The sequence below is a fragment of the Ranitomeya variabilis genome, chromosome 5 (genome assembly GCF_051348905.1).
Source record: "Ranitomeya variabilis isolate aRanVar5 chromosome 5, aRanVar5.hap1, whole genome shotgun sequence".
NCBI lineage: Eukaryota > Metazoa > Chordata > Amphibia > Anura > Dendrobatidae > Ranitomeya > Ranitomeya variabilis.
In genome coordinates, this window is record NC_135236.1 from 541,968,730 (window position 1) to 542,545,445 (window position 576,716).

Here is a 576,716-nt window from a genome sequence, read left to right on the forward strand (position 1 = left end):
ATATAGTTCAGGGATAAGTGGAAGCGGGTAAGTATTCTTAACTGTAGTTTTGTTTAGTTCATGGCCCGGCTGCTACCCCCTAGATACGCCTCTGCTTGGAGCAGTGACTCCTAAGTTGGAAAAATGGCTACAACAGATCCCAGGAGCAACATCTGAACTCTCTGTGCAGAAAAGCATAATGCTAGGAACAACTAAGATCCTGCGCAGAACCCTCAAATGCTTAGATTTTTCTTTTGTACCCTTACTTTGAAAAAGAAAAAAAAGAATTCTTACCAGCATTTTTTCCAAACCCGCTTAAAACGTTTCCACAATATTCTATACCATATATACTGAAATGTATGTTCAGTAAATGCGCTCAATACTTGGTCGGGGCTCCTTTTGCATTAATTACGGTATCAATGCGGCATGTCATGGAGGCAATCAGCCTGTGGCACTGCTGAGGTGTTATGGAAGCCCAGGTTGCTTTCATAGCAGCTGTGAGGCAGTGACTGGTGTCACATGTAGGAGTCGCTGTGTGTTCCCTCCCAGTATGCGGACAGAGCCCTATTAGACCCTCTGGAGTGCCTTGTGGTCACAGCAGGATGCCTGTGAGTCGCAGGGCAAAATAAAAGTAAGCATGGACCTGGTCAAGCTATTTGGCCTGGGATTGTTCAGGAAATGCCAGTATGGGCTTTTATTTTGTAAACAGTTTGCAGGAAGGAAGTGGGGCTGGTCCGTTTCCTCCAGGTCGGGTCTTACAGGTGGCCTAAGGCCACAGATTCCAGTTTGAGAGTGCATTGCAGTCACAGGCGTAGCTGTGATTGCAATGCAGAATAAAAATAAGTATAGGTCTTGGACATGCTAGTGTGCCAGATTTACGGAAAACCTGCTCTGGCTTTTGGTGTTTTTAAACAGACTGCAGGATGGTAGTGGTGCAGCCTGTTTCAGTCCCAGTCCTGGTTTTCCATGTGGCTGAATGCCACAGATTCTAGTTTAAAATCCCTGCAGTAAAGGATTTGGGTGTGTCAGTATCAGAGTGGAGTTGCAATGTCTCTGCAAAAACTCAGATCTGCGTGAGAGTAGAGACCAGCAGAGTGAACTCCTGGCTCCCACAGCGTACACAGCAGTGCAGTCACCAACAGCAACCAGACAGAGGTGGACCGGCATATTTAGGGACTGTAATCTGGAGGATATGGTTCCCAGCTGCAATCCAGAGGATATCGTTTACTATGTAAATCTGTGAGTTGGACATTAATGCTGTGTTTTTGTGAGTTGGACATTTAATGCTGTGAAGTAAATGCATTGAAGAGACTTTTTGCTTGAACTGTGCTGGGTCACTGTCTCATCACTGCATAAGTGTGCTACACTACACAGCCTTCAGCTCGTCTGCATTGTTGGGTCTGGTGTCTCTCATCTTCCTCTTGACAATACTCCATAGATTCTCTATGGAGTTATGGTCAGGTGAGTTTGCTGATCAATCAAGTACAGTGATAATGTTGTTTGTAAACTAGGTATTGGTATTTTTGGCAGTGTGAACAGTTGCAAGTCCTGCTGGAGAATGAAATTTCCATCTCCAAAAACCTTGTCGGCAGAGGGAAGAATAAAGTGCCCTACAATTTCCTGGTAGATGGCTGCGCTGACTTTGTTCTTGATAAAACACAGTGGACCTACACCAGCAGACGACATGGCTCCCCAACCATCACTCATTGTGGAAACTTCACACTAGACCTCAAGCAGCTTGGACTATGTGTCTCTCCACTCTTCCTCAAGATTTTGGGACCTTGATTTCCACATGAAATGCAAAATTTACTTTAATCTGAAAACAGCACCTTGGACCACTGAGCAACAGTCCGGTTCTTTTTCTTCTTGGCCCAGGCAAAGACGCTTCTGGCGTTGTCTATTGGTCATGGGTGGCTTGACAAAAGGAATTTGACACTTGTACCCCATGTCCTGAATATGTCTGTGTGTGGTGGCTCTGCAAGCAATGACTCCAGCAGCAGTCGACTCCTTTTGAATCTCCCCCAAATTTTTGAATGGCTTTTTCTTAATAATCCTTTCAAGGCTGCGGTTATCCCAGTTGCCTGTGCACCTTTTTCTACCACACTTTTTCCTTCCACTCAACTTTCCATTAATATGCTTGGATACGGCAGTCTGTGAGAAGCCAGCTTCTTTAGCAATGACCTTTTGTGGCTTACCCTCCTTGTGGAGTGTGACAATGACTGCCTTCTGGACATCTGTCAAGTCAGCAGTTTTCCCCATGATTGTGGAGCTTACTGAAACAGACTAAGGGACCTTTTTAAATGCTTAGGAAGCCTTTGCAGGTGAATTATTCTAATTTACTGAGATAATGACTATTGGGTCTTCATTGGCTGCAAGCCATAATCATCAACATTAACGAAAATAAACACTTGAAATAGATCTCTCTGTTTGTAATGACTCTATATAATATATGAGTTTCACTTTTTGTAATGAAGAACTGAAATAAATTAACTTTTTGATGATTCTAATTCTGTGAGAAGCACCTGTGTATATTAGTACACAGACATATAAACATGTACAACATCTATTTCCCCCAAAAAACACTGCTTGCTGGTTATCTACTTTTACACCAAAACAGGACCTATCATCCCCTTGAATCAGGGAGCCCTCCCCTAAGCCACAGGAGAAATGAAGTGAGGGCTGCTGCTAACAATTGATTGCTCCCTTCTGCCAGTTGATGCACAGAGGCCAGAAACTAGAAGAAGAAACAAGGGCAGGGCAAATAAGGAGGGAGTGGTGCAGGAAGCATGAAGAAAGAAGACAGACTGAAAACAAATGAAAGAAGTCAAGAAGGAGAAAGCGGAGGGTAAGTAAGCTGAAAAAGGCAAGAGAGAGGAGAGAGCTGCCATAGCCAAACTCAACACACAGCGTTAGACTGGCTCACTGGAGGATATTTTGGGGGCCCAGGCTAAGCCTGTGTTGGGAGTGAAGTAGAGAGGTGGTGGGGGAGACTGTTTAGTTACCATGGGCCCTCATTACCTCATGCGAGACCCTACACAGTGTCAGGTATAGTGGGATGGTTATTTGCTGGGCCACCAGTCTTTAAAAAAACATACTGCCTTGAGAATGTAAGCAAGTTACTGGGATGCAACACACAGATAGGAACAAGATGGAAGTAACCAACTTAACAGTTTATTCTCCTTAACACAGATATAGAGAGAGATAGTTTTGAATAGAAAGTAAATTGTGTGAGAACAAAATTTGTCAGAATACAATATCAGCAAAGTTGATGCAGCGACCCAGAGTCCTGGTCGTTGCAGTAATGTCATTCTTCCAACAGGGGGAGTGATATTACGTCTGAGGGCAATAAAGGAGTTCTTCTTCTCCAGGTATCACAAACCATACACCACACTTCACACTCCAGACCATCAGGGGGAGCCTTGCTCCTATCTACTAGGGCACTCCTCACAGAAGGGTAAAACTGGTGGACTGGATAGGAAGTGGGTCAAACGCTGCCTGGGCTTGTCTCTAGGGTCCCTATAAACAAGCCTCAGGCCATCAGTCATACGGGTTTGTCCTATCCATATCATCTGGGGGACAGAGAGGAAGAAATAAGATCTAGAACATCTACAAGAGTTGTGAGGACCTTACCGAGAAGCTCAGCAGGGAGGTACTACAACACACAAGCGCTAGAAGGAAGGCTACTGATTTCCACCTGGATAAGGGGACTCTGGATTTGCCTTCAGACCGGCCGGACTCTGCTTACCCCATGATCTGGTGCCTTGGACTGTGGATGCTGAAGCCTTCAGTAAAGGTAAAGAGACTGCAACCTTGTGTCCTCGTTATTCACTGCACCCTACATCATCCACCATCTACACTCTGGGAAGCCCTGGGGATACACTTCACCTGTGGGAAGGTATATCATCTAGCTGCCATAACATCACCCCAGCGTACCCCTAAGCAGCGTTGGTCACCCTGACCGAATACCACAGGTGGCGTCACGAACACTAAACAAACTTTCCTTTTTGTTGGACGTCGCTCAAAGGGCCATGGACCGGGTCGGGCCACCGTGACATCCCCACTGAGAACTGAAGGACCCGGTGCCGAGTACCCCATTGCCCTCACGTGGGGGCGATCCATTGACATCAAGCACAAAAAAACTTGTACAGCAGAAATCCTTTTCCCTATCTAGCTTATTCCCAGTGGGTGTAGCATTCTCAGGGATTAAGGTGCTGTTAACCCGGTTCTACTCATGTTACAGGCTCTAATTGGGGTCACCGGCTTTTCCCACTAGAATGCAAGTCTTTCTAACAAAGTCAATTAAAGCTTTCTGGGCCTTCCTCAAACTGACTAATCCCTGCACCACCCTCGAACCCTGTACTGTATGTCAGTATAAGAAGTAACGAGCCAGCTCTCTTGCACCTCCCGAGCACCGCAGTGGACATCCACTTCTGGATTGGAGTCTGCACTTCATCTTCAGTAGTTGATCTGAAACGGTCAACTGTCAGGCCAGGACAGGTGAGGGCTGGGCCTTGGGTCTTGACAGGCATAGTCTTGCTTGTGGGTCTTGACCACCGCAGGTCTAGATCTCAGGACATGACAAGCCTAGCCTGGCTCGATGGTCTCGACGATAGTTGCCTGGGTACTTATTACTTGTGCACAATGACCCCTGGGCCATACTGGTGACTCTGTCGTGGCATCTTTCTCAGCACACATCCTGCTTGTCTCACTTACTGGTGCCAAACTGACTCCCGCCTTGTCATTCCAGTCTTTTATATTGGAGAAAGATGTCACCTGATCTGGTGCTCCCTTTGAATCCATCCTGCGATACTCCTCTTTCTTCTAGATCCGCAGGGTTCTGTTTGAGCAGTAGGTGGCAGTCTCCAATCACAAATGGTGCACACCGCTGGGGAATCTCTTCTTTCATTGTACACTCTCTTACAATAATACCAATTTTGCATAATCAGGGCAGTATCCAAAGAAAATCTTTGGTTACATCATGCTCACATGACTAAAAGTTCTTGTGTTGCCGAAGACAACTCTTCCTCTAGTGTGGCTGACCCAGATATGCCAAAAGGTTGGACACCCCTTATCTAAAGCAGACCTGGGCAAAGTATGGTCCAGGGGCTGAGACAACTGAAAAGCTAAAACCACTGGCAAAGGACCACACCATGATCCCGGTTTCCAGATTTCAGGATGCAGATAGTAGTGATGAATACACTGGTGTAGGGTGGAGCTCCTCCTTCCATTATTCAGCATATGCAACTGAGACAGCACACTTGATGATGTCACTACATCACATCTTCTGTAGGGAGCATTAGTGCACACAGCTAAGACCAGAGCAGAGCGCCAGGTGTCTATACATCAAGGTCAGTATCAAGACCAAGGTGAGTATGTAGATCAAGGTGATTATTTTTTTTTTAAACATGTGTGAATGTGTTTGGGATGTGTCTGTATGTAGGAGGGCTATGTGAGGGCTCATATTGTATGTAAGTGGGCTATATCAGGGCTCATACTGTACAATGGCATAGAAAGGATTGGCAACCCTAGTTCAAAAGTAAATGGAAGATGAACTTATATAAAAAAGGACCAAAGTTAAAAATGACACATTTACTTTGTATTTTAGGAAAATTTGTTTTAATTTTTTACATTTTAAAGAGAACAAAAAGAAAAATGAGCCAATGCAAAAGTTTAGGTACCCTCAAGGGCGTCGCTATCATGAGGCCACTTGAGTCAGCTGCTTCAGGCGGCACCACCTGCTGATAAAAAGGAGGGCGGCATCTGCGGGGAGCGTTCTTTCAGATGCTGACTTGTGCCTGTGTTTGGCCGCTCTTGTCTCCCTGACATCCTGTTATCTCCTGCTGTGCTGCCGCCCGCTTCATACTGTAAAATATGCACTTTGATTATTGGTGTGCGGTGGCTTTTACTCTCCAGGTTCAGCAACTCAGAGAGGGGAGGTGTCCTGCAGGAGAAGGACACTGGCCAATGAACGCTCTCACATCACTGACAGAAGAGCTGATTGGCCAGTGCTCCTGTCCTCCTGCATTGTGCCTCTTTGAAGGGAAGAAGCGAGAGCCAGGAAATAACAAGATCAGAGAGGAGCCACCTGTGCTGGAAGATGCTGGAGAAGCAGCTCCAATCCACATGGTGACAGATCCCCTGCTGGGCAATCCCTGCACAGAGACTGGGTGTGGGGCTCAGCTGCTGTGAGCAGGGGAAGCTACACATGTACACCAGCCCTTAGCACAGAAGTGTTGTGTGTGGGTTGTCTCTGTCATTGTGTCTTTCTGTGTGGTGTGTGAGTTGTGTCTCTGTGTGTCTGTATGGTCTGTCTGCGGGTTGCGTGTTTGTGTGTGGGTTGCGTGTCTGTGTGTGGGTTGCGTGTCTGTCTGCTTGTGTGCGGGTTGCGTGTCTGTCTGCTTGTGTGTGTGTTGCGTGTCTGTCTGTGTGTGTCTGCTTGTGTGGGTTGTGTGTGTGTGTCTGCTTGTGTGTATGTCTGTGTGGGTTGCGTGTCTGTGTGTGGGTTGTGTCTTTCTGTGTGGGTTGTGTCTATGTGTGTGTCTGTATGGTCTGTCTGTGGGTTGCGTGTCTGTGTGGGTTACGTGTCTGTGTGTCTGCTTGTGTGTCTCTGTATGTGTCTTTGTGTGGGTTGCGTGTCTGCGTGTGTCTGTGTGGGTTGCGTGTCTGTGTGTAGGTCGTGTCTATGTGTGTGGTCTGTGGGTTGCTTATCTGTGGGTTGCTTGTCTGTTTATGGGTTGCGTCGTGTGTCTGCTTGTGTGGGTTGCGTGTCTGTGTGGGTTGTTTGTGTGTAGGTTGTGTCTTTCTGTGTGGTGTGTAGGTTGCGTGTCTGTGTGTGGGTTGTGTGTCTGTGTGTGGGTTGTCTCTGTCTTTCTGTGTGGTGTGTGGGTTGTGTCTGTGTGTGTCTGCGTGTGTGTGGGTTGTGTGTGTCTGTGTGTGTAGTTTGTGTCTCTGTGGTGTGTGGGTTGTTTCTGTTTGTGGGTTGTGTCTGTGGTGTGTCTGCCTGTGTGATGATTGTGTCTCTCTATGGTGTGTGGGTTGTGTCTGTCTATGTGGTGTGTCTGTTGTGTGTCAGTGTGGGTTGTGTCTCTGTGTTGACTGTGGGTTGTATCTGCGTGTGTGTGTTGTATCTCTCTGTGTGGGGGGCTGTGTATGTTTGTGCGTTTAGATATCTTGTGAGAATACTGAGGAGTGTATGTATATACACTTGTCCTGCATGCTTGTTCTGTGAATATGATGTGTACCGGCTGCTGTGCATCTGTTTACTAAGGACATGTATGATGTGTGTCTGTGACTGTATGATGTGTATGTAATGAACATGTGTTGTCCAGTACATGTGTGCTGTATATAATGTAATTTAACCCCTTCACCACCTTTGACGTTCAGATACGTGAAAGGTTGTATCCTTGCCTTTGATATAATCTCGCACACTGGCAATATACTATATGGAGGACTATATGAAGCCAATTATACCATATGGAAGTAATTATAATATTTGGAGGGCTCTGTGGGGGGCATGATAATACTTGAAGGGCTATGAGGAAGCCTTTATACTTTATGGAGGGCTGTTTTGGGGCCATTATACTGTATGTAGTTCTTTTATACATTATGGAGGGCTGTATGGGGCTCACAGCTGGGGATCATACTGTGGCGGGATAGTTGAGGGGGTACAGTAAGGTTATCATACTGTGCGTGTGGAGGAATCATTGTGGGGGATCATAGTGTTTGCGGGGCACCTTTGTTGGCATCATAGTTTATGGGGTAATGAAAGAGGAATCTGGGGGCTTCAATAGGAGGAAAATTACTTTGTAACGGCAGCAAAGTTGTGAGATACGTACCTATGTGAGCCAGACAAGTTATTTTTTTTGGAGGGGGGATGGGGGAGCAATAAGAGCTTGTGGTTTGGGGCCCCATGATCTTTTTGTACGCCCTGGTGCAGGATGCATTGTCCTTTTCACAAACATCTCTGCTGGAGGACAGATGGCCCATAACTTACACAGCATGTCCAATGCTGCCCCTCGGTACATACATTCATTCAGCCATATTTTTCTTGAGTGTCGGTTGTGCTCGCTACCCTTCCCACTCTCACATCCCTTACTCAACCCAATAGGAAGGCCCCTGCTATTAGCTCCGGACAGCCCCGTGTGCGGCGCCTGTGATTGGCTAAGCGTTTCGGGAGAAGGAGGCGTGATCTGTTTGGACATCTTTTTTCTATTTCTCTAAATTAAAACGTCCACTATTGTCCTCATTTCTACAGTATAGATATAAATCTGTATGAACCAGATTTATTCCTACCGATTTAAACAAATTTACTATGGGGGGGGCGCCGTTCTGCACTTCGCCTCAGGCAGCACAGAGGCTAGGTTCACCCCTGGGTACCCTGCATGGTTAGTACCTAGTAATACCCACTTTTGCAAGTATCACATCTTGTAAACACATATTTTAGCCAGTCTAGAGTATTTTAATTCTTGTTTTAGGAATTTTCATCCATTCTTCCTTGGAAAATTCTACCAGTTCTGTGAGATTCCTGGGTAGTCTTGCATGCACTGCTATTTTCAAGTCAAGCCACAGATTTTCAATGATGTTCAGATCAAGCTACTGTGAGGGCCATTTAGAACCTTCAGCTTGTGCCTTTTAAGGTAAACTATTGTAAATTTTGACGTGTGTTTAGGATCATTATCCATTTGTAGAAGTCATCCTCTTTTCAACTTCAGCTTTTTTACAGATGGTGTTATGTTTGCATCAAGAATTTGCTGAACTTTTATTGAATCCATTCTTCCCTCTTCCCGCGAAACGTTCCCCTTTCCATTGGCTGCAACACAGCTCCAAAGCATGATTGATCCACCCCATGCTTAATGGTTGGTGAGATGTTATTTTTCTGAAATGTTGTGTCATTTTAACCTCCATACATACCTTTGATCATTGTGATTGTGACCAAACAGTTCTATTTAAACCTCATTGGTCCACAGAACCGGTTCCTAAAATGCATCAGGCTTGTATAGATGTTCTTTTGCATAATTCTGATGCTGAATTTTATAGTGAGGACGTATTTTATAGTGAGGACGTAGCAGAGGTTTTCTCCTGATGACTCTTTCATGAAGTCCATATTTGTGCAGGTGTCTCTGAACAGTAAAACAACGTACCACAACTCCAGTCTGCTAAATCTTTCTGAAGGTTTTTTGCAGTTAAGCGAGGTTCTGTTTTGCCTCTCTAAGAATCCTAAGAGCAGTTCTCACTGAAATTTTGCTTGGTCTTGACCTCCACTGTTTCTATTAACTGCCATTTCTTTATAACATTTTGAACTAAGGAACAGGCAACTTGAAAATGCTATCTTCTTATAGCCTTCTGCTGCTTTGTGGGCCTCTACTATTTTGATTTTGAGAGTGCTAGGCAGCTGCTTAGAAGAGCCCATATAAAGCCAATGAATACACTCCCATTCATAAACAAATGTTTCCTTTATTGAAAATACAAATCACACAAGACAAATAAAAACAACTAAAAATAAGTCATGCTGCAGAGAAGACAGCTAAGTATAAACATTTTGTCAGTCCAAAGAAATGTTAAATTCAATAAACATTAGGAAAATAATTAATCCTATTTAAAAGACCCACGTGGAGAAAAAAATGCAATAAAAGTCACACACATATATATTAAAGAACAAAAGTATAAAGTCTCCACCTAGTGGTCGGACTTGTATATGTATACGCGTATTGGAAAAGGCAATTTGTATGTTTCCAATACAAGATCAAGGGTATATTATGATATTATGTATCACAATTTAGCCTCCCAGTAGGGGACTCCAAGGGTAAGTAATATATATGACAAAAATAAATCTAACTGTAATAAAGAGCAAATGTTTAATAAAGTGTAAATCCCTACTTAGTGAATTCAGAACCACAGGAATGAATACAAAACAAAGTACATGGATATCTCAGGTACAACTAAATAACCAGATGCTCATGAGTTCAGACCAGTGTCTGTAGAAATAAGATGCGAGTGTTTAGTCATATCAGGCTGTAGCTAGACAAATAACCATTAGGTCAAAGGATTACCCACAAATACATTTCAGAGGACAAAAAGGACATTTAATATATACCACTTGTGAACCCTTAACGCACATTTTGCAAATGTTTAATCAGAAAGGGTGTCACTCACATGGTTATTTAGATCCATCTGAGATTTTCCATGTACTTTGTTTTGTATTAATCCCTGTAGTTCTGAGCACACAAATCTAGGCTGCCCAAACTTTTGCATCGTCCTTTTCTCTTTTTGTAATTTAAAAAATGTAAAAAATGGCAATGTATATCTATTTTTTCCTTAAAATACAAAGGAAAGGTGTCCTATTTAACTTTATCCCTTTTAGAGAACATTTAATCTTCAACTTGCTTAACTGTTCGCAATAGCAGTAATTTTGACTAGGGGTGCCCAAACTTTTATATACCACTGTTTATATGGGGGCTATACAGTTCATACTGTGTATGGGAGTCTATCTGACACGCGGGTGCTGGGTAGACTACAGCTGATTACCCGGGCCCCTGCGATATCCCTCAGACTAGGGAAAACCCTGTCTGTCCCTCTCCCAGAGTTTACACTGAAGGTGTGCATGTCTGGGCTGCCAGGCCTGACCCTGACTTCTGTTTCAGTCCTATGCTGAAACCACTACCCGCCACCCAGTGACAAGACCTCTCACCAACCCCTACAGAAAGCACAGACAGGGAAAACTGAAAAGCGCACCACGCCGCAGACACACAGGAAAACACTATAATGTGCACAGGGCAAAACAAATACAAATATAGGAAGGAGAAATATGACAAAGGATAATACACCACCAAATATGATATTTCTTCTCCTAGACCACCACTCCAGACCGAGATCATCAGGCACAAGACACAAGCTATAATCGGCGACGCCCAAAGTCCAGAATGACTATTTAAAGGCCACGGGCGTGACCCAGCCTCCAACCCTATTACCAGCTAGATTAACCCCGGAATATCTGGGTAAAGTCTACCCAGCGCCACTGAGCGTATAGTGGACAAATGTGGAATTACCGCTGTCTGTCGGACGCCCTAGTGTGAATAGCGTCCGACATGACAGTACCCCGCCTTCTACGAGGGACCCCAGGGCCCTCACGACTTATAGGACCCGGATTGTCCGGATGGCGGCGGTGAAACATACTGACCAGCCGGTCCGCATGTATGTCCGAAGCTGGTACCCAAGAGCTCTCCTCCGGCCCATAACCACGCCAGTGTACGACGGTACTGTAATGTGCGGTGCACAATATGAGAGTCAACCACCTTGGAGACTTCAAACTCCAAATTGCCATCCACCAAGACCAATCGGTAGGCTACCGGGTTAATGATGGCGGCGACCCTAAATGGACCAATAAACTTTGGACCCAATTTCAGGGATGGTACTTTGAGTTTTATGTTTTTTGTGGGCAACCACACCCAATCACCCACACTCAGGTCCGAACCTGGCACACGTCTACTGTCAGCCACTCGTTTGTACCTTGCACCCACGCTCAGCAAGCGCTGTTTCACTCTCCTCCAAACGGCTGACAGTTGTGCTCCTAGCTGGTCCTCCTCCGGAACACCAGCAGAGCCACCCTGATGCAGAGTACAAAATTGAGGATGGTACCTGTAAACACAAAAGAACGGGGACTCCCCAGATGATTCCTGGCTGTGATTATTAATAGCAAACTCAGCCAAAGGAAGGAACGTCGACCACTCCTCCTGATTGTCAGAAACAAAGCAGCGTAAGTACTGCTCCAAATTCTGGTTCATACGCTCGGTCTGACCATTTGACTGAGGATGAAACGCCGAAGAATGCGACAACTTGATCCCCAGCCCTGAGCAAAATGCTTTCCAAAACATTGCCACAAACTGAGTACCCCTATCCGACACTATGTCAGACGGGACCCCGTGAAGTCTGACCACCTCCTGCACAAAAACCTGAGCCAGAGTCTTCGCGTTAGGCAATGAAGGCAAGGACACAAAGTGCGACATCTTTGGGAACCAATCAACAACCACCAAGATGACCGTGTTCCCAGCTGAGGAGGGCAGGTCTGTAATAAAATCCATGGAGATCTCCGTCCATGGCCTACTGGGAACCCCTAGAGGATGTAATGAGCCAGCAGGACGGGAGCGGGGCGTCTTAGCCCTAGCACACGTGGTACATGCTGATACGTACGAGACCACGTCCTGTCGGATTTTGGGCCACCAAAACCGACGCGACACCAACTCCAAGGTAGCCCTAACTCCTGGATGGCCAGCCAGAACAGTATCATGATGCTCACCCAACACCTTTAGGCGAAGATGGAGCGGTACAAATGATTTGTTAATGGGAAGCTCAGGTGGTACTTCCTCCTGAGCCTCGGCAATCTCAGCCTCAACCTCTGTCGTGAGAGCCGAGACCACTACACCCTTTCGAAGGATGGGTACCGGATCTTCCCGAGGTTCTCCCCCCGGAAAACACCTAGATAAAGCATCTGCCTTAGTGTTCTTAGACCCCGGTCGGTACGTAACAAAAAAGTTGAAACGTGTGAAAAACAATGCCCAGCGAGCCTGCCTGGGGGACAGACGCGTTGCTGACTCTAAATAAAGCAGATTTTTATGGTTGGTGATAACTGTAACCTGGTGGACCGACCCCTCCAAGAAGTGTTGCCATTCCTCAAAAGCCAACTTGATAGCCAACAACTCCCTGTTGCCGATATCGTAGTTACGTTCGGCGGGCGACAGCTTCTTGGAAAAGTAGTCGCCTTGTGACAGCACCGCCCCCACTCCAACCTCAGACGCATCAACTTCCACGGTAAATGGTTTTGATACGTCTGGTTGCACCAGAATGGGGGCCAAAGCAAAACTGTTCTTCAGAAAATCGAATGCGCGCACAGCAGCCTCAGGCCAGGCGTAGAAATTGGTACCCTTTTTCGTCATGTCAGTAAGCGGTTTAGCAATGGTAGAAAAATCTTTGATAAATTTTCTATAATAAATAGAAAATCCAAGGAACCGCTGGAGTGCTTTTAGGTTATCAGGCCGTTCCCAATGCAGCACCGCTTGCACCTTAGCGGAGTCCATTTTAAACCCTGAAGCAGACACAATATAACCCAAGAAAGGCAACTCCTGAACCGAAAAAACACATTTCTCCAGTTTTGCATAGAGCTTATTTTCTCTGAGTAGCTGTAACACCTGCCTCACATGCTCTAAATGAGTATCACAGTCACATGAATAAATGAGAAAATCATCTAGGTACACAATAACGAATTTCCCCAGTACATGCGAGAACACATCATTTATGAAATATTGAAATACAGCAGGCGCGTTTGTCAACCCAAATGGCATCACCAAATTTTCAAAATGACCCTCAGGAGTATTAAAAGCCGTCTTCCACTCATCACCTTGATGTCATGTCGGACGCTGTTCAGACCAGGTCGTTCGACAGACAGCGGTAATTCCGCTTTTGTCCACTATGTGCTCATTGGCGTCGGCTAGATTTTATCTAGCTGGTCCGGGGTTAATTTACCTGGTGCTCGGATTGGAAGCTGGGCCATGCCCACTGCCTTTAAATAGTTCTCCTGAACATTGGGCGTCGCCGATTATAGCTTCTGTCTTGTGCGTGGTTATCTCGGTCTGGAGTGGTGAGCTAGAAGTTGGAGTACCATTGCTTGTGGTGTATTTCCCTTTGTCTTATTTTCTCCTTCCCATATTTGTATTTGTTTTGCCCTTTGCACTTATAGTGTATTCAGGAGTGACTGCGGCGTGGTGCTTATTTTTCCGTTATCCTTGTCTGTGCTAACTGTGGGTATTGGAGAGTGGTCTCTTCACTGGGTGGTGGGTGATGGTTTCAGCCTAGGGTTGAAACAGGAGATAGGGCGAGGGTGGAGGCCCAGACATGCACACCATCAGTGTAAACTCTGGGAGAGGGTCAGTCAGGGTTTCCCTAGTCTGAGGGAAATCGCAGGGGCCCGGGTTATTAGCTGTTTCCTACCTAGGTCTCCCGTGACATTATAATCGGCCAACATTATTCCCATGGATCCCATGATTTCCATAACCCGCCAGTTGGAGGCGCTGTCCCTACAGGTCACTGAGTTGAGGGGGGCAGTGCAGCAACAGGGACTAGCAGTATCTAATGTGCAAGCCAGAGTCACAGGTAAAGTTGCTGAACCTAAGTTTCCTTTGCCTTAAAAGTTTGCTGGGGAACGCAGTAAATTTGTTTCTTTTCGTGAAGCTTGCAAACTGTATTTCCATATGCGCCCGATCTCCTCCGGTAATGAGGCTCAGCGTGTGGGCCTAGTGTTGTCATTATTAAGCGGGGATCCCCAAGCATGGGCGTTTTCTTTGCCATCTGATTCTGCTACATTTAACTCTGTGGAGAGTTTTTTTTCTGCTCCAGGACACATTTACGACGATCCGGACAGAATGGCTCTAGCAGAATCTAAGATATGCACTATTCGCCAGGGGGAGCGTGTTGCAGAGGATTACTGTTCTGAATTTTGCCGCTGGGTGGTTGACACACAGTGGAATGATCCCGCGCTGCGGAGTCACTTTATTCATGGAGTTTCTGATAGGGTTAAAAAAGCCCTCCTGATGTACGAGACTCCTGCTTTACTAGATTCCGCTATGAGTCTTGTTGTCCGCATTGATCGCCGTTTGCGTCAGGGGGATCATGAGACGCCGCCTGTGGGAGAAGGTTTAGGTTCACGTGAGGTTGCTACAGGTGAGCCCACGGAACCTATGCAAATCGCAGGGGTATCACATGTTAAACATCGAGCCCCTGTACTCAGGAAGCAGGTAGCCTGTTTTTACTGCGGTAAAACTGGTCATTTTGTTAATGTCTGTCCTCTGCTGTCAAAGAAAAACGCAACGGCGGAAAACTTCTAAGCTCAGAGGGTGTGGAGGAGTCCAATCTGAGCTTATGTATATCCTCCATGATGGTTTCTCAGTGTATGCTCCCTGCCAAAGTTGTTGTCGCTGGCAGAGAGCTGCCAATCACTGTTTTTGTGGATAGTGGTTCTGCCACAAATCTCATTGATGAGGAGTTTGCGCGCACTGCTGGTTTTAGGAACGAAAAACTGCCTCATCCTATCCGCGTGGTCACCATCAATTCTGCTCCTCTCCCACAGGGGGAGATTACTGAGTTTGTGGCTGAGGTTAAACTCCACATTGGGGTTCTTAATTTCAAGCAGGTTACATGTAAGGTGCTCAAGAGTCTTCCGGCACAATTGGTTCTGGGTTTTCCATGGTTGTCTACACACAACCCGGTTATTGACTGGAAAACTCAGGACATAATTCAGTGGAGTGATTTCTGTCAGGAGAATTGCTTGGCCACATGTGTTTCTGCTGTGACTTCAAGCATTCCTGAGTCACTTCTGGATTTTGTGGATGTGTTCTCTGAGAAGGGTTGTTCAGAGTTGCCACCACATCGCTCCTATGACTGTACTATCAGGTTTAAACCAGGGGCCAAATTGCCTAACGCAAGGATGTTTAATATCTCCGGTCCGGAGAGACAAGCGCTAAAGGATTACATTGCTGAAAGTTTGAGCAAGGGGCACATCAGGCCTTCATCCTCACCAGTGGCAGCAGAGTTCTTCTTCGTTAAGAAGAAAGATGGTGGACTACGGCCGTGTCTGGATTTCAGGGAGTTAAACCAGATTACGGTTCATGATCCATACCCTATGCCATTGATACCGGATTTGTTCAACCAGGTGGCAGGTGCTAAGTGGTTTACCAAGCTTGACCTCAGGGGGGCGTACAACCTCATAAGAGTCCGTCAAGGTGATGAGTGGAAGATGGCTTTTAATACCCCTGAGGGTCATTTTGAAAATTTGGTGATGCCATTTGGGTTGACAAACACACCTGCAGTGTTTCAACATTTCATAAATGATGTGTTCTCGCATGTTTTGGGGAAATTCGTTATTGTGTACCTAGATGACATCCTCATATATTTTTGCGACCGTGATACTCATTTAGATCATGTGAGACAGGTGTTACAGCTTCTCAGAGAGAATAAGCTATATGCAAAACTGGAGAAATGTGTATTTTCGGTACAGGAGTTGCCTTTCTTGGGCTATATAGTGTCTGCTTCTGGTTTTAAAATGGACGCCGCTAAGGTGCAAGCGGTGTTGCATTGGGAACGGCCTGATAACCTAAAAGCACTTCATCGGTTCCTTGGGTTTTCTAACTACTATAGGAAGTTTATCAATGATTTTTCTATCATTGCTAAACCGCTAACTGACATGACTAAAAAGGGTACCAATTTCTCCGTTTGGCCTGAGGCTGCTGTGTGCGCATTTGAATCTCTTAAGAACAGGTTTGTTTCGGCTCCCATTCTTGTGCAGCCAGATGTATCGAAACCTTTTGTTGTAGAAGTCGATGCGTCTGAGGTTGGTGTGGGGGCGGTGCTGTCACAAAGCTCATCCTTGAGCGGTTTGCGTCCATGTGCCTATTTTTCCAAGAACCTGTCGCCCGCCGAACGTAACTACGATATCGGCAACAGAGAGTTGTTGGCAATCAAATTGGCCTTTGAGGAATGACGACACTTCTTGGAGGGGTCGGTTCATCAGGTTACTGTTATTACCGACCATAAGAATTTGCTTTATTTGGAGTCTGCCAAGCGTCTGTCTCCCAGGCAGGCTCGCTGGGCATTGTTTTTCACGCGGTTCAACTTTGTTGTCAATTACAGACCTGGTTCTAAAAACACTAAGGCGGATGCTCTGTCCAGGTGTTTTCTGGGGGGGAGAGCCTCCGGAAGATCCAGTACCCATCCTCCAAAAGGGTGTTGTGGTTTCGGCTCTCACTACCGAGGTTGAGGCTGAGATTGCCAAGGCCCAGGAGGAGGTACCATCTGAGCTTCCCATCAACAAAACGTTTGTACCGCTTCATCTCCGCTTAAAGGTTTTGGCGGAGCATCATGATGCTGTCTTGGCTGGCCATCCAGGGGTTAGGGGTACCTTGGAGTTGGTGTCACGTCGGTTTTGGTGGCCCAAGATCCAACAGGACATGGTCTCATATGTGTCAGCTTGCACCACATGCGCTAGGACTAAGACGCCCCGCTCCCATCCTGTTGGCACACTACTTCCTCTCAAGGTACCTAGTAAGCCATGGACTTAAATCTCCATGGATTTTATCATTGACTTGCCCTCCTCAGCTGGGAACACGGTCATCTTGGTGATTGTTGATCGGTTCTCAAAAATGTTGCACTTTGTGTCTTTGCCTTCGTTGCCTAATGCTAAGACTCTGGCTCAGGTATTTGTGCAGGAGGTGGTCAGACTTCATGGGGTTCCATCTGACATCGTTTCTGATAGGGGGTCTCAGTTTGTGGCAAAGTTTTGGAAAGCGTTTTGTTCACGGCTGGGGATCAAGTTGTCTCATTCTTCGGCATTTCATCCTCAGTCAAATGGTCAGACCGAGCGTATGAACCAAAATTTGGAACAGTACTTACGCTGCTTTGTTTCGGATAACCAGGAGGAGTGGTCGAAGTTCCTTCCTTTGGCTGAGTTTGCCATCAATAATCACCGCCAGGAGTCGTCTGGGGAGTCTCCGTTTTTTTGTGTTTACGGGCTTCATCCTCACTTTTGTACTTTGAGTCAGGGGGGCTCTTCCGGCGTCCCGGAGGAAGACCAGTTAGGAACACAATTATCATCAGTCTGGAGGAGAGTTAAACAGCGCCTGTTGAGTGTGGGTGCTAGGTACAAATGCGTGGCTGACAGTAGGCGTGTGCCAGGTCCGGACCTGAGTGTGGATGACTGGGTGTGGTTATCCACAAAAAACATAAGACTTAAAATACCATCCCGTAAATTGGGTCCACGGTTTATTGGTCCATTTAGGGTCACCGCTGTCATTAACCCAGTAGCGTACCGGTTGGAGCTTTCTACGGTGTATAAAATACACAACGTGTTCCACAGATCGTTGTTAAAGAAGGTGGTGGGTCTTGTGGACGTGACACCAATGCCTTCCCAAGTCTTGGTGGATGGTAATTTGGAATTTGAAGTCTCCAAGGTGGTTGACTCTCGTGTAGTGCGCCGCACTTTACAGTACTTGGTACACTGGCGTGGTTATGGGCCTGAGGAGAGGTCCTGGGTACCAGCCTCGGACATTCATGCAGATCGGCTGGTCAGGTTGTTTCACTGCCGCCATCCGGACAAGCCGGTTCCTATAAGCCGTGAGGGCCCTGGGGTCCCTCGTAGAAGGCGGGGTACTGTCATGTCGGACGCTGTTCAGACCAGGTCGTTCGACAGACAGCGGTAATTCCGCTTTTGTCCACTATGCGCTCATTGGCGTCGGCTAGATCTTATCTAGCTGGTCCGGGGTTAATTTACCTGGTGCTCGGATTGGAAGCTGGGCCATGCCCACTGCCTTTAAATAGTTCTCCTGAACATTGGGCGTCGCCGATTATAGCTTCTGTCTTGTGCGTGGTTATCTCGGTCTGGAGTGGTGAGCTAGAAGTTGGAGTATCGTTGCTGGTGGTGTATTTCCCTTTGTCCTATTTTCTCCTTCCCATATTTGTATTTGTTTGCCCTTTGCACTTATAGTGTATTCCTGAGTGACTGCGGCGTGGTGCTTATTTTTCCGTTATTCTTGTCTGTGCTAACTGTGGGTATTGGAGTGTGGTCTCTTCACTGGGTGGTGGGTCGTGGTTTCAGCCTAGGGTTGAAACAGGAGATAGGGCGAGGGTGGAGGCCCAGACATGGGCCCAGACTCTGGGAGAGGGTCACTCAAGGTTTCCCTAGTCTGAGGGAAATCGCAGGGGCCCGGGTTATTAGCTCTTTCCTACCTAGGTCTCCCGTGACATTTGACGGACTCTTATGAGATTGTACGCCCCCCTAAGGTCAAGCTTGGAAAACCACTTAGCACCAGCCACCTGGTTGAACAAATCAGGTATCAGTGGCATAGGGTATGGATCACGAACCGTAATCTGGTTTAACTCCCTGAAATCCCGACACGGGCGTAGTCTGCCATCTTTCTTCTTAACGAAGAAGAACCCCGCTGCCACTGGCGAGGACGAAGGCCTGATGTGCCCTTTGCTCAAACTCTCAGCAATGTAATCTTTAAAAGCTTGCCTCTTAGGACCAGAGATGTTAAACATCCTAGCTTTCGGCAATTTGGCCCCTGGTTTAAACCTAATAGTACAGTCATAGGGTCGATGTGGTGACAATTCTGAACAACCCTTCTCAGAGAACACATCTGCAAAATCCAGCAGTGACTCAGGAATGCTAGGAGTCACAGCGGACACACATGTGGCCAGGCAATTCTCCTGGCAGAATCCGCTCCACTGAATTATGTCCTGAGTCTTCCAGTCAATCACCGGGTTGTGCACAGACAACCATGGAAATCCCAGAACCATTTGTGCAGGAAGATTACTGAGCACCCTACATGTAACTTGCTCAGAATGTAGGACCCCAATGTGGAGTTTAACCTCAGCCACAAACTCAGTAATCTTCCCCTGTGGGAGTGGAGTAGCATTGATGGTGACCACCCGGATAGGATGAGGCAGTTTTTCGACCGTGAACCCGGCCGCGCGCGCAAACTCCTCATCAATGAGATTAGTGGCCGACCCACTATCCACAAAAACAGTGATTGGCAGCTCTCTGCCAGCGACAATAACTCTGGCAGGAAGCATACATTGAGAGACCACCATGGAGGATATGCATAAGCTCAGATTGGCCTCCTCCACACCCTCTGAGCTTAGTAGTTTTCCGCCGTTGCGCTTTTCTTAGAAAACAGAGGACAAGCATTAACATAATGCTCTTTTTTACCACAGCAAAAACAGGCTCCCTGCTTCCTGAATGAGGGGGCTCGATGATGTGACACCCCTGCGATTTGCATAGGCTCCGTGGGCTCACCTGCAGCAACCTCACGTGCACCTACGCCCTCCCCCATAAGCGGCATCTTTTGCACCCCCTGACGCAAACGGCGATCAATGCGGACAACAAGACTCATGGCAGACTCTAGAGAAGCAGGAGTCTCATACATCCGGAGGGCTTGTTTAACCCTTCCCAAAGCCCCATGTACAAACTAACTCCGCAGCGCCGGGTCATTCCATTGTGTGTCCACCGCCCAGCGGCGAAATTCAGAACAGTAATCTTCCGCCATTCGCTCCCCCTGGTGGAGAGCACGTATTTTAGATTCTGCTAGAGCCAATCTGTCAGGATAATCATATATGAGTCCAAGAGCAGAAAAAAATCTCCACTGAGTTAAATGCAGCTGAATCAGTCGGTAATGAAAATGCCCATGCTTGGGGGTCTCCGTTCAGTAATGACATACCAGGTCCACACGCTGAGCCTCATTACCTGAGGAAACCGGGTGCATACGAAAATATAATTTGTAAGCTTCATGAAAAACAACAAATTTACTGCGTTCCCCAGCAAACCTCTCAGGTAAAGGAATCTTTGGCTCTGCAACTCTACCTGCATTTTCCGCTTGCACATTAGATACTACCAGACCCTGTTGCTGAACTGCCCCCTTCAACTCAGTGACCTGTAAGGACAGCGCCTCCAACTGGTGGGTTATAGAAGTCATGGGATCCATGGCATCCAAAATTTATTTTGGCCGATTATAATGTCACGCGGGTGCTGGGTAGACTACAGCTGATTACCTGGGCCCCTGCGATATCCCTCAGACTAGGGAAAACCCTGTCTGTCCCTCTCCCAGAATTTACACTGATGGTGTGCTTGTCTGGGCCGCCAGGCCTGACCCTGACTCCTGTTTCAGTCCTATGCTGAAACCTCCACCCGCCTCCCAGTGATAAGACCACACACCAACCCCTACAGAAAGCACAGACAGGGAAAACTAAAAAACGCACCACGCCGCAGACACACAGGAAAACACTATAATGTGCACAGGGCAAAACAAATACAAATATAGGAAGGAGAAATATGATAAAATAATACACCACCAGATACGATATTTCTTCTCCTAGACCACCACTCCAGACCGAGATCATCAGGCACAAGACACAAGCTATAATCGGCGACGCCCAAAGTCCAGAATGACTATTTAAAGGCCACGGGCGTGACCCAGCCTCCAACCCGATTACCAGCTAGATTAACCCTGGAATATCTGGATAAAGTCTAGCCGGCGCCACTGAGCGTATAGTGGACAAATGTGGAATTACCGCTGTCTGTCGGACGCCCCAGTGTGAATAGCGTCCGACATGACACTATGTAAGGGCTCATGCTGTATAGGGGACTGTGTGTGGATTCATACTGAATGTAGGGTGCAGACTCATTATGTATATAGGGGGGCTGTGTGTGGTTTCATATTGTATATATAAGGGGACTGTGTGTGAGCTCATACAGTATATACAGTTGTGCTCAAAAGTTTACATACCTGGCAGAATTTTTGCTTTCTTAGCCTTTTTTCAGAGAATATGAATGATAACACCAAAACTTGTTCTTCACTCATGGTTAGTGGTTGGGTGAAGCCATTTGTTGTCAATCTACTGTGTTTTCTCTTTTTAAATCATAATGACAACCCTAGTCTTCAAGACAAGACGCCGAAAAAGAATGATGGAGGAGGAATTGTCAGCTGACACTCCCTCTTTCATCATTGCTTTCAACTGTATCAGCATCCAGGATGCCGATACCGTTGAACTTGCAATGATGAATAAGGGAGGCCACTGCACCAGTTCCCCGGCTCACAGGCCCCATAGCAGCTGCCTGGCCTGCTGGAATTGGCGGTCCGCCACTGGTGAGCAGGTTTGAGGCGCGTGTTAATAAACATGTGTGTGCTGTGTATTTGGATGGCCAAAGACAAGCTGACAATGTATTTTGTGCCCTAGGTACATGAGGCAATCTAGGCAAAGTAAAAAAGGATCTTCTTTGCAGGTGCACTTAAAATGGTGTGCAATTTCACAGTTAGACATGCAAATTAATCATTGTTTGCCAACCATTTAAAGTTACTTTGGTTTTAATTAAGATGTCCAGCATTTGAAAGTTACTTTAACAGAAACCAAACAGACTCCATTATATTAAAGGGATCTGTCTAACAGTTCTTGTGTCTGTCATAGGACAAATACAGCTTGTGACAAAGCTTCCTTACTGAGGCTCATACCCAGCTTTATATACTCTTTAAATGTATTTAAATCATCAAAACCATCATCTGTAAATGAATACAGCCCCAGAACCATCATCAGTACATAGCAAGACCAACCACCAGAACTATGCGTCTATGGTCTTGCTACACATGTTGAGTGGTTTCCACTCATTTTCTTTTGTTGCACTGGGGTTCACCAAATGGTTTCATATAAACATATTTATTTCTTTATTGAATTTATTGGTCCCCTAAGGTGTTAACAATTTTTTGTCCATCATCAGTACATGAATACATCACCAGAACTATCCTTTGGTAAATGAACAAGAACCACAACCAACAGCAGTACATAAACAGTGCACCAGAACCACCAACAGTACATGCATAAAGCACCAGAACCATCATTAATACATGAATAAGTCAGTAGAACAATCATCTGTGCATAAATACAGTACATCACAAGAATAATCATTTGAACATGAATAAAGAACATTTCCTCTTATTATCCATGGTATATATGATTTTTTGTGCTAAATCTATTTATTATTGTAACAAATGTTATTTTTGTTATTTTTCATTTTCATGTATCTATAAGTTAAAGAAATCTGTGAAACATCTGTGGGTTAAATATGCTCATTACATCTCTAGTTGACTACCCTAATGGGTGAAGTTTGCTAAAAGGTGTCATTTTGTTTTTTTGCTGCCATGATACCTAGGGGGTTCTACAAGTGGCACTCACAAACTTTTTGTTAGGGATGATGGATTGCACTAAATAAAATAAATAATAAAACAATCGCAACCCGGGTCCACTGTGCAGAGATGGAAAAGTGCTGCTAGAGAATAATGATGGAATACACGGCGAGTGATTACCCGTACACACTGGGTTGAATCCAACTCAGTGTGAACAGCACATCAACTGAACTCGCACACAGAAACAAAACAGATGCTCTGAAACTGAGCTGTGTCACTAGCCACAGAAATGAAAGAGATGCTCTGCAACGGAGCTGTGTCACTCGTACACAGCAACGAAAGAGATGTTCTGCAACTGAGCTGTTTTGCAGACAGAAATGAAAGAGATGTTCAAAACTGAGCTGTGTCACTCACACACAGAAATGAAAGAGATGCTCTGCAACTGAGCTGTGTCACTCACACAAAGAAACGGAACAGATGCTCTGCAACTGAGTTGTGTCACTCACACACAGAAACAGAACAGATGCTCTGCAACTGAGTTGTGTCACTCACACACAGAAAACGGAACAGATGTGCAGCATAATACCCCGACTAGGGTCGTGCTTGCTCTGGAACTCTACTGTGCTAACCGCACACATGGAGGAACCAGATGCTATGCCAATGGCTAATTGCCCCCACTGATGCTAGCTGCTTGCCTACATGTACAGTCCCAAGGCTAGACTGACACACCACACATGCAGACAGAGTTGCAACAACCACATATAAATGATATTAGCGCACCGGCGTGCGTCTCTGAGAGCCTTATATACACTAGACTCATGCCATGTCGGACAGGACCTTGCCCGTGGACCAATCCGGAGCTGCCACATCACCAGAGCAGCTGTCGTCCGTCTAACAATGAGAAGATGCCACCTCATGGACATGCTCAGTAAAGTGATTTCTGGACTTTGACTCCAGAGTGGCAGGTTGCTCCTGTATAACACTGGTTACAAAGGCCTTGGCTGGAGAGCCTGCAGTAACCAACCATATTCCACGAGCCTGAGCTAGATGCTGGGATCAACATCTATGCTGAGCAGCACCTGCCGCAGCCAAACCCGAATGGGAGACTGCTGAGGCAGACAAGGCTTGGGATCTACCCTGTGCAGCGGGAGAATCCCAGCTCCTAAAACTGTTTCTGCCAAATTTGTGCTTCAAAAGCAAAATAGCAATTTTTCTTGTCATAGGTTTACCACAACAGAGAGGAGCCAGAAGACCGCAGGGACTGATTTCTCTTACTCCTGCACAGATTTGCAGCACTTCACCTTCTTATTAAATAATGTAAATTTCTTTGGGCAGTGCAGGGTTTAATCTGCTCTGTTGAGAACTCCTGGAGCTAAGGCTCTCATCTGTACACTGTTAGCCACTCCCATCTTCTATATAAACTGAATTCTGGCTAGTACTCATTAGCTTAAGCTGCATGGCTGGAGGTTGTTGTTTTTAATTATTGGAGAAAGGCGTTGGGTGGGTTTTTCTGTGACTGTTGCTAGGTTTTGAGTGTGCGATAATTCTGTTTTTTCTCCCGCTTTGGTTTCACCCCATCCTCTATTCCTCAGTGCATACCTCTGTTGTTTATGAGGGTATATTTGTAAGTTTGGTGTTTTTTGTTACCCATTCGAATTACTTTATTAGTCTGGTTGGTGTATTACGGTACACTACGACTCCCCTCTTCCCTGGGCGGGTGAAGGGTACAGACTGAGAGCGTATTCAGGAGCTAAGGCATGGTACGTGACCCCGGTATCTTCACCATCAGAAGTAACCTGGGGACAGGGCGACCTAGATTGCCCCTAGGGTTAGAGACAGGTAAGGAGCCCTTGGTCCTGGGACACCTAACATGAGACTCGTGACACTTCTCTTTCAAGACCCACTGTGTGCCTAAACTGGGCAGCACGGTGGCTCAGTGGATAGCACTGCAGCCTTGCAGCGCTGGAGTCCTGGGTCCTAATCCCACCTTGGACAACATCTGCAAGGAGTTTGCGTGGGTTTCCTCTGGGCACTCTGGTTTCCTCCCACATTGAAAAAGACATACTGGTAGGGAATTTAGATTGTGAGCCCCATCGGGGACAGTGATGATAATGTGTGCAAAACTGTGAAGCGCTATATAAAAATAAAGGTTATTATTGTTTCTGACCACATATTAGATTTTGCTGCATTCAGGAGGCGATGCTTTATAAATTTTGGGCTCCAGCTTACACAACATTTTAGCAGAAAGAAATAGCAATTTTTCATTTCCACGACCTTTCCTTAAAAATTTCTGTGAAGCAATTGATTTCAAAATGTTCACAACACCACTAGATGAATTTCTTAAGGCATGCAGATTCCAATAGAAGGTCACATATTAGAAGTTACAAGTACTGTATGTATAAAGTTACACTATTACCTGGTGTATAGCCACGTGCCAGGGGCAGAGGGACACCGAGAGGATTCCATGTGGCTATATAGCAGGTAATAGTGTAACTTTATACATACTTGTAGCTGCAGCACTTAGCACTTTATACATGTCAGCAATGAGGGTTAAATATTGAAGTACCCAGCCTATGGAAATGTCCAGTTAGTCAACATTTTGCAGACATGTTTACACATGATTAATGATATTCAGCTCCAGTAAGAATAATTTGCCTTAATTGTGTCAATATCCCATGTTTTTTGGTAAGACTCTATGGCTATATAGTCCCTCATCATAGGATTGAGCACCAATCTTTTTATGTTTATATTCTGTTTTTAATATTTATTAATAAAAATAATTTTTATTTACAAAGTACTATTGTGGGGATCAGTTCTTTTTACCATCTGGTCACCATACAGTGAAAGTCATAGTGTTAACCAAGTATCCTATGTTATTTACATGTACTATTACTAGTTCTTATTTCATTTTGTTTTTTATCCTAGGTTATGTTTGTTATTAACCGCAGTGTGAACGGTCACCAACACTTTGACCTTATACTAATATGTGCTCCAGCACTTTGGTTTTTCTTCATTTTTTTCTACTTTATACACGCAGTAAATGCACAGCTGTACATTTAGTCTATATAGCTTTCCACAGGTAGGTGTTTCAACAGTCGGACCTGGGTCCTACTCTGTCCCATCTATTGAGGCCTTCTGCCACTTACAGAGATAAATCGATAGAGATAAGACAAACCCCATTGGGTGCACCTTGTTGAGGTGGGATGTATGGAGATACGTGGGGTCAGCGGGCGCCCAGGTCCGATAACTGAAACCGCATGGACCAGGGATCGTCCCGCCGAACGCCCGCTCTCCTTTTAATTTGGGCATAGCGCTACTCAGACAACACAGAGTGAGGGTCCAACAGTGTGGCAGTGCTTTATTGAACCGCAAAACAGGCTGATAACATGTAGAACAGTCCCAGCAAAATACCCCAAGATGTTGCACATTACAGAGTCTTACCCTTCCGCTGACTCGCTGGGATAATGGCAGCTGTTACTTCAGAGTTTCCAGGGCCGACTACTCCACCTGTAGCATGCACACAGAGAGAAGGTAACGACAAGCATAGGAAGATGGTAGTCTATTCAGGTACAAGGCCAGTTGACCCGAGGGTCACAATCTGGCTTCTCTGAACATCTCCATGGAGTCAGGTGACCGGCAGGTCCCAATCCTGGCTTTCACCAAATGTTTCCATGGCTTAGCAATGGTCAATGGAGTAGATCTGTATTCTTCCAACCAGGGCCAAAGTTGTTTCCTGTAGAATGATACTGTAGATCTGTGCCCTTCGTGATGGAGCCATGATATATTGGCATCAGTCCTGCAGGGTCCCCTGGATGTTTTGATGTCTTGGCAGAATCTCTGTCTCTCTCTCTATATATATCTATGTATAAAGAGGCATGAAATCTATTTTTATACTTAACAAATGTATTTCATTCAATATTCAGTATTGACATAAGGGTCAGAATGGAGATGAGATCAAGTAGCATTACTTGATTATTTAATCTATTTAATCTACTGTATTTGCATAGTTTTTCCTCCTCTGTTTTCAAAGTCACCAAACTATCTAGCCTATACAATGCATAATTAGCATATCAGTAAACTTCACTAGTCATCAAGGATAAAAGCACAATATGAACTGTCAATATTACAGGCTTACACAAGCAAAAGTCTGTTTTCTTGACCAACAGATAAATTCAAAAGTCAACATACAGATAACAGTCTATTCTTATTGGCTTGATAAAAATGTCATCTGGTTAATTAAGATACAATGCTGTGTCTCCACAGTTGGCTTTTACGCTTTTTAGAACAAAGTAGTGCTAACAACTAGCATATGTCATTTACTTATACTATTTAGCCATTTACTTACTGACGGGTATTTGCTCATTTCATTTTGTTTTAATCCTAAAGAACCGTGTGGCGGATTAAAAAAAGTAAGGTCCTCTTTAAAGATTTAAGTGCATTACACTGCATATTAATAACAACTTAATCATAATTCTACTCTTAGGCCGGGGTCACACTAGACCGTAATACGGACGAGTGCTATGCGATGAAAAATCGCATAGCACTCGGCCCAATGTTAATCTATGGTTCAGCTCCCATCATCCGATATTTTCTCCACCGTATTTCGGATCCGAGGGAACTCGCAGCAGGCTGCGATTGTCAGCGTATCTCGGCCGAGACTCGCCAATGCAAGTCTATGGGTGCGAGAAAAAATCGGATTACACACGGACCATGTGTGTGCATTGCGAGAGATACGCAGCGGTGTTCTATAGAAAAGCCGGTAATTCAATTGCCGGCTTTGCATTTCTCCTTCACAAACCCGACAGGATATGAGACATGGTTTACATACAGTAAACCATCTCATATCCCCCTTTTTTTTGCATATTCCACACTACTAATGTTAGTAGTGTGTATGTGCAAAATTTGGCCGCTGTAGCTGCTAAAATAAAGGGTTAAATTGCGGAAAAAATTGGCGTGGGCTCCCGCGCAATTTTCTCCGCCAGAATGGTAAAGCCAGTGACTGAGGGCAGATATTAATAGCCAGGAGAGGGTCCATGGTTATTGGCCCCCCGTGGCTACAAACATCTGCCCCCAGCCACCCCAGAAAAGGCACATCTGGAAGATGCGCCTATTCTGGCACTTGGCCACTCTCTTCCCACTCCCTGTAGCGGTGGGCTATGGGGTAATGAAGGGTTAATGCCACCTTGCTATTGGAAGGTGACATTAAGCCAGATTAATAATGGAGAGGCGTCAATTATGTCACCTATCCATTATTAATCCAATTGTTTGAAAGGGTTAAAAAACACACACACACACACATGATTTAAAAGTATTTTAATGAAATAAACACAGCGGTTGTTTTAATAATTTATTGCTCTCTCAATCCATTTTCAGACCCTCGCTTGGCAAAACAATAAACACACAATATACATACCCTCTCTGATGTCCTATCACGTCCCACGAGGTAATCCATCTGGAGGGGTTAACTAATATTACAGGCACAAGCTGCGATAAACCACTCGCTCGTGCCTGTAATCCCCGGGTGCTGAAAGGAAAGCAGTGATCTATACTTACATTCAGTCGCGGTGATGCGCCCCTGCTGGATGTTCTCATGAACTGCAGCCTGGGAACTTTTTCCCACGCTCCAGGTCATATGAGGACATCCACCAGGGGGCGCATCACCGCGACTGAAGGAAATGTAGGTCAATGACCTACATTTCCTTCATTCGCCGGAGAATTACAAGCACGAGCACCGCTGCATTTAGCAGGGCTCCTGCCTGTAATATTAGTTAACCCATCCAGATGGATTACCTCGTGGGACGTGATAGGACATCAGAGAGGGTATGTATATTGTGTGTTTATTGCTTTGCCAAGCGAGGGTCTGAAAATGGATTGAGAGAGCAATAAATTATTAAAACAACCGCTGTGTTTATTTCATTAAAATACTTTTAAATCATGTGTGTGTGTTTTTTTTAACCCTTTCAAACAATTGGATTAATAATGGATAGGTGACATAATTGACGCCTCTCCATTATTAATCTGGCTTAATGTCACCTTACAATAGCAAGGTGGCATTAACCCTTCATTACCCCATAGCCCACCGCTACAGGGAGTGGGAAGAGAGTGGCCAAGTGCCAGAATAGGCGCATCTTCCAGATGTGCCTTTTCTGGGGTGGCTGGGGGCAGATGTTTTTAGCCACGGGGGGGCCAATAACCATGGACCCTCTCCTGGCTATTAATATCTGCCCTCAGTCACTGGCTTTACCATTCTGGCGGAGAAAATTGCGCGGGAGCCCACGCCAATTTTTTCCGCAATTTAACCCTTTATTTTAGCAGCTACAGCGGCCAAATTTTGCACATACACACTACTAACATTAGTAGTGTGGAATATGCAAAAAAAAGGGGATATGAGATGGTTTACTGTATGTAAACCATGTCTCATATCCTGTCGGGTTTGTAAAGGAGAAATGCAAAGCCGGCAATTGAATTACCGGCTTTTCACAGATATCGCGCTGAATGAAATATAAATACAGAATATATATATATGTGTCTCAATGACATATATATATATATATATATATATATATATATATATATATATATATATATACTGTATATATGTTTTCCCGAACATTTGAGCACATAAATCCATTAGATGTCGGTTTTGCAAACTTGCAAGAAAATCTCGGCATACGGATGCCATACGGATGTCACACGGATGTCACACGGATCATTTGATGCGAGGAAATTGCATCCTCGCACTGCACACGGATCACTGTTTTTGAAACATTTGTGCGATTCTCGGCCGTGAAAAACGGACCGTTTTTTTATACGTTAAGTGTGTCCCCGGCCTTATAAAGATACTCATTAATTACACAGATACACATTGGCTTAGTGTTAGGTGTCGAGTTCCCGCTGCTGCACAGGGGGAATCTCGAGCCATCTCCGCTGCGGTCTCCCATTCTTCTTCAGCCGCAGTGGAGCCTGCCCAGCGGAGATGTCGGTCCCAGCATCTGGCTCAGTCAGATACTGTGCGCTTGGTTCAGGGCCAGCGTCAGCACCCAGCGCACCCGGGCAAGTGCCGGGGCCCTGAGCACCAGTGCACGCCCTCTGCCTCAGCAGTCGCAGCACAGAGAGCAGGAAGATGCCGACGGTGAGGAGTCCAGAGCAGAGCAGCGTCAAGCAACAAGAGGTGAGTATTCCATTTTTTTTTATATTTGGAGCAATATATGGGGACCATCAGAAGGGGCCCATATATGGAGCATTATATGGGGCTAATTCTATATGGAGTATCTTATGGGGCCAATAATATAGGGAGCATCTTATGAAGCCAATTCTATAGGGAGCATTATATGGGGCCAATTTAATATGGAGCCAGTTTAATATGGAGCATCTTATGGGGCCAATTCAATATGGAGCAGTATCTGGGGACAATTACATATGGAGCAGTATATGGGGCCAATAATATATGAAGCATCTTATGGGACTAATTATATATGGAGCATTTTATATGGCCAATTATATATGGAGCATTATATGGGGCCCATTATACATGGAGCATCTTAGGGGGCCAATTATTTTTGGAGCATTATATGGGACCCATTCTGTAAGGAGTATTATATGAGGCCCATTCTGTAAAGAGTATTATATGGGGCCCATTCTGTATGGATCATTATATGGGGCCCATTCTGTATGGAGCATCATATGGGGCCCATTCTGTATGGAGCAATATATGGGATTCAGTATACTGTATGGGGCCAATCATATACTGTATGGAGCATTATATGAGGCCCATTCTGTAAGGAGTATTATATGGGGCCCATTCTGTATGGAGCATCATATGGGGCCCATTCTGTATGGAGCAATATATGGGATTCAGTATACTGTATGGGGCCAATCATATACTGTATGGAGCATTATATGAGGCCCATTCTGTAAGGAGTATTATATGGGGCCCATTTTGTATGGAGCATTATATGGGGCCCATTCTGTATGGAGCATCATATGGGGCCCATTCTGTATGGAGCAATATATGGGACTCAGTATACTGTATGGGGCCAATCATATACTGCATGGATCATTATATGAGGCCCATTCTGTAAGGACTATTATATGGGACCCATTCTGTAAGGAGCATTATATGGGGCCCATTCTGTATGGAGCATCATATTGGGCCCATTCTGTATGGAGCAATATATGGGACTCAGTATATTGTATGGGGCCAATCATATACTGTATGGAGCATTATATGAGGCCCATTATATATAGAGCAATAGATGGGGCCCATCATATACTTTATGGAGAATTATATGTGGCTCACTATACTCTATGGAATATTATATGGGGACAATTTCGTATGGAGCAATATATGCGGCTCATTCTGTATGGAGCACTCTGTGGTGCCCATTATACGTATGGAGCATTATATGAGGCTCATTATTCTGTATGGAGCATAATATTGGGCTCATTATTCTGTTTGGAGCAATTTGTGGGGCTCATTATTCTGTATAGAGGACTATGTGGTGCCAATTATACTGTATGGAGCACTATATGGGGCCATTATACTGTATGGGGCAATATATGGGGCTCATTATTCTGTATAGAGGACTATACTGTCCGGTTTCTGAGCTAATGTAGAATGTACAATAGATATCACTCATGTAATGTAATAATAATAATAATAATAATCTTTATTTATATAGCGCCAACATATTCCGCAGCACTTTACAGTTTAACAGTTTCAAACAACAATCATAGGTAACAATGTTAGCAATAAAATAATAAAGCAAAATAAGACGACTCTGCTTGTGAGAGCTTACAATCTACAATGAGGTGGGGAGATACAAAGTACAGGTGTGTATTTACAATGATGTATTTACAATGATGGTCCAACCATCTTCAGGGGGTGGGGGATAGATGGAGATAGTGAAAGGGCTACACACACACACACACACACACACAAACATAAAATGACCTTGATTAGTTAATGTGGTAGGCAGCTCTGAACAAATGTGTTTTGAGGGAGTGCCTAAAACTATGCAAGTTGTGGATGGTCCTAATATCTTGTGGTAGTCTAGAGCATTCCAAAGAAGTAAGTGAAATCATTGGCATTGTACTATACCTATATTTCTCTGCCGTATCGGTGCTTTATGAATTGTGGTATGTGTTAAAGGGGCCCACCGGGACTCTTTTGCCCAGGGCCCATGAAAACCTGGAGCCGGCCCTGGCTTGGTTACTGCTGATCTTTCAGGCTCAACCATTGTCACCAGCACTGTTCAGCGGCAGAGCAGACGCTCCTGGGACTAAGTCCTGCTTTTCCACTACTGATCATGCCCAAGGGAAGACCTGTCAATGGAGGTCGGGGGTCACATGCTCAGGTCCTGAAGCAGTTCCTATTGGACCACTAGGAAGGTCCTGGAGAGCTTTCTCTATAAAAGGTTTGCATGGCCGCATGGCCATGCGCTAGTATCAACTTATGTTTATGAGCTTAGCTGCTTGGTGGTCTGTGTCAGCATGTGCTCAGGGTTGGCTGTATAGCCACTAGAATCCCAGCACCTCCGGAGAGGAGTTGTTTGTGTGCTGTTGCTGACTGAACGACCACTGTATGCTACCGGCTCCATTAGTGAGCTGTGGTCCTCTGTGAGGTTAACAGCACATGGTTACCTTTAATCTCGGCAACTCTGTGAAGCAACAGATTTTGCTCCTATACACACCGGGTGAGGGAACCCGTTTCTATTCAGGCATAGCACCGCCATATAGTGCCACCATCTACTAGCAGCAGGTTCCACTCCTGCACGGTGGATCCCGGGCTGCGAACGCACCTATACTGTCTCCATATTTACTCGGTGCGTTCCGCCAGCCCTAACACTTAGTGAAAAATGCTTGACCGTGGCCTTTATTAAAAATTGTTTAATACATATGGAGCGCCCCCAGACGCAGGGCCGCGGGGTATTCGGTACCGGGCCTCTCTGTCTCGGTCCTGGGGTTGTCACGGTGGCTAGACCCGGTCCGAGACCCTGCTAAGGGGCGTCCAATGAAAGTTGTAAGTGGTGGTGCGCGGTGCAGGTCGCGATGAATAACGAGGACACAGGGTTGCAGTCTCTTTACCTCTTTACTGAAGGCTTCAGGATCCTCAATCCAGAGCACTGTTAACCGGGCTGGCTGAGTCCGGCCGGTCCGAAGGCACATCCAGAGTTCCCTTTGCAGGTGGAAATCGGTGCCTACCAACTAGTGCCTGTGTGTTGTAGTATCTCCCTGCTGAGCACCACGGGATAGTCCTCACAACTGTTGTGTCTGTTTCTGATGTTCCCTCACAACTGATTCTGATGTTCTTCTCCATCCCTCAGATAATATGGATAGGACGCACCCGTATGACGGGAAGGCCTGGAGTTCTTCCGGGACCCTAGCGTCGCCCCTCTCCCACAGTTGCCCCTATGTCTTCTTAGGTGATTTTGGTGAAACAGCCAACCTAAAATCAACTGTCCTGCCTCTGTTTGAAGTATTGCTTGGAGCCTAATACTTCCTCGGCGTTCTGGCCACCGGCTACGCACCTCAATAGGATGTTGCCTCGATCCTTCTGCCTCCCTGAATCTTCCCCTGCAACACCCTCTGCCACAGGATGTTGCCTGGTTCCAACCCAGTCAGCTTCTCCTCTAACTTCCTATCCAACCCCCAGTTTTACCAGATTGTGAGGAGTGGCCTAATACATAGCGCCCTTAGCTCCCCCTGGAGGCCAGACTATGAAGTGTATTGATGTCTGTGATACCTGGTCGGGTGAACTCCTTCAGTGCCATCAGACGTACCATCACTCCCCTTAGCGGCGGAGCGACAGTACTGCAACGACCAGGACTCTGGGGCGCTGCACATAGACAACCAACAATACTCAATTATTAAAAATACTTCTAAAGTGGAACTGTGTCAGAGGCTTGCCGGACCAGTGTATCAAAGATTTTTCTCCATTCGCCAGGCGTAAACCCATATGTCTCCTGACTAGGCAAATCGGACAGATTCCTTTTTCAGATAGGCACTGTAACTTCAAATGACTACCCTTAACGGCTTGGCCTGTTTTGGTTTTAGCTATATAAATTATTAATGCATCCATTCCAAGCATAATCTGATGAACTGATAGACCCTCTCTACCTTTCTTGCCTCTTGGCAACAATTCACCTATGCGCAGGGTCGCAAAATACGTTAATGCTGCTGCTGTAGAAAAACAGTGCTTCAAAATGATCATAGCAGCATGAAAAGGAAACTGTGCATACGTTCTTCAACATCTCAGGAGAAATGGGGCATTTACCATCACATCAAAACCTATTTGATTAAAAAATAATCATTAATTGGCCTTTGACCGAGAATCTTCATAAAAAAGGATATAATGGCCAAACTATTTGCTACTGTTAAATATACAAACCCTCTATCAAAAAGCGATAATACAAACATTAAAGCGGTCTGCCCACTTCTAAGCTTCTGGTACTACAAAATTTGGACCTTAAAACCGCCAAGTAACCTATCACATTTCCATCTCTTGGTGTGTCTGGGAAGCAGTTATTGACAGCTTGGACATCCAATCTGGTGTAGGGGTGTGCTGAAGCTGTCAGTACTTTGAATGGCAGCTTGGCCATCCAATCTGGTACAGGGGCGTGCTGAGCTGTCAGTGTGTTGATTGACAGCTCGACTATCCAATCTGAGACTGTGAGGCGTCGGCTGTCTCCAAGTGTTCATTATTCCAGTTAATTGCTATGCTACTTAACCCCTTAGTGAGAGAGCCAATTTGGTACTTAATGACCAAGCCAATTTTTACAATTCTGACCACTGTCACTTTATGAACTTATAGCCCTAAAATGCTTCAACAGATCCCACTTAGGCTATGTGCACACATTGCAGATTTGCCTCTGGAATTTTTTGTGCTGATTTTGCACCTCTTGACAGAAAACGCAGGTGCGGATTTGATGCGTTTTTTATGTGGATTTTGTGCGGATTTACTGTGGTTTTTACCCCTGCAGATTTCTATAATGGAATGGGTAAAAAAACGCTGCAGATCCGCAGCGTTTTCCACACCATTATCACAGTAATTTTTTTTCCATTGATTTACGTTGTACTGTAAATCACTTGCGGATCTGCAGCATTTCTGCATGGAAAAAATGCTGCCGATCCGCAGTAAATCCGCAACGTGTGCACATAGCCTGATTCTGAGATTGTTTTTTCATGACATATTGTACTTCATGCTAGTGGTAACATTTGGCAATTTTCTAACTTCTAATTTTTGTGCACATAAATCAGAGAGTGATATTGCACAAAATAGTTAATAAATAACATTTCCCACATGTCTACTTTACATCAGCACAATTTTGGAAACATAATTGTTTTTTGTTAGGACGTTATAAGGGTTAAAAGTTGACCAGTGATTTCTCATTTTTCCAACAAAATTTACAAAACCATTTTTTTTAGGGACCACGTCACATTTGAAGTGAATTTGGGGGGTTAAGGTGACAGAAAATACTCAAACGTGACACCATTCTAAAAACTACACCCTCAAGGTGCGCATAACCATATTCAAGAAGTCTGTTAACCCTTCAGGTGCTTCATGAGAACAAAAGCACTGTGGAAGGAAAAAATGAACATTTTACTCTTTTCACAAAAAATTTATTTTGGAACCAAACTTTATTTTCTCAAGGGTATCAGGAGAAAATGAACCACAAAATTTGTTGTGCAATTTCTCCTGAGTACGTCCATACCCCGTATGTGGGGATAAGCTACTGTTTGGGTGCATGGCAGGGCTCAGAAGGGAGGGAGCACTGTTTGACTTTTTTAACGCAAAATTGGCTGGAATCAGTGGCAGATGCCATATTGCGTTTGGAGACCCCCTGATGTACGTAAACAGTGGAAACCCCCCAATTCTAACTCCAACCCTAACTGCATCACACCCCTAACCCTATTTCCAACCCTAACCATACCCTTATCCACAACCCTAACCCCAACACAACCCTAATCCCAGCCCTAGCCTCAACCCTAACCCTAGCCCCAACCCTAACACTAGCCCAACCCTAACCCTAGTTCTAACCCTAGCACCAGCTCTAACCCTAGAACAACCTTAACCCTAGCTCTAACCCTTGCCCCAACCCTAACTCTAGCCCCAACCCTAACCCTAGCCCAACCCTAACCCTAGCTATAACCCCAACTATAACCCTAACCATAACCCTAAGCCTAGCTATAACTCCAACTATAACCCCAACCATAACACTAACCCAAGCCCCAACCCAAACCCTATCCCTAATCCTAGCTCTAACCCCAACCCTAACCCTAATGGAAAAATGGAAATACATTTTTTTATTTTATTATTTTTACCTAAGGGGGTGGTAAAGAGGGAGTTGATTTATTATTTTTTTATATTGATCACTGTGATAGGGTCTATCACACTGATCTTAATGAACCAATAGGAAAAATTTCCTATTGTTGCTGGGTGCCGGCCAGTGGATCTCGGCGGGCGCATTGCGCATGCGCTCGACACTTTCTTACCAAGACTAGAGACACTGAAGGTACCCCATTTCTCTCGCCTCTGATGTGCTAGATCACATCAGAATAGAGAGAAATTCAATGGGAAATTGGACTTTTTTTTTTGCAGTCTGCGTTATTCCGTGAATAATGGTGATCGCAACACTGGGGTCGGTAAAAACCAACCCGAATCATGTTCTCCGGGGTCTCGGCTACCCCCGGTAGCTGAGACCCTTGAGAATTTCTGACGCTGGGGGGCACTATACACTTATTTCTCAGCATCGTTAAAAAGTGGCACTGAGGAATAAGTACCCTTAACTGCCACCTTTAAAAGGCGTATCGGCAGTCGTTAAGGGGTTAATTGAGCTGTGTCTCCCAGAACTCTTCCAGACGTACATTCAATCTGTGAGGTTTGTTCATCTGTGCCTTGAGTTTTGTATGCTTGATCTGTTGCCTGACATTGGACTTCGTTCTGACCATCTGCCTGTTTAACCCCTTCAGCTCTGATCCGTTATCCTCCAGGTTCTCTGACCTTGGAACATTTTCTTACTATGCTTTTGTCTCTTCTTTCTGTGTATGACGTACCCTCTTGGCTTCTGACCTTAGACTCCTTGACCATTCTGACTCATGGCTTGGCTGTGAGAAGTGACTAGCTTCACATAACCCTTACAGCTTGAACCAGCTACAGACTGTTGCAAAATCTCCTGCACTTCCTCCTCTCCAATCTCTCTGTATGCAGCGCTCGGCCCTGGCACATTGTCTGCCAGTCCTCTGAGGCAACGCCGTAGGCACAACATGGCACCCTCATCACCCATTCGTTTGTGGAGTTCATCCAGCAAGGTATCCATTCTTTTTTTTTAACAGGTACGGAAACACTTCTCAGGTGACAGCACCAAGGACTGACACAGTAGTTTGGCGCTGCCATCTTTTATCCCACACTGCTCTGTATTTATTAACAACATGCCCTATCAGCAGGAGCCACAGGGGGAAAAAACACCATCTTCCCCTGCGATGCACCATCGACTGGCTAGGTGTTCCAGCTAATCCAAGCATTCTTCCCCTGTACCAAAAAAAATGGAAACCTTGGTGGGAAGCTTATTCCTGACAATTAACCTTTGAGGAGAGGAACAGAAATGCATGATAATGCCATGTATTCCCCTCCTGAAGGTACGGGTCTGCCATTCTAAAAGTAGATAAAGCAGCATAAATTTTCATATGTCAGTCAGGGAAGAATGGGAATTGGATCTCTATGTCAGAAAAATCGAGCTGAAAGCCTTATAAACATAAACTGTATTAAGAATATACGCAGAATGAATTAGGTATTCCTTTTTAAATGATAGAATATCATTGGGTTTTGCCATCAATATGTGATTGTGTGGGGTTCAACCTCTGGGACTACATAGATTCTGGATTCAACCGTGCTGCCTTGTTATTGACCAACCCCATTAATCATAAAGTGATTACATATCTAATTGATGTCATCATTATAAAAGATTGGAATACCCTATGTTAAGCTCCAGGATTCTCCTGCGGCACAGGGTAGATCCCATGCCTTGCCTGTATCTGCAGTCTCCCATCTAGCTTTGGCTGCTGCAGAGCATAGACGTCGGTCCCAGCGTCTTGCTCAGTTTCGTGCTATTCTTCTGGTTATTGCTGGCTCTTCAGTCAAGCCTATGGTAACCAGCTGTAGGCAGCGACGAGCGAACACTCTGAAGACTAAGTCCTGAAATCACCCTACTGGGCATGCTCATGATGTGGCGATGTCTCATTGGTGGTCGGTCATCAGCTGCTCTAGTGATGTGGCAGCTCCAGATTGGTCCACAGGCAAGGTTAGGGATCGCATCTAGCATCATTTCTATTCCATTACTGTGTGTGAGTGACTCAGCTCTATAGCAAAGCATCTATTCCGTTTCTCTGTGTGAGTGAAACAGCTTCATGTGTAGTTCACAGGGTGATGCTCAACTCAGTGCGTGCTAGCAATCGCTCGCTGTGTGTTCCATCACTGTTCACACTAGCTGCAGTTTAACATCTCTGCACGGTGGACCCCGTATTGTAATGTGCTTCTCTATTACATTTATTTAGTGCAATCCGCCAACCCTAACAGTATGCTAGTGCCAGGGTCTGGCTAGCAATGGTGGATGAGCAGCGTCTACAGCAGTACATCCAGCAGCTGGAGGGCAGGTTGTCCGCTCTTGAGCGGGCAACTTCAGCAGTGGATTTTGCTGTAGTTGCGGCACAAGCTGCCAGTGAATCTGCTACCAGGGCCACTGCTGCAACACCTGTCCCATCTTTCCCACGTGTCCCACACCCCATTAAGTTCTTGGGGGATAGCAAGGCTTGCAGCTGCTGGTCTCCTGTTTCTCGTCTGAAAGGGCCAAAGTGGGATTCGTAGTATCTCTATTGAGGGGCAGGGCATTGGAGTGGGCTACGCCGCTGTGGGAGCATAATGATCAGCTGATTCAGAGCTCCTCTCATTTTCTGGACGCTCTGAAACAGGTCTTTCTGGGTCCTCAAGTGACTCATCACACTGCGTTTCAACTCCTGGCATTAAATCAGGGCTCTTCCTTGGTCAGCCAATTTGCCGTCCAGTTTCGGACTTTAGCATCCGAGCTGGAGTAGCCAGATAAAGTCCTTTTTCCTGTGTTCTGGCGGGGTCTTGATGACCATGTAAAAGATGCCCTGTGCACTAGGGAGATTCCCACTACACTGGAGGACTTGTTGATGGTGTCCACTCGTATCGATCTTCGGCATGTTGAACGAATATTGGAGAGAGAGCAGTGTAGACAAAGGATTCGGTTACCTCCAAGTTTTACCAATCCTTTGGAGTCTCCGGCTCTGACCATGGAGGTATCTCGAGCAGAACTCAGGTCATGTTTCCTTCGTCCATTGTCGATCTGCTTTGTTTGCGGTCAGGCAGCTCATAATGCTATCAAGTGCCCCAGGCGACAGGGAAATGACTGCGTCTAGTGGCTGTGTCCTCCAAATTAACCTTAAAGGTGACTCGGTTTTATGGATCGACTACTCACATCACAGAGGCTTGCATGGATTCTGGGGCCAAGGGCAACTTTCTGTCTTTCACCTTCACCCGGCAGAACACAATACCCCTAGTAATGCTCCCGAAGCCAATCACCATTTGGGTGGTTAATGGGTCTGCCCTTTCCACCCAAATCACTCATCAAACCTTCACTCTTACACTCACATTCTCTCGAAAACATCAGGAGATAATTTCCTTGTTGGTCATCCCTGAGGATGAGCACCCGACACCTTGCTCATGAAAAGTTAAATAAAGTTCCTTGTACAGCATGTGTAGCATGCACTACAGCATACTCTCAAGCTCTGTCAAATTCCTTTCAGCTGCTATCACGTAGGCTCTGCAAATCACTTCAGAGAAGAGGTCTTCTTCCCACAACTGACATTTAATAAACAGCAAAGCATCCATCAAATCAGCAGCACAGTTCACACAGAGTGGCATCTCCTTACTCTACCTGTCCTTTGGACAGACCTGATTGTTCTTGACAAATTCTTCCATCTCCTGCACTTACTTTGTTCCACACGTGCTCCGGCCCACCATTTCTACTCGTGTCCCAGGTCTGGCTTCCTTAGGAAGAGGTGCTAGGATAACTCTCTTAGCTCCACCTGCCCCGGTCATAAACCCCGCATCCTCCTTGAGATGACCTCTGATCACTGGTGGTCGTCCACACTGGTCCCTATCCTTTTGACTCCCTATCCTTTTGACTCCCTCCAGCCATAGCCGCTCCATTCTCCCGGCTATATAAATCCTGTATTCTACATGCATCTTGCCTTCGGGCAAGCTGCCCAGGAGCTCCCTATTAACCAGGAAGTGTTTATCCTATATCCCCTGCAGCATGCTGCTCTGCTCTGTGCCCCTCCCATCTACTTAACTCCTTTATTACCTGTATATAACTAACACTCTTATCTATCCTATGCTCTATTTCTACTGTGCCCGCCTATTTCCTAATTCCCTTATGCTAATCTATCCCTAAACTAAAGCACAATGCAGCATATTATAGTACATGACAAATACATTACAGTGCACATCTATATATATAAGAGGCATCGTGATTACTCGCTAATCCTGCCCCCTGCGCAGTAGCTCTGCCCCACCACATCACCACACATAATTCCGCCCGCCACCACATTACCACACACAATCCCGCCCCCGACCACATTACCACACACAATCCACACCACATCACCACACACAATCCCGCCCCCACCACATCACCACACATAATCCTGCCCCCACCACATCTCCACACATAATCCTGCCCCCCCACCACATTACCACACATAATCCCACCCCCCACCACATTACCACACATAATCCCTCCCCCCACCACAGTACCACACATAATCCTGCCCCCTCACCTCATCACCACACATAATCCCGCCCCCACCACGTTACTACACATAATCCTGCCCCCCACATCACCACACACAATCCCACACCCACCACATTACCACACACAATCCGCACCACATTACCACACACAATCCACACCACATCACCACACACAATCCCGCCACCCAACCACATCACCACACATAATCCCGCCCGCCCACCACATCACCACACATAATCCCGCCCCCACCACATCACCACACACAATCCCGCCCCCCACCACATCACCACACATAATCCCGCCTGCCCACCATATAACCACACATAATCCCGCCCCCCCAACACATCATCACACATAATCCCGCCCCCACCACATCACCACACATAATCACACCCCCCACAACATCACCACACATAATGCTGCCCCCCACCACATTACCACACATAATCCCGCCCCCGTACCACATTACCACACATAATCCCGCCCCCCACCACATCACCACACACAATCCCGCCCCCCACCACATCACCACACATAATCCCGCCTGCCCACCATATCACCACACATAATCCCTCCCCCCACCACAGTACCACACATAATCCTGCCCCCTCACCTCATCACCACACATAATCCCGCCCCCCACCACATTACTACACATAATCCCGCCCCCCACCACATCACCACACATTATTCTGCCCCCCTACCACAGTACCACACATAATCCCGCCCCCACCACACTACCACACACAATCCCACCCCCACCACATTACCACACACAATCCGCACCACATTACCACACACAATCCACACCACATCACCACACACAATCCCGCCACCCAACCACATTACCACACATAATCCCGCCCCCCACCACATCACCACACACAATCCCGCCCCCCCACCACATCACCACACATAATCCCGCCCCCCAACACATCATCACACATAATCCTGCCCCCACCACATCACCACACATAATCCCGCCCCCCACAACATCACCACACATAATGCTGCCCCCCACCACATTACCACACATAATCCCGCCCCCACACCACATTACCACACATAATCCCGCCCCCAAACCACAGTACCACACATAATCCCGCCCCCAACACATCACCACACATAATCCTGCCCCCCACCACATCACCACACATAATCCCACCCCCCACCACATTACCACACATAATCCCGCCCCCCAACACATCAACAAACATAATCCCGCCCCCCCACATCACCACACATAATCCCGCCCCCCACCACATTACCACAGATAATCCCGCCCCCACACCAAATTACCAGAGATAATCCCACCCCCCACCACATTACCACACATAATCCCGCCCCCCACACATCACCACACATAATCCCACCCCCCCACCACATTACCACAGATAATCCCACCCCCACACCATATTACCAGAGATAATCCCGCCCCCGCGACCACATTACCACACATAATACCGCCCTCCCACCACATCACCACACATAATCCCGCCCCCACCACATTACCACAATTATTGTTATTAACTTCATTTTAAGTTAATTTACCACCTGCGTAAGCGCTTTTGAATGTTGTCATTATTTACTTTAGTTTAATCACCAGCAGCGTAAATTAGATAGCAATGAGCGTGCCGAGTGTTAGCTGGCTGGAAACAGCTAGATAATAAACAGCAGGAAACCACACATTACATTTAAATTGATAAAACATCAGAGTGCCACAATAGACACATGTATAAGAGTCCAAAGCCATATGTGCTTCACAGAGTTTTATACCACTGAGCAGTGGAGAAAAAATAAATTATATTTTTGCCACTAAAATGTTGTTAATTTTTTTTTTTTACAGCAAACTGAGGTCCATTTTTTTTCCTGAGTGTGCCAAAACCCTACATGTAATTGGGAAATATTTTTCAGGCGCAGTGCAAAGCTCAGAAGGCAAGGAGCACCAGATTTTACTGTTTTGGTTTGTGTTATGATCCGGTGACCTTGGAGCCGCATGAGACTTTCTCTGGAGTAGGTGGAACCTGTACTGACCGCAAACCCTAAACTGACACCGCAACTAGAAGTAGCCGTGGGGTGTACCTAACACATCCTAGACACCTCGACACAGCTGGAGAACTAAATACCCCTATAGATGGAAATGGGAATTCTATCTTGCCTCAGAGCAGAACCCCAAAGGATAGGTAGCCCCCCACAAATATTGACTGTCAGTATTAGAGGAAAGACACACACAGGCAGAAAACAGGATTTAGCAAAAGAGGCCACTCTAGCTAAATAGAAAAGGATAGGATAGAATACTAAGCGGTCAGTATTAAAACCCTAAAAATATCCACAGCAGATAATACAAAAATTCCACCATCTAACTAAAGACATGGAATGTATATCTGCATCTCCTGAGAATCCAACTTGACTGAAAAAATCCAAACACAGTCTAAGCTGGACAAGAAAAAACAATGAATAGTACTGAATAGTAAAGCACACAGCATGTGTGCTGCAGAAACAAAACCCAGACACTTATCTTGGCTGATTTGGCAGCAGGGCAGGAGGAACCAGACAGAGATGTAAAACCTCCAAGAACAATGGACAACTGGCAAAGGCTAATGGATCTTGCAAACCTAAATACCCAAAGAGAGCTGCAATCAGCAGGGACACCTGCTCAGGATTGCAACCCAGGGACAACTGTATTACCACCAACAACCACCGGAGGGAACCCAAGAGCAGAATTCACAACAGGTTTGCAGGTGCCATGACCCACTGGGAGAGCCCATAAGGTGCTAGAAAAGCAGAACCCCCCATAAGTGACCCCATTTTACAAACTACACCTCTCAATGAATTAATCTATGGGTGTAGTGATCATATTGACACCACGGGTGTGTCACAGAGTTTTATACCATTGGGCAGCAAAGACAAAATAGCTACATTTTCACCACCAAAATTTTGTTTTAGCCCCAGATTTTACATTTTCACACAAAAAGTGGGTAAAAACAATTTATCCCACAATTTCTCCTGAACGTGGCAATACCCTATATGTGGCTGTACAGTACTGCTTATCCATACGGAGAGACTTGGTAGGAATAGAGCGCTATTTGCCTCCTGGAGCGCAGACTTTCCTAGAACAGCTTGCAGACTCCAAATACAGATGGATGCCTAAATGCTAGAAGAGCAGAATCCCCTCCAAAGTGACCCCATTTGGGAAACTATACCCCTTGGGGAATTTGTCGAAAGATGTAGTGACAATTTTGACTCCATGGGTATTTTCCAGAAACAAGCAGCAATTAACCCTCCGTCACATACAACTGATCTGACAGGCGCTTCTCTTTTACTTTCATTTCTCCTTCCTCACCAGACTGTGAGGAAAGCCCCTCCCTCCAGGTAGTCTCCTGTCTCTTGAAGGTCTGTGAAACCTGATATCACAGTTGGATTTCAGAGCTTCAGGGGAGAGGATATAGCTGCACAGATCTCTCAGGCTCATTGTATGTGAATACGTCACATTCAGTAAGGTTGGTATTTTATGTTTTTATTCATCACAATAGTTTATTTAGCTTGTTTTATGAATGTATAGCACAAAATGTGAGGATATTTCATAGAAATAAGGGAGATTTTATAAAAGAAAGTGTGCTGCTCAGGCATATACAGTAGTTCCCTAACATATTCCTTCTCTTGCTTCAGATTATCTGCTGAAATGGAGAGGAAAATGTACAATTTATCCAAACAACTTGATGTTGAGGAAGTAACAAACATGCTGTTAGATGATAGAGACCTCACACTGAATGAGGATTTAGGAGAGGAAAGTGAGATTGATTCTCATGATGAGGTGGAAGAATGTGTCCTGGATTCTGAAACAGAGCAAGATGGTGACAGTGGTGAGGATGAAGAAGTTGGATCATATTATATTGGAAAAGATAAAAATACTAAATGGAACAAGAAGCCATTCCAGAAAAAACGTAGGGAACCTTTAAACATTATTACTCACCTTCCTGCAGTAATAGGAACTGCACGTAATGCAAAAACTGCAGTTGAATGCTGGAACAGTATATTTACAGATGACATTCTGGTCTCTATTGTCACATATACCAACCAATATATAGACATTATAAAGGACAAGTACATCTGCAACAGAACCATCAAGCCCACAGATGAAATAGAACTGCGTGCTTTTTTTGGATTACTGTACCTTGCAGGAGCTTATAGGGCAAATAGACAAAGTTTGGAGGAACTTTGGGGTAAAGATGGGGATGGAGTTGAAAAATTTAGCCTTGTTATGTCCATAAACAGATTCAAGATTCTAATTCGTTGCCTTCGGTTTGACGACAGAACTACCCGAACCGAACGCAAAACACATGACCGACTTGCTCCAATTCGTGATATATTTCAAAGATTTGTTGTAAACTGTAAACAAAGTTATTACCCTGGAGAGAATCTCACTATTGACGAAATGCTCCCTGGTTTTCGTGGTAGATGTGCCTTTCGTCAATATATTCCATCAAAGCCAAACAAATATGGAATAAAAATGTATGCCCTTGTTGATGCCAGTAAGACCTACACTTACAACCTGGAAGTTTATGCAGGAAAACAACCAGAAGGTCCTTACTGTGTGAGCAACAAACCCATTGATGTTGTATAAAGACTGGCTGAACCCTTATTTAGATCGGGTCGCAATATTACAGCTGACAATTGGTTTACAAGTTGTGATCTGATTGATTATCTGAAAATTCAGAAGCTGTCATATGTGGGAAATGTAAGAAAAAACAAAAGGGAATTGCCGCCACAGTTTGTAAGTGTGAAAGAGAGACAACAGTACAGCAGTATGTTTGCATTCCATAATGGAAAGGCTTTAGTTTCCTATGTACCACATGCCAAAAAAATCGTACTTCTTCTATCAACACTTCATGATGATGCTGCCATCGATCCTGGGACTGGGGCAGAAAAAAACCCGGAGATAATTACATTTTACAATGCCACCAAAGGGGGTGTGGATACAGCAGATCAGATGTGCTCCACTTTCAACGTCAGCAGAAACATCAAATGCTGACCAATGGTCATATTTTTTGCTATGTTGAATTTGGGTGGTATAAATTCACAAGTGATTTATCTTGAAAACAAGCTTGAACCACTCCGTAGACGATTGTATCTGAAAAAATTGGCCCATGAACTAGTACTTGGAGAGCTACGCAGGAGAAGCGTGAAAACAATTGGTATCCCCTCTCGCCTTCAAGTTCAGCTCAAAAGGTTCCGCCCAGAAGATGATGGTGAAAAGTCACCATCTGCACCACCTCACAAAAGAAGGAGATGCACCACCTGCCAAACGGAAAGCGGAACCAGAAGGCTTTCAAATTATGAATGTCTCAAATGTCATAAAGCAATTTGCCTGACACATGCAAAAATGGTGTGTAATTCTTGCTATTTGCTCTGCAAGTGTGACTTTTCTGGGGAAACCTCAGCATCTACTTCTGATTGAATATGTTTTTAATAGTACTTAAGGTACCTTAAAATTAAGTTTGTGTTCAAAAATTTTCTTTGTACATTTTTTTGAGAGAGTCGAACTGGGGACTATTTGGCGGGAGTTTTGAAAAGTTTGTATTTCATAGTTATTAGTTTTATGTTAAGTAAATGGTTTTTTTTTGCAACTGATTATGTGTAGTCTCTTTTATTACATCCCTATGAAGGTCACTGATCACTTTTAGAGCACTGAAATTGCAAACATTAGATATTATAGGTATTTTTCCAGCAGGCGCCTGACAGGCACATTGTATGTGAACTCATTAGTCCGAATATTGTATGTGACGGAGGGTTAATGTTGCCGAGTGAAAATTGCAAACTACCGTTGTCATGAACGGTATGTTGCAGTCACCAGTACGTTATTGCCAGCCCATGCTTCTGGAGACATGCCTCAGTAAGTTAGGTGGGATCTCATCGCTTCAGAAATGCCAAACGTGGAAGCAATATGTGGTTTAGGTACACTATGGGGCTCAGAAGGGAGGGCGTTTGGATTTGGGAGTGGAGAATTTGCTGAATTCCTTGTGGCAGGTGAGGAGCCATTTCGCTTTTCCAGAGCCTTTGTACTACCAGTGATGTGAAAGCCCCCTATATTTCCATTAACAAATTACATACCTGAGTAAGGGCTTGCTTTTTTGTGGATTGAGTTGAAACTTTTATTAGGAACATTTTACATAGCATTTCAGATCACATTTATCCGACTCTTTACGCTGGCTGAGCTGAACATTTACTTTGGGGTTTCCAAAATCTCTGAGTGATGTGATTTCGATGAAACCCCTGAGGAAGCCATTGACTATAGTGAGGCAGCAGAGTTACTCTGGACTCCGTCTGGCCTCTGTTCAATAGTGTTCTTCTTTTCAGAAGTGCACAAAACTGTGGCCTATGGCACTTTTATGCAATCCTAAAAAGATGGACACTGCCGGATCACAGGTCAGTTGGCGTCTACAGTGCCTCCATCTGCCTCATTATAGGGAATCTTCTGCCGGAGGTTCCATCTGAATCACATATTTTAGATATTTACATGGAAACCACGGTGCAAGCACTCAGCACAGAGATTTCAGAATTAATGTGCACCAAGCTGTAGGGAGGTGTACTCAGTCAGCGGTCCCTCTTGCGTGTCTGGGCCGAAACTATTGGGACTGTCACCAATATTCCAGGGGGAAGAGGTTCCTGACTGCCACAGTTCTGAACAGCGGTGTGAGTGAGAAGATGGGACACTTGGCGGGGAACGAGCTTGTGAGCAGTGAGAAGGTTGACTCCCTCTCGACAGACCCACGTCAGCTAGCTGTGCCTGTGTTCCCGGCTAGCGATACTGCCGACACATACTACCCTCAGCCCAGATAGACATCTACACCAGGTAGTGACCAGGATAGAGTGCGTACCTTGGCTCTGCTCATCACTGCGGTGGCACCGCTTAGTCCCATCCTTGTGGTGCATGTTAAGGACCGGCCCGTACCTGTGTCCACTGGACTGTGTGCTTCTACTGCGGCCTTGTCTACTGAACTTTCTGCTTCTTCCACTGTGCCGCCAATCTTCATCTCTACCCCACTGGGTGCCCGGATCAGGAGGTCACGTGCCGAAGGACCTGGAGGATTCATCATTGCAAGGAGACAGTGCATCGCTCTTCTGCGTGATCGGATAGGAGACATCTCGCGCTGCCTGTGGCTCCGCTGAGGGATCTTCCAGCCACCTTCCTCCACTGCACAGAGACTGATAAGTTAACCTGTTATTACCTTCTGCATTTCACTTTCCCCATCCGCAAATTCACATCCTTTACCCCTCTGCTTGTACTATCACTGTTTGATATAAAGAACCTGTTAACCCTTGTGCTGCCTCCTGTGTGTCACTGCATCCTACGCACCTGCTTGTATTCTACAAAGCCTTACTGTGATCTTTGGGAGGCAGAATGAAAAAATCAACAGCAGATGATGAATTGGTTTTATTTATTTTTTACACCATTCCTTATGCGGTATAAGTGATTAGGTGACTTTATTCTTTGGGTCGATGCGATTACAGCAATACCGTATTTATATCAGGTTTTTATGGTTGGCTGCTGTCACACACTAAAATACACTTTTTATTGCAAAAAATTGTTTTTGAATTACTACATTTTGAAAGCTAACATTTTTCCATATTTTGGCCCACAGAGTCATGTGAGGGCTTCATTTTTTACACGACAAGCTGATGTTTCTATTGGTACCATTTTTGGGCACATGACATTTTTTCATCGCTCGCTATTCTGATTTTTGGGAGTCAGAATGAACAAATACCAACAATTCATGAATTTCTTAATTTCTTTTTTTTTTGGGGGGGGGTATGCTGTTCCATGTGTGGTAAAATTGATAAGGCAGTTTTATTCTTTGGGTCAGTATTATTACAGCGATACCTCATTTATATATATTTTTATGTTTTGGCGCTTTTATACAATAAAAACTATTTTATAGAAAAAATATATATTTTTGCATCGCTTTATTCTGAGAGCTATAACTTATTTATTTTTCTGCAGATGGAGCTGTGTGATGACTTGTTTTTTGTGGGACAAGATGACGTTTCCAGCGGTATCATGCTCATTTATATCCATCTTTTTCATCGCGTATGATGATAAAGCATTGGTTTTTCCTTGTTTTTTATTTTTTTTATGGTGTTCACTAAAGGGGTTAACTAGTGGGACAGTTTTATAGATCTGGTCGTTGCAGACGTGGCAATACCAAATATGTGTAATTTTATTGGTTTTTTTTTTCATTCAAATATTTATTTTGGGATACAATATCTTTTGATTTTTTCTTATTATTTTTGATTTTTTTTTTTTTTTTTATATTTTTGCACTTATTTACATTTTTTTGGCTTTTTTCGAACTTTTTTACTTTGTTCCAATATGGGACTATCATTTTTTGCACGCTGTTCAGTTCTACAGCATGAGGATGCAGCAGCATCCCCATGCTGTTGAAACTGTCAGCTTTGCAATGACAGACAAACTTGCTCATCATGCACTGGGCATGATCAGCAAGTTTCCTAGGTCTGGTGACCCAAATGTTGTCATGATCGCTCAGACAAAGTAATCTGTCCCTGGTCAAATAGGCCCAGGGCACATGGACAGATTATTACGTCCGATGTGAGAAAGGGGTTAAAGGAAATTTGTAATCAGGGTTTGGCTACCCCATCAGAAAACAGCAAAATGTAGGGGCAGAGATCATGTATCACATGGCTGCTTGCTGTCATTTTAATAAATTAACTGTTTTATTCACTACAGATCTATCTGGTCCCTGAATGCTGAGCACAGTGTAACCTCACCTCCACCACTGATTGGCAGCTTTCTGATGATGTACAGAGGGGTTATACAGAGCTCATGAATATAGAGGTCTACATGGCAGCAGGTTTACTAGTCCTCTAGTGAGAATCTCCTGCTGATAAAACAGCAATTTTATCAAAACTACACTAAACAACCTAGTAAGTGATACATCACTGGAATCAGAGTCTCTGCCTCTACATCATGATGCCCTCAGATTAGATATCAAAAACCTGGTGACAGATTCTCTTTAAAAAAATATACCATAAAAATAAATAAATTCTCATCTACTGATTTCCCCATTGATCCTCCGCAGCACTGCCTTTAATATCTCACTGGTCTCCTTCTTTCCACCTCCAGAGAAAATGGCACTTAAGCACTGCAGGCATCCAGTGGCAATGGTGGTGACATGTTGTTAAATAGACTGTTGTTAGTCATCATTACAAAATTGGTGGCAAGGGTCAGCTAGAACACTTCAGGGCAAGTCTAATCAGAATAGCACAATATCTGCCTCCTCCTTTTTTTGTCAAGTTTTATCATAATAAACTGTTAAGCTCCTTCAACTTCAATAAAGTATATATACATGTTTATGATCACACTTCAATTTTAGCTATTTTTTCCAGACAAACGAGAAAAACAGTTGATTTTGTTAGTTTTACAGAAAAAGTAACTGGAATGAATATATGTTTACTGCAATTTTGTAGCTCCTGCATCTTCCCCAGCAGAGATGAGTCCACATCCTCAGCCCCGCACTTCCTACTACAGATGCTGATGCCCGGGGTGTGCAGATCCCCGGGCACTGTGCTCAGGGTGCGCATGGTCCCGTCCTTTTAAAGGGACAGCATGCGCCATCCTAAAATGTTTCCAGCTAATGGCAGGGAGACACTCATTATATAAGTCACCTTCACCTGAAAGGAGGTGCCTGCGCAACGTTGTAAGTTTGTTCCTTCACACTCTTGTTTGTGCTTAGGTCCCAGTGCTCGTATTCCGTATACCTACCTGTCTTATCAGCAGTGCTCTTCTGCCTGTCTCTCAACCATAACAGCTTGTCTGTAAATCAGCTGGTGCAGTCCGTCCCTCCCTGTGCTCATCTGTACCTAGCTGGTCCAGTCCACAATTGCCAGTTCTCACCTGTACATCAGCCGGTCCAATCTGCACCTTCTCATCTGTGCATCAGCTGGTCCAGTTAGCACCTACCAGTGCTCATCTCTACATCTGCCGATCCAGTCTGCATGTGCCATTGATTTTCTGTACAACAGCCAGTCCAGTCTGCACCTGCCAGAGGTCTTGTGTACATCAGCCGGTCCAGTCCAGAGCTGCTCATCTGTATGTCAACTTGTCTCATCTGTATCTGTGGTTCCCATGTTCCTATGGTGCCTGCCTGCATCTACTATTCCTTCCTTCAGGCCATCCCTGCTACCAATTCCTAGGGGGACAGCTGCCATCTACCCAAGGTCAACCCTGGTGTTCCACCTTCTTTGTCTCTCCTCGGAATTGTCAGCCGCCGTATATCTGAAGGGTTTTAGAAGGAACGCGGGATGCAGTGACGAACGGGAGGAAGAGCAAGGGTTAACAGGTTTATTTACAGGGAAAATACTCCACACAGGGAGGTAAAGAGTTAAACAGTGCAAGAGGCGAAACTGAAGTACGACGGTACAAATGACGACAATATTGTAACAAGGGTTACAGGAAGTCCAAACACTGCAGATCCTGCTGCGTACTCTGTAGCGCCAGCAATGGTGGGCACGATTTCCTTACTAATGGGGTTCAGCACACAACAATACCCTATCTTCTGGTGACAGTGGTCGGTTTCCGGTACCTTCCACTGCCCCTAGTCTGTATACTGTAGTGGCCAGCTAACGGTGAGGTCCACAGTCCTGTATGAGCCCAGGGTGGCTCTACTAACATACGCTGGCAAGGTTAGGTCACAAGTGTCTGGGCCAATATTAACTAGCACTGTCAGGGGTAGCTGACAGTCATGCTCTGGTCTCTATCAAGCAGCACGTGCCCTGTACTCACTATCCTGGAGTGACTGGCACCTGGCTTTACGGCGGTCACTGGGCACACACTGCCCGTCTCTCTCTCTCTGGTCCCCGCTGTCTACGGCAGGCGTCAGCGGTCACTGGTCTGTGTGGCACTGGTGCTCCCTGGATGGAGCACTCCTCACTTTGGATGCTGCAGCACCCAGCTTGGCTCTGTGGACACAGCTCTGCAAGACTCTGCTCTGCAAGGCGCTCTCCACAGGCAAAGGGGGCTCCTTCTATACGGCCCATCGCCAAGTCAGTCCTCTCAGGTGGGGGAAGCAGAGTGCGCTGCTCACCATTCTACGTGCTGCTCTCTGCGCTGCTCTCTGCCGGCGCCAGACTGCTTTGCTTCATGTGCTTTCCTCCTCTCTTACTATTTCGCTGCGCACGCTTCTTTAGCTATTCCCGCCCTTCTGGGACAGCAGGAAACTCCGTCTCGCTCAGGCTTCCCCCAGACAGCAAGGTAAGGTCCGCCCCACTCAGGCTTTACCCTGGGAACAGAGGATGCAGCTCTTTCAGTTCCGGAACTGGCATGCAGGTACCCGCAGTCTGGTCTATCTCCTTGCATATCCATGGTCGGAATTGGTGAGGTACCTAGTTACGCTGCTCCAGGCTTTCCTCATTCCTAGGCACAGCGGTTCTACCACCCAGCCTGTTACAAATTTCACTATAAATAGTTGTAAAACAAATTGACAAGCTAAGTCTTTGTGAGTCAAAAGGTTTTCATATCATAGTAATACTGTCTCCTTTATACTGGTTATTCATTTACCCCCACACACTTCCTTCATCATTTATTATGTTACTCTGTTCCTAGCCTTACTCACTTATGACTAAACTCTCATCAGACCAAGCTATCTGTATGACTGGTGACATGTCTAGTGCAATTCTGCATTATGCATAAACTATTATGGGTTATGAAGCGTAGACTAAATACCCTAAATCCAGTCTCGGAAAACATTGTGAAAAACATCTTAAAGAGCTATTGCAGAAAAACCTGTAATCAAACCCTTTGCTTGTGGCTTCAATACTATATAAAACTATTATTAAAGAATTCACTTTGAAAGTGAGCCATGATATGAATATCTGAGAACTATTTTCAAATGTGGTGGCTGCTGCTTAAATGGATTTTAACTTTTTTGGAAATAAAAGTGAAAGAGCCGAGAAATAGAAAAGCTTTACATACTCATTTGCCCAATACGCTTTTTATTTTGACCCATAACTTATTAGGCAACATATAAATAAGTGCTAATTTGGTTTGGTCACTCCTAGAGCTAGCCATATACACAAGAGTTATTTATCATCCGAAAGCTACAGTTGTGTGAAAAAGTCTTTGACCCCACCTGATTTTCTATTCTTTTGCATGTTTGTCACACTGAAATGTTTCAGATCACCAAACAAATGTAAATATTAGACAAAGATAACAGATGTAAATGCAGATTTTAAATGAAAGTCTGTATTATTAAGGGAAAAAGAAGTCCAAGCCTACAGGGCCCTGTGTGAAAAAGTGATTGCACCACCCCTCCTTAACCCCTTAATCCCATATGACGTACTATCGCGTCAAGGTCACCTGGGACTTAATTCCCAGTGACGGGATAGTACGTCATATGCGATCGGCCGCGCTTGCAGCGTCCGCGGCGCGCCCAAGGTCCGTTCCCCGCTCTCGCAGATCGGGGATCTGCGAGAGCAGGGACGTTAACGTGACCCCTAACGCGGCCCCTAAATAAACATTGCGTTAGCGCAATCCGCTAGCGATAGCGCTAAACGGATTGCCCTAACGCAATGTGAACCTAGCCTTAGGGCAAGGTTAGGGCTAGGGTTAGGGTTAGGGCTAGGGCTAGGGTTAGGGCTAGGGTTAGGGCTAGGGTTAGGGCTAGGTTGGAGCTAAAGTTAGGGTTATGGTTGGGGCTAAAGTTAGGGTTAGGGTTGGGGCTAAATTTAGGGTTAAGGTTGGGGATAAAGTTAGGGTTAGGGTTTGGATTACATTTACAGTTGGGATTAGGGTTAGGGGTGTGGTTAGGGTTACCGTTGGGATTAGGGTTAGGGGTGTGTTTGGATTAGGGTTTCAGGTAGAATTGGGGAGTTTCCACTGTTGAGGCACATCAGGGGCTCTCCAAACGCGACATGGCGTCTGATCTCAATTCCAGCCAATTCTGCATTGAAAAATTAAAACAGTGCTCTTTCCCTTCCAAGCTCTCCCGTGCGCCCAAACAGGGGTTTACCCCAACATATGGGGTATCAGCATACTCGGGACAAATTGGACAACAACTTTTGGCATCCAAGTTCTCTTGGTATCCTTGGGAAAATAAAAATTTCTGGGGCTAAAAATCATTTTTGTGGGAAAAAAAGATTATTTTCACGGCTCTGCGTTATAAACTGTAGTGAAACACTTGGGGGTTTAAAGTTCTCACAACACATCTAGATAAGTTCCTTGGGAGGTCTAGTTTCCAATATGGGGTCACTTCTTGGGGGTTTCTACTGTTTGGGTACATCAGGGGCTCTGCAAATGCAACGTGACGCCTGCAGACCAATCCATCTAAGTCTGCATTCCAAATGGCGCTCCTTCCCTTCCGAGCTCTGCCATGCGCCCAAACAGTGGTTCCCCCCCAAATACGGGGTATCAGCGTACTCAGGACAAATTGGACAACAACTTTTGGTGTCCAATTTCTCCTGTTACCCTTGGGAAAATACAAAATTGGGGGCTAATAAATCATTTTTGTGAAAAAAAATGAATTTTTATTTTCACGGCTCTGCGTTATAAACTGTAGTGAAACACTTGGGGGTTCAAAGCTCTAAAAACACATCTAGATAAGTTCCTTAGGGGGTCTACTTTCCAAAATGGTGTCACTTGTGGGGGGTTTTAATGTTTAGGCACATCAGGGGCTCTCCAAACGCGACATGGTGTCCCATCTCAATTCCAGTCAATTTTGCATTGAAAAATAAAATGGCGCTCCTTCCCTTCCGAGCTCTGCTATGCACTCAAACAGTGGTTTACCCCCACATATGGGGTATCGTCGTACTCAGGACAAATTGCACAACAACTTTTGTGGTCTAATTTCTTCTCTTACCCTTGGGAAAATAAAAAATTGGTAGCAAAAAATAATTTTTGTGAAAAAATATGATTTTTTATTTTTACGGCTCTGCATTATAAACTTCTGTGAAGCACTTGTTGGGTCAAAGTGCTCACCACACATCTAGATAAGTTCCTTAAGGGGTCTACTTTCCAAAATGGTGTCATATGTGGGGGGTTGCAATGTTTAGGCACATCAGGGGCTCTCCAAACGCAACATGGCGTCCCATCTCAATTCCAGTCAATTTTGCATTGAAAAGTCAAATGGCACTCCTTCCCTTCCGAGCTCTGCCATGCGCCCAAACAATGGTTTACACCCACATATGGGGTATCAGCGTACTCAGGATAAATTGCACAACAATTTTTGCGGTCCAATTTCTTCTCTTACCCTTGGGAAAATAAAAAATTGGGGGCAAAAAAATCATTTTTGTGAAAAAATATGATTTTTTATTTTTACGGCTCTGCATTATAAACTTCTGTGAAGCACTTGTTGGGTCAAAGTGCTCACCACACATCTAGATAAGTTCCTTAGGGGGTCTACTTTCCAAAATGGTGTCACTTGTGGGGGGTTTCAATGTTTACGCACATCACGGGCTCTCCAAATGCAACATGGCGTCCCATCTGAATTCCAGTCAATTTTGCATTGAAAAGTAAAATGGCGCTCCTTTCCTTACGAGCTCTGCCATGCGCCCAAACAGTGGTTTACCCCCACATATGGGGTATCAGCATACTCAGGACAAATTGTACAACATCTTTTGGGGTCCATTTTCTCCTGTTACCCTTGGTAAAATAAGACAAGTTGGAGCTGAAATAAATTTTGTGTGAATAAAAGTTAAATGTCCATTTTTATTTAAACATTCCAAAAATTCCTGTGAAACACCTGAAGGGTTAATAAACTTCTTGAATGTGGTTTTGAGCACCTTGAGGGTTGCAGTTTTTATAATGGTGTCACACTTGGGTATTTTCTATCATATAGACCCCTCAAAATGACTTCAAATGAGATGTGGTCCCTAAAAAAAAATGGTGTTGTAAAAATGAGAAATTGCTGGTCAACTTTTAACCCTTATAACTCCCTAACAAAAAAAATTTTGGTTCCAAAATTGTTTTGATGTAAAGTAGACATGTGGGAAATGTTACTTATTAAGTATTTTGCATGACATATCTCTGTGATTTAAGGGCATAAAAATTCAAAGTTGGAAAATTGGAAATTTTCAAAATTGTCGCCAAATTTCCATTTTTTTCACAAATAAACGCAAGTTATATCAAATAAATTTTACCACTATCATGAAGTACAATATGTCGCGAGAAAACAATGTCAGAATCTCCAATATCTGTTTAAGCGTTCCAGAGTTATAACCTCATAAAAAGAGAGAGGTCAGAATTGTAAAAATTGGCCCGGTCATTAACGTGCAAACCACCCTCGGGGCTTAAGGGGTTAAAACATAAATTAACTGTTCAAATTCCCTAGCCACACACACCCAGGACTGATTACTGCCACACCTGTTCTCATTCAAGAAATCACTTAAATAGGACCTGCCTGAGAAAGGGAAGTAGACCAAAAGATCCTGAAAAGCTGAACATCATGCCTCGAACTAAAGAAATTCTGGAACAAATGAGAAACAAAGTAATTGAGATCTTTTAGCCTGGAAAAGGTTATAAAGCCATTTCTAAAGCTTTAAGACTCCAGTGAACCACAGTGAGAGCCATTATCCACAAATGGTGAACACTTGGAACAGTGATGATTAGTGTTGAGCGATACCTTCCGATACTCAAAGGTATCGTATCGGATGGTATCGGCCGATATCCGAAAAATATCGGATATCGCCGATACCGATACCCGATACCAATGCAAGTCAATGGGACACAAGTATCGGAAGGTATCCTGGATGGTAAAAAATAAAGAATTAAAATAAAATATATGGATATACTCACCCCTCCGAAAGGACCTTCGATGACATCGCGGCTTGTGATTGGTCGCGTGACCGCTCATGTGACCGCTCACGCGACCAATCACAAGCCGCGATGTCATCGCAGGTCCTAAACTCACTGCATTCTTAGGAACGGAGGCTGCCGGTTACATCGGTAAGGTCCAGGGGCCGTCGGACGGGTGAGTATATTCATATTTTTTATTTTAATTAATTATTTAATTATTTTTTACATGAATATGGATCCCAGGTGTTATGATCCCAATGGCAGAGGATCTCTGATATTCCGGCAAGATAGCAAAAATATAAATACTGCTCTAGGGAGGTGGAAACTGGACTAACCCTACAAAACATCCACGCTGAACATTCAAGAACCCCCACACCGACTGACGGTGTGGAGGGAGAATATCAGCCCCCTAGAGCTTCCAGCGAGTCAAAAATCAAATGTAAAGCAAGCTGGACAAAAACACTGAATAATGCAAATGATCCAAATTGTACAAAACAGACTTAGCTTTTCTTGCATGAAGCAGACTGAAAGGAATCCGGAGGAGACCAAATAGGTCTGGATACAACGATGCCAGGCAAGAGACTGAGTCCAGAGGAGACTCAAATAGGAAACACCCGCTGCTTAATGACACAGCTGGAGCTCAGGCCTGCAACAAGACATACCTAACACAACACCGTTAGTGATCACCAGAGGGAGCCCAGAAACACAGTTCACAACAGTACCCCCCCCTTGAGGAGGGGTCACCGAACCCTCACCAAGACCCCCAGGGCGATCAGGATGAGCAGCGTGAAAGGCATGAACCAAATCAGCCGCATGAACATCAGAGGCGACAACCCAGGAATTATCCTCCTGACCATAGCCTTTCCACTTAACTAAATACTGGAGTTTCCGTCTAGAGATACGAGAATCCAGAATCTTCTCCACCACGTACTCCAACTCGCCCTCAACCAAAACCGGGGCAGGAGGCTCAACAGCAGGAACCATAGGCACCACGTACCGCCGCAACAAGGACCTATGGAACACATTATGAATAGCAAAAAGACGCTGGAAGGTCCAAGCGAAAAGACACCGGGTTAAGGATTTCCAAAATCTTATAAGGACCGATAAAGCGAGGCTTGAACTTAGGAGAGGAGACTTTCAAAGGAACATGCCGAGAAGACAACCAAACCAAATCCCCAACACGAAGTCGGGGACCCACACCGCGGCGGCGGTTGGCAAACAGCTGGGCCTTGTCTTGTGACAATTTCAAATTGTCCACCACATGGTTCCAAATCCGCTGCAACCTATCCACCACAGAATCAACCCCAGGACAGTCAGAAGATTCAACCTGACCCGAGGAGAAACGAGGATGAAAACCAGAGTTGCAGAAAAAGGGTGAAACCAAGGTGGCAGAACTAGCCCGATTATTAAGGGCAAACTCGGCCAGTGGCAAAAAGGTAACCCAGTCGTCCTGATCAGCAGAAACAAAACATCTCAAATAAGTCTCTAACGTCTGATTAGTTCGCTCGGTCTGGCCATTAGTCTGAGGATGAAAAGCCGACGAAAAAGACAAATCAATACCCATCTCAGCACAAAAGGATCGCCAGAATCTGGACACAAACTGGGATCCTCTGTCAGATACAATATTCTCAGGGATGCCATGCAAACGAACCACATTCTAAAAGAACAAAGGAACCAAATCAGAGGAGGAAGGCAACTTAGGCAAGGGCACCAAATGGACCATTTTAGAAAAACAATTGCACACCACCCAGATGACAGACATCTTCGGAGACACCGGAAGATCCAAAATGAAATCCATGGAAATGTGCGTCCAAGGCCTCTTTGGGATAGGCAAGGGCAAAAGCAACCCGCTGGCACGAGAACAGCAAGGCTTAGCCCGAGCACAAATCCCACAGGACTGCACAAAAGAACGCACATCCCGCGACAAGGAAGGCCACCAAAAGGACCTGGCCACCAAATCTCTGGTACCAAAAATCCCAGGATGTCCCGCCAACACCGAAGAATGAACCTCAGAAATAACTCTGTTGGTCCATCCATCAGGGACAAACAATCTCTCTGGTGGACAACGATCAGGCCTATCAGCCTGAAATTTTTGCAGCCCTCGTCGCAAATCTGGGGAAATGGCAGACAAAATTACTCCCTCTCTGAGAATACCAGCCAGCTCAGAGACTCCCGGAGAATCAGGCACAAAACTCCTAGAAAGTGCATCAGCCTTCACGTTCTTCGAACCAGGCAGGTACGAGACCACAAAGTCAAAACGGGAGAAAAACAACGACCAACGGGCCTGTCTAGGATTCAGGCGCTTGGCAGACTCGAGGTAAATCAGATTTTTATGATCAGTCAAGACCACCACACGATGTCTAGCTCCCTCGAGCCAATGTCGCCACTCCTCAAATGCCCACTTCATGGCCAACAACTCCCGATTACCAACATCGTAGTTCCGCTCAGCAGGCGAAAATTTCCTTGAAAAGAAGGCGCATGGCTTCATCACGGAGCCATCAGAACTTTTTTGCGACAAAACAGCCCCTGCACCAATTTCAGAAGCATCAACTTCAACCTGGAAGGGAAGAGAGAAATCCGGCTGGCACAAGACTGGCGCTGAAGTAAACCGACGCTTCAGCTCCCGAAAGGCCTCCACGGCCGCAGGAGACCAATTCGCAACATCAGAACCCTTCTTGGTCATATCCGTCAAAGGTTTAACCACGCTGGAGAAATTAGCGATAAAACGACGGTAAAAATTAGCAAAGCCCAAGAACTTCTGCAGGCTCTTAACAGACGTGGGCTGAGTCCAGTCATGAATGGCACGGACCTTAACTGGGTCCATCTCCACAGTAGAAGGGGAAAAAATAAAACCCAAAAAAGAAACCTTCTGTACCCCAAAGATACATTTTGAACCCTTCACAAATAGAGCATTCTCCGGCAAAACCTGAAACACCATCCTGACCTGGTTCACATGGGACTCCCAATCATCAGAAAAAAACAAAATATCATCCAGATAAATAATCATAAATTTATCCAGATATTTCCGGAAGATGTCATGCATGAAGGACTGAAACACAGAAGGAGCATTAGATAATCCGAAAGGCATCACCAGGTACTCAAAATGACCCTCAGGCGTATTAAATGCCGTTTTCCATTCATCTCCCTGCTTTATGCTCACAAGGTTATACGCACCACGAAGATCTATCTTGGTGAACCAACTGGATCCCTTAATCTGAGCAAACAAATCAGACAACAATGGCAAAGGATACTGAAATTTAACAGTGATCTTATTCAGAAGACGATAATCAATACAAGGTCTCAGAGACCCGTCTTTCTTGCCCACAAAAAAGAATCCTGCACCAAGAGGGGACGAGGATGGGCGAATATGTCCCTTCTCCAAAGACTCCTTTATATAACTCCGCATCGCGGCATGCTCTGGCACTGATAAATTAAAGAGTCGTCCCTTAGGAAACTTACTACCAGGAATCAAATCTATAGCACAATCACAGTCCCTATGAGGAGGAAGGGCACTGGACCTGGCCTCATTAAATATATCCTGAAAGTCTGACAAAAACTCAGGGATCTCAGAAGGAGTAGAAGAAGCAATAGACACCAATGGAGAGTCGCCATGAATCCCCTGACACCCCCAACTAGACACAGTCATAGCTTTCCAATCTAAAACTGGATTATGGGCCTGTAACCATGGCAGACCCAAAACGACAACATCATGCATTTTATGCAGTACCAAAAAACGAATCACCTCCTGATGTACAGGAGTCATGCACATGGTCACCTGCGTCCAATACTGAGGTTTATTCTCTGCCAATGGCGTAGAATCAATTCCTCTAAGAGGAATAGGATTTTCCAAAGGCTCCAGGACAAAACCGCAGCGCTTGGCAAACGACAAATCCATCAGACTTAAAGCAGCACCAGAATCCACAAAAGCCATAACTGAGTAAGAAGATAATGAACAAATTAAAGTCACAGACAAAATAAACTTAGGCTGAAAAGTACCAATGGCGACAGGATTAACTTTTTTCTTTAAACGTTTAGAGCATGCTGAGATAACATGTGTTGAATCACCACAGTAGAAACACAACCCATTTTGACGTCTATGATTTTGTCGCTCGGCTCTGGTCAGAATTCTGTCACATTGCATAGAATCAGGTGACCGTTCAGACAGCACCGCCAAAGGATTATCAGATTTGCGCTCCCGCAAACGTCGATCAATTTGAATGGCTAGAGCCATTGAATCATTTAGACCTGTAGGGATAGGAAACCCCACCATCACATCTTTAATGGCTTCAGAAAGACCATTTCTGAAATTTGCGGCCAGTGCACACTCATTCCATTGAGTAAGCACGGACCATTTCCGAAATTTTTGGCAATATACCTCAGCTTCGTCCTGACCCTGAGAGATAACCAGCAACATTTTTTCAGCCTGATTTTCAAGATTAGGCTCCTCATAAAGCAAACCAAGTGCCAGAAAAAACGCATCAACATTCACCAATGCAGGATCTCCTGGTGCCAGAGAGAAGGCCCAATCCTGAGGGTCGGTGCGCAAGAAGGAAATAACAATCTTAACTTGCTGAGCGGAATCACCAGAGGAACGAGGTTTCAGAGACAGAAACAATTTACAATTATTCCTAAAATTCAGGAATTTAGATCTATCTCCAAAAAACGGCTCAGGAATAGGTATTTTTGGTTCAGACATAGGGCTATGGATAACCAAATCCTGAATGCTTTGCACCCTAGCAGCAAGCTGATCCACACTAGAAGTCAGAGTCTGGACATTCATATCTGCAGCAGAGTTTCAGCCACTCAGAGAAAAAGGGGATGGAAGAAGCTAGGCAAACTGCAGCAAAAAAAACAAAAAAAAAACCTCAGAACTTCTTTTTAATCCCGCTTCTGCGATGCATTAAACATTTTCTTTTGGCCTGGCATTCTGTTATGATCCCAATGGCAGAGGATCTCTGATATTCCGGCAAGATAGCAAAAATATAAATACTGCTCTAGGGAGGTGGAAACTGGACTAACCCTACAAAACATCCACGCTGAACATTCAAGAACCCCCACACCGACTGACGGTGTGGAGGGAGAATATCAGCCCCCTAGAGCTTCCAGCGAGTCAAAAATAAAATGTAAAGCAAGCTGGACAAAAACACTGAATAATGCAAACGATCCAAATTGTACAAAACAGACTTAGCTTTTCTTGCATGAGGCAGACTGAAAGGAATCCGGAGGAGACCAAATAGGTCTGGATACAACGATGCCAGGCAAGAGACTGAGTCCAGAGGAGACTCAAATAGGAAACACCCGCTGCTTAACGACACAGCTGGAGCTCAGGCCTGCAACAAGACATACCTAACACAACACCGTTAGTGACCACCAGAGGGAGCCCAGAAACACAGTTCACAACAGTACCCCCCCCTTGAGGAGGGGTCACCGAACCCTCACCAAGACCCCCAGGGCGATCAGGATGAGCAGCGTGAAAGGCATGAACCAAATCAGCCGCATGAACATCAGAGGCGACAACCCAGGAATTATCCTCCTGACCTTAGCCTTTCCACTTAACTAAATACTGGAGTTTCCGTCTAGAGATACGAGAATCCAGAATCTTCTCCACCACGTACTCCAACTCGCCCTCAACCAAAACCGGGGCAGGAGGCTCAACAGCAGGAACCATAGGCACCACGTACCGCCGCAACAAGGACCTATGGAACACATTATGAATAGCAAAAGACGCTGGAAGGTCCAAGCGAAAAGACACCGGGTTAAGGATTTCCAAAATCTTATAAGGACCGATAAAGCGAGGCTTGAACTTAGGAGAGGAGACTTTCAAAGGAACATGCCGAGAAGACAACCAAACCAAATCCCCAACACGAAGTCGGGGACCCACACCGCGGCGGCGGTTGGCAAACCGCTGGGCCTTGTCTTGTGACAATTTCAAATTGTTCACCACATGGTTCCAAATCCGCTGCAACCTATCCACCACAGAATCAACCCCAGGACAGTCAGAAGATTCAACCTGACCCGAGGAGAAACGAGGATGAAAACCAGAGTTGCAGAAAAAGGGTGAAACCAAGGTGGCAGAACTAGCCCGATTATTAAGGGCAAACTCGGCCAGTGGCAAAAAGGTAACCCAGTCGTCCTGATCAGCAGAAACAAAACATCTCAAATAAGTCTCTAACGTCTGATTAGTTCGCTCGGTCTGGCCATTAGTCTGAGGATGAAAAGCCGACGAAAAAGACAAATCAATACCCATCTTAGCACAAAAGGATCGCCAGAATCTGGACACAAACTGGGATCCTCTGTCAGATACAATATTCTCAGGGATGCCATGCAAACGAACCACATTCTGAAAGAACAAAGGAACCAAATCAGAGGAGGAAGGCAACTTAGGCAAGGGCACCAAATGGACCATTTTAGAAAAACAATTGCACACCACCCAGATGACAGACATCTTCGGAGACACCGGAAGATCCAAAATGAAATCCATGGAAATGTGCGTCCAAGGCCTCTTTGGGATAGGCAAGGGCAAAAGCAACCCGCTGGCACGAGAACAGCAAGGCTTAGCCCGAGCACAAATCCCACAGGACTGCACAAAAGAACGCACATCCCGCGACAAGGAAGGCCACCAAAAGGACCTGGCCACCAAATCTCTGGTACCAAAAATCCCAGGATGTCCCGCCAACACCGAAGAATGAACCTCAGAAATAACTCTGTTGGTCCATCCATCAGGGACAAACAATCTCTCTGGTGGACAACGATCAGGCCTATCAGCCTGAAATTTTTGCAGCCCTCGTCGCAAATCTGGGGAAATGGCAGACAAAATTACTCCCTCTCTGAGAATACCAGCCGGCTCAGAGACTCCCGGAGAATCAGGCACAAAACTCCTAGAAAGTGCATCAGCCTTCACGTTCTTCGAACCAGGCAGGTACGAGACCACAAAGTCAAAACGGGAGAAAAACAACGACCAACGGGCCTGTCTAGGATTCAGGCGCTTGGCAGACTCGAGGTAAATCAGATTTTTATGATCAGTCAAGACCACCACACGATGTCTAGCTCCCTCGAGCCAATGTCGCCACTCCTCAAATGCCCACTTCATGGCCAACAACTCCCGATTACCAACATCGTAGTTCCGCTCAGCAGGCGAAAATTTCCTTGAAAAGAAGGCGCATGGCTTCATCACGGAGCCATCAGAACTTTTTTGCGACAAAACAGCCCCTGCACCAATTTCAGAAGCATCAACTTCAACCTGGAAGGGAAGAGAGAAATCCGGCTGGCACAAGACTGGCGCTGAAGTAAACCGACGCTTCAGCTCCCGAAAGGCCTCCACGGCCGCAGGAGACCAATTCGCAACATCAGAACCCTTCTTGGTCATATCCGTCAAAGGTTTAACCACGCTGGAGAAATTAGCGATAAAACGACGGTAAAAATTAGCAAAGCCCAAGAACTTCTGTAGGCTCTTAACAGACGTGGGCTGAGTCCAGTCATGAATGGCACGGACCTTAACTGGGTCCATCTCCACAGTAGAAGGGGAAAAAATAAAACCCAAAAAAGAAACCTTCTGTACCCCAAAGATACATTTTGAACCCTTCACAAATAGAGCATTCTCCCGCAAAACCTGAAACACCATCCTGACCTGGTTCACATGGGACTCCCAATCATCAGAAAAAAACAAAATATCATCCAGATAAATAATCATAAATTTATCCAGATATTTCCGGAAGATGTCATGCATGAAGGACTGAAACAGAGAAGGAGCATTAGATAATCCGAAAGGCATCACCAGGTACTCAAAATGACCCTCAGGCGTATTAAATGCCGTTTTCCATTCATCTCCCTGCTTTATGCTCACAAGGTTATACGCACCACGAAGATCTATCTTGGTGAACCAACTGGATCCCTTAATCTGAGCAAACAAATCAGACAACAATGGCAAAGGATACTGAAATTTAACAGTGATCTTATTCAGAAGACGATAATCAATACAAGGTCTCAGAGACCCGTCTTTCTTGCCCACAAAAAAGAATCCTGCACCAAGAGGGGACGAGGATGGGCGAATATGTCCCTTCTCCAAAGACTCCTTTATATAACTCCGCATCGCGGCATGCTCTGGCACAGATAAATTAAAGAGTCGTCCCTTAGGAAACTTACTACCAGGAATCAAATCTATAGCACAATCACAGTCCCTATGAGGAGGAAGGGCACTGGACCTGGCCTCATTAAATATATCCTGAAAGTCTGACAAAAACTCAGGGATCTCAGAAGGAGTAGAAGAAGCAATAGACACCAATGGAGAATCGCCATGAATCCCCTGACACCCCCAACTAGACACAGTCATAGCTTTCCAATCTAAAACTGGATTATGGGCCTGTAACCATGGCAGACCCAAAACGACAACATCATGCATTTTATGCAGTACCAAAAAACGAATCACCTCCTGATGTACAGGAGTCATGCACATGGTCACCTGCGTCCAATACTGAGGTTTATTCTCTGCCAATGGCGTAGAATCAATTCCTCTAAGAGGAATAGGATTTTCCAAAGGCTCCAGGACAAAACCGCAGCGCTTGGCAAACGACAAATCCATCAGACTTAAAGCAGCACCAGAATCCACAAAAGCCATAACTGAGTAAGAAGATAATGAACAAATTAAAGTCACAGACAAAATAAACTTAGGCTGAAAAGTACCAATGGCGACAGGATTAACTTTTTTCTTTAAACGTTTAGAGCATGCTGAGATAACATGTGTTGAATCACCACAGTAGAAACACAACCCATTTTGACGTCTATGATTTTGTCGCTCGGCTCTGGTCAGAATTCTGTCACATTGCATAGAATCAGGTGACCGTTCAGACAGCACCGCCAAAGGATTATCAGATTTGCGCTCCCGCAAACGTCGATCAATTTGAATGGCTAGAGCCATTGAATCATTTAGACCTGTAGGGATAGGAAACCCCACCATCACATCTTTAATGGCTTCAGAAAGACCATTTCTGAAATTTGCGGCCAGTGCACACTCATTCCATTGAGTAAGCACGGACCATTTCCGAAATTTTTGGCAATATACCTCAGCTTCGTCCTGACCCTGAGAGATAACCAGCAACATTTTTTCAGCCTGATTTTCAAGATTAGGCTCCTCATAAAGCAAACCAAGTGCCAGAAAAAACGCATCAACATTCACCAATGCAGGATCTCCTGGCGCCAGAGAGAAGGCCCAATCCTGAGGGTCGGTGCGCAAGAAGGAAATAACAATCTTAACTTGCTGAGCGGAATCACCAGAGGAACGAGGTTTCAGAGACAGAAACAATTTACAATTATTCCTAAAATTCAGGAATTTAGATCTATCTCCAAAAAACGGCTCAGGAATAGGTATTTTTGGTTCAGACATAGGGCTATGGATAACCAAATCCTGAATGCTTTGCACCCTAGCAGCAAGCTGATCCACACTAGAAGTCAGAGTCTGGACATTCATATCTGCAGCAGAGTTTCAGCCACTCAGAGAAAAAGGGGATGGAAGAAGGTAGGCAAACTGCAGCAAAAAAAAACCTCAGAACTTCTTTTTAATCCCGCTTCTGCGATGCATTAAACATTTTCTTTTGGCCTGGCATTCTGTTATGATCCCAATGGCAGAGGATCTCTGATATTCCAGCAAGATAGCAAAAATATAAATACTGCTCTAGGGAGGTGGAAACTGGACTAACCCTACAAAACATCCACGCTGAACATTCAAGAACCCCCACACCGACTGATGGTGTGGAGGGAGAATATCAGCCCCCTAGAGCTTCCAGCGAGTCAAAAATCAAATGTAAAGCAAGCTGGACAAAAACACTGAATAATGCAAACCATCCAAATTGTACAAAACAGACTTAGCTTTTCTTGCATGAGGCAGACTGAAAGGAATCCGGAGGAGACCAAATAGGTCTGGATACAACGATGCCAGGCAAGAGACTGAGTCCAGAGGAGACTCAAATAGGAAACACCCGCTGCTTAACGACACAGCTGGAGCTCAGGCCTGCAACAAGATATACCTAACACAACACCGTTAGTGACCACCAGAGGGAGCCCAGAAACACAGTTCACAACAGTACCCCCCCCTTGAGGAGGGGTCACCGAACCCTCACCAAGACCCCCAGGGCGATCAGGATGAGCAGCGTGAAAGGCATGAACCAAATCAGCCGCATGAACATCAGAGGCGACAACCCAGGAATTATCCTCCTGACCATAGCCTTTCCACTTAACTAAATACTGGAGTTTCCGTCTAGAGATACGAGAATCCAGAATCTTCTCCACCACGTACTCCAACTCGCCCTCAACCAAAACCGGGGCAGGAGGCTCAACAGCAGGAACCATAGGCACCACGTACCGCCGCAACAAGGACCTATGGAACACATTATGAATAGCAAAAGACGCTGGAAGGTCCAAGCGAAAAGACACCGGGTTAAGGATTTCCAAAATCTTATAAGGACCGATAAAGCGAGGCTTGAACTTAGGAGAGGAGACTTTCAAAGGAACATGCCGAGAAGACAACCAAATCAAATCCCCAACACGAAGTCGGGGACCCACACCGCGGCGGCGGTTGGCAAACCGCTGGGCCTTGTCTTGTGACAATTTCAAATTGTCCACCACATGGTTCCAAATCCGCTGCAACCTATCCACCACAGAATCAACCCCAGGACAGTCAGAAGATTCAACCTGACCCGAGGAGAAACGAGGATGAAAACCAGAGTTGCAGAAAAAGGGTGAAACCAAGGTGGCAGAACTAGCCCGATTATTAAGGGCAAACTCGGCCAGTGGCAAAAAGGTAACCCAGTCGTCCTGATCAGCAGAAACAAAACATCTCAAATAAGTCTCTAACGTCTGATTAGTTCGCTCGGTCTGGCCATTAGTCTGAGGATGAAAAGCCGACGAAAAAGACAAATCAATACCCATCTTAGCACAAAAGGATCGCCAGAATCTGGACACAAACTGGGATCCTCTGTCAGATACAATATTCTCAGGGATGCCATGCAAACGAACCACATTCTGAAAGAACAAAGGAACCAAATCAGAGGAGGAAGGCAACTTAGGCAAGGGCACCAAATAGACCATTTTAGAAAAACAATTGCACACCACCCAGATGACAGACATCTTCGGAGACACCGGAAGATCCAAAATGAAATCCATGGAAATGTGCGTCCAAGGCCTCTTTGGGATAGGCAAGGGCAAAAGCAACCCGCTGGCACGAGAACAGCAAGGCTTAGCCCGAGCACAAATCCCACAGGACTGCACAAAAGAACGCACATCCCGCGACAAGGAAGGCCACCAAAAGGACCTGGCCACCAAATCTCTGGTACCAAAAATCCCAGGATGTCCCGCCAACACCGAAGAATGAACCTCAGAAATAACTCTGTTGGTCCATCCATCAGGGACAAACAATCTCTCTGGTGGACAACGATCAGGCCTATCAGCCTGAAATTTTTGCAGCCCTCGTCGCAAATCTGGGGAAATGGCAGACAAAATTACTCCCTCTCTGAGAATACCAGCCGGCTCAGAGACTCTCGGAGAATCAGGCACAAAACTCCTAGAAAGTGCATCAGCCTTCACGTTCTTCGAACCAGGCAGGTACGAGACCACAAAGTCAAAACGGGAGAAAAACAACGACCAACGGGCCTGTCTAGGATTCAGGCGCTTGGCAGACTCGAGGTAAATCAGATTTTTATGATCAGTCAAGACCACCACACGATGTCTAGCTCCCTCGAGCTAATGTCGCCACTCCTCAAATGCCCACTTCATGGCCAACAACTCCCGATTACCAACATCGTAGTTCCGCTCAGCAGGCGAAAATTTCCTTGAAAAGAAGGCGCATGGCTTCATCACGGAGCCATCAGAACTTTTTTTGCGACAAAACAGCCCCTGCACCAATTTCAGAAGCATCAACTTCAACCTGGAAGGGAAGAGAGAAATCCGGCTGGCACAAGACTGGCGCTGAAGTAAACCGACGCTTCAGCTCCCGAAAGGCCTCCACGGCCGCAGGAGACCAATTCGCAACATCAGAACCCTTCTTGGTCATATCCGTCAAAGGTTTAACCACGCTGGAGAAATTAGCGATAAAACGACGGTAAAAATTAGCAAAGCCCAAGAACTTCTGCAGGCTCTTAACAGACGTGGGCTGAGTCCAGTCATGAATGGCACGGACCTTAACTGGGTCCATCTCCACAGTAGAAGGGGAAAAAATAAAACCCAAAAAAGAAACCTTCTGTACCCCAAAGATACATTTTGAACCCTTCACAAATAGAGCATTCTCCCGCAAAACCTGAAACACCATCCTGACCTGGTTCACATGGGACTCCCAATCATCAGAAAAAAACAAAATATCATCCAGATAAATAATCATAAATTTATCCAGATATTTCCGGAAGATGTCATGCATGAAGGACTGAAACACAGAAGGAGCATTAGATAATCCGAAAGGCATCACCAGGTACTCAAAATGACCCTCAGGCGTATTAAATGCCGTTTTCCATTCATCTCCCTGCTTTATGCTCACAAGGTTATACGCACCACGAAGATCTATCTTGGTGAACCAACTGGATCCCTTAATCTGAGCAAACAAATCAGACAACAATGGCAAAGGATACTGAAATTTAACAGTGATCTTATTCAGAAGACGATAATCAATACAAGGTCTCAGAGACCCGTCTTTCTTGCCCACAAAAAAGAATCCTGCACCAAGAGGGGACGAGGATGGGCGAATATGTCCCTTCTCCAAAGACTCCTTTATATAACTCTGCATCGCGGCATGCTCTGGCACAGATAAATTAAAGAGTCGTCCCTTAGGAAACTTACTACCAGGAATCAAATCTATAGCACAATCACAGTCCCTATGAGGAGGAAGGGCACTGGACCTGGCCTCATTAAATATATCCTGAAAGTCTGACAAAAACTCAGGGATCTCAGAAGGAGTAGAAGAAGCAATAGACACCAATGGAGAATCGCCATGAATCCCCTGACACCCCCAACTAGACACAGTCATAGCTTTCCAATCTAAAACTGGATTATGGGCCTGTAACCATGGCAGACCCAAAACGACAACATCATGCATTTTATGCAGTACCAAAAAACGAATCACCTCCTGATGTACAGGAGTCATGCACATGGTCACCTGCGTCCAATACTGAGGTTTATTCTCTGCCAATGGCGTAGAATCAATTCCTCTAAGAGGAATAGGATTTTCCAAAGGCTCCAGGACAAAACCGCAGCGCTTGGCAAACGACAAATCCATCAGACTTAAAGCAGCACCAGAATCCACAAAAGCCATAACTGAGTAAGAAGATAATGAACAAATTAAAGTCACAGACAAAATAAACTTAGGCTGAAAAGTACCAATGGCGACAGGATTAACTTTTTTCTTTAAACGTTTAGAGCATGCTGAGATAACATGTGTTGAATCACCACAGTAGAAACACAACCCATTTTGACGTCTATGATTTTGTCGCTCGGCTCTGGTCAGAATTCTGTCACATTGCATAGAATCAGGTGACCGTTCAGACAGCACCGCCAAAGGATTATCAGATTTGCGCTCCCGCAAACGTCGATCAATTTGAATGGCTAGAGCCATTGAATCATTTAGACCTGTAGGGATAGGAAACCCCACCATCACATCTTTAATGGCTTCAGAAAGACCATTTCTGAAATTTGCGGCCAGTGCACACTCATTCCATTGAGTAAGCACGGACCATTTCCGAAATTTTTGGCAATATACCTCAGCTTCGTCCTGACCCTGAGAGATAACCAGCAACATTTTTTCAGCCTGATTTTCAAGATTAGGCTCCTCATAAAGCAAACCAAGTGCCAGAAAAAACGCATCAACATTCACCAATGCAGGATCTCCTGGCGCCAGAGAGAAGGCCCAATCCTGAGGGTCGGTGCGCAAGAAGGAAATAACAATCTTAACTTGCTGAGCGGAATCACCAGAGGAACGAGGTTTCAGAGACAGAAACAATTTACAATTATTCCTAAAATTCAGGAATTTAGATCTATCTCTAAAAAACGGCTCAGGAATAGGTATTTTTGGTTCAGACATAGGGCTATGGATAACAAAATCCTGAATGCTTTGCACCCTAGCAGCAAGCTGATCCACACTAGAAGTCAGAGTCTGGACATTCATATCTGCAGCAGAGTTTCAGCCACTCAGAGAAAAAGGGGATAGAAGAAGCTAGGCAAACTGCAGCAAAAAAAAACAAAAAAAAACCTCAGAACTTCTTTTTAATCCCGCTTCTGCGATGCATTAAACATTTTCTTTTGGCCTGGCATTCTGTTATGATCCCAATGGCAGAGGATCTCTGATATTCCGGCAAGATAGCAAAAATATAAATACTGCTCTAGGGAGGTGGAAACTGGACTAACCCTACAAAACATCCACGCTGAACATTCAAGAACCCCCACACCGACTGACGGTGTGGAGGGAGAATATCAGCCCCCTAGAGCTTCCAGCGAGTCAAAAATCAAATGTAAATCAAGCTGGACAAAAACACTGAATAATGCAAACGATCCAAGTTGTACAAAACAGACTTAGCTTTTCTTGCATGAGGCAGACTGAAAGGAATCCGGAGGAGACCAAATAGGTCTGGATACAACGATGCCAGGCAAGAGACTGAGTCCAGAGGAGACTCAAATAGGAAACACCCGCTGCTTAACGACACAGCTGGAGCTCAGGCCTGCAACAAGACATACCTAACACAATACCGTTAGTGACCACCAGAGGGAGCCCAGAAACACAGTTCACAACACCCAGGGCCTGAAGGAGAGTCTCCACTTCTCCAGACCCTGGGAACCATACACTGGGAACTTCCGATTCCGATTTCACAAAAATATCGGAACTCGGTATCGGAATTCCGATACAGCAAATATCGGCCGATACCCGATACTTGCGGTATCGGAATGCTCAACACTAGTGATGATGATCCTTCCCGTGAGTGACTCGCCAACCAAAATTACCTGAAGAGTACAGTAGCGACTCATCCAAGAGGTCACAAAAGACCCCACAACAACATTAAAAAAACTGCAGCCTTCACTTGCCTCAGTTAAGGTCAGTGTTCATGACTCCACAATAAGAAAGAGACTGGGCAAAAATGACCTGCATGGCAGAGTTCCAAGTCGAAAACCACTGCTGAACAATAAGAACATTAAGGCTTGTCTCAGTTTTGTAGAAAAACATCTTGATGATCACCAAGACTGTTGGGAGAATACTCTGTGGACTGATGAGACCAAAGTTTAATTTTTTGTAAGGTTTATGTCCCATCACATCTGGCGTAGAAGTAACACAGAACTTCAGAAAAGTATCATCATACCAAAGGTAAAATATGGTGGTGGTAGTGTGATGGTCTGGGTCTGTTTTGCTGCTTCATAACCTGGAAGACTTGCTATGGTAATTGGAACCATGTCTACCAAAAAATCCTGAATGAGAATGTCCGGCCATCTGTCGTGACCTCAAGCAGAAGTGCACTTGGGTTATGCAGCAGGACAATGATCCAAAACACACCAGCAAGTCCACTTCTGAATGGCTTACGAAAAACAATATTAAGATTTTGGAGTAGCCTAGTCAAAGTCCTGACCTTAATCTGAATGAGATGACATTTGTAGCATGACCTTGAAAAGAGGGATTGTTGTAATTCAGCCACATTGGAGGGTTCATGCTCGGAAACCCACCAATGTGGCTGAATTACAACAATTCTGCAAAGATGAGCATGCCAAAATTTTTCCAGAGTGTTATAAAAGACTCATAGCCAGTTAGTGCAAAAGCTTGATTGCAGTTGTTGCTGCTAAGGGTGGCCCAACCAGTTATTAGATTTAGGGGCAATCACGTTTTCACACAGGGCCCTGCAAGTTTGAATTGCTTTTTCCCTTAATAATAAAGACCTTCATTTAAAAACTGCATTGTGTGATTACTTGTTATCTTAGTCTAATATTACATTTGTTTGGTGATCTGAAACATTTACCGTATTTTTCGGACTATAAGATGCACTTTTCCCAAAAAAAATTTGAGAGGAAAATGGGGGGGTGCGTCTTATAGTGTGAATGCATGCTTACCAGGTGGTTGCGGCAGAGGTGAGCCAATGCTGCAGCTGTGGGCGGTGCGGAATACACCCAAGAAGGGTCCCTTCTTCAGGATGCCGGTGGCAGAAATGTGGCGGCGCCGCTGCCCGATATCCACGGTGAGCAGAGTGCATCACCAGTTTCCCTGCGGCCATCTTCCTGAAGCCGTGGGCCACCGGAGGCTTCATGAAAATGGCCCTTGGAGGCCGCGCGTGCACAGATTGAAATTTGGTGGCACTCGGCTTCAGGAAAATGGCCGCCGAGATCTCAATCTGCGCACGTGCAGCCTTCGGAGGCTTCAAGAAAATGGCTGCATAGAAACCGGTGATGCACTCTGCTCATCGTGGACACCGGGCAGCGGCGCCACCACATTTCTGCCGCCAGCATCCTGAAGAAGGGACCCTGCTCAGGTGCTCTCCTCACTCCCACCGCCGCAGCATCACCACAACTCTGCCGCTGCCGGCATCCTGAGGATGGGACCCTGCTCCAGCTCTGCCTCACCACTGACACCAGACCCGCAGCATTGCACCCTGGGACTGCAGCATTGCCTCACTTCTGCTGACGCCTGCTTCCTGAGGAAAAGACCCTCACACAGGCTCTTTCCACAGATTCTCAATTGGATTGAGGTCTGGACTTTGACATGGCCATTCTAGCACCTGGATATGTTTTATTTGTTAACCATTCCATTGTAGATTTTGCTTTATGTTTGGGATCATTGTCTTGCTGGAATACAAATCTCCATCCCAGTCTCAGGTCTTTTGCAGACTCCAACAGGTTTTCTTCAAGAATGGTCCTGTATTTGGCTCCATCCATCTTGCCATCAATTTCAACCATCTTCCATGTCCCTGCTGAAAAAAGCAGTCCCAAACCATGATGCTGCCACCATCATGTTTGACAGTGGGGATGGTGTCTTCAGGGTGATGAGCTGTGTTGCCTTTACGCCAAACATATACTATGACATTGTTGCCAAAAAGTTCGATTTTGGTTTCATCTGACCAGAGCAAATGACTATCTTCTTCTTGCCCCAATTCCATAAGGGTCAGATTTGTGCATTGTATGACTGATTGTTGTTCTATGGACAGACTGTCCCACCTCAGATTCAGATCTCTGTAGTTCATCCCAAGTGATCATGGGCCTCTTGGCTGCATCTCTGATCAGTCTTCTCCTTGTTTGATATGAAATCATTTTGTATCCAAATGCGGCTTTAAATGTCTCCATAACAGTATCACTGACCTGCCTGCTGTGTTCCTTGGTCTTCATGATGCTCTCTGTTCTTCAAACAGAACCCTGAGACTATCACAGAGCAGGTGCATTTATACGGAGACTTGATTACACACAGGTGGATTATATTTATCATCATTAGGCATTTAGGACAACATTGGATCATTCAGAGATCCACAATGAACTTCTGGAGTGAGTTTGCTGCACTGAAAGTAAAGGGGCCAAATAATATTGCACGCCCCACTTTTCAGTTTTTGAGTTTCCACAAAAATATAAAATAACCAATGAATTTTGTTCAACTTCACAGTTGTGTTCCACTTGTTGTTGATTCTTCACCAAAAATTTACATTTGGGATCTTTATGTTTGAAGCATGATATGTGGGAAAAGGTTGAAAAGTTCCAAGGGGCCGAATTCTTTCGCAAGGCACTGTATGTAAAAGATAATTAAGTGCTCATATGCTGCCAATGTTTTTGGTAGCACAAGGCCTGTTTAAACCGGAAGATGTGCTATCAAGAACGATAATCCCTTGTGCAACACAAAAGAGTATTCCACCTGATGAAGAAGCTTTTGCTTGATTGTCGGGTGGTCTGCAGCCTGTTTAAACTGAAAATTATTGTGAACAATCGTTCTTAAAAATGCTTAAGAAATATTTTCGATCACGATAACTTTTCATCATGTGACTTTTGACATTGCACTATGTGTAGTTTTATCATCTATGTTTTTATTACAGTAATGTGAATCACAGACAACATTATCTGGGCACACCAAATAGGAATGGTTAGAAATTTACAGAATTAAATAGTTATTTACTGAATATAGTGCAACTTTTAATAATTTTCTTGATGTTCATATGAAAGAGCTATATCAAATTTTAAATGAATATTATCTAGAGAAATTTAGTATCTACAGCACATTTTAGCAGAGTGCTTTAATAAACATATTAATCCCCTTCTTCATATCTCCTAGTATGAAACTTTGATTGAATGATAAAAAATTGTAATCTTAGAGAAAGAGAACCTGAGGAAATGCTTTCGATAGATTTTGAATTATTACTGCAGTTGTTCAAAAGGATTGTCATTCCTTGACAACCTCTGCTTTGTCAAGTTATATTAACATCATGGAGTAGGGTCTCCCATTCTGGGCCAACTTTTAATGAGGATAGTCTAAAGCACTGCTTGTAATACTACATTTCTTTGTAGGGAAAAATCGGTGGCAGCATGCTGCTCTCTGTCCTTATCGGCCTATGACATGATTTCTCCTGATACTGTGTTTAATGTAGACTGATTGTATATATAAACTTATCAGCTAAGTGTAGCAGTGACTACAAAGTTTTAAATAGCAGCATGATAAAAAAGATGCGCGCAAAGAAGTAGAAACTTTAAGGATGGTTACAAGGAAGCTTTGTAGGGCAAGCATGAGTTCAATTAATAAAGGCAGAAGAAGCACAGACTTTTGTCAAAAGTTTAAGGGATTGGCAAAAAGAGGGGATTGTTGACAATAGAGCAGGCTTTTATATTATCTGAGAGGGTGTAGGGGCTATCATTCGGCACAAGGCACCAGGAGCAAAGGTCCTGCCCTACCACACTTTAATTTGGGGGTTCAAGTAATGTTGAATTATCAAAAACGGTAGATAGGGGGGTCATTGGGTCATTTCGATGAGCGGTGGTGAGGAGGTTCTCTGAGTTGGTGGCAAAATTGTGGTTGGGGGATGTACATCAGTAACCTGCTCTTAATGTTTGGATTTTGGTTAATTGCCTGGAAGAGTTTGTGACTCTTCAGAGCAGGGTCCCAAGGAGTTGGTGTTATGGAAAAGGTTTTCCAGCAACAAAGGTGCCCCCAAGCCTGTTCTTGCAGCTGGGAGTAATGCTAGATGGTTCAATGTTATTTATTGGATTCCGCCATGATTTGGAGCTCCAAGAACCTGCTTACTGACAAGTTATTTATTCTAATCTTTGTATAATAAAAGTCCAATTTGGCTAATTAATCTAAAGAAAAGGTGGTATGAGTATTTATTTGATCGGGATCTGTGGGAATGAGGTGCTGATGCGAAATGGTTGGGTAGTAGTAAGAGGACAGTCAGATGGAAGCCTCTACAATACTGTAGTTATGGAGAAGACTTGAAGCAATTAAGACATTTTCCAAGAATAATTGTGTAGATGTATTTCATGGAGAAGTCTCAGATAATCTCATTATACCAGCATTTCCAATCCACCAAACTGCCATCAGCTTTTTTTTTTAAAGTCAAAGAGGACAATGTATCAAAATGTTTATGCCTGAAAACTGGTGAAAAACACTTTGAATAGTCACAAAAATTGTGCGACTTTTGCCATTTTCACAACAGTTTGAAGCAAAATGGGTGGTGCTGAGGAGGAGCTGGTACAGAGTGTTGCTACACCTGTCTTTCAAATTCAGCAAAAGTGCCAGGGTTTCTTATTCCAGAATTGATACCCCAGTCCTTAACTGAGAAGATGCACCAAATTCATTAAGTGGAGTGTGCTTCTTAATAAATTTGATGCATCTTATTCCTGCAGGCCCCTTATTAAGATTGGCATACAAAACACCAGTCTTAATGAGTAGGGGCCATGGTCACTGACCACAGGCAAGAGAAACAAGGGGTTATTGTAATATTCCTTTAGGATGTTGTACAAGATCCTGATTAGTTGTTGCTGCCTGTTTGAGGTACTTTTTTGTGTTGCCAACTAGTGGAAAAATTTACTTTGGCTTTGTAGCCCTTTCTAAGGATTATCATTTTTAGCCCACATTCACATGTTCAGTATTTGGTCAGTATTTTACATCAGTATTTGTAAGCCAAAACCAGGAGAGGATGAATCAGAGGAAAAGTATAATAGAAACATATGCACCACTTCTGTATTATCACCCACTCCTGGTTTTGCCTTACACATAATGAGGTAAAATGCTGACCAAATACTGAACGTGTGAACATGGCCTTACTGAACCAATTCTTGACTTTTTGTAAGCAATCAGGATTAGGGTTGAGCGAAACGGATCGTTCATTTTCATAAGTCGCCGACTTTTGGTAAAGTCGGCGTCTCATGAAACCCGACCCGATCCCTGTGTGGGGTTGGCCATGCGGTACGCGATCTTGGCGCCAAAGTCGCGTTTCGTATGACGCGTTTAGCGCCATTTTTACAGCCAATGAAGGAGCGTGGGCAGAGTGATGACATAGGGGTTAGGGCGTGCACGCCTATCATCATTTTATCGCTTGTGCGCAGTAGCGATTTGGAATGTGTAAAACGAAATTTTCTGTGCTGGGACGGAGAGAGAGAGAGAGAGAGAGAGAGAGGGAGAGGGAGAGGGAGAGGGAGAGGGAGAGGGGGGGAGAGAGAGAGAGAAAAAAAAAAAAATCCCCATTGACGTGCATAGGGTTTCGTGTTCCGGCCGATCCTCGACTTTGCGCAGTAATCGGCCGATTTCGCCCGACTCGACTTTTCCAACAGTCGGGTTTCGTGAAACATGACTCGACCCTAAAAAAGTCAAGGTCGCTCAACCCTAATCAGGATCTCTCACTATTAAATTCTGTTATTGGACTACAAAGCAGTTTCATCACCAGCTACTGTGCCAGATGCTTCTGTAACATAAAAATCTGCCTCTGTAATCAGCCTCTCTACTCAGCAGGATTACATTTCAAACTTTTCATTGACACAGCAAAAAAGGCATCTACAGTATCCAGGGTTTTCTGTTGTGTACAGAAAATAATCCAGAAGGTTTTGTCTAATATATCTCTCATACATTACGCTTGTACGAGCTGCAAATGTACATGAATGGAAGCCGTCTTTATATGCTGCAGTTACACTTTTTTGCACATGAAATACTGCCATACTTTTTTATCTTCTAAATCCTAAGGAGCAACTCTGTACTGTTAAGTACCGGTACATTAGCTTTTTGGAATTTGTTGTAGCAGACAATTTATGGTGAAGTTACCTTCTGAGGATGGTGAAGATGGCTTGAAGTAGAAGACTTATGGCGGTGTGTGGGTAGGTCTTCACTGAGACCGCCATTCCTAACTCATGTTGATGAGCTCTACTTTCTTGGTTTCATTGTACGGATAATTTGGTTATTACTAAGTATTATTCTACAAGGGCAACAGTTATTCCTATATGTAAAGGTCAAATTTAATGGACATCCAAGTATTTTTGCAATTTGTGAGCAAGATGAACATCTAATTCAGAATTTCCTACAATGGCAATCTCTTATTGACCTCATGAACTTCACTAATGGTGACTATCTTAAATCTTTAAATGCTTCCCTAGACTCCCTTTGTATGTTTGTGTTATATTTATCTCCTCATAAATTTAGATTAAGGTTACAAATCCGAAGATAATGGGAATGACAATTTACCAAGCCAACTGCCAACTAAGATTATCATTATGGGTCTATGGCTTTTTAGGGCCTCTAACTGGGTTAACGTCATTTCAGAAAATAAGGTCCACAAATTAGAAGACAAGTAAAACTAATAATATTACTGAATCCCACAAGCGACTTGGAGTTAAAAAAAGTCTGAAAAAACATATATGCAAAAAAGTAGCACATTTTATTTCCCATAAAAATACATAACAAGAACATAATTTACAAATTCATAGTATATAAAGTATAACAGGAAAGAAATGATGGCACACAAGAAAACTGCCAACTCACAGAAAATATAGGGCATGGGCAAAAAGAATTGTATGATACCCAGTGATCAAAATAAACCAATAAATTACATCTCGGGCATATATATCAATTAGTAAACAAGTAACCTCACCTGATATTAAGTAAACCATACAGTGTTAACATCATAACAATAATATCCTATATATTCCACACACAGCGCTGGGTAAAAAGATGGAAACAAATCTAGTCAAAGTAATGTAAGCCACCAAGATGGAAAGAAAAGGGGTCAGACAATCTTACTCATAGTAACCCTGTGTAAGACGGCAAAGAGAGCAGCCCCTACGCGCGTTTCGCGAGGAAGCCCACGCTTACATATTTGTTTTTTGTGCTTTTTTTTACTCCAAGACGCTTGTAGGATTCATATTTAGCAGAATGCCCAGTGTTACTAATTGCCTATTTGGCTATCTTCAGTAATATTTTTTTAGTTCATTTCTCCAATATGATTTTTGTTTGGATTTCTTTGCCAATAATATTACTGTTGCTTATTTGAGCTGAAATATTATTTTATAATTCTTTATAGACAACTATTTTATATTAATAAAGTGATTTTTTTTAAATATAATTTACAACCAATGTCTTCAGAATGCCTTGTTGGTATGATGCTTTTAATGCGCAGTTCAAATGAAGAGAACAATAATATCACAGAGAAACAAAACTGAATTCTTTGTCCTGATATTCTACGACTAGGAAAATACAAGAAATAAGCAACCTTTTCATCAATAATTAATAATCACGTCAAGAGCAAAGTACCATGTTTAGTCCCCATCTTAATAAACTTTATTGATTTTAGATTTATCAAATTAGTTTATTTTTGGTAGGTTTTGATCTGTTATGACCATAAACTGACTCTAACGACTTAAATGGTAGGAATTTTTTCTTCCTGCACTTCTTGTGCAAGACTTTTAAGGCAAATTAGATATCCAGCAGTTTCCCCAAAGCAAATATGATAACATAAATACATAATAGAGACAGTTATTGTCACAGATTTTTTTTCAGTGAAGCCTGAGTGCTTCGGATTTTATTTTCTTAATGTAGGCAGTATAAAGTGTCTCAAGGAGACACATTGGAAAATAACCTTGAAATACTTCATGGGCAAGCATCCAGACCAAAAATAACCACAGGACCGCATAGCTTAAAAACAAAACAAGGAGAAAAAAGGGATGCAAGATAATTGTCCTTATTTTGCTCGCTCTTCTGTCCCGATGCCAGAGCACCATAGCATGGAAGACTATACCACAGCCTGCTCTGAGCGGGCATGTCCAGTTGGAGAATGAACTGGGCATGCTCATTTCTGTGCCAAGTGATCTGAGAGAATATAGCAGCATTTAGTTTCTCTCATTGCGCATTATATGGGCCAAGTTATTTAGCACTTGATAACCTCATCTTGGCTCAGATTAACGGGTTTACCGGAGCTGGGGAATCTGACAAATAACAACGAAGGAAACCGACCACACAATACACTGGCCTACTCCACACCCAAGGTTATATATATATATTTTTTTGCGATTAGTAATTGGATTCTATCCCAATTTAGAAATGCTTAGGCTTTAATGAGAAGAAACAGCTTACCGTACTGACACCCAGCCCAAGAGACAACAACCGGAGCAAGGTAAGAGGAATTAATGGTTGTTTAATGGAGATACAGTATCTTCATAGAGATTATATTTATATGCTGAATATATATCTATGATAGGTCATGTTAATACTATTGGCTACTGCATATATCAAGCAAACAAACACAGAGAGGAAATGCTGTACGCTTATGTTCTAAAGAGTTCTAGTCTTCCAGAAGAGGAAGTGGGAGGGTAGACATGCAATACTGGTTAGGGGTAAGAAACATTAGTACCAAGCATCAGTTGTAATGCTAATTGTCAGCACACACCCTCTATCCATAAAGAACATAAACACATCTATGGATGATGCATACAATAATGCCTGGGTCCTCATCTTCAGGTTTCAAATCACCCCATGAAGTCATAATTTGAGGATATCCTATATAGGATATGCATCTTCCTAAAGAGGAACACACAATATATCTTTTAATTTTTTTTTTCATTGTACACATTGGGCATCTCATCAATACAGTGTAATATATCATTTGTCAGTTAACCCACAAGAAATAGATGCTAATGATACTGTTAATGATTGAGTCAAAAGTCAGTTCCATGTTGGTGTTGTCTTCTACTGGACATTTTGGGTCCAATAATGTCTCAAAGACTGGGACCTCATCTCCAGTCCTCAATGCCCCCAGTTAGGATTTTTGAGAATATCCTATGGAGAACTTGTGGCAATTTCTGATGCTTGGCTATTAATTCCATCAACTGTGCAATACTAATACTGTTGAGGAACCTTGAGGATTGGAGTTGAGAAACACTGCTCTACAGGATCCTCTGGTAATTTAGTGGGCCAGTCAGACCTTGAGTATATCCATGGTAGGTCATTTTTTGTGTGGAGCTTTTGGTTTTTATAGTCAACAAAGCTGTGTGACACTTTGTAAAAAAATGTGATTAAATTGCTCATATTAAAAGGGATGTCCAAAAAGCAACATATGTCATAGAATACAGGATTCGTGAGAAACATATGACTGCTTGGGGTTTCAAAATTCTCTGTGTGAAAAAGGCAGTTGTGAGCATGTTTGGCCACCTTTCCTTTCTGAGGTTGCCACAACCCCAATGCGCGTTTCGGCTCCATGTGCCTTCTTCCGGGGGAGTCAACAGGAAGAAGGCACACACAGCCGAAACGCGCGTTGGGGTCATGGCACTATCAGACCAGAGGTAATGTGAATCATACAAGTTTGTTTATTGTTATCATCCATTATGCCTCTTGTTTTACTGACTTATAAGTGGGAATTGTGAATGGCTATGCCGTATGGGCGAGAGAAACTGTTTATCCACGGGGTTAGTGAGTAATGTGGCGATGGATTGTATGGCTCTGTGATACTATTGCCTTTGGTCTGTGGTGTTGTGTTTTCATTTTTTGGTACCATCTCCATCATTATTGTTTATAATTTTTATATGTTATTACAAATAAAATGTATGGAATTTTTTGTCTAGTTCTAGTTTTTTGTGTAGTTCTAGTGTGCGCTATTTTTTATAGGTTTAAATATTTGATATTGCATATTGCATTTTGTGATTATAGCTATAGTACTGACTGACCCTTTTGCTGGAAACATATACTCATCTGTCAGAGTATCATCAACATGTCTTGACATTGCTAATAAGTGTCACTTAGGCTTCTTTCACACTTCAGTTTTTTGGCGTCAGTCACTTCCGACATAATGACGGATCGACGGATCCGTCACAATAGTTTAAAAAACGTTTTTTTGACGGATCCGTTACTCGGGGGTTGTATATACTTTTTGGAGCATGCGCAATTGAAAAAAATTGAAAAAACGGATTGGGGCGACGGATCCGCTGAAATGATGGTCGCGACGGATCCGTCGCCCATAGGTGGCCATTCTATGAAATGACGGACGCGACGGATCCGTCGCGATCCGCCATTTCAACGCAGACAAAAAACGTTGCAATGACCGTCAATGTCTAGATGACGTCCGCCAAATTTTGACAGATCCGTCGCATGACGGATGGAACGGACGACCATCTGTCACAATCCGTCGCTAATGCAAGTCTATGGGGAAAAAAACGGATCCGTTGAAAAAAAAAAACGGATCTGTTTTTTGAGGAAAATGGCGGATTTAGACTGACGCCAAACAACTGAAGTGTGAAAGAAGCCTTAAGGGGAGCTAATAAAACACACGGTGCCTAAATTCTAACCACCAAAAACTGTGCGTATTTTGTAACCACCAAGAGCTACGCTGTGAATGTAACCACTAATCTTGTGGCTCCTTGGAGTAAAAGTTATGTTTCTTCATCAGCCTGTGTGTTGCTGCGACAGATCTCTGCTGGGGCACCATAATTGCCCAATGTGCCAAATGGCTCATTACACGCACGTGGATGTGGATACTGGTTGAAAATATGGAAATGGGACAGATTCTGCTGGGATTCCAGTTGTAGAGGAGATGACGACTGCAGGGACTTTAGAGGAAATAGCATTTCTGCTGCTATTGAGGATAAAGGGACTCTACTTTAATTACTTTGGTGAAATGGGGGGGCAAGTGGCTTGTGACAATGTTTAGAAAGATGTAGAAATTGGTAAATCTACCAAAAGGAAGAGGAGGCACTTCTGTGACAACTAGGGAAATGCCTTTAAAACAGACTTCTTTTGGGGACTTCAGTGACTATTGAAAGGGGGAGAGGGGCCACTGTTGTATATGTTTGGAACAGGGCAGTCACCGCAGTAGATAATGCTTTGGGCTATATTTTTCCACTTTTTGCTAAAAGGGTAAATGACTTTGACAACTGTGTGAGAATTCAGAATCATTGCTAGAAAGTTGACATTATTATGCAAGCAGTGCAAGGACAATGGCGATTAATATAAACATTATTGTGTCGGTATGGCCTAAAACAATTCTCCTGTCGATGGTAATAAACTCTATATTAAGAGAATATTCATCAGGCATACAGAGACATGTTATTAGCAGGCTGTAAACAGAATTTATAAAGTAGCAAATGGAGTTGGAAATAAGCAATAATGTAGGAAGAATGTAAACCAGAGAACTGTAAGTAGAAAAAAACTTATATGCACTTTATTAATTACAAAATTACAAAAAATGATATCAAAACATGTTAAAAAGTGGGAAACCACAAGATTGCACCACAATCCCATATAGTGTGTAACAGCAAGCAGTGCGTCATATTATCTCTATTGCATCTCAATGATATACAGTGCCTACAAGTAGTATTCAACCCCCTGCAGATTTAGCAGGTTTAGGGTACTGTCACACAGTGGCACTTTGGTCGTTACGACGGTACGATCCGTGACGTTCCAGCGATATCCATACGATATCGCTGTGTCTGACACGCTACTGCGATCAGGGACCCTGCTGAGAATCGTACGTCGTAGCAGATCGTTTGAAACTTTATTTCGTCGCTGGATCTCCCGCTGTCATCGCTGGATCGTTGTGTGTGACAGCGATCCAGCGATGCGTTCGCTTGTAACCAGGGTAAACATCGGGTTATTAAGCGCAGGGCCGCGCTTAGTAACCCGATGTTTACCGTGGTTACCAGCGTAAAAGTAAAAAAAAAAAAATAGTACATACTCACATTCCGTTGTCCTTCAGGTCCCTTGCCGTCTGCTTCCCGCACTGACTGACTGCCGGCCGGAAAGTAAGAGCAGATCACAGCGGTGACGTCACCGCTGTGATCTGCTTTCACTTTACGGCGGCACTCAGTCAGAGCGGGAAGCAGATGGCAAGGGATCTGAAGGACACCGGAATGTGAGTATGTACAGTTTGTTTTTTTTAACTTTTACGCTGGTAACCACGGTAAACATCGGGTTACTAAGCGCGGCCCTGCGCTTAGTAACCCGATGTTTACCCTGGTTACCCGGGACCTTGGCATCGTTGGTCGCAGGAGAGCTGTCTGTGTGACAGCTCCCCAGCGACCACACAACGACTTTCCAACGATCACGGCCAGGTCGTATCGCTGGTCGTGATCGTTGGAAAATTGCAGAGTGTGACAGTACCCTTACACATTTGGAATTAACTTGGCATTGTGACATTTGGACTGTAGATCAGCCTGGAAGTGTGAAATGCACTGCAGCAAAAAAGAATGTTATTTCTTTGTTTATTTTTTTTTTAAATTGTGAAAAGTTCTTTCAGAGGGTCATTTATTATTCAACCCCTCAACCCACCAGAATTCTGTTTGGTTCCCCTAAAGTATTAAGAAGTAGTTCAGGCACAAAGAACAATGAGCTTCACATGTTTGGATTAATTATCTCTTTTTCCAGCCTTTTCTGACTATTTAAGACCCTCCCCAAACTTGTGAACAGCACTCATACATGGTCAACATGGGAAAGACAAAGGAGCATTCCAAGGCCATCAGAGACAAGATCGTGGAGGGTCACAAGGCTGGCAAGGGGTACAAAACCCTTTCCAAGGAGTTGGGCCTACCTGTCTCCACTGTTGGGAGCATCATCCGGAAGTGGAAGGCTTATGGAACTACTGTTAGCCTTCCACGGCCTGGACAGCCTTTGAAAGTTTCCTCCCGTGCCGAGGCCAGGCTTGTCCAAAGAGTCAAGGCTAACCCAAGGACAACAAGGAAGGAGCTCCGGGAAGATCTCATGGCAGTGGGGACATTGGTTTCAGTCAATACCATAAGTAACGTACTCCACCGCAATGGTCTCCATTCCAGCCCGTAAGGCACCTTTACTTTCAAAGCGTCATGTCAAGGCTCGTCTACAGTTTGCTCATGATCACTTGGAGGACTCTGAGACTGACTGGTTCAAGGTTCTCTGGTCTGAGTGATGAGACCAAGATCGAGATCTTTGGTGCCAACCACACACGTGACGTTTGGAGACTGGATGGAACTGCATACGACCCCAAGAATACCATCACTACAGTCAAGCATGGTGGTGGCAGCATCATGCTGTGGGGCTGTTTCTCAGCCAAGGGGCCTGGCAATCTGGTCCGCATCCATGGGAAGATGGATAGCACGGCCTACCTGGAGATTTTGGCCAAGAACCTCCGCTCCTCCATCAAGGATCTTAAGATGGGTCGTCATTTCATCTTCCAACAAGACAACGACCCAAAGCACACAGCCAAGAAAACCAAGGCCTGGTTCAAGAGGCAAAAAATCAAGGTGTTGCAGTGGCCTAGTCAGTCTCCTGACCTTAACCCAATTGAAAACTTGTGGAAGGAGATCAAGATTAAAGTCCACATGAGACACCCAAAGAACCTAGATAACTTGGAGAAGATCTGCATGGAGGAGTGGGCCAAGATAACTCCAGAGACCTGTGCTGGCCTGATCAGGTCTTATAAAAGACGATTATTAGCTGTAATTGCAAACAAAGGTTATTCCACAAAATATTAAACCTAGGGGTTGAAGAATAATTGACCCACACTTTTATGTTTAAAATTTATAAAAATTTAACTGAGCAACAAAACTTTTTGGTTTGTAAGATTTATGCATCTGTTAATAAATCCTGCTCTTGTTTGAAGTTTGAAGGCTCTAACTTATTTGCATCTTATTAAACCTGCTAAATCTGCAGGGGGTTGAATACTACTTTTAGGCACTGTACATACTGGATACATCTAAGACATGCTGGAAACATACTAATGTAAGTATAACATCAAAATAAGATAGATTTTAACCAGCAAAGAGTATACCAGTGAAACACTGGTAGGAGAACATTATCAAACGCAGGTTGTTGCCTGAGATGGGATCTAGTGCCAAACTCCGACGCGCATTTCGGTGTATCGTCTTCCTCTGTGGGTTGCATCACGCCAGCACAATCAGACTCTATTATCACAGTATGACCAATCAGTCCAAAGGCTACACACCAGGTTATAATTAACTAGCTTCAATAAACTTACGCTCCCCGACTGAATCACCCAATGGAGTACATCAAAGGCATGGCTTGCTGCTGGTCTGAAATTGGTGCATGTCACATCAGTTGCTATCAGTAAAAAACAAAAAAAATAATCTGTGCAGCGTGAAAATCTGGGTGCCTAGAATCTTACCTGCGTTGGAAACCGTAACACATGCGCGATTACTGTGACTTATATAGTAGGTCTTTGCCTTGCTTACTTTACGCATGGGCAATTAGACCAGAATGAGACACCTTTAGGTTGCTCTAATGCGTGTGCGCTTGCTCATTCATGAGCACTGTTTTGTCTATATAGACACTTGTGATGTATTTATTGATCGCATGCGCAGTTTTTTTTGGCCACTGGCAAACTCACTCGGCCTCGTTTAATGTGCCTATGTGTCAACACTTGCCTATTTGTGTTGGAAACCTTAATGCCTGCTCAAGTACTGTGACCCATTTATAGTAGGTCTTTGCTTTATTCATTTTGCGCACGCGCAATTGGACTGAAATGAGACATCTTCAGGTTGTATGAATGCGCGTGCGCATGCTCATTCATGAGCACCGCTTTACTTACGTAGACACCTACGATGTATGTATTGAGTGCATGCACTGCTCTGCTTGGCCAGCTGGCAAACACATTTGGCCTGTCACAATGTGCCTGAGTGTTAACATTTCTGAGCGCTGTTGACATCACTTCCGGATGGGTGGCCGGAGTCTCCCACAGCTGATCTTGATCTTTTAATTTAGGTATGTGTATTTAAGACTGTGTATACAAGAGCAGTCACACTTTCTCCTGACGAAGCCACCGTGTGTGGTGACACGCGTTGGGCTCACCAGCCCCACGGACCTTTGGCACTCTGACTGGCAGGGCTCACTAGCCCTATGGACTTCTGGCACTCGGACTGACTTTCTTCCTGGGTCGTGCTCAATAAGTATTGCTTGAAAAATTTTTTTTCCTCTATTGTGACGGTATGACATTTATATCCAGAACTGTTTTGGGCGAACTTCCCATTGGGCATGTTAAGACTGGTTTGGAACACTGGTATCATTTAAGTGCACAATCATTGTTTTTCATTCTTGTTCCCTGAAAATCCATATTAGGGGTAAACTAAATGACAAACAGCACTATAATAAATAGCTGGTGTTTACCATAACATACAAATTACTATCTTTGACAAAAATGGATTGATTGTGTCTATGTTTTGTGACTCCTGCTATTTTATCCATCTATTAAGACGTGGAATTCTGGTTATTGTCCAGTCCCCCCTTATCAGGTGCCAACACCATTATCTCATATCCTGTGCCTTCAGGTCTGTGGGGTGGTACCCCTTTTCTTTTGGGCACTTTCTGCTTTTTAAAATGATTTTACCATGCATTGTTCTGTATACTCTAATTAAATAAAATTTGCATTTTTGCACTTAACTATTTTTCTCGTGATATCCGCTGTAGCATGTCTTTTCTATGTTTGTGTGCCATCAGTGGGCCAGGAGGGGCACATCCCTAAACCACATCAAAGAAGGCAGTCCAGTCACGGGACCCGACTCACCGCCCACATGGATCTTGTGAGCACAAGTCAGGTCATGTCACATGAACAGAGTGCCGACCCTAGAGACACACCCAGGCCGGCAAAGCACTTGCGCACAAAGGACCAACTGCAGTTAACAGTTAAGTATACATAGAAAGGATTTATTTTACTTTTCTGCTCCCCAATCTTAATAATGAGCTGAATACAATTTGGATACAATATAATCCTGTGGACTGACAATAAATAATATTAACCCCTTCATGACCCAGCCTATTTTGGCCTTAATGACCTTGCCGTTTTTTGCAATTCTGACCAGTGTCCCTTTATGAGGTAATAACTCAGGAACGCTTCAACGGATCCAAGCGATTCTGAGATTGTTTTTTCGTGACATATTGGGCTTCATGTTAGTGGTAAATTTAGGTCGATAATTTCTGAGTTTATTTGTGAAAAAAACGGAAATTTGGCGAAAATTTTGAAAATTTCGCAATTTTCACATTTTGAATTTTTATTCTGTTAAACCAGAGAGTTATGTGACACAAAATAGTTAATAAATAACATTTCCCACATGTCTACTTTACATCAGCACAATTTTGGAAACAAATTTTTTTTTTGCTAGGAAGTTATAAGGGTTAAAATTTGACCAGTGATTTCTCATTTTTACAACAAAATTTACAAAACCATTTTTTTTAGGGACCACCTCACATTTGAAGTCAGTTTGAGGGTTCTATATGGCTGAAAATACCCCAAAGTGACACCATTCTAAAAACTGCACCCCTCAAGGTGCTCAAAACCACATTCAAGAAGTTTATTAACCCTTCAGGTGTTTCACAGCAGCAGAAGCAACATGGAAGGAAAAAATGAACATTTAACTTTTTAGTCACAAAAATGATCTTTTAGCAACAATTTTTTTATTTTCCCAAGGGTAAAATGAAAAACTGGACCACGAACGATGTTGTCCAATTTGTCCTGAGTTCGCTGATACCTCATATGTGGGGGTAAACCACTGTTTGGGCATACGGCAGGGCTTGGAAGGAAAGGAGCGCCATTTGACTTTTTGAATGAAAAATTGGCTCCAATCTTTAGCGGACACCATGTCGTGTTTGGAGAGCCCCCGTGTGCCTAAACATTGGAGCTCCCCCACAAGTGACCCCATTTTGGAAACTAGACCCCCCAAGGAACTTATCTAGAAGCATAGTGAGCACTTTAAACCCCCAGGTGCTTCACAAATTGATCCGTAAAAATTAAACAGTACTTTTTTTTCACAAAAAAATTATTTTAGCCTCAATTTTTTCATTTTCACATGGGCAACAGGATAAAATGGATCCTAAAATTTGTTGGGCAATTTCTGCTGAGTACACTGATACCTCACATGTGGGGGTAAACCACTGTTTGGGCACATGGTAAGGCTCGGAAGGGAAGGAGCGCCATTTGACTTTTTGAATGAAAAATGATCTCCATCGCTAGCAGAGACCATGTCACGTTTGGAGAGCCCCCGTGTGCCTAAACATTGGAGCGCTCCCACAAGTGACCCCATTTTGGAAAGTAGACCCCCCAAGGAACTTATCTAGAAGCATAGTGAGCACTTTAAACTCTCAGGTGCTTCACAAATTGATCCGTAAAAATTAAAAAGTACTTTTTTTTCACACAAAATTTCTTTTAGCCTCAATTTTTTCATTTTCACATGGGCAACAGGATAAAATGGATCCTAAAATTTGTTGGGCAATTTCTGCTGAGTATGTTGATTAGGGTTGAGCGAAACGGGTCGATCATTTTCAAAAGTCGCCGACTTTTGGCTAAGTCGGCGTCTCATGAAACCCGATCCGACCCCTGTGCTTGTCGGCCATGCGGTACGCGACTTTCGCGCCAAAGTCGCGTTTCAATGACGCGAAAAGCGCCATTTCTCAGCCAATGAAGGTGAACGCAGAGTGTGGGCAGCGTGATGACATAGATCCTGGTCCCCACCATCTTAGAGAAGGGCATTGCAGTGATTGGCTTGCTGTCTGCGGCGTCACAGGGGCTATAAAGGGGCGTTCCCGCCGACCGCCATCTTACTGCTGCTGATCTGAGCTTAGGGACAGGTTGCTGCCGCTTCGTCAGAAGCAGGGAGAGCGTTAGGCAGGGTCCACTAACCACCAAACCGCTTGTGCTGCAGCGATTTCCACTGTCCAACACCACCTTCGGTGTGCAGGGACTGTGGAAGCTATTTTTTTTTTTTTTTCCCCTCAGCGCTGTAGCTCATTGGGCTGCCCTAGAAGGCTCCGTGATAGCTGTATTGCTGTGTGTACGCCACTGTGGAAACCAACTGCTTTTTTCAAAGCACATATCCTCTTGTTCCTTCCTTTCTGCACAGCTATCTTTTTTGTTTGTCCACACTTTTTATTTAATTTGTGCATCAGTCCACTCCTATTGCTGCCTGCCATACCTGGCTTACATTACTGCAGGGAGATAGTAATTGTAGGACAGTTTTTTTTTGTTTTTTGTTTTTTTTTTGTGGGAGATTAAGATTGGCATTTCTGCTACAGTGCCATCCCTGTGTGTGCCATCTCTCACTGAGTGGGCCATAGAAAGCCTATTTATTTTTTCCGTGATTTGTGTTCTAAAATCTACCTCAACACAAAAACACTACATCAATCAGTGGGAGAAAAATATTGGCCTCAGTCAGGGCTTGTGTGCCACTGCTGTGTGTGCTATCTCTCATTCAGTGGGCTATAGCAAGCCTATTTTTTTTTTTTTTTTTTAATATTATTTGGTTTCTAAAGTCTCCCTGAAAAAACAAAAAATACATAAAAAAACAGTGGGAGAGTAATATTGCCCTTTCAGCTTGTGTGCCAGTCTTGACTCCTGGGTGTGCCACCTCTCTCCCTTTCATTCAGTGGGCCATAGAAAGCCTATTTATTTTTTCCGTGATTTGTGTTCTAAATTCTACCTCAACACAAAAACACTACATCAATCAGTGGGAGAAAAATATTGGCCTCAGTCAGGGCTTGTGTGCCACTGCTGTGTGTGCTATCTCTCATTCAGTGGGCTATAGCAAGCCTATTTTTTTTTTTTTTTTTAATATTATTTGGTTTCTAAAGTCTCCCTGAAAAAAAAAAAAAAACCTAAAAAAACAGTGGGAGAGTAATATTGCCCTTTCAGCTTGTGTGCCAGTCTTGACTCCTGGGTGTGCCACCTCTCTCCCTCTCATTCAGTGGGCCATAGAAAGCCTATTTATTTATTTTTTTTAATATTATTTGGTTTCTAATTCTCCCTGAAAAAAAAAAAAAAAACCTAAAAAAACAGTGGGAGAATAATATTGCCCTTTCAGCTTGTGTGCCAGTCTTGACTCCTGGGTGTGCCACCTCTCTCCCTCTCATTCAGTGGGCCATAGAAAGCCTATTTATTTTTTTTTTTAAATATTATTGGGTTTCTAAAGTCTCCCTGAAAAAACAAAAAATACACAAAAAAACAGTGGGAGAGTAATATTGCCCTTTCAGCTTGTGTGCCAGTCTTGACTCCTGGGTGTGCCACCTCTCTCCCTTTCATTCAGTGGGCCATAGAAAGCCTATTTATTTTTTCCGTGATTTGTGTTCTAAATTCTACCTCAACACAAAAACACTACATCAATCAGTGGGAGAAAAATATTGGCCTCAGTCAGGGCTTGTGTGCCACTGCTGTGTGTGCTATCTCTCATTCAGTGGGCTATAGCAAGCCTATTTTTTTTTTTTTTTTTTTTTTAATATTATTTGGTTTCTAAAGTCTCCCTGAAAAAAAAAAAAAAACCTAAAAAAACAGTGGGAGAGTAATATTGCCCTTTCAGCTTGTGTGCCAGTCTTGACTCCTGGGTGTGCCACCTCTCTCCCTCTCATTCAGTGGGCCATAGAAAGCCTATTTATTTTTTCCGTGATTTGTGTTCTAAATTCTACCTCAACACAAAAACACTACATCAATCAGTGGGAGAAAAATATTGGCCTCAGTCAGGGCTTGTGTGCCACTGCTGTGTGTGCTATCTCTCATTCAGTGGGCTATAGCAAGCCTATTTTTTTTTTTTTTTTTAATATTATTTGGTTTCTAAAGTCTCCCTGAAAAAAAAAAAAAAACCTAAAAAAACAGTGGGAGAGTAATATTGCCCTTTCAGCTTGTGTGCCAGTCTTGACTCCTGGGTGTGCCACCTCTCTCCCTCTCATTCAGTGGGCCATAGAAAGCCTATTTATTTATTTTTTTTAATATTATTTGGTTTCTAATTCTCCCTGAAAAAAAAAAAAAAAACCTAAAAAAACAGTGGGAGAATAATATTGCCCTTTCAGCTTGTGTGCCAGTCTTGACTCCTGGGTGTGCCACCTCTCTCCCTCTCATTCAGTGGGCCATAGAAAGCCTATTTATTTTTTTTTTTAAATATTATTGGGTTTCTAAAGTCTCCCTGAAAAAACAAAAAATACACAAAAAAACAGTGGGAGAGTAATATTGCCCTTTCAGCTTGTGTGCCAGTCTTGACTCCTGGGTGTGCCACCTCTCTCCCTTTCATTCAGTGGGCCATAGAAAGCCTATTTATTTTTTCCGTGATTTGTGTTCTAAATTCTACCTCAACACAAAAACACTACATCAATCAGTGGGAGAAAAATATTGGCCTCAGTCAGGGCTTGTGTGCCACTGCTGTGTGTGCTATCTCTCATTCAGTGGGCTATAGCAAGCCTATTTTTTTTTTTTTTTTTTTTTTTTTTAATATTATTTGGTTTCTAAAGTCTCCCTGAAAAAAAAAAAAAAACCTAAAAAAACAGTGGGAGAGTAATATTGCCCTTTCAGCTTGTGTGCCAGTCTTGACTCCTGGGTGTGCCACCTCTCTCCCTCTCATTCAGTGGGCCATAGAAAGCCTTTTTTTTTTTTGGTTTTTTTAATATTATTTGGTTTCTAAAGTCTCCCTGAAAAAAACAAAAAAAACATAAAAAACAGTGGGAGAGTAATATTGCCCTTTCAGCTTGTGCGCCAGTCTTGACTCCTGGTTGTGCCACCTCTCTCTCTCTAATTGTGGGCCATAGAAAGCCTTTTTTTTTTTTTTTTTTAATATTATTTGGTTTCTAAAGTCTCCCTGAGAAAAAAAAATAAATAAATTAGGTGGGAGATTAATATTGACATTAGTGCTTGAGTGACAGTCCTGCGTGTGTGTCATCTCTGTGATTTTGTGCCACAGAAAACAGAGTGTGTAACATTGTGCCTGATTTTCCTTGTGGTCTCACCAACCTGTTAAGGGATATTGAAATCATACTGAAGTTATAGCTCACCGTGTAAGTTGTTTGACAGCAACAAATAAAGTTACTTTGGTTAAGATTTTAAAACAATGAGGAAGTCTGGTGCAAGAGGTCGTCGTGGGCGTTCATTGTCAGCTGGTAATGATGGTAGTGGTAGTGGAGCATCAGGTGGTCGTGGGGATAAAAATATTCCACCTAAGTCTGGAGCTGTGGAGCCAGTTTCGTCGTCAGGCTACACAAGGCCTCGAACGCTCTCTTTTCTGGGAGTAGGAAAACCGCTTTTAAAGGCGGAGCAGCAACAGCAAGTTTTGGCTTACATTGCAGACTCAGCCTCTAGCTCTTTTGCCTCCTCTTCCGAAACTGGTAAATGTAAAAGCAGCGCGTCGCTTGTGGATGTTCACGGTCAGGGACAAGTCGCTTCCTTGTCCTCCTCAGCAAAAACTACAACAAGAGAGAAGGATGCAGCAGGCGACACAACGGGTCACTCCATGGAGCTCTTTACACATACCGTCCCTGGCTTAGAAAGTGAAACATTTAACAGGCCATGCCCATTACAAGTATATTCTGACATGGAGTGCACTGATGCACAGCCACAGCCAGAGTACTATGCTGCTCCTTTGACTCAGACCACCACATTGCCCTCTCAGGGTACAGATCCACAATCAGACCCTGATGAGACTATGTTGCCCCGCCACGAACGCTATACCACCGACCGACACAGTGACACAGACGAAGTTGCACACGAGCTCGAAGAGGAGGTAATAGATGACCCAGTTATTGACCCCGATTGGCAGCCATTGGGGGAACAGGGTGCAGGCGGCAGTAGTTCAGAAGCGGAGGTGGAGGAGGGGCCGCAGCAGGCATCAACATCGCAACAGGTTCCATCTGCCGGGCCCGTATCTGGACCAAAACGCGTGTCAAAGCCAAAACCTGTTGGAGCACAGCGTTGCCATCCGGTTAAAGCTCAGTCTGCAATCCCTGAAAAGGGATCCGAGTCTAGGAAGAGTGCAGTCTGGCATTTTTTTAAACAACATCCAACTGATCAGCGCAAAGTCATCTGTCAAAAATGTTCAACTAGCTTAAGCAGAGGTCAGAATCTGAAAAGTCTAAATACTAGTTGCATGCATAGACACTTAACCACCATGCATTTTCAAGCCTGGACTAACTACCAAACGTCCCTCAAGGTTGTAGCACCCTCGGCCAATGAAGCTAGTCAGCAACGCAACATCCCTTCCGTCACTGTAAGGCCACCATTTTCCGCACCACCGGCAGTATCTGTGCAGGTTTCTTTGCCAGCCAAAAGCAGTCAGGGTCAGGGAATCACCAGTTTTGTAGGAGGAAATATTGCATCTAGGGCACCGGCGGAAACAATACCGTCTCCAACCGTCTCTCAGTCTGCCATGTACACCGGCACACCCGAAAGTTCCACGATCTCCAGCTCTCCAGTCCAGCTCACCCTACATGAGACTCTGGTTAGAAAAAGGAAGTACTTATCCTCGCATCCGCGTACACAGGGTTTTAACGCCCACATAGCTAGACTAATCTCGTTAGAGATGATGCCCTACCGGTTAGTTGAAAGCGAAGCTTTCAAAGCCCTGATGGAGTACGCTGAACCACGATACGAGCTACCCAGTCGACACTTTTTTTCCAGAAAAGCCATCCCAGCCCTGCACCAGCATGTTAAACAGCGCATCGTCCATGCACTCAGGCAATCTGTGAGTACAAAGGTGCACCTGACTACAGATGCATGGACCAGTAGGCATGGCCAGGGACGTTATGTGTCCATCACGGCACACTGGGTGAATGTGGTGGATGCAGGGTCCACAGGCGACATCAATTTAGGGACAGTTGTGCCTAGCCCACGGTCTAGGAAACAGTTGGCTGTAGGCGTTCGCACCCCCTCCTCCTCCTCCTCCTCGTCCTCCTGCAGAAGCTACAGCTCTTCCACAGAACGCAGTCTGCCAACCACTCCATCGGCAGATGACACTGTTGCACACCAGTTGTCCCATTATGGGCCAGCTACTGCCAAGCGTCAGCAGGCTGTATTGGCTATGAAGTGCTTGGGCGACAATAGACACACCGCGGAAGTTCTGTCCGAGTTCTTGCAACAAGAAACGCAGTCGTGGCTGGGCACAGTAGATCTTGAGGCAGGCAAGGTAGTGAGTGATAACGGAAGGAATTTCATGGCTGCCATCTCCCTTTCCCAACTGAAACACATTCCTTGCCTGGCTCACACCTTAAACCTGGTGGTGCAGTGCTTATTGAAAACTTATCCTGGGTTCTCCGACCTGCTCCTCAAAGTGCGTGCACTTTGCTCACATATCCGACGTTCGCCTGTACACGCCAGCCGTATGCAGACCTATCAGCGGTCTTTGAACCTTCCCCAGCATCGCCTAATCATAGACGTTGCAACAAGGTGGAACTCAACACTGCACATGCTTCAGAGACTGTGCGAACAGAGGCGTGCTGTTATTTATTTGTGGGAGGATACACGGGCAGGCAGTAGGATGGCAGACATGGAGTTGTCAGGTGTGCAGTGGTCTAAGATACAAGACATGTGTCAAGTCCTTCAGTGCTTTGAGGAATGCACACGGCTGGTTAGTGCAGACAACGCCGTAATAAGCATGAGCATCCCCCTAATGCGTCTGCTGATGCAAAGTTTGACGCACATAAAGGAGCAGGCGTCTGCACCAGAGGAAGAGGAAAGCCTTGATGACAGTCAGCCATTGTCTGGTCAGGGCAGTGTACAGGACGAGGTAGCGGGCGAAGAGGAGGTGGAGGACGAGGAGGATGATGGGGATGAGTATATTTTTAATGCCGAACCTTTCCCGGGGGCACAGGAATTTGGTTGCGTGTCACGGCCGGGTTCTGGTTTTTTGAGGGACACAAGTGACGTAGATTTGCCTGCAACTGCCCCTCAACCAATCACAACCGGAGATTTGACAACTGGAACTTTGGCCCACATGGCGGATTATGCCTTACGTATCCTAAAAAGGGACACACGCATTACGAAAATGATGAACGATGACGATTACTGGTTGGCCTGCCTCCTTGATCCACGCTATAAAGGCAAATTGCAAAATATTATGCCACATGAGAACTTGGAACTAATATTAGCAACCAAACAATCAACTCTTGTTGACCGTTTGCTTCAGGCATTCCCAGCACACAGCGCACGTGATCGTTCTCACACGAGCTCCAGGGGGCAGCAGACTAGGAGTGTTAGGGGTGCACACATCAGAAGTGGCGTTGGACAGAGGGGTTTTCTGACCAGGTTGTGGAGTGATTTTGCTATGACCGCAGACAGGACAGGTACTGCTGCATCAATTGAAAGTGACAGGAGACAACATTTGTCCAGTATGGTTACTAACTATTTTTCATCCCTTATCGATGTTCTCCCTCAACCGTCATTCCCATTTGATTACTGGGCCTCCAAATTAGACACCTGGCCAGAATTGGCAGAATATGCATTGCAGGAGCTTGCTTGCCCGGCAGCAAGTGTCCTATCAGAAAGAGTATTCAGTGCTGCAGGTTCAATATTAACCGAAAAAAGGACTCGTCTGGCTACCCAAAATGTTGACGATCTAACATTCATTAAAATGAACCACAACTGGATTTCGAAATCTTTTGCCCCACCTTGCCCGGCCGACACCTAGCTTTCCTATGAAAAGCTCTTGCCTGTGAATTACTTTTCTAATGTCTAATTTGCTGCAGCTGATTGTACAGCATACGACATGTTTACACCTCCCTAAATGGCAAAACTCCCCACACGGGGCCGTGGTATCGCGACTTGGCGCAAGCACCCGTGAGACTGCTGTTTGTCTGAAGAGGTGGGTGTGCTCGCTTTTGGTTGACGGCATTGCTACTGGGTCCCTCATAGTACAATGTAGTGTCTCTGGCGGTGGTGGTGCGCACCCAACGTCAGACACACCGTTGTAACATGAGGGGCCCTGGGGCGGTCCCGCCGGCCTCAAGAGAGTTCCCCCCTACCCCAGCTCAAAATGTGCTCTACCATGTGCAAAATTATGTCGCACAGCTCCACCAATCTTTAGTCTATTCGCTGACATCATTCAATGTCTGGCACTGACAATACAAATTTGTAGACATCTATGATGCAACTTAAAGTAGTCTGTGTCTGTGTCCTATATTGGCACCATTAAATAGTTACTGCCAAATTACTATGTCAGAAACTCAGTAGATGAGCCCACCCCTGTACCTAAGTATGCCACCTTTTTTTTTTGTTTTGGTTGTTTTGCGAGACATTAACATCTATTTATATTTTGGGAGTACTGGGACAGACACTCCTTGCACTACTCCTCCACTCACCACCAAGCTGCCTGTGTATCCATGTAACCGCTGTAAAACTGCCATGAGCCTATTGTTTGTTATTTTAGGCCTTTGATAGCCTGTCTGCGGCCCCTACTTGCAATACTCCTCCACTGACCACCAAGCTGCCTGCCCGTGTATCCTGTTGTGAATTTGCTTTTTGCTCCCTCTAGTGGTTACTAGTTTTTTGACTCTGGTTTTTCTGTCATTCCTTTTGTCCGCACCTGGGTCGTTAGTTAGGGGTGTTGCTATATAAGCTCCCTAGACCTTCAGTTCAATGCCTGGCAACGTAGTTATCAGAGCTAGTCTGCTGTGCTCTTGTCTACTGATCCTGGTTCCAGTTATATCAGCTAAGTCTGCCTTTTGCTTTTTGCTATTTGTTTTGGTTGTGTATTTTTGTCCAGCTTGTTCCAAATCTATATCCTGACCTTTGCTGGAAGCTCTAGGGGGCTGGTGTTCTCCCCCCGGACCGTTAGACGGTTCGGGGGTTCTTGAATTTCCAGTGTGGATTTTGATAGGGTTTTTGTTGACCATATAAGTTACCTTTCTTTATTCTGCTATCAGTAAGCGGGCCTCTCTGTGCTAAACCTGGTTCATTTCTGTGTTTGTCATTTCCTCTTACCTCACCGTTATTATTTGTGGGGGGCTTCTATCCAGCTTTGGGGTCCCCTTCTCTGGAGGCAAGAAAGGTCTTTGTTTTCCTCTACTAGGGGTAGCTAGATTCTCCGGCTGGAGCGTGTCATCTAGAATCAACGTAGGAATGATCCCCGGCTACTTCTAGTGTTGGCGTTAGGAGTAGATATATGGTCAACCCAGTTACCACTGCCCTATGAGCTGGATTTTTGTATTCTGCAGACTTCCACGTACCTCTGAGACCCTCGCCATTGGGGTCATAACAGTTTGCCAGGCCAGTATTAAATGTTTAATGCGTTGCAGAAGAGGGATTATAAGAAAGAAGATTCTGAGTTTTTTTTTTTTTTTCTTTCTCCTTCCCCTTTACCTCAGAGTGGCTATGCTTGCTGCAGACATGAATGTCCAGACCTTGATTACAAGTGTGGACCAGCTGGCTACTCGTGTGCAGGGCATACAAGACTATGTTATCAGAAATCCTAGGTCAGAACCTAAAATACCGATTCCTGAACTGTTTTCCGGAGACAGGTTTAAGTTTAGGAATTTTGTGAATAATTGTAAATTGTTTTTGTCCCTGAGACCCTGTTCATCTGGAGACTCTGCTCAGCAAGTAAAAATAGTTATTTCGTTCTTACGGGGCGACCCTCAGGATTGGGCTTTTTCGCTGGCGCCAGGAGATCCGGCATTGGCTGATATTGATGCGTTTTTTCTGGCGCTCGGTTTACTTTATGAGGAACCCAATCTTGAGATTCAGGCAGAAAAGGCCTTGCTGGCTATGTCTCAGGGGCAGGACGAGGCTGAAGTGTATTGCCAAAAATTTCGGAAATGGTCCGTGCTGACACATTGGAACGAGTGTGCACTGGCCGCTAATTTTAGAAATGGCCTATCTGAAGCCATTAAGAATGTTATGGTGGGTTTTCCCATTCCCACAGGTCTCAATGATACTATGGCACTGGCTATTCAAATTGACCGGCGGTTGCGGGAGCGCAAAACCGCAAATTCCCTCATGGTGTTGTCTGAACAGACACCTAATTCGGTGCAATGTGATAGAAAAACCGCAAATTCCCTCATGGTGTTGTCTGAACAGACACCTGATTTAATGCAATGTGATAGAATCCTGACTAGAAATGAGCGGAAAATTCATAGACGCCGGAATGGCTTGTGCTACTACTGTGGTGATTCTACACATGTTATCTCAGCATGCTCTAAACGTATAGCTAAGGTTGTTAGTCCTGTCACCGTTGGTAATTTGCAACCTAAATTTATTCTGTCTGTAACTTTGATTTGCTCACTGTCGTCTTATCCTGTCATGGCGTTTGTAGATTCAGGTGCTGCCCTGAGTCTTATGGATCTGTCATTTGCTAAGCACTGTGGTTTTACTCTTGAACCATTAGAAAATCCTATTCCTCTTAGGGGTATTGATGCTACGCCATTGGCAGCAAATAAACCGCAGTATTGGACACAGGTTATCATGTGCATGACTCCTGAACACCGCGAGGTGATACGTTTCCTGGTTTTACATAAAATGCATGATTTGGTTGTTTTAGGGCTGCCATGGTTACAGACCCATAATCCAGTCCTGGACTGGAAGGCTATGTCAGTCTCAAGTTGGGGCTGTCGTGGTATTCATGGGGATTCCCTGCCTGTGTCTATTGCTTCTTCTACGCCTTCGGAAGTTCCGGAGTATTTGTCTGATTATCAGGATGTCTTCAGTGAGTCTGAGTCCAGTGCACTGCCTCCTCATAGGGACTGTGACTGTGCTATAGATTTGATCCCAGGCAGTAAGTTTCCTAAGGGAAGACTGTTTAATCTGTCGGTACCTGAACATACCGCTATGCGTTCATATATCAAGGAGTCTCTGGAGAAAGGACATATTTGTCCGTCTTCTTCCCCCCTTGGTGCGGGATTCTTTTTTGTGGCAAAAAAGGACGGATCTTTGAGACCTTGTATTGATTATCGGCTTTTAAATAAGATCACTGTCAAATTTCAGTATCCTTTACCGCTGTTGTCTGACTTGTTTGCCCGGATTAAAGGTGCCAAGTGGTTCACCAAGATAGACCTTCGTGGTGCGTACAACCTTGTGCGCATTAAGCAAGGTGATGAATGGAAAACCGCATTCAATACGCCCGAAGGTCATTTTGAGTACTTGGTGATGCCTTTTGGGCTCTCCAATGCGCCTTCAGTTTTTCAGTCCTTTATGCATGACATTTTCCGGAAGTATCTGGATAAATTTTTGATTGTTTATCTGGATGATATTTTGGTTTTTTCTGATGATTGGGATTCGCATGTGGAGCAGGTCAGGTTGGTCTTTAAAATTTTGCGTGAAAATTCTTTGTTTGTCAAGGGCTCAAAGTGTCTCTTTGGTGTACAGAAGGTTCCCTTTTTGGGGTTCATTTTTTCCCCTTCTGCTGTGGAGATGGACCCAGTCAAGGTCCGAGCTATTCTTGATTGGACTCAGCCCTCGTCGGTTAAGAGTCTTCAGAAGTTCTTGGGTTTCGCTAACTTCTACCGTCGTTTTATCGCTAATTTTTCTAGCATTGTGAAACCGTTGACGGATATGACCAAGAAGGGCTCCAATGTAGCTAACTGGGCTCCTGCTGCCGTGGAGGCTTTCCAGGAGTTGAAGCGCCGGTTTACTTCGGCGCCTGTTTTGTGCCAGCCCGATGTCTCACTTCCCTTTCAGGTTGAGGTGGATGCTTCAGAGATTGGAGCAGGGGCCGTTTTGTCGCAGAGAGGCCCTGGTTGCTCTGTTATGAAACCTTGTGCCTTTTTCTCCAGGAAGTTTTCGCCTGCCGAGCGAAATTATGATGTGGGCAATCGGGAGTTGTTGGCCATGAAATGGGCATTTGAGGAGTGGCGTCATTGGCTCGAGGGTGCTAAGCATCGTGTGGTGGTCTTGACTGATCACAAAAATCTGATGTATCTCGAGTCTGCTAAACGCCTTAATCCGAGACAGGCCCGCTGGTCATTGTTTTTCTCCCGCTTTGATTTTGTTGTCTCGTATTTACCAGGTTCAAAGAATGTGAAGGCCGATGCTCTTTCTAGGAGCTTTGTGCCTGATGCTCCTGGAGTCGCTGATCCTGTTGGTATTCTTAAAGATGGAGTTATCTTGTCAGCTATTTCTCCGGATCTGCGACGTGTGTTGCAGAGATTTCAGGCTGATAGGCCTGAGTCTTGTCCACCTGACAGACTGTTTGTCCCGGATAAATGGACCAGCAGAGTCATTTCCGAGGTTCATTCCTCGGTGTTGGCAGGTCACCCGGGAATTTTTGGCACCAGAGATCTGGTGGCCAGGTCCTTTTGGTGGCCTTCCTTGTCAAGGGATGTGCGGTCATTTGTGCAGTCCTGTGGGACTTGTGCTCGAGCTAAGCCTTGCTGTTCTCGTGCCAGCGGTTTGCTCTTGCCCTTGCCTGTCCCGAAGAGACCTTGGACACATATCTCCATGGATTTCATTTCTGATCTTCCGCTATCTCAGGGCATGTCCGTTATCTGGGTGATATGTGATCGCTTCTCCAAGATGGTCCATTTGGTTCCTTTGCCTAAGCTGCCTTCCTCTTCCGATCTGGTTCCTGTGTTTTTCCAGAACGTGGTTCGTTTGCACGGCATCCCTGAGAATATTGTGTCAGACAGAGGATCCCAGTTCGTTTCTAGGTTCTGGCGATCCTTTTGTAGTAGGATGGGCATTGATTTGTCGTTTTCGTCTGCTTTCCATCCTCAGACTAATGGACAGACGGAGCGAACCAATCAGACTTTGGAGGCTTATTTGAGGTGTTTTGTCTCTGCTGATCAGGACGATTGGGTGACATTCTTGCCGTTGGCTGAGTTTGCCCTTAATAATCGGGCTAGTTCCGCCACCTTGGTTTCGCCTTTTTTCTGCAACTCTGGTTTCCATCCTCGCTTTTCTTCGGGTCATGTGGAGCCTTCTGACTGTCCTGGGGTGGATTCTGTGGTAGATAGGTTGCAGCGGATCTGGAATCACGTGGTGGACAACTTGAAGTTGTCACAGGAGAGGGCTCAGCGCTTTGCCAACCGCCGCCGCGGTGTGGGTCCCCGACTACGCGTTGGGGATTTGGTATGGCTTTCTTCCCGCTTTATTCCTATGAAGGTCTCCTCTCCCAAATTTAAACCTCGTTTTATTGGGCCTTACAAGATATTGGAAATCCTTAATCCTGTATCTTTTCGTCTGGATCTTCCTGTGTCGTTTGCTATTCACAATGTATTTCATAGGTCCTTGTTGCGGCGGTACATTGTGCCTGTAGTTCCTTCTGCTGAGCCTCCTGCTCCGGTGTTGGTTGAGGGCGAGTTGGAGTACGTGGTGGAGAAGATCTTGGATTCTCGCCTCTCCAGGCGGAGGCTTCAGTACCTGGTCAAGTGGAAGGGCTATGGTCAGGAGGATAATTCCTGGGTGGTCGCCTCTGATGTTCATGCGGCCGATTCAGTTCGTGCCTTTCATGCCGCTCATCCTGATCGCCCTGGTGGTCGTGGTGAGGGTTCGGTGACCCCTCACTAAGGGGGGGGTACTGTTGTGAATTTGCTTTTTGCTCCCTCTAGTGGTTACTAGTTTTTTGACTCTGGTTTTTCTGTCATTCCTTTTGTCCGCACCTGGGTCGTTAGTTAGGGGTGTTGCTATATAAGCTCCCTAGACCTTCAGTTCAATGCCTGGCAACGTAGTTATCAGAGCTAGTCTGCTGTGCTCTTGTCTACTGATCCTGGTTCCAGTTATATCAGCTAAGTCTGCCTTTTGCTTTTTGCTATTTGTTTTGGTTGTGTATTTTTGTCCAGCTTGTTCCAAATCTATATCCTGACCTTTGCTGGAAGCTCTAGGGGGCTGGTGTTCTCCCCCCGGACCGTTAGACGGTTCGGGGGTTCTTGAATTTCCAGTGTGGATTTTGATAGGGTTTTTGTTGACCATATAAGTTACCTTTCTTTATTCTGCTATCAGTAAGCGGGCCTCTCTGTGCTAAACCTGGTTCATTTCTGTGTTTGTCATTTCCTCTTACCTCACCGTTATTATTTGTGGGGGGCTTCTATCCAGCTTTGGGGTCCCCTTCTCTGGAGGCAAGAAAGGTCTTTGTTTTCCTCTACTAGGGGTAGCTAGATTCTCCGGCTGGAGCGTGTCATCTAGAATCAACGTAGGAATGATCCCCGGCTACTTCTAGTGTTGGCGTTAGGAGTAGATATATGGTCAACCCAGTTACCACTGCCCTATGAGCTGGATTTTTGTATTCTGCAGACTTCCACGTACCTCTGAGACCCTCGCCATTGGGGTCATAACAGTATCCATGTAACCGCTGTAAAACTGCCATGAGCCTATTGTTTGTTATTTTAGGCCTTTGATAGCCTGTCTGCGGTCCCTACTTTAAATACTCCTCCACTGACCACCAAGCTGCCTGCCCGTGTATCCATGTAACCGCTGTGAAACTGCCATGAGCCTATTGTTTGTTATGTTAGGCCTTTGATAGCCTGTCTGCGGTCCCTACTTTAAATACTCCTCCACTGACCAGACCACTGCTGCCCGTGTACCCCTGGAACCAATTATAAAGTGCCTACAGCCAGCCCATTTTCTTATGTTAGGCCTTTGAAGCCTGTCTGCGGTCCCTACTTTAAATACTCCTCCACTGACCACCAAGCTGCCTGCCCGTGTATCCATGTAACCGCTGTAAAACTGCCATGAGCCTATTGTTTGTTATTTTAGGCCTTTGATAGCCTGTCTGCGGTCCCTACTTTAAATACTCCTCCACTGACCACCAAGCTGCCTGCCCGTGTATCCATGTAACCGCTGTGAAACTTCCATGAGCCTATTGTTTGTTATGTTAGGCCTTTGATAGCCTGTCTGCGGTCCCTACTTTAAATACTCCTCCACTGACCAGACCACTGCTGCCCGTGTACCCCTGGAACCAATTATAAAGTGCCTACAGCCAGCCCATTTTCTTATGTTAGGCCTTTGAAGCCTGTCTGCGGTCCCTACTTTAAATACTCCTCCACTCACCACCACCAAGCTGCCTGCCCGTGTATCCATGTAACCGCTGTGAAACTGCCATGAGCCTATTGTTTGTTATGTTAGGCCTTTGATAGCCTGTCTGCGGCCCCTACTTGCAATACTCCTCCACTGACCACCAAGCTGCCTGCCCGTGTATCCATGTAACCGCTGTAAAACTGCCATGAGCCTATTGTTTGTTATTTTAGGCCTTTGATAGCCTGTCTGCGGTCCCTACTTTAAATACTCCTCCACTGACCACCAAGCTGCCTGCCCGTGTATCCATGTAACCGCTGTAAAACTGCCATGAGCCTATTGTTTGTTATTTTAGGCCTTTGATAGCCTGTCTGCGGCCCCTACTTGCAATACTCCTCCACTGACCACAATGCTGCCTGGAGTGCCTGCCTGTGTATCCATGTAACCGATGTAAAACTGCCATGACTGCCTACTGTTTGTTATTTTAGGCCTTTGATAGCCTGTCTGCAGCCCCTACTTGCAATACTCCTCCACTGACCACACCAATGCTGCCCGTGTACCCCTGGAACCTATTTAAAAGTTCATAGAGCCTAGTTATATATTTTATTTACTATTAATAAGGCCATGATGGACTACGCTGTACCACGCTACAAGCTAACCAGTCGACACTTCTTTTGCGAGAAAAGCCATCCCAACCCTCCACCAGCATGTAGAAGACCGCATTGTCCATGCACTCTGGCAATCTGTGAGTACAAAGGTGCACCTGACAACAGACGCATGGACCTGTAGGCATGGCCACGGAAGATTACGTGTCCATTACGGCGCAATGGGTTAATGTGGTGGATGCATGGTCCACAGGGGACAGCCTACTAAGTCTGTCTGCAGTCCCTAATTCAAATTGTCCTCCACTGTCTAAATCGGAACTTCCACCTTCTGGCTTTCGGCCTATAGTATCAGAAATTAAACTGCATTTGGCCTTCAACTTTGGTTAGGGCCTACTAACGGCTTCTGCCCCTCCCTGGTGTTGCCCTCAACTAAATAAAGCTGAGCTTCAACCTTCTGCTCCAAATTACCATTTTGAAAAATGCAATAGGCTTTTCAGGCCTACTAAAGGTGTCTGTCTGTGTGCCCCTGCCTGGTGTTGTCCTCAACTAAATAAAGCTGAGCTTCAACCTTCCGGCTCTCATTAAGTGGTTTTAAAAAAAAAAAATGGTGGTTAGGGCCTACTAACGGCTTCTGCCCCTCCCTGGTGTTGCCCTCAACTAAATAAAGCTGAGCTTCAACCTTCTGCTCCAAATTACCATTTTGAAAAATGCAATAGGCTTTTCCGGCCTACTAAAGGTGTCTGTCTGTGTGCCCCTCCCTGGTGTTGTCCTCAACTAAATAAAGCTGAGCTTCAACCTTCCGGCTCTCATTATGTGGTTTTAAAAAAAAAAATGGTGGTTAGGGCCTACTAACGGCTTCTGCCCCTCCCTGGTGTTGTCCTCAACTAAATAAAGCTGAGCTTCAACCTTCCGGCTCTCATTAAGTGGTTTTAAAAAAAAAAATGGTGGTTAGGGCCTACTAACGGCTTCTGCCCCTCCCTGGTGTTGCCCTCAACTAAATAAAGCTGAGCTTCAACCTTCTGCTCCAAATTACCATTTTGAAAAATGCAATAGGCTTTTCAGGCCTACTAAAGGTGTCTGTCTGTGTGCCCCTCCCTGGTGTTGTCCTCAACTAAATAAAGCTGAGCTTCAACCTTCCGGCTCTCATTATGTGGTTTTAAAAAAAAAAATGGTGGTTAGGGCCTACTAACGGCTTCTGCCCCTCCCTGGTGTTGTCCTCAACTAAATAAAGCTGAGCTTCAACCTTCCGGCTCTCATTATGTGGTTTTAAAAAAAAAAATGGTGGTTAGGGCCTACTAACGGCTTCTGCCCCTCCCTGGTGTTGCCCTCAACTAAATAAAGCTGAGCTTCAACCTTCTGCTCCAAATTACCATTTTGAAAAATGCAATAGGCTTTTCAGGCCTACTAAAGGTGTCTGTCTGTGTGCCCCTCCCTGGTGTTGTCCTCAACTAAATAAAGCTGAGCTTCAACCTTCCGGCTCTCATTATGTGGTTTTAAAAAAAAAAATGGTGGTTAGGGCCTACTAACGGCTTCTGCCCCTCCCTGGTGTTGCCCTCAACTAAATAAAGCTGAGCTTCAACCTTCTGCTCCAAATTACCATTTTGAAAAATGCAATAGGCTTTTCAGGCCTACTAAAGGTGTCTGTCTGTGTGCCCCTCCCTGGTGTTGTCCTCAACTAAATAAAGCTGAGCTTCAACCTTCCGGCTCTCATTATGTGGTTTTAAAAAAAAAAATGGTGGTTAGGGCCTACTAACGGCTTCTGCCCCTCCCTGGTGTTGTCCTCAACTAAATAAAGCTGAGCTTCAACCTTCCGGCTCTCATTATGTGGTTTTAAAAAAAAAAATGGTGGTTAGGGCCTACTAACGGCTTCTGCCCCTCCCTGGTGTTGCCCTCAACTAAATAAAGCTGAGCTTCAACCTTCTGCTCCAAATTACCATTTTGAAAAATGCAATAGGCTTTTCAGGCCTACTAAAGGTGTCTGTCTGTGTGCCCCTCCCTGGTGTTGTCCTCAACTAAATAAAGCTGAGCTTCAACCTTCCGGCTCTCATTATGTGGTTTTAAAAAAAAAAATGGTGGTTAGGGCCTACTAACGGCTTCTGCCCCTCCCTGGTGTTGTCCTCAACTAAATAAAGCTGAGCTTCAACCTTCCGGCTCTCATTATGTGGTTTTAAAAAAAAAAATGGTGGTTAGGGCCTACTAACGGCTTCTGCCCCTCCCTGGTGTTGTCCTCAACTAAATAAAGCTGAGCTTCAACCTTCCGGCTCTCATTAAGTGGTTTTAAAAAAAAAAAATGGTGGTTAGGGCCTACTAACGGCTTCTGCCCCTCCCTGGTGTTGTCCTCAACTAAATAAAGCTGAGCTTCAACCTTCCGGCTCTCATTAAGTGGTTTTAAAAAAAAAATGGTGGTTAGGGCCTACTAACGGCTTCTGCCCCTCCCTGGTGTTGCCCTCAACTAAATAAAGCTGAGCTTCAACCTTCTGCTCCAAATTACCATTTTGAAAAATGCAATAGGCTTTTCCGGCCTACTAAAGGTGTCTGTCTGTGTGCCCCTGCCTGGTGTTGCCCTCAACTAAATAAAGCTGAGCTTCAACCTTCTGCTCCAAATTACCATTTTAAAAAATGCAATAGGCTTTTCCGGCCTACTAAAGGTGTCTGCCCCTCCCTGGTGTTGTCCTCAACTGAACAAAGCTGAGCTTCCACATTCTGGCTTTCGCCCTATACTATCAGATATTAAACTGCATTTGGCCTACTAGTGTGGTTAGGCCCTTGAAACAGTGTCTGCTGCTCTTGGGTTTGCTACTCCACTGAACAAAGCAATGCCGCCTGTTTAGTCCTGTTACCAATTTTGAACTGCATGTAGCCTACTTTATTCTTTGGCCCTATATCTGTTTCCTCCTCATCCTGCCCATTGCCCAGCCACTGCTAAATGAGTCTGCTGGTACATTGACCTAGACCACTACATTCCCCTTGTACTCTACACAGCCAGAATCTGTCCCTGCTGAAAGTAAGGTTCCCCTTCACGCATGTTATACCACCTTACACAGGGACAAAGAGGAAGGTGCAGATGAAAGTGCAGGTTCCTTCATCAGGTGGGGGGGCATACTCGTTGGCGACGTCACTGGCACAGGGCCCCTCAGAGTACGCAAAAGTGTCGCTGCTGGTGGGAGGCGCCCCCGCCATGCAAACACACCGCCGTACTTTGAGGGGCCCTGTGCCAGTGGCAATGCGAACGAGTGGGCCCCCCCCTGCTTGCTCAGGATCACAGCACTTGCAACTTTTAAATACTTACCTTTCCCTGCAACACCGCCGTGACGTAGTCCGCATTTCCTGGGCCCACGAAAAACTTGAGCCAGCCCTACTCCCCCCACAACTTTCCCCCAATTCCCTATGCCCAACTATTATTATACAGTTAATTAAGATTGGCAAGCTTCAGAAACAAGAATGGATGTTTTTGGCATTAAAATGGGCACTGTAGGTGTTTTCCTGGCCTCCACTCACTGCCGACTATGCTTCCCCATTGACTTGCATTGGGTTTCGTGTTTCGGTCGATCCCCGACTTTTAGCGATAATCGGCCGACTGCACTCGACTCGACTCTGGACAAAATCGGGTTTCCCAAAACCCTACTCGATCTTAAAAAAATGAAAGTCGCTCAACCCTAATGTTGATACCTCATATGTGGGGGTAAACCACTGTTTGGGTGCACGGCAAGGCTCGGAAGGGGAGGCGTGCCATTTGACTTTTTGAATGGAAAATTAGCTCCAATCGTTAGCGAACACCATGTCGCGTTTGGAGAGCCCCTGTGTGCCTAAACATTGGAGCTCCCCTACACGTGACCCCATTTTGGAAACTAGACCCCCCAAGGAACTTATCTAGATGCATAGTGAGCACTTATAACCCCCAGGTGCTTCACAGAAGTTTATAACGCAGAGCCGTGAAAATAAAAAAATAATTTTTCTTTCCTCAAAAATGAGTTTTAGCCCAGGATTTTTTAATTTTCCAAGGGTAATGGGAGAAATTGGACCCCAAATGTTGTTGTCCAGTTTGTCCTGAGTACGATGATACCCCATATGTGGGGGTAAACCACTGTTTGGGCACACGGCAGGGCTCGGAAGGGAAGGCACGCCATTTGGCTTTTTGAATGGAAAATTAGCTCCAATCATTAGCGGACACCATGTCACGTTTGGAGAGCCCCTGTGTGCCTAAACATTGGAGCTCCCTAACAAGTGACCCCATTTTGGAAACTAGACCTCCCAAGGAACTAATCTAGATGCGTGGTGAGCACTTTGAACCCCCAAGTGCTTCGCAGAAGTTTATAACGCAGAGCCATGAAAATAATAAATGTGTTTCCTTTCCTCAAAAATATTTTTTTAGCCCAGAATTTTTTATTTTTGCAAGGGTAACAGGAGAAATTGGACCCCAAAAGTTGTTGTCCAGTTTCTCCTGAGTACGGTGATACCCCATATGTGGGGGTAAACCACTGTTTGGGCACATGCCGGGGCTCGGAAGGGAAGTAGTGACGTTTTGGAATGCAGACTTTGATGGAATGCTCTGCGGGCGTCACGTTGCATTTGCAGAGCCCCTGATGTGCCTAAACAGTAGAAACCCCCCACAAGTGACCCCATTTTGGAAACTAGACCCCCCAAGGAACTTATCTAGATGTGTGATGAGCACATTCAACCCCCAAGTGCTTCACAGAAGTTTACAACGCAGAGCCGTGAAAATAAAAAATCATTTTTCTTTCCTCAAAAAAGATGTTTTAGCAAGCAATTTTTTATTTTCACAAGGGTAACAGGAGAAATTGGGCCCCAATGTTTGTTGCCCAGTTTGTTGTGAGTACAGTGATACCCCATATGTGGGGGTAAACCACTGTTTGGGCACACGTCAGGGCTCGGAAGGGAAGTAGTGACATTTGAAATACAGACTTTGATGGAATGGTCTGCGGGCGTCACGTTGCATTTGCAGAGCCCCTGATGTGCCTAAACAGTAGAAACACCCCACAAGTGACCCCATTTTGGAAACTAGACCCCCCAAGGAACTTATCTAGATGTGTGATGAGCACATTCAACCCCCAAGTGCTTCACAGAAGTTTACAACGCAGAGCCGTGAAAATAAAAAATCATTTTTCTTTCCTCAAAAAAGATGTTTTAGCAAGCAATTTTTTATTTTCACAAGGGTAACAGGAGAAATTGGGCCCCAATGTTTGTTGCCCAGTTTGTTGTGAGTACAGTGATACCCCATATGTGGGGGTAAACCACTGTTTGGGCACACGTCAGGGCTCGGAAGGGAAGTAGTGACATTTGAAATGCAGACTTTGATGGAATGGTCTGCGGGCGTCACGTTGCATTTGCAGAGCCCCTGATGTGCCTAAACAGTAGAAACACCCCACAAGTGACCCCATTTTGGAAACTATACCCCCCAAGGAACTTATCTAGATGTGTGATGAGCACGTTCAACCTCCAAGTGCTTCACAGAAGTTTACAACGCAGAGCCGTGAAAATAAAAAATAATTCTTCTTTCCTCAAAAATTATGTCTTAGCAAGTAATTTTTTATTTTTGCAAGGGTAACAGGAGAAATTGGACCCCAACAGTTGTTGCCCAGTTTGTCCTGAGTACGCTGGTACCCCAAATGTGGGGGTAAACCACTGTTTGGGCACACGTCGGGGCTTGGAAGGGAGGGAGCACCATTTGACTTTTTGAACGCAAGATTGGCTGGAATCAATGGTGGCGCCATGTTGCGTTTGGAGACCCCTGATGTGCCCTAACAGTGGAAACCCCTCATTTCTAACCCCAACACACCCCTAATCCTAATCCCAACTGTAGCCATAACCCTAATCCCAACCCTAACCCCAACACACCCCTAACCACAACCCTAACCCCAACACACCCGTAACCCTAATTCCAACCCTAGCCCTAATTCCAACCCTAACCCTAAGGGTATGTGCCCACGTAGCGGATTCGTGTGAGATTTTTCCGCACGACTTTTGAAAAATCTGCAAGTAAAAGGCACTGCGTTTTACCTGCGGATTTACAGCAGATTTCCAGTGTTTTTTTGTGCGGATTTCACCTGCGGATTCCTATTGAGGAACAGGTGTAAAACGCTGCGGAATCCGCACAAAGAATTGACATGCTGTGGAAAATACAACGCAGCGTTTCTGCACGGAATTTTCCGCACCATGGGCACAGCGGATTTGGTTTTCCATAGGTGTACACGGTACTGTAAACCTGATGGAAAACTGCTACGAATTCGCAGCGGCCAATCCGCTGCGGATCCGCTGCGGATCCGCGGCCGATCCGCTGCGGATCCGCGGCCGATCCGCTGCGGATCCGCGGCCGATCCGCTGCGGATCCGCGGCCGATCCGCTGCGGATCCGCGGCCGATCCGCTGCGGATCCGCGGCCGATCCGCTGCGGATCCACGGCCGATCCGCTGCGGATCCGCTGCCAAATCCGCACATGCCATAACCCTAACCCTACCCGTAACCCTAACCCTAGTTCTAACCCTAACCCTAGTTCTAACCCTAACCACAGTGGGAAAAAAAAAAAAAAATATTTTCTTTATTTTATTATTGTCCCTATCTATGGGGGTGATAAAGGGGGGGGTTTATTTATTATTTTTTTTATTTTGATCGCTGTGGTAGAACCTACCACAGCGATCAAAATGTACCTGTAAGGAATCTGCCGGCCGGCGGGCGTACTGAGCATGCGCCCGCCATTGTGGAAGATGGCGGCGCCCAGCAAGGAGACGGCCGGACACCGGGAGGATCGGTAAGTATGAAGGGGTGGTGGGGGGGTGGATCTGAGCACAGGGGGGGTGATCGGAGGACGGGGGGAGCGGACAGCAGGACGGGGGAGCGGGCAGGAGCACGGGGCAGCGGAGCACAGGACGGAGGGGACCGGACCCCATAACGGAGCGGTGGGGGGGCGATCGGTGGGGTGGGGGGTGGTCACTTCAGGTTATCCAGCCATGGCCGATGATATTGCAGCATCGGCCATGGCTGGATTGTAATATTTCACCTGTTTTTTAGGTGAAATATTACAAATCGCTCTGATTGGCAGTTTCACTTTCAACAGCCAATCAGAGCGATCGTAGCCACGGGGGGGTGAAGCCACCCCCCCTGGGCTGAAGCACCACTCCCCCTCTCCCTGCAGATCGGGTAAAATAGGAGTTAACCCCTTCACCCGATCTGCAGGGACGCGATCATTCCATGACGCCACATAGGCGTCATGGGTCGGATTGGCACGGGTTTTCATGACGCCTATGTGGCGTCATGGGTCGGGAAGGGGTTAAAATCACATACAGTGGGGTAAATAAGTATTTGATTCACAGCTGATTTTGCAAGTTTTCCCACTTATAAAGAATGGAGAGGTCTGTAAATTTTATCATAGGTGCACTTCAACTTTTCGAGACAGAATCTTCAAAAAAATCCAGAAAATCACATTGTATGATTTTTACATAATTAATTTGCATTTTATTGCATTAAATAAGTATTTGATACAATAGTAAAACAGAACTTAATATTTGGTACAGAAACCTTTGTTTGCAATTACAGAGGTCAGATATTTCCCGTAGTTCTTGACAAAGTTTGAACACACTGCAGCAGGGATTTTGGCCCAGGCCCACTTTTCCAGATGTTTTCTAATGGGTTGAGGTCTGGAGACTGGCTAGATGACTCCAGGACCTTGAAATGCTTCTTACGGAGCTACTCCTTAGTTGCCCTGGCTGTGTTTTTTGGGTCAAGTCGGAAGACCCAGCAGTGACCCATCTTCAGTGCTTTTACTGAGGGTAGGAGGTTGTTGGCTAAAATCTCATGATACATGACCTCATTCATCCTCCCTTCAATAAGGTGCAGTCGTGCTGTACCCTTGGCAGAAAAGCATCCCCACAGTAGGATATTTTCCCCACCATGCTTCACCGTTGGCATTTTGTTTTGGGGGTTATACACATCCTTCTTATTCCTCCAAACACAGCGAGTGGAGTTGATACCAAAAAGTTCTATTTTGATCTCATATGACCACATGACCTCCTCCCATGCTTGCTCTGGATCATCCAGATGGTCATTGGCAAACTTCAAATGGGCCTGGACATGTGCTGGCGTGTGCAGAGAATCCTTGCATGCCATGAAGGATTTTAATCCATGTCTGAGACTGCGGTCCTAGCTCTCCCCAGGTCATTGACCAGGTCCTCCCATGTAGTTTTGGGCTGATTCCTGACCTTTCTCAAAATCATCCTTAATTTACCAGGTGAGTTCTTGCAAGGAGCCCCAGACCAAGGAAGATTGACACTCATCTTGTGTTTCTTTCATTTTCTAATAATTGTGCAAACAGTTGTTGCCTTCTCACCAAGCTGCTTGCCTATTGTCCTGTACCCCATCCAAGCCTTGTGCAGGTCTAGAATTTTATCCATGGTGTCTTTAGACTGCTCTTTGGTCTTGGCCACAGTGGAGAGGTTGGAGTGTGATTGATTGAGTGTGTGGACAGGTGTATTTTATCCAGGCACACAGATGAAGTGTACCTACGATAAAAATGAGAGTCCTATCCATTCTTTGTAGGTGGGAAAACTTGCAAAATCGGCAGTGTATCATATATTTATTTTCGTCACTGTATATCTAAGTAACATTTTGCCATGATGAGCTGTGTTACACAGACCTAAAGCCTAAAGGGATGATAAAAAATAACAGAAATAAAATATACTTATATATCAAACATGCATATGAAAGATATATAAAACCATCTTGATTGCCATTGTTAGAATACATATTAGAATATTATCTAACAATACAATATAATAACAAACACATATTGTCAAAATTTTGTGTTTCCGCGTGGGCGCCACACACCTCAAATTGCTGCATGCGGACACTTCTGCATACAACGCATTTCCCTGCATACCGAATGATAGGTACGCAGGGAACTGCAGGACGCAGCTGACAGTAGGCAGAGCCTGGGAGGAGCTTCAGGGAGGAAGCAAGGAGGAAGTACGCTGGCATCCGCAGCCTACAAGTCTGAAACCAGCCTTAGTTAGTGTAGGTATACCACAATATATTATACACATATCCGTCTCAACTAACAAATAGAGAAAAAGACCAGCACATCCAACCTAGTGTGAACAGGCGCCAACCAAAAAAACATATAAGCTGAAAAATGATAAAGGTTGCACCATTATTTACCAAGAATGATTACTAGAACATTAAAAATACATGACTGACATAGAAAATAGGAAAAAAGTGCTATATAATGTACACATGAAATATTTATCTGCAAAAATTGCTATGAAAAAAGGAAGGTACTTCGCGCATAAATTGGCCAAATTATGTGAGCCCAATTGCCCCGTCAAGGCGTCCTTCGTAATTGGGTCCCTGTTCTGTTTTGTCACCTCTCCTGGGCAAAAAAAGCCTACAATTTATGGGTCATGGGTGGACCAGCTAACTACTTAAAATCACCTGTGGCTATTGGGAGTGGGAATGCACATGTCCAAAAAGGCTTAATGCAAAGTTGTTGTTTTTTCTATGGCATTAATGCATTTCAATGTTTTAGAGTAATCATTCTTGGTAAATAATGGTGCAACCTTTATCGTTTTTCATTTCAACTAACAGTCCTTCTGAGGACTAATCTGACTGCATAGATATCAGTGCTAGGCAGGCAGGTAGTGTATGTGGCAGACTGCAGTGCATATAGCAAGAGGGTCCATTCCAGTTCTGTCTGCTGCTGCTGCTTTTATAGATATTTGCAGACATAGCCACAGGTATCAGAGGCCAGGAATAATTTTTTAGTATTTTAATCCTGATGATTTGCTTAAAAAGCAATCCAGAGAATAATTTATACAGCCAGATCCTTTCCATATTACAGTACTAAAAATCCATCTATTTAAAACTGTGGTTTGTTCTTCACACGGATCACATATAAGTGCGCTCAAAATTCTGCCATTTCTGACCTCCATTTAAATTTTGTTGCAGTGTGTTAGCAAAGCTATTGACACCAGTTTGCTGTTAAAAATAGTTACCTACAGGCCAGCTATTTAAAACTGTGGTTTGTCCATCACATGGATCACATATAAGCATGCTCAAAATTCTGCCATTTCTGGCCTCCATTTAAATTTTATTGCAGTGTGTTAGCAAAGTTATTGACACCAGTTTGCTGCTAAAAATAGTTACCTACAGGCCAGCTATTTAAAACTGTGGTTTGTCTGTCACACGGATCAAATATAAGTGCACTCAAAATTCTGCCATTTCTGGCCTCCATTTAAATTTTGTTGCAGTGTATTAGCAAAGTTATTGACACCAGTTTGCTGTTAAAAATACTTGCCTACCAGCCAGCTATATAAAACTGTGGTTTGTCCATCACACGGATCATATACAAGTGCACTCAAAATTCTGCTATTTCTGGCCTCCATTTAAAATTTGTTGCAGTGTGTTAGCGAAGTTATTGACAGCAGTTTGCTGTTAAAAATAGTTACCTACAGGCCAGCTATTTAAAACTGTGGTTTGTCCATCACACAGATCACATATAAGTTCGCTCCAAATACAGTCATTTGTAGTGAACGCAGAAAATATTGTCCTCCATTTAAAATAGGCAAGGCACATGGCAAGGGATGGGGAACTGGACGTGATGGTGATGGTGCATGCAGAGGCCGAGGCCGTGGGCAAGCTGAAATTGTGCCACAACAAACACCCACATCTTCTCTCCTGACCTTCCTGTCCCAAATACTAGGGGACCACAGCACACCACTATTGAACCCAGAGCAGTGTCAAAAGGTTGTTTGTTGGATAGCAGATATTGATTCCAGTCACTTTGCCACCACCCCCACCACCCTGTCTTCCACACGGTCAAGTCTCAGTAGTTGTGAATCTGGACCGCATATTCCTCATCCTGGTCCTCCTTCCTCCCATCATGCCGACTGGAGACAACTGATCTCACACTTGGACACTCCAAAGAGCTGTTCACTTTTCCATTTATAGATTCTGGCCTCTCGCCTGGTTCCCTTAAAGCAGGGCAAGAGGAGATCGCATGTAGCGATGCCCAAATATTTGAGCAGCCATGGTCACATGAAGGCAATGGTGGGAAAGTGTCACAAGAGGTGGATGATGATGAGACACAATGGCCAGAAAGTCAGAAGGAGGACCAGGGTGTGGAAGTGGAAGACGAGGTGGTGGATGATATAGTAAGTGACCCAAGCTGGCAGGAGGACATGCAGTGTGAGGACAGCAGCACACAGGGGGAGGGAGGTGTAGCACCCCAGCAGGCAGGAAGAAGCAGTGTGGTGGTCGCAGACAGAAGGCGGGCAACCGTTCCCTGCAACACCAACACGACAGAAGTCGCCAGTCCAACTGTTAGGTCTTCCCGAGTCTGGTTGATTTTTAAAGACTCTGCTGATAACTCCAAAAAGGCCATTTGCACCACCTGCCAGGCCAGCATCAGCAGGGGTAGTAAAACTACCTGCCTGACCACCACCAGCATGATCAGGCACATAGCAGCAAAGGACCTGACTTTGTGGGCTGAACCACAGGGTGCAGGAACAGTATCTGCGGGTGACACCACTGCTTCTTCCGCTGTTGTGCTTGGAAGCCAATCTCCTGTCCATGGTGCATGCGAAGATGCCTCCTACCCTGCACCTGTCATTGCACACAGTCAACTAGCACCATCATCAAGCACATTCACGTCCTTGTCCCAGCGCAGCATTCAGTTGGTCATACAGTAGTCCTTGGAACACAAGTGCAAATACGCAGTCAATGCCCCACAGGCCACACTACTACATTCCCACATTTTGCGACTACTTGCACTCAAAATGTTGCCTTTTAGGCTCGTGGAGACGGATGCTTTCCACAACCTGATGGCGACTGTCCCTCAGTACTCGGTCCCAAGCCACCACTATTTATCCTGGTGTGCCGTCCCTGCATTACTCAAGCACATGTCCCACAACATTAGCCGTGCCCTCAACAATGCAGTTATTGGGAAAGTCCACCTAACCACGGCACGTGGACTAGTGATTGTTGGCAGGGGCAGTACATCTCGCTGATGGAACACTGGGTTAGGATAGTGGAAGCTGGGACTCAGTCAGACCATGGGATGGAACATATCCTCCTGACTCCAAGGATTGCGGGCCCTAGGTCATTAAGGGTTGCCCCCACAGTGTACAGCTCCTGCACCTCCTCCTCCTCCACCTCCTCCTCTTCTTCAGCCTCTGTCTCCAAAATGACCACATCAGCCACAAGCTGGAAGCACTGCAGCACTGCCTCAGCCAAGCGGCAAAAGGCTGTGCTGAAGCTAATATGCTTAGGTGACAAACCGCACAATGCTGAAGAGTTGTGGACAGCTCTGAAAGAGCAGGCAGATCTGTGTCTTACACCGCTGAACCTACAGCCAGGCATGGTCGTGTATGACAAAGGCCAGAACCTGGCAGCGGCTCTGAGGCGAGGCGAGCTCACACATGTATCATGCCTGGCCCATGTGCTTAACCTCGTGGTTCAGCAGTTTCTCAAAACCTACCCGGAGCTGCCGGATCTGCTTGTCAAAGTACACTGCCTGAGTGCCCATTTTAGAAAATCAGTTACAGCTTCCGCTGCCCTTGCCATGCTTCAGCAGTGTTTGCAGCTTCCAGCTCACCGACTGGTGTGTAATGTCCCCACTTGTTGGAACTAGTGATGAGCGAGTGTACTCGTTGCTCAGGTTTTCCTTAGCACGCTCAGGTGGTCTCCAAGTATTTGTAAGTGCTCGGAGATTTAGTTTTCGTTGCCTCAGCTGCATGATTTACAGCTGATAGACAGCTTGACTACATGTTGGGATTCCCTAGCAACTAGGCAACCCCCACATGCACACAGGCTGGCTAGCAGCTGTAAATCAGTCAATAAAAACGAAATCTCCGAGCAGTTACAAATACTCGGAGACCACCCGAGTGTGCTCGGGAAAACCCGAGCAACGAATATACTCACTCATCACTAGTTGGATCTCTACACTGTAGATGTTGGGAAGGAATTGGGAGCAGAAGAGGGCAGATATTGACTACCAGCAGGGAGGATCTATTGCAGGCAGTGCATGATGAGATGGATCAAGGAACCATGCAGGGTAATTACACACACCACAGCCTCATCTCATCCCAACATGGATTGGGTGACAATGAGAAGGAGGAAGAACAGGAGCTAGTTTCATGCACTATAGACTGTACTAGCTGCACAACTGTCATACCGTCTGTTCAGCATGGATGGCCTGAAGACAGGGAGGAGGAGGAGAGCATGGTCAGTTGTCCTCTTGGTGAGGACACGGAAATCTTGCCTGCTAGCAGTCTGGCACACATGGCTGAGTTTATGTTACGCTGCTTTTCCTGTGACCCTCACATTCTCAAAATTTTGGGTGACAGTCATTACTGATTGGTGACACTTCTAGACCCACGCTACAAGGAGAACATTCTATTTCTTATTCCCAAGGTGGACAGGTCTACTAAAATGAGGCAGTACCAGAAGGCCCTTGTTGCGGAATTATTCAAAAAATTCCCATCTGAAAACGCTGGCGGCAGAAGTCACAGTTAGTTGGACAACCAAGGAGTACAGGCAAGAGGTACACAACTTCAATACAGCAGAGGCAAGGGAACATTGTCAAAGGTCTGGGAGAGTTTTCTCAGACCCTCCCATCGCACAGGCCCTTAGGCCTGGAGTACTCTCACAAGGAGTGCAAAGTTTTGGAAGATGCTGAGAGAGTACCTTGCTGACCTACCAACATCCTCCATGATTCCTCTGTACCTTATAATTATTGGGTATCCAAGCTGGACATGTGGCATGAACTGGCTCTATGCCTTGGAGGTCCTGGCCTGCCGTGCCGCTAGTGTTTTGTCAGAATGGGTTTTTAGTGCCACGGGTGGAATTATAACTGATAAGCGCATCCGCCTGTCAACTGAAAATGCTGACAGGCTGACCTCATCCGCCACCAACATGTCCTCAAAGTGACCGTGGTCCGTGATGCAACACCCACATAATTTTTTTAAAGGGTATTTATGATGCCCGTAAAAAAAAAATTGTTATACAGTATGTTCATGTATACCCCTAGGGGTAAATGTTTGTCAGCCCATACACTTGGGCATGGGCATGGGCATGGGCATTACAGGTATAGTGTGACACCCCAGGAATCCTGTTATCACAGTGGTATTGCCTGCCTCCCGGGGAGGCTGATGCCATGCCTGGAAGCAAGAAAGAGTCCCCTTAACAGGTAATACTTACATGCAACACTTTTCTGACTCCAGGCCAGAAGGGGGAGCTCTAGACCCGGTTTCAGGGTAGCTTCCCTATATATATTCTGGCTGGAGGAGGAGTTGGGGAAAATTGTAGGAGACAGTGAGGGGAGAAAGAGCAAAAGAGGAGAGAGAAACTGGAGTGGTGCTGCGACTGGGCTCACTCCAGGATCAAGTGCAGTAACCAGAGGCCAGAATTCCGAGGTTGTGGGGGTAACTGTATGCCCCACAGCAGAAACCAGCGGACAGGAGATTTCAAGTCTCTTGGTCACCATTACATCCAAAGGCACAGCAGCAGATTAGAGCCCGGAGTCACCACGAATGAGGGACACCTGTAAAAAAGGCTCAAATTGCTGGCCATGTGGGTAGTATCCAACTAAAAGGACAAACAGAGAGAGTACCTTGTAAGAAGCCTCATTCATCAAGGCACTGAGAACATAGCATAGTAAGGAAGGCTTCCAACCCCACCTGGCTAGGGGGATTCTGAATTGCTTCCAAGCTGCCCGGATTCCAAAGACCACATTTGGTAAAAAAATATTTAGAATTGAGAGTCCTCAGTGGTTGATACCTTTTAATGGCTAACTGAAAAGATGGTAACAAATTGCAAGCTTTCGAGACTACACAGGTCTCTTCATCAGGCAAAGACTAAAAGAAAATTTAAAGAAAACATGTTGTGCATGAAGAGACCTGAAGAGACCTGTGTAGTCTCTAAAGCTTACAATTTGTTACCATCTTTCCAGTTAGCCATTAAAAGATATCAACCACTGAAGACTCTCAATCCGAAATATTTTTCTATCTACTGGCTAACACGGTACCAAGATATATATCTTTCCTGCACCTTTGGTAAAGAACCTACAACCTGCAGTAACCACCGATCGACCAAACCGCTGCATGACCAGCTCTATCCTCGCCTACTGTATTCTCACCCATCCCTTGTAGATTGTGAGCCTTCGCGGGCAGGGTCCTCTCTCCTCCTGTACCAGTTATGACTTGTATTGTTTAAGATTATTGTACTTGTTTTTATTATGTATACCCCTCCTCACATGTAAAGCGCCATGGAATAAATGGCGCTATAATAATAAATAATAATAATAATAAGGTTGTAAAATGTTAAAATTACATTTCCGAGTGAGTGCCTTTGTCTTGGTTGAAAATAATGCTAAAGTTCAAAAACGCATCAAAAACGCTACGTGTGAACATAGCCCAAGGTGTTGAGGAGCATTTTTGTTTTTGGTTATTTATTTTGCCTTATATACAAGTCATTACCCTGGGAGGGATGTTCCTTAACATATTTCCCAGTAAAATCCATTTTGGTTTTGTTTTTGTATGTTTTATTTTGAGTCTGTAAAAATGGTGTAAGACTCTGACAACATTGTTCACAGCAGTGACCTGGGAGTCAGAAATGCTTCCAGGAGTCTTCCCCATGATGCCATGATGTTCCCAAGTCATTTGAGCACTGTTTCCATCGATTTCCCCAATTGCTAGTCCCTCTGTAGACCGCCGGGGGTGCCGCCGAAAAAATTCTCAAGTTTCACATAGACTCACATTGGGCTCGTTGCTCGAGTTGAGCACCTGAGCATTCCAATTTGCTCGACCCAAGCAATGAGCACCTGAGCATTTTAGTGCTTGCCCATCACTAATGATAATGACAAATGTCATGTGCATCTTAGGGGCAATTTTTATCTATAAGTAAACTACCATATATATGACAGTGGTAATATATTATATGCCAAAAAAGAGGGATACTGGTAATACTGTGAAAAGTGAACAAAGATTACCAAGTAAAAATAAAAAGTGAATCTATATTGGGTAATCTGTTATGACCCCAATGGCGAGGGTCTCAGAGGAACGTGGAAGTCTGCAAGATACAAAAATCCAGCTCATAGGGCAGTGGTAACTGGGTTGACCATATATCTACTCCTAACGCCAACACTAGAAATAGCCGTGGATCATTCCTACGTTGATTCTAGATGACACGCGCCAGCCGGAGAATCTAACTACCCCTAGAAGAAGAAAACAAAGACCTCTCTTGCCTCCAGAGAAAGGGACCCCAAAGCAGGATAGAAGCCCCCCACAAATAATAACGGTGAGGTAAGAGGAAATGACAAACACAGAAATGAACCAGGTTTAGCACAGAGAGGCCCGCTTACTAATAGCAGAATAAAGAAAGGTAACTTATATGGTCAACAAAAACCCTATCAAAATCCACACTGGAAATTCAAGAACCCCCGAACCGTCTAACGGTCCGGGGGGAGAACACCAGCCCCCTAGAGCTTCCAGCAAAGATCAGGATACAGATTTGGAACAAGCTGGACAAAAATACAAAACAAAACAAATAGCAAAAAGCAAAATAGCAGACTTAGCTGATATAACCGGAACCGGGATCAGTAGACAAGAGCACAGCAGATTAGCTCTGATAACTACGTTGCCAGGCATTGAACTGAAGGTCCAGGGAGCTTATATAGCAACACCCCTAACTAACGACCCAGGTGCGGATAAAAGGAATGACAGAAAAACCAGAGTCAAAAAACTAGTAACCACTAGAGGGAGCCAAAAAGCAAATTCACAACAGTACCCCCCCCTTAGTGAGGGGTCACCGAACCCTCACCACGACCACCAGGGCGATCAGGATGAGCGGCATGAAAGGCACGAACTAAATCGGCCGCATGAACATCAGAGGCGACCACCCAGGAATTATCCTCCTGACCATAGCCCTTCCACTTGACCAGGTACTGAAGCCTCCGCCTGGAGAGGCGTGAATCCAAGATCTTCTCCACCACGTACTCCAACTCGCCCTCAACCAACACCGGAGCAGGCGGCTCAGCAGAAGGAACTACAGGCACAACGTACCGCCGCAACAAGGACCTATGAAATACATTGTGAATAGCAAACGACACAGGAAGATCCAGACGAAAAGATACAGGATTAAGGATTTCCAATATCTTGTAAGGACCAATGAACCGAGGCTTGAACTTAGGAGAGGAGACCTTCATAGGAACGAAGCGAGAAGACAACCACACCAAGTCCCCAACGCGAAATCGGGGACCCACACAGCGACGGCGGTTGGCAAAGAGCTGATGTTATGACCCCAATGGCGAGGGTCTCAGAGGAACGTGGAAGTCTGCAAGATACAAAAATCCAGCTCATAGGGCAGTGGTAACTGGGTTGACCATATATCTACTCCTAACGCCAACACTAGAAATAGCCGGGGATCATTCCTACGTTGATTCTAGATGACACGCGCCAGCCGGAGAATCTAACTACCCCTAGAAGAAGAAAACAAAGACCTCTCTTGCCTCCAGAGAAAGGGACCCCAAAGCAGGATAGAAGCCCCCCACAAATAATAACGGTGAGGTAAGAGGAAATGACAAACACAGAAATGAACCAGGTTTAGCACAGAGAGGCCCCCTTACTAATAGCAGAATAAAGAAAGGTAACTTATATGGTCAACAAAAACCCTATCAAAATCCACACTGGAAATTCAAGAACCCCCGAACCGTCTAACGGTCCGGGGGGAGAACACCAGCCCCCTAGAGCTTCCAGCAAAGATCAGGATACAGATTTGGAACAAGCTGGACAAAAATACAAAACAAAACAAATAGCAAAAAGCAAAATAGCAGACTTAGCTGATATAACCGGAACCGGGATCAGTAGACAAGAGCACAGCAGATTAGCTCTGATAACTACGTTGCCAGGCATTGAACTGAAGGTCCAGGGAGCTTATATAGCAACACCCCTAACTAACGACCCAGGTGCGGATAAAAGGAATGACAGAAAAACCAGAGTCAAAAAACTAGTAACCACTAGAGGGAGCCAAAAAGCAAATTCACAACAGTAATCCTGGTGCAAAAATTTGTACCCAAATAAAACCAACATAGAAGACGGTAAGTAAGTGAGGCAATGTAAGTGAAATAAATTGCCATGTGATACACCATGGTCGTATCAGCCCAAGAGCGGCTGAGGGGAGCATGCAGTTCCAGTTTTAGACAAACTGGGACCCTGGGCAAAAGTTTAAAGTGAGGCCCCAAATGCTCACATATCGCACCATCACACAGAAACATTTCCGTTGTATTTACAAGCGCTAAGTTCAGGCCGCTAAATAAGCGTGATCAACAATATTGAAGTCGTTCAACCTTTGTTTCCTGGCCTTTTTAGGGTAGATGCACTCATTCAGTAATTGGCAGTGCTTTTGACGCAGCACATGTCCGCTGCCAGCTATTGAACGCAGGTGAATCCACATGTGTTCGTTAAACCGTGCTGATTCACTGTGTCCAATGCATTGTATGAGTGAAATTTATCTTGCGGAGACAAATAAAGATAAATTGATATGCTGTGGTCTGTGTACACATAGTGGGCATGGGATTTCTTGAAATGCAATGGCCAACCCCTCATAGTTTATTGACCATGTGCATCTAACCTTGCTCCGGCTGAGGAAGAATGATTGGTACAGATAGTCCTCAATACAGTATCATGCTGGTCTCATATAGTACACATAGTAAAATTCACTCCCCATGGTCCTTGGTAGAGTATAATGCAGCCCCCTCAGAGAATACTGCAGCCCCCCCATAGAGTAAACTGCAGCCCCCTCAAGAGTATAATGCAGCCCCACACTCACAGTATAATGCAAGCACCAACGCCCACAAACATACACAGTATAGTGCAGCCTCCTTCACACACACAGTGTAATGCGGCCCCCCCACACAGTATAATGCAGCCCCCTCAGAGTAAAATGCAGCCCCACACACAGTATAATGCAGCCCAACCCCCACACAGTATAATTCAGCTCCCTCCAAAGACACACAGTATAGTGTAGCTCCCCACACACAGTATAATGCAGCCCCCTTCACACACAGTATAATGCAGCCCCCTTCACACACAGTATAATGCAGCTCCCCACACACAGTATAATGCAGCCCACCCAGAGAATAGTGCAGCCCCCCAGAGTATAAAGCAGTCCCCTCAGAGTATAATGCAGTGCTACACACAGTATAATGCAGCCCCTCCACAAATACACACACAGTATAGTGCAGTCCTCACACAGTATAGTGCAGAGCGGCAGAGCGCCTCAGCATCTCATCAGCTCCACTGCTGAAACACACTGAGTCACAGGCAGAGGAGGAGTGATGGGAGAGGGAGAGTCAAATGACGCGCTCTCCTCCATCACTGCTTTCAACTGTATCAGCATCTATTATGCCGATAAGTTGAATGCGTGATGCGGGGGTGGCGCTGGGCTCCTCCAACTCAGGGGCTTCAAACTGGGCACTGGCTGGGGGCCCCTGGAGGAGCAGGGGCCCAAGGTGGCTGTCTGGTCTGCCTACCCCTAACACCGGCCCTGGGAGCATGCATAGAGTCATGGCACTGGTTACCCATTCGCTACAGGGTCCAGTATAAACTCATCTCTCTTACCCACAAAGCTCTCCACAGTTCTGCACCGCCTTATATCTCCTCTCTCATCTCTGTATATCACCCTACACGTGCCCTCCGTTCTACAAATGACCTAAGACTAACATTCCCCATATTCCGAACCTCACACCTCCGTCTCCAAGACTTCTCTCGTGTTGCGCCAGCTCTCTAGAATGCACTTCCCCAGACGATCAGACTGATACCTAGCCCCGACCTATTCAAGCGCGCTCTAAAAACCCATCTCTTCAAACAAGCCTACCACATCAACTACTCAGTAAACTAACTTTGCCCTGTTCCCTCCTTCCAAATATTATTCTGAATCTGCACCCTACTATTCATCTGTCTCCACACCCTCCATGCACATGATAACTGCACTGGATACTTGACTATTGCACTTAAACACACGGGCTGATGACCGGATCATGCAGCTTTATATGAAAATCCCTATTTATTCTAATTGCCAGACATGAAATAACAAGCACTTTTCACCTATTGTGTCCCCCCATTTCCTTGTAGATTGTAAGCTTGCGAGCAGGGACCTCACTCCTAATGTCACGGTTTACATTGTCTTAACTTGTATTGAATTTATTGTCTGTACATGTCCCCGCTTAATTGTAAAGTGCTGCGGAATATGTTGGCGCTATATAAATAAAATGTATTATTATTATTATTATTATTATTATGGCACATGTAAAGAATTGCATATGGAAATAATAACAAGTTGAACATAAACCTAAGTGGTGAACAGAATATAAGGATATCATCCCCAACACATAGTCAAGTATACAGTACATGTGACCAGAAATCAGGCCACATATGTGACAAATGGGGAAAAGAAAGGGAGGAAGGGTGAGAGGGGTAAGAGGGGACAGAAAAACATTTTATATAGAACAAAAAGAGTGCCAGAAGATGGTACATATTGGAACCAAAAGTCCAAATAGGGAATAAGCTCCATGGATACTTTGGACTTTTCTAGATGATCCTCCCAGAAAAGATGTTGCACTCCAAGAAGAAAAGGAAAATTGTAAAATAGCTGCAGGTCATCAACATGATGCAGAGATATGCTATGGAAAAATAAAAAAGCAATTAAAAACTACGAACAAAATACACAAACAGTGAAGTATACAAAAAGGCAGGTGTGATTAAAAATATGAAAATTACAGGTGAAGTAAAGCTCATGGTCTCATTGAGGTCGTATGGCTGTATGGGCTGCAAGGTTCAGATCCACTTTGTTTCTAATTGTGTGAGCAAACAGTTCACTTGACCTTCACTGACTCTCAGCACAATACAATCAATACTCCTCACTTTTAAGCCACTTGGATCGCATTTGTGGAAAATTTTAAAGTGTCTGGGTAGTGTGCATAGGTGATTCACATCTACCTCTTCTTTAGTGGTAATAAGGTCTCTTACATGCTGTCTCACTCTTCTTTAAGGGCCCGGTTTATGAGCCCTATATAAATTCTCAAATATGGACCGATAGCACAGTTTGTGGCGGCTTCTATGGTACATGCGACTGAGTAATCTGATATTCTTTTTTTCCATCTGATGAGTAGAATATCGTAGTGTGCGCTATATTAGGACATGCAACATATTTCCCACATGGGAGACATCCCCACCTGCTGCCACCTAGGGCAAAATCATCTGATCACTATTATTATAGTGGCTCTTAACCAATATGTCTTTACGATTTTTGTTGCATTTTGCTGTGATGCTCCATTTTTTTTGGTAATTACTGTTTGAGAATTTTCAGCTAACAAAATTGACCAATATTTGTCAATACATTCCCTCATCAAATTCCACTGATAATGATATTTGGTGATCATTCTTATATTTTTGTCTGCTAAATGTGGTTTTGAGGTGTGAATAAGTTCCTGATGATTGGAGTTTGTCGCCCTGATGTATGCATATACACCAGTGATTGTCTTACCGCTGTCTCTAACATGTCCTCCTATCTTAAACTGAACCTGTCTAAGGCCATGTTCACACTTTGCGGCGTCCCTCTGCGGGTTCTCCCGCAGCGGAATTGATAAATCTGCAGGGCAAAACCGCTGCGGTTATCCCTGCAGATTTATCGCGGTTTATTTTGCGATTTCCGCTGCGGGATTACTCCTATACTATTGATGCTGCATATGCAGCAATATGCAGCATCAATAGTAATGTTAAAAATAATAAAAATTGGTTATACTCACCCTCCGATGTCCGGATCTCCTGGGCGCTGCACCCGGCGCTCCGGTTCCAAAGACGCAGTGCCGAGAAGGACCTTCGTGACGTCACGGTCATGTGACCGCGGCGTCATCACGGTCATGTGACCGCGACGTCACCGCAGGTCCTGTTCGCACAGCAACTCTGACCGGCCGGCCGCGTGCAGCGCTGAGAGGTGAGTATAACATGATTTTTTATTTTTATTCTTTTTTTTACCCCAAATATGGTTCCCAGGGCCTGGAGGAGAGTCTCCTCTCCTCCACCCCGGGTACCACCCGCACATTAACCGCTTACTTCCCGCAACGTGGGCACAGCCCCATGCGGGAAGTAAGCGGTTCAATGCATTTCTATGGGTGCAGAATCGCAGCGAATTCTGCACAAAGAAGTGACATGCTGCGGGTTTTAAACCGCTGCGTTTCTGCGCAGTTTTTCCCGCAGCATGTGCACAGCGGTTTGCGGTTTCCATAGGGTTTACATGTAAATGGAAACGCTATGGAAACTGCTGCGGACCCGCAGCATCAAAATCGCCGCGGTTCCGCGGTAAAAACCTCAAAGTGTGAACATGGCCTCAGACTAAACTCCTCTTGTTCTCTCCCTCTACTAACCTACCTTTGCCTGACATAGCCATCTCCGTGTGCGGTTCCATCATTACTCCAAAGCAACATGCCCGCTGCCTTGGGGTCATCCTTGATTCCGAGCTTTCCTTCACCCCCCACATCTGATCATTGGCTCGCTCTTCTTATCTGCATCTCAAAAACATTACTAGAATTCGTCCTTTTCTTACTTTCGACTCTGCAAAAACTCTTACTGTTTCAATTATTCATTCTCGTCTTGACTATTGTAACTCTCTCTTAATCGGCCTCCCTCTTACCAAACTCTCCCCGCTCCAATCTGTCCTGAGTGCTACTGCCAGGATTATATTCCTCACCAACCGTTACACCGATGCCTCTACCTTGTGCCAGTCATTACACTGGTTACCCATCTACTCCAGAATCCAGCACAAAACTATTACCCTCATCCACAAAGCACTCCATGGCTCAGCATCACCCTACATCTCCTCCCTGGTCTCAGTCTACCTCCCTACCCATGCTCTCTGTTCTGCTAATGACCTGAGGTTAGCATGCTCAATAATCAGAACCTCCCACTCCCATCTCCAAGACTTTTCACATGCTTCGCCAATTCTTTGGAATGCACTACCCAGGTTAATACGATTAATCCCCAATCCTCACAGTTTTAAGCGTGCCCTAAAAATGCATTTGCTCAGACTGGCCTACCACCTCAACGCATTAACCTAACTATCCCTGTGTGGCCCATTAAAAAAAAAAAAAACATAATCAGGTTCCTCGCATCATGTTCTTATACACTTTATGCAGTTAATAGCACTCTGTGTCTGTACTGCTACATACTTAGGCTGTTAACTGGTTCATGCAGCTTCACATGAACACCCGATCCTTACACTATGGCTGGTCCGAACAACGAAAGCAATTGTTACCATCCACCTCTCGTGTCTCCCTTTTTCCTATAGATTGTAAGCTTGCGAGCAGGGCCTTCACTCCTCTTGGTATCTATTTTGAACTGTGTTTTTGTTACTCTGTAATGTCTATTGTCTGTACAAGTCCCCTCTATAATTTGTAAAGCGCTGCGGAATATGTTGGCGCTACATAAATAAAATTATTATCATTATATTATTAACCCCTTTCTGCCAGCTGACGGAATAGTACGTCAGCTGGCAGATCCCCTGCTTTAAGGTGGGCTCCGGCGGCGAGCCCACCTTAAAGCCGCGACATGTCAGCTGTTTTGTACAGCTGACATGTGCGCGCAATGAGCGCGAGCGGAATCGCGATCCGCCCATGCCCATTAACTAGTTAAATGCCGCCGTCAAGCTCTGACAGCGGCATTTAACTAGCGCTCCCGGCCGCGCGGCCGGAAGTGCTCGCACTGCTGACCCCGTCACATGATCGGGGGTCAGCAGTGCATCGCCATAACAACCAGAGGTCTCCTTGAGACCTCTATGGTTGTTGATGGCCGATTGCTTTGAGCGCCACCCAGTGGTCGGCGCTCAAAGTACACCTGCCTTTCTGCTACATAGAGGTGATCTGTATGTCACCTCTATGTAGCAGAGCCGATCGAGTTGTGCATGCTTCTAGCCTCCTATGGAGGCTATTGAAGCATGCCAAAATTAAAAAAAAAAAGTGGTTAAAAATATAAAAAAAATAAAAAATATATAAAAGTTCAAATCGCCCCCCTTTCGCCCCAATCAAAATAAACTATTAAAAAAAAATCAAACCTACACATATTTGGTATTGCCGCGTTCAGAATCGCCCAATCTATCAATAAAAACAAAGGATTAACCTGACCGCTAAATGGCGTAGCGAGAAAAAAAATCAAAACGCCAAAATTACGTTTTTTGGTCGCCGCGACATTGCATTAAAATGCAATAACGGGCGATCAAAAGAATGCATATACACCAAAATGGTATCATTAAAAATGCCAGCTTGGCACGCAAAAAAATAAGCCCTCACCCGACCCCAGATCATTAAAATTGGAGACGCTACAGGTATCGGAAAATCGCACAATTTTTTTTTTTTTTTTTAGCAAACTTTGGATTTTTTTTTCACCACTTAGATAAAAAATAACCAAGACATGTTAGCTGTTTAAGAACTCATAATGACCTGGAGAATCATAATGGCAGGTCAGTTTTAGCATTTGGTGAACCTAGCAAAAAAGCCAAACAAAAAACAAGTGTGAGATTGCACTTTTTTTGCAATTTCATCACACTTGGAATTTTTTTCCCGTTTTCTGTTACACGGCATGGTAAAACCAATGGTATTGTTAAAAAGTACATCTCGTCCCGCAAAAAAAAAACCCTCACATGGCCATATTGACGGAAAAGTAAAAAAGTTATGGCTCTGGGAAGGAGGGGATAGAAAAACGAAAACGAAAAAACGGAAAAAGCTCCGGGGTGAAGGGGTTAACCCCTCTGTGACCTTAGACGTACTATCCCGTCGAGGTGACCTGGGCCTATCTGACCCTCGACGGGATAGTACGTCATAGCCGATCGGCCGCGCTCACGGGGGGAGCGCGGCCGATCGCGGCCGGGTGTCAGCTGACTATCGCAGCTGACATCCGGCACTATGTGCCAGGAGCGGTCACGGACCGCCCCCGGCACATTAACCCCCGGCACACCGCGATCAAACATGATCGCGATGTGCCGGCGGTGCAGGGAAGCATCGCGCAGGGAGAGGGCTCCCTGCGGGCTTCCCTGAGCCCCCCGCAGCAACGCGATGTGATCGCGTTGCTGCGAGGGTCTTACCTCCCTCCCTGCCTGCTCCAGACCCGGATCCAAGATGGCCGCGGATCCGGGTCCTGCAGGGAGGGAGGTGGCTTCACAGAAGCCTGCTCAGAGCAGGCACTGTGAAGCAGCCTGCACTTCTCGCAGATCGGTGATCTGTCAGAGTGCTATGCAAACTGGCAGATCACCGATCTGTATTGTCCCCCCCTGGGGCAAAGTAAAAAAGTAAAAAAAAAATTTTCCAAATGTGTAAAAAAAAATTAAAAAAAATATTCCAAAATAATGAAAAAAAAATATATATATTATTCCCATAAATACATTTCTTTACCTAAATAAAAACAAACAAACAATAAAAGTACACATATTTAGTATCGCCGCGTCCGTAACGACCCGACCTATAAAACTGGCCCACTAGTTAACCCCTTCAGTAAACACCGTAAGAAAAAAAAAAAAAAACGAGGCAAAAAACAACGCTTTATTATCATACCGCCGAACAAAAAGTGGAATAACACGCGACCAAAAAGACAGATATAAATAACCATGGTACCGCTGAAAGCGTCATCTTGTCCCGCAAATAACGAGCCACCATACAGCATGATCAGCAAAAAAATAAAAAAGTTATAGTCCTGAGAATAAAGCGATGCAAAAATAATTATTTTTTCCATAAAATAGTTTTTATCGTATAAAAGCGCCAAAACATAAAAAAATGAGATAAATGAGGTATCGCTGTAATCGTACTGACCCGAAGAATAAAACTACTTTATCAATTTTACCAAACGCGGAACGGTATAAACGCCTCCCCCAAAAGAAATTCATGAATAGCTGGTTTTTGGTCATTCTGCCTCACAAAAATCGGAATAAAAAGCGATCAAAAAATGTGACGTGCCCAAAAATGTTACCAATAAAAACGTCAACTCGTCCCGCAAAAAACAAGACCTCACATGACTCTGTGGACCAAAATATGGAAAATTTATAGCTCTCAAAATGTGGTAACGCAAAAAATATTTTTTGCAATAAAAAGCGTCTTTCAGTGTGTGACAGCTGCCAATCATAAAAATCCGCTAAAAAACTCGCTATAAAAGTAAATCAAACCCCCCTTCATCACCCCCTTAGTTAGGGAAAAATAAAAAAAATGTATTTATTTCCATTTTCCCATTAGGGCTAGGGTTAGGGCTAGGGTTGGGGCTAGGGTTAAGGCTACAGTTAGGGTTGGGGCTAAAGTTACGGTTAGGGTTTAGATTACATTTACGGTTGGGAATAGGGTTGGGATTAGGGTTAGGGGTGTGTCAGGGTTAGAGGTGTGGTTAGGGTTACTGTTGGGATTAGGGTTAGGGGTGTGTTTGGATTAGGGTTTCAGTTATAATTGGGGGGTTTCCACTGTTTCGGCACATCAGGGGCTCTCCAAACGCGACATGGCGTCCGATCTCAATTCCAGCCAATTCTGCGTTGAAAAAGTAAAACAGTGCTCCTTCCCTTCCAAGCTCTCCCGTGTGCCCAAACAGGGGTTTACCCCAACATATGGGGTATCAGCGTACTCAGGACAAATAGGACAACAAACTTTGGGGTCCAATTTCTCCTGTTACCCCTGGGAAAATACAAAACTGGGGGCTAAAAAATAATTTTTGTGGGAAAAAAAAGGATTTTTTATTTTCACGGCTCTGCGTTATAAACTGTAGTGAAACACTTGGGGGTTCAAAGTTCTTACAACACATCTAGATAAGTTCCTTGGGGGGTCTAGTTTCCAAAATGGGGTCACTTGTGGGGGGTTTCTACTGTTTAGGTACATTAGGGGCTCTGCAAACGCAATGTGACGCCTGCAGACCATTCCATCTAAGTCTGCATTCAAAATGGCGCTCCTTCACTTCCGAGCCCTTCCATGCGTCCAAACGGTGGTTTCCCCCCACATATGGGGTATCAGCGCACTCAGGACAAATTGGACAACAACTTTTGGGGTCCAATTTCTCCTGTTACCCTCGGGAAAATACAAAACTGGGGGCTAAAAAATAATTTTTGTGGGAAAAAATTTTTGTTTTATTTTTATGGCTCTGCATTATAAACTTCTGTGAAGCCCTTGGTGGGTCAAAGCGCTCACCACACATCTAGATAAGTTCCTTAGGGGGTCCACTTTCCAACATGGTGTCACTTGTGGGGGGGTTTCTACTGTTTAGGTACATTAGGGGCTCTGCAAACGCAATGTGACGCCTGCAGACCATTCCATCTAAGTCTGCATTCCAAATGGCGCTCCTTCCTTTCCGAGCCCTCCCATGCGCCCAAACAGTGGTTCTCCCCACATATGGTATATCATCGCACTCAGGACAACTTGGACAACAGATTTTGGCATCCAATTTCTCCTGCTACCCTCGAGAAAATACAAAACTGGGGGCTAAAAAAATAATTTTTGTGGGAAAAAATTTTTGTTTTATTTTTACGGCTCTGCATTATTAACTTCTGTGAAGCCCTTGGTGGGTCAAAGCGCTCAAAACACATCTAGATAAGTTCCTTAGGGGGTCTACTTTCCAAAATGGTGTCACTTGTGGGGGGTTTCAATGTTTAGGCACATCAGTGGCTCTCCAAACGCAACATGGCGTCCCATCTCAATTCCTGTCAATTTTGCATTGAAAAGTCAAACGGTGCTACTTCCCTTCCGAGCTCTCCCATGCGCCCAAACAGTGGTTTATCGCCACATATGGGGTATCAGCGTACTCAGGACAAATTGTACAACACCTTTTGGTGTCCAATTTCTTCTCTTACCCTTGGGAAAATAAAAAATTGGGGGCGAAAAATAATTTTTGTGAAAAAATATGATTTTTTATTTTTACGGTTCTGCATTATAAACGTCTGTGAAGTACTTGGTGGGTCAAAGTGCTCACCACACCTCTAGATAAGTTCCTTAGGGGGTCTACTTTCCAAAATGGTGTCACTTGTGGGGGGTTTCAATGTTTAGGCACATCAGGGGCTCCCCAAACGCAACATGGCGTCCCATCTCAATTCCAGTCAATTTTGCATTGAAAAGTCAAATGGCGCTCCTTCGCTTCCGAGCTCTGTCATGCACCCAAACAGTGGTTTACCCCCACATATGGGGTATCGGCGTACTCAGGACAAATTGTACAACAACTTTTGGGGTCGATTTTCTCCTGTTACCCTTGGTAAAATAAAACAAATTGGAGCTGAAGTAAATTTTTTGTGAAAAAAAGTTAAATGTTCATTTTTATTTAAACATTCCAAAAATTCCTGTGAAGCACCAGAAGGGTTAATAAACTTCTTGAATATGGTTTTGAGCACCTTGAGGGGTGCAGTTTTTAGAATGGTGTCACACATGGGTATTTTCTATCATATAGACCCCTCAAAATGACTTCAAATGAGATGTGGTCCCTAAAAAAAAATGGTGTTGTAAAAATGAGAAATTGCTTGTCAAATTTTAACCCTTATAACTCCCTAACAAAAAAAAATTTTGGTTCCAAAATTGTGCTGATGTAAAGTAGACATGTGGGAAATGTTACTTATTAAGTATTTTGTGTGACATATCTCTGTGATTTAAGGGCATAAAAATTCAAAGTTGGAAAATTGCAAAATTTTCAAAATTTTCACCAAATTTCCATTTTTTTTGCAAATAAACGCAGGTAATATCAAAGAAATTTTACCACTATCATGAAGTACAGTATGTCACGAGAAAACAGTGTCAGAATCGCCAAGATCCGTTGAAGCGTTCCAGAGTTATAACCTCATAAAGGGACAGTGGTCAGAATTGTAAAAATTGGCCCGGTCATTAACGTGCAAACCACCCTTGGGGGTGAAGGGGTTAATATAGCAGTTGATATATCCATGTTCACAAAACCTCTCTTTTAAATCTGTTTATTTTTCAAAATCCACAACCGATGAACAGATATGTCTAATTCTTAGAAATTGACCAGTCGGCGCGGAATTAATGACTTGTATAGGATGTGACGATGAAGCATGAAGGACCACGCTGGCAGAGCTCTCTTTAGGAACAGGTCCGTTTGTAACATCCCCCATTGATACCGCTTCACTGTCACATCTAAGAAGCCAATAATTGTGTAACTGAATTTGCATGTTAAACGTAAGTTCAGATTATTATCATTAAGTTGCCAAAAATAAGACGCCGATTTTGTTAAGGGTGCAGCCTATTGACAGGTACAGATCCGACAGGTATAGGTCCCTCACCCACAGCCCCAGGAACAGATTAGCATAGGATGACACAAAGGATCCTCCCATGGCTGTCCTCTGGAGTTAGAGGTAGAGGGACCTACCAAAAAAGAGAAAAATATGCATAAGGGCAAACTTCAAAACTTGAAAAACAAATTTAATTTCGTCAGGTGTCATTTTTGTCATGGCGAAATAGAAAGATATTGTGTTCAAGCCAACTTGATACCGAATACTCGTATAGAGTGACTGAGCATCGCAAGTCATCAAAATCACCCCTTCATCCACATGTAATGAGTTGTTTTTGTAGAAAATCTACTGTATTGCGAGTATGCGACAGCAGAGTTCACACCAATGGTTTAAATAACACGTCAAGATATTTGCACACATTTTCAAATAAGTTCCCAACCCTGTGCGCAATTTGTCTACCTTGTGGGGTCTTACAATCCTTGTGTACCTTGGCTTGGGGAGCAGGTATATTGTTGGAACCTTCGGCTCCAACACTATAAAAGCTTCATGTAGCTGTTTTGAGATGATGTTCTTTTTACAAGCCGAATCAAGAATTTTCAGGAGCAAATTGCAATATGATGATAATGGATTAAACGTCATCTTGTGATAACACTGTTTATCTCTGAGTTGACGGCAGTCATCTGCTTCGTACGTCTTACAAGTACAAATCACAATGTTTCCACCCTTGTCAGCAGCATTATATATCAAATCTCGAACCTTTTTCAAATGATTGAGACTAACACGTTTCTCAAGTGTTGGGTTATCCATATAAATCCCAGCTGGGATATTCTTAAATTCTTAAGAAACTAATTGCACAAAAAGTTTGATATTAGGACATGTGGACAAGGGTGGAAACTTGTGCCACTTACGGTACAAGCAAGGGGGTATCTTACCCAAACAAGTGGTTTCCTGTTCTCTAGAAAGCTCCTCCAACGTCTGTAGAGCCAATTTTTCCATAGGGGGTGGAAATATCCTTTGTAGATCTTCATTATGGAACCATTTTTTAAATATCAGCAATCTTGCGAAAATGTGGAGGTCCTTTATTGCTGTAAAGGGGTAAAAGCGTGAGCTGGGTGAAAAAGTAAGACCTCTAGGCAACAAAGATATATCAGCTTGTAGGATTTGTAAATAAGTCACTTGGTCCATGAACAGACTGGCCAGATAGCTTTCGCGTTGACTGCCTTTGGCATGTCCAGTTAAATCTGAAGCCTGTAATGAATCCAGCCATACACATTAGAAGGCTGTCAGACAATTGTTTGGCTGACAGCCATCTCAGCCATCTCTTCCATGCACAAAGAGTGCTCCCTTGACTGACCGGGCACTCCTGTGCTCACTTTGAGATATTTACCAATAGACATCTCTGCCAGGAGCTTATCTATTGGAGAACAATGTGATCGGCAGTCCTAGATTGACATCTCCCCTGTCGATACCTGTGGGTTTGGCCGGCACTAGTCTAATGTGTATTGAGGCCTTTATGGTCTCACAAACTAATTTGCCCAATACATGGAGAAAGTTTTAATTTTTATGCTGAATGAGTAATGCATTAAAAGCATATTCTGCAAGGACAATTGGATTTATATGTTCTTTCCAAAAACTCAAATGATATTTAAAAAGTGCTTTATTACATTTCTATTTGATTTTTTGCAAGAACTTTCTGTATTTAATAATTTTCACAAGAATTTAAAACTATTCTGTAAAAATTCTACCTGTCTGTGATGTTTTGTAGGACTATCCACTGCCATTCTAGTCTTTATGATATGGCTGTAGGTCACATATCTACTGTTTAAGGACTATTCTTCTGCCTATCCTCTAAAACCTCTACCGCATATTATGGTTTAATGTGAAACACAGTATAAGAAAGAAGAAATTTGTGAATCTTTTAGGTTTAGAATAGCATTACACTTTTATCAATTTGGAGTGATTTTGGCCAGGAGAAGAAATCCTGGATACTGGCTGAGTCTGTCCACACAGAGATTTTTTATAGTATGTAAACACTATGAAGAATTCAATAGCAGTACTCAGATTGGTCAGAATCCGACACCTGGCACCCCCATCCAGGGCTGGCGCCAGGCTTTCATGGGCCCTGGGTGAAAAAGTCTCAGTGGGCCCCTTTAACATATACAGTGGGGGAAATAAGTATTTGATCCCTTGCTGATTTTGTAAGTTTGCCCACTGACAAAGACATGAACAGTCTATAATTTTAACGGTAGGTTAATTTTAACATTGAGAGATAGAATATCAAAAGTGAAATCCAGAAAATCACATTGTGTAAATTATCTAAATTTATTTTGCAGTGAGAAGTAAGTATTTGATCCCCTACCGACCATTAAGAGTTCTGGCTCCTACAGACCGGTTAGACGCTCCTAATCAACTCGTTACCTGCATTAAAGACAACTTTCTTGCATAGTCACCTTTATAAAAGACTCCTGTCCTCAGACTCAATTAATCAGTGAGTTTCTAACCTCTACAACATAGGCAAGACCAAAGAGCTTTATAATGATGTCAAGGACAAGATTATAGACCTGCACAAAGCTGAAATGGGCTACAAAACCATAAGTAAGACTCTGGGTGAGAGATAGACAACTGTTGGTGCAATAGTAAGAAAATGGAAGAAATTCAAAATAACTGTCAATCTACATCGATCCTGGGCACCATGCAAAATCTCACCTCGTGGGGTATCCTTGGTCATGAGAAAGGTGAGAGATCAGCCTAAAACTACAAAAGGGAAATTGTAAATGATCTCAAGGCAGCTGGGACCACAGTCACCAAGAAAACCATTGAGAACAGATTACGCCCTTAAAGGTTTAAAATCCTGCTGAACCCGCAAGGTCCCCCTGCTCAAGAAGGCACATGTGCAGGCCCATCTGAAGTTTGACATTGAACACCTGGATGATTCTGTGAGTGATTGGGAGAAGGTGCTGTGGTCAGATGAGACAAAAATTGAGGTATTTGGCATTTACTCAACTCGCTGTGTTTGGAGGGAGAGAAATGCTGCCTATGACCCAAAGAACACCGTCCCCACTGTCAAGCATGGAGGTGGAAACATTATGTTTTGGGCGTGTTTCTCTGATAAGGGCACAGGACTACTTCACCGCATCAATGGGAGAATGGATAGAGCCATGTACCGTAAAATTGACAACCTTCCAGGAAGACAATGACCCAAAACATACAGCCAAGGCAGCAAAGGAGTGGCTCAAAAAGAAGCACATTAAGCCCTTTCTGACATTAGATGTACTATCCCATCGAGGTGGTCTGGGCCACTATGACCACCGACGGGATAGTATGTCATCACTGATCAGCCGCGCTCACAGGGGGAGCGTGGCCGATCGTGGCCGGGTGTCAGATGATTATCACAGCTGACATCCGGCACTATGTGCCAGGAGCAGTCACGGGCCGCTCCTGGCACATTAACCCCCGGAACACTGCGATCAAACATGATCGCAGTGTTCCGGTGGCATAGGGAAGCATCGCGCAGTGTCATGCTATAGTGTCAGCGATCTGACACTATAGCATGTTGTCCTACCCTGGAACAATGTAAAAAAGTTAAAAAAAAAATATTTACATGGGTAAAAAAATATATATTTATCCTAAATAAATAAAAATATATATATATTGTTCCAATAAATACATTTCTATATGTGTTAGGTGTCGAGTTCCCACTGCTGCACAAGGGGAATCTCGAACCATGTCCACATAGTGCTCCGTACAGAACAATGAGCCCCATATATTTCTCCATACATTATTATGGGTACCACATAGTGCCCCATACAGAATAATGAGCCTCATATATTGCACCATACAGTATTATGGGAACCACATAATGCTCCATACAGGATAATAAGCCTTATATATTGCTCCATACAGAATAATGAGCCCCATATATTTCTCCATACATTATTATGGGTACCACATGGTGCTCCATACAGAATAATGAGCCCCATATATTACTCCATATAGAATAATGAACCCCACATATTGTTCCATACAGTATTATGGGCACCACATAGTGCTCTGTACAGAATAATGAGCCCTATATATTGCTCCATACATTACTATAGTGCTCCATACAGAATAATAAACCTCATATATTGCTCCATACATTATTATGGATACCACTTAGTGCTCCATACAGAATAATGAGCCCTATATATTGCTCCATACAGTACTATGGGCATCACGTGGTGCTCCATACAGAATACTGAGCCCCATATATCGTTCCATACAGAATAATGACCCCACATATTGTTCCATACAGTATTATAGGCATCACATAGTGATCCATACAGAGTAATGAGCCCTATATATTGCTCCATACATTAATATGGGTACCACATAGTGCCCCATACAGAATAATGAGCCTCATATATTGCACCATACAGTATTATGGGAACCACATAATGCTCCATACAGGATAATAAGCCTTATATATTGCTCCATGCAGTATAATGAGCCCCATATATTGCTCAATACAGAATAATGAGCCCCATATATTGCTCCATGCAGTATATAATAGGCCCCATATATTGCTCCATTCAGTATACAATAGGCCCCATATATTGCTCCATACAGTATAATGAGTCCTATATACCTATGTATTGCTCCATACAGTATAATGGGCCCCATATAATGCTCCAACCAGTAGAATGAGCCCCATATAATACTCTGTACAATATTATGAGCCTCATCTATTGCTGAAGTAAATTTTTTGTGAAAAAAAGTTAAATGTTCATTTTTTTTTTAAACATTCCAAAAATTCCTGTGAAATACCTGAAGGGTTAATGAATGTGATTTTGAGCACATTGAGGGGTGCAGTTTTTAGAATGGTGTCACAATTGGGTATTTTCTATCATATAGACCCCCCAAAGTGACTTCAAATGTGATGTGGTCCTTAAAAAAAATGGTGTTGTAAAAATGAGAAATTGCTGGTCAACTTTTAACCCATATAACTCCCTAACAAAAAAAAATTTGGTTCCAAAATTGTGCTGATGTAAAGTAGACATGTGGGAAATGCTACTTATTAAGTATTTTGTGTGACATATCTCTGTGAATTAAGGGCATGAAAATTCAAAGTTGGATAATTGCGAAATTTTCCAACTTTTCGCCAAATTTCCATTTTTTTCACTAATAAACTCAAGTAATGTCAAGGAAATTTTACCACTAACATGAAGTACAATATGTCATGAGAAAACAGTGTCATGATCACTGGTTTCCATGCAAGCGTTCCAGAGTTATAACTTCATAAAGGGACAGTGGTCACAATTGTAAAAATTGGCCAGGTCATTAACATGCAAACCACCCTTGGGGGTAAAGGAGTTAAAGTCATGGAGTGGCCGAGGCAGTCTCCAGAACCTTAATCCCATAGAAAACTTAAGGAGGGAGTTGAAGCTCTGAGTTGCCAAGTGACAGCCTCAAAATCTTAATGATTTTGAGATGATCTGCAAAGAGGAATAGACCAAAATTCCTCCTGACATGTGCGCAAACCTCATCATCAACAACAAAAATCGTCTGACTGCTGTGCTTCTCAATAAGGGTTTTGTCACCAAGTATTAAGTCTTGTATGCCAGAGGGATTAAATACTTATTTCTCACTGCAAAATGCAAATAAATGTAGAGAATTTATTCAATATGATTTTCGGGATTTTATTTTTGATATTCTATCTCTCAATGTTAAAATTCACCTACCTTTAAAATAATAGACTGTTCATGTCATTGTCAGTGGGCAAACTTACAAAATCAGCAAGGGATCAAATACTTATTTCCCCACTGTATCACTACTCATGATGTACAGATAAGAGATATATGCATAGTACAATGCCAAAGATTTCACTTACTTTTTACATTACATGAGTGACATCTATTTTAAATTCTGCAATAGCTCAGAAACCAGACAGTATAGTCCTCCATACAGTATTATGGGCACCACATAGTGCTCCATACAGAATAATGAGCCACATATATTGCTCCATACAGTATTATGAGCACCACATAGTGCTCCGTACAGAACAATGAGCCCCATATATTGCTCCATACAGAATAATGAGCCCCATATATTTCTCCATACAGTATTATGGGCACCACATGGTGCTCCATACAGAATAATCAGCCCTATGTATTGCTGCATACACTATTATGGGTACCACACAGTGATCCATACAGAATAATGAGCCCTATATATTGCTCCATACAGTATTATGGGCACCACATGGTGCTCCATACAGAATAATGAGCCCCATATATTACTCCATATAGAATAATGAGCCCCACATATTGTTCGATACAGTATTATGGGCACCACATAGTGCTTCGTACAGAATAATGAGCTTTATATATTGCTCCATACATTACTATAGTGCTCCATACAGAATAATAAGACTCATATATTGCTCCATACATTATTATGGGTACCACTTAGTGCTCCATACAGAATAATGAGCCCTATATATTGCTCCATACAGTATTATGGGCACCACATGGTGCTCCAAACAAAATTATGAGCCCCATATATTGCTCCATACAGAATAATGAGCCCCACATATTGTGCCATACAGTATTATGGGCATCACATAGTGATCCATACAGAGTAATGAGCACTATATTGCTCCATACATTAATATGGGTACCACATAGTGCTCCGTACAGAATAATGAGCCTCATATATTGCGCCATACAGTATTATGGGAACCACATAATGCTCCATGCAGAATAATAAGCCTTATATATTGCTCCATGCAGTATAATGAGTCCCATATATTGCTCATTACAGAATAATGAGCCCCATATATTGCTCCATACAGTATATTGAGTCCTATGTACCTATGTATTGCTCCATACAGTATAATGGGCCCCATATAATGCTTCAACCAGCAGAATGAGCCCCATATAATACTTTATACAATATTATGAGCTCTCCATACATTATCAGCCCCATATAATGCTGCATTCAGCATGTGATGGGCCCCATATAATGTTCCATACAGTATATGATAGACCCCATAAAATGCTCCATATATAATGGGCCCCATAGGATGCTCCATATATAATGGACTCCATATAATGCTCCATATATAATAAGCTCCATATAATGCTCCATATATAATGGGCCACATAAGATGCTCCATATATAATGGGCCCCCTATAATGCTCAATATATATTTTGGGCCCTATATTTGATGGTGGAGTGTATGATGTGCAGGGCCACCATCAGGGCATTACAACCCTGACTGGCGTATGAGGCCCAGTCAGCAGAAGGGTCCCGCATCGGGCCCGTCTCTTCTGCTGATCGGGCCCCAGCGGCAGGATTTTGCCGGTTAAGTAACTGAACCCTGTGTCTGAGACACAGGGTTCAGTTACACTCTATTCCCGTGTGGGCCCGGACCTGCATGGCAATAGTAAAAGCTGCCAGCCAATAGGAGGCTGATGTCATCGTCATTTGCCGGCGAGTGCACGCTTTCAGCCTGGAGGGAAGATCGCTCGCCGCAGGAGCGCAGCAAGGTAAGAGGAAAGTTGTTTTTTTATTGAAAGTGGCAAGTCGGCAGGATGGAGACAAGTGTCCATCCTGCCGGGGGCAGAATAGAGATGGGGCAGAATGGAGACAGCGGGCAGGGTGAAACATATGGAGGCATGATTGGAGTAAAATGGGGCAGGATTGGAGACACAGGGGGCATGATTGGAGACACAGGGGGCAGGATTGGAGACACAGGGGCATGATTGGAGACACGGGGCATGATTGGAGACACAGGAGGAATAATGGAGACAGGGGGAATAATGGAGACACAGAGGGCATGATTGGAGACACTGGGCAGAATGGAGACACAGGGAGCAGGATTGGAGACACAGGGGGCAGGATTGGACACAGGGAGCAGGATTGGAGACACACGGAGCAGGATTGGAGACACCGGGGGGAATGATTGGAGACACAGTGAGCATGATTGGAGATGCAGTGGGCATGATTGGAGATACATGGGGCATGATTGGAGACACAGGGGGCAGAATGGAGACACGGGGCATGAGTAGAGACATGGGGCATGATTGGAGACACAGGGGGAATAATGGAGACATGGGGCATGATTGCAGACACGGGACAGAATGGAGACACAGTGGGCAGGATTGGAGACACAGGGGGAATGATTGGAGACACAGGGGGCAGAATGGAGACACGGGGCATGAGTAGAGACATGGGGCATGATTGGAGACACAGGGGGAATAATGGAGACACGGGGCATGATTGCAGACATGGGACAGAGTGGAGACACAGTGGGCAGGACTGGAGACACAGGAGGCATGATCGGAGACACAGGGGGCATGATTGGAGACACAGGGGACAGGATTGGAGACACAGGGGGCAGAATGGAGACACAGGGGGCAAAGTAGAGACACAGGGGGCATGATTGGAGACACAGGCGGCATGGTTGGAGACACAGATGGCATGATTGAAGACACAGGGGCAGAATTAAAGATATGGGGCAGGATTGGAGACATGGTGGCAGGATGAAAGATGTGGGGGCAGGATTGGAGACAAGGTGGCAGGATGAAAGATATGGGGGCTTCATACAGAATAATGAGCCCCATATACTGCTCCATACAGTATATAATAGGCCCCATATATTGCTCCATACAGTATAAAGAGCCCCATATATTGCTCAATGCAGAATAATGAGCCCCATATATTGCTCCATACAGTATATAATAGGCCCCATATATTGCTTCATACAGTATAAGTCCTACATACCTATGTATTGCTTCATACAGTATAATGAGCCCCTTATAATACTCTATACAATATAATGAGCCTCATCTATTGCTCCATACATTATCAGCCCCATATAATGCTGCACTCAGCATATGATGGGCCCCATATAATGCTCCATACATAATGGGCCCCATATAATGTTTCATACAGTATATGATAGGCCCCATAAAATACTCCATATATAATGGGCCCCATATAATATTCCATATTTAATGGGCCCCATAGGTTACTCCATTTATAATGGGCTCCATATAATGCTCCATATATAATGAGCTGCATATAATTTATAATGGGCCACATAAGATGCTCCACATATAATGGGCCCCATATAATGCTCAATATATAGTGGGCCCTATATATGATGCCCCAGTGTATGATGGGCAGGGCCGCCATCAGGGCATTACTGCCCTGACTGGCATATGGGGCCCGTCTCTTCTGCTGATTGGGCCCCAGCGGCAGGATTTTGCCAGTGCAGTAACTGAACCCTGATTGGAGACACAGGGGGCAGAATGGAGACATGGGCACGATTGGGGACACCGAGCAGAGTGGAGACATGTGGCATGATTGGAGACACAGGGGGCATGATTGGAAACACAGGGGGCAGAATGGAGACACAGGGGGCGTGATTGGAGACACAGGGGACATGATTGGAGACACAGGGGGCATGACTAGAGACCCAGGGGCAGAATGAAAGATATGGGGGCAGGATTAGAGACTTTGTGGCAGGATGAAAGATATGGGGGCAGGATTGGAGACACGGGGGCAGGATTGGAGACACGGGGCAGGATGGGAGACATCGTGGTGCAGCGCCCCAGAGTCCTGGTCGTTGCAGTACTGATGCTCCGCCGCTAAGGGGGTTATGGTACGTCTGATGGCACTGAAGGAGTTCACCTGACCAGGTATCACAGACACCAATACACTTCACAGTCTGGCCTCCAGGGGGAGCTAAGGGTGCTATGTTTAGGCCACTCCTCACAGTCTGGTAAAACTGGGGGTTGGATAGGAAATTAGAGAGAAAGCTGACTGGGTTGGAACCAGGCAACATCCTGTGGCAGAGGGTGTTGCAGGGGAAGATTCAGGGGGGTCCCTGTCAGGGGTGGGATCCTGACAGAGGCCTAGCGAACAGAGAGAACGTTACGGGACTGCTCCTGCACCTGATCGCGGCGGTACCCTAAGAAAGGACAAGAAGCGAGGTTTATTGTGCTGAGTGAGAAACAAGATCAACGCAACAAGGAGAAACACCAGTAGGAGTCGTGCTGTAAGACAAGGCAACATCCTACTGAGGCGCGCAGCCGGTGGCCGGAACGCCGAGGAAGTATAGAGCTCCAGGCCTAACTTCAAACCTACGGCAGGACAGTCAGTTATAGGCGGGCTGTCTCACCCAAATCACCTAAGAAGACATAGGGGGCTGTTATGACCCCAATGGCGAGGGTCTCAGAGAAATAGGTAAGTCTGCGAAGTACAAAAATCCAGCTCATAGGGCAGTGGTAACTGGGTTGACCATATATCTACTCCTAACGCCAACACTAGAAGTAGCCGGGGAACATGCCTACGTTGGTCGCTAGATGTCTCGCGCCAGCCGGAGAACTAACTACCCCTAGAAGAGGAAAACAAAGACCTCTCTTGCCTCCAAAGAAAGGACCCCAAAAGTAGGATACAAGCCCCCCACAAATAATAACGGTGAGGTAAGAGGAAATGACAAACATAGAAATGAACTAGGTTTAGCAAAGAGAGGCCCGCTTACTAATAGCAGAATGTAGTAAGATAACTTATATGGTCAACAAAAACCCTATCAAACATCCACGCTGGAAATTCAAGAACCCCCGAACCGTCTAACGGCCCGGGGGGAGAACACCAGCTCCCTAGAGCTTCCAGCAAGGACAGGATACAGATCAAGTACAAGCTGGACAAAAATGCAAACAAAAACAAATAACAAAAAGCAAGAAAGCAGACTTAGCTTAATCTAGCAGGAACCAGGATAAGTAGACAAGAGCACAACAGATTAGCTCTGATTACAACGTTGCCAGGCATTGAACTGAAGGTCCAGGGAGCTTATATAGCAACACCCCTGAACTAACGGCCCAGGTGAGCATACAAGGGATGACTGACATATCCAGAGTCAAATCACTAGAAACCACTAGAGGGAGCCAAAAAGCAAATTCACAACAGTACCCCCTCCTTAGTGAGGGGTCACCGAACCCTCACCAAGACCACCAGGGCGATCAGGATGAGCGGCGTGAAAGGCCCGAACTAAATCGGCCGCATGCACATCAGAGGCGACCACCCAGGAATTATCCTCCTGACCATAGCCCTTCCACTTGACCAGGTACTGAAGCCTCCGCCTGGAGAGACGAGAATCTAAGATCTTCTCCACCACGTACTCCAACTCGCCCTCAACCAACACCGGAGCAGGAGGCTCAGCAGAAGGAACCACAGGCACAACGTACCGCCGCAACAAGGACCTATGAAATACGTTGTGAATGGCAAACGACACCGGAAGATCCAGGCGAAAGGACACAGGATTAAGGATTTCCAATATCTTGTACGGACCAATGAAGCGAGGCTTAAATTTGGGAGAGGAGACCTTCATAGGAACAAATCGAGAAGACAGCCATACCAAATCCCCAACACGAAGTCGGGGACCCACACCGCGGCGGCGGTTGGCAAAACGCTGAGCCTTCTCCTGTGACAACTTCAAGTTGTCCACCACATGATTCCAGATCTGCTGCAACCTATCTACCACAGAATCCACCCCAGGACAGTCAGAAGGCTCCACATGTCCCGAGGAAAAACGAGGATGGAAACCAGAGTTGCAGAAAAATGGCGAAACCAAGGTGGCGGAACTAGCCCGATTATTAAGGGCAAACTCAGCCAACGGCAAGAAGGTCACCCAATCATCCTGATCAGAAGAGACAAAACACCTCAAATAAGCCTCCAGAGTCTGATTAGTTCGCTCCGTTTGTCCATTAGTCTGTGGATGAAAAGCGGACGAAAACGACAAATCAATGCCCATCCTACCACAAAAGGATCGCCAGAACCTGGAAACAAACTGGGATCCTCTGTCCGACACAATATTCTCAGGAATGCCGTGTAAACGGACCACGTTCTGGAAGAACACAGGAACCAGATCGGAAGAGGAAGGCAGCTTAGGCAAAGGAACCAAATGGACCATCTTGGAGAAACGATCACATATCACCCAGATGACAGACATGCCCCGAGACACCGGAAGATCAGAAATGAAATCCATAGAGATGTGTGTCCAAGGTCTCTTCGGGACAGGCAAGGGCAAGAGCAACCCGCTGGCACGAGAACAGCAAGGCTTAGCTCGAGCACAAGTCCCACAGGACTGCACAAAAGACCGCACATCCCTAGACAAGGACGGCCACCAAAAGGACCTGGCCACCAGATCCCTGGTGCCAAAAATTCCCGGGTGCCCTGCCAACACCGAGGAATGAACCTCGGAAATGACTCTACTGGTCCACCTAGCAGGCACAAACAATCTGTCAGGTGGACAAGAGTCAGGCCTACCAGCCTGAAATCTCTGCAACACACGTCGCAGATCCGGAGAAATAGCTGACAAGATAACTCCTTCCTTAAGAATACCCACAGGTTCAGCGACTCCAGGAGCATCAGGCACAAAGCTCCTAGACAGAGCATCGGCCTTCACATTCTTTGAACCTGGTAAATACGAGACCACAAAGTCAAAACGGGAGAAAAACAATGACCAGCGGGCCTGTCTAGGATTCAGGCGTTTAGCAGACTCGAGATACATCAGATTTTTGTGATCAGTCAAAACCACCACACGATGCTTAGCACCCTCGAGCCAATGACGCCACTCCTCAAATGCCCACTTCATGGCCAACAACTCCCGATTGCCCACATCATAATTTCGCTCTGCAGGCGAAAACTTCCTAGAGAAAAAGGCACAAGGTCTCATAGTAGAGCAACCAGGACCTCTCTGAGACAACACGGCCCCTGCCCCAATCTCCGAAGCATCCACCTCAACCTGAAAGGGCAGTGAGACATCAGGCTGGCACAAAACAGGCGCCGAAGTAAACCGGCGTTTCAACTCCTGGAAAGCCTCCACGGCAGCAGGAGCCCAGTTAGCTACATCAGAGCCTTTCTTGGTCATATCCGTCAAAGGTTTAACAACGCTAGAAAAATTAGCGATAAAACGACGGTAAAAGTTAGCAAAACCCAAGAACTTCTGAAGACTCTTAACTGACGAGGGCTGAGTCCAATCATGAATAGCTCGGACCTTGACTGGGTCCATCTCCACAGCAGAAGGGGAAAAAATGAACCCTAAAAAGGGAACCTTCTGTACACCAAAGAGACACTTTGAGCCTTTAACAAACAAAGAATTTTCACGCAAAATCTTGAAAACCATCCTGACCTGTTCTACATGCGAGTCCCAATCATCAGAAAAAAACAGAATATCGTCCAGATAAACGATCAAAAATTTATCCAGATACTTCCGGAAAATGTCATGCATAAAGGACTGAAAAACTGAAGGCGCATTAGAGAGCCCAAAAGGCATCACCAAGTACTCAAAATGACCTTTGGGCGTATTGAATGCGGTTTTCCATTCATCTCCTTGCTTAATGCGCACAAGGTTGTACGCACCACGAAGATCTATCTTGGTGAACCACTTGGCACCTTTAATCCGGGCAAACAAGTCTGACAACAGCGGCAAAGGATACTGAAATTTGACAGTGATCTTATTTAAGAGCCGATAGTCAATACAAGGCCTCAAAGATCCCTCCTTTTTGGCCACAAAAAAGAATCCCGCACCAAGAGGGGAAGAAGAAGGACGGATATGCCCCTTCTCCAGAGACTCTCTAATATATGAACGCATAGCGGTATGTTCAGGTACCGACAGGTTAAATAATCTTCCCTTAGGAAACTTACTGCCTGGAATCAACTCTATTGCGCAGTCACACTCCCTATGAGGAGGCAGTGCACTGGACCTGGACTCGCTGAAAACATCCTGATAATCAGACAAATACTCCGGAACTTCCGAAGGCGTAGAAGAAGCAATAGACACAGGCAGGGAATCCCCATGATTTCCACGGCATCCCCAACTTGACACTGACATGGCCTTCCAATCCAAGACTGGATTATGGGTCTGCAACCATGGCAACCCCAAAACAACCAAATCATGCATTTTATGCAAAACAAGAAAACGTATAACCTCCCGATGTTCAGGAGTCATACACATGGTAACCTGTGTCCAAAACTGCGGTTTATTTTCTGCCAACGGCGTAGCATCAATACCCCTAAGAGGGATTGGATTTTCCAATGGCTCAAGAACAAAACCACAGCGCTTGGCAAATGACAGATCCATAAGACTCAGGGCAGCACCTGAATCTACAAACGCCATGGCAGGATAAGATGACAGTGAACAAATCAAAGTTACAGATAGAATAAATTTAGGTTGCAAATTACCAACGGTGACAGGACTAACAACCTTAGTTAGACGTTTAGAGCATGCTGAGATAACATGTGTAGAATCACCACAGTAGTAACACAAGCCATTCTGGCGTCTATGAATTTTCCGCTCATTTCTAGTCAGGATTCTATCACATTGCATTAAATCAGGTGTTTGTTCAGACAGCACCATAGGTGAATTAACGGTTTTTCTATCACATTGCCTTAAATCAGGTGCCTGTTCAGACAACACCATAAGGGAATTTGCTGTTTTGCGCTCCTGCAACCGCCGGTCAATTTGAATAGCCAGGGCCATGGAATCATTTAGACCTGTGGGAATAGGGAAACCCACCATCACATTCTTAATGGCTTCAGAAAGGCCATTTCTAAAATTTGCGGCCAGTGCACACTTGTTCCACTGAGTCAGCACGGACCATTTCCGAAATTTTTGGCAATACACTTCAGCCTCGTCCTGGCCCTGAGACATAGCCAGCAAGGCTTTTTCTGCCTGAATCTCAAGATTGGGTTCCTCATAAAGTAAACCGAGCGCCAGAAAAAACGCATCAATATCCGCCAATGCCGGATCTCCTGGCGCCAGCGAGAAGGCCCAATCCTGAGGGTCGCCCCGTAAAAAAGACATAACAATTTTCACTTGCTGAGCGGAGTCTCCAGATGAACAGGGTCTCAGGGACAAAAATAATTTACAATTATTCCTGAAATTTCTAAACTTAAATCGGTCTCCGAAAAACAATTCAGGAATCGGTATCTTAGGTTCTGACATAGGATTTCTGGTAACATAATCTTGTATGCCCTGCACACGAGCAGCAAGCTGGTCCACACTTGTAATCAAGGTCTGGACATTCATGTCTGCAGCAAGCTTGAGCCACTCAGAGGTAAAGGGGAAAAGAAAAAAAAATGAGAGAGAGGGAAAAAAAAAAAAAACTCAGAATTTTCTTTCTTATAATCCCGCTTCTGCAATGCATTTAACATTTAATAGGGCCTGGCAAACTGTTATGACCCCAATGGCGAGGGTCTCAGAGAAATAGGTAAGTCTGCGAAGTACAAAAATCCAGCTCATAGGGCAGTGGTAACTGGGTTGACCATATATCTACTCCTAACGCCAACACTAGAAGTAGCCGGGGAACATGCCTACGTTGGTCGCTAGATGTCTCGCGCCAGCCGGAGAACTAACTACCCCTAGAAGAGGAAAACAAAGACCTCTCTTGCCTCCAGAGAAAGGACCCCAAAAGTAGGATACAAGCCCCCCACAAATAATAACGGTGAGGTAAGAGGAAATGACAAACATAGAAATGAACTAGGTTTAGCAAAGAGAGGCCCGCTTACTAATAGCAGAATGTAGTAAGATAACTTATATGGTCAACAAAAACCCTATCAAACATCCACGCTGGAAATTCAAGAACCCCCGAACCGTCTAACGGCCCGGGGGGAGAACACCAGCTCCCTAGAGCTTCCAGCAAGGACAGGATACAGATCAAGTACAAGCTGGACAAAAATGCAAACAAAAACAAATAACAAAAAGCAAGAAAGCAGACTTAGCTTAATCTAGCAGGAACCAGGATAAGTAGACAAGAGCACAACAGATTAGCTCTGATTACAACGTTGCCAGGCATTGAACTGAAGGTCCAGGGAGCTTATATAGCAACACCCCTGAACTAACGGCCCAGGTGAGCATACAAGGGATGACTGACATATCCAGAGTCAAATCACTAGAAACCACTAGAGGGAGCCAAAAAGCAAATTCACAACAGGGGGCAACAACAGCAGAGAGGCGACACTAGGGTCCAGGAAGAGCTCCAAGCCTACCCGTCATACGGGTGCGTCCTAGCCATATCATCTGGGGGACGAATCATAATCGAGTTGTGAGGGAACTTCAGAAACAGACACAACAGTTGTGGGGACTATCCCGTAAGCACAGCAGGGGAGGATCACAACACACAAGCGCTAGAAGGTAGGCACAGATTTCCACCTGCAAGGGAACTCTGGAGGTGCCTTCGGACCGGCCGGACTTGTGCAGCCCGGTTAACCGTATTCCGGACTGAGGATCCTGAAGCCTTCAGTAAATAGGTAAAGAGACTGGAACCTGGTGTCCTCGTTATTTGCTGCGACCTGCACCGCACCATAACATCATCACCACCCACACCTTTCATTGGGCGCCCCTCAGCAGGGTCATGGACCGGGTCTAGCCACCGTGACAACCCCAGGACAGAGACTCAGAGGCCCGGTACCGGGTACCCCTCGGCCCTGCGGCAGTGGGGGCGCTACAGTGGCAGGATGAAAGATACGGAGGCAGGATTGGAGACACGGGGGCAGGATTGGAGACACAGGGCATGATTGGAGACATGGTGCGGGATGGAGACAGATCGGGCAGGATGCAGACAGATGGGGCAGGATTGAGACAGATGGTGCAGGTTCATGGGGCAGGATCATTGGACAGATGGGGCAGGATCATGGGAAAGATGGGGCAGGATAATGGGACAGATGGTGCAAGATAATGGGACAGTTTTGGCAGGATCATGGGACAGATGGGGCAGGATGGGGAGACCATATGGGGCAGAATGGATACTCATGAGGGCTGGATGGGAGAACATATGGCTGGAGCCAGGAATGAGACACATGAGGGCCAGGATGGGGGATATTATTACCATAGGGGCTAATTAAGGGATATTATTACTGCAGTGATGTATTTATTTTATTTTTTGAGTATACTGTTTTAAATTGGGAGGCAATCCTGTTACTGTGCAGATTGACACTATGTTGCCTTTTTTCCTTTGTTTGGTGTAGTGTAGAAGTTAGGGAAAAAAAAGTAATTTGTTCTGCAAGCGGTGCTCTAGATAACTGTGTTATTTCCTGCAGAGACGTCTCCTGGCCGGAAGACGTGACGTCAATCTGTGCTGGATGAAGATGAAGACTTCACCTAGAGGCGTCACTGGTGAGTCAGGGTGTTACCTATACACTGACACTATACACTGCATACTATATACAGCGGTCCTGTGTACAATGTCACCAATGATCACTGTATTACCTTTATACTTTCACTGCATACTAAGTACAGATCTCCTGTCTATAATGACACATATGTTGATATTAGTATTGTGGTTTTTATTACTGATCAGTATTGTAGTATTTAGTCACAAAGTGGAGTAATATGTTGTCCGGCTATGGTGTGGTAGTATTTGTTCCTTGTACATGGTATTATTGGTCACCATGTGGTGGTAATATGTGGACTCATCATGGTGTGGCAGTATTTGTCCCTTGTATGTGATATTATTCGATCACTGTGGTTTTAATATGTGGTCTGGACATGGTGTGATGGTATTTGTTCTTTGTATATGGTATTATAGGTCACTATGGGGTGGTAATATGGTGTCTGGTCATGGTACGGTGGTATTTGTCCCTTGTGTGTGATATTATTGGTTACTTTAAAAATTTGAAAATACACCTAAATTGTATTGCATATTTTAACAAATGTTTAATAGGATAGAGTAGAGTAGGGCCCGGCCAAAAGAGTCCACCGTGTCGTGGTGGCGGCTTAAAAAATCTTTTGGCCAAAGCAAAGGCTGCTGGCTCTATGTGTGATCTGGTGATGGGAACTGTTAATGTGTGATTGGTGAGAAGTGGAGTGTTTCCAAGAGAGAGCAGTGGGGCTGTGGACAGTTCGAGGGGTGGAGGCGGGGCTGGGGTGGAACCTGGGCGGAGTTTTAAGGGGCACTGAAAATTTTGCCAGTATGGGGCCCCGAAATTCCTAGTGGCAGCCCTGATGATGGGCTGCATATATGATGATCTAGTGTATGATGGGCCCCAGATATGATGCTCCAGTGTATGATGGGCCCCATATAATGCTCTATATATAATGGGCCCCATATATGATGCTACAAACATAAAAAATAAAATAATGAAATATTCACCTCTCCTCGCTAGCTGCTGCTCTGCTCCGGACTACACAGTGGGCAGGCAGCGCACAGACATGACGTCATCGCGCCCTCTGACCTGAAATGTCAGGAGACTCGGAAGATGCTGCGGTGGTGGAACGGGGAGAGGTAAGTATCGCAAGTGCACTGGTAGTGGCACCGGGCTTCCATAGCGCAGGGCCCCGACACTTGCCCACATGCGCTGGGTGCTGACGCAGGCCCTGCCCCCATCAACCAGCTCTGGTGGAGGCTGGATGTTAACATTAAACGGAAATGAACATCACCGCTCTGTTGACTGTGAAGTGACCGTTCTTGTATACTGCTGCTCAGGTCCTATTCACATCGATTGTAGGTTAGCTGCAACACTTCAAAACAACCACTACACAGTAAAGGAATCTGTTCACTGCATTCACCATTTTAGACCTGGCTGCTGATTAACGTAAATTTTTTGCCTACACTTTTTGACTTGCATTGTGTAGCCTTATTCTCCCAGATTTGCCAGTGTGCGTCTAAAACTTTTTTGCCTCCTTGACTGAAAACATTTCTGCTCTCGCATTTTGTCTTGATCCCTAATGATCACATACTTGCAGATAGAACAGATTTTCCTGGAGCAACCCTTAGCACCACTCTGTGGAGTTTATTCAGAACCCAGCTAAAATTAAAGGCTTGAGGAAAAAAATGTTAAGTTATGTCTCTGAGTAGTAACAATCTACATGCATCAGAAGTACTAGGAGTCAATTTGTAGAGAAGGATCTAGGTGTACTGGTAGGTTACAGACTAAGCAGCACCACACAATGTCAATAAGCTGCTTCTATGGTGAGTCAGATATTGTCATGTATTAAAAGAGGAATGGACTTGTGGGACAGGGACGTAATACCATGTTTCTCTGAGAATAAGGCAGGATTTTATATTATTTTTTGCTCCAAAAGATGGGTTAGGGCTTATTTTCTGGGGATGCCTTATTTCTTTTTCCATGAACAACAATCCACAAAAAAAATCAATATTTATTAGATGCTTTTTATTTTAGGAGGAAATAACAAATATTTATGTAAGTGTGTAAAATTCTTATTCTGAAAATTTGCTTTTTTAGGTTGGATTGGTTCATGCAATATAGTTATACAATCCCCTTCAAATCGTGAAATATCCTCTCCCATCCCTATGTCACTATTTTATGTATGTATGTATCTATGTATGTATGTATGTATGTATGTACTGTATATGTGTGTGTAGATGAGTCGCCCGCCAGGGCCATGAGGTATTCGGTAGCGGGTCCGGTGTTCACAGGGGGATGTCACGGTGGCGACCCGGTCCGTGGCCCTGGGTGCCCATGTAAAAGGGGGGAAGTCTTTAAAGGGATTTAGTGAATAGAGTTTATGTTTGTGACGCCACCTGTGGTATTCGGTCAGTGGGGACCGACGATGCTTTAAGGGGTCCTCTGGGGTTATGTTATGGCAGCTAGATGGTATAACTTCCCACAGGTGAAGTGTATCCCCAGGGCTCCCGGTGTGTAGATGGAAGATGGTGACTGGCGCAGTAAAGAACAAGGACACAGGTTTGCAGTCTCTTTACCTGGTTTACTAAAGACTTCAGGCAACCACAGTCCAGGGTACCAGATCACAGGGCATGCAGGGTCCGGCCGGCTTGGAAGCGAATCCAGAGTCCCCCTTACCAGGTGGAGTTAAAAGCCTTCCTCTAGCGCGGTGGTGTTGTAGTCCCTTATTGCCTATAGCTTCAGATAATGTCCTCACAATTCTTCTCTCTGTCCCCCTTATAGGATAGGACAATACCTGCATGACAGGTAACTCGAGCCGTTTTACAGGGACTCTATCACACCCTGGGCTCTATGTGTTACTGTGTCTCAGGTGTGTGTGGCGGACAGGTAACTTGCAGTTCAGCTGTCCTGCCGGTCTCTGCTGTAAGTCATAGAGTCCCTTACAACCTCGGTGGTCCGGCTACCGGTTATCTGCACTTCAGAGGGTGGCAGCCTGCTCTTAGGCTACGTTCACATTTGCGTTGTGCGCCGCAGCGTCGGCGCCGCAGCGCACAACGCAAACAAAAACGCGGCAAAAGGCACGCTAAAACGCTGCGTTTTGCGCCGCATGCGTCGTTTTTGGCCGAAAGTTGGACGCAAAAAAAATGCAACTTGATGCGTTTCTTGCGTCCAACGCTTGCGGCCATGCGGCGCAAAACGCAGCACAACGCATGTCCATGCGCCCCCATGTTAAATATAGGGGCGCATGACGCATGCGGCGCCGCTGCGGCGCCCGACGCTGCGGCGCTGACCGCAAATGTGAACGTAGCCTTAGCTGGTCTCCCCTGATGTTACTCTCCTGTGCTTCGCTCTCCTTCACGCTCAGTGAACAATGTTCAGCTTTCTGTATGTCTCTTTCCAGGAGCTGTAGTACTTCAGACTATACGGCCCCTTCAGACCTTCTGACACTCTATATCGGTCTGCTCTCTCCTCTGCCTCTCACAGAATCTGAATCTGAATCTGCTGTTTCCCTCCAAACCACAATATATACAGTACAGACCAAAAGTTTGGACACTCCTTCTCATCTAAAGATTTTTCTGTATTTTCATGACTATGAAAATTGTACATTCACACTTAAGGCATCAAAATTATGAATTAACAGATGTGGAATTATATACTTAACAAAAAGTGTGAAACAACTGAAATTATGTCTTATATTCTAGGTTCTTCAAAGTAGCCACCTTTTGCTTTGATGACTGCTTTGCACACTGTTGGCATTATCTTGATGAGCTTCAAGAGGTAGTCACTGGGAAGGGTTTTCACTTCACAGGTGTGCCCTGTCAGGTTTAATAAGTGGGATTTCTTGCCTTATAAATGGGGTTGGAACCATCAGTTGTGTTGTGCAAAAGTCTGGTGGATACACAGCTGATAGTCCTACTGAATAGACTGTTATAATTTGTATTATGACAAGAAAAAAGCAGTTAAGTAAAGAAAAACGAGTGGCCATCATTACTTTAAGAAATGAAGGTCAGTCAGTCCGAAAAATTGTGAAAACTTTGAAAGTGTCCCCAAGTGCAGTGGTAAAAACCATCAAGCGCTACAAAGAAACTGGCTCACATGAGGACCACCCCAGGAAAGGAAGACCAAGAGTCACCACTGCTTCTGAGGATAAGTTTATCCGAGTCACCAGCCTCAGAAATCGCAGGTTAACAGCAGCTCAGATTAGAGACCAGGTCAATGCCACACAGAGTTCTAGCAGCAGACACATCTCTGCAACAACTGTTAAGAGGAGACTTTGTGCAGCAGGCCTTCATGGTAAAATAGCTGCTAGGTAACCACTGCTAAGGACAGGCAACAAGCAGAAGAGACTTGTTTGGGCTAAAAAACACAAGGGAATGGACATTAGACCAGTGGAAATCTGTGCTTTGGTCTGAATGAGTCCAAATTTGAGATCTTTGGTTCCAACCACCGTGTCTTTGTGCGACGCAGAAAAGGTCAACAGATGGACTCTACATGCCAGGTTCCCACTGTCAAGCATGTAGGAGGAGGTGTGATGGTGTGGGGGTGCTTTGCTGGTGACACTGTTGGGGATTTATTCAAAATTGAAGGCATACTGAACCAGCATGGCTACCACAGCATCTTGCAGCAGCATGCTATTCGATCCGGTTTGCGTTTAGTTGGACCATCATTTATTTTTTAACAGGACAAAGACCCCAAACACACCTCCAGGCTGTGTAAGGGCTATTTGACCAAGAAGGAGAGTGATGGGGTGCTACGCCAGATGACCTGGCCTCCACAGTCACCAGACCTGAACCCAATCGAGATGGTTTGGGGTGAGCTGGACCGCACAGTGAAGGCAAAAGGGTCAACAAGTACTAAGCATCTCTGGGAACTCCTTCAAGATTGTTGGAAGACCATTTCTGGTGACTACCTCTTGAAGCTCATTAAGAGAATGCCAAGAGTGTGCAAAGCAGTCATCCTAGCAAAAGGTGGCTACTTTGAAGAACCTAGAATATAAGACATAATTTCAGTTGTTTCACACTTTTTTGTTAAGTATATAATTCCACATGTGTTAATTCATAGTTTTGATGCCTTCAGTGTGAATGTACAATTTCCACAGTCATGAAAATACAGAAAAATCTTTAAATGAGAAGGTGTGTCCAAACTTTTGGTCTGCACTGTATAGGGGAGTCACTTAGAAATTAGGATCAAAAGCTTCCCCTTGTGGCCTGGAGTTTGAACTTGTTGTGTGTATGGTGGTTACCTGATAAAAGATATCCTTTATCGCTTCCAAACGTAGTATCACTCTCCCCGTGAGGAAAGCAATGCTACTGTGACGACCAGGACCCTGGGGCGCCACATATGTATGTATGCATCTCTGTATGCTTGTTATGTATGTATGTGAAAATGGAGGCATTCATTGTATATTAGTAACAGGTAAAAAACTAAAGTCGTAGACATTACACTACTTACACTACTTGTCCAGTGCTTTAAAATTGATGACTATGACTAATTCTTAGGACACACCATTATACTGATAATGGACTGATTTAGCTTTTCCACTAATACATTTTTGAAATGGGACCCCGACTTCAGTGGCAAAGTGTTGCATCCTCTTCATTGCTTACCACTGGGATTGCTCTGTACTTATAGTAGTGTCAGCAACTACTATTACATTTAACACAACAATGCTGTTGTATACGGGAATACCAGGCGCAGTAACTACTAATAGTACAGAGCTGTGCCTAGTAAATAATTAAGGGCAAGCAGTTGCCGACATTTTAAGCAGCTGATAGGCAGGATGCTGAGAGTTAGACCCCACAAGTCTAATCTAAGGAGAGGCCTTAGATTTTAAACAAATGTGTAAGACCTTTCTTTAAACTGTTTGTTTAGTCAAACCCAAGAACTCAGCAATGATCCTCAGGAATTAGTGGAAACATGTGTTTTATGTATGCACTACTCCCTCTACGTTAATACTTTAATTTATCAGAAATATGGTTTCTGGGAAACATTCTCTTCTATGTAAAGACAGAGCACTCTGGAGCAGGCATCATTACACACCCCGGATCCTAAAACAACTTAGGAAATGCAAATATTTTACTGACTTGTAAGCTGTTGGAAATTATATTTTATAAATATTCCTTTTTTTAGATATCAGATGCCAGTCAGAATAGGTGTCCTTGTATGACAACAGGTTCTTCCTTCCCTCCCTGTTTCATTTTTATATTGAGCAAGTGACGTAATATCATTTGATGTGTATGACGGAGGCTGCAGATTATTCACCCTGCTGTGATACAAAATATGTAAGAGGCCAGACTTCTGGAGTACTGTCTGCTTCTGGATCTCCGTAGGAGAATATAACACAAGGCTTGCTGACAGCACTGCTCCACCCCTCATTTTTCCCCTGATATCTGCTGTGCCACAATGAAAGCTTATTCCCAGGAATCTAGATATTCACAGAAATAAGAGCCTCACAGCTGGAACACTACAGGTAAGTCACTACAGTGGTTAATATATAAAACTATGGAGATGATCAGTCTAAGGTGCGGTACATTAACAATGAAACCCATGCATATGGGAGGTGCCCTTCTCCTGCCAGCTGTTTGTTTGATAATCGGTATTATTGTAGGGCATTACTTAATTCATAATGTCTTATTTCCTTGCTCTGATGCGTTCTTATGCTCTCTGTGCAAAAGCTATAATAAATGACCATACTGTCTCCGCTGCTATTGATTTGGAATGAAAATGTGATACTACAAGTTCATCGCAATTGTCATCAAGTGGGAATATAGACAGTAATGTTGACAAGGTTGTTATTCTACCCAATAAATGTATAATTTTCAGACATGGCTGTAAGTAATAGCCGTTCGATTTAATGACATTACCCCTAAATATGAGTCGGAAAATGTAGTCTTTCATTCACCTTGGATTTTATATGAAGTTGACTTCTATGACCATGTTCACGGGTGGTGGATTTTTGGGCATATTCAGGACTAAAATGTAACAACAAAGAACAATATAACAAATGTGAAGATACTATCCAAAACCCCACTCGATCCTTGCAGATTTTTATTTTCTGGTGATTTTGCACTTCCAGTGTTTTGCTGAAATATTATCAGGACAATTAGCGTTTAGATTGAAGTTGTCTTAGTTGTGATATTTTGGCCTACTAGAATAGCTTGATTACATTGGGTTTACACACCAATTGTTTTGGTTTAGTCTCATGACAGATACAGTTCACATGACTATGGTGGGTGTCATCACATGCAATGCCTTTTGGTAGAATATTCTGATAATTATGTTACCCAATGAAATCAGTATGACAGCACATACAGGCATGTTACAAGGACTGTGCACATACCAGGGGTGGGCATACTGTTGATGCAGCCGATGCAGCTGCATCGGGGCCTGAAGGTGGAGGGGGGCCTCTGTAGGGTGGCTAATAATGAGGGTAACCTGACCTGTTTTTCCATCCCCGAGGCTCTGGGGGACCCATGGCCAGATTTCCCTCCTGTGTGGTGGGCAGGTAGCAATCCCTGCAGCTCCGCTCAACTGCTATCTTCTCCTGTAGGCAGCAGAGCTGCAGGGATCTCTACCTGCCCGCCGCACATGTGGGCAATCTGGCCATGGGCCCCCCAGAGATCTGTCTTCTGTTTCCTTCTGGCACTTCCTGTCTCACACAGCCGTGCGGCTGGGTGACATTGAGCGCTTGCCTGTATCAGAGAGAGGATGCTGCCAGTGACGATGATGTTGTGGCTGCAGGAGAATCTGCAAGGTGAGTGGTGCTGTGATTAAAAAAAAAAAAATACATTTGGGGGGTGGTGGAGAGGGCAATGATAGAGGTGGTGGGAGAGAGAGCAATGATGGAGGTGGGTGAGAGAGATATGATGGATGTGGGGGACAGCGCAATGATGAGAATGGTGGAGAGGGCAATGAGGGAGGTGGTGGAGAGGGCAATAATGCATGTGGTGGAGAGGGCATTGATGAAGGTGGTAGTGGAGAGGGCAATGTTGGAGGTGGTGGAGAGGGCAATGATTGAAGTGGGCGAGAAGGCAATGATGGAGGTGGTGGAGAGGGCAATGATGGAGGTGGTGAGGAGAGGATAATGATGGAGGTGCTGGAGAGGGCAGTGCTGGAGGTGCTGGAGAGGGCAATGATTGAGGTGGTGGAGAGGGCAATGATGGTTGTGGGGAGAAGGCAATGATTGTGGTGGTGGAGAGGGCAATGATTGGGGTGGTGGAGAGGGCAATGATGGAGGTGGTGGAGAGGGCAATGATGAGAATGGTGGGGATGGCAATGATGGGGGTGGTGGAAATGGCATAGATGAGGGAGGTGAAGAGGGCAATGATAAAGGTGGGAAGAAGGCAATGATGGGGTGGTGAAGATGGCAATGATGGAGGTGGTGGAGAGGGCAATGATGGAGGTGGGGGAGAGAGCAATGATGGAAGTGATGGAGAGGGTAATAATGGAGGTGAGGGAAAGGACAATGATGAGATGTGGGGGAGGAGGACAATGAGGGATGTGGGCGATTGGGATGGGAGTAAGGGAGACTTATAATAAACTTATGAACAGGGGGAGGAGGACATGAAATATGGATGTAAAGTGAATTGGGTAGTGGAAGAGGGTGCTAAGCCTCTGATAGTGTCTTCCTCCATCTCACAATTTATTGTGATGCTGTCGGGGATTTGAAATTTATTGGGATTGAGAGAGGAGGGGGTAAGGTGCATAGGACCTTTATAATGAGCTGAAAGGTGGGAGAAAACACTGTCAGGGACTTGTAATGAATTGAGAGGTGTTGGAAGATGCTCAGTACCTGATAGCATCTTCTCCCACCCCCAAATTCTTTATGATGCTATCAAGGACTTATTATAATGAATGGAGGGGGCTATGTGTATACATTCAGGATTTGCAGGGGAAAATTCTGCTGCAAATCCTAATGTGTTTGCATGAAGAACGTTGCGTAAAACACATTTATTTTTTTGCAACGTTTTTGCCATTCCTTTGTTACTATTTCCCCCCACTCATTAGTACGGGTGAAACACGTTGCAAGAATTGACATTATGCAGATTTGAATCTGCTGCAAATCTGCAAGGAAAAAATGAGCAACGTGTGCATGAGACTTCAGGGATCTCATTCACTTCGCTTGTACTGTAAAACCTTGCATACAATAGGTATGGAAAGTATTCAGACCCCTTTAAATGTTTCACTCTTTGTTTCATTGCAGCCATTTGGTAAATTAAAAAAAGTTTTTCTTCCTCATTAATGTACACTCTGCACCTCATCTTGACTGAAAAAAACCCCAGAATGTAGAAATGTTTGCAAATTTATTAAAAAAGAAAAACAGAAATATCAGATGGTCATAAGTATTCAGACCCTTTGCTCTGTATTGAGTAGAAGCACCCTTTTGAGCTAGTACAGCCATGAGTCTTCTTGGGAATGATGCAAGTTTTTCACACCTGGATTTGGGGATCCTCTGCCATTCTTCCTTGCAGATCCTCTCCAGTTCCGTCAGGTTGGATGGTGAACGTTGGTGGACAGCCATTTTCAGGTCTCTCTAGAGATGCTCAATTGGGTTTAGGTCAGGGCTCTGGCTTGGCCAGTCAAGAATTGTCACAGAGCTGTTCTGAAGCCACTCCATTATTTTAGTTGTGTGCTTGGGGTCATTGTCTTGTTGGAAAGTGAACCTTCGGTCAAGTCTGAGGTCCAGAGCACTATGGAAGAGGTTTTCATTCAGGAATGGCTATCTCTGTACTTGGCCGATCTCATGTTTCCTTCAATGGCAACCAATCGTCCTGTCCCTGCAGCTGAAAAACACCCCCATAGCATGATGCTGCCACCACGTTTCACAGTTCGGATTGTATTGGGCAAGTGATGAGCAGTGACTGGTTTTCTCCACACATACTGCTTAGAATTATCATCAAAAAGGTCTATCTTTGCCTCATCAGACCAGAGAATCTAATTTCTCATAGTCTGGGAGTCCTTCATGTGTTTTTTAGCAAACTCTATGCGGGCTTTCATATGTCTTGCACTAAGGAGAGGCTTCCGTTGGACCACTCTGCCATAAAGGCCCTACTAGTGGAGGGCTGCAGTGATAGCTGACTTTGTGGAACTTTCTCCCATCTCCCTACACTCCCTGACAGAAGTTATGTCGCTTATCCATGTTATGTAAATAAAAGCTTATAACCTGACGTTAAATTCATCCATTGGTTGTATAAATGATTCTTTTGAAAGCTGAAACCCTCTGAAATGTGGTTTAGGTTAAGAAAATAAATTGGCATCAATGCAGAAATATTGATCAGTTAATGGACACAGAATGGTGAGATTTTGGCAAGACAAAAGTTTTGTCGCCCACAGAAAGTAATGTGATATTCAAACAAATAATTTACTTAAAAAACAAATATATGTTGCATAACATTGGTGAATGAAGTTGTGGTGCTATTAGAGTCATATTTAATATGTTGTGTGACTACCATGAGCTTGAAGGACTGCATCCATGCGGTTCAACAATGATTCATACAATTTATTAATGAAGTCATCAGGAATAGCAAAGAATGCGGTCTTACATGCCTCCCAGAGTTCATCTAGATTCTTTGGTTTTGTCTTCCAAGCTTCCTCATTCATCCTACCCCAAACATGCTCAATGATGTTCATGTCTGGTGACTGGGCTGGCCAGTCCTTGAGAACCTTGATCTTTTTTGCCTGGAGGAACTTTGTTGTAGAGATGGATGTATGAGATGGAGCACCATCCTGCTGCAGAATTTGACCCCTTTTATGATTTGGAATATAAGAGGTAGCTAATACATATTGATATTTTAGGCTATTGATATTGCCTTCCACCTTGCAAATGTTTTGCACACCACCATACTGAATGTAACCCCAGACCATGATCTTTCCACCGCCAAATGTATCTGTTTTCTGGATATATTTTGGATCCATACAGGCTCCAGTAGGTCTCCTGCAGTATTTGCGGCGGCTGTGGTGTAATTCTACTGATGATTCATCAGAGAAATCCACCTTCTGCCGCTTTTCCAGCGTCCATCTGTTGAGCAGGCTGTGGGACTTTGCAAATGCCACACAGTTTTTTTTATTTGCCTTTTGTTTAGTGCTGGCTTCTGGGCACTGATTCGACCATGGAGGCCATTTCGAGACCGAATCCTACGAATTGTTCTAGTTGACACAGGGACTTGAGGTGACCAGCCCTGTTGGAGCTCTGCTGCAGTGGAAGAGGGGCTTGCTTTGTATTTTCTAACCAACAAACGTTCCTGGGGGGCATGGCCTAGCCTGCTATATGAGCAGACGCGAGTCGGATCTATCTCCCTGTACCGCTCTCAGCTATACCGTTTGGAGGCACCGCCGAACGTTGAAATCGGGCATAGCTGTGTCGAAGTACCCGGTGAGCAGAGGGGACCATCCAGAGTTGCGTGGAGTGAGGGTCGGCGATGCCATGCCGAAAACAGTCGGCGCCTGCGGAGGGCGCAAAAATCCAAGATTGCGCCGTGGCAGAGGAGGAGGCGGTAAAAGCCAGTGCTGCATACCGCAGGAAGCTTGAGGTAATAGCCCGGCTGGAGCTGTTCGCTCACACAGAGGAGGAGGGTGCCCTACTGATGGAGGCTGAAGGTGAGGGGCCTGGAGGAATGAGTGACCCGCAGAGGCAGCGGCGAGGAGGGGATGGTGATCTCAGTGGAGTGGAGGAGCAGAGGCCCCCGGTGAGGGTGGAGAATTCGCATGGAAATTAAACCCTAACACCTGCTGTTAGACCAGTGCAGGCTGGCGCCTCTGTGGATGCGGAGCCGGCAAACTTAGAGGAACCAACGCTGCAGAATATCTTTTCTGTTGTGATATACTGCAAATTCGATCTGGCAGCATTAAATCTGCGGGTGGATGATTTAAAAGTTGAAATGATGTCCCTTAACTCTGCCATGCGCAAGGTGGAGAAAAGAGTTGAGGTGGTGGAGGAACGTGTGGGCAGTGTGGAGGACCAAACAACTGAACTTCTAAAAAGGGAAAAGAAATATATCCAACGCATTGCAGAACTGGAATTTAAAACAGATGACTTGGAAAACCGTTCCCGTAGGAACAATTTGAGAATAATTGGGGTGCCAGAAAAAGTGGAAGGGAGTAATCCCACTGAATATATTAAAAAAATCTCAAAGAGGCGGGCACCGCACAAAGAATATAATCAGGAGATCAACCACGTACATATGTAAAGTACCACAAAGCAAAAAACAGATCTAGCCCTGGAAGTATAGTTTTGGGATTGGTTGACTTAAGGCCATTTAGTCCTATGGTTGTTGTACCTGTAAGGGCTGTCTTTGATGGACAGTGATGTACTGTCTGTATACCTTTGTATATGGTTATTTGGCCTGTATTTAGCTGCCAGCCGCAGATTCCCACCCTACTACTCCTCTCTCTTCCCCCCTGTTTCCCCTTTTCCTTCCCCCCCCCCTTTTTTTTTTTTTTTTCCCGTGTACGGGCCCCACTTGGAAAGATTTATCTTTATTACCCTATACACAAAACCCCTCCCGCCGGCTGGTGTTGTGTGTGTGTGGGGGGGTTTCCAATTTTGTATCATGTTGATATTACACCCTTTTGGAGGCTTTTCTTTCCCTTTTAGTGGGCTGTATGAATCTTCCCACAGAGTGGTAAAGAACATCCTTATTATCACTCCTTTGTCCCCTGTTGGGGCAGCCATCCCTGTATATTCGGATTTGTACTTACCTCTCTTTGGCCACCATTGTTTATACATATATCTTATGATCCTTTGTATTCCTCTTGTCCATTTGCGTATACTGTGAAACCCGAGGTTGTATAAGGTCCATATTTATCTTTTCCCCATATTTTATTTCTTGATGCGGAAGATTTGGGCATTGATATAAGGAGTTTAACATATCATGAGGTCTTGAACAGTATGTGTGATATGAATGTGGTACCAGACTGTTGTGTGTGACTGTTGTGACAGATGTCATGTAAGATACTTTACATTCCCAGCATATGTGCGCATGTGATATTTAATTGTCACGTGCACACTGGGTATCGGACTTCATTGTGTATGTTTTGGCGTCCTTTCCATGTTGACCTGGGCGCGTGCGCACTAGCACAACATTGGACTCATCACTTATCTGCATCTATGGGCTAACATATGGCCCCTCGGTAAATTCAAATGAACCGGTGCTGGTATCTCCAATTGATATGCAAATTTTTGGGAGATGATGGGCTGGCATAACTGTGCATGTTTGCACAGGTTTTGCCTTACAAGCCGCTCCCACTACGCATGCCTGGGCGTCCTTTTCGTGGTAACCCGGGCGTGCGCACATCTAAACATTGACAAATTTCTGTGCGCATGCGCACGGATCCCATATGAATCTTGGACCAACCAGCGCTGGTTTCTTCTAAATGCCATGCGATACACGGGAGCCGATAGGTTACTATGCATGTGTTCAGTGGCAGGATTGGTGTGCGCAGGTCCGGAACCATTTACCCAGCGCCACACACTTACGAGGAACTGGGATACCGCCAGCAGCCACACAGGTGATTTAAATACTTTTTTTATTATGTCTCACGCATTTAAGGCAAGCCTGGGGGTTACCTCCACTACCTTCCCCTGATGAAGACGCTCTAGCAGTGTCGATACGTGTGGGGCCTCTATCCTCCCCCCTCTTTGGATTCTCCCGGTCTTAGCTCTATTTTCTGGACACCCCAGCCTCATTTAGGTGCACACGCTATTGCATGCTTGCCGCACTCACATTTGACTCAAGGGCATGCTTATTTCTTCTGACATCAATGAGGTATTGATTCCTTAGTAGCGGGCAAAGCGGCGTGGTGCTTGGTAATGTATGATATGGGGTGCCGGAATATGGGTAGGCTGTAAGCGGGCTATACCAGCCATTTGTCTGGTTTAGTATTTGATCTTTTTGGGTTAAATAGTGTATATTTGCCACAGGCCCGTCATGTGACCTGGAGTTATTGGGTACATTTAGGATCTAATAGATATTTGTTTGTGAGGACTCCTCTTGTTGGCAGCACAAAGGATTGATTATATGTACTGTTGCTGTTATTTTGCCAACACGTTTACATGTCCTTTATATTACTTGCATATCTGTTGTGTATTATCATATGGATCCTTGTTATTGCATTTTGGGGGGATGTGGGTAAGCTCGTTAGTTTTTAAATGTTTTTAAATGTCTGTTTCTCCCTGTTTTGCCTTTGTGTATGGAGAGATGTTAAGAATAATGAAATAAAATTTATTGCATCAAGTTGATCCCACTGTGTGCATATTCTCTTCTCTTTTTTCCCACTGAATATATTGAGTCATGGCTTAAAAATTCGGTAGGGGACGATGGCCTCACTAATCATTTTGCGGTGGAAAGGGCTCATAGAGTCCCCACTAGACCTCTGCCGCCAGGCTTTTGCTATTCTGGCAAAAATGATGAACTACCGTGACCGTGAAACCCTACTAAGGAAGGCTAGGATCAGCGATGGCCTAACTATAAACGGAAATCGGATCTCCATCTACCCGGATTACTCGGCGTCAGTTCAAAAACTCAGAATTAAGTTTGGTGAAGTCAAGCGACGGCTCCGAGAACTGGACTTGAAATATTCGATGCTCTACCCGGCTAAGCTCAGGGTGTTGGCGCTGGACCGCGTGCATTTTTTTCAAAATCCAGAGGCTATGCAGTGGCTGGACATTAATGCTAAGAATATTGGTACAGTGCGGACCCATTGAGAATGATTTTTAGTAGTGTTGAGCGATACCGTCCGATACTTGAAAGTATCGGTATCGGATAGCATCGGCCGATACCTGAAAAGTATCGGATATCGCCGATACCGATACCCGATACCAATACAAGTCAATGGGACACCAAGTATCGGAAGGTATCCTGATGGTTCCCAGGGTCTGAAGGAGAGGAAACTCCCCTTCGGGCCCTGGGATCCATATTAATGTGTAAAATAAAGAATAAAAAAAAAAAATATTGATATACTCACCCTCTGACGCGCCCTGGTTGTAACCACCAGCCTCCGTTCATAAGAATGAGCGCTTGAAAGTCCTTAGATGACGTCGCGGCCTGTGATTGGTCGCGGAGCGGTCACGTGACCGCAACGCGACCAATCACAAGCCGTGACGTCATCTAAGGTCTTTCAAGCGCTTGAAAGTCCTTAGATGACGTCGCGGCCCGTGATTTGGTCGCGGAGCGGTCACGTGACTGCAACACGACCAATCACAAGCCGTGACGTCATCTAAGGTCTTTCAAGCGCTTGAAAGTCCTTAGATGACGTCGCGGCCTGTGATTGGGTGCGGAGCGGTCACGTGACCGCTCACGCGACCAATCACAGGCCGCGACGTCATCTAAGGACTTTCAAGCGCTCATTCTTAGGAACGGAAGCTGGCGGTTACATCGGTAAGGTCCAGGCTGCGTCGGAGAGGTGAGTATATCAATATTTTTTATTTTTATTCTTTATTTTACACATTAATATCGATCCCGATACCGATTCCCGATATCACAAAAGTATCGGATCTCGGTATCGGAATTCCGATACAGCAAATATCGGCCGATACCCGATACTTGCAGTATCGGAATGCTCAACACTAATTTTGAGCAGAGGTGTCAAACTGCATTCCTCGAGGGCCGCCAACAGGCCATGTTTTCAGGATTTCCTTGTATTGCACAGGTGATAATTTAATCACCTGCACAGAATGATTCCAGCACCTTGTGGAATGCTAAGGAAATCCTGAAAACATGACCTGTTGGTGGCCCTCGAGGAATGCAGTTTGACACCTCTGATTTTGAGGATCTGCAATTTTGCTGTTCATTACTTATTGGTCTTTAAATGAGTTTCATGGTTATCAGATGGAATGCATCCAAATGTTAAAGTGTTGTGTTCGGCAGCGCAATGAATAGTTCATATTGGGTGTGGTGGGAGGGGGAGAGTTGGAAGGTAAAGGGTATAGTTCCAGGCTGTTAACAAGCGCACTCAGATCTCATATAGAGAAAGAAAGTTCGTTTTATTTGAATCATTCTATTGAGATTTTAAAAAGTTTCTAAAGAAGGTGGGGAGTGTAATTAGTGGGTTACTGATGTTGGACTTTCAGATGGAGGGAGTTGGGGTGGCACGGGGGGGGGAGGGGGGGGGTAGGGGTTTTAACGGTGGAGACCTGGGTGAACCTGTATCCAATTATCGTCTTTGTTGGAGGCAATGGGGGGTGATGTTAATATTTTAAGGTGGAATGTTAGGGGACTCGCGGATGCAACTAAGCGGGCAGCTATATTCCAATACTTATTGAAACAGAGGACCTCAGTGATATGCTTGCAAGACACCCATTAAGTGGAGGAAAAAGTTGATATGTTGCAGAAGAGATGGGTGAGAAAGGCGTATCACTTGACGTTCTCTAATTATGCGAGAGGAGTGTCAATTTTGATTCATATAAATACCCCATTTGAAGAGATTGAGGCCAAAAAAGATAAGGAAGGTCAATATATATTTTTAGTGTGTAAAATTTTCAATAGATTAATCTGTATTGCTTCATTATATATACCCCCGCCATACTCTGGTAAGAAAATTCAGGAGATATTGGAACTTATGCGTGGTTGGGATGGGGTTCCGCTTCTTGTGGTTGGAGATGTGAACAATATAATCAACGACCACTGGGATAAGAGTAACCATGCATTGCTGCGCAGAGATGGTAATGACACTCCTTTTGGAAACTATCTCAGAGAAATAGGGTGGATTGACTTATGGCGGGTACGCAATGTCGACACATATTCTTATTCCTGTTATTCGACTACATATGGCTCTATGTCTCAAATTGATGTCGCCCTGGGGAATGACGGGATTAATGAACTACTACATGAGGTGGAATATAGACCCAGGATCTTATCAGATCATAGCCCAATACAGGTGTCTCTGAAGTTGGTAGATCAGGCGGGATCGGGTGGGACGGGATGGAAAATTCACCCCTCCTGGTTACAGTTCTTGGACATGGAAAAGGTTGGGGCAGAGATTGAGGAGTTTTTTATGATCAACGAAGGTAGTGCAGAAAGCCATGAAGTATGGGATACTATGAAGGCGTATTTGAGAGGAATTCTATTTCGGGATATCTCAAGACATAAGACCAAGACTAGATTACAGGATAAGGCCGTCTTGGAGGAGTTGAAGGCAGCGGAGGTAGCATTGAGTACCCAATGTACAAATTAGTCGCAAAATCGTATGAGGGCAGCTCAGGTAGAGGTCAATCAACTATATATGCAAAAAGCAGATAGGATGAGTGCATTTCAAAAAGAAACATTCTACTCAGAAGGGGAAAAGGTCGGGCATTTACTCTCGGTAGTGGCTTCCACGCAGCGGGAATCCTCACATGTCTACTTAATAAAAACTGAGGAGGGAACTGTGGTCACCCAGGGGGAGCAAATATTGGAAGTTTTAGGAAATTTTACAGTTAATTATATACCTCTAGCGCAGAGAAAGGAAAAGAGGAAACAATTAGGTATTTGGAGGGGATTGATTTGCCAAGGTTGAGCAGAGAGGATTGTGGGTGGTTGGACGAACCGATTGGTGAGGAAGAATTGAAGGCGGCCTTGGCGGGTGTTGCTGGGGGCAGGGCTCCGGGGGCGGATGGTATTCCAGCTGAGGTCTATAAGATCTTAAAGGACACTTTATTGACTAAACTGGAAGGGGTGTATAATAGGTTGCAGTGCCCCAGAGTCCTGGTCATTGCAGTAATGTCGCTCTTCCACCAGGGGGAGTGATATTACGTCTGATGGTACTAAAGGAGTTCACCTTGCCAGGTATCACAGTCACACACTACACTTCACACTCCAGTCCACCAGGGGGAGCTTTTCTTCTATCTATTAGGGCACTCCTCACACACGGGTAAAACTGGTGGGTTGGATAGGAAGTCAGAGAGAAGCAGACTGGGCTTCGACCCGATAACATCGAGTCGGGAGCTACCTGGGTTAGACCAAGAAGGAACCTGTCAGGCAGACAGGGAAAGGAGGAGGAACATCTGAGCTGCAGACAGAGGTCAAGCACGAGATAGAACGTTACGGAGCTGCGCCTGCACTCTATTGCGGCAGCATCCTAAGAAAGGACACGAAGCGAAGTATATTGTGGAGAGTGAGCAACAAAGTCACAGCACAAGGAGATAATACCGGGGGGAGTCCTGCCCCGAGATTGGCAGCCTCCTTCCGAGGCCGGAACACCGAGGGAGTAATTGGCTCTATGCATTACTTCAGAGACCGGCAGGACAGTTAATTCCAAGTTGGCTGCCCGACCTTAATACCTATGAAGACCCGGAGGCAAACTGTGGGAGAGGTGTTGTGAAATTGGATTTTGGGCTCCCCCGGTGGCCACTGGTGGAATTGAACTGGTGTGCATCATCCTCTCTGTTCACCTGTTTCCATCAGGATGTGGGAGTCGCTATTTAACCTTGCTCCTCTGTCACTTCCATGCCGGTCAACATTGTAATCAGAAGCCTTTCTGTGCATGTTCCTGCTGCTAGACAACTCCCAGCTAAGTTGGACTTAGTCCTTGTTTGTTTTTGCATTTTGTTCCAGTTCACAGCTGTAGTTTCGTTTCTGTGTCTGGAAAGCTCTTGTGATCTGAAATTGCCACTCTGATGTTATGAGTTAATACTAGAGTCTTAAAGTAATTTCAGGATGGTGTTTTGATAGGGTTTTCAGCTGACCATGAAAGTGCCCTTTCTGTCTTCCTGCTATCTAGTAAGCGGACCTCAATTTTGCTAAACCTATTTTTCATACTACGTTTGTCATTTCATCTAAAATCACCGCCAATATTTGTGGGGGCCTCTGTCTGCCTTTCGGGGAAATTTCTCTAGAGGTGAGCCAGGACTATATTTTCCTCTGCCAGGATTAGTTAGTCCTCCGGCCGGCGCTGGGCGTCTAGGGATAAAACGCAGGCTACGCTACCCGGCTACTGTTAGTTGTGCGGCAGGTTTAGTTCATGGTCAGTTTAGTTTCCATCCTTCCAAGAGCTAGTTCTTATGTTTGCTGGGCTACGTTCTCTTGCCATTGAGAACCATAACAGTTTGACCGGCCCAACAAGGGTTAAATTAATTGACAGAGAAAGGAGAGAAAAGAGAAGTCTGCTGAAGATTTTTTTTTTTTTTTTCAGTTCTGAGTGTGCTTGTAATTGAATCTCTTGCAAGTCTGCCTATATTGCAGCCTTTCTCTCTCTCTCTCCTTCTAATCCTGGAATGGCTCTGTGTTCACCTGTTTAAAATGGATATTCAGAGTTTAGCTGCAGGTTTGAATAATCTCACCACGAAAGTTCAAAATTTACAAGATTTTGTTGTTCATGTTCCTATATCTGAACCTAGAATTCCTTTGCCTGAATTTTTCTCGGGGAATAGATCTTGCTTTCAAAATTTCAAAAATAATTGCAAGTTGTTTTTGTCCCTGAAATCTCGCTCTGCTGGAGATCCTGCTCAGCAGGTCAGGATTGTGATTTCTTTGCTCCGGGGCGACCCTCAGGATTGGGCTTTTGCATTGGCTCCAGGGGATCCTGCGTTGCTCAATGTGGATGCGTTTTTTCTGGCCTTGGGGTTGCTTTATGAGGAACCTCAGTTAGAACTTCAGGCGGAAAAGGCCTTGATGTCCCTATCTCAGGGGCAAGACGAAGCTGAAATATACTGCCAGAAATTCCGTAAATGGGCTGTGCTTACTCAGTGGAATGAGTGCGCCCTGGCGGCGAATTTCAGAGAGGGTCTCTCTGATGCCATTAAGGATGTTATGGTGGGGTTCCCTGTGCCTGCGGGTCTGAATGAGTCCATGACAATGGCTATCCAGATCGATAGGCGTCTGCGGGAGCGCAAACCTGTGCACCATTTGGCAGTGTCTACTGAGAAGACGCCAGAGAATATGCAATGTGATAGAATTCTGTCCAGAAGTGAACGGCAGAATTTTAGACGAAAAAATGGGTTGTGCTTCTATTGCGGTGATTCAACTCATGTTATATCAGCATGCTCTAAGCGTACTAAGAAGCTTGATAAGTCTGTTTCAATTGGCACTTTACAGTCTAAGTTTATTCTATCTGTGACCCTGATTTGTTCTTTATCATCTATTACCGCGGATGCCTATGTCGACTCTGGCGCCGCTTTGAGTCTTATGGATTGGTCCTTTGCCAAACGCTGTGGGTATGATTTGGAGCCTCTTGAAACTCCTATACCCCTGAAGGGGATTGACTCCACCCCATTGGCTAGCAATAAACCACAATACTGGACACAAGTAACTATGCGGATTAATCCGGATCACCAGGAGATTATTCGCTTTCTTGTGCTGTATAACCTACATGATGTGTTGGTGCTTGGATTGCCATGGCTGCAATCTCATAACCCAGTCCTTGACTGGAAAGCTATGTCTGTGTTAAGCTGGGGATGTAAGGGGACGCATGGGGACGTACCTGTGGTTTCCATTTCATCATCTATATCCTCTGAGATTCCTGAATTCTTGACTGAATATCGTGACGTTTTTGAAGAACCTAAGCTTGGTTCATTACCTCCGCACCGGGAGTGCGATTGTGCCATAGATTTGATTCCGGGTAGTAAATACCCTAAGGGTCGTTTATTTAATCTGTCTGTGCCTGAACATGCTGCTATGCGAGAATATATAAAGGAGTCCTTGGAAAAGGGACATATTCGTCCTTCGTCATCTCCCTTAGGAGCCGGTTTTTTCTTTGTGGCTAAGAAAGATGGCTCTTTGAGGCCGTGCATTGATTATCGGCTTTTGAATAAAATCACGGTTAAATATCAATATCCGTTGCCACTGCTGACTGATTTGTTTGCTCGCATAAAGGGGGCCAAGTGGTTCTCTAAGATAGATCTTCGTGGGGCGTATAATTTGGTGCGAATTAAGCAGGGGGATGAGTGGAAAACCGCATTTAATACGCCCGAGGGCCACTTTGAGTATTTGGTGATGCCTTTTGGTCTTTCAAATGCCCCTTCAGTCTTTCAGTCCTTTATGCATGACATTTTCCGTGATTATTTGGATAAATTTATGATTGTGTATCTGGATGATATTTTGATTTTTTCGGATGACTGGGACTCTCATGTCCAGCAGGTCAGGAGGGTTTTTCAGGTTTTGCGGTCTAATTCCTTGTGTGTGAAGGGTTCTAAGTGCGTTTTTGGGGTTCAAAAGATTTCCTTTTTGGGATATATTTTTTCCCCCTCTTCCATCGAGATGGATCCTGTCAAGGTTCAGGCTATTTGTGATTGGACGCAACCCTCTTCTCTTAAGAGTCTTCAGAAATTTTTGGGCTTTGCTAACTTTTATCGTCGATTTATTGCTGGTTTTTCTGATGTTGTTAAGCCATTGACTGATTTGACTAAGAAGGGTGCTGATGTTGCTGATTGGTCCCCTGCTGCTGTGGAGGCCTTTCGGGAGCTTAAGCGCCGCTTTTCTTCCGCCCCTGTGTTGCGTCAGCCTGATGTTGCTCTTCCTTTTCAGGTTGAGGTCGACGCTTCTGAAATCGGAGCTGGGGCGGTTTTGTCGCAGAGAAGTTCCGATTGCTCCGTGATGAGACCTTGTGCTTTTTTCTCGCGTAAATTTTCGCCCGCCGAGCGGAATTATGATGTTGGGAATCGGGAGCTTTTGGCCATGAAGTGGGCTTTTGAGGAGTGGCGTCATTGGCTTGAGGGGGCTAGACATCAGGTGGTGGTATTGACTGACCACAAAAATCTAATTTATCTTGAGTCCGCCAGACGCCTGAATCCTAGACAGGCGCGCTGGTCGTTGTTTTTCTCTCGGTTTAATTTTGTGGTGTCCTACCTGCCGGGTTCTAAGAATGTTAAGGCGGATGCCCTTTCTAGGAGTTTTGAGCCTGATTCCCCTGGTAATTCTGAACCTACAGGTATCCTTAAGGATGGAGTGATATTGTCTGCCGTTTCTCCAGACCTGCGGCGGGCCTTGCAGGAGTTTCAGGCGGATAGACCTGATCGTTGCCCACCTGGTAGACTGTTTGTTCCTGATGATTGGACCAGTAAAGTCATTTCTGAGGTTCATTCTTCTGCGTTGGCAGGTCATCCTGGAATCTTTGGTACCAGGGATTTGGTGGCAAGGTCCTTCTGGTGGCCTTCCCTGTCTCGAGATGTGCGCGGCTTCGTGCAGTCTTGTGACGTTTGTGCTCGGGCCAAGCCTTGTTGTTCTCGGGCTAGTGGATTGTTGTTGCCCTTGCCTATCCCGAAGAGGCCCTGGACGCACATCTCGATGGATTTTATTTCGGATCTTCCTGTTTCTCAGAAGATGTCTGTCATCTGGGTGGTGTGTGATCGTTTCTCTAAGATGGTCCATTTGGTTCCCCTGCCTAAGTTGCCTTCTTCTTCCGAGTTGGTTCCTTTGTTTTTTCAAAATGTGGTCCGTTTGCATGGTATTCCGGAGAATATCGTTTCTGACAGAGGTACCCAATTCGTGTCTAGATTTTGGCGAGCATTCTGTGCTAGGATGGGCATAGATTTGTCTTTCTCGTCTGCTTTCCATCCTCAGACTAATGGCCAGACCGAGCGGACGAATCAGACCTTGGAGACATATTTGAGGTGTTTTGTGTCTGCAGATCAGGATGATTGGGTTGCTTTTTTGCCTTTAGCGGAGTTTGCCCTCAATAATCGGGCCAGCTCTGCCACCTTGGTGTCTCCCTTTTTCTGTAATTCGGGGTTTCATCCTCGATTTTCTTCTGGTCAGGTGGAATCTTCGGATTGTCCTGGAGTGGATGCTGTGGTGGAGAGGTTGCATCAGATTTGGGGGCAGGTAGTGGACAATTTGAAGTTGTCCCAGGAGAAGACTCAGCTTTTTGCCAACCGCCGGCGTCGGGTTGGTCCTCGGCTTTGTGTTGGGGACTTGGTGTGGTTGTCTTCTCGTTTTGTCCCTATGAGGGTTTCTTCTCCCAAGTTTAAGCCTCGGTTCATCGGCCCGTACAAGATATTGGAGATTCTTAACCCTGTGTCCTTCCGTTTGGACCTCCCTGCATCTTTTTCTATTCATAATGTTTTTCATCGGTCATTATTGCGCAGGTATGAGGTACCGGTTGTGCCTTCCGTTGAGCCTCCTGCTCCGGTGTTGGTTGAGGGCGAGTTGGAGTACGTTGTGGAAAAAATCTTGGACTCCCGTGTTTCCAGACGGAAACTCCAGTATCTGGTCAAATGGAAGGGATACGGTCAGGAGGATAATTCTTGGGTGACTGCCTCTGATGTTCATGCCTCCGATTTGGTTCGTGCCTTTCATAGGGCTCATCCTGATTGCCCTGGTGGTTCTGGTGAGGGTTCGGTGCCCCCTCCTTGAGGGGGGGGTACTGTTGTGAAATTGGATTTTGGGCTCCCCCGGTGGCCACTGGTGGAATTGAACTGGTGTGCATCATCCTCTCTGTTCACCTGTTTCCATCAGGATGTGGGAGTCGCTATTTAACCTTGCTCCTCTGTCACTTCCATGCCGGTCAACATTGTAATCAGAAGCCTTTCTGTGCATGTTCCTGCTGCTAGACAACTCCCAGCTAAGTTGGACTTAGTCCTTGTTTGTTTTTGCATTTTGTTCCAGTTCACAGCTGTAGTTTCGTTTCTGTGTCTGGAAAGCTCTTGTGATCTGAAATTGCCACTCTGATGTTATGAGTTAATACTAGAGTCTTAAAGTAATTTCAGGATGGTGTTTTGATAGGGTTTTCAGCTGACCATGAAAGTGCCCTTTCTGTCTTCCTGCTATCTAGTAAGCGGACCTCAATTTTGCTAAACCTATTTTCATACTACGTTTGTCATTTCATCTAAAATCACCGCCAATATTTGTGGGGGCCTCTGTCTGCCTTTCGGGGAAATTTCTCTAGAGGTGAGCCAGGACTATATTTTCCTCTGCCAGGATTAGTTAGTCCTCCGGCCGGCGCTGGGCGTCTAGGGATAAAACGCAGGCTACGCTACCCGGCTACTGTTAGTTGTGCGGCAGGTTTAGTTCATGGTCAGTTTAGTTTCCATCCTTCCAAGAGCTAGTTCTTATGTTTGCTGGGCTATGTTCTCTTGCCATTGAGAACCATAACAGAGAGAGGCGTCTCTAGGGTCCCTATAAATAAGCTCCAGGCCTACCCCATCATACGGGTTGTCCTATCCATTCCATCTGGGGGACAGAGAGAGAGAACATCAGAAACATCCACGAAAGTTGTGAGGACTATCCCGTGGTGCTCAGCAGGGAGGTACTACAACACACAGGCGCTAGTAGGATGGCTACTGATTTCCACCTGTATAAGGGAACTCTGGATGTGCCTTCGGACCGGCCGGACTCTGCCTGCCCTGTGAATGGTACTTTGGACTGTGGACCCTGAAGTCTTTAGTAAAAGGTAAAGAGACTGCAACCTTGTGTCCTCGTTATTCATTGCGCCTTACAACGTCCACCATCACCACCTACACATCTGGGGAGCCCTTGGGACATACTTCACATGTGGGAAGGTATACCATCTAACTGCCATTCCATCACCCCAGCGGACCCCTAGCAGCGTCGGTCACCCTGACTGAATACCACAGGTGGCATCACGAACACCAGATAAACTTCACCTTTAATTGGATGCCCCTCAGAAGGGCCACGGACTGGGTCAGGCCACCGTGACATCCCCAGAACCGAGAGAGATAGACCCGGTGCCGAGTACCCCATTGCCCTTAACGTGGGGGCGCTCCAAATCTTGGCGTCACGAACAGGATCTACTTAAGCCTGAAGAATCAGGTCATGTGTGCCTAAGAACTGTGTTGGAACTGTGATTTACTTAAGGACTGTGTATTGCCAAAGACCGCCAAAAATTCCCGCCAAAACCGCCGCCATTACAGCACCATGCGGTGTGCAGGAGGTGTGGGGCGTGTCATTGTGGGCGTAGCCTGGAAGAACGGCGCGAAAGTGGAGCCAGCCCCTCACAGATACTACTATGTCAGAAAAATATGCCCATCAACCAAAGGAATCCACCTCCTAGTCTGGGATGGTGGAGGAAGAAGGAACCGCCCTCCAGAAGAGGAGGAGGGGGAGAATACCTGCAGTGCTGTTCGCCAACCGGAAGTAGAAGAGGCCCCGCCACCATGTATGAACCCGGAGGTCCTCGGCGCGGAAGTCGAGGAGCTGTGCCGCCAACTCCGGAAATCCTGGTACCGCGCAGCTGCCAGCGTCCAGGAGCAGCAGCGCAGCCAGCTGACGGAGCCGCCGCCTGCAGTGGAGGAGACCGGCACTGGAGACGCGGCGGCGGCAGGTAAGCGATCCAAACCTGCCCCGGCCACCGACGAGACCCTCCTATTGCCCATCGACTCCCTGCCATCGCTACCTAAAGACTCAGAGCTGTTGTCACCAGAGGCTCCACATTGCCCAACAAAGCCCTCATCTGGCCAGGTGAGGGAAACAACAACAGCCGCCATTCCTGAAAGGGCACTTGATGTTCTGTGCTCTAGATGTGCTGCTGCCTTAGTGGAGCAAAGAACTGTGAGTACGCAGACCCCTATCCGGAGTGCAGATGCACTCTACGTGGTACCTAGTGGTAGCCGAAACCCAGTCGGGCTGCCTCCACCGGTACCACCCACAGAGCACTAATAAACCTCGGAGAACCGAAAACTGTAAATAGTTAACTGTTTGTTTTCCCTGTTTTCTGCTGCTAAAACCCATCTAGGGTTAACTCTTAAAGGGATCCCTTTGTTGACCCAGGATCCCTGTTGTTTTATGTTTTTGCACAAGTTTTCTCATCTTTAAAGAACTGCAGAATCATGAACTGCGCATGATCACAAACTGTTGCTGTACATAGTTCGCACCTTCTTAAAGGTGCTTCCTACTGGTTTTACAAAGAAGAGCTTTTTGAAGAGACTGTTCCTGATTACAGCGTGAAAGTTCTTGCTTTAAACTGACTAGCAAATAATTTGTTTGCACTACCTCAGAAAAGACTTGGTTTCCTCTTAAAGGGAATGTTAGTTGTTGCACTTTGCTCAAAAATGATAATGTTGCCTTAAATAGTTAGATAGTAATACTGTTCTTACATAGTAGTAGTATGTAGCCAAGTATAGAAAATGTTTAATGATGTATTTTGAATAAAATTGAAGTTAAAGTAATTATTAGGTTTTATGAGAGTAAGCTAAAGAAAAATGCAGTAGGCCCGTAGGGGTAGACAGATAGTTCTGCATACGTGAAAGTGAAAGAAGAATAGCATATTGATTTGCACTTTGAAGTTTTATAGTATAGATGGTACTGGCCTTTAAAGGAAAAATACTGTTTCGTATTTGCACTTAGTAAATAGAATACCTGTATGGGTAATTGTGTTTCATAGATAGCTAATAACTGTTGCTTAATTGCCTTATGCACTATGTAAATATGTTCTTGTTTGTAATGTTCAAGTGTCCTCACCTCCCATAAAGGGAAGCACTGTTAAATTAATTTGTTTACAGCATTCCAAAAATGTTGTATGTCTTTTGCTAACATGTATTGTTGTTCTTCTTTTCCCAGTCCCGGAGTACTGGATTTAACGGGGGGGGGGGGGGGGAAGTGCTGTGCCCCAGTGTCCTGGTCGTTGCAGTAATGTCGCTCTTCCACCAGGGGGAGTGATATTACGTCTGATGGTACTAAAGGAGTTCACCTTGTCAGGTATCACAGTCACACACTACACTTCACACTCCAGTCCACCAGGGGGAGCTTTGCTTCTATCTATTAGGGCACTCCTTACACACGGGTAAAACTGGTGGGTTGGATAGGAAGTCAGAGAGAAGCAGACTGGGCTTTGACCCGATAACATCGAGTCGGGAGCTACCTGGGTTAGACCCAGAGGGAACCTGTCAGGCAGACAGGGAAAGGAGAAGGAACATCTGAGCTGCAGACAGAGGTCAAGCACGAGGTAGAACATTACGGAGCTGCGCCTGCACTCTATTGTGGCAGCATCCTAAGAAAGGACACGAAGCGAAGTACATTGTGGAGAGTGAGCAACGAAGTCACAGCACAAGGAGAAAATACCGGGAGGAGTCCTGCCCCGAGATCGGCAGCCTCCTTCCGAGGCACATAGCCGGTGGCCGGAACACCGAGGGAGTAATTGGCTCTATGCATTACTTCAGAGACCGACAGGACAGTTAATTCCAAGTTGGCTGCCCGACCTTAATACCTATGAAGACCCGGAGGCAAATTGTGGGAGAGGGGCATCTCTATGGTCCCTATAAATAAGCTCCAGGCCTACCCCGACATACGGGTTGTCCTATCCATACCATCTGGGGGACAGAGAGAGAACATCAGAAACATCCACGAAAGTTGTGAGGAATATCCCGTGGTGCTCAGCAGGGAGGTACTACAACACACAGGCGCTAGTAGGAAGGCTACTGATTTCCACCTGTATAAGGGAAGTCTGGATGTGCCTTCGGACCGGCCAGACTCTGCCTGCCCTGTGAACAGTACTCTGGACTGTGGACCCTGAAGTCTTCAGTAAAAGGTAAAGAGACTGCAACCTTGTGTCCTCATTATTCATTGTGCCTTACGTCCACCATCACCACCTACACATCTGGGGAGCCCTGGGGACATACTTCACCTGTGGAAAGGTATACCATCTAGCTGCCATTCCATCACCCCAGCGGACCCCTAGCAGCGTCGGTCACCCTGACCGAATAACACAGGTGGCATCACGAACACCAGACAAACTTCACCTTTAATTGGACGCCCCTCAGAAGGCCCACGGACTGGGTCAGGCCACCGTGACATCCCCAGAACCGAGAGATAGACCCGGTGCCGAGTACCCCATTGCTCTTAACATGGGGGTGCTCCAAGGTCATTGGAGAGGGGGGAGTTGCCTTCGTCAATGAGAGAGGCCATTGTTGTGGTCATCCCTAAAGCCGACAAGGACTTACAGCTGCCAGTGTCTTATAGACCAATTTCACTTCTAACGGCGGACATAAAGATTTTGGCAAAGGCCTTGGCCAATAGGCTGAACCGAGTGATTGATAAACTAATTCACCCAGACCAGTCAGGCTTTATGCCCAATAAATCAACGGCACTCAATTTGAGAAGGCTGTATTTAAATATGCAAATTCCCTCTGATAATGCTGGCAAGAGAGCAGTGGTATCCTTGGATGCCCATAAAGCCTTTGATTGCGTGGAGTGGAATTACTTGTGGTCGGTGCTGGAACGGTTAGGGTTTGGGCCTAAATTCATCTCATGGGTGCGGTTGCTGTACTCTTCTCCAGTGGCAAGAATTAGAGTTAATAATACCCTCTCGGAGAGCTTTTCTTTGTCCAGGGGCACCAGACAGTGGTGTCCGCTGTCCCCACTGCTCTTTGCCGCTTGCTGCCAAAATAAGAGGCTCTCAGGAGGTGAGAGGTTTTATGTACGGGGATACAGAAGATAAAGTAGCTTTGTACGCCGATGACATTTTGCTTTTCTTGGAGGACTCGGAGAGGACCCTGTACAAGGCGGAAGCTATAATTGAGGAATTTGAGGGGTATTTGGGCCTAAGGATTAATTGGGATAAATCTCATATGATGTTGATAGATGGGGATAATGGAGGTAGTGTAGTGAGGAATACTTCTACAAAGTTGAGCATAGTCAATAAATTTAAATATTTGGGGATTCAGATCGCTCTCCCTTTGACCTGCTTTGAATTTGGGACCGCTTTTGCGGAGAATACGTACTAAAATCCAGGCATGGAAAAAATTACATCTGTCGGTGGTTGGCAGGGTGAATCTCATAAAGATGATAGTGATGCCTCAACTTCTTTATGTGCTACATAACTCTCCCATTTGGATACCGCAGAATAGATTTCGTGGGATTAGATCCTTGTTTGGTGAATTGATTTGGGGAGGAAAGAGCCCAAGATTTAAACAAGAAACCCTACAAAGGCCCAAGACGGAGGGTGGTTTGGCACTCCCTAATCCTTGGCTATACTTCTTAGCGTCACAGTGTCAACATTTTAGGGGATGGGGAGAGGAGTCTGGGAGGGCGCGGATACCCTGTTGTCTGAGGACACTGATTGGGCCGAAGGTATTGTGTGAGGGTCTCGAGGGTGGACATTTCCAGGAGAAGGGTTCCACATTTTGTACTATTAGACTTATTCATAAGGTTTGGGATAAAGTAAAGGATATAAGGGGGGTGAGTGCTCTTACTAGATTTTCACCTATCTGGAATAATAGATATCTACAAGAGTTCAGACAGATGTCGGGATTTCATATTTGGAAAGAGGCCGGTATTTCTCGGATGGGGCAACTTCCGAACCAGGGTAAAATCAAGAATTTTGAGGAACTGCAGGAGGAATTTCAATTGCCAAGTTCTAAGTTCTATCAATATAGCCGCATCTCTCATGCATTTCTGGCACAGTGGAAAAGAGGACCCATAGTGGTGCAAATAGATCTCAAGTTGGACTTTATTCTTATGGGTGGTGGCACGAAGGGGGTGATTTCGGGAATATACAAATATCTTCTTTATTCTTTTCTAGATAGGCATCCTATCAGAGCCAGAGGGAAATGGGAAAATGAACTGGGGGTGATTGACAATGACCGATGGGACTCAATATTGGAATATGTACCCAAGATCTCTATAAGTGAACCTGGGAGGTTGTCACAATTATTTGTTATTCATAGGGCCTATAGAACTCCAGATATGTTATTCAAAGCTGGACTGAGACCAAATTCAGAATGCCCTAGATGTTCGCAGTCTGAGGCGGGTATTCTCCACATGATGTGGCAATGTCCCAGGCTATCCTCCTTTTGGATTGTGGTGTTAAATAGAGTCGAATTGATATGTAACTGTACTATACCACGAGATCCTTTAGTATGTATTCTAGGCTATGTGGAAGAGATTGTAACTGATAATATGTACAAAATAGCTATTGCTAGATTATTATTTAGTGCACGGAAGCTAATTGCCAAGTTCTGAATGTAGCGAGCTAAAGGAGACAAGAGTGGACCCTCTGGACCGTGGGGAGACCTACCCCTGGGCGAGCGGCCTAGGAGAGAACGACCCCTATACAGGGACCGCAAGGAGCAAGCCCAGAGGTCACTTACCCACGGTGAGATACCAGCAGGGACGGCTCCAGGAAGAGAGAGAACAGAGGCTGGGTATGGAAGGAGACTCCGGGAGGTAGCGGAAGGACCTGAGGACTGGAAGGCAGGAGAGGAGCGGACCTGAGGGAAGAAAACAGAAAACAAAACCAAGGAACACAATAGGAACGGAAGAACTGGGACAAAGGTAAATAACAAGGAGGACGAGGAGTAAAAGGGAAGGTAGCACGGAAGGGCACAGAGTTCGGGCCAAGAGGCAGGAAAACAAACGGTGGGCCAAACGTAATAGCAAGGTGCTAAAACAATCAGGCACCAGGAAGCAGGAAGAGCTACCTTAAATAGTAGACGCTGGAACAGGATTGGTTGAGGGAACCCCATGACCTCAGGAAGCGGTAGCAGGGAGGCTAGACCTGCGTCCAGGAGGGAGGCTAGAACGCCTGCGCAGAGACAGGATACCTGCTACGGACCTGGCCACCGGAAGTGCAGGGAAGGCGGAAGAGCGTGCAGACTCGGACGCAGCAGCGGCGGACCGAGAGCGGAGGAGTGCAGCGCTGGAGCGGTGAGAACCGCGACGCAGAGGCGCAGCAGTGGGACGAGGATGCCGGAGCGCAGCGCTAGAGTGGTGAGAACAGCGCCGCGGGAGAGCGGTGTGTGTAACAGTACCCCTCCTCTTACACCCCCCTTTACGAAGAGTAGCAAAAAATTTATTAAGAATACGAGGGGCATCAATGTTCTCCAAGGGTTCCCAGGACCTCTCCTCCGGACCAAACCCCCTCCAGTCCACCAAAAAAAACTCTTTACCCCGAACCTTTTTAACAGCCAGAATGTCCCTAACTTCGAAAATATTGTCCGTGCTGGCTGGTAGAGAAGAGGTACAAGAGGGGGAATGAAAACGGTTAAAGACGGCTGGTTTGAGGAGAGAGACATGAAACGTATTGGGTATTCGGAGCGAGGCAGGCAATTTCAGCTTGTAGGCGACATCGTTGACCCGACGTAGAATCTCAAAAGGACCGATGAAACGTGGACCCAGCTTGTAGGAAGGAATCTTGAGTCTGATGAACTTTGAAGAAAGCCAGACCTTATCACCAGGGGAGAAAGGAGAAGAGTCTAAACGCCTCTTGTCTGCTTGTTTTTTCATTCTGGACGAAGCTTGATTTAGCGTCTGTTTGACCTCACCCCAGATGGAAGAAAAGTCGAGAGCCATAGAGTCAGCTGCAGGAACACCAGAGGCAGGAGAAACCGGTAAAGGAACACTCGGATGCCGTCCGAAAACAATAAAAAATGGAGACTTTGCAGAGGACTCGCTGGAATGGTTGTTATAGGCAAACTCCGCCCAAGGAAGTAGTTTGACCCAGACAGCCAGAGTCTGGTTAGTGCGTTCTGCTTGACCGTTAGTTTGAGGGTGATAAGAGGAAGAGAAGTCCAGATTCACCTTTAGAAGTTTGCACAAGGCTCTCCAGAAGCGGGAAGTAAATTGAACCCCTCTGTCTGACACGATGTGCTGAGGGAGACCATGGAATTTGAAAATGTTAAGAATAAAAATGTTTGCTAATTCGGGGGCTGAAGGTAGACCGGACAAAGGGATGAAGTGAGCCATCTTAGAGAATCGGTCCACAACAACGAGGATGACCGTGCAGGCAGAAGAGCAAGGTAGATCGGTGATGAAGTCCATTGCGATGTGTTGCCATGGGGCGGACGGAACAGGAAGCGGAAGGAGATTTCCAAGCGGTAGTCATCTGGGTACCTTGTTTCTGGCACAAGAAGGACAAGAGGCTACGAAGTCTTTTACGTCTTGACGTAAGGTAGGCCACCAATAGTATCGTGAGATGAGAAGAAACGTCTTTCTAGTACCGGCATGACCAGCCAATTTAGAAGAATGGCCCCAAGATAAGACCCTCTTCGTGTCAGCATCCAAGACAAGAGTCTTACCCGGAGGAGGCTGAAACATCCGTAAAGGAGCAACGGTGACCATTTTAGTAGGGTCAATGATGTAAGCAGGCTCCTCTATGGCATCGGATGACTGGAAAGACCTGGACAGGGCGTCAGCTCTTATGTTTTTGTTGCCGGGCCGAAAACGAAGTTCGAATTCAAAGCGAGCAAAAAACAAAGACCATCTAGCTTGACGAGGATTTAATCTTTGCGCAGTCTGCAGATAAGTAAGATTCTTGTGATCGGAGAAGATAACAAATGGATGAACCGAGCCCTCTAGAAGATACCTCCACTCCTCCAAGGCCAGTTTAATAGTCAGCAGTTCACGATCTCCAATAGTGTAGTTTCATTCAGCGGAAGAGAAGGCTTTAGAGAAGAAGCGGCATGGAGCCGTTAGACCCTCCGGGGTCTTTTGAGAGAGCACTGCTCCGGCCCCGGTAGAGGAGGCGTCAACTTCCAAAATAAAAGGCTTGTTCACCTCCGGGTGATGCAAGACTGGGGCAGAAGAAAAAGATTTCTTAAGTCGAACAAAGGACTCCTCGGCCTCAGGAGACCAATCCTTGGAGCAGGAACTCTTGCGAGTGAGAAAAGAGAGAGGACGGATTATGGAGGAGAAATGCGGGATGAACTGCCTGTAGTAGTTGGCGAATCCGATGAAGCGTTGGATGGCTTTCACTCCGCAGGGCCGCGGCCAGTTTAAAATGGCATTCACTTTCTCAGGGTCCATCTTAAAACCGGAGTCAGAAACAATGTATCCAAGGAAAGGCAAAGAGGTTTGCTCAAATAGGCATTTCTCAATCTTGGCATACAAGAGATTATCTCTTAAGCGTTGTAAGACCTCGCGAACGCTCCTGCGATGTGACGGAAGATCAGAAGAAAAAACAAGGATGTCGTCCAGATATACCAAAACACAAGAGTAAAGAAGATCCCGGAACACGTCGTTGACGAACTCTTGGAAAACCGCGGGAGCATTGCAGAGACCGAAAGGCATAACTAAATACTCATAATGTCCATCCCGGGTGTTAAAGGCGGTCTTCCACTCATCGCCAGAGCGGATCCGGACCAAATTATAAGCGCCACTGTCATGATCTCAATGGCAAGAGATCATAGCATCAGCATATATAGGAACTAGCTCTTGGAAGATGGAAACTGAGCTGACCATGAACTAAACCTAACGCACAACTAGCAGTGGCCGGGTAGCATGCCTACGTTGATTCTAGATGCCCAGCACCAGCCGGAGGACTAAATAAAGCTAGCAGAGGAAAATATTAGTCCTAGCTCACCTCTAGAGAAATACCCCGAAAGGAGACAGAGGCCCCCCACATGTATTGGCGGTGAATCAAGATGAAATAACAAACGTAGTATGAAAATAGGTTTAGCAAATTTGAGGTCCACTTACTACATAGCAGAAGACAGAAAGGACACTTTCATGGTCAGCTAAAAACTCTATCAAAACACCATCCAGAAATTACTTTAAAACTCTGGCATTAACTCATAACACCAGAGTGGCAATTCCTGTTCACAAGAGCTTTCCAGACACAGTAACGAAACTACAGCTGTGAACTGGAACAAAAATGCAAAAACAAACATGGACAAGAGTCCAACTTATCTAGTAGTTGTCTAGGAGCAGGAACAAGCACAGAGAGGCTTCTGATAACATTGGAGACCGGCAAGCAACTAACAGAGCAGCAAGGTTATATAGCGACTCCCACATCTTGATGGAAACAGGTGAACAGAGAAGATGAAGACACCAGTTCAATTCCACCAGTAGCCACCGGGGGAGCCCAGAATCCAAATTCACAACAGTACCCCCCCCTCAAGGAGGGGGCACCGAACCCTCACCAGAACCACCAGGGCGATCAGGATGGGCCCTATGAAAGGCACGAACCAGATCAGAGGCATGAACATCAGATGCATTCACCCAAGAATTATCCTCCTGGCCGTATCCCTTCCACTTGACCAGATACTGGAGTCTCCGTCTGGAAACACGAGAGTCCAAGATTTTCTCCACAACGTACTCCAACTCACCCTCAACCAACACCGGAGCAGGAGGCTCAACGGAAGGCACAACCGGTACCTCATACCTGCGCAATAATGACCGATGAAAAACGTTATGAATAGAAAAGGATGCAGGGAGGTCCAAACGGAAGGAAACAGGGTTAAGAATCTCCAATATCTTATACGGGCCGATGAACCGAGGCTTAAACTTAGGAGAAGAGACCCTCATAGGGACAAAACGAGAAGACAACCACACCAAGTCCCCAACACGAAGACGAGGACCAACACGACGACGGCGGTTAGCAAAAAGCTGAGTCTTCTCCTGGGACAACCTCAAATTGTCCACCACCTGCCCCCAGATCTGATGCAATCTCTCCACCACAGCATCCACTCCAGGACAATCCGAAGATTCCACCTGACCAGAGGAAAATCGAGGATGAAACCCCGAATTACAGAAAAACGGGGACACCAAAGTGGCAGAGCTGGCCCGATTATTGAGAGCGAACTCCGCCAATGGCAAAAAAGCAACCCAATCATCCTGGTCAGCAGACACAAAACACCTCAGATATGTCTCCAGGGTCTGATTAATCCGCTCAGTCTGGCCATTCGTCTGAGGATGGAAAGCGGACGAAAAAGATAAATCTATGCCCATCCTAGCACAGAATGCCCGCCAAAATCTAGACACGAATTGGTTCCCTCTGTCAGAAACGATATTCTCAGGAATACCATGCAAACGAACAACATTTTGAAAAAACAGAGGAACCAACTCGGAAGAAGAAGGCAACTTGGGCAGAGGAACCAAATGGACCATCTTAGAGAAACGGTCACACACCACCCAGATGACAGACATCTTCTGAGAAACAGGCAGATCTGAAATAAAATCCATCGAGATGTGCGTCCAAGGCCTCTTAGGAATAGGCAAGGGCAACAACAATCCACTAGCCCGAGAACAACAAGGCTTGGCCCGAGCACAAACGTCACAAGACTGCACAAAGCCTCGCACATCTCGTGACAGGGAAGGCCACCAGAAGGACCTTGCCACCAAATCCCTGGTACCAAAAATGCCAGGATGACCTGCCAACGCAGAAGAAGGAACCTCAGAGATGACTCTACTGGTCCAATCATCAGGAACAAACAGTTTATCAGGTGGGCAACGATCAGGTCTATCCGCCTGAAACTCCTGCAAGGCCCGCCGCAGGTCTGGAGAAACGGCTGACAATACCACTCCATCCTTAAGGATACCTGTGGGCTCAGAGTTACCAGGCGAGTCAGGCTCAAAACTCCTAGAAAGGGCATCCGCCTTAACATTCTTAGAACCCGGTAGGTATGACACCACAAAATTAAACCGAGAGAAAAATAATGACCAGCGCGCCTGTCTAGGATTCAGGCGCCTGGCGGTCTCAAGATAAACCAAATTTTTGTGGTCAGTCAATACCACCACCTGATGTCTGGCCCCCTCAAGCCAATGGCGCCACTCCTCAAAAGCCCACTTCATGGCCAAAAGCTCCCGATTCCCAACATCATAATTCCGCTCAGCGGGCGAAAATTTACGGGAAAAGAAGGCACAAGGCCTCATCACGGAGCAGTCAGAACTTTTCTGCGACAACACTGCCCCAGCTCCGATCTCAGAAGCGTCGACCTCAACCTGAAAAGGTAGAGCAACATCAGGCTGACGCAACACAGGGGCAGAGGAAAAACGGCGCTTAAGCTCCCGAAAGGCCTCCACAGCATCAGGGGACCAATCAGCAACATCAGCACCCTTCTTAGTCAAATCGGTCAATGGCTTAGCAATATCCGAAAAACCAGCAATAAATCGACGATAAAAGTTAGCAAAGCCCAAAAATTTCTGAAGACTCTTAAGAGAAGAGGGCTGCGTCCAATCACAAATAGCTTGAACCTTGACAGGATCCATTTCAATGGAAGAGGGGGAAAAAATATATCCCAAAAAGGAAATCCTCTGTACCCCAAAAACACACTTAGAACCCTTCACACACAAAGAATTAGACCGCAAAACCTGAAAAACCCTCCTGACTTGCTGGACATGAGAGTCCCAGTCATCCGAAAAAATCAGAATATCATCCAGATACACAATCATAAATTTATCCAAATAATCGCGAAAAATATCATGCATAAAGGACTGGAAAACTGACGGAGCATTTGAAAGACCAAAAGGCATCACTAAATACTCAAAGTGGCCCTCGGGCGTATTAAATGCGGTTTTCCACTCATCCCCCTGCCTGATTCGCACCAAATTATACGCCCCACGAAGGTCAATCTTAGAGAACCACTTGGCCCCCTTTATGCGAGCAAACAGATCAGTCAGCAACGGCAATGGGTATTGATATTTAACAGTGATTTTATTCAAAAGCCGATAATCAATACATGGTCTCAAAGAGCCGTCTTTTTTTGACACAAAGAAAAAACCGGCTCCTAAGGGAGATGACGATGGACGAATATGTCCCTTTTCCAAGGACTCCTTTATATATTCACGCATAGCAGCATGTTCAGGCACAGACAGATTAAATAAACGACCCTTTGGGTATTTACTACCCGGGATTAAATCTATGGCACAATCGCACTCTCGGTGCGGAGGTAACGAACCAAGCTTGGATTCTTCAAAGACGTCACGATAGTCAGACAGGAACTCAGGAATTTCAGAGGGAATAGATGATGAAATGGAAACCACAGGTACATCCCCATGAGCCCCCTTACATCCCCAGCTCAACACAGACATAGCTTTCCAGTCGAGGACTGGGTTGTGAGATTGCAGCCAAGGCAATCCTAGCACCAAATCATCATGTAGATTATACAGCACCAGAAAGCGAATAATCTCCTGGTGATCCGGATTAATACGCATAGTTACTTGTGTCCAGTATTGTGGTTTATTATTAGCCAATGGGGTGGAGTCAATCCCCTTCAGAGGAATAGGAGTCTCCAAAGGCTCTAAATCATACCCACAGCGTTTGGCAAAGGACCAATCCATAAGACTCAAAGCGGCGCCAGAGTCGACATAGGCGTCCGTGGTAATAGATGACAAAGAGCAAATCAGGGTCACAGATAGAATAAACTTAGACGGTAAGGTGCAAATGGAAACAGACTTATCAAGCTTCTTAGTACGCTTAGAGCATGCTGATATAACATGAGTAGAATCACCACAATAGAAACACAACCCATTTTTCCGTCTAAAATTCTGCCGCTCGCTTCGGGACAGAATTCTATCACACTGCATACTCTCTGGCGATTTCTCAGTGGACACCGCCAGATGGTGCACTGGTTTGCGCTCCCGCAAACGCCTATCGATCTGAATAGCCATTGTCATGGACTTATTCAGACCCGCAGGCACAGGGAACCCCACCATAACATCCTTAATGGCATCAGAGAGACCCTCTCTGAAAGTCGCCGCCAGGGCGCACTCATTCCACTGAGTAAGCACAGACCATTTACGGAATCTTTGGCAGTAAATTTCCGCTTCATCTTGCCCCTGAGATAGGGACATCAAAGTTTTTTCTGCCTGAAGCTCCAAATGAGGTTCGTCATAAAGCAACCCCAAGGCCAGAAAAAACGCATCCACATTGAGCAACGCAGGATCCCCTGGTGTCAATGAAAAAGCCCAGTCTTGAGGGTCGCCCCGGAGCAAGGAAATCACAATCCTGACCTGCTGTGCAGGATCTCCGGCAGAGCGAGATTTCAGGGACAAAAATAATTTGCAATTATTTCGAAAATTCTGAAACCCAGATCTATTCCCCGAGAAAAATTCCGGCAAAGGAATTCTCGGCTCAGATACAGGTGCATGACAAACAAAATCTTGCAAATTTTGTACCTTCGTGGCGAGATTATTCAAACCTGCAGTTACACTCTGAAGATCCATTGCAAACAGGTGAACACAGAGCCATTCAAAGGAGAGAAAAAAAAAAATTTCAGCAGACTACTTATTTCTCTCCTTTCTCAGCCAAGGATTTTAACCCTTTAGTGGGCCGGTCAAACTGTCATGATCTCAATGGCAAGAGATCATAGCATCAGCATATATAGGAACTAGCTCTTGGAAGATGGAAACTGAGCTGACCATGAACTAAACCTAACGCACAACTAGCAGTGGCCGGGTAGCATGCCTACGTTGATTCTAGATGCCCAGCACCAGCCGGAGGACTAAATAAAGCTAGCAGAGGAAAATATTAGTCCTAGCTCACCTCTAGAGAAATACCCCGAAAGGAGACAGAGGCCCCCCACATGTATTGGCGGTGAATCAAGATGAAATAACAAACGTAGTATGAAAATAGGTTTAGCAAATTTGAGGTCCACTTACTACATAGCAGAAGACAGAAAGGACACTTTCATGGTCAGCTAAAAACTCTATCAAAACACCATCCAGAAATTACTTTAAAACTCTGGCATTAACTCATAACACCAGAGTGGCAATTCCTGTTCACAAGAGCTTTCCAGACACAGTAACGAAACTACAGCTGTGAACTGGAACAAAAATGCAAAAACAAACATGGACAAGAGTCCAACTTATCTAGTAGTTGTCTAGGAGCAGGAACAAGCACAGAGAGGCTTCTGATAACATTGGAGACCGGCAAGCAACTAACAGAGCAGCAAGGTTATATAGCGACTCCCACATCTTGATGGAAACAGGTGAACAGAGAAGATGAAGACACCAGTTCAATTCCACCAGTAGCCACCGGGGGAGCCCAGAATCCAAATTCACAACACGCCACGTAAATCTAGCTTAGTAAAAATACGGGCGCCTCGGAGGCGATCGAAGAGCTCCGGTATAAGGGGCAGAGGATACCGATTCTTGATCGTGATGCTGTTTAGTCCCCGATAGTCTATACAAGGTCTTAAGGAACCGTCCTTCTTCTTCACAAAGAAGAACCCTGCTCCAGCAGGGGAGGAGGATTTCCGGATGAAACCCTTAGCTAGGTTCTCTTGTATGTACTCGGACATAGATTTGGTCTCAGCAGCGGAAAGCGGGTAAATTCTTCCCCTAGGAGGAGAACGACCGGGGAGAAGCTCCACAGGACAATCGTAGGTACGATGAGGAGGAAGGTTTTCTGCCTCTCGCTTGTTGAAGACGTCAGCGAAAGACCAGTAAGGGGAAGGTAATCCATCAGGAACTTCAGCAGGCTGGGTACGAGAAACTGGACAAACAGATTGAAGACAGCGTTCATGGCACGAAGGACCCCATCGAAGTACGTCTCCTGTGCGCCAACTCAATGTAGGCTCATGTAGACGAAGCCAAGGAAGACCCAGCAGGAAGGCATAGGAGAGGTTAGGCAGAACATAAAAAGTGATCCTCTCGCGATGAAGGGCCCCAATTTGTATCTCCACCTCTTCAGAGATGAGAGAAATAGCGTCTTGTAAGGGTCTTCCATCCACAGAGGCGATTAAGCGGGGGGTGTCCAAAGAGATTACAGGTACGCGAAGCCTCCGAACCGCTTCAAGACTGATAAAATTGCCTGCCGCTCCAAAATCCACATACGCCACTTCGGAAGATTGATGCTGGTTAGAGATAAAAAGAATGGAAAGAGTCAGAGGTAGAGAGGAAACGTGAGCACCTAGGGAGGCCTCTCTTACCTGGCCTAGGCGGAAGAGCTTTCCGGTCTGTCAGGACAACTGCGGAGTAAATGGGTAGCACTACCACAATAGAAGCAGAGACCCTGGGTGCGCCTCTCCTTGCGGCGTTGTTCCGCCATTTTAACTCGATCCACTTGCATAGGTTCGGAGGTTGGGACAGAAGGAGGAACAGAAACGGGAGCACGAGGAGAACTGGGCAAACGGAGGGTAGAAGATACAGGCATTGGTCTCCTCTCTCGAGCAGACTCCCGCGAACGCTCCTGGAAACGGAGGTCAATCCGGGTGGCGAGAGAGATAAGGTCCTCAAGGGTAGTGGGAGTGTCACGACTGGCGAGCTCGTCTTTAATACGACTGGACAAGCCCCGCCAAAAAGCACCCACAAGAGCTTCGTTGTTCCACCCTAACTCTGAGGCCAGAGTACGGAAGCGGATGGCATATTGTCCTACAGAAGAAGATCCCTGACGTAAATTAAAGAGAGACTCCGTCGTAGAGGCTAAACGTCCGGGCTCATCGAAGACCTTCCGAAAGGTCTCAAGAAACTCATCCAGATGGCAGACAACGGGATCGTCACGCTCCCATAAAGGATTCACCCAGGCTAATGCCTCTCCCTCTAGATGAGACACTATGAACGCCACTCTCACCCGGTCAGATGGATACTGAAGTGGCAGAAGCTCAAAGTGGAGGCGGCATTGATTTAAAAATCCCCTACAGAGTTTAGGATCGCCGGAGTACCTGGGAGGTTTTCCTAATCGAGGAGGAGGGTGAGCGGTGGACGGAGAACTGGAATCTAGGGGAGGGGCTTGCGCGACCACAGCTGGGGCAGACTGAAGATTAAATAAATGGTCATCAATAGAGGCCATATAACTCAGCATGCGGGACTGGGTATCGCGTTGTTGGGCAAGCTCTTGTTGAAGGCTAGCTAATTGGGCGGCGTTAACTGGGTCAGTAGATTGAATCGACGTGAGGCGAGACTCCATAGATTTCAAGAAAGCCATTATGCGCTGTTGGTTATCGCGCAAATGGGTTAGCTCTTTCTGGGCCGAAAAAGGGGTACCAGCGGGGTCCATGGCCTGATTGTAATGTAGCGAGCTAAAGGAGACAAGAGTGGACCCTCTGGACCATGGGGAGACCTACCCCTGGGCGAGCGGCCTAGGAGAGAACAACCCCTATACAGGGACCGCAAGGAGCAAGCCCAGAGGTCACTTACCCACGGTGAGATACCAGCAGGGACGGCTCCAGGAAGAGAGAGCACAGAGGCTGGGTATGGAAGGAGACTCCGGGAGGTAGCGGAAGGACCTGAGGACTGGAAGGCAGGAGAGGAGCGGACCTGAGGGAAGAAAACAGAAAACAAAACCAAGGAACACAATAGGAACGGAAGAACTGGGACAAAGGTAAATAACAAGGAGGACGAGGAGTAAAAGGGAAGGTAGCACGGAAGGGCACAGAGTTCGGGCCAAGAGGCAGGAAAACAAACGGTGGGCCAAACGTAATAGCAAGGTGCTAAAACAATCAGGCACCAGGAAGCAGGAAGAGCTACCTTAAATAGTAGACGCTGGAACAGGATTGGTTGAGGGAACCCCATGACCTCAGGAAGCGGTAGCAGGGAGGCTAGACCTGCGTCCAGGAGGGAGGCTAGAACGCCTGCGCAGAGACAGGATACCTGCTATGGACCTGGCCACCGGAAGTGCAGGGAAGGCGGAAGAGCGTGCAGACTCGGACGCAGCAGCGGCGGACCGAGAGCGGAGGAGTGCAGCGCTGGAGCGGTGAGAACCACGACGCAGAGGCGCAGCAGTGGGACGAGGATGCCGGAGCGCAGCGCTAGAGTGGTGAGAACAGCGCCGCGGGAGAGCGGTGTGTGTAACACTGGATAAGGGAGGAACCACCAACGAGAAGAGACTTTCTGGTACAAGTGGACCATATTCATGCTTTGGAGAAAAGCATTTATTTCAAGAGAAATAAGATGAACCTCTACCACGGGTTGTGGAATCCATGGACTGACTCAAATTAAGGGGCTATATCTGAGCGTTTGGGCCTTAGGGTCCCCTGGGAGGGTTATTGGAACATCATCTTCATTTTTGCACGATGCTGGAAATTGTGGCGGCTCACGACAGGTCTCTAAAGGTTGGAAGGGAGGGGGGTTGGAGTTTGGGTTGGGGTTGAATGTTCTAAAAAAACTATACATGTTTAATATAAACAGTAATGCAATATACTTGTATTATTCTTACTGTTCAATAAAAATTATCTGATTAAAGAAAACCAATAAACGTTCCTCCTGAGTAGTTGTCTTGCGGGGTCTATCGGACCTGGGTTTGTCAAACACATCTCCAGTCTCTTCAAATCTTTTTTTAATTCTTTGTACTTGACGCTGAGACACATTAAAGGTGCCAGCCTCCTCTGCAGTGGATCTGGTCTTCAGCATCTTGATAATCCAGGCTTTGGTTGCAGGGTGGATTTTTGGCATGTTGTCACAGCTCAAGTTGCAGTTCAAGTGAAGGTCTGGGGTGCTGGGTTTCTTTTTATACACACACACTAATTAAATGATCATTTACTGAGCACAGGTGAGGATGTAAACTAGGATTGGATGCATTATATGACCAGGCGACAAATCTTTTGTCTTGCCAAAATCTGACCATTCTGTGTCCATTAACCGATCAATATTTCTGCATTGATGCCAATTTATTTTCTTAACCGAAACCACATTTCGGAGGGTTTCAGCTTTCAAAATAATAATTTATACAACCAATGGATGAATTTAACGTCAGGTTATAGGCTTTTATTTACATAACATGGATAAGCGACATAACTTCTGTCAGGGAGTGTACTGCATCTCTGGAGCTCAGCCACAGTGATCTTGGGGTTCTTATTTACCTCTTTCATCAAGGCTTTTTTCCCACGATTGCTCAATTTGGCTGGACAGTCAGGTCTAGGAAGACTTCTGGTGGTCCCAAACTTCTTCAATTTAAGGATTATGGAAGCCATTGTGCTCTTAGGAACCTTGAGTACTGCAAATTTTGTTGTAACCTTGGTCAGATCTGTGCCTTGCCACAATTCTGTCTCTTAGCTCCTTGGCTAGTTCCTTTGACCTCATGATTCTCATATGGTCTGACATGCACTGTGAGCTGTGAGATCTTATATAGACAGGTGTGTAACTTTCCAAATCAAGTCCTATCAGTTTAATTAAACACAGTTGGACTCCAATGAAGGAGTAGAACCATCTCAAGGAGGATCACAAGGAAATGGACAGCGTATGACTTAAATATGAGTGTCTGGGCAAAGGGTCTGAATAATTATGACCATGTGATATTTCAGTATTTCTTTTTTAATAATTTGCAAAAATGTCTACATTTCTGCTTTTTTTCAGTCAACATGGGGTGCAGAGTGTACATTCATGAGAAAAAAATGAACTTTTTTGAATTTACCAAATGGCTGCAGTGAAACAAAGAGTGAAAAATTTAAAGGGGTCTGAATACTTTCCGTACCAACTGTATTTTATGTGTGTACAGAGCCTTACAGCTAATTGGGGAGAGTCAGGCCGGGATCACACACAGCGAGATATGGCCGAGTCTCGTAGGTTAAAACCAAGCTCTGGCACCGGCACTCCAGAGCAGAGTGTGCGGCCGCACAGCAATACATGGAGCCACATGCTCCGCTCCGGAGTGCCGGTGCCAGAGCTTGTTTTTAACCTGCGAGACTCTGCCGTATCTCTCTGTAGTGTGACTCCGGCCTCACAGAGAGTGAATAATTTATATTATTGGGAGGCAGAGATTATAGTTAATGGGGGACACAGTGCTTCTTATCGCTTCATATTTTTAATGGTGGGGTACATATCTGTATTCACAGGGCAGGCACAATTATGTATACAATGTACTGTATGTGACTTTGTTATTTTCAGGGCTGTGACGATCATCGTGACAAGACGAGTCGTGGCTGGGAAATGTCGACATGTAGGTCTGACCAGATGGAGAAGAAACAGCAGAAAACTTCTCTTATTAGACGAGACATCAGCGGTAAGTGCCTGGATGTAAATGTTATTCTGTATCTGTTCTGTATGAGTTGGAGTATTAATGTTATCTGTAAAATCTTATAGTCTACATTTGTGTGAAATGTCCGTAGCTTCCAGTTTTTTTTATTGGATGGTACATCGACTTGTAGAGTTTTATAGGTTCATTCACATATCCATGAAAATCATGGATCTGAGAGTGAGATCGGTGAGGGTCAGAGAATGTCCTGTTTTGATCTGATTTTGAGGATCAGAATAGAACATGTTCAATATGTCTGTAAAAGCGGGTAGCACACCGACATTGTGCACAGATACCGGAATGTAACCTTATTATGTATAGCACAGTCCCTTATTACGTACCATCCTCTGTAGTTATATATGGTGCCGTCCCTTATTATATAGCTTCTTCTGCTGCTATGTACTGTCTCTTACATAGCGTATTCATGTTATTTTCTTTATTCACAGTACCCTCTCTTATTACATAGTTCTCTCTCTTGTTAAAATATAAAATGACTGCTGATGCAGGAGCCGGTGACCAGAAGACTAGTCCATCAGCTCCTCAATTAGAACATAAGTTTATGTAATAAAAACAGGGCTCTATAGAATCCGATATGTAAGGGACGGTGCTGTACATAACAAGAGAGGGTACTTTGTAATAAGGAATGGCAAAATATATAATTAAAGATACTATGTAAGATATATCTATATCTATCTATTTATCTAGAAAATCAAGAAAAAAAGGCAGCACTCCAAAAATCAAAGTGAAAAACCATGGCTTTACTGATCCATTGCTGCTAGTGGATCAGTAAAGCCACGGTTTTCACTTTGATTTCTGATTTTCAATTTTGGAGGTTTGGACATCACCTTTACAGGTTTTAGAGAGACCCTAATCTTGCAGACAGAATGCAGACTTTGTCCCTTTTCCATATCATGCTGTATACAGATTATTGAAAAAGTCAATGGGAGTTTATGTGATATACCAACACAAAGTAGCAAGTATTTGTGAAGTGTAAAGGAAGTGATACATGGTGTTTTAACCCCTTAAGCCCCAAGGGTGGTTTGCACGTTAATGACCGGGCCAATTTTTACAATTCTGACCACTGTCCCTTTATGAGGTTATGCTCTGGAACGCTTCAACGGATCCCAGTGATTCTGACAATGTTTTCTCATGACATATTGTTCTTCATGATAGTGTTAAAATGTCTTCAATATAACTTGCTTTTATTTGTGAAAAAAATGGAAATTTGGCAAAAATTTTGAAAATTTTGCAATTTTCCAACTTTGAATTTTTATGCCCTTAAATCACAGAGATATGTCACACAAAATAATTAATAAGTAACATTTCCCATATGTCTACTTTACATCAGCACAATTTTGGAACCAAATTTTTTTTTTTTGTTAGGGAGTTATAAGGGTTAAAAGTTGACCTGCAATTTCTCATTTTTACAACACCAATATTTTTTAGGGACCACATCACATTTGAAGTCATTTTGAGGGGTCTATATGATAGAAAATAACCAAGTGTGACACCATTCTAAAAACTGCACCCCTCAAGTTGCTCAAAACCACATTCAAGAAGTTTATTAACCCTTCATGTGTTCTACAGGAATTTTTTGAATGTTTAAAAAAAAATGAACATTTAACTTTTTTTCACAAAAAAATTATTTCAGCTCCAATTTGTTTAATTTTACCAAGGGTAACAGGAGAAAATGGATCCCAAAAGTTGTTGTACAATTTGTTCTGAGTACGATGATACCCCATATGTGGGGGTAAACCACTGTTTCGGTGCATGGCAGAGCTCAGAAGGGAAGGAGCGCCAATTGACTTTTCAATGCAAAATTGACTGGAATTGAGATGGGATGCCATGCTGCGTTTGGAGAGCCCCTGATGTGCCTAAACATTGAAACCCCCCACAAGTGACACCATTTTGGAAAGTAGACCCCCTAAGGAACTTATCTAGATGTGTGGTGAGCACTTTAACCCACCAAGGGCTTCACAGAAGTTTATAATGCAGAGCCGTAAAAATAAAAAATCATATTTTTTCACAAATATGATCTTTTCGCCCCCAATTTTTTATTTTCCCAAGGGTAAGAGAGGAAATTGGACTCAAAAGTTGTTGTGCCATTTGTTCTGAGTACGCATATACCCAATATGTGGGGGTAAACCACTGTTTGGGCGCATGGCAGAGCTTGGAAGGGAAGGAGCGCCGTTTAACTTTTCAATGCAAAATTGACTGGAATTGAGATGGGACGCCATGTTGCGTTTGGAGAGCCCCTGATGTGCCTAAACATTGAAACCCCCCACAAGTGACACCATTTTGGAAAGTAGACCCCCAAAGGAACTTATGTAGATGTGTTTTGACAGCTTTGAACCCCCAAGTGTTTCACTACAGTTTATAACGCAGAGCCGTGAAAATAAAAATTCTTTTTTTTCCACAAAAATTATTTTTTAGCCCCTGTTTTGTATTTTTCCAATGGTAACAGGGGAAATTGGACTCCAAAAGTTGTTGTCCAATTTGTCCTGAGTATGCTGATACCCCATATGTAGGGGTAAACCCCTGTTTTGGTGCACGGGAGAGCTCGGAAGGGAAGGAGCACTGTTTTACTTTTTCAACGCAGAATTGGCTGGAATTGAGATCGGACGCCATGTCACGTTTCGAGAGCCCTGATGTGCCTAAACAGTGGAAACCCCCAATTATAACTGAAACGCTATCCCAAACACACCCATAACCCTAATTCCAACCATAACCCTAACCACACTCCTAACCCTGACACACCCCCAACCCTAATCCCAACCGTAAATGTAATCCAAACCCTAACCCTAACTTTAGCCCCAACCCTAACCCTAACTTTAGCCCAAACCCTAACTTTAGCCCCAACCCTAACCCTAACTTTAGCCCCAACCCTAACTCTAACTTTAGCCCCAACCCTAACGCTAACTTTAGCCCCAACCCTAACTGTAGCCCTAACCTTAACTTTAACCCCAACCCTAACCCTAACTTTAGCCCCAGCACTAACCCAAACTTTAGCTTCAACCCTACCTGTAGCCCTAACCCTAACTGTAGCCCTAACCCTAGCCCCAACCCTAGCCCCAACCCTAACCCTAGCCCCACCTCTAACCCCAACCCTAACCCCAACCCTAGCCCCAACCCTAGCCCTAATCCTAGCCCTAACCCTAGCCCTAACCCTTGCCCTAACCCTAGCCCTAACCCTAACCCTAGCCATAACCCTAACCCTAGCCATAACCCTAACCCAAACCCTAGCCCTAACCCTAGCCCTAATGGGAAAATGGAAATAAATACATTTTTTAATTTTTTTTTATTTTTCCCTAACTAAGGGGGTGATGAAGGCGGGTTTGATTTACTTTTATAGTGGGTTTTTTAGCGGATTTTTATGATTGGCAGCTGTCACACACTAAAAGACGCTTTTTATTGCAAAAAATATTTTTCCCGTTACCACATTTTGAGACCTATAATTTTTCCATATTTTGTTCCACAGAGTCATGTGAGGTCTTGTTTTTTGCGGGACGAGTTGACATTTTTATTGGTACCATTTTTGGGCATGTGACATTTTTTGATGGCTTTTTATTCCAATTTTTGTGAGGCAGAATGACCGAAAACCAGCTGTTCATGAATTTCTTTGGTGGGGGGGCATTTATACCATTCCACATTTGGTAAAATGGATAAAGCAGTTTTATTCTTCGGGTCAGTATGATTACAGCAATACCTCATTTACATAATTTTTTTATGTTTTGGTGCTTTTATACGATAAAAACTATTTTATAGAAAAAATAATTATTTTTGCATCGCTTTATTCTGAGGACTATAACTTTTTTAATTTTTTGCTGATGATGCTGTATGGCAACTCGTTTTTTGCGGGACAAGATGGCGTTTTCACAGATACCATGGATATTTATATCCGTCTTTTTAATCGCGTGTTATTCCACTTTTTGTTCGGCAGGATCATAGTAAAGCGTTGTTTTTTTGCCTCGTGTTTTTTTTTTTTTTTTACGGTGTTCACTGAAGGGGTTAACTAGTGGGACAGTTTTATAGGTCAGGTCGTTATGGACGCGGCGATACTAAATATGTGTACTTTTATTTTTATTTTTTTATGTAGATAAAGAAATGTATTTATGGGAACAATATATATATATATTTTTTTCTTTACTTAAGAATTTTTTTTTTTTTCACACATTTAAATTTTTTTTAAAACTTTTTTACTTTTTCCCAGGGGGGACGTCACTGTATAGTGACAGATCGCTGATCTGACACTTTGCAGAGCACAGTGTCAGATCAGCGATCTGACATGCAGGACCCGGAAGTAGCCCTGCGGCTATTTTGGATCCGGGGCCTGCAGGGAGGAGATGCTCAGTACAAGGTGAGCATATCGCCTTGTACCGATCATCTCAGGGAAGCACGCAGGGAGCCCCCTCCCTGCGCGATGCTTCCCTATACCGCTGAAACACTGTGATCACGTTTGATTGCAGTGTGCTGGGGGTTAATGTGCTGGGGGCTGTCCGTGACCGCTCCTGGCACATAGTGCCGGATGTCAGTTGCGATAGTCAGCTGACACCCGGCCGCGATCGGCCGCGCTCCCCCTGTGAGCACAGACGATCGCATATGACGTACTATCCCGTCACTGGGCATTAAGTCCCAGGTCACCTTGATGGGATACTACGTCATATGGGATTAAGGGGTTAAATATTTTAAAAATATAAATCTGAAAATTGTGACGTGCATTTGTATTCAGAACCTGTGAGTCAATACTTTGTAGAACCACATTTTGCTGTGCAGCGCTCCAGGGTCCTGGTAATTGCAGTAATGTCATTTTCCTCTAGGGGAGAGTGATATTACGTTTGGAGGCAAAGAAGGACAACTGCATCCAGGTATCACAAACATGCAACACATTTCACACTCCAGGCCACCAGGGGGAGCTCTTGCTCCTATTTATTAGGTCACTCCCCACATTGGTAAAACTGATGACCTGTAGGAAAAGTTAGTTAGTTGCTGGCTGAGCTTCGCTCAGGTAGTTGGTCCCTGGCAGGGGTGGGATCCTGTCAGAGATTAAGAGAGAAGGACACGGGGCTGCGCATGCCCTCAGAGCTGCAGCTCCTGGAAAGAGACATTGAAGGCAGAACTGTATTGCAGCGAGCGTGCAAAGAAGTCGAAGCAAAGGAGTGGATATCAGAAAGGGACCAGCCCTAGACAGGCTGCCTCCTTCTGAGGCACAGAATCCCGGTAGCCGGAACACCGAGGGAGCAACGGCCCTTTATGCCTTGCTCCAGAGACCGGCAGGACAGCTAATTTCATGTTACCTGTCCGCCCTACACCCAGGAGGCACAGTGGCACCCCTTAGAGGCTGGGGCATGATAGAGTCCCTATAAACAGCCTCCAGCCACCAGTCATACAGGTTTGTCCTATCCTATCCGGGGGACAGAGAGAGAGACATACCATCTACACAGTTGTCAGGACCTTATGAGAAGCTTAGCAGTAAGGGACTACAACATTGCCGCGCTAGAGGAAGGCTACTGATTTCCACCTGGACAAGGGGACTCTGGACTTGCCTTCAAACCAGCCCGATTCTGCCAGCCCTGTGATCTGGTGCCCTGGACTGTGGATGCTGAAGTCTTCAGTAAAGGTAAAGAGACTGCAACCTTGTGTCCTCGTTCTTCTCTGCGCCTCTCACCATCCACCATCTACATACTGGGAGGCCCTGGGGATACACTTAACCTGTGGGAAGGTATACCATCTAGCTGCCATAACATCACCCCAGTGGACCCCTTAAAGCAGCGTCGGTCACCCTGACCGAATACCACAGGTGGCGTCACGAACTCTATCCCTTTAAAGACCTTTCCCTTTTACACGGACGTCCCAGGGCCACGGACCAGGTCAGCCACTGTGACACACCCCTGTGAACCGCAGGACCCGGTACCGAGTACCCCACGGCCCCATGGGGGTGCTCCAGCTGCAATTACTGCTGCAAGTACCTTAGTAGGTTTGCAGTTGTGCTATACTTCTTCCATTTTTGGATGATGGATTGAACAGCACTCAAAGGAATGTTGGGGCTTGTTTTTTTTTAACCTAACTCTGCTTCACTCTCTTCTACAACTTTATCCCTGACCTATCTTGTGTGTTCCTTGGTTTTCATGATACTGTTTGAGCCCTATTATTCTCGAGCAAACCTCTGAGGCCTTAACAGAACAACTGTTGTAGTACTGAGAATAAGTTACACACCCAATTTACTAATTATGTGACTTTTGGAGGCACTTGGTTACTCAGGATTTTATTTGGGAGTATCAGATTTCAGGGGGCTAAATACAAGTGCATGTCACAATTTTCAGATTTATATTTTTAAAATAATTAGAAAACCATGTGTTCCATTCAGGTTCTCAACATTTGCACTCTTCGGAGCAGTGGCGTAACTAAAGTCATATGGGTCATTGTGTAAAACTTAGACTAGACCTCTCATCTACATGTTGCTAAGACACATGGATCTCAGTGGCATTGCCAGTGTCTATAAATTTATATGCCCTCTGAAAAAAATGCAGATAAAATATTTTAATTTTACAGAAAACGCATCAATATGATAATATTCTAAGTGGTATTTCTAAATATTATAGTCATATAGTTACCAAATAAAAAATATTATCTCCATACTGCAGAGCAAAATCCTCTTTACCAAGACCAATATTATCAATAAAACCACTATAAAAGTAACAAATAATGCCACTTCACTATGACCAATAATAGCACTACAGTGAGTGAATATAAAACCCATCCGGTTACTAAACAAAGACCACTATTCCAAGTCTAATACACCAATAATACCACAAACAAGGGATACCATATTTCATGCCAACTCACAGAATAATTCCAAAAGAACAGATGTAAAGTTCCCTTATGAAAGCCGTTTTATGGCATGTGATCTCCAGACCAATCTCCAGCCATTACTGCATCCAAGTCAAAAGTGGGACGCATTGATAAAGAGGATAGACTTCCATCCAGCCTCTATTTCTCTATTCCAACCTTCAGCCTACATCTGGAAACCATGAGGCATTCACAGGTAAAGGCCACACTGGTCCTACTCCTGGGATTATGGTGTGAGCAGTAGCCAGACCATTTTAGTCTTCGTTCCAAATACACTAACAATGCTGCATTACATTAAATTGGTGATGGAATCAATCGTACGAGCATTTCTACAAAGTCTCCCAATGTTTTCCAGGCCACATTTTTTTCAACACAACACCACACGTTGCTCGTGATTCTGTGAGAATCCTGCAGGATATAAACGTTATACCATGGCATGCAGCCATCATCTCTGGACTTGTCTCCCATTAAGCACATTTAGGACATCATTGGTTGGAAATGTCAATCCATCAGCGGATCTTGATGATTTGCATAATCAGGTGCATTGAGGGTATGTGCACACGTCAGGATTTCTTGCAGAAATTTCCTGAAGAAAACCGGAAATTTTCTGCAAGAAATCTGCATGTTTCTTTTTGCGTTTTTTTCTCGTTTTTTTCCCATTTTGTTTAGCATTTTGCAAGCGTAATTAGCTTGCAGAATGCTAAAGTTTTCCAAGCGATCTGTAGCATCGCTTGGAAAACTGATTGACAGGTTGGTCACACTTGTCAAACATAGTGTTTGACAAGTGTGACCATCTTTTTACTATAGATGCTGCCTATGCAGCATCAATAGTAAAAAGATAGAATGTTAAAAATAATAAAAAAAATTAAAAAAATGGTTATACTCATCTTCTGCACACAGCCAATCTCCTCAGCGGCGTCCATTCCTATAGATGGCTATAGGAACGGAAGCGGCAGCGTGCACCTGAGAGGCGGGAAGATTGCGGGGGCCATCGAAGGTGAGTATATGACTACTTTTTATTTTAATTCTTTTTTTTTTACCAATTATACAGTGCCCAGTCCGTGGAGGAGAGTCTCCTCTCCTCCACCCTGGGTACCAACCGCACATGATCTGCTTACTTCCGTGCGGGAAGTAAGCAGATCAATGCACTCCTAGTTGTGCGGAATCCCCGCAATTCCGCAAATTTAATGAACATGTTGCTTTTTTTTCCACGATGCGATTTTTTCGCGGAAAAAAATGCAACATTTGCACAAGATATGCGGAATACACTGAAAATAATGGGAGGCATATGTAAGCGTTTTTTTCGCGTTTTTATTACGTTTTTATAGCGAAAAAAACGCTAAAAATACTGAACGTGTGCACATGGCCTTAGCCTGACAGAACATTCCTCGGACAACAATTAATAAGCTAACTGATAGCAGGCCAAGTTTTGTAATGAATGCATTTCTATACAGGGTGCTCATACTCGATATTGAATAAATTGAGGTGCTTTTAAAATGCAGTTTCCATTTTTTCATCATTTGCCTATTATTAACCCCTTCACTCCCAAACCGGTTTTCACCTTTATGACCAGGCCAAATTTTACTATTCTGACCAGTGTCACTTCATGAGGCAATAACTCTTGAACGCTTCAATGGATTCCACTGATTCTGAGATTGTTTTTTCATGACATATTGTACTTCATGATAGTGGCAATATTTCTTTGCTATGACTTGCGTTTTTTTGTGTGAAAAAAAGTGGAAATTTGCCAAAAGTTTTGAAAATTAAGCAATTTTCAAACGTGTAAGTTTTATGCCCTTAAATCAGAGAGTTATATCACACAAAATAGTTAATAAATAAAATTTTCCACATGTCTACTTTACATCAGCACAATTTTTGAAACACAAGAAATAGTGATGAGCGAGTGTATTCGTTGCTCGGGTTTTCCCGAGCACGCTCGGATGGTCTCCGAGTATTTGTAACTGCTCGGAGATTTAGTTTTTGTTGATGCAGCTGCATGTTTTATGGCTGCTAGCCAGCCTGAGTACATGTGGGGGTTGCCTGATTGCTAGGGAATCTCCACATGTATTCAAGCTGTCTATCAGCTGTAGTTAATGCAGCTGATCCAACGAAAACTAAATCTCCGAGCAGTTATGCATACTCGGAGACCACCCGAGCGTCCAGAAAATTTTTACTTTAGACTCCAATTTTTTTATTTTTGCAAGGGTAACAGGAAAAATGGAACACAAAGTTTGTTTTACTTTTTCTCCTGAGCATGCCAATACCCCATATGTGGCGGAAAAACCACTATTTAGGTACATGGCAGAGCTCAGAAGGGAAGGAGTGCCATTTGACTTTGAATGTAAAATTTGCTGTGATAGTTAGCGGACGCAATGTCGCAATTAGAGAGCCTCTGATGTGCCTAGACAGTGGAAACCCCCCACAAGTGACACCATTTTGGAAACTAGACCCCTCAGGAAACTTATGTAGATGTGTGGTGAGCACCTTAGACCCTATGGTGTTTCATAGACGTTTATAATGTTGAGCTGTGAAAATAAAAAAAAATATATTTCCCCACCAAAAAATGTTGCTTTAGCCTCAAATTTTTCATTTTCACAAGCGTAACTGGAGAAAATGGATCATACAATTTGTTGTCCAATTTGTTCTGAGTATACAGATACCCTATATGTGGTGGAAAACTACTGTTTTTACATGGCAGAAACCAACACAAGTGACCCCATTTTGAAAACTATACATCTTAAGAAATTCATGAAGTGGTGTAGTGAGCATTTTATCATCAGGCGATTCGCAGAATTGTATAACAATTTTTTACCACTAAAATGTACTTTGGACCACAAAATAAGTTACACAATTTCTCCTAAGTATGCCAATACCTCATTTGTGTTCGAAAACTACTTTTGAAGCACAGTGCAAAGCTCAGAAGGGAAATAGTGCCATATTGTAGTGCACATTCTGCTGGAATGATTTGAAGCTGCCATGTGACATTGGCAGAGCCCCTGATATACCAGATCAGCAGAACCCTTCCTAAAGTGACCTCATTTTACCAATTAAACTTCTCAATGAATTCATGTAAGGGTGCAGTAATCACATTGACACCACAGGTGTGTCACAGAACCTTACATCTTTGGGAGGAGAAGAAAAATTAATTACATTTTCCCCCAAAAAAATTGTTTTAGCCCAGATTTTACATTGTTACTTGGTAAAATGGGTAAAAATAGCATCAAAATTTGTCCAACAATTTCTGCTAAACAAATCAAAATTTCATATGTAGCTGTACAGTACTGCTTAGCCAGGGCCGGACTGGCTATTTGGCAATTCTGGCAAATGCCTGAAAGGCCTGTCTGGTTGTAGGCTGCCTTGTCTGCAGCGTTGTTAACAGAATCAGTGTTCTCAAGACACCCATACTGTTAAGAATTGTGATGGAGCACAAAGTTGCTGACTCCATCTCTTACCCCAGCAGACCACGGGTATCATTCAGCGTCGGACTGGGGTGTCTGGGGCCCACCAGAGGAATGGACTCTAGGGGCCCACCCTACAGCTATATGCAAATATCTGTCATTATAGTGGAGCATCAGCTGTAAAACACCGGCGGCTGCTGCACATCTACCGTGTGCCCCAATAACTGGGATGTATAATTACGGTAGTTTACATTAATGGGGTTCTTGGTTAAAACAAGTTATCACTGATCCATGGGCTCCACAGGATAGGTGATCGCTTAGATCCGACCATTAGAAACTGCACCGATCGGAAGAATGGGGAAGTTTTATCCCTGACAGGACACTTTTATCACTATTTTAAAATGCAGCGGCAGGTGGGATTTCTGACCGCAGCTCCATTCATTCTCTTTGGGGCTTCCAGAAAAAAACAAGTGCAGCCACTGAGGGAATGAATGGATCAGTGATCTAGTCGGACATGCCACTCCAGTCTAATGGGGATAAAAAGTTGCACATTTTGCTGAATGTGTCCAAGCAGTTAGACCCCCCCACCAGTCAATACGTTATCACTTATCCTGTGGAAAGGTGATTACTTTTTTCCACAGGAAACCCCCTGTAAGTGCATCTCCGCCGCTGTGTACAAAGCATTAAAACTCTAATGGAAATAAAGAATCTTCTCCTAATTAATATCAGAGAGAACAAATGACCGCCATACACAACACAATCAACTATACCAAGACCAATAATAACACATACAGGAAGAAATATCACCACACCATGACCAGACCACATAGTGACCGAATAATACTACATACAAGAGACAAATACCACCGCACCATGTCAAGACCACATATTACCACCACTTGGTGACCAAATAGCACATACAAGGGACAAATACCACAACACCATTTCCAGACCACATATTACCACCACATAGTGACTGAATACTACAATACTGATCAGAAATAAAAAAAAACAAAACACAATACTATCACCATAAGGCTGCCATCACACTAGCAGTATTTGGTCAGTATTTTACATCAGTATTTGTAAGCCAAAACCAGGAGTGGAACAATCAGAGGCAAAGTATAATAGAAACATATGCACCACTTCTGTATTTATCACCCACTCCTGGTTTTGGCTTACAAATACTGATGTAAATTACAGACCAAATACTGAATGTGTGACGGCAGCCTAAGTGCCAGTATACACAGGAGATCTGTACTTAGTATGCAGTGTCTGTGTAGAGGTAATACAGAGATCACTGGTGGTATTATACACAGGAGCTCTGTATAAAGTGTATAGGTAATACAGTGATCACTGGTGACATTATACACAGGCGCTCTGTATATAGTATACAGTGTATAGGTAACACTGACTCACCAGTGACGTCTCTAGGTGAAGTCCTTCATCTTTCATCCAGCACAGACCGCCATCATTTCTTCCAGCCAGGAATTGTTTCTGCAGGTGTAAGGAGGTTGCTTTCCCTGCTCCTTGCCTGGAACCACTTAGTCAGACAGCTGGGTTGTTGGGGGGAAGACTTTCTGCCCTGGACAGAGGGGACGTGGTGACTGCTGGGAAAAGAGAGGTGAGTGGTCAGAAAAGTGTGGGAGAGAGAGCGCGCCAGAGAGGGGACAGCGTGCCAGAGAGAAAGCAGGCTGCAGCGCCGCGCTCCCCATGACAGAGTGCTCCCCATGAGGGCACTAAGGCTGGGGTGAGAGTGGGGACTTGGAAGCCTCCATAATCTGAGAAGACTCTTCCCCTGACAGTGCAAGACAGTGACTCAGTGCAGCCCTGGTGACCGCAGTGACAAGCAAAGATCCCTGAGTGAGATTAGTAACTGTCCAGTGTGTGTGACATCGTTATTACAGAGAAGCTGCCAGACTTACGGAGACTCCTGCAGCAGTGAAGGAAAGACTGTGCTATTTCCTGGTTCCAGTTCCACTTTGAGAAGAACAGGCTGCAGAGACTTAACCCCAGACTTTCCAGGAGACACAGAAAAGACCAGAATCTCAAGCCCTGCTGGTGACTGTATCCACGTTGGTAAAAGGACCCTCCAGTCAGGATCTCCATGGACTGATAAGTTACAAGAACACTCGTTAACCCTTTCGTTTCCGTTTAACTGTTTACTATTGTTTTACCTCTATTAACCCCCTGTTTACTCCCTGCGAGGAGAATCTACTCCTGTTAATAAATTCCCCTCAACAGTTGGTCTGTCTGTTCCGTGGTGACATACGCAACCCTTCACTCTATTACACTTGGTGTAATCGGCAGGATGTCACACGGTAGCATGGAAGGGGCAGACCAAGCAGTTGAGGGAAGCCCCAGGTCTAGCATCTCCCTGGGAGCCATGTTAGCTAACCTGCCAAAATTTTCAGGGAGTAATGTCATGTTGTGGGGTTGGACGGAGCGCATCCGAGGGATGATGCGGATGCATCCTATGACACCGGCTCTGCAGGCGGAAATAGCTGTGATGGCCCTAGAGGGGGATGCACGGGACTCTGTTATGCTAAGACCCCCCCAGGCGAGAGATACCCTGGACAAAGTATTATGTATACTTGAGGAGACGCATGGGGACCCCACTGACGTAGGGGAGCTGCGCATGCGACTGTTCCGGCGGGTACAAAGAGAGGGGGAGACCGTGACGCAATATATGAACGCACTGCAGGAGCTTCATACTGCCATTATACGGAAGGACGGCGTAGGTGTGGGGTCAATTGACGTTGTACTGCGAGACCAACTGGTGACAGGCTTGCGAGATGTATTGATGAAACAGGCCCTGCGAGAGCACATGCGTGTAAAGCTAGATATGACTTTCTCTGAGGTCGGGAGTGAGGCATGCACACGCGAGCAAGAGCAAGGGGTGGTAGTGCCAGTGGGAAAGGTATGGAGCAGGGAGGTAACAGCCCCTCAATGGGTAGAAGACTTGAAGAAGGAGCTTAAGCGAGTCCGTGAGGAGGTGGCTGAATATAAGAAGATCCCTGCTGCAGAGACCGCCCTCCAAAGTGAGACTAGTGCCGCTCGGCGAAGAAGACTGCCTAGATGCTACAACTGCGGAGCACCCAGTCAAAATGAAGAGGAGGCGATGTGGGCCCGGGATTCCCAGCTAAGATAAGAATAATCTGGGAGGAGATTGAGAGTCTGGGCAAAGCCCTTACTGCTGTTTTGGGGACCAGCGGCATATCCCGAGGTAACGTGCGGAAGCCACCAGAAAGAGATATAGGAGAGGTGTGCCACATAAAGAAGGCTTCGGTGGCGGCCCCAAAGTGTAACTCCATATCCTGGGATGAAGAGCAACCGCAGATGAGAGATGTCCCCTGCCGAGGTCGACGATCCAAACTGAAGCGCCCTCCAGACAGACGCAGACGTGAGTGCTGGACGTGCAGAAAGGTGGGACACATGTCCAGAAATTGCCCTACCCGAGAAGAGCCGTGGCAGAGATCCGCTCACCCCTCTGAGGGTCCTGCTAACTGGAGGGAACGTCGCCCCTGGAGGGAATGGTACGGCAGGAAGAGAAGAGTTCCACCTAGGACAAGACAGTACCACAATGTCGGACGCCAAGGAGAGGTGGAGAAGGTGTCAAGCATCTCTGGTGAAATGACTGCGCTGTCCCAACACGTAAAGGCGAACCTGGTGGATCTACAGCCTGGGTCTGAAGGTTTTGTTGGTGAGACTCAGTCCGGCAGGAAGAAAGTGACGTTCACTCGAGAGGACCACCAAAGTGCTTTACTACCCTGCCCAGCACGAGGTCCTGAAGAAGGAGAGAAAGTGCCAAGTGTTCCTGCGACACTCGTTTTCAAGGTCCGAGCCGATGAGAAGGAGGAACCACTGATGTCGTCCCCTGAGGTGAAGAATGTGCTGGCTGTCAGCTCACCAGTTCCTGATCGGACAGGGGAAATGGAACAGCTGTGTGAGACAGGGCGTGTGGTTGAGAAGCCCTGGGAAGTGATGTCCGCAGAGCCCGGCGCAGATGACAAAGAGTCCGGCCTGCATGGTCTTAATTCATCTGACTCAAGCTTTGACGAGAATGCTCCTGTCAAAGAGAGGGGGAGCTATGGAGAAGAATTGCTTGTACTAAGCCCCCAAACTGAGGAGCCTGAACAAGAAGTCCCTAAAGTTTCCGATAACGACAAGGAGGAGGATGAATCCTCTACGCAGACATCTGCTAGCGGCAAAACTAAGAAGAAGAAGAAGAAAAAGAAGAAGTCAGCAGTTGTTGATGAAGCAGAGAAAGCATATCTCAACCTGACTGATGAGCAGCTCCTAAACCATTTAGTCTGGGAGTATGTACAAGAAGAAAGGCAGAAGGAGATGCGAGAATCGCAGGTATCTGACTCCCCTCCAAAGAACAAAGAGAAGCACGAAGAGTCCTCGCCCGTGGAATGGCGAGCTTTAAGAGAGGGGGAATGTAAGGAGGTTGCTTTCCCTGCTCCTTGCCTGGAACCACTTAGTCAGACAGCTGGGTTGTTGGGGGGAAGACTTTCTGCCCTGGACAGAGGGGACATGGTGACTGCTGGGAAAAGAGAGGGGAGTGGTCAGAAAAGTGCGGGAGAGAGAGCGCACCAGAGAGGACAGCATGCCAGAGAGAAAGAAGGCTGCAGCGCCGCGCTCCCCATGACAGAGTGCTCCCCGTGAGGGCACTAAGGCTGGGGTGAGAGTGGGGACTTGGAAGCCTCCATAATCTGAGAAGACTCTTCCCCTGACAGTGCAAGACAGTGACTCAGTGCAGCCCTGGTGACCGCAGTGACAAGCAAAGATCCCTGAGTGAGATTAGTAACTGTCCAGTGTGTGTGACATCGTTATTACAGAGAAGCTGCCAGACTTACGGAGACTCCTGCAGCAGTGAAGGAAAGACTGTGTTATTTCCTGGTTCCAGTTCCACTTTGAGAAGAACAGGCTGCAGAGACTTAACCCCGGACTTTCCAGGAGACACAGAAAAGACCAGAATCTCAAGCCCTGCTGGTGACTGTATCCACGTTGGTAAAAGGACCCTCCAGTCAGGATCTCCATGGACTGATAAGTTACAAGAACACTCGTTAACCCTTTCGTTTCCGTTTAACTGTTTACTATTGTTTTACCTCTATTAACCCCCTGTTTACTCCCTGCGAGGAGAATCTACTCCTGTTAATAAATTCCCCTCAACAGTTGGTCTGTCTGTTCCGTGGTGATATACGCAACCCTTCACTCTATTACACAGGAAATAACACAGTTATCTCGAGCTCCGCTTGCAGAACACATTACTTATTTTTTCACAACTTCTATATTACACCACATGAAGAAAAAAAGGCGATATAGTGTCACTCTGCACAGTAACAGGACCGCCCCCCCATTTAAAACAGTATACTCAAAAAATAAAATAAAATACATCACTGCAGTAATAATATCCCTTAATTAGCCCCTATGGTAATAATATTCCCCATCCTGGCTCCGTTTATCTCATTCCTGGCTCCAGCCATATGTTCTCGCATCCTGCCCTCATGAGTATCCATTCTGCACCATATGATCTCCCCATCCTGCCCCATTCTGTCTCCATCGTATCCATCCTGCCCTATGATCCAATCCTGCCCCATGTCTTCCATTCTGCCCTGTGTCTCCAATCATGCCCCGTATCTACATTCTGCCCATGCCTCCAGTCCTGCCCCCAGTCTGTCCAGCAATCTGCCCCAGTGTGTCCAGCATATTACCCCCAGTGTGTCCAGCAATCTTCCCAGTATGTCAAGCATATTGCCCCAGTGTGTCCCGCATTTCCCCCAGTGTGTCCAGCAATCTGCCCCAGTTTGTCCAGCATATTACCCCCAGGTTGTCCAGCAATCTGCCCCAGTATGTCCAGCACTGCCCCCAGTGTGTCCAGCTATCTGCCCCAGTATGTCCAGCAATCTGCCCCAGTGTCCAGCACTGCCCCCAGTGTGTCCAGCAATCTGCCCCAGTGTCCAGCACTGCCCCCAGTGTGTCCAGCAATCTGCCCCAGTGTCCAGCATTGCCCCAGTGTGTCCAGCAATCTGCCCCAGTATGTCCAGCACTGCCCCCAGTGTGTCCAGCAATCTGCCCAAGACTATTACCCCCCCTGTATGCATGGCTTATCTCTCCACCCCCCACCGCACCCGCTCCCGCTCCCATCTTCCACAGTGCGCCGGCTTATGTCCTCCTTCATCCCCCAGTCCCCCCGTCCCTGATAGTCATACTCACCTGTCCCACTGCACGGCCGTGCCGACATCGCGCTCGCGCTCTGTCCCGACTCCCGGCGGCGGCGCAGCATCTTCTTCCTGCTTGTGCGGTCATGTGATACTGTCATTAAGGTCATGTATATGCGCATATTCATGACCTTAATGAGCGGTACCACGTGACCGCTCATTCAGGACGAGCTGCAGTGCAGACGCCGAGACCATCGCTGGAGCAGGGTGAGTATCGTCTTCAAGGAGGGAGAGTGGGGGGCGGGCGGGCGGCCGGCCGGGGGGGCCCTGGAGCAGTGGGGGCCCTGCCAGCAGGTGTCAGTGCCTGGGCCCACCGGAGGATCCTCCGGTTCTCCGGTGGGCCAGTCTGAGCCTGGTATCATTAGTATATTGTTCTTGTAGTAAATCTTACTTTCCTCCATCCAGGGAAATATTAGTAATACATTCCATCTGGTGCTTGGGGACGGGGACAGCATGGGCTTGTGTAATTACAAATGCCAGGCCCAGTCTGTACCTGTGCTTAGCCACATGGCATGGATCTGGAGGGACAGAGCACTATTTGACTCTTTGAGAACAAATTATAGTAGAATAGTTTGCAGGCTCCATATACAGAGCCCCTAAGTGCCAGAAGAGCAACCCCCCCTCAAATAACACCATTTTGAAAATTACACCCCTCTGGAAATGTATCTACAGATGTAGTGATGATTTTGACTCCATGGGTGTTTGTCAGAAACAAGCAGCAGTGAATGTTGCTGAGTAAAAATTGCAAATCTGTCATTGTAGTGCTCGTACATTGTGCCCAGCTCGTACTTCTGGAAACAAGTACCCGTAAAATAAACAGGCTTTCATAACTACAGAAATGCCAAACGTGGATGCTAACTGTGGTTTAGGCACACTGTGTGGCTCAGAAAGGAGTAGGGCATTTGGATTTGGGATTGCAAAATTCGCTGGATTTCTTTTGGGGGTGAGGAGCTATAGCGGTTTTCCAGAGCTTTTGTGCTACCAGTAACTTCGAAGCCCCTTATATTTCCATGGACTGATGATGGACCTGAGTGTGGACTTGACTTTTTTGGGAAATTTTTACATGACTTTTTGGATCAGATTTATTCTGTGCCCTATGCTGAGAACTTACATTGAGGTTTCCACCTAAATCTCCAAAAGTTGTGATTCAGATGAAACCCCCAATGGATCTATTCACTATAATGAGACAACAGAGTTACTCTGGTCTCCGTCTGGCCTCTGCACAGTGGAGTCCTTTTCAGAGGTGCACAAAAATGTGGTAAACCGCACTGTTATGTTCGCCTAAAAGTACAAAATAAAAGTTAAATCAGCCGCACTCCAATTTATTCGTTTAAAATGTAATAATTGCAGGAAAAACAACACCATGGAAAAACAAAAAGTAAGGTGAAAAACATAGCAAATATGTTGTGACGTTTCTACCAGTTTAAGTCTTTTTCAAACAACGCTATATAAGTCTCTTGGTAGTCTCATGTACCATTTGCACAGCGGCAGAAATGTGGGTAGTTTTGGGAATTTAAGCTCAATGGTAAGGTGACCAGGTGTAGGGGTGGAAACGCATAATAGCGCTAGTTGTCATCAAGGTGTTCCATGGTGTTGTTTTTCCTGCAATTATTTTTCAACAAATAAATTGGAGTGCGGCTGATTTAACTTTTCCAAACTGTGAGGGTGTTTGTGGTTTTTACAGAAGAATGTGTAATGTTAAGTGACTAAAATTTTGAAACCAAGATTCCAAAAATCCCCAAATAAGTAAAAGGTGCATGTACAGTAAGAGAGCTGACCATGAGTTCACCTTCTTTTACAAAAAAAATAAGAACTAGTGCCATCTGAATCCCCTTTTTTGTTCTGGTTATCTAAGTTGTGCTATACTTATGTAGATGTCATTCTTTTGCAATCTACGGCATTTTTCACTTTATAAGATGCACTTTTATGATCCCTTAAAATTACAGTGAAAATATTGGTGCGTCTTATAAATCCAACACTGTTCTTTCTGATGCTGCAGGCCTGGGGCTGGGGGTGTTGCGGTGGTGGTGCGGCGGTCTTGCGGTGTGCGGCGGTGGTACGGCGGCGACCAGTGGTCCTGCAGTGGTGGTATGGTGGTGAGCGGTGGTGGTACGGTGTTGAGCGGTGGTGGTATGGCGGTGAACAGTGGTCCTGCAGCGTCATATGGCAGCCGCCATTCTTCTTTCGGGGTCCGGCTTCCAGCTTCTCAGTCGCAGATGGAGGAAAGCCGAGATCTCCATGCGCGCCTGCCTCTATGCGATGTCTCCAGGAAAATTGCCACTGATGCAGCGCAGGCGCAGATGGAGCTCTCGGTCCCACCTCGATGACACCGCTAGTCAATTCTGCTGCGCTCGCAGCAGTTCATTCACCAGTGGTTTTCAGCCTGGACGGTCGCATCTTGGCACCGTTCAGGTTGAAAACTGTTTCTCCCCAGACATGGATTATGGCGTGGAACAGAAAGATGGACAGGTATGGTATATTGTTTTTTTTTATTTTACTTTTATTACAGGAGATTGAGGGCTTCTGTGAAATTAGGTGAAGTCGTAAGTATGGTTTAATTGAGATTATTAAAGGAGTCTGTGCCATTTTTTCAATTAAAGGACTTTATTCTGGCTGTGTCTTTATTTACCATGTAGCTATAGAATTAGTGTGACACCCCAGTCATCGTGGCATTGCTTTCCTCACGGGAAGAGTGATGTCATGCTTGGAAGCGAGGAAGGATCTCTCTTATCAGGTAACCACAAACATGCAACATGTTCACACTCCAGGCCAGAGGGGGAGCTCTGATCCAGCTTTTGGGTGGCTCCCCTATGTATATTCTGGTCTGGAGGGAAAGTGAGTCAGTCATTTTCTGTCAGAGAGATAGAGGAGAAGGGAGTAGAGGGGCCGTGCAGCCTCGAGGGTGCTGCAGCGACTGGAAAGAAGATAGATGGAACAGAACGCTGAACAAAGCTGTAGAGAGTGTGGAGAGGAAGAGAAGTGCAGGAGAGCGAAGAACTGGGGAGAAAAGCTGGGACTGGGCTACCTCCCTACAGAGCGCAGACACCGGTAGCCGGAAGACCGGGGTTGTGTTGGACTCCAAGTGGCACAGCAGAAACCGGCAGGACAACTGGATTATATGTCACCTGTTCACCCTTACACCTGAGGACACAGAAGTGTATAGAGCCCGTGTTGTGATAGAGTATAATGTGATGTGTAATCTGAATAATGTCCTGTGTATTTTTGCATACATCTTGTGTCATGTGAAGTGTAAGATGCTTGCCTGTGCCATGTGATAATGTAAGGTGTTATAATGTATATGTGATGCTTGAAAGACATTGAACACAAGGTGATGTTTGCACAGAATGAAGGTGAAATAGTACATTTCCCCAGCAACAGACTCAAGGAGAGAGAGTTAATCTTGAGACCTGCCCACAGGGGGAGGGATTAATGCTAGGGCAAGTAACCTGCTTCCTGAAGTTAGTTAGAGAGGAGTTAGAGTCTGAAGAAGTGACAAGTGTTCAGTGCTGCCGTTTGGGTGAACTACAGCAAAGGAGACGATGGGAAAATGGGGTAACGTGACTAGGAACTGACCGAAGAAACAGAGTTGCCTTGTACCTTAAAGGGGTCCTTGGATAGGATGATGTGTCACAAGAAACCGTGAGCTTGATAAATGCTGAAGAAAGTATGGAGATTAGTCAGTACTGGGTCCGGTGTTCACAGGGGGACGTCACGGTGGCGACCCGGTCTGTGGCCCAGGGCGCCCATGTAAAAGGGGGGAAGTCTTTAAAGGGATTTGGTGAATAGAGTTTATGTTCGTGACGCCACCTGTGGTATTCGGCCAGTGGGGACCGACGCTGCTTTAAGGGGTCCTCTGGGGGTGATGTTATGGCAGCTAGATGGTATAACTTCCCACAGGTGAAGTGTATCCCCAGGGCTCCCGGTGTGTAGATGGAAGATGGTGAATGGCGCAGTAAAGAACGAGGACACAGGTTTGCAGTCTCTTTACCTGGTTTACTGAAGACTTCAGGCAGCCACAGTCCAGGGTATTAGATCACAGGGCAGGCAGGGTCCGGCTGGCTTGGAAGCGAATCCAGAGTCCCCTTTACCAGGTGGAGTTAAAAGCCTTCCTCTAGCGCGGTGGTGTTGTAGTCCCTTACTGCCTATGGCTTCACAAAAGGTCCTCACAGTTCTTCTCTCTGTCCCCCATATAGGATAGGACAAAAACCCGTATGACTGGTGACTTGATCCTTTTTACAGGGACTCTAGCATGCCCTGGCTCTATAGGTGTCACTGTGCCTCATGGGTATTAAGGCGGACAGGTAACTTGCAGTTCAGCTGTCCTGCCAGTCTCTGATGTAAGTCTTAGAGTCCTTACAACCTCGGTGGTCCGGCTACCTGTTATCTGCGCTTCAGAAGGCAGCAGCCTGCTCTTAGCTGGTGTCCCCTGATATTACTCTCCTGTTCTTCGCTCTCCTGCATGCTCACTGAACAATGTTCGGCTTTCTGTATGTCTCTTTCCAGGAGCTGTAGTGCTTCAGACTGCACAGCCCCTTCAGACCTTCTGACCCTCTAGGTCGGTCTGCTCCCTTCTGTCTCTCTGACAATCTGATCTCTCTTTCCCTCCAAACCACAATATATATAGGGGAGTCACTTAGTAAATAGGATCAAAAGCTCCCCCTTGTGGCCTGGAGTGTGAACATGTTGTGTGTATGGTGGTTACTTGATAAGAGTAACCTCACTCTCCCCATGAAGAATGCAATGCTACTGTGATGACCAGGACCCTGGGGCACCACAGACAAAGAGGATTGAGACTGTGGAACTAGTGACGGTCCCGAGTGGTAGATCCAAGGACGTCCATAGCGAGAGGAACTGCTGAGTGGGTATAGAGAAACTCTCTGAACTGTACTGTGTCGACGTAGAGCAAAACAGTGTGCTATTCCAACAATGGAGTAGACTCCAATGGAAGGAAACAATGTCAGAGAAAAGGTTTCTTGGTGTGAATGAAAAGTGCTTAAGACTGTGTACTCGCTGTCCCTTTAATATAACCCTCAAGTTCAGTAAAATTCCCATGTTTGAACAGAAGTCTCCTTTACTAAGTTTGGGAACTTGTGGTCCTGGCCAGCCAATACCATCGGCTACTGGTGGCCTGCACGAGCACAAAGCCCTCACAACACTAGCACCAAGCCAGGACCCACAATTGACTGTAGGACCAGTGTTCAAGAACTTTTTTGTTTGAAACGCATATGGTTCTTTCATACATCACCCCCTATTTTATATTTGCAATGTTGCCTGAGACTTCCTAATTGAGGTTGCATTATTTAAAAAAAGTATTTTTTCAAATAAAGCTGAATGAAAGATTTTTATTAACACCCTGGTGTGTGGTCTAGATCCATTTTCACATTGTTCAAGTTGTCAAAAGTGCTGTGCAGCAGCAGGATTCCTGGGCTCTTATCCTGCATTGGAACTATGTCTCATGGGTGAGCAGATTTTTCATTGTCTGTAGGATGCCAAATCAAGTGGGACGAGAAGCTCGCCCACAACTACCTTGCTTGGGCATCTTATAACTGTATGTGATTTGTCGGTGAGGGGATAATGGCAGCACAATACATCAAGTGAAAGATACAATGAAACTGATTGTCCCTGTAAGGATGTCAGTCTGCCAAAAATAAGTCTAAAATAATTCATGAAGATGCATACAAACTCTGTACATTTATGCTAATAGTAGAAACCAGTTGTCCACCACCTCACCCCCTGATGGTCGCTCTACTCACACTTTGGGAAGTGTTGTAGAGTATTACTATATTAATTAGGACTCTATATATTCTTATGGAAAGAAATACCCATCCATATTGCCAATTGAAGGTGTGCTCACATGACGCCAGAAGAATCTAAGACAACCTTGGCGTCACTAGCCGGCTTGTTCTTTCAACTGTCAGATCACAATGTTTATGTATAATGCTTTAGGGAATCAAAAAACATCTCACATAAACCCCTAAAAAACCCTTTTATTAGATATACCTTAAAAATATGCCTACAATAAGGAGGACGCACATAAAAACCATTACTGAAAAAAACACATAATGGTGATGCTCAGTAAGCCTCAACGTGTTTTCCCATATCCAGGTTCCTCAGGAAGCTGCAACTGATAATAAAGATGTCCCACAATCGACAATGCTGAGATAAGTATAGAGCCCAACCTGTCCTGCTGCTCTGAATTACTTTGTTCATGGATCAATCGTATCAATGGTTGGATTTTTTCCTTGATGCGAGATGGGAACTTGTGTTTGGTCAATATCACAGGAGAAATGCTAACGACAAATGGCTATTTTGTTGATGCGTGTGTAATAGAGCTCAACAATCATGAGGAGAGTCAGATGTTTTATTTTCCACTACATACTGTAAATGAGTGCCGGTGAAGCTGGCTGCTCCTGTCTGGATGACTCATCCCGTTAATAAAACATTGAGAAGCTGTGGGAGATTAAAGATTGCAGAATCTTCTCTTAACGTTACATCATTTGACCTATTGTTTAGAAAAAAAAAGTACATAATTTTATGTAATTCATTTTGTATTCAGGGTTTTATTTTGTGCATTCTTGTGTTAGTTTTGCAGTATCAGTTAAATTTGTTTTTCTAAGATTAGCAGCAATACTATATTCTTCAGTTCAAGGAGTTTGGTTTGTTCGTTTTTTCCATTTGCAACAAATTGAGTTGGTTTCATGCATTTCCAGGTTAAAAAATGCTCCGCTAAAGAAAACCTGTATGTACAGTACATTTCTGTAGAAACTTTCTCCCAAATAGTGGGAGAACAGTAATGGGTGAGAGTCAGGATTTAGGAGGTGGTTGATAAAAAAAAACTGTGCTAATTTCATTGTCAAATGCAAATACAGTGGGGAAAAAGTATTTAGTCAGCGACCAATGGTGCAAGTTCTCCCACTTAAAAAGATGAGAGAGGCCTGTAATTGACATCATAGGTAGAACACAACTATGAGAGTCAAAATGAGAAAACCAATCCAGAAAATCACCTTGTCTGATTTGGCAAGATTTACTTTGCAAATTATGGTGGAAAATAAGTATTTGGTCATTTACAAAAGTTCATCTCAATATGTCATTTTCTAATATAATTATAGCCCAACTATGTGCCAAATTTATTAGAGGCCCCTCACTCTCCCATTTGGTTAGTCTAACAATTTGTCTTTTTTTCTAAGGCGTTGCAATACCAACTTAATGGTAAGTGCAGACCCTCCTAAAGAGGACTCACTAAACATAAAAAGTATGAACATAGGCACTGCAATGTCAAAACGACTTGCTGTGCATATGTTCATCTTTTCTTACCTTCTTTTAATCTCTTCAAACTCCAAAAGTGGGTAGAAGTAGAGTTTGGGTAGTCACATGCTGTTCCCTGCTGCAGCTGACCAACTGCTACTGATCACTGGCAGTGGTGATGTTCTGTCTGTGCTGGACGAGAAAACAAGGAAACTGGCTAGTGGTGGACAACATAAGATGCAATATAGTTTAAGAGGTATGAGGACACATTCTGGTGAAAAACAAGAAATATCCTAATATCCAATATCTGGGAAATGTCTTTGTGCAGACTAGGCTCAAACCCCCATACTGTCTCACAGCCGATCTCTCTATCACACACACTTAAAATGCTGAACCCACATATTTTAATGACACATCTCAACCCCACCTGAATATGTTGGAGGGAAAGATCTCAGTGCCATAGTTCTCTTTAAAACATTAGCCTAGTGCTCCCAGCATATATATATATATATATATATATATATATATATATATATATATATATATACATATATTCTTTCTTACTCAAGGACCTCATTCTGGTTGCCATTATTTTTAAAATATACATAATAACATTCTGATGACAATTTTTCACTCGCTCTCACACTCTAGGCCAGTGTTCCCCAACTCCGATCCTCAAGAGCAACCAACAGGTCATGTTTTCAGGATTTCCTTATGTATTATTTCAAAACCTAAAGTCCTATTTGACCTCAACTAACAAAGATCACAAAACAGTCTCACATTCGACTGCTAGATTATTTTTCACAGCTCTCATCTTGTGCTATGCATTTTTATATCTCCAAACATGTCTTCGCAGGAGCGAAGCTTAAGGTGACTATAATCACTCCACTGAAATCACGTTTCTCTGCTGTTCTTGGAGCGCCCCCACACCGCCGCAGGGCCGAGGGGTACCCGGAGCCGGGCCTCTAGGTCTCAGTCCTGGGGTTGTCACGGTAGCTAGACCCGGTCCGTGGCCCTGTCTGTCAGTGGGGGACGTCCGGTGCAATAAGTAATGTTGTAGCGGTGCAGTTGTGGGGTGCAGGTCGCGGTAAATAACGAGGACACCAGGTTGCAGTCTCTTTACCTCTTTACTGAAGCTCTCTGGGTCCTCAGTCCGGAATACGGCTCACCAGGCTGCGCAAGTCCGGCCGGTCCAATGGCACTTCCAGAGCTCTCCTTGCAGGTGGAAATCGGTGCCTTCCTTCTAGCGCTATGTGTTGCAGTCCTTCCCTGCTGTGCTTACGGAAAGTACCCCACAACTGTTGTGTCTGTTTCTCGTGTTCCCTCACAACAACTTAATTCGCAATGATCTTCCTCGTCCCTCCAGATACTATGGTAGGAACGCACCCGTATGACGGGGAGGCTCGGAGATCTTCCAGGACTCTATCTGCGCCCCTCTCCTGTTGGTACCCCCCTTTGCCTTCCTGGGTGATGCGTGAGACAGTCCGCCTCAAGCTAACTGCCCTGCCGTAGGTCTGAGGTATGGCTTGAAACTCTTTACCTCCTCGGCGTTCCGGCCACCGGTAGTGCGCCTCAGTAAGGTGCTGCCTCTTTCAGCACAACCCTCACTGGTATCTCCTTTCGCTTGATTTCGTTTCTCACTCAGCACAATCTATCTCGCTTCTTAGTCCTTCCTTGGGCACCGCCGCTATGCTGAGCAGGCACGGTCCCTTCACGTTCTTTCCATGCCAAGCCTCTGCCAGGATCCCACCCCTGGCAGAGACCCTACAGTCTCTCCCTTCACAACACCCTCTGCCACCAGGTGTTGCTCCGTTCAATCCCGTCAGCGTTCTCTCTAACTTCCTGCCTGACCCCCAGTTTACCCACTATGGTGGGGAGTGGCCTAATGAATAGCACCCTTAGCTCCCCCCGGAGGCCCAGCTGTGAAATGTATTGGTGACTGTGATACCTGCTCAGAGAACTCCTTCCGTGCCATCGAACGCAGCATGGCCCCCCTTAGTGGCTGAACCATGCTACTGCAACGACCAGGACTCTGGGGCGCTGCACTCCCCCCTGGTTAAACACAGTACTCCGGGACTGGGAAGAAAAACAACAATACAGGTTAGCAAAAAGACATACAATTTTGTTGAGTGCAAATAACAATAAGTATACTTAAGTAGGCTTCCCTTTATGGGAGGTGAGGACACTTGTAACGTTACAAACATAATTAACCTTATAATTTACAGAGTATAAATAACTTCTGTTACCCAACCGGGTATTCTATTTAGTGCAATTTTTGAAATAATAACTTAACATTGCCTTTAAGAAACTCACACTCTTAGTCTATCAAAGGCCTTCCTATAATCACATTATAAGGCATTTCAACTTTACATTCTCCTTCTTGTGAACCTGCAGGACCGCCTGTCCCTACGGCACCAGGCCTACTGCCTCTCCTTTCTTCTACAGGACCGCCCTGTTCAGCCAGGGCCTACTGCCTTTCGCTACTATACACAGTATAGACATAACATTCCTTTCGGTTGAAGAACTCTGAGCCAGCTCTACTCGGCCCCTTTAAGGACTCACTCTCTAACCCCTACGGGTTCACTCTCTGTCCTTAGCAATAAAGTAACTTTTCAATGGGGACGCAGGGTTTACCTTCTATCCTCACCCTCATTATTACTTCTCTTACTTTCAACTGTGCAGACCTCTACTTCTACCCCTACGGGCTCTCTGCATCTTTCCTGTCTTCAAAACATTATTCAAATTTCACATTTTAACAAATTCAACACATATAACTTAGCATGTAAAACAGTTACATTTCTTTTCAAGGCATCATTATGGCATTACTGTTCTGCAACAGTATCTCTCTCAAGTTCAGTTTCTCACATCCCCTTTAAGAGGAGACCAAGTCTTTCTAAGGTAGCTCATCTCCTCAGCCTACCGGCCCATGCAAAGGTTCCGGCATGGTATCTTCGCAAAGTGTCTTTAACTAGAACCGGTAGGAAAGGTATCTTCGCAAAGTGTCTTTGGCTCAAACAAATAGGGCAAATATCTTCGCAAAGTGTCTTTGGCTAAAACCAGTAGGGAGCACCTTTAAGAAGGTGCAAACTATTTACAAGGGAAGTTCGAATCATGCACAGTCCATGATTTCTGCAGTTCTTTAAACTTGTGCAAAAATTTTAGGAAAGGAAAACAAACAAAGAGGATCCCGGGTGAACAGAGGGATCCATTAACCCTGGGCGGGTTTAGCAGCAACTTAAAGGAATAAAAGACAAACAGTAACTATTTACATTTTCATAAAGTAATAAAATCTTACTGGGGTTCTACGGGAGGTGACCTTCTTCCTGGCTTCACCAGACTCACAGATCGGCCAGGTGAGCCAGGACGCCGTTCTGGTCCCAGTAAGGATAGAATCCCTCTCCGGGAGGTCCTTCTCGTCGGTAGGCGTACCCGCCTCTCCGGGGCGCGGTGAGGTCGAACTTCCCCTGGTTCCGCGGGATCAGGTCCCGCTGCCTTTCCTCCAGGACTATCCTCTTCTGGTGTCCCAGCAGCAGCCTGGAGGGCGACACATCGTTGGACCCCCCGGGCAAACCAGCCCGTCTCACTGGTGTTCTTTCTCCACCTCGTATAGGTGACGGCGTCCCCCGGCTCCAGATTGCAATCAGACCGCCTGCCAGAAGGTTCCACCTCTTCTCGGTCCACCCGGACCTGGATCGGCTCCCCGATCTCCTGTATGACCCCTCTCCCTTGCTGGGGATGGAAGGCCACCACAACACCCCAGTGTGAGGGCGAAATCTCGGGGACACTAACCAAGTCCACTTGTTCTGCAGGCTGGGGCCGGCTCCGCCACTCTGCCATAAGGCGCCGTAAGTGCTCCGCATCCGGCATGATCTTCAGACCCGGTGCAGGTAGGGCGCCTTCAGCCGGGTCCGGGTAAGGAGCAATGGGAGACAGCTTAATCTCAGTGGATTGGCCCACCCGGGTGAGCACGCGGGCATCGGCCCTCAGTCGGCGGGTCAGCTGGCGGGCCTCGGCCGCAGCCACACGTTCCTCCGATAACGGCGTCGGAGGTCGGCCCATCAGGGACTCGGTAAGGGTCAGACCTCCCAGCAGCGGTGCCTCGGAGCCTATCTCTGACGCCGCGGCCTCAGACTGAGCCGACTCAGCTCCGCGTGGTACTTCAGGTGCCGCCATCTTTTTCTCCTCTCCCGCGTCTTCTTCCCGCGGTCTCTTCCGTGGGCGGCCCCGTCCCCATGGTCTCCACCCTCCGACCAAGATCAGGAGGCGTACCTCAGCTGTTGACGGGCACGTCCTCAGGACACAGAAATACTTAGACTGGGCGGCCATTACTGTTCGCGCTCTCCAGCTCGGCTACGCCCACTCCACGCCCCTCTTCTCTTCCTGCGCTTTCCTCAGCGCTGCAATGGCGGCGGATTTTGGCGGCAAATGGCACAGCACACAGTCTTGCAATAAAGTACAGTCCAAGCACAGTAAATCACAGTCTCTAGGCACACATGACCTGATTCTTCAGGCTTAAGTAGATCCTGTTCGTGACGCCAAGTTGGAGCGCCCCCACACCGCCGCAGGGCCGAGGGGTACCCGGAGCCGGGCCTCTAGGTCTCAGTCCTGGGGTTGTCACGGTAGCTAGACCCGGTCCGTGGCCCTGTCTGTCAGTGGGGGACGTCCGGTGCAATAAGTAATGTTGTAGCGGTGCAGTTGTGGGGTGCAGGTCGCGGTAAATAACGAGGACACCAGGTTGCAGTCTCTTTACCTCTTTACTGAAGCTCTCTGGGTTCTCAGTCCGGAATACGGCTCACCAGGCTGCGCAAGTCCGGCCGGTCCAATGGCACTTCCAGAGCTCTCCTTGCAGGTGGAAATCGGTGCCTTCCTTCTAGCGCTATGTGTTGCAGTCCTTCCCTGCTGTGCTTACGGAAAGTACCCCACAACTGTTGTGTCTGTTTCTCGTGTTCCCTCACAACAACTTAATTCGCAATGATCTTCCTCGTCCCTCCAGATTAGGGTTGAGCGAAACGGGTCGATCATTTTCAAAAGTCGCCGACTTTTGGCTAAGTCGGCGTCTCATGAAACCCGATCCGACCCCTGTGCTTGTCGGCCATGCGGTACGCGACTTTCGCGCCAAAGTCGCGTTTCAATGACGCGAAAAGCGCCATTTCTCAGCCAATGAAGGTGAACGCAGAGTGTGGGCAGCGTGATGACATAGATCCTGGTCCCCACCATCTTAGAGAAGGGCATTGCAGTGATTGGCTTGCTGTCTGCGGCGTCACAGGGGCTATAAAGGGGCGTTCCCGCCGACCGCCATCTTACTGCTGCTGATCTGAGCTTAGGGACAGGTTGCTGCCGCTTCATCAGAAGCAGGGAGAGCGTTAGGCAGGGTCCACTAACCACCAAACCGCTTGTGCTGCAGCGATTTCCACTGTCCAACACCACCTTCGGTGTGCAGGGACTGTGGAAGCTATTTTTTTTTTTTTTTCCCCTCAGCGCTGTAGCTCATTGGGCTGCCCTAGAAGGCTCCGTGATAGCTGTATTGCTGTGTGTACGCCACTGTGGAAACCAACTGCTTTTTTCAAAGCACATATCCTCTTGTTCCTTCCTTTCTGCACAGCTATCTTTTCTGTTTTTCCACACTTTTTATTTAATTTGTGCATCAGTCCACTCCTATTGCTGCCTGCCATACCTGGCTTACATTACTGCAGGGAGATAGTAATTGTAGGACAGTTTTTTTTTTTTTTTTTTTTTTTTTTTTTGTGGGAGATTAAGATTGGCATTTCTGCTACAGTGCCATCCCTGTGTGTGCCATCTCTCACTGAGTGGGCCATAGAAAGCCTATTTATTTTTTCCGTGATTTGTGTTCTAAAATCTACCTCAACACAAAAACAGTACATCAATCAGTGGGAGAAAAATATTGGCCTCAGTCAGGGCTTGTGTGCCACTGCTGTGTGTGCTATCTCTCATTCAGTGGGCTATAGCAAGCCTATTTTTTTTTTTTTTTTTTAATATTATTTGGTTTCTAATTCTCCCTGAAAAAAAAAAAAAAAACCTAAAAAAACAGTGGGAGAATAATATTGCCCTTTCAGCTTGTGTGCCAGTCTTGACTCCTGGGTGTGCCACCTCTCTCCCTCTCATTCAGTGGGCCATAGAAAGCCTATTTATTTTTTTTTTTAAATATTATTGGGTTTCTAAAGTCTCCCTGAAAAAACAAAAAATACATAAAAAAACAGTGGGAGAGTAATATTGCCCTTTCAGCTTGTGTGCCAGTCTTGACTCCTGGGTGTGCCACCTCTCTCCCTTTCATTCAGTGGGCCATAGAAAGCCTATTTATTTTTTCCGTGATTTGTGTTCTAAAATCTACCTCAACACAAAAACACTACATCAATCAGTGGGAGAAAAATATTGGCCTCAGTCAGGGCTTGTGTGCCACTGCTGTGTGTGCTATCTCTCATTCAGTGGGCTATAGCAAGCCTATTTTTTTTTTTTTTTTTTTTTTTTTAATATTATTTGGTTTCTAAAGTCTCCCTGAAAAAAAAAAAAAAACATAAAAAAACAGTGGGAGAGTAATATTGCCCTTTCAGCTTGTGTGCCAGTCTTGACTCCTGGGTGTGCCACCTCTCTCCCTTTCATTCAGTGGGCCATAGAAAGCCTATTTATTTTTTGGTTTTTTTAATATTATTTGGTTTCTAAAGTCTCCCTGAAAATAAAAAAAAAAAATACATAAAAAAACAGTGGGAGAGTAATATTGCCATTTCAGCTTGTGTGCCAGTCTTGACTCCTGGGTGTGCCACCTCTCTCCCTCTCATTCAGTGGGCCATAGAAAGCCTTGTTTTTTTGTTTTTTTTTTAATATTATTTGGTTTCTAAAGTCTCCCTGAAAATAAAAAAAAAAAACATAAAAAAACAGTGGGAGAGTAATATTGCCATTTCAGCTTGTGTGCCAGTCTTGACTCCTGGGTGTGCCACCTCTCTCTCTAATTGTGGGCCATAGAAAGCCTATTTATTTTTTGGTTTTTTTAATATTATTTGGTTTCTAAAGTCTCCCTGAAAATAAAAAAAAAAAATACATAAAAAAACAGTGGGAGAGTAATATTGCCCTTTCAGCTTGTGTGCCAGTCTTGACTCCTGGGTGTGCCACCTCTCTCCCTTTCATTCAGTGGGCCATAGAAAGCCTATTTATTTTTTGGTTTTTTTAATATTATTTGGTTTCTAAAGTCTCCCTGAAAATAAAAAAAAAAAATACATAAAAAAACAGTGGGAGAGTAATATTGCCATTTCAGCTTGTGTGCCAGTCTTGACTCCTGGGTGTGCCACCTCTGTCCCTCTCATTCAGTGGGCCATAGAAAGCCTTGTTTTTTTTTTTTTTTTTAAATATTATTTGGTTTCTAAAGTCTCCCTGAAAATAAAAAAAAAATACATAAAAAAACAGTGGGAGAGTAATATTGCCATTTCAGCTTGTGTGCCAGTCTTGACTCCTGGGTGTGCCACCTCTCTCTCTAATTGTGGGCCATAGAAAGCCTTTTTATTTTTTTCCTTCATTTGTGTTTTAAAATCAACCTCAACACAAAAACACTACATCAATCAGTGGGAGAAAAATATTGGCCTCAGTCAGGGCTTGTGTGCCACTCCTGTGCGTGCCATCTCTCATTCAGTGGGCCATAGAAAGCCTTGTTTTTTTGTTTTTTTTTTAAATATTATTTGGTTTCTAAAGTCTCACAGAGAAAAAAAAATAAATAAATTAGGTGGGAGATTAATATTGACATTAGTGCTTGAGTGACAGTCCTGCGTGTGTGTCATCTCTGTGATTTGGTGTCACAGAAAACAGAGTGTGTAACATTGTGCCTGATTTTCCTTGTGGTCTCACCAACCTGTTAAGGGATATTGAAATCATACTGAAGTTATAGCTCACCGTGTAAGTTGTTTGACAGCAACAAATAAAGTTAGTTTGGTTACGATTTTTAAACAATGAGGAAGTCTGGTGCAAGAGGTCGTCGTGGGCGTTCATTGTCAGCTGGTAATGATGGTAGTGGTAGTGGAGCATCAGGTGGTCGTGGGGATAAAAATATTCCACCTAAGTCTGGAGCTGTGGAGCCAGTTTCGTCGTCAGGCTACACAAGGCCTCGAACGCTCTCTTTTCTGGGAGTAGGAAAACCGCTTTTAAAGGCTGAGCAGCAACAGCAAGTTTTGGCTTACATTGCAGACTCAGCCTCTAGCTCTTTTGCCTCCTCTTCCGAAACTGGTAAATGTAAAAGCAGCGCGTCGCTTGTGGATGTTCACGGTCAGGGACAAGTCGCTTCCTTGTCCTCCTCAGCAAAAACTACAACAAGAGAGAAGGATGCAGCAGGCGACACAACGGGTCACTCCATGGAGCTCTTTACACATACCGTCCCTGGCTTAGAAAGTGAAACATTTAACAGGCCATGCCCATTACAAGTAGATTCTGACATGGAGTGCACTGATGCACAGCCACAGCCAGAGTACTATGCTGCTCCTTTGACTCAGACCACCACATTGCCCTCTCAGGGTACAGATCCACAATCAGACCCTGATGAGACTATGTTGCCCCGCCACGAACGCTATACCACCGACCGACACAGTGACACAGACGAAGTTGCACACGAGCTCGAAGAGGAGGTAATAGATGACCCAGTTATTGACCCCGATTGGCAGCCATTGGGGGAACAGGGTGCAGGCGGCAGTAGTTCAGAAGCGGAGGTGGAGGAGGGGCCGCAGCAGGCATCAACATCGCAACAGGTTCCATCTGCCGGGCCCGTATCTGGCCCAAAACGCGTGTCAAAGCCAAAACCTGTTGGAGGACAGCGTGGCCATCCGGTTAAAGCTCAGTCTGCAATCCCTGAAAAGGGATCCGAGTCTAGGAAGAGTGCAGTCTGGCATTTTTTTAAACAACATCCAACTGATCAGCGCAAAGTCATCTGTCAAAAATGTTCAACTAGCTTAAGCAGAGGTCAGAATCTGAAAAGTCTAAATACTAGTTGCATGCATAGACACTTAACCACCATGCATTTTCAAGCCTGGACTAACTACCAAACGTCCCTTAAGGTTGTAGCACCCTCGGCCAATGAAGCTAGTCAGCAACGCAACATCCCTTCCGTCACTGTAAGGCCACCATTTTCCGCACCACCGGCAGTATCTGTGCAGGTTTCTTTGCCAGCCAAAAGCAGTCAGGGTCAGGGAATCACCAGTTTAGTAGGAGGAAATATTGCATCTAGGGCACCGGCGGAAACAATACCGTCTCCAACCGTCTCTCAGTCTGCCATGTACACCGGCACACCCGAAAGTTCCACGATCTCCTGCTCTCCAGTCCAGCTCACCCTACATGAGACTCTGGTTAGAAAAAGGAAGTACTTATCCTCGCATCCGCGTACACAGGGTTTTAACGCCCACATAGCTAGACTAATCTCGTTAGAGATGATGCCCTACCGTTTAGTTGAAAGCGAAGCTTTTAAAGCCCTGATGGAGTACGCTGAACCACGATACGAGCTACCTAGTCGACACTTTTTTTCCAGAAAAGCCATCCCAGCCCTGCACCAGCATGTTAAACAGCGCATCGTCCATGCACTTAGGCAATCTGTGAGTACAAAGGTGCACCTGACTACAGATGCATGGACCAGTAGGCATGGCCAGGGACGTTATGTGTCCATCACGGCACACTGGGTGAATGTGGTGGATGCAGGGTCCACAGGCGACATCAATTTAGGGACAGTTGTGCCTAGCCCACGGTCTAGGAAACAGTTGGCTGTAGGCGTTCGCACCCCCTCCTCCTCCTCCTCGTCCTCCTGCAGAAGCTACAGCTCTTCCACAGAACGCAGTCGGCCAACCACTCCATCGGCAGATGACACTGTTGCACACCAGTTGTCCCATTATGGGCCAGCTACTGCCAAGCGTCAGCAGGCTGTATTGGCTATGAAGTGTTTGGGCGACAACAGACACACCGCGGAAGTTCTGTCCGAGTTCTTGCAACAAGAAACGCAGTCGTGGCTGGGCACAGTAGATCTTGAGGCAGGCAAGGTAGTGAGTGATAACGGAAGGAATTTCATGGCTGCCATCTCCCTTTCCCAACTGAAACACATTCCTTGCCTGGCTCACACCTTAAACCTGGTGGTGCAGTGCTTATTGAAAACTTATCCTGGGTTCTCCGACCTGCTCCTCAAAGTGCGTGCACTTTGCTCACATATCCGACGTTCGCCTGTACACGCCAGCCGTATGCAGACCTATCAGCGGTCTTTGAACCTTCCCCAGCATCGCCTAATCATAGACGTTGCAACAAGGTGGAACTCAACACTGCACATGCTTCAGAGACTGTGCGAACAGAGGCGTGCTGTTATTTATTTGTGGGAGGATACACGGGCAGGCAGTAGGATGGCAGACATGGAGTTGTCAGGTGTGCAGTGGTCGAAGATACAAGACATGTGTCAAGTCCTTCAGTGTTTTGAGGAATGCACACGGCTGGTTAGTGCAGACAACGCCGTAATAAGCATGAGCATCCCCCTAATGCGTCTGCTGATGCAAAGTTTGACGCACATAAAGGAGCAGGCGTCTGCACCAGAGGAAGAGGGAAGCCTTGATGACAGTCAGCCATTGTCTGGTCAGGGCAGTGTACAGGACGAGGTAGCGGGCGAAGAGGAGGTGGAGGACGAGGAGGATGATGGGGATGAGTATATTTTTAATGCGGAAACTTTCACGGGGGCACAGGAAATTGGTTGCGTGTCACGGCCGGGTTCTGGTTTTTTGAGGGACACAAGTGACGTAGATTTGCCTGCAACTGCCCCTCAACCAATCACAACCGGAGATTTGACAACTGGAACTTTGGCCCACATGGCGGATTATGCCTTACGTATCCTAAAAAGGGACACACGCATTACGAAAATGATGAACGATGACGATTACTGGTTGGCCTGCCTCCTTGATCCACGCTATAAAGGCAAATTGCAAAATATTATGCCACATGAGAACTTGGAACTAATATTAGCAACCAAACAATCAACTCTTGTTGACCGTTTGCTTCAGGCATTCCCAGCACACAGCGCACGTGATCGTTCTCACACAAGCTCCAGGGGGCAGCAGACTAGGAGTGTTAGGGGTGCACACATCAGAAGTGGCGTTGGACAGAGGGGTTTTCTGACCAGGTTGTGGAGTGATTTTGCTATGACCGCAGACAGGACAGGTACTGCTGCATCAATTGAAAGTGACAGGAGACAACATTTGTCCAGTATGGTTACTAACTATTTTTCATCCCTTATCGATGTTCTCCCTCAACCGTCATTCCCATTTGATTACTGGGCCTCCAAATTAGACACCTGGCCAGAATTGGCAGAATATGCATTGCAGGAGCTTGCTTGCCCGGCAGCAAGTGTCCTATCAGAAAGAGTATTCAGTGCTGCAGGTTCAATATTAACCGAAAAAAGGACTCGTCTGGCTACCCAAAATGTTGACGATCTAACATTCATTAAAATGAACCACAACTGGATTTCGAAATCTTTTGCCCCACCTTGCCCGGCCGACACCTAGCTTTCCTATGAAAAGCTCTTGCCTGTGAATTACTTTTCTAATGTCTAATTTGCTGCAGCTGATTGTACAGCATACGACATGTTTACACCTCCCTAAATGGCAAAACTCCCCACACGGGGCCGTGGTATCGCGACTTGGCGCAAGCACCCGTGAGACTGCTGTTTGTCTGAAGAGGTGGGTGTGCTCGCTTTTGGTTGACGGCATTGCTACTGGGTCCCTCATAGTACAATGTAGTGTCTCTGGCGGTGGTGGTGCGCACCCAACGTCAGACACACCGTTGTAACATGAGGGGCCCTGGGGCGGTCCCGCCGGCCTCAAGAGAGTTCCCCCCTACCCCAGCTCAAAATGTGCTCTACCACGTGCAAAATTATGTCGCACAGCTCCACCAATCTTTAGTCTATTCGCTGACATCATTCAATGTCTGGCACTGACAATACAAATTTGTAGACATCTATGATGCAACTTAAAGTAGTCTGTGTCTGTGTCCTATATTGGCACCATTAAATAGTTACTGCCAAATTACAATGTCAGAAACTCAGTAGATGAGCCCACCCCTGTACCTAAGTATGCCACCTTTTTTTTTTGTTTTGGTTGTTTTGCGAGACATTAACATCTATTTATATTTTGGGAGTACTGGGACAGACACTCCTTGCACTACTCCTCCACTCACCACCAAGCTGCCTGTGTATCCATGTAACCGCTGTAAAACTGCCATGAGCCTATTGTTTGTTATTTTAGGCCTTTGATAGCCTGTCTGCGGTCCCTACTTTAAATACTCCTCCACTGACCACCAAGCTGCCTGCCCGTGTATCCATGTAACCGCTGTGAAACTGCCATGAGCCTATTGTTTGTTATGTTAGGCCTTTGATAGCCTGTCTGCGGTCCCTACTTTAAATACTCCTCCACTGACCAGACCACTGCTGCCCGTGTACCCCTGGAACCAATTATAAAGTGCCTACAGCCAGCCCATTTTCTTATGTTAGGCCTTTGAAGCCTGTCTGCGGTCCCTACTTTAAATACTCCTCCACTGACCAGACCACTGCTGCCCGTGTACCCCTGGAACCAATTATAAAGTGCCTACAGCCAGCCCATTTTCTTATGTTAGGCCTTTGAAGCCTTTCTGCGGTCCCTACTTTAAATACTCCTCCACTCACCACCACCAAGCTGCCTGCCCGTGTATCCATGTAACCGCTGTGAAACTGCCATGAGCCTATTGTTTGTTATTTTAGGCCTTTGATAGCCTGTGTGCGGTCCCTACTTTAAATACTCCTCCACTCACCACCAAGCTGCCTGCCCGTGTATCCATGTAACCGCTGTGAAACTGCCATGAGCCTATTGTTTGTTATTTTAGGCCTTTGATAGCCTGTGTGCGGTCCCTACTTTAAATACTCCTCCACTCACCACCAAGCTGCCTGCCCGTGTATCCATGTAACCGCTGTGAAACTGCCATGAGCCTATTGTTTGTTATTTTAGGCCTTTGATAGCCTGTCTGCGGTCCCTACTTTAAATACTCCTCCACTCACCACCAAGCTGCCTGCCCGTGTATCCATGTAACCGCTGTGAAACTGCCATCATGAGCCTATTGTTTGTTATGTTAGGCCTTTGATAGCCTGTCTGCGGTCCCTACTTTAAATACTCCTCCACTGACCAGACCACTGCTGCCCGTGTACCCCTGGAACCAATTATAAAGTGCCTACAGCCAGCCCATTTTCTTATGTTAGGCCTTTGATAGCCTGTCTGCGGTCCCTACTTTAAATACTCCTCCACTCACCACCAAGCTGCCTGCCCGTGTATCCATGTAACCGCTGTGAAACTGCCATCATGAGCCTATTGTTTGTTATGTTAGGCCTTTGATAGCCTGTCTGCGGTCCCTACTTTAAATACTCCTCCACTGACCAGACCACTGCTGCCCGTGTACCCCTGGAACCAATTATAAAGTGCCTACAGCCAGCCCATTTTCTTATGTTAGGCCTTTGAAGCCTGTCTGCGGTCCCTACTTTAAATACTCCTCCACTCACCACCACCAAGCTGCCTGCCCGTGTATCCATGTAACCGCTGTGAAACTGCCATGAGCCTATTGTTTGTTATTTTAGGCCTTTGATAGCCTGTGTGCGGTCCCTACTTTAAATACTCCTCCACTCACCACCAAGCTGCCTGCCCGTGTATCCATGTAACCGCTGTGAAACTGCCATGAGCCTATTGTTTGTTATTTTAGGCCTTTGATAGCCTGTGTGCGGTCCCTACTTTAAATACTCCTCCACTCACCACCAAGCTGCCTGCCCGTGTATCCATGTAACCGCTGTGAAACTGCCATGAGCCTATTGTTTGTTATGTTAGGCCTTTGATAGCCTGTCTGCGGTCCCTACTTTAAATACTCCTCCACTGACCAGACCACTGCTGCCCGTGTACCCCTGGAACCAATTATAAAGTGCCTACAGCCAGCCCATTTTCTTATGTTAGGCCTTTGAAGCCTGTCTGCGGTCCCTACTTTAAATACTCCTCCACTGACCAGACCACTGCTGCCCGTGTACCCCTGGAACCAATTATAAAGTGCCTACAGCCAGCCCATTTTCTTATGTTAGGCCTTTGAAGCCTGTCTGCGGTCCCTACTTTAAATACTCCTCCACTCACCACCACCAAGCTGCCTGCCCGTGTATCCATGTAACCGCTGTGAAACTGCCATGAGCCTATTGTTTGTTATTTTAGGCCTTTGATAGCCTGTCTGCGGTCCCTACTTTAAATACTCCTCCACTCACCACCAAGCTGCCTGCCCGTGTATCCATGTAACCGCTGTGAAACTGCCATCATGAGCCTATTGTTTGTTATGTTAGGCCTTTGATAGCCTGTCTGCGGTCCCTACTTTAAATACTCCTCCACTGACCAGACCACTGCTGCCCGTGTACCCCTGGAACCAATTATAAAGTGCCTACAGCCAGCCCATTTTCTTATGTTAGGCCTTTGAAGCCTGTCTGCGGTCCCTACTTTAAATACTCCTCCACTGACCAGACCACTGCTGCCCGTGTACCCCTGGAACCAATTATAAAGTGCCTACAGCCAGCCCATTTTCTTATGTTAGGCCTTTGAAGCCTGTCTGCGGTCCCTACTTTAAATACTCCTCCACTCACCACCACCAAGCTGCCTGCCCGTCTATCCATGTAACCGCTGTAAAACTGCAATGAGCCTATTGTTTGTTATTTTAGGCCTTTGATAGCCTGTCTGCGGCCCCTACTTGCAATACTCCTCCACTGACCACAATGCTGCCTGGAGTGCCTGCCTGTGTATCCATGTAACCGATGTAAAACTGCCATGACTGCCTACTGTTTGTTATTTTAGGCCTTTGATAGCCTGTCTGCAGCCCCTACTTGCAATACTCCTCCACTGACCACACCAATGCTGCCCGTGTACCCCTGGAACCTATTTAAAAGTTCATAGAGCCTAGTTATATATTTTATTTACTATTAATAAGGCCATGATGGACTACGCTGTACCACGCTACAAGCTAACCAGTCGACACTTCTTTTGCGAGAAAAGCCATCCCAACCCTCCACCAGCATGTAGAAGACCGCATTGTCCATGCACTCTGGCAATCTGTGAGTACAAAGGTGCACCTGACAACAGACGCATGGACCTGTAGGCATGGCCACGGAAGATTACGTGTCCATTACGGCGCAATGGGTTAATGTGGTGGATGCATGGTCCACAGGGGACAGCCTACTAAGTCTGTCTGCAGTCCCTAATTCAAATTGTGCTCCACTGTCTAAATCGGAACTTCCACCTTCTGGCTTTCGGCCTATAGTATCAGAAATTAAACTGCATTTGGCCTTCAACTTTGGTTAGGGCCTACTAACGGCTTCTGCCCCTCCCTGGTGTTGCCCTCAACTAAATAAAGCTGAGCTTCAACCTTCTGCTCCAAATTACCATTTTGAAAAATGCAATAGGCTTTTCAGGCCTACTAAAGGAGTCTGTCTGTGTGCCCCTCCCTGGTGTTGTCCTCAACTAAATAAAGCTGAGCTTCAACCTTCCGGCTCTCATTATGTGGTTTTAAAAAAAAAAAAGGTGGTTAGGGCCTACTAACGGCTTCTGCCCCTCCCTGGTGTTGTCCTCAACTAAATAAAGCTGAGCTTCAACCTTCCGGCTCTCATTATGTGGTTTTAAAAAAAAAAAAGGTGGTTAGGGCCTACTAACGGCTTCTGCCCCTCCCTGGTGTTGTCCTCAACTAAATAAAGCTGAGCTTCAACCTTCCGGCTCTCATTATGTGGTTTTAAAAAAAAAAAAGGTGGTTAGGGCCTACTAACGGCTTCTGCCCCTCCCTGGTGTTGTCCTCAACTAAATAAAGCTGAGCTTCAACCTTCCGGCTCTCATTATGTGGTTTTAAAAAAAAAAAAGGTGGTTAGGGCCTACTAACGGCTTCTGCCCCTCCCTGGTGTTGTCCTCAACTAAATAAAGCTGAGCTTCAACCTTCCGGCTCTCATTATGTGGTTTTAAAAAAAAAAATGGTGGTTAGGGCCTACTAACGGCTTCTGCCCCTCCCTGGTGTTGTCCTCAACTAAATAAAGCTGAGCTTCAACCTTCCGGCTCTCATTATGTGGTTTTAAAAAAAAAAAAGGTGGTTAGGGCCTACTAACGGCTTCTGCCCCTCCCTGGTGTTGTCCTCAACTAAATAAAGCTGAGCTTCAACCTTCCGGCTCTCATTATGTGGTTTTAAAAAAAAAAAAGGTGGTTAGGGCCTACTAACGGCTTCTGCCCCTCCCTGGTGTTGTCCTCAACTAAATAAAGCTGAGCTTCAACCTTCCGGCTCTCATTATGTGGTTTTAAAAAAAAAAATGGTGGTTAGGGCCTACTAACGGCTTCTGCCCCTCCCTGGTGTTGTCCTCAACTAAATAAAGCTGAGCTTCAACCTTCCGGCTCTCATTATGTGGTTTTAAAAAAAAAAAAGGTGGTTAGGGCCTACTAACGGCTTCTGCCCCTCCCTGGTGTTGTCCTCAACTAAATAAAGCTGAGCTTCAACCTTCCGGCTCTCATTATGTGGTTTTAAAAAAAAAAAGGTGGTTAGGGCCTACTAACGGCTTCTGCCCCTCCCTGGTGTTGTCCTCAACTAAATAAAGCTGAGCTTCAACCTTCCGGCTCTCATTATGTGGTTTTAAAAAAAAAAAATGGTGGTTAGGGCCTACTAACGGCTTCTGCCCCTCCCTGGTGTTGTCCTCAACTAAATAAAGCTGAGCTTCAACCTTCCGGCTCTCATTAAGTGGTTTTAAAAAAAAAATGGTGGTTAGGGCCTACTAACGGCTTCTGCCCCTCCCTGGTGTTGCCCTCAACTAAATAAAGCTGAGCTTCAACCTTCTGCTCCAAATTACCATTTTAAAAAATGCAATAGGCTTTTCCGGCCTACTAAAGGTGTCTGCCCCTCCCTGGTGTTGTCCTCAACTGAACAAAGCTGAGCTTCCACATTCTGGCTTTCGCCCTATACTATCAGATATTAAACTGCATTTGGCCTACTAGTGTGGTTAGGCCCTTGAAACAGTGTCTGCTGCTCTTGGGTTTGCTACTCCACTGAACAAAGCAATGCCGCCTGTTTAGTCCTGTTACCAATTTTGAACTGCATGTAGCCTACTTTATTCTTTGGCCCTATATCTGTTTCCTCCTCATCCTGCCCATTGCCCAGCCACTGCTAAATGAGTCTGCTGGTACATTGACCGAGACCACTACATTCCCCTTGTACTCTACACAGCCAGAATCTGTCCCTGCTGAAAGTAAGGTTCCCCTTCCCGCATGTTATACCACCTTACACAGGGACAAAGAGGAAGGTGCAGATGAAAGTGCAGGTTCCTTCATCAGGTGGGGGGGCATACTCGTTGGCGACGTCACTGGCACAGGGCCCCTCAGAGTACGCAAAAGTGTCGCTGCTGGTGGGAGGCGCCCCCGCCATGCAAACACACCGCCGTACTTTGAGGGGCCCTGTGCCAGTGGCAATGCGAACGAGTGGGCCCCCCCCCTGCTTGCTCAGGATCACAGCACTTGCAACTTTTAAATAATTACCTTTCCCTGCAACACCGCCGTGACGTAGTCCGCATTTCCTGGGCCCACGAAAAACTTGAGCCGGCCCTACTCCCCCCACAACTTTTGCCAAATGACCCCCAATTCCCTATGCCCAACTATTATTATAAAGTTAATTAAGATTGACAAGCTTCAGAAACAAGAATGGATGTTTTTGGCATTAAAATGGGCACTGTAGGTGTTTTCCTGGCCTCCACTCACTGCCGACTATGCTTCCCCATTGACTTGCATTGGGTTTCGTGTTTCGGTCGATCCCCGACTTTTAGCGATAATCGGCCGACTGCACTCGACTCGACTCTGGACAAAATCGGGTTTCCCAAAACCCTACTCGATCTTAAAAAAATGAAAGTCGCTCAACCCTACTCCAGATACTATGGTAGGAACGCACCCGTATGACGGGGAGGCTCGGAGATCTTCCGGGACTCTATCTGCGCCCCTCTCCTGTTGGTACCCCCCTTTGCCTTCCTGGGTGATGCGTGAGACAGTCCGCCTCAAGCTAACTGCCCTGCCGTAGGTCTGAGGTATGGCTTGAAACTCTTTACCTCCTCGGCGTTCCGGCCACCGGTAGTGCGCCTCAGTAAGGTGCTGCCTCTTTCAGCACAACCCTCACTGGTATCTCCTTTCGCTTGATTTCGTTTCTCACTCAGCACAATCTATCTCGCTTCTTAGTCCTTCCTTGGGCACCGCCGCTATGCTGAGCAGGCACGGTCCCTTCACGTTCTTTCCATGCCAAGCCTCTGCCAGGATCCCACCCCTGGCAGAGACCCTACAGTCTCTCCCTTCACAACACCCTCTGCCACCAGGTGTTGCTCCGTTCAATCCCGTCAGCGTTCTCTCTAACTTCCTGCCTGATCCCCAGTTTACCCACTATGGTGGGGAGTGGCCTAATGAATAGCACCCTTAGCTCCCCCCGGAGGCCCAGCTGTGAAATGTATTGGTGACTGTGATACCTGCTCAGAGAACTCCTTCCGTGCCATCGAACGCAGCATGGCCCCCCTTAGTGGCTGAACCATGCTACTGCAACGACCAGGACTCTGGGGCGCTGCACTCTCATAGAAGGCTTCTCTAGGGCAATATTCAATTCAAGGCCATGCTTTGGGAAACAACATGGGCACAATTCATCAAGACCGGCATTGTTCATGCTGTTTTTGATGAGGCGGTATGCTGTAGTCATACATCTATGACTCATGAAGAGGTGCATGCCTCTTGATGAATCTGTAGCATCTGATGAGTGATGTGCGCCTCCATGCGCTAAGCCAAAAAATGTACTCCTGTCAGGGACTGAAGTGAGAAAATTACATGAACAGTAAACCAGTGGCACTAGTTATAATTGAACACATGCAGTAATATATTTGATTACATACAGATGAAACTAATGTAGAACCTTTCCGAATCCTGCTCCTTATGACCAGGGCTGCATGGTGACGTGTCACATGACAGTTCTCAGACAAGTCAGGCAACCAAAACAAAAAAGGCAAATTCACAACTCAAAAGTTGCAGTGTTATTTGACTTGCAATGAAGTCTATGACAAGTGAGTTGTGTACGACTTGCAAGATTGCGTTTCAGGAGGCTGCAGGTTGCAATGAAATGATTTGATGTAATGTTGCAATGTGACACTGCAATTTCAGTATCGTGCAACACATGTCGCCATGGAACCCAAGCCTAAGGCTACTTTCACACTAGCGTCGGGCTCGGCCCGTCGCAGTGCGTCGGACCGAGGTCACCGACGCTAGCGTTGTCTCCGCCGCACAACGGGGGCAGCGGATGCATTTTTCCAGCGCATCCGCTGCCCCATTGTGAAGTCCGGGGAAGTGCGGAGAGGTGGGGGCGGAGTTCCGGCCGCACATGTGCGGTCAGAAAAAGCGGACCGTAAGGAGCAAAGAACGTTACATGTAACGTTTTTTGCTCCCGGCGGACCGCCACAACACGGCGCAACCGTCTCACGACGGGTGCGACGTGTGGCAATCCGTCGCAATGCGTCGCTAATGTTAGTCAATGGAGAAAAAACGCATCCTGCAAGCACTTTTGCAGGATGCGTTTTTTCTGCAAAACGACGCATTGTGACGGATTGCAGTTAACGCTAGTGTGAAAGTAGCCTAATGGGACAGAAAAAAGGAGTCCTTCATAATTTGTATATACAGTTGCATCCTGTGTCAATAGTAAACTTGGAAAAAAGTTAACCTAGTTAAATTCATAGCAATGTGAAGGCTATTTTATCCTGCTGACAAAATAATATGTGGTCTTGGTGTTATGTGACAATATTTGTCCCTTGTATGTAGCATTATTGTTAGACTGGTTTTGGTATACTGGGTTTTGTTTAGTTACAGAATATTGGTTATATTCAGACACTATGTGGGGATAGAAGAAGTAGAATTAATGCCTTCGAAATGTGCTGGAAGGATGTTATCAATATCAATGATGGCAAGAAGTACCAAGAAATCAATTTTGGAACAAATCAAGCCAGACATGTCACTTGAAACAAAGATCACCAAGCTATGACTTGCCTGCTTTGAACTCATCATACAAAGAAAGCAGTCACTAGAGAAGGACATCATGGTCGGAAGAATAGAAGGAACAAGGCGAGGAGTAAGATCAGCAACCCCAATGGCTTGGTACAATCAAGATAACGTCAGAGAAGACCCTGCTGGACCTAGGCTTGCTTAAGATCAATTTTGCCCTTGTGCTGTAAAGGGATATTGGTCTTACTATAGTGAACTTTGCTCAGTAACAGTATACTGATCAGAATATTTGTTTTTTTTGTGACTGTATGACTAATATTTAGATGGATTAGTTGAAAATGATATTGAACTGTATGTTCCAAGTAATCAACTAGCACATTCAGCACCAAACTTTATCTGTACTTAGGAGGGAGATAACAATCTTTTATACACTATTCCGTTTAAGTGGCAGCCTATTCTCTCCTCCCCAATTTCCTATCCCACACTCCCCCCTCAAAAAAAATCTTCATCTATATTCCATTTTTAAGGTAATAGAACTCAAGCTAGCCAGGCCATTGTATCTGCTATTCACCGAATACATCAAAGCATCATTATAATCAGTATCATTCCCTCCTGAGATAACTATATGTTAGCATCCAGCCAGCTATTGATTTCTTCTGCAGCGTTAAAGAACCACATTTTGTCATCAAATACTACTTTCAACCTTGCAGGGAAAACAAGTGAATGCACAATCTTAGCTTACATAAGCCTTTCTTAGGCTCTAGGAAAGTCCTTCTTTTTTGCTGTGCCTCTCTAGAGAAATTCGGTTAGATAGATTCAGTATATTGGCTCTATTATGCTGCTTCTCACAAATATTAGGTCGAATAGGATAACATCCCGGTCATTGAAGCAGAGGTATTAAGTAATATTGGGCCAGACTGCCAGGTGATTGCTTTTGACTGGGGAGAGACAAGCTCTTATCGTTTTAAAAATTGTAAATAAAAAAAAGTAGTGAAGGTGCCTAGGGCACAAAAAAAGAGCACACAAATCACGAAAAGTCATTTCCCCACATAAAATGTAGCCTTTGTGATAAAACAAAAATAAACAAAAAAGTACACATAATTGGAACTGCTGCATCTGGAATGACCAGCTCTGTAAAACTGGCATGTTATTTATTCCGTGTGGTGAATGCCATAAAAAAAAAAAATAAAAATCATGACACAAATGTCACTTTTTCATCATATGGACACACAAGAGAGTGAATAAAAAGCGACCAAAAACTCGTATGTAAAAAAATATGGAATAAATGAAAACGACAAACCGTCCGGCAAAAAACAAGCCCCAATATGGCTCATTCAGCAAAAAAATTTAAACGTTACAGCTCTCAGAATATGACGACGCAAAAACAAATTCATTTTTGTGAAATATTGTTTTTAATGTGTAAAAATAGCAAGGCATAAAAAAAGATATAAATCCGGTATCGCTGTAATTGTACCAATGTGATCTGTCTTATCACTTATCACAGCTCGGCGAACGGCGCAAAAAATAAAATCAGTAACTACATTGCCTGTTTTTATTAATTCTGTTATGCTAAATATTCTGTTAAATCTGAATAAAAAGTGATCAAAAAATATTATGTGCCCCAAAATGGTACCAAAAAAATCTGCAACTCGTCCTGCAAAAAATAAGCTATCATACAACTCTGTTCATCAAACGAATAAAACTACTTTTTTTTTACAAAAAGCATTTTACTGTGTGGTAACAGCAAAAACCTAAAAAAAAGGAAATAACTCTGGTATCGCTGTAATTGCACCGACCTGAAGAATAAATCTGCATTATAACTTATACTGCATGGTAAACCATGCAAAAATAAGAACTATTCTTTTACTGCCGTCTATTTGTTCATTCTACCTACCAAAAATTGGAAAAGGCTTAGCTCACATTTATCCTGCGCTCTCCGCTGAGCACTTACATTAGAGTTTCCATGTAAGTTCCCCAAAAATGCGATTCCACGGTCACTGTCACTGGGCAGGGAGGAGCCAGCGGGGACCCGCCTGTATAATTGACTTTGATGAAACAAACTAATAATATGCAAGAATTAGTGTAACAATCCCACTGCCGCTTGGTCTCACGGTTCCCTCAAATGCGGAAATGCGGACATATTCATCTCTCCTGCCATGGCAGCATTACTCTGCTTCTCTCCCTGCTTCCGCTGGACAGACCGCACTGGCTTCTGGTAGCACGCCTAGTGCGCACGCACTCCCCTACTCTTTAAGGTGCTGTGTGTGCACATAATAAAATGCCCCCAACCAACAGCTAGGAGGCATTTAGTAAAAGAGTACACCTGCAAGATGGATCCCAGTCAATAGCTGGATGGCATTTTATATAAAAGGCACCCTCCCCAATAGGGAAATGCCTGACTAACCTCTTTAGTTAGTTTGTTAGTGGTGTTAGTTTGTTAGTGGTGTTGGTGTGAGCAACTTTATGTTGCCAGGTCTGGGTCTTTAGTCTGTTAGTTATCCCTTATCCTGTGTCCTGAATCCGAATCCCTAGTCCTTGCGTGGACATTCCTGAACCTGAACTTCTGGTCCTTGAGCAGACAGTCAAGAACTCGAAATCCATGGTCCTATTGTGGCCAGTGCCTGAACGGGAAGAGTCGAGGCCAAGCACCAGAATTGGTACATCTAATGGATGTGCCATTTCTGGGGCAGATGAGGTATGGTCTTATTAGGTTAGGAAGGGGCCAAGATCCATGGCCTTTCCCAGCCTATTAATATGAGCCCCCAGCTTTCTGCTTTGACTGAACTGTTTATGAAAAGTAGGGGGAACCCAACGTCATTTTTTTAGGATTCCCCCATTTTTAATAATCAGCAAAGGCTAGCCCCGAAACAGTCTGTGTCTCTCGCTGTCTCTATGATGAGGAACATGCTTGTGCTTCTGGGCAGCCTGTCGGCAGGTCTTTCTTGTTTTTTTTGGCTTAGAACACGGAGATAAGACTCTGCCTACATTCCCGCTCTGGGACACGAGCATCTCATTAACTGAAAACTTTTAACACTGATTACACGAAAACCACAAGACAAATTTCTTCACCCCAGGTACAATTTTAATCAGTTTAGCACTGCCAATCTGACAATGCCTGTAGTTTACTTAGCAAAATCCTGCTGACAGGTTCGCTTTAAGCAAGTTGAAAATTATATGATCTCTCAAAGGCCTCAGAAGACCATGCACCAGCAGGGTGCTGGCTGCCGTCAAACAGAGTCCAGAAAATGCCCAGTAAGATCCAAAGATCCAACTATGCTGGTCAAGACCCGAAGGCCCAGCCTATGCTAGTCAAGACCCAGAACCCAGACTGCCCCAGTCAAGGTCAGAATCTTCGCCCTATGCCGGTCAAGATCCAGAACCCAGACGACACCCCGTTGAGAGCCAGGCCTCTCTCTCAGGCCTAGAAGATACCCGCCATCGGTCAAACGCTGAAGATCCGAGAGGAGGCTTCAACCAGAGGAGCATGCCTGCGGTTACAGAAAGACAACACAGGAGAGCCGGACCATCACTTCCAGCAATAATGAACGGAACGGTACAGGGGTCAGCTGGGTTAGGACAACAGGTTGGGCAGTGGCCAGTTGGAACACAAGAAGCTCAACATTCCTTGATAGACTTTGTTAGAAGGACTTGGGGCCAAGCAGGAAAACTCATTGACCCCCGCTAGAGCCATTGCTGCAGGAAGAGCTAACATAGTAGTTTCACAGGAGATGGTGTACCACACTTGTAGGAAGGACACAAGTATAATCCTTGAGAGACTTTTCTGTTATTAAAATTGTATTCTTAAATCCATTGTATGTTTACCATCATTTAGTTTACTGCTGTTACCACTGATTCATATTGTTAACTGTTTCTCGACCATTGTAAATTCCCACCATATCAGAATGAAATTAATAGTTAATTGACTGTGCCTGCCTCGTGCTTTCTCTGCATTGCATTTGGTGCGTTTGGTGCATCAGGATGCAACACTCAAGCACAGGGATGGAGGACCTGTCAGTTACCGAATCCGTCACGGGAAATATACTGCTGGATGCTATGCTCAGCAACCTTGAAAAGTTCACGGGAAGCAGTGTATCACTGTGGGAATGGGTAGAGAGCCTGAAGAGCATGCTGTGCAAGTACCCACTGACTACCACCGTACAGGCAGAGTTAGCCCTTCTGACTCTTGACGGAGAGGCTTGACAGATGGTCATATGCCACCAGCCTAGGGACTGTGACACTGTGGACAAAGTGATTAAAATCTTAGAGGACATGCAAAGTGACACCACAGACTTAGTGCACCTCTGAATGAGTTTGTTTCAGTGGGTCCAAGGGAAATGTGAGACTGCAGCTCAGAAGGAGTGGGCTATAAGAAGATAGCAAAGTTGCACGTTGCCCTTTCCTCAGTTCAAAATGTAATTAAGGCTACGTTCACATTTGCGTTGTGCGCCGCTGCGTCGGCGACGCAACGCACAACGCAAACAAAAACGCAACAAAACGCACGCTAAAACGCTTTGCGACGCATGCGTCCTTTTTCGCCGAAAGTTGGACGCAAAAAAATGCAACTTGCTGCGTTCTCTGCGCCCAACGCTTGCGGCCAAAAAAACGCATGCGTCGCAAAACGCAGCACAACGCATGTCCATGCGCCCCCATGTTAAATATAGGGGCGCATGACGCATGCGGCGACGCTGCGGCACCTGACGCTGCGGCGCCGAACGCTAATGTGAACGTAGACTAAGAAATGGCAGTTTACAGGAACAGGGGAGGTCAAGATAAAGTCTAGAAGACCAAGCAAAATTTCAGTGAGAGGTTTGCTAGAGAGGCAAATCAGAACCAACACTTAGCTGCAAAAGACCTCCAGAAAGATTTAGCAGACTCTAGAGTTGTGGTACATGGCTCTTCTGTTCAAAGACACCTGTACAAATATGGCCTTCATGGAAGAGTCATCAGAAGAAAACCTCTCCAGCATTCTCACCATAAAATTCACCATCAGAAGTGTGGAAAAGAACATCTAAACAAGCCTGATGCATTTTGGAAACAAGTCATGTGGACAGATGAGGTTAAAATAGAACTTTTAGCCACAATGATCAAAGGTATGTATGGAGAAAAAAATGCCCAGAATTTCAGGAAAAGAACATCTCACCAACCATTAAGCATGGGAGTGGATTAATCATGCTTTGGTGTTGTGTTGCAGCCAGTTGGACTGGGAACATTTAATTGGTAGAGGGCAAATGGATACAATGACATTTCAACAAATTCTTGATGCAAAAATAACACAAATTGTAAAAAAGCTGAAGCTGAAAAGAGGATGGCTTCCACAAATGGATAATGATCTCAAACACATGTCAAAATCCACAATAGACTACCTCAAAATTCAAAATTCAAGCAGAAGGTTTAATAATGGCCCTCACAGTCCCCTGATCTGAACATCATTGAAAATCTGTGACTAGACCTCACAAAACTGGAAGCATTTTCAAAGGAAGAATGGATGAAAATCCCTCAAACAAGAATTGAAAGTCTCTTGGCTGGTTACAAAAAGTGTTTACAGGCTGTGATACATGCAAAAGGGGTGCTATTGGGTACTAATGATGCAGAGCCCCAAACTTTTGCATTGTACCATTTTCATTTCTGTAATTTTTTAAAACATAAAAGATGAATATACTGTATATCTATCTATCTATCTACATATATATGTACACCGTATATATAAATGCTATTATTTATTTATTTTTTTGCCTAAAATACAAAGGAAATGTGTAATCTTTAACTTTAGTTCTTTTAGAGATCATTTCATCTTCAACTTGCTTAACTGTTCATAATACCAGTAATTTTTACCAGGGGTGCACAAACTTTTACATGCCATTGTAAATATACTTAGCTCTCAAATGAAGCGATGATTTCTCCTATGCAATGATAAGGTGCTCCAGTGCATATATCAATATGTTGTCCACAAAGCTTCCATGACTCAAGTGACTTCATGATTTCAAGTCACTAGTATAGGAATGATGTTCCTCAGCTCATTTGAGAGCTAAGTATATCGTGTATCATGTGTTTGTCCTATTGGGAGGTGCCTTAGCAACTTTCATTACTCTATCTGTTTCCTGCTAGTTAGTTGTAAGGTCCCTGTACTCATGATCCGGTCTGCTCTGTCTGTACCTGTCCCAGTCTATAATGCCATGACATGTACCTTTGCAGCTTACCTACCCAGCCTGAACTTGCACCTGTGTAACTGCATCTGTGATTCTGTACTGTGGCCATCCCGTGTTCCTGTTCCAGTCCTGCTTGTGCTGTACCAACCCGCTAACCAGTTACTGGTTAATCCTGCTTCCCAGTCCCCCTGTGAGGGTCAGTTGCCACAGCTCCATTGGTCCATCCTGAAGTAGCACCTGGCATTCACCTGGAGCCGGAGCCAAGTCTAACCCCACCATCAGGGGCTCTAGCAAAGAATCAAGTGCTAGCTTAGTTAAACCCCTCCAAGATCTCCCCAGACCATGGCACATTGGTTCCACAACCACATGCGTAACACTTGGTGGTGCTTGTTTGCCTTATATTCCTGTGCTCTGTTTATTGCTGCCTGACCATGTTCTGAGCATCCATTTACCTAGCCCCTTTGCTCTGATCCGCTATCTTCCTTGTATTCTGTCCTCGGACCATGACCTGACTAGGCCTTTTGTCTTTCCCCTTTAGTTTATTACGTGCTCTCTTGGTATTACCAAGAGTAGTGACCAGCATCACATGTACCTTGCTGCATATTGTAGGCAGTCATCTTCACATTGACCTTGCTGTATGTTGTAGGCAGGCATTATAAAGATGAAATATTTGGAAATGGAACATACAGTTTAGGTAAATATGTAATGTGTGCTGATGCTATATTTTAAACACCAGCTTTAGAGCTCCTTATTATTATGTGAGCTGCTATTCTAGAAAATATCCAGTTACGGAAGGATAATTTAGATTTATTATATAATCTGTCAGCAGCATCCTGTACTGAGATCATCATTTCCTGGCTCTCGTCTACAAGCAATGCCTATAAATACCTTTCCACACTTCCAAATAAAGGTGACTGATGTTGAAAAGTGTAATCTTATTTTTGCTTGTTGCTTTTATTTCAGACTGAAAAATATTTTTGAAAATAATATATGCTTTATCTAAATAATAGGCATAAATAAATAAATACGGAAAATGGGAGGCATAATGAAGTGCAGACTTCTCAAAGAATTCGAAAGGTTGTCCACTACTTAGTCACCCCCACAATCAGCTGTTTGCATCTTCAGTGGCAGATGGATATAAACATTGTGTGGAACCTCACAGTTCCACATACTGTATTGTGTAGTGGCTCTACTCATGTACTGAAACTCTGCTCTTTTGTACGCTAAATTTTTCTTTCTGAGAGGTCACTGATTGACTTTTTTGAAACTCAACTTGTCCATTGAGAGTTGTCGTGCCCAAAATAACGTTCACCTATTTATCAATGCCATTGTAGTTCAAAAAGGGAGTCTATCCCCCTATCCATAGGATATACACTAGGTGGTTCTTCCCTCTGCCTTCTGAAATCTTTATGACTAAATCTTTATGACTACCAAATAACTACTTTCTGTGTGGTTGCTCAAAATAACTCTCATGAGAAGTTGTACAAATCTGCCTGTAGACAACTCTTTGGCCGGGGTAACACTAGCGTAGAATACGGACGAGTGCTATGCGATAAAAGATCGATAGCACTCTGACCAGTGTTAATCTATGGGGCAGCTCACATCACAGTATTTTTTTCTCCGGAGTATTCTACATGCTTGTAAAATCACAGCATGCTGCGATTGTCACCGAGACTCAGCCGAGACTCGCCAATACAAGCCTATGGGAGCAAGAAAAAAAAATCGCACAGCACTCGAACCTTGCGAGTGCTGTCAGATTTTAACGCACCGGTGTTCTTTGAAAAGCCGCCAATTCATGTGTGCGTACAGTAAAATCACACTGACAGGTTATAATAGAGTAGATATAATCAGTCTAATAGTCAGTCTAATAAAAGTAATCACCAGTTAGAGTATACATCGAATTTTATTGAATAAACCTCCCAATGATAACAGTATAATCTCCAAAATGAATAAAAACTTAAAACGCACTGTTCCAAATTATTAGGCACAGTAGAATTTCTAAACATTTGATATGTTTTGAAGAACTGAAAATGCTCATTTGTGGAATTTGCAGCATTAGGAGGTCACATTCACTGAACAAAAAGCTATTTAACGCCAAAATATCCTAACAGGCCAAGTTACATGTTACCATAGGAACCATTCTTTGATATCACCTGCACAATTCCTGCATCCATTGAGTTTCTGCTTGTATTTCTTTGCATGAAGTCAGAATAGCCTCCCAGAGCTGCTGTTTTTATGTGAACTGCCTCCCACCCTCATAGATCTTTTGCTTGATGATACTCCAAAGGTTCTCTATAGGGTTGAGGTCAGTGGAAGATGGTGGCCACACCATGAGTTTATCTCCTTTTATGCCCATAGCAGCCAATGACTCAGAGGTTTTCTTTGCAGCATGAGATGGTGCATTGTAATGCATGAAGATGATTTTGCTCCTGAAGGCACATTTCTGCTTTTTATACCATGGAGGAAAGTTATCAGTCAGAAACTCTATATACTTTGCAGAGGTCATTTTCACACCTTCAGGAACCTTAAAGTGCCCTACCAGCTGTTTCTCCATTATTCCGGCCCAAAACATGACTCCTCCACCTCCTTGCTGTTGTTGCAGCCTTGTTGGGACATGGTGGCCATACACCAACCATCCACTACTCCATCCATTTGGACCATCCAGGGTTGCTCAACACTTATCAGTAAACAAGAATGTTTGAAAATTAGTCTTCATGTATGTGTGGGCCCAATGCAACTATTTCTGCTTGTGAACACTGTTTAAGGGTGGCCGAATAGTAGGTTTATGCACCACAGCAAACCTTTGAAGGAGCCTACACCTTGAGGTTCGAGGGACTCCAGAGGCACCAGCAGCTTCAAATATCTATTTGCTGCTTTGTAGTGGCTTTTTAGCAGCTGCTCTCTTAATCCGATGAACTTGCCTGGCAGAAATCTTCCTCATTATGCCTTTATCAGCACAAACACATCTGTGCTCAGATACAGCCACAAATCTCTTAACAGTACGATGATCACGCTTAAGTTTTCGGGAAATTTCTAATGTTTTCAACCCTTCACCAAGGCATTGCACTATTTGATGCTTTTCAGCAGCAGAGAGATCCTTTTTCTTTCCCATGTTACTTGAAAACTGTGACCTGCTTAATAATGTGGAACATCATTTTTAAGTAGTTTTCCTTTAATTAGAATCACCTGGAAAACTAATTATCCCATGTGTTTAAGATTGATTTCAGTGATCCATTGAGCCCTGAGACACAATACCATCCACGAGTTTATTTGAAAAACAAAACAATTAAATCTTTATCACACTTAAATCCAATTTGCATAATAATTTGGAACACAGTGTATATTCTTAAATAGTGTTGAGCATTCCGATATCGCAAGTATCGGGTATCGGCCGATATTTGCTGTATCGGAATTCCGATACCGAGATCCGATACTTTTGTGGTATCGGGTATCGGTATCAAAACAACATTAATGTGTAAAATAAAGAATTAAAATAAAAAATATTGCTATACTCACCTCTCCGACGCAGCCTGGACCTCACCGAGGGAACCGGCAGCGTTCTTTGCTTAAAATTCGCGCTTTTCCTTCCTTCCGTGACGTCACGGCTTGTGATTGGTCGCGTGCCGCCCATGTGGCCGCGACGCGACCAATCACAGTAAGCCGTGACGTAATTTTCAGGTCCTTCTAGGCATTCAGTATTTTAAAATTACGTTCCGGCTTTGTGATTGGTCGCGTCGCGGTCACATGGGCGACGCGACCAATCACAAGCCGGGACGTCACGGGAGGCAGGACACGCGCGCATTTTAAAATGCACGCGTGTCCTGCCTCCCGTGACGTCCCGGCTTGTGATTGGTCGCGTCGCCGATGTGGCCGCGACGCAACCAATCACAGCAAGCCGTGACGTAATTTTAAAATACTGAATGCCTAGAAGGACCTGAAAATTACGTCACGGCTTGCTGTGATTGGTCGCGTCGCGGCCACATGGGCGGCACGCGACCAATCACAAGCCGTGACGTCACGGAAGGAAGGAAAAGCGCGCATTTTAAGCAAAGAACGCTGCCGGGTCCCTCGGTTGAGGTCCAGGCTGCGTTGGAGAGGTGAGTATAGCAATATTTTTTATTTTAATTCTTTATTTTACACATTAATATGGTTCCCAGGGCCTGAAGGAGAGTTTCCTCTCCTTCAGACCCTGGGAACCATCAGGGATACCGTCCGATACTTGAGTCCCATTGACTTGTATTGGTATCGGGTATCGGTATCGGATTAGATCCGATACTTTGCCGGTATCGGCCGATACTTTCCGATACCGATACTTTCAAGTATCGGACGGTATCGCTCAACACTATTCTTAAATATATATACATATATATATATATATATATATGACAGTGACACACACATATATATCTATATATATAATAGTCTAAGGTCCATTTCTGTCTGTTTGTCTGTCTGTCTGTTTATCTGTCACGGAAATCGCGCGTCGCTGATTGGTCACGGCCGGCTGGGAGCGAACAATCAGCGACAGGCACAGTACGGCTGCGAATTGGCCCCTCCCTACTCCCCTGCAGTCAATGCACCCTCCATACTCCCCTCCACTCAGCGCCCACATAGCGTTTTAGCAGTCCATTAAACAGACTACGTTACACCGTGGCATAATGCGGTGTAACGCAATCCTTTAACGCTGCCATTACCCCTGTAAGTGTGACCAACTTTTTACTATTGATGCTGCCTATGCAGCATCAATAGTAAAAACATATAATGTTAAAAATAATAATTAAAAAATCATTATATTCTCACCTTCCGGCGTCCGCGGCAGCCTTTCCCGCTCTTCGTGACACTCCGGTCCCAAGAATGCATTGCGGCAATGACTCCAGATGACGTAGAGGTCTTGCGAGACCGCTACATCATCACAGGTTAATGCCGCAAGGCATTACTGGGAACGGAGCGTTGCGAGGAGCATCGCTAAAGGCCTGGGCTGGATTCGGGGGCTGCCGGAAGGTGAGTATATAACTATTTTTTATTTTAATTATTTTTTTAACAGGGATATGGTGCCCACATTGCTATATACTACGTGGGCTGTGTTATATACTACGTGGCCTGTGTTATATACTGCGTGGGCTGTGTTACTTTCTGTGTGGGCTTTGTTATATACTTCGTGGCTGTGCAATATACTATGTGGCTGTGCTATATACTACGTAGCTGTGTTATATACTATTCGGGCTGTGTCATACACTGCGTGGGCAATGCTATATACTACAAGAGCTGTGCTAAATTCTACATGGGCTGTGTTATATACTACGTCACTGTGCTTTATGTTACGTGGGCTGTGCTATATACTACATGGGCTGTGCTATATACTTTGTGGCTGTGCAATATACTATGTAGCTGTGCTGTATACTATGTGGCTGTGTTATATACTACGTCGCTGTGTTATATACTGCATGGGCTGTGTTATATACTGCATGGGCTGTGCTCTATACTACGTGGGCTGTGCTATATACTATGTGGGCTGTGTTATATACTGCGTGGGCTGTGCTATATACTATGTGGCTGTGCAATATACTATGTGGCTGTGCAATATACTGCGTGGCTGTGCTTTATACTGTGTGGCTGTGCAATATACTACGTGGCTGTGTAATATACTATGTGGGCTGTGCTATATACTATGTGGCTGTGCTATATACTACATGGCTGTGCTATATACTACGTGGCTGTGCTATATACTACGTAGCTGTGCTATATACTACGTGGCTGTGCTATATACTACGTGGGCTGTGTTATATGCTATGTGGACTGTGAGACTCTTTTGTCCGGGCCCTCAAAAGCCTGTAGCCGGCCCTGGCTTCACTGATTGGTTGAGCCCGGCTGGCTGCAAACAATCAGCGACAGATGCAGTCCGGCTGCAAATTGGAGCGGGATTTGAACCACACTTCACTAATTGGTCACGCCCGGCCGTCCGACTCCTGTGTATTCATTGCACTATTCTGAAATCTTCACAAATAAACTATATACATATTCTTGAATAACTGATACGTTAGAATTGGGCCCCCTGACGAAGGCTCACGCCGAAACGTGCGTTGGGGACTGGCACATCCAGGAGACAGCAGCAATTCAGGTAAATCCTGCTCTGGGCACTTTCCTTTTATTATACCTACAATATTTAACTATTTATTGATAGTACTATTAACCATACCTGTGTCAGTGCCCACCATACCTTACAGCAGTTACCTGCTCTAATTAGTTATTCCAGCGGCCGATTTTTTGCACTTGTGCACTTTATATTTGCACTCATTTTTGCACTTTGGCCACATATATATTTTCTTGGCACTCTATGCTGGTTTAAACAGAGTAATATTAACATTTATCAGTCCGATATTCAATGATATATATATATTTATTTATTTATTTATTTATATCATGTTAGTACCGTAATATTTTGGGACTGTGTTTTGTATGCTGCTGTGTCTCCTCTGTGTGCCCCATTTTTTGGTTTCTTTTCCCCCCCCCTACCAATTTATGTAGTATTACCTTTCCTTAATAAACTCTATTTATTGATTATATGGGCATCAGATCGGTTGTTTGTTCTCTGTTTTTTGCATTTAATTTTCCGAGTTGTCCGCTATTACGTCCAGCTTTTGGGGTACATGTGTTATGCACAAATATATACTGAACATTTGAGTACACGTGCAGTTCTGTGTATCCCGTGCCTTGAGTTGTTTGTTTATTAAATATGTGGCTGTGCAATATACTGCGTGGCTGTGCTTTATACTGTGTGGCTGTGCAATATACTACGTGGCTGTGTAATATACTATGTGGGCTGTGCTATATACTATGTGGCTGTGCTATATACTACATGGCTGTGCTATATACTACGTGGCTGTGCTATATACTACGTAGCTGTGCTATATACTACGTGGCTGTGCTATATACTACGTGGGCTGTGTTATATGCTATGTGGACTGTGAGACTCTTTTGTCCGGGGCCCTCAAAAGCCTGTAGCCGGCCCTGGCTTCACTGATTGGTTGAGCCCGGCTGGCTGCAAACAATCAGCGACAGATGCAGTCCGGCTGCAAATTGGAGCGGGATTTGAACCACACTTCACTAATTGGTCACGCCCGGCCGTCCGACTCCTGTGTATTCATTGCACTATTCTGAAATCTTCACAAATAAACTATATACATATTCTTGAATAACTGATACGTTAGAATTGGGCCACCATCTAATATGTATGTATATATATATATATATATATATATATATATATATATATATATATATTACATTACATAGATAGATAGATTGAAGAATAGCCGGTAATTCATCTGTCGTGTTCTGTAAAATCACTGCAGGAGCCGACAGGATAGAAGAGATGGATTACATACAGTAAATACAAATAGAATAGGTAGATATATAGATGTTAGTGACAAATATGATTAGTACAGTCTATGTGCAAATTTCTGGACATGTATTTAATTAATAAAAGATTATTTTTTGGACAAAAATGGCATGGGCTGCCACACAATTTTCGTAACCAGTAGAGGGAAAGTCGACGGCTGGGGGCAGATGTTTATAGCCTGGGAGGGGGGTAATACCCATGGAACTTCCCAGGCTATTAATATCAGCTCACAGCTGTATAATTAGCCTTTACTGGCTATTAAAATGGGAGACCCTAAAAAAAAGAACGTAGGGTCCCCCTTTAATAAAAAACTAGCAAAGGCCATACAGACATCGGTGGGCTGATATTAATAGCCTAGGAAGGGGCCATAGACACTGGCCCCCAGGCTAAAAACATCAGCTCTCAGCCATCTCGTATAGGCAGGGGAAGCACCGTCTGCCCAAGGGGCAACACTCGATTGACTGAGGCGGGAGCAACGACTTTGCCTAGTTCCTTTCCATCGCTGTATGCTTCCCAGACCTGGGGGGTTTTGTCGCTCCATTGTTGCAGGAACTGTTCCGGGGACTCGTTGAAAACCAGGCTTCCGAGGTCTTTTCACACATTCATGCCCAGGGTCACGGTATGGTCTTTAGCTACCTCTCCATCCACCAGTACCACTCCTCTATTCCCAAGGTCTTCTCCGCAGACCTCTATGTTCATCCATACCACCCCTACGACCGGGATGGGCAAGTGATTGGCCACCATAAGTTTGATCACAGGGCCCCATTTGGGCCGTAACGTCTCTTTGAAGTGACGGCGGAAATATCTATCAGGTATGGTGGTCATTTGTGAGCCGGTGTCTATCAAGCACCGCACTGCTCTTCCATTGATTTCTGCCCAGACCAGAGGGCACATGGAAACAAGGCTGTGGGGACTTTTACTACTCCTCCTCTGTTCTTCACGCTGCGAGTGGTGCCCCTCGAGCTCAGAGCCACCTAGTTTAAAGGAGGGCGCAGGGATGGTCGGCTCGGCTGGGGACACCATTGATCAATGTGGCTGGCTTTTCCACAGGTGTAGCATGTAAGAGGGCTTCTCCTCTTGGTAGTTTCACCCTCCCTTCAGGGAGCAGCTTCTCTGTCTCGCACCAGAGGGCTGGCCCTTCTGCCAGAGTTCTTCTGGAGGCCGCCATTTCTTCACGGACCTGTCTAATCTCCATTCTCAGGTCCTCCACCCACTGGGGAATATTGTCTGCGGTGGTGGTTCCCTCCCCTCTCTGCACCCTTCCCACCAGCCCCGTCACTCCCTGTTCTTATTCTCATTCACGCGCCTCACTGCCAACCTCAGAGAAAGTCATGTCTGGATTTACTCGCATGCACTCTCGCAGGGCCTGTTTCATCATTGCATCACGCAGTCCCGTCACCAGCTGATCTCTGAGCACCACATCAACTGACCCAACCCCTACACCGTCCTTTCGTCTGATAGCAGTGTGAAGCTCTTGTAGGGCGTTCATGAATTGGGTCACGGTCTCCCTCTCTCGTTGTACCCAGTGAAACAGTCACATGCGAAGTTCCCCTACGTCGGTGGGGTCCCCATGCGTCTCCTCATGTATGCGCAGCACTTTGTCCAGGGTATCTCTCTCCCAGGGGGACCTATGCATGACAGAATCCCACGCCTCCCCCTCCAGGGCCATCAATGCAATTTCTGCCTCCAGGGCTGGTGTCATGGGATGCATCCGCATCATTCCCCGGATACGCTCCATCCAACTCCACAGCATTACATTGTTCCCAGTGAACCTTGGCAAATTATTCAACATGGCTCCCAGGGAAATGCTAGACCTGGGAACTTCCCCAGCTGCTTGGTTTCCCCTTTCCACGCTACCATGTAACATACTGCCGACTACGCCAAAATGTAATAATATGCAGGTGCTGAGTATGTCACCATGGAACAGGCAGACCAACAGTTGAGTGGTTTAATAACAGGAATCAGGTTCTCCATGCAGGGAGGAAGCAGTGGAATATAACTAGCAATAAAACAGTGCAAAAATATGGGAGTCAAAGAGTGTAACAGAATTAAGCAGGATTTATTGAGAAAAAGAACACTTATTAGTCTGATGAGGACTTGCTTGAAGGGTCGTCTTCTCTAACGTAGGTGCTGAGAAACAGCGGCACTTGTCGTCCCTCTCTTGTCCATGGGCTGGGTAGTCTCTAGGAGCCAGCTGCCTGGGGTTTCGGGGGTTAATGTGATATGCACAGGCTCTGAGTAATTAGCTTTTACAGCACAGCCTATCCCGGGAAAACAATGGTCATTCTATTATTAAGTCTCTCACCAGGAATCAAGGGCTCTGCACTGATACCGTAGGTACCAGGGGTCACAGTCTCTGTACTGATACCGTGGATACCAGGGGGTCACAGTCTCTTCACGGGTCTCAAAGTGCCCCTCTCCAGTCACAGCAGAGTCCACTTTCATGTACTCACAAGATGCAGTCTTTCTGGGCAATCTCTCGGTATCTGTCCTCTGACCGGGAGCTCTCTCTCTCCCAGTGTGCAGCTGCGCCTTGCTCTGACTGCTGCTCACGCTGCTCTGTTCCTTGCACGTGCACCTTTCCCGCTCTCTGCCTGGCTTCCTTCCTGTCCCAGTCTCTAAGTCTGCCCCCTGGGGAACCTGAAGCACAGCTCAATGGTTCCAGACATAGAGCCGAGAAGGTAACCACCCCTGGACTCTTCTTGTGCTTCACCTCCTTACACAGGTCTATGATCTTGCCCCTGACATCCTTATAAAGCTCTTTGGTCTTGCCCATCTTGTAGAGGTTAGAGTCTATGAACAGGAGTCTTTTATAAAGATGACTATGTAAGACAGCTGTCTTTAATGCAGGTAACGAGTTGATTAGGAGCGTCTAACTGGTCTGTAGGAGCCAGAAGTCTCAATGGCTTGTAGGGTATCAAATACGGTACTTATTTCTCACAGCAAAATGCAAATAAATTAATATAATTTATACAATGTGATTTTATGGATTTTATTTTTGATATTTTATCTATCAATGTTAAAATTAACCTTCCCTTAAAATTACAGACTGTTCAAGTCTTTGTGAGTGGGCAAACTTACAAAATCAGCAAGGGATCAAATACTTATTTCCCCCACTGTATTCACAGTAGTTTCTATACACTGTATCATGGCCTCTACAACTCCCTATATACAGTACTAGATGGTAGCCCGATTCTAGCGCATCGGGTATGTAGCTTATTTATGAAGATTTTAGAATAATACATTGAATACACAGGATTCGGCCAACCGCGACCAATTAGCGAAGTGTGGTTAAAATCCCGCGCCAATTCGTGGCCGGACTGCGCCTGTCGCTTATTGTTCCCGGCCAGCCACATAGTATATAGCACAGCCACGTATTATATAACAGCCCACGTAGTAAATAGCACAGCCACATAGTACATAGCACAGCCACGTAGTATATAGCACAGCCACATAGTATACAGTATAACACAGCCCACGGAGTATATAGCACAGCCCACATAGTATATAACAGCCCACATAGCATATAACACAGCCACATAGTTTATAACAGCCCACGTAGCATATAATACAGCTCACATAGTATATAACAGCCCAAGCACGCAGTATATAACACAGCCCACGTAGTGTATAACACAGCCCACATAGTGTATAACACAGCCGACGTAGTGTATAACACAGCCCACGTAGTGTATAACAGCCCACGTAGTGTATAACACAGCCCACGTAGTATATAGCACAGCCCCCGTAGTATATAGCACAGCCCACGTAGTATATAACAGCCCATGTAGTGTATAACACAGCCACATAGTATATAGCACAGCTCAGGTAGTATATAGCACAGCCCACATAGTATATAACAGCCCATGTAGTATATAACACAGCCATGTAGTATATAGCACAGCCACATAGTATATTGCACAGCCACGTAGTATATTGCACAGCCACGTAGTATATTGCACAGCCATGTAGTATATTGCACAGCTCTCGTAGTATATTGCACAGCCACATAGTATATTGCACAGCCATGTAGTATATTGCACAGCTCACATAGTATAATGCACAGCCACGTAGTATATTGCACAGCCATGTAGTATATTGCATAGCCCACGTAGTATATTGCACAGCCCACATAGTATATTGCACAGCCCACGTAGTATATTGCACAGCCCACATAGTATATTGCACAGCCCACGTTGTATATTGCACAGCCACGTAGTATATAGCACAGCCACGTAGTATATTGCACAGCCACGTAGTATATTGCACAGCCCATGTAGTATATTGCACAGCCCACATAGTATATAGCAATGTGGGCATCATTTCCTTGTTAAAAAAAAAGGATTAAAATAAAAAATAGTTATATACTCACCTTCCGTTGGCCCCCGGATCCAGGCGAAGCATTTACCGATGCTTCTCGCGCGCTCCGGTCCCAAGAGTGCATTGCGGTCTCGTGAGATGACATAGCAGTCTCGCGAGACCGCTACGTCATCATCTCGCGAGATCGCAATGCATGGAGCGGTCACCGGAGTGTCACGAGGAGCGGGAAAGGCCTGTTCTGGATTTGTGAGGCCGACGGACGGTGAGTATATAACTATTTTTTATTTTTTTTAATTATTTTTAATATTGGATCTTTTTACTATTGATGCTGCATAGGCAGCATCAATAGTAAAAAGTTGGTCACACAGGGTTAGTAGCAGCGTTAACAGACTGCTTTACACCGCGGCATAACGCGGTCCGTTAACCTTGCCATTAACCCTGTGTGAGTGCTGAGTGGAGGGGAGTATGGAGCGGGCACTGACTGCGGGGAGTAAGGAGCGGCCATTTTGCCACTGGACTGTGCTCATCGCTGATTGGCGTGGCTGTTTTGCCGCGACCAATCAGCGACTTGGGATTTCCGTGACAGACAGACAGAAGGACAGACAGAAAGACGGAAGTGACCCTTAGACAATTATATATAAATAGATGGTGTTCCACAGCTCTCTATATACAGCATGATACATCACATCTCCAATATAAAGTATGATGGTTTCCTATAAAGAGTATGATGCCCCCACAACTCCCTACATACAGTTAGCTGGCCTCCACAACTATCCCTAGATATGACAACCCTTACAACTCCATATAGCCAGTATGATGGCCCCACAGCCTCTCTATACTCTACACAGTCTATGATATCCTCACAGCCCCTCTATTCACAATGTGATGTCCCCACAGCTCCCTATATAAAGTATGATATCCCCAAAGCCCTATATAAACACTTTGATATCCCCACAGCTTCCAATATAGAGTATGATAGCTCCACCACTCTCCTATTCAAGGTATGATGTCTCTATAATTCCACATATACAGTATAATTGCCCCCACATCTCCCGTATACTCAGTATGATGTTCCCACAGCACTCGTATACAGACATCATACAGGGAGCAGGGAAAGGGATTCGTGGTGCCTCATCAGAATCCAAATGGACACAGGTGCCAGGAACAAGTGGCTGGATACAACTCAATAGTAATAGCAATAAAGGAAAGGAAAAAGTTCCAGCACCAGGCGTCTCTTCATAAAATCTTCAGTATTTTATTTTCATGTCAAGAAAGAAAACATCCTGTGGGGACGCAGCCCCTAAACGCCTGACAGGATTCAAACAAAGTTCTTAGTCATAGGCATATGAACAATACATAAAAACATCCTTATATACCTATTCCATTAAGTAAAACCATGTACACCTGTTACTTGACATGATTGGTTTACATTCATTACGAAATCAAATGTGAGACAGCCTGCCAGAAATCATGACTAGTGCTGAGCGATACCTTCCGATATGCAAAGGTATCGGTATCGGATTGGATCGGCCGATACCCAAAAAATATCAGATATCGCCGATACCGATATCCGATACCAATGCATATCAATGGGACACAAAATATCGGAATGGTTCCCAGGGTCTGAAGGAGAGGAAACTCTCCTTCATGCCCTGGGATCCATATTCATGTATAAAATAAAGAATAAAAATAAAAAATATTGATATACTCACCCCTCGGACGGCCCCTGGCTCTCACCGGTCCAAGCGTCTGCCTCCGTTCATAAGAATGCAGAGTGAAGGACCTTCGATGACGTCGCAGCTTGTGATTGGTCGCGTGACCACTCATGTGACCGCTCACGCGACCAATCACAAGCCGCGACGTCATCACAGGCCCTACACTCACTGCATTCTTAGGAACGGAGGCTGCCGGTTACATCGCTAAGGTCCAGGGTCCGCCGGAGGGGTGAGTATATCCATATTTTTTATTTTTATTCTTTATTTTTTACATGAATATGGATCCCAGGGCCTGAAGGAGAGTCTCCTCTCCTCCAGACCCTGGGAACCATACACTGGGAACTTCCGATTCCGATTTCCGATATCACAAAAATATCGGATCTCGGTATCGGAATTCCGATACAGCAAGTATCGGCCGATACCCAATACTTGCGGTATTGGAATGCTCAACACTAATCATGACGCCTACTCAGATTATCGCCTACTTATCCACACAAAATAAGTTTGTGAGAGATATCCCTACTTACTCAATATAACAACTCTATGGATTAAAACAAATTGTCCATTGCAGCATGTGTATGCTGTGTGTGACAACTGAGCACCTGCTACAATAACAACCAATGTAACCTGTGTGTTGTGTATCACAGCTGAACATCTGCTACAATAATATCCAGTACAGCCTGTATATGATATACTTGTAGGTGCTGTGTGTCACTGCTGAGCATCTGCTGCAATAACATCCAATGCAAAAAAGGGTTAAAGGCATAGAGAGAGTGGGGAAGCCGGCTTGGGGCGGGGACTGGGAGCGCACTTTGAGGTGTCATGAAGCTTATTGGATAATACAGTTGGGAGCTAGGTTCCCTATAGGGCTGAATTATGCAGTGACATTAGCTATTAATATTAATAGCGGGTGGCAGTTTGAGTGTATATGCTTTTGTTTTTTTGCTCCTCCACAGCTGTTAACAGTATCGGCGTCCCAAGGTCACTGATACTGTTAAAAAGTTTTACAGGCCATAGCAGCCCACTGCCGAGCCAGCTCTACTCCTGGGGAGAGTAAAAAAACGCCACCTCAGAGAACCTTAGACCGTCGCTTGAAGCAAGATGCTCTTCTTGCCGCATAGCAGAAGTGGCCTTACTGGCAGAATTATATTAATATATTTATATTATATGAACAGTCAATATAGCCCCGTGAATGCCATAAAAACAAAACTGAAAAACAATGTCAGTATTGATGTTCATCTCACATGGAATTTATTGTACAGTATAATAATTTTGCTATGATTGATAATTTTGCTGATCTACAAAATAAGGATAATGCTTTATTTGTGTGACATGTGAATAATGTAAAATTTAAAAGGGTAAAAAAAATACCTGATTTGCTGTTTTTTTTTTCTTTTTTCCCATAGTCAATAAAGTGGAGATAATAAAATATATGCAATGGACAACTACAGTTCATTCTGTAAAAAAAAAGCATTTATATAGCGGCGTTGATTAAATATTAAAAATATTATGGCTTTAGAAATATCACAATAAAAAAAGATATTTGGTCACTAACCTCTTCGTGCGTATGGACGTAAATGTAGGTCAAGGCTCGGGTGACTGCATGCGGGTGGGCTCAGGAGCTGAGCTTCCTCCACACGCTGCTGGTGACGGATATATTAAATAGCTGGCATATGTCTAGGACAGTGGCATTTAACTGGTTAACAGTTAATCTCTGACAAACGGCATTTATATGACGTCACAGCCTGCGGGTGCGCGCTCTGGCTCCCATTGACCTTCCATGAAGCAATCAAGGTCCACTGATGGGTTACTATGAAAGCCGGGGGGCTACTAAAATGCCCCTGATCCCGCTATCTTGGCACTCCTCTAAAGCTCAGCTACATGCGGGGCTTCAAAAGTGAATGAGATGCTTGAGCAGTCCGTGAAGCCGGAGGGCAGAGAGACATGGCACTTGGCAGCGTACATCAATCTGAAAAAAGCTTCTCAAACCGTCAAGTAAACAGATTACAGGAGATCACTTATTAAAGAATGCTCCACTACAATGAAAGGATTCACGATTAATGTTTGTCTGCCGTACTATATCAACTTCTATGATGGGAGTGGAACTTATGAAAACAGCATTAAATAAAGGCGTCTCCAACTCCCCATTGTGTCCACCAGGAACACACAACCTCTTAACACCAAGACAGAGTTGTCTTCTCCACAGAATCTGGTTCCGAGCTTCAGTGTGGTTTCTAGCTTCCTCTAGTGACCAGTTTTGAAAATGACAGTTGAAATTTAAGAGTTCTTGCAGATATTCAATAATAATTATTTAGCTGTTTTGCCTCTAATAATATTTTATTATTATGATATAAAAAGAGTAAAGGGAATGTGCTTTGAATGGAATTTTATTTGTACTAATTGCACCTAAGTGCAAGCCATCAAACAAAGAAGAACTGCTTACATTTTTGCTCCAGAAGCAGTGTGAAAGACTGGTGGAAAGCATGCCAAGACACATGAAAGACGTGATTAAAAATCATGGTTATTCCACAAAATATTGATTTCTGAACTCTTCCTGAGTTAAAACATTAGTATAGTTGTTTCTAAATGATTATGAACTTGTTTTCTTTGCATTATTTGAGGTCTGAAAGCACTGTTTTTTTTTAATTTTGACAATTTCTCCTTTTCAGAAAAAAAATAGAAAATGTATTGCTTGGAAATTTGGAGACATGTTGTCAGAAGTTTATAGAATAAAAGAACAATTTACATTTTACTCAAAAATATAAAGAGAAAAATCAGACAAACTGAACATTTTACATTTTGCCAGAGCTGTATATACAGTTGTGCTCAAAAGTTTCCATACATAGACAGAATTTTTGCTTTCTGGACCCTTTTTCAGAGAATATGGATGATAACACCAAAAGTTTTTCTCCACTCATGGTTACTGGTTGGGTGAATATATATATATATATATATATATATATATATATATATATATATATATATATATATACATATATATACATATATATATATATATATATATATATATATATATATATATGGTTTTTGTTGCTTTTTTTTCAGCAGAATCCCGATACATGTCCCTTATTTTAATCAATCGCAACATTACCAGATTTTTTAACAGCATTTTTATACAATTGCTTATATAGACAATAACCTATTCCTGTATTCAACTGTATAGTATAATTAATAGACAATGATATATTTTTTAAAAGATTACACACTTAGCAAGCAACAAGAATGTATAAGAATGGTGAATATCCAATAGTGGTACACAACCAACGACCAAATACCTGCTTGTAAAGTGAATGGCAGACCATTCGGCAAGAATCAAATTGAAACAATTGAAGGAAAAAAACGAACTGTAGGGTCCAATGTGTGAAAGAATAAATAACAATCAATGTATAAAGTACAAAAGATATAGTTTATTAATTAAGAAAAAACAAGGAAGCATAGGATGGTACCTAGTCTTGAGCATTCCGATACCGCAAGTGCTAGCATTTCTTCTGCGGTGTTGCTATCAGTGTGTCAAAAGTGGGAGAAGAGGGTTGCATTGACAATCCAACACAATGGGCAGCACTTTGAACACATTTTCTAAGTCCCTGCCCCGTCTGTCCATGATCCTGCCCCATCTGTCCTATGATCCTTCCTCATCTGCCCCATGATCCTGCCCCATCTGTCTCCATCATGTCCATCCTTCCCCATGTGTCTCCATCCAGACCCCATGTCTCCAAACTGCCCCATGATCCTGCCCCATCTGTCTCCATCCTGCCCCATGTGTCTCCATCCAGACCCCATGTCTCCATACTGCCCCATGATCCTGCCCCATCTGTTTCCATCCTGTTCCATGTATCCATCCTGTCCCATGATCCTGCATCATCTCCATCCTGCCCCGTGTCTCCATCCTGCACCATGATCCTGCACCATGTGTCTCCATACTGGCCCATCGGTCTCCATCCTGTCACATGATCCTGCACCATCTGTCTGTCTCCATCCTGTCCCATGATCCTGCCCCATCTGTCTCTATCCTGCCCCATCTGTCTCCATCCTGCCCCATGATCCTGCCACATCTGTCTCCATCCTTCCCCATCTGTCTCCATCTTGCCCCATGATACTGCCCCATCTGTCTTCATCCTGCCCCATGTTTCTGCCCCATCTGTCTCCATCCTGCCCCATGTGTTTCCATCCTGCCTCATGTGTTTCCATCCAGACCTCATCTCTCCATTCTGCCCCATGATCCTGCCCCATCTGTCTACATCCTGCCCCATGTGTCTCCATCCAGACCCCATGTCTCCATACTGCCCCATGATCCTGCCCCATCTGTTTCCATCCTGTTCCATGTATCCATCCTGTCCCATGATTCTGCATCATCTCCATCCTGCCCCGTGTCTCCATCCTGCCCCATGATCCTGCCACATCTGTCTCCATCCTTCCCCATCTGTCTCCATCTTCCCCATGATACTGCCCCATCTGTCTCCATCCTGCCCCATGTTTCTGCCCCATCTGTCTCCATCCTACCCCATGTGTTTCCATCCTGCCCCATGTGTTTCCATCCTGCCCCATGTGTTTCCATCCTGCTCCATGTCTCTCCATCCTGCCCCATGTCTGTCCATCTTGCCCCATGTGTTTCCATCCTGCACCCTGTGTTTCCATCCTGCCCCATCTGTCTCCATCCTGCCCCATCTGTCTCCATCCTGCCCCATATTCCTGCCCTACGTGTTTCCATCCTGCCCCATGTGTTTCCATCCTGCCCCGTCTGTCTCCATCCTGCCCCATCTGTCTCCATCCTGCCCCATCTGTCACCATCCTGCCCCATGTTCCTGCCCTATGTGTTTACATCCTGCCCCATGTGTTTCCATCCTGCCCCATCTGTCACCATCCTGCCCCATGTTCCTGCCCTATGTGTTTCCATCCTGCCCCATGTGTTTCCATCCTGCCCATCTGTCTCCATCCTGCCCCATCTGTCTCCATCCTGCCCCATCTGTCACCATCCTGCCCCATGTTCCTGCCCTATGTGTTTACATCCTGCCCCATGTGTCTCCATCCTGCCCTTGTGTCTCCATCCTGCCTCATGTCTCTATCCTGCCCCATGCCTCCAACCTGCCCCATGACACATGGTGTACGATCATGGGGCACAATGACGTCATACGCCAGCGACGGACGCACTGACGTAAGCTGCCATCCTCCAATTGGCTGGCGGCTTTTAACTATTGCTGTGCGGGCCCACACATTAGTAGCGTTTAACTGAATCTGCGCCTTGACTTCTGTACGCGGCACATGAATTGTCGGCTTTTCAAATGCGATCGGTGTGCAAAAATCGGACAGCACTCGCATGGTTCGAGTGCTGTGTGTTTTTTTTCTCGCACCCATTGACCTCTATTGCGGGATGCGATCTGATTTCCGATTTCAATTGCAGCATTCTACGACTTTTTTCCAGGCCGATCTTGATTTGATCCGAGCTGGAAAAAAAATGCAGATGAAGACACAATCATAGATTAACATTGGTCCCAATTCAATCCGATTTTTTATTGGATTGCATTCGTCCGATTTCATCGCAATTGGGAATGAGCCCTTAGAGTTCTGATGCTGGGAGGAATTTAACTTTATTCCTCTGGGCAGCATTCTGGTTTTAGTCAAAGCTTCAGTTACCACTCTGTGTATAGAGAGCGGTGGCTGTAACCACGCTCCAGCTTTGACTGACAGCTGTCTCTAATGTCTCTATACACAGATCAGTGACTGAACTCGTGCCGGCGCCACCCCTGTGACTGAAACCCGGACGCTGTAGGGAAGATTAAAGTTTCCTCCTGACATCAGGGTTCTAGGTGTGTGCACCGGGCAGGTTCAGAGCGCTATTAATTTCCAGTTTAAGGCAATAATGACAGGATTTATAGTTCTAGTAGTCAGACTATGTAAGAGCAATCCAGGAGATATTAATTCCATAATTCCAGATATAACTGCATAAAAAGTCTAGATACTTATCTAATGACAAAGCTTCTTATTATTTACTCAATGTGGGAAAGGTTGAACTTGATGATTTTTCAACCTAAGAAATTTTTAACCAAACACCCCCAAAAATGTAATGTAATGTAATGATTTGCTACTTGTATTGTAAATCTAGATATTTACTATATCTACTCTATAGTTATCATGGTAGACCCAATTATATTCTTGTTGACATTCTATGAGATGAAGATGTTTTTGTGCCTATTGCAAAAAATGTAATCATGTCTGTATGGTAAGACACTGCCATCTAGTGGTACAAATTGATTATGCATTCACCCAAACTAATGAGACGTCTGAATTATACTGTAAAAAGGCATTTGTAAAGGATATTGTCACTTCTGTCTTTTCTTTTGAGCAAGCTAACATTAGCTAGGTGCAGACTTTTACACTGCACTCCTATTTACACCATAGGCCTCTTTCAGATGTCCATGTTTTCACATATGTGAATTAAAGCTGATATAGTTTGTGTTTTGGAATAGATTTTTTTCTGTGTTTGATCAGTGTCTCAGTTTAAGGGCTCATATTCATTTGCGATAAAAAAAAAATGGCCCGATGTTGTTCCTGAAAAGTCAGACAAGTGACATGCGAGTGTCATATGGTTTTCATGCGAGTACAATGCGATTTTAGTACATGACATGTAAATGCAATCCGTATGCAATGTGATTTTAACATGAGCTTTTACATGGAGTAATTCTCTGTCATTTAACCATAGATTTTCAAGGAAATATTGAAGCCATTGTTCACTGTAAAAATTAAAATAATAAACAACCATATCCCCCACCTGTCCCCAACATGAAGATAATCATCCGATGCCCATGTCCCCTGTAAAAAAGTTAAAAAAATAAACAACCATATTCCTAACCTCGAAAAGATAATAATCAATTTGTCCATAGCTGACTCCAGCTCTGCTACATCTACTTGGCATTTTGAACACTGGCATAGTGCGAGCGTTCAGCATGTCTGTGCGTGCTTCGTGGTGTTAGCAAAAAGGTGAGCGGGGTTCATATCCAATGAACTCTGTTCATCTCCGTGACTTCAGTGTGAGCACCATGAGAACTTTCCCATGGCCACATGCGATGTCATTGAGGTGAACAGAGTTAATTGGATATGAACCTCGCTCATGTCACTGCGAGGCACTGAGATGCGCAAATAAAGGACTTTATTCAGAGTTTTTTATTTACAGTATGACTATGGGGTTAGTTATGGGGGTGTCTTATTGACGCCTCTCCATTAGTAACCTCTGGGTTTGATGCCAAATGACAATAAAAAAGGTGACATCAACACCCCAAAAATCATGCCACTTGCCAGCGCACTAGGGCTGGTGAGAAGAGTGAGGCTAAGCACCAGCCTTTTCTGGGGCAGCTGAGAGCCGATGTTTTTAGTCTTAGATGGGGCCAGTATCCAAGACCCCTTTTCTAGCCTAGTAATATTAGTCCACAGCTGTCTGCCTAGCCTTTTTGGGTTAATAATTATAAGGGGACCCTATGTCATTTTTTGGGGGGTCCCCCATTTTAATAACCAGCAAAAGCTAAGTATAAAGTATAAAGTATAAAGTATAATGCACATCCACTATATGAGCTATTCATGAGACAGAAGAGCACCTTCAGTAACCGGCTAATACTTGTGAGGTGTAAGAAGGAAAAATATAGGAAATCGTTTGTGCCAACTGCGATGGGAATGTACAACAATAACATTAGGGTTAAATCATCAAGGTGAATGTCTGCTTTATTCCTTCTACTTTTCAGTTCACCCGCTGTGTATGTCCTATTCTAATGTATAATGTCCTTCTGTCAACAAACTGTATGTCAATTAAGTAATTCATTTTATGATTCTTATGATGTAAGTTGTGCTGCTGTGATACCATAATTTCCCACGGGATCAATAAAGTGTATCGTATCGTATCGTATCGTATCGTAAAGCTCTGAGCTGATATTAGTAGCCTGGGAAGCTCAACGGGTATTACCCCCTTCCCAGGCTATAAACATCAGCCCCCAGCTGTCCTCTTTTACTCTGCTGGTTAGTAAAATTTGAGAAGATCCCACACCATTTTTTTTTCAAAAGTTTAATTATTTAATAATTAAATACATGTACAGTAAGCTGCACACACACTGTACTAATTATATGTGTCACCGACATGTTTATATCTTTCTTTTCTATGCATATAAATCTTTTCTATCTATTCTATTCTAACTTGTCAAGCTGTGATTTTACTGTACTCGGCTGATGAATTGTTGGGTTTTCAAGGAGATGTGTGTGTAAACATCGGACGGCACTCGCATGGTCTGAGTGCTGTATAATTTTTTAATCGCACCAATTGACTTGCATTGGCGAGTCTCGTCCGATATGCGAGGACAATCGCAGCATGCTGCAGTTTTTTTCTTAGTCCAATCTGAGCTGAGAAAAAATCGTAGACAAGCAGGGAATCATTACCATTGGTAGGAGTGCATTATTATTATTGGATTGCACTCGTCCGTATTTCTCGCAGATGAGTATAAGGCTGCCATCACACTATCAGTATTTGGTCAGTATTTTACATCAGTATTTGTAAGCCAAAACCAGGAGTGGGTGATAAATACAGAAGTGGTGCATATGTTTCTATTATACTTTTCCTCTAATTGTTCCACTCCTGGTTTTGACTTATAAATACTGATGTGAAATACTGACCAAATACTGAACGTGGGAGTGTGGCCGTACCATCAGTGTTATTAAATGGCCGGAGTCACACTTGTGGGTTCGGACTGGAGCGTTCAGCTGCACAGAAATACATGCAGTTGCACACTCCGGTCCCAAGTGCCGGCGTTAGTGCTGAGTATTGATGCGAGAGATTCGTGCGAGTTTCTCATATTACACTTGCAAGTGTGACCCCGGCCTATGAGTGATTTTCTTGTATGCAAGAAAAAAAATGCAAAGCTACTCCTACCCATTGCAATTTTACAAACAAATAGCACAATGATTGCACATAAAACCAACATGTCTCCGTAATTTTCTTTTGAAAAAAACAGGTCATGTGAACAGCATCATAGACTATAATGGGAACATGTCCTATCCAAGAAAAACATGGCTAGAACAAATATGTGAAAAATGGACGTCTGGTGGAGGCATTAGAGGAAAATCACCTGTTCTGGATTTGCTCTAGTTCAATACGATGTGAAAGAAGTTGTAGAAATAATCATGTCACGCTCGGATATATTGTGGACTGACCTGTGCCTTTTCCCCAATGACCCATGATTATGATATGTAGATATGTGCATTGTATGCAGGATGTCAGTGGATCTGATAAGGATTTAAGTGTTGAATCCGCACCTAATTTCTCATCAATCCTGAACATGTCAACAAAGCCTAATACTAGGAGTGATTTAGGAAAAATGTCACGTACATTTTAAATTTTCATGAAAGTGACAGTACAACTAAAGAGCATTTGAAGGAGTACTGATGTTAATATTTACTCAATAAACCTGTGTAAATGTTAGTGTAGCGGCAGTGTGTTCATATACTCCCTGATCACTATCTTCTCCGGTACTCAGCTCCGGTACTCCACTTTTCTTCTCAATTATTTGATGGTGGTTCAGATTCTTCGGATCACACTGCGCTCATGTCTGTTATGATAAATGTATTTTTTAAAACATTTTTTAGCCGATTTCTGTTTTTGCTCCTTTATTTTTTCCTCCCCTTCTTTCGAGAACTATAACTCTTTTATTCTTCTGCCCACTTAGATAAATGGGAGCTTATTATTTGCAGGACAAGTTGTACTTTTGAAACATACCATTCATTTTAAAACATAAACTACTTGAAAACTGGAAAAAAATTCAGAGTACGAGAAAATTCTGAAAAAAAACACAATTCTGTCATTGTTTTTGGGAATTGTTTTTACGGTGTACATTTTGTGGTAAAAATGACCTCGCAATATGATTCTGCTCATCAGTACGATTATAGTGATAAAAACATGTCCCATCTTTTATTATTTTAGTAGAGGAAAAAAGTCAGCAATTTGCAAAACAAAATTTTTGGGTTGTGTCACCATTTTCCAAGACCTCTATCATCTTTATTTTTCAGTACATGGAGCTGAGTGATGGCTTATTTTTTGCGGTACGAGACAACATTTTTATAGATGCCACAATTGTATGGATGTGACTCTTTGATTGATTGTTACAGCATTTTTGCTGGTGTTGCAGCAACCAAAAAAAAATGTAATTTTGGCAATCCTGACTTTTTTTTCGTTTACTCTGTTTACCGATCTGGTTAATTATTTTTATATTTTGATAGATTGGAATTTTCTGAATGTGGCCATACAACATATGTGTATTTTTTAAATATTTTTATTTTTCATGGGGCAAAAGTGGAGGTGATTTGAAATTTTATGTTTTTTTTTAATTTTTTTCATGGTTTTTAAAACATTGTTTTTTACTTTTCACTGTTCTTGTTCGCCCATTACGTACTTGAAGCTGCAATCATCTGATCATTAGTGCCATACACAGCAATGCCACAGCATCGCTGCATATAATGGAAGTCACAGGCAGGGTTTCAAAGAAGCTCCATAATGGCAAGTATGGAGGTCTTCAGTAGACCCCCAGCTGTCATAGCAACCCCTTGTGAACCCACGATCACATCACGGGAGTGCCGATGGGCGCATGGAATGATGTGCTCCTGTGCATGCAGAGTTTGACAGCGGCATTTACCAGGTTAACAATTCACTAGGTTAACAATTGCGGGCCAAGCTCCGCTCCACCTGCGATTGTTATTGGCAGGTCCTGGCTGCAATACACAACCATGATCTGCCTATGAGCCCACTCCATACACCCGCTTCTGACTTGCGGCGTACATGTACGATGGAAGGGATTGAATATGATTTTGTACGCGTTGTTGACTCTGCGTTTTTATCACGCTTTTGATGCTACGTTTTTGTCTCTGTTTGGTGTGTCGTGCTTTAAATATAGCTGCTCTGTTTTTAAACTTCCCGGTATTTGACGTCATTAGGTGCGGATTACATGCATTTTTATACATTTATGATGCATAATCGTATTAAAAACACAGGTGTGTTTTTTTCTACCTGCGGACTTTCTGCATCTAATGCAAGTCTATGGGGAAATTCTGCACAGAAAACTCAGCGTACTCGCAAGAGAAATTGACATGTGGCAAATTGAAAAAACGCACCGCAGGTTAGTGTAAAAAAGAAGCACAATGGGCATAACATTACTATAAACCCCATCCACTTTGCTGGTACTATAAAGCGTGTTTTTGCGACACCGGAAATACGCAGCGTCAAGAACACGATGAAAGCTCATTGTGAGCACGTATTCTAATATCTTCACGAACCATGCTTTACTTCTCTTGTTCTGTCGAAATCTAAAGTCACAATTCTGCTGATTTTTGAATACTAAAATACAATGCAATGTGGGTAGTCAGTTGGCAGGTCACCATGGAGTGACACTGCTGTTTGTTTCTATGAATAGCCAGCAGCTTTTTAGATGGATGTGAATGGAGAAAATTTTAGGAAGTCAAAAACAGTTGTGCAAAAAATTTCCAGTTACTGAACTTTTTATGTAAATTTAAATGTTAAGAGCAGATTCACACTTCGATTCTTGGTTCTTTCATACCAGATACCCCATCTAAAGAACACTTAATTGAATATTCTCTTCTTACCATATTATTCAAACTATTTCTCTCAACTGTTTCATTATAAAGACAAATCTCTGTGTAGCTGAAGAGATACAGGTCCTTCTCAAAAAATTAGCATATAGTGTTAAATTTCATTATTTACCATAATGTAATGATTACAATTAAACTTTCATATATTATAGATTCATTATCCACCAACTGAAATTTGTCAGGTCTTTTATTGTTTTAATACTGATGATTTTGGCATACAACTCCAGATAACCCCAAAAACCTGTCTCAATAAATTAGCATATCAAGAAAAGGTTCTCTAAACGACCTATTACCCTAATCTTCTGAATCAACTAATTAACTCTAAACACATGCAAAAGATACCTGAGGCTTTTAAAAACTCCCTGCCTGGTTCATTACTCAAAACCCCCATCATGGGTAAGACTAGCGACCTGACAGATGTCAAGAAGGCCATCATTGACACCCTCAAGCAAGAGGGTAAGACCCAGAAAGAAATTTCTCAACAAATAGGCTGTTCCCAGAGTGCTGTATCAAGGCACCTCAATGGTAAGTCTGTTGGAAGGCAAAACTGTGGCAGAAAACGCTGTACAACGAGAAGAGGTGACCAGACCCTGAGGAAGATTGTGGAGAAGGACCGATTCCAGACCTTGGGGAACCTGAGGAAGCAGTGGACTGAGTCTGGTGTGGAAACATCCAGAGCCACCGTGCACAGGCGTGTGCAGGAAATGGGCTACAGGTGCCGCATTCCCCAGGTAAAGCCACTTTTGAACCATAAACAGCGGCAGAAGCGCCTGACCTGGGCTACAGAGAAGCAGCACTGGACTGTTGCTAAGTGGTCCCAAGTACTTTTTTCTGATGAAAGCAAATTTTGCATGTCATTCGGAAATCAAGGTGCCAGAGTCTGGAGGAAGACTGGGGAGAAGGAAATGCCAAAATGCCTGAAGTCCAGTGTCAAGTACCCACAGTCAGTGATGGTGTGGGGTGCCATGTCAGCTGCTGGTGTTGGTCCACTGTGTTTCATCAAGGGCAGGGTCAATGCAGCTAGCTATCAGGAGATTTTGGAGCACTTCATGCTTCCATCGGCTGAAATGCTTTATGGAGATGAAGATTTCATTTTTCAGCACGACCTGGCACCTGCTCACAGTGCCAAAACCACTGGTAAATGGTTTACTGACCATGGTATTACTGTGCTCAATTGGCCTGCCAACTCTCCTGACCTGAACCCCATAGAGAATCTGTGGGATATTGTGAAGAGAAAGTTGAGAGACGCAAGACCCAACACTCTGGATGAGCTTAAGGCCGCTATTGAAGCATCCTGGGCCTCCATAACATCTCAGCAGTGTCACAGGCTGATTGCCTCCATGCCACGCCGCATTGAAGCAGTCATTTCTGCCAAAGGATTCCCGACCAAGTATTGAGTGCATAACTGAACATTATTATTTGATGGTTTTTTTGTTTGTTATTAAAAACACTTTTATTTGATTGGACGGGTGAAATATGCTAATTTATTGAGACAGGTTTTTTGGGTTATCAGGAGTTGTATGCCAAAATCATCAGTATTAAAACAATAAAAGACCTGACAAATTTCAGTTGGTGGATAATGAATCTATAATATATGAAAGTTTAATTGTAATCATTACATTATGGTAAATAATGAAATTTAACACTATATGCTAATTTTTTGAGAAGGACCTGTACATGAACTGACAACTAAGTGACAAACAGGTAGATTAATGGGGTTGTCCACTACTAGAACAACTCCTTTTTGATCTAAATGTTTGGCCTCAATAAATTAAAAAAGCTTATACTCACCTCCGAAGGCAGCACTATTCCAGTGGTGTCAGTACTCCCTCTCCCCGGGGCTCCTGTGTGGTTGTTGTGACACGTGACTCCAGGGCCTAATCAATGTTGCCGTCACTGTCCCTGACTTTGGACATTTTGAACATGAAGAGGAATTCAAGGCTGCAGCTTCTTCTTCATGTACATAACGTCCAGAGGAGGGGGCAGTGATGCCTACGCTGATTTGCTGTTGGGGTCACGTGTCAAAACGACTGCACAAGAACCCTAGGAATGCGAGTGCTGACACTGGAGCGGCGCCAGCACAGGAGGTGAGTATAAGCTTTTTTATTTTTTCAGGGCCAAACATTTAGATCAATAAGGGGTTGACCTAGTAGTTGGCAACCCCATTAAAGCCTTTTCAATAATCACTTAAGATCAAATCGAGTCTGTATGTAAGGAGAGGTGAAGACCCACCTGTCACGGGTCGACCCCTCAGGGTGACTGGGATGCAGTTACTGACAGTTTGGCTGTCCAATCTGGTTTATGGGTGTGCTGAAGCTGTCAGTACTGTCATTGACAGCTTTGCCATCCAGTCTGGTACAGGGGCATGCTGAGCTGTCAAAGATGCTCTGGTCCTCCATGACGCACCTTGTTCTCTGATGAAGGCCATGACTAAGGCCATACGAATGGACCGCAGAATCCGTGAGAGACATGCTGAACAGCAGGCCGCATGTTATACTTCCTCGGAGCAGGTCCATTTACCCGAGGTTAGAGTTGCCAGTCTTCGTGTTGTGGAGAAAAGAGGGAAACAAGATTTTGGACTCTGTCTATACTGTGGTCTCTCTGGACATTTAATTAACAATTGCCCAACTCATCTTCAAGCCACCAAACCATCGGGAGAACGTTTGAGTCTCGGTGATGACCGAGGAGGTCACCAGACTCCCAGGTACCTTTTTTTGTCCTCTGATAAAGTACTGATTAATACGAAGATTTCCTTCGAGAGCCAGGTGTTATCAACATTGGCATTCATTGACTGTGGGTCTGCTGCTAAATTTATTGATTCGGGACTGGTTCTGAAGTTGGGTTAGGGACAGTTAGTTTAGAAAGACCCATTCAAATAATCACCCTTGATAAGACACCGTTAGCTCACAATTTGGTCCAGAGAGCAACGGTGGATTTCACTCTCCAAGTGGGAGCACTCCACTCTGATTCCATCTCCTGTTTTGTGTTGGATAATTTACCTACTGGATTGGTACTGGGGTTTCCATGGTTGCAGACACATTCCAGTTATTGATTGTGTCTGAAGAGAATTGTGAAATGGAGTCCCAACTGTTCTAAGAAATGTCTAAAAAATGTACAAATATGCTCCGCTAGTTTGGATGGTCTTCCGGGATACATGAAGGACTTCGGAGATGTGTTCTCAGAAAAAGAGGTGAAGAATAGATACTACCTCCCTATCGTCCCTATGATTGTGCTATTGACCTTATTCCTAGCGCCAAATTGCTAAAAGCTCACCTTTACAATTTGTCGGGGCCTGAGCCAGCAGCCATGAAAGAATATGTTAACAAGAGTTTACGGAAGGGTCCGATCCATCCTTCCTCCTCCCCTGTAGCTGCTGGATTTTTCTTTGTTAAAAAAAAAAAGATGGGGGTCTCCGTCCTTACCTTGATTTCCAATAACTAAACATGATCACGGTTAAAAATACCTACCCACTTCCACTCATCCCTAACCTATATAATCAGCTTCTGGGAGCCAGTGTGTTTTGTAAACTTTTATCAAGCACAGTATACAGCATTCTAACCACCATTATATACACATAAACCCACCCACTAATTAACCTAGCACCAATAGGGTGTCAATACAAAAGTGAAAAAAACATTACAACCTTAACACACATACAAAAATATTAAAAACAATCCCATAAAGACATTACCACAAAGGCCCTTCATATACTAGGCAGTTAAATAGCTCTGATCGCTCTTATGAGTAAATCATATCATTTTAGAGCTATTATCCCTTAAAATGTAAACAAAGCGATACCACCAATCAATAGACAGCATTATAGTCCCCATGGCGATAACCACCCCCACAGAAATGTCCTTTTAATGCACAAACCAATCATGGTAATAGCTACGCCCCAACCCACAGCACACACCAGTGTGAATGTCCACTCGCAATGACCAGACCCTATCAATCAAACACTGATAGGCAAGATCGATGTAGCTGTGAAACATGAGTTCCTCCATGTGCGTAGTTGAATAAATCCTCTGGTGAAAACACTGCTGGCCAAACTGCACACGTCCAAAGTAACCCCAGCTTGCGCTTCTCCGGTGAAGGTATTATGCAAGTCATCCAAAGTCCTTCTCAGTCAGCGATGTCTAAGTGTCGAAAGGCACTCGCTGCATAAGTCCCAATCCAGAGGCTCCCTCTGGTCTGCCAAATCTTGAACAGCGAACCCGTTTTCCTCGCATCTCTTTTTCAGCGGTGCAGCTACAGGACTGAGAATGTGCTCAGGGCTCAGGGTACATAAATTAAAAATATTATACATATGAAAAATCTTAATTCCCAAAAGGGGAGAACCGTATATGCTGTCATAAATGTGGATCAATTGTCAAAACCACCTACATAACCATATATAAATATATTACGTGTAATTTATGTAATCAATTCATTCCACACAATAAATGTGGATGCAACATCAGACCAAACTGGAGGATAACAGAGTAAATAGTGAATGATCAATAGGTCAAAAAGAGTCTCAAGGAGACACAGACTGACCATATCCCCGTCTCCCTTACTAAAATCTGCCCAGCCTTAAGCTGCTTAGCATTCACGATCTGACATGGGCATAAGCATTCTACAGATTCGGCGTTCCAGTAGGGTCTGCTGCAGACAACACTCAACCACAAAAGGCAAATATCACTGAATACGTATAATAACACATTTTATAAGTATATATATATATATATATATATATATTAATGCTGTCATAAATGTGGAAAAGTATTGAAACAACTTAGATATCCATATACAGTTATATTACGTATAATCTGTGTAATCATTATATTCAGCACAATAAATGCATGCACATGCAAAAAATGCATGTGCATGCAAACATGGGCAACATCAGACACAACTGGAGCATAACAGAATAGATAATACATATTATGAATATTCACTAAATCAAAAGAAAGAAAGTCATAAACAAATATAAATTACCCACATACCCGTCTCTCATAATGATACCTGCCCAGCCACAGGCCGCTTAGCTTTTGTAATCCGAAACGGGCACAAGCCACAAGCATTCTATAAGTTAGACTTTCCAGTTGGGTCTGATGTAAACAACAAAATCACAAAAGACAATCAGTCACAGAATGGATACAATAACAGATTCGTAGGTATATAGAAAAAACATCAGCTAAGGGACACTTCCCACCTATGTTACAGAGGGCAAAAGAGATTTTCACATGAGACAAGATAAGTATATAATAGAAAGTTAAAAACAATACACAGATGAAGAGCTACATTAGAATCACAGATTACTAGAGGAAACAATTCTGCTGATATTCAATATTCATTCCCTTTGGATAAAGGGTATCAAGTTCAAAAATCCATTTCTGTTCCTTCTTCTTCAAAAGGAAGATACGATCACCCCCCCCCCGTCTCAAGGTCGGTACGTCATCTATAGCTCTAAATCTCAACTGATTTATTGAATGACCCATACTCAGAAAATGTCTAGGCATGGGGAGTTCAGTCAGTCCAGTCCTAATGGTACTTTTATGTTTACTAATTCTTGCTTTAACCTCCATAGTGGTCTCTCCCACATAGAAGAGACCACAAGGGCAGCTCAGGACATAGGCTACGTAACTACTTGTGCATGTAAACCTCCTACGTATCTCATAATTTTTCCCTGTACGTGGATGACAGAAAGAGGAACCCTTAATCGTGTTATTACAACAAGCACATCCCAAGCAAGGGAAATTACCCAAACTTGGGCGGCTGAAGGTAATTTGCAAATCTTTTTTCGTACTTCCTATATCCGATGCTATCAATTGGTCTTTCAGATTCCTATTTCATCTATAGGAGAACAATGGAGGCTGTTGAAATTCCACAATATCAGTATGTCCCCTACCCAAGAGTGGCCAATGTCTACGTATAATATTAGAGACTTGTTTACTCATTCCATTATAGGTGGTTACAAATGGTATCCTTTTCTGGGATTGCACAGCCATCTTTGGGACCAAGAGTTCATCCCGACCCATGTTCAAGGCACGTTCTCTAAATTTATCAAGTTCAACCCTTGGGTATCCCCTACAAAGAAACTTTTTACACATTTCATCAAGTCTCTTATCAATATGTGTCTCACACGAAACAATTCTTCTCACTCTTAGTAGCTGACTCCATGGTAGGGATTCCACCATCCTCCGCGGATGTTCACTAGAAAAGTGTAGGATGTTATTTCTATCCGTGCCTTTCACAAAGGGATCCGTGTGCAACTTCCCCCCACTCTTATACACACATGTATCCAAAAACTGCATTTTTGTTTGAGAATAGTCCATAGTAAACCCAAGTTCTGGGTAACTGTCACTCAGATATAGAAAAAACAATTCCAATTCATCCCTATCTCCATCCCACACCAGGAAGATGTCATCGATGTAATGCCGCCAGCCCCTAACATGGCCCCAAAACCTAGAACTGTACACATGCTCGCCCTCCAGGACAGCCATATAGATATTTGTGTACGAAGGGGCCACATTGGACCCCATGGCTGTCCCGTGACGCTGCAGATAGTAACCGTCACCGAAAAGGAAAAAATTCCTTTCCAGGACAAACTCCAACAGCGTCAGGGCGAACTGTGCACAGTCCGGGGCCATGTCGGAGCCGGCCAGCGTCACCTCGACAGCAGACAACCCCGTGGTGTGTTCTATGGATGTGTATAGGGATGTTACGTCAAATGAAACCAACCATGTGGAATTAGTCACCTGTAAATCCATAAGAGACCCAATAAAGTTACTCGTGTCCCTCGTGTAGGAAGGGGCCAAAATCGCAAATCTCCTCAGTACGCGATCCAGGAAAATTGAAACCTTATTACACAAAGAACCCCTGCCCGACACAATCGGTCGACCAGGGGGTCTCCGAAGATCCTTGTGGATCTTTGGTAAAGTATACAGTATTGGCACCACCGGATATTCAACCTTCAAATATTTAGCCAATTTGGAATCAATTAGACCCCCATAGAGAGCCCCATCAATAATATCTTCAAGCTCTTGTTTAAATCTCTGAGTGGGATTCATCTGTAATCTTTCATAGACATTGGGGTCCGAAAGTTGTGAATAAATTTCACCGATGTATTGTGAAGTATCCATCACCACCAAAGCCCCGCCCTTGTCGGCTGGCTTAATGGTGATGGATTTATTAGATTTAAGCTCCTTAAATCTAATAAATCCATCACCATCAACCCAGCCGACAAGGGCGGGGCTTAGGTGGTGATGGTTGACCGATTGTGTCGGGCAGGGGTTCTTTGTGTAACAAGGTTTCAATTTTCCTGGATCACGTACTGAGGAGATTTGCGATTTTGGCCCCTTCCTACACGAGGGACACGAGTAACTTTATTGGGTCTCTTACGGATTTACAGGTAACTGATTCCACATGGTTGGTTTCATTTGACGTAACATCCCTATACACATCCATTGAACACACCAGGGGGTTGTCTGCTGTCGAGGTGATGCTGGCCGGCTCCGACATGGCCCCGGACTGTTCACGGTTCGCCCTGACGCTGTTGGAGTTTGTCCTGGAAAGGAATTTTTTCCTTTTCGGTGACGGTTACTATCTGCAGCGTCACGGGACAGCCATGGGGTCCAATGTGGCCCCTACGTATGCACATATCTATATGGCTGTCCTGGAGGGCGAGCATGTGTACAGTTCTAGGTTTTGGGGCCATGTTAGGGGCTGGCGGCATTACATCGATGACATCTTCCTGATGTGGGATGGAGATAGGGATGAATTGGAATTGTTTTTTCTATATCTGAATGACATTTACCCAGAACTTGGGTTTACTATGGACTGTTCTCAAACAAAAATGCAGTTTTTGGATACATGTGTGTATAAGAGTGGGGGGAAGTTGCACATGGATCCCTTTGTGAAAGGCACGGATAGAAATAACATCCTACACTTTTCTAGTGAACATCCGCGGAGGATGGTGGAATCCCTACCATGGAGTCAGCTACTAAGAGTGAGAAGAACTGCTTCATGTGAGACACATTGATAAGAGACTTGATGAAATGTGTAAAAAGTTTCTTTGTAGGGGATACTGTTGTGAAATTGGATTCTGGGCTCCCCCGGTGGCCACTTGTGGAATTGAACTTGTGTGCATCATCCCCTCTGTTCACCTGCTCCTATCAGGATGTGGGAGTCGCTATATAACCTTGCTCCTCTGTCAGTTTCTTGCCGGTCAACAATGTAATCAGAAGCCTTCTGTGCTTGTTCCTGCTACTAGACAACTCCCAGCTAAGTTGGACTTTTGTCCTTGTGTGTTTTTGCATTTTGTTCCTGTTCACAGCTGCTGTTTCGTTACTGTGTCTGGAAAGCTCTAGTGATCGGAAATTGCCACTCTGGTGTTATGAGTTAATGCTAGAGTCTTAAAGGAATTTCTGGATGGTGTTTTGATAGAGTTTTCTGCTGACCATGAAAGTGTCCTTTCTGTCTTCCTGCTATCTAGAAAGCGGACCTCGATTTTGCTAAACCTATTTTCATACTACGTTTGTCATTTCTTCTAAAATCACCGCCAATATATGTGGGGGCCTCTGTCTGCCTTTTGGGAAAATTTCTCTAGAGGTGAGCCAGGACTGTCTTTTCCTCTGCTAGGATTAGGTAGTTCTCCGGCTGGCGCTGGGCATCTAGGGTTAAAAAACGTAGGCATGCTACCCGGCTACTTCTAGTTGTGTGGCAGGTTTAGTTCATGGTCAGTATAGTTTCCATCTTCCAAGAGCTAGTTCTCATATATGCTGGGCTATGTTCTCTCGCCATTGAGAATCATGACAGTTTGACCGGCCCAAAAAAGGGTTAAATTACTGGCTGAGAAAGGAGAGAAAAAAGAAGTCTGCTACAATTTTTTTTTTTTTTTTTTTTCCCTCTAGTTCTGAGTGTGCTCTTAATTGAATCACTTGCTAGTCTGCCTATACTGCAGCCTTCCTCTCTTTCTCTCCTTCTAATCCTTGAATGGCTCTGTGTTCACCTGTTTCAAATGGATCTTCAGAGTGTAGCTACAGGTTTGAATAATCTCGCCACAAAGGTACAAAATTTGCAAGATTTTGTTGTTCATGCACCTGTGTCTGAGCCTAGAATTCCTTTGCCTGAATTCTTCTCGGGGAATAGATCTCACTTTCAAAATTTTAAAAATAATTGCAAATTGTTTTTGTCCCTGAAGTCTCGCTCTGCCGGAGACCCTGCACAGCAGGTTAGGATTGTAATTTCCTTGCTCCGGGGCGACCCTCAAGACTGGGCTTTTGCATTGGCACCAGGGGATCCTGCGTTGCTCAATGTGGATGCGTTTTTTCTGGCCTTGGGGTTGCTTTGTGGGGAACCTCATTTAGAGCTTCGGGCTGAAAAGGCCTTGATGTCCTTGTCTCAGGGGCAAGATGAGGCTGAAATGTACTGCCAAGGATTCCGCAAATGGTCTGTGCTTACTCAGTGGAATGAGTGCGCCCTGGCGGCGATTTTCAGAGAAGGTCTCTCTGATGCCATTAAGGATGTTATGGTGGGGTTCCCTGTGCCTGCGAGTCTGAATGAGTCCATGACGATGGCTATTCAGATCGATAGGCGTCTGCGGGAGCGCAAACCTGTGCTCCATTTGGCGGTGTCTACTGAGAAAACGCCAGAAAATATGCAATGTGATAGAATTCTGTCCAGAAGCGAGCGGCAGAATTTTAGACGAAAAAATGGGTTGTGCTTCTATTGTGGTGATTCAACTCATGTTATATCAGCATGCTTTAAGCGTACTAAGAAGCCTGACAAGTCTGTTTCAATTAGCACTTTACAGTCTAAGTTTATTCTATCTGTGACCCTGATTTGTTCTTTGTCATCTATTACCGCGGACGCCTATGTCGACTCTGGCGCTGCTTTGAGTCTTATGGATTGGTCCTTTGCCAAACGCTGTGGGTATGATTTGGAGCCACTGGAGGCTCCGATACCTCTGAAAGGGATTGACTCCACCCCATTGGCTAGTAATAAACCACAATACTGGACACAAGTGACTATGCGTGTTAATCCGGATCACCAGGAGGTTATTCGCTTTCTGGTGCTGTATAATCTACATGATGTTTTGGTGCTGGGATTGCCATGGCTGCAATCTCATAACCCAGTTCTCGACTGGAGAGCTATGTCTGTGTTAAGCTGGGGATGTAAAGGAACTCATGGGGACGTACCTTTGGTTTCCATTTCATCATCTATTCCCTCTGAGATTCCTGAATTCTTGTCTGACTTTCGTGACGTTTTTGAAGAACCCAAGGTTGGTTCACTACCTCCGCACCGGGAGTGCGATTGTGCCATAGACTTGATTCCGGGTAGTAAATACCCTAAGGGTCGTTTATTTAATCTGTCTGTGCCTGAACACGCTGCTATGCGAGAATATATAAAGGAGTCCTTGGAAAAGGGACATATTCGTCCTTCGTCATCTCCCTTAGGAGCCGGTTTTTTCTTTGTGTCTAAGAAAGACGGCTCTTTGAGGCCGTGTATTGATTATCGACTTTTGAATAAAATCACGGTTAAATATCAATATCCGTTACCACTGCTTACTGATTTGTTTGCTCGTATAAAGGGGGCCAAGTGGTTCTCTAAGATTGATCTCCGTGGGGCGTATAATTTGGTGCGAATCAAGCAGGGGGATGAGTGGAAAACCGCATTTAATACGCCCGAGGGCCATTTTGAGTATTTGGTGATGCCTTTTGGTCTTTCAAATGCCCCTTCAGTCTTCCAGTCCTTTATGCATGACATTTTCCGCGATTATTTGGATAAATTTATGATTGTGTATCTGGATGATATTCTGATTTTTTCGGATGACTGGGACTCTCATGTCCAGCAGGTCAGGAGGGTTTTTCAGGTTTTGCGGTCTAATTCCTTGTGTGTGAAGGGTTCTAAGTGTGTTTTTGGGGTTCAAAAGATTTCTTTCTTGGGATACATTTTTTCCCCCTCTTCCATCGAGATGGATCCTGTCAAGGTTCAGGCTATTGGTGATTGGACGCAACCCTCTTCTCTTAAGAGTCTTCAGAAATTTTTGGGCTTTGCTAACTTTTATCGTCGATTTATTGCTGGTTTTTCTGATGTTGTAAAACCATTGACTGATTTGACTAAGAAGGGTGCTGATGTTGCTGATTGGTCCCCTGATGCTGTGGAGGCCTTTCGGGAGCTCAAGCGCCGCTTTTCTTCCGCCCCAGTGTTGCGTCAGCCTGATGTTGCTCTTCCTTTTCAGGTTGAGGTCGACGCTTCTGAAATCGGAGCTGGGGCGGTGTTGTCGCAGAGAAGTTCCGACTGCTCCGTGATGAGACCTTGTGCTTTTCTTTCCCGTAAATTTTCGCCCGCCGAGCGGAATTATGATATTGGGAATCGGGAGCTTTTGGCCATGAAGTGGGCTTTTGAGGAGTGGCGTCACTGGCTTGAGGGGGCCAGACATCAGGTGGTGGTATTGACTGACCACAGGAATTTAATTTACCTTGAGTCTGCCAGGCGCCTGAATCCTAGACAGGCGCGCTGGTCGTTGTTTTTCTCTCGGTTTAATTTTGTGGTGTCGTACCTACCGGGTTCTAAGAATGTTAAGGCGGATGCCCTTTCTAGGAGTTTTGAGCCTGACTCCCCTGGTAATTCTGAGCCCACAGGTATCCTTAAAGATGGAGTGATATTGTCTGCCGTTTCTCCAGACCTGCGGCGGGCCTTGCAGGAGTTTCAGGCGGATAGACCTGATCGTTGCCCACCTGGTAGACTGTTTGTTCCTGATGATTGGACCAGTAGAGTCATCTCTGAGGTTCATTCTTCTGCGTTGGCAGGTCATCCTGGAATCTTTGGTACCAGGGATTTGGTGGCAAGGTCCTTCTGGTGGCCTTCCCTGTCACGAGATGTGCGAGGCTTTGTGCAGTCTTGTGACGTTTGTGCTCGGGCCAAGCCTTGTTGTTCTCGGGCTAGTGGATTGTTGTTGCCCTTGCCTATCCCGAAGAGGCCTTGGACGCACATCTCGATGGATTTTATTTCGGATCTGCCTGTTTCTCAGAAGATGTCTGTCATCTGGGTGGTGTGTGACCGTTTCTCTAAGATGGTCCATCTGGTTCCCTTGCCTAAGTTGCCTTCTTCTTCCGAGTTGGTTCCTCTGTTTTTTCAAAATGTTGTTCGTTTGCATGGTATTCCTGAGAATATCGTTTCTGACAGAGGGACCCAATTCGTGTCTAGATTTTGGCGGGCATTCTGTGCTAGGATGGGCATAGATTTGTCTTTTTCGTCTGCTTTCCATCCTCAGACTAATGGCCAGACCGAGCGGACTAATCAGACCTTGGAGACATATTTGAGGTGTTTTGTGTCTGCGGATCAGGATGATTGGGTTGCTTTTTTGCCTTTGGCGGAGTTCGCCCTCAATAATCGGGCCAGCTCTGCCACCTTGGTGTCCCCGTTTTTCTGTAATTTGGGGTTTCATCCTCGATTTTCCTCCGGTCAAGTGGAATCTTCGGATTGTCCTGGAGTGGATGCTGTGGTGGAGAGGTTGCATCAGATTTGGGGGCAGGTGGTGGACAATTTGAAGTTGTCCCAGGAGAAGACTCAGCTTTTTGCCAACCGCCGTCGTCGTGTTGGTCCTCGGCTTTGTGTTGGGGACTTGGTGTGGTTGTCTTCTCGTTTTGTCCCTATGAGGGTTTCTTCTCCTAAGTTTAAGCCTCGGTTCATCGGCCCGTACAAGATATTGGAGATTCTTAACCCTGTGTCCTTCCGTTTGGACCTCCCTGCATCCTTTTCGATTCATAATGTTTTTCATCGGTCATTGTTGCGCAGGTATGAGGTACCGGTTGTGCCTTCCGTTGAGCCTCCTGCTCCGGTGTTGGTTGAGGGTGAGTTGGAGTACGTTGTGGAAAAGATCTTAGACTCTCGTGTTTCCAGATGGAGACTCCAGTATCTGGTCAAATGGAAGGGATACGGTCAGGAGGATAATTCTTGGGTCACTGCCTCTGATGTTCATGCCTCCGATCTTGTCCGTGCCTTTCATAGGGCTCATCCTGATCGCCCTGGTGGTTCTGGTGAGGGTTCGGTGCCCCCTCCTTGAGGGGGGGGTACTGTTGTGAAATTGGATTCTGGGCTCCCCCGGTGGCCACTTGTGGAATTGAACTTGTGTGCATCATCCCCTCTGTTCACCTGCTCCTATCAGGATGTGGGAGTCGCTATATAACCTTGCTCCTCTGTCAGTTTCTTGCCGGTCAACAATGTAATCAGAAGCCTTCTGTGCTTGTTCCTGCTACTAGACAACTCCCAGCTAAGTTGGACTTTTGTCCTTGTGTGTTTTTGCATTTTGTTCCTGTTCACAGCTGCTGTTTCGTTACTGTGTCTGGAAAGCTCTAGTGATCGGAAATTGCCACTCTGGTGTTATGAGTTAATGCTAGAGTCTTAAAGGAATTTCTGGATGGTGTTTTGATAGAGTTTTCTGCTGACCATGAAAGTGTCCTTTCTGTCTTCCTGCTATCTAGAAAGCGGACCTCGATTTTGCTAAACCTATTTTCATACTACGTTTGTCATTTCTTCTAAAATCACCGCCAATATATGTGGGGGCCTCTGTCTGCCTTTTGGGAAAATTTCTCTAGAGGTGAGCCAGGACTGTCTTTTCCTCTGCTAGGATTAGGTAGTTCTCCGGCTGGCGCTGGGCATCTAGGGTTAAAAAACGTAGGCATGCTACCCGGCTACTTCTAGTTGTGCGGCAGGTTTAGTTCATGGTCAGTATAGTTTCCATCTTCCAAGAGCTAGTTCTCATATATGCTGGGCTATGTTCTCTCGCCATTGAGAATCATGACAGGATACCCAAGGGTTGAACTTGATAAATTTAGAGAACGTGCCTTGAACATGGGTCGGGATGAAAACTTGGTCCCAAAGATGGCTGTGCCATCCCAGAAAAGGATACAGTTTGTAACCACCTATAATGGAATGAGTAAACAAGTCTCTAATATTATACGTAGACATTGGCCACTCTTGGGTAGGGGACATACTGATATTGTGGAATTTCAACAGCCTCCATTGTTGTCCTATAGACGAAATAGGAATCTGAAAGATCAATTGGTAGTATCGGATATAGGAAGTCTGAAAAAAGATTTGCTAATTACCTTCAGCCGCCCAAGTTTGTGTAAATTCCCTTGCTTGGGATGTGCTTGTTATTATAACATGATTAAGGGTTCCTCTTTCTGTCATCCATGTACAGGGAAAAATTATGAGATACGTAGGAGGTTTACGTGCACGAGTAGTTACGTAGTCTATGTCCTGAGCTGCCCTTGTGGTCTCTTCTATGTGGGAGAGACCACTATGGAGGTTAAAGCGAGAATCAGTAAACATAAAAGTACCATTAGGACTAGACTGACTGAACTCCCCATGCCTAGACATTTTCTGAGTATGGGTCATTCAACAAATCAGTTGAGATTTAGAGTTATACTGTAGATGACGTACCGACCTTGAGACGGGGGGGGGTGATCGTATCTCCTTTTTGAAGAAGAAGGTGTCATGTCGGACACTGTCCAGACCAGGTCATCTGACAGACAGCGGTAATTCCGCGTTTGACCACTGTTTGCTCATTGGTGTCAGCTAGTTTTCTTCTGGCTGCTCCGGGGTTAATTTATCTGATCCTCGGATTGGAAGCTGGGCCATGCCCATTTCCTTTAAATGGTTCTCCTGCTCTTTGGGCGTCGCTGATTATAGCTTCTGTCTTATCCGTAGTTATTTCGGTCCGGAGTGGAGAGCTGTTTGTTGGAGAATTGTTGCTGGTGGTGTATTTTCCTTTGTCTTATTTACTCCTTCCTATATTTGTATTTATTTTGCCCTGCACCTTTATAGTGTATTCCTGATTGACTGTGGCGTGGTGTATATTTTCCTTTATCCTTGTTTGTTATAACTGTGGGTATTGGTCTATTGCATTCACTGGGTGGTGTGCGGTGGTGTTCAGTCTAGGGCTGAATCAGGAGTCAGGGTGAGGGTGGAGGCCTGAACATGCACACCTTCAGTGTAAACTTCAGGTAGAGGGTCAGACAGGGTTTCCCTAGTCTGAGGGAAATTGCAGGGGCCCGGGTTATTAGCTCTCGCCCTCCTTGTATCCCCGTGACATTATATTCGGCCCAACAAAATAAAAAAAAAGGGGGTTCCTTTTTTTTTTCTCTTCTCTGTGTTTTGTCATGGATCCCATGACTTCCATAACCCGCCAGTTGGAGGCGCTGTCCCAACAGGTCACTGAGTTGAAGGGAGCAGTGCAGCAACAGGGACTAGCAGTATCTAATATACAGGATGGAGCGACAGGAGGAGTTAATGAGCCCAAGTTTCCTTTGCCTGAAAAATTTGCTGGGGAACGCAGTAAATTTGTTTCTTTTCATGAAGCTTGCAAACTGTATTTCCGTATGTGCCCGATCTCCTCTGGTAATGAGGCTCAACGTGTGGGCCTGGTGTTGTCATTATTGAGCGGGGATCCCCAAGCATGGGCATTTTCGTTGCCGTCTGATTCTGTTGCATTTAACTCAGTGGAGAGTTTCTTTTCTGGTCTAGGACACATTTACGACGATCCAGACAGAATGGCTCTAGCAGAATCTAAGTTACGCATTATTTGCCAGGGGGAGCGTGTAGCAGAGGATTACTGTTCTGAATTTCGCCGCTGGGGGGTTGACACTCAGTGGAATGAGCCAGCATTGCGGAGTCACTTTATTCATGGAGTTTCTAATAGGGTTAAAAAAGCCCTCCTGATGTACGAGACTCCTGCTTCACTTGATTCCGCTATGAGTCTTGTTGTCCGCATTGATCGCCGTTTGCGTCAGGGGAATCATGAGACGCCGCCTGTGGGTGAAGGTTTAGGTTCACGTGAGGTTGCTGCAGGTGAGCCCACGGAATCTATGCAAATCGCAGGGGTGTCACATGTTAAGAATCGTACCCCTGTACTCAGGAAGCAGGGAGCCTGTTTTTTCTGCGGTAAAACTGGTCATTTTATTAATATCTGTCCTCTGCTGTTAAAGAAAAACGCAACGGCGGAAAACTTCTGAGCTCAGAGGGTGTGGAGGAGTCCAATCTGAGCTTATGTATATCCTCCATGATGATTTCTCAGTGCATAGTCCCTGCCAAAGTTGTTGTCGCTGGCAGAGAGATACCAATCACTATTTTTGTGGATAGTGGTTCCGCCACAAATCTCATTGATGAGGAGTTTGCGCGCACTGCTGGTTTTAAGATTGAAAAACTGCCTCATCCTATCCGTGTGGTCACCATCAATTCTGCTCCTCTTCCACAGGGGGAGATTACTGAGTTCTTGGCTGAGGTTAAACTCCACATTGGGGTTCTTCATTTCGATCAGGTCACATGTAAGGTGCTCAAGAGTCTTCCGGCACAATTGGTTCTGGGTTTTTCATGGTTGTCTACACACAACCCGGTGATTGACTGGAAAACTCAGGACATAATCCAGTGGAGTGATTTCTGTCAGGAGAAGTGCCTGGCCACATGTGTGTCCGCTGTGACTTCAAGCGTTCCTGAGTCACTTCAGGATTATGCGGATGTGTTCTCTGAGATGGGTTGTTCAGAGTTGCCGCCACACCGCTCCTATGACTGTTCTATCAGGTTTAAACCAGGGGCCAAGTTGCCTAAAGCAAGGATGTTCAACATCTCCGGTCTGGAGAGACAAGCGCTCAAGGATTACATTTCTGAAAGTTTGAGCAAAGGGCACATCAGGCCGTCATCCTCGCCGGTGGCAGCAGGGTTCTTCTTCGTGAAGAAGAAAGAGGGCGGATTACGCCCGTGTTTGGATTTCAGGGAGTTGAACCAGATTACGGTTCGTGATCCATACCCTATGCCACTGATACCTGACTTGTTCAACCAGGTGGCAGGTGCTAAGTGGTTTACCAAGCTTGACCTCAGGGGGGCGTACAACCTCATAAGAGTCCGTCAAGGTGATGAGTGGAAGATGGCTTTTAATACCCCTGAGGGTCATTTTGAAAATTTGGTGATGCCTTTTGGGTTAACTAACGCACCTGCAGTGTTCCAACATTTCATCAATGATGTGTTCTCGCATGTTTTGGGGAAATTCGTTATCGTGTACCTAGATGACATCCTCATATATTCTTGCGACCGTGATGCTCATTTGGATCATGTCAGGCAGGTGTTACAGCTTCTCAGAGAGAATAAGCTGTATGCTAAACTTGAGAAATGTGTATTTTTTGCTCAAGAGTTGCCGTTCTTGGGTTATATTGTGTCTGCTTCTGGTTTTAAAATGGACGCCGCTAAGGTGCAAGCGGTGCTGCATTGGGAACATCCTGATAACCTGAAAGCACTTCAGCGGTTCCTTGGGTTTTCTAACTACTATAGGAAATTTATCAAGGATTTTTCTATCATTGCTAAACCGCTAACTGACATGACTAAAAAGGGTACCAATTTCTCTGTTTGGCCTGAGGCTGCTGTTCGCGCATTTGAATTTCTCAAGAACAGTTTTGTTTCAGCCCCCATTCTTGTGCAGCCAGACGTATCTAAACTCTTTGTCGTGGAAGTCGATGCGTCTGAGGTTGGTGTGGGGGCGGTACTATCTCAAGGCTCATCCTTGAGTGGTTTGCGTCCGTGCGCCTATTTCTCCAAAAAACTGTCGTCCGCTGAACGTAACTACGATATCGGCAACAGGGAGTTGTTGGCTATTAAGTTGGCCTTTGAGGAATGGCGACACTTCTTGGTGGGGTCGGTACATCAGGTCACTGTTATTACCGACCATAAGAATCTGCTGTATTTGGAGTCTGCCAAGCGTCTGTCTCCCAGGCAGGCTCGCTGGGCATTGTTTTTCACGCGGTTCAACTTTGTTGTCACTTACAGACCAGGGTCTAAAAACACTAAGGCGGATGCTCTGTCCAGGTGTTTTTCGGGGGGAGAACCGTGGGAAGATCTAGTACCCATCCTCCAAAAGGGTGTTGTGGCTTCGGCTCTCACTACCGAGGTTGAGGCTGAGATTGCCGAGGCTCAGGAGGCGGTACCATCTGAGCTTCCCATCAACATATCTTTTGTACCGCTTCATCTCCGCCTAAAGGTGTTGGCGGAGCATCATGATACTGTCCTGGCTGGCCACCCAGGGGTTAGAGGTACTTTGGAGTTGGTGTCACGTCGGTTTTGGTGGCCCAAAATCCGACAGGACGTGGTCTCATATGTGTCAGCTTGCACCACGTGTGCTAGGGCGAAGACGCCTCGCTCCCGTCCTGTTGGCACACTACTTCCTCTGGAGGTACCTAGTAAGCCATGGACGGAAATCTCCATGGATTTCATCACTGATTTGCCTCCCTCAGCTGGGAACACGGTCATTTTGGTGATTGTGGATCGGTTTTCAAAAATGTCGCACTTTGTGTCTTTGCCTTCTTTACCTAACGCTAAGACTCTTGCTCAGGTGTTTGTGCAGGAGGTGGTCAGGCTTCATGGAGTTCCGTCTGACATCGTGTCAGATAGGGGTACTCAGTTTGTAGCAACATTTTGGAAAGCATTTTGCTCACGGCTGGGGATCAAGTTGTCTCATTCGTCTGCGTTTCATCCCCAGTCAAATGGTCAGACCGAGCGTATGAACCAATATTTGGAGCAGTACTTGCGCTGCTTTGTCTCTGATAACCAGGAGGAGTGGTCTACCTTTCTTCCTTTGGCTGAGTTTGCCATCAATAATCACCGCCAGGAGTCGTCTGGGGAGTCTCCTTTTTTTGTGTTTACGGGCTACATCCTCAGTTTTGTACGTTGAGTCAGAGAGGCTCTTCCGGCGTTCCGGAGGAAGACCAGTTAGGAACACAATTGTCATCAGTCTGCAGGAGAGTGAAACAGCGCCTGTTGAGTGTGGGTGCTAGGTACAAACGTGTGGCTGACAGTAGGCATGTGCCAGGTCCGGACCTGAGTGTGGATGACTGGGTGTGGTTATCCACAAAAAACATAAGACTCAAGATACCATCCCTTAAATTGGGTCCACGGTTTATTGGTCCATTTAGGGTCACCGCCGTCATTAACCCAGTAGCGTACCGACTGGAGCTCCCTACGGTGTATAAAATACACAACGTGTTCCACAGGTCTCTTCTTAAGAAGGTGGTGGGTTCTGTGGACATGGCGCCTATGCCACCTCCAGTCTTGGTGGATGGTAACCTAGAATTTGAAGTCTCCAGGGTGGTTGACTCTCGTGTAGTGCGCCGCACTTTACAATATTTGGTACACTGGCGTGGTTATGGGCCTGAGGAGAGGTCCTGGGTACCAGCCTAGTACATTCATGCGGATCGGCTGGTAAGGTGTTTTCATCGTCGCCATCCGGACAAGCTGGGTCCTATAAGCCGTGAGGGCCCTGGGGTCCCTCGTAGAAGGCGGGGTACTGTCATGTCGGACACTGTCCAGACCAGGTCGTCTGACAGACAGCGGTAATTCCGCGTTTGACCACTGTTTGCTCATTGGCGTCGGCTAGTTTTCTTCTGGCTGCTCCGGGGTTATTTTATCTGATCCTCGGATTGGAAGCTGGGCCATGCCCATTTCCTTTAAATGGTTCTCCTGATCTTTGGGCGTCACCGATTATAGCTTCTGTCTTATCCGTAGTTATCTCGGTCCGGAGTGGAGAGCTGTTTGTTGGAGAATCGTTGCTGGTGGTGTATTTTCCTTTGTCTTATTTACTCCTTCCTATATTTGTATTTATTTTACCCTGCACCTTTATAGTGTATTCCTGATTGACTGCGGCGTGGTGTATATTTTCCTTTATCCTTGTTTGTTATAACTGTGGGTATTGGTCTATTGCATTCACTGGGTGGTGTGCGGTGGTGTTCAGTCTAGGGCTGAATCAGGAGTCAGGGTGAGGGTGGAGGCCTGAACATTTACACCTTCAGTGTAAACTTCAGGTAGAGGGTCAGACAGGGTTTCCCTAGTCTGAGGGAAATTGCAGGGGCCCGGGTTATTAGCTCTCGCCCTCCTTGTATCCCCGTGACAGAAGGAACTGAAATGGATTTTTGAACTTGATACCCTTTATCCAAAGGGAATGAATATTGAATATCAGCAGAATTGTTTCCTCTAGTAATCTGTGATTCTAATGTAGCTCTTCATCTGTGTATTGTTTTTAACTCTCTATTATATACTTATCTTGTCTCATATGAAAATCTCTTTTGCCCTCTGTAACCTAGGTGGGAAGTGTCCCTTAGCTGATGTTTTTTCTATATACCTGCGAATCTGTTATTGTATCCATTCTGTGACTGATTGTCTTTTGTGATTTTGTTGTTTACATCAGACCCAGCTGGAACGTCTAACTTGTAGAGTTCTTGTTCCCGTGTCAGATTACAAATGCTAAGCGGCCTGTGGCTGGGCGGGTATCGTAATGAGAGACGGGTATATGAGTAATTTATATTTGTTTATGACTTTCTTTCTTTTGATTTAGTGATTATTCACAATATGTATTATCTATTCTGTTATGCTCCAGTTGTGTCTGATGTTGCCCATGTTTGCATGCACATGCATATTTTGCATGTGCATGCATTTATTGTGCTGAATATAATGATTACACAGATTAATATAACTGTATATGGATATGTAAGTTGTTTCGATAATTTTCCACATTTATGACAGCATTAATATATATATATATATATATACTTATAAAATGTGTTATTATACGTATTCAGTGATATTTGCCTTTTGTGGTTGAGTGTTGTCTGCAGCAGACTCTACTGGAACGCCGAATCTGTAGAATGCTTATGCCCGTGTCAGATTGTGAATGCTAAGCAGCTTAAGGCTGGGCAGATTTCAGTAAGGGAGATGGGTATATGGTCAGTCTGTGTCTCCTTGAGACTCTTTTTGACCTATTGATCATTCACTATTTACTCTGTTATCCTCCAGTTTGGTCTGATGTTGCATCCACATTTATTGTGTTGAATGAATTGATTACATAAATTACACGTAATATATTTATATATGGTTATGTAGGTGGTTTTGACAATTGATCCACATGTATGACAGCATATACGTTTCTCCCCTTTTGGGAAGTAAGATTTTTCATATGTATAATATTTTTAATTTATGTACCCTGAGCACATTCTCGGTCCTGTAGATGCACCGCTGAAAAAGAGATGCGAGGAAAATGGGTTCGCTGTGCGAGATTTGGCAGACCAGAGGGAGCCTCTGGATTGGGACTTATGCAGCGAGTGCCTTTCGACACTTAGACACCGCTGACTGAGAAGGACTTTGGATGACTTGCATAATACCTTCACCAGAGAAGTGCAAGCCGGGGTTATCTTGGACGCTCGCAGTTTCGCCAGCTGTGTGTTCACCAGAGGATTGATTCAACTACGCACATGGAGGAACTCCTGTTTCCCAGCTACATCGATCTTGCCTATCAGTGTTTGATTGATAGGGTCTGGTCATTGCGAGTGGACATTCACACTGGTGTGTGCTGTGGGTTGGGGCGTAGCCATTACCATGATTGGTTTGTGCATTAAAAGGACATTTCTGTGGGGGTGGTTATCGCCATGAGGACTATAATGCTGTCTATTGATTGGTGGTATCGCTTTGTTTACATTTTAAGGGATAGTAGCTCTAAAATGATATGATTTACTCATAAGAGCGATCAGAGCTATTTAACTGCCTAGTATATGAAGGGCCTTTGTGGTAATGTCTTTATGGGATTATTTTTAATATTTTTGTATGTGTGTTAAGGTTGTAATATTTTTTTCACTTTTGTATTGACACCCTATTGGTGCTAGGTTAATTAGTGGGTGGGGTTGTGTGTATATAATGGTGGTTAGAACGCTGTATACTGTGCTTCATAAAGGTCTGTTGACCAAAATGTCGCTACAGGAGGCAGAATAAATGTAAGCTCCTATTTATTCACCATCCATTGTGGCGCTGTCTTTTTGTTCTTTGTGTTCTTGGTACTGGCCGGGATGGGCTCCCTGGTTTTGGACGTGCACCCTTGTGTCCGCTGAGACCTTCAATTTATATATAAAAGGGTGCGGACTTTCTTTTGTTTTGACTCTCTTTTGTAAAAGGATATGATATAGTGCAAAAAAAATGCATGCATATGATAAACACATACACTATATGAGGTATTGGTTTAATATTTTGGCCAAAATAAAGTAAGGCCGCAACCCAACGTCAAGGGTCCTCATAATATTGCGGGTCCTACCACTAATATCAAAAAACAGCTAACATAGAAAAAACTCAGAAAAAATACATACAATGAGATATGGCCTTCCCAAAACCCTGTCTGATGACAAATGCACACTTAGCAGGATGCAGCAGGCCTCCACTGATAAAGGCTAGGAGCGGCACAGGTGCAGACTACTTGATAAAAACAACCACCCCCACCCTCCAAACATTGCAGGGGTTGGCTGCCTAGTAGAAAAAATGCACATTGATATAACTCACATAGGATGCCAGTCACACTGATAAGTGTGGTGCACAGTGTCTGGTATGCAACCTATTAATGACGCCCCTTGTATTAACAGGAGGCCTGCTGCATCCTGCTAAGTGTGCATTTGTCATCAGACAGGGTTTTGGGAAGGCCGTATCTCAAACGCTGAAATTACCACTGCAGAATGACAAAAAATGGGGATAATGTATACTGTCAGTGACACAAAATGACAATCTGCATTAAGCATTAGATAAGCTGCTAGCAATAGTTGCCCCAAATAATAAATGTTACCAACACTGATCTTCAATGTTTCCATCACAAATCCGTCCAATGGCTGGAGGGAAATCAGTATCAATGAATAGAGATGTAATGCTGCCAAACCATCCAAGTGTGCAGTTCTTTATTTATCTTTATTTATATATCGCCAACATATTCCGTAGAGCTTTACAGTTTAACAGTTTCAAACACAGTCATAAGTAACAACATTAACCATACAATAATTAAAGCAAAATAAGACGACACGGCTTGTGAGAGCTTACAATCTACAATACGGATCACAAGAATTTAGCTTACATTGAATCAGCAAAAAGGTTAATTCCTAGACAGGCCAGTTGGTCCTTGCTTTTCTCTCGATTTAATTTTTCTATTACATTCAGGCCAGGGTCTAAGAATGTGAAAGCTTATGCCTAATCTCGTAGCTTAGATTCCATTTCTCCTCCAGAACCTCATCCTCCATTTTTCCTCAGGGTATTGTGGTGTCTATTGTAACCTCAGAGCTGAAAGAGGAGGTTCGTGAAGCCCAGTCGTTGGCTCCTTCTACTTCCCCAGGGTCCAAATTATTTGTGCCTGTGTACCTAAGATTGCGGGTGTTACAGGAATTTCATGATTCTGTTTTAAGTGGTCATCCCGGGGTTTACTGCCACAAGGAAAGCTATCGCTAGACTTTTTGGTGGCCATCAATGCATAAGGATATTAAGGATTTTGCATCTTCTTGTGAAGTCTGCACACGTGCCAAAGTCAGTCATAGCTGACCGGCTGGGGAATTGGCTCCAGTGCCTATTCCAAAAAGACCATGGACTCATTTGTCCATGGATTTCATTACTGATTTGCCTCTGTCTGATGGGAAGACTGCTATTTGGGTGGTAGTTGATTGATTCAGTAAACAAGCTAATTTTGTTCCTTTGTCAGGATTACCTAATGCAGAGACACTCTCTAGGTTGTTCTTCTCTCATATTGTAAGATTACATGGGATCCCTCTGACCATTGTGTCTTATAGGGGAGTACAAATTGTGTGTAAATTTTGGAGAGTTTTTTGCGATAAACTAGGGATTGACTTGTCATTTTTTTCTGCTTATCACCATGGAACCAATGGTCAGACTAAGAGGATAAATCAATCTTTAGAACAGAATTTAAGGTGCTTTGTGGCAGCACAACAGGAGGACTGTTTTTCGTTTTTACCTCTCGCTGAGTTTGCTTTCAACAGTCGAGTAAACCAATCTACCAGAACCTCGCCATTCTTCTGTAATTATGGTTTTCATCCCCATTTTGGCAAATTTTCTAGGATTATTTCTGAAAGCCCTGGGGTGGACGTCGCCGTGCAGAGGCTTGAGGATGTATGCAGGAAGGTTTAAAAGAATATTGGGACTGCTCAGATTCACCAAAAACAAAAGGTTCATAGAAGATGTGCAGTGGGTCCTGCTTTTAAGATTGGGAATAAAGTTTGGTTGTCATCTAGGAACATTAAACTTAAATGCCATTGGCGAAGTTGGGTCCAAAGTTTATTGGTCCATATGAGATCCTAGAGGTGGTCAATCCTGTGGAATTTAGTTTAAAGCTTCCTCCATCCCTTAGCATCCCCAACATATTCCATAAATCTCTATTAAAGTATATATAGTATAGTATATACCTTCTGCTCCTCCGATTTCTGTAGACGGTGGCCTGGAATATCAGGTTCAGAGGGTTGTGGATTCTCAGAGGTTCCATAATTCCCTCCAGTACCTCATCCACTGGAGGGGATATGGACCAGAGGAGAGATCCTGGGTCCCTGCTCGAGATGTGAAGGTAAATCTGTTAGTCAGGGCCTTCTATCTAAATTTCCAGGGAAGCCTGGGGGTCCGGTTGCCCCCCTAGAAGAGAGGATACTGTCACAGTTCCACCCCTCAAGGTGTCTTGGATACAGTTACTGACAGTTTGCCATCCAAGGTGGTATAGGGGTGTGCTGAAGCTGTCAGTACTGTGATTGACAGCTTGGCCATCCAGTCTCGTACAGGGGCGTGGTGAGCTGTTAGTGTGTTGATTGACAGCTCGCCTATCCAATCTCAGACTGTGAGGCGTCGGCTGTCTCGTGTGTTCATTATTCCACTTAATGGCCATGCATCTTAACTGAGCTGAGTTTCCCAGAACACTGCCAGACGTACATTTATCTTGTGAGGTTTGTGCTGCACTCTCTGTGCCTTGAGTTCTATATGCTTGATCTGTTGCCTGACCTTGGACTTTGCTCTGACTACTCACCTGCTTAACCCCTTCAGCTCTGATCCCTTAGCCTCCCGGTACTCTGACCTCGGAGCGTTATCTGACTACGTGTTTGTCTCTTCCTTCTGTTTTTGACGTACTCTCCTGGCTTCTGACCTTGGACTCCTTGACCACTCTGATTCACGGCTTGGCCGTGAGAAGTGACTAGCATCACACCACCACTCCCCCATGTTCAAGACTTGGCTAACTGTAGGCCCTATTCATTTAGTTACTTGTTTATTTCATCGCACTTCGCACTATGTGTACTTTGTTCATATTCTTGTGACACATACAGTGGGTTAAATAAGTTTTGGGTATGTCACTAACACAAAAAAATATATTTCTAAAGGTGCTACTGACATGAAGTTCTCACCAGATGTCAGCAATAACCCATTGAATCCACACAGGCAAAGAAATCAGACCATATATGTCCATAAGTAAAGTTGTATGTAATAATGAGAATTGACACAGAAAAAAAGTGTTGACCATGTTTATGGAAATGTAATTACTACTTCGTACGAAAGCCTTTGTTGGTGATGACAGCTTTAAGACACCTCCTATATGGAGAAACTAGTCACATACATTGTTCAGGTGTGATTTTGGACCATTCTTCCACACAAACACTCTTCAAATCCTGAAGGTTCCATTGGCTCCTTCTATGAACTCTGAGCTTTATAAATTTTCCATTGGATTCAGGTCAGGTGATTGGCTATGCCATTCTAGCAGCTTTATTTTCTTTCTCTAAAATCATTGTGTGTATGCAAATAATGTATAAATGATGTTCTTGTGTGGTCCAGAAATGCTTCTCTTCCTCAGAAGTGTTTTTCTGAGACCACTGAGTTTGTGCTGGAGGCAGAATAGACCATCATCACCTTTTCTTAGAACTTTGTATTGTGCTGTTCCTTTAATATTCTTCCTTGAAATTTATATGAATACATTGACAATTGGGCGTTACCAGTTGTAGTGTGTCTGTACGCAGTCTGGCATTCACTAATCGGTGCTGACAGTGTCTCCCAATTGTCAATTATGCATAAACATCAGTATGAAAAATAGGATAGGCACAGAATGGAAATATGAAAAAATGTCATCTAGAATTGTTATCACATGGGAAATACAAGTATTTACTAAAGCAGATATGTCAGAAGAGCTGTTGTGTTGTCTTTTACTATTGAATGTTCTTGCAAAGTACAAAACATCAGATTGTGCAGTCCAAACCAAGTGTGGAAGGCCATTCAGACAATGCTCCAACAACATGGTCAATTTATATACTGTATGGTCATTGAAATGTATGGTGCTTTCTGCATGTGAATGATACAGCCATCTCTTAGAGGCTCCATTGTCCAACCTCGGCGAGTTACTGAAAAAATGTGAATTTGAATAAACAAGCATGTAATCACATAGTTTTCAACAAAATAATGTCTCAGAGGTGAGAAAAGTCAAGCAGTTTGCCGCCAGTGATTATGTTGCCATGTATTGCATGCCTGTCTGGCCTCCGAGGGGTTATTCGGGGATTAAAGTAGTTCCTCAGTAAAACCTCTACAGTGCGTCCCCTGGGAAAATGAAATGGAATGACTCCAGAGGCAGGAAGCAGAATATAATATTGTTCTGTCCGACTGTTGATACAGAGCCCCAATCACAACAAGTGCCAGAGCAGGATAATGGCGGCTTGAATGACATATTATTCTTCTCTCTACTTCCTTCTTTATACTGTTTTGTTCTTGATGGAAAGGAAAAACCACAGCACAGATTCCAAAAGAAAGGAATCTACTGCTTTCACTGAATCTGAACTTTTCACAGAGAAAAGAAGCAATGTTAGCCTTAACAAAGGCATTCTTTCTCCAGAGCTGAAACCTTCAGATATCATGTCGTAGTATAATCACTGTCTGTTTTAGACTTCCTTTTGTGACGCAGAACAGAAAAGGTTAAATATTTTCCTTTTTCTCTTCCATATGTACGTTCATACTGTGCAAAGTGAGGTTGGAGCCTGTTAGAAAATGAGACCTTCAGCAACAACTTTGATGGACAAGGTCTCCTTTACTTCCTGGCTGAAGTGATTGGCATATGGAAGGTCAAATGTGATAAATTCATTTTGTTCTTAAATGAACTATCGATTCAATTATGAGAGGTCCATTCCATGATTACAAAAGATACATCTATGCCTGAAATAAACGTCAACAGTCCTACATTTTTATTATAGACATTTTGGCTCTCCGTGATTATTCCGTTTGCATCAGATTTTCAAGTTGCAAAATGTCACTTTTTTTTTAGCTTTCTGTGTCTTGCTTACTAAATGTATTACGTGTAGATTGGGTTTAATGTGAGCGAGTGTTGCCTACAATTTTTAGACAAATTGTTTAAAATAGGGTTGCCACCAGGTCAAGAACAGTCACTTTTCGCACTTATTTTATTACTCTTATTCTCATGATTTTTTTTTTGTATCTGTCATGCAGTTTTAGAGATCTGGACTCTTTATTTAGTGCTCCCAATTTGCTAACTTTATGGTCTTTACCAAGGAAGCATTGATTGCAGTATAACTATGTACCACATATAAAATTAAAAAACTGGCTATTTTTGACCTGGGCTGTCACCGTCAGCCCCTTACAGCGATCCTTGTGGTTTGCTAGTTTACAGCCTGTACCTCCCGCCAGCTCTCCATCTGTGCTTCTAGACTACATTTCCCAAGAGTCAAGCTTGTATTTGTCCCATACCTCATGACTGTTTACCCAGTCCACTTGCAAAGCACCACCCTGAGACTCATACTGTCACAAGATGGATAAATAGCTACACACAATTTCTCCTTCCTAAAATTTCTTCCACTTCACCTAGTATGTGACATTCTGACACTCTTCTACAGTCATGTAATGTTACAGACATTAATGTTCCAGGTGCTGACACTAGCACCACACAGGCTCAGTGTACTGTAGAGGAACAATGAGTCAGAAAATGTATTAGGTTATAACATAATCTAGCACTTTGGAATTTCCAGTACCATTTCCCCAGGCCAAAGTCACAAGCTGATGAGATATCTCTGTGTTCTCTCCTTTCCTTTGCGTACAAATCCCCAGTCACTCTAAACTTGCCAAAGATACCAGGCTATGCTCTCCATGATATCATCATTCAGGGTGCACTGCCGCCTCGGAGCTGTTGGCTGTGCCATTCAAAGCATAGACAGTAAATCTCTGTGCTGTGCTTTGAATGGACTGCAGCACTAAGTAAAAGTAGGAGATCACATCACCACACTTTAGAGCTCAGTTACAAAGCCAAATTTTAACAACTAGTAAAAAATGAAGTTTCTTCATTTCTAGTAGGCTTTACAGTGCTTTAGAAATCTGTGTGCTTAGAAAACTGCTTTAAGCATAAAGTCAGAAATTGGCAAAAGATATGGTGCAAATTTACACCTGCTCATAGAAGGTACAGATTTCATTTTTTGACTTTAGGACAGTCCAGAATGTGCCTTATAATACATTTGGCAAATTTACTGCTGTATTAGTTCTAATAATTCAGCTAAGTTTTTTAATGCTTCATGTTTTTTATTTTATTTTTTTTACAGTCATGGCCAAAAGTGTTGCTACCCCCAAAATTATTCCAGAAAATGAAGTATTTCTCCCAGAAAATTATTGCAATTGCACATGATTTGTTACACGTTTAGTTCCTTTGTAAGTATTGGAACAACACAAAAAAAAACAAAGAAAAAAAAGTCAAATTGGACATAATTTCACACAAAATCCTCAAAATGGGCTGCACAAAATTGTTGGCACCTTCAACTTAATATTTAGTTTCACATCTTTTGGAATAAATAACTGCAATCGATTGCTTCCTATAACCATCAACAAGCTTGAAGACAACGTGACAGAGGTGCCACTCATGCGCCTCCGATGATAAATCCACAGTATATCCACTATGCTAGTGCAGTGTCACTGAAGACAGGATAAAAGCAACAATCAGATAGTTGTATGTGTGTAGAAATTCACCATTGCCAGTTAAATGAAGTGGCCCCTATTTTAGATACACTTCATTTAACTCACAATGGTGAATTTCTATACACCTGATCGTTGCTTTTATCCTCTCTTCAGTGACACGACACTAGCATAGTGGTTCCAAACATACATTCAGGTGCCATAATCCCGTATACTTTTTCTGCTCAAGTTCGGATCCATCTTGTCACATACACGCATTCATTAAATGGGTCCAATATCCATCGATTTTTTTTTTTTATTGTTTTTAATTTCATGACATTGTTTTACATTTTATTGTATTACTTTTCTATATGCCAGTGTGTAATAATTTTGGCTGTGAAGCACTTTATATCAGGTTTTTAATCATCGTCAGCCCCGTGACACTGCTAAACTTTGACATGGTCAGGTGCCCGGTTTGGCGTTTTTTTTTTAAAACAATACTGCACAAAAGGGCAACTATTTCTGTTGGTCACACCAGGTTTTTGTCCTGATGAAGAGGTCCTGCGTTACCTCGAAACGCGTTGACTGTTTACCTTTTCAGTAAATCATTCAACATATCCCACTGGATATACTGTGGATTCATCATCGACAGCGCATGAGTGGCACCTCCGTCAGGTTGTCTTCATCCAATTTGGTCCTTTTCAAGACTGGTGCCTTGCAGCAGCCGTGAGATAATTATATATGCGAGATACATGTTGCTTTGTAGCAAGCATACTAGGTGAGTTGATTCCTTTCCTTTACACCTCATTGTTTATTGGTTAAGACCCTATTGCGCTCTCTTTTTCCAGTTTTCTCTACTCCCATCAACAAGGTGGAAATCTGGACCACTTTTCTTTCGTAAACTGCTCCAGGTCTTTCATATTTGAAGGGTGCCTTCTCCGAACACCAATTTTAAGATCTCTCCAAAGGTGTTCAATGAGATTTAGATCCAGACTCATTCCTGCCACTTCAGAACTCTCCAGCGCTTTGCTTCCATTCATTTCTGAGTGCTTCTTAAGGTATGTTTGAGGTCATTGTCCTGCTGGAAGACCCATGACCTAACCCATCTTTCTGAACCTGGACATTACATTGTGACTCAATATCCTTTGGGAATCTTCAGATTTAATGATGCCTTTGAACCTCCACCATATTTGACTGTAGGTACTGTGTTCTCTTCTATGTAGGCCTCATTTCATTTTCATCAAACAGTAGAATGATGTGCTTTGACAAAAGGCTCTATCTTGGACTCATTTGTCCACAAGATGCTTTCACGGAAGGCTTTTGGCTTTCTCATATACATTTTGGGAAACTACAGTTTAGCTTTTTACTGTCTCTGTGTCAGCAGAGGAGTCCTCCTTAGTCTTCTGCTATAGCATTTCATTTAATTCAAATGTAGATGGATAATTCACGCTGACACCGATGCACCCTGTGCCTGCAGAACAGCATCAATTTCTAGGGAACTTGATTGGGGCTGGTTATCCACCATCTGGACTAACTTGCATTGCAACCTTTCATCAATTTTTCTCTGCCATTAACGTCCAGGGAGATTAACTACAGCGACATGCGTTGTAAACTTCTTGATTATGTTGCGCACCATGGACAAAAAAAATCAAGATCTCTAGAGATGGACTTGTAACCTTGAGATTGCTGATATTGGTTCTAAAGTCCTCAGACAGTTCTCTCCTCATCTTTCTGTTCTCTATGCTTAGTGTGGCACACACAGACACACAATGCAAAGATTCAGTCAGCTTCTTTTTTCTGGCTTAAGGTGTCATTTTCATATTGCCCACACCTGTTACTTGCCACAGGTGAGTCTGAATGAGCATCACATGTTTGAAACAAAGATGTTTACTCCACAATTTTGGAAAAGTGGCAACAGTTTTGTCCTGACCATTTTGGGGGGTTTCTTTGAAATTATGTGCAATTTGCCTTTTATTCTGTTTTTTTTCTGTTCCAATGCACACAGAAATAAACGTGTATAGCAAAACATGCAATAATTTTCTAGGAGAAATACTTAATTTTCTAAAACAATTTCAAGGGTGCCAAGTTCACTTTTGGCCATGACTGTATGTGACTATCAAGATTTAAGTATTGATATGGGTGGCAACATGTTTCTGTTGTAGTGAGCTGTTTATTGGGGCTGTTCAGAAATGAAAAACGCTGTAACAAGTATTCTAGATAGAACAGTACACACTGCACTTGCAAATATGCAAACAACTGTGTAAATTTACTGACACTCCTTTATCACCTATTCACAGGATGCTGGGACCTGCACTGATCGTCAGAACGGAGTACTTTTATCCATGTAAGAAAGGAGCAACAGTGCACATTCACAACTGTTAGGCCGGCCTCACACTAGCGAGTTTTACGGACGTATGAGCGCAGAAAATACACCCGTAAAATACGCATTACACACGGCCCAATGATTCCCTATGTCCCAGCTCCTATCTGCCGTATTTTACTGATCCGTATTATACGGTCTTGTACGGCCGTAGAAAATCGCAGCATGCTGCGTTTGTCACCGTGTTGCACAAAAAAATTGCCAATGAAAGTCTATGGGGACGAGAAAAATACAGATTACACACGGACCAGCAGTGTGACCTGCGAGAAATACGCACCGGTGTTAGAGAGAAAAGCCGGTAATTCAATTGCCGGCTTTTCATTTCTCCTTCTCAAACCCGACAGGATATGAGACATGGTTTACATACAGTAAACCATCTCATATCCCTTTTTTTTTTGCATATTCAACACTACTAATGTTAGTAGTGTGTATGTGCAAAATTTGGGCGCTGTAGCTGCTAAAATAAAGGGTTAAATGGCGGAAAAAATTCCGGAAAAAATTCCGTCGTTATGTCCCACGATGTAAATCCATCTGAAGGGGTTAAATCATTTTACAGCCAGGAGCTGTGCTAAAGCACTTGCTCGTGCCTGTAAACCCCGGGTACTGAAAGGAAAGCTGGGTGATCTGTAGTTACCTTGAGTTGCGGTGATGCGCCCTCTGCTGGATGTCCTCATGAACTGCAGCCTTGGAAAAGTTCCCACGCTCGAGTTCATATGAGGACATCCAGCAGAGGGCGCATCACCGCAACTCAAGGTAACTACAGATCAAACTGCTTTCCTTTCAGTACCCGGGGTTTACAGGCACGAGTGAGTGCTTTAGCACAGCTCCTGGCTGTAAAATGATTTAACCCCTTCAGATGGATTTACATCGCGGGACATAACAACGGAAGGTATGGAATATTGTTGTTTTTTTAAACTTTGTTTCAGATGACAAGGGTCTTCAGATGGATTAAGAGTCTAATAAAATATTACAACACCCTGTGTCTTTATTTCATTAAAATACTTTGTAATAATATGAGTGTGTTTTATTAACCATTTAGTACTATTGGATTAATAATGGATAGGTGTCATAATTGACGCCTCTCCATTATTAATCTGGCTTAATGTCACCTTACAATAGCAAGGTGACATTAACCCTTCATTACCCCATATCCCACTGCTACACGGGAGTGGGAAGAGAGTGGCCAAGTGCCAGAATAGGCGCATCTTCCAGATGTGCCTTTTCTGGGGTGGCTGGGGGCAGATGTTTGTAGCCAGGGGGGGGGGCAATAACCATGGACCCTCTCTAGGCTATTAACCCCCTTCTGACATCTGACGTACTATCCCGTCGAGGTGGGGTGGGCCCGTATGACCACTGACGGGATAGTACGTCATACGCGATCGGCCGCGCTCACGGGGGGAGCGCGGCCGATCGCGGCCGGGTGTCAGCTGCATGTCGCAGCTGACATCCGGCACTATGTGCCAGGAGCGGTCACGGACCGCCCCCAGCACATTAACCCCCGGCACACCGTGATCAAACATGATCGCGGTGTACCGGCGGTATAGGGAAGCATCGCGCAGGGAGGGGGCTCCCTGCGGGCTTCCCTGAGACCCCCGGAGCAACGCGATGTGATCGCATTGCTCCGAGGGTCTCCTACCTCCCTCCTCGCCGCAGGTCCCGGATCCAAGATGGCCGCGGCATCCGGGTCCTGCAGGGAGGGAGGTGGCTTACCGAGTGTCTGCTCAGAGCAGGTGCTGGTAAGCCTGCAGCCCTGCACAGTAGATCGCAGATCTGACCGAGTGCTGTGCACACTGTCAGATCACAGATCTGTAATGTCCCCCCTGGGACAAAGTAAAAAAGTTAAAAAAAAATTCTCCACGTGTGTAAAAAAAAAAAAAAAAAAAATCCTAAATAAATAAAAAAAAAAATATTTATTATTCCCATAAATACATTTCTTTAGCTAAATAAAAAAAAAAAAAACAATAAAAGTACACATATTTAGTATCGCCGCATCCGTAATGACCCAACCTATAAAACTGCCCCACTAGTTAACCCCTTCAGTAAATACCGTAAGAAAAAAAAAAAAAAAACGAGGCAAAAAACAACGCTTTATTATCATACCGCCGAACAAAAAGTGGAATAACACGTGATCAAAAAGACTGATATAAATAACCATGGTACCGCTGAAAACGACATCTTGTCTCGCAAAAAACGAGCTGCCATACAGCATCATCAGCAAAAAAATAAAAAAGTTATAGTCCTGAGAATAAAGCGATGCCAAAATAATTATTTTTTCTATAAAATAGTTTTTATCGTATAAAAGCGCCAAAACATAAAAAAATGATATAAATGAGATATCTCTGTAATCGTACTGACCCGACGAATAAAACTGCTTTATCAATTTTACCAAACGCGGAACGGTATAAACGCCTCCCCCAAAAGAAATTCATGAATAGCTGGTTTTTGATCACTCTGCCTTACAAAAATCGGAATAAAAAGCGATCAAAAAATGTCACGTGTCCGAAAATGTTACCAATATAAACGTCAACTCGTCCCGCAAAAAACAAGATCTCACATGACTCTGTGGACTCAAATATGGAAAAATTATAGCTCTCAAAATGTGGTAACGCAAAAAATATTTTTTGCAATGAAAAGCGTCTTTCAGTGTGTGACGGCTGCCAATCATAAAAATCCCGCTATAAAAGTAAATCAAACCCCCCTTCATCACCCCCTTAGTTAGGGAAAAATAAAAAAATAAAAAAATGTGTTTATTTCCATTTTCCCATTAGGGTTAGGGTTAGGGTTAGGGCTAGAGTTAGGACTAGAGTTAGAGTTAGGGCTAGGGTTAGGGTTAGGGTTAGGGTGAGGGCAAGGGCTAGGGTTAGGGTTAGGGCTAGGGTTGGGGCTAGGGTTAGGGCTAGGGTTAGGGTTGGGGCTAGTGTTAGGGTTAGGGCTAGGGTTAGGGCTAGGGTTGGGGCTAGGGTTGGGGCTAGGGTTAGGGTTAGGGCTAGGGTTGGGGCTAGGGTTAGGGCTAGGGTTAGGGTTAGGGCTAGTGTTACGGCTAGTGTTAGGGCTAGTGATAGGGCTAGGATTATTGCTAGGGTTAGGGCTAGGGTTAGGGCTAGGGTTGGGGCTAGGGTTGGGGCTACAGTTAGGGTTGGGGCTAAAGATAGGGTTAGGGTTTGGATTACATTTACGGTTGGGAATAGGGTTGGGTGTGTCTGGGTTAGAGGAGTGGTTAGGGTTACTGTTGGGATTAGGGTAAGGGGTGTGTTTGGATTAGGGTTTCAGTTATAATTGGGGGGTTTCCACTGCTTAGGCACATCAGGGGCTCTCCAAACGGGACATGGCATCCGATCTGAATTCCAGCCAATTCTGCGTTGAAAAAGGAAAACAGTGCTCCTTCCCTTCAGAGCTCTCCCGTGTGCCCAAACAGGGGTTTACCCCAACATATGGGGTATCAGCATACTCAGGACAAATTGGACATCATCTTTTGGGGTCCAATTTCTCCCGCTACCCTTGGGAAAATACAAAACTGGGGGCCAAAAAATAAGTTTTGTGGGAAAAAAAGGATTTTTTATTTTCACGGCTCTGCGTTGTAAACTGTAGTGAAACACTTGGGGGTTCAAAGTTCTCACAACACATCTAGATAAGTTCCTTGGGGGGTCTAGTTTCCAATATGGGGTCACTTGTGGGGGGTTTGTACTGTTTGGGTACATCAGGGGCTCTGCAAATGCAACGTGACTCCTGCAGACCAATCCATTTAAGTCTGCATTCCAAATGGCACTCCTTCCCTTCCAAGCTCTGTCATGCGCCCAAACAGTGGTTCCCCCCCACATATGGGGTATCAGCGTACTCAGGACAAATTGGACAACAACTTTTGGGGTCCAATTTATCCTGATACCCTTGTGAAAATACAAAACTGGGGGCTAAAAAATCATTTTTGTGAAAAAAAAAAAGAATTTTTATTTTCACGGCTCTGCGTTATAAACTGTAGTGAAACACTTGGGGGTTCAAAGCTCTCAAAACACATCTAGATAAGTTCCTTAGGGGGTCTACTTTCCAAAATGGTGTCACTTGTGGGGGTTTTTAATGTTTAGGCACATCAAGGGCTCTCCAAACGCAACATGGCATCCCATCTTAATTCCAGTCAATTTTGCATTGAAAAGTAATATAGCGCTCCTTCCCTTCCGAGCTCTGCTATGCGCCCAAACAGTGGTTTACCCCCACATATGGGGTATCGTCGTACTCAGGACAAATTGCACAACAACTTTTGTGGTCTAATTTCTTCTCTTACCCTCGGGGAAATAAAAAAATGGGGGCGAAAAGATCATTTTTGTGAAAAAATATAATTTTTTATTTTTACGGCTCTGCATTATAAACTTCTGTGAAGCACTTGTTGGGTCAAAGTGCTCACCACACATCTAGATAAGTTCCTTAGGGGGTCTACTTTCCAAAATGGTGTCACTTGTGGGGGGTTTCAATGTTTAGGCACATCAGGGGCTCTCCAAATGCAACATGGCGTCCCATCTCAATTCCAGTCAATTTTGCATTGAAAAGTCAAATGGCGCTCCTTTCCTTCCGAGCTCTGCCATGCGCCCAAACAGTGGTTTACCCCCACATATGGGGTATCAGCGTACTCAGGACAAATTGTACTACAAATTTTGGGGTCTATTTTCTCCTGTTACCCTTGGTAAAATAAAACAAATTGGAGCTGAATAAATTTTGTGTGAAAAAAAGTTAAATGTTCATTTTTATTTAAACATTCCAAAAATTCCTGTGAAACACCTGAAGGGTTAATAAACTTCTTGAAAGTGGTTTTGAGTACCTTGAGGGGTGCAGTTTTTAGAATGGTGTCACACTTGGGTATTTTCTATCATATAGACCCCTCAAAATGACTTCAAATGAGATGTGGTCCCTAAAAAAAAATGGTGTTGTAAAAATGAGAAATTGCTGGTCAACTTTTAACCCTTATAACTCCGTCCCCAAAAAAAGTTTTGGTTCCAAAATTGTGCTGATGTAAAGTAGACATGTGGGAAATGTTACTTATTAAGTATTTTGCGTGACATATGTCTGTGATTTAAGGGCATAAAAATTCAAAGTTGGAAAATTGCAAAATTTTCAAAATTTTCGCCAAATATTCATTTTTTTCACAAATAAACGCAAGTTATATCGAAGAAATTTTACCACTGTCATGAAGTACAATATGTCACGAGTAGTGTTGAGCATTCCGATGCTGCAAGTATCGGGTATCGGCCGATACTTGCTGTATCGGAATTCCGATACCGGGATTCCGATACTCTTGTGGTATCGGGTATCGGAACAACATTAATGTTAAAATGTGTAAAATAGAGAATTAAAATAAAAAATATCGCTATACTCACCTGTCCGACGCAGCCGGGACCTCAGCGCAGGAACCGGCAGCGTTGTTTGTTTAAAATTCCCGCTTTTACATGGTTACGCGAAGTCCCGGCTTGTGATTGGTCAGGGCGGCCATGTTGCCGGGCCGCGGACCAATCACAGCAAGCCGTGACGAAAATACGTCACGGCTTGCTGTGATTGGTCCGCGTCCCGGCAACATGGCCGCCATTAACCAATCACAAGCCGTGACGTCACGGGAGGCTGGAAACGCGCTCATTTTAAAAAGGGCGCGTGTCCAGCCTCCCGTGACGTCACGGCTTGTGATTGGTTGCGTCGCGGTCAACCAATCACAAGCCGGGAGGCTGGACACGCGCCCATTTCAAAATGAGCGCGTCCAGCCTCCCGGCTTGTGATTGGTTGATCGCGGCGCAACCAATCACAAGCCGTGACGTCACGGGAGGCTGGACACGCGCCCATTTCAAAATGAGCGCGTCCAGCCTCCCGGCTTGTGATTGGTTGATCGCGGCGCAACCAATCACAAGCCGTGACGTCACGGGAGGCTGGACACGCGCCCATTTTAAAATGAGCGCGTGTCCAGCCTCCCGTGACGTCCCGGCTTGTGATTGGTCAGGGCGGCCATATTGCCGGGACGCGGACCAATCACAGCAAGCCGTGACGTAATTTCGTCACGGCTTGCTGTGATTGGTCCGCGTCCCGGCAACATGGCCGACCTGACCAATCACAAGCCGGGAATTCACGTAACCAAGTAATAGCGCGATTTTTAAACAAACAACGCTGCCGGTTCCCTCGCTGAAGTCCCGGCTGCGTCGGACAGGTGAGTATAGCGATATTTTTTATTTTAATTCTTTCTTTTACACATTTATATGGTTCCCAGGGCCTGAAGGAGAGTTTCCTCTCCTTCAGACCCTGGGAACCATCAGGGATACCGTCCGATACATGAGTCCCATTGACTTGTATTGGTATCGGGTATCGGTATCGGATTGGATTCCGATACTGTGACGGTATCGGCCGATACTTTCCGATACCGATACTTTCAAGTATCGGACGGTATCGCTCAACACTAGTCACGAGAAAACATTGTCAGAATCGCCAAGATCCGTTGTAGCGTTCCAGAGTTATAACCTCATAAAGGGACAGTGGTCAGAATTGTAAAAATTGGCCCGGTCATTAACGTGCAAACCACCCTTGGGGGTGAAGGGTTTAATATCTGCCCTCAGTCACTGGCTTTACCACTCCGGCAGAGAAAATTGCGCGGGAGCCCACGCCAATTTTTTCCGCCATTTAACCCTTTATTTTACAAGCTACAGCGCCCAAATTTTGCACATACACACTACTAACATTAGTAGTGTGGAATGTGCAAAAAAAAAAAGGGATATGAGATGGTTTACTGTATGTAAACCATGTATCATATCATGTCGGGTTTGGGAAGGAGAAATGAAAAGCCGGCAATTGAATTACCGGCTTTTCACATATATCGCGCTGAATTAAATATACAGTAAATACAGAATATATATATATATATGTGTCTCAATGACATTTTATATATATATATATATATATATATATATATATATATATATATATATATACACACTGTATATGTTTTAACGAACATTTGAGCACATAAATCCATTAGATGTCGGTTTTGCAAGCCTGCGATAAAATATCGCAGTACGGATGCCATACGGATTACATACGGAGGATGCCATGCGCAAAATACGCTGACACACCCTGCCTACGGATGACATACGGATCACTATTTTGAGGACTTTTTTGCGTATTACGGCTGTAAAAAACGGACCGTATTTACATACGCTGAGTGTGAGGCCGGCCTTAATCCTTTCATTCCCTATAGAGCTGCGGAGCACTGCTCTTTGCTCTTTCTTGCAGTACCAGAGGCGCTGAATGGAGAGTTGGTCAGGTATCCAACCTGCAACTCTGTTTTTGTTACGATGATAAAAGTGTCACATGGAGAATTGAAATTCCCATTTCTTTTGATTGGTTCAAGTCTCAGAGGCCAAACCCGTTCAGCAAGTTATCATATTTGCTTTGAATGATGGGTTATAACTTGTTTTCACTGAGAATCCCTTTAATGGGGTTCTCCAACAAATGTGCTAAAATAAAAAAATTAAATAATTTTACATTTAAATCTTAAACATTTTTCTACATACCTTCATTTAACAAAAAGGTATGCTTTATCTACTGCACTCTGTCAGGATTCAAAGATAGCTACCGACATTCACAACCTGTCCTAGATTTCAGGACAAACTGCGTGAAGCATGACACAGAAGTCACATCAGAGCAGCGTCCTTTCAGATATTATGAATGTGCTTTCCTCTGTTCATTAAACCTTACAGGACATGGAGGAGTGGAGGTGGACTGAAGAGAAGGAATGGACTTTCACGATGCCTGACAGGACGCTGCTCTGATGTGACCTCTGTCTCGTCAGTTATTTATTTTATTTATCTATTTTAGCACATTTCAGGGAAAACCCTTTTAAGTCTCCATGTGTCCTGAACCATAAACCCTTGCATTTGTTTGGAGACATCAAAATGAGTGCCCCCATTTTAGTGCCATCATCAAACCCAGAGTTGTTTGGTCATGCAGTTTTAATTCCATCTGTCCCCTACTTCTTATTAGGCCGTAGTCACACTAGACCGTAATACGGACGAGCGCAATGCGTTAAAAAATTGCATAGCACTCGGCCCAATGTTAATCTATGGGGCAGCTCCTATTATCTGTTGTTTTCTCGGCCGTATTCAGGATCCGAGTGAAATCGCAGCATGCTGCGATTGTCAGCGTATTTTGGGCGAGAATCGCCAATGCAATCTTTGGGTGTGAGAAAAAAACGGATTACACATGGACCATCAGTGTGACTTGCGAGAAATATGCACCGGTGTTCTATAGAAAAGCCGGCAATTCAGCGCGGTGTGCAGTAAAATCACACTAACAGGTTAGCATAGAACAGATAAAATTAATGTCTACACATAGTATAAGTACTATATATATATATATATATATATATATGTCAGTGATATATATATATATATATATATATATATATATATATATCTCAAAATTGGAACAGCATCACATATTACCGCAGTTGTCGTGCAGCGCTTCCCACCCAAAGTTCAATTGGCCTCCAGTAATAAAGATAAAAAAAGGAAAACGGCAGAAAAATTAAAGAAAAAAACGGGCTTTAATGCCTGAACGGCGTGGCAACGTTTCGGATATAGTATCCTTTCTCAAGCAGTGAACATACAAATGAAGTGAGTATATATAGAAAACACATGTTTTTCAATAAAAGATCGTTTAACAGTCTTTAGCTATTTAAAACATCAAAACAGTAACGATCATTAAGCCAAAAAGTGCAATCAGTGCCACTATAGTAAATCTATTCAATATATGACTCATGTACATACATCATAAAGTGCACAGTGATAACTTTTAAAATTTACCAAATGGTCAATCAAAACAACTCAGGTGTCCCAAATCTCTGAAACAGAACATGTTGCACACTTACAAATATAGTCTCACATGTGTATATATCTCCGGCGTTCTCCTGACACTAGTGCGCATGTCTATGACATCAACCCAAGAACCAATGAATTGTGGTCCGCATTTGCGCACTACTATGCTGAAGGTATCAGCGCCATGTTGGAAAGGTGCATATGCAGCGCCCCCTCCACCGCCGCAGGGCCGAGGGGTACCCGGTACCGGGCCTCTGAGTCTCTGCTTCTGGGGTTGTCACGGCGGCTAGGCCCCGGTCCGTGACCCTGCCGTGGGGGGCGCACAGTAAAATGCAAGGTGTGGGTGTTGGTAGTAATGATAGCGATGTAGCGGTGCAGTTGTGGGGGTGCAGGTCGCAGTAAATAACAAGGACACCAGGTTGCAGTCTCTTTACCTCTTTACTGGAGATCTCTGAGTCCTCAGTCCAGAACACGGTTCACCAGGCTACGCAAGTCCAGCCGGTCCAATGGCACCTCCAGAGTCCTCCTCTCAGGTGGAGATCTGTGCCTTCCTTCTAGCGCTATGTGTTGTAGTCCTTCCCTGCTGTGCTCACGGAAAGTGACCCCACAACGGTTGTGTCTGTTTCTTAAGTTCCCTCACAACTCGATTTGATGTTCCTCTGTAATCCACCCCTTCCCTGTATTCAGGTTGGAATGGCACCCGTTTGTCAGGTAGGCCTGGAGTTCTTCCGGGACCCTAGAGACGCCCCTCTCCCGCAATTGCCCCCCAAGACTTCATAGGTGATATGTGGTAGACAGCCCGCCTGAGACCGACTGTCCTGCCGCTGTTTGGAGTATGGCTTGAAGCTGTATTCTAATCCACTCCCTCGGCGTTCCGGCCACCGGTATTGCGCCTCAGCAGGGTGCTGCCTCTTTCAACAAAACCCCTGCTGGTATTCTCCTTCTGCTTGATCTCGTTTCTCACTCAGCACAATCTGCCTCGCTTCTAGTCCTTTCTTGGGCACCGCCGCTAAGCTGAGCAGGCACGGTCCCGTTACGTTCTCTCAATGCCAAGCCTCTGCCAGGATCCCACCCCTGGCAGAGACCCTACAGTCTCTCCCTTCACAACACCCTCTGCCACAGGGTGTTGCTCTGTTCAATCCCGTCAGCGTTCTCTTCTAACTTCCTGCCTGACCCCCAGTTTACCCACTATGGTGGGGAGTGGCCTAATGAATAGCACCCTTAGCTCCCCCCGGAGGCCCTGCTGTGAAACATATTGGTGTCTGTGATACCTGATTGGAGGAACTCCTTCAGTGCCATCGAACGTACCATGGCTCCCCTTAGTGGCAGAGCCACAGTACTGCAACGACCAGAACTCTGGGGCGCTGCACTCCCCCCTGGTTAAACACAGTACTCCGGGACTGGGAAGAAAAACAACAATACAGATTAGTAAACAGACATACAATTTTGTTGAGTGCAAAACAATAAGTATACTTGAACAGGCTTCCCTTTATGGGAGGTGAGGACACTTTTAACGTTACAAACATAGTCAACATTATAAATTACAGGCTATACATAACTCCTGTTACCCAACCGGGTATTCTACTTAGTGCAAATTCTGGAACAATAAATTAACATTGCCTTAAGAAACATACACTCTTAGTTTACCAAAGGCCTTCCTATAATCACATTACAGGGTAGGGTAACTTCACATTCTCCTACTTTGAACCTGCAGGACCGCCTGTCCCTATGGCACCAGACCTACTGCCTCTCCTTTCTTTTACAGGACCGCCCCGTTCAGCCAGGGCCTACTGCCTTTCGCTACTATACATAGTATAGACATAACATTCCTTTCGTTTAAAGAACTCTGAGCCAGCTCTACTCGGCTCCTTTAAGGACTCACTCCCTAACCCCTACGGGTTCGCTTTCTGTCCTTAGTAACAAAGTAACTTTCTATGGGGACGCAGGGTTTACCTTCTATCCTCACCTTCATCATTACTTCTTTACTTTCAACTACGCAGATCTCTACTTCTACCCCTGCGGGCTCTCTGCATCTTTTCCTTTCACAAAACATTATTTTCAGATTTCACAATTCAAACAATTTAAACACATATAACTTTTCATGTAAAACAGTTACATTCTTTTTCTCAAAGCATCATCATGTTACCATTCTAAAACAGTATCGCTTTCAAGTTCAATTCCACGCATCCCCTTTAAGAGGGGACCAAGCCTTTCTGAGGTAGCTCGTCTTCTCAGCCTACCAGTCCACGCAAAGGCTCCGGAATGGCATCTTCGCAAAGTGTCTTTTAACTAAAACCAGTAGGAAAGGTATCTTCGCAAAGTGTCTTTTAACTAAAACCAGTAGGAGGCACCCTTAAGAAGGTGCAACTATTTACAAGGAAGTTCGAATCATGCACAGTCCATGATTACTGCAGTTTGTGTAAAACTTCTGGAAAACAACAATAGTGACCCCGGGTCAACAAAGGGGTCACCTTTTAAAGTTTACCCTGGACGGGTTTAGCAACAAACAATCAGGAACAGTTAAAGGAAAACTATTTACACTTTTCAGGTTTCCGAGGTTTATTCTTCTTCAGGTGGCTTTGGTTCCAGGACCCCGGACACTGTAGCGCCAGTGTCCGCGGTTCGAACATGCAGTTGAACTCGATTGGCCAACTCTGGGGCTGCCACTAGGCGTACCGTTGCAATGGTGACAAGTTCGGGTACTCCCGGGACCAGGTCTGGGGTAGCTAGTGCCGCGGCTCCAGACATACACCGCCGAACATTCCGTGCATACCACCCGAGTGGGTTCAAGTGGCGGCTGTAGGTCACTGGATCCCCCTTTTGTAAGGGTTCTCCGCTTCGGCCACAACAGGGAGCCCTCACGTTACAATGCGCAACGAAAACATCAGTATCCAGTCCCGGCTCGTGTATGAGGCCCCACCCCCTTTTTACATGGTAGGCCAACACAGTGCCCCGCCTTACCACGTCTCTGTCATCCCCTGTCGGGGGGGGTTGTCGTACTTTCGATGGGCCCATCGACTCAGTCCCTTTCCGTCCTTTCCACTGCAGAATCAAGCACTGTCTATATTGTTCCCATGTAAGCACCGCAAGAGTGGACCCGTTCTCCCGGGATCCATCTGCTCTAAACCAGGGGGTGTCCCACCGAAGAACTACTCCATCTAAACTCACATCCACGGGCTCCCCCACTCCAGTCGACAGCGGTGGCACCATCCTCCCCAGGTCATCGGGGGATAGCACCATTAGCCCTGCCGAGATAAGTCGCTCCCTACTGAGACGGAGGTGGGTCATGGAATCGGGCCCGTGAAGGGGAGCAGGGACGTCGGCCATACCTGCGCCTAATGTGGTTCCATCGGTGTCGCTCCGGTCCATTAACAAGGGTGCTGGAGTCGGCTGCAGCCTGGACTGCGGCTCCTCCAATAGGATTCTCGGATTCGGCTCCGCTTGCTGTAGTTCCTCCTCCTCTAACTCCGAAGTCAGGATTGGTGGACGTAGCCCCGCTGTCGGGTCCGCAGGCTTCCGGTCCATCGTTGGTGAAGAAGGGCAGGCCGGAACTGCTCCTTCCTCGCTCAGGCACTCGCCGTTCATCGTCGCTGCCCGATAGTCGGTGGCAGTGCATGCACCTAACTCCGCCATTTCTCCGAGGTCGGGCTTCTCCATCCCCAGCCCCTCGCTGTTGCATATCAAGGGGTGTTTCTCTTCCGTTTTGGGGCAGGCCATTCCTCTGCAACCAGAAGTGCAGGGGGCGGTAGCCATTTCTCGCGCCACACTGGGAGTCTCCGCCCATAACACGCCCTCCTTCCCCTTGGATGCAGCAATGGCGGCGCCTTTTGGCGGGAACTTTTGGCGGCTAATGGCGCAGCACAGTCTTACAATAAAGTACAGTCCAAGCACAGTAAATTACAGTCTCTAGGCACACATGACCTGATTCTTCAGGCTTAAGTAGATCCTGTTCGTGACGCCAAGTTCTGCAGCGCCCCCTCCACCGCCGCAGGGCCGAGGGGTACCCGGTACCGGGCCTCTGAGTCTCTGCTTCTGGGGTTGTCACGGCGGCTAGGCCCCGGTCCGTGACCCTGCCGTGGGGGGCGCACAGTAAAATGCAAGGTGTGGGTGTTGGTAGTAATGATAGCGATGTAGCGGTGCAGTTGTGGGGGTGCAGGTCGCAGTAAATAACAAGGACACCAGGTTGCAGTCTCTTTACCTCTTTACTGGAGATCTCTGAGTCCTCAGTCCAGAACACGGTTCACCAGGCTACGCAAGTCCAGCCGGTCCAATGGCACCTCCAGAGTCCTCCTCTCAGGTGGAGATCTGTGCCTTCCTTCTAGCGCTATGTGTTGTAGTCCTTCCCTGCTGTGCTCACGGAAAGTGACCCCACAACGGTTGTGTCTGTTTCTTAAGTTCCCTCACAACTCGATTTGATGTTCCTCTGTAATCCACCCCTTCCCTGTATTCAGGTTGGAATGGCACCCGTTTGTCAGGTAGGCCTGGAGTTCTTCCGGGACCCTAGAGACGCCCCTCTCCCGCAATTGCCCCCCAAGACTTCATAGGTGATATGTGGTAGACAGCCCGCCTGAGACCGACTGTCCTGCCACTGTTTGGAGTATGGCTTGAAGCTGTATTCTAATCCACTCCCTCGGCATTCCGGCCACCGGTATTGCGCCTCAGCAGGGTGCTGCCTCTTTCAACAAAACCCCTGCTGGTATTCTCCTTCTGCTTGATCTCGTTTCTCACTCAGCACAATCTGCCTCGCTTCTAGTCCTTTCTTGGGCACCGCCGCTAAGCTGAGCAGGCACGGTCCCGTTACGTTCTCTCAATGCCAAGCCTCTGCCAGGATCCCACCCCTGGCAGAGACCCTACAGTCTCTCCCTTCACAACACCCTCTGCCACAGGGTGTTGCTCTGTTCAATCCCGTCAGCGTTCTCTTCTAACTTCCTGCCTGACCCCCAGTTTACCCACTATGGTGGGGAGTGGCCTAATGAATAGCACCCTTAGCTCCCCCCGGAGGCCCTGCTGTGAAACATATTGGTGTCTGTGATACCTGATTGGAGGAACTCCTTCAGTGCCATCGAACGTACCATGGCTCCCCTTAGTGGCAGAGCCACAGTACTGCAACGACCAGAACTCTGGGGCGCTGCACATACCTAATTATATCCCAACATGTTATACTGTCCCCAGCGTCTTCTTAATATAAAAGCGCATGTCCGTGACATCTATGCAAGGACCGAAAGAATTGTGGTCCGCATCTGCGCATTGATACGCTGAGGGCGGCGGCGCCATATTGGAAAAGGTGCAAAAACCACAGTGGATCAATATCTTAGAAAAGCAAAGTAGTTATATCGCCATTAGTCTGCGCAACTTGTAACAATTCTTTTTATTATAATTCCAAAAAAAAACACATTGTAGCTCAAGTCAGAGCAATTATACTGGCATAACTAACATTATATACGATATAGTCACCAAAATAGAGGACCACACTCATATGTTTAAATAATAAACATAAAAAAAACATAATAGGCACAAATGGTTGGAGCATGAGCTCAATATAGTGTGAACAGTCCCTGACTCCCCACAATTAAGCAAGGAGTCATAAACCGGAGCAGGAAAATAGGAAAATTTTAAAGAAACAAAAAAAGAGAAAACAATGAGTGCTGTCTCATAATTCATTAAAGCCCATTTTTTTCTTAAATTTTTGTGCTGTTTTCCTTTTTTTATCTTTATTACTGGAGGCCAATTGGACTTTGGTTGGGAAAGCGCTGCACGACAACTGCGGTAATATGTGATGCTGTTCCAATTTTGACTTATATATTATGTTTTGTGGAAATTTGCATCGGACTATTTTTTCTATTTTTTTTCATATTTTCTTTTTTCCTTTTATTGTGTTTTTCGTACTGCTCAGTGTGGGCTATGGAAAATTTGTCTGAACCTGGTGTTTTTTCTTATACCAGTGAGGATGGAGAAAGAATATTGGGTGGTATGGAAGTGGATGCTGCCTTCCTAAGTACACCATCACTGTATGATTTGAAAAACAAATATGAGAATATTACAAAAAAGACTATAACTACACAATTGCATTTGGTGACTCTGAGTGAATATATATTATAGAGTCAAGAAAATTCCTAGAGGACTCCGTTCCAATATTCGCCCAAATCTAATGTCTAATGATGTTTCTTTTTGTGCTAAATTTAGCATGATTTCGAACAAATATGGCTTGGATATTAGTCTCCTTAATATTGAATATCTGCAACAGGAGATTAAGAGACTGAATTTTGAAATAGCACAGGTGGAACCCCAGATAAAAAGTCTTATGAAGGAAGATGAATTAAAAACTTTCAAAGAGGCACTAAAAATTAAGATAGACAAATTGCGTATTGAACTGGAAGATGTAATGCGTAGGAAGTGGAACCGAGATATGGATGATTATAGAGATGGAAATATCTATAATTTTCAAAGAGAGAATTCAGGAACTTGGAAAAAAGGTCGCTGGATAAACAGGGATAACTTTGGTGGTTGTAGTAATGAAAATGTGTTACCTAATTGTGATTTTTTTAGGACCAGATTCAAGGAAAAAATGAAACCAGTAGGAAAAGGGGAGGAAAAAAACATCGGAGACAGCAAAAAAGAGAAAAGAGGGAAAAACAAATCACCGGCAGAGAAACAAATGGCAACAAGGAGCAAGGAACAAGTCTGGTAGTGAATATTTCAAATAAAATTCTGACTGAAAGTCACATATCAGTTTTAAATAAGGGCTTGTCGTTTGGTTTAAGCACTCATGTGAACTGGTTCCAACTGAATGTTGATTTACAGCGTTTTTTTAGATCAATCAGATTAAAGGAATGGTTTTGTAACAAAATCCAAATAGATAAAATTCTTAGTAGTGAATTAAACTGCAAACAATTGGCCTTGCCTAAAAAAAGTAATTTTACTCCATCTGAAAATTCCCCTGTAATAGATGCGTTTATAGATTTACTATAGTGGCACTGATTGCACTTTTTGGCTTAATGATCGTTACTGTTTTGATGTTTTAAATAGCTAAAGACTGTTAAACGATCTTTTATTGAAAAACATGTGTGTTTTCTATATATACTCACTTCATTTGTATGTTCACTGCTTGAGAAAGGATACTATATCCGAAACGTTGCCACGCCGTTCAGGCATTAAAGCCCATTTTTTTCTTTAATTTTTGTGCTGTTTCCTTATATATATATATATATATATATATATATATATATATATATATATATATATATATATATATATATATATAGCGCTAGATAGCAGAAAAGCCGGTAATTAAATTGTCGGCTTTTGCTGTCTCCTTCCCAAACCCGACAGGATATGAGACATGGTTTACATACAGTAAACCATTTCATATCCCTTATTTTTTTACATATTCCGCACTACTAATGTTAGAAGTGTCTGTGTGCAAAATTTGGGGGCTCTAGCTGTTTAAATAAAGCTGGGGGGGGGGCAATAACCATGGTCCCTCTCTAGGCTATCAATATCTGCCCTCAGTCACTGGCTTTCCCACTCTGGCGGAGAAAATTGTGCGGGAGCCCTCGCCAGTTTTTTCTGTGATTTAACCCTTTATTTTAACAGCTAGAGCCCTCAAATTTTGCACACAGACACTTCTAACATTAGTATATAGATAGTGACATATATAGATAGATAGATAGATAGATAGATAGATAGATAGATAGATAGAGATATAGATAGATAGAGATATAGATAGATAGAGATATAGATAGATGGAGAGATAGATAGATAGAGAGATAGATAGATATAGATAGATATATAAATAGATATAGATAGAGATATATAGATAGATATATATATAGAGAGAGATAGATAGATAGAGATAGATATAGATAGATAGATAGATAGATAGATAGATAGATAGATAGATAGATAGATAGATAGATAGACAAAAAAATTGGAACAGCACAATGCTCACCAGTGGGTGCCTAGCCTCCTGGGCGAGATGGTCCACTCATCTACCCAAATTGCATACGAAATAGAAAAAAGAAGGCAGCACTCCAAGTCCTTTTAAAGTGGAAACATGTGTAGTTTATTCAAACCCACATCTCTTGTGCGACGTTTCGGCTCGCAATGAGCCTTGAGAAGGGTGCCTTCTCCAAACTGCCATTTTTAGATCTCTCCACAGGTGTTCTATGGGATTCAGGTCTGGACTCATTACTGGCCACCTTAGAAGTCTCCAGTGCTTTCTCTCAAACCATTTTCTAGTGCTTTTTGAAGTGTGTTTTGGGTCATTGTCCAGCTGGAAGACCCATGACCTCTGAGGGAGACCCAGCATTCTCACACTGGGCCCTACATTATGCTGCAAAATTTGTTGGCAGTTTTCAGACTTCATAATGCCATGCACACGGTCAAGCAGTCCAGTGCCAAAGGTAGCAAAGCAACCCCAAAACATCAGGGAACCTCCGCCATGTTTGACTATAGGGACCGTGTTTTTTTCTTTGAATGCCTCTTTTTTTCTCCTGTAAACTCTATGTTGATGCCTTTGCCCAAAAAACTCTACTTTTGTCTCTCCTGACCAGAGAACATTCTTCCAAAACGTTTTAGGCTTTTTCAGGTAAGTTTTATCAAACTCCAGCCTGGCTTTTTTATGTCTCAGGGTAAGAAGTGGGGTCTTCCTGGGTCTCCTACCATACAGTCCCTTTTCATTCAGACACCGACGGATAGTACGGGTTGACACTGTTGTACCCTCGGACTGCAGGGCAGCTTGAACTTGTTTGGGTGTTAGTCGAGGTTCTTTATCCAACATCCGCACAATCTTGCATTGAAATCTCTAGTCAATTTTTCTTTTCCGTCCACATCTAGGGAGGTTAGCCACAGTGCCATGGGCTTTAAACTTCTTGATGACACTGCGCACGGTAGACACAGGAACATTCAGGTCTTTGGAGATGGACTTGTAGCCTTGAGATTGCTCATGCTTCCTCACAATTTGGTTTCTCAAGTCCTCAGACAGTTCTTTGGTCTTCTTTCTTTTCTCCATGCTCAATGTGGTACACACAAGGACACAGGACAGAGGTTGAGTCAACTTTAATCCATGTCAACTGGCTGCAAGTGTGATTTAGTTATTGCCAACACCTGTTAGGTGCCACAGGTAAGTTAAAAGTGCTGTTAATTACACAAATTAGAGAAGCATCACATGATTTTTCGAACAGTGCTAATACTTTTGTCCACCCCCTTTTTTATGTTTAGTGTGGAATTATATCCAATTTGGCTTTAGGACAATTCTTTTTGTGTTTTTTCATTTAAGACAAATTAAATGAAGATAATAATAACAAAGAATTTGTGTTTTCAATCATTTTCAGGAAGAAACTGAGTATTATCTGACAGAATTGCAGGGGTGTGAATACAGTTAGGTCCATATATATTTGGACAGAGACAAAATTTTTCTCATTTTGGTTATAGACATTACCACAATTTAATTTTAAACAAAACAATTCAGATGCAGTTGAAGTTCAGACTTTTAGCTTTCATTTGAGGGTATCCATATTAAAATTGGATGAAGAGTTTAGGAGTTTCAGCTCCTTAACCTGTGCCACCCTGTTTTTTAAAGGGACCAAAAGTAATTGGACAATTGACTCCAAGGCTATTTCATGGACAGGTGTGGGCAATCCCTTCATTATGTCATTCTCAACTAAGCAGATAAAAGGCCTGGAGTTGATTTGAGGTGTGGTGCTTGCATTTGGAAGGTTTTCCTATGAAGTAAACATGCGGTCAAAAGTGCTCTCCATGAAGGTGAAACAAGCCATTCTTAAGCTGTGAAAACAGAGAAAAAACCCATCTGAGAAATTGCTACAATATTAGGAGTGGCAAAATGTACAGTTTGGTACATCCTGAGAAGGAAAGAAAGCACTGGTGATCTCATCAATGCAAAAAGACCTGGGCACCCACGGAAGACAACAGTGGTGGGTGATCGCAGAATAATCTCCATGGTGAAGAGAAACCCCTTCACAACAGCCAACCAAGTGACCAACACTCTCCCGGAGGTCGGCGTATCAATATCCAAATCTATCATAAAGAGAAGACTGCATGAAAGTAAATACAGAGGGTTCACTGCACGGTGCAAGCCACTCATAAGTGTCAAGAATAAAAAGGCTAGACTGGACTTTGCTAAAAAACATCTAAAAAAGCCAGCACAGTTCAGGAAGAACATTCTTTGGACAGATGAAACCAAGATCAACCTCTACCAGAATGATGGAAAGAGAAAAGTATGGCGAAGGCTTGGTACAGCTCATGATCCAAAGCATACCACATCATCTGTAAAACACGGCGGAGGCAGTGTGATGGCTTGGGCATGCATGGCTGCCAGTGGCACTGGGTCACTAGTGTTTATTGATGATGTGACACAGGACAGAAGCAGCCAAATGAATTCTGAGGTATTCAGAGCCATACTGTGAGCTCAGATCCAGCCAAATGCAGCAAAACTGATTGGTCGTCGTTTCATACTACAGATGGACAATGACTAGTGTTGAGCATTCCGATACTGCAAGTATCGGGTATCGGCCGATACTTGCTGTATCGGAATTTCCGATACCGAGATCCGATATTTTTGTGATATCGGGTATCGGGTATCGCAACAACATTAATGTAATAATGTGTAAAAAAGAGAATTAAAATAAAAAATATCGCTATACTCACCTGTCCGACGCAGCCGGGACCTCAGCGAGGGAACCGGCAGCGTTGTTTGTTTAAATTTCGCGCATTTACTTGGTTACGTGAGGTCCCGGCTTGTGATTGGTCAGGGCGGCCATGTTGCCGGGACGCGGACCAATCACAGCAAGCCGTGACGAAATTACGTCACGGCTTGCTGTGATTGGTCCGAGTGCCGGCAACATGGCCGCCATTAACCAATCACAAGCCGTGACGTCACGGGAGGCTGGACATGCGCGTATTTTGAAAAGCGCGCGTGTCCAGCCTCCAGTGACGTCCCGGCAACATGGCCGCGATTAACCAATCACAAGCCGTGACGTCACGGGAGGCTGGACATGCGCGTATTTTGAAAAGCGCGCGTGTCCAGCCTCCAGTGACGTCCCGGCAACATGGCCGCCATTAACCAATCACAAGCCGGGACGTCACGGGAGGCTGGACATGCGCGTATTTTGAAAAGCGCGCGTGTCCAGCCTCCAGTGACGTCCCGGCAACATGGCCGCCATTAACCAATCACAAGCCGGGACGTCACGGGAGGCTGGACATGCGCGTATTTTGAAAAGCGCGCGTGTCCAGCCTCCAGTGACGTCCCGGCAACATGGCCGCCATTAACCAATCACAAGCCGGGACGTCACGGGAGGCTGGACATGCGCGTATTTTGAAAAGCGTAATTTCGTCACGGCTTGCTGTGATTGGTCCGCGTCCCGGCAACATGGCCGCCCTGACCAATCACAAGCCGGGACCTCACGTAACCAAGTAAAAGCGCGAATTTTAAACAAACAACGCTGCCGGTTCCCTCGCTGAGGTCCCGGCTGCGTCGGACAGGTGAGTATAGCAATATTTTTTATTTTAATTCTTTCTTTTACACATTAATATGGTTCCCAGGGCCTGAAGGAGAGTTTCCTCTCCTTCAGACCCTGGGAACCATCAGGAATACCGTCCGATACCTGAGTCCCATTGACTTGTATTGGTATCGGGTATCGGTATCGGATTGGATCCGATACTTTGCCGGTATCGGCCGATACTTTCCGATACCGATACTTTCAAGTATCGGACGGTATCGCTCAACACTAACAATGACCCAAAACATGCAGCCAAAGCAACCCAGGAGTCTATTAAAGCAAAGAAGTGGAATATTCTTGAATGGCCAAGTCAGTCACCTGATCTCAACCCAATTGAGCATGCATTTCACTTGTTAAAGACTAAACTTCAGACAGAAAGGCCCACAAACAAACAGCAACTGAAAACCACCGCAGTGAAGGCCTGGCAGAGCATCAAAAAGGAGGAAACACAGCGTCTGGTGATGTCCATGAGTTCAAGACTTCAGGCAGTCATTGCCAACAAAGGGTTTTCAACCAAGTACTAGAAATGAACATTTTATTTAAAATTATTGAATCTGTCCAATTACTTTTGGTCCCTTTAAAAACAGGGTGGCACATGTTAAGGAGCTGAAACTCCTAAACCCTTCATTCAATTTTAATGTGGATACCCTCAAATGAAAGCTGAAAGTCTGAACTTCAACTGCATCTGAATTGTTTTGTTTAAAATTCATTGTGGTAATGTCTATAACCAAAATGAGAAAAATTTTGTCTCTGTATCTATATACACTCACCGGCCACTTTATTAGGTACACCATGCTAGTAACGGGTTAGACCCCTTTTGCCTTCAGAACTGCCTCAATTCTTCGTGGCATAGATTCAACAAGGTGCTGGAAGCATTCCTCAGAGATTTTGGTCCATATTGACATGATGGCATCACACAGTTGCCGCAGATTTGTCGGCTGCAAATCCCAAAGATGCTCCATACAAGGCAGGATGGATCCATGCTTTCATGTTGTTTACGCCAAATTCTGACCCTACCATCCGAATGTCGCAGCAGAAATCGAGACTCATCAGACCAAGCAACGTTTTTCCAATCTTCTACTGTCCAATTTCGATGAGCTTGTGCAAATTGTAGCCTCAGTTTCCTGTTCTTAGCTGAAAGGAGTGGTACCCGGTGTGGTCTTCTGCTGCTGTAGCCCATCTGCCTCAAAGTTCGACGCACTGTGCGTTCAGAGATGCTCTTAGGCCTACCTTGGTTGTAACGGGTGGCGATTTGAGTCACTGTTGCCTTTCTATCAGCTCGAACCAGTCTGCCCATTCTCCTCTGACCTCTGGCATCAACAAGGCATTTCCGCCCACAGAACTGCCGCTCACTGGATTTTTTTTCTTTTTCGGGCCATTCTCTGTAAACCCTAGAGATGGTTGTGCGTGAAAATCCCAGTAGATCAGCAGTTTCTGAAATACTCAGACCAGCTCTTCTGGCACCAACAACCATGCCACGTTCAAAGGCACTCAAATCACCTTTCTTCCCCATACTGATGCTCGGTTTGAACTGCAGGAGATTGTCTTGACCATGTCTACATGCCTAAATGCACTGAGTTGCCGCCATGTGATTGGCTGATTAGAAATTAAGTGTTAACAAGAAGTTGGACAGGTGTACCTAATAAAGTGGCCAGTGAGTGTAGACTGTATATATATGGACTGTATATATGTTTTTACGAATATTTGAGCCAAGCCGGCAAGAAAATGTCGCTCTACGTATGCCATACGGATGACACACGGATAATTTTTTGGAGAAAAAATCGTATCCTCGCATTGAATACGGATCACTGTTCAGGAAATTTTCTGCGTATCTCGGCCATCAAAAATGGACCGTATTTTTATACGTTGTGTGTGACTCCGGCCTTAAAGTGGAAAACAACTAAAGTAAATTAGTAACAATCATCAGACTGTGAGAGCAGGAGTTATTTATCTATCCTGACTCCATTTTGGTCAATTTACATGAATCTCCTTGCTTTCCAAAATGTATATATATTTGTGTATATTTTGTATATATGTATATATATATTGAGATAAGGAGTCTCAGGAATTTCTACTAACTAGACTTAGAGATAACATATCGAGAAGTAAAAGTAAAGAAATACAACCACACCTAAGACCCTTAACGCCTTCCCTACATTTGCAGTACATGTCATGATCGAGAAGGACTTCCCGACCGATGCAGTACATGTACGTCATGGCGATCGCCCGCACACAGGGGGCTGTGCAATGGTGACAACCTCCGTGGTCAGCTGATTCTGACAGCTGACACCTGGCTCTCAGTGCCAGGAGCCGTGCCCGCACCACTTTCGGCACTTTAACCCCCTGATGGCAACGATCACAGCATTTAGAGAGCAGGCAAAGGGAAGAAAGCCCTTCTGCCCGTGGATCGTAGACCCTGCAACGTCAATGGGGGTCCCAATCGTTGCCATAGTGACCCAGTCACGAGGCACTAGGAAGTCAGTTAGATCATGCGCAGTGTACCTGATGATTATTTTTTCAATCTGCCTCCCAAAGATTGCAGTAAGGTTCGGCTCACATTTATCCTGCACTCTGCGCTGAGCACTTACATCTGTGTTCTGTGTAATTCCTTGAAATACGGGATTCAGATGGAACTCCGTGCGGAAGATTTCCTATCATGATGCAGATGGAGGCACTGTGGACGCTGTCTGGCCTGTGATCCGGCGGTGTCCGTCTTTTTATTAGGAGTGCATAAAAGTGCTGTCGGCCACAGTTTTATGCACCTCTGAAAAAAGGACACCTCTGAACAGAGACCAGATGGAGTCCAGAGTTACTCTGCTGACTCGTTATAGTGAATGGATCCCTCAGGAGTTTCATCTGAATTATGTCACTCGAAGATTTAAAGGGAAACCCCGATATAAGTGCTCAGCATAGAGAGCCTAGTAAATGTAATCCAAATTATTATGTACAATTTTCAAAATAAAAGCTTCAATTCAATCTACAAAAAAAAAAAACAAATTCCCACTCAAGTCCATCATTTGTTGACAGAAATATAGGGGTTTTGCACAATACTGGTAGCACAAGGGCTCTGGAAAAGTGAAATGGCCCTCACACCCCCAAAAGAAATTCAGCAAATTCTGTGCTCCCAAATCCAAATGCCCCTCTCCCTTCTGAGCCTCGATGTGCCTAATCCACATTTAGCGTGCACATGTTTGTCATTTCTGTAGCGATGAGAGCCCTCCTAATTTACAGGTGCATGAGCTGGGCATAATGTACAGGCACTACAACGTACTGGGCACTGCAATTGCAGTTTGCAATTTTCACTCGGCAACATCCACTGCTGCTTGTTTCTAGTCAAAATCGTCATGACACCTGTAGATAAATTTCCAAACGGGTATAATTTCCAAACTTAGGTCACTTGAGGGGGGATTCTGCTCTTCTAGGACTTAGCGTCTTTGTATATGGAGTCCTCAAACAATTATAGAAGATTCTGCGCTCAGTACTGCTTAGCCATATGGTGAGACTCGGAAGGGATGGAGCGCTATTTGCCAATAGCGCTCTGTCCCTCCTGAGTCTCGCTGTATGGCTAATCAGTATTATACAGCCACATTTGTGGTATTTCTACATTCATCAGTAATTATGGGACAAATTTTTTGTGCCATTTTTACCCATTCCCCATGTGAAAATGTAAAATATGGGGCTAAAAAAAAAATTTGGCGGTAAAAATATAATTTTTTTCTTCATTGCCTATTGGTATAAAATTCTGTGACCAACCTGTGGTGTCAATATGATATGCATCCCTTGATTAATTCATTGAGAGGTGTAGTTTGTAAAATGGGGTCTCTTATAAAGAGTTTTGCTAGTCTGGCACCTATGGGACATGGCACCCTCAAACCAGTAGAGCAAATCATGAACTCCAATATGGCGCTTCTTATCTTCTGAGCTTTGCACTGTGCCTCAAAAGTAGTTTTAGACCACATATGAGTATCGGCATAATAAGGAGAAATTGCACAACAAATTTTGGGGTTCACTTTCTCCTGCTATACTTGTGAAAATAAAAAAATTGGGGCTAAAATAACAATGTTGTGGGAAAAATGTGTTTTTTTATTTTCAATGCTCTATAGTATAAACTCCTGTGAAGCAGCTGGGGGTTCAAGTTGCTCACCACACATCTAGATACATTACTTGAGGGGTATTGCTTCCAAAATGGTGTCACTTGTCGGGGTTTTCCACTGTTTAGGTACATCAGGGGCTCTCCAAATGCGACATGGCGCATTATTCCAGCAAATTTTACATTAAAAAAGTCAAATGGTACTCCTTCCCTTCCAAGCCCTGCTGTGTCCCCAAACAGTAGTTTTACCCCATATATTGGTCATCAGCATACTCAGGAGAAATTGCACAACAAATTGTATGGTGAAATTTCTCCTGTTACCCTGAAAATGCTAAATTTGGGGGTAAAAAAACTTTTTTTGGGAAAAATGCAATTATTTTATATTCACAGCTCAATAATATAAACTTCTGTGAAGTACCTTGGGGTTTGAGGTGCTCACGACACACCTAGATAAGTTCCCTGAGGTATCTAGTTTCCAAAATGGTGTTGCTTGTGGGGGCTTTCCACTGTTTATGCTAATCAGGGGCTCTCCAAATGCAACATGGCCTCTGTTAATTAATCCAGCAAATTTTACAATCAAAAAGTCAAATGGTGCTTCTTTCCTTCTGAGACCTGCTGTGTGCACAGAGAGTGGTTTTTCCTCACATGTGGTGTATCAGCATGCTGAGGAAAAAATGTACAACAAATTTTGGGGTCTATTTTTTCCTGTTACCCTTGCAAAAATAAAAAAAAATTCGGTCTAAATAAAAAATTTTGTGACAAAAAGTTAAATGTTCAGTTTTTCCTTCCACATTCCAAAAATTCCCTTGAAGCACCTGAAGTGCTAATAAACTTCTGAAATATGGTTTTGGGCACCCTGAGGAGTGCAGTTTTTAGAATAGTGTCACTTTTGATTATTTATAACCCATATAAAAAAATTATGCTTCAAAAATTGTACTGATGTAAAGTTGACATGAGGGAAATGTTATTTATTAACTAATTTTAGGGGCATAAAAATTAAAATGTTAAAAATTGCCAAATTTTTGCCAAATTTTCATTTTTATGCAAATGAATGCAAGTTATATGGAATAAATTGTGCAACTATCATGAAGAACATTATGTCATGAAAAACTTTCTCAGAATCAGTGGGATCTTTTGAAGAGTTTCAGAGTTATTACATTGGTCAGAATTGTAAAATTTGGCCTGGTCATAAAGGTGCAAACAGGCTGAAGTGATTAACACAAACTAAGACCCTTAAGGTGGGTGTAGAGGGTATTTTTTTAACTGTAAATTTTTATTACAGTTTTACAAATTTTTAACAAAAGGATGTGAGTCCCGACAAGCAATTGCATTCAAAAACATTGCTACAAAGACAGAGTAATGTGAGATAAAATAAAGGGAAATACTCCCTCTAGTGATAGAATAACCAGTTGTAAAATACATAATTGACTACCAATTTTCCAGGTCAATCTAGGTGCCTATATATACTAATATCTTTCACTAGCTATCATCCAACAATATACAGAAAAATAACATAAGAAAGTAATCTTGGATAATGTATAAATGTACCTCACATAGATGGACAAAGGACAGGACACACAAATAAAGTAGGGAAAGGGGGGAATACTGGTTCCAAAAGGTACTAAGTGATCAGGAAAAGCCTAACATTTCTCTGAGCACAGTAGTAATCCCAAGGGGCCCAGACAAAGTCAAATCCATCCACTCTCTCTCCCAAAAGAGCTGTCATGTATTCCATCCTATGAATGTCATTTATTCTATACAATAAATGCTGATGGGAAGGAGGAGAGGTCTGCTTCCAGTGAAGAGTGATCAATCACCTCACCGCTGTTAGGATATGTAATAACAGCTTGACTGAGTTTATCATCCCCTTGGGGGAAACATTTAACAAATATACAATCGGGTCAAGCCCCACTTCGACATAAGGAACCCTGCTAATTAATACTCTCACTTCATCCCAAAAACTTGTGATCATTGGACCAGACCAAAAAATATGGTATTGGGTGCCCACTTCAGAAAGAATTTGGGCCCATTACTCCTGACAAAACTGGTATAACTGATCCATGTTTGCAGGCCACCTTGCTCGCACCTGCTTTTTCAGCTTTGCAAATAAATTTTCGAAAAGATTGAGATCAGGGCTTTGTGATGGCTACTCCAAAACGTTGACTTAGTTATCCTTAAGCCACTTTACCATTTTGCAGTATGCTTTGAGTCATTATCCATTTGGAAGACCCATTTCCACCTAAGCTTTAACTTCCTGCCTGATGTCTTCAGATGTTGCTTCAGTATTGCCTCATAATCTTCTTTTCTCAAAATGTCATATTTTTGTGAAGTATGGCAGTCCCTCCTGCAGCAAAAAAACCCCCACAACATGAAGATGCCACCCCCATGTTTCACAGTTGGGATGGTGCTCTTAGGCTACCAAGCTTTTCCCTTTTTCCTCCAAACGTAACAATGGTCATAATGACCAAAAAGTTCAACTTTAGCTTAATCAGACCACAGGACATGTCTCCAAAAAGTAAGGTCTATGTTCCTGTGTGCATTTGCAAACATTAATTTGGATTTGCTATGTTTCTTTTCCAGTAAAGGCATCTTCCTTTCAGAGTGGCCTTTCAGCCCATGTTGATACAGTACTTGTTTCACTCTGGATATTGACACAATCTTACCAGCTTCCACCATCCTCTTCACAAGGTCTTTTGCTTTTGTCCTTGGGTTGATATGCACATGTCAGACCAAAGCACGTTCATCTCTGGGACACAGAACCCGTCTACTTCCTGAGCGGTATGATGGATAGATATTGCCATCTTGTTTGTACTTGCGTATAATTGTTTGTACAGATGAACAACACACCTTCAGGTATCTTGAAATTGTACCCAAGGAAGAGCGAGACTTGTGCAAGTCAACAATTTTCTTCCTGATATCTTGGCTGATTTCTTGAGACTTTCCCATGATGCTACACAAAGAAGCTTCCAAACACATGGCATTATAAGAGCAGTCCAGAATTGTTTAAAGGCATAATAATCTTAGTGTATGTAAACTTTTGACTTTTCAGTAAGTAATAAAAATAACTTAAAACATTCTCTCATTATTCTGGCATTTGGCAAATATTAATAATTATGGTAATCCTAATTGACCTAAAATGGGAAAGGTTTATTCTGATTTCATGTCAGATATTGAGAAGAACATGCATATGCGTCTTTTTATAGAGTATATATAAGTTTCAGCTGTATACCATGAAACAATGTGAAGACAATCATCAAGAAGTGGCTCAAATTTAGCAAAGCAATTACATTACCTAGAACTGGATCACCATTAAAAATTAATGAAAAGATAAGAAGAAAATTGGTCCAGGAGTCTGTTAAGCGGTCTACATCAACATTAAAGGAGCTAAAGGAATTTCTGGCAAGTAATGGTTGCATACTGCATGTTAAAATAAACTCTAGTAATTTTCATATTTCTTGCCTTTGGGTTAGGTTGGCAAGATGAAAGAAAGACAGAAAAAATCATCCAAGCAAGGCTATGGTTTGCCAAAACCTACATCAATGTGCCAAAAGCATGTGGAAAAACATGTTATTGTCTGATAATCCCAAGGTTCATCTTTTTAGCCATGATCATGTTTGGTGCAAAGCCAACGCTAGGCCTCAAACTAAAAGAACACTATACCCACAGTGAAGAATGGTGGATACAGTATTATGCTTTGGGGCTGGTTTTCAGCAGCTGGAATTGGGACATTAGCAGTGTTGAGCGATACCGTCCGATACTTGAAAGTATCGGTATCGGAAAGTATCGGCCGATACCGGCAAAGTATCGGATCCAATCCGATACCGATACCCGATACCAATACAAGTCAATGGGACTCAAGTATCGGACGGTATCCCTGATGGTTCCCAGGGTCTGAAGGAGAGGAAACTCTCCTTCAGGCCCTGGGATCCATATTAATGTGTAAAAGAAAGAATTAAAATAAAAAATATTGCTATACTCACCTCTCCGACGCAGCCTGGACCTCACCGAGGGAACCGGCAGCGTTGTTTGCTTAAAATTCGCGCGTTTACTTCCTTACGTGAAGTCCCGGCTTGTGATTGGTCGCGTGCCGCCCATGTGGCCGCGACGCGACCAATCACGGCAAGCCGTGACGTAATTTCAGGTCCTTCAGGATTTTAAAATTACGTTCTGGCTTGTGATTGGTCGCGTCGCGGTCACATGGGCGACGCGACCAATCACAAGCCGTGACGTCACGGGAGGCTGGACACGCGCGCATTTTAAAATGCGCGCGTGTCCTGCCTCCCGTGACGTCCCGGCTTGTGATTCGTCGCGTCGCCCATGTGGCCGCGACGCGACCCATCATAAGCCAGAACGTAATTTTAAAATCCGGAAGGACCTAAAATTACGTCACGGCTTGCTGTGATTGGTCGCGTCGCGGCCACATGGGCGACGCGACGAATCACAAGCCGGGACGTCACGGGAGGCAGGACACGCGCGGATTTTAAAATGCGCGCGTGTCCAGCCTCCCGTGACGTCACGGCTTGTGATTGGTCGCGTCGCCCATGTGACCGCGACGCGACCAATCATAAGCCAGAACGTAATTTTAAAATCCTGAAGGACCTGAAATTACGTCACGGCTTGCTGTGACTGGTCGCGTCGCGGCCACATGGGCGGCACGCGACCAATCACAAGCCGGGACTTCACGTAAGGAAGTAAACACGCGAATTTTAAGCAAACAACGCTGCCGGTTCCCTCGGTGAGGTCCAGGCTGCGTCGGAGAGGTGAGTATAGCAATATTTTTTATTTTAATTCTCTCTTTTACACATTTTTACATTAATGTTGTTTCGATACCGATACCCGATACCACAAAAGTATCGGATCTCGGTATCGGAATTCCGATACCCGCAAGTATCGGCCGATACCCGATACTTGCGGTATCGGAATGCTCAACACTAGACATTAGTAAAGGTAGAGTTTATTATGAACAGTTCCAAATATTAGTTAATTTTGCAACAAAATATTAGGCTTGTGCTAAAAAGTTGAAGATGAAGAAGAATTCCACATTTGAGCATGACAGCGACGCAAAGCATTCCTCCAAATCAACAAAATAATAGCTTTTTCAGTAGATTGAAGTGTTGGAAGATCTAACTAGAGTCCAGACTTGAATCCAATTGAAAATCTGTGGGTTGCCCTGAAGAGAGCTGCACACAGGAGATGACCTCAAGATCTGACAGCTCTGGAGCACCACTGCAAGGAACAGTGGGCAAACATGGAAGAGTGGACAAGCATTGGCAGTTCAAGATGTGCCATGCTGGTAGACTCCTTCCCAAAATGACTGAATGCTGTCATAAATTCAAAGGGTACTTCAACAAAATATTAGTGTAACACCTGCAGTGAGACCTATGTGTGTAATTCCAGCAGTTCACATCTCTGTACAGACACTCACAGCAGCAGACCTTAATGAATCTCTTGCTGCACTACCCTGGACTTTAACTCTCCTCATGCAGGGATGCCGGCTTACTCACCACTCTGCCCCTAGGCGCGTTCTCTTGCTTCATACTTCATCCTTTCTATTTGAGGCCTAGACAGGTAAGCACTAGTGTTGAGCGATACCGTCCGATACTTGAAAGTATCGGTATCGGAAAGTATCGGCCGATACCGGCAAAGTATCGGATCCAATCCGATACCGATACCCGATACCAATACAAGTCAATGGGACTCATGTATCGGACGGTATTCCTGATGGTTCCCAGGGTCTGAAGGAGAGGAAACTCTCCTTCAGGCCCTGGGAACCATATTAATGTGTAAAAGAAAGAATTAAAATAAAAAATATTGCTTTACTCACCTCTCCGACGCAGCCTGCACCTTACCGAGGGAAGCGGCAGCGTTCTTTGTTTAAAATTCGCGCTTTTCTTTCCTTTACTGAAGTCCCGGCTTGTGATTGGTCGCGTGCCGACCATGTGGCCGGGACGCAACCAATCACAGCAAGCCGTGACGTAATTTCAGGTCCTTCAGGATTTTAAAATTACGTTCCGGCGTTGTGATTGGTTGCGTCGCAGTCACATGGGCAACGCAACCAATCACAGCAAGCCGTGACGTAATTTCAGGTCCTTAAGGATTTTAAAATTACGTCCCGGCTTTGTGATTGGTTGCGTCGCAGTCACATGGGAGACGCAACCAATCACAAGCCGTGACGTCACGGGAGGCTGGACACGCGCGCATTTTAAAATGAGCGCGTGTCCAGCCTCCCGTGACGTCCCGGCTTGTGATTGGTTGCCTCGCGGTCAACCAATCACAAGCCGGGAGGCTGGACACGCGCGCATTTTAAAATGCGGTGGGGTGGCATTTCTTTGGAGGGCCACACAGCCCTCCATGTGCTCACCAGAGGTAGCCTGACTGCCATTAGGTACCGAGATTAGATCCTCAGACCCCTTGTGAGACCATATGCTGGTGCACTTGGCCCTGGGTGCCTCCTAATGCAGAACAATGCCAGACCTCATGTGGCTGGAGTGTGTCAGCAGTTCCAGCAAGATGAAGGCATTGAAGCTATGGACTTGCCCGCCCATTCCCCAGACCTGAATCCAATTGAACACATCTGGGACATCATGTCTCGCACCATCCACCAAAGTCACATTGCACCACAGACTATCCAAGAGTTGGCGGATGCTTTAGTCTAGGTCTGGGAGGAGATCCCTCAGGAGACCATCCGCCGCCTCATTAGGAGCATGCCCAGTCATTGTAGGGAGGTCATACAGGCACGTGGAAGCCACACACACTACTGAGCATCTTTTCCTTGTCTTGAGCCATTTCCACTGAAGTTGGATCAGCCTGTAACTTCATTTTCCACTTTGATTTTGAGCATCATTTCAACTCCAGACCTCCGTGGAATATTAGTTGTGATTTACGTTTATAATTTTTAGGTTTTATTGTTCTCAACACATTCCACTATGTAATGAATAAAGATTTACAACTGGAATATTTCATTCAGTGATATCTAGGATGTGGGATTTTAGTGTTTACTTTATTTTTTTAAGCAGTGTACATTAGAGCAGCATTATTGAACATTTGAAATAATATATATATACTCAATTTGACAACATTATATGAAATACAAAATATATCAGACATATACCATATCAACTGTACCAGCATCTTGGGAACGCATGCAGGGAGTGTGGAACATAAATCAGTCTCTGTATCTCCCTTACACAACTGGATGTGTAAATTTTAAAATACAGAGGAATATGATGAAATATGTTTACAGTGGGGAAAAAAAGTATTTAGTCAGCCACCAATTGTGCAAGTTCTCCCACTTAAAAAGATGAGAGAGGCCTGTAATTGACTTCATATGTAGACAAACAACTATGAGTCAAAATGAGAAAACAAATCCAGAAAATCACATGGTCTGGTTTGGCAAGAAACATTTTGCAAATTATGGTGGAAAATAAGTATTTGGTCATTAACAAAAGTTCATCTCGATATTTTGTTGTATATCCTTTGTTGGCAATGACAGAGGTCAAACATTTTCTGTAAGTCTTCACAAGGTTGGCACACACTGTTGGTGGTATGTTGGTCCATTCCTCCATGCAGATCTCTTCAAGAGCAGTGATGTTTTGGGCCTGTCGCTGGGCAATACGGACATTCAACTCCCTCCAAAGGTTTTCTATGGGGTAGAGGCCACTCCATGACCTTCATATGCTTCTTACAAAGCCACTCCTTCATTACCCTGGTGGTGTGCTTGGGCTCATCATCATGCTGAAAGACCCATCCACGTTTCATCTTCCATGTCCTTGCTGATGGAAGGAGGCTTGCACTCAAAATCTCACGATATATGGCCTCATTCATTCTTCCATATACACAGATCAGTCGTCCTGGTCCCTTTGCAGAGAAACAGCCTGAAAACATGATGTTGCCACCTCCATGCTTCACAGTAGGCATGGTGTTCTTTGGATGCAAATCAGCATTCTGTCTCCTCCAAACACAACGAGTTTTGTTTCTACCAAACAGTTCTACTTTGGTTTCACCAGACCATATGATATTCTCCCAATACTCTTCTGGATAATCCAAATGCTCTATAGCAAACTTCAGATGGCCTAGACATGTACTGGCTTAAGCAAAGGGACATGTCTGGCACTGCAGGATCTGAGTCCCTGGCGGCATAGTGTGTTGCCTTTGTTACGGTGGTCCCAGCTCTATGCAGGTCATTCACTAAGCCCCCCATGTGATTCTGGGATTTATGTTCACCGTTCTTGTGATCATTTTGACCCCACGGGGGGAGATCTTTCGTGGAACCCCAGATCGATGAAGATTATCAGTGGTCTTGTACGTCTTATATTTTCTTGTTATTGCTCCCACAGTTGATTTCATTACACCAAGCTGCTTGCCTATTGCAGATTCAGTCTTTCCAGCCTGGTGCAGGGCTACAATTTTGACTCTGGTGTCCATCGATAGGTCTTTGGTCTTCACCAGTGTTCCCCAACTCCGGTCCTCAAGAGCCAGCAACATATCATGTTTTCAGGATTTCCTTAGTATTGCACAGGTGATGGAATTATTGCCTGTGCAGGTGATGCAATTATCACCTGTGCAATACTAAGGAAATCCTGAAAACCTGACCTGTTGGTGGCTCTTGAGGACCGGAGTTGGGGAACACTGGTTTTCACCTTAGTAGAGTTTGGCATGTGACTGTTTGAGGTTGTGGACAGGTGTCTTTTATACTGATAAAAAGTGCAAACAGGTGCCATTACTACAGGTAATGAGTGGAGGACAGATGAGTCTCTTAACCCCTTCACCCCCGGAGCTTTTTCCGTTTTTCCATTTTCGTTTTTCGCTCCCCTCCTTCCCAGAGCCATAACTTTTTTATTTTTCCGTCAATTTGGCCATGTGAGGGCTTATTTTTTGCGGGACGAGTTGTACTTTTGAACGACATCATTGGTTTTAGCATGTCGTGTACTAGAAAACGGGAAAAAAATTCCAAGTGCAGTGAAATTGCAAAAAAAGTGCAATCCCACACTTGTTTTTTGCTTGCCTATTTTGCTAGGTTCACTAAATGCTAAAACTGACCTGCCATTATGATTCTCCAGGTCACTACGAGTTTATAGACACCTAACATGACTAGGTTATTTTTCACCTAAGTGGTGAAAAAAAATTCCAAACTTTGCAAAAAACAAAACAAAACAAAATTGCGCAATTTTCCGATACTCGTAGCGTCTCCATTTTTCGTGATCTGGGGTCAGGTGAGGGCTTATTTTTTGCGTGCCGAGCTGGCGTTTTTAATGATAGCATTTTGGTGTAGATACGTTCTTTTGATCGCCCGTTATTGCATTTTAATGCAATGTCGTGGCGACCAAAAAAACGTAAATCTGGCGTTTCGAATTTTTTTCTCATTACGCCATATAGCGATCAGGTTAATGCTTTTTTTTTATTGATAGATCAGGCGATTCTGAACGCGGCGATACCAAATATGTGTAGGTTGGTTTTTTTTTTTATTGATTTATTTTGATTGGGGCGAAAGGGGGGTGATTTAAACTTTTATATTTTTTTTATTTTTTTCACATTTTTAAAAACTTTTTTTTTTTACTTTTGCCATGCTTCTATAGCCTCCATGGGAGGCTAGAAGCAGGCACAGCCCGATCGGCTCTGCTATGCAGCAGTGATCATAAGATCGCTGCTACACAGCAGATTTGCAGGTGTGCTGTGAGCGCCGACCACAGGGTGGCGCTCACAGCCACCGGCAATCAGTAACCATAGAGGTCTCAAGGACCTCTATGGTTACCTTCCTGACACATCGCCGACCCCCGATCATGTGACGGGGGTCGGCGATGCGCTCATATCCGGCCGCACGGCCGGATGCGGTAGTTAAATGCCGCTGTCTGAGTTTGACAGCGGCATTTAACTAGTTAATAGCGGCGGGTGATCGCGATTTCACCCGCCGCTATTGCGCGCACATGTCAGCTGTAAAAAACAGCTGACATGTCGCGACTTTGATGTGCGCTCACCGCCGGAGCGCACATCAAAGCGGGGGTCCCGACATGTGACGTACTATACCGTCACATGTCGGGAAGGGGTTAAAGAAGAAGTTACAGGTCTGTGAGAGCCAGAAATCTTGCATGTTTTTAGGTGACCAAATACTTATTTTCCACCATAATTTGCTAAATAAATCTTGTCAAATCAGACAAGGTGATTTGCTGGATTTTTTTTTCTCATTTTGACTCTCATAGTTGTGGTCTGCCTACAGTATGATGTCAATTACAGGACTCTCTTATCTTTTTAAGTGGGAGAACTTGCACAATTGATGGCTGACTAAATACTTTTTTCCCCATTGTATATCCCCAAATTCCTTCCCACCAGAAAAAAAAAACTTATATATCAATTGTATATGTGGTTGGCCCAACTTCCTCGACCCACATTGATCTATTGAATGGTTGGAGAATTGGTATTTTCAGTCTGTCACTCACCAATAAAATGTTTATGATATGCAGAAACAGCTAATCCCATTTTCTTTAAAGAATGATAATTTTCATGGCATATCTAATTAAATTAGCACTTTTAAGGATGCATATTTGTGTCATACTGTCCTCCAGCATAGACACCAACATTTATCTATGTACTGCACACCTCTGACAATGCAGCAACATAGCTTCTTATGGTGTAAAGCCGGCCATACACATTTGATGGCTGTCAGCTGAATGACACTTCAACAGATTGGCAGATAGCCATGTCGGCTGGCTGTCCCATGCACAAGGGTGCTTGTTTGGCTGACCGCTAATGTCTATGAGAAAGCCGCCAGCTGACATGTCAGGCAGTGGCTTATCTCCAGTAGACCAAAGCAATCAGAGGTCCGAAATAGGACAAGCCTGATCGATATCTTCTCTGACGATTAGTTGTCCGAGGCCCCCAAACACATTAGACTGTCAGACGAACCTTTCAAAAACAGGGGTTTGGGCTGACGTTAGTTTAGAGTGTATGGGCACCCTGGAACATGTTAGTTCTTTTGTTAATATTACATATATGCATTTTTTTCCTAGGGAATATTATTATATTAGTTTTCCTAATGTTCCTACATGCATTGCTTATTTCACTCCTCTGTGATAGGTTTGTTGAAGCTCAGACTTTTATTGTGATGACTCTAAAAAAAGAAATACAAATGCAGCTTTTAGATGCATTAGCCATTCTAAGTATATGGTATATTCTTATATTCACTTTTTTAATAAGTCAAGTTACTTCAGTCAATAATTCAAAACTGACTACAGATACAATGGCAAAAATACCAGCTGAAGTTCAAGTTAATAAGTGACGAGATCTTATTAAAAGGATGGAGCCAGTGGTAATTAAACACATATATCAACTCTCTCTTTCCTTTTCCTGGCACTGTCAGACAGTTCTATTGTATGTCTCACAATCAGCAATGGGTAGTTTCATGGAACCTCTGTAGGAAGCTTGTACCTGCTGCCAAGAGAGAATTTTTCCCTTTGTCAAGGTTATATCACAAAGTAACAAAGCTGACCCCTAAAAAGTCAAATACAATATATGTGACTGGCGCAGCACATCTAGACAGGACTACTGACTGTGGTCTGAGCACATTACTTTACAAGCATAAATTCTCATTTAAAAGGGAGAAACACAGCCTTTTGTCAAGGTTATTCTTGCCAACAATGGTGCTTCTGTGAAATACTAATACATGAAGGGCACAAAGAAAGCAATTACTTTTGCCAGGCATTGGGCCAGACATGTTAGTCATTGACCTGCAGGGTGCAGTAAAAGAATAGTGAGTAAGAGTGGGATGAACATAGACTGGAGAGACAGGCAAAGAATAAAAAGCCCTCTAACCCTGGCAACTTCAATCCAGCATATACATAATCATGTACTGAGTGGGAGGATGCATGAGTGGGAGGTGTGGTGACAATAGAGATGCAACTTTCATAAAGCATCCTTGTGAAGGACTAGATATTTAAGTCTTCCCGCCTTATCTTTTGGAAGCTGTGATACCAATGTGTCACTTTTGCTATCAGCTTTGACTTATTAAATGGACTATGGCAATAGAAAATGACTAGAGATGGGTGGACTCCTGGATGTTCAGGTCCAGCGGGTTCAGCCTAACAGGTTAAAAAAAGTTTGGGTTTAGGTACCAGCCCAAACATCCAGTGTGTGCATGACAGCGTGGCAAGGACTGCTTCTGATCAGCGGTACAATCATTACCACCAGACAGATAGCCATGGTTCCCACGCAGCTATGATTGAAGGTAAAAAAGTTACCTCCAGTCACTGGCATCGCCTGATGGGACTACTATTCCCATCAGTCTATGCCTGCTTCCGCTATCAGCAAGAGCAGGAGGCGGCTGATGGGAGTATTCATCAGCTGGCACCTGTGCTCCAAATAAATTATTTAACAGCATGGGTGCCCCTGTAGTTTTGATAACCAGCTAGGTAAAACTGACAGCTGGGGGTTGCAACCCTCAGCTGTCAGCGTTAGCAAGGCTGGTTATCAAGAATAGAGGGGTCCCACACTGTTTTTAAATTATTTAAATAAATAATTTAAAAATTTTTGTGGGGTCCCCCTATATTTGACAACCAGCCACGCTAAAGCAGACAGGTGGTTGGTATTCTGAGGTTGGTAAGAGGCCATGGATATTGGCCACGCTCAGCCTAAAAATAGCAGCCCGTAGCCACCCAGAAAAGGCATATCTGTTAGATGCGCTAATTCTGGTGCTTTGCCCAGCTCTTCCCACTTGCCCTGTGATGGTGGAAAGTGGGGTTCATATTTGTGGTGTTAATGTCATCTTTGTATTGCCTGGTGACATCAAGCTCACGACTTAGTACTGAAGAGGCGTCTATAAGACACATGTCCATTACTAATCCTATAGTAATATCTAATATATAAAGCTGAATGTGTGTGTGTGTGTATGTATGTATGTATGTATGTATGTCCGGGATTGGCATCTGAACCGTAGCAGCTACAGCCACAAAATTTTGCACAGTCACACGTCTGGACCCCGAGAGCGTCATAGGCTATGTTGTGAGGTGAAATTTTAACCCCGCGCTTTCCAATTCACCAAACAATTTTGCCCCTATCTACATAATGGGGAAAAAGTGAAAGGAAAAGTGTTGGAGGCGTCGCAGCTACAGGCACAAAATTTTGCACAGTCACACGTCTGGACCCTGAGAGCATCAAAGCTATATTGTGAGGTGAAATTTTAACCCCGCGCTTTCCAAGTCACCAAACAATTTTGCCCCTATCTACATAATGGGGAAAAAATGAAAGGAAAAGTGTTGGAGGCAAATTAACAGCTGCCAGATGTGAACAAGGGGGACTTAAAGAATGACAGCGATGGCACCAAAGAGTATATACTGTACAGTTGCTAAGGTGGGGCCCCAACATGGGATAATCACACCACCACGGGGATATGAACACACACACAAAATGCGCCACACACTACCACGTGCTCGAACACATATACCACCCTCAGTGCACATTTCACCACACATACACCAACCTCGCCACATAAAAGTAGAAACACAAAAGTCGCCGCTCAAAACTCGCCACGCGCAAAACTCTCCACATGCAAAACTCGCCACACGTGCAAAACTCGCCACACGCAAAACTTGCACACGCAGAAAAATTGCCACACGCAGAAAAATTGCCACATGCACAAAAGTTGCAACACATGCAAAAGTTGCCTCACACAAAACTTGCACATACTCAAAAGGCACCACACATAAAACTCGCCACGCGCAAAACTCGCCATGCGCAAAACTTGCTGCACACAACTTGCTACACTAACCTGTCACATGCAACTCGACACACAAAAAGTTGCTACACGCATGTCGCCACACAAAACTCATCTCACAAAAGTCCCTACATGCATGTCGCCACACGCAACTCAACACACACAACTTGACACACGAAACTCGCCCTAAAACACACACAAGTCTGGTATCCTTCAAAAATAAAAATCTGATTAATAAGCAGACAAACTACAAGAGCAACAAATGTACCATATAGGAATCCGGCAGCTGTCAGTCACATGACCAGTCTATTATGTGTATGTGTGAGCTAATATATACTGCCAGGGGGTGGGCTTACTGTTGGCTGGGGATTTATCAGGCTGCCATTTTAGCTTACAAATACTGAGGTAAAAATACTGACCAAATAACGTGTGAACGAGGGCTAATACAGGAGGAGATGGCATACAGCTATATACTATATACAGGAGATGACACACAGGTATATACTATTTACAGGGGAGATGACACACAGGTATATACTATATACAGGAGGAGATGACACACAGATATATACTATATACAGGAGAGATGACACACAGGTATATACTATATAGAGGAGGAGATGACATACAGGTACATACTACATACAGGAGGAGATGACATACAGGTATATACTATATACAGGAGGAGATGACACACAGGTATATACTATATACAGGAGCAGATTACCTACAGGTATATAGTATATACAGGAGGAGATGACACAGGTATATGCTATGTATAGGAGGAGATGACATACAGGTATATACTATATACAGGAGATGACACACAGATATATACTATATATAGGTGAGATGACACACAGGTATATACTATATACAGGAGATTACATACAGGTATATCTAATATATAAAGCTGAATGTGTGTATGTATGTATGTGTGTATGTCCGGGATTGGCATCTGTACCGTCGCAGCTACAGCCACAAAATTTTGCACAGTCACACGTCTGGACCCCGAGAGCGTCATAGGCTATGTTGTGAGGTGAAATTTTAACCCCGCGCGTTCCAATTCACCAAACAATTTTGCTCCTATCTACATAATGGGGAAAAAGTGAAGGGAAAAGTGTTGGAGGAAAATTGACAGCTGCCAGATGTGAACAATGAGGACTTAAAGAATGAGAGCGATGGCGACAAAGAGTATATACCGTACAGTTGCTAAGGTGGGGCCCCGACATGGGATACTCACCACACACGGGGATATGAACACAAACACAAAATGCGCCACACACTACCACGTGCTTGAACACATATACCACCCTCAGCACACATTTCACCACACACACACACCAACCTCGCCACATAAAAGTCGAAACACAAAAGTCACCACTCAAAACTCGCTACATGCAAAACTCGCCATATGCAAAACTAGGCTCACGCAAAACTCGCCACACGTGCAAAACTCACCTCATGGAAAACTCACCTCATGCAAAACTTGCACACACAGAAAAATTGCCACATGTACAAAAGTTGCACCACATGCAAAAGTTGCCTCACACAAAACTTGCACATACTCAAAATGCACCACACATAAAACTCGCCACGCGCAAAACTCGCCATGCACAAATCTTGCTGCACACAACTTGCTACACTAACCTGTCACATGCAACTCAACACACAAAATGTTGCTACACGCATGTCGCCACACAAAACTCATCTCACAAAAGTCGCTACATGCATGTCGCCACACGCAACTCAACACACACAACTTGACACATAAAACTCGCCCTAAAACACACACAAGTCTGGTATTGTCCTTCAAAAATAAAAATCTGATTAATAAGCAAACTACAAGAGCAACAAATGTACCATATAGGAAATACGGCAGCTGTCAGTCACATGACCTGTCTATTATGTGTATGTGTGAGCTAATATATACTGCCAGGGGGGAGGGCTTCCTGTTGGCTGGGGATTTATCAGGCTGCCAATAGCAACCAATCACAGCTCAGCTTCTATTTTGCTACAGTTAATTAACCTGAGCTCTGATTGGTTAATATAGGCAACAAAGACATTCTCAGTATAACAAAGCTAATATATGTTGTGAAATGCTTCTATTTGCTTAGTTTTTGCCTTTTAATAATTACATTTCTATCTATTTGTTTTGTGGTTTTTGTGTGCAGAATAAATTTTTGTTAACACATTCTATTTTGCTAACAGCAGTCATTAACCCGGGCGAAGCCGGGTAGTACAGCTAGTTGTAAATAAACACAGAGCCAGAATAAAGTATTTTATTTGAAAGAAATAACACGCTTTTACTTTTTTATTTAAAAATAACAAACACAGTTACAGTTGTGTAAAAAAGTGTTTGTTCCCTTCCTGATTTCCTATTCTTTTGCATGTTTGTCACACTTAAATGTTTCAGATCACCAAATTTAAGTATTAGACAAAGACAACACAAGTAAACACAAAATGTAGTTTTTAAATGAAAGTTTTTATTATTAAGGGAAAAAGAAATCCAAACCCTACGGGACCCTGAGGGAAAAATGATTGCCCCCTAAACCTAATAACTGGTTTGGCCACCCTTAGCAGCAAGAACTGCAATCAAGCATTTCTGATAACTGGTAATGAGTCTTTTACAACGCTCTGGAGGAATTTTGGCCCACTCATCTTTGTAGAACTGTTGTAATTTCACCATTTGCTTGAAGTGTTCCCACCACCCCAACACACGTTTCATTATATCGTCATCAGGAGAAATGTGTTGGGGAGGGGGTAGGTATGGTTTATAACATGAAAGCCGCCTAATGAAGATACTTCATATAGATGGGTGTGCTCGTCACATGCATCCATATCATGTGATCAAATAATTAATGTTTCTTGCCTGCTGTATGGCGCATGCCCAGTTAGAGTTACCCAAACACTGGACTATCTGGCTCACGGCTCCGTTTCACATGGATGTGTGAATCGACCACTTGCCAGAGAATCTAGGAGAAGACAAACTGCGCATGCCCTCAGCACATCAATTGAGATTGCTTTATTTGGTACAAATGCATGTCATGTAATAATAGCCCCCAAAAATGTTATTTTACATAGTATTAAATGCCAGTAGTGTTCTTTATATTAACCCCTTTACCCCAAGGGTGGATTGCTCGGTAATAACCGGGACAATTTTAACAATTCTGACCACTGTCCCTTTATGAGGTTATAACTCTGGAATGCTTCAAAGAATCCCAGTGATTCTGAAAATATTTTCTTGTGACATAATTTACTTCATGACAGGGGTAAAATTTCTTTGATATGACTTGTGTATATTTGTGAAAAAAATGAAAATTTGGCGAAAATTTTGCAATTTTCCAAATTTGAATTTTCATGCCCTTAAATCACACAGATATGTCACACAAAATACTTAGTAAGTAACATTTCCAACATTTCTACTTTACAGCAGCACAATTTTGGAACCAACATTTTTTTCTTGTTAGGGAGTTATAAGGGTTAAAAATTGACCAGCGATTTCTCATTTTTACAACACCATTTTTTGGGGGGGACCACATCACATTTGAAGTCACTTTGAGGGATCTATATGATGGAAAATACTTATAAGTGACACCATTCTAAAAACCGCACCCCTCAAGCTGCTCAAAACCACATTCAAGAAGTTTATTAACCCTTCAGGTGCTTCACAGGAGCTTTTGGAATATTTAGAAAAAAATGAACATTTAACTTTTTTTCACAAAAAATGTACTTCAGATCAAAATTTTTTAATTTTCCTAAGGGTAACCGGAGAAAATGGACCCCAAAGGTTGTTGTGAAATTTGTACTGAGTACGCTGATACCCCATATGTGGAGGAGAACCACTGTTTGGGAGCATGGCAGAGCTCGGATGGGAAGGAGTGCCGTTAGTCTTTTTCAAACTAAAATGATGCGTTTGGTGTATCCCTTGTGTGCCTAAACAGTGGAAACCCCCAACAAGTTACACCATCTTGGAAGCTAGACCCTCAAAGGAACTTATCTAGATGTGTGGTGAGCACTTTGAACCCCCAAGAGCTTTACAGAAATTTATAACGTAGAGTAGTAAAAATAAAAAATCATATTTTTTTCACAAAAATGATCTTTTCACCCCCAATTTTTTATTTTTAAAAGGGTAACAGGAGAAATTGGACGCTACAATGTTGTTGTCCAATTTGTTCCAAGTACGCCAATACCCTATATGTGGGGGTAAATCACTGTTTGGGCACACAGCAGAGCTTGGAAGGAGCACCGTTTGACTTTTTCAACACAGAATTGGCTGGAATTGAGATTGGACGCTATGTCACATTTGGAGAGCCCCGATGTGCCTAAGCAATGAAAGCCCCCAATTCTAACTCCAACCCTAACCCAAATCCACTTCTAACTGCAATCCCAGCCCTAACCATAACCCTAACCACAAAAATAACTCTAACACACCCCTAACCCTACTCCCAACCCTAACCCTACTCCCAACCCTAACCCTAAGCCAAACCCTAACCCTAACTTTAGCCCCAGCCCTAACCCTAACTTTAGCCCTAACCCTAACCCTAACTTTAGCCCCAACCCTAATCCTAACCCTAATGGGAAAATGGAAATAAATACATATTTTAAAATTATTTTTTCCTAACTAAGGGGGTGATAAAGGGGGTTTGATTTACTATTTATATTGGGTTTTTATATCTGGTTTTTATGTTTGGCAGCTGTTACATGCTAAAAGATGCTTTTTGTTGCAAAAAATAGTTTTTGCATCACCACATTTTGAGAGCTATAATTTTTCCATATTTTGGCCCACATGCGAGGTCTTGTTTTTTGCAGGACAAGTTGACATTTTCATTGGTACCATTTTCGGGCACATGACATTTTTGATCACTTTTTATTATGATTATTGGCAGGCAGAATGAACAAAAACCAGCAATTCATGAATGTCTTTTGGATGGGGCATTTGTACTGTTCCGCGTGTGGTAAAATTGATAGGGCAGTTTTATTCTTTGGGTCAGTACGATCAAGAGCAATACCTTATTTATATTTTTTATGTTTTGGCTCTTTTATATAATAAAAACTATTTTATATAAAAAATCATTGTTTTTGCATCGGTTTATTCTGAGAGCTATAACTTTTTATTTTTGCGCTGATGATGCTGTATGGCAGCTCCTTTTTTGCAGGACAAGATTACGTTTTCAGCTGTACCATGTTTATTTATATCCATCTTTTTGATTGCGTGTTATTCCACTTTTTGTTCAGCAGTATGATGATAAAGCATTGTTTTTTGCCTTTTTTTAATGGTGTTCACTGAAGGGGTTAACTAGTGTGACAGTTTTATAGGTCGGGTCATTACGGACGCGGCCATACTAAATATGTGTACTTATAAAGAAATGTATTTATTGGAACAATATATTTTTTTCTTTATTAAGGAATTGTCAAAAAAATATTTTTACACAGAAGGGAATTTGTAGCTATCAGTCTGAATAGTGCCCTATGGGTAACTTATTGGCAGGTTAACGCTAGGATACTTCCCTTGCTAGAGCGGCAGCAATGCAGAAGCACCACATGGAGTGCTAAAATAAGGAATACTCCCCCCTATATTTCTTTGTCTATTCTCCATTGTCTATTTTCAAGAAAAAAGGATCTCTTATTCCTATGTGAAGGAACATCTACAAAACTGGCATGAAGGAAGGTCTAATTGGGTGAGATCACACCATTGTTTTATCTTGAGCACAGTTGGTTTGGAGCACTTGCACTTTATAGATATTGTTTAGTTGTCCACTTATGCATTGTGGCTATCAGCCTTTTATAGGATATTATTAAAAGTTATGTTTTATATTTGAATTTTGGCCTACCCTGCTGTGTTTATATGTATTGTCTGCCACCGGTTTTCGCATAGATCCAGCAAAAGTCTATATGGTATTGGATTGGGATCCTCCAGAGGATTTGATACATAGATGTTTGGCTTTCGCCAACTACTACCACAAATTCATAAAGAACATTTCGGTAGTAGCTAAACCATTTACAGATATGACCAAGAAGGGGAAGGACTTCTCCAAGAGGTCCAGTCATGCCAGGGAGCCATTTGACCCATTGAAAAGGTGTTTTGCTTCTGCACCGATTCTTATCCAGCCTGATGTCTCTCAGCCATTCATTGTGGAGGTCAATGAGTCTGAGGTAGGAGTGGAGACTGTATTATCGTAAAGTGTGTCTCCTGGTAAATGGCAACCATGTGCTTACTTTTCAAAGAAACTGTCACCAGCTGAGAGAAATTATGATATTGGTAGGAGGGAACTCTTAGTTATCAGATGGGGTTTTGAGGAGTGATGTCATTTTTTGGAGGGAGCGGTTCTCCCCATGATGGTTATCACGGATCATAAAAATCTGGTATACTTAGAAGCAGCGAAACGTCTTACACCACGACAAGCAAGATGGGCATTATTTACCAGGTTTAACTTTTTTGTTACTTTTAGGATGGGGAGCAAAAACGTTAAGGCAGATGGCTTTTCCCATTGCTTTCCTGGGGAGGAAAAAATCTGGAAAGAGAGCTTGTTGATGCTCAGGGGGACACCCCTGCTACCTGTCCACTTGGTAAACTGTTCATTCCAGTCAATCTCTGTAGAGTCCTCAGTGCACATCATGATACGGTATTGGCTGGACATCCTGGGAATAAGGCCACCGCAGATCTACTTACTCAGCGTTTTTGGTGGCCAGGTGCTCATAAGGATGTTCGGGAGTATGTGTCTGCTTGCAATATCTGTGCGCATTTTAAGACCTCTCATACTCGTCCGTCGGGGGCTCTCCAACCATTGGAAATTCCCAGCAGACTTTGGACTTATTTGTCTGTCGATTTTATTACACATCTACCTGTGTCTGTAGGGAACACTGTAATCCTGGTGGTGGTAGACAGATTAAGTAAAATGTCTCATTTTATTGTTTTACCAGCTTTGCCTAACGCCAAATCCCTGGCACAAATTTTCATCAGGGAAATAATTAGACTGCATGGAATTCCTACCGATATTGTTTCTATTCGGGGGTAGAGTTTATCTCCAAATTTTGGAGGGCATTTTGCACCCCTCTGGGGAACCATTTTTCCTTTTCTTCTGCTTTTCCCTCACATTCTAACGGGCAGACTGAATGGGTTAACCAGAATTTAGAGACATATCTCAGATGTTTTGTGTCTGAGAATCAGGAGGACTGGGTTACCTACTTATCATTGGCTGAATTTGCGGTAAATAATCGTTGTCAAGAATCAACCGGTAAGTTATCGCTTTTCAGGGCATATGAGTTCAGTCCTCAGTTTAGTTCTTTCAATGGTAATCGCCCTTCTGGATTACCGGAGGAGGAATGGTTTTCATCTTCTATTTCTACTATATGGCAGAGGGTGACTAATAATTTGCGAAAGATGGGTTCCAAATATAAGAGTGTGGTTGATCGGAGATGTTTGGTGGGTCCAGACCTGTGTGTTGGTGACTTGGTGTGGCTGTCCTGGGGGACATTAAGCTGAAGGTTCCATATTGGAAACAGTCCCAGGATTATCGGTCATTATAAGATCTTAGCCATTGTCAATCCAGTAGCATTCCGCCTTGCTTTACCATCTACCTTTAGGATCCATAACGTTTTTCATCGTTCGCTTCTGAAGAAGTATGTGGCATCTGCAGTACCTTCACCCCTACCACCTTCTCCTGTCACTATTGATGGTAATCTGGAGTTCCAGATAGTAAAGATCTTGGACTCTCATCTTGTTCATCGGTCACTTCAATATATGGTACATTGGAAGGGGTAAGGTCCTGAGGAGAGGATATGGGTACCAGTGTTAGGGGTCGAGTTCCCGTCTCTGCACAGGGGGAATCTCGGGCCATCTCCGCTGCGGTCTCCCATTCTTCTCCTGCCGCAGTGGAGTCTGCTCAGCGGAGAAGTCGGTCCCAGCGTCTCGCTCAGTCTGACTCTGTACAGAGAGTTGCTGCTGCTTTTCCTGCTTCTGCCATTGTAGTCAGTGCTGGGCAGCAGCGAGCAGACGCTTCTGGGACTAAGTCCTGCTTTTCTCGTTCTGGGCATGCCCAGAGTAAGATCTCTCAGTGGAGATCGAGGGTCACATGATCAGACACTGCAGCTAAGGTCCTGTAGGTGCTCACGCTCTGTGGCACCCTCTCATTGGTCCTTCTTGGAAGGTCCTGTACGTGCTGCAACTATTTAAGGTTCGCATAGCCGCACGGTCATGCGCTAGTATTGCTTTTATTTATGTACTTTGCGCCTGTGTGGTCTTGTATGAGTGTGTTCAGGGACCTGGCTGAAATAAGCCCCTAGAATGCTGGCACCTCCGGCGAGGAGTTTGTATGCTTGTGTGTTCAGAGACCTAGCCGAAATAAGCCCCTAGAATGCTGGCACCTCCGGCGAGGAGTTTCGTGTCCATGCAAGACCACTGACTATTCTTGTTTAGACAGTTAGCCTGTGCCTCTGTGGAGTAACAGGGCGCAGTGCTTTGAGTTCACGGCTGCTCTGTGAAGTAACAGAGTTAGCTAACACCGCCATTTAGTTCCACTATTTGCTAGCAGCAGGTTCTCCTGCACGGTGGACCCCAGGCTGCGAACGCATCTATCCTAATAAAATATATACTTTCATTAGGTGCGTTCCGCTAGCCCTAACAACCAGCTTCTAATGTTCATGTGGCCAGACTGTTTCTGGCCTTTCATGTGGCTCACCCGGAGCTCCCTCATAGAAGAGGGTACTGTCACGGGGTTACTGCAATGGAGGTGAGCCAGAAGACTGCAGTGTCTGGTTGCTCCTACTGCTGAGAAGAAGCACTTCTCTGGCTTGTTAAATGTGTATATTTCTTCCAGCAGGACAGGGGTTAATCGGCCATGTTGGAAATCCCTGTGTTCAGCTGTGTTCGGTTGCCACGCCTTTTCGCTATAAAATCTGGACTATATTACCAAGTCCTCGTCAGAGTTAGCTCTTACTGCATGACAATAGGAGGGAGTGACGTTGGTATGAGAAGGAGTGCTGGAGGAGTTATAAGCGACCGTTTAGTTTGTACGCTTGATAATCCCTTCCCTGTTTTGCTTTCTACTCCTTCCTGCACACCTTGGTGGATTCCTCTGTTAAATGTGAGTGAATATTTTGTGTGTGTAGAGTTTTCAGCTTCCTCTTGTCTTTGTTGCCCTGTTTGTCGGGTTGGTGTACTGCGGTGCACAGTAGCACCCCCTCTTCCCTGGGTGGGGGAAGGGGACAGATGAAGGGCTAACTTAGCAGATAAGGCAAGGGTGTAAAACCACAGCGTCTTCGCCATCTGAAGTATTCTGGGGTACAGGGCGAGCTATGGCACCCCCTAGTGTTAGGGCCAGGAAAGATGCCCCTGGTCCCAGGTCACTTGACAGCCGAGTTGTGACACCATGGCTGTAATGGCTCCGGAAGTGCCAACAGCCTAAAAGATTGTTGATTGGCTGCTGCCTTTCAACAATCTTTATTAGACTGGTGAACCAGAACAGAAAAGCGGACATCCTCTGAAAAGTCTGTGTTCAGTGTTTGGTACTGGGCTTTCCAGTTTGGGTTCGCTCATCCTTATTGTTGAACAATGTCTTACAGAACATGTTAACAATATCTGCAGGCTTAGCTTTGGCTTCTTTTAGCTGAAATGAAACATGATTGTCTAAAGATTGCATATAACAAGTACTATGACATATTGAGTATAATAGCTGTAGTGATTATTTTCTATTCCATAAGATAAAATGTTTCCCTGCATAAATACCATACAGTTACCATTACATATTCCTTAATACTATAAATTTGAGTTATTACAAATTACGTTCTTCTCCTTAGCTAAAAGTAATTAATAAATTACTTCTGCTGACATCTATTCATTATGAGCACGGGTGAAAATCATCTTATTTGTGTGGATAATTTATAAAGTTATGTTATATTGTCAATGTACTCTGGAGGTATCACATTTAGAGATTTGGTAAATTTCGGCATCAGTACCAAACACCTACTGTTCTGGCATGGACACCGAACATGGACTTCACCAGGAAGTCCGTGTTACTGTTTGGGTTTGGCCCCCCGAACACCGGGTGTTTCTCATGCTGTCATGTGCATGACAGCATGGCAAACACCGCTTCTGATCAGTGGTTAAATAACCCCGGGGGGTCAGACAGCCGCGGTTCCCCCAAATGACAGTGTGAGCACGCAGCTGTGATCGGACTTATATAGTTCACCTCCTGTCACCGGTGAAAGCTAATGGGACTACTGCACCAATCAGCCGACACGTGGCGTGGGTTCCCCTATATTTTTGATAACCAGCCAGGCAGAACTCACAACTGGTTGCAATCCTCACCTGTCAGCTTAAGCAAGGCTGGTTGTCAACAATAGAGGGGTCCCCACAATGTAATTTTTAATTATTCTAATTATTTAAATAAATAATTTTTAAAAAGACGTGGGGTCTCCTCATTTTTGACAACCAGACAGCTGGGGGCTGGTATTCTCATGCTGGATATTGACCCCCAGCCTAAAAATAGCAGCATACAGCTGCCCAGAAAAGGCACATCTATTAGATACTCCAATTCTGGCTCTTTGCCCGGCTCTTCACACTTACCCTGTAGCAAGTGGGGTTGATGTCACCTTTGTAATGTCAGGTGACATCAAGCCCGCGGATTAGAAATGGATAAGACAACTATCCATTACTAATCCTATAGTTATATGGTAATTAAAGACACAGTGAGAATAAAGACTTTTATTTGAAATAAAGCAAAACACACTTTTACTTTTTTATTTAAAAATAACAAACACAGTTATACTTACCTAACGCTTAATTCCACTGAATCCCTTGTCTCCTGTAGGAAAATAAAAAAAAAATCACAATATCCCTCACCTCTCCGTTGTTCTGTTCCTCATCATAATCCATGTCTGGGGGATAAACAGTTTTCAACCTGGATGGGGTCAAGATGCAAAAATTCCGTCTGAGAACCACTGGTGAGTGACTGAACTGCTGCGATAATGTAATTGAGGTTCCTGCTAGTCACTGAGGCTGTGTTCCCAGCCAGGCTGAACTGTGGTGGCCTTGGTGAGATCACCGCTAGCACCGTGAGAAAGTCTCACAGTGCAGAGTTGAGTTCACCGCAGTTCAAATTCATCCGCAGTTACATTCTCCCAGTGAACTGCAGTGAACTCGCCTCTGCAACGTGAGACTTTCTCCCGATGCTAGCAGGGATCTCACCAAGGTCACCGCAGTTCAACCTGACCAGGAACACAGCCTCAGTGACCTGAAGTAACCTTGATGATGTCACTACTGCTCACTGAGGCTGCGCTCGCAGCAGCTCATTCACCAGTGGCTCTCAGTCTGGATGGTGGCATCTTGGCACCATCCAGGATGAACACTATTTATCCCCCAGACATGGATTATAATGTGGGACAGAACCAAGAGGTCACCTGACAACTGAAAGGTGACATCAACCCCACAAATATGAACCCCACTTGCCACTGCTATAGTGCAAGTGGGGAGAGTAGGGTGAAGCACCAGAATTGTATATCTAATAGCTGTACCTTTTTTGGGTGGCTGCGCGCTGCTATTTTTAGGCCAGGGGGACAATATCCATTGCCCTTTATCAGCCTGAGAATACCAGCCACCAGATGTCTCTTTTAGCATGGTTGGTTGCCAAAAATGGGGGGACCCCATGTTATATAATTATTTATTTAATTATTAAAAAATGCGACATGGGGACCCCCCTATTCTTGATAACCAGCCTTGCTGAAGCTGACAGCTGAGGGTTACAGCCCCCAGCTGTGAGCTTTCTCTGGCTGGTTATCAAAAATACAGGGGAACCCGCACTGTTTTTTTTAAATTATTTATTTACAGCACAGGTGGTGGCTGATGAATGCTCCCATCAGTCACTCCTGCTATTACTGTTATTAGAGGCAGCAGGTGTCGGCTGATGGGAGCAGTAGGCCGATCAGCTGATGCCAGTGATCAGTGGTAAACTTTATACCTCTGATCACAGCTGTGCGCTCTTTTGACAGCGTGGGAACCATGGCTCTCTGACCAGCGGCAATGATTTCACCGCCTATCATAAGCGGTGTTTGCCACGCTGTCATGCACATGACAGCATGGCAAACACTGGATGTTCGGGCCCCCCCATTCAAGTGAATGGGGTCCAGTTTCAGGTACTGTTCTGGTCCCCGAACCTGAACTTTTTGTAACTGTTTGGCTGAACCGGACCCGAACATCCAGGTGTCCGTCCATCTCTAATCACAATGTTTCAGTTTAATATTGATAAAGACATTATGTTTGAACTTATATTACATTTATATTCTGTAAATTTTTTACTTGTCATTAGTAGTGTTGAGCGATACCGTCCGATACTTGAAAGTATCGGTATCGGATAGTATCGGCCGATACCTGAAAAGTATCGGATATCGCCGATACCGATACCCGATACCAATACAAGTCAATGGGACACCAAGTATCGGAAGGTATCCTGATGGTTCCCAGGGTCTGAAGGAGAGGAAACTCTCCTTCAGGCCCTGGGATCCATATTACTGTGGACATCACCGCTGGACATCACCGCTGGTAACCGGCAGCCTTCTTTGCTTAAAATGAGCGCGTTTAGGGCCTTCCATGACGTCACGGCTTCTGATTGGTTGCGTGCGCTCATGTGACCGCCACGCGACCAATCACAAGCCGTGACGTCATTCTCAGGTCCTAAATTCCGAATTCTAGGAATTTAGGACCTGAGAATTACGTCACGGCTTGTGATTGGTCGCGTGGCGGTCACATGAGCGGCACGCGACCAATCAGAAGCCGTGACGTCATGGAAGGTGCTGAACGCGCTCATTTTAAGCAAAGCAGGCTGACGGTTACCAGCGGTGATGTCCAGGGGCCTCTGGAGAGGTGAGTATATCAATATTTTTTATTTTAATTCTTTATTTTTTACATGGATATGGATCCCAGGGCCTGAAGGAAAGTTTCCTCTCCTTCAGACCCTGGGAACCATACACTGGGAACTTCCGATTCCGATTTCCCGATACCACAAAAGTATCGGATCTCGGTATCGGAATTCCGATACCGCAAGTATCGGCCGATACCCAATACTTGCGGTATCGGAATGCTCAACACTAGTCATTAGATTGCTAGCATTGTTTTTCTGCTGCTTGTGTTCTTTTTAGCTTTTAATTAGAAGTTTAAGAATGTTGCAAATAGTAATTTAAAGAATGGAGTTTTTATTTTTCTTAGCTTCAAAATCAAGATATAATTTCTGCAATAGCATGAGGTATATTTAATTACAAAGAAGAAAAACACAAGTCCAAAGTCATACCTTAAGTGACGTTTTAATGCATTTACCAGCAATGTGCAACCTGCCTGACCTTCTCAGTTCCTAGAAATTGGTCAGTCTTTATGGCTTCCTTTTCCAATGGTGGGCTGCATAAAGGATGCATTTTTTTTCCTCCCACCAGCCCTGTATTAACAATATTAACCCTTAGCAGTTGCAGTTAAACTTGCTGATCACTTGCATAGTCCAACTAACATGTTAACATGTCTTGTGTCACTCAGCTGAGAATTGCTGTTAATTTGAAATGCTTGAAGTATTAATGGGAATTTATTTAATACTTGATGATATACGGCACTGTGCAAAACTTTTATGCTGCGAACTAAGAATGCTTTCAATAATAGAAGTGTTAATATTTTATTTCATCAATTAACAAAATGCAAAGTAGATGAATAAAAGTTAAAAATGGAAATCAATTTAATATTTGATGGACAACCTTTTGCCTTTAAATGGCATCAAAGCATCAATTGTCATTGGCTGCTGAAATCACATGTCACTCTCCATATAAAGAACGGACATCTTATTTTAGTGCCATTTTGACACTGTAACAGCGCAGAGAGGCTGCTCCTGATGCTGGCATTGTTTGCAGCAAGATTGTAGCTAGTTAGCTAGGCATCTGTTTATCAGTCATATACTGTAGTGTAGCTAGCTAGTGTCCAATGTGACTGTTAAATTTACCGTCCAGCGTTTTTTTTTCCAACACTGAGGTCCACAGACAAAGCCAGCAGGGCACATGTCCTACAAGTGTGTTGTGCACTGCTTCTATTGTGTTCCATGCAGAAGTATAGTGTTCTAAATCATATTTTTTCACTAGCTAAATGTGAAACAGCCTGCTGTATCCCACCTTGTCATTTAGTGCTGTGGTGATATGAACCTGTCTGCAGACCTAGCACGCATTAAGAAAATATAGAATTTTTTCTGCTGCTGAATATGATACAGCCCGCTGTATCCCACGTTGTCATTTTGTAGCGGTGATATAAACCTGTAAGCAGACCTACTGCCCATTAAAAAAATTATAATTTTTTCTGTTGCTAAATGTGATACAGCCCGCTGTATCCCACGCTGTCTATTTGTGATGGTGATAAGAACCTGTCTGCAGACCTAACACACATTAAAAAAAGATTGTTTTTTCTGTTGCTAAATGTGATACAGCACACCATATTCCATGACCTACCGCGCTGTGGGAGGTCGGTTCACTTAGATGCTCCTCGAGGTAGACACAGGCACACGTGGGGTTAAAGTTTCTGGGTAGTTTATTGTATCATAAACCCAAAATATTAAAAGAAAAACTGCCTTTCTGGCTTAAAGGAAAACAAAAAGTTAATAAACAGTCCAGTCCAGCACTTCTTGGTCAACACATATGGCAGCTCTCACTGGCTGGACAATTATTTCCTCAGCCACACCTTTGAGGTGGAGATATGGTGAGTAGGCGTCCGACCCATCTCTTACCTACTCACCTAAAACCCGCCCATAACATGGCCACTTAACTTCTTCAGCACATATCATGCTGAAAAGAAACTTATGGGTTTCTAGATCACAGAGGAAAGCAGTCTCCGGACACATATCTCCCATCACATACCGTTCCAGTAACCCTGTCACAGAGCATGAAACAAATAAAAAAAATTTCTGTTGCTGAATGTGATACAGCCTGCAGTATCCCACGCTGTCATTTTATGGTGGTGATATGAACCTGTCTGCTGACCTAACGTGCATTAAAAATATTTTAATTTTTTTCTGCTGCAAAATGCGATACAGCCCACCCTATCACACATTGTAATTTTATGGTGGTGATATGAAGCTGTCTGCAGACCTCATGCGCATTAAAATATTTATTTTTTTCTGTTGATAAACGTGATGCAACCCGCTATATCCAACCTTTCCTATAATGGCGTTGAAATTGTTCTGTTTGCAGAGCTCTTGCAGATTAAAATTAATTTATTTTATTTTTTTTACAAACGTGATACAGCAGCTGAGATCTTTTTTTTAAATTGTTTTTAGTCTATCTTCTAGATTATGTGCATATTTGGCATTCAACTTCTCATGGGCATGTTTTATGCCTAGCTTGAGACGCGCATCTGTTACACCTATCTTCTGATGAACATCAAACGCTCTCTGGTGTTGGGTAAATGAGTAATTGTAGCTTGGATCCTGGATCTCATACCTCCCATAGCCACCCTGTTATTGATCCTGTTGTCCGATCCCATTCCCACCATCGTTATGGCCCTTTTCCTGATCAATTCATGTAAAGACATGTCAGCCATATTTCTCCAGCAAACCTGCACCTTACCAGCTGCAAATGCAGGAAAGAGGGCGTTCCAATGCAATAGAAAATCTTCCAGATTATACAGGTCTCATCCATACTAAAAATATTTTTGTTTTACATTACCAATGTGATTCAGAAGGTGAAATCTCAGTTTGAAATTGTTTTAAGCATCTAGTCTATGTTATTCAGACCTCATCATCAGGCCCCAAAAATTCTTCTGTTACTAACGTAATACAGTTGGTGACATCTCACATACAACTTGTTTGGAACATGTAGTCATATAGGCCTCATCCACACCATAAAATTTTTTTTAAAAAAATCTGTTACTAATGTCATACAGTAGGGGACATCTCACTTTGAATTTTTTTTGGAGCAGATCTTCTTTGACATACAGGCCTCATCCACACTGAAAACATTTTCTTCTGTGAGTAACGTGATTCATCACACCATACTTCACCTTATAACTTTGTGATGTTGAAATTCAGCTGTGTGCAGAGGTTGTGCAGAGTAAAAAATCTAATTTTTAGTTGCTAATAGTGTGCTCCTAGTACACTATATGATCAACATGAGTGTGAAAAAGCGAGGTCGTGGTGGAAGGGGGATTATGCTTGGTGTTTGAGATGTATGTGGGGTTAATGTTAATGTTTCTGAACGCACTAGTAAACCATTAACGTGACGTCCTATCCAAAGACAACTGACAACTTCTGTTACTGGGTGTTGTAGTTTTTAATGTGCTGTATTGTTCTCACGTAATTGCAGTCTCTGATATCTTTAGTGCAGCTTATGTGCCTGCTGTTGCTGCTCCTGGAGATGTTAACACTAATTTGTGGAAATGTGAACAGTCCTGCTTGGGTGTCCATCTGCTGGGTTGTGTAGTGTAAGACCTGTGGATCCCTATTATAATTTTTCTACTGTGTTAAAATTGATGCCACTTTGTTAGTGTCTGTCACTCATTTTTTTAAATGTGAACACTCCTGGTTGGGCGTCCATCTGCTGGGTTGGGTGTAGTGGAACACCTGTCGATTCCTATTAAACTATTTCTGCTGAAATTGATGTTGATTTTTTGGTGTGTGCAAATACGTTTTTGTAAATGTATAGATTCCAGATAGATTGGGTATAGATTTGGGTCTCCTTCATGTGTGTTGCCTGTAGCAGTAGGCCTCTGATACCGGCGTCCTCCACTGTCTTTGAGTCAACTGCCGTGTTACTATCCTTACATTTTTCTGACAATAGTAATCTACGAAACTGATATGTGTGCCACCTGAGTGTGGCTGAGCATTACTTTCATTTTTTGGGGGGGTTTTATCACTTATATAGCGCCAATAATACAGCATTCGCTTTACAGACATGTAAAGACATTACTGGCACTGTCACCACTGGGACTCTCAAACTAAATTTAATCTCTCTATGTCTTTGCAGCATGGGTAGAAAAATAATTGCTGGGAGTAAACCATCACAAACATGGGTAGAACATTCAAATTCTGCAAGGCTGCTGATGTTTTTGCGTTGACAGCTGAGTGTTTCTATGGTTGGAAGCTAACACTGCGATGCAAACTGTGTGCCTCACTTCTGTGTTGGTGAAAACCACTGTCAAGATTTTCTTCCAGCATGTTTTAATACTGCAGCATGGGCGTGTCCCTTTCCAGGGGGAAAGAAACTGGCAAAATTTTCTTTTGTGTTGTGGATAGAACACACTGGCAACCCAGTAGTCAGAACTATTTGGAGTCATAACTATATGGGTAACAATCATGTTGCAGATAGTGCTGCAAGAAGGCGTTCATGGGTCGGTCTCTTTCATAAGGTCCAACTCCACAGTGTGTTGGTGGCAAGATAACACTCAAGCTTTCTTCCCCCATTCCCTCCTGACAACCACGGACAACATAGAAGGAAACATTATCGTATTCATCGCCTAACTGTTGCGCGTCCATCACCTCTTCCTTCTCATCCTTTTCATCCTCCTCTGCTTCCTCGTTTTCCCCCAGGCCCACCACCACCGCCTCCTCACCCACACTATTTAAAGTGTGTTCCAGTATGTATATGACAGTAATAGGGATGCTGATGATGGCATTATCACCGCTAACCATCTTAGTAACCATTACAAAAATGTGCAGAAGGGTGCAGAGGTCCTTCATCTGTATCCACTATGCAAGTGTGAATTACACCACGTCCATACTGCATTGTGCCAAGCTTTGAAAAATGTCATACTACACCAGGCTTCAGCGCTGCTTCCAGAGTCGCTGCAACATATGCAGAGTTTAATTCCGTGATGTGGTCATATCGCATATCAACCGGTTAACTGGTAGTCCAAAAGATCTCTATACCAACTGAAGTAGAATGGTGGAAGTTAGCACAACAGTGGTTTCTGCAGCAGCACTTCTAGACTGGGACAGTGGCGGAGGAATTGCTGTGCCATCGGGTTGAGGATGCAAGCCATGCAAGGTATGTGTGTAAGGATATCCCGGTGTAGGGCCGCCACCAGGTTTGCACCGTTATCGCACACGGCCTTCCCTAGCTCCAGGTTGAGTGTAGATAGCCATGGCTCAAACTCAGCATGAATAGTTGTCCACAACTGTTGATCTGTATGACTGTGATTTCCAAGGCATATTAATGTAAACACTACCTGATTACGGTGAGCTCTGACTGCGCAATACAGAGGTGGGGAAAGGATTCTCTCTGCAGTGTTGGAACGTGTCTTTAATTAAGGCAGGGGTTGAGGGTGCAGGTGGAGGCCCTAGAGGAGGTGGAAGAGGCAGAAGCACTGCAGGAACTGTTACATGCAGAGGTTTGTTCCGCAAGCCCTGGGGAGTCCATGACTTGGTGTCTAATGACACTTAGGTGTCTACTGCTTTAGTTCTCCATCCCCTGGTGTGTACTAATTTAGTCTCCAGCCCAAGCTGTTTAGTAGCTTAGTTCTCCAACCCCTGTTGTCTATTTGTTTAGTTATCAATCGTATGGTGTGTAGTGGTTTAGTTCTACAACCCCAAGCGCCCTGCAAGCCTTGGGGATTTCAAGACTTGCGGAGCAGCCCCTTCCCCAATTTCCCCCAAAGCCACCAGAGTCACCCAATGCCCAGTCTTCTAGATCTAACTTCCCTGTCCATGATTGCTCGTCCAAGTGTCATTGTTGAAGTGCACCATGGTAGGCAGAATTTTTCAGGGAACGGGTAATGTCTGCGACTTGTTGCTGTAGTGCAGGCACTTCTTTTTTAGAGAAGTAATGGGGACTGGGCAACTGGTACTGGGGGGACTGTGATGGCCATTAGCTTTCAGAAACTGTATCCATAAGGCGGAAAGGCTGCATTTCCGTGGCCAACAGATTGGATTGGCCATGCAATAATCACAGAAATCACAAGCCATGAGTCATACAGAAACAAGCCCTGTAATCTTTGTTGCGAATAGCTCACAGCTGGCCCCTATCATCCAAACAATGACACGGGGGTGACGAATCATCTGAGGAGGCCGCAGGCTGTTCACAATAATTAGTTCTCAGAAAAGTAATAGTGAGCGTAGGGCTTATCCATGTCCAGATTAGAACACATGAAATATGTGTATATCTCACAGTACGATCACGGCTAACTCCACGATAACCCTACATTCTTCGCTGCCAACAACAATCCTGTTTTTAACCCAATAAATAAATACAGGCCAATTGGACCCAATTCTTCTTTAGAGGTTCACACCATCAGGGTGTTCCATCCCCTCTCCCTCAGAGAAGCATTCATATACCGGCCCCCAGGTTTAACCAACCCACTTCTTTGACCACTTTTAGTCATTGCTGCCATATTTCATATCCTCAAAATTGACAACCCTTATTCTGGGAGACTTCAACAGCTCCATCTACCCAACTGCATCCCAGCTTCTATCTCTAGCCAATTCTCATGGCCTCTCACAACTTTCAAACTCTGAAACACACAAAGACGGTAACACCCCTGATCTGGACTTTGTCCAGCTCAGTTCAATCTCCAACCCAGATGACTCATCTCTTACCCTTTGTCCCCCATGAAATTAATAGTGTAACTACAACTTAGACATATTTAGGTGCTCCATAAAAACACATGTGTTTAGAGCCGCCTATCACGTTCCCTAATCAAAGTCCTTTTTTTATATATAGCTTATTCTCTACTTCTCTGAACTTAATTCGCCATCAAACTCAACCGTTCCCAAAAGGCTCATGCAGCCTTTATATATCCCCCATTTCCTCAAGATGGTTGTACCATCATTGTAAATAAGCACCTGTAATTTGTGTCATCCCCACCTCATTGTAGATTATAAGCTCTGAAGAGCACGGTCATCATTATTTTTGCTTTGTTTGATTATCTTAAACTTGGTAACTTTTGACTGTTTTATATAAACTGCTGACTTGTAAAGCTATGTGGAGTGTGTTTGCAATATATAAATAAAGGTTATTATTATTAGTAGATTGAAGATGGGGAAGTTCAAGCTATTAGCTTTGTCATGTGTAAGAGGAAAGAATCTTTTACGTGAACACAACTGCACAAATGAGGATTTGCTGCTGTGCTGACACAGGGTGCAGTAAGGTGAACACGACAAGCTACTAGATTGTGAGAGAGGTGCAGGCAGAGATGTGGATTGAGAAAGATGGGATGTGCTTGGTATGTAAGATCAGTCAAAAACAGCAGGCATGCCCAATTCCGTATCAGCTGACAGGCTCTCAGTCACCCAACTGTAGGGGGTAAACAAGTGGAGATTCTTCAGCCGGTGACTGGTGTGACAACACTTGCCATGATGAGGGAGGAGGAAGAATCAGAAGATGCAGTTGATGTGGTGGACGGTGGTTAGCGAGGCCCACTAGTCTAGCACAGTGACATTCCCAGATTAACACATGTTGATCACGCATGTGCCAGTTCAAGCAGGTAGTACTGAAATTATTTCATTTTATTACTCTACTATGTATTTTTTAAAAACTTGAAAGCTAACGTGATTTTTTATATTTTTGCCTGTCTAAAAAAAAGACCCAAGATAGGCAACTGCAGAACCGCAAACGCTGCTGTCCGCTGGCAGAGTTGGGGCTCTGGATGCATAGGTTGTCATAGTTGCATAACTCTGTGTCTACATAATATCCTCATCTTCCTCCTCCTCTGCTGAGCTACTCAGCTGCATGCCTCTGGGTTTACAGTGTGTGATCTACTGCCTCATCATCATCCTCTCTGTTCTCCCACTCCTTAGCCTGAGATTCACCCTCCTCCTCTTTCTGCCTTGACAGCACAGTACAGTCCGCGGGCACCTCAAGTATCTGAGTCTTGTCAAGAATGGATTAGCTTCACCCAATGAAGTTAATGTCTGTTGATGTGGGTTTGGTATATGCTCAGACCCAATTTTGTCTGGCCATGGATCAAAATGAGAAAAAATTTAGCCATTGGTGAAGATGATTTCCTCCTCTTGACTCTGTGAATCTTTAGAGTACACATGCCATGTGTATATATATATATATATATATATATATATATATATATATATATATATACACACAGTACAGACCAAAAGTTTGGACACACCTTCTCATTTAAAGATTTTTCTGTATTTTCATGACTAGGGTTGAGCGAAACAGATCAGCACTTTTCAAAAGTCGCTGACTTTTAGCAAAGTCGGGTTTCGTGAAACCCGACCCGATCCCACTCTGGGATCGGGTCGGCGGTACACGATCTGTAATCCAAAGTCGGGTTTCGTTTTTTATATATATATATATATATATATATATATATATATATATATATATATATATATATATATGTCATAGAGAGACACATATATATATATATTTATATTTACTTCAGCGCAATAATGTAATTTTGCACATACACACTACTAACATTAGTAGTGTGGAATATGCAAGAAAAAGGGGGATATGAGATGGTTTACTGTATGTAAACCATGTCTCATATCATGTCGGCTTTAGGCAGGAGAAATGAAAAGCCGGCAATTGAATTACCGGCTTTTCAACATTATCGCGCTGAAGCAAATATTAAAAAAGTATGCTTCCCCATTGAAATGCATTGGGTTTCGTGTTTTGGCCGATCCCCGACCCCGACTTTTCAATAAGATCGGCCGATTTCACTCGACCCGACTTTTGAGAAAAAAGTCTCAAAAAATGAAAAGTCGCTCAACCCTATTCATGACTATGAAAATTGTACATTCACACTGAAGGCACCAAAACCATGAATTAACACATGTGGAATTATACAGTATACTTAACAAAAAAGTGTGAAACAACTGAAACTATGTCTTATGTTCTAGGTTCTTCAACGTAGCCACATTTTGCTTTGATGACTGCTTTGCACACTCTTGGCATTCTCTTGATGAGCTTCAAGAGGTAATCACCAGAAATGGTTTTCACTTCAAAGGTGTGCCCTGTCAGGTTTATTAAGTGGGATTGAGCGAGTGAAGGACCTGCAATGACGTCGCGGTCTTGTGATTGGTCGCGTAACCGCTCATGTGACCGCTCACGTGACCGCGACATCATCGAAGGTCCTTCACTCGCTCATTCTTAGGAACGGAGGCTGCCGGTTGCAGCGGTTACAACCAGGGCGCGTCCGAGGGTGAGTATATCCCTATTTTTTATTTGTATTCTTTATTTTACACATTAATATGGATCCCAGGGTCTGAAGGAGAGTTTCCTCTCCTTCAGACCCTGGGAACCATCCAGGACCACTTCCGATATTTGTGTCCCATTGACTTGTATTGGTATCGGGTATCGGTATCGGCAATATCCGATATTTTCGGATATCGGCCGATACAATCCGATACCGATACTTTCAAATATCAGAAGGTATCGCTCAACACTACTAGCAGCTAATTTACCATGAAGGCCTGCTGCACAAAGTCTCCTCTTAACAGTTGTAGAGATGTGTCTGCTGCTAGAACTCTGTGTGGCATTGACCTGGTCTCTAATCTGAGCTGCTGTTAACCTGCGATTTCTGAGGCTGGTGAATCGGACAAACTTATCCTTAGAAGCACAGGTGACTCTTGGTCTTCCTTTCCTGGGGCGGTCCTCATGTGAGCCAGTTTCTTTGTAGCGCTTGATGGTTTTTGCACTTGGGGACACTTTCAAAGTTTTCCCAATTTTTCAGACTGACTGACCTTCATTTCTTAAAGTAATGATGGCCACTTTTCTTTCTTAGCTGCTTTTTTCTTGCCATAATACAAATTCTAACAGTCTATTCAGTAGGACTATCAGCTATGTATCCACCAGACTTCTGCTCAACACAACTGATGGTCCCAATCCCATTTATAAGGCAAGAAATCCCACTTAATAAACCTGACAGGGCACACCTTTGAAGTGAAAGCCATTTCCGGTGAGTACCTCTTGAAGCTCATCAAGAGAATGCCAAGAGTGTGCAAAGCAGTCATCAAAGCAAAATGTGGCTACGTTGAAGAACCTAGAACATAAGACATAATTTCAGTTGTTTCACACTTTTTTGTTAAGTATATAATTCCACATGTGTTAATTCATAGTTTTGATGCCTTCAGTGTGAATGTACAATTTTAATAGTCATGAAAATACAGAAAAATCTTTAAATGGGAAGGTGTGTCCAAACGTTTGGTCTGTACTGTATATAGCGTAATATTCATTCACAGTATAATGTTTTAGGGGATAGTGTTTAGGGACGTAACATAAGGAGTATCTGGTGGAAAGTGTTTGGCTAAAATGCAGGGCAGGAGCCCCATAGAACCTTACTAATTGTATCCCTGATTTAGAATATATGTCTTCACTTTCCTTTCTAATGTTTGTTTCTTCTAGCTGCTTTTAGAACTGACTAATATATCAAAATATAGAACACAAGCCTATAATTAAAGACATTATATGTATTTTTGGGCAGGCCACTCTTTTTCCTTTGCAAACCATTATGTTCTTGCCAAGTGCATAATACTTCCCTATACATGGCCCCCATGTGTAAAATCTCAAAAGACTTGGGTCTAAAAAATCTGAGAAAAACCAAATTTTGGCCAGGAAGACAAAAAAGAAAGTGGAGGGAGGCCTCATTACTTGTGGTATTGCAGTCGGCTGGAAATGAAGCATATGATATAAAAATACTATGCTAGGGATAAAAGAATATTACCGTATTTTCCGGCGTATAAGACGACTGGGCGTATAAGACGACCCCCCAACTTTACCAGTTAAAATATAAAATCTTCTTAAAAGTCGGGGGTCTTCTTATACACCCTATGTCGTCTTATAGGGCCGGTGAATATGTGCCTTTTGGGGGGGGGAGGGAGTGATCCTGATGACGAGGGGGCGTCTCACAGGAAAGTGAGTATCCCCCATTACCTTATCGTAGCGGTGCAGCGTGGGGGTCTCAGTGCTGGGAGTGGCGGCGGCGGCGGCTGCTGTGCTCTGGTGCGGCGGTTGCTGTGCTCTGGTGCGGCGGCTCCTCTTCTGTGTGGGGCCTCTGTGCTGTGAGGTGGCGGTGGCGGCGGCATATCTTTATCCAGTTGGGGCTCCTCCGGCATCTCCTTAGCCCTGGAGGCCCCGCCGCAACTCCATCGGTGCAATGCAGCGGCCATTTTCCCGGAGGCAGCTCAATAGGTGCGATGCGGTGGCCTCCGGGAAAATGGCCGCTGCTCAGATTCAGATCTCGTCCCGAAATCTCGGGACACGAGATCTGAATCTGAGCAGCGGCCATTTTCCCGGAGGCCACCACATTGCACCGATGGAGTTGCGGCGGGGCCTCCAGGGCTAAGGAGATGCCGGAGGAGCCCCAACTGGATAAAGATATGCCGCCGCCACCGCCACCTCACAGCACAGAGGCCCCACACAGAAGAGGAGCCGCCGCACCAGAACACAGCAGCCGCCGCTCCCAGCACTGACACCCCCACGCTGCACCGCTAGGATAAGGTAATGGGGATTACTCACTTTCCTGTGAGACGCCCCCTCGTCATCAGGATCACTCCCCCTCCCCACCCACCATATACACCGGCGTACAAGTCGATTCCCGGCGTATAAGACGACCCCCGACTTTTAAGAAGATTTTCGGGGGTTAAAAAGTCGTCTTATACGCCGGAAAATACGGTATTTAACGCCTTGAGATTTGTTTAGAAATATGAGGTTGTTGCTTTAGTAAGACAAAATATGGGGCCAGGTTATGACTAAAGACCTCAACATTTTTTCATAATGTTCAACACATAACTGACAAAAATGTGGGCAGATTTTCTGTGTATTTACTCTACTTATATAAATGTAATACATTTTATAATATTTACAAGCAGGGATAGCTTGTTTGTTAGGAAATTCATGCATGTGTTGTTGGACTCAAACGTAGTATTCGAGAACGCTGAAAATACTCTATTAGCACCCGAGCATGCTCAGATAGCACCTTATCCAAGCACGTTTGCTCCACACTATTTGCTATCCATTCATATGAATGGGCTCCATGTATAGCTACATTTCATGTAAAAGAAATCTGCGGCTGGCCACAGCTTTCTTAGCAGTGCTAGCTGATCAACATATATTGCTAAAACCAGATAGACTTATTTCTGTAAAGTGATTCATATGTTGTGACTACTATGTAAAGCATACAACAATTCCGCGAAAGACTGTGAGAAGTCCTAGACTTGTCGATCCACTTGTAAATAGAGAGAATGGAGGGCAGAAAAGGAAGAGGCATTCAGCTGTAGTTTCTCTGAGTCTCTGTGTTAGGCCGGGGTCACACTTGCGAGTTCAATGCGAGAAACTCCTGCGAGTCTCTCACATCAATACCCGGCACTGCCGCCGGCATTCGGGACCAGAGTGTGTGCCTGCATGTATTTCTATGCAGCTGAACACTCCGGTCTGAGTGCCGGGACTTGATGTGAGAAACTTGCTCGAGATTCTCGCAATGAACTCGCAAGTGTGACCCTGGCCTCTTAGTGAAAAAGCATGAGTGGGAGATGAGTAAGGCTAGTTTCACACTAGCATTTGGAGGAGCTGCGGAGGGCTGCGGACTTCCTCCGTGAAGCCCCGCTCTCGGCCGCACCTCCGCCTCTAGCTCCGCCTACTTTTGCATGCAGCCTGCATGCGGCCTGCGTACCTATCTTTAACTTTAGGTGCGCAGGTCGTGCCGCTGTATGCGGATGCTTCCGCTTGCGTCATTTTGACAATGCGGAGAAAAAAAATTGCTACAAGCTGCGTCCTATGCTGGTTGCCGCATCGTCAAAACGACACATGCAGAAGCATCCGAAAACAGCGGCACGACCTGCGTACCTAATGTTAAAGATAGGTACGCAGGCCGCATGCCGGACGCATGCAGAAGTAGGCGGAGCTAGAGGCGGAGGTGTGGCCGAGGGCGGGGCTTCACAGAGGAAGTCCGCAGCCTTCCGCAGCTCCTGCAAATGCTAATGTGAAACCGGCCTAAGGGAAGGCAGCAGGAGGTTCACAGTAATATATTTACCATATTTTCAAACCGCCAAAATCCACCCAAGTCAGCAGGCGTGGAGAGAAAAAAAAATCTGAGAGCATACCAAGAGATGGAAAAGGGTGAAGAAACCTAGCCACAGTATGCGTCAAAGGGACACTCTTTTGGCATTTTCAGGTATATCAAGTCGTCCAAATTTAGGTTCATGGTATACAGTGAGAACTTTGCAGCTGATTTATGATCATAGAACAAGATGAATGTACAGGGAGAATGTAAAAGCCAAATGGTGCAAACATTTTAATGACACCCAACTACAAAAATTATTTTAGTTGACAAATAAATGCATTTAAGGGAAAAAAATATTCCCCAAAAGTGGATTACCCCTTTAAAGTAAAGTTTAATTTCCAGTTTGGTGCTTTATGATGTAAATGGACAAAATGAATTTCAGCCTTTTTATAGCCTATTTCTGACTGTCGACATGGAACACGATGGATTCTAAATATAGAAATTGAAACGCTGCACTTGACTTACGGTAAAATAAAAATGCGACGGCAACCCATGAAATGAGTTCTACTTAACATAGCTCTTATGTGGAATTTTTTGGCATTTAAACCAATAATTTTTAGGCTTTGGTTACCCACATAATCTTTGCATTTTAAATAAATGATGGTTATGTCTCCAGGTAAACAGCCTAAGGTTTGCTATGGTTTTAAAGGAAGAACAATAAGGAATAATTATGAACCTCTGAAACACTATATGGGCTTACCAATGTAGACAACCTACAGTTTTAGAAACAGAAATGGTCTGAGTTCCTTGCCAGCATTAATGTATCTCTGTGCTTTAAGCTGAATAGCTTTATACAAGCAACAGGCTTTAATAAATTACATCACAGAAACAGAGGCTTGCAATGCTACTACAATAATGTGTCACATAGCATCTGCTGAAATATGAATTGTGAAGATCCACTAAACTATTGAAACCTTTATCACTAATGAAAGTGGAAAGAAAATTATTAAAATTATATTTATTTCAATGCTTAAAACATTCAATGATATAATCCACTAAAATGTTACATTTACTGAGTAGAGATAGAACAAAAAAAGTGAAAATATATAGTATATGATAGATGAAAGCTACATAACTCTCAAGCTCATCTCAATTTTGTTAAGTCCGCAAATTCCAAAAAAGGACCCTTTAGATTCCATCCATAGGATAAGGACATGGTCTATGAATGTGAACCAGAGACCCACTGAAGATACCCACCTATCCAGTGCCCCACACAACACACCTTGTTCTTGCCACCAGCTCAAGAGTTTATTTGCCTAATTGGGGGCAGATGGGTTCCCGATTGTTGTGCACTTGAGCTGGTGGAAGAACCTCTCATTGAAGAAAGAAGAAGTTATGTTATAGAATATACTCCAATAGAGTCAGGATGAAGTAAGTGGGCCTAATGAGATGAAAGTCTCTACTGTTGGTAAGAGCACACTGTTCTGATGAACAATAGCGTAAGCAGAGTTCTATGAGCCATGGTTCAAATTTTGGCCCTGATCCCCACCAGCATATTGGTGAGATGTGCAGGCCCCGGTAGTAATATTTTCCTTCTTGGCCATTATCCTGTAACAATGTCCCCTGTCCTGTCACACCATCCTGTGATTGTCCCCCATCCTGCAATAATGTCCCTCGTCCTGGGGCCCATCCTATAATAATGTGTGTCATCCTGTCCACTTCCTAAAATAATAGGTCCATACAGTTATAAAGTCACCCATCCTGAAATAATGTCCCTTGTCCTGTAATAATGTCCCCCATCCTATAATAATGTCCACTGTCCTCTTTTCCAACACATTTGTTTTAAATGAACAATTCTTCTTACCTTTCCCCACTCCCAAGGTGTGCAGTTTCCTCTTCATCCTTCATAGCTGGTGCATGGGGGTGGGTAACGTATAGCAATGATGTCACGTGCCCATGATGGGCATGCCATCAGCTGTTGCCCACTGATTTACCGACAGCCTGTTTAATAATTGCAGTGCAGGGATCGGGTGGTTCTCTACATCATAGTACATTTTGGCTGAATATAAGTCTGAGGAGGCACATTCAGCTGAAGACAATGCTGGCCACCTGACTCCCACAGTCCATTATGCTTCTGCTATTCAACAACGGCAACAATATAATAAGATTGATACTATCAGATACATTGTTCTGATTATAAGAATATAAAATCCAGTTTAGTCCTCACAACTGCCCTCAATTATATTTGTAGTCTATCTTGTAGGACTGAGCATTATTACAGTGTCATAGTGTGATTGTGGGATAGCAAGTGTACCCCTATACTGACCCTGAGGCTATAGGGTTCCTAGCTATCCCAGTCACCAGGAATACCACTGAAGATGGGGATGTCTAGGCCTCATTCCTTACTATGCTCCTAAGCAGGGAGGGGGTAGCAGACCAAATATTTAACAGAAAATAAAATAAATTCAAATATATAACAAATTATAGAAGTTAAATGTGGCCGCTACAAATCATGAATGGCAGACCATTCGGAATACTAAATAAAAACCAAAAAAAACAAACATATGGAGATCAAAAATTAAAAACTGCACGCATCATGGTCCAAGTGGTTAATTGGTGTTTTGTATGATATTTTTTCTAAATTTTCCTTTTTTTGTGTCCGTTCTCGTTTGTGCTATAATTTTATTAAAATGTTTTTCTATATATTTAGATAATTCTTTTTAGCACATACTTAGTATCTCTCCAAGTACAGGCACACTTTGTAGTGCCACTTTTCTACCAATTATATTCAATAATGATATTTTATAATTATATATTTTATGTCTCTCCCATTTTTTTATATATTTTATTCATCTATAATTTTTGATCTCCATATGTTTGGTTTTTTTGTTTTTTATTTATGCTCCTAAGCAGCACTAGTACACACGTGGTCAAAATTGTTGGTACCCCTCATTTAATGACAGAAAAGACCACAGTGGTCACAGAAATAACTTGAATCTGACAAAAAGTAATAATAAATAAAAAATATATGAAAATGAACAAATGAAAATCAGACATTGCTTTTCAACCATGCTTCCACAGAATTTTTTTTTTTTAAATAAAACTCATGAAATAGGCCTGGACAGAAATGATGGTACCCTTAACTTAATATTTTATTGCACAACCTTTTGAGGCAATCACTGCAGTCAAACAATTCCTGTAACTGTCAGTGAGACTTCTGCACCTCTCAATAGGTATTTTGGCCCACTCCTCAAGAGCAAACCGCTCCATCAGTCTCGTGTTTGAAGGTTGCCTTTTCCAGATGGCATGTTTCAGCTCTTTCCAAAGATGCTCAATAGGATTTAGGACAGGGATCATAGAAGGTCACTTCAAAATAGTCCATTGTTTTCCTCTTAGCCATTCTTGGGTGATTTTAGCTGTGTGTTTTGGGTCATTATCCTGTTGCAAGATCCATGACTTGCGACTGAGACAAAGCTTTCTGACACTGGACAGCACATTTCTGTCTAGAATCCCTTGATAGTCTTGAGATTTTATTGTACCCTGCACAGATTCTAGACACCCTGCGCCAGATGCAGCAAAGCAGCCCCAGAACATATCAGAGCCTCCTCCATGTTTCACAGTAGGGACAGTTTTCTTTTCTTGATATGCTTCATTTTTCCATCTGTGAACATAGAGCTGATGTGCCTTGCCAAAAAGGTCCATTTTTGTCTCATCTGTCCATAGGACATTCTCCCACAAGCTTTGTGGCTTGTCAACATGTAGTTTGGCAAATTCTAGTCTGGCTTTTTTATGATTTTTTTCAACAATGGTGTCCTCCTTGGTCATCTGAAGTCCACTTTGGCTCATACAATGACAGATCGTGCGATCTAACACTGATGTTCCTTGAGCTTGAAGTTCACCTTTAATCTGTTTAGAAGTTTTTCTGGGCTCTTTTGTTACCATTCGTATTATCCGTCTCTTTGATTTGTCATCAATTTTCCTCCTGCTGCCACATCCAGGGAGGTTGGCTACAGTCCCATGGATCTTAAATTTCTGAATAATATGTGCAACTATAGTCACAGGAACATCAAGCTGCTTGGAGATGGTCTTATAACTTTTACCTTTAATATATTTGTCTATAATTTTCTTTCTAATCTCCTGAGACAAATCTTTCCTTTGCTTCCTCTGGTCCATGTTGAGTGGGATACACACCATGTCACCAAACAGCACAGTCAGTATCTGTAGCCCTATATACAGGCCACTCACTGATTCCAAGATTGTAGACACTTGTGATGCTAATTAGTGGACACACCTTGATTTAATAAGTCCCTTTTGTCACATTATTTTCAGGAGTACCATCATTTCTGTCCAGGCCTTTTTCATGAGTTTTATATTTTTTTTAATTCTGTGGAAGCATGGCTGAAAAGCAATGTCTGAGTTCATTCGTTCATTTTCATAGATCTTTTATTTATTATTACTTTTGTCAGATTCAAGGTATTTCTGTGGCCATTGTGGGTTTCTCTGTCATTAAACGAGGGGTACCAACAATTTTGACCACGTGTGTAACTGTATGGGGGAATAGAAACAAGACAAACAGGGAAAAACTGAAGCAAAGACACACTGCACGCTCAGGGAAATACACTATGGAATTAAAGTGTAAAACCAGTGAGGCAACAAAGCAACATAAAGAGACCCAGGAAAAAAAGGAAAGGGTTAGGCAAACACTGCTTGCAACAACTTTGGAAATAACTACAAGTAACCAGGATGTGCCCATATCTCCAGACCAGAAGAGAAATTATTGCTGGCATCACCAGCTTAAATAGCTTAAGAGCAGACATAACTGGTTCACCTGCATCATGTGTCATTTTAGAAAACCAATCAAAAAAAAAATCAACAGTCACCAAATTTACCATATTACCAGCAGAAGAAGGGAAATCAGTTATAAAAATCCATAGAAATGTCTGTCCATGGTTGAATGTGAATACTCAAATGCTGTAAACACTGTGAAGGACAAGAATGAGATGCCTAAGGCTACGTTCACATTTGCGGTCAGCGCCGCAGCGTCGGGCGCCGCAGCGGCGCCGCATGCGTCATGCGCCCCTATACTTAACATGGGGGCGCATGGACATGCGTTGTGCTGCGTTTGGCGCCGCATGGCCGCAAGCGTTGGACGCAAGAAACGCTTCAAGTTGCATTTTTTTTGCGTCCAACTTGCGGGCAAAAACGACGCATGCGGCGCAAAACGCAGCGTTTTAGCGTGCGTTTTGCCGCGTTTTTGTTTGCGTTGTGCGCTGCGGCGCCGACGCTGCGGCGCACAACGCAAATGTGAACGTAGCCTTAGAAAGCACACAGGTGGCACAGGCAGAAACAAAAGCTACCACAATCCCCCGAGATTTTAAAGGGGTTGTCCACTACTTTTAACCCCCCAATGTATCCCCCCGGGGCCCCTGATGAATTGTGTAAATACCTTCCGTTGCCGTTTTCGCCTGTGAGCGGCGCTATGCTGGCGGCTGAGTCTGGGTCATGTGACCCCCAGGCTGCAGCCGCCGCTGATTTTCGCTGACATCACGTCAATTTCCAGACTCTGGAAATTGACGTGACATCATGAGCAGGCGTGACCCAGCCGCCACAGACAGCGGTCAGATAGTACGGTAAAAAACAATACACCATTGAAGTACCGCATTAAAACCACAGATTTTTAGAGAAGACAACTCTGCTGGTACTCAATATTCATTCCCTTTGGATATAAGGTATCTATGATCTGACACTTTGCTGTGCACTGTGTCAGATCGGCGCTCTGACATGCACAGCAAGGAGGCTTCCCGGCGCCTGCTCTGAGCAGGCGCTGTGAAGCCACCTCCCTGCAGGACCCAGATGCCGCTGCCATTTTGGATCCAGGCCTGCAGGGAGGAGGTAAGAGACCCTCGCAGCAATGCGATCACATCGCGTTTCTCCGAGGGTCTCAGGGACACATGCAGGGAGCCCCCTCCCTGCGCGATGCTTCCCTATACCGCCGGAATACTGCGATCATGCTTGATCGCAGTGTTCCGGGGGTTAATGTGCCGGGGGCGGTCCGTGACTGCTCCTGGCACATAGTGCCGGATGTCAGCTGTGATAGTCAGCTGACACCCTGCCGCGATCGACCGCGCTCCCCCTGTGAGCGCGGCTGATCGCTCTGGACGTACTATTCCGTCCTTGGGAAGTAGGGCCCACCACACATGGACATAATAGTACGTCCAATGGCAGAAAGGGGTTAAAAAGGATATTCAGAAGTTAGAGTCAGTTCAAAGGCGGACAACTAGATTATTACAAGGGATGGAAGGCCTCTCATATGAGGAGAGTTTGGAAAAGTTGGACTTGTTTAGCTTAGAAAAAAGACGTCTCAGAGGGGATCTCATTTATATGTGTAAATAAATGTGTGGTCAGTACAAAGAACGGCACAGGACTTATTCCTTCCAAGGACCATACAAAGGACCAGGGGGCACTCATTATGGATGGGTTCTTTACAGTTAGATCAGTCAGAATGTGGAATGCCGACCACAAGAAGCAGTAATGGCAGACTCTATAACAGCCTTTAGAAAAAGGCTGGATGAATTCCTCAATACACATAACATTACTGGTTATAGCTCACTTAGTGACAAAATGTGCAATTGGTGGAGAAAGGTTGACTTTGATGCACCTAGGTCTTTTTTCATCCTATGTAACTGAACGCAGCGCTCATTAACCTCTCATTGCTGTTCTATGGAGAGGTAAAGACACTATGCTTCCTATGGCCGATATGCAGCTAACCACAGGCCACATAAAATAACAGCTCTCCAATGACAATTTGTTATGCTTTATTCTGAAGAGCAGAATCAGCATACTGCACAGAGGTAAAAAAAAAACAAACCCAAATGAACTTTCCCTGTGCTACATCTATGGATTTAATTTGAATAGATACCACCAAAGTAAGAGCTGCTTATCACATTGGTGCGTATTAAATCTTTTTAGAAAGTGGCATGTACTGTAAGTGCCCCTCTACGTAGTCCAAATGCAGTCTATAATTTTGCTGAGATTGTTTATATTTTATGCTTTGCAGTACTAATCGTCTACAATTCCTAAGAACATCAAAACATGGCAGAGGGGGATATCACAACTTTCAACCTAATAACTGAGAAGTTTGACCTTCCAATGGGAAATTACAAGAAACCCAAATTCCTTTACTGCAGCAATGGAGGGTACTTTTTACGTATACTCCCAGATGGAGTAGTAGATGGAACAAGAGACAAGGATGACCTGAACAGTAAGTGAATATAGCACCATTAATACCACAGAACTTTACAGAAATTACTAACACTGTCCCCATTGGGGCTCACAAGCTATGTTCTCTATACATATGTTTTCGGAGTGTGGGAGAAAACACGGGGAGAACATACAAACTCTTTGCAGATGATGTTCTCGGTGGGATTTGAATCCAGGACCTCAGCACTACAAGGCTGCAGTCCTAACCACTGAGCCACTTGTAATGAAATGGTGGAAAAAGGTTGCTAAATTATTGGCAACACTGTAATTGTAGCCATCTTTTCCAACCCCTAGCAATCACAGCAATGTCTAGAAAAATGATGTCTTCATTTACAGTACTATGCAAAAGTTTTAGGCAGGTGTGGAAAAAATGCTGCAAAATAAGAATGGTTACCTATAGTCCTGGAAGTGATGACATGGCCGCCACAGAGCCCTGATCGCAGCATCAAGTGTGCCACGGATTATATAATTCGTCTAAGTCTAAATCAACAGAAGATCTGTGGTTGGTTCTCCAAGATGTTTTGAGCAACTTTCCTGTTGAGTTAGTTCAACAACTGTGTGCAAGTGTACCTGAAATGATGCTGTTTTGAAGGCCGAAGTTGCAAAGGGTGGTCACACCAAATATTGATCTGATTTAGGTTTGTCTTTTTTTTTAGTGATTTTGCATTTTGCTAATTGATAAAAAAAAATGATTAACACTTCTATATTTTTAAAGTATTTCTTCTTTTCAACACTATTTTTACACATGCCTAAAACTTAGGCAGAATACACTACATTTCTACTGCCACTCCTATCATTTCTCCATTCTGGCTCCTAGAGGGAGGCCCTGATAGTGGAAAACCTCCCCACCCCCAATTACTTCAATTTTATGGTATATGAATGTGAAAGAAGTGTGCTCAACACTCAGGGCAGCATCTATGAGCAGCTGTTCAAGGGAATCTGTCTCTAAGTTTTTGCCTAATCTGAAAGCAGCATAAGGTAGAGACAGAGACCCCGAGTCCAGCAATGTGTCACTTACTGAGCTGCTTGCTGTGGTTTTGATAAAAATCACAGATTTTTCTGCAGGAGATTATAACTAGAGGACTAGTTGGCCTGCTGCCATGTAGTCAATCATATTCATAAGCACTGTGTAACCCTGCCTCCTACCATCAATAGGCAGTTTTCTGCGTACACTGTACATGGATAGATAGCTGTCAATCAATGCCATGGGCGGGGCTATACACAGCTCAGCATTCAGGCAACTGATAGCTCTGCAAAAGATAATAAAGTGATTTTATCAAAATGACAGCGAGTAGGCCAGTAACTCATACATTGCTAGAATCAGGGTTTCTGTCCCTATATCATGCTGCTCCCAGATGGGATAGCAAAAACTTGGTGATAGATTCACTTTAAGAAGGTTTGAGAAGCCAAGTTACTTTCGATCAGCTAACCTGCAGGACATCTTCATTCTAAAAAAGAGGTGTTACATAATAAACAAATGCTTAATTATGGAAAAGTCAATTTCCATCAATGTCAAACTGTAACCATGCACAGGACTTTACTAGAGATGTGTCTGAAAATATTATCATTGTTATGATCATAGTCATTTATTCTCTCTTTCTTTAGTTAGGTTGCAACTTAGTTCAGAAAACATTGGTGTGGTGTGTATCAAGGACACAGGCTCTGAGAATTACTTAGCTATGGATTCTACTGGCCTTTTATATGGATCGGTGAGTATGATCATTTTGTGATTATTGCTCCGTTTGAAACATGTCACAGTGTGGGGAAAATGCTCATAGTAATGTTAATGTGAAGGGATAATGCACACAGTGATGTCAAAATATTGGAGTAATGTGCAGTTATGTGACAATGCAATCAAACATGTATACAGTGATGTTCAAATTTTGGCATACTTTGTTCAATGATGATTAGTGTTGAGCATTCCGATACTGCAAATATCGGGTATCGGCCGATATTTGCTGTATCGGAATTCCAATACCGAGTTCCGATATTTTTGAGTGAAGGACCTTCGATGACCTTCGATGACGTCGCGGCTTGTGATTGGTCGCGTGAGCGGTCACATGAGCGGTCACACGACCAATCACAAGCCACGACGTCATCAAAGGTCCTTGACTCTGCATTCTTAGGAATGGAGGCTGCCGGTTACAGCGCTAAGGTCCATGGGCCGTCGGAGGGGTGAGTATATCAATATTATTTATTTTTATTCTTTATTTTATACATGAATATGGATCCCAGGGCCTGAAGGAGAGTTTCCTCTCCTTCAGACCCTGGGAACCATTCCGATATTTTGTGTCCCATTGATATGCATTGGTATCGGGTATCGGTATCGGCGATATCCGATATTTTTTGGATATCGGCCGATCCAATCCGATACCTTTGCATATCGGAAGGTATCGCTCAACACTAATGATGATACAAAACAAGAATTATGCCGACCGGTATATCACTGATAAACCACACGTTGCATCATGGCAAAAGAATAACGCATGCAAAAAAAAAACATGTGTACTGTGATGTCATAGCACTGAAAAGGAAATATACAGCTCTGGCAAAAATTAAGAGACCACTGCAAAATGTTCAGTTTGTCTGATTTTTCTCTTTATAGGTATATTTTTGAGTAAAATGTAAATTGTTCTTTTATTCCATAAACTTCTGACAACGTGTCTCCGGATTTCCAAGCAATACATTTGGTATTTTTTTCTGACAAAGAAGAAATGGTCAAAAAAACAGTGCTTTCAGACCTCAAATAATGCAAAGAAAACAAACTAATGTTTTAACTCAGGAAGAGTTCAGAAATCAACACTTTGTGGAATAACCATGTTTTTTAATCACAGCTTTCCACCAGTCTTTCACACTGCTTCTGGGTCAAAATTGTAAGCAGTTCTTCTTTGTTTGATGGCTTGTGACTATCCATAATCCCTTGATTACATTCCAGAGGTTTTCCATGGGGTTCAGGTCTGGCGATTGGGCTGCCCATGACAGGGTTTTGATGTGGTGGTCCCTTAATTTTTGCTAGAGCTGATTAAAGATGCCACATGGCATGTTCACAATATGTCAGGGAAAATCAGTGATGGTAAAATACAGGAATATTGTAAAGGTGATGCCACAAAGGGATAAAGCACAAAGTAAGGGTAACTATATCACTATAGGAAGCTATATTGGGCAATATTATTCATAATCTATTGTAGCGTTTCACTCGCTATGGGTCTTGGGGATACTCACTTGGCAGCAGGATAAACAATTCAGGCACGATATCTCACACATATCAGTCCATATGGTTTATTCAAACTCCGCATAAACCAGACAGGGTACAGTCCATTTCATTACAGCCATGAAACATTAGACAGTACACGTAGCAGATAGGCTTCTCTGCTGTATATTATAATCCCGTTGTCCAGGGTTACCTCTCAGAAGTTCCACTCCTTACACTGACTTCAGGTCAGTCCCAGGTCCTCAACACAGACCGTCCAGGTCTACGGTCTCCAGGTGCTTCACTCCCAGGAGTCTCCAACACCAACCGTCCGTGCTATGTCCAGCACGCAGGCTCTCCAGCCTGGAATGGTCTCTGTGTGCTTTTTAGGACGTCCCCACTTGGAACCGTCCAACACACAGGCCATTCTGCAGTGTCCTGCCAGGACACATGGAAGTGTGTCCTCTCTGACACCACCCACACACTCACTCAATCTCTCTCTTCATGTGCTACACACACCTCCTTTACATAGGTGTAACCACACCCAGGTACCTGTCACATGGCTAGTCAGGTGAGCGTGACATCACCACAGGGCCTTACACACAAAACCATCTTACGTGTTCAGACACGCCTCTTTGGCTGAGTTTGTAGGTGACCGAACCCACCCATCTCTCCAATCACCTGGAAGCCTTCCCAATGTAAACAAACCCCTCAGCAGTAGATCTGCTTGAGCAAAACATACCCAGGCTTCCATCACAGGGCCACCCACCTCTGCGATACATACCATCCATCATTCACATGACCAGTCGCTATACTACACTATATTTAGTATGTAGCAACAGAGTGGAATTAAGCCCTATGTTATATCTGCTGGTAGTTACACTCTTAGTTGAGTTGCTTTTAAAAGTGACAATCTTTTTGATGATTCTTACACATTTTCAGAAACTTGAAAAAAGTACAGTATGTGATGTACTTTTGTCCAAAGGTTAGGTCTTCCCATAGACATTGTGTTCTTCAAACCTTAGTAAGCAGTCTGAGACACACAGTCCCTCCAGTGCAAGCATAAGTGGTTTGCTGATCCCTAGGAACTACTTTTGTTAAAATGTGTATTCCATTCTTATCTTAAACAAAAAGCATCATGTGAGATAGCATAGAGAGTAATCATCGAAAACTGTGTGAAGATAGAAAGAGATAGAAGCTGGAGTAAAAAAATAAAATTAAAAACTTGCAATAATCCTGCGACTTTGGGCACGTTTACGTTAGTCTCTGCCAGCTTTGACAAAGTGGGCACAGCTGGAGCAAGACAGGGCATCGCAAAATCTACCTGGCATATACATAAAAATGTATACCACTTTGGTGGCAGAAATGTATGTTAGTCCTTGGCTGAAGTAACATTTCTGCTGGAGGCCCACTGCCGTTGTAAGATGCACAAAATTCATAACAGGCAACTTGACAATGGATACTTGCTGCCCAAACCACAGGCATTGTGCATCTTCCACATGATTTCCGCCATGTATGTTTTACTTTGAAATGCTGCAGTGTTTCAAAGAAAAACATACTTCAAAAGCCAGGGACAGAGATTAATGGTTGAATGGTCGAAAAACCTGGCTCCCGGCAGATTTTTCCTGCCCACTTCCCTTGGTTGACTGATTTCTCACTGTTTGCATATACATTGGGTATGGAAAGTAAATCATTCCCCTTTAAATGTTTCACTCTTTCATTAATTGCAGCCATTTTGTAAATTCAAAAAAGTTCATTTTTTTTTCTCATTAATATACACTCTGCACCCCATCTTGACTGAAAAAAACAGAAATATAGTAATTTTTGCAAATTTATTAAAAAAGAAAAACCGAAATATCACATTTGCTCAGTATTGAGTAGAAGCACCCTTTTGAGCTTGTACAGCCATGCGTCTTCTTGGGAATGATGCAACAAGTTGTTCACAACTGGATTTGGGGATAACGCCGCCATTCTTCCTTACAGATCCTCTCCAGTTCCGTTAGGTTGGATGGTGAAAGTTGGTGGACAGCCATTTTCAGGTCGCTTCAGAGATGCTCAATTGGGTTTGGGTCAGGGCTCTGGCTGGGCCAGTCAAGAATGGTCACATAGTGGTTCTGAAACCACTCCTTTATTATTTTAGCTGTGTGCATTGTCTTGTTGGAAGGTTAACCTTCGGCGAAGTCTGATGTCCAGAGCACTCTGGAAGAGGTTTTCATCCAGGATATCTCTGTACTTGGCCGCATTCATGTTTCCTTCAATGAAAACCAGTTGTCCTGTCCCTGCAGATCAAAAACACTACCATAGCATGATGCTGCCACCACCATGTTTCACTGTTGGGATTCTATTGGGCAGGTGATGAGCAGTGCCTGGTTTTCTCCACACATACCACTTAAGAATTATCACCAAAAAATTCTATCTTCGTCTCATCAGACCAGAGAATCTTATTTCTCATAGTCTGGGAGTCCTTCATGTGTTTTTAGCAAACTCTATGCGGGCTTTCATATGTCTTGCACTGAGGAAAGACTTCGTTTGGACACTCTGCCATAAAGGCCTGACTCGTGGAGGGCTGCAGTGATAGTTGACTTTGTGGAACTTTCTCCCATCTCCCTACTGCATCTCTGGAGCTCAGCCACAGTGATCTTGGGGTTCTTCTTTACCTCTCTCACCAAAGCTCTTTTCCCACGATTGCTCAGTTTGGCTGGATGACCAGGTCTAGGAAGACTTCTGGTGGTTCCTAACTTATTCCATTTAAGGATTGTGGAGGCCACTGTGCTCTTATGAACATTGAGTAGTGCAGAATTTCTGTTGTAACCTTGGCCATATCTGTGCCTTGCCATAATTCTGTCTCTGAGCTCCTTGGCCAGTTCCTTTGACCTCATGATTCTCATTTGGTCTGACATGCAGTGTGAGCTGTGAGGCCTTATATAGACAGGTGTGTGCCTTTCCAAATCAAGTCCTATCAGTTTAATTAAACACAGCTGGTGTCCAACGCAGGAATAGAACCATCTCAAGGAGGATCACAAGGCAATGGACAGCACGTGACTTTAATATGAGTGTCTGAGCAAAGGGTCTGAATACTTATGACCATGTGATATTTCAGTTTTTCTTTTTTATTAAATTTGCAAAAATTTCTACCTTTCTGTTTTTTTTCCAGTCAAGATGGGGTGCAGAGTGTACATTAATAAGAAAAAATTTACTTTTTGAATTTACCAAATGGCTGCAATGAAACAAAGAGTGAAATATTTAAAGGGGTATGAATACTTTCCATAACCACTGTAAAAGGAGAGATCTGAAAGCAATCCAGGAATCCAAAGCACTAGGTAGTCTCTTTTTCAAAAAAGTTTTATTGACACTCAGCAATGCTCAGCTTTTATCAAGCCAAACAAGAAGTGTAGATGTAAGAGGAGGCTACAATACTCCTGGAGAATCTCAGCGCGGAGTGTCATTATTGCAAAAAAACTGCCACCTACTTCCAGATGGCATCATGATGAACTAACCAGAACAGGAAGAGTTGCAGGAGGGACGAGTTCAAATGAAGGTCCTAGTCAGGTGCCATTGATGAGGAAGTTCCCAAATATAAAGGTCTGTGCGCCAAACTGGAACGAGTTTTGGAGCCAAGAAAGGGAGGTGCAGACATGCACAAGAGAAAATTCTGTAACCAGAATGACAGGCCTCAGCTGGAAGAATGTTGCTGGCCAGTGGCAGATAGGACTCAGATGGCACCAAGTAAGATCCAGAGCACAGAAAATGCAAATCAAGAGTCAAAGTCCAGACCTCTTTTCCCCAGACCCGGGAGACACCCACCGTCGGTCAAGCCCCAAAAATCCATGAGGAGAATTTAACCAGAGGAGCACACCGGCAGTAGTGGAAAGAAGGCACGAGTGAGCTGGGCCGTGGCTTCCAGCACTGACGTATGTTACAGGGATCAGCCTGGGCTAGGACAACAGTTAGGGTGGGGGTCAGTTGGAGCGAAGGAGGCTCAATGTGCTTTGGTAGACTTTGTCAGGGGGATTTGTGGCCTAACAGGAAAACCTGGTGACCCCCCACTAGGGCCATTGCTTCAGGAGGAGCCAACGTAATAACTCCCACAGGAACGGGTCAATAACCCCTGTCAGGGGGACACAAGCATAATCTCTAAAAGAGTTCTCTGTCATTCAAATTAAACTCTAAGATCTATTATACTGTATGTCCCATATTGTATATTTTACTTGTGATTTTTCTATTTCATACAGTTTAACTGTTTCCTAACTACTGTAAGTTTCTGCCATATCGGAGGAAATATATAGTTCGTTGACTGTTCCCTCCGGTGTCTATCTGCCTGTTGCATCTGTTCACCTGCATGGAGACACATCATAAATAAAACAAAAGTTTAAACACATATGTATAAAGGAGATCACTAAAACATCGCTGATGGAATAATTAATAATAAATATGCATTTCTATAGCAGGATACAAGGAAAATACACACAAACATTCTTGTATATAGAGAGTATAGAGTTCAATATTGAAACATTTTCTGTTCTGTCTTCTTACACGTTTTCAAGGTGTGCAATCTGACATACAGCATAAACGTTCTCTGTCTTCCAAAATAAGCAGACTGTTCTCTGTAGTCTAACTTGTTTATTGGTCAACAGGTTGATGTAAATGAATTGAAATATATGTGGTAAAACTACAAGAATACAAATAACAGCTATAAGTACTGAGTATAGAAAGCCACATAACTATTACAATGAACAGTGAAAGCACGCAACAAGATGAAGCTTATACATGTGAACACACATGACCTAGTAACAATCACCGACTTATTTAACAACTGTCATGCTGCTGCAGTGCAGGTAGGTGCAGGCTTCACTAGATGGCAGTAGAGAGGAAGAAGGTCTGCACCTAAACAGAGCTGAACTGCAGTGCAGCAGTGAGGCGACCACAGGTGGCAGCAGAACAGTCAAACAAGCTGGGTCAAATCCTAGACTGTAGAGCAGTACCAAAGGAATAAGCAAACTTGCAGTCAGAGACAAGCCTAGGGGTCAGTAACGGTCAGGATCGGATTAGCCAAAAGACAAAGAACAGAAACAAGTCAGGATACAAGCCAAGTCAAAACATGGGAATCTGCACACTAAAGGGAAACACTGAGACAAGACGGGAATAGGGGAAAACAGACAAAGGTTCAGACAGCAAATGCAGCAGGACCAATCAGAGCAATTAGAGTCAGCTACAGCAGCACTAGGCAAAAACTACAACTGACATTGCCTGCAGGAAGCAGCAGCGATAAATAGCCAAGCTGAACTCAGACAGAGGCTAAGAAAGGTTAACTTTGACGTGACCAGACTGGGAAAAAGGGAAAACAGGACTCAAAACCCAGCCTGGATCATGACACCAACATTTCTGAATACACAATACTACAGAACAGAGAGAGTTCCTTTACCACATATACTCAAGTATAAGCTGATCCAAGTATAAGATGAGTCACCTAATTTTGCCACAAAAACTGGGTAAGTTTATTGATTTAAATATAAGATGGTTTTGCATTGTCCCCTTACCCCTGCCCTGGTATGCATGGCTCCCCCGTCCCTGTCTTTGTATGCATGGCTCCTTATCCCCTATCCATGTATGTATGACTCATTATCCCCTATCTTTGTATGCATGGCTCTCCGGTCCCTGTCCTTGTATGCATGTTTGAAAAAAAAACAAACATCCTACTCACCTTTCTGCGCTCCTTCGCTGCATTTCGTTCCAGTGCCAGCAATTCCTCTGGGCCGAGCGATCACATGACCCTGCTCATTAAGGTAATGAATAGTCACTCCACACCTCTGGGAGTGGAGAGGCGTGCATATTCATTACCTTAATGAGCGGGGCCACATGATTGCTTGAACGGAAATGCTGCTGGCATCGGAACCAATGAGATGCAGAGAGGGCACGCAGGAAGGTGAGTAGGATGTCTTCTGGAAGCCGGCGGCTGCGGGTGTCACTGTGTGCACTATAAGAGAAATGAATATTAATTTCACTTTAGCAGTGGGCACAGTTACAGCCGCAGCCACCGGCTCCTGTCTCCTGTGACCCACTGCTCCCGCTCCCCCATAGGCCCTCTGGGACAACTGACTCATGTATAAGCCAAGGGGGGCTTTTTCAGCACAAAAAAGTGCTGAAAAACTCAGCTTATGCATGAGTATATACTGTACTTTATCCAGGATAATCAAGTCTTAGTAACATAATGCAGGATAAAGTTTTACACAACTGTTCTGCTACACTGCTTCTTACAAAATAACTGCTTCACCAGGACCTTCTTACCCAAAATACATTGGTATCTATTGTCATTCTTAATTAGGCAGAGATTTCAGCAGTTGCCTGATGGATTGTTGTGACGCCACAATTGGCTCCACCGTGGTTAGACTGAGATGTTTGAGGAGGCGTGTCCTTCATTATGATGTCCGAATGGGAATGATGGGAAGGAATGCCCTATGTTATATCACTGGTAGAGCACCCTTTTTACTTAAAAAGTATAACCTCTCTTGGTGTTCTTCTGTTACTGAGGATTAACAAATAGCCCTCCTCGGTGTTCTCTAGTAAGTAAATGAGCCTAATCTGATGCATATTACTAGCTGAGTTGGATCACTCTTGTGTCCTGCTACAGAAATGTATGTTTATTATTAACTATTCCATCAGCAATGTTTTGATGATCTCTTTTTTTAAAACTTTTGTTTCATTTATGTAGTGTCTCTATGGTTACAGAGGTTGGATCATTGATCAGTCGGAGGAACTAAGACGAGTGGTATACAACTGACTTACTATAAATAGTACCTGTTTTGTGTTATGCAGTTGTGTACACCTCTTGTTTGATGGAAAAAAGGCCAACCATGGCCGAAATGTCGCATGTCAGTGTTTTTCATGTGTGTACACTAGTGTCAATAAAACTTTTTTGAACAAGACTACTCAGTGCCTTGGATTTCTGGATTGCTTTGCAGTTTTTGCTTACTGTTGTTTAGGCAACATGCATCCTCTCTCAGGTTCCTTAAAAAATTCGACAGACCTTACGCCAGTGCTCCATTTAGACTTCCATGCATGATCGGGCCCACTATGTTTCTAATTGTTTATATAGGTTTAAAGACAGTTAAGGTATGTGCGCACATTGAGTATTTGCTTGCGGAAACTTCTCCAAGGTTTCTGCATCTCTTGGAGGCAAAAATGCACCCTCAAAAACACGTGTTTTGCTGCGTTTTTGCATGCATTTTTGTACAGCAATAAATGCTTTTTTGAGCTAAATAAAGATATTAAAAAAAAAAATGTTTTGTGATGTAATTTCCCGGTTCAACACCTTCTTTTTCATTCTGATGCAGTGCATCAAGGTAATAGGATTAGGGCTTGGTGTCCGAATGTGACTGCTATCAAGGGCAGCCAGCTAAACACTAACACAGGAAGCAATTGCTCCTGCATTGTATATCGCAGAGCTGTGGTGAGAAAGTTCACCGGAGTTCATTAGCTGATGAGCCCAGGTGATCTCACTTACGGCACCACTGCTGTGTGAGATAGTTTAGTAGTGCTGCTCAGTGGTGCCATAAGTGACATCACCGGAGTTCATCAGCTGATGAACTTGTCTGACCTCTCTCATGGGAACTCACCGCTATACACTGTGGGAGTGATGACGCTCTTTTTAGTGTGTCGCCGGCTGCCTGGTAGAGCAGTCACATCTCCAGATGTGATTGTTGTACAAGTGAGATCACCATGGGACACTCTGGATTACGTGGACTACGGTGGACAAGAGAGCATATATGGTTGTTTATTTTTTATGTTTACAGGAGAAGAGGGCATTGGGAATTGGGCATTTAAGTGAGTATATATTGTGTGAGGCAGTGACAGGTGTTATATGCGAGGGTCACTATGCGCACAGAATCGTATTGAGGCTACGGGAGTGCATTGCAGTCACAGGCATAGCTGTGATTGCAGTGTAAAATAAAAGTAAGTTGGCAGATTTAAGAAAACCTGCCTATTTTTGGAGAAGACTACAGGATGGTAGTGGGGTGGATCGCTTCCTCCTGACCAGGTCTTACAAGTGGTTTATGGCTACAGATTCTTTGTAATAACCCTGGAGCAAAGGGTTAGGTGTGTCAGTCTTGGTTTGCAAGCGGCAGAGCAGGTGGCTCTGCAAAGCTTCAGCCTGTGTGAGGCAAGACGGTGCCAAGTGGAGCCAAAAGGCCTGGCGCCCCTCAGTGTGACATGGTGGTGCAGTCGCCCACGGCAATGTGTCTCGTTACAAACTGTGTTGTTTCCCAGCTGCGTTCCTGAGGATACCATTTGTGTTCCAGTTGTAAGGTTCTTTGGACATTTAAAGGCATTTGTTTTGAACCTTTCGGTGGTCACTGCATGTTTGCACTTCACCAACCCTGCTGCACTACAGTTGTTTTTTTATTTTACATTTTTTATAGGAGACAAGGGCATCAGGGATTTAGTGTTAGGTGAGTATAAGGTGTTTTTACTTCTATTTGAATATGTATTTAATTATTTTAAATGTTTTCTTTTTTTTTCTTTTTCTTTTTTTAACTTTAAGCACAGGCGATGGCTGATGATTACTTCTCCAATCAGTTTGTTATCAGTGACAGCAGACGTAGCCTGATGCGAGTAGAAGTCTCTCATCAGCTGACGCCTCTGACCTGCAGTAAGCTTTTTACTGCAGGTCACAGTCACATCTGCGGGGTCACGCTGACATCTGACGGCATGACCCCATAGCGATCTTACCAATGGTAATGATCTTACCAACGGTAACGTTACCACCGATCAGGACCATTGTGCTGGTGTTTCTTGTGCTGTCACGCAGATGACAGTATGGGAAGTACCATAGGAAGTGTGTAAAAATGCAAGCAAAAAACTCAGCAAATAAACAGCGATTTTGCAAACATTTTTATACCTGCGTTTTCTGCGAATTTGACTGACTCAATTGAAGTCAATGGGTGAAAAACTGTAAAAATCCGCACAAAGAATTGACATGCTGCAGAAAAAAACATACTGCAAATACTCAAAGGAAAATTACTGATCATGTGCACAGCACTTCAGGATTCTCATTGAGTTAGCTGGCATAAGGATTCCCTAGCATTTATGGCCGATTTCTGTACTGAAGAAATGCCACGAAAATGCAACAAAAGCGCACCATGTGCACACAGCCTTACTAGAATTGTGTATAGAGTTAAAAGCTTACTTCATTGAAGTCATTTTAAGAAATGTGTCAAATGTTGCCATTTATGCGGAATTCCCCCTATTTTTTATATTCCTCACTTGGAGCATGTAAATATGACAGCGAGAAAAACACAAGAACTGTCAGAAGTGGTTCCATTAGTGGTTAAACACTGCCTACAGTAAGTAAAAAATGCAAAAAGAGCAGATTTTAAATAAATCCCAGACAGAGCCGCAGCAGGAAGTCCAGGGTAGCTTTGGTTTCAAGTCCTGACCAACAGCAATAATTTGTTTAGCCAGAATGTAGCTCTAACACAGCAATCCCATCCAAGTTCTCTAAATATAACACCAAAGTTTAGTTTTCCCACAAGCAATAAACTGAGGTTATTATTTTTTTTTTTAAGATGACGCTGAATGAGGAATGCATGTTTCTGGAGACTGTAGAGGAGAACAGCTACAATACATACAAGTCGAAGAAATACGCTGAACTGAACTGGTTTGTTGGCATTAAGAAAAACGGAACAAGCAAGCGAGGATCTCGGACGCATTATGGCCAGAAAGCCATTCTGTTCCTTCCATTACCAGTGTCAAGTGACTAGAGACTGCTCAGTGACTACTGTAACTTGCTACGTGTGAGATTGCTGTAAAACATTTCATATTATTAATAGACCAAAGTAAAGTATAAAAGAGAAATGAAAACACACCATGGTCTTACAGAACTGCAGTTAAGGTACCTTCAGACGAAACGATATCGCTAGCGATCCGTGACGTTGCAGCGTCCTCGCTAGCGATATCGTTTCGTTTGACACGCAGCAGCGATCAGGATCCTGCTGTGATGTCGCTGGTCGCTGAATAAAGTCCAGAACTTTATTTGGTCGTCCGATCGCCGTGTATCGTTGTGTTTGAAAGCAAAAGCAACGATACCAGCGATATTTTACACTGGTAACCAGGGTAAACATCGGGTTACTAAGCGCAGGGCCGCGCTTAGTAACCCGATGTTTACCCTGGTTACCAGCGTAAAAGTAAAAAAAACAAACAGCACATACTCACATGCGCGTCTCCCAGTGTCTGCTTCCTGACACTTACTGAGCACCGGCCCTAAAGTGAAAGTGAAAGCACAGCGGTGACGTCACCGCTGTGCTGTTAGGGCCGGAGCTCAGTCAGTGTCAGGAAGCAGACGCTGGGGGACGCGCAGGTGAGCATGTACTGTTTGGTTTTTTTACTTTTACGCTGGTAACCAGGGTAAACATCGGGTTACTAAGCGCGGCCCTGCGCTTAGCAACCCGATGTTTACCCTGGTTACCCGGGGACCTTGGCATCGTTGGTCGCTGGAGAGCGGTCTGTGTGACAGCTCCCCAGCGATCAAACAGCGACGCTGCAGCGATCGGCATCGTTGTCGCTATCGCTGCAGCGTCGCTTCGTGTGAAGGTACCTTTACACTCACTCTAATTATATTCTAGATACCAGTAATAGACAAGGCTTTGGTTTAACATGTACAACTAAATGTGAAAAACAGCTTAAAATAAGGGATGTGCACTTACTCTGTATTATACGTGATCTAAGTAATGCTAGCATTGCATTGTTTGTAACCTTTGTGGAGGAAATAAGCAGTGAATTAATATTGTTGCAGAATGTTATAACTACTATAACTAGTGTGTTAACATTACTAGTGGAAATTAGCTTTAAAGTGGACCTTTCACTGGATTTTTAAAATTTAAACCAATTACGTCATCCAATTGGCGCTGCTCAACTGATTCTAGAACAGTTAATTTATTGTTGACCCTTCGTTCCAATGTTATACTCCGGGTAATAAAGATGCAAGCCCTCCAAACAATTGAGTGTATATCGCAGAACTTCTGTCATACAGGGTAAAATGCAGCCTCCCCCACAGAAAACTTCTGTGGTACATCCCCAGTTGATTGAATGAAAATTTACATTTGGGAAACATAACTTTGAAACTGAGGGGCATGGAAGAATAAAGAACAAACGTTCCAGAATCAGTAGAGCATCACCAATTGGAAGAGGTACTATTTCAGTTAGAAAAAAAATATGAACTGCATATCCAGAAACCATACATTGATTTAATGATGCTAGACAAAAATATAGAAAACAGAACATGAAGTTCCTAGTATTACGTCAACCTGTCACCAGGTTTGGCCATTATGAGATACGACCACCATCTTTCAGGGCTGACAGACAGCATTCTATTATGCTGTATATAAGCCCCCAACCTGACCTGTAAGAGAAGAAAAACAACTTTTACTCACCTGCGAGGCAGTCCGGTCCGAGGGATGTCGCTGGTCTTCGTCCGTTGCCTCCCATCTTCTTACAATCATTGTCTTCCTTCTTGCTTCATGTGCATGACGTAGTCCTGCATCATCCACACAGGGTACCCCAACATCACTCTCATGTGCAGGCATATTTTTCTCCCCTGTTGAGGGCAGATGAAAGTATTGCAGTACTGCAAGGGCTTTTTGACCTTTCCTAGCACCTGCACACCGCAGTTCTTCATCCACACAAAGCAAGAAGGAGGATGGTGATCATAAGAAGATGGGAGGCACCTGACCAAGAACATCGACACCCCTCAGACCTGACTGCCCCACAAGTGAGTAAAATAAGAGTAATTTTTCTTCTTTTTCTGGTTGAGTTAGGTGCATACATATAGCATTATAGCGTGCTCCTATCTTAACTCTTATCTGTTCCCTCCCCTACCCGGGGAGGTGTGAGTCTGAAGTGTATGGGAAAAGACTAACCAGGCAGACAGGGGTAAACAGACAGGGATAAAAGAAGACAACAAGCAAACAAATACACTCACAAAACAACACAGTGGGAAAACAGAAGAAGAATATGAAGGAGAAACCAAATGGGAAAGGATAAGGATAAACATACAAACCAGCTCCACACAGAGCTCTGCTGGAAAACTGCCTACTCCAACCATTGAACTTCTCCTTCTACTCCTAACTGGGAAGTGGAAAAATTATCACTGGTAACTCTCAAGTGCAAGTAGTGAGCGTATATACCAGTGTGGAGTGGCCAACACAGAACAGCTGAAACAATTGAGGATGGAAAGCTCCAGGAGATCAACTGAACTAATTAACCCTTGCAATGCCAGAGCAAGGAAAAACTGCACAGTTTAATAGGATGGAGAAGCACTTCTAATCAGTGCAGGAGTTTGTGCAACCAGACGCCACGATCTTCTGGTCATTCACTGTTGCAGTATCCCCATCACAGTAACAATATATACAATAAGGACTCTAAATAGGAAATTGCTAATATTACTTTACAACAGATGTTCCTTACATGTCATCTCATGTATATCTCTATGCTGTAAGTTTGTTCCCTCATATTGTATCTTGTTTTAAGTTTTATGCGGTTTATTCCATTGATCAATTTGTTATAATGTGTACCTCACTAAAGATTTGTAGGAAATGCTGCAATTATAGAAATTCATAAACTACTACTACTGCTGATAATATTAATAAGAATGAAATACAGCGGTTATTTAGGGTACGTGTCCACGTTCAGGAAACGCTGCGTGTTTGACGCTGTGTGGGGCCGCAGCGTCAAACACGCAGCGTCCAGATGTTCCAGCATAGTGGAGGGGATTTTTTGAAATCCCGTGTCCACTATGCGTGGAAACACGCATCCGTCGGCCCTGCGACTCCGGACATGCTGCACGTCTTTTAAGATTGCAGCATGTCCGTGTTCCTTGCGGCGCCGCTGCGCCGCCGCAAGGAATTACACAGGGCCCTATGCGAGGGGTGCGATGATGCCGGATGTGTGCAATGAACACATCCGGCATCATCGCGTCCCAGAAGGGGGCGGGGCTTAGCGCCGAGCGGGTTTGCCGCGCCAACGATACCGCCGGCCATCCTGATCGTGGACACATACCCTTATCCTATAGACAGAGATAAATGTTTCACTACAACAAGAAAAGCCAAAAAAACTCATGATTTCGGAGGTCTCTTTGATCATATTTTTAGCAGCAAAAAAGCCAAACCCCCCAATAAAGTCCATTACAAATTTGTATTACTTTTCATACTGGACACAATAATGGAAAAAAAAATAAAGTTTAGTTACTCTTTTACAATATTTCTTTGGAGGGAAGGAGAAGAGGATAGAGAAGAAGGGACCATTAGCAGATCTTTTATAGCTGCCTTCTGCACATGAACCAGATCAAATCTTCCATATTGTGAGGTAACAAAACTGTGCTGTGTTTGTGGAAATAAGACAAGCACTATATGATATAATGCACATGCAAAGTATATTATGACTGTAAGTAATCAGTATTGTAATGGAATGTGCTACATTGAGGTGTGTAAAAATGTCCTTGTCATACATGTGAATAAATGTATTATTAAATAATATAAAAATGTAGCATAAATAATTAAGAATGGCAAATCAAAGCCTTGTGTTGTGTTGTCATTGTTTCTTGTTTGTCTTTACTCCACATGTAACATTGTATTAGTTACATTTCATATCCATTGTCTCTTTGAAACAGCTTTTCTATTTGTTCAGTGCAGTGCATTCTCTTATAAAACCCACACTATCTACGAGAAACTATGGGTCCTCCATGAAAAAAATTATTGTTATGGAGGGAATATTACAAGAGTGCAGAATTTTATTTAAATATAATGTATATAATGATATCAAATATTTTCAAAATATCACTATTTTTTTATAAAATCAACACAAAACCTTTCTCTGATTCCTCGCTATCATCTCTCAAAAAACAAGTCTTGATGTGCTATGCCGCTGTAAAAAATGTAGATGTTTGTCTGATAGAAAAACTAATAAAATCCTGTGGTCTTAAAAAGGGTTTATCCATCTCCTAAATTGTTGGCAAATTAGCAGATTATGCAATCATTATATGTTCCATGGGGGTCCAACCTCTATTACAGCGGTGGGGAACATTTTTCTGCCAAAGGTCATTTGCATATTCATATCATCCTTCGGTGTTTTACAAATTTATCAACTTGACAATGACCCTGCTGTATTTGGTCAAACATTTAAAGGGAACTTGTCCTGTTCTTTTTGTGCTTTAATATGGCCCAGCGTGTTGTTAGCGATGCAATGTGCATCACTAACATTGTTTTCTCAAAGAAAAGCTCCCAGTAGGTGTGTGTAAAAACACTTTATATCATTAGTAGTGATGAGCAAGTGTACTCGTTGCGCGGGTTTTCCCGAGCATGCTCGGGTGGTCTCCGAATATTTGTCATTGCTCGGAGATTTAGTTTTTATTGACGCAGCTGCATGATTTACGGCTGCTAGACAGGCTGAGTGCATGTGGGGGTTGCCTGGTTCCTAAGGAATCCCCATATGTATTCAGCCTGTCTAGCAGTCGCAAATCATGCAGCTGAGGCGAGGAAAACTAAATCTCCGAGCACTCACAAATACTCGGAGACCACCCGAGCAACGAGTATACTCGCTCATCACTAATCATTAGTAGATTGCATCAAATACCTTTAGTTTCAGTCATAGGGGTGGCACTTTATATCTCTTCAGTTAGTCAGACTTCCCGCTCACCGCCATGGAGCATGCGCACAGGCAGTGCGAATGTGTGGGATTTCCGCGGCTGATGCAGTGATGTCAGCCGAGTCACGGCAATCACTCGTAATGCAGTGGCACATTAATAATTTTGAACAGGACCATGACTGACTGTGACTGAAGCAGTAAAAAGTGCCTCCCCTATAACTGAAATGAAAGATATGTCATGCAAACTACTTATGGCATAAAATATGTTTACACATATATACTGGGAGCTTTTCTTCCAGAAAACAATGCTAGTGATGCACAATGCAACACTAACAACACACTGGGGGCAATTGAAAACAAAAAGGGCATGACAGGTTCCCTTCAATTAACTCACCCCTAATGCCATGGCTGGAGCTGCTTCTCTTTGGTGCGGCTGTGGTATTAGATGGTATTGATGATGTTGCTACTCGTATCTGCTTTTCCAGATTTGCGTCAGTCTGGAGCGCAGTCGATCATTTGCAATGATACATTTTTTAAAGGTCTCGAAGTACTAAGTTTAACCAAATACAGATATACACTCACCGGCCACTTTATTAGGTACACCATGCTAGTAACGGGTTGGACCCCCTTTTGCCTTCAGAACTGCCTCAATTCTTCGTGGCATAGATTCAACAAGGTGCTGGAAGTATTCCTCAGAGATTTTGGTCCATATTGACATGATGGCATCACACAGTTGCCGCAGATTTGTCGGCTGCACATCCCAAAGATGCTCCATACAAGGCAGGATGGATCCATGCTTTCATGTTGTTTACGCCAAATTCTGACCCTACCATCCGAATGTCGCAGCAGAAATCGAGACTCATCAGACCAAGCAACGTTTTTCCAATCTTCTACTGTCCAATTTCGATGAGCTTGTACAAATTGTAGCCTCAGTTTCCTGTTCTTAGCTGAAAGGAGTGGTACCCGGTGTGGTCTTCTGCTGCTGTAGCCCATCTGCCTCAAAGTTCGACGCACTGTGCGTTCAGAGATGCTCTTAGGCCTACCTTGGTTGTAACGGGTGGCGATTTGAGTCACTGTTGCCTTTCTATCAGCTCGAACCAGTCTGCCCATTCTCCTCTGACCTCTGGCATCAACAAGGCATTTCCGCCCACAGAACTGCCGCTCACTGGATTTTTTTTCTTTTTCGGACCATTCTCTGTAAACCCTAGAGATGGTTGTGCGTGAAAATCCCAGTAGATCAGCAGTTTCTGAAATACTCAGACCAGCCCTTCTGGCACCAACAACCATGCCACGTTCAAAGGCACTCAAATCACCTTTCTTCCCCATACTGATGCTCGGTTTGAACTGCAGGAGATTGTCTTGACCATGTCTACATGCCTAAATGCACTGAGTTGCCGCCATGTGATTGGCTGATTAGAAATTAAGTGTTAACAAGAAGTTGGACAGGTGTACCTAATAAAGTGGCCGGTGAGTGTATATTACACTGCAGGTCTCCTCCCAGTGGGAAATTCATTACTGCTTGCATTATATTTTTAGAATTCAAGCAGTTGGAGATCTGCAGTATAGTATACATGACATAGGGGTCACTGAGACTGCTGTGTAAACATCCCATAGGAGACACAGAAACTGCTGTATAAATCAAATAGGAGACAGCGAGACTGCTGCGTATACATCACATATGATACAGAGGGGCTCTGAGTATATACATCACAGGAGACATGGGGATGCAACTGGAGCGCCCCCACTGCCACAGGGCCGAGGGGTACCCGGTACCGGGCCTCTGAGTCTCTGCTCTGGGGTTGTCACAGTGGCTAGGCCCCGGTCCGTGACCCTGCCGAGGGGCGCACAGTATCTGATAGATGTAGATGGTGGTGGTGGTGCGGTGAAGTAAATAACGAGGACACCAGGTTGCAGTCTCTTTACCTCTTTACTGAAGATCTCTGGGTCCTCAGTCCAGAACACGGTTCACCAGGCTGCGCAAGTCCGGCCGGTCCAATGGCACCTCCAGAGTTCTCTTCACAGGTGGAAATCTGTGCCTTCCTTCTAGCGCTATGTGTTGTGGTCCTTCCCTGCTGTGCTTACAGAAAGTCCCCACAACTGTTGTGTCTGTTTCTTAAGTTCCCTCACAACTCAATTAGATGATGTTCTGCTAATCCTCCATCCCTCCCTGATGTCCTGGTTGGGACGGCACCCGTTTGACGGGTAGGCTCGGAGCTCTTCTGGGACCCTAGAGTCGCCCCTCTCCACAAGTTGCCCCCCAAGACTGCATAGGTGATTTAAGTGAGACAGCCCGCCTTAGACTGACTGTCCTGCCGCTGTTTAGAGTATTGCTTGAAGCTAGATATTGTGATACTCTCTCGGCGTTCCGGCCACCGGTTGTGCGCCTCAGTAGGATGTTGCCTCGGTCTTACAGCACGACTCCTACTGGTATTCTCCTTATTGCTTTGATCTCGTTTCTCACTCAGCACAATCTATCTCGCTTCTGATCCTTCCTTGGGCACCGCCGCTATCCTGAGCAGGCACGGTCCCGTTACGTTCGCTCAAGTTGCCAAGCCTCTGTCAGGATCCCACCCCTGACAGAGACCCTACTGTATCTTCCCCCACAACACCTTCTGCCACAAGGTGTTGCCTGGTTCCAACCCAGTCAGCTTTCTGATCTAACTTCCTGCCTGACCCCCAGTTTACCCACTATGGTGGGGAGTGGCCTAGTGAATAGAACCCTTAGCTCCCCCCGGAGGCCCGACTGTGAAATGTATTGGTGTCTGTGATACCTGATCAGATGAACTCCTTCAGTGCCATCAGACGTACCATAGCTCCCCTTAGTGGCGGAGCCACAGTACTGCAACGACCAGGACTCTGGGGCGCTGCACTCCCCCTGGTTAAACACAGTACTCCGGGACTGAGAAGAAAACAACAATACAAGTTAGCAAAAAGACATACAATTTTTGTGAGTGCAATAACAGAAAGCATATTTAAACAGGCTTCCCTTTATGGGAGGTGAGGACACTTGAACGTTACAAACATGGTTAAATATCATAGCAACATGCTATAACTAACTTTCTTTTACCCAACCGGGTATTCTACTAAGTGCAAAATGGTTGAACAACAATTTAACATCGCCTTTAAGGATGTACACTCTGAATCCGCTAAAGACCTTCTTATAATCACATTATAAGGCAATTTAACTTTTACATTCTCCTTCTTTAAATCTGCAGGACCGCCTGTCCTAACGGCACCAGACCTACTGCCTCTCCTTTCTTACAGGACCGCTCCTTTCAGCCCGAGCCTTCTGTCTTTTCAACTACTATACACAGTATAGAACATAACATTACTTTCATTTTAAGAGCACTGAGCCATCTCTACATGACTCCTAGGAGGACTCAGGGTTCACCTTCTATCCTCGTCGTCTATCAACATTATCAAACATTTTCTATATAACATTAAACCTTCTCATTATCTGCTTACTGACATGTATGCTGGACACTACGTCTACCCCTATGGGCCTACTGCATCCCTCATCTAGCTCTTACTTTCTTTCAGGGAACATTATCAGCATTTCTTTACAATCAACTAGTTGGACACATATAACTTTCTCATGTAAACATTATCATCACTTTCTTTCGTCAAAACATTATTGCTACCTATCTTAAAGCAATATCACCATTTAAGTGCAACACATGAACATCCCCTTTAAGAGGGGACCAAGTCTCTATGAGGTAGCATATCTTCTCAAGCTACCAGTCCGTACTCAGCAAAGGTTCCAGTGTGGTATCTTCACAAAGAGTCCTTTTTGAAGTAAAACCAGTAGGGAGCACCTTTAATAAGGTGCAAACTATGTACAAAAAGTTTGTATCATGCACTGTTCATGATTGCGGCAGTTCTTTTCAACAGGAAACAAAAAGTGGAAAAACAACCAAAAAGCAATAGGGATCCCGGGTCAACAAAGGGATCCCTTTAAAAGTTAGCCCTGGACGGGTTTAGCAGCAACATAACAAGAAACAAACAGTTAGAAGAACTATTTACAATTATTAAAGCATTCTTGCTTATTCAAACCACTCAGGAGGCAGCACCGGCGGAGGCAACCCCTTTGGGTATTGCGAACCGCCCGGTACTGCATAAGGGGGTCTGTTGTCCCATCTGGGGGTCTGCGTACCCACAGTCTTCAGTCCTTGGGCAGTAGACACGCTGGTCACCTGAGGAGGTGCCTGCGTGGCCACGACAGCGGTGGATGTCATAACGCGGCAAGTCGTGGTCTTCGCAATTGTGCCTGTTGGGGTGACCACGGTGGTCTCAGTGGTAATCGTGGGCCGGCCGCAAGGGGGCACCTTGGCCACGGGGGACAACTTTTCGGACACCCTAGGCAAGGGGGTCACGGAGCGGTGCCTCTTGTGGACGTTTAGAGCAAACCACCCCTTCTCCCCAAGGTGCCGGGTGTAAATGACATCATCCCCTGGATAAAGATCCCGGCCTGGGTGGCCCTCTCTAAGATGCGACTCTACATCCCGCCGGTTAACAAAAACTTCAGCATATAGACCCGGTTCTTTTATAAAGCCCCAGCCTCCACGGAGCTTAAAGTCAATGACGTTGCCCTGCCTGCGCGGGGCCTGCTGAGCGGTGGGATCTTTGCGGGCCCGGTCCTTGACCGCCAAGTCTTTTTGATGGTGGGCCTCTAGCCCGGCCTGGTATGTTTTCTCCTCTTCTGCCCACTGTTGTTCTAGCTGGACCTGGTATTCCTCCCAGCTTAGGGCCTGTACCATCTCTCCCTCCTGGGTCTCCACCCCGGGGAACCCCATAAGATTGGATCCGGGGTTCACCCAGCAGCACACTGTGCGCTCCGCGTGGACCTCACAAAGCAGGGGAGTGGGGGCGATTGGGGCTCGCATACGGTGTTCCATGCCCGTGGCTTCCTCCCACGGTAGCAGGCGTTGGAGTTTATGGGTTCCCGGGAGAGGTGGCGCTGCTACTGGACCCACCAGCATGCCCTCGGCCAGCGGGACGGGGTCGGCGGACTCACCAGCCGATGCAGGTTCCTCCTCCGCGGCGGGTTCCTCCGGCGGTGTCAGCGAGGGTCTCAGCGGTTGCTCCAGTAACGGTGCAGGGTCCGGTGCCTGAGGACCTTCTTCCGGCGCTGCCTGGTGCGGAGCCTGGGCCTTCATGTTCAGCTGAAGGAGCTGGTCGAGCAAGCTCTCCATCTCGACTCGCAGGAGTTCGGTGCTGTCCACGGAGAACGGGCTGCTGTGCTCATCCGGGTAGTTGGGGGAAACTTCCACTTCAACCCCACTGTCAGGTTCGGAGCTGCTGCCCATGGCGTCCTCCACGTGGGTCACTTCCTGGTCTTTTTCCCGCTCTCTCCTTCGTGGGCGGTGTCGCTTCCTCGATCTCCGCCCTCCATTGAGGATCAGGAGGCGGATCTCCGCTGCTGACGGACACGTCCTCACAGTGCAGAAATATTTAGACTGGGCGGCCATTGTCCTTCGCGCTCTTCAGCTCGTTCACGCCCACTTCACGCCCCTCTTCTCTTCCTGCGCTCTCCTCAGCGCTGTAATGGGGCGGATTTTGGCGGCAAACGGCGCAACACAGTCCTTGCAATAAAGTACAGTCCAAGCACAATAAATCACAGTTCCAAGGCACACATGACCTGATTCTTCAGGCTTAAGTAGATCCTGTTCATGACGCCATATTGGAGCGCCCCCACTGCCACAGGGCCGAGGGGTACCCGGTACCGGGCCTCTGAGTCTCTGCTCTGGGGTTGTCACGGTGGCTAGGCCCCGGTCCGTGACCCTGCCGAGGGGCGCACAGTATCTGATAGATGTAGATGGTGGTGGTGGTGCGGTGAAGTAAATAACGAGGACACCAGGTTGCAGTCTCTTTACCTCTTTACTGAAGATCTCTGGGTCCTCAGTCCAGAACACGGTTCACCAGGCTGCGCAAGTCCGGCCGGTCCAATGGCACCTCCAGAGTTCTCTTCACAGGTGGAAATCTGTGCCTTCCTTCTAGCGCTATGTGTTGTGGTCCTTCCCTGCTGTGCTTACAGAAAGTCCCCACAACTGTTGTGTCTGTTTCTTAAGTTCCCTCACAACTCGATTAGATTATGTTCTGCTAATCCTCCGTCCCTCCCTGATGTCCTGGTTGGGACGGCACCCGTTTGACGGGTAGGCTCGGAGCTCTTCCGGGACCCTAGAGTCGCCCCTCTCCACAAGTTGCCCCCCAAGACTGCATAGGTGATTTAAGTGAGACAGCCCGCCTTAGACTGACTGTACTGCCGCTGTTTAGAGTATTGCTTGAAGCTAGATATTGTGATACTCTCTCGGCGTTCCGGCCACCGGTTGTGCGCCTCAGTAGGATGTTGCCTCGGTCTTACAGCACGACTCCTACTGGTATTCTTATTGCTTTGATCTCGTTTCTCACTCAGCACAATCTATCTCGCTTCTGATCCTTCCTTGGGCACCGCCGCTATCCTGAGCAGGCACGGTCCCGTTACGTTCGCTCAAGTTGCCAAGCCTCTGTCAGGATCCCACCCCTGACAGAGACCCTACTGTATCTTCCCCCACAACACCTTCTGCCACAAGGTGTTGCCTGGTTCCAACCCAGTCAGCTTTCTGATCTAACTTCCTGCCTGACCCCCAGTTTACCCACTATGGTGGGGAGTGGCCTAGTGAATAGAACCCTTAGCTCCCCCCGGAGGCCCGACTGTGAAATGTATTGGTGTCTGTGATACCTGATCAGATGAACTCCTTCAGTGCCATCAGACGTACCATAGCTCCCCTTAGTGGCGGAGCCACAGTACTGCAACGACCAGGACTCTGGGGCGCTGCACAACATATACATAACAGGAGACATGAGGCTGCTGTATAGTCATCACTAGAGATGCTCGGGCTGTGGTATATACTTCACAGGAGACTTGAGGCTGCGGTATTCACATCACAGGAGATGCTAGGGCTACGGTATATACATCAGAGGACACATGGGGTGAAGTATAGTCATCACAGAAGACGTGACTGCACAACAGACATCACAGTAGACATGGGGCTATGATATAGACATCACTGGAGGCAGGGGGCTGTGATATAGACATTTCAAGAGACTTGGAGCTGTTGTACATACATCACAGGAGACATGGGGCTGCAGGCAGAATAAACATCACAGGAGACATGTGGCTGTGGTATAGACATCAATGGAGACATCATAAGGGATATGGGGCTGCAGTGTAGACATCACAAGAAACAAGGGGCTGCAGTATAGACATCACCGGAGACATGGCACTGCACTATAGACATCACAGGAGACGCTGGGGCTGCATTATAGACATCACCGGAGTCATGGGACTGGGTTGTAGACATCACAGTAGACATGGGGTTGCAGTATAGGTGTCACAGGAGACATTGGGCAATGGTATAGATGTCACATGAGACATGGGGCTGCAGGTATAGACATTGCAGGAGATGCTGGGTCTGTGGTATAGACATAACAGGAGACATTGGGCAATGGTATAGATGTCACATGAGACATGGGGCTGTGGTATAGATGTCACAGGAGGACACACGGGGCAGCAGTGTAGACATCACATGAGACATGGGGCTATGATATAAACATCACAAGAGACCTCAGGCTGCGTTATAGACATAAAAGGAAATGCAGAGGATGCTGTCTTCTGTGGGACAGGAGCGCATTGTACGCTAACTCTGTGCATAGAGAACGCTCAGACACTGCTAGTGTCAGGACATAATCTTTCATTGCATGGGCATGCAGCATTCAATGGGGAATTGTTGTGAATTAGACTTTTTGGCTCCCTCTTGTGGTTACTAGTGATATGACTCTGGGATTGTCTTTCCTCTGTTTGGCACCCACCTGGGCCGTTAGTCCAGGGGTGTTGCTATATAAACTTCCTGGATCCTTAGTCCAGTGCCTGGCATCGTTGTAATCAGATCCTTTCTGTTTGCTCCTGTCTGCTGATCCTGGTTCGCTCAAAATTAAGCTAAGTCCTGCTTCTTTGTTTTTTTGGTTTTTTGCTTTGCTCTTATTTTTGTCCAGCTTGTACTAAATGTGATTCCTGACTTTGCTGGAAGCTCTAGGGGGCTGGTGTTCTCCCCCCGGGCCGTTAGACGGTTCGGGGGTTCTTGAAAATCCAGCGTGGATATTTTGATAGGGTTTTTGCTGACCATATAAGTCATCTTACTTTATTCTGCTATTAGCTAGTGGGCCTCTCTTTGCTAAATAACTAGCTCATTCTTACATTTGTCTTTTCCTCTTACCTCACCGTTATTATTTGTTGGGGGCTTGTATCCAACTTTTGGGGTCTTTTCTCTGGAGGCAAGAAAGGTCTTTCTTTTCCCTTCTAGGGTTAGTTAGTTCTCCGGCTGGCGCGAGACGTCTAGAACCAACGTAGGCACGTTCCCCGGCTGCTGCTATTTGTGGTGCTAGGATTAGATATATGGTCAGCTCAGTTACCACTGCCCTACGAGCTGGTTTTTTGTGTTTGCAGACTTAGTAATTATTTCTGAGACCCTCTGCCATTGGGGTCATAACAGTATGCCAGGCCAACATTGAATGTTTAATGCATTGCAGAAGTGGGATAATAAGAAAGGAAATTCTGAGTTTTTTTTTTTTTTTTTCCTCTCTTCCTCCCCTTTACCTCTGAGTGGCTTGTGCTTGCTGCAGACATGAATGTCCAGACCTTGATTACAAGTGTAGACCAGCTTGCTGCTCGTGTGCAGGGCATACAAGATTTTGTTACCAGTAGTCCAATGTCTGAACCTAAAATACCTATTCCTGAACTGTTTTCTGGAGACCGATTTAAGTTTAGGAATTTCAGGAATAATTGTAAATTGTTTCTATCTCTGAGACCCCGTTCATCTGGAGATTCAGCTCAGCAAGTTAAAATTGTTATCTCTTTTTTACGGGGCGACCCTCAGGATTGGGCTTTCTCGCTAGCGCCAGGAGATCCGGCATTGGCAAATATTGATGCGTTTTTTCTGGTGCTCGGATTGCTTTACGAGGAACCCAATCTTGAAGTTCAGGCAGAAAAAGCCTTGCTGGCTATTTCTCAGGGCCAGGATGAAGCTGAAGTGTATTGCCAAAAATTTCGGAAATGGTCCGTGCTTACTCAGTGGAATGAGTGTGCTCTGGCCGCAAATTTCAGAAATGGCCTTTCTGAAGCCATTAAGAATGTGATGGTGGGTTTCCCCATTCCTACAAGTCTGAATGATTCCATGGCGCTGGCTATTCAAATTGACCGGCGTTTGCGGGAGCGCAAAACCGCTAATCCTCTGGTGGTGTTGTCTGAAGAAACACCTGATTTAATGCAATGTGATAGAATTCAGACTAGAAATGAGCGGAAAAATCATAGATGTCAGAATGGGTTGTGTTTTTACTGTGGTGATTCTACACATGTTATATCAGCATGCTCTAAACGCCTAACAAGGGTTGTTAGTCCTGTCGCCATTGGTAATTTGCAACCTAAATTTATTTTGTCTGTGACTTTAATTTGCTCATTGTCTTCTTACCCTGTTATGGCGTTTGTGGATTCAGGTGCTGCCCTGAGTCTTATGGATCTGTCATTTGCCAAGCGCTGTGGTTTTGTTCTTGAACCGTTGGTAAATCCTATTCCTCTTAGAGGTATTGATGCTACACCATTGGCAGAAAATAAACCGCAGTTTTGGACGCAGGTAACCATGTGCATGACTCCTGAACATCGGGAGGTGATTCGTTTTCTTGTTCTGCATAAAAAGCATGATTTGGTCGTTTTGGGTCTGCCATGGTTACAGACCCACAATCCAGTCTTGGATTGGAAGGCAATGTCTGTGTCAAGTTTGGGCTGTCAGGGAATTCATGCTGATTCCCCGCCGGTGTCTATTGCTTCCTCTACTCCTTCGGAAGTTCCTGAGTATTTGTCTGATTATCAGGATGTATTCAGCGAGTCCAGGTCCAGTGCTCTGCCTCCTCATAGGGACTGTGACTGCGCCATAGATTTGATTCCAGGTAGTAAATTTCCTAAGGGAAGACTATTTAATCTGTCTGTACCTGAGCATGCCGCAATGCGTTCGTATATCAAGGAGTCTCTGGAGAAGGGGCATATCCGTCCATCCTCTTCCCCTCTTGGTGCGGGATTCTTTTTTGTGGCCAAGAAGGACGGATCTTTGAGACCTTGTATTGACTTTCGGCTTCTGAATAAAATCACTGTTAAATTTCAGTATCCTTTGCCTCTGTTGTCGGACTTGTTTGCCCGGATTAAAGGTGCCAAGTGGTTCACCAAGATAGATCTTCGTGGTGCGTACAACCTTGTGTGCATTAAGCAAGGAGATGAATGGAAGACAGCATTTAATACGCCCGAAGATCATTTTGAGTACTTGGTGATGCCTTTTGGGCTCTCTAATGCTCCCTCAGTGTTTCAGTCCTTTATGCATGATATTTTCCGGAAGTATCTGGATAAATTTATGATTGTTTATCTGGATGATATTCTGGTTTTCTCTGAAGATTGGGACTCACATGTGGAGCAGGTCAGGATGGTGTTTCAGGTTTTGCGTGAGAATGCTTTGTTTGTTAAGGGCTCAAAGTGTCTCTTTGGAGTACAGAAGGTTCCCTTTTTGGGGTTTATTTTTTCCCCTTCTGCTGTGGAGATGGACCCAGTCAAGGTCCGAGCTATTCATGATTGGACTCAACCCACGTCAGTTAAGAGTCTTCAGAAGTTCTTGGGTTTTGCTAACTTCTACCGTCGTTTTATCGCTAATTTTTCTAGCGTTGTTAAACCTTTGACGGATATGACCAAGAAAGGTTCTGATGTTGCTAACTGGGCTCCTGCAGCCGTGGAGGCGTTCCAAGAGTTGAAGCGCCGGTTTACTTTGGCGCCTGTTTTGTGCCAGCCTGATGTCTCACTTCCCTTTCAGGTCGAAGTGGATGCTTCTGAGATTGGGGCAGGGGCCGTTTTGTCGCAGAGAGGCCCTGGTTGCTCGGTAATGAGACCATGTGCTTTCTTCTCTAGGAAGTTTTCGCCTGCTGAGCGGAATTATGATGTTGGCAATCGGGAGTTGCTGGCCATGAAGTGGGCATTTGAGGAGTGGCGTCATTGGCTCGAGGGTGCTAAGCATCGTGTGGTGGTCTTGACTGATCACAAAAATTTGATGTATCTCGAGTCTGCTAAACGCCTGAATCCTAGACAGGCCCGCTGGTCATTGTTTTTCTCCCGTTTTGACTTTGTGGTCTCGTATTTACCAGGTTCAAAGAATGTGAAGGCTGATGCTCTTTCAAGGAGCTTTGTGCCTGACTCTCCTAGAGTCGCAGAACCAGTTGGTATTCTTAAAGAGGGAGTTATCTTGTCGGCCATTTCTCCTGATTTGCGACGTGTGTTGCAGAGATTTCAGGCTGGTAGACCTGACTCTTGTCCACCTGACAGACTGTTTGTTCCTGATAAGTGGACCAGCAGAGTCATTTCCGAGGTTCATTCTTCGGTGTTGGCAGGGCATCCGGGAATTTTTGGCACCAGAGATCTGGTGGCTAGGTCCTTTTGGTGGCCTTCCTTGTCACGGGATGTGCGGTCATTTGTGCAGTCCTGTGGGACTTGTGCTCGAGCTAAGCCTTGCTGTTCTCGTGCCAGCGGGTTGCTCTTGCCCTTGCCTGTCCCGAAGAGGCCTTGGACACACATTTCCATGGATTTCATTTCAGATCTCCCGGTGTCTCAGGGCATGTCTGTCATCTGGGTGGTATGTGATCGCTTTTCTAAAATGGTCCATTTGGTGCCTTTGCCTAAGTTGCCTTCCTCTTCCGATCTGGTTCCTGTGTTCTTTCAGAATGTGGTTCGTTTACGGCATTCCTGAGAATATTGTGTCTGACAGAGGATCCCAGTTTGTTTCCAGATTCTGGCGATCCTTTTGTGCTAGGATGGGCATTGATTTGTCGTTTTCGTCTGCCTTTCATCCTCAGACTAATGGACAAATGGAGCGAACTAATCAGACTCTGGAGGCTTATTTGAGGTGTTTTGTTTCGGCAGATCAGGATGATTGGGTGACCTTCTTGCCGTTGGCTGAGTTTGCCCTTAATAATCGGGCTAGTTCCGCTACTTTGGTTTCGCCATTTTTCTGCAACTCTGGTTTCCATCCTCGTTTTTCCTCGGGACATGTGGAGCCTTCTGACTGTCCTGGGGTAGATTCTGTGGTGGATAGGTTGCAGCAGATCTGGAATCATGTGGTGGATAACTTAAAGTTGTCACAGGAGAAGGCTCAGCGTTTTGCCAACCGCCGCCGCGGTGTGGGTCCCCGACTTCGTGTTGGGGATTTGGTATGGCTGTCTTCTCGATTTGTTCCTATGAAGGTCTCCTCTCCTAAATTTAAGCCTCGCTTCATCGGTCCTTACAAGATATTGGAAATCCTTAATCCTGTGTCCTTTCGCTTGGATCTTCCGGTGTCGTTTGCCATTCACAACGTGTTCCATAGGTCTTTGTTGCGGCGGTACGTTGTACCTGTGGTTCCTTCTGTTGAGCCTCCTGCTCCGGTGTTGGTTGAGGGCGAGTTGGAGTACGTGGTGGAGAAGATCTTGGATTCTCGTCTCTCTAGACGGAGGCTTCAGTATCTGGTCAAGTGGAAGGGCTATGGTCAGGAGGATAATTCCTGGGTGGTTGCTTCTGATGTGCATGCGGCCGATTTAGTTCGTGCCTTTCACGCTGCTCATCCTGATCGCCCTGGTGGTCTTGGTGAGGGTTCAGTGACCCCTCCTTAAGGGGGGGGTACTGTTGTGAATTAGACTTTTTGGCTCCCTCTTGTGGTTACTAGTGATATGACTCTGGGATTGTCTTTCCTCTGTTTGGCACCCACATTGGCCGTTAGTCCAGGGGTGTTGCTATATAAACTTCCTGGATCCTTAGTCCAGTGCCTGGCATCGTTGTAATCAGATCCTTTCTGTTTGCTCCTGACTTCTGATCCTGGTTCGCTCAAAATTAAGCTAAGTCCTGCTTCTTTGTTTTTTTGGTTTTTTGCTTTGCTCTTATTTTTGTCCAGCTTGTACTAAATGTGATTCCTGACTTTGCTGGAAGCTCTAGGGGGCTGGTGTTCTCCCCCCGGGCCGTTAGACGGTTCGGGGGTTCTTGAATATCCAGCGTGGATATTTTGATAGGGTTTTTGCTGACCATATAAGTCATCTTACTTTATTCTGCTATTAGCTAGTGGGCCTCTCTTTGCTAAATAACTAGCTCATTCTTAGGTTTGTCTTTTCCTCTTACCTCACCGTTATTATTTGTTGGGGGCTTGTATCCAACTTTTGGGGTCTTTTCTCTGGAGGCAAGAAAGGTCTTTCTTTTCCCTTCTAGGGTTAGTTAGTTCTCCGGCTGGCGCGAGATGTCTAGAACCAACGTAGGCACGTTCCCCGGCTGCTGCTATTTGTGGTGCTAGGATTAGATATACGGTCAGCTCAGTTACCACTGCCCTATGAGCTGGTTTTTTGTGTTTGCAGACTTAGTAATTATTTCTGAGACCCTCTGCCATTGGGGTCATAACAGGGAATGCTGAGTGAGCATGCTCGCTCACAGAGCAAGAAGAAATTAAACTCAGCTGCTGGCCTGGGAATCTGCCCAGGGACAGGAAAAAAGTCATTGTGAGATGTAAATGGCCGGCCGCGGGCCTGATGTTGTTCCCCACCCTTGCTCTAGAGCTTTCATCGATTCTGAGATTGAGAGGCATGTAGTGCCGGGTCTCTTTCCCTGTTTTTCCTCTGCGCAAGGAAGCTACTACCGGCCAATCTGTGCAGGGAGGGACATGCAATGTGGCCCCACTCATGTACAGGTTTTGCTTGTAAACTTTACCATTCACTCAAACAAATTGATATCTTGCAAATGTGAGGAAATTAAATATTGCATATATTTAGAAAGCTTTAGAATTTTTCATTTACAAAATAAAGAGACACTATTAGGCTGGGATCACATTATCGTAGAATACGGACGAGTGCTATGCGAGAAAACAGCACTCGGACCAGTGTTAATCTATGGGCAGCTCACATCACCATATTTTTTCTCAGGCATATTTGACGTGCGTGTGAAATCGCAGCATGCTGCAATTGTATGCATATATCGTCCGAGAGTCGCCAATGCAAGCCTATGGGTGTGAGAAAAACTCGGACACCACATGGACCATCCGTCTAGCTTGTGACAAATACACACACATGTTCCTCATTTCAGCCCATTGAGCCATTAAATTCAATATGGAAAAGCAGTGAGAAATGTAAAGCCGTACGCATGTCATACGGATACATAGGTGCAAAAAAATTGCATCATCGCATTGCAAATGCATTGCACATGGATGACTATACAGAGATTACTTGTGCGACTCTCGGCAGGGAGACTTGGACCGATTTTTCGTACGTTAAGTGTGACCCCAGCCTTAACCTAAAACAGCAAAAAACGCTGCAAGATTTGAAAAGTTAAAAAAAAATTATGTCAGTTCTTTTTATATTATAATTTTGAAAAAAATAGAGCAGCAAAAAACCTCACATGGATTCAAACATGCACATGTCTTATTGCCAGAGTATTAGAAACCTTTAGCCAAGTTATAAACGACAACCATCATCTGGCACTCAGCGTGTTAATAATCCCCAAAACTTCTTCCCCATAACAGATAACCATTTTCGACGTTACTTACCACAGACTATTTGAGAACTAGATCTGGAAAAAATAAATAATTGGGTATTTGGACCATTAGTGTGGATTTTGTATTTTTATCACCGTTCGCATGGAACGGTATGGAGGAGGCGGCTGGGAGGTTGGAATAGCCCATGTGCAGCCAGAAATTTCTTTGCACATAGGGTGGTTGGAAATAGTCACGTAGCTGCCAATCCAAGCATTGAGTGGTTTAAATCATAGTAAGTGGGAGCACAGCACATTTTGGAATAAGGTCGAACACAAGGGAAACAACTATTATTTTTAAGAAGAGGTGAGTCCTGAATTTTGGTGTGTAAAATAATTGTACCATAGCAAAACATTCTGATTCCCGGTATAGATCCTGGGTAGAACTTAAAGGGGTATTCCCATCTCGAAGGTCCTATCTCAATATGTAATAGGTGTAATAATATTAATGTTAGCAAATACCTCCAATTAGAAATGTAGTATAGTTTTTCTGATTCGCTATATCTCTTTCCTCATGTGCAGGCATTGCAGGACCTTAGGTATCCATGGTTATGTCCACTGATGAACTCACAGTTATTTAGCTAGCTGCAAGTGGTTGTTGTAACCATAGATATGTAATGCAATGCCTGCACATGAGGAAAGAGACATAGCGAATAAGAAAAACTATACTACATTTCTAATTGGAGGTATTTTCTAATATTATTATTATTATACCTACTACATATTGGGATAGGATCTTTGAGATGGGAATATCCCTTTAAAGCTTTTCCCTAAAAAAAATAAATAGCTAAATATGACAGAGCCTTCTAATCCTTTTGTGTTATACCTGTGTGGAGGCCACTTTTATAAACTTAGCACTACGTCCCTTCAGTTTCCAAAGATAGTCATAGATGTGTAGCTGTTGCCATGAATGATATGATGATAATTCTGATGTTTTAAGTGTCAATATATTTTATTGATTAAAATATTTATAAAGAGATTAGTCAATACAGCTATTATAATCTATAATATGCCAATATGTTATATTATATGTTATATGCCTGCTGTACACTAGCTTTTAGTGATGAGCGAGTATACTCGGTATACTGCGCTGCTGAAAACTAAATCTCCGAGTACTTACAAATACTCGGAGGACACCCGAGTGTGCTGGGGAAATCTCGAGTACCGAGTATATTCGCTCATCAATACTAGCTTTACAAAATCATGTTTTGATTCAGGTAAAAGAAGCCAAGGCTGAGGCTACTGATATTGTTAGACTGTTCTGTAAGGTAAGATGTACCACAGAAATGAGATGTCTCAATGCTGTTAGCAACAGATTTATCTTTGCAAACTAATAATTGTTTATGAGTAGTGTTGAGCATTCCGATACCGCAAGTATCGGGTATCGGCCGATATTTGCTGTATCGGAATTCCGATACCGAGATCCGATACTTTTGTGGTATCGGGTATCGGTATCGAAACAACATTAATGTGTAAAATAAAGAATTAAAATAAAAAATATTGCTATACTCACCTCTCCGACGCAGCCTGCACCTTACCGAGGGAACCGGCAGCGTTGTTTGCTTAAAATTCGCGCTTTAACTTCCTTGCGCGCGTCTCCTGCCTCCCGTGACGTCACGGCTTGTGATTGGTTGCGTCGCCCATGTGACCGCGACGCAACCAATCACAACGCCGGAACGTAATTTTAAAATCCTGATGGACCTGAAATTACGTCACGGCTTGCTGTGATTGGTTGCGTCCCGGCCACATGGGCGGCGCGCGACCAATCACAAGCCGGGACTTCGCGTAAGGAAGTTAAAGCGCGAATTTTAAGCAAACAACGCTGCCGGTTCCCTCGGTAAGGTGCAGGCTGCGTCGGAGAGGTGAGTATAGCAATATTTTTTATTTTAATTCTTTATTTTACACATTAATATGGTTCCCAGGGCCTGAAGGAGAGTTTCCTCTCCTTCAGACCCTGGGAACCATTAGGGATACCGTCCAATACATGAGTCCCATTGACTTGTATTGGTATCGGGTATCGGTATCGGATTAGATCCGATACTTTGCCGGTATCGGCCGATACTTTCCGATACCGATACTTTCAAGTATCGGATGGTATCGCTCAACACTATTTATGAGTTGTTTAATTACTACTGATGTTCAACATTCTTTGGTCTGGGCATGTGTAGAAACTTCATGGCTGTAAGCCAGAATTTTTATTTAAAGGGAACCTATCACATGAAAAAATGCTATTAACCTTCAGATATAGGGGTAATCTGCAGGCTAATAGCATTTTGAACCTGCCCTGCCTCTGTACTTAGATCCCTGCTGCTGGAGGAAATTAACTTTATTCCTCCTGATACTGATCGTCATCCAGTCATGGGGACGGTACTGGCGTAGTTTCAGTCCACACTCTATGTATAGAGAGCAGTGACTGTAACTGCACCTCCTCAACTGACTGATGGCAGCGCAGCATTATGGCTGGCTGTCAATCAATCACACAGGCACAGAACAGTGACTGAACCTGTGCTAGTACCACCCCTGTGACTGAAACTGGAACAATACCGGGAGGAATAAAGTTAATTTCTAGTGATGAGCGAATACATTCGGCACTATTTGTTACTCGCACGAATAGTACGGTATTTGGGCTACTCGTTTCTCGGCAAATAATTAGGTATTTACTTCGGTATATTTGAGTGACCCCCCCAGCATGTTTGGCATTTTATTTGCACCAATGAACATGCTGGGCTGGCTTGCCAATCACAGTAATGCCTGTGCCATCTTTGGTCGCATTACTGCGATTGGCTGGCCTTCCAGCATCATAGGGACTATTTAAAGGCTGCCAGTGCCATCTTGTGCAAATTGCAGACGGGAACAGTGTAGGAAGAGCGTAGTGTGTAAGGATAATGTTAAGGGATGTGGATGTGGTGGTTCACGCCAAGGCTGTGTGACAGGTCCGAAGGTGACTTGTATCTCTTTCTAATGAATCCAGACAAGTGCGAGGATGTTTTGGGTTGGATGGCAGACAAAGGCTTCAGTGTGTTGACAAGCAGCACCACGAAGTCTTCCACAAGGTCCAGTCTCAGTAGCCAAGAGGCTAGGCTTCTGAATCCTCAACCTGGCCTCCTTCCTCCCACCATCAAGAGTCCCAGGACACATATGACCCCAACGCCGGCCATTCTGAGGAACTGTTTATGTTCCCTTGTAATTTGTTAGGCCTCTCAACATGCACTATTAAAGAGGGTCATGAGTAGAGATGAGCAAATATTTCAATGCTCTGTTCAGATTATGATTGCCGAATTTGCAATATTTGCCAATTAATTAATTGAATATTCGCCGAACATTGCGAACGCTGTCATCTCACTGGGAGGCAAAAACAAATGCATGCACAACACTTTATAGCGGCCCCAAATGCTGCCAAAACACATAAAATGAGGGACAGACACCAGGAAAGTGGCCTCAATTCACCACTGCAGCAATCAGCCAGGCATGAGGTATCAGGGTCTGGAACAGCATTTACAGCTTTCAATTGAACGTCACAGTAAGATGAGGTGGGTGAGGGATCAATGAAGGCCTTCTTTGCTGAGGGCCCCGATACCACATGCAACACCTTATGGAAGGTCGGCTCGCTTAGCTGCTCCTCGAGGTAGACACTGGCACACATGGGGTTAAAGTCTTTGGGTTGTTTATTGTTTCATAAACCCAAAATGGTAACAGAAAAACAGCCTGTCTGGTGCAAAAGGAAATATAAAGTTCATAAACAGTCCTGCCCAGCACTTCTGGGCCCACACATATGGCAGCTCTCTCAGGTGCATCAGCATAGAGGCTTTCTTGCCTCTACACAATGCAGACAGAGGAAAAAAACTGGCTCGACATTTATTTCCATAGCCACACCCTTGAGGTGGAAATATGGTGAGTAGGCATCCCACCCATCTTTTACCTACTCACCTAAAAACCAGCCCATAACATGGCCGCTTAACTCTTCAGCACATATCATGCTGAAAAGAAATTTATGGGTTTCTAGATCACAGAGGAAAGCAATCTCTATGACAAATATCTCTCATCACATACACTGCCAGTGACTCTGTCACATATTCCCTCCCCTCTGGCCAAAGGCAGGGGCTTTGGCACCTTCAGACACTAAGCAGGGCATTCGGGTGAGGGCATATACGTGTCCGTGTGACTTCCCGGGCTTGTGTTCTACATGGAATTTGAAATCCTGGAGGCCTAAGAACAGCCTAGTCAACCAGGCGAGGACTATCTGTACCCATCATTCTTCCTCATCCAAAGTAAAGGTGTTTTTTAAATTGTTTATTTACAGCGCAAGAGTTGCTGATGAATACTCCCATTCGCCGTTCCTGCTCTCACTGTTATTAGTGGCAGCAGGTATCACTTGATGGGAGCTGTAGTCCCAACAGCTGACACCAGTGACCGGATGTAACATCGATGACATCACCACAGGTCACTGACGCTGTGCTTGCAGCAGCTCATTCACCAGTGGTTCTCAGCCTGGACAGTCACATCTTGTCACCGTCCAGGTTCAAAACAATTAATTCCCTAGACAAGGATAATGGCATGGGACAGAACAACCGACAGGTGAGGGATATGGTTGTTTTTTTAATTTTAATTTTATTACAGAAGACGAGGGTTTTGGTGGAATTAGGTGTTAGGTGAGTATAACTGTGTTTGTTATTTTTAAATAGAATGGAAAACTGTCTTTAGTCTTATTTCTAATAAACAACTTTATTGTGGCTGTTTCTTTATTTACTATATAACTATAGGATTAGTAATAGATAGATGTCTTAGCCATACAAGCCTACAACCTGCAGTAACCACCCATCGACCAAACCGCTGCATGACCAGCTCTATCCTCGCCTACTGTATTCTCACCCATCCCTTGTAGATTGTGAGCCTTCGCGGGCAGGGTCCTCTCTCCTCCTGTACCAGTTATGACTTGTATTGCTTAAGATTATTGTACTTGGTTTTTATTACGTATACCCCTCCTTACATGTAAAGCTCCATGGAATAAATGGCGTAAATGGCGCTACAACAATAAATAATAATAATAGTAATAATGTCTTATAGATGCTTCTCCGTTACTAAGGCTACTTTCACACTAGCGTTAACTGCATTCCGTCACAATGCATCGTTTTGCCGAAAAAACGCATCCTGCAAAAGTGTTTGCAGGATGCGTTTTTTCGCCATTGATTAACATGAAGCGACGCATTGTGACGGATTGCTACACGTCGCACCCGTCGTGCGACGAATGCGTCGTGCAGTGGCGGACCGTCGGGAGCAAAAAACGCATGCGCGGCCGGAACTCCGCCGGAACTCCGCCCCCACCTCCCCGCACTTCCCCGCACCTCACAATGGGGCAGCGGATGCGCTGGAAAAATGCATCCGCTGCCCCCGTTGTGCGGCGGGGACAACGCTAGCGTCGGGGACCTCGGCCCGACGCTAGTGTGAAAGAAGCCTTAGCCGTGGGCTTGATGTGACTGGACAATACAAAGGTGACATCAACACCACAAATATGAACCCCACTTACCAGCGCTACATGGCAAGAGCCAGGCAAAGCTCCAGAATTGGCACATCTAATAGATGTGCCTTTTCTGGGCAGCTGCAGGCAGCTATATTTTAGGCTGGGGGCAATATGCATGGCCTTTTACCAGCATGAGAATACTAGCCCCCAGCTGTCTGCTTTAGCAAGACTGATTGTCATAAATGGAGGGGGGCTCCATGCCGATTTTTTAAATATTTATTTAAATAATTATAAAATACAGCGTGAGGACCCCTCTATTCTTGATAGGCAACCTTGCTGGAGCTGTAGTTCCATCAGCTGACACCAGTGACCAGAGGTAAACTTTATACCTGGGATCACAGCTGAGCACTCACGCTGTCTTCTGACATCATGGGAACCGCGGCTCTCTGACCGGCGAGGATGATTTCACCGCCAATCGGAAGCGCTAGGCTGGAGTTTTCCACGCTGTCAAACAGCTTGGGAAACACTGAATTTTGTGCTGTGTATGTTCAGCTATATTCGGCGATTAAACCGACGATTAAGTCGGCGAATATTGCAAATTCAGCAATCGTGAGCAGAACCAAATATTGAAAGATTTGCTCCTCTCTAGTTATAAGTAACTAAATTCAATATGCTGAAAAAGTTATGCAACCTCTTAGTTATTGAATTCAGGTTTGTCATTCGATTCCACTACCGTAGGCATGTAAAATCCAGCACCTAGCTATACAGTATGCATTTACAAAAATGTAATAATAAATGGGTCAGTCTAAAAAGCATGCTGAATTTCAGTATGCCACCATTGTAACAAGTCACCTCATGAAATGTATTCGCTCCTAAATATTTATCTTCTTTCAACTGTAAGGGTTAATCACAGTTTACTGTATTGTTGGAGATTTGTGATGTAAGATATTATCTGGCCAGGATGAGAGGCTGGAGTTGGAACGTGGGTTTTTTTGGTGATTGGTGGCAAGTTGGGAGGAGTCGAGAGTCCGGGTGAAACCTTGGAGGAACTCTGAATACAATGGTGTGACTGGATCTGTTTTTGGTGACTTTAGGATGTGTTGTTCAGCTTCGTATGAGCCGACTTCATGAGCACGACCAAGTACATAGCATCTAGGGCTAGGCCATGTGAAGCCTTATCACTAAAAACTTAGGGAAGCCCTGTGTTGGAGAGATCGGCATTCCCTAAGATCTTCAAGATTGCGTTTCTGATTATTCGATACTCAACCCATCAAGGACCCTTCTTCTTCAGTTTCAGGATGTACCAGAACTTTCTTACATCTGAATATATATGCTCATATATAAATAGTCTTACAGAGGACTAGTTAGTTAGGAGAAAAGGCCTCTCCTGTAAGAGACACTTCGAAAACTTCTCCGAGTAGGCTATTACTAAGGTACTGGCTCAATACTGTAGTTTTATTGATTTATGTACAGAAATGTTTAATCGCTCTGTATTTTGCTTGAATATAACTGTTAATTCTGTTTACGTGTACCTGCGTATAGTCTTAGTCAGTGTTATTGAGAATAACTGCTGTCATTGTATTTTTACATATACACTGTTTACCTTCAATCATTTCCTTCGTTTTATAAACTGGTTAATAAACTGGTTCCTTGGCACTTCGGAACCTGATGAGTTACAAATTGTCAATCTTTCCTCACATACTCTTACAGCAGCAGAAAAGTCCCTCCTTGTTGAAGGTCTTTCCTTTTCTCCAATGAATCAATTGGATAAGTTGGAGTTTACTAAAGACTTGTACCTTTTCTGCAGGCAACTAACATTTAAACTTCTATACTGCAAACCATCCCTAATAGACACTCTACCTGATGATGAGAGACAGACCTTCTGGGACCTACTTGATCTACTTAAGGAAAATGAGGGTGAACAAGGTAAGACAGGGAGATTTACTGTCGGATTGCCATATCTTTCTCTCTTTTTTCTGTGGTGCAAATATTTTTTGAGACTATGAGTAAAGACATTCAGAGGCTGAAGCTTGATAACAACACATTCAACAACGTATCTAGGGATGAGAGGGATGCCCTCTTCAAATTAAAGCATAATGAGATGTTTGTTACAAAGGAACCGACAAAGGTTGCAACATAGTCCTTTGATCTAAGGACATGTACAGTATGTGGCTGAGGCAAAACGACCACTGCTCATGAAATCTCATTACTAAGTCCTTCCCTCTGATCTGACTTCAGTGTTTAGACCTGTCCTCTGCTTTCGACACAGTTGACCACTGCCTCCTATTACAGATCCTCTCCTCCGCACATTCAGCATCTCCCACTCCCACACTACCTCCTCATCCCACCCTCTCTCTGTTGGAGTCCCCAAGGCTCTGTTTTAGGACCCCTACTCTGCTCAATCTATACACTTGGCCTTGGAGAACTCATAAAGTCCCATTCCAGTACCACCTTTATGCTGATGACACTCAGATCTACCTCTCTGGCCCAGACATCACCTCTCTGCTGTCCAGAATCCCAGAGTGTCTATCAGCCATATCCTCCTTTTTCTCCTCTCGCTTCCTCAAACTCAATGTGGACAAATCTGAACTCATCATCTTTCCTCCATCACAGATCCTCCTTGCCTGACCTATCTATCGCAATTAAGGACATCACGCTTTCCCCGTACTGGAAGTTCGCTGCCTCGGAGTAACCCTTGACTCTGCCCTGTCCTTCAAACTGCACTTCCAAGCTCTTTCCTCCTGTCACCTCTGGCTCAAAAATATCTCCAGAATCCGTCCTTTCCTCAACCATCAATCTACTAAAATGCTTGTGCATGCCTTCATCATCTCCCACCTCAACTACTGCAACATCCTTTTCTGTGGCCTCCTTGCTAATACCCTTGCACCTCTCCAGTCCATCCTTAACTCTGCTGGCCGACTAATTCATCTCTACCTACAAAGCCATCCATAACCTGTCTCCTCCATATATCTCTGAACTAATCTCCCGATATCTTCCCTCACGCAATCTCCGGGCCTCCCAAGAACTCCTTCTCTCCTCCACACTTATTCGCTCCTCACCCAACCGCCTGCAAGACTTCTCCCGAATATCCCCCATTCTCTGGAATTCTTTGCTGCAACACGTCCGACTACCAACCACATTCGGATTCGCGCCCCTGTGCGCTGGATGCTGATGCCAGCCCTGTTCATACTCAATGCCCTGTGTCCATATTTCACAACTGAAAGTGGTGTTATCAAAAAGTATAAGAAAAGTAGACATTTGCATTGTGCATATAAGTCACTAAAGCTCTGCTGACTCAATAACTGCCGTACTCCATCCCTCCTTTCTGCACTTGAATCTTCTTGGCATGAGTTTCCATGGCCAAGCAACCGCATGAAAGCCTTATACCAACAAACACTATTCCAAGTATTGGATGGAGTGGTGTAAAGCACATCGCTATTGGACTCTGGAACAGTGGAAACGTGTACCGTGAAATCATACTTCTCTATTTAGTAGTCTGATGGATGAGTCTGGGTTTAGCAAATGCCAGGAGAATGTTACCTGCCTGATTGCATTGTGCCAACTGTAAAGTTTCGTGGAAAAAACATTATGCTGTAGGGTGGTTTTCCCATGCATGGCTTATGTCTCAGTTCTTGTGAAGGGAAATCATACTGCTTCAGCATACCAAGACATTTTGAACAACTGAATGCTTCCAGATTTGGTTAATATGCTTTTTCGTTTTGATAAGACCCTTTTCTGTTGCACCATTACTATGATCCATTGAAAAAAGCAAGGCCCAGAAAGGCATAGATGGGTATGTTTGTTGTGGAAGTACTTGACTAGCCCATGCAGAGCATTGACCTCAATCTCAACCCAATCGAACAAAATGCGGATGAACTAGACACTGATATTTTGCTAACATTAGTGTCAGACCTCACAAATTATCTTATGGATAAATGGACAAAAATTACCACAGACTCATTTCAAAATCTTGTAGCAAGCCCAGAATAGTGGAAGCTATTTTAGGTGTAAAGTGAGGGATGAAGGAAGGAGTAATAAACTACAAACTACATGTTAATGTCTATGAATTTAGAATGGTAATTCATAAAACTTATTTTGGGTGTAAAGTCTTGGTGCCCCAAAACTCTCCATTTTGTATATGTTAACAAATGTAACTCCCAAATTAAATAAAGATAGATAAGTACTATGTATACATTTATTTAAGTGGAGCACACACAACATTGTATACCAATTTGATAATTTCACATCAATACTCTAGCAAATGAGTAACGAGTGTCTGCTCATTTGTCGTCTGATTAATGGACAAGTTTATATGGACCAATGGTCAGGAACAGATGCTCAACTAACAACTACTACTCATGGGCCTGTGTGCAAGTACCCTAATATTTGTAATATAATATATATGTAATATATACTTCACACGATTGTAACATCAATAAGAAAGCTACATGGTATTATGCAAACCACAGGATGGATACACATGTTAATGATACACAATTCCTAAAAAAATGGAAACAAAATTTCTAAAACATCTTGATTTATTCAGTATCAAGTATGAATGCCATTCGCAGAATTACATACACTCATACGCCTTGACTTGTTATCGATGAGGTTACTGATCATTGCCTGAGGAACATTATGCCATTTTGAACACTTGGGTATACAAATTGTAACAAGCTGGGTGGCGGAACCACTGTGTCGTGATCTGAGGAGAGCCTCAAAGCGTGATTAGGTGCCTCACCAAGTCCGATCTCCAATGGATGGCGGCTGGCGATACTGTGATCAGAGGAGGGAGGAGGGAGATGGCATCAGATGCTACATCTGGACTTACCTCGGGTAGATGGCAGCTGACCCCCAATGGACAGGAGGAAGGAACGGCAAGGAATGGTAGACAGTAAGTATTGGCTGGTATAGTGACTTGCATGACAGACACACAGGCAGGCACTGATGGGCATGACTGGTATCCAGGCATGCAGATGCAGGCAAGCACGGCTGATAGACAGACAGGCAGGAGATTGTGAACACGGCTGATGTACAGGACAGGTATACTGGGATATGAGCACTGGAACCTGAGAACTAGCAAGCTTGTTAGAAACAAACTACAACATTGCACAGGCACCTCCATGCAGGGTTAGGTGCCTTAAATAGGACTTGTTTCCCCAGTCATTGGCTGAGGACACTTTAGGGCAGCACATGCTTGGCCCCTTTAAGAAGGATAAACTAAAACAATAATCAAAAGACACTATATATATATATATATATATATATTGGGGCTGAGAGCATATTTAAGTCAAGCTCTCCCAAAGTGTAACCAAAATATAAATGCAACAGTGGAGTACTCCAAATATTATATCAAAACTGGAAACTGAGCGAAGTAGCAACAAACCACCAAAAGATCAGTATACATATAATATATATTATGAAAAATCACATTGAAATCAGACTGAACGTGATATTTATAAACATAATAGACACAAATGGAGGAGACATGAAGGTAGGCAAGGGATGGGTCCTTTTAGAAGGATGTAGCACATATGCGCCCTAGACACAGTAATCAGGGATCAGTGCTCAGTGTGCGTACCCCGGACATTAGCAGCAGGAAAAGAGGGAGGAAGTGTGGGACTGCGGGGGTGAGTGAGTCGATGTTTCTGCTGGGGAAGAGAGGCAGAGTGCAAACACACAGGCGCTACAGTACCCCCTCCTTTATGCCTCCTCTTTTTCAAGTCCGCAAGGAATCTCTCCAGGAGGAGGGGGACATGGATGTTCTCCCTAGGCTCCCAAGACCTCTTCTCAAGACCAAACCCCTTGTAATCCACAAGAAAAAAGGTCTTTGTGCTTATATTCCGTGCTGACTGGAGCAGGAGTGATACCAGTATCTTTGAAAAAACGAATGAGGACGACAGGCTTGAAGAGAGACACATGAAAAGAATTGGGGATTTATAAAGAAGCCAGAAGTCTGAGCATGTAGATTGCTGAATTTATCTGTTTTAGAACCTCAAACGGTCCGATGAAGCGAGGACCCAGTTTATAAGATGGAACCTTGAGTCAGACATACTTAGAGGACAGCCAGACCTTGTCATCATGACGAAACAGCGGCAGATCCAGATGTCTCTTGGAGATGGTGTGAGGGGTGTGACTAGGTGCCACGTCTGACCTCCGATGTACAGCTACTGGCGGTACTACTGTCTGAGTAGGGACTTGGAAGATGGGACCAGATGCTACACCAGGACTGACCTCGGGTAGATGGCAGCTGTCCACAAAGGACAAGAGGCCGGAACATCCAGGAATGGTAGACTTAGAAAGTACTGGCTGGCACGGCTGGTATAGTGATTGGAATGACAGACACACAGGCAGGCACAGGCATGATTGGTACGGGATAAGACTAATACTAGTGAAGGCAGGTGGGCATGGCTGATATACAGACAGGCAGGTGGGCACGACTGACAGACAAGCAAGCAGGCGGGCACGGCTGATAGGCAGGCATGGCTGATTGACAGGCCGGCGAATGGGCACAGCTGACATGCAGAACAGGTACACTGGGATATGAGCACTGGGATCTTAGTACTAGCAAGCGTGTTAGAAACAAACTACAGCATTGGACAGGCACCTTCATGCAAGTGGAGGTGCCTTAAATAGAACTTGTCTCCCAGCCATTGGCTGGGGAAACTTTACAACTGTGCACGGTCTCTTTTAGAAGGAAGGAGAAAGCGTACATACCCTAAACATGGTGCCTAGTAATCTGTGAGCTGTTCACGTACCCTGAATATCAGCAGCAGGATAGGAGGGAGGAAGTGCGATACCGCGGTGCTGAGTGAGTCAGTGTCTCTGCTTAGGAAGGGAGACAGAGTGCAGAGATGCCAGCACTACACAAATCATCAAGAGCCACTGCTGCAAGTCGCATTGATGACCACTGATGTCCCATATGTGCTCAGTGAGAGACAAGTTGGGAGACATTGCAAGCCATGGTTACATTTTTAAGCCATATGCAGGTTGCTTACATTAACAGACGCAACATGAGGCCTGGCATTGTCGAGTTGAAAAATAACTCCTGGAATACTTTGGAAAATGGCTATACCAATGGTTCCACAGCCAAATTACTTTAACACAGATGTCAGGAGCTGGATGCAAGGCAGAATACTCTAGCACAGACTGAAGGCTGGGGTGGAGTTTTAAAGCATGAGACCAAAGACGCCATCTTGGAAAAGGGCAGTAATGCACAAAAAGGTAATAAAAAATATTCAGCGTCCTGACATTACACCCTCCTTAGAAGCGGCCTCAGGACGATCCTGGACCTGGTTTCTCAGGGAATCTCTGATGAAAACGAGAAATCTTCTGTTGGGCATTGATGTTTTCCACAGGTTCCCAAGAGTCTTCCTCAGGGGATATCCCTGCCATCTTATCAGATATTGGAGCCGATTCCTGCGAATCCTGGAATCAACAATTTCCTCCACCACAAATTGTTCTTGCCCATCAATCACCACAGGCTGCGGAGGTGGCACAACACGTCCCTGGAAGGTATTAGGAGATACAGGCTTTAGTAAAGATACATGAAAAACTGGGTGTACCTTCATAGTCCTAGGCAGCTTCAGCCGGCAGGCCACAGAGCTCACAATACCGTTGATTTTGAAAGGGCCAATGAATTTCTGTCCAAGTTTTAGTGAAGGAACGTTTAACTTCAGATTCTTAGTTGCTAACCACACGGAATCTCCTACCTTGAACATGGGTGCAGGTTTACGGAATCTATCAGCCAATCTCTTATAACGTTCTTGAGCTGTGGTCAGGGATTCCTTCAGAACCTCCAGATTTTGCCTTATCGCAGTTAGCCTTTCCTCCACTGCCGGAACTGGAGAATTAATTGGAGACCTAGGTAAGATACACGGATGATAACCCAGATTGGCAAAGAAAGGTGTAAATTTAGTGGAGGCGCTCTGAGAATTGTTATATGAAAATTCGGCTAACGGCAGCAACTCCAACCAATCATCCTGGAGATGGCTGACAATGCATCTTAGATATTGTTCCAGCGTCTGGTTGGTACGCTCAGTCTGACCATTTGTCTGGGGATGGTAAGTGGAAGAGAGACAGACATTAATATTGAGTGCAGAGCAAAACCCCATCCAGAATCTTGAAGTGAACTGCACTCCACGGTCAGAGATGATCTCATCCGGAACCCCATGCAACCGAAAGACATTCTGCATAACCAAGTTCACTGTATCTTTAGCTGAGGGGAGGCCGGTGCACGGAACAAAATGAGCAGCTTTAGTCAGGCGATCAACTACCACCATGATTGTATTCATGCCCCCGATGTAGGCAGCTCTACAATAAAGTCCATTGATATAGACCCCCAAGGGTGGGACGGAACAGGTAATGGTTGTAGAAGACCCATAGGTGCCACATGAGGAGTCTTGTAACGAGCACATACCTCGCAAGAGAGAACATAGTCCTTGGTATCCTTCAGACAAGTTGGCCACCAGAAGAATCGGCTCAGGAACTTTTGTGTCTTCTGTACCCCCCTGTGACCAGCCAACTTGGAGTCATGTACCAACTTGAGGATCTGCAGACGGACGACCTCAGGGACGTAGATACGTCGATCTCTGAACCACATGCCACCCTTAAAGACAAGATTAATATCCACAGGTGGGTTGGCCAGAAATACATCACCATAATAGGCCTCCATGCACTCCTTCCACAAATCATGATCGTGGATAACGTGAAATTGGCATCAGATAGAATGGTCTTGGACGGGGCTCCAGGTATGGAATCCGCAGCATGGATTCGGGATAAAGCATCAGCCTTCCCATTACGAGAACCTGGACGGTACGAGATAACAAAGTTAAATTGATTTAAAAATAAGTTCCAACGAGCCTGACGAGGAGAAAGACATCTAGCGGATCTAAGGAACTCTAAATTGCGATGGTCAGTTAGCACTATGATCTGTTGTGCAGCTCCTTGCAGATGATGCCTCCATTCTTTGAAAGCCGCAATAATAGCCAGCAATTCCTTGTCTCCCACGTCGTAATTCTTCTCTGCTGAGGTTAGTCTCCGGGAAAAGAAAGCACCAGGATGTAGCAGACCCTTCTCTCCAGTTCTTTGGGAGAGAATAGCCCCCAAAGCATTATCAGAAGCATCCACCTCCACAATGAAAGAAAGTGTTGGATCTGGGTGTATCAACAGCGGTGCTGATGTGAAACAGATCTTAAGCCGATCAAAAGCTTCTTGAGCCTGTGATGACCACTTAAAGGGCTTTTCCTTCTTTGTCAAGGAAGTAATGGGACAGACAATATCAGAAAAATTTCGAATGAAGCGTCTGTAGAAATTTGCAAAACCAATAAAATGTTGGACCTCCTTAACGTTCTTGGGTACCGGCCAGTCAAGGATAGACTGAATCTTACCAGATTCCATGTTCAGCCCCTGGGGAGAGATGATATAACCTAAGAACTTTATCTCAGAAGGATGGAACTCGCATTTCTCCGGCTTAATATACAAATGGTTCTCTTTCAGACATCTTAAAACAGTTTTGACATGTTCTTCATGTTCATGTAGAGAGTCAGAAAAGATTAGTGTATCGTCCAAATAAATCACTACAAACTGGTCCAACAAATCTCTGAAAATGTCATTAGCAAGGTGTTGAAACCTTGCAGGGGCGTTACAAAGCCCGAAGGGCATCACAAGAGATTCAAAGTGTCCATACCGGCATCTGAATGTTGTCTTCCACTCATCCCCTGGACGAATACGCACCAAATTATAAGCCCCACGAAGATCCAGTTTAGAGAACACCTTAGCATGGCGGACTCTTTCCAGTAATTCGTGAATCAGAGGCAAAGGGTAACGGTTTCGTACGGTTACCTTATTGAGTTCCCGATAGTCAACACAGGGTCTCAGGGTCCCATCCTTCTTCTTTACAAAAAAGATAGGTGCCCCTGCTGGTGAGGAAGAAGGACGTATGAAGACTTTGGCCAGATTTTCATCAATATACTCCTTTAAGGCTTGAAGCTCAGGTGCCGCCAAAGGGTATACGTTACCAAAAGGAATAGCTGCCCCAGGAAGCAGCTCAATGGGACAGTCATAATGCCTGTGTGGAGGAAGCTGATCTGCATTCTTCTTGTCACAGATGTCAGAGAACTCTTTATATGCTGGAGGTAAAGAAAATACCTGTACATGTGGTTCTGTAGCCGTGGACTCAGGGACAGCTTCTGTTAACGCTGAGTTGCTCCTTGTTGGAAAGATAATCTCCTTGGTCTCCCAGTTGATAATTGGGTTCTGAGAACACAACCAAGGAATGCCTAAAATCACAGGAAAACGAGGAGAAGAAATTAGCAAGAAAGATAGTTGCTCCTGATGATTAGGCTCCAACAAAATTTCAAGGGGTACGGTCTCCTGATCCACAGGCCCAGAGATTTAAGGTAAAAAAACACACCAAGCGCACAACTAATGAATGGTATATAATAAGTATCAGCCGGGGTGCAACAAAGTGGCCTATATGTAAACCAAGAGAGAAGAAAAAAGGAAGCCACAACAAACATGCACTCCACGGACACATGAAACGTAATAAATCATATATAGGAACAGAAGGTTTATTGGAAAAGCACACAAAAGTTAAAACATAATTAAAAGCAACACAAGTACAACACTTAGTTCCCGCATAAATATCGACATGTAATGTAATAATATACAGTCATAAGCCTACAAACACATATAAAGAAAACCTATACCCTGGCTCATGGGACAAGAATATGAACACATCATGACCTGGAACCACGTTTAACTGTACTGGGAGACCCAACTAGTGGGAATGTGTATATAACCAGCGAAGAAAATACCTGGTTAAAATGGTGTGAACCATAAGAGACCACTCGTCCCAAGCACAGGGGAAAGGAAAGATGCTCCAACAGAAAAATGCCAGGCAGCGCTGAGAGTAAATAGATTAATGGGTTAAAAAACCCATAATTGAGCCAAGGCCAAGGTATCTTTCCTTTCCCCTGTGCTGGGGACGAGTGATCTCTTATGGTTCACACCATTTTAACCAGGTATTTTCTTCGCTGGTTATATACACATTCCCACTAGTTGGGTCTCCCAGTACTGTTAAACGTGGTTCCAGGTCATGATGTGTTCATATTCTTGTCCCATGAGCCAGGGTATAGGTTTTCTTTATATGTGTTTGTAGGCTTATGACTGTATATTATTACATTACATGTCGATATTTATGCGGGAACTAAGTGTTTTTCCAATAAACTTTCTGTTCCTATATATGATTTATCACGTTTCATATGTCCGTGGAGTGCAGAGATTAAAGGTGACCCATCCACTGTTTCCATGGTAATTGAAGAGGCTCTTTGCTGAATTTCAATACCATGTTCCTTGTCAAATGCGATATCCATGAAATTGCCACCTGCACCAGAGTCAATCATAGCTGCACTGGAAATCCACTGTCCTGAACACAGGATCTTAATAGGGAGAGAACAGTGAGAGTTCTTTTCCTTAAGCTCCTTGGGGGGTAAAGTCATAGAAAGTGAATGGAATACAGCGTTTAAAGGCAGGCCACATTCAGAGATGTCAGATTCATCATCACAGTTGTCATACTCCCCTACTGCTGCTAGCACCTCATTAGGCCGTCTAGGACACTTAGGACAATTGATCAAGAAGTGGTCAGCCTGGCCGCAGTAGAAGCATAGACTTTCACGAAGGTGATGCTCCTGGCGCTCATTGATCTCGCGCCTCTGAATGGAATCAATTTGCATGGGCACCTCCTCCACCTCCCGAGATGTTTTACCTGCAGGCTCTTTGGAAGGAAGGGAAAAGTTAGAAATACGGTTATATGCAGCAAACTTCTTCTGCCTACGCTCAGTAAGGCAAATGTCAATGTGCACACAATGCTGTATAAATGTCTCTAGCTCTTGTGGTGACTCAGAGCGAGCTAGTTCATCTTTTACAATACTAGACAGACTCCTTTTAAAAATAGGCAATTGTGCATAACTGTAACAAATTGGTATCTACTGCTAATCTCCTGAATTCAGTAGCATACTCAATAACAGAACATTTTGCCTGGTGTAAAGACAATAAAGCAGATTCAGTGGTTGCACAGCGACTAGGATCATCAAACATCAATGCCATAGCGGCCAAGAAATCATCCAAGTTATTTAACCGTGGGTCACGAGACTCAATCATCGGATTCGCCCAGGCGAGCGCTCGTGCGGTCAGCAGCATTATTACACACAATACTTTGGATCTATCATTAGGAAAATGGTCAGCATGCACATCAAAATATAGCATACATTGATTCACAAAGCCACGAAATTTGTCGCGATCACCATTAAATCTGAGTGGGGGCAACTTAGGTGGGCTAGCTGGTGGCGGTTGCCCAGAGGGAAAAGTCGCTTGTTCAGCCATTTGCGTGCTTATGTCCTGAAAAGCCCGTCCATACTGGGACTTTATGCCAGCAAGTTTGTTTTCCTGGGCTGCCATGCGGGTGCTTAAGTCCTGCAAAGTCTGTCCAAACACTTGTTGATTGTGTTCAAAGCTTCCAAACTTCTTTTGCAGACCTTCCACATCTTTCTGCAGTGATCTAATTATGGAAAACACCTGCTCTAGTCTGCTTTCTGCAGTCATTGTTCCAGCAGTCTCCTTTTTTTTTTAGGCTAGAGTATCCTGTAATCATTATAGGGGATAACTCAGGAGACTCTTTGCGTGGAACAAGACAACTACAGGACACAGTTTTGTAAGTGGTAAAGTCTATATTATCACACGGTGATTCAAACAGGTGCAGAGAGAAACTCAAGTCCACAACACTTGCTGCAAATATCAAATGCAGCTCAGCAGTCTATAGGAAACTTCAGAGGAAAATGCAATCACGCAGAAAGTCTATGAAGCACAATTATTCTTGAGGATACTTGACACGAATAAGTCCCTGCTTAGTCCAAAACACAGATAAATATGCTTATAAGGCAGTTCAAATAATATCTTAGCTCAACCAGGGAGGTCTGGGTAATAGTCTCAGGTTCTTGCAGAGCAGCAACAGCTTACATGTCGAGCAAATGCAGATAGAAGTAAACACGAGCAGCAGATGAAGGATTACTGGAACTGGTGTATGCAGCAGGAACTCAGAGCAGAGTAGCAGGATAACCCCACAGGTTCACAGGAGCAGGTATATAGCCAGGGAGTCACCAGAGGTCAGGAGCTGGATGCAAGGCAGAATACTCTAGCACAGACTGAAGGCTGGGGTGGAGTTTTATAGCAGGAAGACACAGTGCACATGAGACCAAAGACGCCATCTTGGAAAAGGGCAGTAATGCACAAAAGGTAATAAAAAATGTTCAGAGTCCTGACACCCAACACCATAAACCCAGGAGAAGGATTGGTTTGATGTTCGCTTTTGAAGACCTTGTCTCCTTATGCAAATCTTGAAATGCAAAAGCTTGACTGGAACAATGGAGTTTGGAATACAGGTTTATGCTCTTTAGCAATGAGTCATTCTTTTGTTTTGGATGAAATGAAGATTGGTCTGGAGACCATGTAGGCAATGCTATGAAGAGGCCTTCGTGAGGTAACATCACACCGATCTTACTGCCAGTATTTTGGTGTGGGGTGGCATAACGTATAGTAGCTGGGCCCCTCTTGTCTTCATTCCTAGTACAATGAGAGCTCAGCTTTATATTAATTTGGTTTTAGAACCAGTGATACGGTAATTTTTAAGTAGTGTTCTTGGAGTCTTTCTTCAATGCCAGACCACATGTTGCTTGTGCTATCGTGAGCAGCTGGGGCAAAGCGATTGTGGTCACAGAGAGTGTGATTCCAATCAAGCCCATGTGGGAGGCGGGTTCGCTGATACCAGCAGCTATTTCAACTGGATGTGCATGCAACGACACATATTCCGTTAAAATGTATTGTGGCACAATGACCCGCCGGCTAGCAGCTGACGTCGGCATGCAAGTCATTGGTGGCGCATGAAAGTGACATCATGCACTGTTTGTCGCTTGCACGCTGAAGTCAGCTGATGGCTTCTGCAGTGGCCATAGAAGAGGATGCTGTATGCCATGGGAGCAGGGGAAGGTGAGTAAAATTGTTTTTTTTTTTTTTTATATTTGTTCATTTGTTGGAGTAGAGCCACAGTACAGAGACATTATTTCTGGAGGAAGCCCAGGATGGGGCACATTATTCCAAGATGGGGGGACAAAAATTAATAGATGGGCCCAGGATGAGGGATACTATACCAGGATGGAGTACATATATTAGAGGAAGGGGACAAAATTGGGGGACATTATACCAGGAGACAGAGACATTATACCAGGAAGTGGCCTAGGATGGGAGACATATTATAGGAAAGGGACACAGGATGGGGCAGATTATTACAAGAAGGGGCCAGAATCAGGGACATTATTACAGGATTGGGGACATTGTTTCATGAGGGGGAGAACACGGAGGTTTTAACAGGATCTGCAATACTACAAGTGCCCATACAACTGACAAACATGCGGGTTGGGGGCCCAGGCCCATTGGACTCTAGTTACGCCATTGGTGAGCAGCCTGCGTAGACTAAACAAGCTACCATGGCATGCAGAGTCTCGGAACTTGTCTCCCATCGACCACAGCTGGGATGACATTGGTCAGCAATGGGAAAGCCAGCTGCAGATCTTGATAATTTGCATACCGAAGTGCATTGAAAATGGCGGAACAGTCTCGTACAATCATTAATAACCTCATTGATAGTATGCCAAGCTGTGTAAGTATATTTCTGCTTGTGGCACTCGTACTTGATATTGATTAAATGTGTTGAGATTTCCATAATTTCACAACTTCTTCTTCTTGGTGTTGCAATTTGAATGTTGAGGAGTGTATATCACATGTTTTATCACTGATGATAGACTTTAAACAATATATTGTACTTATCTAACACTACAGCAAATCAATGTCAAAGAATCCTATAAAATTGTAACTATACCAAGCTCTCCCTGACTCAACATCTTTGTCATGTGATAAGAAGCTAAAAACAGTTTACATTTTAGGGGTTTCTCTGTGGATAATGGAAATGCAACATGTGCTATAGATATGACCTCTGATCTAGACTACATCACTGTTGTAATTGTCTTATTTTTGTAGTGCTTTAAATATACTGTTGTGTGTGAAATATCTTGATTACAGTTTTTACGTTTTATTTTGTAATAAGTAGAATTATATATATTTTTTAGAACGTTTTTATGGTATTCATTCAAAGTGAACATACAATATATACTGTAGCTGCAGAACACTAAAATGTGGTTTTAGCTTGTACCCCACATGCCAGAATTGTCTTCTGCATACTCTGCTAAATAGAACTTTTTTCCTTTTCTAGAAATGTGAGGAATTTATGATTTATGATTTTCAGCCTAAAGCAACATTTTTTCAATGGATCCTGGAAAAGTCTCTGTACTGAATTTTAGAATATGACACTGTTTTATGGTTTTCTACAATTACTAATTTGCAGCTGCTGGCGCAAATACAAGGACTGGAAATCACTGCGAGAAAAGCAATTAACAGCTAAATATTATATTTCACTATGTAACTCCATATGTGTCTTGTTTTTTTACTCTTTTTTAATATGAATGAAATAAGAAACGTGCTGGAAATGTGTCTTCTGTAAGTATGGACTCACTGAAGGAAAGTGTCAACTGTACAACATAATCAGCATCACACTGCCTATATGGGGCACATTCTGAATGTGAAGGTGGGTCAGCTAAGGGTTAACCCTGAGAAATAAGAAGGACCACACTCAGTTGAGGTTAGTTGACCTGTCCCAAGCTGTTAAAAGTCTTATATTAATTGAGGAACAGTATTTTTACTTACAGCAACATCTTACTTAGAATGTCTGTCAGTCTCTGCACAGGAGCAACTCATACACTCTCTGGGGCCGATTCATCAAGACTAGCATAGTGTACTCTTCTGCCAAGAGTACAAGAGGCGCTGATTTCATTAGGAGGCATACAGTGGCAGGTAAAAGTTTGGACACCCCTGGTCAAAGTTACCGTTATTGAGAACATTTAAGCTAATTGAAGATGAAATTATCTCTAAAGGCCTAAAGTTAAGGATGACACATTTACTTTGTATTGTAGGCCCTCCCAAAATATATTGTCATTTTTTACATTTTAAAAATTACAAAAAGGAAAATGGGCTACTGCAAAAGTTTTGGCCCCCTTGGAGATTTGTGTGCTCTGACAACTTTGACTAAGGTTTCAAACCTTAATTAGCCTGTTACAGTTATGGCTTGTTCACTATCATCGTTAGGAAAGGCCAGGTAGTGCAAATATCCCAGCTTTATAAAAACCCAGCCTCCTCTAACCTTGTGCCAAAAAACTGCAGCCATGGGTTCTTCTGAGCAGCTGCCTAGCACTCTGAGAATGAAAATGGTGGAGGCCCAGGAAAAGTCTATAAGAAGATAGCAAAGCATTTTCAAGTTTCCCTTTCCTCAGTTTGAAATGTAATTAAGAAATGACAGTTAACAGGAATAGTGGAGGTCAATATAAGGCCTGGAAAACCTAGCAAAATTTCAGTGAGAGCTGCTCATACGATTGCTAGATAGGCAAATCAGAACCTCCACTTGACTGCCAAGGCCTTTCAGAAAGATTTAGCAGACTCTGAAGTTGTGGTACATTGTTCTACTGTTCAGAGACATCTGCACAAATATGGCCTTCATGGAAGAGTCATCAGAAGAAAACCTCTCCTGCTTTTTCACCATAAAATTCAGAGTCAGAAGCATGCAAAAGATCATCTAAAGAAGCCTGATGCATTTTGGAAACAAGTCATGTGGACCAATGAGCTTTGGATAGAAATCTTTGGCCACAATGACCAAAAATATGTGTGGAGAAAAAAGTGCACAGAATTTCAAGAAAAGAACATCTTGCCAACCATAAAGCATGGGGGTGGATCAATCATTCTTTGGGGTTGTGCTGCAGCCAATGGCACGGGGAACATTTCATGGGTAGAGGGAAGAATGTTTTCAATGAAATTTCATCAAATTTTTGATGCAAATATAACACCATCTGTAAAAAAGCTAAAGTTGATAAAAGGTTGACTTTAACAAATGGATAATGATCCTAAACACACATCAAAATCCACAATAGACTACCTTAAAAGGCGGAAGATGAGGTTTTACAATGGCCCTCACAGTCCCCTGATCTGAACATCATTAAACATCTCTGGCTAGATCTTAAAACAGCAGTGAATACAAGACAACCCAGGAATCTCACAGAACTGGAAGAATTTTCCAAGGAAGAAAGGATGAAAAGCTGTGATACCTTCAAAAGGGGTGCTACTAGGTGCTAGCCATGCAGGGTGCCCAAACTTTTGCATCTACCCATTTTCCTTTTTGTAATTTTTAAAATATAAATAATTACAATATTTTTTTTGCCTAAAATACAAAGGAAATGTGTCATCCTGAACTTCAGCCCTTTAAGAGATCATTTCATCTTCTAGTTCAACAGATTCAACAGATTCACCAACACAAGCACAGCGTCATCAGGAATGGGGGATGGAGCTGGGAAAGGATCGTCAGCATTGACATTGGGGGATAAACTGCCTGCTTTCACCATCTCCCAAAGTGACGTGAGAAAACAGTTTAGTAGACTTGTTATTGGCAAAGCAGCTGGGCCCGATGGCCTCAGTCCACGTGTCCTCAGAGCGTGTGCAAACTAACTGTGTACTGTCTTCCAGGACCTGTTTACCTGGAGCCTTCAATCACAGGGTGTACCAGAACTGTGGAAGACCACCTGCCTGGTGCTAGTTCCTAAGACCACTTTTCCAACTTCCCTACAAGACCATCGCCCAGTGGCCTTAACATCACATGCTATGAAGTCCTTGGAGAGAATAATACTCGCCTACTTGTGTCCGATGGTGAGGGCTTTTACTGACCCCCTACAGTTTGCGTACCAGCAGAGAATGGGGGTGGATGATGCTGTAGTATCTCTGCTACATACAGTACATTCATTCTTGGACAATGATCGATCTGTAGTTTGCGCCATGTTTTTTGTCTTCTCAAGTGCTTTCAATACCTTACAGCCGCCCTTACTACGTTGACTGATATGGCGGTAGAACTGGATAAATGACTACCTGACGGACAGGCCACAGTTTGTAAGGATGGGGGAGGTGGTATCCTGCAGTGTACGGAGCAGTGTTGGAGCCCCTCAGGGTACAGTGCTGTCGCCCTTAGTCTTCACATTGTATACAGCTGACTTTCAGTATAAATCAGATTTTTGTCACCTCCAAAAATTCTCAGATGACTCAGTGATTGTAGGGGGCATTGTGGGGGACCGGGGGGAGGAGGAATATAGAAAGGTGGTTTCTGACTTTGTGGATTGGTGCTGGACTAACTGTCTAGAACTAAACGTAAAGAAAACCAAGCAGTTGGTGGTAAGTTATAGAAAGAAAAAAGAGGATTACTTACCGATCAATATTGCTGGCCAGGAGGTTGAGAGTATTGAGAGCTACAAATATTTGGGGGTTCACCTTGACAGTAAACTCGATTGGAGGTGTCATGCAGAAAAGGTTTACAAGAAGGGAATGAGCAGACTGTACTTTCTTTAGAAGCTCAGGTCATTCAATGTGTGCAGTAAAATGCTGGAAATGTTCTACCAGTCCGTTGTGGCAAGCACCATTTTTTTTGCTCTCATATGCTGGGGCAGTAGTGTGCGAGTATCTGATGCTAATAAGCTCAACAAACTTATCAAGATGGCAAGCGTGGCTGTTGGCCTCCATCTGGACTCTTTTGAGGAGGTATTGGAGGATAGAATTCAGAAGAAGTGTAGGGCTATAATGATCAATAATACACACCCACTATACGACCTGTTCTTGAAGCAGAAGAGCACATTCAGCAGCCGCCTAATCCTACTAAGGTGTAAGAAGGAGAAATTCAGGAAATCGTTTGTACCTACTGCTATGGGGATGTATAATAATTTCCTAAGGGTGGTAGACAACAATGACTGATTGCTGGTGTACTAATGTCAATTAACAGTGACTTATATACCTGACCTACCCACATTTATTTGTTATGTAATGTTGGTATACTTATGCAAGATTTGTGTCCTAATATTTTATGTACTGATGTGTGCATTGCTGCTGTAATACCATAATTTCCCCCGGGATCAATAAAGTGTATCGTATCGTATCGTATCGTAGTTACTTAACTGTTCACAATAACAGTAATTTTGACCAGGAGTGCCAAAACTTTTACATGCTCCTGTACACTACTTAATTAATTCAGTGCTTCTTCTGGGTGGCATGCGCCTCCGTGCGTCTAGCCAGAAATGCTATTCTAGTCATTGACTGGGGTAGCATTTCAGTCATGCAAAATGTTGGCAGTTTTGATGAATTGGACACTCAGCAGATTTGATTCAATCTGTCGTGAAAACGTCAAAGTCATATATTTTTTCCACATTGCTCAAAAATTTTGCAACTGGTCAAAACTTTTACATCACTTTTGTAGAGTAAAACCACTGATGAATCAGTCCCAATGTGTGTGTGTTTTTTTAACATTATTCACCCCTTTTAGAATCGGCCTCTTTTTACATTTACAATAGCTATAACATTTTTATTTTTGCATCAACGTAGCCATTAGGCCGGGGTCACACATGCGTGTTTTACGGACGTAAGAGCGCAGAAACTACGTCCGTAAAACTCGCATTACATACGGCACAATTATTCTCAATGGGGCTGCTCCTATTAGCCGTATATTACGGTTCAGTATTATACGGCTTTCTACGGCCGTACAAAATCGCAGCATGCTGCGTTTGTCAGCGTATTGCGCAAAAAAATCGCCAATGAAAGTCTATGGGGGCGAGAAAAATACGGATTCCACACGGACCAGCAGTGTGACTTGCGAGAAATACGCAGCGGTGTTAGTGAAAAGTCGGTCATTCAATTGCCGGCTTTTCATTTCTCCTGCACAAACCCGACAGGATATGAGACATGGTTTTCATACAGTAAACCATCTCATATCCCCTTTTTTTTTGCATATTCCACACTACTAATGTTAGTAGTGTGTATGTGCAAAATTTCAGCGCTGTAGCTGCTAAAATAAAGGGTTAAATGGTGGAAAAAATTGGCGTGGGCTCCCGCGCAATTTTCTCCGCCAGAATGGTAAAGCCAGTGACTGAGGGCAGATATTAATAGCCAGGAGAGGGTCCATGGTTATTGGCCCCCCCGTGGCTACAAACATCTGCCCCCAGCCACCCCAGAAAAGGCACATCTGGAAGATGCGCCTATTCTGGCACTTGGCCACTCTCTTCCCACTCCCTGTAGCGGTGGGATATGGGGTAATGAAGGGTTAATGCCACCTTGCTATTGTAAGGTGACATTAAGCCAGATTAATAATGGAGAAGCGTCAATTATGACACCTATCCATTATTAATCCAATTGTTTGAAAGGGTTAAAAAAACACACACACATGATTTAAAAGTATTTTAATGAAATAAACACAGTGGTTGTTGTAATAATTTATTGCTCTCTCAATCCACTTCCAGGCCCTCGCTTGGCAAAATAATAAACGCACAAGATACATACCTTCTGGTGAACCGTCTCGTCCCACGAGGTAATCCATCTGAAGGGGTTAACTAATATTACAGGCAGGAGCCCTGCTAATGCAGCGGTGTGCTCCTGCTTGTAATTCCCCGGCGAATTAATGAAATGTAGGTCATTGACCTACATTTCCTTCAGTCGCGGTGATGCGCCCCCTGGTGGATGTCCTCATATGACCTGGAGCGTGGGAAAAAGTTCCCAGGCTGCAGTTCATGAGAACATCCACCAGAGGGCGCCTCACCGCGACTCAATGTAAGTACAGATCCAGCTTTCCTTTCAGCACCCGGGGGATTACAGGCACGAGCGAGTGGTTTATCGCAGCTCGTGCCTGTAATATTAGTTAACCCCTTCAGATGGATTACTTCGTGGGACGTGACGTTTCAGCAGAAGGTATGTATCTTGTGCGTTTAATATTTTGCCAAGCGAGGGCCTGGAAATGGATTGAGAGAACAATAAATTATTAAAACAACCGCTGTGTTTATTTCATTAAAATACTTTTAAATCGTGTGTGTGTGTGTTTTTTTAACCCTTTCAAACAATTGGATTAATAATGGATAGGTGTCATAATTGACGCCTCTCCATTATTAATCTGGCTTAATGTCACCTTACAATAGCAGGGTGGCATTAACCCTTCATTACCCCATATCCCACTGCTACACGGGAATGGGAAGAGAGTGGCCAAGTGCCAGAATAGGCGCATCTTCCAGATGTGCCTTTTCTGGGGTGGCTGGGGGCAGATGTTTTTAGCCACGGGGGGGCCAATAACCATGGTCCCTCTCCTGGCTATTAATATCTGCCCTCAGTCACTGGCTTTACCACTCTGGAGGAGAAAATTGCGCGGGAGCCCACGCCAATTTTTTCCACCATTTAACCCTTTATTTTAGCAGCTACAGCGCTGAAATTTTGCACATACACACTACTAACATTAGTAGTGTGGAATATGCAAAAAAAAAGGGGATATGAGATGGTTTACTGTATGTAAACCATGTCTCATATCCTGTCGGGTTTGTGCAGGAGAAATGAAAAGCCGGCAATTGAATTACCGACTTTTCACAGATATCGCGCTGAATGAAATATAAATACAGACTATATATATATGTGTCTCAATGACATATATATATATATATATATATATATATATATATATATATATATATATATATATATATATATATATATATATATACTGTATATATGTTTTCCCGAACATTTGAGCACATAAATCCATTAGATGTCGGTTTTGCAAGCCTGCGCGAAAATCTCGCAGTACGGATGCCATACGGATTACATACGGAGGATGCCATGCGCAAAATACGCTGACACACCCTGACTACGGATCAATATTTTGGGAACATTTCTCCGTATTACGGCCGTAGTATGGACGTATAATACGTGGCGTATTGTCTTACGCCAAGTGTGACGCCGGCCTAAGGGGTTCTTGCATTTTTCTGGATGAGTTGTAGTTTGAAATAATACCAGTAAATTATGATATAATCTTGTAAAAAATGGAAACATTTTCTAAGTAGGATGAAATCCAAGATTTGTAACAGCATTAATTGTGTGGAAAAAAATGACTTGATACTATGATTATTCAGATTAATATGCTTAATATGATTACACCAATACCATAATTGTATATATATTTTTTTGTTTTAGTGGTTAAAGAGGACTTTTCACCAGGTTTAACATGGTTAACTCACCAGAGCAATCATAGGCAGCATTCTGCAGGAAAAAAAAGAAAATGTGTCTTGAAAAGGTCAGAACAGACTTTCTCTGTGTGATATGGTAAGACTGATGTATTAAACCAAGTCACTGAGATCTCACTGCCAGTACCTACAGTGATTACAAGCACAAAAGGAGGACAGATGCATTATAATGACTTTACTTGCACTGCTCTCCTCCATTCTCAGGCTTCAAAGAATAATCACCTAAAATTTTGAATAGAATCAGAGGAGTGTACGTGACACTCTGCAGCTCTCTTCCCACAGCACTGTCAGAGCTGACAGTGCTGTGAAATGAGAGCTGCTGCGTGTCACATACACTGGATCTGTTCAATGTGTTTCCCAATTTCTGTTCACAGTTCATTAGGACACGTTTGGGAAGTAACCTTTTGGGAGGTATAGGATCGCTTGTGTTTTCATAAAGTCATGATGCCCATTTCTCAGCATCATGCTATGAAAAGTTAGGACCTACTACATTTAATTGGACTTGATATCAACACCTTGATTGCAGTTTTAAGAGGTATTCTGTCTATGATAACAATGCAGCATTACTAGCACCTTATTATAGGAACTGACACTTTATTGTTTTGTGAACATTTAACCTATACATCTGTGAGTGTTGGGAAAGTCCATGATGTAGTATACCTAATATTTGTGCTCTATGTGTTGTCATTTTATTTTGGATATCTAAGCTATTTATTTTATTATTTGACAAAATTGTGTTTGGTCTAGTGTCTTTGCCTCCTGTGAGGGGTTGTAGTGCCTAGGATCATCTAGGGATAATCAGGGTAAGACGACAGTGAGTGGGGTTGCCACAACTTGTGTGCTTGATTTATGGTGCCAACCTCCATGGCTAGGAAGGGTATTTAACGAGGGAAAATTACTAGGTAAAGGACTGAGTTTCCCTCCCCTCCCCAACTTTCCAAAAACCCTGATTTGACATATTGTCTAGGATATTTGTTTATTTAATACTGCAACTTTCTTATACAGTATACCTTGTGTTTGATCGAGAACGTACATGGAAGTTCCTTTTTAATAAGATATTAATAAAGTATATTATTGGTAACGGATGAGGTTTTTCTTTTTCTAGATACATACAATGCCTATTTAGTGCATGCCCTCCTCCTCTTCCATATCAATTATTGCACTATCCTCCTTTGTGGTTTCCCAACTTACACTATCACATCCCTCCAATCTATCCTTAACTATCCTGCCCCATTAATCCACTTTTAATCTCACTATTCTTTTGCCTCTCCCCTCTGGCATTCAAGGACGTCCATAATCTGTCTCCTCCATAATCTGTCTCCTCCATAGATCTCCAAACAAATTTCCTAATCCATCTTCACACATAATCTCCAGACCTCACAGGATCACCTTCTTTCCTCCATGCTCTTTCATGCGTTCCTCACCCAATAATCTCAAAGATTTTTCCTGAAGATCCCCCATCCTCTGGAATTCAATGCCTCAACACGTCCACTTGTCTCTCACAATTGGAACCTTCAGACACAACCTGAATATTCATCTCTTCAGAAAATCCTTGCCTACCCCACTTCCATTTTACTGCCACTGGAGCTGCTTTACCTCCCACCTTGACCAACTGTCTCCTCCCTATTACCAGATAAACCCATGAGGGCAGCGTCCCCTCTCCTCTATCTACCAGTCTGTCAGTTTGTTCACTATATTTTTATATGTTTTATGAATGCTATATGTATGTAACTCTTTTCACATGTACAGTGCCAGGGTGCTTTAAAAATAAATAATTATACAATTTAAAAAAGGGATTGTCCATCTTGTATGTTTTGTAAGATGGACATTCACTTGTCCATCTACTTTTCAACTAGAAATGCTCTTTGTCTATAAGACCAAAGTTCAAACAAAATAAAAAATCACCCCATAGATGACCAGTACAAATTATAACTAAAATGGGCATTCATTACCCCTTTCACATCCAGTGGAGCATGATACTGAAATCAAAACTGTCAGCAGGATTTTGCTAAGTAAACTACAGACACTGTCAGGTTGGCAGTGTTAAACTGATTAAAATGATACCTGGGGTTAAGAAATCTGTCTTGTGGTTCTTGTATAATCCGTGTTAGAAGTTTTCAGTTAATGATATGCCTGTGCTCCGGAGTGTGACTGCAGGCAGAGTCTTATCTTCCTGCTTTAAGCACGGCTACATATTGTTATACTATGCAAAAAGAAGTATACTGATATAAACCAGCTTGACACAAAGAAGCTCTTTTAGCACACCTGCTGCATGGGGCCCTGCGAATGTTACATATCATGCTACATCAAATATAGTTAAAAAGCAAGATGTGGACATAGACTAAGATGTATTAAAATAAGTGGCTCTCTACTTGCTTAATGCATTCACCCCAGCAGCTGTGCGATCCATATTTACCAGGTGCAACGCATCATAATGAACTACAAAATGTCAGAACAACGTCTGTTGTGTTTCCTAATGACACAGTGAACTGTTTTCCCTCTACAATCCCACTTTAGTATTAAAATAGCCAAAAGGGATAAGTCTTCCTTCCAGAAATGAGGCGTTTCCTTTCACCGATGGAGTTCCTGTCATTACTTTCATGCTTTGAAAGGCGCTTTGTTCCTGGATAAACATGAATATGGGACATTCTGTAACCCGGGGACCATCTGTTCCAAAAGCAGCAGTGCGGGTTTCGGAATCCTCCTAGGTTGATTTACTGGTAATGTGAAACAATGTAAAAAAAAACTGGAATCTGCTTGCAGGATCCAACCATAAAATGAAGACAATTTACAAATATCCAGCAGAAGTTGCCCTTGGGATGTACAGGAAAGTTGTACAATGCCAAAATCAGTCGCTTACTGGGAAGTGGTAAACCTCATTGTAAAAGAAGCTTCAACTGTAATATTACAGTTTTATAGTTTTACATTACAGCCTAATTACATAACTGGCAAGAAGCACACGCTCCTGATTTTGTTTTGCGGTCAGTTTGTGTGACACACATGAGCACAGGAACACCACGAGGGTGAGTCCAAAATGTGGGCACTCTGGCTGTAGATTTTATTTTAATCAGCTTTCTTTTTACACAATCTCACTGATTTTCAATATCCATCAGTCACCATGATTTTGTATTTCCTTGGTAAAAAATCTATCAGCAGACATGAATCTTTTTCCTCATAGGGCTTCTTTCAAGGGATCATAAAGGTGATTGTCCAATGAGGCAAGATCGTGACTACAGAGCAGCGGCATGTACATTGTCACATAGCAACATTCTTCCCTAGGATAGCGGTCCTCTGCATGTTACCCAAATTTCCCCATACTGTGCACATCCTCAGACCACAAAAACAAATCACTTCTTTAATGCAAATCACAAGTTGGGTAGCCATTGTTTCTATCACAAATGAACTGATGTAACATTCACCCCTGCATATCAGTGACTGGGGAGACGGCAACCTCGTATAAGACAGTCTGCCCAATAAAAGTTTTAATGTCACCAAAGCGCGGAAAATTTTGGACCCTTGTATAAAATGATGAAATCCAGTGACGGACTCCGTTTGTTTAAACAAATCCTGCATTTTCCACTCTGGAGTCGCTCTCTCTCTCTCTCCTCCCCGGAATCCAAAATAGCCGGTAGATCCAGCAAAAGAACGGATCCGTCGCATCAGTTTTCCACAATTTCCGACGGACCCGTTTTTTTCAAAATTCGCTGGATTCTGCCTGACGACAAAAAACTAAGTGTGAAAGCAGCCTTATTGAGAAAACTTTCATACTGCACTCAGTGCACATGTTTTATCCTTTTTGGTGTCCACTTGATTATTTTACAGGTTATCGTCAACTGCAATTAAAGAGAACCTCTCATCCTGTAGAAAATGGTCTGTTTTTACTGTTATTTGATTCCTTCAGCTTTAGCATTTCACTTTTTCCTTTTTTTAAATCCAGCATACGGTTGCAGAAGTATGGGCCATATTATTTGTATGCTCAGTATGTCAATCTTTATCAAGGGGCTATTACTCACAGGGTAAATATGCAGAGCAGCTTACCAGCCCGTATCTCTGGAATCATTTGGTAGATTTTAAAAAAGAAGTGAGGAACATTCAGTGGGATCGGCAGGAATAAAATTAGAGCCACTAAAAAAAAATCGGGCCACTTTTGACCTGGTGACTGGTTCTCCTGAAGATGCTGTAGGTAGGCATTATCCATGCGATACAATCCATGAATTAATAGTGGTTCATATTTAGTGTAAGCATTTTGGATTTTCTTCTATTCACCTCTTCAATGTTGGTGGAAAAACCTTCTCTCCTCCAGACACAGAGAATGCCCCCTTGTGACCGTCACCTTCCTTGGTATAAACAGATCCTCAGAGAGATATTTGTATTGTCTCCTTCTATACTTATACATGGCTATTACATCTCCTCTCAGTCATCTTTTTTCTAGACTAAATAATCCTAATTTTGCTAATGTCTCAGGGTATTGTAGTTCCCTCATCCCTTTATTAATTTTGTTGCTCTCCTTTGTACTTGCTCTAGTTCCATTATATCCTTCCTGAGCACCGGTGCCCAAAGCTGTACACAGTACCCCATGTGTGGTCTAACCAGGGATTTGTACAGAGGCAGTATAATGCTCTCATCATGTGTATCCAGACCTCTTTTAATGCACCCCATGATCCTTTTTGCCTTGGCAGCTGCTGTCTGGCACTGGCTGCTCCAGGTAAGTTTCTCATTAACTAGGATCCCCAAGTCCTTCTCCATGTCAGATTTACCTAGTGCTTTCCCGTTCAGTGTGTAATGGTGATATTGATTCCATTTTCCCATGTGTATAACCTTACAGTTATCATTGTTAAACTGCATCTGCCACCTCTTGGCCCAAGTTTCCAACTTATCCAGATCCATCTGTAGCAGAATACTATCTGCTAACTGACATTATTAATTCCTTGGATATCTTTTTGTATCCCTTTCTTGTTTTATACAGTTCAACTACTTTTTCCCATAGATCCATTGACAATTCTCTTTTACTTTCTTCATGACTCACAATCCAGAAACGTCAGTGGCTGAATAAAAGATGCCAGAGTCTTTCTGGATCCCAGAAACTCACTCAGCTTTTATGCACACACACTGATAACAAGCAAACAGGTCACAGGTGAGGATGTTACCTTTAGTAGCCATTCAAACCCATTTGTGTCAACCTTTGTGCATGTTATCAGGCCAAAATCACCAGGATAAACTTTTGATGAGGGTCATTTGGATGTTTTGGGTTGTCATTATGATTTAAAAAGAGGAAACACAGTAGTTTGACAATAAATGACTTTACCCAACCATTAACCATGAGTGGAGAAAAAGTTTTGGTGTCATCGGTCAAGACCTGTGGAAGCGCGGCAGCGCGAAACGGCCAGCGTCTTGTGGAATCACGTTTGTTCCCTGATTCATCCTGCCTTTTGACTACATGTCATAATAAAGAAGTGGATTTTAGAGGATGGTGAGTGCTCGCATTTTTTAATAGACTGTTGTACTTCAAGTTTGGATTTTTTCATGGAGAGCACCCGATATCTGCATTGGCATTTACGCATTATGAGGACATAGAATAAGTGTGTGCAGGTGACTTAAATGTCATGATTCCCAATGGCAGGGAAACATCAAAACACAAAAATAACGGACGAGCTCTGGGTGATGGAATCTCCAGCTGACCGTGAGCTAAATCTACCACACAACTAATAGTAGCCAGGGAGCATACCTACGACTTCCTAAATGCCACGCGCCAGCCGGAGGACTAACTACGCCTGGTAGAGGAAGGAACAGACCTGGCTTACCTCTAGGGAAATACCCCAAAAGATGATAGCAGCCCCCCACATGTAATAACGGTGAGTTAAGAGGAAAAGACATACACAGTATGAAAGTAGATTTAGCAAAGAGAGGTCCACTTACTAGATAGCAGAACAATACAAAAGAGGACTTCACGGTCAACTGAAAACCCTTTTAAAAAAACCATCCTGAAATTACTTTAAGACTCCTGTGTCAACTCATGACACAGGAGTGGCAATTTCAGCCCGCAAGAGCTTCCAGCTACAGAGAATAACAAAAACTGCAAACTGGACAAAAGATACAAAACAAAAGGACAAAGTCCACTTAGCTGATCAGCAGACTAGTAGCAGGAACATGCAACCGAAGGCTCTGGTTACAATGATGACCGGCAAGGAAATGACTGGAGAGCAAGGCTAAATAGGAAACTCCCAAACACTGATGGGAGCAGGTGAACTGAGACAGCAAAGCACACACAAGTCACCAGTACCACCAGCAACCACCAGGGGAGCCCAAAAAGCGGATTCACAACAGTACCCCCCCCTTAAGGAGGGGGCACCAAACCCTCACGAGAACCGCCAGGGCGATCTGGATGAGCCCTATGAAAGGCACGAACCAAATCCGAGGCATGAACATCAGAGGCAGTTACCCAAGAATTATCTTCCTGACCATAGCCCTTCCATTTAACCAGATATTGAAGTCTCCGTCTGGAAACATGGGAATCCAAGATCTTCTCTACAACGTACTCCAATTCACCCTCCACCAGCACAGGAGCAGGAGGTTCAGTAGAAGGAACCACCGGTACCTCATATCTCCGCAACAACGACCGATGGAATACATTATGGATAGCGAAAGATGCCGGGAGGTCCAAACGAAAGGACACAGGGTTAAGTATCTCCAAAATCCTATAAGGACCGATGAACCGAGGCTTAAACTTAGGAGAAGAAACCCTCATAGGGACAAAACGGGAAGACAACCACACCAAGTCCCCAACACGAAGGCGAGGACCAACACGACGACGGCGGTTAGCAAACTGCTGAGTCCTCTCCTGGGACAACTTCAAATTGTCCACCACTTGTCCCCAAATCTGATGCAACCGATCCACCACCGCATCCACTCCAGGACAATCCGAAGATTCCACCTGACCAGATGAAAAACGAGGATGAAACCCTGAATTGCAAAAAAAAGGAGAAACCAAAGTGGCAGAACTAGCCCGATTATTAAGAGCAAATTCTGCCAACGGCAAAAAGGCAACCCAGTCATCCTGATCCGCAGACACAAAACACCTCAAATAAGTCTCCAAAATTTGATTAGTTCGCTCCGTCTGGCCATTAGCCGGAGGATGGAATGCAGACGAAAAAGACAAATCAATGCCCAACCTGGCACAGAATGCCCGCCAAAATCTAGACACGAACTGGGTTCCCCTGTCAGAAACGATGTTTTCCGGAATACCATGCAAGCGAACCACATTTTGAAAAAATAGAGGGACCAACTCAGATGAGGAAGGCAACTTAGGCAATGGTACCAAATGAACCATTTTAGAAAAACGGTCACACACCACCCAGATGACAGACATCTTCTGAGAAACAGGGAGATCAGAAATAAAGTCCATAGAGATGTGCGTCCAAGGCCTCTTCGGAACAGGCAAGGGCAACAATAACCCACTAGCCCTAGAACAACAAGGCTTGGCCCGAGCACACACATCACAAGACTGCACAAAAACACGCACATCTCGAGACAGGGAAGGCCACCAGAAGGATCTAGCCACCAAATCTCTGGTACCAAAAGTTCCAGGATGACCTGCCAGCGAAGAAGAATGAACTTCCGAGATGACTCTACTGGTCCAATCATCAGGAACAAACAGTCTACCAGGCGGACAACGATCAGGTCTATCCGCCTGAAATTCTTGCAAAGCACGTCGCAGATCTGGGGAGACAGCAGACAAAACCACCCCATCCTTAAGGACACCAGCAGGTTCAGAATCCCCAGGAGAGTCAGGCTCAAAACTCCTAGAAAGAGCATCTGCCTTAACATTTTTAGAACCCGGTAAGTATGAAACCACAAAATTAAACCGAGAAAAAAAAAACAACGACCATCGTGCCTGTCTAGGATTCAGGCGCCTGGCAGACTCTAGATAAATCAAATTCTTGTGATCAGTCAAAACTACCACCTGATGTCTGGCACCCTCAAGCCAATGACGCCACTCCTCAAATGCCCACTTCATGGCCAAAAGCTCCCGATTACCAACATCATAGTTTCGCTTGGCGGCCGAAAATTTTTGAGAAAAGAACGCACAAGGTCTCATCACTGAGCAGTCGGAACTTTTCTGCGACAAAACCGCCCCCGCTCCGATCTCAGAAGCATCGACCTCAACCTGAAAGGGAAGAGAAACATCAGGCTGGCGCAACACAGGGGCAGACAAAAAGCGGCGCTTAAGCTCCCGAAAGGCCTCCACAGCAGCAGGGGACCAATTGGCAACATCAGCACCCTTTTTGGTCAAATCCGTCAGAGGTTTAGCAACGCCAGAAAAACCAGTTATAAATCGACGATAAAAATTAGCAAAGCCCAAGAATTTCTGAAGACTCTTAAGAGAAGTAGGCTGCGTCCAGTCACAAATAGCCCGAACCTTGACAGGGTCCATCTCAATAGAAGAAGGGGAAAAAATGTACCCCCAAAAAGGAAATCTTTTGAACCCCAAAAACACACTTTGAACCCTTTACACACAAAGAATTCTCCCGCAAAACCTGAAAAACCCTCCTGACCTGTTGAACATGAGACTCCCAGTCATCAGAAAAAATCAAAATATCATCCAAATACACAATCATAAATTTATCCAAATATTCACGGAAAATATCATGCATTAAGGACTGAAAGACTGAAGGTGCATTAGAAAGGCCGAAAGGCATTACTAAATACTCAAAATGGCCCTCAGGCGTATTAAATGCGGTTTTCCACTCATCCCCCTGCTTAATTCGCACCAAATTATACGCCCCACGAAGATCAATCTTAGAGAACCACTTAGCCCCCCTTATGCGAGCAAACAAATCAGTCAGCAAAGGCAACGGATACTGATATTTGACTGTAATTTTATTCAGGAGTCGATAATCAATACAAGGCCTCAGAGAGCCATCCTTTTTAGATACAAAGAAAAAACCAGCTCCTAAAGGAGATGAAGAAGGACGAATATGTCCCTTTTCCAGGGATTCCTTAATATACTCTCGCATAGCAGCATGTTCAGGTACAGATAAGTTAAACAAACGACCCTTTGGAAATTTACTGCCAGGAATCAGATCTATGGCGCAATCACAATCTCTGTGGGGAGGGAGTGAACCAATTTTTGGCTCCTCAAAAATATCACGATAATCAGACAAAAATGCCGGAATCTCAGAGGGAATAGATGACGAAATGGAAACCAAAGGTATGTCCCCATGAGCCCCCCGACATCCCCAGCTTAACACAGACATTGTTTTCCAGTCAAGGACTGGGTTATGAGATTGTAACCATGGTAATCCAAGCACCAAAACATCATGCAAATTGTACAACACAAGGAAGCGAATCACCTCCTGATGGTCTGGAGTCATATGCATAGTCACTTGCGTCCAGAATTGTGGTTTATTACAAGCCAAAGGCGTAGAATCAATACCCTTCAGAGGTATAGGGACTTCCAGAGGCTCTAAATCAAACCCACAGCGCCTGGCAAAGGACCAATCCATAAGACTCAGAGCGGCGCCAGAGTCCACATAGGCATCCACGGTAATAACTGATAATGAACAAATCAAGGTTACAGACAGAATAAATTTAGACTGTAAAGTGCCAATTGAAATAGACTTGTCAACCTTCCTTGTACGTTTAGAGCATGCTGATATAACATGAGCAGAATCACCACAATAGAAGCATAACCCATTTTTACGCCTATAATTCTGCCGCTCGCTTCTGGACAGAATTCTGTCACATTGCATTTTCTCTGGCGTCTCTTCAGAAGATACCGCCAAATGGTGCACGGGTTTGCGCTCCCGCAAACGCCGATCAATCTGAATAGCCATTGTCATGGACTCATTCAGACCTGTGGGCGCAGGGAACCCGACCATAACATCTTTAACGGCATCAGAAAGGCCCTCTCTGAAATTTGCCGCTAGGGCGCACTCATTCCACTGAGTAAGCACAGACCATCTACGAAATTTTTGGCAGTATATCTCAGCTTCATCTTGCCCTTAAGATAGGGCTATCAAAGCTTTTTCAGCTTGAATCTCCAAATTAGGTTCCTCATAAAGCAACCCTAAAGCCAGAAAAAACGCATCCACATTGAGCAACGCAGGATCCCCTGGTGTCAGTGAAAATGCCCAATTTTGAGGGTCACCTCGCAGCAAAGAGATTACAATCTTAACCTGCTGGACAGGATCTCCAGAGGAGTGAGGTCTGAGAGAAAGGAACAATTTACAATTATATTTGAAATTCAGGAACCGAGATCTATCTCCAGAAAACACCTCTGGTGTAGGAATTTTAGGTTCAGACATCGGAGTATGTATAACAAAATCTTGTAAATTTTGAACCTTGGTAGCAAGATTATTTAAACCTACAGCCAAACTCTGAGGGTCCATCTTTAAACAGGTGAGATCAGAGCCATTCAAGGATTAGAAGGAGAGAAAGGCAAAGGCTGTAATTAGAGCTGAAATACAACTGATCCAACTATGGAGCAAGCATAGGGGAAAAAAAAAAAAAAAAAAAATCTACAGACTTCTTTTTTCTCTCCTTTCTTCTGCCAATAACTTTAACATTGGCTGGTCATACTGTCATGATTCCCAATGGCAGGGAAACATCAAAACACAAAAATAACGGACGAGCTCTGGGTGATGGAATCTCGAGCTGACCGTGAGCTAAATCTACCACACAACTAATAGTAGCCAGGGAGCATACCTACGACTTCCTAAATGCCACGCGCCAGCCGGAGGACTAACTACGCCTGGTAGAGGAAGGAACTGACCTGGCTTACCTCTAGGGAAATACCCCAAAAGATGATAGCAGCCCCCCACATGTAATAACGGTGAGTTAAGAGGAAAAGACATACACAGTATGAAAGTAGATTTAGCAAAGAGAGGTCCACTTACTAGATAGCAGAAGGATACAAAAGAGGACTTCACGGTCAACTGAAAACCTTTTTAAAAAAACCATCCTGAAATTACTTTAAGACTCCTGTGTCAACTCATGACACAGGAGTGGCAATTTCAGCCCGCAAGAGCTTCCAGCTACAGAGAATAACAAAAACTGCAAACTGGACAAAAGATACAAAACAAAAGGACAAAGTCCACTTAGCTGATCAGCAGACTAGTAGCAGGAACATGCAACCGAAGGCTCTGGTTACAATGATGACCTGCAAGGAAATGACTGGAGAGCAAGGCTAAATAGGAAACTCCCAAACACTGATGGGAGCAGGTGAACTGAGACAGCAAAGCACACACAAGTCACCAGTACCACCAGCAACCACCAGGGGAGCCCAAAAAGCGGATTCACAACACATAAACCAGCTGTTGGTGCAGCTTCTTGCTCTCTTTTTTTCAGTAAATGCATTAGTGTTCTTGGGGAGCATGGTAGAGAAGTAGTGCAAGTGACAGCCTCCATTTACTGCAGAACTCTTGATGAAGAGGAGTGCTTTGTCAAATCAACAGAACTTTGATTATCAACAGGTAATTAGAACTATTAGCCTTCATTCACACATCCGTTGTACACATCCATGTGCTATCTATTTTTAAAACAAACAATACACTGACCCATGAAGTCTCATTGATTCATACACACACCTTTTTAAAAATTGATCCATGTGTCTGATCTATGAGATCTTTGAGAATGACTTACTCTCATCCGTTTTGCAAATAAGTCATTAAAGAAGATCACTGGTTATGATATATTAAAAATTATGAAAACATAATTTCTATAAAAACTGTTTCTAATAGATTGCCCTAATCACATGGCAGTGACGTCATCGCAGGTCCTACAGCTATTTGCTGTGCAGCAGATCTATCCTGGTGTTCTGTGGATGTCTTTTGTTCTCTGGTATCAGCCATTACATCAGACGGCCAGAGCTTACTGCGTCTGCGCAGGACACCAGTACACAGCGCAGGCGCCAGATTTGAAACGATAACAGCGCTGAGGGGGCGGCGCCGAAAGCACAGGAAGATGTGAGTGACGGCAGAGGAGCTGGGCAAGCTGGGGAGTGAGGACCCGCCTACCTGGCTAGAGACAGGAATTGTGGCTAAGTATAAAAACGTTTTATTTGGGGTATGCTTGAACCTAAAACTAAAAGAGCCACCTTGTTAGAATGCAGCATTACTGCTGCACAAGGTGGCTCTTTTAGTTTATAACGGCTGGAGGGGGGTGACAGTGGCCCTTTAAGTCCAAGAGTGGTGTATACTTAATAAACATTTCCCACATGTCTTCTTTACATCAGAACAGTTTTGGAAACAAAATGTTATTTTGTTAGGAAGTTATAAGGGTAAGTTGACCAGCGATTTCTCATTTTTCCAACAAAATTAACAAAACCATTTTTTTCAGGGACAACCTCGCATTTGAAGTGACTTTGGGGGGTCAATATAACAGAAAATACCCAAAAGTGACACCATTAAAAACACTGCACCCCTCAAGGTGCGCAAAACCATATTCAAGATGTTTATTAACCCTTCTGGTGTTTCACGAGAACTAAAGCAATGTTGTAAGGAAAAAAATGAACATTTTACTTTTTTCACAAAAAAATTACTTTAGAACGAACCAATTTTTTTATTTTCCCAAAGGTATCAGGGGATAATGGAACACAAAATTTGTTGTGCAATTTCTCCTGAGCATGCTGATACCCCATATGTGGGGAAAAGTCACTGTTTGGGTGTATGGTAGGTGTTGTGTATTCGCTTTTTGGGCTCCCCTGGTGGTTGCTGGTGGTACTGGTGACTTGTTTGCACTTTGCTTCTTCTGTTCACCTGCTTCCATCAGTGTTTGGGAGTTTCCTATTTAGCCTTGCTCTCCAGTCATTTCCTTGCCGGTCATCATTGTAACCAGAGCCTTCGGTTGCATGTTCCTGCTACTAGTCTGCTGATCAGCTAAGTGGACTTTGTCCTTTTGTTTTGTACCTTTTGTCCAGTTTGCAGTTTTTGTAATTCTCTGTAGCTGGAAGCTCTTGCGGGCTGAAATTGCCACTCCTGTGTCATGAGTTGACACAGGAGTCTTAAAGTAATTTCAGGATGGTTTTTGAAAGGGTTTTCAGTTGACCGTGAAGTCCTCTTTTGTATCCTTCTGCTATCTAGTAAGTGGACCTCTGTTTGCTAAATCTACTTTCATACTGTGTATGTCTTTTCCTCTTAATTCACCGTTATTACATGTGGGGGGCTGCTATCATCTTTTGGGGTATTTCCCTAGAGGTAAGCCAGGTCTGTTTCTTCCTCTACCAGGCGTAGTTAGTCCTCCGGCTGGCGCGTGGCATATAGGAAGCCGTAGGTATGCTCCCTGGCTACTGTTAGTTGTGTGGTAGATTTAGCTCACGGTCAACTCGAGTTTCCATCACCCGAGAGCTCGTTCGTTACTTATGTGTTTTTTACGTTCCCTTGTTATTGGGAACCATGACAGTATGACCGGACAACAAAGTGTTAATTGTTTGGGCTGAAGCAGGAGAAAAAGAAGTGTTGAAGGGAAATTTTTTTTTTTTTTCTTTCCCTCAGAGTTTTGCTGCCTAGCCCTTAATTGCTGTCTAGCTGCTTCTTACCTCCTCTTAACCTTTGAATGGCTCTGACCTTAGCTGTTTAACATGGATGTCCAGAGTTTGGCTGCAGGTTTAAATAATCTTGCTACGAAGGTTCAAAATTTACAAGATTTTGTTATACATGCTCCTATTTCTGAACCTAAAATCCCTACACCAGAGGTGTTTTCCGGAGATAGATCTCGGTTTTTGAATTTCAAATATAATTGTAAATTATTCCTTTCTCTCAGACCTCACTCCTCAGGAGATCCTGTCCAGCAGGTTAAGATTGTAATCTCTTTGCTGCGAGGTGACCCTCAAAATTGGGCATTTTCACTGACACCAGGGGATCCTGCGTTGCTCAATGTGGATGCGTTTTTTCTGGCTTTAGGGTTGCTTTATGAGGAACCTAATTTGGAGATTCAAGCTGAAAAAGCTTTGATAGCCCTATCTCAAGGGCAAGATGAAGCGGAGATATACTGCCAAAAATTTTGTAGGTGGTCTGTGCTTACTCAGTGGAATGAGTGCGCCTTAGCGGCAAATTTCAGAGAGGGCCTTTCTGATGCCGTTAAAGATGTTATGGTCGGGTTCCCTGCGCCTACAGGTCTGAATGAGTCCATGACAATGGCAATTCAGATTGATCGGCGTTTGCGGGAGCGCAAACCCGTGCACCATTTGGCGGTATCTTCTGAAGAGACGCCAGAGAAAATGCAATGTGACAGAGTTATGTCCAGAAGTGAGCGGCAGAATTATAGGCGTAAAAATGGGTTATGCTTCTATTGTGGTGATTCTGCTCATGTTATATCGGCATGCTCTAAGCGTACTAGGAAGGTTGACAAGTCCATTTCAATTGGCACTTTACAGTCCAAATTTATTTTGTCTGTAACCTTGATTTGTTCATTATCAGTTATTACCGTGGATGCCTATGTGGACTCGGGCGCCGCTCTGAGTCTTATGGACTGGTCCTTTGCCAGGCGCTGTGGGTTTGATTTAGAGCCTCTGGAAGTCCCTATACCTCTGAAGGGTATTGATTCTACACCTTTGGCTTGTAATAAACCACAGTTCTGGACGCAAGTGACTATGCGTATGACTCCAGACCATCAGGAGGTGATTCGCTTCCTTGTGTTGTACAATTTACATGATGTTTTGGTGCTTGGATTACCATGGTTACAGTCTCATAACCCAGTCCTTGACTGGAAGCCTATGTCTGTGTTAAGCTGGGGATGTCGGGGGGCTCATGGGGACACTCCTATGGTGTCCATTTCGTCATCTATTCCATCTGAGATTCCGGCATTTTTGTCTGATTATCGTGATATTTTTGAAGAGCCTAAGATTGGTTCACTCCCTCCTCACAGGGATTGTGATTGCGCCATAGATCTGATTCCTGGCAGTAAATTTCCAAAGGGTCATTTGTTTAACCTATCTGTACCTGAACATGCTGCTATGCGCGAGTATATTAAGGAGTCCCTGGAAAAGGGACATATTCGTCCTTCTTCATCACCTTTAGGAGCCGGTTTTTTCTTTGTCTCTAAAAAGGATGGCTCTCTGAGGCCTTGTATTGATTATCGTCTCCTGAATAAAATTACAGTCAAATATCAGTATCCGTTGCCTTTGCTGACTGATTTGTTCACTCGCATAAGGGGGGCTAAGTGGTTCTCTAAGATTGATCTTCGTGGGGCGTATAATTTGGTGCGAATTAAGCAGGGGGATGAGTGGAAGACCGCATTTAATACGCCTGAGGGCAATTTTGAGTATTTAGTAATGCCTTTCGGCCTTTCTAATGCACCTTCTGTCTTTCAGTCCTTAATGCATGATATTTTCCGGGAATATTTGGATAAATTTATGATTGTGTACTTGGATGATATTTTGATTTTTTTCTGATGACTGGGAGTCTCATGTTCAGCAGGTCAGGAGGGTTTTTCAGGTTTTGCGGGAGAATTCTTTGTGTGTAAAGGGTTCAAAGTGTGTTTTTGGGGTTCAAAAAATTTCATTTTTGGGGTATATTTTTTCCCCTTCTGCTATTGAGATGGACCCTGTCAAGGTTCGGGCTATTTACGACTGGACGCAGCCTACTTCTCTGAAGAGTCTCCAGAAATTCTTGGGCTTTGCTAATTTTTATCGTCGATTTATAGCTGGTTTTTCTGGCGTTGCTAAACCTCTGACGGATTTGACTAAAAAGGGTGCTGATGTTGCCAATTGGTCCCCTGCTGCCGTGGAGGCCTTTCGGGAGCTTAAGCGCCGCTTTTTGTCTGCCCCTGTGTTGTGCCAGCCTGATGTTTCTCTTCCCTTTCAGGTTGAGGTCGATGCTTCCGAGATCGGAGCGGGGGCGGTTTTGTCGCAGAAAAGTTCCGACTGCTCAGTGATGAGACCTTGTGCGTTCTTTTCGCGAAAATTTTTGGCCGCCGAGCGAAACTATGATGTTGGTAATCGGGAGCTTTTGGCCATGAAGTGGGCATTTGAGGAGTGGCGTCATTGGCTTGAGGGTGCCAGACATCAGGTGGTAGTTTTGACTGATCACAAGAATTTAATTTATTTGGAGTCTGCCAGGCGCCTGAATCCTAGACAGGCACGTTGGTCGTTGTTCTTTTCCCGGTTTAATTTTGTGGTCTCGTACTTACCGGGTTCTAGGAATGTGAAAGCAGATGCTCTTTCTAGGAGTTTTGAGCCTGACTCTCCTGGGAATTCTGAACCTGCTGGTGTCCTTAAGGATGGAGTGGTTATGTCTGCTGTCTCTCCAGATTTGCGACGTGCTTTGCAAGAATTTCAGGCGGATAGACCTGATCGTTGTCCGTCTGGTAGACTGTTTGTTCCTGACGAGTGGACCACTAGAGTCATCTCGGAAGTTCATTCTTCTACTCTGGCAGGTCATCCGGGAATTTTTGGCACCAGAGATTTGGTGGCTAGATCCTTCTGGTGGCCTTCCCTGTCTCGAGATGTGCGTGTTTTTGTGCAGTCTTGCGATGTGTGTGCTCGGGCCAAGCCTTGTTGTTCTAGGGCTAGTGGGTTGTTGTTGCCCTTGCCTATTCCGAAGAGGCCTTGGACGCACATCTCTATGGACTTTATCTCGGATCTTCCTGTTTCTCAGAAGATGTCTGTCATCTGGGTGGTGTGTGACCGTTTTTCTAAAATGGTTCATTTGGTGCCATTGCCTAAGTTGCCTTCCTCATCTGAGTTGGTCCCTCTGTTTTTTCAAAATGTGGTTCGCTTGCATGGTATTCCGGAAAACATCGTTTCTGACAGGGGTACCCAGTTCGTGTCTAGATTTTGGCGGGCAGTCTGTGCCAGGTTGGGCATTAAATTGTCCTTTTCGTCTGCATTCCATCCTCAGACCAATGGCCAGACGGAGTGAACTAATCAAACTTTGGAGACTTATTTGAGGTGTTTTGTGTCTGCGGATCAGGATGATTGGGTTGCCTTTCTGCCGTTGGCGGAGTTTGCTCTTAATAATCGGGCTAGTTCTGCCACTTTGGTTTCTCCTTTCTTTTGCAATTCAGGGTTTCATCCGCATTTTTCATCTGGTCAGGTTGAATCTTCGGATTGTCCTGGAGTGGATGCGGTGGTGGATCGGTTGCATCGGATTTGGGGACAAGTGGTGGATAATTTGGAATTGTCCCAGGAGAGGACTCAGCAGTTTGCTAACCGTCGTCGTCGTGTTGGTCCCCATCTTCGCGTTGGGGACTTGGTGTGGTTGTCTTCCCGTTTTGTCCCTATGAGAGTTTCTTCTCCCAAATTTAAGCCTCGGTTCATCGGTCCTTATAGGATTTTGGAGATTCTTAACCCTGTTTCCTTTCGTTTGGACCTCCCAGCATCTTTCGCTATCCATAATGTGTTCCATCGGTCGTTGTTGCGGAGATATGAGGTACCGGTGGTTCCTTCTACTGAACCTCCTGCTCCTGTGCTGGTGGAGGGTGAATTGGAGTACGTCGTGGAGAAGATCTTGGACTCCCGTATTTCCAGACGGAGACTTCAATATCTGGTTAAATGGAAAGGCTATGGTCAGGAAGATAATTCTTGGGTAATTGCCTCTGATGTTCATGCCTCGGATTTGGTTTGTGCCTTTCATAGGGCTCATCCAGATCGCCATGGCGGTTCTTATGAGGGTTCGGTGCCCCCTCCTTAAGGGGAGGGTACTGTTGTGTATTCGCTTTTTGGGCTCCCCTGGTGGTTGCTGGTGGTACTGGTGACTTGTTTGCACTTTGCTTCTTCTGTTCACCTGCTTCCATCAGTGTTTGGGAGTTTCCTATTTAGCCTTGCTCTCCAGTCATTTCCTTGCCGGTCATCATTGTAACCAGAGCCTTCGGTTGCATGTTCCTGCTACTAGTCTGCTGATCAGCTAAGTGGACTTTGTCCTTTTGTTTTGTACCTTTTGTCCAGTTTGCAGTTTTTGTAATTCTCTGTAGCTGGAAGCTCTTGCGGGCTGAAATTGCCACTCCTGTGTCATGAGTTGACACAGGAGTCTTAAAGTAATTTCAGGATGGTTTTTGAAAGGGTTTTCAGTTGACCGTGAAGTCCTCTTTTGTATCCTTCTGCTATCTAGTAAGTGGACCTCTGTTTGCTAAATCTACTTTCATACTGTGTATGTCTTTTCCTCTTAATTCACCGTTATTACATGTGGGGGGCTGCTATCATCTTTTGGGGTATTTCCCTAGAGGTAAGCCAGGTCTGTTTCTTCCTCTACCAGGCGTAGTTAGTCCTCCGGCTGGCGCGTGGCATATAGGAAGCCGTAGGTATGCTCCCTGGCTACTGTTAGTTGTGTGGTAGATTTAGCTCACGGTCAACTCGAGTTTCCATCACCCGAGAGCTCGTTCGTTACTTATGTGTTTTTTACGTTCCCTTGCCATTGGGAACCATGACAGGTAGGGCTTAGAAGGGCATGCGCTTCGTTTGACTTTTTGAACGCAAAATTAGCTGGATCAATGGTGGCGCCATGTCAAGTTTGGAGACCCCCTGATGTACCTAAACAGAGGAAATATCCCAATTCTAACTCCAACCCTAACCCCAACACACCCTTAACCCTAATCCCAACCCTAACCGAAATCCTAACCCTAGCCCTAACCCTAGCCCTAACCCTAGCCCTAACCCCAGCCCTAACCCTACCCTTAACCCTAACCATAGCCCTAACGCTAGCCCTAACCCTATCCCTGTCCCTAACCCTAGCCCTAACCCTAGCTCTAGCCCTATCCCTAATTTTAGCCCAACTCACTTTAGCCCAACCCTAACCCTAACTTTAGCCCACCTCACTTTAGCCCAACTCTAACCCTAATGGAAAAATGGAAATAAATATATATTTTTTTATTTTATTAATTTTCCCTAACTAAGGGGGTGATAAAGGGGGGGTTATTTACTATTTTTTATATTTTGATTACGGTGATAGGGTCTATCACAGTGATCAAAATGAACCAATAGGAAAAATGTCCTATTGTTGCCGGGTTCCAGCTGGCAGATCTCGGCGGGAACACAGCTCATGAGCCCACCATTTTCTCCTGGAAAAAGATGCCGGCGGCCTGAGGGACTTCATGGTGGCATGCAGGGACATCAGAGGTACCGGAGGAGTGATCGGGGAACCAGGGGACCCTATTTCTCTCTCCTCTGATCAGACTTTATTTTTTTGCGGTCACAGTTATACCATTAATAAAGGCGATCTCAACAAAAACCAACCCGAATCATGTTCTCTGTGGTCTCAGCTACCCCTGGTAGTCGAGACCCCGGAGAAATTCTGATGCTGGGGGGACGCTATACCCTTAAACCTCAGTGCTGTTAATAAACAGTGCTGTGGTTTAAGTACCCTTAACTGCAGCTGTTAAAAAGTGTATTGGTGGTAGTTAAGGGATTAAAGCTGCGGCGTTTCAGATAACAACATAGTTTAATAACCACTGGAGTGGAGTGTTTAACTCTTGCAACCAATGAAAAGGGAATTTTGTATAGCTAACCATAAAGCAAAACAGATCCAATCAGTGCAGACATGTGTGTAGCGATATGCTGCGATCTTCTGACCCCTGAAATAAAGGAAACTTCTTGTGATATCCCTGTGATACTCATGTGCAGTGGGAAAAATAAGTATTTGATACACTGCCGATTTGGCAAGTTTTCCCACCTACGAAGAATGGAGAGGTCTGCGTTTTTTATCATAGGTACACTTCACCTGTGATAAACAAAATTTAAAAGTAAAAACCAGAAAATCACATTGTGTGATTTTTAAATGTGCAAACTCAGCAAAGTATCAAATACTTTTTCCCCACTGTATCTAATGTGTGAGCGATGTGTGTGTCTCATGTATCTAACATGTGAGTGATCTGTGTGTCTCACGTAGCTAATGTGTTAATAAGATGGATTAGTTACCGGTAATGCTCTTTTAGTGAATTCACGACAGCACCCACTGGAGAGAGGGATCCGCTCCATAGGAACAGGAAACCTACAGAAAAAAAAGAGAGCGGTCCGCCTCTCCTCCTCAGCCAGATTTCACAGTACCAGGAGGACCGCCAAGTATTAGGCAAAATACTATTATTTTATGTTTAAACTTATTTACTCTATATTTAAGAAAAGTACCCTATTAGTAAGTGCTGTATTAATTTCAGGGAGGGAAGAGAGTGGGTGCTGTCGTGGACTCACTAAAAAAGCATTAACGGTAAGTAATCCGGCTTTTTACTCTTCGCCACAACAGCATCCACTGGAGATATTTCTAGAGACCATCACCTAGGGGGGACCACCGTGCTGAGGACAGTCCTGCCAAAGTCCAGGTCAGAAGTTGATGAGAGGTCAAGCCTATAGTGATTATAGAAGGTAGAAGGAGCTGACCATGTTGCCGCCTTACATATGACCTCAATTGGAATGTCTCCCCTTTCGGCCCAGGAAGATGCCATAGCTCTAGTAGAATGCGCATGATTGCCCCCCAGAGGATTTTCATTTCTTGTGGAGTAAACCAGCCGGATGGTGTCCCTGATCCACCAGGATAAGCTGCTCCTTGTGATTCCATACCCCTTCTGGTGGCCCTGGAAGGATATGAACAGAGCCCTACACTGCCTCCAACTCCTAGTCCTTTCAATGAATTTTAATACTATTCTCTTGACATCCAGGGTGTGAAACTTCTGTTCTTCAGGAGTGGAGGGGTTCCTAAAGAAGGTGGGGAGAAGTATTTCTTGTGGCCTATGAAGTTTTCCCGCTACCTTAGGAAGGCATGAGGGGTCTGGTTTTAAAATCAACCTATCCTGAAATTTCAGTAGAAAAGGTGGATTTATAGATAGAGCTTGAATGTCACTGACTCTCCTAGCAGATGTTAGTGCTACTAAGAGGACCATTTTGAGTGATAGGTATTTTGGGGATGCTGTATCTATTAGCTCAAAAGGAGGTTCTGTTAGAGGGTCTAAGACCAGGTTTAAATCCCAGGGAGACCTAATTCTTTTCCCTTTTGTAGGAATTTGAAGATGGGCCCTATCGAGACTTCTGTAGAATCAGAAGTTAATAATCTTTAATAATAATCTTTATATAGCGCTAACATATTCCGCAGCGCTTTACAATTTTGCACACATTATCATCGCTGTCCCCGATGGGGCTCACAATCTAAATTCCCTATCAGTATGTCTTTTGAATGTGGGAGGAAACCGGAGTACCCGAAGGAAAGCCACGCAAACACGGAGAGAACATACAAACTCTTTGCAGATGTTGTCCTGAGTGGGATTAGAACCCAGGACTCCAGTGCTGCAAGGCTGCAGTGCTAACCACTGCGCCACCGTGCTGCCTTAAGAAGTTGTATGGAACTGCAGGAATTTCCTCCATATTTTAGTGTAGATTTTTGTGGTAGAATTCTTCCTGCTCTGCAGTAGTGTACCAATTAATCCTTCTGAGAACCCCCTAGAATTTAGCATCTGCCTTTCAAGTTCCAGGCTGTCAAGTGGAGGCTGTCCACCTGAGGGTGGAAAAAAGGTCCCTGAGAGAGTAGGTTGGGGATTGAGGGGAGGACCCAGGGGTCTGATATCGACATGGTTTGTAGCCACAAGAACCATGGTCTCCTGGGCCAAAATGGTGCTATTAATATTATCCTTGCTTCCTCCTCTCTGATTTTCTGAATGACTTGTGGCAATAGTATTATAGGAGGGAAGGTGTTATGATCCCTAGTGGCGGAGGATCACAAATAGATCAGCAAGTGATTAAACTAAGGACGAGCTCTAGGGAGATGGTAACTGGACTGATCGCAAATCTGAACCTATCCAAAACAACTAGAGGTAGCCGGTGAACGTGCCTAAAAAAATTCTTAGACGTCTCGAGCCAGCCTGAGGAACTAGCTACCCCTAAAGAGAAAGAAAGACCTCGCTTGCCTCCAGAGAAATAATCCCCAAAGATATAGAAGCCCCCAACAAATATTAACGGTGAAGTAAGAAGAAGGCACATACATAGGGATGAAATCAGATTCAGCAAAAGAGGCCCACTAGTACTAGAAAGCAGAAAATAGAGCAGGGGTCTATGCGATCAATAAAAAACCCTTACAAAATATCCATCCTGAGATTTCAAGAACCCACACACCAACTAACGGTGTGTGGGGAGAAACTCAGCCCACTAGAGCAACCAGCAAGCGAGGGAATTACATTTTAGCAAGCTGGAACAGAAAACATGATAAACACTGCTGATCAAAAAATGAGCAAACAAAACTTTGCTTATCCTGGATGGACTGGGAGCAAGGTAGACAGAAGGAATCTGAGTAGCACTGATTACATCGACAGCCGGCCACAAGTGGAAGTAAAACAGAGCTATATAGGAACCTCCCAGAGGATAACGAACCAGCTGATAGCCAGAGACCAGCAGGATAACAAACAAAGCCACCAGGTGGAGCCCAAAGCAAAAGTCACACAATACCACCAGTGACCACAAGAGGGAGCCCGAAAACAGAGTTCACAACAGTACCCCCCCCTTAAGGAGGGGTCACCGAACCCTCATGAAAACCCCCAGGGCGATCAGGATGAGCCACATGGAAGGCACGAACCAAATCGGCCGCATGAACATCAGAGGCGACAACCCAAGAATTATCCTCCTGACCATAGCCCTTCCACTTGACCAAATACTGGAGCCTCCGTCTAGAAACACGAGAATCCAAGATCTTCTCCACCACGTATTCCAATTCTCCCTCAACCAGCACCGGGGCAGGAGGCTCAACCGGAGGAACCACAGGTACCACATACCTCCGCAACAACGAGCGATGGAACACATTATGAATAGCAAATGATGCCGGGAGGTCCAGACGGAATGACACAGGGCCAAGGACTTCCAGAATCTTATAAGGACCGATAAACCGAGGCTTGAACTTAGGAGAGGAGACCTTCATAGGAACAAAGCGAGAAGACAACCACACCAAGTCCCCAACGCGAAGTCGGGGACCCACACAGCGACGGCGGTTGGCAAAGAGCTGAGCCTTCTCTTGTGACAACTTCAAATTGTCCACCACATGATTCCAAATCTGATGCAACCTATCCACCACAACATCCACTCCAGGACAGTCAGAAGGCTCCACCTGACCCGAGGAAAAACGAGGATGAAACCCCGAATTACAAAAAAAAGGAGAAACCAAAGTAGCAGAACTAGCCCGATTATTAAGGGCAAACTCGGCCAACGGTAAAAAAGTAACCCAGTCGTCCTGGTCAGCAGAAACAAAACATCTTAAATAAGTCTCCAAGGTCTAATTAGTTCGCTCGGTTTGGCCATTCATCTGAGGATGGAAGGCCGACGAAAAAGACAATTCAATGCCCAACTTAGCACAAAAGGTCCGCCAAAATCTAGACACAAACTGGGATCCTCTGTCAGAAACAATGTTCTCAGGAATCCCGCGCAAACGAACCACATTTTGAAAAAACAGTGGAACCAACTCGGAGGAGGAAGGCAACTTAGGCAAGGGCACCAAATGGACCATCTTAGAAAAACGATCACACACCACCCAGATGACAGATATTCTCTGAGAGACAGGGAGATCTGAAATAAAATCCATGGAACTGTGCGTCCAAGGCCTCTTCGGGACAGGCAAAGGTAACAGCAAACCACTGGCACGAGAACAGCAAGGCTTCGCCCTAGCACAAATTCCACAAGACTGCACAAAGGAACGCACATCCCGCGACAAGGAAGGCCACCAAAAAGACCTGGCCACCAAGTCTCTGGTACCAAATATTCCAGGGTGGCCCGCCAACACCGAAGAATGAACCTCGGAGATGACTCTGTTGGTCCATCTATCCGGGACAAACAGTCTCTCCGGTGGACAGCGGTCAGGTCTATCCACCTGAAACTCTTGCAGCACACGTCGCAAATCTGGGGAGATGGCAGACAAAATCACCCCTTCTCTAAGGATACCAGCTGGCTCTGAATCTCCAGGAGAGTCAGGCACAAAACTCCTAGAAAGAGCATCAGCTTTCACATTCTTCGAACCCGGCAGGTACGAGACCATGAAATCAAAACGAGAGAAAAACAACGACCAACGAGCCTGTCTGGGATTCAGCCGCTTGGCCGACTCGAGATAAATCAAATTCTTGTGGTCAGTCAAGACCACCACACGATGTTTAGCTCCCTCGAGCCAATGTCGCCACTCCTCAAATGCCCACTTCATAGCCAACAGCTCCCGATTACCGACATCATAATTCCGCTCGGCAGGCGAAAACTTTCTTGAAAAGAAAGCACATGGCTTCATCACAGAGCCATCGGGGCTTCTCTGCAACAAAACAGCCCCCGCTCCAATCTCGGAAGCATCAACCTCCACCTGGAAGGGAAGTGAGACATCTGGCTGACATAAGACCGGAGCCGAAGAAAACCGACGCTTCAGCTCCCGAAAGGCCTCCACAGCCGCAGAAGACCAATTAGTCACATCAGAACCCTTCTTGGTCAAATCCGTCAAAGGCTTAACAACGCCAGAAAAATTAGCTATGAAGCGACGGTAAAAATTAGCAAAACCCAAGAACTTCTGAAGACTCTTAACAGATGTAGGCTGCGTCCAGTCATGAATAGCCTGAACCTTGACTGGGTCCATCTCAATAGTAGAAGGAGAAAAAATGAAACCCAAAAAAGAAATCTTCTGGACTCCAAAAAGACATTTTGAGCCCTTCACAAATAAAGCATTGTCACGTAGGACCTGAAAGACCATCCTGACCTGCTTAACATGAGACTCCCAATCATCCGAGAAAAACAGAATATCATCCAGATACACAATCATAAACTTATCCAGATATTCACGGAAGATGTCATGCATAAAGGACTGAAAGACTGAAGGAGCATTAGAAAGTCCAAAAGGCATCACCAAGTACTCAAAATGGCCTTCAGGCGTATTAAATGCCGTTTTCCATTCATCACCCTGTTTTATACGCACAAGGTTATACGCACCACGAAGATCTATCTTGGTGAACCAACTAGACCCCCTAATGCGAGCAAACAAATCAGTTAACAATGGCAAAGGATACTGAAATTTGACCGTGATTTTATTCAAAAGGCGATAATCAATACAGGGTCTCAGGGAACCATCCTTTTTAGCCACAAAAAAGAATCCTGCACCAAGAGGGGATGAGGACGGGCGAATATGTCCCTTCTCTAAAGACTCCTTTATATAACTCCGCATGGCAGCATGCTCCGGCACAGATAAATTGAAAAGTCGTCCCTTAGGAAACTTACTACCAGGAATCAAATTTATAGCACAATCACAGTCCCTATGAGGAGGTAGAGAATTGAGTTTGGCCTCCTCAAATACATCCTGGTAGTCTGACAAAAACGTAGGGACTTTAGAAGGAGTGGACGAAGCAATTGACACCACAGGAGCGTCACTGTTATGGTTCTCAATGGCAAGAGAACATAGCCCAGCAAACATACGAACTAGCTCTTGGAAGGATGGAAACTAAACTGACCATGAACTAAACCTGCCGCACAACTAACAGTAGCCGGGTAGCGTAGCCTGCGTTTTATCCCTAGACGCCCAGCGCCGGCCGGAGGACTAACTAATCCTGGCAGAGGAAAATATAGTCCTGGCTCACCTCTAGAGAAATTTCCCCGAAAGGCAGACAGAGGCCCCCACAAATATTGGCGGTGATTTTAGATGAAATGACAAACGTAGTATGAAAATAGGTTTAGCAAAATTGAGGCCCGCTTACTAGATAGCAGGAAGACAGAAAGGGCACTTTCATGGTCAGCTGAAAACCCTATCAAAATACCATCCTGAAATTACTTTAAGACTCTAGTATTAACTCATAACATCAGAGTGGCAATTTCAGATCACAAGAGCTTTCCAGACACAGAAACGAAACTACAGCTGTGAACTGGAACAAAATGCAAAAACAAACAAGGACTAAGTCCAACTTAGCTGGGAGTTGTCTAGCAGCAGGAACATGCACAGAAAGGCTTCTGATTACAATGTTGACCGGCATGGAAGTGACAGAGGAGCAAGGCTAAATAGCGACTCCCACATCCTGATGGAAACAGGTGAACAGAGAGGATGATGCACACCAGTTCAATTCCACCAGTGGCCACCGGGGGAGCCCAAAATCCAATTTCACAACAGTACCCCCCCCTCAAGGAGGGGGCACCGAACCCTCACCAGAACCACCAGGGCGATCAGGATGAGCCCTATGAAAGGCACGGACCAAATCGGAGGCATGAACATCAGAGGCAGTCACCCAAGAATTATCCTCCTGACCGTATCCCTTCCATTTGACCAGATACTGGAGTTTCCGTCTGGAAACACGGGAGTCCAAGATTTTTTCCACAACGTACTCCAACTCGCCCTCAACCAACACCGGAGCAGGAGGCTCAACGGAAGGCACAACCGGTACCTCATACCTGCGCAATAATGACCGATGAAAAACATTATGAATAGAAAAAGATGCAGGGAGGTCCAAACGGAAGGACACAGGGTTAAGAATCTCCAATATCTTGTACGGGCCGATGAACCGAGGCTTAAACTTGGGAGAAGAAACCCTCATAGGGACAAAACGAGAAGACAACCACACCAAGTCCCCAACACAAAGCCGAGGACCAACCCGACGCCGGCGGTTGGCAAAAAGCTGAGTCTTCTCCTGGGACAACTTCAAATTGTCCACTACCTGCCCCCAAATCTGATGCAACCTCTCCACCACAGCATCCACTCCAGGACAATCCGAAGATTCCACCTGACCAGAAGAAAATCGAGGATGAAACCCCGAATTACAGAAAAAGGGAGACACCAAGGTGGCAGAACTGGCCCGATTATTGAGGGCAAACTCCGCTAAAGGCAAAAAAGCAACCCAATCATCCTGATCTGCAGACACAAAACACCTCAAATATGTCTCCAAGGTTTGATTAGTCCGCTCGGTCTGGCCATTAGTCTGAGGATGGAAAGCAGACGAGAAAGACAAATCTATGCCCATCCTAGCACAGAATGCTCGCCAAAATCTAGACACGAATTGGGTACCTCTGTCAGAAACGATATTCTCCGGAATACCATGCAAACGGACCACATTTTGAAAAAACAGAGGAACCAACTCGGAAGAAGAAGGCAACTTAGGCAGGGGAACCAAATGGACCATCTTAGAGAAACGATCACACACCACCCAGATGACAGACATCTTCTGAGAAACAGGAAGATCCGAAATAAAATCCATCGAGACGTGCGTCCAGGGCCTCTTTGGGATAGGCAAGGGCAACAACAATCCACTAGCCCGAGAACAACAAGGCTTGGCCCGAGCACAAACGTCACAAGACTGCACGAAGCCTCGCACATCTCGAGACAGGGAAGGCCACCAGAAGGACCTTGCCACCAAATCCCTGGTACCAAAGATTCCAGGATGACCTGCCAACGCAGAAGAATGAACCTCAGAAATGACTCTACTGGTCCAATCATCAGGAACAAACAGTCTACCAGGTGGGCAACGATCAGGTCTATCCGCCTGAAACTCCTGCAAGGCCCGCCGCAGGTCTGGAGAAACGGCAGACAATATCACTCCATCCTTAAGGATACCTGTAGGTTCAGAATTACCAGGGGAGTCAGGCTCAAAACTCCTAGAAAGGGCATCCGCCTTAACATTCTTAGAACCCGGCAGGTAGGACACCACAAAATTAAACCGAGAGAAAAACAACGACCAGCGCGCCTGTCTAGGATTCAGGCGTCTGGCGGACTCAAGATAAATTAGATTTTTGTGGTCAGTCAATACCACCACCTGATGTCTAGCCCCCTCAAGCCAATGACGCCACTCCTCAAAAGCCCACTTCATGGCCAAAAGCTCCCGATTCCCAACATCATAATTCCGCTCGGCGGGCGAAAATTTACGCGAGAAAAAAGCACAAGGTCTCATCAAGGAGCAATCGGAACTTCTCTGCGACAAAACCGCCCCAGCTCCGATTTCAGAAGCGTCGACCTCAACCTGAAAAGGAAGAGCAACATCAGGCTGACGCAACACAGGGGCAGAAGAAAAGTGGCGCTTAAGCTCCCGAAAGGCCTCCACAGCAGCAGGAGACCAATCAGCAACATCAGCACCCTTCTTAGTCAAATCAGTCAATGGTTTAACATCAGAAAAACCAGCAATAAATCGACGATAAAAGTTAGCAAAGCCCAAAAATTTCTGAAGACTCTTAAGAGAAGAGGGTTGCGTCCAATCACAAATAGCCTGAACCTTGACAGGATCCATCTCGATGGAAGAGGGGGAAAAAATGTATCCCAAAAAGGAAATCTTTTGAACCCCAAAAACGCACTTAGAACCCTTCACACACAAGGAATTAGACCGCAAAACCTGAAAAACCCTCCTGACCTGCTGGACATGAGAGTCCCAGTCATCCGAAAAAATCAAAATATCATCCAGATACACAATCATAAATTTATCCAAATAATCACGGAAAATGTCATGCATAAAGGACTGAAAGACTGAAGGGGCATTTGAAAGACCAAAAGGCATCACCAAATACTCAAAGTGGCCCTCGGGCGTATTAAATGCGGTTTTCCACTCATCCCCCTGCTTAATTCGCACCAAATTATACGCCCCACGAAGATCTATCTTAGAGAACCACTTGGCCCCCTTTATGCGAGCAAACAAATCAGTCAGCAGTGGCAACGGATATTGATATTTAACCATGATTTTATTCAAAAGCCGATAATCAATGCACGGCCTCAAAGAGCCATCTTTCTTAGCCACAAAGAAAAAACCGGCTCCTAAGGGAGATGACGAAGGACGAATATGTCCCTTTTCCAAGGACTCCTTTATATATTCTCGCATAGCAGCATGTTCAGGCACAGACAGATTAAATAAACGACCCTTAGGGTATTTACTACCCGGAATCAAATCTATGGCACAATCGCACTCCCGGTGCGGAGGTAGTGAACCAAGCTTAGGTTCTTCAAAAACGTCACGATATTCAGTCAAGAATTCAGGAATCTCAGAGGGAATAGATGATGAAATGGAAACCACAGGTACGTCCCCATGCGTCCCCTTACATCCCCAGCTTAACACAGACATAGCTTTCCAGTCAAGGACTGGGTTATGAGATTGCAGCCATGGCAATCCAAGCACCAACACATCATGTAGGTTATACAGCACAAGAAAGCGAATAATCTCCTGGTGATCCGGATTAATCCGCATAGTTACTTGTGTCCAGTATTGTGGTTTATTGCTAGCCAATGGGGTGGAGTCAATCCCCTTCAGGGGTATAGGAGTTTCAAGAGGCTCCAAATCATACCCACAGCATTTGGCAAAGGACCAATCCATAAGACTCAAAGCGGCGCCAGAGTCGACATAGGCATCCGCGGTAATAGATGATAAAGAACAAATCAGGGTCACAGATAGAATAAACTTAGACTGTAAAGTGCCAATTGAAACAGACTTATCAAGCTTCTTAGTACGCTTAGAGCATGCTGATATAACATGAGTTGAATCACCGCAATAGAAGCACAACCCATTTTTTCGTCTAAAATTCTGCCGTTCACTTCTGGACAGAATTCTATCACATTGCATATTCTCTGGCGTCTTCTCAGTAGACACCGCCAAATGGTGCACAGGTTTGCGCTCCCGCAGACGCCTATCGATCTGGATAGCCATTGTCATGGACTCATTCAGACCCGCAGGCACAGGGAACCCCACCATAACATCCTTAATGGCATCAGAGAAACCCTCTCTGAAATTCGCCGCCAGGGCGCACTCATTCCACTGAGTAAGCACAGCCCATTTACGGAATTTCTGGCAGTATAATTCAGCTTCGTCTTGCCCCTGAGATAGGGACATCAAGGCCTTTTCCGCCTGAAGTTCTAACTGAGGTTCCTCATAAAGCAACCCCAAGGCCAGAAAAAACGCATCCACATTGAGCAACGCAGGATCCCCTGGAGCCAATGCAAAAGCCCAATCCTGAGGGTCGCCCCGGAGCAAAGAAATCACAATCCTGACCTGCTGAGCAGGATCTCCAGCAGAGCGAGATTTCAGGGACAAAAACAACTTGCAATTATTTTTGAAATTTTGAAAGCAAGATCTATTCCCCGAGAAAAATTCAGGCAAAGGAATTCTAGGTTCAGATATAGGAACATGAACAACAAAATCTTGTAAGTTTTGAACTTTCGTGGTGAGATTATTCAAACCTGCAGCTAAACTCTGAATATCCATTTTAAACAGGTGAACACAGAGCCATTCCAGGATTAGAAGGAGAGAGAGAGAGAGAAAGGCTGCAATATAGGCAGACTTGCAAGAGATTCAATTACAAGCACACTCAGAACTGAGGAAAAAAAAAAAAAAAAATCTTCAGCAGACTTCTCTTTTCTCTCCTTTCTCTGTCAATTAATTTAACCCTTTTTGGCCGGTCAAACTGTTATGGTTCTCAATGGCAAGAGAACATAGCCCAGCAAACATACGAACTAGCTCTTGGAAGGATGGAAACTAAACTGACCATGAACTAAACCTGCCGCACAACTAACAGTAGCCGGGTAGCGTAGCCTGCGTTTTATCCCTAGACGCCCAGCGCCGGCCGGAGGACTAACTAATCCTGGCAGAGGAAAATATAGTCCTGGCTCACCTCTAGAGAAATTTCCCCGAAAGGCAGACAGAGGCCCCCACAAATATTGGCGGTGATTTTAGATGAAATGACAAACGTAGTATGAAAATAGGTTTAGCAAAATTGAGGCCCGCTTACTAGATAGCAGGAAGACAGAAAGGGCACTTTCATGGTCAGCTGAAAACCCTATCAAAATACCATCCTGAAATTACTTTAAGACTCTAGTATTAACTCATAACATCAGAGTGGCAATTTCAGATCACAAGAGCTTTCCAGACACAGAAACGAAACTACAGCTGTGAACTGGAACAAAATGCAAAAACAAACAAGGACTAAGTCCAACTTAGCTGGGAGTTGTCTAGCAGCAGGAACATGCACAGAAAGGCTTCTGATTACAATGTTGACCGGCATGGAAGTGACAGAGGAGCAAGGCTAAATAGCGACTCCCACATCCTGATGGAAACAGGTGAACAGAGAGGATGATGCACACCAGTTCAATTCCACCAGTGGCCACCGGGGGAGCCCAAAATCCAATTTCACAACACGTCACCATGAATTCCCTGACAACCCCAACTTGACACCGACATAGCTTTCCAATCCAGGACTGGATTATGAGTCTGCAACCATGGTAGACCCAACACGACGACATCATGCAAATTATGCAGTACAAGAAAGCGAATCACCTCCCGATGAACAGGAGTCATGCACATGGTCACTTGTGTCCAGTACTGAGGTCTATTCGTAGCCAATGGTGTAGAATCAATTCCCCTTAGTGGAATAGGGAATTTTAAAGGCTCCAAATCAAAACCACAGCGCCTGGCAAATGACCAATCCATCAGACTCAGGGCAGCACCTGAATCTACAAAGGCATTAACCGGGTAAGATGACAGGGAACAAATCAGGGTAACAGACAAAATGAACTTAGGCTGTAAAGTACCAATGGTGACAGATTTATCAACCTTTTTTTGCGCTTAGAGCATGCTGAGATAACATGAGCTGAGTCACCACAGTAAAAGCACAACCCATTTTGCCGTCTATAACTTTTCCGTTCACTTCTGGTCAGAATTCTGTCACATTGCATAGATTCAGGTGTCTGTTCAGAAGACACCGCCAAATGGTGCACAGGTTTGCGCTCCCGCAAACGCCGATCAATCTGAATGGCCAGAGTCATTGACTCATTCAGACCTGCAGGCGTAGGGAACCCCACCATGACTGTTGTGAAATTGGATTTTGGGCTCCCCCGGTGGCCACTGGTGGAATTGAACTTGTGTGCATCATCCCCTCTGTTCACCTGTTCCCATCAGGATGTGGGAGTCGCTATTTAACCTTGCTCCTCTGTCACTTCCATGCCGGTCAACATTGTAATCAGAAGCCTTTCTGTGCATGTTCCTGCTACCAGACAACTTCCAGCTAAGTCGGACTTTTGTCCTTGTTTGTTTTTTGCATTTTGTTCCAGTTCACAGCTGCAGTTTCGTTTCTGTGTCTGGAAAGCTCTTGTGATCTGAAATTGCCACTCTGATGTTATGAGTTAATACTAGAGTCTTAAAGTAATTTCAGGATGGTGTATTGATAGGGTTTTCAGCTGACCATGAAAGTACCCTTTCTGTCTTCCTGCTATCTAGTAAGCGGACCTCGATTTTGCTAAACCTATTTTCATACTACGTTTGTCATTTTCATCTTAAATCACCGCCAATATATGTGGGGGCCTCTGTCTGCCTTTCGGGGAAATTTCTCTAGAGGTGAGCCAGGACTATATTTTCCTCTGCCAGGATTAGTTAGTCCTCCGGCCGGCGCTGGGCGTCTAGGGATAAAACGCAGGCTACGCTACCCGGCTACTGTTAGTTGTGCGGCAGGTTTAGTTCATGGTCAGTTTAAGTTTCCATCCTTCCAAGAGCTAGTTCCTATGTATGCTGGGCTATGTTCTCTTGCCATTGAGAACCATAACAGTTTGACCAGCCCACAAAGGGTTAAATTAATTGGCAGAGAAAGGAGAGAAAAAAGAAGTGTGCTGAAAAATTTTTTTTTTTTTTTTCCTTCAGTTCTGAGTGTGCTTTCAATTGAATCACTTGCAAGTCTGCCTATATTGCAGCCTTCCTCTCTCTCTCTCCTTCTAATCCTGGAATGGCTCTGTGTTCACCTGTTTAAAATGGATATTCAGAGTTTAGCTGCAGGTTTGAATAATCTCACCACGAAAGTTCAAAACTTACAAGATTTTGTTGTTCATGTTCCTATATCTGAACCTAGAATTCCTTTGCCTGAATTTTTCTCGGGGAATAGATCTTGCTTTCAAAATTTCAAAAATAATTGCAAGTTGTTTTTGTCCCTGAAATCTCGCTCTGCTGGAGATCCTGCTCAGCAAGTCAGGATTGTGATTTCCTTGCTCCGGGGCGACCCTCAAGATTGGGCTTTTGCATTGGCTCCAGGGGATCCTGCGTTGCTCAATGTGGATGCGTTTTTTCTGGCCTTGGGGTTGCTTTATGAGGAACCTCATTTAGAGCTTCGGGCGGAAAAAGCCTTGATGTCCCTGTCTCAGGGGCAAGATGAAGTTGAAATATACTGCCAAAAATTCCGTAAATGGTCTGTGCTTACTCAGTGGAATGAGTGCGCCCTGGCGGCGAATTTCAGAGAGGGTCTCTCTGATGCCGTTAAGGATGTTATGGTGGGGTTCCCTGTGCCTGCGGGTCTGAATGAGTCCATGACAATGGCTATCCAGATCGATAGACGTCTGCGGGAGCGCAAACCTGTGCACCATTTGGTGGTGTCTACTGAGAAGACGCCAGAGAATATGCAATGTGATAGAATTCTGTCCAGAAGCGAACGGCAGAATTTTAGACGAAAAAATGGGTTGTGCTTTTATTGTGGTGATTCAACTCATGTTATATCAGCATGCTCTAAGCGTACTAAGAAGCTTGATAAGTCAGTTTCAATTGGCACTTTTCAGTCTAAGTTTATTCTATCTGTGACCCTGATTTGTTCTTTATCATCTGTTACCACGGATGCCTATGTCGACTCTGGCGCCGCTTTGAGTCTTATGGATTGGTCCTTTGCCAAACGCTGTGGGTATGATTTAGAGCCTCTTGAAACTCCTATACCTCTGAAGGGGATTGACTCCACCCCATTGGCTAGTAATAAACCACAATACTGGACACAAGTAACTATGCGAATTAATCCGGATCATCAGGAGATTATTCGCTTTCTTGTGCTGTATAATCTACATGATGTGTTGGTGCTTGGATTGCCATGGCTGCAATCTCATAACCCAGTCCTCGACTGGAACGCTATGTCTGTGTTAAGCTGGGGATGTAAGGGGATGCATGGGGACGTACCTTTGGTTTCCATTTTGTCATCTATTCCCTCTGAGATTCCTGAATTCTTGTCTGACTATCGTGACGTTTTTGAAGAACCTAAGCTTGGTTCATTACCTCCGCACCGGGAGTGCGATTGTGCCATAGATTTGATTCCGGGTAGTAAATACCCTAAGGGTCGTTTATTTAATCTGTCTGTGCCTGAACATGCTGCTATGCGAGAATATATAAAGGAGTCCTTGGAAAAGGGACATATTTGTCCTTCGTCATCTCCCTTAGGAGCCGGTTTTTTCTTTGTGGCTAAGAAAGATGGCTCTTTGAGGCCGTGTATTGATTATCGGCTTTTGAATAAAATCACGGTTAAATATCAATATCCGTTGCCACTGCTGACTGATTTGTTTGCTCGCATAAAGGGGGCCAAGTGGTTCTCTAAGATAGATCTCCGTGGGGCGTATAATTTGGTGCGAATTAAGCAGGGGGATGAGTGGAAAACCGCATTTAATACGCCCGAGGGCCACTTTGAGTATTTGGTGATGCCTTTTGGCCTTTCAAATGCCCCTTCAGTCTTTCAGTCCTTTATGCATGACATTTTCCGTGATTATTTGGATAAATTTATGATCGTGTATCTGGATGATATTCTGATTTTTTCGGATGACTGGGACTCTCATGTCCAGCAGGTCAGGAGGGTTTTTCAGGTTTTGCGGTCTAATTCCTTGTGTGTGAAGGGTTCTAAGTGCGTTTTTGGGGTTCAAAAGATTTCCTTCTTGGGATACATTTTTTCCCCCTCTTCCATCGAGATGGATCCTGTCAAGGTTCGGGCTATTTGTGATTGGACGCAACCCTCTTCTCTTAAGAGTCTTCAGAAATTTTTGGGCTTTGCTAACTTTTATCGTCGATTTATTGCTGGTTTTTCTGATGTTGTTAAACCATTGACTGATTTGACTAAGAAGGGTGCTGATGTTGCTGATTGGTCCCCTGCTGCTGTGGAGGCCTTTCGGGAGCTTAAGCGCCGCTTTTCTTCCGCCCCTGTGTTGCGTCAGCCTGATGTTGCTCTTCCTTTTCAGGTTGAGGTCGACGCTTCTGAAATCGGAGCTGGGGCGGTTTTGTCGCAAAGAAGTTCCGACTGCTCCGTGATGAAACCTTGTGCTTTTTTTTCTCGTAAATTTTCGCCCGCCGAGCGGAATTATGATATTGGGAATCGGGAGCTTTTGGCCATGAAGTGGGCTTTTGAGGAGTGGCGTCATTGGCTTGAGGGGGCTAGACATCAGGTGGTGGTATTGACCGACCACAAAAATTTAATTTATCTTGAGTCCGCCAGACGCCTGAATCCTAGACAGGCGCGCTGGTCGTTGTTTTTCTCTCGGTTTAATTTTGTGGTGTCATACCTACCGGGTTCTAAGAATGTTAAGGCGGATGCCCTTTCTAGGAGTTTTGAGCCTGACTCCCCTGGTAATTCTGAACCTACAGGTATCCTTAAGGATGGAGTGATATTGTCTGCCGTTTCTCCAGACCTGCGGCGGGCCTTGCAGGATTTTCAGGCGGATAGACCTGATCGTTGCCCACCTGGTAGACTGTTTGTTCCTGATGATTGGACCAGTAAAGTCATTTCTGAGGTTCATTCTTCTGCGTTGGCAGGTCATCCTGGAATCTTTGGTACCAGGGATTTGGTGGCAAGGTCCTTCTGGTGGCCTTCCCTGTCACGAGATGTACGAGGCTTTGTGCAGTCTTGTGACGTTTGTGCTCGGGCCAAGCCTTGTTGTTCTCGGGCTAGTGGATTGTTGTTGCCCTTGCCTATCCCGAAGAGGCCTTGGACGCACATCTCAATGGATTTTATTTCGGATCTTCCTGTTTCTCAGAAGATGTCTGTCATCTGGGTGGTGTGTGACCGTTTCTCTAAGATGGTCCATTTGGTTCCCCTGCCTAAGTTGCCTTCTTCTTCCGAGTTGGTTCCTCTGTTTTTTCAAAATGTGGTTCGTTTGCATGGTATTCCGGAGAATATCGTTTCTGACAGAGGAACCCAATTCGTGTCTAGATTTTGGCGGGCATTCTGTGCTAGGATGGGCATAGATTTGTCTTTCTCGTCTGCTTTCCATCCTCAGACTAATGGCCAGACCGAGCGGACGAATCAGACTTTGGAGACATATTTGAGGTGTTTTGTGTCTGCAGATCAGGATGATTGGGTTGCTTTTTTGCCTTTAGCGGAGTTTGCCCTCAATAATCGGGCCAGCTCTGCCACCTTGGTGTCTCCTTTTTTCTGTAATTCGGGGTTTCATCCTCGATTTTCCTCCGGTCAGGTGGAATCTTCGGATTGTCCTGGAGTGGATGCTGTGGTGGAGAGGTTGCATCAGATTTGGGGGCAGGTGGTGGACAATTTGAAGTTGTCCCAGGAGAAGACTCAGCTTTTTGCCAACCGCCGGCGTCGGGTTGGTCCTCGGCTTTGTGTCGGGGACTTGGTGTGGTTGTCTTCTCGTTTTGTCCCTATGAGGGTTTCTTCTCCTAAGTTTAAGCCTCGGTTCATCGGCCCGTACAGGATATTGGAGATTCTTAACCCTGTGTCCTTCCGTTTGGACCTCCCTGCATCTTTTTCTATTCATAATGTTTTTCATCGGTCATTGTTGCGCAGGTATGAGGTACCGGTTGTGCCTTCCGTTGAGCCTCCTGCTCCGGTGTTGGTTGAGGGCGAGTTGGAGTACGTTGTGGAAAAAATCTTGGAGTCCCGTGTTTCCAGACGGAAACTCCAGTATCTGGTCAAATGGAAGGGATACGGTCAGGAGGATAATTCTTGGGTGACTGCCTCTGATGTTCATGCCTCCGATTTGGTCCGTGCCTTTCATAGGGCTCATCCTGATCGCCCTGGTGGTTCTGGTGAGGGTTCGGTGCCCCCTCCTTGAGGGGGGGGTACTGTTGTGAAATTGGATTTTGGGCTCCCCCGGTGGCCACTGGTGGAATTGAACTTGTGTGCATCATCCCCTCTGTTCACCTGTTCCCATCAGGATGTGGGAGTCGCTATTTAACCTTGCTCCTCTGTCACTTCCATGCCGGTCAACATTGTAATCAGAAGCCTTTCTGTGCATGTTCCTGCTACCAGACAACTTCCAGCTAAGTCGGACTTTTGTCCTTGTTTGTTTTTTGCATTTTGTTCCAGTTCACAGCTGCAGTTTCGTTTCTGTGTCTGGAAAGCTCTTGTGATCTGAAATTGCCACTCTGATGTTATGAGTTAATACTAGAGTCTTAAAGTAATTTCAGGATGGTGTATTGATAGGGTTTTCAGCTGACCATGAAAGTACCCTTTCTGTCTTCCTGCTATCTAGTAAGCGGACCTCGATTTTGCTAAACCTATTTTCATACTACGTTTGTCATTTTCATCTTAAATCACCGCCAATATATGTGGGGGCCTCTGTCTGCCTTTCGGGGAAATTTCTCTAGAGGTGAGCCAGGACTATATTTTCCTCTGCCAGGATTAGTTAGTCCTCTGGCCGGCGCTGGGCGTCTAGGGATAAAACGCAGGCTACGCTACCCGGCTACTGTTAGTTGTGCGGCAGGTTTAGTTCATGGTCAGTTTAAGTTTCCATCCTTCCAAGAGCTAGTTCCTATGTATGCTGGGCTATGTTCTCTTGCCATTGAGAACCATAACACATGACATTCTTAATGGCTTCAGAAAGACCTTCTCTGAAATTTGCAGCCAAGGCACACTCATTCCACTGAGTAAGCACCGACCATTTCCGAAATTTCTGGCAGTACACCTCTGCTTCATCTTGCCCCTGCGAGAGGGCCAATAACGTTTTTTCAGCCTGGTTCTCAAGATTAGGTTCCTCATAGAGCAATCCAAGGGCTAGAAAAAACGCATCTACACTAAGCAATGCAGGATCCCCTGGCGCCAATGCGAAGGCCCAATCTTGGGGGTCACCACGCAAAAAGGAAATGATAATCTTAACTTGCTGAACGGCATCACCAGAGGAACGAGGTTTCAAAGAAAGAAACAATTTACAATTGTTCCTAAAATTCAGGAACCTAGATCTATCTCCAGAAAACAACTCCGGAATAGGTATTCTAGGCTCTGACATAGGACTGTGAACAACAAAATCCTGAATACTTTGAACCCTAGGAGCAAGATGACCCAGACTGGAAGCCAAGCTCTGGACATCCATGTCAGCAGCTGAACTCAGAGCCACACCAAGATTAAGAGGAGGAGAGAAGCTAGCCACAGCAGCTAGACACACGGCAACAAAAAAAAACAAAAAAAATTCTCAAGGCTTCTTTTCTCCTGCTTCTGCCATGCAATTAACACTTTATCGGCCGACTGTACTGTTATGATCCCTAGTGGCGGAGGATCACAAATAGATCAGCAAGTGATTAAACTAAGGACGAGCTCTAAGGAGATGGTAACTGGACTGATCGCAAATCTGAACCTATCCAAAACAACTAGAGGTAGCCGGTGAACGTGCCTAAAAAAATTCTTAGACGTCTCGAGCCAGCCTGAGGAACTAGCTACCCCTAAAGAGAAAGAAAGACCTCGCTTGCCTCCAGAGAAATAATCCCCAAAGATATAGAAGCCCCCAACAAATATTAACGGTGAAGTAAGAAGAAGGCACATACATAGGGATGAAATCAGATTCAGCAAAAGAGGCCCACTAGTACTAGAAAGCAGAAAATAGAGCAGGGGTCTATGCGATCAATAAAAAACCCTTACAAAATATCCATCCTGAGTTTTCAAGAACCCACACACCAACTAACGGTGTGTGGGGAGAAACTCAGCCCACTAGAGCAACCAGCAAGTGAGGGAATTACATTTTAGCAAGCTGGAACAGAAAACATGATAAACACTGCTGATCAAAAAATGAGCAAACAAAACTTTGCTTATCCTGGATGGACTGGGAGCAAGGTAGACAGAAGGAATCTGAGTAGCACTGATTACATCGACAGCCGGCCACAAGTGGAAGTAAAACAGAGCTATATAGGAACCTCCCAGAGGATAACGAACCAGCTGATAGCCAGAGACCAGCAGGATAACAAACAAAGCCACCAGGTGGAGCCCAAAGCAAAAGTCACACAATACCACCAGTGACCACAAGAGGGAGCCCGAAAACAGAGTTCACAACAGTACCCCCCCCTTAAGGAGGGGTCACCGAACCCTCATGAAAACCCCCAGGGCGATCAGGATGAGCCACATGGAAGGCACGAACCAAATCGGCCGCATGAACATCAGAGGCGACAACCCAAGAATTATCCTCCTGACCATAGCCCTTCCACTTGACCAAATACTGGAGCCTCCGTCTAGAAACACGAGAATCCAAGATCTTCTCCACCACATATTCCAATTCTCCCTCAACCAGCACCGGGGCAGGAGGCTCAACCGGAGGAACCACAGGTACCACATACCTCCGCAACAACGAGCGATGGAACACATTATGAATAGCAAATGATGCCGGGAGGTCCAGACGGAATGACACAGGGCCAAGGACTTCCAGAATCTTATAAGGACCGATAAACCGAGGCTTGAACTTAGGAGAGGAGACCTTCATAGGAACGAAGCGAGAAGACAACCACACCAAGTCCCCAACGCGAAGTCGGGGACCCACACAGCGACGGCGGTTGGCAAAGAGCTGAGCCTTCTCTTGTGACAACTTCAAATTGTCCACCACATGATTCCAAATCTGATGCAACCTATCCACCACAACATCCACTCCAGGACAGTCAGAAGGCTCCACCTGACCCGAGGAAAAACGAGGATGAAACCCCGAATTACAAAAAAAAGGAGAAACCAAAGTAGCAGAACTAGCCCGATTATTAAGGGCAAACTCGGCCAACGGTAAAAAAGTAACCCAGTCGTCCTGGTCAGCAGAAACAAAACATCTTAAATAAGTCTCCAAGGTCTAATTAGTTCGCTCGGTTTGGCCATTCATCTGAGGATGGAAGGCCGACGAAAAAGACAATTCAATGCCCAACTTAGCACAGAAGGTCCGCCAAAATCTAGACACAAACTGGGATCCTCTGTCAGAAACAATGTTCTCAGGAATCCCGTGCAAACGAACCACATTTTGAAAAAACAGTGGAACCAACTCGGAGGAGGAAGGCAACTTAGGCAAGGGCACCAAATGGACCATCTTAGAAAAACGATCACACACCACCCAGATGACAGATATTCTCTGAGAGACAGGGAGATCTGAAATAAAATCCATGGAAATGTGCGTCCAAGGCCTCTTCGGGACAGGCAAAGGTAACAGCAAACCACTGGCACGAGAACAGCAAGGCTTCGCCCTAGCACAAATTCCACAAGACTGCACAAAGGAACGCACATCCCGCGACAAGGAAGGCCACCAAAAAGACCTGGCCACCAAGTCTCTGGTACCAAATATTCCAGGATGGCCCGCCAACACCGAAGAATGAACCTCGGAGATGACTCTGTTGGTCCATCTATCCGGGACAAACAGTCTCTCCGGTGGACAGCGGTCAGGTCTATCCGCCTGAAACTCTTGCAGCACACGTCGCAAATCTGGGGAGATGGCAGACAAAATCACCCCTTCTCTAAGGATACCAGCCGGCTCTGAATCTCCAGGAGAGTCAGGCACAAAACTCCTAGAAAGAGCATCAGCTTTCACATTCTTCGAACCCGGCAGGTACGAGACCATGAAATCAAAACGAGAGAAAAACAACGACCAACGAGCCTGTCTGGGATTCAGCCGCTTGGCCGACTCGAGATAAATCAAATTCTTGTGGTCAGTCAAGACCACCACACGATGTTTAGCTCCCTCGAGCCAATGTCGCCACTCCTCAAATGCCCACTTCATAGCCAACAGCTCCCGATTACCGACATCATAATTCCGCTCGGCAGGCGAAAACTTTCTTGAAAAGAAAGCACATGGCTTCATCACAGAGCCATCGGGGCTTCTCTGCGACAAAACAGCCCCCGCTCCAATCTCGGAAGCATCAACCTCCACCTGGAAGGGAAGTGAGACATCTGGCTGACATAAGACCGGAGCCGAAGAAAACTGACGCATCAGCTCCCGAAAGGCCTCCACAGCCGCAGAAGACCAATTAGTCACATCAGAACCCTTCTTGGTCAAATCCGTCAAAGGCTTAACAACGCCAGAAAAATTAGCTATGAAGCGACGGTAAAAATTAGCAAAACCCAAGAACTTCTGAAGACTCTTAACAGATGTAGGCTGCGTCCAGTCATGAATAGCCTGAACCTTGACTGGGTCCATCTCAATAGTAGAAGGAGAAAAAATGAAACCCAAAAAAGAAATCTTCTGGACTCCAAAAAGACATTTTGAGCCCTTCACAAATAAAGCATTGTCACGTAGGACCTGAAAGACCATCCTGACCTGCTTAACATGAGACTCCCAATCATCCGAAAAAACCAGAATATCATCCAGATACACAATCATAAACTTATCCAGATATTCACGGAAGATGTCATGCATAAAGGACTGAAAGACTGAAGGAGCATTAGAAAGTCCAAAAGGCATCACCAAGTACTCAAAATGGCCTTCAGGCGTATTAAATGCCGTTTTCCATTCATCACCCTGTTTTATACGCACAAGGTTATACGCACCACGAAGATCTATCTTGGTGAACCAACTAGACCCCCTAATGCGAGCAAACAAATCAGTTAACAATGGCAAAGGATACTGAAATTTGACCGTGATTTTATTCAAAAGGCGATAATCAATACAGGGTCTCAGGGAACCATCCTTTTTAGCCACAAAAAAGAATCCTGCACCAAGAGGGGATGAGGACGGGCGAATATGTCCCTTCTCTAAAGACTCCTTTATATAACTCCGCATGGCAGCATGCTCCGGCACAGATAAATTGAAAAGTCGTCCCTTAGGAAACTTACTACCAGGAATCAAATTTATAGCACAATCACAGTCCCTATGAGGAGGTAGAGAATTGAGTTTGGCCTCCTCAAATACATCCTGGTAGTCTGACAAAAACGTAGGGACTTTAGAAGGAGTGGACGAAGCAATTGACACCACAGGAGCGTCACCATGAATTGCCTGACAACCCCAACTTGACACCGACATAGCTTTCCAATCCAGGACTGGATTATGAGTCTGCAACCATGGTAGACCCAACACGACGACATCATGCAAATTATGCAGTACAAGAAAGCGAATCACCTCCCGATGAACAGGAGTCATGCACATGGTCACTTGTGTCCAGTACTGAGGTCTATTCGTAGCCAATGGTGTAGAATCAATTCCCCTTAGTGGAATAGGGAATTTTAAAGGCTCCAAATCAAAACCACAGCGCCTGGCAAATGACCAATCCATCAGACTCAGGGCAGCACCTGAATCTACAAAGGCATTAACCGGGTAAGATGACAGGGAACAAATCAGGGTAACAGACAAAATGAACTTAGGCTGTAAAGTACCAATGGTGACAGATTTATCAACCTTTTTTTGCGCTTAGAGCATGCTGAGATAACATGAGCTGAGTCACCACAGTAAAAGCACAACCCATTTTGCCGTCTATAACTTTTCCGTTCACTTCTGGTCAGAATTCTGTCACATTGCATAGATTCAGGTGTCTGTTCAGAAGACACCGCCAAATGGTGCACAGGTTTGCGCTCCCGCAAACGCCGATCAATCTGAATGGCCAGAGTCATTGACTCATTCAGACCTGCAGGCGTAGGGAACCCCACCATGACATTCTTAATGGCTTCAGAAAGACCTTCTCTGAAATTTGCAGCCAGGGCACACTCATTCCACTGAGTAAGCACCGACCATTTCCGAAATTTCTGGCAGTACACCTCTGCTTCATCTTGCCCCTGCGAGAGGGCCAATAACGTTTTTTCAGCCTGGTTCTCAAGATTAGGTTCCTCATAGAGCAATCCAAGGGCTAGAAAAAACGCATCTACACTAAGCAATGCAGGATCCCCTGGCGCCAATGCGAAGGCCCAATCTTGGGGGTCACCACGCAAAAAGGAAATGATAATCTTAACTTGCTGAACGGCATCACCAGAGGAACGAGGTTTCAAAGAAAGAAACAATTTACAATTGTTCCTAAAATTCAGGAACCTAGATCTATCTCCAGAAAACAACTCCGGAATAGGTATTCTAGGCTCTGACATAGGACTGTGAACAACAAAATCCTGAATACTTTGAACCCTAGCAGCAAGATGACCCAGACTGGAAGCCAAGCTCTGGACATCCATGTCAGCAGCTGAACTCAGAGCCACACCAAGATTAAGAGGAGGAGAGAAGCTAGCCACAGCAGCTAGACACACGGCAACAAAAAAAAAAAAAATTCTCAAGGCTTCTTTTCTCCTGCTTCTGCCATGCAATTAACACTTTATCGGCCGACTGTACTGTTATGATCCCTAGTGGCGGAGGATCACAAATAGATCAGCAAGTGATTAAACTAAGGACGAGCTCTAAGGAGATGGTAACTGAACTGATCGCAAATCTGAACCTATCCAAAACAACTAGAGGTAGCCGGTGAACGTGCCTAAAAAAGTTCTTAGACGTCTCGAGCCAGCCTGAGGAACTAGCTACCCCTAAAGAGAAAGAAAGACCTCGCTTGCCTCCAGAGAAATAATCCCCAAAGATATAGAAGCCCCCAACAAATATTAACGGTGAAGTAAGAAGAAGGCACATACATAGGGATGAAATCAGATTCAGCAAAAGAGGCCCACTAGTACTAGAAAGCAGAAAATAGAGCAGGGGTCTATGCGATCAATAAGAAACCCTTACAAAATATCCATCCTGAGATTTCAAGAACCCACACACCAACTAACGGTGTGTGGGGAGAAACTCAGCCCACTAGAGCAACCAGCAAGCGAGGGAATTACATTTTAGCAAGCTGGAACATAAAACATGATAAACACTGCTAATCAAAAAATGAGCAAACAAAACTTAGCTTATCCTGGATAGACTGGGAGCAAGGTAGACAGAAGGAATCTGAGTAGCACTGATTACATCGACAGCCGGCCACAAGTGGAAGTAAAACAGAGCTATATAGGAACCTCCCAGAGGATAACGAACCAGCTGATAGCCAGAGACCAGCAGGATAACAAACAAAGCCACCAGGTGGAGCCCAAAGCAAAAGTCACACAATACCACCAGTGACCACAAGAGGGAGCCCGAAAACAGAGTTTACAACAGGAAGGTGTATGCCAGATTGAATTGCCAAGGAACTTGAAGAGCGTCTAGTATGTCCGGATGATCTGCCAAAGATAGGGAGGCAAATTTCCGTACTTGTTTGTTCTTCCTCGTGGCGAAAAGGTCTATTTGAGGATGACACCATAGAGATACTATCTCTTTAAAGATGCAATGATTTAGGCACCATTACCCTTGTCGTAATGTAATATCGACTTAGGAAGTCTGCTTGTTGTTTTTTTTCCTCCTTGATGTGAAGGGCAGAAAGGGATAACAGATGTTTTTTGGCCAGGTTCAAGATTTCTCCTGCGGAAGACATCAGAGTTTCTGATCGAGTACATCCTTGTCTGTTTAGATATGCCACTGTTGTGGTGTTGTCTGATAAAATTCTGACTTGTTTTCCTCGAAGCTGTGGAAGAAAATTATGTAAAGCATAATTTACAGCATTTATCTCTTTTAGGTTAGATGAATGTTGGAGTTCCTCTCTATTCCACATCCCTTGGCAGAAGCTATTTCCCATATGGGTGCCCCATCCACGGGGGCTAGCATTGATGGTTAAAGTATGGGATGTGTTATTACCCACGGGACACCATCGGCCAAATGGTTACTATCTAGCCACTATATTAGAGAAGTTAAGACTTCCTAGGATAAGGTAATTTTCTTCTCAAGGTGACTGTGTAGTCGTCTTTCCTCTCGGAGAATCTGATGTTGTAGTATCCGGAATGGTATTGTGCCCACTGAACTGCTGGGGTACAGGAGATAAGGAATCCTAACAATGACATTGCTTCCCTCAGAGACATTCGTGTAACCTTGTTTTTAATGAGCAATATGCTTACCTGAGGAAGAAGACACTTTTGGCTTGTGGAGTCTAGATGGAACACTATAAATGTCTGGAGGGAATGTGGGATAAGTCTGGACTTTTTGAGGTTGATGATCCAGCCTAGATCCTGTAAAGATGAAACAGTGTGAGCTAAACGTTTAACACACTGGACAGCCGAATTCCCAACGACTAAAAAGTCATCATGGTAAGGGACAATTAAGGTGTCTTTTTGATTAAGGTAAGCCATCACCTCCAACATCACTTTGGTAAAGATTATTGGTGCATGGCCGTATACTGGAAGTGACGGATTTTGCCTTCGAATGTCACTGCGACCCTGAGGTATCTTCGGTATCTGTCATGGATAGGGAGATGGTAATATGCATCTTTTAGATCAATGCCCCACACCATGCAATTTGGAAAAAGGAGCTTAATGGTGGATCTGATCGATTCCATTTTAATGTTATGATTTTGAATAAATGTATTAAGTTTTTTCATATTTATGATTGTTCTAAATGAACCATCAGGCTTGGGAACTAGGAATAAAGGAGAGTAGAATCCTCTACCTTCTTGCCCCTCTGGAACCTTAACTAAGACCCTTTTGGTTAATAGTCTTTGAATTTCCATCTCAAGGGCTTTTTGTTGTATTGGCGAATTAAGGGATATTACAATAAATGAGTCATGGGGAGTCTGAAGGAATTCTAATTTTATTCCTTCACTGATTATACTCAAGATCCACAAGCTAGCTGTTATCTTTTCCCACTGTGGGAAGAATAATTTTAGTCTACCACCGACTGGGGTGACTGGTTTTTCGGTACTTATTATTATCCTCTAAACATAGTACCACTCTGTTTCTCTTCCTTTTTGTCCCATCTCGTTAGTCTTTCTGCTTGTTTTTTTTTTTTGCCAAATTACCTTCTTTTAAATGCTCTCCTATAGAAAGGAATAGAAGAATCAGGAAAAGCTTTTTTCCTTTCTTTTACTCTCGTGAGTATGTCATCTAGGGTTTTCCCAAAGAGAAACTCACCCTCACAAGGGATAGCACAGATCTTTGATTTCGATTGCGTGTCCCCTTTTCAACCTTTCATCCACAAGGCCCACTTGGCATTATTTACCAGACCTGCAGACCTCGCTGCTAGGCGCAGTGCATCTGCTGATGCATCGGCCATAAAGGCTGCTGCCCCTCTAGTTAAAGGAATAGCAGCCTGCAGTTTATCTCTAGAGACCTTCTGCTCAATCTGCTGGTCCAGTTGGTCAATCCATAAAAGCATTGATCTGGCGGTGTATGTAATGGCCACTGCTGTTTTAAATATGCCCATAGTTGCCTCCCATGACCTTTTTAATGATGATTCTGTCTTGCGGTCAAGAGGATCAGAAAGCAGGCCTGCATCTTCCACTGGTAGTGTGGATTGTTTAGAGGTAGAGGCAACGGCTGTGTCCACATTAGGGACTTTAGTCCATGTTAGTAGATCTTCATCGCTAAATGGGTATTTTCTTTACGAGGCTGATGGGAGGAAGCTTCTCTGGTCTTGCTTCTCCCATTCCCTTTTTATCAAGGCCTTAAAGGGATCCTGTCACCCCCAAAATCGATGGTGAGGTAAGCTCACTGGCATCAGGGGCTTATCTGCAGCATTCTGTAATGCTGTAGATAAGCCCCCGATGTTACCTGAAAGAGGAGAAAAAGAGGCTAGAATATACTCACCCAGGGGCGGTCCCGCTGCGGTCCAGTCCGATGGGTGTCTCAGGTCCGCACCGGTGCCTCCTATCTTCATTCCATGACGTCCTCTTCTGGTCTTCACTCCGCGGCTCCGGTGCAGGCGTACTTTGTCTGCCCTGTTGAGGGCAGAGCAAATTACTGCAGTGTGCAGGCGCTGGGCCTCTCTGACCTTTCCGCGCCAGAGCCGCGGCGTGAAGACCAGAAGAGGACCTCATGGAATGAAGATGGGAGGTCCTGTACCAGACCTGAGACGCTCATCGGAGCGGGACCACCCCTGGGTGAGTATAATCTAACGTCTTTTTCTCCTCTTTCAGGTAACACCGGCGGCTTATCTATAGCATTACAGAATGCTGTAGATAAGCCCCTGATGATGGTGAGCTTATCTCACCATCGATTTTGGGGGTGACAGGTTCCCTTTAACTGCTAGAATTACTGGGAAGGCTCTCTTTTTCCTCTCTGCCAAACCTACAAACATTATGTCCTGCGTGGTTTGAGCACCTTTTGTCTCCTCACACTCCATAGTGTTTCTTACTGATTTTACTAAGTTATCTACACTGTCCAAGGGGAAGCATGACTACCCTTCAATTTCTGATAATGATGATGAAGAGGATGCGAGTGAGGAGTCTTAGGCTATTTCCCGGTCATTATTGGATTCCGAGCTGAAAGCTACTTGCTGTTTGCTTTTACTCTCTGGGGGTGTGTTAGCATGGGCAATGGCTTGCAACTCCTCTCTAATTATAGCATGTATGTCACTAACTGACACCGCTGCCCCCTGCATGGTCTCACTGATGCATTCCTTACATAGTTTCTTGGGGTAGGAATCAGGGAGAGGTTGATTGCATAAGGAGCACTGCTTATGTTTTGATTTTTGTTTCATATTGGCCGGATCAGGAGGCTGAGGTACAGTCCTGGACCTGGAATCCGCTGCGTCACTCTTGCGACTGGCATTCTTCACCCCATGTGACTGCTGTGTCGGTCGGGGCCCCGTGCAGCCCACTCCATCCCCCAGCCCGCCGCTGAAGCTATTAAGCAGCTGCCCCATGCACCTAATGGTGCATCTCCTGAGTGAGACCGGGCGGCCCTTCCCGAACCCGGTCATCACTCTATCCACCAGACGAGGAGGGAGCCGTCAAATGGAACTACCCCGACGCTGCCTCTGGACCACAGACCCTGCCATTCCCTCAGACACTGCACATGCGGCATGCATGGGCCCAGGTATGTTTTTCTTGTAGGAGAATCCTGCGGTTCCCGTAGGAACAAGAAACCAACTGAGGAGGAGGGGCGGACTGCCCCCCTTTATTTTCTGCAGGTTTCCAGTTCCTATGGGGCGGATCCTTCTCTCCAGTGGGTGCTGTTGTGGCAAAGAGTAAAAATGTGTGTTTCTTGTGTATTTATTGTATGACTGACATTCGTGCATGTATCTAATATGTCAGTGATGTGTATGTATCATGTATTTAAGGCTACTTTCACATTAGCATCGTGCACTGCACGTCGCTATGCGATGTTGCTGCGCACCGACGCATACTGTGCAAGCGCCGCACAACGGGGCAGCGGATGCTGTTTTTCAATGCATCCGCTGCCCCATTGTGAGGTGCGGGGAGGAGGGGGCAGAGTTCCGGCCGCGCATGCGCGGTCGGAAATGCTGGACACGACGCACCAAAAAACATGCGACGGTCCGACGCAACACAACGCAACCATCGCACGACGGTTGCGATGTGTGGCAATGCGTCGCTAATGCAAGTCAATGGAGAAAAAACGCATCCTGCAAGCGTTTTTTCTACAAAACGACGCATAGCGACGTGCAGTGCGCGACGCTAGTGTGAAAGTAGCCTTAGATGTGTGACATGTCTATAATGTGTGTGACATGTATGCCAATTGCTATAGATTACTGGCCCAGCTATGTGAGATGGCATTTATTGTAGGCATTACTAAATAGCTGCCACTATTTAATAGGTCGCTGTTACGCTATGGTTGTTGCATGGTAGTGCCATCTGGAAAGTATCACCCATCCATTAAATACATACTTGCTAACCCTCCCAAAACAGCTCTAAGTTTTTGAGAAAATGAAAAAACCTCCCTCGCTGTCTAAATAAATGTTTCCTTTTTGCACATTTATCTTCCTTTTTGTGTTCATAGTGTGGTTTACATACAGTATTTATGGGAGTTGTAAGGGGAATGGCCATGTAAGGCAAAAATTACTGACTCATTCAGCTCTGAGAGCTATGGATTTCAGCTAAATTCTCGACACAGAACTAAGAACTAATTGGAAGGAACACACCCAAATAACATACTATTTATTAGTGGGTCTTAAAATAAATGATTACTACATCCTGTAACTTATGTCCAATTTGTCAATAGTCTTAAGCTAAAGTGCATCAAATGTGAATGCAATTTAAAGAATTTGTCCACTACTTTTTTTTACATTGATGCCCTATGCTTCGGCACGACTGATTCAGATGTACTAGACCTTTGGTGCCCATGACTGATTTGCCAGTTGATTGTCCTTATTTGAACCACTTTTGGTAGGTACTATTTATGGCATACCAAGAATATCCTACAAATTGTTGACTTAATCTGACCCTGTGGTAAAATTATTACAATCTGGTTATTGAAAAAGTTGCTTGGATCCTTATCCTTGCACATTTTTCACTACTTCTACTTCCAAGACATCAAGGAGTGATTGATAACTTATTGGTTAATACATTTTGTCCCGTGACAGTTATCATTGTCATGAGATAATTAATGTAATTCACTTCATCTATCAGTGGTGTCAAGATTATGGCAGACCAGTGTATAACATGACGTGTTCAGGAGCTGGAAACTACAATACTGATATCTGGTACTGAAGTTTTTATCAGATATGTACTTGTTAATTATAATATAGTCCTGGTTTTCCAATACTATTTCAGGGTACACTACTTAGTATGATACCATTTGCAATACATTGATGTTACATTATCACTATTGCAGTAAGTAACAGATCCCAGGCTTTCCATCTGCTGTGCTCTCTGTACAATGTCATCTTTTAATTCCAACAGGAAGGAAGGCATAATCCAGAAGAGCATATTGTATATCAATGACTGTTTTCAGTTACCGCTTGGCTGAATGGATCCACAACTGCTGAGTGCTCAAAACAACCAGCAATGAACTTTTTATTACCTTTTGTGTAACTCATCAGTGGACTGAGCCAAGCTCGCTGCAGGCAAGTTCTCGTGTTGGCCTGCACTTATACACGACTTCCAGTGTATGATAGGATGCATTCATTCTGGCCCATGTCTCTATTATATAGTGAATACTTTACCTAAAATGCATCAGTCAATGTTAAAAAATCAGTTTTCTACCCAGAGACAAAAACCACACAGCTCATTTTAAAAGATTTAAGGGTACGTGTCCACGTTCAGGATGGCCAGCGGTTTGGACGGAGCAATGTGTGTTCATTGCACACATCCGGAATCATCGCACCACACACATAGAGCACTGTGATTTACATTGCGGCAGCGCATCGTCGCCGCAAGGTAAACGAACATGCTGCGATCTAAAAAGACACACCGCATGCCCGGAATCGCAGGGCCGCCGCTTGTTACCACGCATAGTGGAGACGGGATTTCATAAAATCTCCTCCACTATGCTGTAACATCTGGACTGTGCGTGTTTGACTCTGCGGCTCTATGCAGCGTCAAACACTCAGCGTTTCCTGAACGTGGAAACATACCTTTACAGTCTATGTTTTCATGGAGCTGTGTATGCTGAAACTGCTCTTCATTTTCAGGGACACATATAATTTTAACAACTTCAAGGGAACAAAACTGAACTCATCATATTTCCTCCATCTCACCTAACTCCTCTACCCGATTGATCTATCACAGTAAATGACATCAAGCATTCCTCTGTGCCAGAAGTCTGCTGCCTCGGTGTAATCCTCGACTCTGCCCTATCCTTCAAACCACACATCCAAGCTCTTGCCATCTCCTGCCGCCTTCAACTCAAACATTTCCAGAATCTGTCCTTTCCTCAACCCTGAATCTACTAAAATGTTAGTGTATTGCCCTCATCATCTCCTGCCTCAAATACTGCAATATCCTCCTATTACTTCACTTCTCCACTCTGCAAATCCCTTCCTTGGTTCCTAGTTCCTCAACAGATCCAGTTCCAACTACTATGGTAATAAGGACTTACAATGCCATCCATAATCTGTCTCCTCTGTATATCTCCAAACTAATTCCTGATATCTTCCAACACGAAACCTCTAGTTTTATCAATATCTCCTCCTCCACTCCAAACTCATATGTTCCTCAACCAATTACCTCTGAGTAGTGTTGAGCGATACCTTCCGATATTCAAAAGTATTGGTATTGGATTGGATCGGCCGATATCCAAAAAATATCGGATATCGCCGATACCGATACCCGATACCAATACAAGTCAATGGGACACAAATATCGGAAGCTATCCTGGATGGTTCCCAGGGTCTGAAGGAGAGGAAACTCTCCTTCAGGCCCTGGGATCCATATTCATGTAAAAAATAAAGAATAAAAATAAAAAATATGGATATACTCACCCCTCCGACGGACCCTGGACCTCAGTGGTGCAAGCGTCTGCCTCCGTTCCTAAGAATTCAGTGAGTGAAGGACCTTCGATGATGTCGCAGTCACATGAGCGGTCACGCGACCAATCACAAGACCGCGACGTCATCGCAGGTCCTACACTCACTGCATTCTTAGGAACGGAGGCTGCCGGTTGCACCGCTGAGAGCCGGGGGCCGTCGGAGGGGTGAGTATATCCATATTTTTTTTTTTATTCTTTATTTTTTACATGAATATGGATCCCAGGGCCTGAAGGAGAGTCTCCTCTCCTCCAGACCCTGGGAACCATACGCACTGCACACGCCTGGGAACTTATAGGAACTTCCGATTCTGATTTCCAATATCACTAAAATATCGGAACTCGGTATCGGAATTCCGATACAGCGAATATCGGCCGATACCCGATATTTGCAGTATCAGAATGCTCAACACTACCTCTGAGACTTCTCCTAAGTGTCTCCCATTCTCTAAAATTATGTGCTTCAATACATCCGATTATCTGCCACACTTGGAACTTTCAGACAGAATTTGAAAATCCACCTCTTCAAGAAAGTTTACGGCATGCAATGACCCCCTGCCACTTCACCACCACCGCAGCAGCCACAACCCCCCTATCCTACTGTCTCTTTCCCCATTATCGTGTACCGTTTCTATACCAGTCTGTCATTCTTAGTTTGTTCACCGTATTTTAATTTTGTATGTAATCCCTTCTCATAAACAGCACTATGGAATCAATGGTGCTCTGAAAAAAAAAAAATAATATTAATAATTTTGCCATACATATATAGCTCAAGAAGCAGGTGTATGGAGTAGGCTCATGGGGTAAACTCTCCCCATACCCGTCAGATAATGGCTATGTTACAGCAAGCATCAGCAAGGATAATCGTCAGTGGCATTAAGCCCCACCTATGATTGTTAACCTGTTAAATGGCACTGTCTAATGTTGACAGCAGCATTAACAGCTTGCCAGCATGGGGGCATTTTTCATATAGTACCATGAGGATAGGGAATATAAAAGGGACAGCACCGAGCGGGAACTAAGCGCAATATTAAAAATGTCACAAATAAAATTGCAAAGCTGATGCACTCACCAAATTGAGGTTGAAGGAACAGCATATTGGCCCTGGGGGAGTGTCCCAACCAAGGTCCTAGTTGCTCAGTCTGCTCCATGGCTCCTGGTCAACGGGGCGATCCTCAATCATCAGTAGGTGAAAATTAAAAAGAAACAGAAATTACCGTATATACTCGAGTATAAGCCGACCCGAGAATAAGCCGACCCCCCTAATTTTGCCCCAAAAACCTGGGAAAACTTAATGACTCGAGTATAAGCCTAGGGTGGGAAATGCAGCAGCTACCGGTAAATGTCAAAAGTAAAAATAGATACCAATAAAAGTAAAATTAATTGAGACATCAGTAGGTAAAGTGTTTTTGAATATCAATATTGAATCAGAAGCCCCATATAATGCTCCATAAAGTTTATGATGGCCCCATAAGATGCTCCATATTAAATTATGTCCCATATAATCCTGCATAAAGGTTAATAATGGCCCCATAAGATGCTCCATATACACATTTGCCCAATATAATGCTGCACAAATGCTGATTATGGCCCCATAAGATGCTCCATAAAGATATTTGCCCCATATAGTGCAGCACAAACCTTGATTATGGCCCCATAAGATGCTCCATACAGATACTTGCCCCATATACCGTAATGCTCCACAAACGTTACTTATCGCCCCATACAGACACTTGCCCCATATAGTGCTGCACAAACATTATGGCCCCATACAGACACTTGCCCCATATAGTGCTGCACAAACGTTATGGCCCCATACAGACACTTGCCCCATATAGTGCTGCACAAATGTTATGGCCCCATAGATGCTCCATACAGACACTTGCCCCATTTGCAGTTGCTGCGATAAAAAAAAAAGTCACATACTCACCTCTCCATCGCTCAGGCCCCTGACACTTTCAATATTCACCTGCTCCTCGTTCCGGCGCCGCTCCATCTTCAGCATCTTCTGCACTGACGTTCAGGCAGAGGGCGCGCACTAACCACGCCACCACGCCCTCTGAGCGCCACTGCAGAAGACGCTGAAGACAGAGCAGTGGCTGGAACGAGGAGCAAGTGAATATCGCGCAGCGCTGTGCCTCCCCATTATACTCACCTGCTCCTGGCGCTGTGCAGTCCCTGCTTCCCCGAACCGCAGCTTCTTCCTGTACTGAGCGGTCACCGTTACCACTCATTACAGTAATGAATATGCGGCTCCACCTCCCATAGAGGTGGAGCTGCATATTCATTATTGTAATGAGCAGTACCATGTGACTGCTCAGTACAGGAAGAAGCTGGGGCGCCAGGGAGCCGGGGACCTGCAGGGACCGCACCAGGAGTAGGTGAGTATAATAATACAGCCCGCTCCCCTGCCGACCCCTGGGTATGACTCGAGTATAAGCCTAGAGGGGGAAAAAATCGGCTTATACTCGAGTATATATGGTAAGTCTGGTTCCGGCGCTCCCGAAAATGGTAACGTGATAAATCAGCTTATTTAAAAAAAAAATTATTCCGTTGTAAAAAGTTATAGCCAATATGCCTCCAGACATTCTTTTTCATACTCTGACACATGGTATATCCTTAATCTATTGGTTCATCTACTGAATCTGTCATCTGATCCCGAGGTTGTTACATACTACAGTTAAGTCCATATATATTTGGACAGAGACAACATTTTTCTAATTTTGGTTAAACAAAACAATTCAAATGCAGTTGACGTTCAGACTTTCAGCTTTTATTTGAGGATATCCACATTAAAATTTTATGAAGGGTTTAGGAGTTTCAGCTCCTTAACATGTGCCACCCTGTTTTTAAAGGGACCAAAAGTAATTGGACAATTGACTCCAAGGCTATTTCATGGACAGGTGTGGACAATCCCTTCATTCTCAATTAAGCAGATAAAAGGCCTGGAGTTGATTTGAGGTGTGGTGCATGCCTTTGGAAGGTTTTGCTGTGAAGTAAACATGCGATCAAAGGAGCTCTCCATGCACGTGAAACAAGCCATCCTTAAGCTTTGAAAACAGAAAAAACCTATTTGAGAAATTGCTACAATATTAGGAGTGGCAAAATCTACAGTTTGGTACATCCTGAGAAAGAAAGAAAGCACTGGTGAACTCATCAATGCAAAAAGACCTGGGAGCCCACGGAAGACAACAGTGGTGGATGATCACAGAATAATCTCCATAGTGAAGAGAAACCCCTTCCCAACAGCCAACCAAGTGAACAACACTCTGCAGGAGGTAGGCGTATCAATATCCAAATCTACCATAAAGAGAAGACTGCATGAAAATAAATACACAGGGTTCACTGCACGGTGCAAGCCACTCATAAGCATCAAGAATAAAAAGGCTAGACTAGACTTTGCTAAAAAACATCTAAAAAAGCCAGCACAGTTCTGGAAGAACATTCTTTGGACAGATGAAATCAAGATCAACCTCTACCAGAATGATAGAAAGAGAAAAGTATGGCGAAGGCGTGGTACAGTTCATGATCCAAAGCATACCACATCATCTGTAAAACACGGCGGAGACAGTGTGATGGCTTGGGCATGCATGGCTGCCAGTGGCACTGGGTCACTAGTGTTTATTGATGATGTGACACAGGACCGAAGCAGCCGATTGAATTCTGAGGTATTCAGAGCCATACTTTGTGCTCAGATCCAGCCAAATGCAGCCAAACTGATTGGTCATTGTTTCATACTACAGATGGACAATGACACAAAACATAAAGCCAAAGCAACCCAGGAGTTTATTAAAGCAAAGAAGTGGAATATTCTTGAATGGCCAAGTCAGTCACCAGATAACCCAATTGAGCATGCTTTTCTCTTGTTAAAGACTAAACTTCAGACAGAAAGGCCCACAAACAAACAGCAACTGAAAACCACCGCAGTGAAGGCCTGGCAGAGCATCAAAAAGGAAGAAACACAGCGTCTGGTGATGTTCATGAGTTCAAGACTTCAGTCAGTCATTGCCAACAAAGGGGTTTCAACCAAATACTAGAAATTAACATTTTATTTAAAATTATTTAATCTATCCAACTACTTTTGGTCCCTTTAAAAACAGGGTGGCACTTTTTAAGGAGCTGAAACTCCTAAACCCTTCATCAAATTTTAATGTGGATACCCTCAAATGAAAGCTGAAAGTCTGAACTTCAACTGCATCTGAATTGTTTTGTTTAATATTCATTGTGGTAATGTCTATAACTAAAATTAGAAAAATGTTGTCTCTGTCCAAATATATATGGACTTAATTCTATATGCCTCCTCTCTTCCTACCTTCATACAGAGTCCCCATTGACTGTGCGCATGCACGTTCCTCCTGACTTCCAAGAGTTCTGGAGATGCTCACACACTGACACCCAGGCCCACAGGCTACGGTGTCACTGAGTGTTTCTCAGGAAGTATTGCACAAGGAGGCGGGCGGATGCATCATGCGCCAAAGTGGTCAGCAGGCTTTCATCCTATCTCTCTCTCTGATTGGAGGTGCTCCTCTTAAATATGTGTGCCCCTCACCCTGACATGTCTCCAGAAGAAGCTGTCAGCAATTCAGTGAAATGCATTTTGGGGTGAGGGAACACTGGGCACATTCCTGTGGCCACTTTTTACCGATAATGTACTTTCATCATCATTGTTCCTCATTGTTTTATACTTAAGCCGGGTTCACATTAGTGTCTGTGTGTGCAGCGTATGATCCGCATCAATCCGCATGCGTCATGCATAAATATCTTTAACATTATGTACGCAGTGACATGTTTTGGCATGCGTTCGCTTGCGGATGCGTATGCATGCGTCGTTTCGCGGTGTACGGCAGGGTCTGGATAACGTTACATGTTGCACTTTTTGAGACGTCAAGTTTTTAGCAGTCGTCTGTATGCAGGCAATTGCATCCAAAAATCGCATTACTGTCTTGGGAACGCATTGGTACTCAATGACATGCATACGAATGCGTTCGATATGCATGCATGCATGCTTTAGAAAATGAAGTCACTGCCCCCATATGCGCATTAAAAAACACAAACACATGCCAAAACACATTTAAACGCATGCACATGCAGCGTTTTGGTTTGCGTCATGCGCAAGATGATGCTCATGCATAACCATGCTTTTGCATGCGTTTTAGCATGCGTTTGTGCATGCAGACGATACCCTGCGGACACATACGTAAATGTGAACTTAGCCATAGTAAGTAGCTTTGTCACAGCTATTATAGCTATTACTAATATATCTAGCTACCATTCCTCATGTCATAAGGAGTTATAGTTCATCGATTGCTACATTACTTACCTGTTTATAGGTGGTGCCACTATGTGAGGTGCTGCTTATACTAAGCATTGTACTCCAGAGTATTACTCTTGTTACCTCATGGGGGAGTCATTATATGTGCATTCATCCCCCTTGTTATTTTGTGTATTCTGGCTTACCTCACTTATTTCTTGGTGTCCCTTTACGGCATTTTGCTATTTTCGTTCCCTGTTTTAATATCATATATTAAATACATTTTATTTTAATTGTACTTGTTTTGGATCTCTTCTTATTCTCCCGCATGTACCATAAGTGTGGGAATTTTTGTAGTTATACATTTTTGTATCATCATAATCATACTGATGAGGAGAATTATATTGTGAGGTCATTTATATATAGCTGTATATACAATATATATATATATATATATATATATATATATATATATATTGTATATCAGCACCAATCCTCCACCAAATTTCACAGTGGGTGCAAGACACTGTGGCTTGTATGCCTCTCCAGGTCTCTGTCTAACCATTAGACGCCCAGGTGTTGATCTGGGGATGCCTCAGCAAGGCTGGAATTGGACAGGTTGTTCTTTGCGAAGGACGTATGAGTCAAGCCGCATACAAGGTTATCCTGGAAAAACAGTTGGTTCCTTCTTCTCAGGCAATGTTTCCCAACTCTGAGGACTGGATTTTCCAGCAGGACAATGCACCATGCCACACAGCTAGGTCAATCAAGGTGTGGATGAAGGACCACCACATCAAATCCCTGTCATGGGCAGCCCAATCTCCAGACCTGAACCCAATTGAAAACCTCTGAAATGTAATCAAGAGGAAGATGGATAGTCACAAGCCATTAAGCAAAGAAGAACTGCTTAAATGTTTGTACCAGCAGTGGCATAAGGTCACCCAAAAGCAGTGTGAAAGACTGGTGGAAAGCATGCCAAGACGCATGAAAGCTGTGATTAAAAATCATGGTTATTCCACAAAATATTGATTTCTGAACTCTTCAAGCAATGCATTTTTTTTATTTTGACCATTTCTCATTTTCAGAAAATACAAAATTTATTGCTTGGAACGTAGACATGTTGTCAGCAGTTTATAGAATAAAAGAACAATTTACATTTTACTCAAAAATATACCTATAAAGCGAAAAATCAGACAAACTGAAAATTTTTCAGTGGTCTCTTAATTTTTACCAGAGCTGTATATATAGCAGTGGTCTGATATCATGGGGATTTGTATCACATACTTATAGAGATATGATGGCTGACAGGTCTGTGTGGAGAATTGTATGAGGTAGGAAATAGACCCCCATTTGAACAAAGAGTTTATTTTTTTTTACTTAGAGTTTCATTAAGTTTAGATCAAAGCCTCGGATAATAAAAAAATGTCCTTGTGCCAATAACAAAAAATAATGAATCTGACGTCACAGTGCATCAACATAGACTGGCCAAAACTCATATCTGATAAATAGGAATCTTGCAAAACCAGAATAAGCATAAAATCTGGCACATGTTCAGTATTCAGTGTTTTTCTTTACACAAACTTGGTTTTAAGACATTTAATGGAGAAGTCTAGGATGAACAGTTCTATTAGGATTTAGGGGCTTTAGGGGATTTAGTACAATAAAGTCCTAATATATGGATGATCTGTCCATGGTTCTGATTTAAACAGTAAATTATCTAGTAATCAAGTCTTAGCATATATGAACACGGGGGACTGTTTGCCATTTCTATTGTTTTATATAAGGATCTTTTCTCCATTTTATCAGTCTTACCAATGAAATTATCTGAAGCCTACCTCCCTTTTTTTATACTGTTTTTGTCCTTAAATGCCATCATTTATGTTGCATTTCAATTAAAATCTCCGACGTTATTTTTGTTTTTTTGTTAATGCAATAATAACTTCATAAAGTTTTTTGAATGGATAGAGGAGACCAGAAATAATAGTCTTGACCACTTTCAGAATGTTTGGGACATGTGAGTAGAGCCAATCCACATCCCACATTGAAATAATAATTTGTCCTTTCCACCTAGCATTATCCCCACTCCATCTGGTCTTCAGGTCATTGCTCAATGATTTTCAGAATTACTAATTTTCCTGTGTGTTTCTATTTCTTGTTTCTCAGGACATGAAACTGTCATGATCATTTATTTTTAGCAGCGTATTATGAATATATCTCTGCTTCTCCATTTTATCCCTTCCTGTATCTTTGTTTCTGTAATTATGTGATAGCTAAAATCGCCCTCATCCAGTGAATCACATGTGCTGACCAGACTGACTATGGTGGTACGGTATAGGATAGGCCATTCTGACTCTAAGGGGAAATATTAATCTAGGTATTAATTTATGAATGGCTTCTTTGATTGGCTCCTCTTTCTCTAAGCGTGCAGTGGAACAAGGTCTCCTGCTCCTCACCCTATTTTATATTGTACTTAGTTATTATAAGCAGTGTTGGACTGAATTTGCAAAGGCCCACCAGTAACATTGATTCTTGGGGCCCACTGTTCAGCTACATGCAAAAATAACCTGAACTTAGTAAACAAAGTTAATTTTGTTTCTATGTAATATTAATTTGGCTACCCCTTAGTGACGGAGCCAAATTTTTGAAATCTGACCAGTGTCACTTTATTTGGTTAAAACTCTGGAACGCTTCAACAAATCCCAGTGATTTTGAGATTGTTTTTTCGTGACACATTATACTTTATGATAATAGTAAGTTTACGTCGATATGTTTTGTGCTTATTTATAAAAAATATCCAAATTTGAGAAAAATGTTAAAAAATTAGCAATTTTCAAACTTTGAATGATTATTCCTTTAATCCAGATGGTCATACCACTGCAAAACATTAATAAATAACATTTCCACATGTTAGCTTTACATCAGCACCGTTTGTAAAATGTTCTTCAATCTTGTTAGCATTTTAGGAGGTTTAAAAATGTAGCAGTAATTTTTAATTTTTTCTAGTAAATTTACAAAATTTTTTTTTTTTAGTGACCTATCCATGTTTGAAGTGACTTTAGGGGTTCCATATATTGGGAAACCCCAAAACATGATACCATTTTAAAAACAGCACCCCTGAAATATTGAAAACTGCAGTCAGGTAGTTTATTAACCCTTCAGGTGATTTTCAGGAATTAATGCAAAGTGGCATGATAGGAATGAAAAAGTGTATTTTTACCACCTAAATGTTGCTAACTTCTGAACAGATTACTACAGCCGGCAGATTGTAAGGCCGCTATTTGGTCGTGAATTGCTATGGCAAACACCAGGACCACACAATCATGATCTGAGGGCACCAATTGGGATAAACAGGAAGCCTCCACACCTTGTTAACTATTTTCATGATGTAGTCACTATTGACAGCAGCATCTAAGGGGTTAAACAGATTAGGACGGGCCAAACACTGATCGTTGCTGATGCAGCAAGTTGTCAGCTATAGTGTACAGCCGACAACTGCTGCATTGTCACCTGTATATATATATATACAGTGGGTACGGAAAGTATGCAGACCCCTTTAAATTTTTCACTCTTTGTTTCATTGCAGCCATTTGGTAAATTGAAAAAAAATCTAAAAATTTCTTTTTTTCACATTAGTGTACACTCTGCACCCCATCTTCACTGAAAAAAACAGAAATGTAGACATTTTTGCAAACTGAAATATCACATGGTTATAAGTTTTCAGATCCTTTGCTCAGTATTGAGTAGAAGCACCTTTTGAGCTAGTACAGCCATGAGTCTTCTTGGAAATGATGCAACAAGTTTTTCACACCTGGATTTGGGGGTCCTCTGCCATTGTTCCTTACAGATCCACTCCAGTTCTGTCAGGTTGGATGGTGAACGTTGGTAGACAGTTATTTTCAAGTTTCTCCAGAGATGCTCAATTGGGTTTATGCAGAGTCCTGGTCATTGCAGTACTGATGCTCCGCCGCTAAGGGGAGTGATGGTACGTCTGATGGCACTGAAGGAGTTCATCTGACCAGGTATCACAGACACCAATACACTTCATAGTCTGGCCTCCAGGGGGAGCTAAGGGTGCTATGTATTAGACCACTCCTCACAATCTGGTAAAACTGGGGGTTAGATAGAAAGTTAGGACAGAAGCTGACTGGGTTGGAACCAGGCAACATCCTGTGGCAGAGGGTGTTGCAGGGGAAGATTCAGGGGGGTCCCTGTCAGGGGTGGGATTCTGACAGAGGCCTAGCGAACAGGAAAGAACGTTAAGGAACCGCGCCTGCACTACATTGCGGTGGTACTCCAAGAAAGGACAAGAAGCGAGGTTTATTGTGGAGAGTGAGAAACGAGATCAAAGCAAAAAGGCGATAACACCAATAGGAGTCGTGCTGTAAGATCGAGGCAACATCCTATTGAGGCGCGTAGCCGGGGGCCGGAACGCCGAGGAAGTATTGGGCTCCAAGCATTACTTCAAACCAACGGCAGGACAGTTAATTATAGGTTGGCTGTCTCACCTAAATCACCTAAGCAGACATAGGGGGCAACTGTGGGAGAGGGATGTCACTAGGGTCCCGGAAGAACTCCAGGCCTACCCGTCATACGGGTGCGTCCTATCCATATCATCTGGGGGACGGAGAAGAACATCAGAATAGAAACGAGAGTTGTGAGGAAGAACATCAGAAACAGACACAACAGTTGTGAGGACTATCCCGTGGTGCTCAGCAGGGAAGTACTACAACACACAGGCGCTAGAAGGTAGGCACAGATTTCCACCTGCAAAGGGAACTCTGGAGGTGCCATCGGACCGGCCGGTCTCAGACAGCCCTGTTAACAGTACTCTGGATTGAGGATCTTGAAGCCTTCAGTAAAGAGGTAAAGAGACTGCAACCCTGTGTCCTCATTATTTACCGCGATCTGCACCACGCACCACCACCTACACCTTTCATTGGACGCCCCTTAGCAGGGTCACGGACCGGGTCTAGCCACCGTGACAACCCCAAGACTGAGACAGAGAAGCCCGGGACCGAGTACCCCGCGGCCCTGCGTCTGGGGGCGCTCCAAAACTTGGCGTCACGAACAGGATCTACTTAAGCCTGAAGAAGCAGGTCATGTGTGCCTTGGAACTGTGATTTATTGTGCTTGAACTGTAACTTATTGCAAAGACTGTGCATTGCCACTTGCCGACAAAAGTTCCCGCCAAAGCCGCCGCCATTAGAGCGCCAAGAGGAGCGCAGAAGAAGAAGAAGGGCGTGGAAGTGGGCGTAGACAAGCTGAAGAGCGCGAAAGACAATGGCCGCCCAGTCTAAGTATTTCTGCATCCTGAGGACGTGTCCGTCAGCAGCTGAGGTCCGCCTTCTGATCCTCTTTGGAGGGTGGAGACCATGGAGACGGGGCCGCCCACGAAAGAGAGCATGGGAAGGAGACACCGAGGAGGAGGCAAAGATGGCGACGTCGGAAGCACCGCGTGGGGACGACCCGACCCAGCATGAGGCTGCACTACCCATCACAGCCCCAGATTCGCCATCGCTGCAGGGACTGGCCCTCACGGAGTTACCGCTGGGCAGACCCAACTGGCCGCCATCAGAGGAGTGTGTGGCTGCAGCTGAGGCCCGGCGGATAGCACGCCGCCGGGAGGCCGATGATCATGTGACCTCCCGGCTGGGCCAGCCTACGGAAGTCCGCCTAACTCTGGTGTCCCCCGCCCTCTCCATCCCAGCTGCGGCGGAGTGTGAGCTGCAGGCGCAGGGCCTGCAAATCCTGCCGGAGTCAGAACACCTGCGGTGCCTGATGACGGCATGGAGGAATAGACCCCAACCTGCGGCCCAGATCTATCTGACGGGTGCTGAGAAGGTCCCACCGTCACACTGGGGAGTGGTGGTTTTAACTCCCGGGAAGGAAGGGGAGTTATTCAAGAGATTGGAGAGCCGCTGCAGGTCCTCGTTGACCGGAGGGAAGTGGAGCCCTGCGGTGGAAGATATGACAAGGACCGCGACTTGGAGCCAGGAGACGCAGTGACCTATACCCGGTGGAGGAGGGAGGCCGGCTGGATGGACGGCTTGGGGTGTTCAGCGGTGCGTCACCCTCCAGGCTGCTGCTGGGACCTCGGAGGACGAATCCTCTGCGTAAAAGGTAATGGAACCCACCATCGCGGAACCCCAGGATATCCTGACTCACCGTGTGTCTATGGGGCGCGCTCGCTCTCGGTTGAGGAGGGTGACCCAGAGAGGGGTGCTGCCTGGACGGGGATCGGGCCTTCCTATACCACCGGGGGCCGTTTGCCAGGTGAAGCCCGGAAGGAGGCCACCTCCTGATCAATCAGAATAAGCTTCTAAAGTTCTGCAAATGTATATAGTTAACTGTTTGTCTTTTTGTGTTTTCCTGCTGCTATAACCCGACCAGGGTTATCTCTTAAAGGGATCCCTTAGTTGACCCGGGATCCCTATTTTGCCTTTTTGTTTTGTTTACCACTGTTTTAAAGACTACCGAATCATGGACGGTGAATGGTTCACAAACTGCTCTGTTAATAGTTCGCACCCTCTTAAGGGTGCCCTGCCCTCTACTGGTTTTACAAGAAAGAGAACTCTTTGTGAAGAAACTGTTCCTGGAAACAGCATCAGAGTTCCTGCCTTACACGGACTTGCAACATGAGTAGTTGCACCACCTTAAAGAGACTTGATTCCCTCTTAAAGGGAATGTTTACCAGTTGCATTTAATATGTAACGTTGTCTTAAAGAAGAGTAAATAGAAATAATGTTTTACATAGAAAAGTTATATGTAGCCAGTTAGTTAATTATAGAAATGTTTAATAATGTGTTAGAGAATGAGGACAGGAAAGTGAACCCGTAGGGGTTAGTGGTTGAGTCCTCCTAGGAGCCATAAAGAGATGGCTCGGTGATCCTGTACTAAGAAAGAGGCAGTAGGCCTGGGCAGATAGACAGGCGGTCCTGCATAAGACAAATTATAGAATAAAAAGAAAATATTGCACTTAAAAAAGAAAAATGAAGAAAAAGTTAATTTATATTTTAGAAGTTTTATCATAGGCCTTTAGTGGATTCAGCTTACACGTCCTTAGAGGCAAAGTTACATTATTGTTCAGCATTTGCACTCAGTAGAATACCCGGCTGGGTAATAGAAGCTATTTATAGTGTGTTATTTAAGATATTTAACCATGTTTGTAACGTTCAAGAGTCCTCACCTCCCATAAAGGGAAGCACTGTTATTTCCACTTATCATTTGTTTGTTGCATTTCAAAATTTGTATGTCTTTTGCTGACATGTATTGTTGTTTTCTTCCCAGTCCGGGAGTACTGGATTTAACCGGGGGGGAGTGCAGCGCCCCAGAGGCCTGGTCGTTGCAGTACTGATGCTCCGCCGCTAAGGGGAGTGATGGTATGTCTGATGGCACTGAAGGAGTTCATCTGACCAGGTATCACACACACCAATACACTTCATAGTCTGGCCTCCAGGGGGAGCTAAGGGTGCTATGTATTAGACCACTCCTCACAATCTGGTAAAACTGGGGGTTAGATAGAAAGTTAGGACAGAAGCTGACTGGGTTGGAACCAGGCAACATCCTGTGGCAGAGGGTGTTGCAGGGGAAGATTCAGGGGGGTCCTTGTCAGGGGTAGGATCCTAACAGAGGCCTAGCGAACAGGAAAGAACGTTAAGGAACCGCGCCTGCACTACATCGCGGCGGTATCTCAAGAAAGGACAAGAAGCGAGGTTTATTGTGAAGAGTGAGAAACGAGATCAAAGCAAAAAGGCGATAACACCAATAGGAGTCGTGCTGTAAGATCGAGGCAACATCCTTATGAGGCGCGTAGCCGGTGGCCGGAACGCCGAGGAAGTATTGGGCTCCAATCATTACTTTAAACCAATGGCAGGACAGTTAATTATAAGTTGGCTGTCTCACCTAAATCACCTAAGCAGACATAGGGGGCAACTGTGGGAGAGGGGCGTCACTAGGGTCCCAGAAGAAATCCAGGCCTACCCGTCATACGGGTGCGTCCTATCCATATAATCTGGGGGATGGAGAAGAACATCAGAATAGAAACGAGAGTTTTGAGGAAGAACATCAGAAACAGACACAACAGTTGTGAGGACTATCCCGTGGTGCTCAGCAGGGAAGTACTACAACACACAGGCGCTAGAAGGTAGGCACAGATTTCCACCTGCAAAGGGAACTCTGGAGGTGCCATCGGACCGGCCGGTCTCAGACAGCCCTGTTAACAGTACTCTGGATTGAGGATCTTGAAGCCTTCAGTAAAGAGGTAAAGAGACTGCAACCCTGTGTCCTCATTATTTACCGCGATCTGCACCACGCACCACCACCTACACCTTTCATTGGATGCCCCTTAGCAAGGTCACGGACCGGGTCTAGCCACCGTGACAACCCCAAGACTGAGACAGAGAAGCCCGGGACCGAGTACCCCGCGGCCCTTTGTCTGGGGGGCGCTCCATTTAGGTCAGGGCTCTGGCTGGGCCAGTCAAGAATGGTCACAGAGTTGCTCTGAAGTCACTCCTTTGTTATTTTAGCTGTGTGCTTAGGGTCATTGTCTTGTTGGAAGGTGAACCTTCGGCAAAGTCTGAGATCCAGAGCACTCTGGAAGAGGTTTTCATCAAGGATATATCTGTACTTGATCACATTCATGTTTGCTTCAATGACAACCAGTTGTCCTGTCCCTGCAGCTGAAAGACACCCCCATAGCATGATGCTGCCACCACCATGTTTCACTGATGGGATTGTATTGGGCAGGTGATGAGCAGTGCCTGGTTTTCTCCAAACATACCGCTTAGAATTATCACCATAAAGGTCTATCGTCATCTCATCAGACCAGAAAATCTTATTTCTCATAGTCTGGGAGTCCTTCATGTCTTTTTTAGCAAACTCTATGTGGGCTTTCATATGTCTTGCACTGAGGACAGGCTTCCATCGGGCCACTCCAGCCCGACTGGTGGAGGGCTGCAGTGATAGCTGGCTTTGTGGAACTTTCTCCCATCTCCCTACTGCATCTCTGGAGCTCAGTCACAGTGATCTTGGGGTTCTTCTTTACCTCTCTCACAAAGGCTCTTCTCCCACAATTGCTCAGCTTGGCAGGACAGTCAGGTCTAGGAAGACTTTTGGTGGTCCCAAACTTTTTCCATTTAAGGATTCTGGATGCCACTGTGCTCTTAGGAACTTTGAATACTGCAGAAATTCTTTTGTAACTTTGGCACTGACATGCACTGTGAACTGTGAGGTCTTATATAGACAGGTGTGTGCCTTTCCAAATCAAGTCCTATCAGTTTAATTAAACACAGCTGGCCTCCAATGAAGGAGTAGAACCATCTCAAGGAGGATCACATGGAAATGGACAGCATGTAACATTCACCATCCAACCTGACAGAACTGGAGAGGATGTGCAAGGAAGAATGCCAGAGGTTCCCCAAATCCAGGGGTGAAAAACTTGCATGATTCCCTTTTCTGTTTTCTTCAGTCAAGATGGGGTGCAAGAGTGTATATTAATGTGAAAAAATTAACTTTATAAATATATATCCAGAATATATTTGACTTTTCTATTGATTTTGATATTTAAGTCACAGCTAGAGGCCTTTTCTGTTTGGGTATTGTTGTCATAGTTTGCCTATATATATCGATGGTTTTTGTCATGTGATCATAAACAACCCAGCGGTCATCGTTGAATCCTGGCTTATCCAGCATCCTCCCTACCTGATCCACAGACTCAACAGAAATTCCCTATCCTGCTCCCTCTTTAATAGTATCATCCAGCAGCAACCGACAACATGGTGCCTGTTGCTGCCCCTTGTGTCCTTATAACTATACAATTATAAATACTTCCACAAAGTGCCAAACAGATGTTCCTGGTGGTAAAAGTGCCCCATGCAATAATAGTGTCCATATTTGTGCCCGGCACAAAAATGCCCCTTGGTGCTCCCCTAGAGGTAAAAGTGCTCTCTTACTGCCGCTAGACAATGATAGTGCTCCTTAGTGAATATCTAACACTAATAGTGCCTCTTTAATGTAGCTACATAGCAATAGTGCCCTCTTGTTATCATCTATACAGTAATAATTCCATTCCCCTTTAGCGACCCCTGCAGTTAAAATGCTCCTTAGTGCACATTGTAAAACTCTGAAAAATGTGCTTTTGCTAGGTGCCAGCAAAATGAAATTGAAAGTGTTATATGCTTTATTGCATGAGCACTTAGGTATTAGCGAGCCAGTCATGTTGTGATCTCTCTATGGCCTTGCCATCGGTTGATTCATAAGCTAGAACAGTGCATCACACTGGTGACTCTGATGTGGCTCCAACAGAAAGCAACCTATCTACCATATACATTTATCCATCATGTACTGGGACACAAGGAGGCAGTTTTGACCATAGAAACCCCCCTACACTGGGGCCTACAATATCTTTGGTGCAATACTGAGTTTGCAAATCCCAGTGTCAGAAGCAGATAACCTTACTATATATCTAGTTTAATCCAAGAGGAAAGATAATTTCCAGTAAAATAAATGTCTTACTGCTGTGTTTGCGGTGTAGAAATCCATGACACACTCCCAAATTTCACATTTTCTGCTGTCTAATTTTATTTCCTGGACTAACACAAACCAGGAAATTTGCAGTTCCTAACATTAACATGTTTCTAAAGCTGAAAAATTAAATATTGCTGCCAAGCCACTACAGCTGTGAGACATCACTACTAAAGCTGGTATTCTGCATATGTTTCATAGATGGACCCCAGGCGTACCTGGATCTATAGCGTTTTACAAGCAAGGGAATGAAAATGCACATCTCAAGGAGCTTCTATTCAAGTACAGTATTGCTATTTCAGTAAACTGTGTAGATCAGTATTGCCCCTAGTAACTTCCAGATGTTGAGCATGCTTCTTAGATGGAAAGAGAATTTCATTTTGGATCCACCATAACACATAGAACATCTGGTCAGCGTGGAGATGGAAGCATTGCAGGAATGAACAGGTCGTTAACAAATAGCTTGCACCTGCACTACAGCTGTTCCTGTACAAGGGTCACATAGAAAAAGGAATGATGACATCGGAAGAAGCTGTTTTACCATCAGATTCTACCCACAGGGCACAGAAGAAAGTTGCAGGCACCTGGTTAACATTTAGGTTTAGTCTAATGGTATTTTAGAAGTACAATGCATTTCTAATAAACCAATCTTTTCATGTGGCTCGTATCAGAGGCAATTCTAGGTTTTCCTGCACCTGGGGCAAAATTCAGCTTGACTCCCCACTCCTATACAACACTTAAGCGGTTTGAATACTTGTGATGTGACTGGTCATATATGATTTGTAAACATAGAGTTGTGTGCCAACTAGCTGCTCTTCCTAGTTATCTCAATGTTCAGTCAGACACTACAGCCCCAATTTCATTAAGTAACTCGGCATGTGACTGTAAGTATGAAAATCACATTTGAATGCTTGTGGGCTGTCCGCTGGAACTGCAAGCAGAGTCGAATCCTGACAGTGAGTATATTACATGCTTTTAGCAATTGGCATGCTACAAGGTTTAGTTTTATAATCAATGCCCCTCACATAAATACGAACATAGCAATAATTAACTTGCTGGACAGCACAGTACTTTATTAACATAGCCATGTATCATGTTATTGGAGGAGTTATGGCTTGTTATATGTGTACAGTATCACAGCCAATAACTGTACAGAAATACAGCACCAGAACCATCAACAAGACAGGAATATATCACCATAACCACCAACAGTACCAAAATACATCAATACCCATCATTACAGAAATACATAACTAGAATCACCATCAGTACAGGAATACATCACCAGAACTTCCATCAGTAAATTAATACATTACCAGAACTACCATCAGTACATGAATGTGTGGCACCCCAAGAGTTTGGATACCACAGTAGTGCTGCCTTCCTCTCGGGGAGGATAGTGCTATGCCTGGAAACAAGAGGGATCACTTTGTTAGGCAACCTCACACACACAACACCTTCAGAATCCAGGCCAGGATGGGGAGCTCAAAACCTAGTTTTAGGGCAGCTTCCCTGAATAAACATCCTGGTCTGGAGGAGGAGTCAGTTTAGTCTGGAGCAGACAGTGAAGGGAAAGGAGCACAAAGGAGAGTATAGGGCTCAAGGAGGCTGTGAGTGGGCCTCCGAGGAGCCAGAGCGCAGAGACCGGGTCCTGGGAGCCCGAGGATGTGGGGAGCTGCAAGCCCCATAGCAGAATTGGAGGGCACAGAACTACTCGTATATTGCCCAAATTAAGCCTGTGGTACAGCAGCATTCTGGAGCTTGGAGTCACCGTGCAGAGACCCCAGAAGGAATGGCTCAAGCTGCCTACCATACAGGTACCTGTCCCAGGATAGGGGAAAGAACCAGAACCTTGTTAGGACACTTCAGGCAGCAAGGGACATATAGCGAGCGCAAAGTGGAAGGCTCCCAACCTGACTTGCCAAGAGGATTTCACTTGTTTCCGGGCTGCCTGGACACCTAATGTACCTGTTACCGGTACCCTGGACTGAGGCCTGCTACATCTTCAGTAAACCAGGTAAAGTCTGCAATGCTGTGTCCTTTACTCATTGACCGGCATACACCATCATTGCCATATGCAGCGCCTCAGAGTCCTGGTCATTGCAGTACTGTCGCTCCGCCACTAAGGGGAGTAATGGTACGTCTGATGGCACTAAAGGAGTTCACCTGACCAGGTATCACAGTCACACATTACACTTCACACTCTGGCCACCAGGGGGAGCAAAGGGTTCTATGTATTAGGCCACTCCTCACAATCTGGTAAAACTGTTGGCTGGATAGGAAGTTAGAGAGAAGCTGACTGGGTTTGATCCAGGCAACATCCTGTGGCAGAGGGTGTTGCGGGGAAGATTCAGGGGGGTCTCTGTCAGGGGTGGGATCCTGACAGTGGCCTAGCGAAAAGGACAGAACGTTACGGAGCCGCGCCTGCACCCATTGCGGTGGCATCTTAAGAAAGGACACGAAGCGAGGTTTATTGTGGAGAAGTGAGAAACGAGATCACAGCACAAAGGGGAATAGAACCAGTAGGAGTCGTGCCCCTGAGATCGTGGCAACATCCTACTGAGGCGCGTAGCTGGTGGCCGGAACGCCGAGGAAGTATTGGGCTCCAAGCATTACTTCAAACAGCGGCAGGACAGTTGATTATAGGTTGGCTGTCTCACCTAATTCACCTAAGAAGACATAGGAGGCAATTGTGGGAGAGGAGCATCTCTAGGGTCCCAGAATAACTCCAGGCCTACCCGTCATACGGGTGCGTCCTATCCATATCATCTGGGGGACGGAGAGAGAAAGGACATCAGAAACAGACACAACAGTTGTGAGGACTATCCCGTGGTGCTCAGCAGGGAGGTACTACAACACACAGGCGCTAGTAGGTAGGCACTGATTTCCACCTGCAAAGGGAACTCTGGATGTGCCTTCAGACCGGCCGGTCTCAGCCAGCCCTGTTAGCAGTGCTCTGGATTGCGGATCCCGAAGCCTTCAGTAAAGAGGTAAAGAGACTGCAACCCTGTGTCCTCGTTATTCATTGCGCCTTGCACCATGCACCATCATCACTCATTTCATTGGACGCCCCTTAGCAGGGTCACGGACCGGGTCTAGCCACCGTGACAACCCCAGGACCGAGACAGAGAGGCCCAGTACCGAGTACCCCACGGCCCTGCGTCTGGGGGCGCTCCAACTTGGCGTCACGAACAGGATCTACTTAAGCCTGAAGAATCACGTCATGTTTGCCTTGGAACTGTGTCAGAATTGTGCTTGAACCGTGATTTATTGTGAAGACTGTGTATTGCTATCTGCCACCAAAAATTCCTGCTAAAACCGCCGCCATTACAGCGCCACGAGGAGCGCAGAGGAAGAAGAAGGGCATGCCATGGGAGGAGACTATCAAAGCGGTGCCAAAAGTGGCGACCGCCCCCTCCGACTACTGCTGCAAGATGATGACCTGCCCCGAAGAAGAGGGGAACCACCCCCTGGAGTGCAACGGCGGGAACCAAGACAAGAAGGAGCTCCACCCCCAAGAAATGGCAGAGACAGGTGCATGTGCAGCTGCCGATCTCGAGACAGTGAAGGTGACCAGCGAGTGCCTGAACGACGACTAAGTGATCCCGGAGTATCCCCACTGGCCAGAAGCGGATCTGAACCCACCGCAGCTGAAGGACCCGAACTTCTTGGAGCTGCCGGCGAGGGAGCCGAGTCAACCTATCCCGGACATTGAGCCAGCTGATGCGAAGCAATAAAAGTCGGAGCTGTGCCAGGAGGACGCCTTGGAAGAGCCGCGGTCCGAGCCGCAGCCGACTCCAGTGTTCTCATCAGTGGAACACACCGGCATTGGTGGAACCACATCTGACGTAGGTATGGAAAGCGCCCCTGCTCTCCCGACCGATCCTGCTCCCATGACTGCTCCCCGTCCCGATAATGACCGAATCCTCTCCCCCAAGCTAGTAGTGATAACCCCCGATACTATGGAGAAGCTGGTGCCTCCGTTACTGACAACTATGGGAGAACCGCTAGATGTGAGCTCGGAGGGGGTGATCATCCAGTGGGATACCCCGAGGATTGGGCCAGACGGGGCCAGGCAGGAGGGTCTCAGCATTGCTGTGCTCACCTGGGAACAGTATAAACAATGCTTAATTCTACACTGGAAAAACCGCAAAGAGCCAGAACAAAGTGACCCACCGAAAGTACAAAACCCAAAGACTGCACGTGGTAAGAAGGACTTAGTAAAACGGGGGACTGTGCTAGCCTTTCACCCGAAATGGGGTTGGGGCTCTATACAAGAACCAGGATTGCCGACTGAAATCTTCTTCACCAGCTACAATGTGAAGACCCCGTTCCGCAACAGATGTGACAATCAGCTACTATATAGAGGGAACCAGGTGACCTACACTCACCATCGGAGTGCGCAGGGGTGGTGCGCTCGAGATGTCCAGCGATGCGAGCCGGCGGTAGCGCCACCTGCTGTCCAGACTACGACTAACCCTGATTTGACAAACTCTACCACTATCACCACGGTGTGCATTATCGCTGCTACTGAACTTGCAACCAAAGCTGACATTCGAATCCAGACGCCGGGTGACCTGACCGCACCTGGGAGACAAACCAATGACACCGACCCCGCATCAGCTGGGAACAAAGAACCGCAGCCTTACCGGTCAGGAGGTGTTCGCCACCCGCTGATGCAGTGTAACCTACTGTAAGAATAGACCTCAGAGCCATGAGGATGTAAATAGTTACTTGTTTGTCTTCTACTGTTTTGCTGCTTTAAACCCGACCAGGGTTATTCTTAAAGGGATCCCTTCATTTACCCGGGATCCCTATTGTTTTTGCTTTTTGTTTTCGCTTTTGCTCCTCATTGTTTACAAAGACTGCCGAATCATGGACGGTGAATGGTTCACAAACTGTGTTGTAAATAGTTCGCACCTTCTTAAAGGTGCCCCCCCCCCTACTGGTTTTACAAGAAGGAGAATTTTTTGAAGAGACTGTTCGTGAATACATTGCAGAAGTTCTTGCCTCAAAACGGACTTGCAGATAGAGAGTCTGCACTACCTCAAAGAGACTTGAGTCCCTCTTAAAGGGAATGTTCACGTGTTGCACTTAAGTATGATGTTGCCTTAAGAAAAAGTTGGATTGTAATAATGTTTACATAGAAATAGTATGTAGTTAGTTAGATAGCAATAGGAATTGATTAATGATGTTACTAGAGATTGAGGACAGGAAAGAGTTGAAAGACGAATTTCAATAAAGTGAACCCGTAGGGGTTAGTGAGTCCTCCTGGAAACCATAGAGAGATGGTTGATTGATCTTATACTGTGAATAAAAATTGAGCTTATAGAAGAAAAAGCGGCAGTAGGCCCGGACGAGTAGCCAGGCGGTCCTGCACGTTCGAAGTAAAAGTGTTGTATTTAGAAAATAAAGACAAAGTTAATTTATATCTTAGAGTTTTATAGTAGGCCTTTAGTGGGTTCAGCTTATACGCCCTTAAAGGAAAAGTTAAATTATTGTTCAAAAGTTGCACTTAGTAGATAGAATACCCGACTGGGTAATGATGGTTATTTATAGTCGAGTTAGTCATAAGTGTTATTTATAACCTTGAGTAAAAATGTAAATATGTTTCCGTTTGAAACGTTCAAGTGTCCTCACCTCCCATAAAGGGAAGCACTGTTAAATTTACTTGTTCATTGCATTTCAAAATTTGTATGTCTTTTGCTAACATGTATTGTTGTTCTTCCTCCCAGTCCGGGAGTACTGGATTTAACCCGGGGGGAGTGCAGTGCCCCATAGTCCTGGTCATTGCAGTACTGATGCTCCGCCACTAAGGGGAGTGATGGTACGTCTGATGGCACTAAAGGAGTTCACCTGACCAGGTATCACAGTCACACATTACACTTCACACTCTGGCCACCAGGGGGAGCAAAGGGTTCTATGTATTAGGCCACTCCTCACAATCTGGTAAAACTGGGGGCTGGATAGGAAGTTAGAGAGAAGCTGACTGGGTTTGATCCAGGCAACATCCTGTGGCAGAGGGTGTTGCGGGGAAGATTCAGGGGGGTCTCTGTCAGGGGTGGGATCCTGACAGTGGCCTAGCGAAAAGGACAGAACGTTACGGAGCCGTGCCTGCACCCGTTGCGGTGGCATCTTAAGACAGGACACGAAGCGAGGTTTATTGTGGAGAAGTGAGAAACGAGATCACAGCACAAAGGAGAATAGAACCAGTAGGAGTCGTGCCCCTGAGATCATGGCAACATCCTACTGAGGCGCGTATCTGGTGGCCAGAATGCCGAGGAAGTATTGGGCTCCAAGCATTACTTCAAACAGCGGCAGGACAGTTGATTATAGGTTGGCTGTCTCACCTAATTCACCTAAGAAGACATAGGAGGCAATTGTGGGAGAGGGGCATCTCTAGGGTCCCAGAATAACTCCAGGCCTACCCGTCATACGGGTGCGTCCTATCCATATCATCTGGGGGACGGAGAGAGAAAGGACATCAGAAACAGACACAACAGTTGTGAGGACTATCCCGTGGTGCTCAGCAGGGAGGTACTACAACACACAGGCGCTAGTAGGTAGGCACTGATTTCCACCTGCAAAGGGAACTCTGGATGTGCCTTCGGACCGGCAGGTCTCAGCCAGCCCTGTTAGCAGTGCTCTGGATTGCGGATCCCAAAGCCTTCAGTAAAGAGGTAAAGAGACTGCAACCCTGTGTCCTCGTTATTCATCGCGCCTTGCACCACGCACCATCATCACTCATTTCATTGGACGCCCCTTAGCAGGGTCATGGACCGGGTCTAGCCACCGTGACAACCCCAGGACCGAGACAGAGAGGCCCGGTACCGAGTACCCCGCGGCCCTGCGTCTGGGGGCGCTCCACATACACCTGTGGGAAGCATCACCATCATTGCTGCAGCAACATCCCCCAGAGGACCCCTTTAAAGCAGCGTCGGTCCCCCATATTGACCGAACTCCACAGGTGGTGTCACGACAGACTTTATTACAATTCCCTGTAAAGACCGTTCCCCTTTTACAGTGAGTTCCAGGACCACGGACAGGGTTGCAGCCACCATGACATCCCCTTTAATAGCGACCGGACCCGGTGCCCTGTACCCCACTGCCTTGGTGGCAACTCAAGTGCAGCACCAGAATAACTATTAGAACAGAAATACATTAACATGGCACTCATCAGTATAGAAATCCAGCATCACAATCACCTTGAGTAGAGGAATACATCACCTGAACTAGCATCAGTACAGAAATACTACACCAGAGCCACCAAAAGTCCAGTAATACAGCATTACACCCATAAACAGTACAGAAATGCGGTATCCCAACCACCACCGATACGTGAATAAATTGCCAGTACCCCTTTCAGTAAGGAAATACATCACCAGCACCCCCATCAATACATGAATAAATCACCAAGCTTAGTACAGCGTCAATTATAATGTCAGGTCATCCCCACATACAACTGAACCTACAGCTCCCGGTATGTCCTTAATGCATACCATGCAGTAACCACAGTACCAATCAGAAAGTAGTCAGTATCACAAACAAACATTTTTACCCATGGACCTTATAGTTGACGTATTCTGCAATTGGAGTCATTCTCCTTATTTTCTTCTGTATCAGGTCCAGACATCGTTGTGACTTTTCACATCCACAGCTCGTCTCTGCAAACTTCCATGTTCTCCAAGTCTTTTGCAAAAAATGCTGACACAGTGCCTTTAAATACAACAGTGTTATTATAATACTCCATTATAATACTCCAGCAAAATATCCTAAAAATATCTGCTCCTGAATAATTGTGCCTTAATGTGCTCCCTGCACATAAAATGACCTCCACATTGTACTTCTTACAGTATACACCTTTCACACTATCCCCTCCTCTACATATTAGGCTCCCTCTTCACACTGTTCTCTCATACTGTGTCTACCATATACTGGCCAGTCTCTAAAGTGTCCACACTCCTGCATACAGTACCCTCCATATTATGTCTTTACACTATCCCCAATGCTAATCGATCTTTATACTGCCTCCCACACAGCCCAGCCAATATATTTTGCCCCTCACACATTTCTCTCCATACTGTACCATCACATATTTCTCCCCCACACTGTCCACTCTCCCATTCTGTCCCCCTACATTCACCCTACAGACTTCTCACATATTCCCCATTCTGTTCCTTTACACATTTCTCCATCAATATCGTCTCCTCACACATTCTCTCTTCCCCATACTATCTCCTCAAAATTGCAAAAAGGAAAATGGTCTGACGCAAAAGTTAAGCACCCTTGGAAATGTTTGTACTCAGATGACTTTGACCAAGGTATCAGACCTTAATTAGCCTGTCAGGGTTATGGCTTGTTAACTATCATCATTAGGAAAGGCTAGGTGAGGCAAATTTCCCATCTTTATAAAAACGTAACCTCCTCTAACCTTGTGCTAAAAACCCAACAGCCATGGGTCTTCTAAGTAGCTGCCTAGCACTCTGAAAAAGAAAATAATGGATGCCCACGAAGCACAAGAAGGCTATAGGAAAATAGCAAAGCATTTTGAAGTTGCATTTTCATTAGTTCAAAATGGAAGACCAAGCTACATTTTATTGCATTCCTGTGCATGCCTATCTAATGAAACTGGGTATGTTTTGTGTTTGCTGTATGCCCTGTGTAGTTTATGATAGTTGACACTGTGTAATATGATAATGGCTGACACTGTTCTGATATCTGTGTGTTAGGGACAGGAATAGGGACAGTCAGTGGCAGTGGTAGGTCAGCATTGGTAAGGGTTGTGGCAGTGTAGTTGCGGGTTAGTGTTAAGGGGGGCACTGTAGAGTTGAATGTAGATGTCAGAATAAGATAGGAATTGGTTTCAGTCAGAGTAGTGACAGTTGAGAAAGGGCGGGGCTAGTGTAGTGGCAGGAAGAGTTCCTTTCTAAGGTAATTTTCAGTTAGTGGGAGGAGCTACAGCAGTTGAGGAGAACTGTTCTAGAAGATTAGAAGGGTGACACGTTTATCTTCGTGACTGGTGTGATCTGGCAGTTGGAGTGGTCAGCGGTTAGGCCTTTGGGAACTCTCGTGATGTCTGGGACCTACGGTCTGACAAGAATAGAAGCGTAATCCTGTAATTTCACTCAAGGAAAGAGAAAGTGGACGCGGAGCACCGGGGATCAGCTAGACCAGCAATCCAGAAAACTATGGGAATGGAGATCATGGTACCAGGTGATGTGACAGATCTGTGACATGTGAAGACTGTTGGACAGTGTCTGTAATGAAACTAATCAAGTTAAGTAAAGTTTTGATGAAAACGAATCTGGACTTTGAGAATATTTGTGTGTTGCTGAAGCAGATATGGACTTTGCACGCTGAGGAGACTTCTGACCCACAGGTGGATGAAGAACATTGCAAACACAGCACACCAGAGAAAGGACAGTTTATTAAAGCAGCAGGGTGCCGGGGTGCTATGGAAGTACAGAAGCCCCTCGCCATGACTACCACCCTGGCCCCCATTACAAGAGCTACTTGTAGGATCGATAGAGAGGCAAATCAGAATCCTTGCTTGACTGCAAAAGACCATCAGAAAGATTTAGCAGACTCTGGAGTTGTGGTACATTGTTCTACTCTTTAGAGACACCTGCACAAATATGGCCTTTATGGAAGAGTCATCAGAAGAAAATCTCTCCTGCATCCTCACCATAAAATTCAGCATCAGAAGTATGCAAAAGAACATCTAAAGAGGCCTGATGCATTATGGAAACAGTCCTGTGGAGTAATGAGCTTAAAATAGAACTTTTTTGCCACAATGATAAAAAGTATGTGTGGAGAAAAAATGGCACAGAATTTCAGGAAAAGAAAATCTCACCATCCATTAAACAGGGGGGGCTGGATCAGTCATGTTTTGTGGTTATGTTTCAGCCAATGGCACAAGGAATACTTCAAGGGTAGGGGGAAGAATGGATTCAATGAAATTTCAACAAATTCTTAATGCAAATATAACACCATCTGTAAAAAAGTTAAAGTTGATAAAAGGTTGACTTCAACAAGTGGATAATGATCCTAAACACTCATCAAAATCCAAAATAGATTACCTCAAAAGGTGTAAGCTAAAGGTTTTACAATGCCCCTCACAGTCCCCTGATCCAGACATCACTGAAAATCTGTGGCTAGACCTCAAAATAGAATGGATGAAAATACCTCAAACAAGAACTGAAAGTGATAATTTCGAATGGGTGTGCTACTAGATACTAACCATGCAGGGTTCCCAAACTTTTGCATCAGACTATTTTTCTTTTTTCATCTTTTAAAGAAAAGATGAATATATATGTGTGGAAAAAAGTATTTAGTCAGCCACCAATTGTGCAAGTTCTCCCACTTAAAAAGATGAGAGAAGCCTGTAATTGACATCATAGGTAGATCACAACTATGAGAGCCAAAGTGAGAAAACAAATCCAGAAAATCACTTTGTCTTCTTTGGCAAGATTTATTTTGCAAATTATGGTGGAAAATAAGTATTTGGTCTCATAAAAGCATGCAAGATTTCTGGCTCTCACAGACCTGTAACTTCTTGCGTTCAGCGCAGTTCAGGGCAGCATCAAAATGACGCATGCGGAGGCGTCCGCATACATTCGCCTGGCCTGAGTACCCAATGTTAAAAATAGGCACGCAGGACGCATGCCAAAGTAGGCGGAGCTGAATGGAAGAGGTGCGGCAGAGGGCGGGGCTTAATGGAGGAAATACGCAGCCCTCCGCAGCTCTGCCTAATGCAAGTGTGAAACCAGCCTAAGAAAATCCAATGTTCGTTTTTGTGTTTTCATTTTTTTCTACTCTTCTTTCATCTGCAATATCTGTTTATTTTTCCTCTATAATTGCCATATGTTGGTTGTCTCTTGTGGGATGCTTTTTGTTGTTGTAGTTTTGAATAACACCATTACCATATAATGTACTGAAAAACAGGGGGAAAATCAAAGTAGGGTGAACTGGTGAAAATAATCTTATTCTGTCATTTGTATTTTAGGTTTCATGTTTACAGTATTCATTGTGCAGTAAAAATGATCTAACAACATAATGCTCCGACTAAATATTATAATGGCCATACTGAAAATGTATATTTTTTATAGTATTTTAGTATGGCTTAAAAAAATCAGAACTTTGTAAAAAAAAAAATTGATTTGTGTCACCATTTCCCGACATTCATAAAAGTGAGGGCTTGTTTTTGCATGCTAAGCTGTAGACTTAACCCTTTCCCGTTATGCGCTGTATTCCCGCTGCATTTTCGCAAACTGTCGAATATATACGGCACCATTATCGAGTGCGGGTGTCAGCTGTACAGGTGCTAGCACCATTTGCAGGAGTTTAGCCCCTGTGATACCGTTGTCAATAGTGACATCGATATCAAGGGGCATCACAGAGGGTGGTAGATCCCCTTGTGATTCCGTCGTCACAACGCGATGTAATGCCAAATGTTATGTAAAATGTTCACTACTAAAGCTTCAAATCAATCCACAAAAAAGCAAGACCCCATTCAGCTCTGTCATCTGTTAGCAGAAATATAGGGGGCTTCCATGTTACTGGTAGTACAAAGGCTCTGGAAAAGGGCTATAAAATTTTGCACTCCCAAATCCAAATGCCCTCTCCCTTCGGGGCACCACAGTGTGCCTAAACCACTTTTAGCATCCACATGTTTGGCATTTCTGTAGCAATGACAGGCCTCCTAATTTACAGGTGTGTGTCTCCAGAAGCATGAGCTCGGCACTGCCACGAACTGGTGACAACGCACTGGGGACTACAATGAACGGACACCACAATGGCAGGTTGAAATTTTCACTCAGCAACATTCACTGTTGCTTGTTTCTGGAAAACACCCATGGAGTCAAAATCATCTCTACATCTGTAGATAAATTCCCAAAGGGTTAAAATTTCCCAAATAGGGTCACTTGATTCTGCACGGCTCTCTATATGGAGTCCGCAAACTATTCTTGCAAAATCTGCACTCTCGGAAGAAAATAGCAGTCCGTCCCTCCTGGGTATCGCTGTATGGCTAAGCAATACTGTGCAGTCACATATGGGATATTTACGTATTCAGCAGAAATTGAGGAAAACATTTTGGTGCCATTTTTACCCATTTCCCTTTGTGAAAATGTAAAATCTAGGGCTAAAACTACATTTTGGTGGAAAAAATGTAATTATTTATTTTTTCTTCACTGCCCAATAGTATAAAATTCTGTGACACACCCGTGGTGTCAATATGATCAATACACTCGTAGATGAATTCATTGAGAGGCATAGTTTGTAAAATAGAGTCACTTATGGGAAGTTCTGCTATTCTGTCACTTTAGGGGCTGTACCAATGTGACATGGCACCCTCAAACCAATACAGCAAAATCTCCACTCCAATATGGAGCTTCTTCCCTTCTGAGCTTTGCACTCTGCATCAAAAATAGTTTTTGATCAGATATGGGGTATTGGTGTTCTCAGGTGAAATTGCATAGCACATTTTGGGGTCTATTTTCCCCTGTTAACCTTGTGAAAATAAAATGTGGTTAATGAACATTTTTGCGAGAAAAAAATAGATTTTTTTATTTTCATGGCTTAACGCTATTAATTTCTGTGAAGCACCTGGGGGTTCAAGGTACTCACCACACATCAAGGTACGTTTTTTGAGGGGTCTAGTTTCCAAAACAGGGTCACTTTTGGATGATTTCCACTGTTTAGAAGCATCAGGGGCTCTTCAAACTTGACATGACAGCTGCAGAGTATTTCATCAAAATTTGCGTTCAATAATGTCACTCCATCCTTCCTGAGCCCTACTGTGTGCCCAAACAGTAGTTTCCCCCACATATGGGGTATCTGCATACTCAGGAGAAATTGGAAAACAAATTTTGGAGTTCATTTTTTCTTGTTACTTTATTTAATGACCGCCGTTATGCATTTTAACGGCGGCAATTAAGGGTAGTTATGCCTCAGCGCCGCTTTTTAACGGCGCTGATAAATAAGTGTATAGCACTTCCCAGCGTCGAAATTTCTCTGGGGTCTCGGCTCCCCAAGAACATGATTCGGGTCGGTTTTTACCTACCCCAGTGTTGCGGTCGCCATTATTAATGGAATAACGGTGACCGCAAAATAAAGTCTGATTTCCAATTTATTTTCTCTTTCCTCTGATGTGATCACAAATCATAGTAGTGAGAAATGTGGTCCCCCAATCCACCCCTGGTACCTCTGGTGTCCCTGCATCCCCCGTGAAGTCCCCCTTGCCAGTGGCATCTTCTTCCGGGAAGAAAATGGCGGGCATATTCGCAGTGCGCTCTCCAAAATCTGCCAATAGGCACCTGGTAACAATAGGGAATTTTTCCGATTGGTTTATTTGATCACTGTGATAGATCAAGACGACAAAGCTCTCTCCAGAACCGAGACAGAAACTGGGGACCCCGGTCACTGACAATTTTGTCTGGCATACCGTCTAGGCGGAAGATGTGTTTTATAAACAACGCTGCCAAGGCCCGTGCAGAAGGTAGTCGAGGAAGCGGCACCAAGTGCACCATTTTAGAAAAATGATCGGTGATAACCCAAATGATGGTGCAGCCACGAGACTTGGGTAAGCCCACCACAAAGTCCATCCCGACCATCTCCCAGGGCCTGTCTGCCACCGGCAAGGGATAAAGTAACCCAGCTGGCCGTTGTCGAGGAGACTTATTTTTGGCGCAAGAAACACACGCCCGAATATAATCTCCGACGTCACGGACCATATGCGGCCACCAGTACGTCCTCGCCAGCAGCTCAGATGTCCTCTTTGTCCCAAAATTTCCACCCACCCTGGATGAATGAGCCCAAGAGAGAACCTCTGGTCACAAATTAGTAGGTACAAAAGTCTTGGCCGGAGGCACTGACTCTAGCGAAACCGGAGCTACGGTTCTCAGGCTCTCAGAAGGGACAATAAGCCGAGGCTCCCCTTCCTCCTCAGAAGAAGACACAACGGAGGGAGAGAGAGTGTCAGCACGAATGTTCTTCTCCCCAGAGAGAAAATGGAGGGTGAAGTGGAACCGGGAGAAGAACAAGGACCATCTGGCCTGATGAGAATTTAGTCGCTGGGCTGTTTGTAAGTATACCAAATTTTTGTGGTCAGTGAAGACTTGGAAGGGAAAGCGAGCCCCCTCCAAAAGATGTCTCCACTCCGAGAAGGCCAACTTCATTGCTAGCAACTCCCTGTCCCCAATGGAATAATTCCTCTCTGCTGGTGTGAAGGTCTTGGAGAAGAAGAAGCAAGGATGCTTTCGATCTTGAGCATCCATTTGGAAGAGGACTGCTCCAGCACCAACAAATGAGGCATCCACCCCCAATATAAAAGGCTTATCAACATCGGGATGATGTAGTATGGGAGCGCTAGCAAAATGAGACTTAGTAGAAGTGCAAGCCTTCGAAATCTCTTCAGTCCACAGTTTGGGATTTGCTCCCTTCTTGGTGAGGGCTAGCAAGGGAGCTACCAAAGTTGAGAAGTGGGGAATGAACTGGCGATAGTAATTAATGAACCCCATAAAGCGCTGCACCCCTTTAAGAGAATGGGGTTCTTGCCAGTCCATCACAGCCTGTAGTTTGGCAGGATCCATAGCCAATCCCTGGGTGGAGATGATATAGCCCAGGAAAGGTAAAGACTCCTGGTCAAACATACACTTCTCCAACTTTGCATAGAGGGAATTTGCCCGTAAGAGGTCGAAGACTCTGCAAACATCTCTCTGGTGGGAGTCAATATCTGGAGAGAAGATGAGAATATCATCTGGATAGACTAGACCGAGGTGGTGAGCATATCCCGGAAGATATCGTTAACAAAGTCATGGAAAACAGCTGGGGCATTACAGAGCCCGAAGGGCATCACCAGATATTCATAGTGCCCATCCCTGGTATTAAAAGCCGTCTTCCATTCGTCCCCCTCTCAGATGCGAATCAGGTTATAAGCACCCCGCAGATCTAATTTGGTAAGTAGCCTGTCAAAGAGCTCAGATATCAGGGGCAACGGGTACTTATTCTTAATGGTGATGGCGTTAAGACCCCTGTAATCTATGCATGGGCGTAATTCTCCATTCTTCTTCTGCACAAAGAAGAACCCCGTCCCTGCAGGTGACACTGACTTCCTAATAAACCCTCTTGCCAAATTCTCCTGGATATATTGGGACATAGCCTCCATTTCCGGGAGAGAGAGGGGATAGACCCGTTCCCGAGGAGGTTCTGCTCCAGGCATGAGATCAATAGAACAGTCATAGGGGCGGTGAGGCGGAAGGGTCTCCGCAGCCTTTTTGCAGAACACGTCTGCATAGGACCAATAGTACTTGGGAAGGGAAGTAAGATCTGCGGGTATCTCTGTAGTGGTAACCTGAACGCACTTCCTCACACATCTGCCCTTACATGGTTCACTCCAATCCAATATCCTCCCAGAGGTCCACTCAGTATGTGGGAGTGGAAACAGAGAAGGGGTATTCCCAGCAGAATCTCGTTCATTCCCTCGGGAAGAACAAGAAGGGAAATAATCTCCTGATGGGAAGGGGACATGGATAAGGTGAAAGGGATAGTCTGATGTGTGATTTGTAAGGGCAGTGTCGACCCATTCACTACTCGAACAGTCACCGGTTTGGCGAGCATCACCAGAGGTATTGCATGGCGGTGAGCAAAGGCAGAGGACATGAAATTCCCCTCTGCTCCTGAGTCCACACAAAGCTCGACTGTTAGAGTGGATGAGCCTAAAGTGATTGTCCCTTTAAAGGACAGCTTGGAGGAAAATGCTGCTGTGTCTAGTGAACCACCTCCAATGGTTACTAGACGTGATCGTTTTCCCGACCACTATGGACATTTATTAGCATAATGTCCTAACTGTTGGCAAATATTACAAACCACGGGTACTCGAGCAGCCCGGGACTTAGGTCCGGCTCGGGAAACCTCCATGACTTCATGGGAGTCGGACGCCTGAACGGCAGATTCTAGAGGTCTGGCGAAGGTGGGAGCCAGCCGGAACCTCTGCCTACACTGGGTCCACTCTAACCTCCGCTCATTAAAATGGAGGTCGATGCGGGTAGATATTGTAATGAGCTCCTCCAGTGTGGCGGGAATCTCCCTGGTGGCCAAGGCGTCCTTCAAATGGTCTGCCAGTCCTTTCCAGAACACTGGAATAAGGACTTTATCCGGCCACTCCAGCTCTGAGACCAGAGTCCGGAATTGGACGGCGAACTGGCTGACCATGGACGAACCCTGTGTTATTGCCAACAGTTGGAGCGCCATATCGTGGGTGACACGAGGTACTAAAAAGACCTGTTTCAGAGAGTCCAGGAAGAGAGGAGCACTCTGCACCACATGATCATCACACTCCCACAGCGGCGTTGCCCACTCCAACGCCCTGCCCAACAAAAGGGATAAGATAAAGCCCACTTTCGCCCGTTCCGTAGGATAACGTGCAGCCAGGAGCTCTAGATGTATGGAGCACTGACTCACGAAACCCCGACATTGCTTACTATCACCAGCAAACTTGTCTGGAAGCGGGAGACGGGAAAAAGTCGGAGCAGGGGTGGCAGAGGACAAACTGGCTGCAGCTATACTAGCAGCCTGAACAGCGACTGCGGTAACATCCACAGCTGAGGTTGTGCGTTCTAGAGCCGCCAATCGACCCTCCAGCTGCTGGATGTACCGCTGTAGACGCTGATCGTCCGCCATTTACTAGCCAGACCCTAGCGCTAGTATTATGTTAGGGCTAGAGGAACGCACTGAGTAAATATAGATGTTTATTATTGGTGCGTTCGCAGCCCGGGGTCCACCGTGCAGGAGGAACCTGCTGCTAGTGAATGGTGGCACTATTTGGCAGTATACTGTAAGCTAGCTCTGTTACTTCACAGAGTCGCCATGAAAGTAAAGCACTGCACCCTGTTAGACTCACAGGAGCACAAGCTAACTGCTGAGCTGATAGCAGTCAGTGGTCATGCAAACACACAATCTCCTCACCGGAGGTGCTGGTATTCTAGGGGCTTATTTCAGCCGGGTCTCTGAATACATACACAACACACAATCTCCTCACCGGAGGTGCCGGTATTCTAGGGGCTTATTTCAGCCGGGTCTCTGAATACATACACAACACACAATCTCCTCACCGGAGGTGCCGGTATTCTAGGGGCTTATTTCAGCTGGGTCCCTGAATACATACACACATAACCACACTGGCGCAAAGCGCATAACTTAGATTGATACTAGTGCATGGCCATGCGGTCATGTAAACCTTTTATAGCTGTAGCAACTACAGGACCTTCCCAGATGGACCAATGGGAGGCTGCCACAAAACCTGAGCAACTTCAGGACCTTCCTAGAGGACTAATGGGAGTTGCTGCAGTACCTGAGCATGTGACCCTTGATCTCCAATGAGAGATCTTACCCTGGGCATGCTCAGAAGGGGAAAAGTAGGACTTAGTCCCAAAGACGTCTGCTCGCCACTGACCAGTACAGGCTACAATGGCAGAAGCTGGAAAGGACGCAGTAACCCTTTGCACAGTGTCAGACTGAGCAAGACGCTGGGACCGACGCCTCCGCGGAGCAGGCTCCACTGCGGCAGGAGAAGAATGGGAGACAACAACGGAGATGGCTCAAGATTCCCCCTGTGCAGAGGCGGGAACTCGACCCCTAACAATGGGTTCATGCAGTTTATTCTCTACGCATTTCTAATTTGGACCAACTTCTTCAGGAACACAACTGTAGTTTTCCTGAGCATTATACTGAATCATTTGCACCAACCATTTAGGAAAATCAGAGAAAAATAGCATTTGCTTAATAATGACTTAACCTGTTTACAACTAATGACCGACATACAGTGGGGAAAATAAGTATTTGATGAACTGCCGATTTTGCAAGTTTTCCACCTACAAAGAATTTAGAGGTCTGTAATTTTTTATCAGCGGTACACTTCGACTGTGAAAGACAGAATCTTAAAAAAAATCCAGAAAGTCACATTGTATGATTTTTACATAATTAATTTGCATTTTAATACATGAAATAAGCATTTGATACAATAGAAAAACAGAAATTAATATTTGGTACAGAAGCCATTGTTTGCAATTACAGAGGTCAGACGTTTTCCTGTAGTTCTTGACCAAGTTTGCTCACACTAGAGCAGGGATTTTAGCCCACTCCTCCACACAGATCTTCTGCAGATCTTTCAGGCTTCAAGGCCATCATTGGGCAATATTGAGTTTAAGCTCCCTCCAAAGATTTTTGATTGGGTACAGGTCTGGAGACTGGCTAGGCCACTGAAAGACCTTTAAATGCTTCTTACAGAGCCACTAATTAGTTGCCCAGGCTGTGTGTTTCGGTTCATTTTCATGCTGGAAGACCCAGGCATAACCCAACTTCAATGCTCTTGCTGACGGAAGGAGATTGTTGGCAAAAATCTTGCGATATATGACCCCATCCATCCTCCCTTTAACACAGTGCAGTTGTCCTGTCCCCTTTGCAGAAAAGCACCCCCAAAGTAGGATGTTTTCCCCACCATGCTTCACGGTTAGGATGGTCTTCTTGGGGTTCTACTCATCCTTCTTTTTCCTGCAAACACGGCGAGTGGAATTGAAACCAATAAGTTTTATTTTGGTCTCATCTGACCACATGACATTCTCCCATGCCTCCTCTGCATCATCCAGATGATCATTAGCAAATTTCAAATGGACCTGGACATGGGCTGGCATGAGCACGGGTACCTGGCGTGTCCTACAGAATTTTAATCCACAACGGCATAGTGAGTTACTAATGGTAATGTTTGAGACTATGGTCTCAGCTATTTTCAGGTCATGATATAAAACAAGAGGGGATTATAGGGAGAGAAATGAGAGGTGCAGATTTCTGAGTGTAGTAGGTAGTTTCCAAAGGTGTATACTCAGTATGAATCCACTCACCTTTTTGATATCTTGAGATACTGCGTATAGATCCAGTCCATGGATCACTCCATTCCTCTTTCCATTCAGTTTGCCGCAGAGATCTGGGAACTGATGAATGCACTGAACAATGCTCTCATAGGTGATAACACTTTGTAAATATTTTTCCCAGCAATATGCACGCCTGAAGGATGAGGATGGAATTCGATATTCTGATTCAAGGATGATTTTTATTTCAAATGAAAACACAACCGGTTTCGACTTCTTAAAGCCTTCCCCAGATATAATGTCATGACCCAAGGCAAACTATGCTTTTTCATCATACCGCTGGAAAAAACGTGGAATAAAGCGCAATCGAAAAGACATATGTAAATAAAAATTGTATAGCTGAATCATCTTGTCCCACAAAAAAAACAAGTCCTATACAAATCCATACAAATCCATCCATCCAAAAATGTAAATTAAAAAGTTATAGCGCTCAGAGTATAGTGATGCAAAAATAATTCTTTTTTCTATAAAACTTTTTATTGTGTAAAAGCGCCAAATGACATAAATGAGGTAACTGTATAGACCTGAAGAATAAAGCTGCCTTATCAATTTTCCTACATGTAAAACAGTGAAAAAGAAAAAGAAAACAATTCCTGAATTGCTGTTTTTTGTTCATTCTGCCTCTAAAAAAATCAGAATAGAAAGTAATAAAAAAAGGTACCAATAAAAACTCATCCCACAAAAACAAGCCCCATATGACTCTACAGAAATATGGAAAAATTATAGCTCTCAATATACGACAATGCAAAAACTACTTTTTGCAAAAAAAAGTCTTTTAATGTGTGATAGCAGCCAAATCTAAAAAAATATATAAATCTGGTATCGCTGTAATCGCACCTACCAGAAGAATAAAGTTGTCTAATTACTTCTACCTCTCAAGGAATGGCGTAAAAAATAAATAAACACAATTCTTTTCCTGGTGTTGATTTTTTCATTCTGCCTCCCAAAGATCATAGTAAGGCTTGACCCACATTTATCCTGCTCTATACGCTGAGTGCTTATGGAGCGGCCCCCAAATGCAGGCCAGTGGGGTACTCGGTACCGGGTCCCTCGGAACTCAGTTCTAGGGGTGTCATGGTGGCCCGACCCGGTCCGTGGCCCTGCTAAGGGGCGCCCAAATAAAAGTGTAGGTGAAAGTTTGTCAAGTGTTCGTGACGCCACCTGTGGTATTCGGTCAGGGTGACCGACGCTGCTAGGGGTCCGCTGGGGTGATGGAATGGCAGCTAGATGGTGTAACTTCCCACAGGTGAAGTATGTCCCCAGGGCTTCCCTTGATGAGTAGATGGTAATGGTGTAGGTCGCAGTAAATGACGAGGACACAGAGTTGCAGTCTCTTTACCTATTTACTGAAGGCTTCGGCATCTGCAATCCAGAGCACTGCTAACAGGGCTGGCTGAGACCGGCCAGTCCGAAGGCACATCCAGAGTTCCCTTTGCATGTGGAAATCAGTAGCCTTCCTACTAGCGCCTGTGTGTTGTAGTACCTCCCTGCTGAGAACCATGGGATAGTCCTCACAACTGTCGTGTATGTTTCTGTTCTTTCTCTCCATCCCTCAGATGGTTTGGATAGGACGCACCCGTATGACGGGGTAGGCCTGGAGTTACTTTATAGGGACCCTAGAGACGCCCCTCTCCCACAATTGCCTCCGTTGTCTTCATTAGGTGTAAAGGTGAGACAGCCAACCTAGAGTTAACTGCCCTGCCGTAGTTCAAAGTAATGCGTAGAGCCTATTACTCCCTCGGCATTCCGGCCACCGGCTACGCGCCTCAGAAGGATGTTGCCGATCTTGGGGCACTACTCCTCCTGGTTCTATCTCCTTTGTGCTGTGATCTCGTTTCTCACTTCTCCACAATATACCTCGCTTCGTGTCCTTTCTTAGGATGCCGCCGCAATGAGGTGCAGGCACGGCTCCGTAACGATCTGTCTCGTGCTAGGCCACTGCCAGGATCCCACCCCTGACAGGGACCTCCCTGAATCTTCCCAAGCAACTCTCTCTCACTAGATGTTACCTGGGCAAAACCCAGTCAGCTTCTCTCTAACTTCCTATCCGACTTCCAGTTTTACCAGAGTGTGAGGAGTGGCCTAATACATAGAACCTTTTGCTCCCCCTGGTGGCCGGAGTGTGAAGTGTAGTGTGTGACTGTGATACCTGGTCAGGTGAACTCCTTTAGTGTCATCAGACGTACCATCGCTCCCCCTTGTGGCAGAGCGACAATACTGCAATGACCAGGACTCTGGGGCGCTGCACTTACACCTGGGTTTCCATGTAAATCTCTGAAATACATGATTCAGACGGAACCCGATGGAAGATTCACTATAACAAGGCAAATGGAGGGACTGTGGACCCCATCTGGCCCATGATCCAGCGGTGTCCGTCTTTCTGGGTGTATATAAAAATGCAGTAGGTCATGGTTTTGTGCACTTCTGAAAAGAAGGACACAGCTGAACAGAGGTCAGACGTAGTCGAAAATAACTCTGCTGCCTCATTATAGTGAATGGATCCCTCAGGGATCTCATTTGAATCATGTCATTTGGAGCTTTAGATGGAAACCCCAAAGTAAGTGCTCAGCGTAGAGCGCCAGACAAATGTGACCCAAAATGTTATGTAAAATGTTCCCAAGAAAAGCTTCAACTCAATCTACAAAAAAAAAGCCCCCACTCAGGTACGTCATCTGTGAACGGAAACATAAGGGGCTTCCACAATAGTGGTAGTACAAAGGCTCTGGAAAAGTGCTATGGCTCATCACTAGTGTTGAGCATTCCGATACCGCAAGTATCGGGTATCGGCCGATACTTGCGGGTATCGGAATTCCGATACCGAGATCCGATAATTTTGTGGTATCGGGTATCGGTATCGAAACAACATTAATGTGTAAAATAAAGAATTAAAATAAAAAATATTGCTATACTCACCTCTCCGACGCAGCCTGGACCTCACCGAGGGAACCGGCAGCGTTGTTTGCTTAAAATGCGCGCTTTTACTTCCTTCCGTGACGTCACGGCTTGTGATTGGTCGCGTGCCGCCCATGTGGCTGCGACGCGACCAATCACAGCAAGCCGTGACGTAATTTTCAGGTCCTCAATGCCTAATTCTAGGCATTCATGATTTTAAAATTACGTTCCGGCTTGTGATTGGTCGCGTCGCGGTCACATGGGCGACGCGACCAATCACAAGCCGTGACGTCACGGAAGGAAGTAAAAGCGCGCATTTTAAGCAAACAACGCTGCCGGTTCCCTCGGTGAGGTCCAGGCTGCGTCGGAGAGGTGAGTATAGCAATATTTTTTATTTTAATTCTTTATTTTACACATTAATATGGATCCCAGGGCCTGAAGGAGAGTTTCCTCTCCTTCAGACCCTGGGAACCATCAGGGATACCGTCCGATACTTGAGTCCCATTGACTTGTATTGGTATCGGGTATCGGTATCGGATTAGATCCGATACTTTGCCAGTATCAGCCGATAATTTCCGATACCGATACTTTCAAGTATCGGACGGTATCGCTCAACACTACGTGTGTCTAAACCACATTTAGCGTCCACCTGTTTTGCAGGGGTATAATTTTCAAAATGAGGTCATTGAGGGGGTATTCTGCTCTTCTAGCTGTTAGTGGCTCTGTATATGGAGTCTGCAAACTATTATAAAAATATCTATGCTTCAAGAGGCAAACAGCCTTCCATCCCATCTTGCTGTGTGGCTAAGCAGTACTATACAGTCACATATGGGGTATTGCTACGTTCAGAAGAAATTGAGTGACACATTTTGGTGCCATTTTTACCCATTTTACAGTGTGAAAATATAAAATTTTGGGCTAAAGCTAAATTTTTGTGGTAAAAATGTAATCATTTTTTCTTCATTTCTCAATGACACAAAATGTTGTGTCACACCCGTGGTGTCATTACGATCACTGCACCGCTAGATGAATTCACTGAGAGGTGCAGTTTGTAAAATGGGGTCACTTATGTGGGATTCTGCTGTTCTGGCACCTCAAGGGCTCTCCAGGTAGGACATGGCACCCACAAACCATAACAGTAAAATCTACATTATAATGAGGCGCTCCTTCCCTTCTGAGCTTTGTACTGTGCCTGAAAAGTAGCTCCCGATTACAAGCAGGGAATTGCTGCAATCAGGAGAAATTGCACAACAAACTATCAGGTCCATTATTTCCTATTAGCACTCATAAAAATAAAACATTTGGGGTAAAAATGGGGCCCCTCTTTACCTGTGGGGAGTCAAACCATCTCAGCTGCAACATCACCGGCCCCAGGGTCCCCTTAACCAGCGTCAGCCATCTCTAGCCAAACACCACAGGTGGTGTAACAAATAATCCTCTACAAACATTTCCATCATCCCTTTTATTGCGCGCCCAGGGCCACGGATTGGGACATTGCTGCCGTGACCACCCCTTTTAGAATCGCCCGACCCTGGTCCGAGTACCCCATGGCCCTAGCGGGTATTGCATTTCTGGCGTCACGAACAGGATGGACCAACCCAGGAAACTGGGTCCTGTGCGTGAGAAGAGCAGAGGAGGTGTGTCTTCATAGGCGGAGCAAGAGAAAGAGTGCGAAAAGGAGCTGTGCTCCATGCTCTGCCATCAGTGGGTGTAAAAGCAGGAGGCCATGGACTTGAAAACCGGAAGGAGCACCATCCATACCACCCATGGAGCAGCCGCTGACTCCGGTAACGAAACGCAGGGCCTGGCTGAGGTTAACTAGAGGGGGAGGAGAAAATGTCCAATCGTGGTGGAGATTCCGCAGCAGCCTCAGCCGCAACCCCCATGATGCAGCCAGATCCAGCAGCAGCCACAGCTTCTGTGATGCCCCAGAGTCCTGGTTGTCACAGTGGCATTGCTTTCCTCTTGGGAGAGTAATGTCACGCTTGGAAGCAAGGGAAGATCTCTTCTATCAGGTAACCACAAAGCACACAGCATGTTCACACTCCAGGCCAGAAGGGGGAGCTCTGAACCTGGTTTTCAGGGGAACTCCCCTATTGATATATTCTGGGTTGGAGGGAAAGCAGTCAGTCGGTCCAGGGAGACCAAGGGAGAAGGAAGTCTGTCAGAGGGACAGAGTGAGTGAGAGGGCCAGACAGCAGACTGGAGCAGTCTGAGGCTAGAAGGAGAATTGGGGAAAGCCAGAGAAGAGCTTGTCATGGAACTTCAGCTGAGGCGGAACTGGTACTATAGGAGAATAGCTGAGCAGATGTGGACTTCTGCAGCTCCTGGCGGAAAGGGGAATGAAGAGAGACGTGTGAGGGGCCATGCAGCCAGAGGTGCTGCAGCTCCTGGACAGAGAAACTGAGAAGGAAGAACAGTGTATAGTGAGCGTGCAGCAGAGTGAAGCACAGGAGAGTGACACCAGGGAAGGACAGCAGCATTTGGGCTATCTCCCTGTGGAGCGCAGTTTCCCGATAGCCGGATGACCGAGGTTGTCTCAGACTCTAGGAGGCACAGCAGAAACCGGCAGGACAGCTGGATTATTACACGTAACCTGTCCGCCCTAATACCCAGGAGACACAGTGACACATAGAGCCCGGGCTGTGATAGAGATCCTATAAAAAGGCTTGAGCCACCTGTCATACAGGTTTGTGTCCCACCTTTATGGAGGACAGAGAGAACTGTGAGGACCTTGCCAGAAGCCATAGGCAGTAAGGGACTCCAACATCACCGAGTTAACAGGAAGGCTTCTAACTCCACCTGGTAAAGGGGATTCTGAACTTGCATCCAAGCCGGCCAGACCCTGCCTGTACCTGTGATCTGGTGCTCTGGACTGTGGATGCCTGTGGAAGCACTCACAGGACACAGCTGCGCATCTTGGACCTTCAGAACCCTGACCTGGACTTTTCACAATTTAATGATAGGGCCATCCGGGTGCTGCATGAACCAAATTCAAGCCACACAGTGCCCCTTAGGCACCCAGCAATTACATACCACCAGGAAGCAGCATCCTTTCCCCAGACCCTCATGGAAGCCGACGCCCTGACCCTAGATAATAACTCCTCTGCAGACCTACGTCTCCAGGTCCAGAAGCTGACCAAAAGTATGGCTGAATTAGCTAAAACTGTGCAGTCCCTGCAAGTGTCCCCAAAGGAGAAGATCCAGCTGGCTTCCAGTCCAGATGATGTCCCATGGTGACGGCAGAAGTTGATCCCACCGACCAGAGGGAGAGACAACGACAGCTACGACCAGGATGGATAGCCCATCTGTTGCTGCTGCAACAAGGTGGGACACATCGCAAGATTCTGCAATTTAAACAAGTGACCCCTGGGGCAGAGGGCCAACCCCCAGGAGTAAGATGTCCATGCCCCCAGAGTTGGTGAGACAAGTACATGGGAGTACGGCCGGTCCTGCCCATCATGATTGATGGCATCCCGATGAACGCTTTAATGGACACCGGCTTCCAGGTGACGACTGCCATATATTGTTTACAAACGGTACTGGGCTGACATTGATATTACCTGTGGCCCAGATAATGATTTGACAATAGTCGCCAGCAATGGTCAGCCTTTGCCACAAGTGGGGTATAAGGAGGTGAGCGAAAACAGCAATAAATAATAGTATATAGTAAATCACATGATCCTACCAAAATTTTGGAAACATAGCTCAAGCAGGAATTAAAACATAACTTTTAATACATAACCATAAGAAATATTTAGAAAAATTGTCACCAAAAAACGTGTCAATAAAAAGTACCACCAGGTATGTTCAGTCAATAGCATAACAAACATAGGTTAGTACTAATGAGGTATTTCTGTGAGGGCACGGGCAGTGGTGCAGTGTCCTATCACTTAAACCAAGGAACCTAGTTTAAAAGAGAAAATGCCATCAAACAGTGGCACTAACCAAGTGCTAATACAGATAAACAGGTGCCTTGGTTGCATTAATATTAGCAGTCAATCATATAATGAAAAAAGAGGGGTAAGATCAATTGGAAAAAGATAATAGTACTGGAGCAATCTCACCAATTGTCGAGGATAGGAAAGATGGAGCCCCAATTTTGCTTCGATGGAGAAATCCGTCACAGCACGACCTCAGGAGACAATTCCCTGTCCATCCCTGGGGGGCTAACAGTAAATCTCAATCCCCAAGCTCCTGCCCTTACAAGGACAATTGGTGAGATTGTTCCAGTACTATTATCTTTTTCCAATTGATCTTACCCCTCTTTTTTCATTATATGATTGACTGCTAATATTAATGCAACCAAGGCACCTGTTTATCTGTATTGGCACTTGGTTAGTGCCACTGTTTGATGGCATTTTCTCTTTTAAACTAGGTTCCTTGGTTTAAGTGATAGGACACTGCACCACTGCCCGTGCCCTCACAGAAATACCTCATTAGTACTAACCTATGTATGCTATGCTATTGACTGAACATACCTAGGGGTATAAGGAGGTGACCATTAAAATTGGCCAAGTAGAATTGCAGTCACAGTTTGATTATAGTTGATATTGACAAACGAGAAAGCCATCAAATGATCACTTTAGGCACCAATGTAATAGAACATTGTCTTAGAGAAATTATTGTTTTGTTGCAACAGGTTGCCGAGACCGCCAGTTCCCGTCAGCAGCGAGTTCTGCAAAAGGAGATCAAAGCACTGATGCAGAGACAACAGGTAGAGTTGTCTGGTGGAGAAGTCGGCAGTTTCAGAGTGAGTGATCCGTTCTCCATTGAAGTACCCCCAAGGAGTGAAATGTTAATTTGGTGTTGGAGACCAATAGGCCTCAGGGGTCAAAATTAGCAGGCCCTGGAAGAACCAGTGTACTCTGATAGTAGGCCCACTGTCCTGACAGCCAGGGGGTAGTCGATGTCTGCAAGGGGAGACTACCGATACGCATCCTGAACTGTGGGGAGAAAGCGATGCATTTACCCCAATATGCCACCCTTGCTAAGCTGTTCACTGTAAGTAACAATGCAATAGAGACAGCAGTACCCTTGCTTCTATCTGACCAGGTGGAGGATATTGGCTCTGAGGGGCAGTTGGAGGATTGGTGTCAACAGCTATACACCTAGGCACTGACTCCACTCCTTTGCACCACCAGCATGGAGCTTACCGGGTGTCTCGAGAGTAAGAGCGGGTCTTCAGCAAACATCCTCTAGACTTTGGGCAGGTAAAAGAGGTCCAACACCGTATCACCACTGGAGATCATCAGCCCATTAAAGAAAGGTACCGGCCTGTACCCCCAGCACACTATCAACGTGCCAAGGATATGTTACGGGAGATGAAGGAGGCTGGGGTAATCAGAGATAGTTGTAGCCCCTGGGCTGCTCCTTTATTCCTTGTTAAAAAGAAAGATGGTACCATGAGAATGTGTGTTGACTACAGGCGAATTAACAGCATTACACACAAGGACCCCTACCCGTTACCTAGTATTAAGGAATTGCTAGCTGCACTGAGATCCGCTCACTATTTCTCCACCTTAGATCTCACCAGTGGATACTAGCAGATTCCCATGGCAGAGGCGGATAAATAAAAGACCACCTTCACGACACCTATGGGCTTAAGTGAGTTCTACTACATGCCATTCGGGCTTTGCAACGCACCAGGGACATTCCATAGGATGATGAAGTGTTGCCTCGGGCACAAGAACTTTGAAACCATTGTGTTGTACCTGGATGACATCAATGTCTTCTCCAAGACCTATGAAGACCACTTGAAGCACCTGGCTGAGGTGTTCGAAGCCCCGTCCAACTTTGGCCTGAAAGTGAAGCCGTCCAAATGCCACCTGCTGAAACCCAAGGTGCAGTACCTAGGTCATGTAGCAAGCGCCGAAGGTGTGGCACCAGACCCTGACAAAGTCACTGTTATCAGGGCTTGGCCAAAACCCAACAACATTCATGAAGTACTGCAGTTCCTCAGGTTGGTAGTTAGTAGCTACTACTGGAGATTCATCAGGAGCTTCACCAAGATAGCTGCACCTCTGCAAGACTTGCTAGTGGGCCAATCTAAGAAGGCTAAGAACAAGAGTCCTCCGTTCGAGTGGAACAACAGGTTGGAAGAATCCTTCACTCGGATGATGCTGGCTCTCACAGGAGATGAAGTCCTGGCCTACCCTGACCATGACCAACCATTTGTACTTTACACAGATGCCAGCAACGTGGGATTGGGAGCAGTGCTGTCACAAATGCAGAAAGGCAGGGAGAGAGTGATTGCGAACGCCAGCAGGAAGCTATGTCCCACTGAAAGGAACCCCGACAACTTCCGTTCCTTTAAACTGGAGTTCCTCACCATTGTCTGGGCGGTAACAGAGCGTTTCAAGCACTACCTGGTGTTAGCAAAATTTACTATCTATACGGACAAAAATCCGCTAACCCATCTTGAAATGGCAAAGCTGGGTGCACTGGAGCAGCGATGGATGGCCCGGCTGTCCAACTATGAGTTTACATCAAGTACCGAGTGGGACATAAGAACGCTAATGCTGATGCGCTGTCCAGAAGGCCCAATTTACCCGGAAGGGAAAGGGAGAAAACCCGGAAGCATTCCAAGAAATCAAGTTACCAGTAGTGTTGAGCGATACCTTCCGATATCGGAAAGTATCGGTATCGGATTGTATCGGCCGATATTCAAAAACTGTAGGCTATCGCCGATACCAATACCCGATACCAATGCAAGTCAATGGGACCAAAATATCGGAATTAAAATAAACCCTTTCTTTCCCTGTAGGTTCATTCTACATGAAGGAAAACAACTAAGAATAATGTAGGATGTATTGGGGGAGGTGGCGGAGACATTAAAGGCATAGAGGTTTAGCCCAATCAAATAGAATAGCAGGAATTTTAATTTATTTTTAAAGACGTTCGGAGTTACAAAGATATTGACTATGTTAAGATTTTTTTTATTTTGTCAGATATTGATGTTTCACTAATTCCATGCCCTTCACCTTCTTTTTTACTTCTCCGACACTTTCTTCTTCATCATCCTCAGCAGCAGCATCTTTGACATCAACTTCTTCTTCACCTTATTCATCTTCTTCTTCATCTCCTACCTATTATTTTTTTGTTACATTCTTCATATTCTTTTTATTAAACTATTCTTCTTCTTCATATTCTACTTCTTCATCATATTCTTATTTGTGACAGGCATTCCTGTAGTTGTTATCTATAACAGTTTGAAGATTACACCTTCCGTTCTGCCTGTCACAAAAGAGTTACAACAAGATTTGTCCGCGTTCAGTTAGGCTTGCAGCAGCAGGCTTTTTCCTGGGGCACCACGAGGAGGAACGGACTCACCCCCATACACTGCTTAGTCTTCTTATTTAGATAATATCTTTTGCTCCGATGTTTAGTCTTATGCTTAATGTTCTTCTGCTCTTTGTTCTGCAGCCTTTTTTTCTTCTGCTTCTCGGTCTTCCGGGTCGTCGTCTTTAGGGTCTTGAACGTAGAAATGTAGCAGAAGGTACAAGAAGGCTGAGAAAATGCCAAGAACCAACTGATGGAACTGGAACTCGGATGGCTACCCGAAGGTCCAAGAGCCAATGGAACTACCGAGGACCAGCTGACGTTACTGGAACCCGGTTACTAAGCAGGAGGTACCCGTGCCAGTAAGCACTACCAAGGACCACCTGACGTTGGTGGAACTCGGATACCCAGAAGGAGGCACCTAAGCCAAAGGCTCTGCCCGGAACCAGCTGACGGTACTGGAACCAGGGGGGCCTATTCAAGATTGTCTTCCTAGACCCCCAACTAACGGTGTTAGAGCCCAGGGTCAGCAGGAGGAGCAGAGGAACAGAGTGTAGGCCGAAGCCTGCACTGGAGGCAGCTTAGTGTCTGTTGTGTCTGCGTGGCATTTGCAGGACACGTTGCTGGCTACACAGCAGGGGAACAGCTGGCGTTACTGAACCCCACTGACACAGTGGCGGGTGTTTTTCTCTGTGCAGCCAGCACTTCCGAGCACCAACTGGCGGTGTTAGAGCCCAGGGACAGCAGGAGGAACAGAGTGTAGGCCGAAGCCAGCACTGGAGGCAGTTTAATATCTGTTGTGTCTGCGTGGCGTTTGCAGGACACGTTGCCGGCTACACAGCAGGGGAACAGCTGGCATTACTGAACCCCACTGACACAGTGGCGGGTGTTTTTCTCTTTGGAGCCAGCACTTCCGAGCACCAACTGGCAGTGTTAGAGCCCAGGGTCAGCAGGAGGAGCAGAGTGTAGGCCGAAGCCTGCACTGGAGGCAGCTTAGTGTCTGTTGTGTCTGCGTGGCATATGCAGGACACGTTGCCGGCTACACAGCAGGGGAACAGCTGGCCTTACTGAACCCCACTGACACAGTGGCGGGTGTTTTTCTCTGTGCAGCCAGCACTTCCGAGCACCAACTGGCGGTGTTAGAGCCCAGGGTCAGCAGGAGGAGCAGAGTGTAGGCCGAAGCCTGCACTGGAGGCAGTTCAATATCTGTTGTGTCTGCGTGGCGTTTGCAGGACACGTTGCTGGCTACACAGCAGGGGAACAGCTGGCGTTACTGAACCCCACTGACACAGTGGCGGGTGTTTTTCTCTGTGCAGCCAGCACTTCCGAGCACCAACTGGCGGTGTTAGAGCCCAGGGTCAGCAGGAGGAGCAGAGTGTAGGCCGAAGCCTGCACTGGAGGCAGTTCAATATCTGTTGTGTCTGCGTGGCGTTTGCAGGACACGTTGCTGGCTACACAGCAGGGGAACAGCTGGCGTTACTGAACCCCACTGACACAGTGGCGGGTGTTTTTCTCTGTGCAGCCAGCACTTCCGAGCACCAACTGGCGGTGTTAGAGCCCAGGGACAGCAGGAGGAACAGAGTGTAGGCCGAAGCCAGCACTGGAGGCAGTTTAATATCTGTTGTGTCTGCGTGGCGTTTGCAGGACACGTTGCCGGCTACACAGCAGGGGAACAGCTGGCATTACTGAACCCCACTGACACAGTGGCGGGTGTTTTTCTCTTTGGAGCCAGCACTTCCGAGCACCAACTGGCAGTGTTAGAGCCCAGGGTCAGCAGGAGGAGCAGAGTGTAGGCCGAAGCCTGCACTGGAGGCAGCTTAGTGTCTGTTGTGTCTGCGTGGCATATGCAGGACACGTTGCCGGCTACACAGCAGGGGAACAGCTGGCCTTACTGAACCCCACTGACACAGTGGCGGGTGTTTTTCTCTGTGCAGCCAGCACTTCCGAGCACCAACTGGCGGTGTTAGAGCCCAGGGTCAGCAGGAGGAGCAGAGTGTAGGCCGAAGCCTGCACTGGAGGCAGTTCAATATCTGTTGTGTCTGCGTGGCGTTTGCAGGACACGTTGCTGTCTACACAGCAGGGGAACAGCTGGCGTTACTGAACCCCACTGACACAGTGGCGGGTGTTTTTCCCTGTGCAGCCAGCACTTCCGTGCACCAACTGGCGGTATTAGAGCCCAGGGTCAGCAGGAGGAGCAGAGGAGCAGAGTGTAGGCCGAAGCCTGCACTGGAGGCAGCTTAGTGTCTGTTGTGTCTGCGTAGCATTTGCAGGACACATTGCCGGCTACACAGCAGGGGAACAGCTGGCATTACTGAACCCCGCTGACACAGTGGCGGGTGTTTTTCTCTGTGCAGCCAGCATTTCCGAGCACCAACTGGTGGTGTTAAAGCCCAGGGTCAGCAGGAGGAGCAGAGGAGCAGAGTGTAGGACAAAGCCTGCACTGGAGGCAGCTTAGTGTCTGTTGTGTCTGCGTGGCATTTGCAGGACACGTTGCCGGCTACACAGCAGGGGAACAGCTGGCGTTACTGAACCCCACTGACACAGTGGCGGGTGTTTTTCTCTGTGCAGCCAGCACTTCCGAGCACCAACTGGTGATGTTAGAGCCCAGGGTCAGCAGGAGGATCAGAGGAGCAGAGTGTAGGCCGAAGCCTGCACTGGAGGCAGTTTAATATCTGTTGTGCCTGCGTGGCGTTGCCAGGACACATTGCCAGCTACACAGCAGGGGAACAGCTCGCATTACTGAACCCCACTGACACAGTGGCAAGTGTTTTTCTCTGTGCAGCCAGCACTTCCGAGCACCAACTGGGGCCCAAGGTCAGCAGGAGGAGCAGAGGAGCAGAGTGTAGGCCGAATCCTGCACTGGAGGCAGTTTAATATCTGTTGTGCCTGCGTGGTGTTTGCAGGACACGTTGCCGGCTACACAGCAGGGGAACAGCTGGCATTACTGAACCCCACTGACACAGTGGAGGGTGTTTTTCTCTGTGCAGCTGGATCGCCCCCAGGCACAGGGCAGAGGGGGAACTCAGTACCGGGTCCCTCTGTCTCGGTTCTGGGGATGTCACGGCGGCCCGACCCGGTCCATGGCCCTGCTAAGGGGCACCCAATTAAAGGGTGTAGTTTGTCAAGTGTTTGTGACGCCACCTGTGGTGTTCAGTCAGGGTGACCGACGCTGCTTAGGGGTCCGCTGGGGTGATGTAATGGCAGCTAGATGGAATACCTTCCCACAGGTGAAGTATGTCCCCAGGGCTTCCCAGTAAGCTAGATGATGATGGTGTAGGTCGCAGTAAATAACGAGGACACAGGGTTGCAGTCTCTTTACCTTTTACTGTAGACTTCAGCGTCCACAATCCAGAGCACTGCTAACAGGGTTGGCTGAATCTGGCCGGTCCGAAGGCGCATCCAGAGTTCCCTTTGCAGGTAGAAATCAGTAGCCTTCCTACTAGCTCCTGTGTGTTGTAGTACTTCCCTGCTGAGCACCATGGGATATGTCATGATCTCTGCAGGCAGAGATCATAGCAAGCCTATAGAGGGACAAGCTCTCGGAAGATGGAACTATACTGACCATGAACTAAGCCTGCCGCGCAACTAGAAATAGCCAGGTAGCATTTCCTATTTATCGCTAGATGCCCAGCTCTGGCCTAAGACCTAAATAGCTAGCAGAGGGAAATATAAGACCTGGCTCACCTCTAGAGAAATATTCCAAAGAAGACAGTAGCCCCCCACATATAATGACGGTGAGTTCAGATGAAACAACAAACGCAGCAGGAAAATAGTCTTAGCAAATTTGAGGTCCGCTTACTAGATAGCAGAAGACAGATAGTATACTTTCATGGTCAGCAGAAAAACACTAACAAAACACCATCCAGAGATTACCTTAAACTCTGGCATTAACTCATAACGCCAGAGTAGCAATCCCTGATCAACGAGAGCTTTCCAGACACAGTAACAAAACTTCAGCTGTGAACTGGAACAAATAGGCAAAACAAAACATGGACAAAAGTCCAACTTATCTAGTAGTAGTCTAGAAGCAGGAACAAGCACTGAGAGGCATCAGATAACATTGATGACCGGCAAGAAACCACCAGAGAAATGAGCTTAAATAGCGACACCCACTACTGATGGAATCAGGTGAAACAGGAAAGAGGATGACAAGTCCAATTCCACAAGCGGCCACCGGGGGAGCCCAGAATCCAAATTCACAACAGTACCCCCCCCTCAAGGAGGGGGCACCGAACCCTCACCAGATCCACCAGGGCGACCAGGATGAGCCCTATGGAAGGCACGAACAAGATCAGAAGCATGAACATCAGATGCATTGACCCAAGAATTATCCTCCTGGCCGTAACCCTTCCAGTTGACCAGATACTGGAGTTTCCGTCTGGAAACACGAGAGTCCAAAATTTTCTCCACAACGTACTCCAACTCACCCTCAACCAACACCGGAGCAGGAGGCTCAACTGAAGGTACAACAGGTACCTCATACCTGCGCAATAACGACCGATGAAAAACGTTATGAATGGAAAAGGACGCAGGGAGGTCCAAACGGAAAGAAACAGGATTAAGAATCTCCAATATTCTATAAGGGCCGATGAACCGAGGTTTAAACTTAGGAGAAGAGACCCTCATAGGGACAAAACGAGAAGACAACCACACTAAATCTCCAACACAAAGCCGAGAACCAACACGACGATGACGGTTGGCAAAACGCTGAGTCTTCTCCTGGGACAACTTCAAATTGTCCATAACCTGCCCCCAAATGTGATGCAATCTCTCTACCACCGCATCCACTCCAGGACAATCCGAGGATTCCACCTGACCGGAGGAAAATCGAGGGTGAAACCCCGAATTACAGAAAAACGGGGACACCAAGGTGGAAGAACTGGCCCGATTATTGAGGGCGAACTCTGCCAATGGCAAAAAAGCAACCCAATCATCCTGGTCAGCAGAGACAAAACACCTCAGATATGTCTCAAGGGTCTGATTAGTCCGCTCGGTCTGGCCATTAGTCTGAGGGTGAAAAGCAGACGAAAAAGACAAATCTATGCCCATCCTAGCACAGAATGCCCGCCAAAATCTAGACACAAATTGGGTACCTCTGTCAGAAACAATATTCTCAGGAATACCGTGCAATCGGACAACATTCTGAAAAAACAGAGGAACCAACTCAGAAGAAGAAGGCAACTTGGGCAGAGGAACCAAATGGACCATTTTAGAGAAACGGTCACAGACCACCCAGATGACAGACATCTTCTGGGAAACAGGCAGATCTGAAATAAAATCCATCGAGATGTGTGTCCAAGGCCTCTTAGGAATAGGCAAGGGCAACAGCAGTCCGCTAGCCCGAGAACTACAAGACTTGGCCCGAGCACAAACGTCACATGACTGCACAAAGACTCGCACATCTCGTGACAGAGAAGGCCACCAGAAGGATCTTGCCACCAAATCCCTGGTACCAAAAATTCCGGGATGACCTGCCAATGCAGAAGAATGTACCTCAGAGATGACTCTGCTGGTCCAATCATCCGGAACAAACAGTCTATCAGGCGGACAACGATCCGGTCTATCCGCCTGAAACTCTTGCAAGGACCGCCGCAGATCAGGAGAAACGGCCGACAAAATTACTCCCTCCCTAAGGATACCTGTGGGTTCAGAATTACCAGGAGAGTCCGGGTCAAAACTCCTAGAAAGGGCATCTGCCTTAACATTCTTAGAACCCGGTAGGTATGACACCACAAAATTAAAGCGAGAAAAAAATAAAGACCAGCGCGCCTGTCTAGGATTCAGGCGTCTGGCAGTCTCAAGATAAATCAAATTTTTGTGGTCAGTCAATACCACCACCTGATGTCTAGCCCCCTCGAGCCAATGGCGCCACTCCTCAAACGCCCACTTCATGGCCAAAAGCTCCCGATTCCCAACATCATAATTCCGCTCTGCGGGCGAAAATTTGCGAGAAAAGAAGGCACAAGGCCTAATGACGGAGCAGTCGGAACCTTTCTGCGACAACACTGCCCCAGCTCCGATCTCCGAAGCGTCAACCTCAACCTGAAAAGGCAGATTCACATCAGGCTGACGCAACACAGGGGCAGAGGCAAAACGGCGCTTAAGCTCCTGAAAGGCCTCTACAGCATGAGGGGACCAATTAGCAACATCAGCGCCTTGTCTGGTCAAATCAGTCAGTGGTTTAACGACATCCGAAAAACCAGCAATAAATCGGCGGTAAAAGTTGGCAAAGCCCAAAAATCTCTGAAGACCCTTAAGAGAGGAGGGCTGAGTCCAGTCACAAATAGCTTGCACCTTGACGGGATCCATCTCAATGGAAGAGGGAGAAAAAATATACCCCAAAAAGGAAATTTTCTGGACCCCAAAAACGCACTTAGACCCCTTCACACATAAAGAATTAGACCGCAGAACCTGAAAAACTCTCCTGACCTGCTGGACATGAGAGTCCCAGTCATCAGAAAAAATCAGAATATCATCCAGATATATTATCATAAATTTATCCAGAAAATCGCGGAAAATATCATGCATAAAAGACTGGAAAACTGAAGGGGCATTAGAAAGACCAAAAGGCATGACCAAATACTCAAAGTGGCCCTCGGGCGTATTAAATGCGGTCTTCCACTCATCCCCCTGCCTGATCCGCACCAAATTATACGCCCCACGAAGATCAATTTTAGAGAACCACTTAGCACCCTCTATACGAGCAAACAAATCAGTAAGCAATGGCAATGGGTATTGATACTTAACAGTGATCTTATTCAGAAGCCGATAATCAATACATGGTCTCAAAGAGCCGTCTTTTTTTGAGACAAAGAAAAACCCAGCTCCCAAGGGAGAAGAAGATGGACGAATATGTCCCTTTTCCAAAGACTCCTTTATATATTCCCGCATAGCAGCATGTTCCGGCACAGACAAATTAAACAAACGACCCTTTGGATATTTACAACCCGGTATCAAATCTATGGCACAATCGCACTCACGGTGCGGAGGTAACGACCCAAGCTTGGGTTCGTCAAAGACGTCTTGATAATCAGAGAGGAACTCAGGGACTTCAGAGGGAATGGACGACGAAATAGAAACCAAAGGTACGTCCCCATGAATACCCTTACATCCCCAGCTCAACACAGACATTGCTCTCCAGTCCAAGACTGGGTTGTGAGACTGCAACCATGGCAATCCCAGTACCAAATCGTCATGTAAATTATACAGCACCAGGAAACGAATAATCTCCTGGTGATCCGGATTGATACGCATGGTTACTTGTGTCCAGTATTGTGGTTTATTATTAGCCAATGGGGTGGAGTCAATCCCCTTCAGAGGAATAAGAGTCTCCAAAGGCTCTAAATCAAAACCACAACGATTGGCAAAGGACCAATCCATAAGACTCAGAGCGGCGCCAGAGTCAACATAGGCGTCCGTGGCAATGGATGACAAAGAGCAAATCAGGGTTACAGACAAAATAAACTTAGACTGAATGGTGCTAATGGAAACAGACTTATCAAGCTTCTTTGTACGCCTAGAGCATGCCGATATAACATGAGTAGAATCCCCACAATAGAAACACAATCCATTCTTCCGTCTAAAATTCTGTCGCTCGCTCCTGGACAGAATTCTATCACACTGCATACTTTCTGGCGTCTTTTCCATAGACACCGCCAGATGGTGCACCGGTTTGCGCTCCCGCAGACGCCTATCAATCTGAATAGCCATTGTCATGGACTCATTCAGACCTGCAGGCAAAGGGAACCCCACCATAACATCCTTAACGGCATCAGAGAGACCTTCTCTGAAAGTTGCCGCCAAGGCGCACTCATTCCACTGAGTAAGCACAGACCATTTACGGAATTTTTGGCAGAAAACTTCAGCTTCGTCTTGCCCCTGAGATAGTGCCATCAAAGTTTTTTCTGCCTGAAGTTCCAAATGAGGTTCCTCATAAAGCAAGCCCAAGGCCAGAAAAAACGCATCCACATCGCGTAACGCAGGATCCCCTGCTGGCAATGAGAAGGCCCAATCTTGAGGGTCACCCCTGAGCAAGGAAATCACAATCCTAACCTGCTGAGCAGGGTCTCCAGCTGAACGAGACTTCAGGGACAAATAAAGCTTACAATTATTTCGGAAATTCTGGAAGCTAGCTCTATTCCCTGTGAAGAACTCCGGCAAAGGAATTCTCGGCTCAGATACCGGAGCATGTACCACAAAATCTTGTAAATTTTGTACTTTCGTGATGAGATTATTCAAACCCGCAGTTACACTCTGGAGATCCATTATTGTCAGGTGCACACAGAGCATACAGAGATTAGGAGGAGAGAGAGAGAAAAGACTGCAGCAAGGCAGACTGGAGGAAAAAAAAAAAAAAAATTTCAGCAGACTTCTTATAACTCTCCTTTCTCAACCTGGGTCTTTAACACTTTATTGGCCGGTCAAACTGTCATGATCTCTGCAGGCAGAGATCATAGCAAGCCTATAGAGGGACAAGCTCTCGGAAGATGGAACTATACTGACCATGAACTAAGCCTGCCGCGCAACTAGAAATAGCCAGGTAGCATTTCCTATTTATCGCTAGATGCCCAGCTCTGGCCTAAGACCTAAATAGCTAGCAGAGGGAAATATAAGACCTGGCTCACCTCTAGAGAAATATTCCAAAGAAGACAGTAGCCCCCCACATATAATGACGGTGAGTTCAGATGAAACAACAAACGCAGCAGGAAAATAGTCTTAGCAAATTTGAGGTCCGCTTACTAGATAGCAGAAGACAGATAGTATACTTTCATGGTCAGCAGAAAAACACTAACAAAACACCATCCAGAGATTACCTTAAACTCTGGCATTAACTCATAACGCCAGAGTAGCAATCCCTGATCAACGAGAGCTTTCCAGACACAGTAACAAAACTTCAGCTGTGAACTGGAACAAATAGGCAAAACAAAACATGGACAAAAGTCCAACTTATCTAGTAGTAGTCTAGAAGCAGGAACAAGCACTGAGAGGCATCAGATAACATTGATGACCGGCAAGAAACCACCAGAGAAATGAGCTTAAATAGCGACACCCACTACTGATGGAATCAGGTGAAACAGGAAAGAGGATGACAAGTCCAATTCCACAAGCGGCCACCGGGGGAGCCCAGAATCCAAATTCACAACAGGGATAGTCCTCACAACTGTCGTGTATGTTTCTGATATTCTCTCTCTCCGTCCCACAGATGGTATGGATAGGACGACCCATATAACGGGGTAGGCCTGGAGCTATTTTATAGGGACCCTAGAGACGCCCCTCTCCCACAATTTGCCTCCGTTGTCTTCATTAGGTTAAAGGTTGGGCAGCCAACTTGGAATTAACTGTCCTGCCGTAGTTTGAAGTAATGCGTAGAGCCTATTACTCCCTCGGTGTTCTGGCCACCTGCTACACGCCTCAGAAGGAGGCCGGCGATCTCGGGGCAGACCCTCCTCCCGGTGTTATCTCCTTGTGCTGTGATCTCGTTGCTTACTCTCCACAATATACTTCGCTTCGTGTCCTTTCTTAAGATGCTGCCGCAATGAGGTGCAGGCGCAGCTCCGTAACGTTCTATCTCTCGCTCTGTCTCTGTCAGGATCCCACCCCTGACAGGGACCTCTGTCTGCAGCTCAGATGTTCCTCCTTCTCCCCCTGTCTGCCTGACAGGTCTTCCCTGGGTCAAACCCAGTAGCGTTCTGCCTGACTTCCTATCCAACCCACCAGTTTTACCCGTGTGTGAGGAGTGGCCTAGTAAATAGAACCTTTGCTCCCCCTGGTAGACTGGAGTGTGAAGTGAAGTGTGTGACTGTGATACCTGGTCAGGTGAACTCTTTTAGTGCCATCAGACGTACCATCACTCCCCCTGGTGGAAAAGCGACAATACTTCAACGACCAGGACTCTGGGGCGCTGCACTGCCAGCACTTCCGAGCACCAACTGGTGGTGTTAGAGCCCAGGGACAGCAGGAGGAGCAGAGTGTAGGCCGAAGCCTGCACTGGAGGCAGCTTAGTGTCTGTTGTGTCTGCGTGGCGTTTGCAGGACACGTTGCCAGCTACACAGCAGGGGAACAGCTGGCGTTACTGAACCCCACTGACACAGTGGCGGGTATTTTTCTCTGTGCAGCCAGCACTTCCGAGCACCAACTGGCGGTTTTAGAGCCCAGGGACAGCAGGAGGAGCAGAGTGTAGGCCGAAGCCTGCACTGGAGGCAGTTTAATATCTGTTGTGTCTGCGTGGCCTTTGCAGGACGCATTGCCGGCTACACAGCAGGGGAACAGCTGGCGTTACTGAACCCCACTGACAGAGTGGCGAGTGTTTTTCTCTGTGCAGCCAGCACTTCCGAGCACCAACTGGCGGTGCTAGAGCCCAGGGTCAGCAGGAGGAGCAGAGGAGCAGAGTGTAGGCCGAAGCCTGCACTGGAGGCAGTTTAATATCTGTTGTGTCTGCGTGGCGTTTGCAGGACACGTTGCCGGCTACACAGCAGGGGAACAGCTGGCGTTACTGAACCCCACTAACAGAGTGGCGGGTGTTTTTCTCTGTGCAGCCAGCATTTCCGAGCACCAACTGGCGGTGTTAGAGCCCAGGGTCAGCAGGAGGAGCAGAGTGTAGGCCGAAGCCTGCACTGGAGGCAGCTTATTGTCTGTTGTGTCTGCGTGGCGTTTGCAGGACACATTGCTGGCTGCACAGCAGGGGAACAGCAGGCGTTACTGAACCCCACTGACACAGTGGGGAGTGTTTTTCTCTGTGCAGCCAGCACTTCCGAGCACCAACTGGCGGTGTTAGAGCCCAGGGAATCAAGGAGGAGCGGAGTGTAGGCCGAGGCCAATTGGAGCAAGTTGAAAGGGAACCTTTAACCCCCCCCAAGCATTTGTAGCTGAAAGAGCCATCTTGTACAACACTAATGCTGCAAAAGGAAAAGGTGGCTCTTTTAATTATGTTCCTTACAAACGCAGAACTAGACACTTATGAAATGTGTCCCCTCACACCGTGAGACCGTCCCGGAGGTGGGACTTTCCTTCGTAATGGGACGCAGCACAGCCGTCATTCGTACACCCTTGGCGACGTGCACCGCCTCCTCAGCGTTATTTGATTCTGTCCCGGAGCCTGCGCTGTTATGTTATCCCTTGGCCATGCGCAGTTAGCGCTGCCCATCTTCTGACATCATTTGGTGTCAGGCTGGCTGCGCCTGTGCGGCCGCGCTGCCCGAGATCCCACCCCGCAGTGTCGTCTAATGTAATCACACTGCGGGCCTGGGATCCATGGGCATGTGCAGTGCATATCTTCACCTCTCACTCCCCTCCTTCTGGCTTCTTCAGACTGTGTGGCGTCATGGCCGTGGCAAGCTATTAGGGATCAGCTGACGGCGCACAGTCTGAAGAAGGCGGAGGGAGATGAGTGAGAGCCTGAGGTGAAGATATGCACTGCGCATGCCCATGGATCCCAGGCCCGCACTGTGATTAAATCAGAAGAGACTGCGAGGCGGAATCTCGGGCAGCGCGTCCGCACAGGCGCAGGCAGCCTGACAACAAATGATATCAGAGGGATAACGTAACAGCGCTGGCTATGGGACAGATTCAAACAACGCTGAGGAGGCGGCGCACGGCACCAAGGGGGTAGGAATGATGGCTGTGCTGCGTTCCATTACGAAGGAAAGTCCCACCTCCGGTACGGTCTCACGGTATGATGGGATACATTTTTTAAGTGTTAAGTTCTGCGTGTGCAAAGAGCTAAACTAAAAGAGCTACCTTTTCCTTGTGCAGCATTACTGCTGCACAAGGTGGCTCTTTCAGTAACAAATGCCTGGGGGGGGACAGGTTCCCTTAAATTTCAGTAGTTGTGTCAGCGTGGCGGTCGCAGGACACATTGCCGGCTACACAGCTGGGGATCAGCTGACGTTACTGAAACCCAATAACACTGGGTCATGTGTTTTGACTGTGCAGCCTGCACTTCTGAGCATCAACTGGCGGTGTTGGAGCCCAGGGATTACAGTTCAGGTGGTAGAAACATGAACGCAACAGGAGACCTGGATACTGTAGCCAACCAATTATTTAATCTGGAAGAGGAGTGGCAAATTCCTGCAAGATCCAGACCTTGTTCATTTTCAGAAAAGTAAGCCGGTCAACGTTATCGGAGGATAGTCGCATGCGACAGTCTGTTAGTACACCACCTGTGGCACTAAAGACACGTTCCGATAATACACTAGCAGCAGCGCAAGCCAGCACCTCCAATGCATACTGGCTTAGCTCTGGCCATGTATCCAGCTTAGAGACCCAAAATTTGAAGGGGAAAGAGCCATCTGGGAGTACAGTAAGAGGGCAAGACATGTAGTCTGTCACCATCTGACGGAAACGTTGCCTCCTGCTGACTGGAGCCGTCTGTGATGGTGTAGACATGTGTGGCGGTCACACAAAACTGTGCCACAGTTGGGCCATACTGGTCTTGCCTTGTGCTGAGGCACTGATTCTGCTCCCTCTTTGTGCAGAGCTTCCTCCACTGCCTCGACGCACTGAGCTGCTTTGTAAAGCACTAGCAGCACTGCTCTCACTTGGACTGGAGAAGATGATGGAATTCACCAGTGTGTCTTGGTACTCCCACATTTTACGCTCCCGGTTCAACGGTGTTATGAGGCTTTGTAAGTTGTCCCGGTAGGGAGGATCTGGGAGGGTGTACACCCAATAATCAGCCGTGTTGAGAATGTGGGCGATGCGGCGGTCGTTTCTCAGGCACTGCAGCATGTAATCAGCCATGTGCTGCAGACTGCCAACTGGCCAAGAAACACTGTCCCCTGCTTGAGGCGTGATCTCTGCCTGCTCTGCATCACCCCACCCTCGCTGTACACACTGACTACTGGAGAATTGTGTAACTCCCTCCTCTGGACCGATGTCTTCCTCCTCCATTGACTCCTCCTCATCCTCCTCACAAAGTGTCCCCTGCCTAGGCCTTTGTGAGGAACCACGTAGCGCTGACTGTCCAGAAGCTGATGGAATTGGTGACTCCTCATCCTCCACCTCTTCCACAACATCATCCCTTAGCGCTTACAGTGTTTGTTGAAGCAGGCAGATAAGGGGGACAGTCATGCTGACTAGTGCATCATCTGCACTCGCCATCCACATGGAATCATCGAAGGAATGCAAAACCTGGCAGACGTCCTTCATAGTGGCCCACTCAGTGGTTTTGAAGTCGGAACGGCGCGGAGTGTGCCTTCTTTGCGCCTGATGCAGCTGGTACTCCATTACTGCTGGCTGCTGCTCACACAACCGCTCCAACATATGTAACGTGGAATTCCACCTGGTGGGTAGGTCACATATGATGCGATGTTCCAGAAGGCGGAATCGGTGCTGCAGAGCTGCATTGTGCGATCTTGCCATGCTGGAACGCCGCAAGTGAGCACACTCTAGGCGGACCTTGTGCAGCAGTGCATCAAGATCCGGATAGTCCCTCAAAAAACTCTGCACGACCAAGTTGAGCACAAGTGCCAGACATGGGATGTGAGTGACGTTGCCTAGGGCCAGAGCTGCCACCAGATTTCAGCCATTGTCACACGCTACCATGCCTGGCTGGAGATTCGCTGGCACAAACCACACATCGCTCTCCTGCTTGATGGCATTCCAGAGCTCCTGCGCTGTGTGGCTTCGATTCCCCAAAGAAATTAATTTCAAGATGGCCTGTTGACATTTCGCCACAGCTGTTGTCATGTCGGTCGTAACAGGTAAACGTTCACGGGTCCATGTGGAGGTGGACTGTGACGGCTCCTGCAGCGATGATTCTGAGGAACTTGTGTATGAGGAGGAGTCAATGCGTACAGACTGGTTTCCTGCAATCCTTGGAGTTGGCAGAACACATCCTGCGCCACTCGCACAATCTGTACCCGGCTCAACAACATTATCCCAATGGGCAGTGAGGGAAAGGTATCGCCCCTGTCCATGGTGACTGGTCCACGCATCGGTGGTGAGGTGGACCTTGCTACTGATGGCGTTCAGTAGCGCGTGTTTTATGTGTCCCTCCACATGGTTGTGCAGGGCAGTTACGGCTTGCCTGCTGAAATAAAAGCGGCTGGGCACATTGTATTGTGGGACTGCTAATGCCATCAAGTTACGGAAGCTGTCAGTCTCTACCAGCCTGAATGACAGCATTTCAAGGGACAGTAGTTTTGCAATGCCAGCATTCAGAGCCTGTGCTTGGGGGGTGGTTTGCTGAGAATGGCCGCCTTTTCTCCCATGCCTGTGCTTCCGATGGCTGTAGACTGGGCTGGTAGTGTGAGGATGACTGGGAACGTGGTGCTGCGGGTGGAATTACTGTGGGTCTCTGGACAACAGTGCCAGAGGTTCTTCCATGGCGATCCTGTGAGGAAGCCGAACCAGCTGTGTGTGAGCTGGAGGAAGAGGCAACAACACGAGCTGAAGAGGTGGTAGGTGCCGCTGTTGGTTGGCCTAGGTCTTCAGTGTGTTTTTGTAACTCCACCATGTGCTTGGTCCGCACATGTTTCCACATGTTTGAGGTATTGAGGTTGCTGACATTTTTCCCTCTTTTGACTTTCTGATGACACACCTTGCATTTGTCTAAGCAAATGTCATCTGCAACTGTGTCAAAAAAGGACCAGGCAATGCAAGTCTTGGGAGCGCCCGTTTTAGCTTTTGGAAGAGGCATGCTCCTAATGGGTGCCGAAGTGGAGGCAACAGGAACCGCAGTCTTCCCCCTCCCTCTCCCTCTTTGGTCCTTTCGGGGAATCTCTTCCTCAGAGCTGCTCCCACCACCTTCCTGTACCTCACGCCACGATGGGTCAAGGACCTCATCATCTACACTACCCTCTGCCACCAACTGCTCCTCCTGGGTAGTCTCGGCAGCACAGTACGCACCAGAAAGTGGCACCTGAGTCTCATCATCAGATGCATACTGCGGTGTGGTGACCGGAGGCACTGGCCCACCCGCCTCTTCAGAGTCAGAGAGACAAAGCTGTTGGGCATCACTGCACACTGACTCTTCTTCCATTTCTCCAATGCTGCTTGGCTGGCCCCCTGTTTCCAAGCCAAGAGATTCAGAGAACAGAAGTAGAGATGGCTCCTGTCCTGGTCTCTCTGACTGCCTGGGCAGTTTGACAGGTGGTGAAGAGACAGATGGGTGCTCTCCAGTGCTCTGTGCCTGAGAGGATGTGGCACTAATTGAAGTCGATGCGTTAGCTGCCATCCATCCGACAACGGCTTCAATTTGTTCTTCACGCAGCAGCGGTGTACGGCGATCTCCTACAAAGCTGCGCATGAAGGACTGTTCCCTGCTGAAACTGGGTGATGATGAGTCACCAGTGCCCGCAGCAGGCACAGAATCCCCACGTCCTCTCCCTGCTCCGCGCCCATGCCCACGTGCCTTACTCCCTGCCCTCTTCATCTTGGTTGACTGATAAAGATAAGCAGAAAAGTATTAAGGGCTTAGTGTGCTTATTCCTTAACAGCTCCTAACAGGTATAAGAAACACTAATTTTCTAAAGTGTGGACTAGACTTTAATATGAGCTAATGTGGCCTACACAACTATAAAGTGGTGTGTTTGGTGAACTTTATTATTATTTTTTTTTTTTTTTGCAGAAATGACTACAGAGCGATGTGCACTCACACAGAGACCATGCAGACAACTGTAAATGGCTGTGCAAAGCCAAAAAAAAGCTCCTCAATGTAATCCTATGTAGTGTTTTTCCACAATTTAGCTGGATACAGGTGGAAAGCCACTAATAGGAAATATTTGAGAAAATGTGAAGCAGGCTGCACTAATTGCAAAAAAGGACAATGGATTTAACGGTATGAGGCAGTGACGCACCCTGAGGTGACTACAACCGGCTGTGGCTGCGGACAGACTACAGAGCGATGTGCACTCACACAGAGATCGTGCAGACAGCTGTAAACTGCTCTGCAAGGCCAAAAAAAGCTCCTCAATGTAATCCTATGTAGTGTTTTTCCACAATTTAGCTGGATACGGGTGGAAAGCCACTAATAGGAAATATTTGAAAAAATGTGCAGCAGGCTGCACTAATTGCAAAAAAGGACAATGGATAGAACAGTATGAGGCAGTGATGCACCCTGAGCTGAATACAACCAGCTGTGGCTGCACACAGACTACATAGCGATGTGCACTCACACAGAGACCTTGCAGACAGTTGTGAACAGCGCTGCAAGGCAAAAGCAAGGTTCTCAAACAGCGGTTGCTAAATTAGCCTGGGTAAAGCACAATGAAGCAAATCGCTATCTCAAAACTGGCCCTCAGTCAGAACACAGCGTCCTGTCCCTAACTGAATTCACAGCAGAGGGAGCCGAAAATGGCGCCAGTGACTTTTAAACTGCAGCATATCATCATTTCAGCAGCCAATCACAGCCATGCCAGTAGTTATATGCCCACCATGCAGAACGGGATGTGCCCACACTTCTAATCAGTCCTCATTGGCTGAATTCAGGCAGTTTGAATTCTGGGAACTTCCGATTCCGGTATCCGATATACGGAAAATATCGGAACTCGGTATCGGAATTCCGATACCGCAAATATCGGCCCATACCCGATACTTGCGGTATCGGAATGCTCAACACTAGTTACCAGCCTTCCACCACCCAGTTGCGGCCCAACGCTCCCAGGAGGTGAGGAAAAGGCACTGCATCATGCAGGAGGCCACCTTAAATCCATTGCCCCAACATGAGTGGGCAGAGATGCAGGATATCGATCCAGCAGTCCACCTGGTAAAGAAATTGCTGACACAGGCTGATTCGCACACTGGTCCACATGCTCCACAAGAGACACAGCAGTTGTGGAAGGAGAAGGGCAAGCTGTTCATCTATGAGGGTAAGCTGTGTCAGAGGGACATCAATTCACGCACTCATGAACTGATCTGGCAGGTGGTAGTCCGGAAGAGGGATGCGCCAATGGTCTTAGAGGTGTACCACGATGGAGCAGGACACTTCGGATGAAAAAAGCTGGAAGTTCTACTGCGTGAGAGATTCTACTGGATTGGCATGAGAAGAGCCATTGAGAAGTGGTGCCGAGAGTGTGGGCCCATGCAACTTGCGCCGGAAAGACAGCAACAGCCAGCGAGCCCCATTACAGCCAATAATCACCAAACAGCCGCTTAAACTGGTAACCTTGGACCACGTGAAGCTGGCCCCAAGCCGGTCAGGCTATGTCTACGCCCTCATCATAGTGGACCATTACTCAAGGTTCCTGGTAAACGTGCCTGTTAAAGACCAAACAGCAAAGACATCAGCCAAAGCATTTCAAGAACATTTTTGTCGACCGCACGGGTACCCTGAACAAGTGCTCACTGACCAAGGCCCAGCTTTTGAGGCAGAAGTGTTCCAGGAGTTCTGTAACCTGTACGGCTGCAAGAAAATCAGGATGACGCCATACCATGCACAGACAAATGGCTTGTGCAAGAAAATGAACCAGGTGGTAATTGACCTGTTGAAGACCCTGCCCCTGGAAGAGAGAAACTGGTGGCCAGAGAAGTTGCCGGACTTGGTAGACCTATACAACCATATCCCGGTAAACTCCACCAACTGCACTCCAGCCCACCTGATGAGAGCGAGACCTGGCAAGTTACCTATCGACTTGGACATGGACATGGGAGTTCTAACGCCTGAAACAACATCACCAGATGGAGACTGGGATACAGAGCAGCAGCAGCAATATCGCAAAGTGCAAGAGTGCATGGAACGAAGTTTGTTTCAAGCCAGGCAAAGACAGGAAAAGAGCTACAACCAACAGGCTCCGGCTACTTTAGTACCTGTAGAAAAAGTATATGCAGCAAACCTATTTCCCAATCAAAATATGTATAAATGTATGTAAAAATGTATATATATATTCAATAAATTGTAATATAAATAAAATTAGTAAAGGAAAAAAGTAACTACTGCACAACAAAATGAATGGCAAACCATTCGGGACACTAGCAAAACAAAAAAACAACAATGGAAATCAAAAGAAAAATCTATACATATATCATATAATTAAAGAAATTAAGGCCAAAATATATAGATATATATAAAAAAATGCCTTTATTTATTTTTTGGCAAATGGCACTTCATAATGTGCCTGTACTTGGAAAAATTCTTACATACATACAAAAATAAAATATATATAGAATAATAACTGGACGGACCACAATAAAAATACATGTGGGACTTGGACCATGGTAAGCACAATACCCCCTCAAAAGATATATCTACATGTATAAGTATACAGCCATGTGCAAAAAAGCAATGTGCAAAAGTGCAAAAAGGTGTAAACATACAAAAGGTATGAGTCAATATAGCAATGTGCACAGGTTCACCTCTAAAACCGGAATATGGATTTCAAAACCAGGAAGCTTTCCTGGAAAGGCCAAAACAACTCATCCCCAAGGGATTGAGGGTCCAGGTCACTCCGGCATTTTTGGTTAATGATGATGAATTCATTAAGGACTGGGAATGTATCTGTAATGGTACTTCAAAAAAATTAATGGATCTTTTGATTAAATTTCATCTGAATTCCACATTGGAAACTGATAAATCTTTGGATACGGCATATGTTGATGTCAAAACATGCCTTTCTTCGGAGCAACTTAAAATCACTGGATATGCAGTTAGATAAAATGATCAATCAATGGGTAAAAGACATACAAACTAACCAGTCCAAGAAACTTATTAGAGACCAGAGGGACTTTAGCCAAGGGAGAATATATAAATGGCGGAAACAACAACTGGGAGATAATATACGTGATTCTACTAGGACCCGTACTCCATCATTGTCATCTAATCCACCAGCAAGTAATGTTTCTGGCGCCTCCTCTTCTGTCTCTGCTTCAAATGCAATTGGTTCTACTCCTAAAGGTAAATGGGATCTAAGTTTTCCACCATTGAAACGATCCTTTAGATATTCTCCTGAAAATTATAGGAGTGGCCTCAGGGTAATTAATTTGAGCACACATATACTTTCACCTGTTGAGAATGAATTACTATGTCAGGGTCTTATGTTTTGTCCAACTGCACAATTCGATAAGTTTACGGCAATAAAGGATTTACACCTATTTGCTAGAAAGTTAATACTCAAACGGTACTTTCATGATGAGACCATTTTAAAATTGTTCCCCACAGAGACGGAACAGGAGGCGCTAGCGATTTTAGAGGAGCTGAGTCGTGACTCGTGAACATGATACTCCATCAGGAGGTAAGTTTCCTCTATCAATTAAACCATGGTCCAAAAAAATTTCCTCCCCTTTCTTCCTGTCCTACAGTTGATGTTTTTGTGAGAACGGTGAGTAGGGATTTTGAGAATATATCTCGCTACCCTAATTTGAATAATCTGTCTAAGGGGGAGGACTCAGCCCTCAAAAGACTTCAGGGCCTTCAGGATGTGGTTTTTAAGCCAGCAGATAAGGGAGGGAATGTGGTGATTTGGCCTAAAGGTACCTTCACACTAAGCGACTTTGCAGCGAGAACGACGACGATCCGTGACTTTGCAGCGTCCTGGATAGCGATCTCGTTGTGTTTGACATGCAGCAGCGATCTGGATCCCGCTGTGATATCGCTGGTCGGAGCTAGAAGTCCAGAACTTTATTTCGTCGCTGATCACCCGCTGTCATCGCTGGATCGGCGTGTATGATGCCGATCCAGCGATGTGTTCACTTGTAACCAGGGTAAATATCGGGTTACTAAGCGCAGGGCCACGCTTAGTAACCCGATATTTACCCTGGTTACCATTGTAAAAGTTAAAAAAAAAACAGTATATACTCACATTCTGATGTCTGTCACGTCCCCCGGCGTCCACAGGGTTACGCGCTGCTGCTCAGAGTTTCCTGCACTGAATGTGTCAGCGCCGGCAGTAAAGCAGAGCACAGCGGTGACGTCACCACATCAGAATGTGAGTATGTACTGTTTTTTTTTTTTACTTTTACAATGGTAACCAGGGTAAATATCGGGTTACTAAGCGCGGCCCTGCACTTAGTAACCCTTTGTTTACCCTGGTTACCCGGGTGCTGCAGGGGGACTTCGGCATCGTTGAAGACAGTTTCAACGATGCCGAAGTCGTTCCCCTGATCGTTGGTCGCTGGAGAGAGCTGTCTGTGTGACAGCTCCCCAGCGACCACACAACGACTTACCAACGATCACGGCCAGGTCGTATCGCTGGTCGTGATCGTTGGTAAGTCGTTTAGTGTAACGGTACCTTAAGTCACAATATCAGTCAGAGGCCTTGTGCCAATTAAAAGATACCATCTATTTTAAGAAATTAACATATAATCCTCTAATTAAATTCCAGACTGAACCGGTATCTATTTTACAAATGGCTAGAGAAGAAGGAATCATTAGTAAGGAACTATTTACTGCTCTGCAGATTAGCGAACCATCCATTCCCACTCTTTATCTGCTGCCAAAAATTCATAAAAAACAAACAGTACCTCCGGGTAGACTGATTATCTCTGGATGTGGAAACTATTTGGAGAATGTAAACAAATTTGTGGACTCGGAACTTCAACCCCTGGTGGAAACTTTGCCATCCTTCATTAAGGACCCAAATGATTTCCTTAAGAAAGTGGATGGCTTACATGTTGGCACTGATACATTATTGGTGACATGCGACGTTGAGTCGCTATATACGAATATCCGTCATGAGGATGGAATACGGGCGACCCAGTTCTTTTTGCAGTCATCTACCACATCTACACATAAGAATTCTTTTGTGGAACAATTGCTAACTTTTACCTTGTCACACAATTTTTTCCTGTTCAAGGGGTCCTTCTACCTGCAGCTCCAGGGGATGGCTATGGGTGCTTCCTTTGCACCCGCATATGCCAATCTCTTCCTGGGGCTGTGGGAGAGGGACCTCTTCTTGTCGGATCAGTTGTTGTCAATGGACCACGTTCTCTTTTGGGCACACTACATAGACAACATTTTTCTGATCTGGCAGGGATCAGTGGAGTCACTGAATGAGTTTATGCTATATCTTAATCAGAACCCGTATAATATACGTCTGACTTACCACTCCAGTATGGACCAAATTGAATTTTTAGAGGTTAGGGTCTTTAGGGGAACTGACAATTGTCTACAAACAGATCTACAGCACTCAATTTTTTCCTGCACACATCCTCCTTGCATCCACCAGCCATGATACAATCTATCCCTATTGGTCAATTCCTGCATCTTCACAGGATTTGTTCGACTGATGAAGACTTTGAAAAACAGGCAGCTGACCTTAGGTTGAGATTTTTGGACAGAGGCTATAGCCGTCGTTCTATTAAAAAAGCATACAATCGCGCCAGGAACACTTCAAGACACCAAGCATTATACTCCTCTAAACCAGTTACATCTAACCAACAGGTTAGATACATAACACGGTACAATGGACAGACCAATTTAATGAAGCATTTCTTGGAGAAATCTTGGCCTATTCTCCAAGCGGATCCTATTATTTCCCAGTATATTGGGAGGAAGCCTAGCATGACATTTAGAAGGTCTACAAATTTGGGGGATAAATTGGTCAAAAGCCACTACACTGAGGAATTTAAATCCTTTTCATCTGCTTCTAAACTGGCTGCTGGATGTCGCCCTTGTGGTGAATGTGTTGCCTGTCCTAATGTCGAAAGGGCCCAGACCTTTGTGAGCTCTGGCGCGAAGATTAGTATACCTCTGGCGCGATTGGAATCAAAATGGATTTGGACCCTCAAAACAGTATTGCCCCCTGGGTTTAAATGAAAATTTTAGTTTTGTTTCGTTTTTGTGAACCCTTGTTTTTTATTGAACCGGTATGTTGTTTAATTATATGCATGTACTTATATATATGAACGAGTGTATGCTCCGCACCTTGGGATATGCATGTTTATTTGGTATTTTCCTTTTATTACTTATGCTTAGCTGCATATGCATGTGCACGGGTTAATATACATGCTTATAATATGTAGGTATATAATTTGGGATTTTATGACTATTTTTATATATTTTTATGTAGGATTTTATTTTATATATTAATATTTTTATTTTATTACTATTTCAGTTATATACTTACCCTGTGTGTCCTTCTTCGGATTTTTTCCTCGTTCCTGTCCTGTCTGGATTGGCGCGGCAGGGTTGATGTTGGATTCCTCTGTCGGTCAACGTCAATGACCCTTCTGGAAGGAACAAGTGTTCTGATGTTATATATATATATATATATATATATATATATTTATTATTTTATTTGTATTATTGTTTCTGACATGTACAGTCTGGACCTTTTGCATATTTTTACTCTATATATCATCTCATGCAGGGTATGTCTGGATTATTTGATGCTATGTACTTTGCACTATGATTATTCATTTGCGTGGATATGTTCACAATTGGCTGTTTATATATATTCTTTAGGGATACACATTTTTTCTGTATTTCCATCTACATTACATTTTCAATGTTGTTGATCTGATTCTCACATTATATATAAGTAGTGTAGCATTGGGTGGTTTCGTCAAACTCAATCTGACAGGTGGGCCCGCCCCTATCAGAGTGTATCAAAGTGTGTAACCCCTCCTCCCCTCCCTGTTAGCCAGCTGTCCCTCCGGCTGGCTGCCAGCTTTTGATACAGATTGATATTGTTAATTTGATACCGTGATTATTATCCCAGTATTTGTTTTTAATTAGATTTCCGTATTATATGTAGCTGCTATGCGATTATTCTGGGGCAGTGTGTTTTATTACCAATGAGCACATATAGTGCAAAATTGTGTTTTATAACACACTGTGCCGGTTATATAATTATATCCTAGTTGTTTGTGAGCTTGGTTCTGTAAGATGTATTTTAGAAACAGTGTTTCTTTTATAACAACAGCTTCATTATATGGGCACATTATCTCATTTACACAGAGTCCTTGTCTATTCCTTACTTAAATACAAACAGCTGTAGCCCTGCAAGAGCTGCGAGATTAACACAAACAGTTGTTTGTGGCTTCTGTAATATGTATTTTAGAAGCAGTGTTCTCTGTGTAGCTGAGATTAGTTGTCAATTCCCAACCGTGACCGGCTTATATATAACTCGTCAAACTCAATTGGGCACATTATGTATGTGGCCATATTACAACACCCGCAAGTATTAAGCGGTGTGTTTTATACGATTATAAAAAACCAAAGACACGATATTGTAAAAGTTTAAAAGATTTTATTGTAAAATAAATACATCTCAAAGACATTTCAATACTATAAAAATTCTTAGAGTATAAAAGCAAAAACATTAAATAGTACAATGATCATACATCAACTCACTTCTTACAAAATAAATAAATAGTATCACAAGTACAATGAACATACATCATTACGCTTCTTACAAAATAACTAATATACTGTTACAAGCCATGTACAGCGTTTATCCAGTACATTCTTTACATCGTGAGCCACATGGTTTGTAGCATCGGTAGAGACCTTTTTCTAGGTAGCATAGCTCCGCGTGTGGTACCTAATGATGGGGAATGTAAAGATTGAATTGTGCGGGGCGTCGGGGCTAGCTTCTGTGGCGTAGATACAGCGTGTGTCTCACTGCTGGAAATTTTTAATTCATCTAAAAGCTTCCTAGTAGTGGGGTTACCCACAACTGTAGACGGTATATTTAGCTCGGCCATAGCCTGCATAAATGAATCCCAACCCGGCGGTAAATTTCTGCCGGTCAGAGCATGACTCTGCGTTGTACTACGTACCAAATCCAGTAAGTTAGACCCTGGTATTACGGATCCTTTGAAAATAAATTCAGCTTTATTATTCCAGGCTGTAACATTTTTATTCTGCAGTAACCTGTTTAGTAAAAATTCAGCATTCTTTTTATATCTTTGGTTTATATGGCTGACAATTTCAGCGGCCTCTTGATTTTTATCAGAGTCGGTATTTGCCAATTGTTGCTGATCAGGATCAGGAGTGCTAACGAGATTTAAAGCCGTTACTTCTTTTGAGCTGTGCCTCGTATGTACCAAGTAGCGCTGTAGCACGGAGCTATACATTTTAATTTTCACATCATCGGGAATGTCACGACATTGTAAAATGGCACTAATTTCACCATCAAGGCGCCGAATAACACTGTCGCGTATGTTATCTGTAGTACTGGGCCTTAGTTTGTCTAGCTCCTGTTTGAGCACTAGATACATTTTCTCTGTATGCTCCATTATTTTCCTGCCGATAAACCCGCCGGCCTGCTTTAGAAGCCGCTTCTTTTTCTTTATGGGCTGAGATCTGTTGCTCAGGGTTCTTATAGCTTTACGCCACTTCTTTAATATGCCTTTTTGACGCTCTTTCAGAGGAATCCTGCCTTTTAAGATGTTTAAAGCAATCTCGCCTATGGCTGTAATTAAATCATTGCTTGCATTGCGCAAAATAGACTTTCTGACAGCGGGGGTTGCTTTCACCAGAGTTTTTAAGAGAACCCAGTTACGCCGGAGTCTCTCAGACATCTTTACATCACAACGCACACAGCGTAGAATGTCTGATACTGGGTAAAATTCACTTTTTAGAAGGTTTTTTCTTTTGAACATAAACAGCAGGCAACGCTGGTGGAAACAATCCGGTCCTTAAGCGATAATCCTCAGGGGTATTAGCTCTCAAATCTACAAGCAAATACCCATAAGGCTCCCGTGTGGCATCCTCAAAAGCTTCTAGGAAAAAATGTGTTTTTCCAGGATACATCTGCCGAGCTACAGTTAAAATTTGTAATTTATCTCGGGGGTTATTAAATAGCACCATGTACTTTGTGTTTAAATTTATCGTGCGGCTTTTCTTTCCCTGACAAAATATGTTTTGTACCAGATAGAAAATGCTGAGATTTCTGTGGTGCACATACTTGGTAAAGGCTTTTTCTATCTCACAATTTTCACTAGCACTCTCCATGAGATCATCAACAATAGCCAAATTCACCTTCTCCGGAGGAAATAATTCGTCATCTACGAATGTATTCGGCAGACCCTCCACAAATCTGGCATTGGGAAAAGAGAGAGAGATTTCATCATATAGTTTTTGCCAACATGAATAAAACCAAACAATATTATCAGGTTTCTGAGAAAAATTAGTTTCAATATTATATAGCAGTTGTTTTACAAAATAGCTCTTTCCAGAATTAGACAGCCCTGCTAGAATGCATGAGAATGGGTGTTGCAGGCGTGTATCCATCACCACAATACGCGACTAATAGCCAAAAGGCAGGGTGGTAAAATCGTCAATTAGTCGCCGCTTTGTGTAAACGCACTTTTGTGTTTTGCGTAATGGCCTTGTTTCAATCTCCCAGCACTTTTTATTTCTCACAATGGACGGTTGCTGTACGACGCTTCTGTGTATCTGTGTCAGAATTGTGCGGGTAGTCCAGAACAAGATCTTTTAGACTGTTAAAATTAATAGATTGAGAGTTACCGACATTTAGTGTTATCCCCTTAACTTTTAAGACAGTTTTACCGGTGTTGAGTTTGTATCCGTAAGTATCCGGTCAGGATGGTATCAATACCTGCACTGCGTAGATCCACCCATAGTACCAGAGGTCAGATCCAAGCCCGGTTTAGAGACTAAAGTGTAAAAGTTTTAACATTATAAGTAAGTTAATAATATGTGTAACTGCAATTGTTAAGTGTATGAGCCTACAGAAACTCTGTATGAACTTTTAAAAGCACTCTATTATAACCTGTTGGAGGAAAATTGGGCCGCAGGACTATGTGTGGTCAGGACCTTCATTGTATATAGTTCCCCAACCTGACGTAAATATAAACCGTCGGCATGGCCAAAGAGCCAGAAAACGTCAGGCCCAGAGTCCTGTAGCCATGCCCGGGTACATAGCAAAGGTGGGTTGGGGCGGTTCCCACTGAGGAAACTCAAAAGTCCAGAGGGTAACACAAATGGACCAGTGTTGCCCTCAGGAACTTAATTGGCAATTTCTTATTGCTCTTTTTGGTTTTTGTAATATTTATATTTTTGAAATCCTGTAAACTTTTACAATTGTTCACCTGTTTATCCTGTTTATGTTTCCCCAGTTTGGGAGTACTGGATTTCACTAGGGGGAGTCCAGTTGCCACAGTGGCATTGCCTCCCTCACAGGGGGTGATGTTATGCCTGGAAGCAAGAAGGGATTCCCTTAGCAGGTACGCTGGCATACAACACCTTTCCTGACTCCAGAACAGAAGGGGGAGCTCTAAACCTGGCTTCAGGGTAGCTTCCCTATAAATTCTGGCCTGGAGGCGGGGTTAGGGAGTGCAGTGAGAGACAGTGAAGGGAGAGGAAGTATGTGAGGAGAGCCTGGGAGTGGAGCTGCCACTGAGCTCACCCCAGGATTGAGCACAACAGAGCGGACACCAGAGTCCGTGGTTGTGTGGGAACTGCATGTCCCACAGCCAAATCCAGAGGACAGGAGATTGCAGGTCTCCTGGCCACAACTGACACCCGAAGGCACAGCTGCATATCAGAGCCCGGAGTCACCACAAGGGAGTGACACCTGGAAAAGGCTCAAGCTGCCTGCCATGCGGGTAGCACTTCACTAAGTGGACAGACTGAGAGAGGGACTTGAGGAGAACTACAAGCATCAGGAACCCAGAGAGCAGCGCAGTAGGGAGGCTTCCAACCCCACCTAGCTAGGGGAATTCTGAACTGCTTCCAGGCTACCCAGATCTCATATACCACCTGTTACCTGTGCTCTGGACTGCACCTACAGTTAAAGGTAAACAAACTACAGTCCCTGTGTCCTCCAATTATTCTTGCACCCCAACGTCCACAACCCCTCATAGACTGTTCTGGTAGCCCTGGGGCCCCGCTCCACCTGTGGGGAGTCAAACCATCTCAGCTGCAACAACACCGGCCCCAATGGTCCCTTTAAGCAACGTCGGCCATCTCTAGTTGAACACCACAGGTGGCGTCATGAATAATCCCCTACAAACATTTCCCTCATCCATTTTATTGCACGCGAAGGGCCACGGACCAGGACACTACTGCTGTGACCACCCCTTTAAGAGCCATCCGACCAGGTTCCGAGTACCCCACGGCTATAGAGGGTGTTGCATCATCATGCTCACTGCACCCGATTATGAATTCATAGAGATGTGTAATTTGTAAATTGACATCACTTATGGGGGGTTTCTAAGGTTCTGGCACCACAGGTGCTCTGCCAATGTGACATGGCACCCTCAAACCTTTTCAGCAAAATCTGAACTCCAGTATGGCGCTTCTTCCCTTCTGAGCTTTGCACTGTGCCTCAACAGTAGTTTTCGACCACATATGGGGTATTCGCGCACTCAGGAGAAATTGCACAAAAAATATGTGCATTTTCTATAGTTACCCTTGTGAAAAAGAAACATTAGGGGCCAAATATTATTTATTGGAAAAAATGTGATTTTTTTATTTTCACGGCTCTGCGTTATAAACTTTTGTGAAGAACCTGGAAGTTAAAAATGCTTACCGCACATATAGATATATTTCTTATAGAGTCTAGTTTCCAAAATGGGGACACTTGTGGGGGATAGCCACTGTTCAGGCACAACATGGCATCCACTCATTTTTGCTTTCAAAAAGTCAAACGGTGCTACTGCCCTTTCAAGGCCTGCCATGCACCCAAACAGAAGTTTAGCCCCACATACGGGGTATCGCATACTCAGGAGAAATTGCACAACAAATTTTGAGGTTCAATTTCTCCTGTTTCCCTTGTGAAAATAAAAAAAATGGGGCTAAAGGTAAACAATTTTGTGAGAAAAGGTAAAATGTTAATTTTTTCCTTCAACATTGCATTAGTTTCTGTGAAGCAACAACAACCCTACAGGGTTAATAAACTTCTTCAATGTGGTTTTGAGACTTTGAGGGGTGCAGCCTTTAAAATGGTGGTAAATGTTATTTATTAACTATTTTGTGTGACAACTCTCTGTTTTAAGAGCAAAAGAATTGTGAAATTTTTAAAATGTTCTCAAAATTTCTGATATTTTCACAAATAAACGCCAGTCATATTCATCAAATTTTAGCACTGTCATGAAGTACAATATATCACAAGAAAACAGTCTCAGAATCACTGGGATCTGTTGAAGCGTTCCAGAGTTATTACTGGTCTGATATATAAAAAAAAATAGGTCTGATTATTAACCTTCAAAGTGGCTTGGTCCTTAAGTGGTTAAAAGTATTCCTCTCTTATTACCAAGCATCGTATGCATAAAGATCACTTATTTTTTTTAATGATACTTTGCTGGTCATTCTACCTACATGATATAATATTTTTGGCCATTTACCGGACACAGTACTGTGGAGGTGTATAAACATATCATTTTTTTTATAAATATAGTCCTGGTAATGCAAGGGCAGAAACCAAAATCAAGGAGTACAACCACAATGCTCTCCTCCCAGTGTTAGTCAGCAGTGGGCATCCAAAGAGTAGGATGCCTAAGGATTTCCTGAAAAGCAGGATAGAGTTATAGTTTGGGCTAACTACTGTGCCTAAGAGAAAGCCTAGCAAACTGCTTGTTTAGGTTTAGGGATTAACAAGCTGATTAATCTTTTATGTTTTGTTTCAAACTTTGCAGAGCTATACAGACTGACATGATCTAAACCGAGGAAAAGATGTTGGGAAATGTTTAACTGATGATGAGAAGTGAAATAAAATTATTCTACTGATATATTTCATATCATCAAATCATGCAAAATAGAAAACTACATTTGTCAAGCAAAAGTACACTCCTCTACATTGAATTAGCAACACCAAAGTCATGGGATTATGGGAATTTTGGGTGTTGACATACATGTAAATGATATGTAAATGATGAAAAAATGGAAACAAAATTCACAAAACATCTCAACTAATTCATTTTAGCGCATGAGTGCCACGCGCAGAAATACACACACTTACAAGCTGTGGAATGCTATCAGTGAGGTTATTGATGGGTGTCTGATTAATGTTCTCCAAGCTGAATTCATTTGGGGATGCAAATCATCAAGATCCGCTGCTAGCAGCTCCCTTTGCATTTTCCGACCAATGATGTCTCAGTTTTGCTCAATAAAAAACATGTCCGTAGATGCCATGGTAGAACATTTAGGCCACATTGACTGCTGAAAAGAGAACAAGGAACTTGCAGCCTTGATTTTGTCCTATTTAAAAACAGTTCTTGGGACTTAGGCCCCTCTATAGCATTGCCCATGTGGTCCCAGCTTTTCTTAGTCTATCGTAATTTCAATGTACATAAAGTATATGTGATATGTGATATACATCTATATATATAATTGTCTAAGGGGTACTTCCGTCTTTCTGTCTGCAACTTCCGTAACGGAAATCCTGCGTCGCTGATTGGTCTCGCCAGCTGCCTGTCATGGCTGCCACAACCAATCAGCGATGGCCACAGTCCGATTAGTCCCTCCCTACTCCCCTGCAGTCAGTGCCCGGCGCCCGCATACTCCCCTCCAGTCACCGTTCACACAGGGTTAATGCCAGTGGTAACGGACCGCGTTATGCCGCGGGTAACGCACACCGTTACCCCTGCTATTAACCCTCTGTGTCCCCAACTTTTTACTATTGATGCTGCCTATGCAGCATCAATAGTAAAAAGATGTAATGTTAAAAATAATAAAAAAACAAAAAACCTGCTGTTCTCACCTTCCGTCGTCCGACGATGCGCTCGCGCCTGCCGCCATCTGCCGTTCCCAGAGATGCATTGCGAAATTACCCAGAAGATTTAGCGGTCTCGCGAGACCACTAAGTCATCTGGGTAATTTCGCAATACATCCTGGGAATGGAAGATGGCGGCAGGCGCGAGCGCATCGTCGGAGCTTTGCTGGATCCCGGTGGGTGAGTATATATCTATTTTTTATTTTAATTATTTTTTTAACAGGGATATGGTGCCCACACTGCTAAATACTGCGTGGGCTGCATTATATACTACATGGCTGCTATATACTACATGGGCAGTGTTATATACTACATGGCTGCTATATACTACATGGGCAGTGTTATATACTAAGAGGGCTGTGTTATTTACTACATGGATGCTATATACTACATGGGCAGTGTTATATACTACATGGCTGCTATATACTACATGGGCAGTGTTATATACTATGAGGGCTGTGTTATATACTACATGGCTGCTATATACTACATGGGCAGTGTTATATACTACATGGCTGCTATATACTACATGGGCAGTGTTATATACTATGAGGGCTGTGTTATATACTACATGGCTGTTATATACTACATGGGCAGTGGTATATACTGTGTGGGCTGTGTGATATACTGTGTGGGCTGTGCTATATACTACGTGCCCTGTGTTATATACTGTGTGGCCTGTGTTATATACTGCATGGCCTGTGTTATATACTATGTTGCCTGTGTTATATACTGCGTGGCTGCTATATACTGCGTGGCCTGTGTGATATAGTACGTGGGCTGTGTTATATAGTACGTGGGCTGTGTTATATACTGTTTGGGCTGTGTTATATACTGCATGGCCACTGTTATATACTGCGTGGCCTGTATTAATGCATCGGGTATTCTAGAATATGTATGTATGTATATAGCAGCCACATAGTATATAGCACAGGCCACGTAGTATTTGTCTGCTATACAGTTATATGAAAAAGTTTGGGCACCCCTATTAATCTTAAGCTTAATGTTTGATAAAAATTGTTTTTTTTGCAACAGCTATTTCAGTTTCATATATCTAATAACTGTTGGACACAGTAATGTTTCTGCCTTGAAATGAGGTTTATTGTACTAACAGAAAACGTGCAATCTGCATTCAAACAAAATTTGACAGGCTCCTATATACTACGTGGCCTGTGCTATATACTATGTGGCTGCTATATACATACATACATATTCTAGAATACCTGATGCGTTAGAATCGGGCCACCATCTAGTACATATATGTATACAGTATATACATATAGTGTATACATATAGTGTAAGTCAAGGAAATAAATGGTGTGATATAAGCAGACTAGTAAAGAGTAACAAACCATAAAATATAAGTATATTGTCACCATGATATAGACATATATATAAACATATATATATGTTTTTGGGAAATAAACCTATTGTTGGGGAAATGCAGCTGTTTTTTAGCATAACTATAGACAACTAACTGTGTGTTCCCCTTTATTTCCACAGATAATCACACTATTAAGGAACCGCAGAAATTATAGCCTGTCAGATAGAAACAAATTAAATTAATTTGCCACATAGTATAGTGTTACACTTGCCACAAATGTAACATAAATCTGTGACCATATAGTCACACAGGTGATGCTGTCATTTCTTAGCATACGCTTTTACAGATTCAATCTGGCCACTAGGGGGAGTTGTGTACAAGAGCATTTACCATGTCCACATAAGACATTCACAAGTGGCGGACTCACACTGGCTACAAATGGCATTTGCAAGGACAAGCTGTCATCATCTCCTTAGCCTCACAGGATTCTGGATAACCAAGGCAGTGCTAAAATAAGTAATATAAACTTTTTCTTCTACTCTGTGTCTACCAAGAACACATACTTTTGTGTGCAACTAAAGTAGGCACTACGTAAACAAGTACAGCAAGCAAAACTGCATTCAATAACTTTCTATTTAAAGTCAAACTAACTTAAAAAACTTTAAAATTATATTAAAATTACTCACAAATGTGATTTTATGCCTTATTTCTGGAGATATTTGGGGATTTAAAGGGAACCTGTCACTTGATTCATGCTGCCCAAGTAGGAAACAGCATGATTTCCCTATGTTCACAAGAAAGAGAGACCTGTCAATCACCTGCAGTGGGGCTGGGAGGTGCCAAAAAGATCTGTAAAGTATATTTCCTCTGAAAGACATTAATGTTTCACAATAAAAAAAACATGCAGTCGTGCAACCAGCATGTAATTTTGCATTTGACAGCATGAATCAGATGACAGGTTCTTAAGGCCAGGATCACACATGCGAGAAATACGACCAAGTCTCGCATGTTAATACCCGGCATTGCCGCCATCACTCAGGAGTGGAGCGTGCGGCTGCATGTATTGCTATGCATCCGCACGCTCCACTCCTGAGTGACAGCGGCAATGCCGGGTATTAACATGAGAGACTCGGCCGTATTTCTCGCATGTGTGATCCCGGCCTAACCCCTTGCGCATATGAGAGTAAATGTACATCCACGCGGTGGTGACTGCGCGTGGAGGAAGCTCAGGAGCTGAGCTCCCATCATCTGTAGATGATGCTGACAATACAGTATTAGACTATGTGCCCACATTGCGGATTCATGTGCGGATTTTTCCGCACCATTTTTGCAACATCCGCAGGTAAAACGCACTGTGTTTTTCCTGTGGATTTACCGCAGATTTCACCTGCGGTTTTACACCTGCGGATTCCTATTGAGGAGCAGATGTAAACCACTGCGGAATCCACACAAAGAATTAACATGCTGTGGAAAATACAACGCAGCGTTTCCGCGCAGTATTTTCCGCACCATGGGCACTGCGGATTTGGTTTCCCATAGGTTTACATGGTACTGTAAACTGCATGGAAAACAGCTGCGAATCCGCAACCAAATCTGCAACGTGTGCACATAGCCTCAACTAGCAAGCATCAGTTTCCAACAGACATGGACGGAGCAGAGTTCCGGCCGCAGCTATTATCCATTTGGATGCTGAGGTCAGTCTCTGACGGCGGCGTTTAAACCATGTTACAGTATTATTGAAATCCACCGCACTCCCTGTGTGGAATATCTTAGAAACAAAAGGATCCTTTTGTTTCTAAGATATTCCACACAGGGAGTGCGGTGGATTTCAATAATACTGATACTAGACCTTACGGTCTGTCTCACCAGCACCCCGATCTAAATTTAGAGTGCAGGCCAAATTATATATATTTAAACCATGTTACAGTCGGCACTAGTGTACCTGCTCCCATCAGCACTCAATGATGCGATCGCAGAGCACCAATGGGTAACTATGACAGCCAAGGTCCTACTGAAGGCCCCTGTTGCTACTATTTTGGTCCTTGTCTGAAGATCAGCTAGATACTGAGATACATAGGTGGCCATAATTTTCACTAAATATTGCAATACTGTGATATCGCATTCGGGAGCGTATTTGTTGTGAATTCTGCTCTTGGGCTCCCTCCGGTGGTTGTAAGTGGTAGCGCTGCTGTCTCTGAATCGCAGCATTTTTCAGGTGTGTTCACTTTTTGCAAATCTGACTGGGCTATTTAGTCTTGCTTCACCCTTTAGTCAGTGCCAGTTGTCCATTGTTCCTGGAGGATTCACATCTCTGCCTGGTCTCTCCTGCTTTGCAGTTCTTTTCAACAAAGATAAGTTCTGGCCTTGATTTTTTTGCTGTCCACATGCTGTGGCCTTATTGTTCAGTTCTTTTCCATGTTTTTGTCTTGTCCAGCTTGGTCTGTATAAGGATTTGTTTAGCCAAGCTGGTATCTCTGGAGATGCAGATATACCCTCCATATCTTTAGTTAGCTGTAGAGTTTTTGTATTTTCTGTGGTGGATATTTTCTAGTGTTTAATACTGACCGCATAGTACTCTGTCCTATCCTTTCTATTTAGCTAGAAGTGGCCTCCTTTGCTAAATTCTGATTTCAGTCTGTGTATGTTTTTTCCCTCTCCTCTCACAGTCAATATTTGTGGGGGGCTGTCTATCCTTTGGGAATTTTCTCTGAGGCAAGATAGATTTCCCTTTTCTATCTCTAGGGGTATTTAGTCCTCCGGCTGTGTCGAGATGTCCAGGGAGTGCTAGGTACATTCCACAGCTACTTCTAGTTGCGGTGTTAAGTTCAGGATCTGCGGTCAGTACAGGTACCACCTTCTCCAGAGTACGTCTCATGCTGCTCTTAGGCCACCAGATCATAACAGTACAACTGGCCAACAATGAGTTAACCGCATCTCAGAAGAAGGGAAGGAAAGTGCTGAGCCATTTTTTTTCTGTAGTCTGTTGTGTTTTTTTTTTTTCCTTCCCTCTTTACCTCTGGGTGGCTCAGGAGTTCGGCGCTGGTATGGATGTTCAGGGATTGGCTTCTCGTGTGGATCAACTTGCTGCTAGAGTACAGGGTATTTCTGATTATATCGTTCAGACTCCGGTTTTAGAGCCTAGAATTCCAACTCCTGATTTGTTTTTTGGGGATAGGTCCAAATTTCTGAGCTTTAAAAATAACTGTAAATTGTTTTTTGCTCTGAAACCCTGTTCCTCTGGTGATCCCATCCAGCAGGTTAAAATTGTTATATCTCTGCTGCGTGGTGACCCCCAGGATTGGGCATTTGCCCTGGAACCTGGGAATCCGGCGTTGCTTAATGTAGACACCTTTTTTCAGGCACTTGGGTTATTGTATGACGAACCTAATTCAGTGGATCATGCTGAGAAGACCTTGTTGGCCCTGTCTCAGGGTCAAGAAGCGGCAGAATCATATTGCCAGAAGTTTAGAAAATGGTCTGTACTGACTAAATGGAATGAGGATGCCTTGGCGGCAATCTTCAGAAAGGGTCTTTCTGAATCCGTTAAAGATATTATGGTGGGGTTCCCCACGCCTGCTGGTCTGAGTGATTCTATGTCTCTGGCCATTCAGATTGATCGGCGCTTGCGCGAGCGCAGAGTTGTGCACACTATGGCATTGTCTTCCGAGCAGAGTCCTGAGCCTATGCACTGTGATAGGATTGTGTCTAGAGCTGAACGACAAGGATTCAGACGTCAGAATAGGTTGTGTTTTTACTGCGGCAATTCTGCTCATGTTATTTCTGATTGCCCTAAGCGTACCAAGAGAATCGCTAGTTCTGTTACCATCAGTACTGTACAACCTAAATTTCTGTTATCTGTGACCCTGATCTGCTCATTATCGTCATTTTCTGTCATGGCATTTGTGGATTCAGGCACCGCTCTAAACTTAATGGACTTAGATTTTGCCAGACGTTGTGGTTTCCCCTTGCAGCCTTTGCAGAGTCCTATTCCTTTGAGGGGCATTGATGCTACACCATTGGCTAAAAATAAACCTCAGTTTTGGACACAACTGACCATGTGCATGGCGCCAGCCCATCAGGAAGATTGTCGTTTTCTGGTGTTGCATAATTTGCATGATGCTATTGTGCTGGGTTTCCCATGGTTACAGGTGCATAATCCGGTATTAGATTGGAAATCTATGTCTGTGACTAGTTGGGGTTGTCAGGGGGTTCATGGTGACGTTCCTTTGATGTCAATTGCCTCTTCCCCCTCTTCTGAAATTCCTGAGTTTTTGTCAGATTTCCAGGATGTATTCAATGAGCCCAAGTCCAGTTCCCTTCCACCGCATAGGGACTGTGATTGTGCTATTGACTTGATTCCAGGCTGTAAGTTCCCTAAGGGCCGACTTTTCAACCTGTCTGTGCCAGAACATACCGCCATGCGGAGCTATTTTAAGGAGTCCTTGGAGAAGGGGCATATTCGGCCATCTTCTTCACCATTGGGAGCAGGTTTTTTTTTTGTTGCCAAAAAAGATGGCTCCTTGAGACCCTGTATTGATTATCGCCTCTTGAATAAGATCACGGTCAAATTCCAATACCCTTTGCCTTTGCTTTCTGATCTGTTTGCTAGGATTAAGGGGGCTAGTTGGTTTACTAAGATTGACCTTCGAGGGGCATATAATCTTGTTCGTATTAAGCAGGGTGACGAATGTAAAACTGCGTTTAATACGCCCGAAGGCCATTTTGAATACCTTGTGATGCCATTCGGACTCTCTAATGCTCCATCTGTGCTTCAGTCCTTCATGCATGATATATTTCGGAATTATCTTGATAAATTCATGATTGTATATTTGGATGATGTTTTGATTTTTTCAGATGATTGGGAGTCTCATGTGAAACAAGTCAGGATGGTATTTCAGATCCTTCGTGATAATGCCTTGTTTGTGAAGGGGTCTAAGTGCCTCTTTGGAGTACAGAAGATTTCTTTTTTGGGCTTCATTTTTTCTCCCTCACCTATAGAAATGGATCCGGTTAAGGTTCAGGTTATTCATGATTGGATCCAGCCCACATCCGTGAAGAGCCTTCAGAAATTTTTGGGCTTTGCTAATTTTTATCGCCGTTTCATTGCCAACTTCTCCAGTGTGGTTAAACCTCTGACCGATTTGACGAAGAAAGGCACTGATGTGACGAATTGGTCCTCTGCGGCTGTTTCTGCCTTTCAGGAGCTTAAACGCCGATTTACTTCTGCCCCTGTGTTGCGTCAGCCGGATGTTTCTCTTCCTTTTCAGGTTGAGGTTGACGCTTCTGAGATTGGGGCAGGGGCCGTTTTGTCTCAGAGGAATTCAGATGGTTCCTTGATGAAACCGTGTGCCTTCTTTTCTCGAAAGTTTTCGCCTGCGGAACACAATTATGATGTCGGCAATCGTGAGTTGTTGGCTATGAAGTGAGCATTTGAGGAGTGGCGACATTGGCTTGAGGGGGCCAAGCACCGTATTGTGGTCTTGACTGATCATAAGAATCTGATTTATCTCGAGCCTGCCAAACGGCTGAATCCTAGACAGGCCCGATGGTCCCTGTTTTTCTCCCGCTTTGATTTTGTGGTCTCGTATCTTCCGGGTTCTAAGAATGTTAAGGCTGATGCCCTCTCTAGGAGCTTTTTGCCTGATTCTCCTGGGAACCTTGAGCCGGTCGGTATTCTGAAGGAAGGGGTGATTCTTTCTGCCATCTCCCCTGATTTACGACGGGTTCTTCAGGAATTTCAGGCTGATAAACCTGACCGCTGTCCAGTGGGGAAATTGTTTGTTCCTGACAGATGGACTAGTAAAGTGATTTCGGAGGTTCATTGTTCTGTTAGTTGGTCATCCGGGGATTTTTGGTACCAGAGATTTGGTTGGTAGGTCCTTTTGGTGGCCTTCTTTGTCACGGGATGTGCATTCTTTTGTGCAGTCCTGTGGGACTTGTGCGCGGGCCAAGCCTTGCTGTTCCCGCGCTAGTGGGTTGCTTTTGCCTTTGCCGGTCCCTGAGAGGCCTTGGACGCATATTTCTATGGATTTTATTTCGGATCTTCCGGTTTCCCAGAGGATGTCAGTTATCTGGGTGGTTTGTGACCGGTTTTCTAAGATGGTTCATTTGGTACCTTTGCCTAAGTTGCCTTCCTCTTCTGATTTGGTTCCGTTGTTTTTTCAGCATGTGGTTCGTTTGCATGGCATTCCGGAGAATATTGTGTCCGATAGAGGTTCCCAGTTTGTTTCTAGGTTTTGGCGGGCCTTTTGTGCTAGGCTGGGCATTGATTTGTCTTTTTCTTCCGCATTTCATCCTCAGACAAATGGCCAAACCGAGCGAACTAATCAGACTTTGTAAACTTATTTGAGATGCTTTGTGTCTGCTGATCAGGATGATTGGGTGGCTTTCTTGCCATTGGCCGAGTTTGCCCTTAATAATCGGGCTAGTTCTGCTACCTTGGTTTCACCCTTCTTTTGTAACTCTGGTTTTCATCCTCGTTTTTCTTCGGGGCAGGTTGAGCCTTCTGATTGTCCTGGGGTGGACTCTGTGGTTGACAGGTTGCAGCAAATTTGGGCTCATGTTGTTGACAATTTGGTGTTGTCACAGGAGGGGGCTCAGCGTTTTGCTAACCGTCGTCGGTGTGTTGGTTCCCAGCTTCGGTTTGGGGATTTGGTCTGGTTGTCTTCCCGTCATGTCCCTATGAAGGTTTCTTCCCCTAAGTTTAAGCCTCGGTTTATTGGCCCTTATAGGATTTCTGAGATTATCAATCCAGTGTCTTTTCGTTTGGCCCTTCCAGCCTCTTTTTCCATCCATAATGTTTTTCATAGATCTTTGTTGCGGAAATATGTGGTGCCCTTTTGTTATGACCCCAATGGCGAGGGTCTCAGAGGAACGTGGAAGTCTGCAGAATACAAAAATCCAGCTCATAGGGCAGTGGTAACTGGGTTGACCATATATCTACTCCTAACGCCAACACTAGAAGTAGCCGGGGATCATTCCTACGTTGATGCTAGATGACACGCGCCAGCCGGAGAATCTAGCTACCCCTAGTAGAGGAAAACAAAGACCTTTCTTGCCTCCAGAGAAGGGGACCCCAAAGCTGGATAGAAGCCCCCCACAAATAATGACGGTGAGGTAAGAGGAAATGACAAACACAGAAATGAACCAGGTTTAGCACAGAGAGGCCCGCTTACTGATAGCAGAATAAAGAAAGGTAACTTATATGGTCAACAAAAACCCTATCAAAATCCACACTGGAAATTCAAGAACCCCCGAACCGTCTAACGGTCCGGGGGGAGAACACCAGCCCCCTAGAGCTTCCAGCAAAGGTCAGGATATAGATTTGGAACAAGCTGGACAAAAATACAAAACCAAAACAAATAGCAAAAAGCAAAAGGCAGACTTAGCTGATATAACTGGAACCAGGATCAGTAGACAAGAGCACAGCAGACTAGCTCTGATAACTACGTTGCCAGGCATTGAACTGAAGGTCCAGGGAGCTTATATAGCAACACCCCTAACTAACGACCCAGGTGCGGATAAAAGGAATGACAGAAAAACCAGAGTCAAAAAACTAGTAACCACTAGAGGGAGCAAAAAGCAAATTCACAACAGTACCCCCCCCTTAGTGAGGGGTCACCGAACCCTCACCACGACCACCAGGGCGATCAGGATGAGCGGCATGAAAGGCACGAACTAAATCGGCCGCATGAACATCAGAGGCGACCACCCAGGAATTATCCTCCTGACCATAGCCCTTCCACTTGACCAGGTACTGAAGCCTCCGCCTGGAGAGGCGAGAATCCAAGATCTTCTCCACCACGTACTCCAACTCGCCCTCAACCAACACCGGAGCAGGAGGCTCAGCAGAAGGAACTACAGGCACAATGTACCGCCGCAACAAGGACCTATGAAATACATTGTGAATAGCAAACGACACAGGAAGATCCAGACGAAAAGATACAGGATTAAGGATTTCCAATATCTTGTAAGGCCCAATAAAACGAGGTTTAAATTTGGGAGAGGAGACCTTCATAGGAACAAAGCGGGAAGAAAGCCACACCAAATCCCCAAGGCGTAGTCGGGGACCCACACCGCGGCGGCGGTTGGCAAAGCGCTGAGCCTTCTCCTGTGACAACTTCAAGTTGTCCACCACATGATTCCAGATCTGCTGCAACCTATCCACCACAGAATCCACCCCAGGACAGTCAGAAGGCTCCACATGACCCGAAGAAAAGCGAGGATGGAAACCAGAGTTGCAGAAAAAAGGCGAAACCAAGGTGGCGGAACTAGCCCGATTATTAAGGGCAAACTCAGCCAACGGCAAGAATGTCACCCAATCGTCCTGATCAGCAGAGACAAAACACCTCAAATAAGCCTCCAAAGTCTGATTGGTTCGCTCCGTCTGTCCATTAGTCTGAGGATGGAAAGCAGACGAAAACGACAAATCAATGCCCATCCTACTACAAAAGGATCGCCAGAACCTGGAAACGAACTGGGATCCTCTGTCTGACACAATATTCTCAGGGATGCCGTGCAAACGAACCACGTTCTGGAAAAACACAGGAACCAGATCGGAAGAGGAAGGCAGCTTAGGCAAAGGAACCAAATGGACCATCTTGGAGAAGCGATCACATATCACCCAGATAACGGACATGCCCTGAGATAGCGGAAGATCAGAAATGAAATCCATGGAGATATGTGTCCAAGGTCTCTTCGGGACAGGCAAGGGCAAGAGCAAACCGCTGGCACGAGAACAGCAAGGCTTAGCTCGAGCACAAGTCCCACAGGACTGCACAAATGACCGCACATCCCTTGACAAGGAAGGCCACCAAAAGGACCTGGCCACCAGATCTCTGGTGCCAAAAATTCCCGGGTGACCTGCCAACACCGAGGAATGAACCTCGGAAATGACTCTGCTGGTCCACTTATCCGGGACAAACAGTCTGTCAGGTGGACAAGACTCAGGCCTATCAGCCTGAAATCTCTGCAACACACGTCGCAGATCCGGAGAAATAGCTGACAAGATAACTCCATCTTTAAGAATACCAACAGGATCAGCGACTCCAGGAGCATCAGGCACAAAGCTCCTAGAAAGAGCATCGGCCTTCACATTCTTTGAACCTGGTAAATACGAGACAACAAAATCAAAGCGGGAGAAAAACAATGACCAGCGGGCCTGTCTCGGATTAAGGCGTTTAGCAGACTCGAGATACATCAGATTTTTGTGATCAGTCAAGACCACCACACGATGCTTAGCACCCTCGAGCCAATGACGCCACTCCTCAAATGCCCATTTCATGGCCAACAACTCCCGATTGCCCACATCATAATTTCGCTCGGCAGGCGAAAATTTCCTAGAGAAAAAGGCACAAGGCTTCATAACAGAGCAACCAGGGCCTCTCTGCGACAAAACGGCCCCTGCCCCAATCTCCGAAGCATCCACCTCAACCTGAAAGGGAAGTGAGACGTCAGGCTGGCACAAAACAGGCGCCGAAGTAAACCGGCGTTTCAACTCCTGGAAAGCCTCCACGGCAGCAGGAGCCCAGTTAGCTACATCAGAGCCCTTCTTGGTCATATCCGTCAAAGGTTTCACAATGCTAGAAAAATTAGCGATAAAACGACGGTAGAAGTTAGCGAAGCCCAAGAACTTCTGAAGACTCTTAACTGACGAGGGCTGAGTCCAATCAAGAATAGCTCGGACCTTGACTGGGTCCATCTCCACAGCAGAAGGGGAAAAAATGAACCCCAAAAAGGGAACCTTCTGTACACCAAAGAGACACTTTGAGCCCTTGACAAACAAAGAATTTTCACGCAAAATTTTAAAGACCAACCTGACCTGCTCCACATGCGAATCCCAATTATCAGAAAAAACCAAAATATCATCCAGATAAACAATCAAAAATTTATCCAGATACTTCCGGAAAATGTCATGCATAAAGGACTGAAAAACTGAAGGCACATTGGAGAGCCCAAAAGGCATCACCAAGTACTCAAAATGACCTTCGGGCGTATTGAATGCGGTTTTCCATTCATCACCTTGCTTAATGCGCACAAGGTTGTACGCACCACGAAGGTCTATCTTGGTGAACCACTTGGCACCCTTAATCCGGGCAAACAAGTCAGACAACAGCAGTAAAGGATACTGAAATTTGACAGTGATCTTATTTAAAAGCCGATAATCAATACAAGGTCTCAAAGATCCGTCCTTTTTTGCCACAAAAAAGAATCCCGCACCAAGAGGGGAAGAAGACGGACGAATATGTCCTTTTTCCAGAGACTCCTTGATATATGAACGCATAGCGGTATGTTCAGGTACCGACAGATTAAACAGTCTTCCCTTAGGAAATTTACTGCCTGGGATCAAATCTATAGCACAGTCACAGTCCCTATGAGGAGGCAGTGCACTGGACTCAGACTCACTGAAGACATCCTGATAATCAGACAAATACTCCGGAACTTCCGAAGGCGTAGAAGAAGCAATAGACACAGGCAGGGAATCCTCATGAATACCACGACAGCCCCAACTTGAGACTGACATAGCCTTCCAGTCCAGGACTGGATTATGGGTCTGTAACCATGGCAGCCCTAAAACGACCAAATCATGCATTTTATGTAAAACCAGGAAACGTATCACCTCGCGGTGTTCAGGAGTCATGCACATGGTAACCTGAGTCCAATACTGCGGTTTATTTGCTGCCAATGGTGTAGCATCAATACCCCTAAGAGGAATAGGATTTTCTAATGGTTCAAGAGTAAATCCACAGCGCTTAGCAAATGAGAGATCCATGAGACTCAGGGCAGCACCTGAATCTACAAACGCCATGACAGGATAAGATGACAGTGAGCAAATCAAAGTTACAGACAGAATAAATTTAGGTTGCAAATTACCAACGGTGACAGGACTAACAACCTTAGCTATACGTTTAGAGCATGCTGAGATAACATGTGTAGAATCACCACAGTAGTAGCACAAGCCATTCCGGCGTCTATGAATTTTCCGCTCATTTCTAGTCAGGATTCTATCACATTGCATTAAATCAGGTGTCTGTTCAGACAACACCATGAGGGAATTTGCGGTTTTTCTATCACATTGCACCGAATTAGGTGTCTGTTCAGACAACACCATGAGGGAATTTGCGGTTTTGCGCTCCCGCAACCGCCGGTCAATTTGAATAGCCAGTGCCATAGTATCATTCAGACCTGTGGGAATGGGAAAACCCACCATAACATTCTTAATGGCTTCAGAAAGGCCAGTTCTAAAATTAGCGGCCAGTGCACACTCGTTCCAATGTGTCAGCACGGACCATTTCCGAAATTTTTGGCAATACACTTCAGCCTCGTCCTGCCCCTGAGACATAGACAGCAAGGCCTTTTCTGCCTGAATCTCAAGATTGGGTTCCTCATAAAGTAAACCGAGCGCCAGAAAAAACGCATCAAGATCAGCCAATGCCGGATCTCCTGGCGCCAGCGAAAAAGCCCAATCCTGAGGGTCGCCCCGTAAGAACGAAATAACAATTTTTACTTGCTGAGCAGAATCTCCTGATGAACAGGGTCTCAGGGACAAAAACAATTTACAATTATTCACGAAATTCCTAAACTTAAACCTGTCTCCGGAAAACAGTTCAGGAATCGGTATTTTAGGTTCTGACCTAGGATTTCTGATAACATAGTCTTGTATGCCCTGCACACGAGTAGCCAGCTGGTCCACACTTGTAATCAAGGTCTGGACATTCATGTCTGCAGCAAGCATAGCCACTCTGAGGTAAAGGGGAAGGAGAAAAAAAAAACTCAGAATCTTCTTTCTTATAATCCCTCTTCTGCAATGCATTAAACATATAATACTGGCCTGGCAAACTGTTATGACCCCAATGGCGAGGGTCTCAGAGGAACGTGGAAGTCTGCAGAATACAAAAATCCAGCTCATAGGGCAGTGGTAACTGGGTTGACCATATATCTACTCCTAACGCCAACACTAGAAGTAGCCGGGGATCATTCCTACGTTGATGCTAGATGACACGCGCCAGCCGGAGAATCTAGCTACCCCTAGTAGAGGAAAACAAAGACCTTTCTTGCCTCCAGAGAAGGGGACCCCAAAGCTGGATAGAAGCCCCCCACAAATAATGACGGTGAGGTAAGAGGAAATGACAAACACAGAAATGAACCAGGTTTAGCACAGAGAGGCCCGCTTACTGATAGCAGAATAAAGAAAGGTAACTTATATGGTCAACAAAAACCCTATCAAAATCCACACTGGAAATTCAAGAACCCCCGAACCGTCTAACGGTCCGGGGGGAGAACACCAGCCCCCTAGAGCTTCCAGCAAAGGTCAGGATATAGATTTGGAACAAGCTGGACAAAAATACAAAACCAAAACAAATAGCAAAAAGCAAAAGGCAGACTTAGCTGATATAACTGGAACCAGGATCAGTAGACAAGAGCACAGCAGACTAGCTCTGATAACTACGTTGCCAGGCATTGAACTGAAGGTCCAGGGAGCTTATATAGCAACACCCCTAACTAACGACCCAGGTGCGGATAAAAGGAATGACAGAAAAACCAGAGTCAAAAAACTAGTAACCACTAGAGGGAGCAAAAAGCAAATTCACAACACCCTTTGTTCCCTCTGTTGATCCTCCTGCCCCGGTGTTGATTGATGGGGAGTTGGAGTATGTGGTTGAGAAGATTTTGGATTCTCGTTTTTCAGTATCTTGTCAAATGGAAGGGTTATGGCCAGGAGGATAATTCTTGGGTTGTTGCCTCCGATGTTCATTCTGATGATTTGGTTCGTGCCTTTCATTTGGCTCGTCCGGATCGGCCTGGGGGCTCTGGTGACGGTTCGGTGACTCCTCCTCAAGGGGGGGTACTGTTGTGAATTCTGCTCTTGGGCTCCCTCCGGTGGTTGTAAGTGGTAGCGCTGCTGTCTCTGAATCACAGCATTTATCAGGTGTGTTCACTTTTTGCATATCTGACTGGGCTATTTAGTCTTGCTTCACCCTTTAGTCAGTGCAAGTTGTCCATTGTTCCTGGAGGATTCACATCTCTGCCTGGTCTCTCCTGCTTTGCAGTTCTTTTCAACAAAGATAAGTTCTGGCCTTGATTTTTTTGCTGTCCACATGCTGTGGCCTTATTGTTCAGTTCTTTTCCATGTTTTTGTCTTGTCCAGCTTGGTCTGTATAAGGATTTGTTTAGCCAAGCTGGTATCTCTGGAGATACAGATATACCCTTCATATCTTTAGTTAGCTGTGGAGTTTTTGTATTTTCTGTGGTGGATATTTTCTAGTGTTTTAATATTGACCGCATAGTACTCTGTCCTATCCTTTCTATTTAGCTAGAAGTGGCCTCCTTTGCTAAATTCTGATTTCAGTCTGTGTATGTTTTTTCCCTCTCCTCTCACAGTCAATATTTGTGGGGGGCTGTCTATCCTTTGGGAATTTTCTCTGAGGCAAGATAGTTTTCCCTTTTCTATCTCTAGGGGTAATTAGTCCTCCGGCTGTGTCGAGATGTCCAGGGAGTGCTAGGTACATTCCACGGCTACTTCTAGTTGCGGTGTTAAGTTCAGGGTCTGCGGTCAGTACAGGTACCACCTTCTCCAGAGTACGTCTTATGCTGCTCTTAGGCCACCAGATCATAACACGTATTATAGTAAGGCCAATCTGGGCTACTGCCGAGGCACAAGGCTCCTGGAGGGCACATAGCCAGATAGCCCTCATCATAATATTTTTCACCACCATCGGTGGCATATACTTTACATCACTGGGCAGTGAGAGTTCCTGTAGCTCCACTGCTGGAAATAAAGAATCATAGCTGCAGGAAGCTGACACTTTGTCTATGACTCAGCTGGTGCAATAATGTAGTAGAAAGCGGCTGTGTCATTTAGCACAATCCCTGCTGGCCACAAGAAGATGGAAGCGAGGTCACTGGGGAGCGTGTGAAGGGGTAAGTGATTTTTTTTCTTTCTATTGAGGGACATGTCACTATAATGAATTGGGAATGCTGGGGTGAGTCAGGACATGACATAATAAAATGGGTGTGGGGAGGGGGATACAGGACATGACATAATGAAAGGTGGGTGATGGTGGGAGAGAGGACATGACATTATAATGAAGTGGGGGTAGGAGAAAGGACATAACATTATAATGAATGGGTAGTGGGGGTGGGAGAGATGATGACAGTTTAATGAACTGGGGGTGGGAGAGAAGATACTATAATGAATTGTGAGTGGGGGAGGAAGAGAGAACAATGACATTATAATGAATGTGAGGAGCGGGAGAGATGATATGACATTATAATGAATTGGGAGTGGGGAGTGGGAGAGAGGACGTGACATTATAATGAATTGGGTGTGGGGGTGGAAGAGAGAACTCGACATTGTAATGAATTGAGGTTGGGGATTGAGAGAAAGGACATGACATTATAATGAATTGGGGGTGGGGAATGGAAGACAAAACATGAAATTATAATGAATTTGGGGTGGGGGTTGGGAGAGAGGACATTACGTTATTATGATCTGGAGTAAGGGATGGGAGTGAGTACATGACATTATAATGAATAGAGGGTAGGCTTAAAGTCTCCTAAGTAAAGTAAGAAAAAGTTTTTAAAATGTAAAAAGGAATCAAAAATATAAAAATGTGTATCACCGTCCCTTTACTTCCATTAAGAAAATATAAATCTAAAAATATAAAGGTACATACCTGTACTTGCTATTGCCACATTCATAAAAGTCTAATCTATCAAAATCTGAAACACGGTAATGTGCTTTCTCGGTCAGCACATCTCCATTAAGAAAATATAATAAAAAGCTATCAAAATGACATATACAGTAGTATATAACCAAAAATTATATTAATGAAATGAAAAAAGCCCTCACACAGCTCCACTGACAAAAAATGTCTTGAAAATGGCAACACAAACTTAAAATTCTTAATTATTTTTCACTACTTAAATAAAAAAATTTCAAGTTTATCACCCTAATCAGACTAACTTTAGAATTAGGTTTCCAAGTGATTTTTACTGTAAAATGAATACCATAAACACAAAACACAATGTCAAAATTATATTTTTATCACAATTTCACCGCACTTGGAAATGTTTTCCATTATTGAATACATGATACAGTAAAATGAATGGTGTCATTGAAAAGTACAACTAGTTCTGCAAAAAACAAGCTCTCCATTCAGCAATGTCTGGAAAAAAATATAAAAGTTATGGCTTTTAGTTGAATAGGAGCGAAAAATGAAAGCACAAAAAGTGCTCATTCCTGGAGGGGTTAATAACCAAAGGGTTTCTTCAATTTTTAAACACATATTGTATTACTATTTATTTTCTGTGCTTATATTAGTAGTATTATTATTGTGTTGGGTTTTTTAATATTTGAAAACTAGAAAGAAGTTGGGGTTATTAAAACATCCAACAGAAAAATACAATTTTTAAAACCGCCATATCCCACTGAAAATGGTCGTCTGTGGAGTTCAGCAATGCTGACTGGAAATGGTATCCTTGATGTTAGCATGTCTCCTCCTGTCCTGATTAACAACCCACTAGACAGAGCTAATAATGACCTTGAACCCTTAAAATGAACCTTTCATCAGTTTTGACCAATAACCGATAAGAGATACGGCCATCACTTTTCAGGGCTTATATACAGCATTCTATAATACTGTATCTCTGCCCCCAACCTGACCTGTAAGAGAAGAAAAATAACTATTAATATACTCACCTGCAGGGCGGTCCGGTTCTAGGGTTGTCGATCTTCTTGGTCCGGCACCTCCCATCTGGTTGCAATGCCGCCCTCCTGCTTGCTTTGCTGGATGACCCGTCGCTGCATCATCCACACAGTCTGCTCGGCACCGCGCTCCTGCGCAAGCGTACTTATTATTATTGTACATTTTTAGAGCGCCATTTATTCCATGTCGCTTTACATCTACCCTTTTGAGGACAGAGCAAAGTACTGCAGTGCACAGGTGTCGGAAAAGGCCCAGCATCTGCACACTGCAGTACTTTCCCCTGCCCTCAAAATGTCAGATAAGTTCGCCTGCCCAAGAGCGCGGTGCCGAGCAGACTGTGTGGATGATGTAGCGATGCGTCATCCACACGAAACAAGCAGGAGGGTGGCATCGCAAGCAGATGGGAGCTGGGAAGAAGTCGATAGCCTGAAGAAAGCCCTTGCTGCTGTCTTGAAGCCCAGCATCATACCCCGAGGTAATTCACAGCATAGGATAGAAGTTAGAGGAGAGGTGCAGAGTAGGCAGATCACTTCAGCAGCAGTTCCAGAATTCGACCCCATATCGTGGGGTGGAAAGCGGTTGCAAAGAAGGTATGCTTCCTGTAGAGGACAATCCTGACCAAAGTGTCCAGCAGACAGGCACAGAAATGAGTGCTGGAAGTGTGGAGGAATGGGACACCTGTCCAGAAGTTGTCCTACAAGACAGCCAACGGCGAAGATCCACTAGCCCATCCAAAGGTTCTGCTAATTGGAAAGGATGCCGCCCCTGAGAGAAAGTGTACGACAAGAAGAGAGAAGCCGTATGCAGAGCCAGACAGAGCCACGATGTCGGACACCGAGAAGAGGTGGAGAAGGTGTGGTCTGTTTAAGGTGAGATGTCTGCATTGGTCAGGCGTGTGGAGGTGAGTCTGGTAAAATTCCACCTTGAGTCCGAAGGTTCTGTCTGTGAGACTCAGCCCAAAGGGAAAGAAGGGACATCCACCCGAGCAGTCCACCAGAGTGTATCGCTACCTTGCCTACAACAACTTCCTGAAGAAGGGGAGAAAGCGCCAAGTGTTCCGGAAACGCACACTCCTACGGTTCCAGATTGTGAGGAGGAAGAACTACTTGCTCTGTTTACCAAAGTTGAGCGTTTGCTGCCTCCAGCCCAAGGGATTCTGACCAAATAGAACTGTTGCAAGATGCCCCTGAGGTACCCTTACTAGAAGTGGTAGACTGTAAAGAGGAAGAAGGTCCTGAGGCATTAACTCCAACAGCTCTGGAATATGAAGAGGGAGAATCTCTCAACTTGTCATATGTTGACCCTGAAGAGGAACAGGCCTCAGAGATTGCTGCTCCTTGGGACCTGGATGAACCCTCATTCCCTAACACTCCACCTGAATTTTGTAGTGACCCTTACGAGCCTTACTGGCAGAAGATGGAACCAGAGAGGCAGGAGTGGTTGCAAAAATTGTGGGCATCTGTTGGCCCTCAGAAGAGTATAGTGGTGTACAAAGAGTTCTCGCCCATAGAATGGTGAGCTAAAAGAGAGGGGGAATGTAGGGAGGTCGACTGGACCGCGGGTACCTGCATGCTGGGTCTGCACCTAAAAAGGCTGCATCCTCTGTTCCCGGGGGGAAGCTTGAAGGGGGTGGACCTTCCCCTGCTGCCTGAGTGGAACCTGAGTGAGCCGGACCTTCCTCCTGATGAAGGGGGGCGGGGAGAGCCTAAAAATGGTGCGCCGTGTTGGAGACAGAAGAGGAGAAAGCGAGCGAAGCGAGACAGTCTGGCAACACCGCAGAGCAGTGCGGGGGCAGTACAAAGAGCAGAGCACAGAGCAATGAGTGGCAAGCTCTGCTTCCCCCAGTAGAGAGTATCGGCGTGGCGACGAGCCATATAGAAGGAGCCCCCGTCACCTGCAGAGTAGAGCCGTGCCCACCGAGCAGAGCCGTGCACACAGAGCAGAGCCGTGCAGAGCAAAGCTGTGCAGAGCCAGATAGTGCACAGCAGGGACCAGCATGGTGACGAGCCATATAGAAGGAGCCCCTGTTGCCTACAGAGTAGAGCCATGCACACCGAGCAGAGCCATGCACACAGAGCAGAGCCATGAAAAGCAATGCCATGCAGAGCCAGATAGTGCACAGCAGGGACCAGCGTGGCGACGAGCCATATAGAAGGAGCCCCTGTCACCTACAGAGTAGAGCCGTTCACACCGAGCAGAGCCGTGCACACAGAGCAGAGCCATGCAGAGCAAAGCTGTGCAGAGCCAGATAGTGCACAGCAGGGACCAGCCATTGCCAGCGCTATTGAGTTCCCAGCAGGAGTTACAGTTTGCGGAACTTCTGACATTAGTGTTTCACAAGGAACTGTCGTTATCTGAACCGTCATTCTTCTACTCACATATCCTTTGCCATTTAAAGTGTTTATTCCTTTGTATACCCTTTACCTCCCACCATCGATATCATCTGAAAACCTATCTTTGACTATCATGGTGTTCAAGACAAAAGTGGGACTCATTACTAAAGTGGGTAGACCTCCACTCCAGATTCAGTTGCTCTATTCTAACCTCCAATTTCCATCTAAAGTCCACTTGGGCAATACTATGAAGAGTCCTTTACAAAGGAATGTCACACTGGTCCTACTCCTAATTTCGGGTACATTAACAGCTCGGCATTACATCGATTTGGTAGTAGTACCTTATATGGTTCTTTAAATGGAACCTGTCACCTGAATTTGGCAGGACCAGTTTTGGGTCATATGGGCGGGGTTTTCGGGTGTTTGATTCAACCTTTCCTTACCCGCTGGCTGCATGCTGGCCGCAATATTGGATTGAAGTTCATGCTCTGTCCTCCGGAGTACACGCCAGCGCAATATTGCCTTGCGCAGGCGTGTACTCCGGAGGACAGAGAATGAA

General features: G+C 44.7%; 1 protein-coding gene across 4 annotated transcripts; it reads left to right on the forward strand.

The window, feature by feature from the left end:
* The first annotated feature begins 79,638 nt into the window (after positions 1-79,638).
* FGF1 (fibroblast growth factor 1) lies at positions 79,639-388,401 on the forward strand. Of its 4 annotated transcripts, none has more exons than XR_013215832.1 (6): positions 79,639-79,900; positions 371,039-371,242; positions 372,847-372,950; positions 383,995-384,314; positions 385,019-386,945; positions 387,766-388,401. XR_013215832.1 is itself a non-coding variant. In XM_077265843.1 (5 exons), the coding sequence occupies exons 3-5, from the start codon at positions 371,074-371,076 to the stop codon at positions 384,187-384,189; spliced, it is 468 nt and encodes a 155-aa protein (XP_077121958.1). In that variant the 5' UTR covers positions 156,607-156,831; positions 193,703-193,817; positions 371,039-371,073; the 3' UTR covers positions 384,190-384,522. The 4 variants fall into 4 exon arrangements, 1 of the variants encoding a protein (XP_077121958.1); XR_013215831.1 differs by lacking the exon at positions 79,639-79,900 and adding an exon at positions 156,607-156,831; XR_013215830.1 differs by lacking the exon at positions 79,639-79,900 and adding an exon at positions 156,607-156,831 and having other exon boundaries at positions 385,019-388,358.
* The last annotated feature ends 188,315 nt before the right edge of the window (positions 388,402-576,716 follow it).

Excerpts from the sequence above, each read along its gene's own strand:
- FGF1 (XM_077265843.1), top strand. The coding sequence starts at position 371,074 with ATGGCAGAGGGGGATATCACAACTTTCAACCTAATAACTGAGAAGTTT. Across the intron at positions 371,243-372,846 it reads AGACAAGGATGACCTGAACA|TTAGGTTGCAACTTAGTTCA; the intron begins GTAAGTGAATAT and ends CTCTTTCTTTAG. Across the intron at positions 372,951-383,994 it reads CTGGCCTTTTATATGGATCG|ATGACGCTGAATGAGGAATG; the intron begins GTGAGTATGATC and ends TTTTTTTTTAAG.